The sequence below is a fragment of the Mus caroli genome, unplaced genomic scaffold (genome assembly GCF_978045245.1).
Source record: "Mus caroli unplaced genomic scaffold, Mus_caroli_1 scaffold_8, whole genome shotgun sequence".
In the NCBI taxonomy this organism is placed as follows: domain Eukaryota; kingdom Metazoa; phylum Chordata; class Mammalia; order Rodentia; family Muridae; genus Mus; species Mus caroli.
Genome location: NW_028227263.1, coordinates 38,614,737 through 39,191,452, shown reverse-complemented (window position 1 = coordinate 39,191,452; position 576,716 = coordinate 38,614,737). Strand labels below are relative to the sequence as shown.

Genomic DNA, 576,716 nt, shown 5'->3' with positions numbered 1-576,716 from the left:
GGTTCCTCAGAAAATTGGACATAGTACTACCAGAGGATCCCGCAATACCTCTCCTGGGCATATATCCAGAAGATGTTCCAACTGGTAATAAGGACACATGCTCTACTATGTTCATAGCAGCCTTATTTGTAATAGCCAGAAGCTGGAAAGAACCCAGATGTCCCTCAACAGAGGAATGGATACAGAAAATGTGGTACATTTACACAATGGAGTACTACTCAGCTATTAAAAACAACGAATTTATGAAATTCCTAGGCAAATGGATGGATCTGGAGGGTATCATCCTGAGTGAGGTAACCCAATCTCAAATGAACCCAAGTCTTTAGGCTTGGCAGCAAATACCTTTACACACTGTGCCATTTTGCCAGCCAAGGTCAAGAATTGAATTGACAGAGATTATCTGACATAGATTGACTAAAGAATTCAAATGTATTGTTTTGACATGTAAAAGCCATAAAAATATGTGTTTGTTGTTTGCTTGTTTGTTTGTTTTGAGGTAGGAAGTCATTCCATAGGCGATGCTGATCTGTAATTTCCTGTGTAGATCAGGATGGCTTCCAACTCATGAAAATCCTCTTGACTCAGAACCAATGCTGGGATTACATGCATGGGCTTTTTAAAACGTGTGACATGAGAACCATTGTCCTACACATTTCACATGCCTTATAAATCAGGCAAACCAAAAATAAATGCTCTTTTTCTTTACTATTTTGTATAATAACCTAACTCTCCCAAAGTCTTTAACTTTGAAATCTTACTTGAGTTTGAATATAGACACATTATACAAATATTAGTGTGTGTCTGTGTATGTCTGTTTAGGTAAATTTTCCATATATGTTCACATGTAAAGGTTATATGTGACCTTTCCTAAACATCAGACTTCATGCAAAATATTCCTCCCTTTCTTGCATGATGTTGCTAACTTTGCAAATTTTTTAAGTATCATTCCAAATTCACCTTAGCATTATCTCTTCCTCGGAGCTTTCTCTTGCACAAGATGTTGGTTTAAATGCTCCACTCTCTTTACACCCAAGGGGATCCTGACTGCACATCAGTTGTAGCATTTATAATGTGCTGCTATTCCTAGTTTGCAGGCGTGCTGTCTCCAGGATCATACACTACAAGTGAAATAGGATTGTTATAGTCACCACCATTCTCAGATCCTCCCTCCAACCAGGCATCTAGTAGGTGTTCAGTATATGTCAAATGTTGATTGAACTATGTATTAATGAATGAAAGCCAGGGCTTCCAAGCAGACTTATTTGCATAACATTTGGCAGCCAGTACAGACAACTGCTAAATCACAAATCTCTATTCTCTGCAGGCAACAAGGAAGAGACACCTGCAATTGTTATTCTTGGGCAGCTCTGGGAAGCATCTTTTCATAAACAAAGCACACACTGCCTACCATAATTCCAGTGGATTTCTGAAAGGTGTTTTTATGACTGAAGCAAATTCTTTCAAGCTGTTTCTGTGGAAGGTAAAGTTCTCATCATTCAGAATTGATTTTTAGCTCATCAGGCACCTGAATCATTCTATACCAGGGGATGCAAAGTAAAATAACACCCAGAACTCAAGTGAGCCTCTTCATGGAGACCAGAAAGATTTCCTGAATAAAGTGCCCATAATTACAGTTCCTTTGTCTTCACTCAGTAGCCCAGGCAGCTGACTAACAGGATAATATCTGCCATTCCTACTTGAGGTCTGAGGCAGATCCAGGGGAATGAGAAATGAGAACATTTTTTGACAAATAGTGAATGTCAAAGGGGGTGCAGGGGGATGACAGAATCAGTGCAATATATGTAAGGGGGAAAAAATCACATACAGTATTATATATGTGCAGACATATATTAACATTTATTCCAAAAAGTAGATAAACATCTTAGAAAACAACTCTTTCATTTGTATGTGTTGGGGAATGGCAATAAAAAGGAAAAAAATTAAGGCTGTAATATATTTTCTAAAAATGTAAGTAGATGGAATAGTTAGTATAAATAAAGAGACCGTTCTATATTTTAAGGTAGATTGTGAAATAAATGTAAAATAGACACAGTCAAGAAGTGAATAACATTACAGACAGTTGTGCTGAAAGGACAAAAGCTTGAGAAAAGGGCATCGGGATTAAACGCTTGTAAGCATTTCTTTACTGTCATTTTAGGAGAATCATAAGAAGGAGAGATAGGAACACCCTGTTAACAAAGAGGTCTCTTTGCTGTTGAGAAAGAAAATGATACTGTTGGAACAGAAAATGGGACCTGAGCATTGGTGAGTGCTCGTGAGCTCCCTACCCACCCCCAACACTGTTCATTATTGAACATGGGTATTTTAAGTCTAGAATACTGATAGGAAACTCTTGGCTAGAGACGTCCCCAAAAATCCTACCTTTAAAGTTTACTTTGTTGAATCTTTGCACATGCCATCTGCAGCTCAAGTGATGTTGCCGCTCTGGTTGATGGTTTATATGGATCTCTCCTTGCTTTGAGAAGGTGATGGTATGCTGTCTCTGTTGTCAGTATACTGTCATTTGCTAATGATTTTCCTTACTTTGAAACTGGTTTCCTTTACTGTACTGTGCATTTAGTGGGTCATTGTGTACTCCATGAAGGATTGTTTTTGAACTAATTCCTTGAAGGCTTATTTTTTTCCCATTTTTTTCTTTCTTGGACTTATATTAATCATATTTTCCAAAACATTTTTCTCTCTAAAAGAGAGCATATGGATATTGATATTTCTAGTCCTAAAATGAAATAGATTTGCATTTGTGGTGGTTTGAATAAGAATGACCACATAGATTAATATATTTGAGTACTTACTCACCGGTAAGTGGCACTATTCGAAAAGATTAGAAGGATTAGGAGGTGTGATCTTGTTGAAGGAAGTATCTAGGGGAAGAGCATTGAGATTCCAAAAGCCTGAGCCAAGCCCAGTCTCTCTCTCAAACTATAGTAGGATATAGGTCTTATCTTCTGCTCCAACACCATACATTTAGCTGTGCTCCCTGCCGTGATGATAATTGGACTAACCTTCTGAAACTAAGTCCCCATTTAAATGCTTTCTTTTCTAAGAGCCACCTTGGTCATAGTATCTCTTCATAGCAACAGAACACTGAGTAAGATAGCATTTTATAAAGGGCTACATATTCCCTAAGCTGGTTTTATGATTATACTATATTTTCATACAGAGATGAGGTCATCAGCTATTTAAGAGAATCTCTTTCAGTGGCATTATCCTTTAATTTTCCTTTCTGCCATTCTTGTTAGGTGCTCTCAAGTGTCTGTGATCCCTCTGTCAGTTGCTTTTGAAAGTGAAATGATACAGTGCTGATGAAAAGCTTTAAGTGCAAAGGAACACAGTAGGTGCTTGGCCATTTCCATTGGTATGGAATTGAATTGAAAAGTGGTATAGTTCAGGCTGGAGAGATGGCTCAGTAGTTAAGAGCACTGACTGTTCTTCCAGAGGTCCTGAGTTCAATTCCCAGCAACCACATGGTAGCTCACAACCATCTGTAACAGGATCCAGTGCCCTCTTCTGGCATGTCTGAAGAGAACTACAGTGTGCTCATAAATAAAATGAATAAATGTTAAAAAGAAAGAGAAAGAGAGAGAGAGAGAGGAAGGAAGGAAGGAAGAGAGAGAGAGAGAGAGAGAGAGAGAGAGAGAGAGAGAGAGAGAGAGAGAGAAAGAAAGAAAGAAAGAAAGAAAGAAAGAAAGAAAGAAAGAAAGAAAGAAAGAAAGAAAAGAAAGAAAGAAAAGTGGTATAGTTCTATCACATTTAAGGTTTCCATTGTGTAAATGAACCACATTTTCTGTATCTATTCTTCTGTCGTGGGACTTCTGGGTTGTTTCCAGCTTCTGGCTATGACAAATAAGGCTGCTATGAGCATAGTGGGACATGAACCCCTGTGGCATGGTAGGGCATCTTTTGGGTATATTCCCAAGAGTGGTATTGCTGGGTATTCAGGTAGATCTATTTCTAATTTTCTGAGGAACCTCCAGATTGATTTCCAAAGTGGTTGTACGGGTTTGCAATTCTAGAAGCAATGGAAGAGTGTTCCTCTGTCTCCACATCCTTGACAACATGTGTTGTCACCTGAGGGTTTGATCTTAGCCATTCTGATTGGTGTAAGGTGGAATCTCAGGGTCGTTTTGATTTGCATTTCTCTGATCACTAAGGACTTTGAACATTTCTTTAGGCGCTTCTCAGCCATTCGAGATTCCTCTGTTGTGAATTCTGTTTAGTTCTACCCCATTTTTTGATTGGGTTGTTTGATTTTTTTTTTTTTTTTTTTTTTTTTGGTGGTTAGCTTCTTGAGTTCTTTATATATTTTGGATACTAGCCCTCTATTGGATGTGGGGTTAGTGAAGATTTTTTCCCAATCTTTAGGCTGCTGATTTGTCTTATTGACTATGTCCTTTGCCTTACAGAAGCTTTCCAGTTTCATGAGTTCTCATTTATCAATTTTTGATCTTAGAGTATGAGCCATTGGAGTTCTTTTAGGAAACTCCCCCCTGTGCCAATGAGTTCAAGGTTCTTTCCCACTTTCTCTTCTATTAGATCCAGTGTATCTGGTTTTATGTTAAGGTCCTTAATTTACTTAGACTTGAGCTTTGTGAAAGGTAACAAATATGGGTCTATTTTCATGTTTCTACATACAGACAGCCAGTTAGACCAGCACCATTCATTGAAGATGCTTTCTTTTTTCCATTGAATATTTTTGGCTTCTTTGTCAAAGATCAAGTGTTCATAATTGTGTGGTTTTATTTCTAAGTCTTCAATTCTATTCCATTGATCAACCTGTCTCTGTAGCAATGCCATGCAGTTTTTATAAAATTTTTAAGACATTTCTTTTCTGCTTTATCAGTGCCTATGTGGTGGTCTCTGATAGGCTTGCCTTGCAACATAATCTCAGTATTTGGGAGGTAGAGGCAAGAAGATCTGTAGTTCAAGGTCATCATCACTACATAATGACTTAAAGGGTAACCTGGCCTGTGTGAGACTTTGACTAAAAAACAAAACAAAATTAAAAAGGGTGATTCTGTGCGTTTATGCCTGGTTAGGAGGCAAATGACATGACGTCATGTTGTCTCAGTGCTAAATTCAATGATGTAATTAAGGCAAGGCTCACTAGATTTGTTTTAAATGAGGCACCTCCTTTGAAAAATGGTCTAATTGTGGAATGATACATTTAAAGAATATGAATTACTCAAGAAGAAGGAAGACCAACGTGTGGATACTTCATTCCTCCTTAGAATAGGGAGCAAAATACTCATGGAAGGAGTTACAGAGACAAAGTTTGGAGCTAAGAAGAAAGGATGGACCATCCAGAGACTACCCCACCCGGGGATCCATCCCATAATCAGCCACCAAACCCAGACACTATTGCATATGCCAGCAAGATTTTGCTGAAAGGACCCTGATATAGTTGTCTCTTGTGAAGCTATGCCAGTGCCTGGCAAATACAGAAGTTGATGCTCACAGTCATCTATTGGATGGTACACAGGACCCCCAGTGGAGGAGCTACAGAAAGTACCCAAGAAGCTGAAGGGATCTGCAACCCTATAGGTGGAACAACAATATGAACTAACCAGTACCCCCAGAGCTCCTGTCTCTAGCTGCATATGTATCAGAAGATGGCCTAGTCGGCCATCATTGGGAATAGAGGCCCCTAGGTCTTGCAAACTTTATATGCCCCAGTACAGGGGAACATCAGGGCCAAGAAGTGGGAATGGGTGGGTAGGGGAGCAGGGTTGGGGGAGGGTATAGGGAACTTTTGGGATAGCATTTGAAATATAAATAAAGAAAATATCTAATAAAAAAAAGAATATGAATTACATGTTCTCCAGTCAATGATTACCTAGTTAACAGAATCAGTTCATGATCCTCCTATAAGTCAGTTGGGAAATTGTGGTTGTAAAATGGTAATTTTCTAATTCTCCCAGTCTATTTTTATTCATTCACCAGATTCTTCCCTAAAGGAGAGCACTCTCTTTTTTTTTTTATCATGATCACATGCCTGTGTGAATGATTATGGACTTGGAATTCATTTAAATACCTTTTTATCTATCTGTCTATCTATCTATCTATCTATCTATCTATCTATCTATCTATCATCTCACTAGGTAAACTAGGCTGGCCTAAATTTGTTTAAATACCTTATCTATCTATCCATCCATTCATCCATCCATCCATCCATCTATCTATCTATCTCACTAGGTAGATTAGGCTGGCCTAAAACTCATAGCAATCCTGCCTCCATCTCTTGTGCTAATTTACATGCTCATGACACAGTGTCCAGCTCTACCCTCCAATCTTGATGCTTGAAGTCCTTGCAAGTTATTTGGAAGAACTAGAATTTCATTCTGTTTTACTGTTTGATCTTTACCTACCTGCATCTAATCTTCCTTACAAATGTGTGATCAAAATTTAAGACCTTTTAAGCTTTTTTGAAACCCCATAGTTATTGAAGTGTGTTTTGTTTCTACTACTTCCCAGTTGTTTCTTGGTACCCGACCTGTGTAAGATGTGGGCCCCTTATCTTTTCAGGGTGTACCTTTCCATAAAACCAACTCTAGCAATCATGATAGTGCTCACTAGAGTCAGGGAATTTTCTCTGATTGTGGTTCGGGAAATGTTTCTTTCAAAGAGAACAGCAGCTTAGCAAGATAATTGATCTGTGGTAAGAAAACACAGCCCCTGAGTGCTCTGTGCGTATTTTCCTAGACTCTTTTTCTTCCCACTCTTGGCTGTCAGGTCTCTCATCCTAGCTGTATGGATTTAAAGTTCTTTGAATTAGTAATCTGAGAAATTAAGTAACTGTGTCTTCCTTTGATCTGATGATGAGAGACATATCCATTTCCAGCTCGGGGATACTGCCTCTTGTCACTCCAGGGAAATTATATTAATTTCTTTAGTGGCATATGCTTAAATTTTTCACATCTGCTTGGCCTCAGAATATTCACAGGCTGGATTCCCATTTGTGTCACTCATCAGGTGTTGTTCTCAGGTGCTTGTATAAGACTGAGGGTCTTGTAACAGAGCATCCTCATGGGTAGGTACCAGTCCCACACAGCAGTGCAACACTGTTGAGATCTTCAAGGTCTGACAGCCTCATATTAATCTTCAGACCATGCCAGTCTCTGCTGATACTGCAGTTATTATTGTTAATTGGGAGATACTGAAACAATTAGTTTGTTTTAAAAAATCTATTCAGTTTATAAAATGTTCCCCACATTTTTATTTTTTAATATGTGGTTTCATGCTCTGTAGCTTTGGATGGCTTGGCACTCTGTATGTAGCCCAGGTTGGCCTCAGACCCATAGCAATTCTGTCTCTAACATGCAAGTCCTGGGACTGTAGGTGTGTGCCACCATGCCTGGTCTTTTAAATCATTCTTTCCTCATGAAAAAAATAGTGATGATAGTATTTTACTTTAATGAATTATTGGTTTAAAATTATATAAATACTAGATAATACAGTAAGGACGGATCATCTGCTTATGCATGCAGTTTTTGGTAAGTGCACAGGCAAAACTTATGTTAAGTATAACTAAATCTACAAAACAAACTACAAATTAAAAGTATTAACTTAGTATGGAAGATTGTATTAGCACTCTTATTTGGTTTAAACAAAGGTGTAACTTGAGGGAGCTGGCTCAGTTTGTAGAGAATGTGCTATACAAACGTGAGGACCTGCATTCAGATCCCAAGGATGCATAGAATGTCTGCAAAGCTCCAGGTTCAGTGAGAGAGAGACTGCCGCAAAAAAAAAAAAAAAAATGGTAGATAGCAGTTGAAGAAGATCTCCAACATCAACCTCTGGCTTCTACATATATGTTCACTCACCTATACACCTGGGTGCACCCACATACAGACGTCACAGACAGGCATATAAAAAGAAGATATAACACTTAGTCCTCAAAATTTGAAAATAAGAGAGAAAAAAGACAGCCTGTAAAAGTCAAAGTCTAGGGACACTGATCTTCTGTCATTTTCCCCCAAGTTAATGCTTATGTGAAACTTCTGCCTATATCATTTCTTTAGGGAATTAGATCTGAGATTTGTTTTTTTTTTTCTTATCTTGTGAGTTATTTGCTTTGATCTACATTGCTATTCCCAAAAATCCTTCATTACATCCACACTGTCAGCTCTCGTATACTTTTCACATTGACATTGTCTGCTTCATGTTCCCCTGGTCACGAAGGTCACCAGCAGGTTGATAGTAATGAGCAGTCTATAATCATCAACTAGATTTTCCTGGCTGTTGTTTTGATGTACCATTACATCAAAACCATTAGTATTTCTCACTCAACAAGTTCTCCTCTGATTGTGTCTGGAGGCCACCTGTGAGTGTTAATGACTCTCTTAGGCTCACTAATCATGTGGCCTGTCACAGGAACAGGTGGCTCATCAGCACTGATGCTCACACTCCCAACTGTAATGTTTGCCTGTGGTGCTCTGTGCTCTTACCTTTACAGATAAGGGAAGTAAATACTGCAAAGCTAGAAATAATATTTGATTATATATAGATAATAAGTTAATGTCTAAACAGTTGGAGAATCCAAAGTAGCTGGCAAAGACTCTTCTTATAAATTTTTAATAAGGAGACATACCAATTGTAAGACAAGTCAGTTGCAGTTTGATTTATTAGCGATACAGAGTCTCTCTCTCTCTCTCTCTCTCTCTCTCACACACACACACACACACACATATACTAATACATTGTATAAAATAATATGGTTTCAAAATGAAAATATCAAAAATATTGATAAAAATAAATAAAAGCAATGAATAAGTATTAAAAGATGGGAGAATAGATATGTACTGATTCTGAGTAGAATTTTAGAAGGAAACTGGAAGGCAGCAAGTATGCTAATGTAATAGAATTAAGCAAGTGACAAACAACAAGCATTCAACACAACTAGATTGGGAACTTTTCATTGTCAAAGTAACTGTGTTACTTTTTCCTGTTGCTAAGAGAACCAAGTTGGCTTAAGAGAAAGGGATTTATTTTGGCTCAACAGTTGAGGTTGCACTCCATGGCAGAGATCACAGCAGTAGGAACTTGAAGCAACTACTCATGCTGCATCTGCATCTATAGCATGGAGCAGAGAGCATCGGTCCTTGTGCTCAGCTTCTCTTCTTTATACAGACTAGAAACATAACCCAGCAAATGGTGCCATCCACAGTAGGCAGGTCTTTGCATTTCAGTTAATCTACGCAAGATAATCTGCTGGCATACCCAAATGTCCATCTCCTCTGTGGTTCTAGATCTCATCAGATTGACCACTGAGATTAAACCTCACATTGACTAATAATAAAAGAAGCAATAAAGAAAAGAAAACAATGTAATAAAAATATTAAAAATTTAAAAAAAAAAGAAAAGAAAAGAAAACAAAGTTTGAAGCCAAAGGTCTTTCCAGCAATGAAAACAGACAGAATCTGAAGACAGTTTTAAGTAAGTTTGTGACTTTCTTTGTGTTGGTTCCTGTTCATAACTATCATTGGCTGAATGTTTTATGTTATGCCCATTCCTAATTATTCTTGTCTGAATTCAGCCCAGGGCTTGTAAGTTGGACATACTTTAAATTAAGCAAAGTAACATACTAGACAAATGTGTGTAGTAGTTTCTCTTTCCTGTGTAGTTAGAGGTCACATCCACTGGTATTGATAAATGTCAACCTTATTCAGTGATGACTTCCCAACAGATAATTGAGAAGTTACACAGAATTATGATTATTACTCTAAGACTTTATCTTAGCAATAGAGTGCTTCTAAGTTTTATATTAAGAAAGAACAGGCCACACACCTTTAATTCTAGTTCTTGGGAGGCAGAGGCAGGCAGATTTCTGAATTTGAGGCCAGCCTGATCTACAAAGTGAGTTCCAGGACAGCCAGGGCTATACAGAGAAACCCTGTCTCAAAACAAAAACAAAAACAAAAGAAAAAACAGGCCAGCTTCACAGAGTTAATATTGCCACAGTGTGGAGGTCGGTAAATGTTACAGCAAGGTCAGCACTAAGGTGCTCCGCTCCCTGATTTGCCTTAGAATGGACTGACCATGGAACAGAAGGAATTGCTAAACACTGTGAATAAACAGTCACTGTTAGAAAGGAAACGAAGACAAAATAGCACCAACTAAGTGGCAACTGATACCCAGGTGGTAATTTGAGAAAATTATCTGACTCTAACACATGCCAGATTTATGTCTCTCACAGAGAGTTACAGAACAAATGGGTGAGCATTGCTGAAGTTCCATCTCGGACCTCTCAGGGAGGGCTGTTCTCACATGCAGGACCCTTTTCATGCTGTAAACTTAAAGTACAATAGTCCCAATCTGCTTCTTTCTACATGGATGTGAATGTTCTGCCTCTGTCTTTACTCTCTCTGATTTTCACATGCCTGCAGACCTTGCCTAGCAGATTGCAAACATTTTATAGAATCCATAGAACAAAACATAGCAAACATACATAGCAACAAGTACAACAGCATTTTAAATGTAGCTAGCTTGTTTCAATACCAAGGGAAACTAAAAACAAAACAAAAAAACAAACAACCCACACACACGCATCTGCATGAACATCACATAAACTTGTTTTAGTGTGCACAGGGGAGGAAAGGAAGATGTTTAGCAAACCAGAGATGTTTCTTTTGGGACAGTGCGATTACCTGAAGACAGTTGTTGCCTTTTTGGTTGCTTTGGTTTTAGTTTAATTTTTTAAGGAGATGTTTCACATTGCCCAGGCTAGGTTGCTGAGAATGATCCTCCTATCTCCACTTTTAAGAGTGCCGGGATTAGAGGCTTTTTCCAGCACAGCTGGATAAATAGCTAGATTTTTTTTTCTTTTTCTCTTTTTAAAAATTAAGCTTGTTTTTTAAAACAATTTTACACATATACAAAATGCATACTGACAGTCTCAGGCTCCCCCTCCCCCATTTTCCTACCACTACATGCCTGTTTACTAACCTCTAAAAATATCTTTCCCACATTCGTGTCTATTAGGTTTGTTTAGTGACCCAGGGTCATCTGAATGGTCAGGGTTTGGAAATATTTATTAGAGTCTAATGAGCTCAGGAGTAGACACTCAACTGAAGAAAACCCCTTCCCAGATCCATCAGTAAATAATAGTTCTGCAGTGTGGGGTAGGACCCCATGATCCTGCTCCTGTCCATGACTGGTGGTTTGCAGTGCTGGAATGGTGAGGGTCCTATGCAGTAACTATGGTTGCTAGGAACTCATTATCTTAGTCAAGGGTCTGATGGTGTGAAGGGGCACCCTGACCACAGCAACTCTTATAAAGGAAAGCACTCATGTGGCTTGCTTACAGTTCAGATGTTTACTCCATTGTCAGCATCATGATAAGGAGCATGGTGGCATACAGGCTGACATGGAGAGGTAGCTGAGAGTTCTACATCTGGATCATCAGGCAGAAGGAAAAGAGTGACACTGGGCTTAGCTTGATTGAGCATTTGAATGACACCTCAAAGCCCACCCCCAGTGACACACTTTTTCCAACAAGGCCACACCTCTTAATAGAGTCATTCTCTAGGAGCCTAGGGCATTTTCATTCAAACCTCCACACTTTGATTGCCATTGTGCTTTGCAGCCCTTCACTCCATCTAACAGTTCTCATGGCTGCTTCTGATTTCAGTCTGCACTCTAACTACAGCCAGGGAATCAGAATGAACATGACGCTCCTATCATCATCTAAACAGTTCGGATGCAGTCTCCCTGGGAACTCTGAGAGCTGTTCCAGACAGGCACAGGGTATTGTTCTCACCAGAGAGTGCTTCTGTTTTGTAACTCTCTGAGCCTGGCCTGTGAAGTGAGGAAAATAATAGCACTTTTATAGAATCTTTGGAGAAAAATAAACCCAATTCTGACAATTAACAAAAGATAGATATCATCATCGTCATCTATTGTGATAGGTTATACTCAAACCTAGGAAAGCTTGAGTTTTAATCCAACACCCAATCTATCAAGGTGACAGTGTGACACTAAGGCTGTGCAGAAGTGCAAGGGTTTAAATTTTTTATTTTAAAATTACATTTATTTGTTATTTATTGATTTATTTAGGAGCAGAAACGGAAGGAATGGCCAATCAATAACTGGCCCAACTTGAGACCCATCCCATAGACAAGTACCACCAGTCCCTGACACTATTAATGACACTCTGTTATGCTTGCAGACAGGAGTCTAGCATGGCTGTCCTCTGAGAGGCTCCACACAGCAGCTGACTCAGACAGATGCAGACACCCACAGCCAAACAATGGATGGAGCTTGGAGACTTTTATGAAAGAACAAAAGGAAGGATTGCAGCCTCTAAGGGGATGATAGATACTCCACAGGAAAGCCAACAGAGTCAACTAACCTGAACCCTTAGGGCTCTCATAGACTGAGCCACCAAGCAAAAAACATACACGGGCTGGGCCTAAGCCTTCCTGCATATATGTAGCAGATATGCAGCTTGGTCTTCATGCCAGTTCCAAACTATTGGAGTGGGGGAAGGGGATACCCCCAAAAGCTGTTGCCTGTACTCAGGATATGTTCTTCTAGCTGGGCTTCCTTGTCTGGCCTCAGTGGGAGAAGATGTGCCTAGCTTCACAGAGACTTGATGTCCCAGGGTTGGGGGATACCTAAGGGGGTCCCTCACCTGCTCAGAGGAGAAAGGGAGGGGGGATAGGGATAAGGACTGTGGGAGGGGGTGACCAGGAGGTAGACAATGAGCAGGATATGAAGTGGATAAGTAAAATATAAATAAATAAAATGACATTTGTTTATGTATTGGGTGTTTGTCCCACATTGCATGTGAAGGTCAGATGACAACTTTCAGGAATTGATTCGCTCCTTCTGTCATGTGGGTTTCAAGGACTGAAGTCAGGTTGTAAAGCAAGGGTGTAAGTGCTTTTAGTCACCGAACCATCTTGCTGGCCCTGGTTATTTTTCAGACAGAGTCACATGGTCTTGAATTTTCTATGCTATGATGACGTTGAACTTCTGATCGTCCTGCCTCCACCTACCAAGTGCTGGGATTGAACCTCATGTATGCTAGGCAAACACTCTACCACCTGAACTATCAAGTTTTAATATGTATGTGAGTATGACATATGCGCTGAGGACATCAAAAGAGGCATCCAGTATCTTTTTAGACATGATTTCTTGCTAAATCTGAATCTAGCAAGTTCCATGGATCCTCCTACCCTTTCCCTCCATTGTTCTAGGGTTACAAGCTTCATAGCCATGCTTTTAAAATATATCCTTGGAGCCGGGCGTGGTGGCGCAAGCCTTTGAGGCAGAGGCAGGCAGATTTCTGAGTTTGAGGCCAGCCTGGTCTACAAAGTGAGTTTCAGGACAGCCAGGGCTACACAGAGAAACCCTGTCTTGAAAAACCAAAAATCAAAAAACAAACAAAAAAAGAAGGTATCTGTGCCAAGGTGTCTCCCAGAGAAATAACGCCATTTGACAGGCCTGGTATAAGGGAGATTAATTTGAGAGAAGGAAGGGGAGTGAGAACCTGGAGAAGGGGTAGAGGCAGACAGAGCCATGAGGGCAGTAAAGCAGAGACAAGAGGCTGGCCAGGAATATTTGGGGACAGAAAAAGAGGGAGAGAGAAGAGAATAGAGAGAGGGAGTAAAAAGGATAACAGCCCTCTTATACTCTGCCAGGTCTCCTGCATCTGGCAGCAGAGCTGATGATGATATAATCTATTGCTAGGTTCCTGGGAGGAGCCTAGCAGACTCACTTGTAAGTCAGTCCTAACCACATGCTAATAACCCTGGGGTGGGGGGTATCCTAGCACTTCAGCGACTGGACAAGATAACAGTGGTGCACACCACTCCCAGCTTTCAGGGGGCAGAGTCAAGATCAGCCTTGCATAGGAAGTTCAAAGCTAGCCTGAGCTACAGAAACCCTTATTCAGCAAGAAAATCGACAATATGAAAGAATGAAAAAGATGATCCACAGAATGGGAAATACATGTGAAAAATCATACTCTTGACATGGCTCTAATATCTGTGTGATATGCGAATGGGAAAAATAAAGTTGACATTGCATTTCTTATCAGATACTCCAAATGCAAGAAGATATCATCCTAACTGGCAGATGTTACAAGCATTTCCTTTTAACATAGAAGCAGAATATTGTGTGTTCTCATAAGGACGAAAATGTATTCCATAGTAACATATTTAGTGCAATTTCAATTAAAATAACAGATAGAATATATAACAGAAATTATCAAACTAGTGTATGGAAAAATCAAGGACCAAAAGTAGCAAGCCATTTTTTTTTAATAAAACAGCTAAGGAAAACGCATAGCTTATTGCCATTGTGAGATGAATAGAACAAATGAAGTCCTCAGTGTGTGTGTATTGTTGACCTGAGCTTGGCCCTACCAGGGCTTGATCTGGTGCTGCTTGTATTCATGCTAATTACTGGGCCCCAAGATCTGGTTGCTGTCATGAAGAGATCCTCATGTCCACCAAGAGATGCTAGGTAAGCCCTGCTCCCCAATTTAAAGTTAATTGGCTAATAAAAGGCTAGAGCCTGGGCAATAGGGAGAGCAAGGAGGGGTTTGAGGAGAAACCAGAGGAGGAAGGAGAAGGGACACGGGGAGAGGCCTCCATGAGAGGAGATGGACCATGAGCTCATGGCCAGGAGAAACAGCAAGTAACAAGGGACATATAGCTGAGATATAAGCTAGAATAGCTCCAAAACTTGTTCAATTTAGGCTTACAGCTTGTAAATAAAATACCAGGCCTGTGTGTCTTTTATATGGAATAGCTAGAATATATAATTCATTTTATGTGACCCTACCAGGGACCCTAGTGTCTCAGACCCATGGGAATGAAGGCTTTCCCTAGGTCAGAGTGTGGATGTTCTCTGTATACAAAAATGTCAACCACAACTTCCTCCTGGATGGCTGCAACCTGAGACAGCTCCCTTACAGAGAACCCCTACTGCAATGAGCTTAAACCACCTCCCATCTCAGCCAGTACAATAAAGGTGTACACATTCTGAGTTTCTAGGATGCTGGTTCCTCTCCACCAGACCGCATGACCCCAGATCCCACCTTTTATGTATCTGTGTCTGTCTTCTTTCTCTTCATTCCCCATCACCCAGTTAGCTCATTCTTAAAGCTGTGTAGGTCATGGCAGTGAGATTAATTTATGTCAAAAAGTTGCTATTCCTGAAAAGTAACATTGTTATTTTCCAATTTATTAACCCTTGAAATCTATAATTTATTTAAATATTAATAACATCCTACTGAATATTATTATACAACATATACACAACTAATAAATAAGATTTATTCACTATAGATTAAATTTTCCTAAACATTTAATGTTGATTTCAAACTTAATCAAATACTTCTAAATATCTAATCAGAATCTCTTGAATATAGAGGAGCTTCTTAAATGCTCCAAAATCGATCAAGTTCACAAGTAGTATGATATTGTAAAGCTAACCAAATGAATACCAGAATGCATAAATTCAGGATGTACATGTCAATTATACAGTTTCCTATTCATATATATACATATTAGGCTCTTTTCTACAGTGAAATGACTTAGGTAGGCTAACACTTCTGTTAGCTCATATTTTTACCTTTTTGTGTGTAAGAACATCTAAAATCTCTTTTCCCTAATTGCAGGATGCAGTATTCTCTCTACAGTTCACCCTACTGCTCCTGCTGTAAGCTAACCTAGATTTATCCTGCACAATTAAGGAAAGATGGACCATGAGCTCATGGCCAGGAGAAACAGCAAGTAAGATTTATACCCTTTGACCTACGTCTTCCAAAGCCCCTTCCCCACCTCTGCTAACAACTTTTGTGGGTTTTCTATTTTGCATTTTTTAGTTTCCCCATATGAGAATGCAATATTTTTCTCTCTGTCTTACTTCACCTAACATAAACCCCAGGCTTTTCCACTGTATACGAATTCAGGATTTCCTTCTTTTTGATATTCTATTACATGCATAAGCAATACTGTCTCTGTTCATTTATTGATGAATAATTGAGTTGCTACAATGTTTTGGTTATTGTGAATAGTGCCATAAACAATGGAGTGTAGATATGACTTGAACTCTATGTATGATTTTATACTTTGGAATCTCTCTCTCTCTCCCTCCCTCTCCCCCCTCCCTCCGTCCCTCTCTTCTGAGACTGGGTTATATGTAGCTCAGGCTGTCCTCAAATCTGCTATGTAACCAAGGAAGACCTTGAACTTCTGTACCTCATTGTCTTCACTGTGCTGATGCTGGAATTTTAGGCATTGTGATGTTATCTCCTACTTATTCGGTACTTGAAGACTGAATTCAGAGCTTCTTATGTCTTTGGCAAACAGTCTACTAACTGAGTACAGCCTCATCTTCACAAGGTTTTTCTTTTTTTCATTTTTATATTGATTTCTTATAGTATTTGTGTTCCATGTGACTTTCAGTATGATTTTTACTTTCTTACCTTTCTAAATTTTTCAGACTCCAAAAAAAAACAGGAAGCATGTGCAGGCTCGCAAACCTGGATATCGACAGTCTTAGAGTTAGTCAGGACACGAGGCTGTTTCTCTCCTTAGAAAAGCTTTCTTTTTAAAGCTTTCTAAAGGAGTTTTGCATTTCTTTTTGTTTTTGTTTGTTTGTTTTTTGAGACAGGGTTTCTCTGTGTAGCCCTGGCTGACCTGGAACTCACTCTGTAGACCAGGCTGGTCTCGAACTCAGAAATCTGCCTGCCTCTGCCTGCCAAATGCTGGGATTAAAGTCCTGCACCACCACTGCCCAGCTGAGTTTTGCATTTTTAACCATCTCCTTGCTGTTAATTTTTGACCTGCAATACATTTGCCAGAGATAATATGTATGTTTTAGATGGCCATATTGTGTCTGTCTGCTGTACTGTGTTGTGTGTAACATATAATTACATTATGTCCTGTATTGTGATATATAATTACATATGTAATAATTACTATTTTATGAACTTCTGTATGTTCACAAGAAGAAATTTAAGGCATGAAGACACTGCTTACTGTTACCTAAAGAACCCAATAAAAACCCAGAAACAGGTCCAGACAGGTAATGAAATATGACATTGCTTTGGTGGCATTGCTAATCAGTGTAGGAACCAGTAATCGGTGGAATAGCACAATCTGGGACAACTGGGATGTATATAAAATGCATGTATTACCTCAAATTGTGCTTAAAATAACTTCTTTGTCCTTTAACATGTACAAGGTAAACAGACTTTCTGAGAAAACACAGGAAAGCATGTGAAATGAAAAGGGGAAAGGGTTTCCTAACATACACCTCTAAAACCAACATGAGTGACACATGCCAGCGCAGTGAGACTTATCGTTCTCCAAAGAGATAAACATCAGCAGCACATAACTAGTACTGAGTGAGCCCTATTCAAGTACAATGAGAACAAAAAGTACTAGCCTTCAGGCTGCCTTCTGACCCATTCTTCCACATCCCTGCTTGAAGTTACAATGAGTTTGCCTACTTTTTGATCACTCCCAGGGAGTAAAATTTTCAATTCATTTTTATTATTTTTTTACAATAAGATTCATAATCTATCCTGCATAACTCTGCACAAACTATAAACTCTTATTAAATGTGTAGCCGTTTCCCTTGCACTGGGAGCATCAGAATTAGATGCTTTCAGAGGTGGAGGCTGCTCTTTGACCATTTCCTCCTTCTGGATTTCCAGGTTGATGTTTGACTATTCCTGAGTGGAAGAGCAGAGAGCAGGTGCTTAGGTGTGAGGTGCACACAAATGCCAACGCCAGTGCTTGCTGACAGTCGGACATGCTGCTAGTGCTTCTAGGTGCACAAGGGACTGAGCTGACCTCGCTCTCCTAGGATTCTTCACAGACCACTCCCTGCACCAGAGCATCTGACAGAGCATCTGAGTTCCTGCCAGATGATGTGAACATCCTCTAATCCTCAGACTTCATGCGTTACAATCCATTGGTGTTCTGTATTTCTAAGGTGCAAGTTGTAACATAAAAATACCCGTTATCACAAATGCAGTTCATGCTATCACATAATACATGCTATTACAAAGTATGCACTGTCACAAAATAGATGCTATTACAAGCAAACATACATGCAATCACAAACAAAATACACACTATCAGAGTTCATCCTATCACAAAGTACATGCTATCACAAGCAAAGCACACACTATCTCAAACTAAGTAAACACTATGACAAAGTTCATGCTATCACAGAATCACAAAGTTCATGCTATTGTAAAGTACATGCTACCACAAGCAACTGATCCCATTATCACAAACTAAAATTCATGCAATCTTAAACAAAAATACATGCTATCACAAATAAGTTACAATTAAGACATCATTAATGTTCCTGCTATTAAAGTACGCAATGCATCAATAAACCAGTGCAGTCAGTATAAAGAAAAAATGTCTTTATAAGAGCTAATTGCATAACAGCATTAAGAATCACTTCAAGTGGGGCTCGTGAGGTGTGGCTAAAAGCACTTGTTCCCAAGACCCACATGGTGGCTCATAAACCTTCTGTAACTCCAGTTCTAAGGATCCTAATGCCCTCATCTGGCCTAATACAGGGCATACACACGATGCACATACACACATTCAGGTGAAACACTAGCACACATAAGTTAAAAAAAATTCTGTTGACTTTGTGTCTCTATTAAGAAATGTCTTTGTATGATTTTTAAAAGAATAGTTTATTATTGGAAATGAGTTATGAGCCACCGGTGGCTTGCACTGGAATCCCAGAACCTGGGTGCCCATGAGAGTGGCACCACAAGTCATGACAGCTTGGCAACTCAGTGAGTTCAAGGCCAGCCTAGCCACAAAGCAGACTCATTCCCTCACATTCAATTAAACATAGAAAGGACATAACCTAAGTAAAAAGCAGCAAAGAGTAACTTTATAGAAAAGGCTGGCAAAAGTTTTGTAATATCAGAATTATGAACTATAATTAATAAATACCTTTAGATAGTCATACTAAAGAAAGACTGCACTATGTCTCTCTCAAAATGGATCCTCATAATTATCTGAGGAAATAGTGAATAAGCACTCAAGTGTGAGGAAGAGAATTACAGGTCTGTGTCGACAGGACATAGGACTGTGGGATTTCCTAGAAGTTCTGTCATGGTTGTTCTCGGCTTTTACAAATGTGTGATTTGTGTTGTCATCTTTATTCTCAATAGATTCTTATCTTTAATAAGAAATCCTGGCTTTAACCTTATACCATTCTCTTTTTCTTGTAGAGAAATTTCATTGGGCCTAATGTTGTATGCATCCTTTTTCTTAAAGTGAGATTCAAATATTAGCCTGATTGAAGTACCCAATATAAATATACTCAATGGACTATTTTCTGTAAAACTCAGTGACATAATGCTTTGGAAGATATTGCTACCACAGGCAAGTGGCACAAACAACAGACACACAGAGCATTTCTTCTTTCCGGACATGCCGTTGTGGTATGTGCCTGTCATCCCAGCACTGGGAAGGTCAAATCAGGAGCATGGCCATAAGTCTGCAGCCAGCCTGGGCTGCAAAGTGAGACCTTGCCTCAACAAGCTCAAACCAGAACCAACAATCTACAGTTGTAAAGAGATTAATGTCCACAAAATCCATATTGTTTGGACCACAAGAGGGCTTATAATAATTAAAGTTTTTTTCTTTAATAATATACCAGTAATAAAACATAGAAAATTATTCTGTTTTAGAGTATTGTCACAAAGTGTTTTAAAGTATTTGTTCTCTGGAACAAATCATTTATATACAGTGTCAAAAAGTCTAGTTTGATATATATTCATATGGCATAGTGAATGTGCAATAGTGACAGGTTTCTTGTTGGCCTTTTGGTTGTAGATGAGGTGCCAGAAAAATAAACATATTAAAATATTACATGCCAGGGTAAAAAGTGCTGGATGATTAATAATAAATTTGCCTAATTTGGCTTAAAAAAAAAACCAACCTCTTCCTAAAGACAAAAGTGGATTAGAATCTGAAAATTGAATGATTGCAATGCCTGAATCTTACAACCACCAATGAGTGTTGACCAGCGTCTACAATCATCAATCCCTGCCCATCACCTCCTATATGGAGGCAGATGTGCCTGCCCTCCAGCAGGAGCTGAGCTGCAAGCACACCATCATGTCCTGAGGGCTAAGGCAGTGCATATCTCCTACAAAACATCAGAAACAAGTCCCGCCCTTGAACACTGTAAAACCTTTCCTACTCTGTGGCCAAAAAATAAACATGAGAGGGAACATAGTCTTCTCTTTATGCTTCCTTCCATTTTATCAAATTTATATAAACCTCAACTCTTCAAGTCAAATTGTGCTTCGATAATTTGTTATTTATTTATTCATTTAGTTATTTTTGTGGTGCTGAGGGTCAAATACAGAGGGTTGTACACGCTAGGCAAGCATTATCCCTATCTATCTCTGAGGCACAATCCCTATCCCAAACCCTAGCTGTTTGTTAATATTAGAGAGAATCTAAAAGTTATCAAACACAATACCCACTAATGCTTACATCCTCACTATGATATACACAAGATAGTCTTTAAGCTGATAGCAAGCTGGCAGTGGCAGAGACTGGGGTCTCTGATATATAGTGATGGAAGAACAATAAATAAGGACAGATTGATTTTTTTCATTATAAAGTTACAGATACACTGTTCTGTTAAATGTAGTTATATTTATGGACGCACTGTGTGTGTGTGTGTGTGTGTTTGTGTGTGTGTGTGTGTGTGTGTGTGTGTGTGTGTGTGTGTGTTACACATCCCAGTTTTAAAACTTGGATGGTGCTGGGAAGATTAGCACTGCAGAAGAAACTCACCTGTGATGCAGACATGAGGATTGGAATTTGGACCACAGAAGCCATGTAGTACCACTTGGGAATGAGGGCCAGTTGTAGTCCTAACACAGAAAAGACAGGGATAGGGGATTCCCAGAGCAAGTGTGTCAAATCGATGAGCTCTGGGTTTAGGTGACAGACCCTGTCTTAATTTATAAGGTGGAGAGCAATTGAAGAAGATACTCAATGTCCACCTCTGGCCTCCACGAGCATATGCACACGTATGCATACTTAGTTGCACACACATATGCACTTACATATATGTGAACATGTATATATACATGCACATACACTTAACTCTCTCTCTCTCCCTCTCCCTCTCCCTCTCCCTCTCCCTCTCTCTCTCTCTCTCTCTCTCTCTCTCTCTCTCTCTCACACACACACACACACACACACACACACACAAAACTGGTAAGAAAGAGTGAGAGGCATCATACTAAACTTGCTTCCAATAAATTATTTGTCAAAGCAGGCTGGTAAAGGCAGTGCTGCAGCTGCTGACTGTAGCAGCTGAGTCCTACAAGTGGACAGATGGAACATTCAAATAATTTTTCCTCCAGAGGGTTTCACGAAGGAATTAGGAAGGAGAGGTGGGAAAACACCTGGCACTAGAATGAGCAGGATGCTCTAATGAGCCATAGCCCCAGAGAGGCAAGGGAGACCTTGGGAAAATGTAGTTACCAGAACAGATCTTAAGACAGAAGAGGAAAGGGCTTCCCACCTTTACTTCCTGGTCTTCAATCTCATGTATTCTTTGGGGGAAAGATAGGTAAAAAAGTAGATTAGCAGATAAGTAGATTGATGTTTTTGAGTAATACGAGCCACATGAGACTGGAATTAGATAATTAGCATTCATTGCTATACTTCTTTTACCATAAAAATCTATTATTTTTTTCAGGTACTATTACACACAATAACCAGGCAATGAAAATATTCCCACGTGGTAATGATAAAGTTTTTGAGGGCAGGAAAGAGACAAACGCCATAATTGTAAGCCTTACTGCACAACATAATGAAATAAAATGAATACGTGTGGACCAATAAGACCTGAGGAATCTAATAAAGAATGAATGGAATAACTGGTTGCAGAATTAACTGTGACTTAAATAATACATCTTCTATGTGTCAGTAAGAAGCAATTGGAAAGCATCACAGAAAAAAGCCTAGTTTACTATTACACCTACAATATAACCAACTGGCCATAGTATGAATAGTGTACCTTATAAAATTACCAAACCACCAAAACACAAATAAATATGCCAATATTGTTTTTTGTTTATTTTAAGTTTATTTATTATTACTGTATAATGTGTAATGTAGGTGGTAGAGACTCACATGCCATGGTGCACATATAGAGGACAAATCTGTGGGGTGGGTTCTCTCCTTCAACTTTAGTGAGAGGTCTGGGAATGAACTCAAGCTGTTTGTCTTTTGTAGTAATTACTTTTTCCCACTGAGCCATCTCATATTCATATTAATTTTAATATTGTTTTAAGATAGACTTATGCAAGAAAGAGACCAAACTGGGACATAGTAGGGCACACTTGTAATCTAGCACTTGAGAAGCTGAGGAAGAGTCATGGTCAGAAGTTAAAGTCCAATCCATGCTACATAGAGTATCAGGTCAACCAGGAACATACAGCAAGACTCTCTCTCGACAAGCAAAATCCATGTCCCTCTTAGCCAGGCATTGTTGCCTATGCCTGTAATCCCAACATTTAGGAAATGGAGGTAGAATTACCTTGAGTTCAAAGCAAGACTGGGATAGCAATGAGGCCTGTCTTGAGAGAGAAAAACGGAGGAGAGATTAAATCCTGCATCTGTTTTGTTCACTCAGTGCCATTCCATTAAATTCTAATAGAAAGTCTTTTCAACTCCACAAAACAATTATAAAAGAATTCAGGTGAAAATACTAAAATACAAGGTTGGCTTGTCTTAGCACATATGAACCTGCATTATACAGTAAAAGCAACAAAAACTGCATCACTCATGGAAACCAGAAAGAATAATGAGAGAGCTGTAACTCCAGGATCAGAATCAAGTTATATGGTGCTTGTGCATATTGGAGAAGTAATGTCTTTAGTTGGTAGGGATGACAATAATTATGAAGATAAGATAATTAGCCATTTAAAGAAAATAAAAGAATCTGTAACTACTGCATACAAAAATTAATTCCTGTTGAAACTGTGAAAAAGTAACTCATTGCTACATAGTATAGTCTTGGGTGAGGAAGATCTTTCAAGTTTGTCTTAAGACTCAGAAAACATATGAGAAGACTGGTAAATTTAACTACTTTTTTTCAAAAATGAAAGTTCTGTACAAAAATAAACATTGTAAAATGTTGAAAGGTAGAAGGCAAATTGGAAAACTATTTGCAGTAAAATGAAGACAAAGAATCAATATCCCAGATAAATAGAGAGCTTTTAAAAATCAATAAGTAAAATGTTAGATGTTTTAATGGAAAAATGGACAGAATACTCTGAGGTAAATCAACAAAGAAATATAAGGCATATGAAAAGTGTTTGGTCTCACGAATGATCAAAGAAATGCTGGTAAAACATGAAGAGTCCCCCCCACCCACCACAACAACAAATTGCCAAAAGTTTAAAATTACTGATGAACCCAAAATAGGAGCTTATGAGAGGGTGGCAAGCCATCTTACTTAAAACTCTAGAGGGTATGAACCAGCCAGATGGCCTCAAGGAATGCTGTTGCAGTCTAAAGATGCAAGGGACCACCTTCTGCCTCACACTTCAGGGAATTGACCATCAGGAAGTACATTTGCTTTGCAACATTGAAAGTGTGTGAAAAATCTTAATGTCTATCAATAATGGACTGGCAATATAAGTTATGATGTATGAAATTTTTATTGCTTTTAAAAATATACTCTATTAACCAGAAAGAGATTGTTGGATGAAAAATGGAAGTTTTAGAATGCAGACTATATAAAATTGCAACAGTAGGTTCTATGCCTACTTCTGAATAAGTAGATGTTTCAAAGCATGTTCACCCTTTCTGTCTAAAGAAACATAAAACCAATTCATGCACCATGTTTTGAAAAAAATCAAATAATACAGAGCTGTGAAAATAGGTTAACATGCTTTGGTTACTTTTCTAAGTCCTTACAACCGTGTTCCACTGTTAGCAATCAAATTGTCAACAATTTGATGATTGCTAATGTCAAAACCTCAACCATTGTATCTACCATTTTATTAGCACAGATGGATAGTGAAATATATTACAAAGTTTATATTGAGTTGGATATGGGGACACACACATATAATTCTAGTCCTTAGGAGGTAGAGGCAGGAAGACCAACAGTTCAAGGCCCATGTTTAGCTACATAACAAATTCTAGACCAGCCTGAGTTACAGGACCAAATGACAATAGTTGTTCTACAACCAAATATTTTATGCTTTGTGGAAGTATTGCTTACATGTATAAAATGTGCATACCACAGTTGTATATCTCAACAACTTTCCATAAACTGAACATAATTGGTCAACTAGTTCCAAGATTAAATGATAACAGGAACCTGGGACTTCCCAGGAGACCGCATTATTATCCCTTTCTAGTCTCTACCCTAGTCACAGTGGCAGGGACTGAGACACAGCTCTATACTGTTGACCACAGAATAGAAGCCTGAGGAGTTCCGCTAATTTTTAGGGACCTCAAATAAAATAAGTTCCTTGGCTTCCGTGTAGAAAAGAATGTCAGGGCAAACTAGTATAAAACAAAGTCAGAGTTTACTAAGAACCTGTTTTTCCATATGTATGTTATATGTTCATGTGAATGTGAGCAGGTTCATTGTGTGTGTGTGTGTGTGTCTGTGTGTATGTGTCTGTGTGTGTGTGTCTGTGTGTGTGTGAGTGTGTGTAGACTGAGGGTCACCATTGAGCATCATCCTCAATCACTCTTCCCCTTATATACTGAGGCAGAGTCTCTCATTTAACATGGAGCTTGATATTTTGGCTGCTGTGGCTCCCAAAATGCTCCAGAGATTCCTCATCTCCACTTCTCAAGTAGTGCTTGGAAATAAAGACACACAGGAGTAAAGGTGTGGACATGTCTAAGAGCGAGTTGCTCTTAAGCAGCTGAGCATTGTCTGTGTGTTATTTTAGTGGCTCCAAGTTGCTTCTCAGAGAGCTGCTAAGAAGTCCTTTCTTCTCCCCATCTCTTTCTCTTCTTTTTCACTACATGAGATTATAAAGAGAAATGCCTTGCATGGTGTTACAATCTGGTAAGATAAACCCGGGAGCTATAGGTTTCCACAAGGTGACTAGAACACTTTGTTGTTGTTTTTTTGTTTTGTTTTGTTTTACCATAAATACAGGTTTTCTGGTGAAATTCTTAGAACTTGTAGGTTTACAACTGAGAAAAGTTTTAAGTAAATGGTATTAATTGTATGGTAATTCTGGATTCTCAGCTAGTAGAGGCTACAGCCAACTCTAGTGAGAAGGGCCTTCATATGTTTCCATAATCTTCCTTTAATTTCTATCCTGCCTTCCTCTTACTCTAACTATAGGCTTCTAATAAAAATGATTAGTGTGGCCAGCTTTGTGTCTTTTAAAAAAACTGGAATGACAACTACTATGTCAAGGTATCACTTTTGTGTCTGACTTCTTTTTTTTTTTTTTTTTTTTTTTTTTTTTTTACTTTTTTAGGAACACATACCTAAGATAGTCCAATCTGCTGCATATAGTTGGCATTATTTGTCAGTGCTGTCTAGTGTTTTATTGTGTGATCATATCTCAGCACATGTATCCAGTGACTTTTCAAGATCTTTAGAGTGGTTTCTAGGTTGCAAGTGTCATTTGTTAAGTGTTTGTTGTTATTGTTTCTTTTCTTCCTTCCTTTCTTTCTTTCTTTTGGGGAGGGGGGTTCGAGACAGGGTTTCTCTGTATAGCCCTGGCTGTCCTGGAACTCACTTTGTAGACCAGGCTGGCCTCGAACTCAGAAATCTGCCTGCCTCTGCCTCCCAAGTGCTGGGATTAAAGGCGTGTGCCACCACGCCTGGCCCTTTCTTTCTTTCTTTCTTTCTTTCTTTCTTTCTTTCTTTCTTTCTTTCTTTCTTTCTTTCTTTTTTTTGTATGAGTCCTAGGGATTGAACCCAGGGCCTTACCTCTGTTAAGCAAAAACTGCAGCACTGAGAGTGAGAGGTATACCTTAGCCTAGAAGTTATAGCTCTTGTGTGCATATCTTTTGGGAATAACACGTATGCTTTCTGTTAACAATTCAGCAAAGGATAGATTGCTGCTCATAGAACATAATAGCATTCTGGTTTGTATACATGTCAAAGATGCTTTTCAATGACAATTTATGTACTGCTCATGATGATTAATTTTACAAAGGAGTATTGTATGGCTGTACTGTCTAGATATTTGATCAAATGCTGTTTCAGACAATTCTGAGAAAGTATTTGAAGGTGATATTAACATTTAAATCAATAGACTTTGAGTAAAGCCAATTTCAGATCACAGTGTGGTCTGCCTGGAGGTAGGAAGAATTCTGCTCACACACTGCCTTCAGACTTGAATTACATGATGGTTATTCGTGGTCAACTTGACAGGAGCTAGAATCACCTGTGAGGAAAAACCTCAAGGCATGACTGTAAGGTCATTTCTACATTAATTCCCTAAATGTCAGTAACACCATCATGTGGGCTGGGGTCCCAGACTGAATAAAATGGAGAAAATGAGCTAGGCATCAATTTTTATCTATCTTTCCTGACTACAGATGCAACATGTCCCATTGCCATGCATCCTTGCCACCATGACAGGCTGTGCCTTTAAACAGTGAGAAAACAAACAAACAAACAAACAAACAAACAAACAAACAAAAAAGTCCTTTCTTAAGTTGCTCTTGTAGGGTACTTTGTCACAACAAAGAGAAAATTGGCCAGTACAAACTGTAACTTCATGGTATACCTGCAGCCTGCCAGATCCCTCAGTAGACGATGGGCTTGCCAGTCACCACAGCTGCAACAGTTTCTGAAGATAACACCCTCCTGTGGTTCCATTTCTGGTCCCCTGCCCAGGACCCTCAGCAGCCAGTATTTGAGAGTCATTGCTCCTTCTATCATCTCTAAATTCTGGATCTTCTGTCTTTCATTTTCACACTCTGATGATTGCAGGCCCCCTTATTTGAGCTACATCCTGGGACCCAAATAAGACATTTGGCTTTAAGAAGAAGTCTAAGGCTTTAAGAACTACACAGTTCCCAGTTTGTGTTCGAAGCATCTTTTATTTAACTGCATCCCAATAGCATACATTTGGATCAACCCTGTTTTCTGTGGCAATGAATAAGTGTAATGAAGAAATGGCACAGAAATGTTTCACAGTACAATGTTTCTCCAGGCTATATTCCCAGATCTAAAATATGGGGCCCTAAATATATATTTAAAATGACTTCCAACATTTTGAAAGTGTCTACATATGTACCAGTGCATGTTCCCACCATGCCACGCAATGCCCACTCTCCACCCCATTGCCAAGCAAGATATGTTCTGAAAAACCTATCTGATTTTCATTTCATTTGCATCTCTTTATCTGCCATGGAATTTAGAACTTTGTATTAGTCATGTATATTTTATTAATTTTCTGTTTGTATCTACTTTCCTATTGAGTTAGTCTTTCTGAATCACATGTGGATGTTCCTTAGGCACTGCAGATATTATATTGAATAATGGATGATGTGAATGCCCCTCCAGATCTTTGTACATTCAGGAAGTGATGTAATATACTCCCTAAGTGAACTTTGGAACAGTAGTTCAAGTAGTCTGACATATATTTTGTCACAAAAATCTCACAAGATGTGATCTCGCTAAACTGCTTCATCAGACCTTCAGTCCTGGGGCTTCCTGCATAACTGAGACTACAGGAATGAACTATAAGTTCATTTGGGTTAGCCTTGGTGAAATTGTGTAAACCCTCAAGAACCTCAGTCTCCACAATGTTCAGTGCAGACAACAGTAATCTCCTGACTTCACCCTGGGGTGCAGGGGGTGTGGATAACTGTGAGAGTTGTCACTTGTCAAGCTTGTCACTTGTCACTCTTTGTCAGGTGGACTGCTTCTTCCTGTTACCATTTATCCTGTAGCTTTGGTTGTTTAAGCAGTTGAGAACCTCTAGGCTTGCATCTTCCTTACTAACCTCACAGACTTATGCCATGCCCTGCGGTGGGAAAAGAACGCTCTTTTGATCCTTTCTATCCTGCCTTAGGACAGTTGCAGATTCTTCTTTTGGACTATCAAGCCATATAAGGTTCATATTTCATATGCTATAGAGATTCACCTTCATCGTCTCCAAAATAGGCAAATAGTCAGAGCTACTTTATAAGAGTCATTCTTCATGGACTTTAAATACCACTGATTTAATACTAAAATAATATTTGCACTTGGACCCATTTCGGAGTACCCTTTCTGTTCCTATTGATCTGTCCTCCTTTTCACACCAGCATCTTATTGTTCAAAGTTGATGGAGATTTTCACATCTGCTGGGTAAGGTTCCTGTGATTATCATTCTTTATAACAGGTTCTTATTATTGCAGATTTATGCCTTCAAATAAATTGTGGACTCCGCTGGCTTAATCAACCTCCTGGGGCATGACCCTTGCTTCCTCCTTGGTTTATCTTAGCTCCTTTTGATCTGTTAATCTTTCATTGATGTTTTGATTCAAAGAATGTTTGTCCTCTAAATTCTCTGAGGATACAGGGAGGTTTTCTTTTTTATAACTCCCATGCATATGACCCATGCTCTCTCCTTTCCGATGCAGCAGAGCTGTCACATGCATCTGCCTGGGTTGTCTAGTATGCAAAGTAAGGGGTCACCTTTTACATAGATACACAGCTCATCTTGCAAAAACTATTATATAGCAGGTCTAGTCTATTCCCTGGTCTCTTCACTTTGCTGCAGAATAGTGTGCCTTGACTCTTCTTGATCGCAATCCAAGGAAATTGAAAACAGAATGATTTGTGTAGGGTTGTAACCCATCTCTAGCCATTGTGGGGAGCCAGAGGTAAGAGTCAGAGAAACCAGTCTACTGAGGCAAAACTGCATTCTGAAAGGCTGTATCAAAGCAGTGAGTCTGAGGCTTTCAACTGTCTGTCATCCCTACTCTCTCTTTTGGCTCATCCCACACCTATTCTGTGATGCTCAGAACCAATAGCACTTAGATATGGCCATAGATCAAAGGAATGTGAGCTCAAATCATATGTGTCTTTTCCAAGATGAACTAGGTAGGAATGAAACAAACTTCTACTTTATATTAATAGCAGTATTTGGTCTCTGACTTGGGTTACTGGCACTTAGATCTGGGGACAGTGAGATATCTTAGTGGAGTAAAGGAATTTGCCACCAAGCTAGAGTTTGACCCTCAGAACTCTTATGTTTGAAGGAGAGTACTGACTCCCACAAGTTATCCTCTAACTACCACATGCATACCATACCCACACAGCATGCATACATATATACAGATGTCGTATAAAACCTTGGAATCATCTCATCTAAGGGCTTGTCTCTTTTATGTTAATGGGATCATCAAGATGAGCAGACCCTGCATGGATAGCTCTGGGACAAGGTGCAGTTTGATTAAAATGAGGGGTTGGAGTTGGAGCCTTTCATGGGGCCTTAGAGATGAGAGATTTTGGTGATCTCTAATAGCCAGTCAGCTCACCACTCATGCCAAAGGCCTCCATCAGCATCCCTAGGGACAGTATTCAGCAACCCTTTATTTGAAAAGTGACGGGCTGGAGAGATGGCTCAGTGGTTAAGAGCACCAACTGCTCTTCCGAAGGTCCTGAGTTCAAATTCCAGCAACCACATGGTAGCTCACAACCATCCGTAATGAGATCTGACGCCCTCTTCTGGTGCATCTGAAGACAGCTACAGTGAACTTAGATATAATAATAAATAAATCTAAGAAAAGAAAAGAAAAGAAAAGAAAAGAAAAGAAAAGAAAAGAAAAGAAAAGAAAAGAAAAGAAAAGAAAAGTGACTTGGAAGCTACTCTCATCTTCCCATGCCCTGCCTCTGAAGCCTTTCCCCTGTTAGTTCCTGAGTTATGGCAATGAAAGCCTTTCCTGAATTCTGTGAGAGATTACACTAAATTACCAAACCTGAAGGAGCCATGGAAACCATTTACAGCCAGGCAGTCAGAAGTTCAGGTGGCAACCCACAGCTCACACATAGAGTCTGAAGTGGGGTCATCCTGGGCATTACTCTGTTGGGCTCATGCTGGGACCTTGGGAAAGATACCACAGCTGCTCTTTATGCACCTTTGGCATGAATTCTGCAGGACTAAGGCCTAGAAGAAGCTGAAACCAGAAGCACTAGGTCCTGTGACCTTAAATGGTTGATATTAATAGTTATCTACCAAGAATATTTGCCTTAGGTTTTTAAATGAGGGAGAAATTACTTTTCATTTGGTTAAGAATTCGTTTGCTATAGAATGTGCTTCAAAATAAACTGTAGAATGAATTAATCGAACATGTGTGGCATTGTTAGTCAGCTAGTCAGGTATTAGCAAGATTTCAGATCATTGAGGATGAGCCCCTCATTCATAGTAAGCCTTGGATTCCATCTCCTCTATCTTTGGTAACATAGTAACTTCACTAAAGAGAAGGTGTCACAACTGCCCTCCATAGTCCTTGAAATGCCATGTGAAAGTAGGGAGATAGTGCTACAACTGTCCGTCTAAAGATTTCAAATACTGGAAGGAAGGGAGGAAAAGGGAGGTAACAGACTTCAGCAAGACCTATAAAAGGGTTCTGTTAACAAATGGCTGTTTTAGCTCAGCAAGGCAATGCATACGTGTAGTCCCAAGCACTCAGATGGCAGAGACAGGAAGATAGTTGCAAATTTAGAACCGTCTGGTTGAGAAATTTTCAGACTAGTTCTTTCTTTAATTCTTTTTTATCTGTTCTGTTGCATGCTTTTTAATTTCAGAGAGAAAGAGAGAGAGAGAGAGAGAGAGAGAGAGAGAGAGAGAGAGAGAGAGAGAGAGAGATCTGAGTTGCACCCCTGGTCTTGGGTAGAGATGTGACTCTCTATCTAAACTATTCAGAAATTATAAGGTTGTAAAAACATAATATAGCCACTTTACTGAAACGTTAATTCAATGGGCCTGTCAATCACCCGGACAGGGGACACCTTTTATAGTTTGAAGTTATAACTTCAAGAAACATGAACCACATGAAAACATATTAAGAATATAGGAAGAATAACTACAGCTTTGATGTACTTGTGGACAGCAGAAGCCCAAGCCCACCTCTAGTTCTGTTGTTAGCAAACCCCTCTGAGCCGGGCGTGGTGGGAGGCAAAGGCAGGCGGATTTCTGAGTTCGAGGCCAGCCTGGTCTACAAAGTGAGTTCCAGGACTATACAGAGAAACCCTGTCTCAAAAAAAAAAAAAAAAAAAAAAAAGCAGACCCCCTCTGCTATGCCTGCCCTCTTTCTGAATTCTAAATTCTCTCTCTCTCTCTCTCTCTCTCTCTCTCTCTCTCTCTCTCTCTCTCTCTCTCTCTCTCTCTCCCCCTCCCTCCCTCCCTCCCTCCCTCCCTCCCTCCCTCCCTCCCTCTCTCTCCTTGTTAGACTTGGGTTCAAATCCTAAACCTGCTTACCCTGATACTCTGGACATTCTGGCTCACTCTCTGAAGATTCCCCTCCCCTCATGTCATCACATGCAGCTGCTCACAGATGTCCATTTTACTGATGTCTATCTCAGAAAGCACACATTCCTCTCTCTTTCCCTCCTCTAGATCCTTTCCAGCCTTGTGGTTTTCTCCATTTCTATAACCCATTGGGCTATACACAGATAGGCTGGTCTCCAGTTGAGCTGAGGTCTGAACCCTGGAATGGTCATGATTCACCTACATGACATGGTAGGCATTCCCTCATGCTCCTGGAACTCTGGCTCCTGCCTAAATTACTGCCTCCCACAGCCCCCACAGGAGCCCATTTTCAAATTCTTTTATCTGAAAGACTAAGGACCCAGGAAGGAGACTCTGTGTTCTTTCTTGAGAGCAACCAAAAAATTCTTCGAGTCTTTTTTTAAAGATTTATTTATTTATTTATTTATTTATTTATTTATTTATTTATTTAATGTATATGACTACACTGCTGTTCTCTTCAGACATGCCAGAAGAGGGTACCAGATCCTGTTACAGATGGTTGTGAGCCACCATGTGGTTACTGGGAATTGAACTCAGGACTTCTGGAGGAGCAGTTAGTGCTCTTAATCACTGAGCCATCTCTCCAGCTCTTCAAGAGTCTTTTTGTTTGTTGGTTGGTTTTTTTGTTTTTTGAGACAGGGTTTCTCTGTAGCCCTGGCTGTCCTGGAACTCACTCTGTAGACCAGGCTGGCCTTGAATTCAGAAATCTGCCTGCCTCTGCCTCCCAAGTGCTGGGATTAAAGGCATGCTCCACCACGCCCAGCCCCCTTCAAGAGTCTTAATAGTCCCTTTTGGGGGCCACTCTCAGAGCCCTCACAGCAGGCCTACCTCTTAAGGTTTCCACACCAACCTCCAGCACTGTCACACTGAAGGCTAGCCAAGCTTTCAGCACACTAATCTTAGGGAGACACATTTAAACCATACTGAAAGCATACAAGAGGGTGTTTGCAGTACCCTCACTAAGATCAACTATCCCTATCAAATATAAATTGCTGACCCAAGCTAGGATGTCCCTCTACTAAATGTGACATATTTGCCAAGTCCTATCACTCAAGCTTGGTCACAACAAGACACTAGATGCACCAAAGCAGACAGTCATACTGCAGAATAACTGATCTGTCATCTTTGAAAGGCATGAACTCCAAGGATGGTGGGGCTGTTCCAATGTAAAGGAGAAAAAAATAGAGGTGGCCCCTATTGTTATTGTCTTGTAACTCTAAGGTAGAACCTTCTGCTGTAAGGAACATTATTGGGTGGCATTATAGAAATTGGCAGGACATACTCCCAGAAAACAATGAGGAACTATGCTAAAATTCCTGGGAGAAAGTTAGTTTAGCTATCAGACTCATTGAAGTTGACTGAGCAGAACATTAAAAACAAAAGAAACTACTCCTAAGGAAAGATATGTGAGATAAGTCTTAAGTTGTGAGCCTAAGAGCTTCATATGAATTCATGGAAGATATACATGTTTAAAGGGAGGGGCATTGGTATTTGTGGATATGCACATGCCATGGTCCATGGGTGGAGGTCAAAAGACTACTTGTGAGAGTTGGTTCCCTTATTCTACTATGTGGATTCGGGGAATTGAACTCAGGTCCACAGGCTTGGCAGCGAGCACTTTTATCCATTGAGCCACCTTGCTAGTCTTTTTTTCTTCATTTGGGATATATCTATTCAGATTATTTACTTGTTTTTTGTTTGTTTGTTTTTCATTGTTGAGTTGTTTGTATTCCATAGATATTTTATCATCTCCTCTTCTGAGGAGGAGCTTACAATACTCCCTCCCAACCTATGAGTTGTCTCTGCTACCGTGGTTGTTTCCTTGGCGGTACAGAAATATTTTCGTTTGGTGTAATCTCACTTCTCTATTTTGGGGTTTGGTGTTCGTGCTTTTTGGGGGCTTATCCAGGAAATCCCATACCAATGTCCTGAAGCATCGTCACCATGCTTATTTGTCTAGTTTCATGGTTTCAGGTCTTACATTTATTTGAGTCTTTGATCCATTTTGAATTGATTTTTGTAACTGAGAGATTGGTGTCCCATTTCCTCCTTCTGTGTAAGTATATCTGGTGTTCCCAGCTGTGCTTATTTCTAAAACTCAGACTTTAGCCACTGAGATCGAGGTGGGAGAGCAGCAGGCACACTTCAGCATGTCGGGTGTTTGTGCTCACAGAAATGGGAAGGCCGGTTGTTGGAGCCCTGGCAGATGTAGAAGAATTTGTATTATCTGCTTCATTGCATTACATTGGAGTTTATAAAAAATTTCTGTCATACAGACCAAATGATATTATATTACTACAATATTCATAAATATTTATCTTATATTTTAGTTTCCATACATAGACCATATTTTATTAATTTATTTTGACAATTAAAACTATTAAATATTATCAATCATAAAAAGTACTACAAGTATATTTAGTCATGAGAAGTGAAAGATAAATATTGCAATGTATGGTTGTAAACACAGTGAACTCTCTGAGTAGGAAACAGAATTATCTGTTAGGGAAACAAAATATGTTTCCTGCCATCTGTGTGGATAAATGAAAGAATTATAAAGTGAAATAAATGAAAGAGAAATGAAAGCCAAAGATCCTTGTGGGCCCTGGGGAGAGGAATATAATTGTTCAGCTGTAAGTGCTTCCTTAGAGAAAATTTTAGGTATGCACCTCATAATTCTGCTTGAATTAAAGTAGTATTAGCTATTCCACATTGTAATATAATATATCTAGGGGTATGCATTACCAGGGCACAAAGTAAGAAACAGGTTTAGCAGCTTGTTAGGTGTCTGCATGCGATAGCCCATCCCATGCTCCCATGAATCAATCTGCATACAGTATAAAATGAACACCATTACATTGTTGACAGCATAGGAATCAGGTCTTGTAATCTGATAGCTGTTCAGCACCATGGAGGACCAGTGAGGGTCAGCCTCACATACCAACCATGACAGCCACCCATCTGCTCCAACAACCCAGCATATACCTAAGACACATGTAATGACAAGCATCTGTGCTGGTTCAGAATCTAGGCACCTGGATGCTCTCTGACAATCATCTGCATGAACTATAACTGCTTAATATCTGCTAAGATAGTTTTCTATGAGCCATAGTAAGTAGATGGCTATTTGCAGAGACATTTTACACTACTCTGTATCTATCCAACAGTCTAGTACATACTAAACAGCAGACCAGAATGCAGAATGAAGGCCCAGAATGTGTTAGATTGCTTGTGTTCTAACAGTCTAGGACCCTACATGCTCCGTTACAGCCAATAAATACTGAATGCCACAACCATCGAACTTAAGTTGCTCTGTGTACGCTGTCTGTGACAGATATGGACAATGACTGCCCAGTATTTGGAAGCTTGCCTGTACTAGAACTGTCAGTGTGTGCATTTTTATCAACCCCTTTCTCCTAGGGATGCAGTGAAGTGTGGTGTATGTACGCATATGTGTTCTCCTTATCTTGATCTCAGGGGTATTTCTATCAGTACACTGTCATATGCTTTGATGGCTTGCTTTCTACTCCCATTTCCTTTTAACAGTTATGTTTCATCAGCATTCACCTTCCTCACTCCAGAACACAACAGCCTACTGGCCATCTACAGCTTAAATTCCACAAAGACCAATGAAAAACCAGCAACACCAGCCATAAACCCACTAAGATGAAATGCAAAGAAGCACACACACACACATACACACCAACGCATGCACATGCACACTCATGCACACCCCCAGATAAATAATAAATAAGTAGTGAAAACCACAAAGCCTCCTGATACACAACAGCTTAGGCTCACTGTCCTCAACACCTATCATTCTCCCAAGTTTTCTTCCCAGCCCCTTTGTATGTTACTCCTTCCTGCCATCCAGGAACAAAGCCTGCCAGCCCTTGTTATCTGTCCTTCAAGGGTGAGAGTCCACATGGTTTCCACTCACATCTTGATGTCTGACAGTCAGAAAAATAGTGTGACAGCAACCAAAAAAAAAAACAGATCTCATGTTAAATATACAGCCACATGTGAGCCATTTTTAAAGTATTTAATAGAGCCTAACATCCTTACTATTTTGGAGGGGTGATACAATAGAGTCTCCTGTAGCCCAGGCTGGCCTCAAACTTAGGATGTGGCTTGCTTTGAACTACTGGTCATCCTGGCTCACGAGCGTAGTATCTTCTATTAAGTGAAACCTATCTCAGCCCCAGGTTCAAAAGGGAATTTTTCTTTAACCAAAACCAGGGGATAGTATAAAGATATGTACGATTTTCAGTATTGTCTTTCATTCTTACTTACTTACTCATTTACTGTATTGTTTGTTTGGTTGGTTGGTTTGTTTTACATTTTTGGGATAGCCCAGACAGAGCTTGAACTCAATCCTCAGTTCCTGACTGCTGAGATGGTAGACATGTGTCACCCATGTGGCTACTGGTTTTATTATTATTATTATTTACCATTATGGTCAGCACTGGGAACTGGACCCTGGCCATGGAGTTGGTAGCACGGACACCACTCAGTGCCTCCCTAGCTGTTTTTGTTTTTTCACTTTGAGACATGGTCTCACTAGATTGTCCAGGTTGCTCTTAAAGTCACACTATTGCTCAGTCAGGCCTGGAATTTGCCGTCTTCCTTTAGTTTCCCAAGAAACTGTAATTATAGGCATGGTGCCACTATGTCCAGCTTTTATTAAATTTTAATAAGAGAAAACTGAGTAGTTGTGCCTACTCGAAATCATGAGAATTGGGGTTGTTTTCTTTAGTTTGTCTAAGTTTCCTACCATTTGGAAGACATTATTATTTACAAGTATTTTGTAAAACCAGATTATTTTCTTAAATGCAATAAAAGAAGAGTCAGCATATTATAATCAAAGGTTCATATTTTAATGAGGTCCATACCCTGTGAGGACCCTCTGAATTGCCAATCCATCATTTCATCCACTTCAATGGGGACCAAGAATCATTTTGAATTCCTCATCTGCCTGCCTCCACATGGATGCTGAAATGTCAGACAAGTGCCACTAGAGGTCAAATCTGGGGGTTTCCTAAATGACAGGTGGGCTAGCATTCTACCCACTAAGTTACAGCCCTACCTTATTTCTAAATTTGTAATAAGAAAATGGATAGTGTCCATCTCAGAGCATTGTAAAAGTGAGATAAGATGCATCGTTGTCATCAGTAAGTATTTACCTGGTATGTGACAGTAACTGAGCGAGAGAGATTCCCATCATCACAAAATTAGCGATTCAAGCAAATTGTAGAGTGCAGCAGAGTGTGATGGAGATGAGGGGCAGGCTAAGGGACATCAGGCAACATCTGGAGAAGGCACAGCTAGTAGGATAATATTGAAGGAAACTTTCAGTTCGTTCAAGGAATGACAAGGATGCCAGTGTGTGACTGAATCTGAATGAGTAGGTCCATTCATAGATACAATCAGAGGGTGGCAGAGACCCAGGTCACACAGGACATTATCCATCATGGAAAGAATCGTGGCTTTCCCTGCAGTGGGATGAAATAGCACAGGGTAGTTTTGAGCAGAGGAGGGCATGATGTCATTTCAATTTCAAAAGATTTGCTGTCTTGGCCAGAATTAAGAATGAGTAGTAGAGAGAGGCTGTGATAGCAGGGAGACCATTTAGAAAGCATCCAGGTGGGCAAGAGTTGTGAACGTGACTGTGAAGGAGGAAACTGATCATGTTCTAGAACTACCTAGAATGTGGATACTGCGGGATTCATTTATTAGCACAGTGGTATGGAGTGTGGCACCGATCATTTTTGGCTGCAGTGTTTATGACTTAAGCCACAAATTGGAAGGGTGCCAAGGCTCGAATGTTCTTTATGCCTATGGAGCAGGTAGGACTGTGCAAGACGCCCCAGCTTGGGCTGGGTAAATTTCAGAAGCTAAGTTAGCATTTGAGTACAGATATTTAAAAAACAACAACAACAACAACAAAAACCCCTCCAACAACAACAATCCCTCAGGTGTTGTGGCAAGTGTGAGCTAGAGTTGTTCTTCTATGGATGGCATTTAAAGCCACAAAAGAGGTCTTAAAGGGAGTGACCACAAACAGAGAAGTTCAAAGTCCATAGGTTGAGCTCCTCTCCCAGCTCAGAAATCAGGAAAGAGGAGAGATACTGAGACACGATCAGTGGGCAGGGAGAAATCAGGAGAGAGGAAAGTAGTATTGGAAGCCAAGTGTTCAACACTACTGATTGGCCAAGTAACATGAGGATGTTGAATTTAATATTGGCTCAAAGTAATTTAAATATGGAATTCAGTATTGGCTTAGTTATTAGAGTTCGCAATTCTAAGATCATTATTGATCTGAAAAAGAGTAATTTTGGTGGAGTGCTTGGGCAACATCTGACTGAGTCTAAGACACAATGAAAGGGAAGCACCACCTGCATGTGGCTAATATGCCAACCGCTCTCAGGAAGTTTCATGCCGAGAGCAGAAAATGCATACTAATTGGAGACAGAAGTTGACTTATGAAAGCTTTTGTTTTTCATCTTTAGTGGGAAAACAAGATAGTGTGTTCGCAGGCTGAAAAGGATGCTTCAGTAGAGAGAAGCTGTTCTTTCAAAATGGAGACATGAGACTTACTAGATTCTTGTCTTTGAATACAGCAAGGAGTGGGATGCAGCACCTGAGAGGTTTGCAGGTTCTAAGCCTAGAACAAGCATCTCTTATTAACATGACCCCTCTTCCTACCCACAGTTTACTGAAAATCAAGTTCTTTCCAATTTGAAACTAAGAACTATGTAAGAAGGCTAGGAGTCAGAATAAAATTTCCTAGCAAATGGTTTCTAATTTTTATCTCATTAGCTTGTCTCTTGTCTTAGAAAATACTGTGATTCCTCTTTGGTTGGTTTGCTTGGTTGCTTGTTTCTTTGCTTGCTTGCTTGCTTGCTTGCTTGCTTGCTTGCTTGCTTGCTTGATTCAAACATGACTGTTTGGTTTGTACATGACACTAATCTCTACTTTGAACGAAGAGGCTCTACTTCCTCTGCTCTCACACTGAGTTTCTAGGAACACAACCCTTTTTGGCTTCTCCTCTCTGCACAGTATCCTAGGTCATTAAATCTAGACATAATTCTATTTTCAATTGTCACCTATATGTACATAAATAACAGCTGTTCTTCCACTCAATTCAATGTCTATGATTTGGAGCTGTACACCTGCCTACCAGTATTGCCCTTAAGATGTCTCATAGGAGTCTCAAAATCCATCATGTTCATGCCAGGTATGGTGGCATATGCCTATAATCTAAGCACTTAGGAGATGGGGAAGCAGGAGGATAAAGAGTTCAAGGTCAGCCTCAGCTTTCTAGTGAGTTTTAAGGCCAGCCTAGGCTACCTGAGACTGTGTCTTTAAAAACAAAAAAAACTTCCCTCAAAACAACCAAAACAAATCCAACATGTTTACCTTATATAAACCAAGGAATTACCCAAATTCCTCCTGCCCTCTCTGCTCATGCGTCTATTCTCTCATGTCTTCTCATAGTCATCAGCCTGCCACTTCATAGTTAATTATTTATTTGTGTCTGGGGGAGACTTATGTGCAGCATATCATAGCAGTAGTGTGAAGGTCAGAAAAACCTATAGGAATTGGCATCTCTCTTTTCATCCCATGGATTATGGGGATTAAATTTAGGTTGTCTGATTAGCTTGCTAAGCATCTCTACCCACTGGACCATCTTGCCTGCCCAGCAACTATAATTTTTATATGCATTAGTGTGGTGGTTTGAATGAGAATGCCCCATAGGCCCATATATTTGAATGTTTGATCACCAGTTGGTAGAACTGTTTAGGAAGGATTAGGAGATGTGGTCTTTTGGAGGAGGTATGTTGCTAGGGGTGGGCCTTTCCCGTGTTTAGCTCTGTCACTCTCTGGCAGGTTCTTGTTGATCAGATGTAAGCTCTTAGCTATGGCTCCAGTGTCATGCCTGCCTCCTTGCCATGATGATCATAGATGATCATGAATGCACTCACCCTCTGAAACTGTAAGCAAGACTCCAATAAACTTTTTTTTTCTATAAGTTGTCTTGGTCACAGTGCTTGTTATGGCAATAAAAAAGTAACTAAGACAGTTGCTCTGTTCTGACTGTCTAATTACCTTATTTTTTTCACTAAGATGTGTTTAGATGATATTCTTTCTTGAATTCAACAACTATGCTGAGGTGATGTCTCTGTTGGTAAAATGCATGCCACATGGACAAACATGAGAACCAGCACCCACATAAGAAGCTGAGCATGTGGTAATATGCATCTGGTCGGATGTAGTGGGGCACGCCTTTAATCCCAGCACTTGGGAGGCAGAGGCCAGTTGATTTCTGAGTTTGAGGCCAGCCTGGTCTACAGAGTGAGTTCCAGTACAGCCAGGGCTACACAGAGAAACCCTGTCTCAAACAAACAAAAAACCAACCAAACAACAACAACAACAACAAAAACCAAACCATGCATCTGTAACCACAGTGCTGTGGCTGAGGACTGAGACCATCAGAACCCTCAATCATGTTAGCCAGCCAGCCTAGATGAATTAGGATCCCCAGATTTAATGAAAGATTAAATGAAATAAAAAGATTGAGAGTCATCAAGAGAATACAGATGTGAACTCTGGCCTCTACATGCATACATGTGCATAACCATGTACATGCATGTACATGCACACACTACATAAACACATTTATACCCAACAGGAGAAGGAGAATTTAACAACTGTGTCTTTCCCATTAACATATAATAATGTTTAATATAAATGAGTGCATATACAAAGATGTTACAGATAACAGTGAAATGGAACTAATATATTTTTACTAATAATAGAATGGATATAGTCATGCTAATGTATCCACTCAGTGGAATATGCTGGAGCTCAATAAGTATTCTCCAGGAAATTAGAACAGTCTGTTTTTAAGGGCTACATCTTTGTACTTGGAAAATTTATATTCTCACTTTTCTGCAAGATGCACAGACTTTCTCTGACTTAATTACTTCAGGAAGATGATTTCATGCTCATGGAGGTCACACACAACTCTAGTAGCTTTCGGAAGCTCTGCAAACATTATCTCAATTAAGCTGTACATAGTCTCCTAAACCCCAACACCAACGCTCTTGTGCCTGTTGCTCCCTCGGCTTTGCTGAGTTTTGCTGCCTGCAGTGATCTCCAGTTCTTTTCTCACTGGATTTCAGCAACAGCAGGTCAGCTCTTCCTGATTCTCTGCAGAGCTGATGTCCCTGCCCAGACTCTGTGCACAGGTGCAGTTGATTGGGTGCTCCTTGCTTGACACTTGTAAATAAAGATTCCCAGCCCTACTGTTCAGTACACCTGCAGGAGTCACACCTGGAATTCTAGCTACACAGACTTCTAAACATGCATTTAGGGGAATGGAGGGGAAGCAGTCTCTGTGCCCTTCTTGCAGAAAGGGATGCCAGGAAACATGTAAGAATGTATAGCTTCGCTGGGCAGTGGTGGCACACACCTTTAATCCCAGCACTCGGGAGGCAGCGGCAGGCAGATTTCTGAGTTTGAGGCCAGGCTGGTCTACAAAGTAAGTCCCAGGATAGTCATGGCTACACAGAGAAACCCTGTCTCAAAAAACCAAACCAACCAAACAAACAAACAAAAAACCAAGAATGTATAGCTTCAGAGATGGAATAGTAATGGCTATTCATGAGATTGACAGCCTCAGAGTCAGTCTGTACTGGAGTAATGACAGGGACTGTGAACAAGGGCTCCCCTGGTCCAGGCTTCCCCCTGAATTGATCTCAAGAACTACTGAGACCCCTACCTAAGTCAACCAGAGTCAGCAGGATGCTTGCAGAGCATTCTTTGCTATGAGCTTGCCTCTGGAATACAAATTACAATATAGTTGGCAGCTTTATATCTGGGTAATACTGAAAATATAAAAATAAATGTTTAACTCTGGAAAAGTAAAGACAGAAGGTGTTGCCTTATATATCAATATTTAGCTCGTTGATTTAATGTCTGAAAGGAAATTTGTCCCTCTTATGGACTGAGGAAAGACTTCATTCTCTTACAGTTACAGACCTAACATTTGGTTGCTTTATCTCTTCTACTGAATAGAAGCAACTTAAGGGCTGACAGGTTTATTGTGACTCACAGTTATTGTTTATCATGTCAGGGGAGCTATAGAGGAGTTCATGGAGGCAGGAACATAAAGAGATGTCTCATGTCTCTTTGTGCTAGGAAGCAGAGAGCTCCAGGTAGAGTTGGGCTTGGGTTATAACCGTCAAAGACTTGCCCAAGGTGATTCATCTCCAAAAGGCATGCCTCTAGCCTCACAACCTCACAAAACAGCACCCCCAGCTTAGGGAGCAGGTGTTCTCACACAGGTCTTAGGGTAGGGCATAGTTAGTAGAATAGTTTGTTTAGCATCCACTAAGCCCGTGGGTTATATTGGGAGGCGGAAGCAGGAGTATCTGAAGTTCAAGGCCAACCAGTGTTGTGGGAAATAGAAAAAGAACTCCAAGTTCCAGTGCTTCGCCCAGCTACTCTCAGGCCTGATGTACTCTCTGACTCAGCTCCACAATCTCTCCATCCAACTCGCTACGTTCCCTCTGATGGGTCCTTACCACGCCAGCCCCATGCTTCAACCCACCCCCACCACACCTCCATGGCTTTTGTGGTGCACATCTGGCAAACCCATGCTTTGCTGCCTTACCTTTCTTTCTTGAACCCAGTCAAACCAGTGTGAGGGAAAACACCATACAAACTTAGTTCAGAAACAATGGTAACTCAATCTCTGGGCACAACTAGAATCCTAATCTTATAAGCCACATTAAATCTAAATCCTCTGGTGGTGAATCCTGATGGATTCACCATATAAGCCAGGAGACACTAGTAGCTACATCTTGCCCTCTCACTATCCCAGTCCAAAAAGCCTCTTACTCTCTTGCTTCCTTTCTTCCTGGGTCCAACCCGGCAGTCCCGCCTACTCGCAGTCCCTCCTACTCGCCCAGTGATTGGTCCCTTTATTCATTTGGGAGGAGCGGGGGGGGGGGGGGGAGGGGGGGAGTTTCACAAGGAGTCACCTGAGTACGGTCCAGGACTTTATAAGACTTTGTGTCAAAAAGAATAAAGAAAGAAAAAAATTATATGTGGACAACATGGTTATATATTTTTTTTCATCCACATACCCTAGAGTCTAGTTTAGCCTCTGGCACATGGATGTTTGATACAAATTTGTTGAATGGACAAAATAATGACGATTTTTCCCCCTCATTGCCTGTGTCCTAGTCTTTGAGTGCTGTTTTGTCTGAATCTGGGTCTACTTCTGCACAAAGACAAATGCATCCTTCACAAGTGGAACATTTCCCATTCCCAGATAGGGTAGTCCAATTTAGCCATCTGATTCTCCACACATCCAGGGCATCACCCGCCTCCTGTCTGCTATGATTAGGTTTGTTTTCATAGCCACAACAAACCATTTTATCAGACCTCCCAGCCATGCATTATCCCAATCTTCTCAAAATGCCCCAAATGCAAATTTTAAATATATGTATACATATATATATGTACATATGTTGTCTAAGAAGCCCCTCAAGTTCAGGGTACTCTGAGTTTCTAATCCTTCCCAGACAAGCCCCATGTGCTCTCTTTGTCATCTGGTTAATTAGCTGGATTAATTGAGATATCTTTGTTCTCCTTTTCTTCCACTGATTTTATAGTTCTATATCCTGTTTCAAGTTTTCTACTGGTTTACTTAATTTAAATGAGTATTTGAAGCTTTTTATCTCTTAACAGTGTTAAGAATTAAATAGTGATTATGTTTCTATCCTGTAGATAATATAATAATAATGATAGTGATAATAGTAGCCATTATGGTGACAATAACAGTGCTGAAATATCCTGCCCATTTAGCCCTTACTGCATGATAAATATTCTTCTAAATCCTTATATGTCCTGATTTATGTATTCTTCAAAACAATCTTATGAAGCCTGTGCTATTATTAATCTCATTATACTGAGAAGGAAACCAAGGCACAAAAGGTTAAGTAATTTGCTCATCTTTGGAATAGCAAGACATGATGGAAGTGGCACTTCAACTTGGAAGCTGGCACTCCAGTTTACTTCCACGCTGGGCGTTCATTTTTTTTTTTTCCTTGCATCATGTCCTTCCTGTCTCAAGAAATCTTTCTTAACAATTTCCGTGAATTTCCAGACCATAGACATAACTATTGCTTAAACTGAAATTTCCCTGGTGTCATTGATTGCCACTATTCCTCGTACAGCAAAATTTGGCTGTTTTGAGATCTTTATGCTAATTCTATTTTCACTCAAGTGGGCTGTTGCAATGGATTTCTATTGGTTTTAGAAAGAGAATGTAGATGTGATACTTCTGAGTGTTTTCACATCTAAAAGTATGAACCTATTATTGTCATGAGTGAACAAAATTAGATTGAATATGATCATGTGAAATTACCATTTATTTCCCTTTATAAGCCCACTGGGGAGGATATTTCCAATATCATAAATGAAGATGTTGCTGCCAGTATCATTATTTTTTTTAAACATTTGGATCTCATCTTTTATTTCTAAAATGTCACCAGGATATGCATGTGTGTACATATTTTTCAGTAATCTTGCCTAATATTTGCCTTTCCAGTTCAGAGAAAATAACTTTGAACTCAATTTTATTGTCATTTTTTTCCCATTGTCCTTTACTTGCTCCATGATTCCTCGCCCTTGAAGAACCAGGTTCCCCAGTCTACCTGACCCCCACCACAGGCAGGGATTCTGTAAAGGCTTGTGATCCGGCTTATAAAGCTAGAAAAAGAACAACTTCATTTCTCCTAAAAAGCTCGTAGGTAGGTTAAGGCTGGTGATCAGTTTCTCAACTGCTTAACCAATATTCACAAAGCTTTAGGTTCAGTTCATAGCACAGCATAAGGCCACGTGTGTTCGCACACTTCTATAATTTCAACACTGGGGAGCTAGAGGTAGGAAGATCAGGAGTTCAAGTTCAGCCTTGGCTACACAGCAAGTTTAAGGCCAACTTGGGCTCCAGGAGACCCGGTCTCAAAGTAAATAAAAGATCATAGGTGACTTCTGGACAGGCCCTCCCATACATGGTCAGGGTGCAAGTAGAAAAGTTAGCCCTTGTAAGTCCCTGGCCCCACAGAGGGCAGAGTTGTCTATGAGGTTGTGGTAGATAGACAAGTTAACCCCTTGCCAGGCTATAATGAGAGAGAGTTAGGTACGTGCCCACTGAATAGGCCCTCATAGAGGCAGGCAACTGCAAGGAGATCTGGCTTCCAGCCTTGGCTAGTTCTTGGAAAGCAGAGGCAGGTGGCACAGACCTGAGAGAGAAGCCAAGAGATGCCACCTGACCAGCTTCTGTCTACATTCAGCAGGTGACAGCAGACAGTGGGCATGAGGCTCCCTTGGCACCTTCTCTGAGTGCACCTGAAGTTGCAGGCATTTCAGTTTGGTTCCTCTCTGTTTCCCAAGGGTAATAATAACTGAGCTTTTCCTTCAGTCTTTGTTGGATTGTTCCAGTAGTAAGTGAAACTTACGTTTCTCCATTCTCAGAATTGTACATAGTTTTATATTTAATTTTTTTTCTAACCTTAAATTTGTAGTGAATTTATCTTAAGAATTGACTATGAGCTGGGCAGTGGTGGCACACACCTTTGATCCCAGCACTTGGGAGGCAGAGGCAGGCAGATTTCTGAGTTCGAGGCCAGCCTGGTCTACAGAGTGAGTTCCAGTACAGCCAGGGCTACACAGAGAAACCCTGTCTCAAAAAAAAAAAAAATGGCTATGGGTACTAGAGAGATGACTCAGTACTTCAGTGCTTAGTGATCTTGCAGAAGACCTGGGTTCAGCTTCTATTACCCACAAGGTAGCTTCTGTTCCAGGGGTTCCTATGTCTTCTGGCTTTCTTAGGCACACACGTGGCACACATACATACATGAAGGCAAATACTCATATAAACAAAATAAAAATAAATAAATAAGCCTTTAAAAAATAATTAATTATGGTCTCAGTTCACACCTCCTCCCCCATCTCATAGGCCTCAGAATACTCACTCCAGTGGTCTTGACAAGCTGGCCCTCATCTGTACAATTCTTTTCTTTAAACAATAAGTCAGTTTCTGAGTTCGAGGCCAGCCTCGTTTACAGAGTGAGTTCCACGACAACCAGGGCTACACAGAGAAACCCTGTCTCAAAAAAACCAGAAAGAAAGAAAGAGAGAGAGAGAGAGAGAGAGAGAGAGAGAGAGAGAGAGAGAGAGAGAGAGGGAGGGAGGGAGGGAGGGAAGAAGGAAGGAAGGAAGGAAGGAAGGAAGGAAGGAAGGAAGGAAGGAAGGAAGGAAGGAAGGAAGGAAGGAAGGGTAAGTCAAGTTAACCATGTTATGAAGAAAAAAAAAAAGCTAAAAACAACTCTTTTCTGAGTTGTACAGGAAAGGATGTTCCAAACAGATCCACAGGAATAAGACACAGTGATACAAAACACATGATAAAATCTGGAACATTCTGAATTTATGAAGCGTCTGATGTGTTTGTGAAAGACAGAGCTTTGAGGGCTGGGCAGCGGCCAGACCATGAGGTGTTTTAATGTCATGACAAAGACTTTGAACGTTATCCAGAAGGCAATCGGAACTTGAAGGCTTTTAAGGAAGAAGCAATAAGATTTAGACATGGGTTTTAAGCAGATCACTCTAGCAGCAGTGTGGGAAATGAGAGGGGGAGGGGAAATGGAGTGAGGGAATCCATTAGGAAGCTATTAAAAAGGTTTGGGTGAGAATTTATGAGGCATAGCTAGAGTCAGTAGCCATGTGGGGAGGGATCCGGAAAGCTTCTTATCAAGTGGGATAAACAAAGTTGCTCTTTGACTCTAGGATGAGGTGGATCATCTCTCTAGTCTTACCAGTCTAGGCTACTTAATACTATCCTGATTTAGAAATAGACAGAAGACAGAAATCTAGAATCTCAGACCTAAGAACAAAAGTTAAACAAAGTTATAAAGGAAACATGAAGTAAAAATAAAAGGTGGAGAATGAGGAGAGGGGAGATTTATTTATTTATTTATTTTTGGTTTTTCGAGACAGGGTTTCTCTGTGTAGCCCTGGCTGTTCTGGAACTCACTTTGTAGACTAGGCTGGCCTCGAACTCAGAAATCCGCCTGCCTCTGCCTCCCGAGTGCTGGGATTAAAGGCGTGCGCCACCACGCCTGGCTGAGAGGGGAGATTTAAAGTATGAAATTCTGATACTAGTAGTGTCAAAATGTTGGCAACTAAAAAGTGCCCCTTGTGCTGGGGAATTCTCTCAGTAGTTAAGAGCACTGGCTGCTCTTTCAGATCAGTAGGAATAAGTCACAGCAGTACAAGAAGCATGATAGAATCTGGAACATTCTGAATGTATAACACATCTGATGTGTCTACAAAAGTGGGGGCTCTGGGGCTGGAATGATGGCTCAGTGGTTAAGAGCAGTGACTGCTCTTCCAAAGGTCATGAGTTCAAATCCCAACAACCACATGGTGGCTCACAACCACCCGTAATGAGATCTGACACCCTTTTTTGGGTGTGTCTGAAAACAGCTACACAGTGTACTTATAATACTTACAATACTTACATATAATAAATAAATCTGAAAAAAAAAAAGTGGAAGCTCTGAGAGCTGGGCAGCAGCCAGACCATCAGGTATTTTATTGCCATGACAACTGGATTCCATTTTCTAGCACCCACTTGGAGTCTTACTGTCACCAGGGGATCTAGTGCTCTCTTCTGGCCTCTGCAAGCACCAGGCATGAATGTAGTGCACGGACACACACGCATATGTGCACATGCACAGACACATAAATACTCATGAACATAAAATAAAATAAATCTTAAAGGCATAATTAAAGGACGGGATAGCCTCAGGATATGAGGAGTTCTTCCCTTAGAACTGCATTTGGCTTTGCTAGTTGCCTTTTGAACTGGTTTAGAGACCAGAAGGAAGTCTCTGAGAACAAAAGGTGTGATTGGTTATCTTTGCAAGTCAATAGCACCACATTCCTGAAAAACGGAGGAAAATGTTGAGCCACTCCACAGAGGGGGTGGAGGTAAAAGATGGAGTCTCTCACTGTTGCAGTGATCCCATTGACCTCTGCTAAAGGATAGGTGGAAACCCAGCAAGGTAGCACACTCCCGTGATCCCAGCTCTGCGGGTAGAGGCAGGAGGGTCAGGGGTGCAAAGCTAGCTAGCCTCACTTACGTGGTGTCACTCACACGGAGGAGTTTAAGGCCAGTGTGGTCTATGTGAGACTCGGTACTTAAACAAGCAAACAAATAACAAAAATAGATGAGAAAGTCGTCTAAGCAACTGAACAGGCTTGAGAAGGGTGACTTCTAGAGAGAAAGATGGTGTTAGATGCTGACGTATCCTCCATGAAGGAAAAGGGTCCTCATTTTTCTTACTCCAGAAAGGCTAAAATGCAGGTTGTTCATGGCAAAGTCCCTTACCAGAAATTGTTATGTTTCTTCCCCACTGCAGCCTGCCCTTAGTCACTGGTCAGTGAAGGACAGTCAGGTCCCAGTCTCCAAGTCTTACTTTGAAAGGAAATAAAACTTGAGACCTGTGATTCATGTAATGTATGTCAAATAGCCCAAAGAGTTGTTTGTGAGCTTTGAAACCTGGGGCTGAGAACATAGCAGAACAGACCAGGACATACCCGGGCAGGCCCATCGCCTCCCTATCTCCCACCCCTCTGACCTAAGTTTAAATGTTAACAGGCTGCTGATGTTTAAATGGACCAATCATGTGAAACCGCGCCAATTCCTCCCCCAGCCCCACTCCTTTCATATAAAAAACCCTAGCTTCCAAACCTCGTGGTCGAATCCACTGTCTCCTGTGTGAGATACTTTTCGACCCGTAGCTCCGCCATTAAAATACCTCGTGTTGTTACATCAAGGTGTTGTGTTCTATTCGTGCGTGATTCTTGGGTGCACGCCGAATCGGGAGTTGAGTGGGGGTTTCCCCACTAGGTTCTTTCAACTTCAGGATACCTTCTAAGGGCCATTCCAACTTCTTTGCATGATGGAGTCTCACATCCAACCTTTCCTTGGCAGATTCTGGTGTCCTTAGGGCTTCTTGAGTTTATTCCCAAAATAGATCAGGAGTTCAAGGGCAGACTCAGAGTCATCTTTTATAAACCTTCTGCACTAGATCTAATCTACAAAGTGTTTCAGAGGCGCTCAGTACATAAGGGGCTTGGGATGGTTAGGGGATTTTGTCATTGTTTTGTTTGTTTGGGGTTTTTTTGGTTTGTTCTTTGTTGTTGGTTTTTTGTTTTGTTTTGTTTTGTTTGCTTTTGTTTGCTTTTGCTTTGTTTTTTTCAGCTTGAAATAAATAGGGTCATCTGGGAAGAAGGAGCTTCAACTGAAAAACAAACAAACGAACAAATACACCAGATTTGCCTGTAGGCAAGTCTATGGGAGCATTTTCTTGATTTACAGTTGATGTGGGAGGACTCAGCCTAGGGTGCATGGTGCTGCCCCTGGGCAGGTAGCCCTTGCGAGTAAACAAAAGCAAGCTGAGTAAACTGAACGCTGAGCCAGGAAGCAGTGTTCCTCCATGGCTTCTGCTTCAGGTCGCACTTGAGTTCAGTGCCCCAACTTTGCTCCTGCATGACAAACTGTGATGTGGGCATAGAAACCAAATAAATAAACCCTTTCCTCCTCAAGTTTCTTTTAGTCATGGCCTTTATCACAGCAATAAAAAGCAAACTAATAGAGGAGTGAATACATAGGTTATTATTTTACACATGTTCTTAGCCAAAAAGCTGAGAAATCATATTGGAATCCTTGTTAGTTCATCGGATTTCGATCTATCTACAGAAACTTGATTACATCATTTGTGGGACTGATCAAAAGGCTCCAAAATAAAAAGTTAATTCAAGCCTGACCTCTTAATCAGCTGTTAGTGTTTCTGTACCTAAGTTCTCCATCCCACATGTTAGTGAGATTCCACAGGGACCCCAGTGCCCCAACTCATTTCCAGATGGCTTGGTCACCCTGGATCTCAACCCTTCATGATCATCTTATGAAAGCAAGTTTCAACCTATTTGGAGTTCTATTTATGACTCTCTGCTTCTTGCCTCTAGCTATCTGGATGGTCTGGGCTGTTCTACAGTAGCTTCCCTTCTCTTTGAATCAAAATTCAAAGGTTAATAAATGCCTTCATATCTCCCAGCGAAGATAAGGCTTCACTGAAATTAGAAATCTCTCTTGGACACTGACACCTCTATCTGAGTTTCAGTTGGAGAATAAATTGGATGAGAAGAAAGCATGGGGCCAGCCGGGGAAGGAGGAAAATTCCCAGAGGTCTGACAAGCTTTAGTTTGAATGCAAGTCCCCCAGTACTGGGAGGAAAGCAAATTAGTAAGAAATGATTGCTTGGGGGGCTATTAACAAGATATGACCTGAGATGCAATGCTTCCCCCGGGTCATAAAGACGAGTATATATGGAGCTGATCATTAGAAAAATGATTAAGACTATTATTAACGCATTACTCAATTACTTATTAATTACTTTAAAATGTGGCTAGAAATGAGGCAATTAGGAGTTCACAGTAGTAATTGGTATTTGGAATCACAGAGGATGAATTGATGAGCGCCAGCTGCTCTGACATTTTGCCTAGCGATCAGCTACCATGGAAGCAGGCTGCAGAGCAATAGTCTGTGATCTCTCTTTTCACAGCATGGCCACACTCCGGGAGGGCAGATGTTTCTCCTGGGAGAATAAAAGAGCACTCATGCCTCCATTTGACTGAGAACTGTGAACTTGGTAGAAAGTAAAAGGAAAGTTGTGCCTCAGAGATAACCATAATGAACACTGACTCTAGAGCTATACTAGGGAAGTGTATTAGAACAACCATGGGTGCAGCTTAGACTGACCAACGGTTGCTTGCTGTGTAGGTGCATCCAGTGTAAATACCAATCCTGAAGCCTCCGAGTCCTTCCTCATGCCTATTGGGACTGGGCCTAACCACTGAAGACACCTACCTGCATTCCGGTCTTCAGACGGCATTTCTGTGTCTTGGAATCACACACAGCTACTCTGTAAGTTACTCTGGCAAGAAGTCAAGATGCCTCAGGAGATAGTTCCACAGATGGGCTTCCCAGGAATTTCATTCTCCACAGAAATGTCTTCATGTTATGAATTTTATCAGAAATGTCCCCTAAAGACTCATGAATTAAGCATCTTCAGCTGGTAACCCTGTGTTGGGAAGTTCTGAAAACTTTAGGAAGTGGGAACCAGTTGGAAAAAGTTTACTATTGGGGGTAGGTCTGGGCATCTTGTCTCCAGCCCCTTCCTCTCTCCGCTTTCTGTCCATCATAAAGACAAGCTTTTCTGAAACAAAGTCCTGCCACCATGATGTGCTGCCCAGGAGGAAAAGAGCAATCTGAAACCATTTGCCAAAGTGACCTTCTTTTTTGCAGTCTCTGCAGGTCTTCTTTTTTTTTTTCTCCAATTTTTTATTAGATATTGTCTTCATTTACATTTCAAATGCTATCCTGAAAGTCCCCTATACCCTCCCCCACGCCCTGGTTCCCTACCCACCCACTCCCACTTCTTGGCCCTCGTGTTCCCCTGTACTGGGGCATTTAAAGTTTGCAAGACCAAGGGGCCTCTCTTCCCAATGATGGCCAATTAGCCCATCTTGTGCTACATATGCAGCTAGAGACACAAGCTCTGGGGGTACTGGTTAGTTCATATTGTTGTTCCACCTACCAAGGTTGCAGACCCCTTCAGCTCCTTGGATACTTTCTCTGGAGAAGCTCTGCAGGTCTCTGTCACATTGATACAAAGGTTACTAATTGGGGGAGGAGGGGATTAGGTTGGCAGAGTGGCTCTGGTAAGATGGGGGTGAATATGATCAAAATACATTGCATTGTGCATTTATGAGAGTCTCAAAAATAAAATAAAAATGGTATCTTAAAAGAAGCAACTAGTATAACTACTATATTTTATACTTGTATAAACTGTCATATTGGATTTTCTCTAATACTGTTCTGCTTGTCTCTTTGTCCAACTTCCCATGTCTTTACTCATTTGCTTTGAAACAGCACAGTTTTCATTTTCCTCTTATCTATGAAGTCTTCTCATATTCAGGCATATAAACAAAATAATGGAATTCTTTTTTCCCAAATTCAGAGTTAGTTATTTTCCATACATGAATTGGTTCTTATAAGAAACAGAGAGAGAGGCATGTCATAAAGTAGGGAAGTGGGCCTGGGACATAGAGGAAAGTGAGAAAAGAAGTACAGGCAAGGCACGGTAGCATATAACTGTAATCTCAGCATTGGGAAGCTGAGGCAGGAGCAGGCCATGAGTTCAAGGCTAGCCTAGGCTACATGGTGAGGACCAAGCAAGCCAGGGCTAGAGAACAAGATCTCCTGTCTCTAGGAAACAAACAAAATAACAAGCTGCGGGGTGGGGAGAGTAGTATGGTTCTGTCATACCCTGCTGGAAAATCTCCGACATATAAAAGCAGGAGCATCTCTGACCACATCCTCAAGCTTTTCACTTTCTGTATATTTTGGGAAAGGAATAGTTTGTATGACATCCATTTCTAGGCCAGTTCATGCTTGAAGACATCTCTGTCACCATCTAGTCCCACACCTACTGTAACATGTGCCTCAGGTGTCCGGTCCATCATCTGAGGCTTTGTAACTGCCATCTTCCATCATATCCATTGTCCATGCCAGCCCCATGAAAGACAATTTAGACAATGTTACTATCTCTCAGAGCCCCATCTTAATCTTCCAGAGACCCACGAACAAGAGAAAATTACCCATAACTAAAGGTTAGGGATAAGTAGTGAAGAATTTAAGTGAATATTCTAGTGATGGATACTCGTGGATGCATCATGCAAATGACTTTTACTATAAAAATATTTTCACCTTTATTTCTAGCATTTTCTCTCATTACCCCTGCTACTAGCTCCTCTCTTCCGTTTGGGAACCAACCCTGTTCCCATTGGCCAGATAGGCTGCCATCATGATGCCCGTTCCTCCTAGCAGCCTGCCTTAATTCTTCCAGTGGATGGACACAGGACTCAAACAAGAAAATTAGACTCTTTCCTTGAATCATATATAAGGCACTGAGAAAAAAATAATGGCCATCCTTTCATTGTTGCTCTGAATCTCAAATGGTTGAACTGGGAGCTGCTGTCTACCACAATCTATAGCCATAAAGGAAAATCTCATCAGTATAAGTAGAGATTGGGGGCCAGCCCAGCACCCAGTGTGAACAAGAGGATGCCAACTGCTGTAACACTGGGACTTTGGAGGAGTTAGCACGAAAGTGTGAAAACAAGGAAGCATTCTGCTGGTTCTGCTCATCATAAACAACATGCAACAAGAAGTAAAGCAAGGCAAGCTTTGCTTCCAGCGAACTGATCTGAAAACAGTAAAATAGCACGAGTGACAAAGCGTCTGTCTGCCTCTGTGAAGAGATGTTCCTCTGTCCTGGATACAACGATCCATAAAACAGGGCTGGCCCTTTTGAAAATGGAGAGGCTGCATTATCTGCATCTGCAAAGACAGAGAGGTGGTGGAAGTAGGCAGTGAAAGTAAGACCTAAAACATTTGGGAGTTTTGAGGAATGTATACTCCTTTCCTTCAAATAGGATGGGCCTGTCCTTTCTTTTGCTTTTCTCTAAGAAATTTTAAAGATTTGCCAAAGTATAGAATAATTTCCCAGGAGGATAGGAATCAATCTACCTCAAGATCAAGCTACTTGGCTCACTCTTGGGCACATACCCTAAGTATGCTTCATCCTACCACAAAGACACTTGTTCAGTGATGTTCATTGCTGCCTTAGTCATACTAGCTAGAAACTGGAAAAAGCCTAGATGTCCCACAACAAAAGAATAGATAAAGAAAGTGTGATATATTTACACAATGGAATATTAGTCATCCATTAAAAAATTGAAATCATGAAATTGTAGGTAAAGTGATGGAACTAGAAAAAATTATCTTGAGTAAGGTATTCAAGACCCAGAAAAACAAATATGGTATGCATTCACTTTATATGGATAGTAGCTTTTAAGTCAACGATAACCAAGCTACCATCCATAGAACCACAAAGGTTAAATCAGGAGTAGAGGACTAGAGATGACAGATCTTGATAGAAGAGAGAAATAGAATAGATAATTATGGATGGGTGCAGGGCTGGAATGGAGGGTCAAGTGAGAAGTGAGGGGAACAAAGAAGGGAATACTGGGGAGAAACTGTAAAATTAAGGGCCATTGAGAGGTAGTATGGAAACCTAGTACAGTAGAAGCTTTCTAAAATATATACATGTATGAAGGTGATCTTAATAAAAATCACCAAATAATGGATGAGACAGAGCCCCCAATGGACATCTCTTGTCATCGAATGAAGCTTCCAGTACTGGGACTGGGTTACATCTAATTGAGTTGTTAGCAAAAGGGGTCCCATGGGAATCCCCAAACAACCCATGCTGTTTTCAAAACTATAGGTTGCTCTTCACAACTTGACAGCAAAATCCTGTTACTGAAGACAACACCTAGCCAACCCCTTGAACATGGAGAAGTCAAGTTGATGTCTACATAGAGTCTTCACTCCTACATTCCAGTGTCTTTGGTACCCAACATCTGATTTGATTAAGGCTCACTGCATAAGATGGAACCCATACCTGAAACTGCTTGGGTGACCAAAAACCTGAGACTAGATAGTCCAGGGAGCTAGAGTAAAACCTCATACTGCTGTTCTAACACACACACACACACGCATATATATATATATATATATATATATATATATATATATATATATATATACAGAGAGACAGAGACAGAGAGACAGAGACAGACAGAGAGAGAAGTAAAGTACTGTGGAACTATTTAATCTCAATTTGGGACTTCTACCCCACCTTTGAGTATTCAATTCCCAAACAGAAGACATATACAACCTTTATATTTATAATAGGCCTTAATCAATACTAGAGTTGGGCAGATATCTATCCTTTATACTATTATATCTATTTCCCCATTGACAACTCCATTTTAAAATTTGCCATGTTCAATCTGGGCAGCTCTTAACTCCAATTGGTTAGCCTGCATGGCCATATTTTTATGACTCACCTACCCCATGGTGGACTCCTTCTCTCTCTCCTTCCTCTCCTCTCTCATGGTTCTTCTCCTTTGATCCCAAGGCTGAGAACCCCAAGCTGTGCCCATCTCAATTCTGCCCAGCTATAGGCTGTAGGCATCTTTACTCACCATCAGGAATAACTTGGGGACAGGGGCAAAGTCACATAGTGGTCATTTGGGTCTACTGCATTAGTCTCTGGGTGGCATTCAGGCTTTAGGGGCCAATATTAGCATACAATATAAGCAGCATCAGACTAACTCAAGAAAGAAAGAAAGAGCTGGGCGAGGTGGCGCATGCCTTTAGTCCCAGCACTTGGGAGGCAGAGGCAGGCAGATTTCTGAGTTCAAGGCCAGCCTGGTCTACAAAGTGAGTTCCAGGACAGCCAGGACTATACAGAGAGACCCTGTCTCAAAAAAACTAAAATAAATAAATAAATAAATAAAAGAAAGAAAGAAGGAAAAAGAAAAGAAGAGAACAGAAAAGAAAAGAAGAGAAAAGAAAGGAGGGAAGGAGGGAAGAAAACAAGCAAGAAAACCAAACAAACTAAAACAATTGTAGCAATAAAATGATTTTTATTTGCATTCTGCTATATTTATAGATCCATGCCTTGCTCAGCCATCACCAGAGAAGTTTTCTTCTAGAGCAGATGAGAATAAATACAGAGACTCACACCCAGACATTATACAGAGAATAAGAAACTTTTTTTTTTTTTTTTTTTTTTTTTTTTTTTTTTTTTTTGGTTTTTTCAAGACAGGGTTTCTCTGTGTAGTCCTGGCTGTCCTGGAACTCACTTTGTAGACCAGGCTGGCCTCGAACTCAGAAATCCCTCTGCCTCTGCCTCTGCCTCCCGAATGCTGGGATTAAAGGTGTGTGCCACCACGCCCCGCTGAGAGTAAGAAACTGTGCAACAGTCCTAAAGGGACATCTCCATCAAATGCTCAGGGCTCAGGGAGCCCCTCAGAAAATGAGGCAGAAAGAGTGTAAGAGCCAAAGGGAATGCAGGACAACAGCAAAACAACAACAAAACAAAACAAAACAAAACAAAACAAAACACCCTTTCAATCAGTAGTTCTCGACCTGTGGGTCAAGACTTCTCTAGGGTGGGCACATATCAGATATTCTATTTAACAGGTATTTACATTCTAAATCATAACAGTAGCAAATTTACAGTTATGTAGTAGCAGGGAAAGTACTTTTATGTTTGGAGATCACCATGAAATGAGAAACTTTATTATAGGGTTGCAGCATTAGGAAAGTTGACAAGCACTGCTATAGAACAACTAAGCAAAGCTCACATGAACTCAATGATATTGAAGCAGCAAGCAGACAGACCTGGTCTGCACCCAGTTCTTTGCTTATAATATAAGCAAATATATATTTACTTATAATATATATTTATATATACTTTATTACATATATTATATATGTAATTATATATAATGTATTACATGTTTTCCTTACAAGATACTACATGTTTTATTATAGTATAATATTTATTATATACATATATACTTTGCTTTTATACATATACACACATATATATATATACATACATACTCATAGTATAGTGGTTTTATGTGATTCCTGAATGTGCAAAAAATGAGTGAATCTCTGATTCTTTTGCCTTTTCTTGGACTTCTTTCTCTGTTTGTTTCATCCAATTCTGTTGTGTTTGTTTTTGTTTTATCATATTACATTACATTATATTGTTTATCATGTTATTATTTCTTAGAAGTCAGTCGGCATCTGAATAGGAGGGGTGGAGGGGAAGGGGGAGGAATGAATAGAGGGAGAAGAAACTGAAATCCAGATGTATTATATGAGAAGAAAAAAAGCTAGTTTCATTTAAAGAAAAAAAAAAAAAAGAATAACATGACAAATATGCATTCACCCGCAACCTGGACTTCATGGTGGTTAGTTCTTACTTAGGCATATAAATTAGATTAACTCCATTCAACATCCAGGTTTTGATTGTACACTCATAGGTAATTTCAGCCATCAGTACTTGGGAATAAACACAGAGACCCACACTTGACTATGCAGAGTGAGAGACCTTGGAACCCTAAAGGGATGTCTCCATCAAATCCCTCCCCTCAGGGCTCAGGGAACCCTCAGAAAAGGAGAACTCACTTTGTAATGGATGCTGAAGTTCTTGTTGGCTCTGTTGCTTCACAAACAGGAGATTGCTCTCACTAGTCCCTATTTGTTATATGTACATATGAAACGTTCTCCTAATTTCTACATCTGGAAACAGATACTAGATTATCAAGTTTGCATAGCTGTAATTTACCCATGCGTAGTCCAGATCCACACTCTTCAGTATTCTTTTATCATTCCTTCCCTTTTTATATGCAACTGCTTTGCCCATCCTTATTTTGCATGCCAATGGAAGCTCCGTTCATCTTACCTAAATTAGTACAACAGCACTTCTTAAAAGAGGTCATCTAATGATATTTGGCTTCCAGAAATCTCTCCTGCACACCACTCTCAGATCACCATCTTGTGGTCTTCTCTACATCTCTCCTCAGCCACCCCATACCCAGGGTCACCACTGTCCCTTACAGATTTAAATGTCAAAGATCTGGCTAACAAAAGCTGTTCTTTTGACAGAACAAACCTATTGCTTTAAAATTCTTATTCATTAAATCAATAAAGAAGAGAGCAGTGGTATATGGAAGATTCATTTTGTAATCACACATTAAATGTATTTTTAGAATGTGAAGTTTTGTTTGGGAAGTCCAGTATATATAATATGTGCACACCATGTACTGCACATCACGTGCAGACACATACAAACACTACATTATAAAAATGGCAGCAATGCCAGAAGGGAGGAGAAGAAAGTAGCTGACTGTAGCTCTTCTTGAAGCTTTTTAAAGCATGATAACTAGTGCTTTTCTGGGCCTCAGCACAGATTTCTGTTAAACTGAACCCCTGGGATGGTAACACATCAGAGAGAAAGGAAGATGTCATTTGGCAATTTGGCTGATGCTGATGACACAATTGTTTCCCATGAAACAAGTTAGCTCCAGGGGAGGGCTGCCTATGAGAATAGGGAAAGGGTAAGAAGTTACCAGAATTGGTACTAGGTTTTTTTGTGTGTGAGAAAGCAAACTAAGTGGGTTTTGTTGATGTTGTTTCTGAGTATGAAAAAATGCCTCCTATTTATTCAAACTGTGATAATAGTGGAAAAGGTGGAGTTGAAAACCAGAAATACAAATCTTGAGAAGTGGAGCTGGATGGAGATGGCTCCGCAGTAAAGAGCAGTTGCTGCTTTTACAGAAGACCCAGATTTGGTTCCCAGAACCTAGTAGGTAGTTCACAACTACCCACAATTGCAGTCTAGAGGATCTGGCACCTTCTTCAAACACAAAGAGCACACACAAACATATACACGTGCACTCACATATGCATTTAAGATTAAATGAATAAATCCTTAAAAAATAAACGCAACACACACACACACATGGTTGAAGTGAGATCTAGCGAGGCAACTCTGAGTTTTCTTTTTGCACATCCAAAGGATTGCTAATGTGAAAATACATATAGTTACATGGAAATATCAGCAAAAATCCCAACAGATTGTCAGTGAAGCTGTTGTATATGGACTATAACTTTGGAAGATACTAAAATGTGAAAAGCTAGTCCCCTACCACAGAAGCAGAGAAGCCACCATCTGTGGATCTCTCACGCCCCAACCACACATACTAAATATTTTCTCTGTGCTTTTAAAGAATTCAGTTCCCAGGATTCAACACAACAGAATCCTAGCGAGATAAGTGGAGTCTTGTATCCAGAGATCAAGTAGTTGGTAGACAAGCACAGAGAAGCTTTACACTTTCTACTATACTTCTGAACCACACAACAAATTCAGTGGTTTCCACCATAATTCCCTTATTATAATCCTTACAATCAATTAATATATGAAATGTAATTGCCAAAGGTCTATTCTATTTTAAGTCGTGATTTTCATTTAATATTGATATTAAAAGTTATTTTGAGAGGGTACTTGCAGTAGTGGATTAGTCCATCTTAAGTGTGATATCCCAGTTAATAAAGTTGTCTCTAGACAGACTGCCTGGCTATGAACCCCAGCTCTTCTGCTTATAGTCTGTGTCACCTTGGGCAAGTGATCCACTCTCCTCCACGCTTCAGAGCCTTTGTCAGTGAGAGGCAGGTAATACAGCATCCAGACTTCCAGAATTATGTTGAGGAATCAATGAGTTAATCTCTGCAAAGTGCTTAGAACAGCAACAGCTCCACAAATGGGCTCTGCCTATGTTAACACTTAATTCTGCAATGAGACAGCCAGTGCTGGGGGAGGGTGGCAGGCACTGGGGACAAGAAAAGAAACCTTAAGCTTCTGCAGTGCAGAGAAGTTCTTTTTGCCTCCGGAGTCATGCTGACCCAGAAACAGTGTTAGTGGTATGACATTAGACTACTTTGTGCCCTATGAAAACCTCATATTAATATTAATGCCCAAGGGATAGTCCCTGGAGGCTTGCACTTAGACCTGCTTACACTTTAGCCCTTGACTCAGACATATTTACTCAGGCAAGTATGACCCAACTCAAGCAAAATCCTGCTTATTGTACCACTGTCTTTCATTTTATGGTTCTGTTTACTTTGAAAAACAAATGATTGATCTCTTTGTCTCTCTGGGAGGAGAAAAAGATATAAGCTTAAAACAACTGTCTCCAAGAGAACTTTCCAGACAGCAGTCCAGGCAGTTGGAATGTCATTTATTCAGGAAAGAAAGCCGGGTGTTGGTGTTCTGTCTGTCAATACTCTGAAGGAAGCCTCCAAACCCTGTAGCTTTCCCAGGGTTATGACAGCTCAGGTACAGACAAACAAGAGGCATGGGGCTCACTCATGCTTGCTCTGTGCAATAAGCTCCGTAGCAGACAGGAAGAAGCTTTCAAATTTAGAGATTGATCGGGGAATTCTTCAGGGTGTACAGATCTCCCATCCCCCTCACTGTATTAACATGTAATACATGTAAGCATGTACTCAAAATGTCTTTCTGAGATATCTTGTATGTCTATGCATACTTCTCACACACAAACACATCTTCAAGTTACATGCCTTCAGATGTGTGACAGCCATAGGTCCAAGATGATAAGCAGAGAAGCTCATACAGTGAGGGTCTTAGTGAAACTGAGACACCTAGCCCTCCATGGGATCCCTTGGTGGAATCCATTGACAGTAAGTTTCCAGGCAATGAAGAACCAACTCTCGGTTCATATCTACTATTCATCTTTAATTTCTTGTTGAATTATATCAGTTTAGAGTGTTGAATTCTATACCACTCTGAGATATTAGAAGAAAGGGGGAAAGATATATTTTGACTAGTCTTTCTACAAACCTTTTAGCTGATGCCTTACTATGGATCAGGCAGTGTCCCCAGGACACTGGGGCTGAAATGGAGACACTATTCCTGTTCCATGGGGGCCTTATAGGGAAGATGAGACTCTAGTACATGCAGTACAGACTTAGGTCCAGATAATTTTAGACTGCAGGGCCCAAAAGAACCTTGTCTTATGAAACATACTTGCTTTTACCAATGAAACACCTATATCAGAGATATTTAATGATAGTCTTGTGGTGACACAATCAGACAGTAGACTAATTCCTCTAGACAGAATTATTCTCTGTACTTCTTTGCATTGTAAACACTTTAATTTTTTTTTATTTAGTATATATGTGTTGGCATGCATGTGTGTCACCACGTGTAGGGGAGAGTTTGAGGACAACTCTTGGGAGTTGGTTCTTCTACTCCCTTGTGGAATCTGGGCATCAAACTCAGGTCATCAGGCTGCTACACAAGCACTTCAACCCACTGAGCCATCTTACCAGCCCTAACAGCCTGTTTTTAAAAACAAAACATCATGGTTTGTTTAAATGTATCTCCCCATCTGCCCCACCTCCAGAAACTCGAGGCCCATAGGGAAGAAGATATCTTTCAGGACTATAGAGCAAGGGTAACTGATGGAGTCACAGTTATCCTGGGAGCAAGCACCCAAGTAACCAACCTAACATGGCATAAGGAAAGCAGAGGAAGCAAGCAGCCTCATGAACCTGGCCTTGGTCCACAGTGCCATTCATTGCAACGCAAAGAGCAGTGATAAATATGAACCATGGGTACAAACACACGGTTCAGCGTTGCAAACCCAGCCCAAGAGTGGAAGAACTGTTTTAAGCCCTTGCACTTTCTTTCCCACCTCAACCTCTTCTCTTATGTTGTTTTGCACATGGGCAAGGCTTTTCCATTTGAGATAGCAGAAAAGGATAGGTTTCACAGGTTCTGTTGATTCTTCACGGACAGAATCATTAAAGGCTTTTAATATCTGTCTCGTAAGTTTTGTTTGTTTCTAAAGATTTATTTATACGAGTACACTATTGTTGTCTTCAGACACACCAGAAGAAGGCACAGGAACCCATTAAAGATGGTTGTGAGCCACCATGTGGTTGCTGGGAATTGGACTCTGGACCTCTGAAAGAACAGTCAGTGCTTTTAACTGCTGAGCCATCTCTCCAGCCTAAATCTATGATTCGTGATGTCTGTGTAATTAAAAAAATTTTTTTAGACAGGTTCTCATATCATAGTCCAGGCTGGCCTTGAACTCACAAAGAGCTGTTGGCCTCTGTTTCCCTAGTGCTGAGATTAAAGGTATGTGCACCATGCCCAACACTGTTTTGTTGCTTGTTTGTTTTTAATTCTGCTATGTCCCTCAGTCATCAGACATTTCTTTTAACAAACACTGTTTAAATTTTCTGCTCCGTGCCAAATACTGAGAAAGCTGTTGCCTTTAAATTTGCCTGGCTTAACTCTTAAACAATTACTTCATGTTCAGAAAACGAAAAGGGACACAGCTGCTATAGTACATTCCTAGGGTTGCTATGACAAATTACCACAAACTTTCAGGCTTGAACAATAGGATAACTCTCTTTATAGTTCTGGAAAGTGCAAGCTAGAAACTACAGGTATCCTCAGGGATGTTAGAGGGGTTTCAGGAAGGAATGCTTCACTGCTGTTTATCTTGAGGTGGCTCTGGGCAGGTCCTTTGTGCTCTTTGGCTGTCACCTGCATCACTCTGATTTCTGACTGTATCTTCTCCATGCATCGCTCATCTGCCTGTAAGGAAGAAGTCACTGGCTATGCCGCCAACCCTATATCCAGGATGGTTCTATCTCTTCCTACGTAGCCAATCACACATGCAGATACCATATTTCTGAACAGTGCTCTATCTTGAGATTCCAAGAGGACACACATTTCAGGGGCAGTCCCAAGTCACCCCATGATAGCTATGATTTCTCACTTGGGTCTGTGTTTATCAGAGCAAGTAAAAAGATGACATTGGAGGGAAGCTTAACTTGGTCTGTGTGGATGCTTCTCCTGTCTCACTGCTGGTTCTGTACAGTTCTATTGCCTTTCCTGAGTTTGTCCACATCCAAAATGCTCTCTTGGTTTCTATCAGCTGACTCAGGTGGTTGTCTAATATTGGACACTGGCACTTATTTGTCCCATCTCTGGAGTAGCCAGCCCATTTGGATCTTAGTGTAGTCCTTCATTGTCTGCCCCCTCCCCCTTTTTTTTCCTTCATCTAACAATTATTCACTAGACATGTGTCTTAGTCAGGGTTTCTATTCCTGCACAAACATCATGACCAAGAAGCAAGTTGGGGAGGAAAGGGTTTATTCGGCTTACACTTCCATGCTGCTGTTCATCACCAAAGGAAGTCAGGACTGGAACTCAAACAGGTCAGGGAGCAGGAGCTGATGCAGAGGCCATGGAGGGATGTTCTTTACTGGCTTGCCTCTCCTGGCTTGCTCAGCCTACTCTCTTATAGAACCCAAGAATACCAGCCCAGGGATGGTCCCACCCACAAGGGGCCTTTCCCCCTTGATCACTAATTGAGAAAATGCCTTACAGTTGGATCTCATGGAGGCATTTCCTCAACTGAAGCTCCTTTCTCTGTGATAACTCCAGCTGTGTCAAGTTGACACAAAAATAGCCAGTACAACATGTCAGGCATGATCTTGGATACCAGGTTCTCAAGACAGGCATGAGGGACAAAGTTCTCACCTTCAGAAAATGAACATGTAGGTTGGCAAAGCAATGAATGGTATTTGAAGACCAAATAAGAGATAAGCAAATAGCCAGGTACGGTAAACTCTTGTGATCCCACTTACATAATAAGCTTAAGGCCAGCTACATAAGAACTGGTCTCAAAAAGAAAAAAAAAAAGCAGAAACACTAAAATAATAAACATTCAACACTCAGAGCAGTTTCTAGCACACAAAAATGTCCAATAAATATAAAAATCAATGGATATAGAGGGCAGTTTCTGGTAGAGACTAAGGTTACCAAGGAAAAAGACTGGTGTGAAATGGAGCATCGAGATATGGCTACCATGGAAGGCTGTTGGACATGATATTTTTCAGGCTACTATCTGAAGAAAACACAGGAGCTGGCTACAACATACACCCGAGCAAAGGAAAGTATAAAGGAAACATCAGAGAATTAGTAACAGGTTGATTTTTCTAGGAACAGACAAAGAACGATGGAATTGAGCCATCCTGCGTGAGAGGAGACTGGTATGAGCTGGTGGGAGGAATGTATAGGACAAGCCAGTATCACTTTTAAACAGAGTTTCTAGGTAAACTGGAAGCCACCTAAGGATTAAGTAGTAACTTGCTTGATGTCATTGAATCTGTAATGCATAAGGTTCTGGTTTCAAACCCCTGCACTACAAAAACCAGGCATGGTGGTACATACCTGTAATCCTAACACTCAGGAAGTACAGGCAGAAAGATCAGAAGTTCAGTAGGCTACATAAACCAGTCTCAGTTATATAAGTCTTTGTCTCAAGGTATCTAGAACTTTAAAGGGAAATCTAGGATTTAGGGACTATTCAGCCACCCAACACCATATGCTAATCAAAGGCACATACAATAGTGAAAAGCAGAGAAGATTTAATCAATGTAACCTCATTAGGAAAAACAGGTAAAGGAGTCCAAAAACCCTAGTCCATATTCAGGATTTGTGAGATTTAGTTTAGAGAAAGAACTGGGGCAAGAGGCATGCGTGGATGATTAAACAGCCCCGGTCAAGCTGCTTGTTATGCAGCTGAGGACTAGGATGAGCTTGAACTTCTGATCCTTCTGCCTGCATCTCTTGTTTGCTGGGATTACGGATGCACCACCACTCTTGATTTTTAGGTAAGCACTCATTTAGTTACAGTTTTACTGCTGTTAACAAACACTATGACCAAGACAACACTCATAAGGACATTATTTGGGGCTAGTGTACAGGTTCAGAGGTTCAGTCCATTATCATCAAGGAGGGAACATAGCAGCATCCAGGAAGGCATGGTGCAGGCAGAGTTGAGCGTGCTATATCTTCATCAGAAGGCTGCTAGTGGAAGACTGGTTTCCAGGGAGCTAGGATGAGGATCTTCAAGCCCACACCCACAGTGACACACCTACTCCAACAGGGACACACCTTCTAATAGTGTCATTTCTGGGGCAAGCATATACTCTTTCAACTGCTGAACTAGATCTTTAGGCTTTCTGAAAATTTTTTCTCTTTCAAAAATGAGGAGTAGACTTTGATATGGAATGTCATTTCCCCAAGTCTGGACTTGAATAGAAAGTGGCTCTCCCTCAATCTCTGACCTCCGTTGTTAGGGCAAAGTGGCAACACAGTCTTTCTTAAAGTTTTAGTCAGTTGGGTCAGGTTGGCAAGGCTTGGGGTCACTTTTCCTTGGCCTTATTGTTACGGAGATTAGTAAAGAAAGTCCTAGCTTATGCTTTGCAGGACATAAGAGGATGATGCTTGGCTATCAGGGATTGACTTAGAATACTAGACAGGGCGGTTCCACAATTTCCAAGCCTTGGGATCTGTTAACATCTCAGCCAGGTCTAGTCAAGAGCATCTATGGGGCTGCAGCCCCTTTGGTGGACAGGGGCTGCTTTTGAGGGCATTTTATAGTTGACTGTTGGCTGAGCCTCTCTGTTCCTCAGCAGACTGGCTTTTCTGCAGACACTTGAGTGAGCACACAAAAATGTTATTCCAGAGTGAGCCATCCAGGGGGGAAGACATGAGTTGAGGACCTGGAGGTGTAAGCCTCTGCCTTTTACAATAAAACCTCCAAAGTGTTCTAGCAGGCACTTAAGAAACATTATTTTGCTATAAAGCCCCTGATCCTGGATTGGGCCTACACTGTGACTAAAAGCAAGATGAAAAAACTTCCATTAGACAGAGTCTACCTTACTCTGGCTACCTGCTGGGCAGACATGGCAATCACTCGGGGTGTGTCTGTCAGAGTAACCTATTAACATTATGGGTGTCAACATTCAGTGAGCACCTATGGAACAATTCCAGGTTCTTGAATCCAAGACAGAAGAAACTGGACGACCCATGGACAGCTGCCGGAAGAAGAATTCATTTAGAGAGAACAAACAAGCCAAGGCATATCTGAGACAGAAAAGGTGGGGCCCAGTTCCTCTTCTCCTCCGTCTCCCAACCCTCCCTCCCCTGCCCCACTCTCTCTGTGGTACTGTTGGAAGGTAAGCGCCTTTGCACTTCATCTTGTAGCTGACCTCACAGATACAAGTGAATTTCACTTCCAGTTGAGCCTAGTAATCGCTAGAGACTGGAGAAAAAAGGAAACAGAATCAAGGCAGGGAATACCTTGAAAAACCCACTCTTTTTTTCTTTTTCCTTTCTTGAATTATATTTGCAAGACATTTCCTCATAAATGTAATAGTAAAGGTGAAACAAATGGAATCCTGTGAAATAAGCCCTGATTTTCTCTTTTCAAACTCAAAACATCTTAAAACAAAAGCATGAACAAGATGACCTCTTGCTATTTTATTCAGGTGACACAGCTTGTAGCTAGAGCTCGTTCAAATACAAGAGCTGATCTTGGGTTTTTTAGACATAAAATAAAGCTAGGGCATGTGTTTTATTTTAATCAATGATGGTTAAAATTCTAGTGCAAAAGGTGCCTCACTATTCCTAATTAAACCCTCAAAATCAGACAGCCACCTCCAGGCCAGTGAAGTTCAGAATTTGCATAAAACTCCCATTATCTGAACTTTGTAAATTTCCTTTCCTTACAAAGGACCAAACTCTCCCAAAGGAGGTCTAAATCAAAGATTCTTCAGGAAATGGAAAAATCAGCTGTCGCCTTGGTTCACTCCAGTGCCGTCTGAATTTCAAGGACTCTAACTCTACCTGGAAACCAATGTTCTTTCTTAGGGAGTGAAGTGGTTCGTGCATGTCTCCAGGGGCAGTGTTTTCTATTACAATAGAGAAAGAAAGAGAGGGAAAGGTAGAAATGTAGACAGAGGCAGAGACAGACAGAAAAAAAGATGGCAGAGAAAACAGGTTTGTGTGATAGTGTGAGCTGATAGTCAGATGAAAATCTGTGTGAAAGACTTAAAGATCCTGGTATGCTTCAGGTCTGCAGTCGAAAGTATCTCTGATCTGTTTTCCCCTTAACATCCTTTCATTGCTCACCTCTGTAATCTGGATTTTTTACTATCAGGTAAAACCATTGGAATGTCTTCTTAGCAGACCTCTAGCTTCCAACAACTCATAAGCTAAGCAAGGCATCGGAGAACACCTAAAACCTAGCCCAGAGATTTCCCCACTCTGCTAGAGCCTGCTTACCTGTTGTCTCCACAATGCATTGGTCAAACACCTTGCCTTATGACATTCTCGATTTTAAAAAAGTCACATGACCACTTCCAGGACAACCTGACTACATATTCCCACACCGTCCTCACCCAAATTTGACTCAGAAAATAGCTACATCTTACTGTCTCTGCAGTAAGCATTGTGCTCTGTGTTGGCAATAGAGAACAAGACTTACTCCCAGTTATCAGGTGCTGCTTGTGGAGACTGCACCTCTTACAGTCTGAAATCTGACAGCTGCAGATAGGGAAATTAGCATCTCTTTGTTGGCAGAAGCTAACTCCACATATATATAGGAATGGGGCGGAATTGTAGGAGAAGCAGGGAGGAAGCCCAGGAGGAGAGGGCCAGGAGGTGAGGCTGGCTGAGCAGAACATAGAGGCACAGTGTGTTGCTTGGAGTCTGCATAATCACCAGGGCTTTAATCAGTTTTTTTAGGAAGTCACATATAACTTATTTTCAAGTGTGTATTTGATTTCCCTAGGCATCATAAAATACTCATTTTTGAATGTGTATTTGATTGTCCAAGGTAATCATAAAAGTCTCCAGTAGTTGATATAAAAATGTGAAGGACTCCTGTGGGGCAGTTCTGAAATGAGAGTCAGAGGGAGGCCCATTGCTCAGCAGTTGAATCTAAGTCTCTGGAGGCCCCCTATCCTGGATTTGAATCTCTGCTCCACAGCTTACTAGTAGTGTGACCTTGGGCAGGTGACTGGGGCCTCAGAATTTTTATATTCCTGACTATAAAATCAGCATGATAATAATATTAAGGATTTTAACTGGTAGCAGTACTGATTAAAAGGACATTAATTGGGGACCAGACACAGGGCTCAGCAGGTAGGAGCATTGGCTGCTTTTACACAGAACTCGGGTTCAGTTTCTAGCACTGACATTAAGGTTCCCAGCCATCTCTTATTTCATGCCCTGAGGACCTGATGCCCAGTTCCAGCCTTCTGAGACATTGAACACAACACATGGGCTACAGACATGCATACAGACAGAACACGCGTACACATGAAATAAAACAAAACCAAGCCACATAAAGCACGTGCAGCTTACAACAGTTGCTCCGTGAGCTTTGCCCATAAATGAGTGCACGGGACAGTGTGCAAAGACCACACAGGCACAAACGCAGGTTGTCAAGCCTTCCCATGTGCACGTGCAGAAGACAAAATCAAGGTCTATTGCAGTGGAACAGGGATGACAAAGGGCTTGGGCATCACACAGACCATCTCTGCTATCAACCAGCTGTGAGAACTTGAGCAAAATACTTAAGCGACTTCCTCCTCCTCCTCCTGGTTTTGTTTTGCTGTTTTATAGAATGTCTCACATAGCCCAGTCTGACCTCAAACTCACTATTTAGCTGAGGCTGACCCTAAACTCCTAATTCATTTGCCTCCATTTCTACCTCTTCCTGGGATTGCAGGCCTGCACCACCAACACCCTGCTACTTACATTTCCAAGCTTAGTTTCCTTAGGGAAAAGTGGGGGGTGACTAACATCTTTACCAGTGAATTGTTACGAAGATTATATGAGCTAATTCATAGCATTTAAAAAAGTGTCTGACACATGGCATGAGCTAAAATCGACAGTAAAAATAATTAAAATAACAAAAATAAGCCTCTAGGATTCTAAATTCTCCTCTGCTTCTTGATATGCTTTCCAGAATATATTTCTGGAAATAAAATGAGAAGGAACTTAAGAGAGGGTAGCAAGAAAATTTTCAATAGGGATAAAGAATGATGACGAGAGGAAAAAGTTTTTATACATGAATGCAGAAATATGTTTTTGAGGTAAGATAGCAATGATTTTGCATAACTAATTCATGTGAGATATAAGTAGAAAGATTATTGAACGTGGAATTCAAAATCCAACACAAAAGTTATATTTAAAAAAAAAACCTTTTGCATTTAATGGTCATTCAATAGACATTTGTTGTATTGATTAAATGTGATTGGGGGACTCTACTCTGCCAGATGCTACTCAGATCATGCAGTTCCTATAACAGACTTTCCTGAGAAGTGTGGCCCTCTCCCCTCATCAAAAAAAGTTTCTTTCTACAGCACACAAAGGCCATTACGGAAACTGATCAAAGTATGGAGAACAACAGACTGTGAGGTACCAAACCTTCATCTACATTGCACTCCCTACAGCTAAGACTCAGGGAACATCACAGAAGAGGGTGTGGAAGGATTGTAGGACCCAGAGGTCTAGGATCTCTGCTGTATGATTATCTTCTTTCTATGTGACAGGGAAACTACCAAGCTACCATGAAATCTAACAAGATGGTAGCTTTAACATAATTTGCATAATGGAAATGGCTAGTTGATATGCCAACTTGGATTGGAGAAATTGTAAGGGACCCAGCTCTAGATGAAGAGCTACAGTCAATTAAGGACTGCAAGGAGAGGGAGAATCAGGGACAATCCCCCTGGTAGGTTATTCAATCCAAAGCAGTCAGTAGTAAAAACATGCAAGCAACACTAAGGGGACTCAACCAGTTGCATAACTATATTCATATGCATATGTACATTGCATACTTGCTTCAGTGTGTATGTGTGTGTGGATAATAATTACAAAATAAGAGGCCATGAAATTGAGAAAGAGTGGGACATGAACATGGGAAGAGTTAGAGAGGTAGAGTAGAAATGAGGTAAATACAATACTATACATGTCTCAAAATACTTTAATGATATAATCTCAAAAAATAAAAGAGATGGCCTTGAATTATAAAATAAACACTGGTGTTGAGAAAACAAACAATTAAGATAGGAAAAGCTAGATGTGGTAAAGCATGTTTGTAATCCCAGAACATGGGAGATCAAGGCAAGAGGTCATCCTCAGTTACACAGAGGCAAAGATTAGGGCCAGCGTGAGCTACATGAGTGCTGTTTTAACACACACAGACACACAGACACACAGACACACAGACACAGACACACACACACACAGAGGTTTTAAAAAAACATTTGTCTGGGGCCTGGAGGTAGGGTTGTAGTAGAGCTCTTGCTTACCTGGGTTGGCAATATCTTTGGTTACTTTACCAGCACAGCATATACCAGAAACAAATGACAAAATTCCCAGCTGGATCAGGCAGGTACATCAGAAATTCAAGGTTATCTTCTGTTACATAATGAATTTGAGGCCAACCTGGGTTACATGAGACTCTATCTCAAAAAATATTTTTTACCTGATGGCAGAGGGAGATGAGGTCCAGAAATCTGACCTCCGTCCTCTCCACTGGCTTTCATGATGAGCAAATAAACAAATATAAATCTGCATGACCACATAGAAGGCATAGCAAAGGAGTGCTGAGCCTGGAGCCTAGTGCTTTGTCTTCAAGCCCTTCACAGTCATTTCTACTGTGATGTGGCTTTTCAATGATAGAGCTCATGAGACTCTGCTTTCTTTAGAGTAAAAGGAATGGTAGTTACAACTTCGGAGTCATCAACTGTAAAACCAAGAAGAGACTCACACAGTTCTACCACAGGAATAAGACTCTTGAACAGAGCAGAACAATCCACTCCTTAGAGTAACAGTTAATGAGAACGCTTAAATGGATGAAGTGGTTACTATCAAGTTCCCAATTGCTTCCATTTCATCTCAAGAAAAATGTATCCAAAAAGGGGAAAAAATGAAGCTATCAGCTTTCAAAGGAGACGAATGGCAAAGACAAGAAAGCAGTTGTCACAGAACATGAGCTCCAAGTCACTGCAAATCTCTTGGCCAAGGTGAACTGTATGCCAAGCTCAGAGGCAAGTGTGAGAATGACTGAGGAGGAGGCTTGTGACTACTTCACGGCAGTGCTAATCATTAGAAGATAGCTCCACTCTCATTTTCTTTTGAATAAAGCAACTATCTGGTAAAGAACTGAGTCAGCAGAAATGATGATTGATGGAACTTCTGCCATTAGGCATCCAAACCACTCCTCCAGAATGGAATCTGAATCTTGAGAGCTCATCCATGGAATCACCACTTCGGTTTTACACAGGGTCTGCATTCATGGACAACAGGATGTGGTTGATGATCAGCGTGAAAGATGCATGGGACATATAGGGTTTCGTCTGCTGCATCTAAGATACTGCCATCCAAGCAAAGTAGCTTGAAGCCCAAAGGAAACAAGAGGCACAGCACCATGTGTCAGATGACATCAGAAATGCTGAGTGACACTGGCACACTGGGCTCAATTTAGACACCACATTTCTGAAAGGATTTTGAATAAATGAAGTCATGTAGTAGGCAAGGGCCAAATCGGTAAGAGAGTTTCACAGGCTCAAGTGAAGCGTAGATACTCTTTCACCTAAAGGTAAGCAACAGTGTGGCATAGAAAACAGATTCTAAGAGTGTGGGTGGCTCACTCTTACAATACCAGCACTCAGGGAGCAAAGAAAGGAAAATCAGGAGGCCAAGGCCAGCCTCATCTACACAAGACTCTTTCACATAAAGCCAAAAATGAACACCGCCACCCCCAAAAGAAAACACATAGCCTGGAGCCAGACAGACTCCAATTTGCATCTTGCCTTTCAGAACTAAGCTACGTGGAGAAGCTACTGGATCTTTCTGTGCTTATTTGCTCATGTATGAAACGGAGGGATAACGTAGGTCAAAGACAATAATTTGTGTTAAGTACAAGTATGTAACAAATGCTAAAGAACTATCAGCTGTAATGGCATCACTCAGAGGATGTCATAACTGCCATCAACTGTCTTTGTCCAAAGATGCTTTTCCTCCGCATGCACACTAAAAGCTGTTAAGCTTCATCTTCAGAAGTATTTGCAACAACAGTGCCACTGGTCTGGTCTGGGTGGTGGTACTGTAACAGTAGACCTGAGACAGCAAGTCTGTTCTTTACTTATTGACTTACTATGTCGTCTCAAGTAGCCACAAGATTACCTCAGTCTTCCTGCACAGATTATAGACGTGTGCCATCACACTTGGTAGGACCAAGAGTCATTTGTAATTCTCTTTAAATTCTAAGACCCCATTCTGAGGCTGGAGAGTCCAAGGGGAAGGTGAGGGCTGCCACGTTGTCATAACATGGAAAAAGATGAAAAAGCAGAGAAATAAAAGGGGGCCAAAATTGTCTCTTAATAATGGCATCAATTGCATCCTGAGCCCTCTGAACCTGATCACCTACCTGTCATCCCACCCCATCATTCCATAAGGAGCTGCAAGTTACAGTGGAAATTAAATCTCAGCGTGAGTTTGAGATATATTTTTTTAATTTTTAATATTTTTATTACATATTTTCCTCAATTACATTTCCAATTCTATCCCAAAAGTCCCCCATAGCGCCCCCCACTTCCCTACCCACCCATTCCCATTCTTTTGGCCCTGGCATTCCCCTATATTGGGGCATATAAAGTTTGCAAGTCCAATGGGCCTCTCTTTCCATTGATGGCCGACTAGGCCATCTTTCGATACATATGCAGCTAGAGACAAGAGCTCCGGGGTTCTGGTTAGTACATCATGTTGTTCCAACAATAGGGTTGCAGATCCCTTTAGCTCCTTGGGTACTTTCTCTAGCTTCTCCATTGGGAGCCCTGTGATACATCCAATAGCTGACTGTGAACATCCACTCCTGTGTTTGCTAGGCCCCGGCATCGTCTCACAAGAGACAGCTATATTTGGGTCCTTTCAGCAAAATCTTGCTAGTGTATGCAATGGTGTCAGCGTTTAGAAGCTGCTTATGGGATGAATCCCTGGATACGGCAGTCTCTAAATGGTCCATCCTTTCATCACAGCTACGAACTTTGTCTCTGTAACTCCTTCCATGGGTGTTTTGTTCCCAATTCTAAGAAGGTGCACAGTGTCCACACTTTGGTCTTCATTCTTCTTGAGTTTCATGCGTTTAGCAAATTGTATCTTATATCTTGGGTATCCTAAGTTTTGGGCTAATATCCACTTATCAGTGAATACATATTGTGTGAGTTCTTTTGTGATTGTGTTACTTCACTCAAGATGATGCTCTCCAGGTCCATCCATTTGGCTAGGAATTTCATAAATTCATTCTTTTTAATAGCTGAGTAGTACTCCATTGTGTAAATGTACCATAATTTCTGTATCCATTCCTCTGTTGAGGGACATCTGGGTTCTTTCCAGCTTCTGGCTATTATAAATAGGGCTGCTATGAACATAGTGGAGCATGTGTCTTTTTTACCGGTTGGGACATCTTCTGGATATATGCCCAGGAGAGGTATTGCTGGATCCTGAGTTTGAGATATTTTAAAGAAATTACTTTGTAGGCCAGTGTGACTCTCAGGAATCAAAATTCAATGTATTTATTTATTTTTCTACAGTTTCATACCTATACATATATTGTGTTATCCCTGTTATTTAGCCCCCACCCCCTGTGTGTGTGTGTGTGTGTGTGTGTGTGTGTGTATCAGAGGGGGGGAGGGGAGGGGGAGAGAAAATGCATTTTATTAAGTTTGCTTTCATGAATGTGATGTGGTGTGTGTGTGTGTGTAGAGGGCTGGTATGTATTTACTTGGGAAAGGGCTACTTATTAGTGCTATAGCTCTGAAGAATATGACTCTTTCTCTCCCCCTAACAACAATGAACTTCTTAAGCCCCTCTCCCATTCATGATGGAATGTTGATAGGTCTAGTCTTGTATAAACATTGCTTGTGTAGCTATTATAACTTGCTATGTGTTCATGGCTACAACTGGCAGGTCATATCAGAGGACAGCACATCATGGTACCCCTTCCCATCCTCTGACTTTTAGACTCTTTCCTCCCTCTCTTCCACGATGTTATCTGAACTTTGGAGGAGGTGATACAGATGTTCTATTTAAGGATGAACACTCATCATTGTCACTTCTTCTCAGCACTTTGACAAGCTATTTTAATCACTGCCCATTGTAAACAGAAGCTTCTCTTACCAAGGTTGGAACAGCACTAGTCTGTGGATGTAAATACAAATACTTAGAAGGCAGTTTGACCTCATGTCTATTCAGCACAAAGTCTTGTGCTCTTCTCTAGGGCCTATGATTTTCCCAGCCATGTACTTTTCAGAACCAGGTAGGAATTTCTCCTATGGAGTGTAGATCTCCAACCCTATCAGAAAGTAGTTGGTTACTGCTGTAACAGTCATGCCATGATTACACCAATGGGCTTGTCTTGGCTGGCAGTTTGATATTCAAGGCTAACATCTAGGTAAGATCATTGATGGATTTTCTTCCCTAAGAAGTATTATACATTTTTTAGTGAATTTTCTTTTTGAGTCAGGCTGGCATGAAACCCACTATGAAGCTCACTTTAGCTAAAATGCACACAAGGTCATGGTCATCAACATCGTGGCTTCTAGTGTCATATCTCAGTCTATTGGAAGATATTTAGAACAATAGCAGGTATGGAGTTGACATTTCTATCCTATTAATCCATTCTTCTGGAATATCTCCTGAAGGGCCTGCCTCAAGGCCGCATGACAGTTAACTCTTTTAATAAATAGAAGTATTTAAGCCCTAAATGATATAAAGTATAGTATATATATAAGTTAGTAACAGTCATTTTTATACTTGGTAAGTATTATGTACTATACATAATTGTACACCCTATACTTTTATGTAACTAGCAATACAAGTAGGTTTGTTTATGCCAACATTGCCAAGATGAGCAATGAAGTGGGCTGTAACATTTTTATAGCTAAGACATCACTTGAGTGATAGGAATTTTTCTGTTTCATTATAGTCTATTCTTGAATGAAAATGTTATGTAGCTCATGACATCTCCTGGTCTTGGATGCTATGAATAACAGACTAAGAAATGTGTTTTTGTACCAAGTACATTACAGTAGATATAAAATAGCAACTAGAAAAGTATATAATCCTGGACATGGTGGAGCATAGCAGTAAGCTCTACACTCTATATGTGCATGCAGGAAGATCAGAAGTTCAAAGTCATTCTTGTCCATATAGGGAGTTCAAGATTTTCCTGGGCCAGCAGAGACTATCAGATGCTAACAACTTCTAGCTATACTTCTATCTATCTATTTGTCTGACTATCTCTCTATCTCTCTATTTGCACACAAACACACACACACACACACACACACACACACACACACACACACACACCATGATAGTTAACAGCATAGTTCAAAATGCATCTACTTGTACTTTAATAGATCTAAATGCATTGCTTTGGGCAATCTCAATAACAACTCAGTTGTGAACATACTAGTATTATCTGATAAACTCCAGGTACACACATTTTAACTTACAAGATGCTGGTTGTCTTGCAACTATTCTATTCCTTCAATACCTTAGTGTATGTTTGATCCTAAGGACACTTGTTTTTATTTTATTCTAAAATTGTTTTGTTTTGTGAAGGGTTTGCCATCAGAAAGTGAGTGATGTGTAAACCACTGCTATCTTGAAAGCAAAATGGGAAAAGAAAGGATATCAATGTTGTCATGGCACACATAGATTCAGGCAAGTCTATCACTTTTCACAATCTGAACTACAAATGTAGTGAACCTAACATAGGAACCACTGGAAAGTCTGAAAAAGAGGGCACTAAGGTGGGGAAAGGCCATGTCCAGGCCTCGGACAAACTGAAATCTGAGCTTGAGCTTGGTGTCACTATTGTCATCTCCTTGTGGAATTTTGAGACCATTAAATATTAAGTGACAATCATTGATTCCCTGGGACACAGTGACTTGATTAAAAACATAATTACAGATTGTTGTTGAATTTGATGCTGGTATTTCCAAGAATGGACAAACCTGTGAGCATGCCCTTTTGGCTCATATACTGTGTGAAATAGCTCATTGTTGGTGCCAACGACGTGGATTCCATGGAGCCACCATACAGCCAGAAGTCAGCAGAACCTACATTAAGAAAATTGGCCATACCCTTGACCTAGTAGCATTTGTGCCAGTTTCTAGTTGGAATGGTGACAACAATCTGGGTCTAAGCAGCCGTATGTCTTGATTCAAGGAAGGTCACCTATAAAGATGGGTAAAGCCACATTGCTGGGAGCTTTGAGTTGTATCCTGCCACCAACTCAACAATTGATAAGTCTGCAACTGCCCATCCAGGATGTCTATACAACTGGTGGTATTGTTACTCTCACTGTGGGCTGAATGGAGACTGATGTTTTCAAACCTGGCATGGAGGTGACCTTTGTTCCAGTCAGTGTCACACAACTGAAATAAAGTCTGTTGAAATGCACCAGGAGGCTTTGAATGACGATCTTGCTAGGGACAATGTGTACTTCAATTTAAAGAAAATGTCCTTTGTCAAAGATGTTAGATGTGACAGTGTTGCTGGTAGCAGCAAGAATGACTCGCCAATGAAAGCAGGCGGCTTCATTGCTCAGGTGATTGACCAAATTAGCACTGGCTTTGTCCCTGTATTGAATTGTCATATAGCTCACATAGCATGCAAGTGTTCTAAGCTTACAGAAAAGATTGATCTTTATTCTAGTAAGAAGCTGGAAAGTGGTCCTATATTCTCGTAATCTGGTCTATGCAGCCATTATTGATATTATCTCAGGCAAGTCCATAGGTGTCAGGAGCTTCTCCAACTATTCCCCCTGGGTCCTTTTGCCATTTGTGCCATGAAGCAGTTTCTGTGGGTAGCATCAAAGCTGTAGACCAGAAATCTACTAGAGCTGGCAAGGTAACCAAAATGCCTAGAAAATTCAGAAGACTGAATGAATATCATCCCTAACATTGGCTGTTCCAATCTTTATCAATGGTGTAGGGATGGTCTCAGAACTGTTTGCCTAAACAGTCATTTAAGTAATAGCAGAAGGCTTGTTACTGATCACAATGCACTGCAAAAACCTTCAGAGGGAAAGGAAAATGTTTTGTGGACCATTTGCCTGTGTGTTCAGTTTAAGTTATTAGTTTGTAAGACAGTATTTTTTGTTTTTGAGATTATAATTTAATTACAGCATTTCTCCCTTCCCTTTTCTCCCTCCAAGCCCTTCCTTTCATATACCTGCCCAACTGTTCTTCAAATTCATGGCCTCTTTGTTTCACTAATTGTTAGAGAATTTATATATGTATATTCCATGTGCGAACACACACACACACACACACACACACACACACACACACACACACACACATGCACACTCCTAAATATAACGTGTTCTCCTCAGGTGAGGGTTACCTCTCCTGCTCCTAGCCTCACTCAGTTGCCTTTTGTTCTTTGTGTAGTGGTGAGGCCTAGTGGGCGTTTCCCCATCCAGTTTGGCCTATCTATTGGTGTTATTCTTGTTCAACACACATTTGAGAGGTCATATTGATGAGATTTTATGACCATAGCTTCTAATGTTGCTAGGAGACATAATCGCACAGCAAACTCCCTGATTCTCTGGCTCTTACAATATTTCCACACTTCTTCTGTAATGTTCCCTGAGGTTAGGTGGAGGAATGTTTTGTAGGTGTGTCAGTGAGGATTGGACTCCACAACTCTATATTGTGCTGGCTTCTGGTTGTCTGGATTTGTTTCTGTCTGTTGCGAACAGAAGTTTCCTTGGTGAGGGGTGAAGACTATACTTATCTGTGGGTATAAGGATAAATGTTTATAGATTGTTTTCAGGGATCATGTTGGTTTAGTACCTTAGTAACTGTGGAGTCTCCTCTACTAAGCATGACTTCACTAGCACTGACTAGTTAGCTAGGTTTCTAGTACTAGGCATGGCACAGTACTCCTGCTGCGTGGGTGTTAAGTTCAAGTACAGAACAGTTTGTTACAACTTGATTAAAGGTAAACAACTTGAATGAAAACCTGTCAAAAAATTCTGAGACTCATTAAAACAAGTTCAATGCAAAAACATTTTTTGTTTCTAGATAGTAGCCCAAGCTGGCCTCAAACTTCTGATCCTCTGGCCTTTACTTCCTATGGGCAGTGATTACAGGCATGCAGCAGGATGCTTAGCTCTAAGGAAACACCTGAGATTCCCCTCTACCTTTAAACTCTAAACCTGACGGTTGTCAATCACTTCTACCAAAGTCCTCCTTGGACTTCTGTACATTTCCTTCTAACTCTTTAATTGCTACTTTTCATCCTCTTGTTGAGTCATCTTTAAAGGCTGGAGTTATCTCCTATCCACCTCTTCTGGGAGTAACCTTCCATGTGGCAACTCACTTTCTCTTTCCCATTAATGACCGACAGACCCCTGTCATGCAGCTCTAGGCTAGCATCTATGGGCCATTAGAGACCCACATATGTCCCAGGTATGCTTTTGAATCTGGGGAGATTTCAGAGAGTTTTTTTATGTTGTGGTTTGTTTTTCTGTTTTGTTTTAGGGTGCAAATTGTTTTGCATGTTTTGTATTTTGAGTCTTACCGTGTATCTCTGGCTAGCTTGAAACTTGCTATGAAGACCTGCCTGGCTTTGAACTTGAATGAATTCTCCTGCCTCTACTTTTCTGAGGACTGAGATTACAAATTTGGGCTACCAAACCCAGCGCCCCTCTTCAAATGTTGATACTTTTCTTTCTTTCAGATTCTATCCATTACAGTCTTCCTAATATTTAAAATGCCTTTCAAATTTGACTGTTTCTGAAATCAGCCTTTGCCTCTAGTCTGGTCTAGGCTGTCACCAGATTTTAATCTCTTCGAGTTATTACTAACAGAATTCACAGCTTTCAGCTTTCTGACATCATCTCATAAGAGTTACACTGCTACTGGTTTGAACAAGCACTTCCCCTCTTCATACACCATCCTTCTCTCTGTGTCATGGCCATTGGTGGCCCCCCTCCACCCCCTCCCTTTTGAAGAGCACCTGCTCAGTTTCCTGGACTGGCTCCTTCTCAGCTGGTTTCCATCTTCACAGTGTGCTGTGTTTGTCTTAAGTGTTTTTGTTTGTTTGCTTGTTTGTTTGTTTGAGGCATGTGTTGCCCAGACTACTTCAGAATGTAGTCAAGGATGACTTTGAACCTCCGAGTGCTCGGATTGCAGGTTTATGCCACTATACTGGGTTTATTTGTTTCTAGATGAAATCCAGAGCCTTGAGTATGGTAGATAAGCAACTCTACCAACTAACCTGCACCCCAGCCCTGGGCCTTAGTTTTAAACGAAAAAGTTTAGGAAGTGGGAAAAAAACAAACAAACTAAAAACAGTAAACCAAAATACGAGCCTTTCCACAGCTATCTGGATTTACCTTTACAACTACAGCTGCCCATTCTCTATTACTCTAATATAAACTCCATCAAGCCCAGCACTGCTCACCACACAACTTCAAATTTTGTCTGTTGAGCAATATGATTCTTAGACAGCACATCCTTATGGGTAAGAGTCCTAGTTAATTGTTCTAGAATGAAGTTTGACATTAGGATTACATAAATATGTAAGAGAATCAGGGAGAAAGAAAAAGAGGAGCGGGTGGATGAGAGGCAGGGAGAGAGAGGGTGGGGGAGAAGTCTCTTACGAACTTAGGCAAGTACCACCTCTCTTGAGTCTGTTGTTTTAGTGGCAGCGTGGAGATCACACACACACACACACACACACACACACACACACGTTTAAGGCTCTCTATCTAGAGAATTAAATGAAACTATACAAAAGGCTGTGGCACAGTGCCTTGGGCACACAAACAAGCTAAATAATTTGTGGTTATTTCTGGGCTGAGTGCCTAAAAAATGAAGAGATGGGTAGATGAGAGGTGACTGAGGTCTTTCCAAACATCCACAAATTCTGGATCCTCTGTCTCCTGTGCCAGGGAAATGCTGGCAACCTTCGCATTTCCAATCAGCTTCTTAGAAAACCAATCAGAACCTGCAAAGCTCCAGGTGAGCCTCAGCGTCTTTCCCGAGGGTCATACGTCTGTCTTCATTTCTTATCCGAGCCTCCACCTTCTCCAAATCACCGTCACGCTGTGCATCCATTCTTTGTTGGAAAATCTTGGCTCCAAACCCCGCATTTGGGCGCGTGACACCCCTGGGCCCGCGGTTTCTGCTCAGACCGCGCTTTCCAAGTTTAAAGAAGGTACTGAGATCTCGGCAGGTGTAGTCTACCCTCCAGCCTTCGCTCCATACAACCGAGAACATGCTTTGGACCCACGCGTAGCTCCAGAGCCCAGAAGGATGCTAGGTTTGCATCTGGGCGGAGAAATGGGGTGCCAAGAGCGTCTAGCACGCGCACCAGCTCGTACTTCCTGATCCTGGGCGCGGCCGCTCACAGCGCAGGGTCCTGAGCGGGATCAGGCGCTTCTCCTGCAGTGGGCGAGCGCCCCCGTCCCGGGTCCCTACCTGGCGCGCCTGCTCTGCGGCGGCCGCGGCAAACCCCCGCCCGCGGCGCGCACCCCTGACCCGGCCCCGCCCCCGGCGGCCGCGAGTAGCGGGCGGAGCGCGGAGAGGCGCGCTGGGCTGTGCGGCGCCGCCTCCCCTCCGCGCCGAGGGAGGGACGAGGGGCCGCGCGGGAGACGGAGAAAGCCCGAGCGAGCGGCTCTCGGAGAGCTGCATGCAACCGGTGGGAGGCCGACCCGGCTGGCGCTGCGGCTCGGGTGGGGAGCGCGGACCGGCCGGTGGCAGCGGCGGCGGCAGCTCTGAGCTGGCAGGCGGAGGGCTTTCTCCCGCGCCCGCCTGCCCGGCGCGGTCCGAGGATGCGGGGGGGCGATGCCCGGGGCCAGGGACGCGCTCTGTCACCAGGCGCTGCAGCTGCTGGCCGAGCTCTGTGCCCGAGGGGCCCTGGAGCACGACAGCTGCCAAGATTTCATCTACCACCTGCGGGACCGTGCCAGACCCCGGCTCCGCGACCCAGGTAAGCGCGGCCGCCGCCGCTGGCGGGCGCGACTCGAGGGCCCTGAAATGGGGACTTGGGGACCTAGCCAGGGCCTGAGGCAGGAGAGCGACGCAGACTGGAGGAGGGCAGTGGGTGACCATTGAGCCCAAGTAGGTCTCCACAAGCAGCGCACCACGGCCTGATGCTGGAACCCGGCGAACTCGGGCGGAGGCTGCCGCGCGGAGGCCGAGCCAGGGTGGGCTGGGGCAGGCTTGGAGGAACCACGCCCGCCACCTGCGCTCGGCTCCTGGGGGCGGCTCCTGAGCTCGGGGCTGCGCCCCCGCCACTTCACTCGCGAGCGCCCGGGAGCCAGGCGAGGCCACGGAGGCCTCGGAGCTGGGAGTGGGATCTGAGAGCCAAGGAAACTCTGTGAAGTTGGGAGTTTGGCACAGCCGGGCTGATTTCCACCCGAAGCTGCTCAACCTGAGTGCCCAGTTTTTCCCCAGGCTCTACTGTGGAAAGGACCAGACAAGATCTTGTGTGGGGCCGGGCCCCAGAGTCACACGACTAGAGCAGCTGGGCCTGAACTCTCCTTTCATGTCTCAAGGTGTTTAGGCAATGAGGCCTTGGCTCCCAGTTTGTCTCGCTGTGATAGCCTGGCACACTAGAGCGGTGGGCTTGCTGCAGCTGGCAGTTGTCCTAGTGAAAGTTGTGAGGCTCCTAACTTTGTAAAGTTCACTTACTTTGGCATCTGACCAATTAAGGTCAGAGGAAGGTGTTTTATTGAGCAGTTTGCAAGTCCTACTGTCTTCTTACTCATCACTGGGCACTGGAAAGATGCATTCATTCCTTTTGGATATTTCCTGAGCATCTTCTAGGCTGGAGGACTCATAATCTCGAATATTTTTCCAGTCTAAGTGTTTTAAATGTTAAAAGGCAAATCATGGTTAGACTGTTAAAAGAGGGATGAAAGAATGGCCTTTGCCTTGATGTTCCTGTGTGCAGACATTGGCAATGAGCAATTGCTGTGCAAACAAGTAAATGTGAGCATTTCTCATTTCAGGCCAGTTCATTCTATAAAAATACATTTACAAAGGATAAAGAATGACTTGACTTTTAACTAGGAACGAGCCCATTTAAACAGCCTACCTTTAATAGGACAATGCTCAGTGTGTGTGGCAAAGGCAGGTGTTAAAAGTTTGTCACATTTTTCTGTATTCAAAGGATCTATTTTTTTCATGCCCGTGGTTACATTAATAAATTTCTCAAATGATCTCTAATCTTTTACTCCAAAGGGGAGAATTAAGTGGAGAAATACAGATTGCAGTGATTTCCCAGGGGGCTTGGTTGTCCAGCCTCTCGGTGGCTCTTTGATGGATGAGCGTGTGCCCCACAGACCACAGATATGAATGGAAGTGCCTCACCTCCCCACAGGAATCCCAGAAAGATGCTCCGAGTGTGGGGTGCTCTGTGCTTACATATCAGGACCAAGCTCATTATTAACACACGTTTCCCAAAGCTCATGTTAGCACTGACACCTCTCTTTGTGTTCCTGCCCCTGTGAGGCAGATTTTCCTTGTTATCTCAGACAAGTTGTCATCTTTGGCTTTACAAGAGAAGAGGGATGCAGCCTGTCTCTGAATTGGGCTTTAATAAGCCACATCTTTTTGGTCAGTTCTCTCTCTCTTCCATTTAATGAAGTGACTGCTTCCCATGTGCCTAGACCCTCCCAGTTTCCACACTGGGTGGGCCTGAAGGAAGAGTCCCAAGCATACTCCTTATAAGAGGAACTCTGGTTCCTGGACTGGGAAATTGCTTTCAATGACTGTCTTGCTGTTCCCTGACTTCCTGAAAGCTGTGTTCTGCTTAAACTAGGACACATGGCTTTGAGGTAGCTCCTGCCCCTCTGGCTCTTTCCATTGTGTCAGGAAGTACCCTGAGCTTGAGACAGGAGAAAGGCCCTGAAATTAAGAAAGTGGGAGGAATTTACAGCCAAAGATGGCATTTAACACACCACCCTCTCTTTCAGGGCACATCTGCTCAGTCCAGACCTCCCCATTCCTCTCCCTTCCTCACCTTGCTCACAGTAATTCTTACATACATCACGTGAGTGCATGTCCTTTCCTCTGAAGCTGTTCGTGCAAACCAAGAGTGCTCTTAATCTCTGAGCCCTAAAGATGAGTGGCTGAAGAGGCTGCACTGCACATGCTAGGTGAACGGCACCCCTGCTGTTGGGTAGTTTGACCCAGAACAGCTATCTACAGCTGCCCTGATGGGTCCCCAGAGAGTCCTCTCTGTAAATGGGTGACTTCCTTTTCTGTGAAAGAACCCACGAATGCCACATTGCAGCCTTCTCTGCCTGATGCTTATCCATGGCTCCCCCATGGTGGCTGTTTTCTCAAGCGCCATTAAAGATTTGAGTTATAAAGGGAGAAAACAAGCAATTCCCAGCAGAGTGGCACTGCATCTGGGATGATTTTCCCCCTTTTCAGAGATGGGGTAAGACAGGCTCACAAGCCAGTGGACTTGAGGCACCAGGAAGAGCATGTGGAAGGCTCGGAGGCAGAAGCATTGTTGCTGTGACTTAAGAAACACTGACTTCAGGTGTGGCTGGAGGTGGAGTGTGGTAAGAAATCTGGTCAAGGGTTAGATAGGGCAGATCATGTAGGGTTTGTAAACTACTAAAAGGACTTTGCTTTTTACTCTGAATTATATCCGACCGTTAGACGTTTTGGAGAAGTCTCATCCAGACTGCTGTGTGAGAAGATATTGTATGTAGAAAAGCAAGAGTGAAGTTAATGGTTTGTTTCAGAAACTAGGAAGGGGTGCAAAGTTCAGCATGGCCCTAATGGAGGAGCCGAGCTATAATGATTAGGGACCACCTTGAATGTTCCATCGCTAATATTTGTTGACAGGAGGCATCAGGGGGACGAAAAGAGCTGAGGATGGTTCTTGGCCTTCCGACCTGAGCAACTCCATTTGCTAAGCAGCAGGTTTCAGGAAGAGGCTTGGCATAGGGAGGGAATCGGGAAGGTTCTCTTTTGTGTCTAGCTTTTTGTATATAACTGAGCGGACCATGTCGCTTTAGTTAGCCAAGCCATCCTGCATCTGAGTGTTGCTTAACATTACCCATTGGTCTAGTGCTCAGTTTGTAACTAGAGACTTTACTGTCAAGGGGCTGACTTGTGCCATGCATTTGTGAATTTGAGGGTTTTCCCTTCTAGAGAACTGAGATGTCTCCTTGTTTGTCTTTTCTTGTCACAGTAGGGACTGAACCTGTGGCCTCTTGTTCCACTGCTGAGCCTCATTCCCAGCTTTCACTGATCTTGAATGTATCCTTCCTTTTTTCCAGTCTGCATCTTTGGCTGTTGTTGGGAGGGAAGGACCAGAAGTCCATTGCATTGTTTCTACATCTAGAAAAGGATGGATGTTGGGATGCACTTCCTAGTTTCAGATGTGTCCTATTATTCTTCTGGTCTCTGCCCTGTGGGAGGCTGATGGGGTTGCATGGATTCATCATGGTCATGTAAGTTGGTTCACTTAGTTCCCTTGGTTCTCTTGAGTCTTATGCTCAAAGCACTTGTCCTGCCCCAGCAGCATCTGGATCCAAGTGTTAGATAGATGTGCAAGATTTCAGGCCTGCTCCATGCTTACCCAGTCTGCACCTTTACTTTTGTAGGATCTTCAGGTGAGGCACTGGCACATTCATGTTCAAGAAGCATGGTTAAAATGATTGGCATATATATATATATATATATATATATATATATATATATATATGGAAAATGAAATGCAGAAACTGAGGCTAGCCCACAGCCACACCACTTTCAGCTTACACAAAGAGGCGGGCTTAAGTCATCAGCTTATACAAAGAGGTGGGCTTAAGTCAAAGTAGCATGTTAGTTAGTCATGGCACAGTTGCAGGTGTCCCTCAGTATCTGAATGACATTGGTTTAGGAGTCCCACAGTGGAACAGTCTGAGGATGGTCAAGCCTACCATACAAAATGATTTAATGCTTGAGTGTACCCTATTCCCCCATGCACTGTGAATAATCTGTTGGTTTTCATACCTAATAATGTAAATGACATGTTAAGTTGTTACCGTATTATTTACAGACTAATGGAAGGGAAAAGGGCTGGCTATGGTCAGTACAGACACAATTTCCCCCAAGCGGTTTTAATCTACAGTTGTTTAATCTATGGATGTGGAGGCCTTTGACCCAAAGAGCTGACTCCACTCAGAACTCAAAAGTCATCGTCAATGGAGACAATACTTCAAAATACCCATCCTTTTAACCCGGTTTCTCTATTCTGAACATGTACAGTGGGCTAAATCCTCCAAGTATAGCTTACATTGTGCATAGTTAGTCACCTTAGTATTTTGATTATGAATTCTTTACCCAGCCTTAGTTTCCATTCATGGTCCACTCTTATGTTCTGGAAGTTTTTCTGCACATTTTCTAAAAAAAAAAAAAAAAAAAAAGGCCTAGAAAATGTTTAGCAGCTGAGTTGTGAGACAGAGCTTTAGTGTCACATTGTCAGTGGCTCGCCCTTGCAGCTAACTTCACTATGTCATGGAAAGCAAGCTCCACTTCCACGGTGGTCAGGTTTGGCTGCATATTGAGGCCAATCTGGGCTGTATGAGACCCTGTCTCAGGGTCAGAGAAATCCTTAAGAATTCCAGCAGAAAGAAGAATAACAGAAACCTAGCAATGACTGGGCTGTGACCTAGACCAGTTAAACCAAAGTCTCAGGGGTGGCGGTACCTGGGATTGGTATATGCCTTACAGTTCCTGGTTGAGGCTGATTTACAGTCAGATAGAGGAAAACGTGTTATAACCATAGACCACGGCAGAATCCACTGAACTCAGCTCAGCTCATGTTCCCTTACTCTAAAAATATTTGAAAAGTGACTTAAAAACCCAGAGGAATTTGACTGCTGCCTTTGTATAGTTACTACCCATATGAGTTGATTCTTAACTTACTTTTGACAATATTTTGCCAAGTTTTAATTTTGAGGACTTTTTTCTCTTTCTCTCTCTTTCCTTATTCTTCTTTTTTTGTTTTTTTCGAGACAGGGTTTCTCTGTATAGCCCTGGCTGTCCTGGAACTCACTTTGTAGACCAGGCTGGCCTGGAACTCAGAAATCCACCTGCCTCTGCCTCCCAGGTTCTGGGATTAAAGGCGTGCACCACCTTGAGGACTTTTAATAAGTATCAGAAGACTTGATTGTGTCCATCCACTTTTAAGGTTGGAAAAAAAAAACACATTAAAAGCTAAATGTGGTGACATACATCATGTATTTATAATCCCAACTCTTAGTAGATAGACACCAGATCAGGAGTTTAAGGCCAGCCTTAGCTTCATAGTGAATTTGAGGCCAGTCTGGGCTTTATGAGACCTTGTCTCAGGATCAGAGAAACGGACAAACAAACAAACAAACAAAAAGTACATTGAGAAAAACCTTGCCAGAATAATATTTTATTAAAAAACCAGAGTGTCGGACTTCACTGCTAAAACCTCATACAGAGTGACAGTGAACTCTCTTATCAGGAGGTGTGTGTGGAGAATAAGAATTAAATATAGTTTTTAAGGGGAAATCTTCATAATCGTTGTGATTAAATACAACACTTAAGTCAGACTTTCCAAGACAGTAAAAAGAATCATTCTTAAAACACTGGATTTTTTAGGAATAGTCATTGGTGTGATTATGCAGTGGGATTAATTTTTTAAATGAATGTTAATTGCAATGGGGAAGTAGTCTTCCAAGAAGTGAGTGGCATATGAATGTTCAGTGTGTGAGGGTCTAATTTGCATTTACTTCAGTGACATTTTAGGGTTTCTGCATAAATATTTTATTTAAACAAGTGTGTTTTTATCTCTGTGGGATCCCTCTACATGGACCAGTGAGTGGTTTAGTCACGAGGTAACTATCTAGAGAGAGAAACAGAAGCAGAACCTGGTGCAGGCCCCACAGGCAGGCTCCTAGCCAGCTGCCTCTCTTGGAATAAACAATCAAAGGCACAGACTTTGATGTGGGCCAGAGTCTCAAGGAAAGATGAAGTTGTGGATGGAGGAACACCCGGGGGGTAGTGCACGGGTGACCCCACTGGAAGGGAAGCGGGCTGGCACCCCTGTGTGTGAGCAGGTGTGCTTGCCATGTGGCTGGGTAGGAAAAAATACACCCATCTCTTCTTCAGGTGCATAAAAGGGGACTAAGTCAGGAGTGCAATCTCACTGTGTGGAGTCTGTGTTTCTGTATTCTGAAAGAAGTCACAACTTGAATTATGCAGATGTTTTCCCAGTGGGAATTGATCTTCCTGGGAGTTCTCACTGTGTATCATAACTTTTCTTTTTTTTTTTTTTAATTTTATTTTTTCTTTTTAGGGGGAATGGTGATCTCAATGAAGGTCAGGACTTGAGCTCAGTGTGTAGCGGAGACTGACCTTGAGTTCCTTATCCTCCTGCGTGATGGGATTACAAGCAAGCACTGTCATACTTCCATTTTTTTTTTTTTTTTATGTATGTCATGGTCGAAAGCAAACTCAGAGAAGCAGGCTTTGAAGGTGTATTTGAAACTTTCCTGTATGCTAGTGCATAGATTTTTATCACATGACTTCGTTGTGCATAGAGAAGGAATCAGGACCTTGTGCCTTGTAGACACACTGTTGGCAAACTAAGGAACTGAACTGTATCTCTAGACAAAGGTGTGTGTGTGTTTGTGTGTGTGTGTCTGTGTGTGTACACGTGCGCGCGTGCACTTGCACATGTGTGCCACATGGGCACTAAGTGATTTTTGAGACAGGGTCTTACCATGTAGTCCTAGCTGTCCTGAAACTCAATTTGTAGACCCTTCTGGCCTCAAACTCACTGGTTCTGCCTCCTGAGTGGTGGGATTAAAGGCATTTGCCACTAGGACCGGTTTTATTAGTTTGTGTTTTAAGACAGGGTCTTGATCTCTAATACAGGCTGTCCGGCCTTGCGTGTACCTGATGGCTGACGCTGGCCTCAAGTCTAAATTGATCCTCCTGCCTTAGCTTCCAAAGTGCTGATGGTAAAGAATGTGTCACCGTGACTTTACTTTACATGAAGAGTGTATAGCAACACTGGCAGGAAACATTTTTCTATTTATTATTTCTGTGTATATGTGTGTGCTACATAAGTTTATGTGCAGCACAGCAAGCAGGAATCCTTGGATGCCAGAACAGTATTGAATGCCCTGGAACTGGAGGTACAGGCAGATGTGAATCACCATGTAGGTGCTGGGTCTTTTGCAAGAGGAGTAAGCATTCTTAAATGCCAAGCCAAATTGAAAAAGAAAAGAAAACAAACAAAGGGACTCCACCCAAGGAAAGCTGTATGATAAAGTGGACTGGACATGAGCATTAGAGCCAGAGTCTAACCCTACACTTACTAGTTAGTTTAGTGACCTTGGGCAAAAGATTTCACTCTCTATTATTATTTGATAAAATGGGAGTAGCCTATTGAGACAGTTCTCTGCTCAGAATAAACACTCAGGTATCTGGTTGATGTATACAGGTCGTGGTTTCCTGCCTGTTTTCCTTTCAGTGGTGGTTCATAGTCACTTTCTCCCTCTATTTGAAATCACTTGCAGGCAGCGTTTCTAGTCTACTCTTTTGTAGCATTTTCTTACTTTTCAAAACTGTAAGCCTTTCACTTCACCTAAAATGGATTGCTAGTATCTGGATTACTATTACAGGATCCAGGTAAAGTACTGGACGTCAGTTCAGTTTAAAATTGAGATAAACAGCATGTAATGCTGCATGGATCATGCCTAGACAAAGTAGTTAGCTATTGTTTTCTGAAATTCAATTTGAACTGGGCATCCTATATTTTCATTTAATTAGGTTGGCAAGGAAACTCAGTATATCATAATTCATATTAAATACTTATAATAAATACTGAGTAATGTTAGCCATTATTTCTATGATTATTGTCCAGTTATAATAATTATTGTTGTTGTGATTGCTACATATCTTCCAAAGAATGAATATAACTTTTTTACTTTATCATTGTTTTAGAATATTTTATCTTTTAATTTTTTTGTCTTTTTTCCTTTCTTCATTTCTGTTACTTTTTGTAGTAGTTGTTGTTGTTATTCTTTGTCTTTTGAGACATAGTCTCACTTTGTAACTTAGGCTAGCCTCAGACTCACTCTGTAGCCCAGGCTACCCATTAACTCATGGCAATCCTCCTACCTCCCTTCTGATAATGCTATGATTATGGGTCTATGTCACCATGCCCAGTGAGTGGTGCTTCTGTGTTTTTTTTTCTAGTATGATAATAATTCCCATCTATACTTTCCCTGCTTTTCTTTCTTTTGAAATAATAATGAGCTTAAATTGATTTCTAGTGGACCTATGTCATTTAGTCCTGTTACATATCAGCAGTAAATTTACTCTCAGTGGGAGAGACAACATGAGCAGGAGGCTGCTGATTCAACAGGATTGAAGTAGCTACCTGGTGATTTTAATTTGTAGTTTGTCATTGGTAGAATTGAGTGTTTTGACTATGTTAGGCCTCATTAAGTAGTTCCTCTCCGATGAATTTTCTGTTTATTCTTGCCAAAGTGCATTTGTGTGTTGTTGGGTTTTAGTTGTTTTGTTTTGTAATCTTGATGCTTTTCTTATAAATTTACATTTATTAAAATATAAAAGTTCAATCAAAATAGCTTATTGGGGGAGCACTGTATAGTGACTTAATTAATTCAAATTGATTAAATCCACTGTACTGTGCATCCTGTGTTTTATCTTTGTGTGCATGTACATACACATGCATGTATAATGTGTATGTGTTCATGTGAATGCATGTGAGTGCAGGCACATGTGTGAAAGTCAGAGGATATAACCTTGGCGTCTGTTCTTGCCTTCTACCTCATTTGAGATGGGGTCTCTTGTTTACTACATTATATTTTGCAGACACATACTCCCACGGATGGCTTTATATAGGGATTCAAATACACATCAGCCTGCGTACATGGCAAGGACTTCATCTACTGAGCCATTTACTGAGCCATCTCCCCAGCCTCACGTCCTACTTTGTTTTATTGGGGGGACAGGGGGCAAGCTGGTCTTGAACATAGTATATTACTGAGAACGACCTTATGTCCCCTGTCCTCTTGCTGCCATTGTAACACTCTCTTCCCATGCTAAGTATTGCTTTTATTTATATGAATATGAAGAATTATAAAATTCATCTGTGACTCCCCCCCCATTTCACTTATGTCATGTGGCCTTTATGTTGGCCACACTGATATGATCACTCTCCTAATGAAAATTAAGTTCAGAAACACTCGTTGAGTGCCTCCTAAGTGCCACGTACCAGGTTAGGCACGAGTAATTGGAAGACACATTAGACAAGCTTATTGCCCCTATGGAACTGAGATAAAATAATAACTGCAATTAATAAAATAAAGGCATGATCGGAGCCATGCACTTGATACAGTGCAGGAAAAGAGATGCAATTAGCTGGCTTGAGTGGGTCTTTAAAGGCTTCCTAGGGAAGTTTGTTTGTGGGTGGGGTGAGCATTCTAGGAAATTTCAAAGCCCATAAAACAGGAGAGAATGTATTCTTTGTGATAGTAAGCAAGCGCAGGTCATGCTCGGAAGTCTGAGAGACTGTTGTAGTAAGCACTGGTCCATCTCAGAAGTCCTTGGGGAACCATTGCCAGATTCCAGGGAGGCTGAGGTTAGGTGGGCTTTGGTACTGACAGGAAACCTGAAAGTACTCTGTCCTGCTGTGAGCCCAAAGGATCCATCTCAGCAGAGTAAGGCAGGAAGTTTTCAGCAGGGGGAATTCTATAGTGCAGCTTCTCAAGTCTTCTGTGTCCTCCTGGGAGACATGCTCCAGTTGACAGGTTCCTTCCTGTCCAAGGTAAGAAAGGTCCTGACAGATAGGAAATCTTTTGTTCAATGATTCCCATTTTAGATCCCCAGTCATGTCACTCCGAAACTCAAATATAATTACCTCATATAGTTGTAAAAGCTGCCTTTAGCAAACTTAGACATCTGGTTCAAACATCTGGGTCCCAGATATAATTTCTGATGATGCCAACGGTGACATCTTGCTACCTTTCCTGGTTATTCAACAATGGAATGGCTGCACATTTGGTTGCACTATAGTCACCTGGTCTGGACATGCACCACAGACCAGGATGTAAGCATGGGAGGCCTGCCCAGGATCCACAAAGCCATGCTGTGGAGATAATGTTTCCTCCTCTACATTGGGAGCTACTAAGTAATAGGCACTTTTTAAAAAGTAATTGAGTTGAATGCCTACAGGTCACAGGCTATCTCCTGTTCATATCTGCACCCCCAACCTCATACACACACACACGCTTTGCTTTTGATACTTACAGGACATGCCTACCTTCGGAACACATTTCCGTTTGCCTCATCACGCAGTCAGAACCACTGAAGGGCTTTTATCTGAAGAATGACATGAGAACATTTTTGGGGGGTGGGTGTGAGGGGGTGGGGTATAAGATCTTGCACTGTAGCCAAAGCAGGCCTGGCTTTAAACTCATTTCAACCTTCTTGCCTTATCCACCTGAATACAGGGATCACAGGTATGCACAACCATGCCTAGCTCAGATTCACCATTTAGTTAGATCATTCTGGAATCAGGATAAAAATTGAGTGCCCAGGTTATTAAGGATGTCATTCATTTCTGCATCACATTTATTGAGCATCGACTATGAGCCAGGCTCTGTTGTATGTGCAGTCACATGTCAGTGATGAGGAAATGGTTTGAGAAGTGCAGTGTTAGGCAGTTTCATTGTTTTGCAAACACAGATTCATGCAAGTCGGATGGTATAGGCCAGTCTCTCATCATGGCCTTTTTATGTAGTCAAGAGAGAAGGGTTTTTTTTTTTTTTTGCTTCATTATAATAATATGGTACCATATATGTAGTCCCCTATTGGCCAGCATGTCATATATCCTTATGACCACATACAATGGCTAGATTTTCAGAGTATCGTACATCAATCTGTGTAGTTGCATATACAGTAATAGTGTACAAACACAAAACATACATCCTTCCCTCATGGAACATGCATGATGGGCAGGTAAGTATTGTATATAAATTAATTACAGGGTATGTTAGGTATTTCTATGTACTATGAGGAAAAATAAAAAATGGAAAGAGTGTAAGTTGCTTATGAATCAGGATCAGAAGGAGATCTAGGAGTGAGATGAATGCATCAAGGAGAAGAGCGTCCAGGAAGGGGATTGGTAGGCACAAAGGCTCCGATGCAGGAGCATGCCTGGCATGTCCAAGTGTCTGCCAGGGGTCAGTGGGGTTATAGTGAAGTAGGCGAGGAGGCCAGATTGTAGGGTCTGGGAACCATTTGTAAAGAATGTGAGGCAGAAGGAGCTGAAGTTCGAGGTCATTCTCAGCTATATAGCAACTTCAAGGCTGGCATGGGATACATGAGACCCTTTCTGAACAAAGAATAGATAAATGGAGAAATAGCTGCTGGTGAGAGGCTTGAGAGAGATTTATATGTTTTAGGCGTGGAGAGCTAATAGCACTCGTCCTCTGACCTCACATGAACATTGTGGCACATGTGTAAATGTCCACACATACACCCACACAAAATAAAAATGTAAGAAACATGAACACAAATCTCTTGTCTACACAAACATGGCTGAATGTGGTAGGAGAGTGATAGTGATTGGATAGATTCCTAATAGTGATAGGAATAATCTAGGCTAGTGAATAACAGTTCTTAATGCCAGACAAAGGATGGAGGGCTGCTGGGTTGGTGTTCTTACATTTAGGGAAGAGGTCTCAACAGCAAAATACGTACTTAGGTATCCAGGACACATGGGTAAAATTTAAAGTCAAGTGATTAGGTGTGTGTACTCTACTAGTCTCTTCATCCTTTCACAACCAAACTACTCTAGATGGGGGAGAGAAGCGGCTAAACACCAAATGTTTCTTTTTTTATTTTCATTTTTAGTTTTATAGTTCTAGAGGCCAGTCCTAGAGTCAACTTTAAGGCCTTATGAGTCAGTATCACAGACAGTTCCTCTCTGTGTACTCACATGGTAGATGGGCCATATGTCCTCTCAGGCCTTGATTGATTGGTTGATAGATAACAAAATCCTATGTGGCCTGTGCTGTGTAGCCAAGGATGACGTTGACTCTTAATCCTCCTGCCCTGCTTCCTAGTTCTGAAATTATAGGCAAGTGTTACCATGTCCGGTTTTTCATGGGTCTCTTTAAAAGTGGTTCTAATCCCATTCCTGTGTGTGCTCTGCCTTTATTTTGATAATCAACAGTACTGGGGATTAACTCATGCATGGCCTCATGCATACTGGGGAAGCACTCTTCCACTGAACTACACTCCAGCCCTATCCTTACATTCTAATCGTCTCCTAAAAGTCCTCGTATCTTAATGCTGTCACTTGGTGACTAGGTTTCAACATGTGAAATTGGGGGCTGGATGTGGATGGACATGCAGACCACAGTACTGATCAAGGGCAAATGAAGGTAGACCTCACACAACTTATTAGAGACGAGGGTCCACCAACAAGGGCACTGAGAAGGACTAGCAAGTTTAGGGGGTGGGGCAAGAAATAGGAGTACATGGCTAAATGTGAAGAAAGATTTCTTGGGTCATGGGAATAATCTTCTGCAGGAAATACAGCTAGTAGGCCAATCAAGGCAGAGACCAGGGCTGACCATCATACTAAATGATGTAGAGGCTCATTGGTAACTTTGAACTAAGTAGTTTGGAAGAAAGACAGAGCTGGGGAGTGTTTAAGTAGTCTCTTGAAAAGAAGAGGAGAAAAATTTTTAAAAAGCAAATTTTATAACAGGAAAGAAGGAAAGATTGCAAAGATGACTTTTAAAGGAAACAGAATCATTTGTACGCTGGAGAGGAGTGGCATGCTGGGGAGGAGAGAAGCTTCTCAGCCGTTCACTCTTCCTCAGGGAGCCAAGGCAGACTCCGTGGGCACAGTGGGGAGATGTGGAGAAGACATTCCATAATCATTTGTCTTGTGATTATTCTTCCCTTCTTGCTGAACGAGGAGGCAACACTTCTGAGAGGGACTGAGGGTCAGGAGTGCTGGAGGTTTGAAAACAGCAGTGTGATACTGATTACCTAGGAGACTGGGCGAGTAGATGGATACAGTGACTGCTGGCTCATACCGAGGCCTGCCTCAAGTCAGTGAGCATGGCACTGGTGAAGTAGAAATCTCCTACCACATCCAGCCATGTTTGTGTAGACCAGGAAGAGATTTGTGTTCATGCTTCTTACATTTTTATTTTGTGTGGGTGTATGTGTGGACATTTACACATGTGCCACAATGTTTATGTGGGGTCAGAGGACAACTTGGGAATTGGTCCTCTCCCTCTACCATATGGGTCCTGGGGTTCAAACTTAGGTCGTCAGGCTTGGCAGCAAGCTCTGTTCTAAGCCATCTTGCTGCCCTGATATTTGTGTTTAAATAGGAATTGTCAGTATGCGTAAGAGGGCATAGCATGCAGTGATTAGAGTATCTGAAAATTCATTAGAACAAGGAGAGAAAAGTGCACTTATAAGAGGATTAAGAATGGGCTGGGAACGTAGCTGAGTCAGTAGACCCCTTGCCTTGTGCGCGTGAGACCTTGCATGATCCCCAGCACTGTATAATACAAGGCATAGGGCACAAAGCTTGTAATTTCAGTGTCTGGAAGGTGGAAGCAGGAGGAACAATTCAAAGTTCTCCTCAGCTGTATAGTAAGTCTCTGGGAGACACTACATAATACATACATATGCACATACATACATACATACATACATACAAGAGGGGCATTAAAGAAGAGGAAGATTAAACAGTCATGGGCTCTGCTGGGGATGGCTACTGGAAATGCATTAAAGAAGGGGAGAGGAAGAAGTTTTATTCATCAGGATGGTAAAAGCACTGCTGTGTTGATGAGACCAGGATCCAGGGCATTTTTGCCATGTAAGTTTCTAAGATAGGTTGGAAGGCAAATTATTGAAAGAGAAAAGCTCAAAGAACTGAGTCTAGAGTAGTGGTTCTCAACCTGTAGGTTGAAACCCTTGGGGGGGGGGTGTGCCCTCAAAGCACCGTTTTTTCAGGGGTCTCATATCCAGTATCCTGCTACCCTATATTTGCATGCGATTCATAAGACCAGCGAAAGTACAGTCATGAGGTAACAATGGAAACAACTTTGTCGGGCAGTGGTGGTGCATGCTTTTAATCCCAGCACTTAGGAGGCAGAGGCAGGCTGATTTCTGAGTTCGAGGCCAGCCTGGTCTACAAAGTGAGTTCCAGGACAGCCAGGGCTCTACAGAGAAACCCTGTCTCAAAACAAACAAACAAACAAACAAACAAACAAACAACCCAACCAAACAAAAAAAGAAAGAAGAAAACAAAAAAAACCCAACTTTATGGTTGGGGATCACCACACATTGAGGAAGTGTATTAAGGGGTTGCAGCGTTAGGAAAGCCGAGAACCACGTCTCTAAGGTTTTGGAAGTGTTATGAGTACACAGATAAGGAATTAACCAGGAATTGTGCTCAAAGTGGTTTTAGGGAGCACGGCAGCAAACCAGCAAGTGAAGTGAGCCAGGAACTGGGGAGGCAAGCCTACAGAATGGTAGAACACTGGGGCAAGGATGGGCAGTGTGGAGGAGTGGTGTGGCCAGTCATGCAGTGGGAGAGATAAAGCTGGAGAGATGGGGTTAGAGAAAACATCAGCAAGTTAGTTTTTATCAGGCAGAAGTGTTGAGGGGCCCTTGTGAGGCAGTAGACAGATAACTGTCTATAGGAAACTTTTATAAAATACTGGGACAGGAAATATAGACAGCCCAATGCATTTATTATGTAACAATGATTTTAAAAAGGCCCACTAGTTTTTTTTAAACCTTAGATTATGAAGTACAGCCCCATTCTTACGTACAGATTTTATGTAAATTCTTGTTGAAATTTTAGCTTTAGGATGTAGCTGTAATATCCTGGCAATGAGGAGAGCCTTGGTCTTCTTTGTTACTAAGCCTGTAACATGATTACCATCTGTTCATTGCTTAGGATAACTGTACAGTAGACATGGCTGCAAGACCTCTATGCCACAGAGTGAGGAGACTGGCTGCTTGAGTCTTGTCTGCTATCAATCATCTTGGAATATGTTTTTACTTGCCAGAAAGATTTCTGGGACAGGGAATGGATTTGACTGGATTGAGGAAGCCACATGAGAACTACTTAATATTTTATCCAGGAAATAAAATGATTCAGAGAATCTCAAGCTAAACATATTTTTTCAAAACTATGCATGTCAGATGTTAACATAGCTGAAGTTGCTCTACGGCTCCACAGATTATTTCCAAGGGAGTGAAGAAAACAGGCTGCTAGCCTTTCTTCAGTCTCTTTTTTCCTGTACTATGGCTTTGGATCTCCCATTATTGTAACACCAGAATTTATAGATCAGTTTTATTCTAGGGCTTTAAAAGTCCTTTTTGCATATTGCTTTAATTTTGAGGTAGCAAAAATTTATCATATTATAAACCTTTTTCGGAGAGAGTCTACAAAGAGAACCAGAAAACTCTCCAAAGTGTTTCTTTCTATGTTCCTGGTAAAAAAAAACCACCCATTGGTTCTAACCCATACTGCTTGAAGCCATTTGTATGTGGATTATTGGAGCCTTCTCTTCTTCTAATCTAATCCCTACAGGTTCAGTTTAAGAAGACTCACTCAGCAAAGTGATGGAGATTAAAGTCACAATTCTCTTCCACTATATTTTTTTAATCTTTTAATTATTATAGTTTTGTGTTTCAGTAACCCAACATAGCTGTTTGCTCAGTGCTTTAGTCTATGAGAACTGGGAGGTTAAGTTGGGTGTATCATTGCACATAGACAGTGATGTTTTAGGGTTTTGGGGATTAGATGGTGAACTGTCAGCAGGTTAGATCCAAAGAGGCTCCAGGACAGGAGTGGGTAGCAGCGGCCTTCATAATAACTAATGCATGGGAGTTGTTGAAGAGAATTAGTGCCACGCTCAGTGTTCAGAGGAGAGTTTCATTAACTATATTAAGTTAATAAGTGAAAAATATTTACCCATGGATTTTATGTTATCTTTATTTGTTCTTTTGACAAAGCTTCATGCTAATTGAATTATGATTGCTCTAACAAACTATGCAAAACATGTCATTACATAAAACCTATTTATTATTCATAAGTAATATGATAAACAATGAAGACTTACCAGCCATAAACTTTTAATTAGTGGAGCAACAATGAAATGTGTATGGCAGAGGTTACTAAGACTTTATAACCCAAGAAAATCAGAATTGGAAAGCTACTGCATTAATATGTCAAATAGACAAATTAGAGGGTAGAGTTAACAGTTAAAAGTCTGACATATGTTTGGAAGTTTCTATCTACCAAGAGATAAATAATATTTAGGAAACACTTTGGAAACTGGTAAATACATGGCCAGATCATACAAAGGATACATGAACTTCAAAGGTGTAAATGCATATATCCAGTTGAGCATGCTGCCGCACACCTATAATCCCAGTAGTTTGAAGGCAGAGGCAAGAGGATTATGATAGATGAGTTCAAAGCTAGCCTTGGGCTTCGTAGTAAAACCCTGTCTTAAACAAAAAATATTCATTAGGGCATATTTCCCACATCATGCACTTCATCTGTTTCAAGTACACAAGTTAGGTTTTTCCCTGTAAGTCTACAGTTGTTCAGACATCACCATACATCAGTTCTAGAAAGTTCCCATGACCCCAGAAAGACTCCTTATAGACGTGCTCTGCTAATTCCCACCTTAGGAGTCACGAAGCAACTTTTTATCTCTAAATTTACTTCTGGATGTTATAGATAAATGATGTCTTATTACATAAGAGCTTGGGTAGGGTTGTATGTGTGTAATTTTGTGGTCCAACCATGTTCTCTATATCATTAATTCTTTTTCTTGCTGGTAGTATTCTACTTTATGGCTGTATTGTATTTTACTTATCTGTTTACCAGTCTTTGGTATTTTCCCATTTTTTGGTGGTATTATTGGCAATGCTGTTTAGAACATTTACATGCAAGAGGCTTGTACTCATTAATTTATTCTTTTGCAAGTTTTAAAAAACAATGTGTGTCTGTATGTATATTTTATGCATGCATATATGTGTAAAAATGCACTGGGATATGTGCCCACAGGTACAGGTGCAGGCTAGAAGAAAATATCAGATGTCTTCTCCTATTCTTTTCCACCCTGCTTTTTGAAACAAGGTCTCTCACTGATCCCATAGCTTATGATTCAACTAGACTAGCTAGCCAGCAAGCCCCAAGGATCCTCCTTGTCTTGGATACTTTTCTATTGCCATGACAAAACTCCATGACTCAGGAAATCTATATATGAAAGAATTTAATAGGGCATTACAGTTTCAGAGAGTGAATCCATGACCATCAGGGCAGAGAGCACGGCAGCAGGCAGGCTGGCATAGTGCTGGAGCAGGGGCTCAGAACTTATATCTGAGCCACTAGCATAAGACTAGAGAGCTAACCGGAAATGGTGTGGGATTTTGAAACCTAAAATCCCATTCCCTGTGACTGACTTGCTCCAACAAGACCATTACCTCTCATTCCTTTCCAAACAGTTCCACCAGCTGGGGACCAAGTATTCAAACATGAATGAAACGTGAATCGTTGAAGGCCATTCTCATTCAAATTACTACACCCCCTTTTCCACTTCCTTTGTATTGCTACGGTGTGTGCTATTATGCCTGCTTTTTTCCATGGGTATAGGGACCTCTAGTCAACTCATCATGCTTTCATGGCAAGCAATGACTGAGTCTTCTCCCACTTCCCTAGGTACAAGGTTTTTATATAGATGTATGTCTTCATTTCTCTTAGCAGTATACCTAGAAATAGGATTTCTGGGTCATATTGTAAATCTACATTTCACATCTTGATGAACTGCCAAACTGTTCTCCAAGATGACTGCAGTATGTTCTATTCCCATCAGTAGTGTACAAGGATTCTCATTTCACCAAAGCCTTGTCAACATTTGTCATTACCTATCTTTTTTAGTACAGTCATTGCAGTGGGTGTGAAAAGCTATCTCATTCATGCTAGCTAAATTTTTTGGAGAAACAAACATTGTCATTCCAGGTGGTGCCAAGAAAGCATGTGATAAAAATCCAGTGTTATTTCTGAAAATAACTTCTGAAGCCAAGCCTGTCTCTGAACGTGATAAGGATGGTGCTGATAGCAACAATTATAACAATAACAGAGGTACTTGGTGAGCCTTAGCACCATGCACTGTGGTAAAGCTGTTACACGATCACTGATGCAGGATCCCTGAGTGGAGGTCTAGTGTTAAGGATTGTTGTGAATCACCATGTGGATGCTAGGAATGGAAGCAGGGTCTCCTACAAGAGCAGCAAGTGCTCTTAACTGCTGGGCCATCTCTCTAGGCCCTAGCCTACTTTTTTGGAAAGATGGAAAAATCTCTTTGCATGGCCCACTCCGCTTCCTGCTTTCACCCCATGGGTCAGAGTCAGTCATGTGGCCCTGCCTAGTTATGGGAAATGGAGAAATGAAGTCTTGTGGCTTGAGAGATGCCATGTCAAGATACAAATCATGTCTGCTATTTTGGAAAACTGGGGAAACACATTGGGTAGCACCTACCCGTTTCTGTCATATTTAAGGTATGTAAAACCTTCTGGCCCCAGAAGTAACAACTGTAAAACAGAAAGTTGGCAGATTCTGACAGCTGTAACAATTAACCATTTTTAGAGAAGATAGTATGAACAAAGTGCAGGCATACCACCCAATAGCACATGCTACTAGCAGTGAATGGCAGGATTTTACTAATAAGAAGCATGGCTGTGTCTTTTAGAAAGAAAATAACTGACATTTGATACCTCTTTACAATGACACTGAGTAGACAGACAGTTCCTGGTCTTTTGTGTGCTTTTGGGGGTTGTTTTGAGTGTTTTTATTTTAATTGTCTGCCCTCAAAAGCATGTTCTAGGCTCGTCTGTTAAATGCTTGCCCATATTATTAAACACACAGATACGGGCTGTTTGATTTAGAGCAGACTCAGCGAGATTACCCGAATGCTCAATTAACTGCCATGGTGAGAATTGTCTGCTTTGAGATAGATAAGGAGATCAAATCAGTGGCCATTCTCAGTCCAGTGCTTTATCAGGAATGAATGAAAGTGAAACCATTAGTGGTCTTTTTCTTGCATATTAATCACTCAACTTCAAATGGTAGAAAAATGTTTGCAAAATCTTGGTAATTATTATAGATGGGGATGTTTTTAGCAGAGTTCAGGACTTGGGAACTCTGGGAGGGGGCACTATTTCTAGCCAGATTATTTAGACAATAATAATTCTTCACAGTTTTTTTGTTAACATCTTCTGATTTAACAAGCAAGTTGGAGCCAAGTGATTCTGGCTATTTGGTATCCTTGGTAACCACTGTTAGATGGCGAATTGAATCAGTTAAAATTAATTTCTTGTGAAAAATCTGCCTTCATCAAGGGATACTGACTTTGATGCTTACATGCACAAGAAGCACATACGCATACACATGTGTGTGCAGTGCCGTCAGATATGATGATTATCATAGATGGAATTTGCAAAGCCTCATAATAAAAGCCTAGTACAAAGTGGGGAGGTTGAGGAAGGTTTCAAAGGGCTCTGCTTCTAACTACTTTGCGTCTGTTTGGCGAGGGAAGACTTACGTAAATGCAGGAGCCTGAGGTATAATAGCCACTGTGTGAGCTTTTGTTCAGCTGGAGGAGAAGCTTGCCTTTTTACATCTGCAAGTGCTAACCATTATGACAAAGCTGTTTTATTGTTGCAGAAGTTTGGAAAAGACTAGGGAACACATTTTCTTTTTCCCCAGGGTAAAATAGTGCAACAAATATTGTAGCTGCAGACCCATCTGTAATGTCAATGGAAGAAGGATTTCTCTTTGGACCTGGGAGGTGCTTTGCTTGAGGGTCATCTGTACTGCCCTCCCTGCCCTCCCAGAAGTTAACATCTTGGCAGTATTGCTAAGATGAGAAGGGTCAGAGTTGGGTGGTATAGTGTGGGTTACTGTTCTGTGCTACACATAGTTCTGCTCTCATCTCCCTCTGGATCTGTAGTGCAGGGTAATGAGAGTAACACACAGTACAGACATGTGGTCAGTCCCCAGCTTACACCCAAATTCTACAGAGTAACCTGGAGGAGCTGGGGAGGAGTGGGCTGTCCTGTTTCACCTCCTGTCTCATGATTCTGGCTCCTATTAATTTCAGGTAATTCTGCATTTTCTCAGAGGAGCAGTCAAGTAGAAATCTAGGTTGAGGCGGGGGTGGGGGTGGGGGTGGGGTGGAGCAAGGGCTGAAAGTGTGAAAGGGAACATATGAACATGTGAAAGTGTGAACATGTGAAAGGAAAGTCACATGTTCACATATGATATTGAATGTGGAACATTTTACCCTTGTTCAATGTGTTTTACCTTTGTTCAATGTGTAAATGCTCATTAGATAAACACCTCCAATAAAGAGCATATGTGCTAGGCAGTGAGTATAACCTGGGTTCGAATACTGCTTCACGGTGTCAGAATTGTTACCCAACATCACAGTGCCTCAACATTCTTTTCGGTAAGATGATAGTAGCACACAGGGGAGAACTGTGAGGTACAAAGAAGATTGTAAGTTTGGGACAGGGTGTGGCACCTAGACGTCAGCTAATGTTCTGTTGTTATTCCTCTCGATTTCCAGAGGTTCACACAACCATTCCCAGCACACCTTTTGTTCTTACTGCCTTTGACTTCATTATTCTTTCTTGTCTTCCACCCACCTTTTAAGACTCTTCCCCATCATCCATCTTCCTTTTCCTCTCCTATTCTTGCTTTATTCTCTTCTCTAAACCTGTTGGCTATTTTTTTGTTGCTTTTCTGTTTCTTTCTTAAGACAAGGTCTTGCTATATACCTCAGGCTGGCCTAGAACTTGTGGTGGTCCTCCTGTGTGGGTATTGGGATCATAGATGTGCGCCACCACTGTCAATATCTACTGTTTTTCCTAAATGCAATGTCATGCAATTAGTCATTGCATGCAACTGGAAGCTCCCTTGGCACTGTCCGTGGTGCTGGAGCTGCTGTGACTAGGACACAGTGTCTGTCCTGGACAATATGGGTAAACTGAACAGTAAAACAAAGTGTGGTGTGATAGGAGACCCCTAACTCAAACATGGAAGGAGTGCTGTGGAAGAAAGAAAAGAAAAGGAAAGAAAAGAAAAGGAGAGGAGAGGAAAGGAAGGGAAGAGAAGAGAAGGAAGGAAGGAAGAAATCAGCCCATTGGAGGATCTGAGTAAGTCTAAGGATGTCAGAGTTAGACTGAGAAGTTAGACTATGGCCTGCTTTTGTATTGACAAACAAGTCAGGAACCCATGCAGGGGTCTGTGGACCATGTTAGAATTTGAACTGTATGTTAATGGTCATAGTTGTCTGTTTTGTGATCAAATCCACAGGGCATGGGATAGAATAGGAGAAAGGTATAGAGACAGTATGGGTCTTATAACGTAGGCATCTGGGTCATACATAATGCAGAGATGGGACTGGGATGAGGGACAGAGATTGGATTGGGTTTCAGAATATGGGTTGGAAATGTGTAGAACTTTTAGAGGTAAGTCTAAAATGAAAGCTGTTTCTAGTATTGTTTCAATATAATAATAATATATTGCATTCATTGCAGCTTTTTCCTTTTAAAATGTGATCCTGTTGCTTATACACTCCCTCACATTTCTCTATGTATAGTTTTTCTGGCTCCAGGAGAGGTCTAAGTACAAGAACAGTCAAGGTGGGAGAAGGAGACCAGTGCGCATGTTCTATGGATGGATTGGGGTAAGGCAGGGTATGTTTAGCCTGCAGTACCCAGGGGTTTGCTTACACAAATTCCAAGGTTGGCATCTTTCCAAGAAACTGAAACACCATTCTAAACAAATCTCAGACCTGATTGTCCTGTCAGGGAAGTATGTGAATGGGGGTATGGAGAGGGTGAGCAAGTCGAAACCTAAGTGGACTCAGTCTCTAAGATTACAGAGCATTCCATATCACCTAATTTCAGAAATAGACATGGTTTTTCTCTCTTGCTAGATCTATCTAAAACCTCTCAGAGTCTATTTTTATTGCTGCCCTTTGAGATACAGTCCTGTGATATGTTTATTGCCTGCTGTGCTATGTTAAACTGCCTTTGATTAGCCCAGTCTTCACTTCTCTTTTGCTTGCAGTGAAGTCCCTCATTTTGATATTTCAGGATTTGTTGTTTAGACCATAGGTATAAGAGACAGCTTTATCCTCAAAGGAGATAAGAGGTGGTTTATTCTGGAGCCAAATATGAGTGACCATGGAACAAGAACACAGGATCAGGTAACCTCAAATTCCATTCTCTAATGGGGGAGAAGTTTTATGAAGTTTTTATAGTGACAGAACAAAGAAGGTCATAGGTCAAGGCACTTTCACCTTGGTGGTAACATTAGGTAGGTGGGTATGCCAAAGTGGGGGACTCTCTGCCATAGGCCTCAGATGCCATCTGACAAAATTCATAACCATTGGGTCGGGGAAAGCTATGGATCTGTTCCTGCATTCTGAGAATCTACCCAGTAGTCACAAAGATGGTAGGTTACATGTACAGAGATGTGGAGTAAGTGACACAGGATAATTTGTCTCTGGGCTTGCAACATGCCAACACGCCTACATCATGGAAGTTCTCATCAGTCATTCGGCCATTGTAGTCACAGCATCTGTCTCAATTTTCACTCACAAAACTGTGTTTCTGTAATTCACTCCTGCCATCACTGCCTAGTTTTTGGTCTTTTTTTATATTATTACTGTGCTTGGTTAGTTTCTCTCAGCTCTCTGGGCATTCTTCTCTACCACTTTTCAGGTTTTCTCCTCCTTTACCTCAGTTGATACATGCAACTAAACACGACCTGAGGCCAGTGCTCTTTGAATGAACAGAGGAATGAGTTTTCCCTTACTCAAGTGTAAACCCACCTACTTAAGAAACTTATATAGGTTCCCAGCCCTTTTCCATGGAAAAATACCTCCATTCTATGACGTGACTACAACATCTCCCATTAAATGTGATCCTATATACATATCCAGGGATAGTTTTCTGAAATTTTTTACAAATCTGAGGAAGAAATGGTAGGTATCCTAGCCTTGCCATTCTGGCTGGCTCTAGTTGGGTAATTAGTTTCCTAGGAGCCTGTGCTGTGCATGATTAGCAGGCCCAGTGGGCATGTCCTCTGCTCCAGTAATATGCCCTTTGTCAGAAAGCATGGCTTCAGTTCATCCGCTCTCACTGGCCAGCTCTGGTCTTCTTGTAGATCTCTGCCCTGTTCTCACACAGCTCAGAAGGCATCTCTCACTGGCTGAGTCTCCTCCTCTGCCTGAACACACCACTGCAGTTCAATTCCCACACGCACCCTCCTGAGGCTGCACTAGCTACAGTCACTAGTGACCTGCTAATTGCTAATCTCTGGGGGCACATAAGGATGCTGCTGCATTTAAAATGGTGAGTGGTACCTTGTGCCTCAGCAGCTGTGTAACAGTGAATCCCATTTTTCTTTTCTTCTTTCACTTGTGTCTTTTTTTCTTCTTGTCCCATAAGTATTAGTATTTTTGCCCCTTATAAACTTGACCCATAATGTTTTTTTGGGAGATTGGTGCTAATGCTTGCACCAGTGTGTCCAGACACTGAAGATCCTTGTTCCCAATTGGTTTTTGACCTATCAATAAAGATGCTAGTGGCTAATGGTTGAGCCCGGGGCCAGACACTGGGAGATGTACAGGTAGGATGAAGGGAGAATCAGGACAACTCAGGAAGAAGGGGATGCAGTAGCAGCAGGAGATAAAGCAGCAGGGGAAGGTTTAGGAGTGTATACTCATTGAGTTAGCCAAGGCATTTTAAGATTAACTGGAGAGAGAGAGAGAGAGAAAGAGAGAGAGAGAGAGAGAGAGAGAGAGAGAGAGAGAGAGAGAGTGAGTGTGTGTTTCATCTGTGGATTTGAGATAACTTCTGGGTGCGTGCGTACCTGCAACCAGCTGAGAGCACAAAGCAGTGTAGCTAAAACTACATGCAACATGTCCTCACTTAGGCTTAAGCAGCCCTCTCCCATCCCAAGACTCAGGAAACTCTTGATATAATGATAACTTATTTCAGCCTGGATCCTCCTGATCTCCATTTGGACAGTGAGGTGCAGTTCAATACGATCTCAACCTCACAGGTCCCGTCTGTTTCAGCACTCTTCAGTTAGTCTCGTTGCTCAATAAGTAACTCCCTAGAAAGGTCTATGGGCCATTCCTTTCCATGGCTTTCTTTTCTTCAAAGAACATATACCAGCGTTTACATAATATTCTATTTGTTTAGTATGTGACTTACCCCACTAGTATATAAACTGCAATTATTTCCTTCTATGTGCTCACAGTATCCAGACCAACTTGAAATACTCAAATATTAAGTAAATGGATAAGTCACTCCCCAAGTCTATATTTTTCTCATCTCAGTGGGTGACACTACTCCTACCCCCAGTCACTCAGATCATAAAGTGGGAGTCATTTTCAGAAGCGTCATTACCATTCCCACCACAGCTAGTCACATCTAGCATCACCTATGTCCACCATTCTTATCTCATAATTCCTCCTTATATCTGTCTTCCATCTCTATTCTTATGACTGTCACCCAGTTTCACACCATCAGACAATTCCCTGAGCTATGGAAGCTACTATCAGCTTCCTGCATCTGTCTTTATCGTAGAAGTCTACCCTCCAAGGAGGCAACAGTAGACTTTCTGAAAACTAGATAGGACTCATTGCTTTCCTTTAGTGAGCAAAGGACACATGATGCTTTGTGTGATACATGTTAGGCTTATCAGGTTGCGTAAGGTGACTCCCCTCATTTTTGGCTGAGTTGGCTGCTGTTTCTTCTTTTTTTTCTTTTTTCTAGATTTTTAAAAATTTATTCACTTCACATCTGATGACTGTACCCACTCTCAGTCTCCCCTCCCTAGTACATCAAGTCTCTTGCAGGGTTAGGCACTTCATCCAGACAAGACAGCCAAGTTAGGGGAATAGATTTAGATTCCACAGATAGGCAACAGCTTTAGGGATAGCCCCCATTCCAGTTGTTCGAGACCCACATGAAGACCAAACTGCACATCTACTAAATAAGTGCTGTGCGTGTGTGTGTGGGGGGTGGGGTGGGGTGGGGTGGGGTGGGTGGTTTAGGTCCAGCCTGTACATGTTCTTTGGTTGGTTGGTCAGTCTCTGAGAGCTCCAAGGGTCCAGGTTAGTTGACTCTGTTGGTCTTCCTGTAGAGTTCCTATCCCCTTAGGGGCTGCAGTTCTTCCTGTTCTTCCATAAGAGTCTGAAAGTCCCCTCTTAACATTTGCCTGTGGGTCTCTGCCTTTGTCTAAGTCATCTGCTGAGTGGAGCCTTGCAGAGGACAACCATGCTAGGCTCCTGTCTCCAAGCATAACAGTATCATTAGTAGTGTTAGAGATAGGTGCTTGCCCATGAGATGTGTCTCTAGTTGGGTTGGTTATTGCTTGGCCACTCTCTGAGCCACTGCTCTAGTGTGGCAGAACTCCATTGCTAGATTTTTAAAAATTATGTAAGTATATACCTGTGAATAGTATAGGTGCCTACAGAAGCAAACCACATCATGTCCCCATGGAACTGGAATTACAGGTAGTTGTGAATGACTCGTGTGGCTGGTAGGAACTGAACTTAGGAACCTCTGTAAGAGCTGTATGTGTTTTAACTCCTGAGGCATTTCAACAAATCTCTTAAGAGTTCCTAATGATGAAAGTATGTATCTGTGATGGGGGGAATAGTCAATAGAAATTTGTATAACCAGTTGGATACAGAAAAGAGGATTAGTAAACATAGATCTGAAAATAATTACATAAACTATAGTAAAAAAAAAACATAAAGCACAAGATGTGTGAAGGACAGCATAAGGAATCCAGCGGATGGAATATGTTAATTTAATGCATATATAACAACTTACCCTAAAAGAAATGGTTAGAGTACTTGCCCAGAGTGCCCGAAACCTTAGGAGAGATGCCTGGTACCAGAAAAATAATCATAAAGGAAAATTCTGGTACCTGTAAATATCCTGACATTCAAAGCATGTAAAACATGTGTGGCAAGCACAGCAACATAAAAATGGAAACACACAGACTGGTAACAATTGTTAGCAAAGTAACCAACCAACCAACCAACAAATAAACAAAAATCAATCAACCAACCACCACCACCCCACCACCACCAACAATGGCTGCTGTTTCTTAACTCTCAAACTGCCCTTCAGGCCAGACTGATTCTCTGAGCCTCTCTCTTCCTTTCTCATTAATTTTTCTTGATCATTGCTTAATCCTGAATCAGAGTCCCGTGAATTCTCTGTTGACTCATTTTTCCATTCTTGTATCAGTTCGTTCTCTCTCTCTCTCTCTCTCTCTCTCTCTCTCTCTCTCTCTCTCTCTCTCTCTCTCTCTCTCCCTCCCCTTCTGGTCTTTTTGCTTGTTTGTTTGTTGTTTTTGAGACAGGGTTTCTCTGTGTAGCCCCAGCTGTCCTGGAACTCTGTAGACCTCTGAAAGTGCTGGGGTAAAAGGCATGTGCCATCACTGTCCTTTCATCTGCTTCCTTTAACCTGGAGATTTGCTAAAGGAATGCAATGTGTATTTGCATCTTTTTATTCCCCTTATTTACTCAGTGCTTAAAGCACAATAGTGCTTGATAATGTTTGAATAGATGTAAGAAGAGTGGATTGTCTGAGTAGATACTTGTTTTGGGCTGAATTCTGGTCATTGCCATCAAGTTACAGCATAGAAAGCACTTTCAAAACCCCAAAGATATGAGAGATTTGCAAAATGAGAATTTGTTATGTGTTGTATGCTAAGGAATACTGTATTTACACTTCTTAGAAAGAGTTCCTGTCTTACCTTCCTCATCAGAATTCAATGCTAACTAAAGAAATAATGAATGAGACAGGGAAGGGGAGAAACTATTGAGAGATTGCTTCGGTTACAAATCTAAAGGATTTTCTCAAAGGGGCATTTTTAGTACTAAAGTAACTTTGGTGTTCTGATTGCATGTACTGTGTTAGGCTCAGGGCAGTACGGTTTAGTGAACAGTTCCTTAAGAATTTTGTGTGTTTAGTTCAAAGTTGATGTCTCTTCCCTAAGACTGCATGCTAGATTTGAGTTTTTAGTGTTGAAACACATTTTTGTTGCAGAACTTTATCACCAACTTCCTGGAAATCATGCTCAGAATATTTTCAGTTGAACAGTTCTATCGCAGTGGTGAGTAAAGCCTCACTAAGAAAGACAGTGTGCCAAGGATGCTGTAGACGTGTTAGAAGCCAGGAATGTGACAAGTTACTCAGCAGAGAGAAAGCAGGTTCTAAACTGAAGTAAGTACTGAGCATTTGCCTCTGTGTAGTGACTTTAAAACTCTTGTTTCCCTGATTCCTGGGTTTCTGCAAGACTCTCTTGGGGACGCCTAAGTGCCTAAGGAGCTGAAGCCATGCTTTCTCCTGGTGTACCCAAGGCAACACTAGAATGTGGTTCATAGACTAGGGCTCTTTTTTCTCTTTCAAAGACAGGGTTTGTGAGACACTGTGCATCCCAGAAAAGAACTTGATATAGAACTGACAAAAACCTACCTCTTCTGAGTAATAGGATCATAAGCCACCATGCCTGGTTTCTGCAGTGCTGGGGATGCTACCTAGAGTTTTGTGCATCGTAAGCAAGCACTGTACCAACTGAACTATATTACCTCCATCCCCCAGAAAGTGACTCTTCATCATATTTCATGCACTATTAGTTTCCTTAATTTGGCTTGATAGATATAATTCAGTTAATGTTATATAATAAAAATGGCTTTAAAAAAAGGTATACTTTTTCTTATTTAAAAAAATTTGACATAGTATGTAAGTGAATAAAGGGCATATTTTATGCAGTTAGATTCCAAATAGCTTAAGAAGACTAACAATAATTTTTAAAAATATTCATCTATTCTTTCTCTTCTATGTGGGATCTGAGGAGACCCCACCATCTCGGCAGCTCTCACATATGAGTATACATTTATGGCACATAAATGAAAGGGCCTGCCTAGTACACATCTAGGAACTCCCAGAAAGCATATGCTATGGAGGTACTTTCAGGAATTCCATTAGCTAGAATTAATTAGAGTTTTGGAAACACCCAACGAAAGAATAACCAGAAATATTATTTTACTTTGAGATCAAACTGAAAAGGAAGATACCTCCCTGCCTGGAGAGAGAATAACGGTGACAGATGCGAGAAGATATCCAATAGAGGCGGCTCCGCTAGCAGAGAGAGTTGGGCTCTGAGCCCAGTCCTCACAGGGGAGGATACACGGAATCTGGAAATGGAAGATTGGCAGCTCAGTGTCCATCCCTGGCAAAGTCTTAAGCCAACTTAGCAGATGGTTCCTGAGCCTTTGAAAAAGGTGTTCCAGATTCAAGCCAAGGCATAGGGAACCTCCCATGCTTCTGTTCTGGTGCTGGACCTCTTGACGAGGGAGACTTTTCGTGAGACTGTTTATGATAGCCAACATGTGTCCCTTTTTTAAAAAAAAGCTGGGAACAAAGAAACTTTGCTGGGAAATGGGTGGGTGAGGTGAGGCTCATGCCAGCTGAAAAGAAAGCCAGAGAGACAGGAAGATGGCTTCTGATAGCAGGTTGTTGGAATCAGAGTGGGCTTGGGAGAGCAGCGGAGAGCGGGGATACCTACTGTGTTTATGTTGAGTGTGCCATAACAGTGAGTTTCTCACTGTGTGTTTCAAGCCACACCCTGACTTCAGAGATACTTGGGGGCGATTATTTAAAATGTTGATTGCTGAGCCTCATTAAGTGTCAGAATCTCTGGAGGCTTAGCTCAGGAATCTACTTTTAATAAGCTTTTGAGGTGACCATGAAGCACACCCAATTTTGCGACTTTGACTTCAAGGATGAAATTATCTACCGTGAAGAAAGTTACTCAGAAAAGTGGGGGATCCTTCCATTGTCTCATGAGCAGATTCAGTTGTGTTGTTGTTGGTTTTTATTTATTTACTTTATTTATTTTGCTATGATTGTGACTCAGAAACTTCTGATCTTCCTCTACATTTATCTAACTGCCCAGGGTCATGTCCAACCCTGCTGCCATCCAGTGACAATCACTGATGATGCAAAAGTAATTCTGCAGAGGCAAATCTTTTCAGTACTGAAACTGGGATAATTTTCATTAAAGACGTAAAGATTTAAAGAGCAGTAGACACATGAGAGGAAGTATAGTTACATATGATTCTGTAAGAAAGTCAGACTCTCCACCTCTTGGCATGGGAAGGGTGACATACTAGTACCTATGAAACAACTAGCTATCCAGAATAAAAAGTGTACCTGTAAGCACACTCACAAGTTCATAATAAATGTCACCCACATAAAGAATATGTAAGACAACTCATATTAAAACACACATTCCATTCATCAATTATATTGTAATTAATAATACAATAATTACCATCACACAGAAAGTTTTCGGTTTTGTCAAACTCCTGTTTCCATAGCAACGTTTGATTGCAACTGACAAAGGAGAGTAGGTCCACCTCTTGAAGCTGGTTGATAGCTTCATTTATGTAAAGACCAAAGTAAACACTACCACATCTCAAAACCTTACTTGTCAGCCATTGATGCAAGCAACCTGTTTGTTGAAACTTTTTTTTTTTAATCCTAGAAGAAAATATCCTTGATTTTTTTTTTTTCAGTGCAGTTCCCAGTGTGATGTCTACAGGCACAGCACGGTTCTTATCTGTGCTGTTGAGTCTCCAGTCACTTTTGTAAGACTTTAGTTAGACATTGCTTTCATGGGCTGTCTTCAGAACAAATAAATCAAACCTTGGTCTTTGGTGTTTGTAGTTTCACCGATATTGATGCTTTTGTTGCCCATTTCAATCTACTGAATGGTATCCCTGAAGGTGTGGTGAGGAAAAGATGTCTGATTACATGTCAGTAGCTAACATACTTCACAGATATCATAGGGACTCTGAGTAGCTAATAGGGATGTGCAGTAAGAATTACTAGGAAATGATCATTCTGGGTTATTTATTACCTTTCTTTCCAATATTGTTTGTTTAATTGGCAGTTTATGTACTTTAATCTTCAGCAATGCCTGTGTTTAATAACCAGCTTCTAAATTTTCTGAAAATTTGATAATTGGCCCTTAAGAGCTTCTGTGGGCTGGTTATAGAACATTACCTGAATAGAAGCCAGTTTTCTGAACTCACAGCTATGTCACAGAATTATGTCCCTGCTATTATGTGGGAATACAAATAAATAAGCACATTTTCATATTTGCATACAAATATAGCTATCCAGTAACTAACAAATGTGGACACCAGAGTCGAGAGGGATTCCTAAACAGGCAAGTTGGATGGCATCGAGAAGCTTTCTCTGTCCTGTCTGGGAGACTGTTTCGTATCAGTGGATATTCTGACATGGAACGGTACCTTGCATGGAACGCAGCCTGCTGATTGCAGCCACACTGGTTTTTGATGCCTTTGCACTCTCCACAAGCTCTGTAATCCAGCAATGGTGTGATATTGGTTTTTACTTTTCCACTTTTATACTCGTTCTGTAAAAGGACATTTAGCTTGCAATTAAAATTTGATGGTGATACTGGGCGGTGGTGGCACACACCTTTAATCCCAGTACTTAGGAGGCAGAGGCAGGCGGATTTCTGAGTTCAAGGCCAGCCTGGTCTACAGAGTGAGTTCCAGGACCGCCAGGGCTACACAGAGAAACCCTGTCTTGGAAAACAAAAACAACAACAACAACAACAATTGATGGTGTTGTAGCTGCTGTGGCTACAGATTGGAGCTCTTTGTGAAAGCTGTGTATAGGACTAAAATTAATATTCAGGAGCTAAAAATTTGAAGCTGTCTGGCACATGTTAAAAAAAAAAAAAACAACCTTAGGACTTGAGCCACAATCTTTGTGAAAGTTCTCCTTTAAGGTAGTGCTGTGGGATTTTTTTTTTTATTCGAAAGAAGTTTAGATAGTCACAGATTAGGCAGGACAGCACTCATACGCCGAGTCTCCTTGTGCTTCCTTACTGCTTTGCTTGCATGCAAACTGTTAAATAACTTTATTATGCTCTCTGAGAATATTTCCTAAAGTAGGCTTGAATGTCCCACTGTAGGTATCTGGCCTCTATCAATATTTTCTGAACTGATCCCTGTAATTATGGCACGGGGGCCTATTTACACCGAACTTTACTTGCTGAGTGACTGTAAACACAAAATTGCTTCAAGTTGCTAATTGTTCTTTCCTGCTGTGGACATTGGCTATGACCCAGCAATTTGGCTCTAGTTCAACCATATAAGCTCTCCTGTTGCAGGCCCTTGAATATTACCTCAAGTAAAAATTGCTCTGAGGTCCACTGGGTCTTAGTTGCAGTAAAGAAGATTGTCTTTTAATATTTTAATAAACATTTGCACTATAAAGTGGGAAAAGCAACTTTCTTAATATCACTGAAAACAAACAAAAAAGGCGAGGAAGCCATTTGTGAGCATTTCTGATGCCATTTTTTCTGCCTTTGTCTCCAAGCCACACTGGCAGCAAGTGGGAGATGAGTGCTTGATGGAGAGCTGATTTCTTAGACCACAGCCAAGGGTTTTCACTGGACGTTCTGTGGGCAGGTAGAAAAGAAGTGGGCATCCACGGGAGCACCCAGGTAGACAGGTGGCGAGCTGTGCACCATGGGCATCATGGTGCTCCTTGGCATATGGTGCTTAGCCACAGTTCCTCAGTGGAGCTTATCCCTGCCCCAGATGCTGTGCACCCTCATGGACTCGGGGATCCTTCCCAGACCATTGTGATGCTCCAGCCTGTGTCAGCTAGTGATGGGGCTGGGCAGAACTGTCCATGAGTAGATTCTTTGCAGGTACTTTTCTTGTCCTTTTTTGAATGTTCTGGCTGCAGTTTTCCACTCTGGGCACTCTGTGATCCTCATTTGTCAGAATTTGTAATGGTTTAGCTTCCTGTTTTAAAGCATGTTGCCTGTATATTAATTTAACCTCTGTGTGTTTATTACAAATTTAATGATAATAATCCAAGTAGTATATATGTACAGTATTTTTTTTAAAATGGAGAGAAGTGCTGGGCAGTGGTGGTGCACGCTTCTAATCCCAGCACTTGGGAGGCAGAGGCAGGCAGATTTCTGAGTTCAAGGCCAGCCTGGTCTACAGAGTGAGTTGCAGGACAGCCAGGGCTACACAGAGAAACCCTGTCTCGAAAAAAAAACAAAACCAAAAAAAAAAAACCCCAAAACAAAACAACAACAAAAAAACCCAAAAACAAACAAAAAAGGATCCTCACAAAGCAACTATATTTACCTTTGCCTAATTTTAATTTCTTGCTAATTCTGTCCATTCTGTAAATAATATACTTTACATTTTATTCACATACACTTGATGAAGAGTTTTCCTATTTGTGTGTGTGTGTGTGCGTGTGCATGCGTGTGTGCCGCACCATTGGGAGGAAGCAGCGGATAACCTCCAGTATCGTTTTCCGGAACACCAATTGGAATCTGTGCTAATGTGTCTCTGTCACAGTATTGCAATTTTATGTAAAGCTGCTCATACCAAGCCATGCAGCACGTTGGAAGCTCAGAAATGGAAACAGTTTATGTCCTTACTCTAGCGCCAGTTGAAGAATCCAGAGTTGACCATATTGCCACGATTGCATCAACTTTGTCTTTGGCTGCTGCTTTCTTTTATGGCAAGAGAAGCATCTTATGTTTCTTAAACTGTCATAGGATATATTCTCTCCCAATACCTTGCAAACAAACAAGTGTATATCTCCACTTTATTTCAAACGGAGCCTATTCCCAGTGGACACATGTACAAAACACTCCCATACCTCCTCTCAGGGATCACTGTGGACGAGGGCGAGGAAAATACTGTAAGAGCCAGAGGATAAGGGAGTTTGCTGGGAGGTTGTGTCTTCTAGTAATATCAGGAGCTACACCCATGACTCACACCAGCATGGCTGCCTGAACATGAACTGAGCAAGGACAATACCAAAGGGCATGCTTCAGGAAAAGCCTATGAGCCTCAGCCCTACACAGGAAACTAAGGAAAGCTAGGAGCAGGAGAAGTCTTTCCCTGGGAAGAGCACATCACGTGGTTGTCCAGTGCCAAACGGTCAGCTCTGGAAATTATAGAGTATATACACACAAAGTTTTATTTGAATGTGTGTGTATATATATATATATATATATATATATATATATATATATATACATACATATACACACACACACACGCGAAAGAATAGTAATGAAAACAAGAGCCCATGAATTTGAAGAAGAGTGGGGAAGGGTGTATGGGAGGATTTGAAGGAAGGAAAAGGAAGGGAGAAATGTTGTAATTATATTAAACTCTCAAAAGTAAGTCTTTAAAAGAATAAATAATAAAATTATGTAAATTTAAAAATTAAAGGTCACCATGGTATCATAGTGAGAGATAGAGGGAGATCCTCTTTACAGTTAATTTTTCAGTGTTGGCCAAGGGCCTAATGACGCATATTCTGAGTTCTGACAGGAAAAACTAAGTAGGCATTTGACAAGGGGCTGGCAGACCCTGGGAGCCTCAGATCTTGGCAGCTAGGTGAGTAGATGATACTGCCTTCAGTAGTATTCTAGCAGGGGGTTTTAAGAGTAACTTTGTAAATAGGTATTACTCGTATTTAGTAAACTTTAAGATGTACGTTTTTTGCCAAAGATATCTGTCCATCAGCTGTACTAGCTAGGTGATCCTTACATATTTTTGCGATAATGTTTAATTTATTTTAACTTTTTAGTACTTCTTATTTCTTTTTCATTATTTATAGTGTAATCCAAATGTCTTCCAACATATGACCCATTTATGGGCCCAAAACACAAGTGGGCATGCTAGATCAGTAAGTAGTCTTTACCTGCCACATTAGGAAGGATCCCTGGCCTGTCATGCATGTTGTTTCCTGAGTCTGGACATATGATGGAGAATAATATGTTACCTGGATGAAGTACTTCCTTTGCTTTGTTGTGTTTTGACTCAGCATATAGCTTTCTTAGTACTCTTGTCACCTCTGCTGCTACTGTTTCTTCTGCTCTCCTCAGGTTGTTTTCTTGTGTTTGTTCTCTCTACAATCTGTCCTCTGCCCTGCCCTGTATGGCCTTGGTTACTTCCAGTTCTTTAGCAGTAAGAACCTTGCCTTGTTTCGATGCTGTAGGAAGTTCCCATTACTCTTGTCTATAGTATTCACATTTCTGGTATGTAAAGAACACTTCATAATCAAGACAGTCATAGCATCTCATAGTCAAAACTGCCTGGATCTCTCATGATATAGAATACTCATGACTGCCCACAGGAGTGGGAGTTCTATGTACCTCCCCCCAAAAGCATATGTACATCGAGGGTCAGAGGATTTGGAAACTATTAGACATGACCTGCTTCTGTTTCATATACCCCCGTCTGCCTCACTTTGCAGAGCATCATTGGGTTGTGCCTCCAGAGTCTCTTCTTTACTCAGTATTTGTGCAGCATCCAGCCATCCCATGTTTGCCTCCTGCCTAGGCACCCCGCTGTTCTGCCTGAACACCCTGCCTGGATACCCTGCCATTTTGCCTATGCTTTAGGGATCCAGTTCTGTTCTGTGCACTTTTGCAAGTTAAGCCCTTGTCTGGTGACTAGCTTTCATTCAAATGACACAAATACTGGCTTCATCATAGAGACATAAAGTGGGTAGTGCTTACAGGGGCTTAGATAAGGGTTACTGAGTATTGCGATCCAGTGTGGGATGGTGGAAAAGTTCTAGAAATAGCAGTGAATGTTTATGATGTCACAGAACTGTCTGTTTTGCGATAGTTAGGTGCTATGTTGTATGTTATTTGTATTTTATTGTAATTTTTAAATTTTAAATTTTAGAAAATACTATCTGGTATAAAAGGAGATGAGAGTGTTGAAATGTCTTATGCGAAACTGAAATTGCCTGCTTACAGCTAAAGTTCTGCCCTCTGCCTGCTATGCAGAATGCTTGCAGTTCATGGAGGACAGGCTTCTTGAGAGCATTGTGAGCACAGCTGGTGCCCTTGTTCCTTCTTGTGAGTGTCAAGAATACTACTGAAATCTTAACCTCTTTTTTTCCTAGTCGATGTTCCTTAGAACAATAGCTATGTTTCTTCATATTATCATGTTCAATCAGTTAATAATACTGCTAGGAAAATGAATGATTGAAAAGATACTGCCTACATTTCAATAACATTAAATATGGCTACAGAGAAATTGATTTCAAATTATATAATTTGTGGAGGAAAGGTGATACTTAAATACATAGCTTTTAACCAGTTACCAGTAGTCCAAGTGTGACTTCAGCACAAACCTCTTGATAACCTAAGAGTATGTTTGGATATGGGCTAGGGAGGGCCACACTGGCAAGGATCATAGGCTGGAATGGTGTCTGGCTGTTAGCTGTGCACAAGGGTTAAAACCACATGGGAAAGAGAGAGGAATAGGAAGGGAATCTCCTGTACTTAGACTCTGGGAAATCTCTGAGGACAAGTTCGTTTAAGGTTAGTCTTAACCAAGGAAGCAAGGCTATTTGAAGACATCTAGCTTCTTCTGAAGATATCATTGCTCTAGAATCTTCTGAAGATGTCACAGTACCTCTGGTAACATAGTGTCTTCCTGAGGAATTCCTTTGTATTGTGTGTTGTAAAGTTAGCTTAAGAACTTGTGTCCATTTCCATAGTCCATGTTCCTTCTATAATGTGATATATGAAATACTAAACATCCAGGAAAAAGTGAAATATTGTATCATTTTCAATCATGAGAATAGATAATTTTTTAAAGATAAAGTCTCATAGCCTAGGCTGGCCTTGAACTCGCTACAAAGTTTTGTCTGTCCTCACATTCTCCATCTTCTGACTGTGGGGTTGCAGACACATATTACCATACCCAACCTGAACAATCAATCTTGATGGTGCGCTCTCTCTCTCTCTCTCTCTCTCTCTCTCTCTCTCTCTCTCTCTCTACACACACACACACACACACACACACACACACACACCTTGTACAGAGATTTTAGAAGCTTCTTTACCTTAAACACATTTTTAGTGGAGTAAGAATAGATGTAAAGTAGAAATGACATATAGCTTATAATTTTATCACTTATCAAACAAGAGTGTCTTGGGAACTGATGCCATGCTGAGTTGTAGAGATATATTAGAAATAGAATTTTTCACTCTTATTTCAGAAGATGAGATTTGGAAGGATCTTCCATCTCAGTTCAGTTTTGTTTTATATGTTAGGAATCTCAAAATAAGAGTACAACTCCCTTGATGTTATCCAGGTAGCTAGAGCTGTGGCCTGGGATAGAAATTAACCAGTTCTGCAGTGAATTAGTTTGGGTGCTAGTGGAAGCTAGCAGGCAGCATGATCAAACTGGGTAATTTGTGAGAAGTTTAACACGAGGACTTGCTGTAATATTGAGGTCATGATTCAAGGGAACTGTTGAGGAGTAATGCACACTTTAGAGCTGGTAACAGAAGGGAGCTGTCACTACCTGTGGATAGAGAAGAACCTAGAAGAGCTGTGCTTTAAGCAACAGGACACATAGGACATGATAGCCACAAGAAAACAGCTAAGGGAGAGCCGTGGGGTGGGAAATTATGAGGCAACAACCTAGAGACTGAGTTCAGGCTTGACTTAAGCACAGCTATCCCTTCAGTGTCTTCTCTAGTATTTCTGGAGAGAATAAAGAGAATAAAGCTAAATGCCTTAGCTGGCCTCTCCCACTGCCATCTGGTTTTCTATTAGGACTTTGTATTGTTATAAGTCTACTGGAGCAAAGGGCATGGGAAGCCTGGGGTATAGTTCATAAGGGTCAGGCTAGAATATCTGAAAGCAGTGAAGAGAATGGAGGTCTGTGTATTTGTGATGGTGGAATTTCCAGTGTCGCCCATTGAAAGAGATCAAAAGCAAGTATGAGGATAGGGTTTCATAAGCATGTATTAAAAGAGGGCCTTTGACTCATGTACAAATGAGGAGTTGTATGATTGGAGGATGTGTTTTATGTGTTCCTAATTTGCAAAACCACAAAATTTTGGGACCAGAACTATGAGGTGACTAGAGCCTAAATATCCTTCAATAGTTACACTTTGGCCCATTGCCTTCAAAGTGCCCTGAGACTCACCAGGAGCTGTGCTCACTCAAGAACTATTAGAAGGACATACAGCTCAGTCTCCATGTGGGTCTCCCAACAACTGAAGCAGAGGTCGTCCCTAAAGCTGTAGCCTGACTGGAATCCCTTCCCCAACAGGGCTGCCTTGTCTGACCTCTGTGGGACAGGATATGCTTAATCCTGAAGAGACTTAATGGACCAGGATGGAGGGATACCCAGGGGGCCCCCACCCTCTCAGAGAGGAAGGGGAGGAGGAAATGGGGACATTCTGTGAGGAGGACCTAAATATGAATGAATGAATGAATGAATGAATGAAAGAAATATTAGAAGCCTCTGAAGGAATATCTTGTGCTGAAGTCAAGCCTGCATTCAATCTCCAGGATGTTTCCTGAAAACTCCCCATTCCATGGTACTCCATTCATACTAACAGAAGCCTGTGAGTCCTCCGACCACACTAGCATAGTCCCAGCCAGCAGAAAGCAAGAACATAGTCTACTTCCAGCTTGGCCAGATGCCCTGATGGCAAGTCTCTGCTCTGGAGGTGTCCCACTGTGTCTGAAGAAGGACCTAAAGGGAAGGTCAGCTTAATTCTGAGATCTAAAATCAAAACCAACTTCTAGTTCCACATCATGCCCTGTGCAGGTGGGAAGATGCCAGATAGGAGGCAGGACTGAGTCTGGCTTTCCAATCAGGAGGTCCACTTACTTGCTGAATGGTGATGGGCTGGGAGAAGTGATCGGGTTCATTTAGGGAAACATCACGCCTCGAGCTGATCCAAATAGAAGAAGTAGTCCCACAGTAGACATTGGTTTATGAGATGCTTCTAAACACGAGTTCAGAACGGTGCTTGTCAGCAACCTTTTGATCTTGTTTCCCAGTGTAGATGAGAGATTTGGACAAAAATTGGATCAAAGCTAAAGCAAATCCGGCCTAGCAGAGGATCCTGACTGAAAAAGCTTGGAAAAGGGTCCTCTGGGAGGTATGAATTATTGGGTCAATGCAGCAGGCCCCAGCTTCAAAGAAATGTCAGGAAAGCGAATGAGAGTGCTGTGGTGAGTTGTTGGGCAGGTGCGGGTGTGCAGCCAGGAGCAGAGGACTGTCTCCCCATGGTGGAGGTGAGGAGTGGACTGTAAGATACTGGAGGCAGCCAGCAGTCTCTGAGTACCAGCTGCCTTTCCTGGCTCTGGGTACATGTTCCCACCTCATTGTAGTCCCACAGGTGGGCAGAGTAGGGCTGTGCTTTCCGGTGAACACACCAAGGAGGGTTGTTGACCCTTCAGTCTGTCCTTTGTCACCACCAGTTCTTAAGTTGTGTTTCAAGATGTTTCCTCCAAGCCCTCGGGCAGATGTCCCTTTCTGTCTCAGATTATTTGTGTATCAATCATTTATTCTTTTTCAGAAATTCTAGCATACCTGAATGATTCTGTTTGTTATGCATAGGCCAGAACCCCCATATGCACAAAACACAAGGGCTGGGCATGGTGTACAAACCTGCAACCCTAGCTGAGGATTAGTAGGAGGATGGGTTGCAAGTTCAATGATATAGACTGCATCATAGTCCCATGCCAGCCAGAGCTACTTATCAAGAGACTATCTCAAAATTTCAAAAGCAAAAACAAAGGAGAAAGTATCGATTCTACAAGCATTTCCTTCCAACCAGGCGAGGTAAGATATTGTAAGTAGACCCCCTTCCCCAGTCAAATAATTTCTAGAGCAAGTATAAAGATAGAGGAAGCACAGTAGCCAAACAGACCACGGTGGCTGGGCCTTCCTGATATGCAGACTGTGGTACAGCAGGCTTTGGAAGTGAGGGACATAAACACAGGTGTTACAGCCCCCCATGGGTGCTTGCAGCTGCAGCCCCTGTGTAGCCTCATTTGGCGGCGGCAGAGGTGGCGATGTTAGTGTGAAGAAGAGCTGGTCACACTCATGAAGCAGCACTTTGCAAATTAAAGGTGCAAAAGAACATGTCTCCCCATGCTAATTTTAGGCCAGCTGCTTAGTTACACAGGCGGAATCATTTGGGCGGTCTTCTAAGGAAGTACTCTGTGGACACGGTCTGGTTACAGATAGACCATGCTCTGTGTGAGTAACAGAAAAATAAATGTAGTTGATGCCGTTTGCCAGGGTCCATGTTATAATTCGTTTTACTCACGGGCTTCTTAGAGTTAAGGCAGCTGTGTGTTCTGTTTACCTGGCTCAGTACCTTAATAATGGGCCCCTGTAGGCCTGAGTTAATGCTCTGTAATCCTTGCAATTTTCACCATGAGCCAGTGCTAAGAGAATCTCATGTCTGCGGCAGGAATAAAAAGCAGGAATGGCCATAAATTGTAGCCTTCAGTTGGATAGCACTCTGACTTGTGGCTATAATGGGAACTATTATGATGACTTTAGCTCTAGCTAGAGTCCTGTGAGCTCAAGGTCAGTTGTCAGGTTTCACAAGAACCACAAAATGTGTGTGTCATGTCCAGGTCCTTCAGGACAGATGCAGAAGACCCTAGTGAGGCAAAGACTTAGCAGTGGTCACAATGGTGCATAAATGGGGCAAGATCAGGTCTGGGTTTCTTAAAACATGAAAACTCTTTCCTAGTCACTGTATATATTTGAGTAGATAGTGACCTATGTGTGGTGGTTTGAATGAGAATGGTTCCCTTTTTTGTTTGTTTTTGTTTTTTACTGTTTGTTTGTTTGTTTGTTTCCCAGTTGGTGGACTGTTTAGAAGGATTAGAGGTGTGGCCTTGTTGGAGAAGATGTGTCACTGTGGGGTGGGCTTTGAGGTTTCAAAAGATGACTCCAGGCCCAGTCTCTTCCTCTTTGCCTCCTGCTTGGATCAGATGTATGTAAGCTTTCAGCTACTACTCCAGCCTCATGTCGGCCTGCCACTACAGTCCCCACCTTGACAGTCATCGGTTTACCCTCTGGAACTGTAAGCAAGCCCCCGATTAAATGCTTTCTTCTATAGGTTCCCTTGTTTGTAGTGTTTCTTCACAGTAATAGAGTTGGTAACTAAGACACCGTACATTCAATATAACCACAATGGGAAACCCTGCCCATTATTTTCTCTGGGTGATCTTTTAAAAACATAATCAGATTGCCTGCGCCTAGTCCTCTATGAGAAGTGAATTATGTAAGGTATAAGTCTTAGTCGGTCTAGAGTGCCATAACAGAAAACCACAGACTGGCAGGTTTAGTGACATCCCACAATGCTGCTTGATTTTAGACACTGAAAAAGCTCTAGAGCAGGTGCCAGCAGATTTGGTATCTGGTGAATGTCTGTTTCCTTGTCCACAAATGGCTATGTCATAAATGAAAGAGGTGAAGGACCTCTCTGTGGAATGAGGGTTTCAAAACATGGATTTTTGTTTGTTTTGTTTTGTTTTTGAGGTCTTAAGGGAGCTATGTGTTCTGTTTACCTGGCTCAGTACCTTAATAAGGGGTCCCTGTAGGCCTGAGTTAATGCTCCTTAATCCTTGCAATTTTCACCATGAGCCAGTGCTAAGTTCAAGCTACGTTCAAACCTGGCTTGAACTTGGAGTATTACCAAAGATGACCTTAAACTCCTGATCCCGTTGCTTCCAGCTCCCTACTGCACCTGGGATGGTATAAATTTTGAGGAGACAAAACTATTTCATCTGGTATTACATTCCCAGTCTTCTATGATCCATAATCTTTTCACTTGCAAAACACACTCATTACATTTCCAGAGCCCCCAGATTTTAACCTATTTGAGTATCAATTCTAAAGTCTAAAATGCAGAATCTCATCTAAATGTCATTTAATCAGATAGGACTGGAGCTCAAGGTGTGACTCACTCCGAGGCACACTGCCCTTCCTGTTGTGAACCAACAGAACCACACATCACAAGGCTCCAAAATTTAGTGGTAGAACTAGCACAGGAGAGGGTAGCATATCACAGCATGGTGTATCATAGAGATGTCCACTTCAAAAGGAGGAAACAGAGAAGCAAAGGGTATCAAGTCCTACCTAAGCCCAAACTACAAGGTAAACTCTTGGAGATCTTAAGATTCACCAAGAATCTGTTTTGGTTAGATTTTCTTTCCTCCAGGCACACTGTGCTGGGTCTGGGTATTTGGGGAGCACTGTGGGTGTTGGTCTCTCCTGGACACATGGAACATCTTCCCCAGCTCTGCCAAGCGTGCCTTGCATTCCCAGGGTACCCATGTGCCTCTGGGTGGAGCTTTCTGTCATTCCTCCCCATCTCCTCTCTCTTCTGCTTCAGGCTGTTACTTTTTCAGCTGCTCCGGTCTGGCTCACCCCTTTAGTAGTTCCTCGTTCATGGCTTGCCACACCCACTGTGTTCTCAACATGCTTTCTTATTCTCTACCATATAGAAAGACTAAGAATTTTCAAGATCCGAGCTTCGTCCCTACTGGCTATCATTCATTCACAGTGCTAGAAGGTGCTGTGCACACTGCCAGAGGAGAGAAGTTATCACCTGGCTCACCCACTGTGAACCCTGCCTGGCAGTCACTGTGTACAATATTGACAGTGATGTTAAGGGAACAGCCAGTCACTTTTTTACTTTATTTAAGGTCCTCTCCACAAGATGGGTTCTACACCTGACACTGAAGTAAGGCTAAGAATATGTGGCTAAATATGTCATTGAGCCTAGGAGAAAAACCTGCTAGTAATATTCTGCTAAGCAGACACAAAATGACACCTGATGATGTGTATCTCTCAATCCTCAGCAAAGAATCTTCTTCCCATAGTAAATGGTAATTAACACAGACACCTAGAACTGGTCAGTGTGCAGAGAATAAGGAGACACTGGAGTGTTCATTCCTAAATGGGATGTCTATACCATGACCCTCAAGTCTCAGGGATCTGAGGAGGTTAAAAGGTTATGAAGAGCCAGAAGTGGTGGATAACTGAAAACAACAGTTTTTTCCCAGATGTAACAGGGTAGCACCATGCCCATGTGAACTCCCAGTGATCATGATAGCAGTGAGGCCTGCACAGGCTCAAGCCAGATAAGATTCCAGCATGGAGGAAGTGGGTGGGTTTGAAGTCCACTCTACCTGAGGAGTTATTGATGCGTGAATGCTGTTGGGAGACAGAAAGACAGTTTTCTTCAATGGATTGATGCCCAGTACATCAGCCATACTCTGAAGGAGACCTCACTCCTGGGGGAGTTGGCCAACACAAACTAGACTGGATGGGTTCTCAAAAAGAGAGTTGTGAGAGAGTGAGGAAGAGGAGCGTGGGTGGGTAAGGGAGTGGAGGAGGAGCTGGGAGAAATAGAGGGATATAATCAAAATCTGTTATCTGAAAATTTCAAAGAATAAATAATAAATACATTATTTTAAAGACTTTTTCCAAATCCTTAAGTTCTAGCTTCTATTTGCTTAGTCAGTTGTCTTCAAGTGATTTCTGTCATCTCTAAATTTTCTCTTAGCCTTTAGCCAGGAAGCACCATGCCTTCAAAACTTCACTCAGAAATCACTGGAGCTAAACATCTCATTCTGCTGTTTATAAGTTCTGTCTTCCACAAAACCATCTTGTGTGAGCACAAGCTCACCACGGTTCTTCACACCACATGACAAGGGCCATCTAGCCTCTAATAACGCAGCCTTCATTGCCATCAGAGAACCAGGAGAACAGACTTTAAAGCCATCTGTCCATGCTTACCTGGAGATTCAGGAATCTTTGAACTGCTCCCTTTCCTTACTCACTTCACTCACCAGAATCAGCCTAGCAGTCCGTTCACAGATCTTTCCGAGCACACGTGTCAGAAGTCTCCAGTTATCCACCAGTTGCACCATTCCAGCTCTGCTGTCACAGCACCCCTACTTCCAAGTACCAGCTACTGTCTTAGTGTTAGCATGGATGTGGGGTCATCTCTGAATCCCAGGTTTGGATCTGCACCCTGACTTCAGCACCTAGGAGTGCCCTGAGCTGGGACTAGTACTATGGGGAATCCTCCTGGCTAGTAGTTTAAGAACAAAGACTGATTTTATTTTAAGCTTCCAGTTTAGTTCTTAGCATAGATCAGTTGTGTGAGGGAAGTGCCTTGTCCTCAGCAATTGAAGTCACTAGGTGACTTCAGGATCAGGATCTCTGTGCTTGCAGCTAGACCACCTCATGAAGTCTTTACTGTTTAACTAATGTTGAGATGAAAAATCATTTTTGTTGTTGCTTTGAGTCTAGGACTCTGGTAGTTTAGGTTGACCTTGAATTTGCTATGTGGTGGAGGATGGCCTTGAACTTCTAATTCTCTTGCCTCTGTTTCCCAAGTGCTGGGATTACAGGAGTGTGCCGCCACACCCACTTCAGAGATACAAATCTTGACTGTGACTTGCAACTCTGCTCTTAACTGCTGTACTGTGGTGCCTACAATGTAATTACACAGCAATATCTTTGCATGATCACATTTCCTAGACAAGTTCAATCATTTTAACATCAAAGCATTTAATTTTAACCTGGAATCTAGTGCATGTGTCTCCTCCAGCATGCTGTTCAGAAGATGCCCTGGAGCCTACTGAGGTGTGGAGCTGAGTTCCTCTGCACTGTGTATCTTGGGAGGGCTGGGATATTGAATGCAATATCCGCCCTCCTTCCCTTTTTTCCTCTCCACTTGTGTTAGAATAGGCTGCCTTGAGAACAATTTTAGGCTCACAGTAATACTGTCTCTTTAAACTGTAACAGTCAGAAAAGGTTGATTGTGATATATATATATATATATAAAATGAAGTGTTAAATGTAGTCACATGAAAGGGATGCTGACAAAGGAATTCTTGCATTAAATATTCTGGATGATGCTAAAGATTCATTCTGATACAGAATGTCCTCATTGGTTCTGTTCTCTGAAACTCTTAACATCCCATCATCAGAGCTGTCTGGTCTTGCCTATTTCCTCTATCTAATTACATTACCACTTTCCCCGCAAGAAACCATGTGATGTCCTCAAGTTCTTCATGGCCTAATTTCCTAACAGAATGTCCTGATGTTATCTGTAGTAGGTCCCAAAGACATAATTGTTTTAGGGTCTGGAAAGCATCTTGTGTTCTCAATGCACACATAAAACGTGCACACAAGCATATACACACATACACACACATGCACACACACACACACATACAGAGGCACATTCACTGGAATTAACTTGTAGGGGTTAAGCACTCATTGTGATCAGTAAGCCATGTGTATCAGATTAATCCGAGATTTGAGATGCTTGTTAAAAATGGAGATTCTGGACCTCATCCAAGACCTATTAAATATGAATGTCTAAGGTTAAAGTCACAGATCATTTTTCTCCATCAAAGCATTTTTACATTTTTTATGTTCCCTTAGGAACTTGCCAAACATTCAAGAATAGAGAGAATGGTATGGTAAAGACCACATGTCAAAATTCAGTAATTAAATTCTAGTTAGTGTTTGTTGATCTGTAATTTGAAGCCAGTTCCAGGCCTTGTATCACCTAGAATGGCTCCACACATGTCCCTGACCCATAGCCATGATACAATGATCATCCTTAAGAGTTACTATAACCCCAGTATCATTAGATTCCTGGGCCACATGTTCCTTGTCCCACACATTTGCTGACTGTGTAGTATACTATGCTCCATCAGCTCACTGCTGCAGGCAGGACTTGACTCTTCTCTGGACTGTTGCCCAATGCTATGGTTTTCTTTTTCAGGTCTCTTGCCTTGAGTGAAAATTGCTCTGTGTATATGTTTCGTTTTCATTTCCCACAGTCATTCATAAGGGGCTTCCATGAGGGATGCCTGGAAGTGTCTTCTGATACCATCCGGTTCTAGAAATGTTTCTTGATTCCTTATACACTTAATCAATAACATATTTGGGTAGAAAATTTTAAGTTGAATATAGTTTTCTTTCTTTTCAGAAATTTTCATGCATTTTCTTGTATATACTTTCTGTTAAGTCTGATTATGGGTCTAGTTTTTTAGTGTTTTAATGAGTGTATGTGGCGAGGAAGAGGACCGACCATAGACTGGTGTTGGTTGGAGTTTGTTGTCCCTCTCCATCGGTATGTTTTCAGACAGGGTTTCTCCTGACCTGGAGTTCACTGATTCCATTGGGCTCACTGGCCAGTGAGCTGGGGACCATCTTCACTTCTCCCCTCAGTGTTGGGGTTACTGATGCATATGACCACATCTAACTTGTACATGTCTGTTGGGGATCTGAACATAAGGCCTTGTGCATAGCAGGCAGTGTACTCGCTGAGTCCTGGCTCTTTGTTATGTTTATCTCAACTTCATGGCTTTCTCTTTTCTATTTTCAATGCCACAATAAAAACATCTACGATCAAAGAATTGTGTCCCAGTGCTGGGTGGATCTCTACCCACTTCTCCTTCAGTTTTAAGGAACTTAAACACTATACCTCCTTCAGTGAAATTTGCCTCCATTTTCTGAGTCTTAGTCTTTCAGTAATTTTAAATACTAGATCTTTAAGGGGAGAGAACACCCACTATCATTGCTTGTATTTCTGAGTTGGGTTTGTTGTTGTTGCTGCTGCTGCTGGTTTAGGTTTACCTTCAACCAAGTGTCTTAGCTGTAGTGTTGCTGAATAGTTCTTCTATTAGGGGAGTTGTCTTATTTTTATTCCCGGGTCAGGTGGGATCTCCAGGGTCTGCTTTGCTGGTTACTGCTTCACCCATGCTTTCTAATCTACACTGGTATTTTATAAATCTCAGTACCGAAATAAATTGTCTCTTGCTCTAATTTGGTTCATGTCATGGACCATTTATACTGATACTCAGCTTGGCTGGTGTCCTCTGAGCTGCTCATCTTCCTGTTTGGTCCCATTGATTGTTACTTCTAGCCTTTAGTGGTTGGAATGAGAATGTCCCCCATAGGCTCATATGTTTGAATACTTGGTCCCCCACCCCCACCCCCGTTTGCTGAACTGTTTGAGATGGATTAGGAAGTGTAACCATACTGGAGGAGGCGTGTCACTGGGAAACAAGCTTTGGGTTTCAAAAGGCTTATGCCATTCACAATGTGTCTCTCTTCACCCCTACTTCTTTTGCATCATGGATTCTAATCCTACAAAAACTTAAGCCAGATTAAGTGTTTTATTTTTATTAAATTGCCTTGGTGTTTTATCCCAGCAATAGAAAACTAAATAATGGCTGTTGTTTCTCAGACCATACACAACTGATGGGTGACCAGGCCCTTTTTCTCATTGGTCAGCAATAGTTGCCACTTTTGAAAATTTTCAGCTGTCCTTTAGAATTGCACTTGTCTAGCAGGGATTCTGTGTTACAGCATTTTGTCTGGTGTGCATGGGCATACCATTAAAGTACATCATGTGCAGTGGTTCAGACCTAGTTGCAGAGCATTGTGTCCTTGAGAAAATACCATCCAGTTCTTACTACACTTTCATAAACAGCTTCTTGTTTGTATCACTACCAGCCTTCAGAGAACTGTAGCATTTGCCTCTTTCAAGCCCTGAACCATCATCTGATTTTTTTTTGACCCACAGATAAAAGAACCAATTACACTATTCTTACTTTTTAGAAAATACATCTCATATTTTATCATCATTTCTTCCATCTTTACTTTAAAATATACCTAAATGCCAATGAATATGTGTAATGAATATATGTGTAATTTAAAGCTTATAAAGCAATTGACCACATATCTACCACCTAACTTGAGAAATAAATTATCTCTTTAAAAATATTCTGCAGTTCTAGGCTGACTCATCCATCCCCACAGCCCTTGACTGAGGTCAAGTTCTAAGGAGATGGGAGTGGACATGGAGATTCTTCTTTGTAAGATACTTCTTTTTGGTAAAAAAGCTCCCACACGGTGTCTAGAGGACACGTTGAGCTATTGGTAATGGACATTCAGATGATTACACTAGAGGCTGGTGAGGTCACATAGGCCACTGTTGCTCTCTGGCATCCTGGCAGGTGTTCTGAAGTACTGTTATCTCACCTGGTGTCTTTGTGTAAATATGGAAAGTTTACTCTTGCTGTTCGTAATGACTGTAAACACACACACACACACACACACACACACTCTCACACAAAACCTAGAAGACTTTAGCACCCTCCACGGTTTATAGGCCACAGCCTACCCTGACATAAGTCAAGGTTTGCACAGCAAGTGGCTGCAGATGCACCTCATCATTATCAAATGTCATACCCATGCCAGGAATTCTTTGAATGCATGGTGTCAAATGTTTAGGTAAACAAGCTCTCTCCTTTCATGCTCCTTGCTCCATGACTGGACTTATGAGCAAGCTGTTTTTTGGAAAGCATAGCCTAGATGTCATTTTGCAAGCCTGAATTGTTAAGAACTGGGTCAGAGGCCTGATGACTACTAGTAAAAGTAGGTCAGGCTTTGTGTTATCAGACATGTTGTCTATGCCCAGTGAAATCCTGAGAGGTAGTTGTGCTAAGACAAGTGAGCTCAGGGTGCATATGGGATTGATTGATTGATTGATATGTAGAATCTCATTATGTAGTCTTGGCTACCCTGAAACCTGCCATGTAGATTAGACTGGTATGTAACTATGATGTTCCTCTTGCTTCTACTTCCTGAGTATAGAAAGTAGATGCATGTACCACTATACCTGACTTATGTTAAATTATGTATGTGTGTGTGTGTGTGTATATATATATATATATATATATATATATATATATGCACTTACTCATGTACTTGTGCATGTGTGTAGAGACCAGAAGAAGGTGACGTGTCTTCTCCTCTATTACTCTCTGTCTATTCCTTTGTGGCATGGGCATCATGTTTTCTCAGCAAGCAAGGAAGCCCATTTCTTCCCCCTCAGAGCTAGATCAGAGATGTGCATAGGATGCCTGGCTTTTTACATGTGTGTTGAGATCCAGAATGTTGTCTTCATGATTACACAGCAATCATTCTTAATTGTTGAGCCATTTCTCCAGCACCACATTAAGTTCTTAAGTCTAGACAGCCATAAGTCATAGCTCACCCTGGACAATCAGGGGTCAATAATCTTACCCTTGTGTAGCAGATTAATATACTTTGTTTTTCTTTAAATCATTCCAGCTTTGGACAGTAATTTCTATGGTCATATGTATTAGCCAACATTTTTGCCTTGATAACAAATCCTTTTAAGATCTTAGAGACTCAAAGCACCAGCTCTTTTGGTGTTACTGATGGATCTATGTCTCAATTGCAACTCTGCCACAGGCTGTGGTCAGGGTTAAATTCATCCCTCATTCTACACTTGGAGCTTGTACCATAAGTTATTTTTTAGGGTACAGAGGCTTGAAGATCAGCTCTGACATGAGAGTTCTTACTCTCACACACTAGGTTAGAGCTCAAAAGTACCTCCGGTTTGAGGTGGATAATCTGTATTAACTAATTTTCTTTTTCTTTTCTTTTTTTCTTTTAAATATATTTTTAATATTTTTATTGGATATTTTATTTGCATTTTAAATGTTATCCCCTTTCCCAGTCCCTCCCCCAGAAACCCCCTATCGCATCCTCCCTCCTCCTGCCTCTAAGTGGGTGCTCACCTACCCACCCACCCACCCATACACTCCTGCACTCCCCTCTCCCCACCCTGGCATTCCCCTACACTAGGGCATTGAGGATTCACAGGACCAAGGGCCTCTTCTCCCATTGATGCCTTACAAGGCCATCCTCTGCTACATATGCAGCTGGAGCCATGGGTTGGGTCACTCCATGTATACCCTTTGGTTGGTGGTTTAGTCCTTGGGAGCTGGGGGGGGGGTCTGGTTGGTTGATATTGTTGTTTATCCTATGGGGTTGCAAATCCCTTCAGCTCCTTCAGTCCTTTCCCTAACTTCTTCATTGGGAACCTTGTGCTTAGTCCAATACTTGGCTGCGAGCATCTATCTACCTCTGTACTTGTCTGGCTCTGGCAGAGCCTCTCAGGAGACAGCTATATCAGGCTCTTGTCAGCATGTACTTGTTGGCATCCACAATAGTGTCTACATTTGGTGACTGTATATAGGATGGATCCCCAGGTGGGGCAGTCTCTGGATGACCTTTCCCTCAGTCTCTGCTTAACACTTTTTCTCCATATTTCCTCCCTTGAGTATTTTGTTCCCCCTTCTAAGAAGGACTGAAGCATCCATACTTTGGTTTTCCTTCTTCTTGAGCTTCATGTGGTACCAACACAGAGAATTCTTATTTAAACTGATTCCATGAGGCGTGTACTATAACAGGCAAGAATAATCAGTAATGTCCCCTATCATGCCCCCCTCCAGCCTTTGCAGCTGTTCTCCTTACAGTGTTTGTCAGAATAAAGCTACAGGAAGGAGTTCATGAAGAAGTTTTGCCTGCATATGGAGTACATAATGTGTTAAAAGAGATTCTGCTACTATGTATAGCCTGATTTGTGTTCAGATTTGACATTGTGAACTTGGGGCTGGGGATTGATGCCAGCTACAGTGGCCCCAGCCAGCTGTTGTAAAAGTCTGCACCAATAGAGACTTCACTATGTGTGATTTCACAGCCAAGTGGAGCCTGAGGTCTGCACCTTGTTCATCACTACCCTAGTCACGATGGGGATCTAAGAAGCACGATACCTTTATGGCTATGCTTTGCTTCCACCAACCATACTACCTACTCCCCCACCTCTCTACCTGGGCTTTTTTTTTTTTTTTGTATTGGACATTCTAAACAAACCTTAAACTCACTGCATAGCCAGGGATGACTTTGAACTCCTGATCCTCCTACCTCTTATCTCCCCAGATCCAAGATTATAGGCATGAGCTACCATGCTTGATCTATGCAGTGCTGTGGATCTAGCCCTGGACTTTGCACATCTAAGCTATGTCCCCAGCCCCGTGCCTGGGATTTTTCAGTTTTAGTTTGATTAATGCCCGTTCACTTGTTAGTTTTACTGGTTAGTCTTACTGGTTAATCTCACAGGTTAGTCAGAAATGTTTGACACTGTTTGTCTTTTCTACAACAGTTCCAGAAATTCCTGCACGTGACTTAGTGATGATGTTCTTCTTTGGGTTTTCTTTTTGTTTTTTTGTTTTTCTGGTTTTTTTTTTTTTTTTTAATTGATTACCTTGTTTCAAACATGAGATTTTTTAGCTCAGTAGCCGCACTGAAACAGGAATCCCAGTGTTATAAGCAGAAATGTAATATCATTTTACCACAACAAAGATTGACTGGGAGGCGGTGGGGGTATCCATTTGATCCATCAGCAACAGTTTTCTTGACAAAACTATTATCATTTTGTAAGAACAATCAGAGTCATGTGGTAAACCAGGTTGGTAGTTGGTCAGTTTTATTCAGTGGGTAAGTGGTGTAGGTCCTGCATGATTTAGCAGGAATCTAACTTGTCACAAGTCATAGAATCCTTAGAAGCACTAGCTTTTTAAGTTTCTCCAGAATATGAAGGTATGAAGTCTGTCTTCCCACCATGTCCCCAAAGCCTAGCATAATGTCTGTCTGTCACACAATAGACATTCAGAATATGCTAGGGGGAATCAGTGCAGATTTTTTAAATGACCAGTAGAGGAAAAATCTGGGAAAAGTTTTGGGGTCCTGGGGTATAGAAGGGGCATGTAGGAGCATGGTTTAAAATGGTGGTGTCAGGCATGAGATCAGATCTCATGCTTCAGTCTCTCTGACCCTACCTTATGGTAGGAAGCTGGTGGAGACTGGATTTTGCCTTGAAAGTTATGATTACGTGTCTTAGTTAGGGTTTTATTGCTGTGAACAGACACCATGACCAAGGCAAGTCTTATAAAAAAACAACATTTAATTGGGGTTGGCTTACAGGTTCAGAGGTTCAGTCCATTATCATCAAGGCAGGAACATGGCAGTATCCAGGCAGGCAGGCAGTGGAAGACTGACTTAAGTCTTAAGCCCACCCCGACAGTGACACACCTAATCCAACCAGGTCACACCTATTCCAACAAGGGCACACCTCCAAATGGTGCCACTCCCTGGTCCAAGAATATACAAACCATCACAGTACAACTATGGAATACCACATGGCCATGATACTATGATCCATATACGATCATCATCATTCCCTGCTGTATCCCCTTGCCCTCGCCCCTTCATAGCATGCTTGCAGACCTCCACTGTGGCTTTGGCTTCAGTATTGGCTTCAGTGTAGGATTTTCTTCTAACAACTGAAGCCCATTCTTTCTCCTATGCTGTATGTTGAAGTGCTGGTATTAGATGTTTATATCAATGACTGAATGGAGTGGGTAGGGGTGCCCAGGACCTTCTCTTCTTGTGTGAGATAGCTCTTAAGTGCCTGGATCCCTCCAGCAGCTTATCTTGTAGCCCTCACTGTAGTAACTGGCTTGATGCTACACCACATACCGACTACTTTCCCTCCTCCCCTCCTTTGCCTCTGTGTGTGTGTGTTTCACTTTCTTTTTCTTTTTCATTAAATCAAATTCATTTAATTAGTAAAAATTAATGCAATTTATACAAGCATGAAAACAGAATCACAGCCTTTCTTTGGTTTGTGTTTGTGTTTTTATGTAAGCAGAGGAACGCTTTTCTATCTTCACAAATTTTATTTATTTATGTAGGTTTAAGACATTTCACATTTTGCTGTGTATCTGATAGCATTGGAAGTGTTTCACTTTCTAAGAAAGCCTCTTGCTCTTGAAACTGGGGGAAACTCAGACTGTGCCAGTCTGTCTGGTTTCTGAAAACCTAAATAGTAGGTACTCTTGATGCTACAAAACCCAATAAACACATGAACTTAGACTCTTAAAAACTTAATAGAAAGAAAATGTGGTTTAATTCCTAAATTGAAATTGTATGGCTCTTTGAGTTGGCAGGGTACTTTCAGAAGACAGCTAAAAGTTCCCTTCTCAGAAAACTTTAATGATACGTGCTTTCTGCAGGATAGAGTCTCATTTGACTTGCAAGGCACTCAGAGTCTCCTTAAATATACAGTGTTTCGTTGTTTCTAATCACAACTTGCACAACTTTGCCCCTTTGCTCTTAGAGCCTCTGGTTTGTGTCTGAATCCCCATTGTCAGGTAACACTGCAGAATCTTCCACCCTGGCCTTCAGAGTCAGGTCCTTCAGACCGTGTGGATATGATGATCATTCTGCAAGGACTGCACAGTGGGTGGCCATGAGCGACATCATCACACTGACTTTTTCTTCTTCTTCTTTGCAGATATCTCTGTGAGCCTGCTAACCCTCGTGGTTACCGCCTGTGGTCTGGCCCTCTTTGGTGTCTCTCTTTTCGTGTCTTGGAAACTGTGCTGGATTCCGTGGCGAGAGCGAGGCCTGTTCTCTGGTAGCAAAGACAACAACCAAGAGCCTCTTAACTACACCGACACAGAGACAAACGAGCAGGAGAACAGCGAGGACTTCCTAGATCCACCCACACCCTGCCCTGACTCCTCCATGAAGATAAGCCACACTTCCCCCGACATTCCCCTCTCCACCCAGCCAGGGGGCCAGGAGAACTGTGCCCATGCCATCCGTGTGCAGCGACAAGTCACAGAGCCAACGCCGTCAGCTCGGTCAGTAGTGCCTCTTGCTTTATGATTGCAAAGCAGGGACCACCCTTTCCCCCTTGCTTGCCAGTGGTGGTACTGACTAGCTGAGAATCTAGATGCCCACTCAGTCAGAAACATGAAAATGGGGAAACTCTATGGACCTAGTGCCAGAGCTCAGCTTTGTTTCCATGGAATCCATAAAAGTAACAATTAACGTTACTCTCAAATCATTTAGTCATTATTTTTGTAGAATAGTTTACTATTCTGACACAGGTACTGTTATTTTGATTTTATAGTAAGAAAAATTTAGAAATCAAGAAGGATGTATGTTAGTATGTACCCAGGTCAGGATTTGGATACCAGGGTCTGAGCTTGTAGCTACTTTTCTTGTGGTGTCGTCCTAAAGCTAGAAAATGCCTCTGATCTATCCTAGCATTCTTTAGATCTCACAATATAACCGGAAGTCTTTGTCTACCCTCAGGCTTTGTAACAACTGCAGACTACAAGGAGTGGGGTTTTTATTGTCTGGATGTTATATGCTCTTAAGCAGTAGATGAATCACATACTGATGAATAATGGCATAGTGATTAAAAATCAGCGGGCTCTGGGGTGTAAAGAACTACTTTATTTACATATGTGCCATGGAACAAATCACATAACTTCCATGCATGTCTGTTTCAGCCTCTGTAACAGAGGGATAGTAGAAGTACCAACTTAGGAGTGGTTTTGAGAGTGAAATGGTTACATATATTTCCACAGATTTGTTTAGCTATTTTATTGTTTTTTTGGTTTTTGGTTTTTCGAGATAGGGTTTCTCTGTATAGCCCTGGCTATCCTGGAACTCACTTTGTAGACCAGGCTGATTTTATTGGGTTCTTATATCTACCTCCCTTCCAACCCTTATTCCACCCTAATCTCTTCAACCCCCCCAACACTAGGTAGGAGAGAATGAAGGTGAGAGGGGAAAAGGGATGTAGACCTCGGTAGGCTACTTCCTGCTCATTGGGACATTGGATTGAGACAAGTTCACTCTTGGTAGTCAGGATATCTTCAGTTCTGCTCATCTCTTTGCTCAAGACCACTTGACAAAGTGCAACAGCAGGAAACCAGCAACAGCAGGGAGGATCAGCTTCCACAGGCCCTCTTGGGGCTCTCCCATTTATACCTTCTCCAGAGTCCCCAGAATTAAACTATCTGCCATTGCTAGTGCACAAGGCAAAATCAAAGTCACCTGCTGTGAAGCAGCCATTTAGCCCACATCTGGGATTAAAACAAAAGCATATTCATGTAAGCTAACTGGGTTTTTAAAGAAACCCAAACTCTCAGTGCACAGATTTGCAAGGGCGGCGCCAATCTCTCAGTGCACAGATTTGCAGGGGTGGCGCCAATCTCTCACTATACAGATTTGCAGGGGTGGCGCCAATCTCTCACTGCACAGATTTGCAGGGGTGGCACCAGTCTCTCACTGCACAGATTTGCAGGGGGTGGCACTGCCATTCTGCCTTCCACATCACTGTTTTCATCACCACTGCCATTGAAATGTAGCTCTCCCAAGATGCTGAGGTTGGATGCTAAGGCTGTGCAAAGGTTAATTTGAGGTTAAGCAACCTGTTCTAATCACTGGACAGATAACCTAATTTTTGGTAAGATATTTTAGGGAAAAAAGACACAGGAATCAGCCTTCTTAAAAATGAAAGTATTTGCTTGAGTTATAGCCAGAGGAATAGTGTGCAATTATTTTTATTTTTTTAAATATGAGCCTAGTTCGGGTGTTTTAAAAAAGATCTTTCTATCCTCTAAAAATAGTAATGATAATGTTTATAAATCCACTGCATTTATCCTAGAGACTGTGCTCATTCACATTAAGTGTCATAGAATATGACAGTTTATAGTTTTATTTTTTCCAGAAACTTATTTTAGCATTATTTCTAGTTCTATATCAAAGAGCAAAACTTAAGTAGCCCTCCTTAAGGAAGTGGCTGGCTGTCTGCCATTTGATTTATAAGAAATTCTCAGATTTTATCAGTAGGATTTCTCTTCAGGTGACTAGAGTTCACACAGTGGGACAGACTTATAATAAGATCTTTTTAGTGTCCCCTAAGACCTGGAGCCATTCATGTGGGTCACTCCTCAAGGTGTCTCACAGTTGGTTCTGCTCTGCATCCAATTGCTCCTGTCTGAATTCTCTCAGACACAGAGTGATAGAAACGGTCTCCCTACTCACCTGTTCGTCTAATTGGTATGGCCTGCACCTGATCTGCATGTATGTTATGGCTGAGTAGCTTGATGTTCTTGTGGAAATCCTAACAGTGGGAGTGGGGGCTGTCCCGACTCCTTTGCCTTACTTGTAGGACCCTTTCCTCTCCACTGGGTTGCCTTGCCCAGCCTTGATGTGATGGTATGTGTCTAATCTTGTAGATTGCTATACTGAGTCAGGTTGATGTCCCTGGAGTGCTTGCTCTTTTCTGAGTGGAGGCGCAGGGGTGGGGGTAGAGTGTGGGTGTTCTCGGAGAGAGGGGCAACAGGGGCGGGGAAGAGGTTGGGAGAGGGGAGTGAGGGTAAACTGCTGTATATGAGAGAAAAACAAAATGTTCTTATTAGATTTGATCTGTGCTCTTGTCCTATAACTCCAGCAAACTACTACCAATGATATCTCTGTAATTATTACAGTGTTTATCACAGAAGAATATTTAGATAGACTGTGTATAGAGAAATGAATTTAAATTCATTGTTGGTTTCACCATAGATTTGTGGAAATCCAGTAGAATAAATAAAAAGTAGAATAATAAAGGACTAATCCCCCTAAAGTGCATTTTATATTCAGATTATTTTAGATCTGAAGATATGCAATTAAATTATCTTTCAAACAGTGAAAATTGGGTTCAGTAACAGATGAACTTCCATTAGCAATTTAAATGCTTTTCAGCTGCATTTGACCCAGTATTAACAATTTGCATTATTGTGCATTTAAACCAATCATACCTAGATTACTACTAACTGTTATGTACATTTAAACCAATCATACCTAGATTACTACTAACTATTATGGGTTCTTCCTGGAAATGCATATCTTTGTCTAGTAGTGTATTATACACTGATCCTCAGATTCATTAGCAAGTGTTTTTTGTTAGAATGTACACGCATGCACCCAGGAAAGCATGCACGCTTGCACGCACCCACACATGCACATGCACAGGGGAAAGAAGAATGAGATGGTGTGTCGTGGGTGCTCTTTCCCTGGGGAGTTGCAAACCACCTGTCTATCTTCTGCACTACCACCAACCAACCAAGGTATAATTCCAACATTGCCTAAATTGGGGAATCTTACTTTTCTCAGACTACTTTAATATCAGAGCTGTCTAAGAAACCTTAAATATATGAAACTTCTGGACTCCTGAAGTAGAAGGAGCCCAAAAGTCTATCTACTCTGTTTCATGATGAAGGTCCAAGTCTATTTAAGCCTCAAATGTCTTGCCTAAATAACAACTGAACTGGTCACACCACAACTCCTCATCAGCTCTGTGAAGGCCCTGCATCTATCAGTGTAGCTTCCCCTCATGTCAGGGCCACCATGGTTCAAAACTCTAGAAGTTCGTATTTACGTGGACTCAGCAGAAAGCTCTCTACACTCAGCCACACTCAGCTGTACACTTGCCTCCCTGGCTCCCTGCAGTGTCTGAGCCTGTTCTTGTGTAGTAGAGTTCTTAACACTGGCTGTTTGTTCCCTCAGCCACCAATGTTTTTCCTTCTGTTCTGACCCTTCCTTCTTGCCTTTGCAATGTTAATGTGCTAGCCTAAAAGTCTCTGCCCAGGTGACCCCATCAGAAGAATGTGGTCTAGCCTTTACTGCAGCTGTTCTCAACCTGTGGGTCACAACTCCTTTGGGGGGTGTCGAATGAACCCTTCTTCACAGGGGTCACATATTGGATATCCTGCATATCAGATATTTACATTATGATTCATAACAGTAGCAAAATTACATTTAAGAAGTAGCAATGAGGAACTGCCAGACTGATTTCCAGAGTGGTTGTACAAGCTTGCAGAAGATGTCCCAGAAGATGTCCCAGAAGATGTCCCAACCGGTAAGAAGGACACATGCTCCACTATGTTCATAGCAGCCTTATTTATAATAGCAAAAAGCTGGAAAGAACCCAGATGCCCCTCAACAGAGGAATGGATACTGAAATTATGGTACATTTACACAATGGAGTACTACTCAGCTATTAAAAAGAATGAATTTATGAAATTCCTAGCCAAATGGATGGACCTGGAGGGCATCATCTTGAGTGAGGTAACACAATCACAAAGGAACTCACACAATATGTATTCACTGATAAGTGGATATTAGCCCAAAACTTAGGATACCCAAGATATAAGATACAATTTGCTAAACGCATGAAACTCAAGAAGAATGAAGACCAAAGTGTGGACACTATGCCCCTTCTCGGAATTGGGAACAAAACACCCATGGAAGGAGTTACATAGACAAAGTTTGGAGCTGTGATGAAAGGATGGACCATCTAGAGACTGCCATATCCAGGGACCCATCCCATAATCAGCTTCCAAACGCTGACACCATTGCATACACTAGCAAGATTTTGCTGAAAGGACCCAGATATAGCTGTCTCTTGTGAGACTATGCCGGGGCCTAGCAAACACAGAAGTGGATGCTCACAGTCAGCTATTGGATGGATCACAGGGCTCCCAATGGAGAAGCTAGAGAAAGTACCCAAGGAGTTAAAGGGATATGCAACCCTATAGGGGGAACAACATGATGAACTAACCAGTACCCCGGAGCTCTTGTCTCTAGCTGCATATGTATCGAAAGATGGCCTAGTGGGCCATCACTGGAAAGAGAGGCCCATTGGACTTGCAAACTTTATATGCCCCAATACAGGGGAATGCCAGGGCCAAAAGAATGGGAATGGGTGGGTAGGGAAGTGGGGGGGGGTATGGGGGACTTTTGGGATAGCATTGGAAATGTAATTGAGGAAAATACGTAATAAAAATATTAAAAATTAAAAAAAGAATAAAATACAAGAACAAAATAAATATTTTTATTAAAAACAAAAACAAAAAAAAAGAAGTAGCAATGAAATAACTTCATTGTCGGGGGTCACCACAGCTTGAAGAACTGTGTTAAAGGGTTGCAGCAGTAGGAAGAACCACAGCTCTACTGCCTCCTACCTCAGGTTTTGTTGTCACTCCTTCATAGCATCCCACTCTGTTTCCATCCTTTGTTCCTGGACTTGCCTCTAGATTGTTCTGTAAGCACAACGACCCATGCCTATTTTGTTTCTTTTTCTGTGTCTAGTCCATGGCACAGTTCCAGGAATGGCAGACTTTTTTTCCTGTGAATGGTGGACAGAATACACTGGCCAGCAGCAGGCCACATTAAAGGTCAGAATTATAGACTATATAGGGCCTGTAATGGTGTAAGCCTGGTGGAAAGGCACTCACCTTGGGCTTCATATTTATTAAGAGCCTCCCATGTAGACTTTTGACCTTATCTCTGAAGTAAGCACTCGGTACAGTCATGGCAATGCACTGACAGGAACTGAAGATGAAGAAAACCACCAGCCTTCACATTTGCATCCCCAGCAAAGAGTCCTGAGGTTAATGTCATAACTCAGTGTGGCAGTCTTATTTTCGTGGCTGGGGTAGAACCCAGAGTCCCACACGTGTTAGGTAAATGCTCTGTCACTGAGTTGGACCCCCAGCCCTGAGTAACAGGTTTCTATTAAGCCAGATTTTTGTATTAAGAACAAAAAGGGTTTGTACAATTCCCTTATAATTATTTCTTTGGATTGTAATAAGTGAGTAAGTTTGAAAATGGAATTTACCTAGACCTCTCTGAATTCCTATGAAACCCTGAAATTATATTTAAATGCACATTTCCTGACTAGTATTTAAATTATGAGAAGCTGTTACATTCATGGCAGTAATGTATTTACTCGAACATGTGGATTAAGCATCTGCTGTGTAGAAAATTCTATAGTGGGTACCAATATTTTTTTTTACAGACAAAGAGCAACAAGTGCTTTTAATCTTGGAACAGTCTCTCTAGCCCCCTAACCTCTTTTCATTCATTGTATACATTAAATCCTGAGAGTACAGGACTTCCCACACCTATTCAGAAAATACACACCGTGTTTTAGACAAAATTCTCCTTACCACAGTCATTCAATGTCACAGTGTCACTCAGAGACACTAGAATTCCCGAGTCTCCCTGGGGAACATCGTGTATACTGCACTGGAGACCATTCAGAATCACTGCACCCTGTGTGGGGAGTGTGCCGGTCATAGCTTTAGACTTGCCTTTTCTTCCTTCCTCTATGTGAGCAGCTGGTGAGAGCTATGGGATAATGATTTTACATTTCCTCTACCTCATTTTCTCCCTGAGTCCCCAGGGTGGCCTCCCCGTTCTGATTTCTCAGCAGACAGAGTGCTAGCTAACAGTTATGCAGGGAAGTTGTGAGTTAAACTGGTTGATTTTCTGACTTATTTGGATTTCTCTATTCTATGTGTGTCTGCGTAGACACAAAGACACACGTGTACACACAGACATACCTAGAGACATATGTGCACACACAACGATACATATGTGCACCACCATACAGAGAAACAAAGACATATATGTAACAGGGATAGACACACTTGCACACACAGAGAAATACACACACACACACACACACACACACACACACACACACACACACAATGTCAATAAAGTCTCACTGCCCCCTGGAAGAAGCCCGGGGCAGAGAACTGTCATGCCCAGTTCTACTCTTGATTTTTTACTTTAGTCCCCTACCCTACAGTGAGACTGAACTGTTTTCCCACTAGTAATTCTGGGGAGACATTTTAGTGGAAATGAATTAACATGTAAAACTGTTGTGTAATGTTCATATTTGTGATTGATTTTTAGAAGAGTGTTTATTGTATGGGTGTGTGTGCATGTGTGTACATGTGCACATGTCTATGTATAGGTCAGAGGACTACTTCAGCTTTGATCCTCAGGTACTGTCTCCCATCTTTTCTTGTGAGACAGGATCTCTCCTTGCTCTGGAACTCACCAAGCAGGCAAGGCTGCATGGCCAGTGAGCCTCAGGGATGCACTTATCCCCACCTTCCGCATGCTGGGATTACAAATTGTGCTGTCACAGCCATATTTTGTTTCTTACACACACACACACACACACACACAAAGGTTCTGCAGGTTGAACTGAGTTCTTTTTTATTTTTTAATTTAATTTAAGTTTGGATTTATTTATCTTATTTTATGTGTGTTAGTGTTTTGTCTGTACATATGTATTGCAGTACATACATGCCTGGTACCCAAAGAGGTCAGAAGAGGGTGTTGTATCCCCTGCAATTGGAGTTACGGAAGTTTGTTATCTTCCATGTGGGTATTAGGAATCAAACCCAGATCCCTTGCAAGAGCAGTCAGTGCTCTTAACTGCTGAGCCCAGGTTCTTGTATTTCCAAGGCAAGCATTTTACTGACTGACTTTCCTTTGGAACTTGGAATAAGGGGCTTCCTGCACAGTTAGATTCTCAGAGAATGAGCATCCTTCTGCCTTTGAAGTACAGATCTCTCCAGAATGCCCTCTCGTCCCACTCCCTCTACCTCTGGCAGTCCCTCCTGGTTAGGAAGAGCCAAACGTGTAATACTAATCTCTCCCAGATTCCGTGTCCAAGGAAACGTGTTAAGCAGAATATGTCCCATTGCTAAGTAGCCAATTCCATTGATCTTAAATTTAAATTAAAATGTGCCCCATAGGTTAGTTCTTCAGACAAAATTTTGCTGTGATGAATCTGTAGCCAGAATTGACAACATGAAGGTAACCTGCTCTGCAGAGTCTGCTTAGAATATGTCTACCGGGAGTGGGCCCAGTGCTGGTTGTAGACACAAGATTGTTGCTCGGTCAAAATCAAGTCCTGAATAGAAGCACTTAGTGGCTGTCTCTGAGAAGGGGTCTCATGTATCCCACGATGGCCTCTAGATTGCCATGTAGTCAAGGGTGATCTTGAGTTTCTGAGCTCCCTGACCCGCGCCTCCTGAGTGTTAGGATGACAGGCATGTCCCGCCACACCCAGCTAAAGCTTGTGCGGAGGACTGAGCCCAGAGCTTTGTGCTTGTTAAGCAAGTACTCTAGCAACTGAGCCACACCCCAAGGCCACGTTTTCCTTGAATTACACTTTTGGCTCTTCTTAACCAAGAGGGACTGCCAGAGATAAAGGGAGTGGGGTGGAGAGCGCATTATGGAGAGAGCTGTACTTCAAAGGCAGAAGGGTAATCTCATTCTCTGACCTGTTTGTTGTACTATCTAATCCTTAGCGAGAATGGTATCAAATGACCTGACTTAAGTTTGGACCTATGATTCAGAGAGAAATGGATGTGGTACTAACCCCCCCTTCTGGTTTCTGTCTAAGGCAAGGTGCTTGCTGCTCTGTGCCATCCCCTCTCGTACACAGAGATCAGCAGAGCAAACTTAAAGCTCTGTTCTAGCTCCACAGTGGCTTGACTTCTGATGGAGGGAATGGCCTGACTACTAATGGATAGCCACTTTTGTCACTTAAAAAACATCTCCTACCTTTCTGACCTCCCTTAAGTCATGAGATACAAAGAAACTGTAACACTGTGGATTTCTCTGGAAGAAATTATAAATCTGCAGCAGCTGCCTTTAGACTGCACAGTCTTTGTACATTTGGAAGTTTCGGTACCTGGAATATGTCTGCTTGGTGTGGACTGTGTTGAGTATGACGATTACAAGTGACGTCTGTGACAGCAATCTTGAGGTTCTATATGGGTGATTAGTGATCAGAAGGTATTTTAGGATGGATATGGACGTTCAGTATGATAACGTCTGAGCTATAAGAAGGAGAATTTCTGTAAATCCCATTTTCACATGATTATTTCATAAAGTCACAAGGAAGGAAAAGAAAGGAAATACACATATGTACTCTACCTCTTCTAGTATTCATCAGCCCCTCAGAGACAACTTTGTCATTCCTGTCACTTCCCACTGTTTTAATCCAGGTTATTGACCAGCTGTTTAGCCTATAGACCATGCACTCTGAGTTAAAAACAAGAAAAAGTAATCTTTGGTACAGCCTTATTCTGAACTGTTGGTCCAAACCTACTTATTAGGTCAGCTACTAAGGCTAGTGGAGGCTCAAGCAGGAGGATCACAAGTTCAAGGCTTAGATGTACTTTGGACTGAGTTTAAGGACATCCAGGGATAATTTGTGATAGCTTATCTCAAAGTGAAAAGTAAGGAGAAAGCTGCGATGCTAGAATTCAGTTAGTGGAGCATTTTGTAGCATGTGGGAGGCCCTGAGTTCACCCTCTAGCACCACATTAAAAAAGCAGTTAAATAACCAGCCTTCTGTGTAATGATGACTTCTTTCTCCTTATGAGGACCTACTCAGATGAGGCAGGATGTAAAGAGAACATTAGAGAAACTTCTAACTCAAAGCTTTGGAGTGAAGACTTGACTCCATTATTCTGAATTGCTGTTATTAGCATCTAACCTCTCTTAATTTATTATCTGTAATTTATGGTAGATCATCTCTAATTTTTTTATGTCAACAATATTTATTTCAGAAGTGAAGCCTCATGGGCCTGAACAGGTTGGCCAACAATTAAGAGCACTTGTTGCTCTTTCAGAGGACTAGAATTTGGTTCCCAGCACCCATATTGGATGACCCACAGCAGCCTGTAACCCTAGTTCAGAGGATGTGACACCCTCTCCTTCTGACTTTGGTGGGCACGCTTAGACACACATACACAGTTAAATAATTTTTTAGAAAGAAACCTCCTGGTTGTTCACTACCCATGAGGAACAGCAGGAAACAGAGACTCCATACTAACACAGGTAACTACTCCCAACCGACGCAGTCCATTGCAAGCAGACATACCCCAGTCCCGTAAGTCTTTACAATGGTAAAACCTATACTCCTATCTTGAAATAATTTTATCTGAGCCAGTAAAAATTCATGTCTCGATAAAGCTGTAAGCCAGTGGTAGAACTTTACATGCAATTTAGAGAAAGAATGTTTGGTTTGGTTTGGTTTTTAAGGCTGGGTCTCACACTACAGCTTAGGCTGGCTTTGAACTCAGTGGTTTCCATATCTGCCTCCTATGTGCTAGAATTATGGGCACCAGCCACCACACCTAGCTTGAGAAAGATGCACTCTTTCTAACACAGCACATAGCCTAGTATCTCAGTTTGAGGATATTATCTAAAGGTAAATAATTGTCTTCTTAAAGGAGCTTGTTTATATAAATCTTGGTATGCTACCAGCCAGATAGGCCTTAATGCACATTAGACCATTTAAAAGTGCATGAACACCTTTGAGGTTCTTGGGTCACATGTTCATAAGTTCATTGTCTGATACCAGGCCTCATTTTTAAGCCTCAAGCTCTTGGGAGCATCTTTACTCACATTACCCATATGATGAGCATTCTGAGTTTAGCTGAAAAGAGAGAAAGGAGCCTCAGACATAAGCTCTTCTCCAAATACAACAGTGTTTGATGACTGTATATGGGATGAATCCCCAGGTGGGACAGTCTCTGGATGGACTTTCCTTTAGTCTCTGCTCCACACTATCTCCATATTTGTTCCTATAAGTATTTTGTTTCCCTTCTAAGAAGGACCAAAGTACCCACACATTGGCCTTCCTTCTTCTTGAGCTTCATGTGGTCTGCGAATTGTATCTTGGGTATTTGGAGCTTTTGGGCTAATATCTACTTATCAGTGAGTGCATACCATGTGTTCTTTTGTGATTGGGTTACCTCACTCAGGATGATATTTTCTATTTCCATCCATTTGCCTAAGAATTTCATGAATTCATCGTTTTTAATAGCTGAGTAGTACTCCATTGTGTAAATGTTCCACATTTTCTATATCTCCTCCTCTGTTGAGGGGCATCTGGGTTCTTTCCAGCTCCTGGCTATTATAAATAAGGCTATGAACATAGTCAAACATGTTTCCTTCTTATACAAACCCAGACACTATTGTGGATGCCAAGAAGTACATGCTGAAAGGAGCTTGATATGGGTGTCTCCTGAAAGGCCCTTCCAGAGCCTTACAAATACAGAGGCAGATGCTCGCAGCCAACTATTGGACTGAACGGGGGTTTCCAATAGAGGAGTTAGAGAAAGGACTGTGGAGTTGAAGGGGTTTGCAACCCCATAGAAAGAACAATATCAACCAACCAGACCCCCCCCCCCAGAGCTCCCAGGGACTAAGCCATCAACCAAGGAGTACACATGGCTCCAGCTGCATATGTAGCAGAGGTTGGCCTTGTCAGGCACCAATGGGAGGAGAGGTCATTGGTCCTATGAAGGCTTGATAGATGCCCCAGTGTAGGGGAATCCAGGGCGGGGAGGTGGGAGTGGATGGGTGGGTGGAGGAACACCCTCACAGAAACAGGGGGAGGGAGGATGGGATGGGGTTTCTGGGAGGGGGCAAAACTGGGGAAGGAGATAACATTGGAAATATGAATAAAGGAAATATTAAAAAAGAAATAGAACAGCGCACTGACATTGCAGATACAAGGTTCTGAAAGACAGACAGCTCATGAGGTTTTAACTCTGCTGTGTCTTGCTCTTCATTTAAGGCATAACTCAATCCGAAGACAGCTCAACCTGTCGAACCCGGACTTTAATATCCAGCAGCTTCAGAGGCAGGAGCAGCTGACTGGGATTGGTAGAATTAAACCAGAGTTATACAAACAGAGGTCACTGGACAACGACGATGGGCGGAGGAGTAACAGCAAAGCCTGCGGGAAACTGAACTTCATTTTAAAATATGACTGCGACTTGGAACAGCTCATCGTGAAGATCCACAAAGCCGTCAATCTGCCTGCCAAGGACTTCTCTGGGACTTCAGATCCTTATGTCAAGATCTACTTGCTTCCTGACCGGAAAACAAAACACCAGACTAAAGTTCACAGGAAGACCCTGAACCCTGTATTTGATGAGGTGTTTTTATTTCCTGTTCACTACAATGACCTTGAAGCTCGGAAGCTTCACTTCTCTGTGTATGACTTTGACAGGTTCTCTCGCCATGACCTGATTGGTCAGGTGGTGGTGGACCACTTCTTCGACTTGGCCGACTTCCCCAGGGAGTGCATCCTTTGGAAGGATATCGAGTATGTCACCAACGTGAGTCTAGCCTTCTTCCATTGGGCTGGGGGAGTGGCTTCTTCTTTTCCACAGAAACAGACTGCTTACATGTGTTATTTGGGAACAAACGCTAAAACTCACATTGATGTCCTTCTATTCCTTAGGAACTCTCCCTATCTTTGGAGGGGTGGGCTCTTAATAGCATTAAATTTGATACATACAAGAATAATTTGCTAAAACTATTAAGAAATACCTTTTTTTTTTTGCTTTTCTTCTATCATAGCTGCTCACAACATTTTCTTGAGAGCTGTTTCAGGTTTGTACTAACTGGGTCATGCATCCTGTTCACTGTATTCTACAGCTGAAAGTCCATTGCCTGATTGACAACACCAAGTGCTTGTGTGGCTTCTCCTATTGACTCAAAAGTACTTCCAGGATCAAATTCTCATTTTAACCTTGAGCTTGGGAGTAGTTGACGAGAGTTAGCATCAGAATTCCAAATGCAAAAGTCATAAATTAAAATTGTAAGGAAGTCAGACTGAAAAAAAATGGAAAGACTGATCTAGAGAAGGTCAAATCTTATGTCAGACTTAGGAGAAGAAGCAGGGATCTGCTATACACTTCAAACAGGATCCCATGGGATGTGTGTACTCCACTTACAGCCTTGTTACTCCCTACCTAAACTACAGACTGAGGAAAATTGGACTTTCTTGTAGGGGGGTGCGGGGGGGTGTGGTACTTTAAAGCTGTGTATTTCTCCTGATTAGATTCCCTGAGGTGACTCTTGGCATCCAAAGGGACCAAGTGTCACTAGATTTATCCAACTCAGGCACTGATCCAACTTGGGATTGAGCCTTGAGTGAGCCAAAGACTGTCTCTGCTCAAGAAGAGGACCCCTAGATTTCTGTTCAAGAAGAGGACGCCCAGATCTCTACCCTACAACCAGATAACCCCATAGTCATGACACTCTTCAGCCTCTGACACATTAATGACCTAGGGACTTCCCCATCCATTATTCACTCTCTCCGAGTACCCTAAGTCATTGTGCCAGCTTTGTCATGGTATCTAGGTAGGGAAAGTGTGGCCAAGGTCGTGATGGCCTTCTTCTTCACATCTGGAAGGAAGAGAAGCTGTAGAGAATAGCAGTAGCTAAAACTGAAATGATTTGTAATATTGGGGGGGGGGGGAAGAACAGAGCTCTTCATCTTGAAAAACTGTAACATTTGAAAACCCAAAATGGATACTGGGAACAGCAACGATTATCTTTATATTTCAGTTGCCAAAATCGGGAGGCAACTGAGGAGGCCTAAACAAACAAAATAGATAGGCTGCTTATAGTAAGATATGAGTGTCCCCAAATCAGCTCCCCTGCCCCCATGTGGGGCACTTACCAGATCTATGTGAGTGTAGAAGCCTCAGCCATGATGATGAGCTCTGACAAAGTCTGGTCCCAGGGCCAGGTAGGAAAGCATTGTTCACACTGTCCAGCCAGACTGTAATGTTCTGGCAAGCAGAGTCGTAAACTAGATGGAGAAGTTTCAGGAAGGTCAGTGGGGATCCTTTGGAGTTGCCATCTAGGAGTTTTATGAAGAAAGCATCAGCATATACACAGAGGCTGGCCATAGTCCAGATGAGGCAGGTCCCTTGTGGAAAGGTCTCTTCACGAAGGGTCCTGTGGGGCAGGAAAAGAGTGGTGGTCTACAGAGACCTTCAGCTCTGAGGTAAGTCTTCCAGAACTAAGTTTCTGGATCGATGCTGGGAAATCCTGGATTGCAGAGGAGTTAAGAAGAATGTACAGTTCTTCAAGAAGCATTTCCCCAGGCTTTCAGCTAGCCACAGGAGGGGCTTGGGTGCTAGGAGTGGAATTACAGACTGGTTCATAATCTGTCTCATAATTCTTAATGTGTCCAGAAACAGCACAGAGGTCTGAGGTACGCTAAGGTTCTGCTTTTATATGCAGAAGCACGAAATACCATGTGTATAATATATACCAGAGGAACAATGAATGGATATTTAAATGAGCAGGTGTGACCCCACCAGCTGAAGAAGACAGCACAATAGTACTTTCACCCTCGGCGGTCTGCTCCTACTGTCCCCTTCACTACCCTGAGCTTACTCACTTTGTGACAGCGTATTGAAGTTTGTTCCTGCTGTCCATGGCCCCACTTTGAGTTGTCGTTCCACACTCAAAGTTAATTATAACATGTAACAATGGAGATGAGTGCAGTGGACGCGCTTTCCGTGTTTTCATTGTATACAACAACCTGTTGTTCAGAATATAACAGGTTAGCATTCTCTCTGGAAGGATTTTACCCATTGATTTTTTGTTTTAATGGGTAAATGTGTTTCACTTGCATGTATGCTTGTGTCTGGTACCTATGGAGGGCAGAACTGGAGTAACAGGTAGTTGAGGGCCTCCATATGGGTGCTGGGGACTGAACCACAGAGTCATCATTTTAGCCTGTTACCACTGTTACATTGATGACATTCATGTTATTAGTTTGTTTGTGATTCTGAATAGCATAACAGAGAATACTTTCATGTCCACCCATAGATTAACAGGTACCACAGTCTTTGATACAGATGTTCAACATTTCCATGTGGTCATAAGGCCATTTCCACAGTGGCTTCTCAGACAGATCCCCTGCTGGTGAGATATGACTATCCTGAGTTCTGCACCGAGTTTCTCACCAGCTCTACATCTCCTAATGCTGGTTATTGTGGATGTGTGTCTATGAGAAATATCCATCCGTAAGACTGCTTTCTTCTTGGCTGCTGAGGTAGCCATCTTTTTATGTTTATTTATCATTCTAGCTTCCTTTCTTACATGCAGTGCTGTCAGCATGTTCTTCTGCTGTTTGTTTTTCCCCATGTTGATGTAGTTTCTCTTTACAGTCTGTATAGAAGTTTATGTTAGATGCATTATAATTGGCTGTCAGCTTATGTCAGTGTGTGTACTAGCTCTGCGGTGACTTACTATTGCAGTGCCTTATTTATTTCTGTGTGGAGGGGTATGTACATGTGCCAAGTGTAGAGGTCAGAGGACCACTTTAGGGAGTTGATTCTAACTTTGCACCTTACTGTCTTTTGTTTTTGCTATTATGCTTCATATTCTAGGCTAGCCTGCCCTTAAGCTACTGGGTAATTCTATACCTGTTTCCCATCTCACTGTAGGAGTCTGATGCATGCCACCATCCAGCTTCTGGAGTGCAACTCAGGTCTTCAGGCTCATCCCTTTACCCACTGGGCTACCTGCCTAGACCTAATGGTGGCCCTTTACCCACTGAGTTACCTGTGTAGGCTTAATGGTGATTTTTGATAATTCTTATGCCTATTGTCATAAAATGTATCACTGTTTTCTATTGTAAAGTAACATGCTTGTGTCGTAATTAAGAATCTTAGTATGTTGTGAATATATTTCTCCTTTGTTTTCTATAAAAAAAAATCTTAAAGTTTATGTGTTTGAGATAGGGTCTCATTATGTAGCCCTGGGTGACCTTGAACTTACTATTTAGAGTGGATCAGGGTAGCTTCAAACTTATGATATTCCTGCTTCTGCCTCCTGAGTGCTTTCTGATTTCAGGAGGAAGATGCTATGCAAGGCAAAAGTTTTAAAGTTTTGACATATATACATATACATTTATTTATTTATTTATTTATTTATTTATTTATTTATTTTAAAGACAGGGTTTCTCTGTTTAGCCCTGACTGTCCTGAAATTTGCTCTGTAGACCAGACTGGTCTCAAATTCAGAGATCCTCCTGCTTCTGACACACACACATATGCATAAGCATATGCATATGTATATTTGTATACATATACATATAAACTCATACATACATATTCACATATACATATGTGTATGTATAAAATATAAATTTTGTTTTCCTAGAATGGATTTCTTTTTTATCATGTAACCCAGAATCATCTTAAGTTGGTCGATCTGGCCCCCATTTCAAGATCCCACAGTTTGACTGGCTTAGCAGACATTGACTTCTCTCAGCTCTCAAGCCTGGTCTTGGCAAATTTCACTTCTGCTGGGGCTCCTCCCTGCCTTCCCTGTGTTTTCATATGGTGAAGAGAGCCTGAGCTCTAACCTTGTAAGAAGAACACTACTTCTACATGGGGCCCCACTCTCATAACTTCATCTAAATCCAAACACAGTTCAAACGATCCACCCAGTCTGCCATTACACTCGAGGATTAGACTCTAGTTCACCTTATGACGCATCCACATTTATTTTTTAAGTAGAGAAGGGATTGTCTGGAGCATTTTTCCAGTACTGTGCAGTGTGGTGCATGCTCTGACATCTGTGGGTTTCCACGGAGGAAGAATCTGCTCCTGGATTCCTTTCCATCTAAAGTTCTACTTGACTGCATCTTCTAATTGCTGGGCTTGCCTTATTCCAGAATCTAGAAAAGCAGGCCTTGTCTTCTCTTAGTTTAGTTTTAGATGATAACATGATTTTTTCACATAATTTTTAGAGCTCCGTTATCAAATAAAAATTATTTCTTTTCGGATCTTAAACTATCAATATTTTATAATAAAATAGTTCTTTTAATTATAATATTTTTCCCTCTAATTTTCAATAAATGCATTTGTACAGCACTGACATTGCATTATGTGTTATGTCCTAGAGGGGTTGGGTAGAGCATTGGCCTAGCATGAGCAAAGGGCCTGGTTGGGGCGGGTGTATAAGGTCTGTGGGACAGTCTGAGGAAAGTTTACCCCTTTCTAGTCATAGTGTTCTCTCCAGATAGAGAGATAGAGAGATAGATAGGTAATCTTTATTTAAAGTCTTGCCTTCAGGCTTTGTGGTTTTTCTACATAAAGACCTTGCCAGACTTTGCTAGATTTGTCTTTAGTTACCCAATTTTGTTACCTTAAACGGTAACTTCTAAAATAGCATTTCTGACTATTGCAGGCATATAACTGAAATTTTGTATTTCTTGTAAAATCCCTAATCCTTATAGGTGCTTCTGCATTTTCTTTGTAAATAATCAGTCATGTAGGAATGATGATGGCCTTGTTGCTTTCTGGTCCGTGCCTTTTTATTTCTTGGTCCTTTTTTTGACTTTGTTGTTGTCTAACGTACAAACTAGGATACCCAGGAGGGTTTGAAACGATAAATAAGGGATAAACACAGGCATCTTTGACTTGTTCCATATTTTACATAGACCGTCTTTATACTCTTGCAGAGTATAGTTTTTCCTAGAGGTTTTAGTGGGTACCTTCATATTGAGGTTGCATCCCTCTACCAAGTATGCTGTCTCACACCATCATTTCCAGTGCTCAGGAAACTGAAGCAAGAGAATCACAACTTGGGCTGCATCGTGAAACCCTGTCTCAAATAAAGTCTCTCTCTGTTCCTACAGGACTGACCTCAGGACTATTAGGAATGGTTGTCCCTCTCTGAAATGATGTGACTTTAAGAGGCTTCTTTAATCTACTATTATGGTCACTCATGTTGATCAGTTTTCTAATCTTCATTCAGTCTGATGTTCCTAGATTAATCCAGCCGTGCTGTGATGTGTTGCCTTTTCTGACTGCTGCTGAGTTCAGTTTGCTGGTGTGTTCTGCCTTGATGCCTGTGAGTGATACATGGAGTGCTGCTTGTGTGCAGTTCATGTTTGCTCTGGAAGCAAGGGAGTTTGTACTTCATCGATTCTGTTGGAGGACTATTTTGGACCTTCTATTCATTCCTGCTTGTGCCCCTGGAGACCTTGAGGTTTATCTATCTCTTTCCATGATGTAGACTCCCTTAGCGTCTGGTTTCTCCTGAGATCCTCACAACAAAGAAGTCAGGAGCATGAAACTGGGCTGTCTGGTTCTTGGAATATCCATAGATACTGAAGCCAAACCCATAGCTCCCAAATGTGGCTTTGTTTTGAGATTGATTTTTAAAGGTTATTTTTCTGGGAATAAAAATTTAGGTGAATAAAATTCTCTGTTTGATTTTGGTAATGTGAAGCAATAATTCCATTGTTTCCTTCCTTTTAAAGTCAATATTTATTCTGACATTTATTACTTTGCATGTCAATTTTCCTTCTTTTATTGACCTCTAGAGCTTCCTTTCCTCCTTAGTGTTCTATATTTTAATTATGACATTGCTAATTAGGCATTTCTTTTTTTTTGATATTTTCTTTATTTACATTTCAAATGTTATCCCCTTTCCTTGTTTCCCCTCCAACCCCACCTCCCCCTGTTCACCAACCCACCCACTCCCCCTTCCTGGCCCTGGCATTCTCCTACACTGGGGCATAGAGCCTTCACAGGACCAAGGGCGTCTCCTCCCATTGATGCCTGACTAGGCCATCCTCTGCTACATATGCAGCTGGAGCCAAGAGTCCTACCATGTTTATTCTTTGGTTGGTGGTTTAGTCCCTGGGATCTCTGGGGGTACTGGTTAGTTCATATTGTTGTTCCTCCTATGGGGCTGCAAACTCCCTCAGCTCCTTAGGTCCTTTCTCTAGCTCCTTCATTAGGGACCCTATGCTCAGTCCAATGGATGGCTGTGAGCATCCACTTCTGTATTTGTCAGGCACTGGCAGAGAACCTTTCAGGAGAGAGCTTTATCAGGCTCCTGTCAGCAAGCACTTGTTGGCATCAATAGTGTCTGGGTTTGGTGATTGTATATGGGATGGATCCCCAGGTGGGGCAGTTTCTGGATGGCCTTTCCTTCAGTCTCTACTCCACACTTTGTCTCTGTAACTCCTTCCATGGGTGTTTTGTTCCCCCTTCTAAGAAGGATTGAAGTATCCACACTTTGGTCTTCCTTCTTGAGTTTCATGTGTTTTGCAAATTGTATCTTGGGTATTCCGAGCTTCTGGGCTAATATCCACTTATCAGTGAGTGCATATCATGTGTGTTCTTTTGTGATTGGGTTATCTCACTCAGGACGATATCCTCCAGATCCACCCATTTGCCTAAGAATTTTGTAAATTCATTGTTTTTAATAGCTGCACAGTACTCCGTTGTGTAAATGTTCCACATTTTTTGTATCCATTTGTCTGTTGAGGGACATCTGGGTTCTTTCCAGCTTCTGGCTATTATAAATAAGGCTGTTATGAACATAGTGGAGCATGTGCCCTTATTACATGTTGGAGCATCTTCTGGGTATATGCTCAGGAGTAGTATTTATCCTGGTCAGAATACAGTTCTGAATCTGAGCATCTTTTCTCGAATCAGTTCTGGAAAATTATTAGCTATTTTTTTCTTTCCATTACCTAATATTTTCATATTAGGCTAATTTATTTGATCATCCCTTCCCCCCTCAAGATTCTTTCCATTTCTTTCATACATATATATGGATACTCATATGTAGATATTTATGCATATGTATGTATGTATTTATGTATGTATTTCACCATTCCATATGCAGTTGCTTTTATATTCTGTTCCTCATAGCTCTGATTGTAATCTGGGAAGATCTGGTTCTTTTTCTTGGCATTTTCATTGACTAACAACTCAAAGGATCATACTGCCTATTTTATTTGTGAGTATAGGTTTATCTGGCTTGAAACTTTATGGAAATTTCAGTGTGTGTATTGCTCCAACCATGATTCAAAATTATGTCCATAAGATGCCTATATATACTGCCAACATGGAACAGTTTAAATTCTGAGCTTTAGAGTTTTGGGTTATTGGTGGTTTGTATTTTTCTCCTTTTTTCTAGGGCAAGTACAAGATAGGATGAAACCCACTACATACGTGTTTCATTAATCTTTTAAGAATGTGACCTTCAGGCTTTGGGAATCTAGCTTTAGAAAGGACTGTTTCACAGTCCTGTGGATACCAGGAGTTAACACTAGAGTCCATTCCCTTCCTTCTGCCCCAGCTCCAGGGCTTACTCACCTCTGTGGATTCATGGTTATTGCTCCTATCACTGAAAAATTCTATTTCTGCCTCATTAGCTCTGCTGTGCACTTAGAAGGATTTTGTAACCAAGTGTTACTTCTACCTGGAGGAGTTTCTGTGAATACTTGCCTTAATGTTAATGTTGGAAACTGCTGTACTGCTTGAAGCATGTTTAAATTTGGTTTTTTGTTTTTTTACTTATACTAACTGAATATGTAACATAATACATTATTATGTTTGCTATGTCATCTAATTAAACTTTACAAGTCCCACAATCTAAATTCTTCATTTGACAGATGAGCCTTAGATGGAGTCCCCATTAAGAGGTTCAGTCAGGGATTCACAGCTAGATAGCAGCTGGATGCGAATCAGGGTTACTTTGCAGCAGTTGCTCTGTCTAGGTCACATCGTGGAATATGTTTCTTTGCCTGTCCATCCCCTTTGCCTGCTTGCTCCTACCAAGCAATTAGACCCCATTTTAAAGATCAGCTTTCTGAGTCCGGGATTGAGGAAAGTCTTTCTGATCTTTGCTTTCTACCTCTACCATTACATGTGCTGTTTTCTTCTGTGCATTTCATCATTTGCCTTTCTTCCCTGATTGACTATGCTGTTAAGTGCAAAAGCCAAGTTCAACTTGTTCTTGATGGTACACCTCCCCCCAAGATAGTGCCTAAAAGTAAGATATTTAAGTTTACTTTTATGGTAGGATCTCTCTGCGTAGATCAGGCTAGTCCAGCATTGGCAATGTCCCTGGCTCAGACTCCTGAGTATTGGGATTAAAGGTATATGCCACATGGTAATTCAAGACCATCTTTTGTGTTATTAAGATAGGGAGTAAAATGGAGTTCCTTGTGAAGGACTTGTTTGGTGAGGCTCTAGGGATGCTGGACTTTAGGATGTGTAGTGAGTGAACCCATGAACTAATTAATCCCTGTTAAGTTATTAATTCTTCAGGAGAGATTGTGAATTTAATAAATATTCACATTAAAATAAAGCTTAATCTTCATGCTTTCCTGGGGAGGAATAAAATTGAAATTATTGAGTACAAAAATGATGATAGGTTTTGCTCTTATCCGTGGAAATCCAGATCAGTAATAATTAAAAGGACCTTGGTGGGGATTTTTCTCAAGGGGGGCGGTTTAGAGGGAGAGGGAGATGGTTTTGTGTGTGTGTGTGTGTGTGTGTGTGTGTGTGTGTGTGTATGTGTGTGTGTGTGTGTCCTGGTGAGAAGTTAGCATTTCCGGAAAGCTTGAGTTTGGTGCTTAGTAGGAACACTGACTACCAGGCTCATACCCTTGACATTGACTTCTGGATCCCTAGTAAATCAGCCTAAAGTACTCCAGAAATCACTTTGATAGTCTGCTTCCTAGCTGGTGGTTCAGAGGTTCTCTGTGGTCATCTCAGTCTCTTCCTGGGAGAGGATGTCACAGTTCTCACATGATGGGTGATCCCGTTTCTGCCAGTAGGGATAGGTAGCAGTTCAGAAAGTGGCATGGCATAACATAGGCTGTTACTTTAAAAAAAATATTTAAAGCCCATGTTTTCATTACATTTTACTTACCTAGCCATTCCCAGCAATTTATAGTGGCCAGGTTTGGAAAGAGCAGCAGGATGGAACTCTTGAAACAAAGGGGACAATGTTCCAAGCCTCTTACACTAAGACTTCTGGGAGCTTTCATCACAGCGTGATTGTTAGGACAACACAAAGCCTATAACTTTTAGATCAGTGTTTCCCAACCTGTGAGTTAAGGTCCCTTTGGGCTTGAACAACCCTTTCACAGGGGTCAGATATCAGATACTTAAGTTACAATTCATAGCAGCAGCAAAATTAGAGTTATGATGTAGCAACAAAATAATGTTCTGGTCAGTGGTCATCACAACATGAGGAACTGTAGTAAAGGGTTGCAGCATTAGGAAGGTTGAGAACCACTATTGTAGATGGAGTCTGTAAGGCAGGCAACAGTGTGTGTGCTGCATGCATAAGCTTTTAAAATACAAACAAGCACACACTGGTTACTTCACAACTTAGCTGAATAGATAGGACATTATCCTTCTTTTTTTACAGCATTCTGTATGTTCCTTGACTGTCCCTCAGATCTTTCCTGGAGATAATCAATATACTGAAGTTCAGAGTTATGGTTCCTTCGTTTTAAAAATTATTTATCATATAACAACAGGTTGCCCAGCTTTGACTATTCTTTAAGTTTATTTCAGTGAAATAACATTTGCTATATTATTTCCTAAATTATGTTAAACATTCTGCTATTAGAATATTTGGCGCTCTAGTTAGTAACCGTAGTCTTTTGGACTTGATTGAGTTTATCTGTTGTTTAGGGGTTGTGTTTCTTCTATGAGACAGTGTTCCTTTTCTCACACTGTCTTTGTTCTGACTGTGGAACTGATGATGACATTGAGCGCCTGTTCTCTGTCTCAGCCCTCCCCTCACCCCGTGTTGGGCTTGCAGGCATGAGCCTCATGCCCAGCTTTGCTTTGCTTTGCTTTGCTTTGCTTTGCTTTGCTTTGCTTTGCTTTGCTTTTTCCTGAAAAGATAATTTATTTTATTATTTTTTATTAGGTATTTTCCTCATTTACATTTCCAATGCTATCCCAAAAATCTCCCATGCCCCTCCCCCCAACTCCCCTACCCACCCATTCCCACTTTTTGGCCCTGGGGTTCCCCTGTACTGGGGCATATAAAGTTTGTAAGTCCAATGGGCCTCTCTTTCCAGTGATGGCCGACTAGGCCATCTTTTGATACATATGCAGCTAGAGTCAAGAGCTCTGGGGTACTGGTTACCCATAATGTTGTTCTACCTATAGGGTTGCAGATCCCTTTAGCTCCTTGGGTATTTTCTCTAGCTCCTCCATTGGGGGCCCTGTGATCCATCCAATAGCTGACTGTGAGCATCCACTTATGTGTTTGCTAGGCCCCGGCATAGTCTCACTAGAGACAGCTATATCAGGGTCCTATCAGCAAAATCTTGCTAGTGTATGCACAGCTTTTATTTTCTATAGTGATATTTTAGCATCTGTTGTACAACACACCATAATTCATGCATTTGAATTACTAAGCTTTTTCTACTTCAGAAATTATTGCCATCATAATCCTTGTATATATCTACCACTAAGTAAGAACAAGGATTTGTCCAGTGTATGTACCTAGGAATGGTCAAAGACAATTCTTAAGTGGTATGCCAGCTTACAGTAGCACCTGCAGGATCTGGCGTACTTCATGCTGAATTCTTCCACTAGTCAGTATTGCTACACACTGTGTCTAATAATTTGATCACAGTTGCATTTTATGCATTGACAATTGTAGCGTGTATGGATAAGGAACATTTTGTTAGTGTGTGTGTGTGTGTGTGTGTGTGTGTGTGTCTGTCTGTCTGTCTGTCTGTCTACATGCACAGGTCAAAGCCCATATGTATGATGGGGAACAGATGTCCACATCTGAAGAATTGTACCGTCATCTACATTATCTTTTCTAAGACAGGGCCCAGGGTTTCTCTGTGAACCAGGCACTCACTGACTAGACCTTTTGGAGACTGAGCTCCCAGGATCTGCCAGTCCTGGCCCTTCCCTAGTTGTTAGGATCACAGACATGTGTGACCACTCTCAGCTTTTACATGAGTGATAGAGATCCAAACTTGGGTCCTGATGCTGGCTTAGCGAACACTGTGCTCCCCAAGATGCCTCCCCATCCCCAGTCTTGTTAGTCCTTTCCTTCCTGAGTCTTTTGAAGTCTCCTGTCACTCTGTCCTTATTACTTGTGTCATTGTATTTTCTAGGACCAGTTCCTAATCTTAAAAGAAATGCTTTGAAGTATTTCACCGTTAGGTGACACATCGAATTTAGACTGTTTGAAAACCTGAATGGATGTTGAATTTTATTATATGATTTTTCTGAATCTATTGTATTAAGCCTACAAATCACATCTTTTATCTTTTAATGTCTTAAGAGAGTGTTCTCTAGTTTTGTTGAAATTTTTTTCCTGATTTATTGTTCTTTATAAACAGATACACATGAGTGTGTGTGCAAATGTGTTTTTCTTTTTTTCTTAAATTTTTTAGTATTTAAGTGCATTTTATACACCAAACATAATAATATTGAGTATTTTGAGAATCAAATAATACATAAAAAATTGCTCAACTTTTATATTCATATCCTTATCCTAAAAATATCATTAATGAATATGTAATACTATCCATAATTGAGAATCCTATATCTAATATTGAATACTAAATTGTTTTGAAACATACAAAATATTCTTTGGTAGTTAAGCATAGTAAAAGAACATAAAATATTAAAGATGAATCATTAGGAAATATATTCAGCTGGGCAGTGGTGGCACATGCCTTTAGTCCCAGCACTCGGGAGGCAGAGGCAGGCAGATTTCTGAGCTCAAGGCCAGCCTAGTCTACAGAGTGAGTTCCAGGACAGCCAGGGCTACACAGAGAAACCCTGTCTCCAAAAAAAAAAAAAAAAAGAAAGAAATATATTCAAAAGTCCTTATATGATACCATCTGATATAGAGTATTTAAAATGCATTATATATCTGTCTACATTGTCTCACAATCAGTTTACTTAAAAAAATATTATCAGTGTTTCTAGGAGAGAAATTATTTTATCAGTAAGTATATTTTAAAATAGCAAAAACTCTTTGAAGTTAAACATTAAGAAAGTGCTAATTTCAAGCACAGTAAGAAAAATTATCAATATCTCCATGATGTTTGTAGAACATGATTTTGATATTTTCAACTGTTAATATTCAACAAGCAGAATAATTGTTTTAAGACATATTTCATTGTTATGTCTCCCTATTCATTTCTGATTTTATTAATTTGGATACTGTCTCTGTGCTCTCTGGTTAGTCTGACAAAGGTTTATCTATCTTGTTGATTTTCTCAAAGAATCAGCTCCTGGTTTTGTTGATTCTTTGTATTGTTCTTTTTGTTTCTATTTGGTTGATTTCAGCCCAAAGTTTGATTATTTCCTGCTGTTTACTCTTCTTGGGTGTATTTGCTTCTTTTTGTTCTAGAGCTTTAAGGTGTGCTGTCAAACAGTGTAAACTCTCTTCAGTTTCTTTTTGGAGGCACTTTTAGAGCTATGAGTTTTCCTCTTACCACTGATTTCATTGTGTCCCATAAGTTTTGATATGAAGTGTCCTCATTTTCTTTAAATTCTAAAAAGCCTTTAGTTTCTTTCTTTATGTCTTTCTTGACCAAGTTATCATTGAGTAGAGAGTTGTTCAGCTTCCAAGTATATGTGTGATTTCTGTTGTTTTTGTTGGTATTTAAGACCAACCTTAGTCTGTGGTGATCTGATAGGATGCATGGGATTATATCTGTTGAGGTCTGTTTTGCGTCAGTTTTGGAGAAGGTACCATGAGGTGCTGAAAGGAAGGTTGCTTTAGGATAAAATTATCTATAAATATCTGTTAGATCCATTTGGTTCATAACTTCCATTAGTTTCACTGTTTCTCTGTTTAGTTTATGTCTCCATGATTTGTCCATTGCTGAGAGTGGGGTGTTGAAGTCTCCCACTATTATTGTGTGAGATTCAATGTGTGCTTTGAGCTTTAGTAAAGTTTCTTTTATGAATGTGGGTCCCCTTGCATTTGGAGTATAGATGTTCAGAATTGAGAGTTCTTCTTGTTGATTTTTCCTTTGATGAGTATGAAGTGTCCATCCTTATCTTTTTTGATGACTTTTGGTTGAAAGTCGATTTTATACATTATTAAAGTGGCTACTCCAGCTTGTTTCTTGGGACCATTTGCTTGGAGAATTGATTTCCAGGCCTTTACTCTGAGGTAGTGTTTGTCTTTGACCCTGAGGTGTGTTTCCTGTATGCAGCAAAATGCTGGGTCCTGTTTACGTATCCAGTCTGTTAGTCTATGTCTTTTGGGGGGAATTGAGTTCATTGACATTAAGAGATACTAAGGAAAATTGATTCTTGCTTCCTGTTATTTTTGTTGTTAGAGGTGGAATCATGTTTGTGTGGTTATCTTCTTTTGGGTTTGTTGAGAGATTTCTTCCTTTTTCTAGGGGTAGTTTCCCTCCTTGTGTTGGTGTTTTCCATCTATTATGCTTTGTAGGGATGGATTTGTAGAAACATATTGTATAAATTTGGTTTTGTTGTGGAATATCTTCGTTTTTCCACCTATGGTAATTAGGAGTTTTGTTGGGTATAGTAGCCTGGGCTGGCAATTATGTTCTCTTAGGGTCTGTGTAACATCTGCCCCAGGATCTTTAGCTTTCTCATAGTCTCTGGTGAGAAGTCTGGTGTAATTCTGATAGGTCTATCTTTATATGTTACTTGACCTTTTCCCCTTACTGCTTTTAATATTCTTTCTTTGTTTTGTACATTTGGTGCTTTGATTATTATGTGAGGTGAGGAATTTCTTTTCTGGTCCAGTCTATTGGGAGTTCTGTAGGCTTCTTGTATGTTCATGGGCATCTCTTTCTTTAGGTTGGGGAAGTTTTCTTCTATCATTTTGTTGATGATATTTACTGGTCCTTTTAAGTTGGGAATCTTTGCTCTCTTCTATACCTATTATCCTTAGGTTTGGTCTTCTCATTGTGTCCTGGATTTCCTGGATGTTTTGGGTTAGGAGGTTTTTGCTTTTTTCATTTTCTTTGACTGTTGTGTCAATGTTTTCTATGGTATCTTCTGCACCTGAAATTCTTTCTTCTATCTCTTGTATTCTGTTGATGATGTTTGTATCTATGACTCCTGAACTCTTTCCTAGGTTTTCTAGCTCCAGGGTTGTTTCCTTTTGTGATTTCCTTATTGTTTCTATTTCCATTTTTAGATATTGGATGGTTTTGTTCATTTCCTTCACCTCTTTGATTGTGTTTTCCTATAGTTCTTTAAGGGATTTTTGTGTTTCCTCTTTAAGGGCTTCTAGCTGTTTACCTGTGTTCTCCTATATTTCTTTATGGGAATTTATTCATGCCCTTTTTAAAGTCCTCTATCACCATCATGAGAAGTGATTTTAGATCCAAATCTTGCGTTTTCAGTGTGATGGTATGTCCAGGACTTGCTCTGTTGGGAGAATTGGGTTCTGGTGATGCCAAGTAATCTTGGTTTATGTTGCTTATGTTCTTAAGCTTGCTTCCCTCCATCTGATTATGTCTAGTGCTACCTGCCCTCACTATATCTGACTTGCAAACATGTTTTTCTGTTAATCGGTTTCACAATGTTCAGATTTTTGCAACTAGACTCATGAATGAAACCAGCCTGTGATTTTATTTTCTCAATCACTGTTCAACTAGTTGTCTAATTTGGTTTTAATATTTGATCCTATAGAATGAGTTATAAAGCCAGGCATTGTTGCACAACCCTGTTATTCCCATTGCTAGGGAAGCTTAGGCAGTCAGCCTGAGCCACATAGAGCATGTCTTCAAAAATTAAACCATTCAAGTTAGAGATCCTTGTATCTTTTCCTCTTCTCTTGAGGATTTTGTATAATAGTAAATCATGTTTTCCCACAGTGTTTAGTAGAATGTGGCCTGTAGTGTTCTGGGTCCGATGAGGGAAGTCATCTATCTACATTGATGGCTAGAAGACCAACTCTACTTTCTCGTTTTTTCCTAATGTGATGATGGTGGTTTAGACTTGTTTGAGAATTTGTTTCATCTGTTTTAAATGTATGGACTGGAGTTCTTCACAGTCCTGCTGTGTTCTGTAGTAACACCTTTCCTCCTTCTAAGGCCATTCGTCTTTTTCTTGATTGGACCCCTAGACCGTTGTGGTCAGCATGTCAGACTCTTCTGGACACCAACTATTTTATTCTACTTTATTTTTGTCTTCCAATTTTTTTTTAGCCAATTTTTCCATTGTCAGCTAGGCATTTTCATCTTTAGTAACTTTGAGTCTTCCACTATTAAAAATGTACATTTGATAAGTAGGACTTAGCATTGGGAAAATGGCCAATTTCTTCCTTCTTACATATTTTTAACTTTCTGGTGCCCTTGAAATAGCCTGTTATATCAACTAAGGAGATGCATTTAAGCCTTTACATTCTCTCTGCAGTACTAACTATAGCACAAGTCCAGAAATCGTGATACTTTGTGTTTTCATCTTTCTAATGTCTACCGTGACTTGTGTGTTACTTTTAAACGTTCTGTGCTTGGGTTTCAGTGGGTTATTATAACAGTGTGCATGTGCTCAGAGGACATGGTTTGCTTCACAGATAGGTGACTATCTTGTGAAATTTGGTGCATGTTCTTTTACAGGTTGGATTTTACAAAGATGCTGGATACATTTAAGAAGCTCAACACCTTACTTCCTCATACTGACTGACATTTCTGTCAGTCTCACATACCAATTATTGGTAAAATATGGTTTGAAATTTTCTTCTGTATTAGTGGATTTTCAGTTCCTTCTTGGTAGTTCTATCAGCTTTTGCTTCATAAACATTTAAAATTATAATAGTAGCACCTTTTTAATTGTGGCCATTTGGACTGTGTGTGAGCATGTCTGTGTGTGTGTATCTGTGTACACATGCACATGCAAATGTAGAGGTCAGAGGTTATTGTGGACTGTATTCCTGTTTTCCTCCCCCTTACTTTTTTACTTTATTCACTATTATTGTGTTTGTAGCACAGGAGGGGTGGTATATACATGTCATAGCTCACTTGCAGAAGTCAAAGGACAACTTTTTGGGAGTTAGTTTCAGGAGTTACACTCAGGTCATCAGGCTCAGGCTTGTGCAACAACTAATTTTTGTACCCATTAGGCCATCTCACTGACATCTGCCTTGTTCTTAGACAGGTCTCTCACTGGTAAGGAGTTTACCAGTTGGCTACCCCGGCTGGCCACTTCTCCCCCAGCCCCTGCCCCAGGATCATCCTGTCTCATCTCTACTTCCCAATGTTGGAGTGCCAAGTGTCCACTACCATCCTTAGCTTTTTATGTGGATGCTGGGGTGCTGAACTCAGCCCTCATGCTTCCACGAGCAAGCACTTTACCCACAATGCTCAGCTCACTGAAGCTTTCAACATTATTTTGTGTCTTTCAGAAATATTTTCCCCTCAAGTACACTTTGGTATTCATAGAGACAGTTTTTTGCTTATCTTTATCTTGTATTTTTCCCTGTACATGTACATTCCTAGTACCCCTATATTTGAAAGCTAAACTTAATTAAGTTGAATTAAGAAGAATTCCATTCTGAATCCACTGATACCTTTGTCTTTGCCTTCTCCATTGGGGTAAATGCTCTTTAAAGCAAATCCTGTGACTTAGCACAGTACATTTTTGTGTGGATGAATGAAACAGAAAATGAAAGTTGTACCAGTATACTCAGTGTATCATAAGTTGGGTTCCTTGGAAGCAGAGGCCAAGATGGATATTGTGAGGGGCTAGGCTCTTAGTATCCAGTGATGGCTTCCAGCTCTCTGGGGCTCAGGAGTACCTCGAATTTCTGAACTTTTATTCACCTCTTGAGTACTGGAATTACAGATGTATGCCATCATGCCTGGGTTTTGCAGTGCTGGAGAGTATCCCAGGATTTTGTGCATGCAAGGCAAGCACTCCACAAACTGATCTGTATCTCCCACGTTGACAGTTATTCTTGTACTAGGGATTTTTGTTTGAGTGGCTACTCTTGGTGAAACCAGTAAAAGTGAACAGAAATCAGAAAGGTTAGGACAGAGAACTGGGGAAGGTGGATGATGAGCGAGCTGAGTCTAGGAGAACTGAAACATGAAGCAGAAGTATCCCTGTCTGAGGCCAGGGGGATACATAGCACCTCAAAGGGGAGAGGGTATAACTTGCCAGTCATTTTAAAGATGGTTCCCATGAGCTAAGAGGAATTCTCACAAGATCAAGGCAGCATGTGCTCCAAGCATATACCAGCAATGGCATCTGAGGAATATGCAAAACAGCATTGTCAAGATATAAATTAGGCACAGTGGTAGCATGGACAGAAAGATGGGCGAGGGACACGGGCAGGACTGTGTTTCACATCACCTCTGAAATGGAGTGCAATGATGGAGATGCTGAGCAGAGAGCTTCTTACCCCTCCCCCCATCCCACCTCCTACCCTACACTTTTCTAGGCCAGTCGGGTTGCCCTGGGCTGAGAATCAAAATGGGAGTTGCACAGTGGGTTGGCTACTCCTGAGACAGAGGCAGGAAGCAGGAGTGGGTTCCGCAAAGCTTCCCTCCCACAGTTCCACTGTAGCATGGCTGAGGACATGGGCCGAGTGGAAAAACTTTAGATCCTGCAACAACTCAAGGAGAACTTAATAGATTTGTCAAGGACAGCAATTTCATCTCTGAAGAAAGGTGACTCTGGTCAGGTAGAACATACCCCTGGGATGAGCTTTAATGATCTTCTACCTTTGGAAGCATTACAGTCCAGAACAGCAAGCCAGCTTCCTGACAGCAAGCCTCCTCCCTAGGATTGACGTATGCTTGCTTGGAAAATGAGTTTTGAGCCTTTGGAGAGTCTAAGCCGTCTGTGGTGTTTACAACACTGCCTTACTGTCCAGTAGCTAAGTGTGGTCTAATTCTGACAGATGGCTCTCCAGGGAACTGTTCCTTCAGATTGGATTATGCCTGCATGCTGAAATGCTCTAATTAAGGGGAGTCTAAATAAACATGGTGGGGGAGTGAGGGGGAGCTGTTTCTTAGGAAGATGCTTTGGAAAGCAGCCATGTTTGCAGACTTTATCTCCCCTGCCCCACTCTCGGGCTAGTGGGGAATCTAGGCCACTGCTCTGCTAAAGACAGGAAGCACTGGGTCAGTGGCCAGTCAGGCTTCATTTCTTCCAGAGCCCATCCTCTCCAGCGTGTCCCCATCTGGTTTCTTCCCTGGTTAACTGTCGCAGTGTGAAACACCCAGCATACATGTTAAGATTAAGATGAGCTTGACTGACTTTTAAAAATTCCAACTGACCTACAAATTCAGCTATGCCACACATCACTAACATTTCTCTTAGAAACCTAGTACATTGGTTTTTAAGTTATTTAACACTGAAAGATACTGTTGAAAATAATATTTCTCCCCCTCCCCAACCTTCCCTTTTTTCCCCACTTTCTTTTCTTCTTATGGTCACCCTTCATTTTTTTCCTTTGTGCTACAAGTAAGACCCAGGGTCTTGCACATGTCAAACTGCACCTCAAACCTTGTGTGTGTGTGTGTGTATGTATGTTATGGAATACATATGGAGGTGAAAGTTCTCTCCTTTCTGTGTGTAGATTCTAGGGGTTGAACTAAGGTCTTCAGTCTCGGCAACAAGTACCTTTACCTACTAAGCCATACATACCACCAGCCATTCATTACCTTTTGAAATATTTACCAAGTTGAAACCTAAATTACTACAGGGGAAAGTACATCCTGGTGTCAGATATTTATTGGGTGGATTTTTACATAGCTGGCTTGGGGGAAAAATCTACCTTGCAAGTCAAGGAATGACTTTTGGGTCAGAACGTGAGTTCTTGGTCTGTCTCATAGGCTTCGTTCATTGACTGTCTACATGGAGGCAACATTTTAGGTAGTGAGGGCCTGATGGGCGCTATTGTTTAGAAGCTTAGAAGGGATAGATCATAAATACATTACACAAAGTGCTTACATTTGTGGGTGGCACTGTGACAGAGATGCCAGTCAATGTTCCAACATCCTTGGAGGACATAACATTAAAGACTAAAAGGTAGGTTAGGAGTTTGCCTAGATAAGGGGGAAGTCCACAACAAAGAAACTGGATGTGTAAAAGCCCTGCAATAGGAACAGTGTTGTCAAGTCTAGAGACACATCTTGCAGGGTGATTAAAAAGAAAAACAGGGAAGAGACAAGAACTCAAACGGTCAGTAAGGAGGGAGTTATAGTCAAGATTTGGGTCTTGATGAGTCTTTTAAAGAATTTTGAGCCACCCAGTAACATGAATAGATATGTCTTCTTAAAACATTCCTCTCTAGCTACACGCGGAATGGACTCATTCTGAGAGGCAGACTCAGCATGTTGTTAAAGGCTAGAGTGAGAGGGTTAACTCTCCAGTGTGGAGGTCCCAGACAGGAGGAAAGCAACAGATTCAAGATGCATTTTAAAGCGGTCTTATTGAGGGATAATTGCCATCCAATAAAGTGCATATGCTTGAAGTATGCAGTTTGACAATATTTGACATGTGTATACATTTGTGAAAATACCCCCCATAATCACAGTAATGAACATACTCTTTATCCCAAAACTCTGTGTTCCTTTGTAACCTCCCTGCCTGCACTGCCTGGCACCCATCTCCAAGCCCTGAGGCAACAGGATCTGCTTTCTGTCACTCTGGATTAGTTACCATTTCCTAGGATTTATATGTCAGAATCATACAGAGTTTGCGTTAGCATCTCCAGTCAGAATAATTATTGTGGGGTTTATCCATCCTTATATATGTCTGTAGTTCCGTTCTTCCCCTGCCAGTCTCATGGCAGAGATGCCCCCACTGCTGGCTGCTGGAGGGCCTCGCCTGTGGGCGGGCACTGGTTTACTTTCAGTTTGGGTTGTTACAAATAAAGTTGACTGGGTCATGCTGTAGGCCTATGTTACGTCCTCCAAAGCTATGGCTTATGCTTTCATCCTCTCAGCATTTGCTTTGGAAGGGGAAAGTCCTCATTTTTGTTAAGTCTGTTTTATTAATCTCGTCTTTATTTTGAATGTGCTGTTTTAGTAGTGTGTCAAAGGGATCTTTATGTAACCCACAGTCATATAGTATGGCTTTCTGTTCTTGAAACTGTGTCTTCTTACCTCTGACATTTATGACTTTGATCCACTTGAGCTAATTTTGATATATGGATGTAGTATGAGGTATGAAATAATTTGTGTGTGTGTGGTGTTCAGTTGTTCCAGCAACATTTCTCAAAAAGATTATACTTTATCCACATAATTGCCTTTTATGTTTTTGGAGAAAATCAACTGATTGTATACTTCATTCTGGACTCTTTATTCTTTTCCATTGCTCTATTTATCTACCTTTATTCCACAATATTTGAATTGTAGATTTGTTAAGTCCTAAAGTCAGGCAGTCTGCATGCTCTAACTTTGCCCTACTTTTCCAGAATTGTTTTGGTTTTTCTACATTCTTTGCATCTCTGTATGTATTTTATAATCAGCTTATATATACATAATCTTTTGGGGATTTTGATTAAGATTGCATCTAATATAAAATCATCTGGAAACATTGAAGTTTCAAAAATACTGAGTGTTCCCAGTCACATTCAGTACATCTTCTTCAGTTCTCCTCACCCATGGCCCTCTGGTGGCTCCCAGTTTTCCTTTCTGGTGCTTTGGCTTTCAGACGCTGGCTGCATTTGTCTCTGTAGACTCTCTTGAGCTGGACGAGCCATCTTCCCTCTGCCTGAATTCCTGTGCTGTACCTTAGAAACTCTAGGTGTGAGCTCTACCGTCCACTCTCATCTCCCATCTCTCATAGACCAAGCCTTCACTTTTGATGTTGTATCATTGTATCATTAAGGCCCCCCTTCCCAAAAGATTGATCTTGTGTGGAATTTGGAAAAAGTCAAAAATGGGAGATTTTCTGGCTTACAGCATAAACAACCTAAAGAAAGATGTTGTGTTTAGTGAGAGTATCAGTCCTAAGGTAAAGCATGGGTAGGGTGTTTGTCACTGCCCATTGAGCCTGACTGAGTTCAATCCCCAGAGCCCACATGGTGGAAACAAAGAACCAACTCCTAAAGGTTGTCCTCTGACTCCACGTGTGTGCACTCTACCCTCCCCCCGTAATATATACATAAGTCATATGTAAAAAGAGAGGGTCTCTTATACATGTGAAGGATAGATGAGTATAAAACTGGAGCTTATAAGCAAGGCTCAAAGTAGAAACATAAATTGTCACCATTCACTGTCCATGCCATTTTGGATTTTAGACATTGGTAAAATGATTTACTATTATATAATTAATAATGTAGATGATAAAGGAGGTGATTGTGGGATGAATTCCTAAAGAACACTGTAGAATTTAATTGGAAAAGACCTTAAAGTAATCAGAAGTGGGATAGCCCAAGAAGCAAAGTGGCCAACTATATCATGGTATGTTTCATGGAAGCATGAGAGGGAAGATGGGTTAAAAACTAAACTGATGTCACTTAAGAAAGGCTCGAAAAGAAATTCCCGGATACTGAGACAGGAAAGTATTCAGTCACTTTAGATAATGTCCAGTTTAAGATGAGGAAGGGAACAGAAACCAGAAAGGGTTCCCCGCCTCCACTGAGCTGGTAAGAACTAGTTTGGCTGTAATTCTTTGGAGGTAAGAGCAGATCCTGGCAATGCAAGGAAGAGGGAGGTAAAGAGCAGGTGAAAGCCAGTGGAAGGTAAGAGCAGGTAAGGTCCAGGCTGCAGTGCGACTTTTGATAAGACTTTTTGATAAGCCTATGCCCCAAACAGAGGAGAAGACGGATGTATTTATGCACCCAAGCAAGAAGGGCAGAGAAACCCAAGCGTCAGGTCTGTCTTTACTCTGAACCGTGACAGGGCTGTGGGCTGAAGTTGAGAACTTCAGGAGCTTGTAGTCCTTGTGGACGCTTGTCTCTCGGGGTTTCTTTAAGTACCAAATACTCTTCTTCCCTTCCCCTTCCCCTTCCTTCTTTTCCCTCCCCTTCTCCCTTCCTCCCTTTCTCTTCCTCTCCCCTTCCTCCCCCTCCCTTCCTTTCTAGCCTTGTCTGACCTGGAACTTGGTATGTAGGCCACATTGGCTTCAAACCTACTTCAATCTTTCTCCCTCTGACTCTAGAATTCAAGGATTATAGACATGTACCACCAGGCGTGGCTTCAAAATATATTTTAAACTCAATCTTCACTTGGGAGGCAGAGGCAGGCGGATTTCTGAGTTCGAGGCCAGCCTGGTCTACAAAGTGAGTTCCAGGGCTACACAGAGAAACCCTGTCTCGAAAAAAAAAAAAAAAAAAAAAAAAAAAAACCTAAACTCAATCTTACTTTATCTTTGGCCTTTGTAAACCTTGGAATATATTTTACTTTTCAAAAATAGTGTTTGCTTTTTCCTTTATTAAGTAATCTGCTTGATTAAAAAAACTAAATAGAAGAATAGCTCATCCTGAATGCCTTCCATAATCCCTCTGACCAAAAATACCCATCTTTAAAGTTCTGCCTTTTCCTGGTTTAGCCCCTTTCCATGGTGCTTCATTTGCAAGTGTGTCTCAACCTTCCTAATGCTGTGCCCCTTCAATACAGTTCCTCATGTTGTGGTGATCCCCAACCATAAAATTATTTTTGATGCTACTTCATAGATGTAAGTAGCATTTTAATACTGTCATGTAAATGTAATGTAAATATATGATATGCAGGATATCTGTTATACAACCCCTGTGAAAGGGTTGTTTGGCTTTCAAAGGGGTCACAACCCATAGGTTGAGAACCACTGTGCTCCGTGGTTGTTCACTCAAAGACACAGCAGTTCTGTATCTTCAAGGACTCTCTCTGTGAGTAGATGAGGCCCCCCATCCCCGAAGAGCCCTAGTCTTGCTTCCCCTCCCATTCAGGTATTCCCAAGCGACCTCATATAGCCTTCACAGAAGCTTCTCTCACTTCTCCTTGGGGGCTGATCTTCCTGTCTGGAAAAGAAGCGGGCACTGATTAGTTGACCAACACTGCATTCAAATGGCCTTCATTGATCCTTTTCAGTGAGGGCAAGGCAGTGGTCCTAGGGCCAGGCACTGAGGAAGCTCATTTACACATTAGTGATACTGGCTGCATTATCTCCGAAGTAAGGCACACCACAGGTCCTAAGAACTGAAAGAGAGGGCAGGTGAGGCTCCCAGTCGGATTGGAAGAAAAGGTTCCTGATCTTTCCCATTGGCACATGGATAGCAGATTGTCAAGAAGGTGGTAAGCAGAACAGAGAGAATGTTATTATCTTGTCATGTTGAAATGGGGGTGAGAAACTCAATGGAAGCAGAGCTTAGGGGAGTGGGCCAAGGGCCAGCAAAGCATTTGTTCAAGACAAGCAGACACCAGGAGCTATGGCCAGCCAGACGAGCCTAATCAGTAGCTTCAGGCCCTACACACACACACACACACACACACACACACACACACACACCTGGAGAAGGGGACTGTGGGTTGTTGGCTCTGGAGCAAGAGTGGTTCCATGAAGTGCAAACTGGCTGTAGCTGTGTTTATTTTCTTCTTATCCTGGACTACTGAGGCAAGAGATTTATAATTTCATAACAAGAAACTTGCATAGTTAGGCTTTGTGTCGATTGATACTTTCAGAATTAAAAGGTTCCCCATCTTCACTGAAGGAGCACTCTATCCATCCACTGATTATTAGATAATTACTGTATGACCACATTCTCATAGAAAAACAAACAAAACAAAAACCAGGGACCTCCTCCTACAAAGATGTGCATAGCTCCACAGAGAATCTTGTATTGGCCTGTGCACCAACTCTACCATCCACCCCAGTCTCTATTAATCTGTTCCCAAAAAGAAATGTCACCAGATGGCCATGCAAATGTCACCTGGCCATCAGCATGGCTTTACTCAAAACAGGGCAGTGCTAGAAAATTTATCTACACTATTTATTTCCTTCATTGAAGATCAGTTTGACATCCCTCAGAGACTTCTTAACAAACTGGGTCAGGGAGAAAGATACATGATCCTGCTGCTATTGAAGTGTATGGCTGTAGGTTGAGTGGAGGAAGGTCCCACTGACCCACAATTCCTGAAGAATTCTTTTCTCATTAGCATTTTGTTTGAGGTTTTACTGCCCTCTGCTTCCTGAGCTCTTCATTCCCTGCATATTGTTAATGCCTTGAGCTATTTTTGGCATTTAATCCCTTACAGGTACCAGCCATCAGACCTCCTGTTGGCTTTACACATACACACACACATGAAAATCCTCTATATTTCCAGATTGTGGCTGGATGTTACTTAAAAATTGAGCTGGTCCTTTTAAGCAGTGAGTCCCTCCCTCCCTGTCTTTTAGATGTCATATCTGCCCAGTTGTGAGCTTTGTAGCTCTAGTCTGTGTGTCTCCATTTTAACAAGTTTTAAAAAATATTTTTACTAACCCATATAATTTTATATAATATGTTTTGATTGTATTCAGTCCCCTTCCCTAATGGGGATTGAACCACCCTCTCCCTCTCCCCTCCCTAGCCACCCAACTTGAATTTTCTTCAAATCCAGTTGATGTTACCTTACAACTCCTGTTGTGGAGCCTGTCCTGGAGTATGGTCAACCTACCAGAGGTCACATCATTAAAGAGCTTACTGTCTCTCCCAGCAGCTATCAAAAGCCAATCCCTACTCAGCTAATGCTGGGGGTTACCACCTACTTTCCCCTCTCCATGCTGGGATTTTGTCTGGTTTGAGCTTGTACAAGTCTTACCCATTCTGTGTCAGTCTTTGTGAGTTCATTTGTACAACTGCCCTGCTGTGTCTGGAAGACACTATTTTCTTGATGCCATCCACCACCTCTGTCTCTTACACCCCTCCCCAATTCTAACTTTTTTTTTCTTTAGAAGTAGCTCAAGTCTGTTTGACTGACATTGAAAAAAGAAGGGGAGTGGGGTGATCTCTATCAATCTATCATCAACCAAAGAAACTCCAGGGCCACAGCTAAGCAGCAGTACTGTTGGGCTATCAGGCAGAATGGCCACACAGTTGTGGCTCTAACTGCCTACACCTTTTAGGGAGTGGCTTCCAGGGCTGTCAGAAACTCACAGCTGGGTTTAGAATAGGAAATTTCAAGTTCAGAACCTCTGCTGGGTTGCCAGCCGTGGGGGGACGGGAAGATTGTTTAATGGCTCCAGAGTGTCTGTTTGGAATGATGAGGTTAATGGAGGGGAGGGTGCTGGTGGCCACAAATCCTCAAGTGCTAAGAGCAGCCGAGCAGCACACTTACAGATGGTTAAAGTGGTGAATGGTGTGTCATGTCTGCTCTACCACAATGAGAAGTACAAAACAAAACTCCCTCCAATTCCCAGAACCCAGCCCATTATTCTACCATCATCTGACTTCCCAGAGTCCACCTGCTTCACTCTCTCCCCCAATTCCCTGATCTCACCACCCATATGCAAACGTACTTCCTCAATATACTTGCTAGAAAAAAAAATAAAGAGAAATCAGGACTAAAAGTTTCTGCAGGCTGAGAGACTCCATTGTTTCTGATGGAGCTTCTGCCTAGAGAGTGTTTGTTCTCAAGCCCACGGCGGGAAAGAGGAGCAGAAGGCATCCACACTTCCTCTGTGCCAGACCCCAGTGTCACAGTTAACTCACACATGCGTGAAATGGCTATTATATTCTTTTTATAGTAAAGGAAACTGGGGAGAACAGGAAGGAACCATGACTTCAGTAAGTATTAGTATTAATGAACCCAAATCTGAAAACAGGTCTATTTTCCAAAATCCAAGCTTCTCGTTTTCTGTTATAGTACTCTCCATACTTTGTGTCTCCATATGATAGTTGACATCTTGTTACTGTTGTGAGATGGGGTTTCTATAGCTCAGGCTGGCCTAAAACTCACTCTGTAGTGGGGGATGACCTCAAGCTGCCTATCTCCCTGCCTCCACCTCCAAGGTTCTGGGCATGAGCTACCGTGCCCTGCCTGTCATAATCCCTTCGCCAACTCTGGACTAAAGATTGTGATTGGATTCTAGCACACTTGTGAGAACCACTCAGCAATTCCCATAGCTCTGCCAGGCGAGTCACTCATGCCAGTAGGACCCACCTCCAGTGTCTTGTGCCCACGGTCTTGTTTTTGCTAAAATAGATGGCACATCAGAATAATAAGAAGAAACAGACTGGCCAGACAGATTTCCAGAGACCTAATCAATAATGGTACTGTAACAGTGAGGTGGAAAGAACTATTAATCATTATGCTTTCTGGAAAAATATTACCTAGGGCTGGAAACAATACCTTAATAAGCCAATTAGGAAGACTGATGACATTTCCGCATAGTTCAGGTTGCAGAGAGCTCATCAGCCAACATATCTTTTGACAGTGCAGCTTCGGGTTTGGGCCATCTGAATGGCAGAGGAGAAAATAACATGTCCCCTTCTCTACCAGGCAGATGAACTGACCTCTGTTCTGATAAGTACTGAGACAGTATATAAATAATACATTTGAAAGAAGGCCAAAATCACCTCCTGTCTGAGTCACCTACCTACAAGTCTACCCCAGAGACTGTAAATCTCCATCCATTCTTTCCTGTGTCTCTTGTGTCTTGTGAAGCCTGCTTCACGGATGCTTCATGAACATCTGTAATGTAGCCTTCTGGCTTGGCTGACTTTACCTCTTTCTCTCTTCCCCTCCTTCCCCCTCTGCCCTTTTCTTCTCTCTCCTCTCTCTTCTCCTCCTCCTCCTCTTTCCTTCTATCTCCTCTCTCTTTTCCATTTCCCTTCCTCTTTCCCCTTCTTTTTACTCTCCTCTTCTACTCTCTTCTCATCCACTCTCGCTTCAGCTCCTTCTTGTACCACAAGCTAGCCTCTGACTTTCTGTATAGCTGAGAATGACCTTAAGCTTCTGCCCCTCTTGTCTCCACCTCTTCAGTGCTGAGATTATCAGTATGTATTGGACTTGAACCCAAGGCTTCACTTCACACATGCTGGGCAAGGACTGTATCCCTGGCCCCATTGCCTACAGCTTAATGACTGAACAACATAAAATTTGGTGGGGAACAAAACTAAAAGCTCAATAATTCCTAAGATCTTTATAAGAAAACGATTGTCAGTGTGTCATTTGGGACAGTGGTTACATTTTCTGAGAGTCTGTCTTCTATGCTAATTGACCAGAGATATGGCTCCCGCAGTCAATGTAAAATGGCCTTGAGGCTATGGGCAACCTGCCTGATGGCAGCTACCTAGTGCCCAGTGCGGCACTGAGCTGGCCTACTTTTGAGAGCAGCTCCTAAGTGGCACTGCCCATCTGGGAGCTGTGTGTCCAGCTGGAATTCCAGACTGCCCATTCCCACCCAGAGCCTTACCCTGTCATTATTGATTTTACAGGGCAAGCATTTCCTTTTGTAAACAGCAGCCATCTTCTTCAATAAGATGATGTAATGGGATTAACGATGCACTTTCCAGAATCCTCATCGATTGGGAAGATGGAAGTAGAAACTTGAGCTAGAGCTAGGCTGTGTTTTCTCAACATTTTGCTGCTGCTCTAGTAAGCAGAATATTCTCAAGTAGTGGGCTCACTTGAAACACAGGCTAGTGTGTATATATCAAGGGGTGGGAGGGTTCTGTCTGTAACTGTCACTAGGAGTGTGACTGTCATGCATCAAAGGAAGGACAAAATAGCCAGTAAGTGACCAACAGCTGCACTCCAGAACCTGTGAGTGGGTGAGCTGGCAGAGACTTTGTTTTCTAGGAAATAAACCTTTCTGTAAGAGTGAAGGGAGAAGGTGGGGGTGGGGCGAGCTGATACAGCAGAAGGTGTACATCTGCCCTCAGCCTGAGGGGGGCCCAGATGTTAGTCATGTGTGCTGTGTGGCCAAATCCCAGCTAGCTTAATAGACCATTGACCACCCTCAGGGATTTGGAAAATAGATGTTTTTGTGAGGTGATATGATAGCTTACCCAGAGTAGAGCACTCTCTGCCTCAGGCAGACTTCTGACATGGACGATTTCAAAGAAAGTGGGGTTTTTTCCTTCCAGGAGCAGTGTAAACAGAGGAGCTACTGTAATCTGTTACGTATGTGAATCAGAATGATCAGCCTCTTTCCAGAAAGGTAGCTGGGCTACACAGCACTGAAATGTCTGAGCTGGGATGATAGAAGCTTGTGTTCTCTCTCTCTCTCTCTCTCTCTCTCTCTCTCTCTCTCTCTCTCTCTCTCTCTCTCTCTCTCTCTCTCTCTCTCTCCCTCTCTCTCTCTCTCTCTCTCTCTCTTTGTTTTTTCTGAGACAGGGTTTCTCTGGCTATCCTGGAACTCACTCTGTAAACCAGGCTGGCCTCAAACTCAGAAATCTGCCTGCCTCTGCCTCCCAAGTACTGGGATTAAAGGCGTGTGCCACCACTGCCCTGCAGAAGGTCTCTTTAAGCTAGGCAGAAAGTGGTTCTTCAGCTGTCATTGTCATCTTCAGCAAGCACAGACTGTGAACACTTGCTCCCCTGGTATCTCAATATTAAATTGAGAAATATGGTGCCTAGTCTAGCTGATTATGATTCATATAACAAGCTAAAATGAAGGTTCATATTTTTGCCATTTTAGAATACCCAGTGAACCAACTGACATGTGGTGACAATGCCAGTTTTTCTCTAGTTCTAGGGTTAGTGTGAAATAATATACTTTAAATACAAAATAATAAATTGTGAAGAAGTTAATAGGGAAGATAAGACATAACCTAGAACACATAAGTAGCAAGGATGTGGAATGCAGACATAGTTTTGTGCTAGGAAGACGTGACAGTTGTCATGGAGAGAGCAGTCTTGTGCTGGTTTTCAGAGATCTTGGTCTGAGTGGGAGAATGGCATGCATTAGGATGCAAGAATAAAATATTAGCTGTCCAATGTATATTTTATCAACTTTAATTTCTCTTGTATATGCTTAAGCTCTCCATCCCTTGCATTGCTTTTCTGAGACGAGGTCTCTTGTAGCCCAGGCTGGCTCTCTGTGTAGCTAAGGCTTACTTTAGTTGTTCCTGTTTCTACCTCTTGAGTATTAGGATTGTCAGCATGCATAGCCAGACCAGTCAAGGTTTAATTCATCATGTGAAAATAACCAAGCATTTTCATTTCATTATCATGCACATTTGCTTTTTTGTTTGATTTGTATGTGAGCCAAACAATTGTTTTGAAATAAATTTTGTTATGATTTAGACTCAGTTGATGTTTGATTCACATACTTATTTCAGATGCCTATGTACCTGAGGTGTAAAAAGTTTCTTAGGCATAAATGTGTCTCAAGTGAAAAAGCTTAGAAGATATGATCAAAGTCACTTCCTGGTTTCATTGGTTGTCTGTTCCCTGTACTGCAGCCACAGTGATTCCCAGAAAACCATGCCACCTTCTTCCTTGTGACACTTTGTTGGCTCCTTCTTTATTCTTAGAGTAAAATAAGCAGCTTCCCCAAAGACCTTTTAGAGCTGGCTGCCAGTATACAGTCAGCAGAGTTCTTTGGCTATGATGGATCTGATGTGCAGCCCATGTCTTCATCTGTCCTGTTACCAACTCTCCCTCACCCCACAAATATGCTGAAGTATGGAGGACATGTTCTGGGGACTCTTATATCAGAGTGTTTCTTTCCTGTAGCACACATGACCTCCAAGTGTGCTAAACTAAACGAAACAAAACAAAAAACCCTGTTCCTCACCATTCTGAGAGGCAAGGAGCTGCCTTCACTCCAGCCCCACTTCTTCACGCCAGTATATGCTACAAATATGGCTTTCTGTGTTCCTCTCAAAACAAAAAATAGAGGAAACATGCTTACAGACTTCACTCTTTTCTCCTCTCTTGGCCTTTTGAATTCCAACTCAGATCCTACCATCCTTCTAAATTACCCCTGCCTTCCTCTTCCAGAATGAATACAAACACCCATCTGGTATAGGCTAGCCTGCCTTCCTCTTCCAGAAGGAATACAAAGACCCATCTGGTATAGGCTAGCCTGCCTTCCTCTTCCAGAAGGAATACAGACACCCATCTGGTATAGGCTAGCCTGCCTTCCTCCATAGGTTTCTTCTGCAGTTATTGTCTGAGGCAATAATTAGATAAACAGAGACTTAGCCCTTGCCTGTGGTTATCTCTTACATTTTACTACTCTGTTAAAAAGTGGGGAGGAGTCAGTGAGAGATAAACACAACCATAGAACTCAGAGCTCATCTTGTCCACTGTTATATAGACATAGGAAGGATCCTTGTCACAGTTAAGTGGAGCTTACCCAAGGTCACCGACAGCTAGAATCAGAGTTTCTGGATTGTAACTAGTTCACAAACATGCTATTGGCATCTCTCTTGCTGAGTCTTCTCTCCAGCCCATACCAGAGGCCCCTTGAGGCCCCATTTCTCTTGAACAACTTATTATGTCTTAGCATGGCTCAGGGTCCTGCACAGAGTAGGAGCTCTTGAAATCTTTCCTATTTGAACCTAATTGGTCACATCCAGTTTTTGCATTTCATTTGGGAATGACCTAAGTCATCCAAAAATGGTAATTTCTTTTCTACTTATCAACTGTTTCAAGGCTAGGCTGAGAACCAGCAGTGAGTTTGAGCATATCTGAGTAGTGAAATCCGCTGTCATAGTTAAAGTCAACAAATGAGGTTCCTCAAAGACAGAGGATATGTGCTCCCAAGGGAGCATACTCCATCCTATCAGGAAAACTGGAAGATTCTAAGCAGCTTCTAATTCCTGTAATGATCATTTTTTAGGTCACCATTTAGAAATGTGTTTTAAATGTCCAAGTCTGTTTTTGTATGGCGTTTTACTTTTTATTGATGTAAAATATACCTAAAGTAAACATTCTTGTAAAACAGTGAAGGTGAGTGAGTCATCTGTGGGTCACTACTGTAGAAAGGCTAGATTCCCATCCTCCTGGTGCTCCCATCCTCCTGGTGCTCCTCCCTACTGTCCAGGTGCTAGGATCACAGGCTTGCACCACCACACCTAGCCTAAGAGTCAGGTTTTATGGCTAGTCCATTAATCTTTAATGTAAAAAACAGCAATAATTTTTAAAGCTGTAGAGATGACTCAGGTGATAAAAGCACTTGTTGCTGTTGTAAAGGGTCAAGTTTAATCTCAGAACCCAAGTGACAGCTCACAGCTGTCCATCACTTCAGTACCAGGGCATCCAGTGCCATCCATATTCTGACCTCCTCAGGCATCAGGCACTCCATGCAGGCAAAGCACTTATGCATATATATCCATCTAAAAGATAGAATGTCTTCCCTCCTGTAATTCACAGTTACATATGTGTCTCCTAGATCAGGCTTTATAATTATATTATTCAAATAATCTATATTTTCATATATGTTATTTGCTTAGGAAATCCTTTACTAGAAGAGATATAGTCATTTCTGTCATCATAGAACTGTTGATTTCTCTCTCTCTCTAGTACACATCTGCTAGATCAGGGTCACTTTCTCCTGTCATTATGTCTGCTGAAAATGCCTGTGTGCTATGGTAAGCCATCAAGCGGCTGATTGAGAAATTTTTTTCATTTTTTTCAAGAACCCAATAGTTTACTAATAGCTTAGGCTGGCCAGTAAAGGATATTCTCAAGGTCCAACAACCTTCTCATCCCTGCTCCTTCATCTTACAACCTTACTTTGAAATTCATAGCCACTAAATGACTTGATCCCTTCCAACTGCAATGTGATGCTACATGTAAGACAATGCTAGAAGGTAGAAGGCACAAGAGTCATGTGACAGCTGTTTCTTTAATTCAGGAAACTAGTGGAAATCTCCAAACTTGTCACTTGATAGATTTCCACCTAAAGACCATTGGCCTTTAGAAATGTTCACTGCTTATCCTTGCAAAAGTGGACCTAGAAAACGGAATGAACTGGACCTGTTGAACTGATATTCTCCTGGGAAATAAAGAGAGTAATATTAACTAGAAAATCAGCATGCTGTCTAATATAACATAAGTTTTTAATTTGTATTGATCACTCATACATATTTTGCATTGCTTTCAACATTAATATGCTGTGATATTTTAGAACTTGTATAATAACATAGGCCTAGATTTTAAACCTCTTCAGTTTTCGTCTTTCAGATGTTAATAAAAATATGTAAGCATATATGACTTTATGTCCACCACGTTATCTTTTTTGGCTTCTAGTTAGCAAGCTGACGTTTGTTTTATTTGTTGAACTGATCTTTTTATTGGCTGATCAACTATGATCATTAATGTTAACTGTCAACTTGCTCTTTTTATTGGCTGACTAACGATGATCATTAATGTTAACTGTCAATCTCCTGGGCCTCTTGAGTATGTCTGTGAGGAATTACATTAACTAATTAGGGTGGGGAAAGCCCAGTCACTGTGGGTGGTATCATTTCCTAGGCGGAGCATCTTGGACTGTATAATAAGAATGGAGAAAATGAGCTGAGTGTTAGCATTTATGCATACATTGCTGACATCTGGCTGTGAATGGAGGTGATATGGCCAACTCCCTAAAGCTTCTTCGACTGAGAATTTCCCACCATGATGAACTGTAAATTGGAACCATGTGCCAGTTGTCCTTCAAGTTGTTTTTGTCAGGGTATTTCATCACAACAGGAAAAAAAAACCTCAGGTGTCACTAAACCTTCTTTTACCAACTTCTTATTAAGGATTTGGTTCCTTTATACCTTTGCATCAAATATTCCTTTAATTACTTATGCCTGTTTATTCATACAATCCATTTGAATTTTCATGGCTACTATATTGGTCCAAACTATCATGGTGCTGAGTTTGTTTGGTTTTGTCTAACTATCTTATTAGCTTCTAGGAGTCATCTCTGCTTTCTGATGACTTTTCTGGATGAGGTAGAGCTACTGGAAAGACTTTATCAAATCTAATTGAGCATTTTTGTTATTAGCACCAGTAACCCATAAAAGGAAAACAGTGATAGTAAAGTTTCTCAGATTAGCATCCAGGTCAGTGGTGACTCAGTGACAGAATCCTAGAAGTAAAACACTTTAAAAATGAAAGATTGTAAATTCATCCTTGTATACAGTGAAGGTGAAGCTTCTGTGGGTCACTGCAGTGGTGAAGCTGGAGAGATACATGGGTCTGACACATTGGAAGAACCTGGCTGCTAGATGATCTAGAATAGGAAGCTGTGCCTGCCCCCATGCTATGGGAACATCTTACATAGAAAGAACATGGAATAAAAGTTTCCTTAAAGAAATGGGAAATCATGGAGAAAGAAAGCAAGTAACACAGTGTAGAATCAAGATGTGTGTATGTTCACAAGGAAGGAGTCACCTCTTCCCACAGATGCCTCTGAGAGACCCTGAAGGGGATGGAGGGTGTGTCTGTTCAGCTAAATGGCAAATGCTTTTTTGTCTAGATAAAGCCTAGTTGTGTAAGCCAGATTAAAGCAGCTGAGGGGTTAGAGGGATATAAGAAACTGAAAGAACTTTCTTTGTTCAAACAATCCTTTAGGGAACTTTGGCCAGGCATGAGGAAAGTTGAAGGCTGGGAGGTGGCCATCTTTTCAGTGAAGAGGTTTTTTTTGTTTGTTTTTTGTTTTTGTTTTTGTTTTTGTTTTTATTTTTGTTTTGATACAAGTACTAATGCAGAGGCTCCATGGGAGAAGGAAGTGCTGAAGACAGGGGCGCAGAGACAGGGAGAGCTTAGTGCGGTGGGGTGTTCATAAAGTTGAGGGATACATCCTTTCAAACTGGAAAGAGGATGACAGTGCAAGTCTCTTAGTAATGACGTCTGCTCTCTCCTCGAAGTAGGAAGCAAAGCCATTTTCTTACGGATTAAAAATAAACAGATATGGGAAGGAATGGGGGGGGGTGTTCATTTCAGAAAAATAGCTAAGTTTTGTCAAGTGTCTAGTGTCAAAGACACATGACTTTCTATACTTCACACACACACACACAAAATTACTATTTTTCTTGCTCTGTATACACAGACACAGATGTTGAATAACTCACCCTAACTCACAGAGTTGAGAAGTATGCTACAAGTAACAGAACTGAGTTTGAACTTCAAATCTATTTGATTTAAAATTAATACTGATTTGAAAATGTTAACAGTGTGGCCGAGACAGAAGTAATTTCCTAGTTTTAAATTCTTCACTGTCCCTTCATTAGCTTTTCTGTAGATCATATGGGCACACATATGTGTAAGCTCACACACATGAACTATGCATACATACATGTATGTATGTATCTATATATGTATCTGAAACAGACAGAGTCTGTTTATATGTGCATATATGTGTGTTGTGAGACAGGATCTCACATAACCCATGCTGGTTGCACACTGGCTATAGAACTGAGAATTTTCATGTGAATATTTAAGGTCTCTTTTTGACCCAGTTGAAAAGTATAACCTGCCTAAGCAGTTAGTTGTCCACAGTAGTTGCATATGTCTCTGATAAATGCCAGGCATCACCAGGACTAAAATAGAATTTGGGGTCAGATCCCTTCATGGCTGGGGAACTCTGCAGCTGTGACAGATGGATGAGAGAGCAAATGCTAGAGGGACAGAAGAAAGGAAAAAGAATCTGCCCTGAACTGAACCTTCTGCCCAGACAGGGAAGAATTGCCTCCCAGACAGGCTTTATGGTCCCCAGGGGTTCTTTGCTTTGTTGGTGTGTCTGGGTGAACATGCTCCTGGAGCATCTCCCTTCTTTCTAAACTCACCCTGCCTTCATCCCACCCTTACTCCTCAAACGCTCCAGCAAGCACGAGGCCGATGAAGAGCTGTGATAATGCTGTCCTAAGCGTTTTTTGCTTTCAGAACTATAGGGGTGGGGAGTAAGGAGATTCCTGAAGAAAATCCTCATGGTGGGAGGGAAATGGGTGCAGATGATTCTGTGGGAAAAGAAGCCCTATGGTCTTTTAGAATCCTTTGTTCTCTTTCTACATACAGAGAACAGTTGAATGCATCTTCTCCACTAAAGATGAAACACTCAGATTTCTCATTTTCTGTCTGTTACGTGTCATAGTGTGACCATGTATATGCTGTGTGTAACTGCTTTGTGGGCACCACTGAGCAAACTGAACAGGCCCTGCTGAGGCAGGAGATAGTTGTACTCACTCACCCTTGCTCACCACAAAGTGGGACCTGATGCCCACAGTGACTTCCTTTACATAAACAAACAAGCTGACTGAGCTGTCTACCCAGTGTGTTCTTACCAACAACCCCCACTCACTGCTGTCTTTTTCCTAGCATTTCCAGGGAGTTGTGTATTTCTTCTAGGCTTTTCTTTTTCTGCTTGCTTTGGTTGTTACTTTGGTCATCAAAACCACTTAATATTTGAGCAGAATTAAAAGTCACTAGAGGTTACACACACCATCAGTTACACCTTTCTCACCTGGCTCCAGCCCATAGTCTGTAGGGCCAGAAGTACAGCACACGAGTAGCCCTGTATCTCTGACTTGGGGTGCTGGCACTGATCCCCAACCCCTGCTCTCCCTGGGGCCAGGTAATCTCCCTTGAGGAAGCCCTGATGACTTTGGTATGTTATCAACCATCAGGGAACAGAGTATGATCTGTATCTGGGCCATCTTCTAAACACAGGACTCTTTAGGGGTCATCTCCTGTAACTCAGTGCTCTGTCTGATCATAATGATCATGGTTCCTCTATGTCCGCAGGTTCTCTAAAAACAGACATCCCTAAGTAATGGTGCTTCATCTGTAAGTTTATCCTTCCCTTGCCTGGCTTTTCTCCTACCCTACTAGATTTCCAGATGCTGGCCTCTTCCCACCTACAGAATGTATTATATATTATGTACGTAATTATATACATAATTGTTACTCTGAGAGTCTACTAATATCTTGGTATATTTACTTCAGGATTTCTTGGATGTGTAAACTTGAGCAACACCCCCCCTTTTTTTTTTAACAAACCCAAGATTGCTCTGTACATAATCCTTTTATAATCTGACATTTTGCTTTTTATATAAACTTTCTCCATATCAATTAATAGACATGCACACCTTGATTTTAGGTTATACTCCTTCTGGCTGTTGTTTGATTGATTGCATATGTGGATATACTATAATCTATCTCAATCAATCTCATTGGTTAATACTTTGCTTCTAATTTCCAGCTTGATACTAAGATGTAAATTCCCATATATACATTTTTTACATTACTCGGTTATTTCCTCAGGATTATTTCTGATATGGACATTTGAGGATATTCTAGATACCGTGTGAGTTTTCTCTCTAGTCTAGATTTACTATTTTATGTTTTCATAAATCACATCTAAATGCCAGCTTATCATTCTCGCATAAACACTATTTTTAAATTAGCTTTACTGTGGTTGTGAATGTTTGTATTATGAATGTAGCATGATGGTTCTGCGGCTTACGGAAACTGTCCCTGGTGCTTATAGACATTTCGGCCTCTGCTGTACACCAAGCCACCAAGAAGATGAGTGACTTCCTGTCATTACCTCTCCCAAGATATGGTAGATGGTTCCTAGTTTTCCTTTGCCTTTTTTCTAGTTATTGTAGTTACGATTTAATTTAGGGTGGCCCTCCCAGGGCTTTGCTAAAATATGATGGGCTATTACAGTATGGTGATGTTTGCTAATTTAAAAGGCAAAAATATGGTATGATTTTATGGTATGAAATCTTTTTTGGTAAGATTATTTTGATGTGATCTGTGTCTTTTTTAATGTTAATGAGGTTAAACATTTTCTAAGCGTAATGACCATTTTGCTGTGACTTGCTCATTAGCTTTAGTTCATTCTTATGTGTTACCTGTTTTTTAGATCTCTTAGAAATTAAAATTGTTAGCACTTATTTGCCTTCAGTGTTACTGTTTATGAATTCATGTGTAATATTCTCCTTTGGGAAGTTCTGGCCTGAGTCATACTTAGACAATCCCTTCCACTCATACCTTCATTCTCAGAAACATAAAATCTGTCTATTTCAACCATATTGGTGCTAATAACTCACACTTACTGAGGGATCGCTAATTGTGTGCTAAGCTCTGCTCTAGGAACAACAATATAAGCCAACCAGTACCTCCAGAGCTCCCAGGGACTAAATCACCAACCAAAGAGTACACATGGAGGAATCCATGGCTCCAGCTGCATATGTAGCAGAGGATGGCCTTGTTGGACATCAGTGGGAGGAGAGGCCCTTGGTCCTGAGAAGGCTCGATGCCCTAGCATAGGGGAATGTCAGGACAGGGAAGCAGGAATGGGTGGGTTGGTGAGCAGGGGGAGTGGGGATGGGATAGGGGGTTTTTGGAGGAGAAACCAGGAGAGGGGATAACATTTGAAATGTAAATAAAGAAAATATCTAATAAAAAAAGAGAAAAGAACACAGAAATCTATATGTATTATCCTCTGCATTCCTCACAAAACCTTCTAAAGGTCAAGCAATTTCATATCGTGAGTGACAGATCTTTGACTCTAACCTGGATAGTCTGATTCCAGGGGCCTAAAACCACGATCTCTACTTTATAATGTGGATCCATTAGAAGTTACTTTATTGTATTATAAACTAATTATCTTAACTAAATTACCAGCAAAAACCCAGTCATCTCATTCCTCTCTGAATAAACCTACGTTTGCTGAATAACCAATATCATCATATAACAGATTCAGATATTTTTAAGTTTTGGCACAGTCACAAAGTAGAGGCTTGAAAAATGAAATAAAGTTAAGATAAATATGGAAATAATTAGAATATAAAAGCTGTTCATTGTTGTCCTCAAACAGACGTTCTCTTACTCTCAGCATGTTGATCGTAGGACTTGCTGGAATGAAAGACAATGTTGACAGCATATTGTTGAGAATTGTGCTGCTGGGCTGGAGAGATGGCTCAGTGGCTTAGGCACTCACTGCAGTCATGAGAACTGGAGTTCCTATCTACAGAACCCACATGAAGGGTGGGCAGGTGTAGAAGATGGCTATAATTCCAGCACTTGGGAAGCACAGATGAGAGACCCCAAAGCAAGCTACAATAGATAAGCTCCAGGTTCAATGAGAGACCTTGACTCAATAAATAAAGGAGGGCATGATCTCAGAAGATACCTAACTTCAACTTGAGACCTTCACATGTACATGCCCACAGATGTATGTACGTATGTATGCCTACATATAGACATACATCACACATGCACACCACACACATGAACATATATGTAAATAGACACATATTGTGCTACTAGCATGTGATTGAGGATAAGTAGAATTTAAAATGTGTAAAATAAACACACCTGTATAACATCTGAGTATGTTTTATGTACTTTATTTTATGTGTTGTTATGAGATAACATGTATTGAAGTAGGCAATATCTGTGTAATTTGGTTGCTTTTTGAACTTTTAAGTTTTTACATTAATCTTTACTTTTTTTTAATCTTTACTTTTTTAATAATAATAATAGTAGTAGTAGTAGTAGTAAATATATTTATAACAATTCATTTTACTATTTAAACAAGTCCCAATCTTTGTAATAGTTTTTGTTTTTTGTTTTTTGTTTTGTTTTTTGTTTTTTGTTTTTTGGGGTTTTTTTTTTGGTTTCTCAAGATAGGGTTTTTCTGTATAGCCCTGGCTGTCCTGGAACTCACTTTGTAGACCAAGCTGGCCTCGAACTCAAAAATCTGCCTGCCTCTGCCTCCCAAGTGTTGGGATTAAAGGTGTGCGCCACCACCGCCCGGCTGTAATAGTTTTATTAATTGAGAATTTTATACTTATATGCAGTGTATTTTATTCGTATTCACTTCATATAAGTATAAATTCATAATCATTTCCCCCTAGCTCCTCCCCCTTCCCTCTAACTCCTCCAAGATCCAACCTTCAGCCCCCTCTACATATTTTGCCCTCTTTTTTAAAAAAGCAAGCCTAATTCGTGATACATATGTACTTATGGCATGATTGACTGTTCAGGGGCCACACCATCAAAGAAAACTGACATCCCCTTCCTCAGAAGCAGTCTCACTCATAGCCCTTCATCTAGGGGGAGAACCTCATGAGGCTGTCTCTCCCATCCATGTTAGAATGGTGACTGGCTTCATCTTGTACAGGTTCAGACAACCACACCTGCCATGAGGTATTGAATGCAGCAATCCTATCATGTCCAGAAAAGTTTTGCTCTGGTTCTCCCTGACTTCTAGTTCTATCTTTCTGCTCAGTTTTCCTCAATGGTCTCCAAGCCTTGGAGGATGGGATGTACTGTTTGAGCACTTCATAGAAATTTATTCTTTACATGAGTGTCTATGCTAACCACCATCAACTGCACACATACACACACACACACACACACACACACACACAAATCTGGGCGCTGTTAACCTGTGAGTATAGATTATGGGTATATATTATGTCCATTTAGCAGGATAGTGGTATGTTCACTCCTGGGGCTTATGAGCCTCACGCCCGTGAGTTCCTGGCCATATTTACAGTACTAATCATGTGTTACCTTCTGTTGTGTGGGCCTTAAATTAAATCACAAAGCAGTTGGTTACCCTGATAACATTTGTGCCACTATTATATCCATGGGGAAAAAAATTTTATGCCCATCATTATTGTAGCTCATAAGGTTCACAGGTTGATAAGATTATTCCTGACTTATCCCCTGGCATCCTGATAGCTCCTTCAAGTAATATGAAGGCTAGATAACAGGGAGGAAGCCTCCTGTTCAGCACCAACTGGATTTCTTCATGTCCTGTAGCTAAAGTGTTTGGTGTTTTCAACACTATTTTCTTTTCTTCTACCTCCTCTTTTTCCTCCTCCTTTTTCTGGGGGGAGGATGTTTTTGAGACAGTGTCACTATGTAGGTTAGGCTGACCTAGAACTTACTGTAGATAGCTTGAATTCATGATCTTCTCCTTACTGTACTATGATTACAGTTATGTGGCTTCCAACCTAGCTTATAAACCTTCTTTATCTAAATTTGTTATACTGTTTTAAAAGATCTTTTTCTTTCCATACTTTTTACTTTTTGCTGGCATTGGGAAGTAGAAATGTTACATTTTTAAAAATATTATGCCTTCCTGTTAAACATAGTGCCTGGCACAAATTGGGATATAAATCATATTTAATTGAATTCACAGATCTTCAGTGCTCGGTTCACTTTGAAGACTTTGATATCATGCTCACGTCATACCAGGCATAGAGTATTTCTGTTGCTGCTGAGGCTGGCTCCCCTGGACCCGGGCTCCTTTCAGCCATAAGTACGACTGTGGTCTCACCTTTGTCCCTGTAGTTTCCTGCTCCTGGCCTTCATGCTTGTGCATGTGTACAGAGAGGGTTCCTCTGCTGCTAATGGTGTTTCTGAAACATAGCTGTGCAGTGGCAGTGACTTTGTTGGTATTTTTCCCTTTTGGCTGAGCAGTGTTACACTTGGTATCAGAATTCATTCCTCCTTCTGCTCTTGGACACTTGGGCTGTTGGGTTTTGATTGGACACTTGGGCTGTTGGTTTTTGATTGTTTACTGGTAGAAAATGTGAATACATGTGTAGTCTTGTTTAAGTCATTATGTGAGTTCATGGGTTTTTTTATTAGATATTTTCTCCATTTACATTTCAAATGCTATCCTGAAAGTCCCCTATACCCTCCCCCTGCCCTGCGCTCCAACTCACCCACTCCGGCTTCCTGACCTGGCATTCCCCTGTACTGGTACATATAATCTTCACAAGACCAAGGGCCTCTCCTCCCATTGATAGCCTACTAGGCCAGCCTCTGTTACATTTGCAGTGAGTTCATGTTTTTATGTCTTGACTAAACACTTAGGAGTAGAGTTTCTTGATGTTAACATAGATTTGTGTTTATATAAAAAAAGAAAAACTAGGGGGCTGGAGAGATTCCACCGTGGTGAGAGTACTTGTTAGGGGGTTGGAGAGATTCCTCAGTATTAAGAGTACGTGTTGCTCTTGCAGAGGACCAGAGTTCACTTCCTAGCACCCATGTCAGGCAGCTCACAGCAGTTTGCAACTCCAACTCCTGGAGATCAAATGCCCTCTTCTAGCCTCTGTGGGAGCCAGCACACATGTACACATTCATATTCATTCTCATTCTCTCTCTCTCTCTCTCTCTCTCTCTCACACACACACACACACACACACACACACACACACACACACACACACACAAATCATTTACTATGGCATGGTGGCACATGCCTGTAATACAGGCTAAGGCAGGATTGTGAGTTTAAGGTAAGCCTGGGGATATTTGTAGTGCATTTTAGAACAGCCTAGGCTACATTGCAAAAGCAATCCAACAGAAAGGGAAATGAAGGTGGTCTTTCAAAGCCCTGCTTTTGCATTTGTGCCAGCTGTTGCATGTGTGCTCCAGCTGCTCTGCATCCTTGTGAGTGTTTGCTGTTGTCATTCTTGTTTTAGCCATTCTAGGGATGGTATTTTATTGTGATTTTTCTTTATAACTAACAATTCAGAGACCACTCCTATATATGTTCATTAATTAAATTTATAGTTTAGATTTTTACTGTTGAGTTTTAATTGGCTTGTTTTTAATCTTCTGATTTGTAGGAGTTCTTTATTTCTGTCCGCTTGTAATTAGCCACCTGTCTCATTAGCTTAAAGAGTTTTTACTTGGTTATCTTGGATTGTCAACTCAGTTCTCATTGCCTCTTTGAATAATTACATAGCAACTGCTTTTAAAAATCATATTTGTTTTATTTATTTTTCACACATTTTACAGTATTTCATAGAACATCCCAAACTATTTAAAAAGAATAAGATCAGGAATTCTGACCCTGTTCCTAAATTCAACAATAGCCTTAGTGCCATGCTACTAAAGTTTGTTGTTTACTAGGGCTCGATCTCAAATTTGCACAGTTTATTTTCCTCTGTTTAAATTTGTGTGTGTTAAAAGCTAAAAAAGGTCATCAGATACCCTGGGGCTGGAGTTAAAAGTGGTTATGAGCTGCCCAACATGAGTGTTGGGAAACAAACTTGGATCCTCTGGAAGAACAGAAATGTTCTTGGAACCCCTGAACCATTTCTCCAGCCCTTTAGTGGTTTTGTCGTTATATTGTTTTAAGGTAGAATCTTACCCTCAAGGCTGAAGAGATTGCTCAGTGGTTAAGAGTGTTTATTGTTTATTGCTCTTGCAGAGAACCTGAATTCATTTTCAGCACACAAATCAGGTAGCTCACAATTGCCTATAACTCCAGCTTGTGGAATCTGAAGCCTTTGAAGTCTGTAGGCACCACCACCAATATGCACATATACATTACACAGACCCACACATATACATAACTAAAAATAATAAAATAAACCTTATAGTTTAAATTGGCTTTAAATAAATTCAAGATACAACCTGGGCTAGCCTTAAACACAGTCCTCCAAGTGCTAGGATTACATATATGTTCTACCACCCCTGGTTCATCTTACATTTTTCTGTATTGTCCTAAACTCAGCGGGTTTCTTGCTTTACCATCCCTGAGTTCCTGGGGATTTTCTTAGTACAGTTTTATAACCCTTTCTAACCCCCCCCCCCTTCCATACATGGCAGTATCTAAAGCAGTCATACTTCATAGTGACTTATAAAATCCAAGACAGTCTTAAGAACTTAGTGAAAAAACAGCACTTGAATGTCATAAACATGCTCTTAATTTTCTCTGCTACTCCCTCAAACCATTATCTATACAGAGACCGAAGTGACCCCTCTCAGTGCCCAGTTGAATCGTGTCACTAATTTGAAGATACACTTCTTGTGGTTCCTTATTTCAGCAGAGTAAAACCAGAACCCTAGGCTAGGGATGTAGCTCAGTTGGCAGAGTGCTTGCCTAGCATGCAAAGGTCCTGGCTTCAGTCCCCAGTAAAACATAAATTGGCTGTGGTGGTGCTCACTTGCCTGTAATCCCAACATTCACAAAGTGGCATCAAGAGAAACGGGAATCCAAGGTCATCCTCAATAATGTGTTTAAGGGCAACGTGAGATATATGACACCTTGTCTTAAAAGAACAGCACAAAGACAGAGTTGTTCATGACCTCCAGGATGTGTACCTGTCTGTCCTCATATCTCACCTCTCCACCACCATCCTGCACACTTTCTCCACTCCAGCTACCCCAGCCTCCTACCATTACTCACACCCACTCCTGAGCCAGGACCACTTTCTCTAACTAGCTGCTTCCCTTGTCAGCCTTCAGCCTTAAACTTCCACTTCTTTGGGGTCTCCTCTTACACAGCACCCTCTCTGAAGACTCTTTGACCATCCCCTTTAAACTTGTGCTTCCCCCTCACCAGATCTGATCAGCCTCAGGTTATTAGTCACTCCTTTAAATATAACAAAGTTACTTAGTTCTCTGGGCTCTCCAATGGCAGTTTGAGTGGCTATTCCATCACAAAAAGAATTTTTATTCTTTTATCTTCTTTGCATCCTCAGCACCTAGTGTAATGTCTGGAACATAGTAAATATCCAGGAAGTGGTTGCTAAATAAGTGAGTAAATACATTTAAATGAAGGGATGTGTAGCTCCATTGGAGAGGACTAGTCTAGCATGCACAAGCTCTGGGTTCAGTGAACACACAACAACAACAAGAGGAAGGTTCAAGTGTATCAGCGTACTAGATGGAGAAAACTGCTGGTCCTCTTATCCCATTCACATGTGTCCCCTAGAAAAATTGAACTAGGACATTTGTTTTTAAATTTTACTAGTATCATTTGACACATTCTAAAAATGGTCTTTTAATGAAGACATGGAGCTCATGGGGATGGATGAGAAATATGTAGCAGACCCTTTCTCGACACTGATCGACTTTGTGACTATGGGCCAATGGCTCAGCCTGTGGGCTAATGTTTTACAATGATACATTGTCATCTTTCCTGAAAATTTCTGTGTGCTTCCAGAGGAATTCTTTCAGCATACTTATATTTCCTTTATCCACATCGTAGGTCAGACTATAGACAATCTTTGAAGAAGAGCTGAGCTGAGGAGGAGTCCCTGTCCTGAGCTGCCCCTGATTAATGCAGCTGTCCCTAAGAGATTCCTGCCATTCATTACGGGTGTGCTAGCTTTCTATGGGCCACTCTTTGCCATGCCCTCCTCTAGGAGTATGGCAAGAAGACAGTGAGTTAACACATGTGTATCAGATGCTGTGCTAACTGCCTGAGGCTTGTTAGTTCAGAGAGTGCATTCAGACACAGACAGTCTATGATTGCCCCTATTTGAAGTGTACCTAAGATGGTCCCTTATTACACCTTCCTAAAAATGCCCTTTATTGTACCAAATCTCCTCTTTCCCTCAGTAATGTTAGAAAATTGGACACAGAGGAAAGTAGTCTGATGTTTACGCTTGGACGAAACGTAGATCCTCTTTGGCTAAAGTACCATTTGCCCCAGTTCTCAAATTGGATTTAGTTGAAGTAGTGCCTTTCTCTCTTTTTCCCCACTAGTCAAAAAGGCAAAAAGTTTCTTATGATAAAGGGTGAGACAGAAGGTCATTCCTAAGGGTGGAAATATTTTGTGGCAAAAGGAAGAATCTAGATACTTTTCTTCTTTCTCTCCGACCCGTCCAAAGTTCCAAGCTCCCCCAAATCTTCAGTATTCAAGAAAGAATACTGAAAGAGTACCCCACAGTAAAGCTACATAGAAAATGTTGGCTTCTATATTGGGGAACTATAGGATCTTCAGTCAGGCTGCCTGGTGACAGTGTGGCTCCCACACTAAGTAACACAGTGACCTTGGGAAAATTAATTAAGCTCTCCTACTTCCCTGGATAAATGTGCCAAGAGGAATACACTGTTCTTGCCTTCTACATCTGAGACCCACAGCTACCTTTTTTATTTTTTTTTAAGACAAGATCTCACATAGCCCTGACTGATCTTGAACTTGAAGATGACCTTGAACTTCTGATTCTTATGCCTCTATCCCCCAAGCGCTGGAATTACAGGTATTCATCGGGTACCCCATTTATGTGGCACTGGGGGATCAAACCCAGGGCTTCGTGTAATCTATGCAAGTACTCTACCAACTGAGCCACACCACCAGCCTTATTGATTTCATCTAATAAGAGAAATATGGGCAAGGAGTTACCAGAGCAGACAGCCCAGGCATGGAGACATTTTGAATATTGCAGGTGATATAACTTGGCAAACTGAATCGTCAAAGATTAAAAAGAAAAAAAATAGCTTGGCACGGTGATGAACTCATAGTATCAGCATGTGAGTAAGGCAGAAGGATCTAGAACTCCAGGCCAGCCTAAGTCATGTAGGGCGTTTTAGGCCACCTTCGTCTATGACATCTTGTCTCAAAAAATAAACAATTAAAATTTTAATTATTTAAGTTTAAAACCTAAATTAAACTTAGAGCTTCCTTAGGGGGAAGTGACAGCAACCATGGAATAAGAGGTGAGGTAGAAGGGGAGGCTGAGACTGGCTCGGACTGGTTAAAGAAGTGTTATGTTAGGAGAATGACCCACTGAGCAGCCTGTCCTAGAACCTGAGAGCCATCTGGGCTGAATTGAAGGATTTAAGGAAGGAGTGAAGTAGTGAGATCTGTGTGTGCTAGAGGATGGCTTGCGGAGGTGAGTGGGTTTAGTCAAGGTAATGGCTCCTTCGTCTTCAGAAACTGTTGCCCTGGGGATGAGGAAGAATTGGGATCAGTCACATTTGAGGTAGGAAATCTGGCTCAGTGATTAAGAGCACTTGCTGCTTTTGCAGAGGACCCCAGTTCAGTTCCCAGCATCCACATGGTGGCTCACAGTCATCCCTACACCCAGTTCCTAAACATCCGAGTCCTCCTTCTGACCCCTGTGAGCACTGCATATGCATGGTGCACATACAGCCATGCAAGCCAAACACTCAGGCACATAAATAAATCTCAAACTAACTTTAAAGGCACATTTGAGGTAAGAAAACCAAGCATTCGGTAGGCCATTAGCATCAGTTAAAGGGGAAAGAAAGGAAGATGCGTAGTGCTTGTCTCCAACAGGTGATACTAAAAGACAGCAGAACCCTATGGCCTGTAATTGTCATTGGGCAAAATCTCCATCCAAGGTGGAATAAAATATTGGTCTGACTTATATTCCATCATGCTTCTCTGCATAGGGCCTTTCCTAGAGTCCCTCCTTCAGTTCTCATCAACTGAATTCTTCGATGGAAAGTTTCAGAATGACAAAGACGCTAAGCATGCAGGGTGAATTCAAAATCACTTTCAGCTCATCTTAATGTTTTCTTCAAAAGCCAGTGAAACACGTTGTACCCAGCCAAGCCAGCACACAATACTCATTTGTGAGGATGCGCTGAGATTCCCTCAGCGTTTAAATAAGAACAAACTTTCATTTAAAATTACTTTTGTGAGTTTTTTTATTGAGCTTAGAAGATCTGTTTTTTTTAAACAGAAAACTTCTGAATAGTTATTGAACATTCAAAATAAATATTAGAGCCATTTTGAGGCCCTTTGATTTTTGAAAATGGCTGTTTGTTTTATCCAAGGACCCTCTTTAACTAGACATGGCCCCTTGGAAAAACAGAAGAATGAAAAAAAAATCATACATGAGTCTCAAAGTATCTATTAGGAAGGCGGTGTTGAGAAAAGAACGGGACAGGGAGAGAGAAAGCAGGGCTCATACTCCAAATTCCTTTGCCAGGGGCTCAAAGACTGGAGACTCAAACATACGGCCATCTCCTTTTTATGCTCCTAGGATGTGGATTAACATCATAAAGCAACAGACTTCATCTCCAGCTCTTCCCTCCAAGACAGTCACACACTCCACCTAACCATACCTCCTTAGTCATGCTTCTGATAACACAGTGGTCTAGCCCAGAAATCTAATATTGTATATCTTACTGTGTGGGCCAAGTGTCTCCAGGTTCTTGGCCTTTTATTTAAGAATTGTTCCAGAGAAGCAAAGAAACTATCTTAAAAAGCAAAGCAATAGTGCAGATGAAAAAGGAAGATGCTCTGCCAATTGTGACACCAAGCCGTGTGAGTAAGAAGAGTACTCGGGGACCAGCTATTGTCTCTGTCTTCCTTTGCAGAGCTCAAGAAAAGGAGCTTGGATGTAAAGGAGCATAATGCCCATGTTTCTCTGCTTTGATCGACAGATCAGATTACATAAGACTGCTCACTGCAAATGCCCCTTCCTTTGATACACCAGATTTTAATAATATGCATGCCAATTATGTATAGGCACGAGGAGGCTAATTGTGTGTCCCTCCTAAGTTTACTCAGAGGACACAGTTTGTCTTATTATGGAACATGCAGCCTAGCCACTTCAGCCCAGATGGACTGATCTCCCTTGATTTCAGGATATGTTCTAGGACGTGTTTAAATAGAAAAAGGGCATTATCAGGGAGTTGCTAAGGGCAATAACATACTTCTGTTGTTTACATACATCCTGATGCCAACAAGTTACTTGGGTGCATTGTTAGGTGTGTGCATAACCAAACCAAGTGGACTCAGGTTGCTAAAATGATAAGACCAGCCACCATGTCTGCCTGCCTCATTAACTGTCCCCTTATATCTGCTTCTGATCCATGGTATTACATGGGGGGGGGGGAGGGGAGGTCAGGACAGCAAGAGAGAAAAGCTTTTCCGTTTGTTCAGCTGACTTATTGATACTTGACTCTTCTGTAACACATTGAAACTGGCCAAACAGATGGGGAATGCATTGCTTTCAAAGACAGCCCATGGTTTGGAATTGTGAAAGAAGAGAATATTATAGATTTCCTGTGTCTCTCACTTATGGGTCCTAATTCTTGTTGGAACCATTAAGAGCAAATTCAGCCCCTCTTCTGTGTGACAGAAATTCACATTAACCCCACAAGAATCTTGTGTTTCCTGGTGATCGCTTTTCCCTTATGGCTGACAGGCTTACCAGCCTCTCACTGTCCCTCCTCTGGGTTCTCCCATGGTGGCTGGGCTTATCATTTATTTTCCAGCTACTTCCACATCTCAAAAGTCCAAATGCCCAGAAAAGAATTGGGTTTCAAGTGGGGCAGGGGGATGATGCACACACCCTTCCTTGTATAAAGTTAGTTTCTGATTGCTCTATCACATTTTGGCTAAAATATGGATAAAACCTGTGGTTGCTACGTGCATTAGGCTACATCTACTTTTACCATTGACTTTTTGCGTCCTCAAATAATTTACCTTAATATATTTACATTATTAAGCTTCATACATCTCACCCATGGGATTTTTATGATCTTGAATCAGGACTCCCATGTACTTATCAAGTCTGTTGTATCATATCAAATTGTGCATCTTCCAGACTATTGGCAATTTGAAACTAGATAAGACCCAGGTCATTGAATCATTTACTGACACCATTTTACATATGGTGGTTAGTCTGGCTATAAATTCCCCTTTATTAATAGATCTAAGCTAAATCATCCAGATCATTTGCAAGGGTTCCAGGAGAGGATTCACTATACATCATGCTGAGGTCACACTTACTGTGCCCACACAAACTTACCAGCTTCCTGTTCTGAGTCTAATAGCTTGGTCATAAGTGGAAGTGAAATTAATCTGATAGTAACTGTTACCAATGAACCTATTAGCTGAATGAGCTCTGATATTGGAGAAGAGGGGGATACATGTTTATGTGCGTGTACAGGTGTGCGTATATGTAGTTCTCATGCCTGTGTAGCAAACCTACTCAACGATTTTTGAAAGATTGGAAAACTACCTGATAAAACATCTGAGATGAGACCCATGTTTGATTTTCTGGGAAAGTGGCTTAATTATTTTATACTTGGGAAGATGGCTTCCCTCTGCCCATTAGGACTCAAGACTACTGCCCCATAGTGAAGCTCTACTCTGTGTTCCCAGTTGGTTGGCTCCAGTTGACAGAAAATATATGCCTTGGGTACTGAACAAAGCTATGGACCTAGTCGACCCTCTCATGGTGAGATATTGCCACCTAAGTATGTCAGAGTGAGTGTCTGCCAGATCCAAAGCCAGATTCAAACCAACCAAAGCCAGTTTTTTCTTATGGGAATGGAAAGTGTCTCCATCAAATTCCTCTTAGTGTAATCATCATCATCATCAGTCCCATCTGCCACTGCAGCACTGGGATGCAGCTGGCGTCAAGTGCACTCAGGTGAGGTGAGAGCTCTTCAGCCACCTCCCAGAAGCCTTTGAAAGGGAAGCCCTAGTCACATGAGAAGGTCAAGTACCCTGACATCTCTGGGCTTCTCCAGATAGAAACAGCACTCTCCTGAATCAGTCCCCCCACCCCTGTGACTCCTCACCAGTGATCAGAGTAGTCTGAACCTGAGAGTCAGAGCTGTGCTGCAGCACATGCGCAGAATGATGTTGCCTCTCTGGGTAGCGCTGTAGAGGGGGAAACTGGGAGGATTCTAGATATTTTTGAAGGGAGAAATGACATGACTTGCAGATGTGGGAGGGTGAGAGGAGAGGAGGAATACAGATACAGTGACAATTAGATTTTTAACTTCAGCCCCTGGGAGGTTTTGCCACACTAAGATGGAAAGGGCTGGGTAGGAAGGCTGGGGTAGGCGAGGGACATGAACTCCATTTGTAGAGGACTATTAAGATGGAGGTGCCTGTTAGACAACTTGCTAGGGGTCTGAAAACGACATTGGATGTATGAATCTATAGTGGAAGGAGGAAAACAGGCTATATATCTAAGTATTAGAACTAGTTAATATCCTATTAAACCAGAGAACTGGATAAGAGAGTGCTGAGAACTTCTATCATTGACCACAAAGAACATTGCACATGTGTGATGTTAGTTACCTTGTCCATTCCTGCGGTCAAGGAAAGTTCTTCCTTAAGAAGAACTAGACCCAGCCAGTATCCTTTGAGAACATGTCATATGGGGGGAAGCGTGGGCTGATGCCAGCCTCCTCCGCCACTGTGTGCGGGCTGCAGGTTCACTTGTGTCCCAGCACCAGCTCAGAAAGTGTCATCCTCCAGGCACACTTCCAGTGCAATTAATCATGTTAGTACCTATAAATAAAGTGCAACCAACAGTTACTTTAACAACGCATGCTAATTATCATCAGGATTGTCACTAAAAGGGCTCTCTCTCGCTCTCTCTCTCTCCCTCTCCCCCTCTCTCTGATTTATGCCCATTTTGCCACGTCTTGGGGTTATATCAGGAATATAGTTGGAGTATCTGAGAAGAGGGGATGAGCAGATCATTATTAACAGAGGCCATGTTACAAAAACACCAGTTTTGTCCCTCAATATAATTGTGGCTGAAGATAAAGTACACCCAGAAGGGATCTTGTAACTAGAATTGCCTTTTTTTTTTTTGAAAGGGGCACTTTAAACATTGGAGTTTCTTGGTAATCCTGTCACACTGAAGAATAGTATACTGACAGGAAAAATAGACAGGAGGCCAGGCATTCCATAGCCTTGAAGCGCATTGCCCCTCAACTGTGCGCCTTGGCTCTGTTTCCCCAGTGCTGGGGTTACACATGCTTTCACGTGGGTTCTAGGGATCAGTCTCTGGTCCTCATGTTCGCAAGGCAAGGACTATAGCACCTGAGCTACCACCGCAGTCCCTATGTGTTATTTAACTTTCATTATTATCAAATCTGTGTTGAGATATTAATTTTCCCGAAGGAGCTGAGAAGAGCTAACTGAGAAGTGACACAGCTTATCTAAGATTAACTAGGCAGCTGAGGCTTTAATGGAGTTTCCATCAGTCACACTGTATGTTTAAGCTTCAGGAACTTTTAAATACAAAGATATAGACTACTTATTTTTAATGCCCTTATTAAGATCGTTTTGTTTAAATTTGTCATCTAATACCTTGCTTTTGATTTCTGTTAGATCTCTCTCTGACCCTCATCCCCTTCCTGGATTTACTCATCTGTTTTCAACTATTAACTCTTTTCATATACTGATATTATTAACTCATGCTTTTCATTTTTTAGCCACAAACTCCTTCTATTATTTCAGTTCTTTCTTTGGAGTATGTAGTGCACATCCTTAACATATATAAGTCAACTTAAAGTGGTGTTATTCCACTCTTAGGTCATGCAAAACCCACACCGGTTTAGTCTTTTGTCTTCTAGTGAGTAGCATCAGTAAAATGACAGTTTTTATAATATTTAGTTATTAATCCTAGGAATGACTCCAACAACTAACTCAGGTTACATACCCAGCCTTTGTCCCAACAAAACATAGGGGAGTGAATATTGTGGTTAGCATAGTTTCCTGCAGCCCCCTACTAGGATGTTGTGAAGTGGGAAAGGAATTCACTAGGGGAATTCAGGGAGAACATAAAAATGCACTGGCTAGCCAGAAAATGCAAACTAACGTTGACCACTCCGGGGCACAGTCAGAAAAAGACTACAGATTGGCAGACAGAGAACTTACACTCCTGAGAATTTCCCAGTGTACCTTGCTGGCGGTGCTGCACTTGACCACACAAAGCAGGAGCCAATGAGGCATTTCTCTGAGTGGCATTTCCCTTCCCCTTGTATCCTCCGGGGCACTCAATACCAGGGCTTTCAGAACCAGTGATACTCCTGTATTCTGATTCTGTCTGTCTGAAAAAGAAGGCAGCCATCGCACCATTTGTTTATATTTGACTCTCCTCAGCATTCCAGAAAATGTACCAAGAATCTCGTCAATCCTATATACATCATTTGCTAAACCCTAGAACAAATCACATTTTGGAATAAGTAACTGAAGCTCACCTATGTAATGTTTTTGCAGACACCAGTAACAGATCTGAGTCCTCAATCAGAAGTTTCTCTAGATTGTGTCGAATGTCCTCTAAGGAGCGTATTCACTTCTGGTTGGGAGGCGTTGATTCAAGGGAGTGTCCACACACACAGAGATCCACGGGTTCTGGATCCCAAACCTGTATCAGTTGATAGGGAAAAGCAACATTACCATCAAATGCGGTGATCTCCTAGCCCCTCGAGGGATGATGGCTCTGAGTTCCCTATTGCAGATTCAGCCCTAAGACTCTGGGAGAACAATGCTGAACTTATAGCCAAAAAAGGTGCTCTCAGATTAAGGAAATGAGGGATGGGGAGATGACCCAGTGGTTCAAAAGCACTTGTTGCTCTTGCAGAGGACACAGGTTCAGTTCTCAGCATCCACGTGGTGGTCCACAAACCCATCTCTAATTCCAGTTCCAAGGGACCAGTGCATTGCTCTCTTCTGATTTCCATGGATACCAGACACATGGTGGATATATATATATTATATATATATATATATTATATATATATCCACACATACACACAGGCAAAACACATGAATAAAATGAAATAAATATAAAAGAGTAAGTGAACAAATGATGAATGGATGCATGCTCTAATGGTTATTGACAGTGGCACTCTGAGGAAGAGTGGCATTAGATGGTGTATATGGGACATGCAGGTGGGGAGGCATCAGTTCCCCTGGAGCTGTGAGCCTCCTGATATAGGTGCTGGGAATTGAACTCTGGCCCTCTATATGAGTAGAATGCACTCTTAACCACTCAGCATCATCTTTATGCAATTATTTTATAGATAAATACTCCAATAAGTAAAATTTTAGAAAATGTAGACACACTGATTTCTTTTTTTGAGGCATGGTCTCATGTAGCCTAGTCTGCTTTTGAAGTCCTTATGTGGCCAAGGAAGACTCTAAATCTGATCCCCCTGCCTCTACTTCCCACGTGCTGGGAGTATTCCACCATCCCTGGTTTATCTGCATGCTAGACAAGTGCGGAGCCACATCCCAAACACACAAGATTTCTTTTTAAATCACTTGCAGATCAAAAACATTTGCTTTGATAAATGATTTGTTTAACTTACATGTTTTTAAAGATACAATCGTGGATTTTAGTCTGGGAGTTTTGTTGTTTCCTTTCAAATCATGAGTACACAGCTTTACAAAAGAAATATTTGTGAATGAGATTCATGGTGGGAAAAAAACACAACTCCACATACTTAGTACAGAAGGAATCTGACATTTCACATTTAACTACGTGCCTGGAAAGCCAGGAGTAGGAAGAGTCTATTTCCCATTGCAAGTCTTTCAGAGTGAGGTACACAGTGTGAGCCCTCAGGAAATAGATGCTGAAATAATTGATTATGGAACCTTCGTGGGCATGATTTTGGCCACTTTTAGAATTACTTTCTCAAATTGGGATTCTCTGGGCAGGATGAAGTAGGACAAGAGAGCAAGGTACTGTGGAAAAGGATAAAAGAATTCAAGGACACAGGGGTGGAATGGGTATAGAAAAAGAGAAGGTTGGGCTCCTGCAGAAGTGAGCACAGCGCCACACAGCAACAAGAACCTGGCGTTTGTGAAACCTCACTCCCATGCAGTGCTCCCCAACATCTTACCACAGGGAAAGGTCTGGCCACCCAGGTGTCCTAGGGCCAGGGCTCCAGAAACCAGGACGGACTGGGCTGCAAGGTGATGTGATTTATTTGCATGAGTCAGGCGATGCTTGAAGACACAGACCAATCCATCTGCCTTAGCTACCAAACGGATCCCTTTGCCTCCTCCTCCCGTGGCAGCAGTCAAGGCAGGAGGTTGGCAAGGTGACCTTCCATAGCTGAATCTGTGCTTCTAAAAATAGAAACATCCTCCAAGAATCCAGACGGGGAGGGGAGGCTGTGGATGTTAAGGGCTAGAACCCAAGTCCCCAAAGCATTGTCAGTATGAAACCATATTAATTAGACACGGGCACCCAGATCTATAACCTCGGGTGTCTCACAGAAATTGAAACTAAATGAACTGACTTTTTTTTCCCTCTTCCTAGTTACACTCTCCTGGGCTTTAAGAAAAAAAGAGAAAGAGATTCATATTTTTTGACCTATTTGGATTGGCTGTACATTGCCCAAGGAGATGTCTTCCCCAGTATCCCAGTAGAGGAAATGGGAGCTCTTTGAGACAAAGATGGGATGTAGCTAAGTGGGACCTTGAGGAGCAGACAGCAGGGCTTCCTAAATTCTGGCTTCTGAACTTTTCTCCCTGCATGGGTACTGTGCAGGACTAGGTTTGTGTCCCAGTGTGTCCAATTATGTGGGAATATGAGGTCAGGGGCTGCTATTACCATGACTATGCAGTATTCTTGTCCAGAGTTAATGAGGGACTAGAAGATTCTTTGAGCTCATGGAACCACCTGCTATTGATCTACAGAGGTTATTTGCAGTATTATACACATGGCAGTGCAGAGTATGGGGGGAGACTGGGCTCCGCAGGAGTGTGTGGGGATAGTGTGGCTCATTTGAGGGCTCTGTGTAGAGGGGCAAGCATAGCGTTAGAGTGAAGCCCTGCTGGAAAGACCACAGAAAGCCAAGTGGGGTTGTGAGCAGAATCTCTGAGCTCTGCTGGAGTGATCAGCCCCAAGAGGCTCCTTTTGCATGGCTTTGTGCTGAGAACTATGACTCTCACAAACATGAGTAGAGTCACATAGAGGGCCACTCTGGGAATGCTGTGGAGCCTGTATGAGGTTGTACGTGCGGGTTGTGTGTGTGGTGGTTTTCTTTGGACAGCCTCCTCCACTTCTGCTACCAACAAATGAGTTGTGCTTCCAAAGATGTAGAGCCACCCCAGTACAGGGGTGGGGTTTCTGTGTCATGAGCTGAACCAAAAAAGCAAAATGTGTCCTTTCTAACACTGCCCTGCAGCTGAGCCTCCTGCACGTGGGCTGAGGATACTTTCTAATGCTTTGCTCTGTGCTTTTTGAACAGGATAATGTGGATCTGGGCGAGCTTATGTTTTCACTCTGCTATCTTCCAACGGCTGGCAGGCTGACCATCACCATCATAAAAGCAAGGAATTTAAAGGCGATGGACATAACAGGAGCATCAGGTGGGACATTCTTCATCTGGTTCTGATTCAGCACATTATCAAGTTCCTATTATGGTACCCTGGGTCTGGATCGCCTAGGTTTAATCATGTTCCTACCACGTCTAAGCGCTGCATGACCTTTAATGAGTCACTTAACCACTCTAGGCTTCAAATTCCTATCTGTAAAGTGAGAGTATGAATAGTATCTGGCCCATGGAATTGTTGTATGATTACCTGAATTAACGTGTATTAGATCATAAAAGCGTACGATATATTAAGATGCTACATGATGTAACTAGACTCTTGAGCCTTTCCTTTGCCGTAATTGGGACTCAACCTACAGTTTACATATTCTGGAGTGGTCTACCCATTTAGGCCTTCCCTCTGACATCATTATCTTAGGCTCATTGAAGACTAGAGACAATTCTGACTCCTTACAGATATGAAGTAAAGCTTGTGGGGTTTTATTTTTTTTTCAGTGAACCAAACATATACCTTTACATTGTAAACCCTGATACAAAATGTCTCATTGTGCAGTTCATACTACACACATTTATATCAGTTTTGGCCACGTGGTCACTATCACATAGAATACTGGCTCGTAGTCACTGAATTCAAAGAGCCTGAGATATAATATAATGCATTCTTTTGTTGTTGCTGGGATGTGCACTTTTGCATTTTAGTGTGTGTGTGTGTGTGTGTGTGTGTGTGTGTGCGTGCGCGTGTGCGCGCACGCACGCACGCACGTGCCTGCGCCTATGTGTATGGGTATCTGTGTATGCACGTAGATATAAGGACCAGAGGTCAGCCTTTGGTGTCATTCCCCATGAATCACTTCTCACTAGCCCTTCACTACTGTTCAGCCCTGCATCTCTGTGCCTAACTACATGATGCCCTCCCTGGTTCCTCAGCCCTTCTGGAAGGTATTTCAAGCCAGAGGAGCTGTACTTTTTTTTTCCCCCTTGATTAGAAACAGCCTGGAGTATAGAACATAGAAAATATCAACGCCTTGGGGTAAATGCCATCCCTGACTTTGATTTCTGAGAAAGGTTCTCTCATTGAGACCTGGGCTCCATGGTTAGGCTATGGCTGCACAGGAAACGCCAGGGTTCCCTTTGTCTCTACTTCCCTTGCACAGACTGGGATTACGAGTGCATGTCATCCACCATGTGCAGGCATGTCCATGGAAGGTAGAATCTCACTCCAGTGTGACGCTTGTTACTGACTGACATTTACTCCATCATGTTGATATATTCTGTCCTATACTCCTGGCTGGTTCTAAGCAAGGGAAACAAAACCCAAAAAAGGATACAGCTCCCCTGGCTTAAAGTACCTTCTGGAAGGGATAAGGAGTCAGGGTAGCTTGTAGTTAAGTAGAGCGATACAGGAATCCCTTTTGAGCTGCATGGTACTGAGAGGCTAGTGGGACCACAAGTGCCCCCTCCAGAAAGCAGTGTCACCTGTCAGTCTGCCTTGGTTATGCTATAAATGTCTCATCCACTCTCATCCTGATTAATGAACAGCTTCTCCCTTTGCAAACACATTTCCAGGAGTCCCCAGTACTTAAGGCCATTCATGCACACAGGCTGCCCCATTTTCTAGGAATTAGAACTTATAGAACTAGAAGCATGCCCCTGCTTAAAGGCCCAGTCTTTAAGCAACAATTTTCATGGGTAGCTCAGAGTTGGGATACTGAGTCTTATCTCCCACTCCTTGGAGATGTCTGACTCTCTTACTTTCACAGTCAGGCTGGTCCTGAATTCTGGTTGGCATATTTTATAATTTGGTAACAGATGTTTACACCCTATTTTTAAATTTCATGAATTCTGAGGAGACAGTGTCCTGTGCTTTTTCTTGAATGAATAACTTAATTGTTCTAAGTAGTCACTGCCCACATCACATATCACATGAATTAAAATCCTCAAACTCTAGACTCCAGACAGAGAAGGGGAGGCTTCCTACACTGGCCACACATTCCCAGCATCTCTGTGTGTCCTCACAGTGCCCTGTTTTCATGCCTGTGCAGATCCCTACGTGAAAGTCTCACTGATGTGTGACGGCCGGAGACTGAAGAAGAGGAAAACCTCCACCAAGAGGAACACGCTTAATCCCGTTTACAATGAAGCCATAGTCTTCGACGTCCCTCCTGAGAGCATCGACCAGATCCACTTGTCCATAGCTGTCATGGACTATGACCGGTGAGATGTCAGGAGCTCTTTCTCTGTGCAGCCTCACTGTTGTTGGGGCAGGATGGGCAGATTAGGGAGCAGCCACATGAGCAACCATATTAGGGAGCTCAGCTGGGGTCCCAGGATAGTGACTGAAAGGGCAGCATGTGGGAAGCAGGCTGACAGGGAGTCACATCATCCAAACCATAGTGCAGAATCCTGTTACTATAGTACTTCTAATATGCTCATCTCTCCCCTCCCCCTTTCTTATCTTTCTTCTCGTCCATCTTCCCACATGCTACCCTTCCCTTCCCATCTCTGCACACTTCCTGATATCTCTCTATGAAAAACTACAGCCCCACAGGTCTTGTTTTTCATTGAGCAGTTCTGACTCCTTTAGTGGAAACACAGAATGACTACTTTAGCCACGCCACCAACGTTTCTAAATATATAACTTCGATCTTTTTTTTTCCTTCTTGCACTGTTTAATAAAGATCATTTCCATCCACTTAAGTCTGAAAGCAAACACAGAAATGTTCTCTTGAAAATGCTAGAATCAGTATGGATGGCAGGGTACATTAAAATGTATAAGATGCTAGACTTTTTAATTAATACAGCACAGAGGAGATATTTATAGCCTGCATTGTAGCCAATTGTGTATTTAAAGGACAGATTTGAAAAACAGTCATTTTAATATGCAAAGGAAGTACCAACAGGGAATTATACATGTTGAACCAGTCATTAGACTGAAATGCAAAGTCTCTTTTTAATTAGAAACCTCCCACGTGGTCTGGGCACAATTATAAAAGAAAAAATCAGTCTGACTTCTAATATAATCTTACAAATATTATTTGTAGCTAAAAATGTTTCCATCCACCTCTGAAATGTCAGCACAGCAGCCTCAGTGACCTCAATGCTTTCCAGTAGATCCCAACACAAAGCATGCCTTGTCTTCTGACACAGTTGCCCCTGATTGTGGCAGCCCATGCTGGGCACAGACCTTGCCCTGGCTTCTCTGGACACATACAACACCAGAGTGCCAGGTCCCAGGAGGGGATGCTGCCCACCAGCTGTGGAAGGCTAGGGTAGCACTTCCTGAGCTATTGCCAAGGTTCCTGCATCAACAAATCTGATTATGTGATCTCTGCATCAATTCAATTATTAGTAAACTCGTCACAGTGGCCTGGGAAAACCCATGGCAGTTTGCATAGGGCCTCTGCAGGCATCTGATTTTAATGAGCACAGGCTTAACTGCCCCAGACAGTCCATTCCCACCTCTCCTCCTCCTCATGCAAATAGAATAGAAGCCATTTGTCTTTTCAAGGAGGAAAGGGAGGTTATCATGAAGAGTCCAAGGATGGACCCCAACCTTCCAGTTATTTCAAGGGACTTCCCCCTGTCCCCCACCCCCAAAGGAAAAAGTAAAATGACTCAACCCAGAGAATACTCACAGAAAGTTTGAGCCCTAAGTTTAAGGAGCTGGGTGTCTATCACAGTTAAAAACTCAAGTTGGCTCCAAGAACCAAAGCTGAGCGTAGAAAGAGAAGATGATGGCAGCAGTCTCTAGTGAAACAAGGAGCAAGGAGACCCAGGAGCCCTCCCCGCCGGCCTTCACCTCACCATCCTCAGTTGCCTCTTGTGGGAATTTGAGTGGGTTCTACATTACTCCTCCCTAAGGGTTCCTTTTCATTCTGTAAGTCTGGAAGCCTGCTTAGCCTTCAGAACCAGAAACAGTATCATGAGCAAATCAAGTTCTTTGAGCAAAGGTTGTCACGGCCAAATGAACTCATGCCGACATTAGGAAGCTTAGATACAGTATTGACCTAGTATACTAGATCTTTCTGATGTTTAGTTTGGATTGTAGTTTTTAATTAGAGAAGTAGTTGATAGCCCACCGCTTCTGAACTTCCTCCACCCATCTGAGTTGTTGCTTTCACTCAGTGGTTCTCAACCTTCCTAAAGCTGTGACCCTTTAATACAGTTCCTCATGTTGCGGTGACCCCAACCATAAAATTATTTTGTTGTACTTCATGACTGTAATCTTGTTATGTATCGTAGTATAAATATCTGATATGTAAGATACATGACGCCCCCTCCAAGGGGTCATGACCCACAGGTGGAGAACTGCTGCTTTTACTTCAGCATACCAAAATTTTAAGAAAAAACTGTTGTGGCCCATTTTCACAGTGTAGGTCACAATGAGGTCATTGGCGTGTGCCAAGTAGGAAACGAGGCTGAGCGGCTGGGCAGAGACCACTGGAGTGAGATGCTGTCATATCCTCGGAAGCCCATCGCACACTGGCACTCTCTGATGGAGGTAAGACCTACCCCGACGTGTTCCACTCTGTAGATGACATGTTTTGCTGTTGAAATGCAGAGCTGTGAACAGCACAAATGTGCCAGGCTCTTCTATCCCCAGCACTGTCCCTGGTGACATTTCCCAGGGCACTTATGCCTTGCACAGGATATTCTCTCCACCAGCCTAGGACATTTGGATCAGGGACATTTTTATTGTCTTTTTTAAAGGATCAGTATTCTCTGACTCCATGTTACAGCTTTGAGTTGGCTTTTGGGGGGCATCTGGATGAGACAGAGAGAACCCTCAATTTTAGAACTGCCTCTGGTTCTAGTCTGTAAGTCTTATGTTGCTTAATACTAGGTTCAGGTTTATTTAACCAAATAACAAAGCACAAAACAACAATGTGGAGAAAGTAAAATTTCTCTTCCCTACATCCAGCAAGTCCAAAGGAAGACAGTGTGGCACCATGGTCAACAGAAGCCTAGAATTCTCCCATCTTTCAGCTTAAGTGTCCCAGAAGTTACCTCATTATGCAGTATTGCTACTGAGCTCAAACCCATCATATCTTTCATGCCACAAAAATGTGGAGCAAGGCGAAGGGTCGAAAGAACACAGAGCATTTCTTTCAGGGTTCTCTTTGAGATTTTCCAAGATGGTGGTTCTTATATGCAATACAGGGCTTTGGAATTGTCTACTTTCAAAGGAGAGCAGTAAATATCTTCTTTTAATTATGTACCTAACTAGAAGTAGGGTTTTATTTGCAATGAAAGGTAGCATGCATCCTGGCTGTCATCCTGCACCTGTCTCTCATCCACTCACTCCTCTGTCTCCTCATGCATTCTTCAGTGTGTCTCTGCTTATTGACTCATTTACGTTGGCATTCTCTCAGCACTGATTTTCACTGGATCACATGCCAGGAAGACACATGAAGCACACCTGCAAATGAGAGGCCGCTTTCTTTGTAGCTCTTATAGAGACTGCAGGACAGACTTTTTTTTTTTTTTTTTTTAACACATAAATGTCTTTGCCTATTGGTGGTGCTCATGCAAGGGCACACATGTGGAGACTGGAGGACAACTTTTGGGAGTTGGTTTTCTCCTTCCACTTGGTGAACCCCAGAGCCTGAACTTGGGTCATTGAACTTGGAGACAAGTACCTTAACTCACTGACCAGGGTGTATGAGATGGAGTGTGAGTCATTAAAGTGCGTAGAGATAAGCTTTGTGACTCAGAGGATGAGCTAACCAGACACATGGGGCGGGGCTCATTGAGGTTACAGGAGACTGGAGCTGCTGGGAATGAGAACCCCAGATAGCAAGCCAGGGTCAGTGACCAAGGGTATGTGGGTTCCAGGCAGAGAACTTTCCTCTGTTCTTACAGTGTAGGCAGCTTCTCCATGCATCAGCTCCCCGAAAGCATAAGAGATCACTGTCCAGTGTGGGTGGTTCCTGTGCCCTTGGCAGTGAGGTAAGTATGGTGGAGTAAACATGCAGGCGATTGTAGAGGAAGAGAGGCTCCAACCCAGGACAAGGGGATGCCTCCTTTGAAGGAACAGTACAGAAAGGCACTAGTTATATTCACTGATAGACCAGAGTCCCCGAATTTGCAGACCCCTGAGCATATATCTCTGCCTCTGGGCCATAGAAAGCAAACCTCTCTTCTGAAATCAAAATTAATCCCTAAGGGAGACCCCAAGACCTGAGAGCCACTTGAGAAAGATCCAGGGAAACTCTGCCTCATTTCCTCAGCTCCCAGCGGAAGTCACAGAGCACCCCATATGTAGGCTTAGTAAACTCCCCAGGGATGCCACTGGTGAGTGGCAGCGGGAGCCATTGTAATCTACCTCCTGGACCCTTCACAGTCACTTTCTGCTTTAAATTCTCCTTTGTGATCCTAAGTGTCAAAACTCTGTGACAGGTAACAGGAAAGGAGAAAGGTCTACAGGGGCTGGGGAATGAGCCCTGAACCAAGCAGAACTTTGTGGCCTTGGCACACAGGAACCCTTGGCAGGGTGTGGGCTTCTTCCATGTTAGAGATAAGAAAGTCACACAACTTTGGTCCCTGGGAGGTGCTCCTTAAACCCTTAGCTCCCAGCTCTTTGCAAGTCTGTGTTCAACAGTTACATAAGTGAGAAATAAACGTCTTGAGGGTTAAAGTAATGAAACTTGGGAGTCATTTGTACAGTGGCTAGAACTACTTCAGCTAATACAATGGTCGTGTCTCAGTGGTTGCAAGGGAACTAAGGAAATGAAATGCCTGTGTCCCTGATATGAAAGGCGAGCGAAGCTGCTCCTTCTCTGCAGCCTCTTGCCTGTTTTGTGAAGTCACGTCCTGAACTATGGCCCCATCTCCAGAGGGGAAATGCTGCCTTCCCTTTTAAAAATAAACATGCAGCTGGCAAAATTAGGGCAATGGTACCAGATGAGATTAAAGAAGGTGGGTGGTGGACCGTGCTTTGTCAGCCACTCTGGATGGAGGCGGTCACAGGCAGTGCTGGGAATTGAGTATACTGGAGTTGGGTGGACCTAGATTCACCGCTGTGAGCCACATGCTGGTTGACTGTTCTTTACCTTTGCTTTTTCTCATCTGTAAGTTGTCGTAACTGCCTGTCTCTCATGGGCAGTTGTAAAGATTACAGTTTTTAAGGGGATGAGTGGGTTGAGATGGGGTTTCATGTAGCCATGGCTAGCCCTAAGCTTGTTATATAGTGGAGAATGAGCTTCTAAATCCCCTTGCATCTCATAGGTACTAAGACTATAGGTATTCACCACCACACCCATTCTACACTGCACTGGGGGTGGAACCTAGGTATTTTTACTGCTGAGCAAGCACCCTATGACTGAGCTATATCCCCAGCATAGATCATCAAGTCCATGATAGATCGTCTATGAGAAATACCACTCCATGGCTGGCACCTAACCAGTGCTCAGTAAAGTTTTCACTACTGTATGTCCTACATTCTGATAGGTCTCTGTGTGTCATCATGGAACTCTGTAACATAAGGAAATAACACCCATGTTGGTTTTCATGGCAACAGCTAGGAACCCCAGTGAGCATCATCCCAGGTTAGAAGAGTGGCTTACTCAGCACTTAGCTGGACATGGGCATGCAGATTTTTTTGTTTTGTCTTTGGAGACACAGTTTGTCTGTGTAGCCCTGGCTATTCTAGAAATTTCTCTGTAGACCAATCTGGCCTCGAGTTCATAAATCTGCTTGCCCTAGCTTCCCAAGGGCTGGAATTAAAGGCATAGGCCACTATCACCCAACTCAGGTATAGAGATTTAAGGTCTACCCCCTTCCCCTTTAACTCGATTGTAAAGTTAACCTGCTATTATGTTCTCTTAAATTAAAAAAAAAAAAAGAGTGTGTGTGTGTGTATGTGTGTCAGCATATATATATTATGGGGCACCGAGCATGCTTCATAAGAATGAGAATGAGTTGGGCTTTAGTGTGAGAGGAGGTTGGCCTGACAGAAACGCCATTCTGCTAGGGACTAAGGGACTAAGTTATAAATGAACACTTACTCCAGTAGAGACCTGGCTATCTACTCCAGGTTATAGCAAACATACCCTGACATTGCCAGGGTAGGTAGCAGATGGAGTCTTCAGAACCAATGAATTAAAAAATCCGTTTCTCTCTCTGGGATTTGGCATGGCTTCACTGCATACCCAAAGGTCAGCCAGTGCCTTCCTCTTTACTCTTTATAATGTCATTAGCTCAGAAAGCTGTGTAAGCTCTCCCAGAGCAATTTAACCTGGGACTTGGAGGTAAGAATGTCCCTTCTGTAGGACTGCAGGAGACCAGAGTGCTAAGGGCTTTCTTATCACAGCATCTTCCTCTGTGCATCCAAGATAAGATGGTGTTGATCTGGTCATATCATCACACCTTCCTCACCCTCCTAACAGTCGAGTTGACCTACTTCCCAAGCCTCAGGAGAGAAGCAGGCAATAATAGTTCAGATTTTGCATAGCTCCCCTGTGAAGTGCTTTGTAATATCTGGATTAAGACTTAGAATTATGGGAAACCAGATGTAGATGCCATTTGTTTAAATCATGCTTTACTTTACTGAGATGATAATGACAGATAATCCAATAAGAATATATGGCAAAGTTCTTATCAGGATTCATATAATATAATAATAACCCCATTTATATACTTATAACACATACATACATACATACATACATATATAAAGTTTTCTGGTTTATCCCAAGTTTGAAACCCTATGATCAGATGGATTGAAGCAGGAACTAAGTGCAAAAGTGGCCCCTGGACTAATATGAGCCACGGGAACAAGAGGTTCCATATATGTGTGTGTGTGTGTGTGTGTGTGTGTGTGTGTATGTGTATTCCACATTTATATATATAATATCAATCCAATACTAGGATGCTCAGTGTGGATTCATACTCTCCTAATGTCTAGCCTTTGTACAGACATTTGCATCAGGCCAGAAAGGCTTTGTACACGCGTGTAAAGATCACCTGATTAACCCTGCTGCACCCTTCCTCCCAAACAGTCCAATAGCACAGGACGTACTATAATGACCAGAGTCGTCTATGTACTACACAGGCTCAGTAAAGCTATAGTTTATTTTTTCAGGGTTAAAGCTATAAATTTAATCCTGTGAGGAACCTAAACCAAACGTCAGTTATGGAGTCTTGCCTCAGTGTTGCATCAGTGCCCTGTTTAAAACATTTCTAGATACTTCCTATCTAGTGTTCAACAGAGCCCACTTGGAGTCTTGAATCTACACATTCCCAGGAGAAAACATCTGATTTCCCAGGCTAGGTCAAAAAAAGGTAATTAGTAGCCCACTCCATCAATAGTATAAGGACGATAGTTCTTGAGAAAGGTACCAGCAAGACAGGAAAACTCAACAGAGTGATCATGGCTGCTGCCCAAAGGTGCAGGTTGCTTAAATGCTCTGAGCAAGTTGCCCTTCACCACAGAGGCAGGCGCAAGGAGCAGCGAGGAGCAGTTTTCAAGGAAGGATGTAAAGGAATGGGTGCACAGAGCTGGAGGAGCCTGGGTGCTATCACACACCTGTCTAGTTACCCACTGACCTCTTGTCCCTGTGGCTCGTGTTAGTCCAGCGGCCACCTTTGCACTTAGTTCCTGCCTCAGTCCATCTGATCCTAGGGTTTCAAACTTGGGGTAAACCAGAATCACTACTTCCTGCTCCCAGGCTTTCTCCTTCTGGGACTTGGTGTAGCTTCAGTGCAGACCCAAAGATAACCTATAAGAAATGCAACTCCACAGATTGTATCTAACTAGTGCTCAGTAAAATTCTTATGATTATTGTGTTCCCTACATTCTGATGGGTCACTGTGTGTCCTCATGGGACTTTGTCAAAGGCTGCCTGGAAAATCCCTTTCTAACCTAGTATTAGTCTTCTCTACCTATGAATTATGTCCCAGATGTCAAAGTGCTCTCTAATGTAAACATGTAAAGGAAATGTTTAGAGACGTGAAGTGTTTCTTTTCCCTCAACAGGGCTCATCTCTATGATTTTTTTTTCTGTGAGAGACTGATTGTTGACTGTGTTAACTGCCTCCAGTTTGTATTAATTCAGTGCATGGGATATGATTCATAGATATTGGAAGATCAACCCTGCTCACATAGGTAGTTAATATCTGACGAGTTTGAGAAAGAATAAAAGAAGTGTGTAATGGAATCAACTGAGTTCCTTTTGTGTAGAAGATGCAGAATCTCCTTTCAATAGAACCCAAAGTAGAAGAGGGCAAGGTTTAAAAGTTACTGAGAGTGAATCTGTAGCACGCGTTTAAATGGAGCTTCTTAGTCGCTGCAAGCTTTTGATTACTTCTCCATTAAGAAGTGATCAGAAATCATTTCCTCCATCCTTCCCATTAATCAGCCAATCACCATGGCTTTACATATTGAGTACAACTAAGATAATATTCAGAACTGAGAGTCCTTAGTAAAACATGAGACTCCCCTTGAGCTGATATGGTTGACTGGGTCCTAGAGTACTTGGTACCTGCTTTCATAAGAGAGAGGTGACACGCAGATATCCCAGAGGCCAGCAGCAGTAGCCCAAGTGAGAACTATTTGGGAAATGAGTTGGCCTTTCTTACCAGGAAAATATTTTAGTTCCAGTTTTAAACAACAGCATGATTTGATGTATCATCTGTGGAAATAAAAGACGAGGAAAAGCATGGGATTTGGGGGCTGCTGGGAAGGACCTGCCTTTGGAGTTTCCTGGACTGTGTTTTGATGGTGGGATGCAGCAGAGCAGTGTCCATGCGCACTTAGGGAGCCCCTGAGCTGAACTGGCTGCAGTGAATATAAAGAGGTGCTGCGTAGTCCTGATAGGAAACCAGCAGCCCACCTGTTCGAGCCTGTTCCAAGGGACGGTAAGTGGTCCGAAAACAGTTTGGATGAGTGGGCAGTCAGTGTTAGGGAAACATTGTGTTTCCAGCTGGGGGAAGGAGTGGTTAACAAACTCAGCACAATTGAGACTTTCACAAGAAACTCCTTCTTCCTACATTAAACTATCTGTACAGAAAGAGAGGACACTAAGTATTCTCTCATTTTCAGAAAAGATACAAATCCAGACTTCCTCAAAGGTCTGTAGAGACGGGAATCATGCAAAGCACAGAAGCACTCAAAATAGCCATTAGACATAAAAGATAACAACATGTGGTGAACATTAACGATTCTGCTGAGTAGAAAGAAGGTTCACTGTCTTCACGGCCCTCTCCTTCCCAGAGCACCTTGCTGTAGCTCCTTCTGGCCATTGTGGGTATGCTCCAATAATTACAACACAGAAGGTGGATGGCAATGGACTTGTGCTTTCGCTCCCCCATCTCCAGAATGGCATTCACAGGGGACTTGCTGACACCTGGGGTGGGCTGATTCTTTCTTCACAGATGAAATAAATCATTGATTTATGATGTTCCTGCAAGAGCCACTTGCAGATGCTAAGCTGCTCATTATTCTAGGAACTGTCCCTTGCCTGGAACTTTCCAGGGGGAATTCAGCTCATACATGGACATATGAGGGCCTACAGAAAGTTCCCCATCAAAGGCAGTTTCTCAGCTCCTTCATATACCCATTCTTCTCCATGGAGTCTCCTACCCCTATCTTTCAGTTGATTTAGAATGAAAGTGAAAATTGAGCCAGTGTGATCCATGTCTTAGCTGGGAAAGACACTTGCTACCAAGATTGATGGCCTGAATTTAATCCTTGGGACCCAACCCACAAAAGGAGAGAACCAAATTCCTGTAAATTGTCTTCTCACCTCTACATGCATGCTGTGGTACATGCTCACTCTGTCCACTTCACACGTGTGTGTCATTGCCCATTAGTGTGCATGCACACGCACATGCACATGTGTGCTAAAGAAATATAATTAAAAATTGGAAATAACTTTTAACGTTAATAGCTTTAGTTATTATCTTTTACTCCTGCCACTTTACTTTTAAGTAATAAGTAACAAATCTCACTGTGTTGGAAGTTGGCAATCAGGAGTGGTAAGATTATATCTTTTCACGAATTTTAAGTAAAATTCAGGGCATGATACATTTATAAGTGAAGATCTTAAAGGAGAATTTTCTCAAAACCAAGGAAAACTTTATAAATTGCTGGCAGTTACATAAAGCAATCTCAACTGTTAGGCACCTGCTGTGCAATGATGCATTACAGTCCAACTGTCCAAAATAAGCATTCTGTATGAGACAGGGAACATCAATGTGGTTATGTTCTGTGTGGCTGAGGATCTGGGTGACACCTGCTTAGGTACTTTAATATTGATAAATAAATGTTCAGACTGACAGCTGAGTAGAGAAAGGTCATAAAACCAATCAAGCAAGTAAATGCCATCCAAAAAGATTAAGACTGACTACAAATTGTAAAATGTAAACATTCTGGATTTTTCTTCCTGTTATTAATGCTTAATGAAGGTCTCTGCAGGAGACGTGGAAATTTGGATCCAAAGAAATCCACATCTGTTTGTGTTTTTCTCTGGGCCTTGTCTACTGCATTTTATCTCTGTGGTGGTCTGAAGGTTAGATTTCTGGGTTGTTTTTTTTTTTGAGGGGGTTGTCATTGTTTTGTTTTTTAAGAAAAAAATCTTGTTAAAATCAGATCCCCAATAAGGTAGTATTAAAAGGTGGGAAATGATCAAGTGAGGCATCTCTGCCACATGGATAGAATTGAGACTGTATAAAGGAAGCCTACTACATAAGTGCACAGCAAGACGGGCATGGCCTATCAAGGCTTAGAGCTAACTAGCCCTAACCAGACACCAAAACACTGGAGCCTTGATCTTGGACTTCATATGTCCAGAACTGTGGGTAATAAATTTCTGCAGCTTATATATGATGTAGTTTAAGGTACTTTAAGCCTAAAATCCAAGGGACCCTCCTTACTATTTGTGTTCAGAGTAACAATAAGAAACAAGGCTGACTTGGGCCAAGCAATACCTGCCTGCTAAGAGAAGACAAGGATTCCCTTGGATACACAGACATCCAGAATTCATCAATATAATCCTAAGCATCATCCGTTTGTGCCCTGTCGCTAGAAGCATCTCTACAGGGATAATGAGTAATCCTCCCTCTACTGGAATTGACATTCCAGAAAAGGACAGAAGACCTTTTAACTTCAAACTTTAAGGACTGGAGTAGGATCTTGAGTAGAGGATCCTGGCCTATCAGTCTGGGTCACTGGCGGGGGAACTGAACTGTGTGCTTCTCTCTTTAGGACACAAGGCTGACAACCCAGACTACTTGTCTATGGAAGATTTTATCCCATGACCTTAAAGCCATAAGACAGCAAGTCCTCTCTTTCCTTCTTAGGCCTGCAGGGTGACATCATTATACTTGGGTGTTTAGGTTTGGTTTGGTTTGGTTTGGTTTTTAGAGATAGGGTTTCTCTGTGTAGCCCTGGCTGTCCTGGAACTCACTCTGTAGACCAGGCTGGCCTTGAACTCAGAAATCTGCCTGCCTCTGCCTCCCAAGTGCTGGGATTAAAGGCATGCACCACCATGCCCGGCCATACCTGGGTCTATAGTTGAGGCCATAGAATTTTATCTTTCAACTGCATTTCAAATTCTGTATTCATAGAAGTTGCAGTATATCCACTTCCAAGATTAGAGCCAATGGCTCTTGTGTCACTATTTACAAGTACTGAACCATTTGTTACTTTTCAAGTATTAAACCAACATATGTAAGAACAGGTTTACCTAGATAGAAATCTCATCAAGAATGAGAAGGAAATCAAAGCTGAGTGAAGCCTGTACTCTCAGCATAACAAGGGAAAATCAGACACAGCACTGTTGGTCCTCTGTTGAAGTAGGCAGAATCTAAGTCCTTACACATGCAAACCATCCACATCAGCTCCACATAGCAATGAGCATAAAAGAGTTAATAGCAAAGACCTTGAGAAACCCTCTCCTTATTACGGAAAAATCACTCTCAGCTCTAGTTGCTGCTGTCAGATGAGCTCCTTGAAAAGTAAAAGAGGGAAGAATAGAGAAAAAAAGGCATTTTGAATCACACGGAAGGTTTTGAGGACTACTCGGTCCAGACGATGTTCCTCTTACTGTTTTAAGCCAATAATTCTCTCAAGCCCCAAAGCACAAGAATATAGCCTTCTCGTCATTATAGATTCTATCTGAACCCATGGGTGCCCAGGTCACTGCCCTGCTAAGTATGAGGTCCCTCCTTAGAAGATGATGAGCAAAATCGGGACTAGAGATAGCACTGAGCTCTCAATACAGTGCCAAAGGAGGAAAGTCATCACCGCTCTTACTCAGCTGTGGACTGACCTTCCCGGCAAGGTGTGCTCAGTGCTGTAATAGTGGCAAGTCTATGATGGTGGCAACCAGCTGCTTTCTGATTAGAACTGGGGCCCAAGCTGCCTGACAGAAATCACTATGATCCAATTAAGAGACTGTGGCTAAGGATGTCTATGGTTTAGGGGAAGTGGAACACTCAGAAAACACAGAGAGTGGTAGAACCATAAGCTTTATAGATAAGCACTCCATACAACAGGATAATGTGGGAGTCAACTACTGAACAATAGATCTGGACCAAATTCCAGGCTGCACTCAGTCTCATTCTAGAAGGAATGAAAAGTTAAGCACTGAGCTCGCTCAAACCCTAACGCCCTCCATGCTCAGAGAACAACATATGGCTTCTGCTTTTAGGTTTTATGAGACTAAATGAGATTTACTTGCTGGGTAGCTACTGGGGTGGGGTGGGGGTTGTTACATAAAAGTCCTTCCATGTGACTGAAGAAATTGAAGGAGAAGGAGAAGGAGAGAAGGAGAAGGAGGAGAAGGAGAAGGAGAAGGAGAAGGAGAAGGAGAAGGAGAAGAAGAAGAAGAAGAAGAAGAAGAAGAAGAAGAAGAAGAAGACGACGACGACAAGACAAGACTAGACTTGGAAGACAGACAAATGCTAGATCAGTAAGCACCCACAAGGATGGAATGATCTAAATTTGTGTTAACATATATTAATTCTATAATAATGTGATTTTCTGTTTTCAGACATGTACATAATGTATTTTGAGCATATCCATCCCCTCCCCCACCACCCTCTCGTGTCCCCTCCTGCTCCTATTGCTCCTTCCTCTTCCCTAGCAGTCCCCTTCCTACTTTGATTGTCTTTTTTACATGACTCAGCGAGTTTCATTAGGACGGCTTACAGGAGCATGGGCATCTTGCCAGTGCGCATGCCACTGAAGAATTCCCCCTCCCATGAACCAGCCATTAACTGTTTAGGTTTTCTTTGCACTCACTCCTGGAGTCTGATTTGAAATATGAATGTGTCAAACAGATTCATGCAAGCACACTGTGAGGAAAGCAACAAGAAATTGAGAAAGCAAAATCATTTAATTAGAGAGAACTCAATGGCCCAGTTAAACATCCAGGTGAGCTACCCAGTAGGCTTTGTCACTGGTGGCTGACAGGGAGGGTCTCAGACCAGCTCTGCCACTTACAGCTGCTGAGCTCCAGCAAGTTACCTGAACTCTCAAGGATCAGCTCCCTCTCTGTCAGCAGGAGAATTAGTGCCAGCTGTCAACACCTGTTGTGATTAGATGGCATGCATAGGAAAGGGACTGACAGAGGCCCTGGCAATAAAACACACCCAGCAAGTCTCTTTCCTTTTTCAGCCCCCCCAAAAATCTCAATTTTCTTCTCCTTCCATCCATTGTTTTTGAAGACAGTGGCTCTCAGATTGACCGTGAGCCCATGGCCCCCCAACTTCAGCCTTCTGAGTGCTGAGATTGATTAGAGGTGTGCCCCCCCCCACACACACACACAGCTTAAGATTTTTATTTTATTTTTCCATGGTGACAGAGATCAAACTTTGGGCCTTGCACATGCCAGAATGGTGGGTGCTTTGCTGACTCAGCTACATTCCTTGCCTCAGCAGCTAATCTTCCATGGTGTTATTGCAGGGTTCTCAGATGAAGACAACTTTAAGGAGTTACTCCAAGTTACACTCCTTCTCTTTCTCCCTGACTCTTCCCCCTCCTCTTCCTTCCTCTCCCCCTTCCTCCCCTTTCCTACCCACTTTTGGGGTCTTCAGTGGTTCCCAAAGATATTGGTGTATGAAATGTAAGCTGCAGCACAATATGGAAACAGGTTCCCCCCACACCTGAGTTAGAGCGAGGTATAAACATACCCCTGCCTCACGAAACACATTTGAGCTGGGCATGGTACTATGTGCCTATAGTCCCTTTCCTTAGGAAGCTGAGCCAGCCTTGGCTAATAGCAAGACTTTGACGCACACAGACACCCAAAGAAAGAAAAAATGAGAAAGAAAAGAAAATACATTTGATATTATTACAGATACACAATTGTAAGGCTTTTTTAAAAGTTCGGTGAAAACATGTGTATGCATGTGGTGTGTGCTTTTGTTCTTTACATTCTTATTTCAGTTTAAAAAGGAATACTCGACAGAATCATTACATTAATTTCATATATCCAGCAATGGGTAAACATTCTCAGCACAAAATTACTGAGTTAAAGGATGCACACATTCAGAAAAGCATATGCAGTTTTGGTCCAGAATGGGTCTGTAATGAGGGAGCTATGGAATTGAATCAAGATCAAGTGTATACATTTGGAGCTGAGGTTATAGCTCAGTGGTAGGTTGGTTCTTCTCTCTCTCTCTCTCTCTCTCTCTCTCTCTCTCTCTCTCTCTCTCACACACACACACACACACACACACACACACACACATACACACACACCGAGGGGGGGGGAGAGGGAGAGAAAGAGGGAAACACACACACACCAGAACTCTGCACAGTTTTCAGGCTGTCTGTTACAGCCTTTCACTTGAAAGTCCTGCATTCCAGGCTTGGCTTCACAGGCAGTCACCAGGAATCAACACCTTGGTTTTAGACTCTGAATAGGATGCTACATTCCATGTGTTTATATTACTAAATTTTCATGAGCACAAGTAAGTTTTTTTACCACAAATGTGTAACCTTTGCTGTGGGGCTGGATTTACTCTTAGATGCTAAACAGCACAGAGATACCAACTGTGTATTGATCATTGAGGAAACATGTTATAAAACCAGAGAAGGAAGAAGTGGCAGTTCGTGTTGGAGGTAAGTCCCACCTGCTATAACAGCGCTTTTTCCATGTCTCCTTCACTCCTGCTGGGAGCCAGGTCCCATATTGAGTGCTCCAGCTACTGGGGTGAAGACTTAAGTGCTGGCTTTCATGAGGCTTGCCAGGAAGATGGACAGTAAACTGTCCCAGTGTAATGTAACCAATTATGTGATTGGTGTTTTCACAGTGCATAAGGGAGCATAGGGGAGAGAGTTCCCATGCCTCCAGACACATGCCGACCTTGTTTGAGCAAGCTCTTGGGAATGGGTACGAATTCTCCCATTGAGCAAAGAGGAGCGGGGAAGGGAAGAGATCTGTACATTCAAAGGCATAGAATAGTGAAGAGGTGGACCAGCACCGGGACAGCAGCTGAAATGATTGAACTCAGGGGCTTGGTACCAGAAAGGAGGTGTGGGGGTGCCCTTTCTATCAGAACTTAGGAATGACTTTAAGATGAACGGCAGCATCCGTGAATTGATATTTTAAAGGGACTGCACTGACCATCTGGAGGAGCTAGGCAGGAGGCTGGAGAGAGATGACAACAGTGCTCAGGATGGGTGTGCTGAAGCTAGAAGGCAGAAGTTGACAGCTCTGGAGAGTGGACAGACTCAGATGGGTTATGCGCTAACATCGCATAGAAAGTCAGAGACAGGGAGGAGTTTGGGGTGATAGCCAGATCACCATGTTGAACAGATGGATGGTCCTACTGTTCACCCATGGCAGGAAAGAGGACCTGGAATAAAGGACAGAAAAAAACAGGAAGCCATTGATAGGGGAAGATTGAGGAAGTCCTGTGTGTTGTACTTACTACCTACAAAAAGATGCCCCTCTCAAAGACGCACTGAATTCAAAACAGTTATTTAGATTTTAATCATCACCCTCCTACATGGACACAAGGGTATACGGTGCTTGCACACACAGTGCTCTCCGTACAGTGGCAGGCTGGTTCAGTAATTTTTTTCAATGAAAATTTGCCAGTAATCTGCTAACCAAAGACTAATTAGGCTCCCAGATCCCTTGGCAAAGAGCATATCAGAAAGCTCAGCACTTGGCTGAAAAGCTTTTCCTGAACTGGGAGAGATTACAGTTGGATGGCCTGTGTATCCTTGTTAGATGACTCTAGAGTCAGCTGTGGCCTTAATGTGACAAGAAGGGACCTCAATTTCGACTGGACAGGTTCAGATCTTGCCACCACTCCCTGATGAGGACAAGAGTGTGGAGGAGAACAAAATTCTGAAAGAGCACCAGCAAGTCTCAGGATATTAGGCAGACAAGACCATCAGAACAAGGAGTTGGTGGAAGAACAGGGTCCAGGGAAAGATAGACGATTTCATTAATAGCACTATACACAGCAGGCCACACAAATTAAAGGCCTGACAGCTGCTCAAATAAGTTTCTATCTCAATTTGATAATATTTTTAAATTGTTCAGTGGACTAGGGAAATAACTTAGTCAATCAAGAGTTCCCCCTAGATAGCACAAGGACTGTGGTTGGTCCCCAGAACCCATTTAAACACCCAGAAATGGTGCTGTGTGCTTAAAATCCCATTGCTGGGGAATCTGAGCCAGGTGGACTCCTGTCTCTGGCCAGCCAACCTAGCCTACTTGGTGAGTTCTAAGCCAAATGAGTGGCTCAGTCTTAAAAGACAAAGTAGGTTGAGGTGGCTGACAAATACTGCCTGAGGTTGTCCCCTTGCCTCTGCATGCATGTGTATTTCTGTGGGTGTAAAAATGTCCATGCATATACACACATGTGTACCTACACACATATATAAAATTATTCCTCAACATCATGTGTTATCCCTAAGCTGCCTGTCATTCTGAACACAGGATGGACTGGCTACACGAGGTTTTGTGGTTGCCTCTTATTGACGAAAGCACTTCAAGGGAGCAATGATATCCAGAAGCGTCCTGATTGGAGAGAAGGGAGACAAAGAGGGTGGGATTGGGAAGTAGGGAGGTAGAGTCCATGGCGATGACTCCCTCAGGTGTCTTGATGGAAAAGGAAGAAGGCAGAGATAGGCTAGTAGCTTGAAAAAAATGAAGGGTCATGGGCATGGAATGGATTTTCCCCTCCCCAAAGCAAGAAATGTGAATATTACATAGAGTAAGAAAAGTCCAATGGGGGAGACTGGGTAGAGACAGGGGAAAGAGGGGGTACCTGCTCTGAGACTCTACCTAGAAATTCTGCCCACTTCTGAGTGTATACAGGATGCCCTGCCCCCACAGGCTCATCGTGGTACCATCTTGCTTCCGTGATCGGCTGCTTTCAAGCCAGGAACAAAGAACCCAACGTTATGCAGTACCCACTCAGAACCTCCCCCACCTATCAGAACTAGGACACCACTGCCCTCCTGTCCCCCGGGGCTTCCTGGTTACCTGGGTTTCCTCTGTATAATTACTACATACTCAAGTGTTATGGGAGCATCTCTGCCCTCTTCTCTCCAGCCTTAAAAGAGCCATTTTCCCACTTTGGCCCTACTGGGCATTTTGCCAGGCTCTGGACCAGCAGTTCTCAACCTGTGGGTCAAGACCCCGTTGGGGATCACATATCTGATATTCTGCATCTCAGATATTTACATTATGATTTGTAACAGTAGCAAAATTGCAATTATGAAGTAGCAACAAAATAATGTTATGGCTGGTGGTCACCACAGCATGGGGACCTGTATTAAAGGGCTACAGTGTTAGGAAGGGTGACAACCACTGCTCTAGACGCCCCCCCCTTATTCTCTCATCTGCCCTCTCTATATTATCTCCAATGACCTGTTTCTCCCACGCTTTGCTCTGTACTTGAGACTGCACTCTTCAGATCAGACCTCACGTGCACTGTCACCCCCACACCTCCCACATACCGCCCTACCTCTTAGATGGCACATTTTTGTTCAGACTTCATCTCAGATTTCAGCCTCAACTCTCAACACAGAAGCTTTTTCCGGCTACCTTGTCTCCTCCCAGGCCCAGTTCAAGGCCCATGCTTACATTCATGCTCAGCAGGTCCAGCTGTGAGCAAGCTTTGAACATTTATTCTAAAACTCTAAGGGGCCAGTGCTGATGCAAGAGAGAGACAGCCGTCACCACTCAGAAAGCACTCAGTGCTATTTGTTTGTTTGTTTGGGGGGAGTTGTTTTGGGTTTGTTTTTTGGTTGTTTTTTTTTTTTTTTTTTTTTTTTTTTTTTTTTTTTTTTTTGTGCCTCTCGGTTGCAGTCAGACATCCCTCAAGACATTCAGAAAAGGTATCTGTCTGAAGAAATAAAACACCAGTTCAATAGAGAGAACAAAATATCGGCAAAGAAGAACACAGATTGGATTTATACTAACCAGTAAAGACATGCGGTCTTGTGTACAACATAGAAGAAAAGGAAAAGGAACTCAATCCACTGGTTTCCTGAATTAGTGAGACCTCTATCTAGTTTAAAATATAAATGTTAACATTCTGAGAAACCAGGAAAGGAGGCTGCGGAGTCTGTATGGGAGGCCAGGAAGACTGGTATAAGAGAACACCCCGTCTAATCTCAAGTTCCCTATACAGCCACAGAGACAGCCTCAGGACCACTGCTCAGGAGCACTAGGCCACACCTGCTGAGGCTCCGAGGGAGTAGAGTTCACACCTTGCCACAGGACCGGCCATCATGCAACATCAAGTCAAAAGACAAGTATGACACTGAGAAGAGAAACTATGAGCTCCAGAGAATGGAGAAGAGGAACACGTGAATGGGGGTTAGTGTATAGAGAAGACGAGAGACAAAGCCATGCTGGACCATGTGACCCACAGTACCTGCTCAGGCTCACCTGCACATGGCCAGACATCATTTTGCCAGTTGAAGAGGCATCCTAAACACTGAGGTTTGTGAAGTGTATGTGCCTGGCCACAGAAGAAGGGGAGCATATTTCCAGAAGCCACTCTGTAGGCCTCCCTATGACTGTTAACACCATCTGATATACCACAGTACACTGGGACAAGTGTGTTTTATTGTGACTTAGAAATATCATGAACATGTCCAGTGAGGCATCAGCAGAACCAGAAATCATCAGATTTTCCGGAGAGACTGAGAAGGCTTTATGAGCCATGAGGAAAGATAAATCGTAAGCATGATAGACTTAGAATGAGAAGAAATGTATGTAAACTAGTGGATAAAGAGCCTCAGAGGGTAAAAGTGGGGCAGAGAATCAGTGAACTGAGTTCTTAGGTTTTTTGTTTGTTTGTTTGTTTGTTTGTTTGTTTTAAATCCAGAAGCCAGTTCAAAACACTGTAGAGGTTTTGCTGCTAAGGTCCTGAGGATTATCTTGGATGGCAAAAGAAATTCGTGCATCCATTCCTCATCGTGATTCCTTCTGTGGAGCTTCTATAAGAATCCACTGTCACCATTCATGAGTATTTAAATCATCTCAAGCAAGACCACCCAAATGTGTATTAAATATTAATGAATGAACCTGTAGTACTTGGAGCCCAAGTATTCACCAAAACTAGTGAGGCTTTGGGCATGTCCAGAAGCCAAGGATTTACACGTATTTGCTCTGGACACTTGTTTATACGTAGGATTTGGCAGTCTAGCTGTGCTGAAAATGAACCCTTCAATGGTGGTGATCTCCTGAGTAGAAAAGAGACTAGAAAAACAAAATCAACACAAGCAGAGATGGGATCCATCCCATTGGAAGAAAGTTAGACTGTCTGCAAAAGCAGCAGATGAGAGATACTCCACCACAGTGTATATAGAGTTGCACGGAGACAAGCTAAAAAGATCAATACTAATCATGTTTTGTTGTGATGCACGAAGATACTGTGTGGGGGCTGGGCATGTAGCTCAGCTTGTGGAGTGCTTGCTTCCTGTACAAAGCCCTGGGTTTCTCTCCAGTACTGTATAAAGCATCAGAGCATGGTGGCAAATGCCTGTAATCCCAATACTCAAGGAGTACAAGGGGTAGAGGGAGGAGGATTTGGAGTTCCAGGATCAACCCTAGCTACAAAAAGAGTGGTAATGAAGATAGAGAGGATAGAAAAAGAGAGATCGACAAAGAGGCAAACTAACTGAACCCAGAAGGTCCCAGAGCAAGATGCCTTCCTGCTATTGAATAAGGTGTGATGGTGTCTGATAAAACTGGTCAAACTCGCTGCCGCTCATGAACACAAAAAAAAAAAAAAAAACCCACAGGAGTGAGCATGAATGTGTCTTCAGAGGCAGGGTTGGGTTGGGTTTGGTTTGCTTAGTTTATGTTTAAAAAAAAATGATGAATTCATAAGACAGGTGGCTTCCTCTTTCTCTCCACATGTTGCCCTTTGATACTCTGGACGACTGAGCAGTAATTAGAAATGATGGGTTGTGGCTATTAGTATTTCTTTTGAGAACTGTCCTTTTCATGGGTCACATGTTGCATGGTAGGTGTTATTGTTGTTTGGTATTGAATTCTGCAGTTCTCCATAAATTTTGGATATTAGTTCTCTGTCTGGAATATAACTAGTAAAAGTTTCTTCTATTCTGTGAGCTGTTCATTCTGCTGATATTGTATTGTGCAGAAACTTCAGTTTCATGAAGTCCCCTCTGTTGAATCTTGGGGTTACTTCCTATGCTGTTGGAATTCTGATCACAAAGCTTCCCCTAATATCCTGGCTTTCAGATAATTAAAGGAATCATAAAGTAGATCATCCAGGAATGCACTGCCCATTCATATGCATGTGCTTCTAAGTGGTCTGCTGACCTGCCTGCTTGGACACCCGTGATTCCTACAAGGCTGTAGGCACACATACAAGTACACACACGAGCCGGGCGTTGGTGGCGCACGCCTTTAATCCCAGCACTCGGGAGGCAGAGGCAGGCGGATTTCTGAGTTCGAGGCCAGCCTGGTCTACAGAGTGAGTTCCAGGACAGCCAGGGCTACGCAGAGAAACCCTGTCTCGAAAAACCAAAAAAAAAAAAACAAGTACACACACAATAACATAACATAAACATAAAACAATCATGGACAGAAGCTTTCCTTCTGGTGGAAGCAAGAGATTCCACCAGACATGTGGCTGTATTTCTCAAAGACTGGTTAGCTAACTTCATCAATATTAAAACCTGAAGGTAGGGATTAAAATCAGAAGGTAGGGAGCCAACAGAATCAAATAACCTGTGATACTATTTGATATGAATGGCATTAAGTTGGATATGGAGGAAAAAGGATATTAAAACAAGAAGTGTCCAGTATTTTGAGTTCGAGGACAGCCTGGTCTACAAAGTGAGTTCCAGGACAGCCAGGGTTATACAGAGAAACCCTGTCTCTGTATTAAAAGAAGAAGAAGGAGGAGGAGGAGGAGGAAGACGATGATGACGACGATGAAGACGGCTATACAGAAAACCCCTGTCTCTGTGTTAGAAGGAGAAGGAGGAGGAGGAGGAGGAGGAGGAGGAGGAGGAGGAGGAGGAGGAGGAGGAGGAGAAGGAGAAGGAGAAGAAGAAGAAGAAGAAGAAGAAGAAGAAGAAGAAGAAGAAGAAGAAGAAGAAGAAGAAGAAGAAGAAGAAGACGAAGACGACGACGACAACGACGAAGAAGAAGTGTCTAGTAAATCACAAGAGATAAGACGAAAAGCTCAGCTATTCGAAATGTATATGAATGCATCCTTCATGGGTGTTAGCAGAATGTCCCTGGGTAGTGTTACAGCCTTGTAGGCATCACTGGCAGGTCAACAGACCACTTAGAATCCTAAGTATATAAATGGGCAGTGTCTTCCGGGAAAGCTGAAAACTTGAAAAGTGTGGAGCTGAGCCGAAATTATCCATAAGGGAATATCCAGTAAAAGACTGAGGCTCACAAAGTTAACCATCACCCTAGTGCAGAGGCCCGACTAGTCGTGAGGACACACTTCTGGCAGTTTTATTTTGTTAAGGAGACAGTATCTGACAAGTCATCAACTTGGCTTTGCTATGAGATACAGTCACTGGATTACTTTTGATGTAAACAACAGAAATTCTACAACTCAATAGATTTAGCGAGGAAAATATGTGTTATCTGGCCATAGAGTCTAGAGAGAGGATAAGAGATAGGGATTGGAGATTCAGCAGCTAAGGATGATGCCAAGATGGTGGACATCTTTCCTTTGTTTCATCAGATAAGTGACATCAGACTTTAGACATTAAGTCCAGAGGAAATGGTAAAACTATATTTCTTGTAACTCTCACTTAGGAAACAAGGGAAGATTTCCTCAGACCCCTGTCAGTCTTTCCACTTACATTCCATGGCCATACATTAGCTGGTTATTGAAACAATGTGCACAAAAGATGTCTCACTTTAAAGATGAATTGTCTCTGAGACACCATGAAAAGCACCATCTCCTTCCCTAAGAAGACCTGTCCAACCTTCCTGCTGCATCTCCCTGTCCACTCAAAGTTTACCCTCAACTCAAGACTCCATCTTAGGATTCAGAAAGGCTCAAGCCAGCATGGTGCCACATAGCAGCAAGTCAAGAACAGATCCATACCCTTCCCATACCAGTAGGTCCCAAGGAACCTTTCCAGACAAGAGATGGTCTTAATGGTCATTGCCCCACTGCAGCCTGTCACATCTTGCATATGGCTATCAATACTCTTTTCTCTGGTGAAAATAGAGGGTAAGGAGCTTTTTTTATTTTATTTTATTTTTAAATCCCTATATTTGCCCATGGTATACTTAGGAAGAGAATCAACACAGTGATGATGCTAAACCTACCTCATGCAGAATCCTGGCTTTCAATTCTTTGCATAAAGCTAGACTCTGGCTTCTTCAGCTTTCACTCAGTTTCCCTCCTTTATAACACTAGGATTCAACAGATATTTGTCAGGAATTTTCTCCAGTCCCACTACCCTCAGTGTTTGCAATGGTCAGTGTGGGTTGTGGGACATTTGTACCACTGCCAAGCATCTCTTTCCCCCATAGCTGGAAGGAGAGGGCAGAGGGCTGGAGATCAGCTATCATTACTCTGCTACTCTTTGCTGCCCTCCCATGGCCATTGATACCAATGCACCTACCTCGTCAGGGGCTTATGGATGCATTCTGCTGATAAATCTGTGGGGGTCAAACAATTCCAAACAAGGTTCATACACTGAGAAACAAATATGTAACCCAATATGAATGAGGGGTTTCTACTACCTCCCAAGAGAAAATGGCTGGACAAGAGGAGACAGAATGGTTAGCATGATCCTGCTGGGGTACTCCTAGAAGCTGAGATTGTTCATTGTTTTGTAGAATCTCACCATTCCACTCTCCAACATCCTCACTTAAAGGAGAACACTTTCAATTGACCTCCCTTCCCCTCTGAGGGTAGAGTTGGAAGTCCCTGTCCTTTGCCTAGACGGTGATTAGTCCATTGTAGCTGCCTTCATCCTCCATAACATTTTAAGACTTATTCTTTTGAATAAAACAAAATATTTCTGAACAGGTGCCTAACACTTTGCCAAACTAAGGCAAATGCTCATTTCATCCCCATAGCTAAGTAGACATAGTTTGTTTAATAACAGTTCTGATGTCACCTGGTGCTGTGTTCTGTGTGATTCATACCTAGCAAGAGCTCCATGTGCCCAGGATAGAACTCGTGACCCATATTTTGGGGCATACTATGAATGAATCACAGAGAAGCACAACCTGTAAACATGGAAATCACCCCAGGAATGCTGAACAGCTGAGAGGCTGGAGGGATGACAGGGATAAGTGTCTCTGGCCAGCTCAGCTATTAAGTCAGTGGCTCAAATGTGCTCCCTTCAACTGTAGCATGTCCACTTAACCCTGAACTGTTCACCTCTGGATGCAGCTCCTGACGTCACAGATTTGATTGTTGCTGAGTTCAAAGTCAAGTCCAGGATCACCCAAAAGCCACAGAAGTGTAGTAATAGGGGCTGTGTCTGCTCTGTGTATCACGGCATTTCTTACCTTTCCTGTAGCACCTAGAACATTGTTTTATACATCAAAACAATTCTTAAAATGCTAACGAGGAAGAGAGCAGTTGTCATGTCATATACTACCCTAGAAGATGGTCAAGGTGTCCCATTATGCATTCACAGTGGAAAGTCAATGTCAAGGACTGATTTTTTTTTAAATGAAGATTTTAGGCATAAAATAGTGAGAATCTACAAAATAATGAACAAATATCAACTTCCAGAGGAATTCCCTCATTTCCATTCATCTCCAGGTTTTTATGGTTGGTGTTGAATGAACATATAATGGTTTGCATAACTATCATACAAGAACTGAGCTCTTGAAGAATCCTTGGTCATGATTAGACTAACCAGGTTCGTGGAGGTAGTCAGTCATTCCTGTCTATTGTGGCAAGAGTTGACGGAGAATATAAGTTGGCCTGTGGGTCCCCAGTGACGTGCAGACCCGGAACTGTCATGATGCCACAGATCTTCCTGGATGTAAGAGCTCCAGCACCACCAGAGTTGACTTAGGAGTGCCCCAGCTGAGTCTACTGTCTAGCCTCTAGGGCACAGAGTCAGTACCTGCTAACTGATCTGAAAACTTGTCCTGGCAACAGAACAGACAAGAGGAAAGATTTCCTGTAGCAAGGAAGAGCAAGCAGTGCAGCACACAAAGACAGCAATGGGCAAGGATTCAGGAACACTCAGTGAGAATACCTGCCCTCCCCAAGGCTCTGCTCCCTCGTGGACTGGCCCTACAGGGATGCCTGAGCTGGTGGTACCCGACTTAAAGATCCTTAAAGATCCAGCAGAGGCTGCAATGTATTTTGCTTAAAACTACAGCTGGTTTATAATTTTGGCCTCAGACAGTAATTACAGCTGCCAGGGCTCCTCTGAGAGATAATTACGGGAAGAATTCAGCACACTCATTTTATCTACACACTTAACCATCAATTAAATCATTACCATCTAATCCTATCCCAGAGTCTAGGAATGTTCTGTGAATATATAATTTTGAAGACATTGAAGTTTGTTTTCAGATGATTTTAAGTGAAAAATTGCTCAATTTCCATAGCCCACACAGGCCCCTGGGCATGTTATCTCTATGAAGGCAGAGGCAGTGTCTCCTAGCCTGTGGTGACTGCCCCTTTGGAGGCCTGTGCTACATAGAGGACTGAGCTAAGATGGGTTTGCCCTGGGCTACTACTCTCCATTCACTCAAACTCAGGAGTGGGTCTTTTCTCATTGGAAGTTCAGGGCTCCAGAGTCTGACCACTGAATTTGTACTTTGACTTTTCTGAGCTGTGCGTCTCTGAACAGGTTGTTAAAATTTACTTAAGCCAGATTAGTCAACTTTTCAAGTACACAAATATAGATCCTACCAAATAGGGAGGGCTGTTGCCAGTCTTACATGAGACAGTGAATGTAATATGTTTAGCACAGGGCCCGGTATTTACTGGATGCTATGTAGGTTTTAATGGTCAGAGTTATCTGTTATATTAGTATGTACAGGGAAGGAGGGAAGCAGGTGGAGAATAGGAGGGTCTAAAAATATTATTCCAGGCTCTGAGAGCACTTGGGATGATGGGCTGGTATTGACCCTGGGATAATGCTTTGGGCCTCAATATCTAGCCTTGGACTTCACAGCCTCTAACCTCTTGGTCCTTACCTTCCTCAAGGTAACCCACCTGAAAGCCCTGACATCTGTCTTACCCTATAACCCTGTCCTGGATAATTTTATGTCAACTTGACAGAGTCTAGAATAATCTGAGAGGAGGGAACCAAAACTGAAAAAAATATCTCTATTAGATTAGGCTACAGGCAAGCCTGTAGGGCATTTTCTTAATTAGTGATTGAGGTGGGTGGTCTCACCCCTGGGCTGATGGTTCTGGATTCTGTAAGACAGCAGAGTGAGCACGCCATGAGAATCAGTAAGCAACACTTCTCCTGTAGCATCAGCTCCTGCCTCCAGGTTCTTGCCCTAACTGCTATAGATGATAAACTGTTATATGGAAATGTGAATGAAATAAACCCTGCCCTCCCCAAATTGTTCTTACATTCTGTCTAATCAGAGAAATACTAACCCTAAGGAACCCCTTATCCCCTGACCCAGCTGCCCATCAAATCGTGCCCTGATACTTTTCCAGGAGCTTGGGGCACTGCCAGCTCCACCAGCCTGCTATCTTACATTGCTCTCACACCAGCTTTCAAGGGTTAACAGTCAAACATGACCATGCCCCATTGTTTATTCTTACCATTTTTTGTTTTCTCTCCATAAAATTTTCTTTTCATGCGGGGGGGGGGGGGGGGGGGGCTAATGATCCACAAGGGTGAAAAACTGCTTCCTGCCCTCCTTACCCCGAAGAGATAAGCTTTTAAAGTACATATTTCAGTTGGCATGTAGTAATTGCATGCATTCATGAGTTATAATATATAACGTTTAATACCTATATTCAGTGTGTAATAATCAAATGAGAGTAATTGGCATATTTATTATTTCTTTGTAGGATATACCAATTAATTGTTGTAAGCCATAGCTTTCTAACTGTGCTATAGAATATGATAATATAGAATGATATCCCAGAGAGAATTCTTCCAATAAGCTAGATGTTTGCACAGAACTAGCCCCTCAAACTCAGTACCTGACACTGGGGTGTCAGAGATGCTTTCTATGCATTGGGGCTCTAGGAGAGTCTATCTGTCAGCCAGCCCTTCAAGACTGCCACACCAGTCCTCAGCTAGAGTCCATCCTGCCTACAGCACGTGGTGCTCCCTTGCTGAAGTCACTGAAAAGCCCACCTTTTGTAGTTAGTTTGGAACTGACCACAGAGCTGAGTTTTTTACTAGAATGAGCAACAACTCTGTGGGAGTCAACAGACACAGCATGAATGCAGACTGGATGCCAAGCTAGCCTAAAGACCAGACACTAGACCTTACAGCCAAGTTTAACCCAGAGCTGGGGGCTGTAGAGAGAATGAGAGCCTCCAACTCTTTAAATCATCATATCAGGAATGTCCAGTAATTATGCTCAGAAATAATCATGATCATCATTGGGAGAAATAAAGAAGATATTGACTTGTGTGCAGAAGACCTACAAAGGTACATAGTACTTAGTGTATGCTGTGTGTATAATAGAGTTAGTGTAGTTATTGGGATTAAAGGAGGCTGACAGAGTCCTGGCCAGAACCCCTGATTCTTCTCCTCCTTTTGAGAGCTCCCAGGGGATTTCCGTTTGGACTAGCCTTCCAATACGGTAATTGCCTAGCCCAGAGACATTATGACAAGTCCCTGACCTCTTATTGAAGCTCAGAGCAGTCCTTTAAAAATCAGATCCTGGCTCTATCCAGATCAAGGAAAGGCAAAGCATTCCTGACACCCCCATTACACTTGTTTGGAATGTATTTTGATGGCCTGCTCTATATGGGATGAACAGACATTTATTCATGTCTCCTGAGGAAAAGGTACACAACATTTGCATACATATAACTGTGAGATTTGATGCATCAAAGAAACCCTTCACCAGAGCTGACTTGGTCTTAGCATCATGCCCTTTAGTCTCTAAATCTATGAACTAAGTAAACCTCTTTATAAAAACCATCCTGACTCAGATATTTCATGATAGTAATGAGAACTGAACTATTACAGCACTTAGCAACAAGCTCTCCTGAGAAGGTAGACCTTCACAATAGCTGTTGTAATGCCCTCTTGTACTTATTTGTTTTCCTGAATAAACTGTGAGCTCCTTAGGAACAGGGATTATATCTCATCCATCTATGAGGGATGAGACCTTTGGATAGATCCCAACACACGGGCAGGTCCTCAGTGAGGAAAGAGAGCCTAGAGTGCCTTTGGCCCAGCATGCCTCAGGCTTGGCATAAGATATACAGATCACATTTGTAACTCAGATTGCAAAATCAGTGACAAATCCAGTGCAGTTTTAAGAGATTGTGTGTTTAAATACAGGTGGGCAGGCAGCAGGCTCAGGGATAGCCCCTGCTCCAGTTGTTGGGGGACCCACATGAAGGCCAAGCTGCTCATCTGCTAGATATGTGCAGGGAGCCTTGGTCCATCCCATGCTCACTCTTCGGTTGGTGATTCAGTCTCTGGGATCCCCCAAGGGCCCAGGTTAGTTGACTCTTCGGGTTCCTCAATCTTTCTCCTAACTGTTCCACAAGACTCCTCAAGTTCCATCTAACGTTTGTATATGAGTCTCTACATCTCTTCCAATTGTCTACTGGGTAGAGCCTTAGAGGACAGTTATGTCAGGTTCCTGTCATGCGTGTCCTTTTGGATCTGGGTTACCTCAGTCAGGGTGATATTTACTAGTTCCATCCATTTGCCTGCAAAATTAATGATATCCCTTTTTTAATGCCTGAGTAGTATTCCATTGTGTAGATATACCACATTTTCTTTATCCATTCTTCAATTGAGAGACATCTAGGTTGTTTCCAGCTTCTGGCTATTATGAATAAAGCTGCTGTGAACATAGTTGAGCAAGTGTCCTTGCAGGACAGTGGATCATCTTTTGGGTATGTGCCCAGGAGTGGTATAGCCAGGTCTTGAGGTAGAACTATTCCCAACTATTCCCAATCTTCTAAGAGACTACCAAATCGATTTCCAGAGTGATTGTACAAGTTTTCACTCCCACCAGCAATGGAGGACTGTTCCCCTTGCTCCACAACCTCACCAGCATGTGCTGTCCTTTGAGTTTTTGATCTTAGCCATTCTAATGGGTGTAAGGTGGAATCTCAGAGTCATTTTGATGTGCATTTCTCTGATGACTAAGGACATTATACATTTCTTTAGGTGTTTCTCAGCCATTCAAGATTCCTTTGTTGAGAATTTTCTGTTTAATTCTGTACCCCATTTTTAAATTGGGCAATTTGAATTGTTTGTGTCTAACTTCTTGAGTTCTTTATATATTTTGGATATTAGCATTCTGACAGTTGTAGTATTAGTAAAGATGAGCAGCTTAGTCTACATGGGAGTCCCCCAACAACTGGAGCAGGGACTCTCCCTGAGCCTGTTGTCTGCTTGCCTGCCTATGGATCCCACACCCCTAAATGGACTACATTTTGGCCTCAGTAGGAGGGGATGTGCCTAGTCCCACAGTGACTTAATGTGTGTGGGGGATATTAGTGGGGGCTGACACCCAGAATGGGATAGAATGGGGGGAAGACTTGTGTGAAGGAGTACTGGGAGGAGAGGAAGGGCTGGATACTAGGTTGTAAAGTGAATAAGTAAATTTTAAAAATAAAAATAAATTTCTACACTCTGAAAAGAAGATAGAAAAAGCTACACTCCCCCTCCCCGGATTCCCTCCCCATGCTGACAATATCCTACAATTTATCTCATAGCCTGGGATCATCTCCCTCTTAGGAGGAACTATAAGAACAAACCCTTATGATCCACAACAGCAACACTGGAGTACAGTCAGGCTTCAGGATCCTATAGACCTTGACCCTCTGAGAGTTTGTAAGTATGAAGCTGAGAAAGTGGAAGGTTCAGAAACAACAGGGAAGGAGGGTGGGAGGTGGGCAAAGCCTGGCCTCTATAGCCATTCACTGGAGTCTTGTCCTTATTCTGAGAGCAGCCTTTACCCTGCAGGGGCCTTGCTTAGATGAGGGGCTGGCTTGAGGCTCTCTTGCCTTTGATGGCCCCTGCTAGATGTGTGCACGGTCCCTGCAAGCAGATCTTATATCCTCATGCACGGATACTCATCCCTGCTGTGTCCTGCCACAAGGTAGAAGAACAGGGCAGCAGCACATACCTCCTGCTCTGAGGAAGAAAGCGTTCTTCTTCATGAGGGCCCTGGCCTCAGTAAGGCACCATGCTTTACTTCCCATCTCACGCCCTGATTATTCTGCGTCAACTCTCCTGAAAATGGCATTGACACCCATTGTGTCCCTAACATTGTGTCACACAGAGTTCTCTTTTCAGAATTACTGAAGTAGTTTGATAAACTAGCATAATCTGCTTTGTAACAGAACACAGAATTCTCTCAAAATAACTCACCTTTCATAAACCCTCGGACAGAATTCTTCAGTAGGCACAGTGAGTATGAGGGCAGGCCTCTACAGCTTCCCCAGACTGCTGGCCAGGATGCCTGGTGAGTTAACTCAAGGATAAAATACCAACAAGCCCTGCTTTACTGGAGTGGTACAGAGGCAGGTTTGGTCTGGAAAGGAAAACCAAGAGCACAAGGGCCTTGGTCCTCAAGGATAACAGAGAGAAGGGGTAAAAGGTTGAGTGGGGAGCAGACATTGTATGTTAAGACAGAGCAGCAAAGGCTGTGAGAAAGAGCGACATCCCCACAGCCCCACCCAGAGATGGCAGAGTCTGAGGCCTTCTGAAATGGGCCACAGAGAGCTGTGACTCATAGAAAGAACCAGGCTCCAGAAAAGATAAGGAAATACACATAGGACTATAATAAAGTACTAAAGATACAGAGGGGACCAGATGAGATTAATGATGAGAACCACGGGAAGTCTGTAGATGGTGGGAAGAGGGTGCAGGTTCTACGAAAGGGGCTGCAGAGCAGCAGGAAGGAGGCAGTAGCCAGAGGAAATCAATGGGGCAGGGCCTGGCAGGCATGGTCTTCAGGGGTTTCCAGTCTGCCTGGCCTGCAGGAAGTTGGGTGACCAGGCTGTGCTAGGTTTGAGAAGATAAAGCCTCAGCCCTAGACCATGGCAAGCCTGTTGGAGAGGGGTTCCCCACTCTCTAGCATTTATAAGCATTGGGTCTGATGTACCCTTGTCTTCTCACCACCTTAAACCCTAGCCTGTATCTCTCCATTCCTGTCCTGACTTCTTTCCAGTGCTGCTCCTGCCATCCTCATAGGCCAATATGCCTGGTGTGGTGGTTTGAAAGGTTTGGCCCCCATAGATTCATGTCTTTAAATGCTTGTCCATAGGGAGTGGCACTATTAGGAGGTATGGCCTTACTGGAGGATCTATGGCCTTGTTAGAGAAAGTACATCACTGTGTAGGTGGGCTTTGAGGACTTAAATATTCAAGCCAAGCCCCGTGTGGAATCCAGTCTCCTTCGGCTGTCTTCTGATCAATATTTAGAACTCTCAGCTGCTCCAGTACCATGCCTGCATGCTGCCATGGTTCCCATCATGATGACAGTGGAGTAAACCTCTGGACCTGTAGGCCAGCCCTAATGAAATTTATAAGAGTTTGCACTGATCATGGTGTCTCTTCGCAGCAATAAAACCCTAGCTAAAACACCTTGTTTTTAAAAACAATACCTTGAATTAACAATGATATGATGTAAATATTCTTGCACCAAACTCCTCCTCTCACCAAGGTGCTTTATCATGCTATGTATATACATCATCCAATTGAGCTTTCACCCTGTGTGGTGCTTAATCGCCATTGGCAAGTTGTCTAACTTGGGAATCATCTAGGGTACGTGTCTCTAGGTGTTGTGTTTTATAAAAGAGAGAAGAGGCCAGGATATGTTTTGATAGAGGCATGGTATGGTGAGGTGGGAGGGGGGGTGCCTCATCAGGCCCATGCTGAGGTATCCCTTCCCCATGAGGTACCAATGCGACAAATATAGTATAGAATAAAGTTTATTTAGGACATGGGTAGGGGAGTTGGGAAGGGAGATTAGAGAGAGTAGGGGGTGGGAAGAAGAAGAGGCTGGCCAGGAACACATGGAGAGAGATGAGGAAGAAGGAAGAAGAGAAGGGGGTCAGGGAAAGAAGGAGCAGAGAGTAAGAGAGAGAGAGAGGAGAGAGTGAACTGGCTTATACTAATCCAGGCATACCTGGCTGTTGCCAGGTAACTGTGGGGCAGAGCCTAGGAGGAATGCTAACACGAGGTGTCTCTTTAAAGGAGAGTTTTCCAGGAAGATTTAGCTGAGGAAAGTAAACCCAAACGTAAGTGTGAGCCACACTGTCCCATGGACTCAGGATTTGGCCTAAATAAAAAAGGGAAAGAAAGAGTGAACACCAACATTCATCTCTGCTTCCTGGCTGCGGACACAGTGTCACCCAGTATCTGGTGTTCTGCAAAGACTGTGTCCTCTCAAACTGAAAGCCGAAATAAGCCTGCCCTCCCCTAGGTTGCTTTTGCTAAATACTGTGTCACAATAACAAGAAAGGTAAAGAGTGCAGCCTGTGAACAGGCAAACAGTATTGTCTTCCACGAAACAAACTGAGCCTTAAGTAGTGTGTTCACTGTCACCAGCAGATGAGTGGCAGAGCAAGCAGGCTGAGTGGATCGTCCTTCGTAGTCTTTCTGTGTGACCCTCTGCAGTCTTGTCAGGTCTTGTATCAGTAACTTTGGACCTGGCCTTGTTGCTTTCCTTTGTGGTAGGGCACAGGTGATGAGAAGCCAGTCTTGGTTAACCTTGAGGTGTGTAATGTGCTGCCACTTGCTGACTCTGCCCCTGGGGCTCTGTCTTGGGCACAGCACACAAGGAGCTCCTTCCCCCTCACCTGGTGTGAGAAGACAAAGCCGATCCTTTACTTGTTTGGCAGAGCAGCAGCCAACCCACAAACTTAGCCATGCTTTATTCTGTAAGCAGCTAGGACTGGGGGATGGTGTGTGTGTGTGTGTGTGTCTGTGTCTGTGTGTGTGTGTGTGTGTGTGTGTGTGTGTGTGTGTGTGTGTGTCTGTGTGTGTTTATCATCATCACAAAGGCTGACAAGATTGAAACAGGACTTTTGGTTCCAGACAGTGCTTTTAAACACAGTGTTCTTCCATACCACTGCTGCTAGAGTGTAACCATCATAGCCATCCAGAGTGGATGGGCCGCACAGGACGCTTTGGGAAAGGTTCTCCCTCTTACTTTCTCACTGTGTTAGTTGTGGTTTTTGTTACTGTGACCAAACACCCAAGACAAGCAAGGAGGGAAGGAAGGGACAAGGTGCTTTGAATGGAAATGGCGCCCATAGGCTCATAGGGAGTAGCATTGTTTGAAAGGATTATTTTATGTGCCCCTGTTGGAGGAAGTGAATCACTGGGGGGTGGGCTTTGAGGTTTCTAATGCTCAAGCCACACCCAGTATCTCTCTCTTCCTGCTACCTGCCAGATGTAGAACTTCTCCAGCACCACATCTGTCTGTATGCCACCATGCTTCCCTCCATGATAAGAATGGAGTAAACCGCCGGGCGTGGTGGCGCACGCCTTTAATCCCAGCACTCGGGAGGCAGAGGCAGGCGGATTTCTGAGTTCGAGGCCAGCCTGGTCTACAAAGTGAGTGCTAGGACAGCCAGGGCTACACAGAGAAACCCTGTCTCGAAAAAACCAAAAAAAAAAAAAAAAAAAAAAAAAGAATGTAGTAAACCTCTGAAACCATAAGCCAGCCCCAGTTAAATGTTTTCCTTTATAAGAGCTGCTGTGGTCTGGTGTCTCTTCATAGTCTTAGGAATCTTAGCTAAGACAATGGGTTTATTTGGGTAACTCCTAACCTTACAACTAGGGAGGTGTGGCAGGGGAAATTCAAAGTGCTTCCACAGTAAGGAAACAGAGATGAGTGGTATGGCTGGCTGCTTTCACATTTTTATATAGTCTGGGACCCCAGCCCAGGGATTGGCTCTCCCTGCCTCAATTGACCTAAACTAGATACATCTCTCAGACATACCTGTCTCCCAGGAAATTCTAGATCCTGTCAAGCTGACACTTGTTATTAACCATCAAGATCTCAGCCTGTAGCTGTTATACTTGACCTCTGCTTTGTTTCTTCTATTACGGTGTCCCTGGAAAGAGCATGCAGATATACTCACTCTCCTCACACTTTGCAGTCCCACATCTCCGCCATTTAGAAGACATGTCTGTACCTCAGAGCTCAACCAGGGTCTTGCACGATTAGGGATCATATAATTATGCTGGCTCTAAGAATTGTTTTCCCCTCGCTGTTGCTTGCTTTTCTTAACAATGTGAGATGAAAACAAAGAATAAGAATCCTCAGGAAAATTCTTTTGTTTCTACCCTGCTGGCCTTGACTTACAGCCCCAGAGACCTCACATTCCCAAATGCTTTGTGATGTAAGGGGTTTTGCTAATTTACTTTCAGTTGTTTTGATCTTGCTATTTCTTCCCCCACATAATCATCTGCTTCAGTATCACCATAATTTCCAAACCCAGTAGGATGTGTAGTGAGCAACAATGCAGTAAAAACGAGGGGAACTAAAAACCCTTTGTTTTTGAAATCTTAAAAGCTAATGGAGTTTTTTTTTTTCCCCTTAATTTAGTGCTATATTCTGTAGTGCCTCCCCACTCCCACTAATGTCTTCTAAAATATATTCTGATCAGTTCTGATGTTGTAGATGCAAAGGCTTGGGTCTTCTAAAGCAGCACCTGGTTTTCCTTAGTTCCCTTAGCTTGCAACGGGAAAATGTTGGATGTCGTGAGTGCAGCACTCCTGTTCTGATAAAAGGATCTCATTACCCCACAGAGCTCAGCCTCTGTCACCCTCCATACAAGTATTTGGAAGAAGATAACCAAACCTAAGGGCTCCAGAAGTGTCTTTGTCCCCTTCACTTAGCACATTCCAGGATTGCTTTAGGCCATGACCTAGTGTAGGTCCAAGGGTCCTATTGGAACACCCATTTAAAATGCCACACTTCTGCACTGCAGTTGGAGCTGTAAGGTGCTAGTGTGAAGTTTATAGCAGCTATCTTGACTTCTAAACATTAGAACTCAATTCCAGAAAGGGGCCAAACAAAGGAAAGCCAACCTGAGAGGTAGAGAAAGTAATGAGACCTGACGACATTGAACCTCTGGATCCAGCTGCTCCTGAGTGTGTATCTTATATGTGAACATGGACCTATGATGAACAGTGACAAGCCTTTACATTTGACACAGCTCCTGATCAAAATTTTCCACTCTCCACAGACACAAGAGAAAATAGCCACATACGTGGCTCTTCATTTTAAACTGTGAATACACAGTGACTGGTCACTAGGTAGAAAAGAGCTGACAGCAGAGCAGGCTTAGAAATAACCTGTTCAGAGACTTTACCATCAAATGAAGAACATATGGAAGTGTGTAATGACTTTAAGCATTAGCATCTAGGAAACACTATTGTTTGGTACCACGTTGCCATCAGAGTATCAGAAAAGATTGTCATAGAGCTCACAGGACTGCAGGAATGCTGTGACCTGTCTACCTCCAAGGATAAGGGCCTTTCACTCCAATTCTGTGACCTATAATGCTACCCATATGAAGAGCTTCCCTCATACTCTGCCCATGGCCTCTCTCCCACTAGATGCTGGGTGCCGGCTCTGCAGAGACCTGTTTCCTCGTTTGTGGAAACTCATCATATAGCAAGGAAGAACAGGTGACCAAGAGAGAACTCATTCTTCCATTAGTCTACTGACCAGTTAATCCATGATGGATAACTTCATCCCTGACAAAGGAACCCTCAGGACCAATCACCTTCCAAAAACCTCACCTCTCACATAGCATTAACTATGACTTTTGAGAGTTAACATTTGTATGGGATTTGGAGAAGACATTCTAACCCTGCCTCACCCAGAATTCTTTCACAGAGAGTTGTCCTATAGCATAGCTGAAATCCCACACAGCCTGGCCAGTAGGCCCCACACTGAAAAACTTTGTCTTTAGCTGGTCCAGAGGGATTTGAATGGGACAGTTCTCATATCCCGAGACAAGCAATACACTGGGCTTCTAGGAACAGAAACCTCAGCTCAAACTGCTCTGAAGAATGGATTTATTGCTTCATGCAAATTAAGAGAGATACTGGGTGTGGCTTGAGCATTAGAAACCTCAAAGCCCACCCCCCAGTGATTCACTTCCTCCAACAGGGGCACATAAAATAATCCTTTCAAGAATGGATTTATTGCTTCATGCAAAGATAAGAAGTCTGGCTGGGCGTGGTGGTACATGCCTTTGATCCCAGCACTTGGGAGGCAGAGGCACTTCTGAGTTCGAGGCCAGCCTGGTCTACAGAGTGAGTTTCATTCAGGACAACCAGAGGTACTCAGAGAAACTCTGTCTCAAAAGACCAAAAAAAAAAAAAAAAAAAAAAAAAAAATGAGAAGTCTGTTTTATAGAAGTTTACGGTATCTAGGTTATCTGTGGGTCTCTTACATTCTCTTAAATCTATATACTTGTATGTAAAATTCCTGCATTATCTAAGCAGCTGTCAGGCCTAGCCCCAGTTGGGAAAATAGAAAATGCTGTTGAGAACATGATGTAATGAGGGGTGGATTAGACTGGTACAACATCTGAACCGAGTGATCCATCTTAAAATGGGTAAAAATAGGACAACTGGACGCCGTGTGCTTTTTCCTTTAGTGCGGCACCACCTGCATTAGTCAGTGTTCTCTGGAGGAACAGAATTGACAGAACGAATATAGATTACAGAGTTTATTAGCTTGGTTTACACAGCACAAGCCAGGCAGTCTAGCAGTGGCTGTTTACATGGTAGAGAGGTTGAGGATGTGTTAACTGTTCTGTCCATGAGGGTAGATGCTCCAGCAGTCCCAGCCTGGTACCGAAGGAGGCCTGGAGGATTCAGTCCACCTTCGAAGGCCAACGTAGCAAGATTTCCCACTTCAGGGAAGAATAGCAGCAGCCACAAAATGCATGCACCTACCAGCAGGGCCTGAAGGTGAGCAGGCAAAGCAAGCCCTAAATTTTCCTCAGACCTCTTTATCTCTAGGTAGCCAGCAGAAGGCACTATCTACTCTGAGGAGCAGCCCTACCCAGAGCTCCAGATTGATCCCCAATCCCTCCCGGCTTACACTACTTAAAATCCTCTAGTAACTGCCCTCCATCCTGAACAACCTCAGGGTTCCCTTGCCATCAAGCCCTTCCATGACCCTTGTCTGTGCCCCCGCCCCCCCTTTCACTTTACTTTGGGGCCATGCCTAATTGCTCTTGGTCCATTTAATTCTTTTTATTTACTACACATCCGGTTCCTGGTTTGATTTGTCTATGCTCTCTTTCCTACCTGTTACCCAGCCACATCTAGTTCATCATTTAAGCGTCTGATTGGCTATCATCCTGGGAAAGTATCCTGAAGCTCCTCCAGTATGAGATGAGCTCATTGCTCTCTGTCTGTGCTTCTTAGCTTGCTGGCCCCTCACCCTAACATAGTATTTGATGACACTTGATATCATCTGTGTATGTGTCATCCCCCACATTTCCAGCTGCTGCTTGAAGCTAGAGCATGCTGTTCATCACCATATAACCTGTACCCCATAAATTTCCTGGCAGAGTCAGTCCTGAGTACATTCCTGTTGGGTGGAATACCAATTTCTCTCAACTCAGGATACATAAAATGATTGCTGATTTCTTATAGTCTCTGCATGCCAACTTTCAAATCTGGGAGCATAGCGGTTCTCTTAATACATAAAAATAAGTGAGCACTGCTGTGCAAACTGGCATGCTCTTTTCCTAGACCCCTGCTTTTTCCAGGGCACTTACTTCTCCAAGCCTTAGACCACACCCATGAGTTAAACCCAGCAATCAAGGTCCTGTTGGTCATCTCAGGAGATTTTACAGCCTCAAGCATAATGTCTCAGATGGTCCTCATAGTTTAAAAGGCAGACTGGGTGGGGCAGGTACTTCCTCTGGAACACTCGGAAGTCTGGATCCTCTTGCTGGCTGCCTTGCTGGCAGCTTATCTAGGTGATTATTTCAAGACTCCCATTTCCGTGGCATCGTTTGCTGTGTTGTGACATTCTCTGTTGAGGAAGGATCAGCCAGACTTCCTTTGAAACATTCACTTTGAAGATGAAATTGCTGCCTTCAAGTATTTGTTCAACAAATATCAGCTGAATACTTACAATGGGTGCTGGTGACACATTGAAAAGATGAGAATTCTCTCTTAAGTGGGACTTATATCCTTCAGGAAGAAATATGAAATAAGCATGGTGAAGTATTTCAGGTAGTTTTATAAAAATAAAATAAGGATGATTAGAAGTGTGGAGAGCCTGCATATAACATAAGGAGATGAACGTTGGTGGTCAGTCACTTGTCGTATTCCCAGAACAGTCCTTAGCACATGCTATACAATGTGAATCAGTGAGCTAATTGTTTTTGTCATTAACTAAAATATTCACTTTACTTTCTAGAATTCTTGGCTCCTTAATTTAACAGATTAATACCCATACACTTCTAAAATCAAGTTCACGTTTAACCAAATTCTCTCGAACATTTTTATATAAAGAAACAGTATTTTATAAACCTAACAAGCAAAATTCTATTAAATATCCATGTACTATTTAAGCAGTTGATAGGCTGAAGTCCCTTGAACCAAAACTGTTGAATTAAAATCTAATTATATCACATACCTCAAACAGCAATCATTTTATGTATTAAACAAAATGGTTTTCAAACAACTAATTACTATGATGCTTAAAACATAAAAACTCACAGCTTTGGTTTAAATCAATATAAGCATCTTGAAATCAGCTTTATAAGATGTTTTCCTGAGCACTTAGACTCTGTCTATACTTGACAAGTTAAAACCAGGCTTGGTGGCACACACCTGTAACCCCAGGACTCCACAGAGACTAAGGCAGACGGATTGTCAGAAGTTTGAAGCTAGCCTGAGCTACATAGTGACACCTATCTAAAAGAACACACCCAAAGATAGAGAAAAATAAGTTATCGTAAATATGGCTATTAAAATGATGAATTTAGTAATGTTCTAGCGTCACAGATTGTTGTTAGGCATGTGCCTTATTAATCAAATTAGTCATGCATCGTGGTACAAATATGGGCCTATAGCCCCTGAATTTGGGAGGTAGAGGCAGGAAGGTCAGGAACTTAAGGCTTGCCTCAACTGTGTGTCAAGTTGAAAGTCAGCCTGGGCTACGTAAGACCATGCATGTCTGTTTTGTTTTGTTTTTTATCTAGACAAATAAATTTAAAGTAAAACATAAGACAAAATTAGTGTCACAAAATATGAATTGCTTCTGAGTAAATACACGTGTGCAAAAGCTTCATTACTTTGCCATTTACAAATCCTGTGTATCGCACCTGTCATTACAAAGTTAATTTTCCAACTAATGGGAATAGAAATATCAGTTCAGGTCTTCAACAGTAATGGAAAATGCCTGTGGCCATCTAGACACCAACATTTTTCAAGAGATAAAATAACCGTACAGAAACAGGATGGGGCATGAGTTGCCTCCTAAGGGAGTTTTCTCAATGCTAGGCATTAACAGGCCAGATTCCTCTACGAGAAGATAATCCAGACTTTCCATCTCCTCTCATAGTCCAGCGCAACATGTATATCCTTGAACTTCCCTCCCAACCCAAGCTTTCCTTCTTATGCTGTGATTTGGATAGGCAGCATCATGTGTCCCACACACATGCCTAGCACACAGTCAGAGCTTTCTGCTGAGAGTTGTTGATTCTTCTTGGCATCTCATGGTTGCTTTGAGCTCTTGAAGAGGTGAGTAGGCAGGGCTCTTTTTGTGTGCTGGTGCTCAGGAAATGTTTGTTGAGTTTGTTAATGAGTAAATGTAAATGATACAGATTTGGAGTGCCACACTCCATGCGTCCTCCACTTGATCTCAGTAAGTAGTAATTACCTAATGCTCCACCTCATTGGAAAAGTGTGTTATTTGCCTTTTGAATGGCATTGTCACTGGAACCCTAGCCTCTGTGTGTAGCTAATGAGCTATTCTCTGTGAGTGACATGTACCTCTCCCCCATCCCCACCTCTCTCTCTCTCTCTCTCTCTCTCTCACACACACACACACACACACACACATACACGTTTTTACCACATCTTTTACTTTAACAACTTAACAATGGACATAATTCATTATCTTGCGATATCTGAACTATTCAATTCTTTTCTAGACTTCAAACTTCTTTAAGGACTTTTAAATTTTTTATTTTGCATTATGTGCCTGTGTGTGGGAACCAGAAGAGGGTGTGGGATTCCCCTGGAGCTTCACTTAGGGGCAGTTGTTGTGAGCCATCTGACACAGATACCGGGAACCAAAGTACTGGGACCTCTCTACAAGAGGTCCTCCAGCCCCCTAAGAAAGATTTTGAAAGAAAGAATCATCTGGAATAACAAAAAACCTAGGATAGCAAAAACTCTTCTCAAGGATAAAAGAACCTCTGGTGGAATCACCATGCCGGACCTAAAGCTTTACTACAGAGCAATTGTGATAAAAACTGCATGGTACTGGTATAGTGACAGACAAATAGACCAATGGAATAGAATTGAAGACCCAGAAATGAACCCACACACCTACAGTCACTTGATCTTCGACAAGGGAGCTAAAAACATCCAGTGGAAGAAAGACAGCATTTTCAACAAATGGTGCTGGCACAACTGGTTGTTAACATGTAGAAGAATGCAAATCGATCCTTTCCTATCTCCTTGTACTAAGGTCAAGTCTAAGTGGATCAAGGAACTACACATAAAACCAGAGACACTGAAACTTATAGAGGAGAAAGTGGGGAAAAGCCTTGAAGATATGGGCACAGGGGAAAAATTCCTGAATAGAACAGTAATGGCTTGTGCTGTAAGATCGAGAATTGACAAGTGGGACCTCATGAAACTGCAAAGCTTCTGCAAGGCTAAAGACACCATCAATAAGACAAAAAAACCACCAACAGATTGGGAAAGGATCTTCACCTATCCTAAATCAGATAAGGGACTAATATCCAATATATATAAAGAACTCAAGAAGGTGGACTCCAGAAAGTCAAATAACCCCATTAAAAAATGGGGCTCAGAACTGAACAAAGAATTCTCACCTGAGGAATACCGAATGGCAGAGAAACACCTGAAAAAATGTTCAACATCCTTAATCATCAGGGAAATGCAAATCAAAACAACCCTGAGATTCCACCTCACACCAGTCAGAATGGCTAAGATCAAAAATTCAGGTGACAGCAGATGCTGGCGAGGATGTGGAGAAAGAGGAACACTCCTCCATTGTTGGTGGGATTGCAAGCTTGTACAACCACTCTGGAAATCAGTCTGGCGGTTCCTCAGAAAATTGGACATAGTACTACCGGAGGATCCAGCAATACCTCTCCTGGGCATATATCCAGAAGATGTCCCAACCGGTAAAAAGGACACATGCTCCACTATGTTCATAGCAGCCCTATTTATAATAGCCAGAAGCTGGAAAGAACCCAGATGTCCCTCAACAGAGGAATGGATACAGAAATTATGGTACATTTACACAATGGAGTACTACTCAGCTATTAAAAAGAATGAATTTATGAAATTCCTAGCCAAATGGATGGACCTGGAGGGCATCATCTTGAGTGCAGTAACACAATCACAAAAGAACTCACACAATATGTATTCACTGATAAGTGGATATTAGCCCAAAACTTAGGATACCCAAGATATGAGATACAATTTGCTAAACGCATGAAACTCAAGAAGAATGAAGACCAAAGTGTGGACACTGTGCCCCTTCTTAGAATTGGGAACAAAACACCCAGGGAAGGAGTTACAGAGACAAAGTTCGTAGCTGTGATGAAAGGATGGACCATTTAGAGACTGCCGTATCCAGGGATCCATCCCATAAGCAGCTTCTAAACGCTGACACCATTGCATACACTAGCAAGATTTTGCTGAAAGGACCCAAATATAGCTGTCTCTTGTGAGACGATGCCGGGGCCTAGCAAACACAGGAGTGGATGTTCACAGTCAGCTATTGGATGTATCACAGGGCTCCTAATGGAGAAGCTAGAGAAAGTACCCAAGGAGCTAAAGGGATCTGCAACCCTATTGTTGGAACAACATGATGTACTAACCAGAACCCCGGAGCTCTTGTCTCTAGCTGCATATGTATCGAAAGATGGTCTAGTTGGCCATCAATGGAAAGAGAGGCCCATTGGACTTGCAAACTTTATATGCCCCAATATAGGGGAATGCCAGGGCCAAAAGAATGGGAATGGGTGGGTAGGGAAGTGGGGGGCGCTATGGGGGACTTTTGGGATAACATTGGAAATGTAATTGAGGAAAATATGTAATAAAAATATTAAAAATTAAACAAAACAAAAAAAAACAAAACAACAACAAAAAAAAGACATCTCAACTTCTCCCTCTGAATAGGGAGTCTGTCAAAAACCCTGCTTTGTCACTGTGTGCTTAGGCACGAGCCCAGGGCTGGTCCAGATTTCACCTTGTTTTCTCCATCCTCCATTCCCTATAATAAAATCAATCTTCTCTAACTCTGCTCAATACAAATGCCATGTTGTGGTTCCAGGTCTAATAATATATTTTCTGATTCAATAAATACTTTTGTTTCCTTATTTTTGAGATATGAAGATTCTGTACTATAATGTCTTATACTACACAAGTATTAATAAAAGGAAGGATAAATAAAGTTATGCTTCCTCTGAAAGCTCAGACATGATGTTAAAAAAAAAAAAAAAGAAAGAAACTTTATAGAAAGATTCTGTTCTGGTGTGCAGAGCCTAGTGTGTTCCTCCAGAGCATGCATTTAGATCATCAGGGCATGGTAGTAGAGTCTGGCCATGCTGTTTCTTATCTTCATCAAATCCCTTATCTCGCCTGAGGAAAATGTTAATTGTCCCGTCGGACATAAAGATTTAGAGAAAGGATTAAATGAGATATGATATACAAATTCTTTTTTTGTTTGTTTGGGGGTTTTTTGGGTTTTTTTGTTTTGTTTTGGGTTTTTTTGTTTGTTTGTTTGTTTTTAGTTTTTCGAGACAGGGTTTCTCTGTATAGCCCTGGCTGTCCTGGAACTCACTTTGTAGACCAGGCTGGCCTCGAACTCAGAAATCTGCCTGCCTCTGCCTCCCGAGTGCTGGGATTAAAGGCGTGGGCCACCATGCCCGGCTAGATATAATATACAGATTATTAAGATGGAGGCCAAATATTTGACATGGTACTCTTTACCCAAATGGACATTTCCATTCTCTAAGCTGTTTCCACAAGCTGCTGATGGAGATGCCATTCCGTTTACACTGTTTTCTTTCTTGTTTCTTTAGTTGCTTTGATATTTATTCCTTTACACTTTAACCCCTATTATCCCACCCCATTCCTCTCCTTTTCTTAAAATCTTTCTTCCCAACAGGTCCCCCTCCTCCTTTCATGTATGTCTGGTGTGTGCAACCCACTGAGTCTACTTATGCTATCCAGTTACTGAATCGTGGCAGCACCGCTGAAGGAAGTGACTCCTCTTCCCTTGGCCACCAAAAACTGTTGTTAGTCCCTCATGGAGAAGTGGGTCCCATGAGCCCTCCTCGTTCTGTGAGGAAGTGTCACCATGAATCCAGGTCATGTGCAGGTAGTCCAGCCTCAATGCCTTCCCAAGCTCATCAGCCATGTCCTGCCCAGAAGATAGTGCTTCCCAGAACTCCTCCCTCCTGGCCCTGACTTCCAGTCCTTCCACACCTCTTCCACCGTGCTCCCTGGTGAAGGGGTGATGGAGAAGTCTCATTTAGGACTCAACCCCAAGGTCACTTAGTCTCTGCACATTGACTAGTTGTAGCCTCTGTATAGACCACAGCCAACTGCAAAAAGAAGCTCGCCTGATGAGGACTGAGAGGCACAGTGGGGAATGAAGAAAGTGTTTAGAAGTCACTTTGATGTGTGTCCACCTAGCTGACAAAGTAGCTGTGGGTCCTGTTGTAGAACTTGTATCTGCCCTATCCCTGGGATACAACACACTCTCTTATTTCTTTAGCATGATAGATAGATAGATAGATAGATAGATAGATAGATAGATAGATAGATAGATAGATAGACAGACAGACAGATATTATATAGAGTAATAAAAAGAAACACTGCCTTTGAGGCAAGGTGATGTTCACCTGATTCTAGGTTGGTAGTGTTTGTTTCATATAAATATTCGTAAAGCTGTACTAAATAGCCAGAAAATGCTAATATTTTATACTTTTTAAAGAATTTTAAATGTAAGAGTAGCAATATTAAGCACATATAAGATTAACTCATACAATAAGAATCACTTCCATTTTTGACAGAATTCACAGTCTAAAGCCCTTAGAAACTTCCTGTAATCAGAACCCATTTTCAAATTCATAGAGAGATGTAATCAGCTGCTCCCCTTGGTCATTCTGTGTTCTTAATTTGGGGTCGGTTTGAATGGCCTGTCTCACATCAGCTGTCATCTCTGTGATTGAAGTGTCATTGCACATTATGGTTGTCACTGGGACAGTTCTCATCTTCGATTTCAATTCAATTTAATTCCAATCAAGTCCTTATGTCTCAGGACAATTAAATCCACTTAGAAACCTTTCTGGTCAGATAAGATTGTAACCACCACTTCCTGTCAGGCTGCTGAATCTCCTGAAGCTTCCAAACCCTCGACACAGCCTGTAAGGCCACCGGGTCTGGTGACACGGAGAGAGCTGCTGTGCTCAGTAGTGGTAGCACTGGAACCAGCAAGGCCAAGATTGGACACACAGTGCTTAAACCACCATTTCTGTCTCCATTCTCCCATCCCTATACAGCCTCACTGGGTCAGTGCTATTCTGAGGTAGAGAAAACTCTCCTCTAAGATCGTTTTATGAAAATATTGGACGAGAAACAACTCATTGGATGATACATGTTAGGAAGATGTTGCAATGTGTTTCGTTTGATGGGACTGTATGAGCGCTCACACACATACACACACACGCACACACATACACACTGTCTCTCTGTCTCTCTCTGTCTCTCTGTCTCTCACACACACACACACACACACACACACACACACACACACACTACCAGTGAGAGACAAAAAGGATTTGGAAGACAGCATAAGTCATCCATGTCAAATTCTACCAAGCTACTTTCTCAGACATAACCTAGGCGTCTGACTTTTCCCTGGCTCTTGTAAGACTATAAGAGAGATAACCAGCCACACCTTCAAATATATCAAAACTCCTTTCTCCTGTCAGTCTGTGTGTCAGTCTTGGTCCCTAGTCACCATGTTTTGGAAGCTAGTGGCAATATCCAGAGGAGGAAAACAAGAGACATTAGGCCCAGGCAGGACTGGTGCCAGAAGACTTACTGAGCCAAAGGGTTTCATCTGAAGCGGAGGAGAAACTAGCAGGCCACTCCTCAACATTCCCTGGGGCTATGCCCAAGACCGGTATTTTACACACACAAAGAAAGGCACCAAATGAGTCCCCTGCAGCAGCAGAGTCCAGTTAGAGCCATGTTATTACTTGGGTCATTGGTATCATGGCCTCTCTTAGTGGTTTTTCTACATATGGGAACTAGTTTTAAAAGTCTAGCCCTGTGAACATATTCCAGGCAAGGCATAACTAGCCCAGTATAGAGGTGACTTCTGGGCCTGAACACATAGGTACTAGCTTGTTTGGACACCTCAGACAATCTGTTAAGATTTATTCAAATGGTAAATATCTATTTGCCCTTCCCTGCCACCTTCAGAAGTGAATGCATCTTCCCTGAGAGATATGTGTATATACGAGCACATACATACTTCAAAGCCAGACATGACTTTCTATCTTCCATGTACCCTGGCTTTAATTACTTTCTGTACATTGTAGCTTTATTGCAGAACTCTGATTTCTGAAATACAGTCTGCACATTCCAATTTGAGAACATTAGCTGCCCTCTCAGCCTGTGTGTAAAATTCTGTTACTGTAGCTGCAGAAGTCACTTTGGTTTCTGTCCCCTCTCTGTGCCTGCTATATTAATAGCCTTAATCTGTATATAAAGGTAATGCCATTAATTGAATTTCAGCTGAATGCTGGGTTGAATGAGCAACACAAGAGAACTCGCTTATCTAAGTCTGTGGTTCTACGAAGATAGTTCACAGTTCAGGGCTGGGGGTATAGCCTAATGCTAGAACACTTGCCCAACATGTACAGGACCTGGCTCTCTCTCCAGGAAAACACACACACACACACACACACACACACACACACGCGCGCGCGCGCACACATGTGTGTGTACCTTTCACAGCTGGGAAACAAGGATTAAGTGTTACAAGGTTTCACCACTCAAACCTCCTCTCTCCAGCCTAGTCTTCTTGCTACCTCCATACCCCTCACAGGGCAGTCCCTGCAGCTCAGACCTGACAATCCTTCCTTTGCACCAATTCCTTTTCCTGCCTCCGCATGGGCTTTCTCCTCTGCCCCAATGGCCTGAACTCACCTTCAGCCCAAGTGGCACTTGTACTTCAAAACCCCTTTAGTGGCCTCAAAGGCTCTGCTAGAAGGTTGCATGCACCTCTATAGTTCATTTATCCCCTTATGAGTCCTTTGAAATCTGGGGGAATATCTCACACATGGTTTGTGTGTTTCCAGCATCCATCTCAGTGCCTGGTGTTTGTTTGGTACACATTAAAAAAAATACAAGTGAAAACCAGCTCACTCTCCGTTTCTTCTCCCTCCAGAAACGATGACTATGGATGAGAAGACTGCTTGTGCCAAGGACACAGTCGGACAACCATGTAACAAAGATCTTCAGTAACTTTTCCCACCTAGCAACACCCAGATGACTCCAGTGATGAAATACTCAGCTGTAACCACAGCAATAACTGGCCCTCTTTCCAATTGGATTTGGTGAATCTGAATGGTTCATCTATTTTCTTCAGGTGGCCCAAGGTGATACGCTCTAGGGAAGCTTCTCCCTCACTGTCAAAAACCAAGTTGGACTGAGGAAGAGAGCAAGTGGCATAGTAAGTGGCTTGAGTGCCAAGATGGCCTTCGGTTGTATGGGCATGACACTGGTCCTGACAGTGGTCAGTCTAACATGCAGTCATTTGATTTGGATGCCCTGGAAGGACAGAATATTTAAATATATATCCAGGTGCTAAATAGGCAGCAGATTTCAAATCAAACTTTACTACCTGTGAGCTAATGACTGTCTTCAGAGAATAATTCCACCCCAGAAAGTGTTCCAGTTTTCCAAGTAATGGCCCAAGAAAATACTAGGCTAAGCCAGCCTGGAAAAAGTCTCATGCAAGGCAGGTCAGTTCATAGCAAACTCACTGTCCCTTCCCATGCACATGGCAGAGTCCCACTTAGCCATGGTCATTCTTCACAGAACCCAGGTTCTGGGATTCTAAAACATTATTTCCAAGTAGCCTCTTCCTTTCTAGCAGTGATATTACTAGAGTGAAACGTGCCATCTTTGTTAGGGACACTTGCCTCCCAGTGGAATATGCATCCAGGAATAATCTTTCCTGGACACAGAAGTGTGTGTTATAAGATAACATCACTGAGAGATGACACTGGGAAAGCTTTTGGGCTTTCTTGACACAGCTGCCTTCTGGCTGTTTCCATATGCAGCAGCCCAGGGTATAGACTTGGGTAGCCACAGAAAGAGGCTCTTTTCCACCTCAGACACATACCACTTTTGCAGCACTTGGGGAATGGAAATACCTACAAGAATGAAGGCCAAGGGCTTTCCCCAGGGTAGCTCATCCATTACCCAGCATCCTTCTGAACCAGTCTACTGCCAGTTCTGCACCTCATCCTTCCTGTGTCTGCCTCCAGGAAATGAAACCAAAGGCCCCAGCACCCCCTGAATGGACTGGGGGCTATTACCTAAAGGTCCTCTCTCATCCTGGGTCTAGAAGACCTTCCCCTGCATCACTGCTCCACAATTCCATTCCCCTCCAGTCTCTGTAACAGAATCCAGAGTTGGGTTGCAGTTAACCATCCTGGAGAGCAGCCTCTCTTCATTTCACTTTGGTTTTCAGTGTAGGTTGCATCCGAGGGATGCAGCATCACAGCAGATGTTGGAAAGTTCTGGCTTCCATACACACCTAGTACAAGAAATCCTACTGCCAACGCCAGATCTTGTCGTGTCTTAAAAGGGTGGAGACCTTTGGTTGTATAAGGCAATGTTAATTCATTCAAGCTTAGTGCATTCCCTGGCCTCCCAGATCCACTCCCATCTCCTTCAACCATTATTTGAAGGGGCTCAAAGGGAACCTATGTTCAAAGTTCAGCCTATGTCTGATAAAATGAGAAAAACACACTTTCCTTGCCCATCCCTTCCATTCAGACATCCGCCACCATATCAGTGTTTAGAACCAAAGTATGAAGGCCAATTGCCAACAGGACAGTGAGCAGAAATATTGTCACTAGATCCAGGCAGATGTGCCTAGAAGAATGGTCCCAAAGAAACTAGAATGGCTCCAGCAAAAGATTATCAGGCAGCCATCTTGTTAAGCTTTGACATGTCCTTGGCAATGGAAGCTCAGGTTGGAGATCCTGGGGTAGCCTGTTGTTCCCACCTCAGGATCGCCTCACTTGAGCTAGCAGCCCTGGGGTACTATGGAATAAGCTACTGACTCAAAGATAGCTTTGTGAGGACATTCAGGTGAAGAAGACTGCCCACGTGGTAAACAGATGGCTTTGTGTGTGGAGAGCTTTACCTAGCCAGTACAGCTGTGGCCAGAAGCTGGCTACCAATCTGAATTCCCTCAGCTCATTTGCAACTCTGCCTCTGTTCTCTTGTGTTCTGTTTGGTCTCCCTTTAGTTTCCTAGTAAATATTCCTTTTGAAAAATACAGTCGTTGTCTCATTAAATGGGGGGTGTGTGTGGGGGTGATTTTTCTGGCTTTTTTTTCCCCTAGGATAAAAGGATACTATGACATCTTGAAAAAAATAAAAAATAAAATCCTGGTGGAAAGAGAAGAAACCTCATCACCCTGGTGAGACCTGGTTCTGAGTGAGAGAAAGAGACTGGCTATCCTCAATAACCAATAACCAGCTCTCCTCCCGGGCTCACTTCAGGGATCTCTGCCCTGAGTGTGTATTGCCACTCAAGTGTCTCCTGGGATAATGAACAGTGTGCCTTCAGCAGAGGCTGCAATGTCCAGTATGAAGTAGCATTGGCAAGTCAGGGAGGAAGAGTAAACAGCTGTTGGTAAAACTCTCGAGGGATGCTAACTCCTCATGACCGTCAGTATCCAGTTCTTCACATGAGAAGAACAACATCATTCACACTTAGAGACAGAAACGGAGAATGGCTTCCTGTTGTGGTTATATTGTCCTACAATGGGATGTGTACAAAATATCTACTGATATGTAAGAAATCATGACAAGACAAATATAGTGGTGCTCTGCTGACCATGTGTGGGGAGTGGTGTAGGTGTGTGTTAGTTTCTCTGTGTGGCTCAGGCTAGCTTCAGACTCCCAGGTCTCAGGCCTCAGCTTTGTGAGCACTGGGAGTAGACACATCCACTGTCATGTCAGGCCATAACCACGTCAGTGGGTATGTAATGACTCTTCTGATTCTGTGGATTTTCTTGCCTTAGGACAGTCAAGAACATTACCTAAAGCCCAAATGCAATATCCCTAATTTTCTCTATGTTTAAAATTTGCTATCTTGAAGTATGTGTGTATGCATGAGTGTGTGTGTGTGTGTGCATGAGTGTGTGTGTGTGTGCATGAGTGTGTGTGTGTGTGTGCATGAGTGTGTGTGTGTGTGCATGAGTGTGTGTGTGTGCATGAGTGTGTGTGTGTGTGTGTGCATGAGTGTGTGTGTGTGTGTGTGCATGAGTGTGTGTGTGTGTGTGCATGAGTGTGTGTGTGTGTGTGTGTGCATGAGTGTGAGTGTGTGTGTGTGCATGAGTGTGTGTGTGTGTGTGCATGAGTGTGTGTGTGCATGAGTGTGTGTGTGTGTGTGTGTGCATGAGTGTGTGTGTGTGTGTGCGTGTGTGTGCATGAGTGTGTGTGTGTGCATGAGTGTGTGTGTGTGTGCATGAGTGTGTGTGTGTGTGCATGAGTGTGTGTGTGTGTGTGTGCATGAGTGTGTGTGTGTGTGCATGAGTGTGTGTGTGTGTGCATGAGTGTGTGTGTGTGTGTGTGTGCTGCTGGGGATTAAACCCAGGGTATCAAGTATACTAGACAGATACTCTACCACTAAACTCAATCCTCAGCCCTTAAAGTTTACGATTTTTAAATTTTAGGAAAAAAATAAACATATTTTAAAATTATGCATTGAGGCCAGACATGGAGATTTATACCTTTAATCCCAACACTTAGAAGGCAGAGGCAGGATGATCCCTACGAGTTCTAGGCCAGTCTTTTCAACATAGTGAATTCTAAGGTAGCTAGGACTATGCAGAGAGACCCTGTCTCAGACACACACACACACACACACACACACACTAAAAGATCCAAAGGTCATGTCACACACTAAAAGGAGATCCAAGGGTCATGTCTGTGCCTCTAAAGAGTCCTATAAAACCAGTAAATTTAGTCAGTTGTTGAAATGCTTGTTCTAGTTGGTAGATGATATGCTGACATTTCCTGGATTATCTGTTGTGTTGTCTTTCCTTCCCATGTGAGAACAGCTGTCAGCTGCTGCTTTCATAAAGAACTGTTCCCTGGTGAAGCTTCTGTGTGTCCCTGGGGAGGCCTCTTCTGACTTGGAAGAGATGAGAGGGTAGCTCAGGACAACAGCATGGCCTTTAGGGTTTCCACTGTTTTTGAGAGAGCAGGTCCTGGTGGAGAATGGTGTTTATAGAAATGAGGAGAGAGTCCTTGCCAGCCCTCATTTGATGACCTTTGTTGATTCCAGGGACAAGATGAAATCACAAGTTTGGGAGACATAGGGTTCAGACTTGAAACTATAATTACCTGGAGGTTAAGGGGCAGTCAGGGAAGTTGAACTCATACCCATTACTTGAAACTTTTCCACTGTATAAACTTACTGTTTGGGGTTCTACTCATAAAATTCTTACTCAATTTCTGGTGGGTGGACACAGTGGTTTGGCACTAATTTCCAAACAATGGAAAACAAAACAACAACAAAACTTCAAACCACACATTTTCAAGCAGAATATGCCTTATGATCAACCCTGCTCCGTGGGGAGCTGAGGACTCTTTGCCACTAGCCAATCCCCAAAAGCTCCAGGCCTCACTTTCCTCTGTTCCTTACCATCAGGGGTCCCACCTAGACCCTTGTCAATTCCAGGGCAACCAGGTCACAGAGAGTTGAGGGAAAAACAAACAAGCACACAGCACCTGCGGCTGGACGTGGCTCCCACTCTTCTCAGCTTGTAAAGCACTTCTGCTCTTCCCCAAAGAGCTGGACAGCAAAAGCATGGCTAGAACTTTCTTCTGTACCCCATGCTTAACTTCCTCGTGCCACTTTTATACACATATGCACACATGCAATCACAGATGCAGTCCAGGGCTTATGTTCCTCTCAGAACAATGAAAGAGAAATAGAAATAATGGCCCTGTCAGGGTTAGGAGCTCTAGCTCCTTTGCAGCAAGGAACTCTCTAGGTCTTTCAGAAATTGCTTCATGGGAATTGCATAAATAACTCCAGGGCCGATGAATGTGCCTGCCAACTTAGCACAGGTAGGCAGTCTTCTCAGGAAATGTTTATCTCCCTAAATAGCACCTACAGCCATGCCAACCCTCCCCTCTTGGTTTATACAAGATTCTACTCAATACCTTCATAATCTGGTTGCAGCTAGAAAAGGTATCCCCAAGGTGATGTCACCTCCTCAAACTCTGCTATGTGATTTTAAGGAATGTCAGACTCCAGCACCAACGAGTTGGTTTATCAGAGCTGTCATTTCATTTGAAAGTCTGCCAGTCATGTGAAGGGTTTGCAAGCGGCACTAAGCCTGAGGAACACAGAGCATGGACCAGTACATGGCTTATGTGATAAACAGAGCTATTGGTGGAAGCTGGGGCCCAGAGTTCTCTCTCGCCTCTGATTTGTAGGCCTTCTCTGAATGACTCCATTTCTTTGCCTATGAGAAATGGTTGGCACAGTGTGTTCTGTGCTCTTCCGCCTTTAAAGTTTGTGTCTCTCCATCTGAGATCTTCTTGTGGCCAACTCTGTGAAAGGCATGGGGCTGGGGCAGAGCTGTGCAGCTTGTACAGTCTCTCTGCAGGATGGGGATCTGAGAGTCAGAGGACATCAAATGTCTACCAACTTCCTTCTCTTTCTGTCTTCTTTCTTTTCTTTTCTTTTCTCTTCTCTTTCTTTCTTCCCTTTCTTTCTTTCTTTCTTTCTCTCTTTCTTTCTCTCTTCCTTTCTTTCTCCTATTCCCTTTTCAATGGCTTTTCATCTTTAACAAGTAGTCTGAAAGGAATTTGATGTTGACTGTCCAGAAAGCCTCTATAATAACCACTGAAGATTTATGCAGACCATAAAACCAGGATTTATATGCTACATCTCGAATTAAATACCAAAACAGGTTCTCTTTATAACCACCCTCCAGAGGGCCCATCACAGCCCAGCAAGTATACCAAAAGGAAGAAACGGGGAAGCCCAGTGATAGGGAAGACTCTCAGGGAGGGGTGCCTCTAGACAAAATGCAACCAAGAGTGATTGTGTCTCTGTGGATGGCATAGCCAAGGGTAAGAAGGGGGGGAGGGGGCGGGCACTGAGTACTCTCTCCTGGCCTGCTTATGTAAGCACCTGCCTGTAATCCCTCTCTTGGGGCTCTGATAGAGATCTTCATCCCCAGAAGCTCCTGGATTTGACCATAGGTCACCATCTGTTTCTTATAACATCAAGGCAGAGGTGTCTGGCCCCGTCAAAGCATAAATCTCAGGTTGTATGTCTCACACACAGCTGCATTAGCCATCCCTGTGCACGCTGGATTGAGATGCACATGTCAAAGGCCTGATGTTCTGTGCACTGCTAGAATCGTCACCCTTGTACCTCAGCCAGTACTTTAAAAATGAAAACTGAAAGCTCAGTTCAGTCAAGATGATCAGTCAAACTGGAGGAGAATAGGAAAGATTTGTGGAGAAGTGAAAAGACAGCCAAGTGATGTTCCCAAGAGAGTGGAATTGAACATGCAGGTCTTCTTTGAGTCTCCTCTGGAAGACACTGCCAAGGCTCATGTGCTTCTGCTCCCCTTTTCTCCTTCTTTCTCCTCTGTGTCCTCTCCCTCTTCCATTTTCTCCTCTCTCTCTCTCTCTCTCTCTCTCTCTCTCTCTCTCTCTCTCTCTCTCCTTCCCTTTTATCTGCGCAATCATCAGCTCTCCTTTATTTTACAAATTAATGCAGAGGACACAGGCAGGAGCCATCATGGCCAAAGACACTTTGTCTAGATGAAATGCATTCTCATTCAGTCTAAAAAGTCAGACCTGAAATGTGTCTACTCTTAGTGGCAAAAGGCTCCAAATAGTTACACAAAATTTGACTCAGTGTTTAGGTTGGAAATACTACCCAAAGAAGCACACTGTGGAGCAACAGGAAAACCACTCTCAGCTTTAAGTTCTGGGGATATGTCTCCAGTATGCTAAAAACCATGCACAGAACCCCAGAGACCTCTGATGGGAACTTGAGCAGGAGAGATCAAGTGTCAGTCCTTTTTGGGAGACCGAGGCTATAAGAGCCATTTCTACCTGGAGAATTACGAAGGACTCCTGTTCACATAGTCATCAAGGCAAATGGCTTTTGAAAGTTACTAATCCTCACCCTAGCCCTGTTGTAGTAAATCTCCTCCCAAATATGCCCCGGCAATGAAAACACAACACAGTTAATATGAATACATGCTGTGCGCTTTGATTGGGCAGCTCTACCCCTACACTACCATCTTCCACAGCTTATGAGACCCCTTAGAACTTGTGGTTTCTCCAGGCCGTGTGCTTCTGCTCCCCTTTTCTCCTTCTTCCTCCTCCTCTGCATCCTCTCCCTCTTCCATTTTCTCCTTCTCTCTCCCTCTCTCTCTCTCTCTCTCTCTCTCTCTCTCTCTCTCTCTCTCTCTCTCTCTCTCTCTCCCTCTCACCTTCTGCTCCACCTTCCCTTTTATCTGCCCAATCATCAGCTCTCCTTTATTTTACAAATTAAGGTGGGAAGCAGGTTTACAGGAAATCACCTGAGTGCTGACTCATTCCTTGTTCACAACCACTCATAGGAGAATGGAATTAACATCAAATATAATTAGCCCCAGGGCTATCCACAACATACCCCTGTTGGTAGTTCTCCATCATCAGCCCCCTTCCCTGCAGTCTCCACCCTACCCAAGCTGTATGACAATCTGGAAGATTCCAGAAGCTCTTGGCAGAGCGGTGTTTACCAGGTGCTAATGAACAGACTTTGAGTGGGCTCTGGAGCTCAGCCTGACACACCTGGTCTGCCCAGCATTTGACTAATGCCTGGCAGGAGAGGATACAACCTCCAGAAAGACCAGCCAACAGGAAACTGCACAGGTGGTTTTAAAAAGCCAAAGCAGAATAATCACGAGGAGGTGTGAGCATTCTAAGAATTCTGATGCATGGTCTTCATTTCAAAAAGCAATGGGAGGCTTTTCTACCAGGTGAATGCTGGGTAGGTGGCTGTCTCACCCTGGGGACTGGGGGGGGCGGGGCGGGGTGGGGGGAGTCTGATTTGGCTCTTTGAAAGAGAAGAAACAGCACTGTTGTGGGGCATTTGAAAGGACTGGGGCAGAAAGCATGTCTAGTACAATGTGAGCCAATGCTGGAGTTAAATAACCAGAATTGAGAGGCTGCTCTGAACAGACTCAGGCAGAGGGAAGGAGTAGGGTTAAAAGAGGTGGCTGATGACCAGTGAGATGGCTCAGTAGGTAAAGGCGTATACCATGCAAGCCTGACCACCTGAGTTCAATTCCAGGAAGCCATGTGAGCAGAGAAAACAAACTTCACGATTGTCTTTTCACATGTATACAAACATGAGCGCGCGCACACACACCCACACACACACATTTTTTTTTTTTTAAGATGTGACAGGAGCATCTTGCAGGCTTCTCTCTCACTCATCTCTGTTCACAGTGTTACTGATAAATGGAGTTTGGTACCTGAACTAAATGTTTATGTTCCCTTGAATTCTTATGTTGTATCCCCAGTCCCCAAAATGATAGCACTCGGGTATTTTAAGGGTTAACTAGGTAGGCCCACCATGAGTAGATTAACATCTTTATGAAATAGGAAGAGAGCCTATTATGGTGGCATATACCTTTAAACCTAGCACTCAGGAGGCTCTATAAGTTCAAAACCAGCCTGGTCTACATGTAAAACCTTGTCTTAAAAAAAAAAAAATATATATATATATATATATATATATATATATATATCCATAGAATCGTAAGTGCAGACAGAGCGTGCTACCCACCACATGAGGGTGCATTATGATGCAGTTGTCTATGAACCACGAAGTGAACCCTTACTAGTCACTGAATGCAGTGGCACCTTAGTTTCCCAGCTTCCAGAACCATGAGAAATAAATGCTTGTGTTAAGAGTCTACAGTGTTTCCTGCAGTAAAACTAAAACAGCTGGCAACTCACAGCAAAAGGACTCTGCAGGCAGGGTTGATAAAGGAATGCCTGGCAAAGATCCGAAAAGATGAGTGTATTGAATTCAGAATGCTGTTGTAGTTAAGTTGGTGTGATAGTGGACATGCCTACAGTCTCAGCACTTTGGAAGTAGAAGCAGGAGTTCGAAGTTGCAGATTCTGAGGGCTGAGCTCAGGGCTTCGTGCCTGCATGGCAAAACTTAGCTGACCGAGCTACTTCCCTATCCCTGTGAACTGTTTTAAAGAATTAATTTAGTATTCCAAGGTAACAGTGCTTCCTATGGTATCTACCACACTGACCCAAAGCAGGCTGAAGTTTGAACATTGCTTCTTCCTGAGAAGGCCTCTCTGCACAGCCACCACAAAGACCATCAGCTCAAGTTGACCTTTTCCCATCTCTCCAGGGTGGCGGAGAGGTAGGAAGGAGGGTTCCCCCTTGACGTGTGACAGGACCTAAAATGTGTTCAATATTTGGGAAAAGAATTCTGTATAGCTTTAGAGGCAACGTGGAGATCTAAAACTCTACAAAGTTCTTCCCAACCTTCTCTGTCAAAACTTCCTGCTTTCCTTGGGGGCAACTGTGGGCTGCAGCTTGGTAGAGCATGAAGAGAAGCTCGCACAGGATTCACATCAGAGTGTGATAACAGGAGAGCAGAGGTGAGTATCTCCTTGTATAGGTGGGTCCTATGGGTCTTTGGAGACTTTCCCGGGAGGCCCTCATGACAATCAGCCCGAGTCCTTTTGCAAATGCTGTTACAGAGACCCATTACCAAGTCAGGTTGTAGTCTAGGAAAAGGGGGGGTGGGGTGGGGTGGGGTGGGGTGGGGGAATAGAGCTGTTGAGTAAGAAGAGGAGCATCCAGTCTCTAGTAAATGCCGAAGCCACATCTAAACCTCATCTCAAACAAGACTATTCCACATTTGAGGAAAGAACAAGCCCAGCATTACTGCATTGGCTTTAAAAGAGTGAGATGGAGGGAAGGTGGGCAGAAGGTCAGAGAACGTGGGCAGATCCAGAAACTAAAATGTTCTGCCAGTTCTTACCTGGTAAGCACCTTTGCAAATGGCTCTATATACCTTAACTCTCTCTGAAGGAGCCCCATGTGATACTAAATATTCGGAGATTTTACGTTATAAGAAAACAATAAGTTGGGAAACTGGAAAGATGGCTCAGCAGGTAAGAGCACTGGTTGCTCTTCCAGAGGACCCCAGGTTCAATTCTCAAAACCCACATAGCAGCTCACAACCATCTCTAACTTCAATCCCAGGCAATCCTATGCCCTCTTCTGGCCTCTTTTGATACTGCACACAAGTGTCCACAGCTATAAATACAGGCAAAACACACCAATATGCATAAGATAAAATAAAAAAGAAAACAATAAATGAGCCAATGAGATGAATCATCTGGTAATGCACTTGCTGAGCAAGCCTACAACCTGAGTGGACTCCCAGAATCCACTTAAAGTTAGAAGGAGAGACTGACTCACGAAGTTGCCCTCTGATCTCCACAATGGGGTATCATGTGTGCCCCTCAATAATAATAATATTATTATTATTAATCATTTTAAAAGAAAGATATAATGGCCTTTTAAAATAAGTCTGAAATATGCTTGGGAGAAATTATGTTATAATACAGAGGCTTAAAATTATTTAGTATTTTCCACTGAAAGGAAATTGCCTCCTGTCTTCTGAAAATTTATTTGTGGATCCAATCTCATTCATTCCCCAGCAGCTATATAGAGTTGTGCAGGTGACACAGCTACTGAGACATCATGGGTGCAATAACCATATCACATGCAGGAGATAGTATTGACAGCACCTCTCTGCATCCTTTGGGTCTTTATGCCTCCTCTCCACAAAATTCCTTCTGAGCTTTGGAGAAGATGATACAGCTGTCTCATTAAGGGAAGAACATTCAACAGACACTAATCTGAGGCTCTCTATTACCCATTATCCACTGCAAACAAGGACTCCTCTGACAAGGACAGAGAGCAGCATTAATCTTGGTACAAACATAAATATTGAGAAGGCAGTTTGACCCTGTATCCGTTTACCAAAACAACAGTAGTGGATTCCCCCTTCCCACTATTGCTTAAATTATGGACTTTTGACGGGGTCAACAGTACCAGACATGAATTCCTTCCTGTGGAACAGGCCTCAAGTATAAATAAAAACTGTTGGTTACCCACAATAACAGGCATGCCACTATTGCTCCAGTGGGCCTATTTGCCTGTCAGGTCAGTAATGTTGTTTACAGAGTCCACAGCTGAGTAAGGCAGCTGTTGATCCATGTCTCCTGGCAGCCTGCATAGCATCTTCCCACACTCTGCAAGCTAGTCAACAGGAAAGAAGCGTCCATCTCAGTTCCAGCTTGAGTTCCTGTGATCTGCCACCAAGTTAGGTAGTATCTTTATCAACAGAGTCTTACTGTCTAGTTCTGGTAGGCAAAAAAGAAAAATGGTAACACCATGTATTGTTTAGGGGGCCCTTGAGGCCTCCCTGACCAACAACTCTTAGGCAGGTATCCCACATCTGGCACTGGGATTTTCATTTAATAACCTATGCCTTCTGGGAGCAGCATTTTCCACTCACAGAGGTACCTCTTTTTGGGGAGGGGGAGCATCTCCAGGATGAGACAGAGACCTGGGATATAAGGGGGGCATTCAAGAATCAATGGGGGTGACCTTATCTGTGATTCACAGCATTGGGAATATGGAACCTGAAGAAGCCACCTCCTGTAGCCAGGCAGGAACCCCAGTGGAGCAATAAAGACACCAACCTACCCATAAAACTTTCAACCCCAAATTTATCCTGTCTACAAGAAATGTAGGTACAGGGATGGAGCAGAGATTGAGGGAATGGCTAACCAATAACCGGCCCAACTTGACACCCATCCCATGGGCAAGCACCAATTCCTGACACTATTAATGATTGTCTTAGAGTTTTACTGCTGTGAACAGACACCATGGCCAAGGCAAGTCTTATAAAGGACAACATATAACTGGGGCTGGTTTACAGGTTCAGAGGTTCAGTCCATTATCATCGAGACAGGAACATGGCTGTATCCAGGCAGACACAGTACAAGAGAAGCTGAGAGTTCTACATCTTCATCTGAAGGCTGCTAGCAGAGTACTGGCTTCCAAGCAGCTAGGATGAGGGTCTTAAAGCTCAAGCTCACAGTGACACACCTTTTCCAACAAGGCCACACCTAATAATGCCATTCCCTGGACCAAGCAGATACAAATCATCACAATGACACTGTTATGCTTGCAGACAGGAGCCTAGCATGGCTGTGCTCTTAGAGGCTCCACCCAGCAGCTGACTCAGACAGAAGCAGACAACCACAGCCAAACAGTGGATAGAGCTTGGGGACTCTTATGGAAGAATAGGAGGAAGGATTACAGGTCCCAAAGGGGATAGGAACACTACAGGAAGAAAGACCAACAGAGTTAACTAACCTGGACCCTTGGGGCTCTCAGAATGAACCACCAACCAAAGAACATACACGGGCTGGACCTAGGCCTCCTCACACATGTGTGACAGATGTGCAGCTTGGTCTTCATATGGGTCCCAAACAGCTAGAGCAGAGCTATCCCAAAAGCTGTTGTCTGTACATGAGATGTATTCTTCTAGGTGGGCTGCTTTGTCTGGCCTCAGTGGGAAAGGAAACACCTAGCCTCGCAGAGGCTTGAAGTGTTGGGGGAGGAGGGTCCGGGGGAGGGGGGATATACCCAGGTGGAGCCCACTCGCTCAGAGGAGAAGGGGATGGAGGAGGGGGAAGAATTGTGGGAGGGGGTGACCAGGAGGGGAATGTAAAATGAAATAAGTAAAAAAAAATTTAATTTTAAAAAGATACCTGTTTAAATATTTTAATCATATTTTTAGTTACCTTACAAAAAAATAGTGTGTTTCCACAGGCTTTTACAAACACCCTTAGTTTTGATTAACTCTTCACATACCTACTCGTGTCCCAGCCCTCATCTCCATCCCAAATAAATCTTTCAACTTTTAGATAAAAATCTTTCCTATAATGAAGCCATTATGTTTCATGACAGTAGAAACCCTAATAGGTAATAGGTAAAACTGCTGACTCACAATAGTATCACATCTGAGCAGAGTTGTCTCAGGCAGCACTTGTGGAATTACATGGCATGACAGATCATGTGAACCTAAGTATTCCAAACTTTCTGCCATTGCCAAACTTCTCATGACCCCCATACCTAGTAACGTGAGCCTAACTGAGTAGTGACCCATACTTTAAGAAACTGTGACTTACATGAAGAGTCAATTCAGAAGCAAATCTGAGCCCAGACCATGAGGAAGGGGGTTAGTTCAGGCGAGGGTGTGGTGTTCAGTACAGCTCCAAGACTGAATGGGAGACATGTGACAAGGATGGGCAGCGTCACAGAGACTGGACCTGGAAAAAGAGCCTGATCCTAAGAGATAAGCTTTCTGGACAAAGCTGCATTACATGGTAGTGTATATGTGGGTCCCCCTCCACTGAGTTGTGTATCTCATACACATTCCCACTTCCTTTGATGAGCAGCTACTCCTGGAAATCTCGGCATTAGATAGGGTTTACTTGCAAAGATTTCACTGAGTCTGGGGAATGTTGGCTTTATTGGGAAAGTATTGGCAGACAGTCGAGGCTCCTAAGCAGAAAAATTGCATAGTAACTTGGCACATTAGCTCATCACCATGGCTACAGTGCAAATAATAGACAGAAGGAATCAGAATAGAGGTTGACCATCAGGCCAGACTCCTTCACCGTACCATTCATTCACTTAATCAGTAACTAAATCCTGTCAACTCTACATTCTATATATGCAAGACATCCATTTAAAATTTTCTCCACAGACACAATTCTAGCCCTGTATATTCTCCCACAAATCTCTATAACAGCCTTATAACCCATCGTGTGCCTTGAACTTAGTCTTGGTTCCCTGAGCTAGTCTTCACATGGCCTGCAAAGAGGGATCTCCTTAAAACATGGGTCTACTGAGGTTACTCACTTCCAGATCTATTCTTCTCTTATTGCTCTTACGATACTCCTATAGGGTTTGGTCTGCTCTACACAATTGACAAGGTCTGGGCTCTCCTTGTGATGTTGAAGGAGTCACTGATCCATTGCCTAAATTTACTCAAGGATGCTCATCTCTGTAGCTGTTGGAGCATGACCCACTACCCAATTCCCAGCTGAGATATTCTATACGAATTGCCCTGAACCTGAGGAAGGTACCTCATCAAAACTATAGGCCCTCATCAAGGAATTGATTGACAAGTGTCTGGGCAGGGACCTCTTGCCTCAGTGTAAGGTATACCTAATGGACTCGTGTGGTGGTTAATCTACATTGTCTACTAGATCAGATTCAGAGTCACCATGGAAACACACCTCTGGGTGGGCCTATGAGGATATTTTCATAAAGATTTAAGTGAAAAGGAAAGAGTCACCCTGAATAGGTTGTGTTTCTGGACTGATAAGAAAGGAGAAAGGAACTAAACACCGGCATTCATCTGTTTCCTGACCACGATGCAGTGTGACCAACTGCCTCATGTCTCCACCATTCAGCTCTGTTTCCTGACCATAATGCAATGGGACCAGCTGCCTTGTGCTCCCACCACTGTAACATCCCAGTAAGTCACACTGTAAATCCGAACAAACCTTTCTCTTCCTCAGGTGCTTTTCTTGGGCATTTTGTCAAGGCAACAAGACATATAACTACAACAGCCCACCCAGACTCCAACCTCCCCATGGAATCACTTGAGACCTGTGTTACAACTATATTGTAATTCAACTCTTCTCTCTGCCTGGTCTTCTTCCCTTACTCCCTTCCCTCATAAGATTGTTCTAGAAAGCACACTCTCAGAGACATCCTGTGTGTGAATTGGCCTCAGAGTCTATTTCCTGGAAATTCTAAAGTGCAGCACTCTCCTATTGCTATAGAAATGCAGCCTTCACGTTAGCTCCTGAGTCCACTAAGCCATGTCTAGGTCATTGTTCTTTGCATGAGATGCTGCTTCTATGGCAGAAACTTCTTCTTCTTCTTCTTCTTCTTCTTCTTCTTCTTCTTCTTCTTCTTCTTCTTCTTCCTTCTTCCTTCTTCCTTCTTCCTTCTTCCTTCTTCCTTCTTCCTTCTTCCTTCTTCCTTCTTCCTTCTTCCTTCTTCCTTCTTCCTTCTCCTCCTCCTCCTTTTTCTTCTCTTCCTCCTCTTCCTCCTCCTCCTCTTCCTCCTTCTCCTCCTTATCTTCTTCTTCTTCTTCCTCCTCCTCTCCTCCCCACTATCCACTTTGTGGAATTAATGTCTATCCATTCTTAAGGTCTCAATTAAGGTTTACTTCCTTTGAGAGGTCATCCCAGATTTACTGAGTCCTCCTTGATGCTGTCAAGCCAATCAGAGGTGCCCTTACAACTATGTAATTATAAGAATTATGGTACACTGTACTTATGTACCCGTGTAATTGACTCACCCATTAGGACAAGGAATTTGTATACCATGTCTATCATTGTATCCCTAGAGTATAGTCCAATACCTGGAACACAAATAAGTAGCAAAAAAAAATTTCCTAAACAAGAAAAAGTAGGAAATATCCTTAAGTGAGGAATTTGGAGGATTAAAAAAAGGATATATATATATATATATATATATATATATATACAGTTTAATTTTTGGTTACTTTAAATAGATATAATCCAGGAAACACCTCCATTTCTGCATTTGTTAGAGATAAAATATGACACTGTTGGCTGAGAGAAATAATTCTGAAGAAAGTTTTACAGAAAAGATAAGTGAAAAACAAGCCACATCTGTGGCATTTGGCCCATATCCAGCACAAATGTCCAGTAGGAAGGTTTGAGTTGGGGTGCAACAGTATTTCTCCCAGAAAATCCCCTCTGTCAGTTCACTTCTGACCAATCACACCCTGGACTCCATGGACTTTATAAGTTGATGCTTATATTAGGTGTCGTGGGTTTTGTAGAACAAATTACCACAAACCTGTGACTGAGTTAGTAGACATTTGGTTACTCTCAGTTCCAGAGGCTGAAAGAACAAGATCAAAGTGTCAACATGTTTGGCTCTCTGAGACCACCCTCTTCAGCTTGCAGATGGCTATCCCTCAGTGCCCCCCCCCAACTTTCCATTTGTATCTGTACCTATGCCTAAATTTGCTCTTTTTATAGGAACATTAGTTAAATGAGTATAGGATCCACCTCAAAAATTAACTCTAACTTAACCACCTCTGTCTTCAAATACAGTTGCATTCCAAGATCACAGAGATTAGGATGCAAACAGGAATGTATGGACACAATTCAACTCATAAAAATGGTACGTTGTTTCCTCTCCTTACTTCATTGCCCAAGGGGCTGCTCAGCCACTCCTGCCCACCAGAGCACCTATGTCCAAAACAACCTCTCCCTCAAATTCCCAGGTTTCCATGTATTCTAGAACAGATGAAAAAGGATGCTATTCTTCCTGGGGTTGGGGGAGTAGGTGATAGAAAGACCTGAGGAGAAAGATGAGCAGGAATTTGTTGTTACAATGGAAGAAAATATTCTAGGTTATACATCCCTCCACCCGCTAATTCAAACACAGAAACCACCACATTGTTAAATTTCGTTGTGAACTTTGGACAGTCAGATGTGGCTCCTGTGGAGGATGAATGAGGGCAGTGGTAAAAAGCTGAAGTAAGAAAGGTTGGGCAAGGTCATGTTGTAAAGAGCTTCTTTCATTTTACCATAAATCAGTCAATGCTTTATCTAGAGATGAACACAGGGAATTAGAGGCGGCTGCAATCACTCATGCAGGAAACAAGGCAATTACTTGTAAGAGGCTGAAAGATTGGAGCAAGACATTAAGGCAATAGCTATTAGGTGGGGGTGGGTAGCAGGAGTGGTGAATGACAGATAAATGGATAAAGGCTGGGGAAAAGAAAAAGGAATCAAATCAGAGAGACGAGAAAGCAGAAAGTCCCTACTCACACCTACATTAGGAGTCCCTGTCTCCCTATGGGGCTCTGTTGAGCTTGTTCTGCCCCCACCCCCTCGATCAGGGAGATTCTCCTCTTTACAGACTTTCTCAGAGTTGTCCAGCATCTCTCTGTGGGGTCCTGTTGAGTTTGTTCTGACCCTCCATGATCAGGAAGATTTTCTCAGACTTTCTCGGAGTTGTGCAGTATCTCTCAGCACCATGGAGGACGCTGGGAGCTAGGACAACTCTAGACATCAAGTGAACAGTTAATTAACATGAAGAAAATGTAACGGAAGGAGCCAGTAATAATGAAGGTGGCTAGCTGGTCAGTCACGTAGGGAAGGCACTTAGAAGAGACTGGAGCTCACAGATCTAGGACTATTGACCTGGATCCATCCACACTGAGGAAACAGCAGTGTGTCTCTAAGAGTTGGAGTGTTTCCTGTGAGGATACTGAATCAGGAAAGCCAAGGAGCTTGGTATTTATAGAGGAACAAGGAGGGTCACAGTACTTGCTTACTATCCTTATTCATAAGCTTAGAGTGATAGCGAAGCCCAGAGGTTAGATGTGAAGAAAACACTAGACAAGGTGAATGACTTTCTGTGCCGTCTTCCCATCCTCATGAACACAGCAACCACTCAGTAGGATTACTGTGAGCAAAACTAGACACAGCAAGCCGGTGTGTGTCAGTCAAAGTTGGGACAGTCTCCAGGGTAAGCTTACTTTTTCTTTATGACCTCTCTTCTCTCTCTCTCTCTCTCTCTCTCTCTCTCTCTCTCTCTCTCACACACACACACACACACACACACACCAGGAATCTGTCCTCTGGCTCACTTGTTCTAATGTTTAGAGGGGCTTGCATAGGATTTGTTATCTCTGTTTGGGATTTGAAGGAATTAAAATCTCTAGAATAGAACAGTTATGGCCAGTCAGAAGTTAAGCTTTTCCCTGTGAACCTGATGACTACAGAGAGAGGCAAGGGGCCTGAGTCACTAACAGGCAGAGACAGGAGTCCCTTCCAAGTTTGGGTCAGTCAGGCTGGAGTCCACACCTTCAAAAAGCAGGAGTGACAGTAGGCAAGAGTGATCCTGAGGACTTGGAAACAGCTGAGGTTTAAGCAAGGAGCTACCTCTTCACTAACTGTCTGGGGGCGGGGTTCTTTAGGCTTCACTGTGTACACGTGCTTGCTTGTTAATAATAATAATGCACATATATTATAGGAAGACCAGAGGAGGGGTGTGCACTGTCACACACAGTGTTGATTGTGATATACCAAGGACTTCCTCCACTGAATCTTTTCCATCTTAACTCAAAATCCCATGGGTAGGATTTAAGGCATTTATGGAAGAAAGACACTTTGGGGAGAGCATTCCCTCTTTGATAAGAAGACTGAGTCAGATAGATTTTTTTTTTATTTAACTGATGCTGGAGATGGAACCAGGGCAGTGGGCTTGTTAATTTACTGATGATCTGTGTCCTTAGAATTTTTTAAATAACCCATCAACTTCAATATGTGTTGTCCATATAGCTCTAGATCTAGGGCTGTCCACTGGAGCATGATGGACTGACAAGGGGCCAGAGCCTTAGAGAAAACTGACTCTTTTCACCCAAGATGCCATCAGCTGTCCATCGCTCCTCAGTTAGGGGTGGGAGTTCACAAACCTCTTCCTACTCCATGCTGGAAGATGACTGACTTGATCTTGTGCAGATCTTGTGCAGGCAACCATGCCTTCTATGAATTAATGTGTGCAGAGGTCCTATCATCTCCAAAAGACACTGTTTTTCTCTAGTCCTCTTCAAACTCTGGCTTTTACAATCTTCCTGTTCCCTCCTTTCCTGATGGTACTTGAGCCTTGGGGCAGGGCTGTGACATACATGTCCCACTTGTAGCTTAGTTTGCTACAGTCATTGATTTCTTGGCAGTTTGCTCAGTTGTGAGCTTCTGTGTTAACCACCATCTCTTGGGAGAGAGATTTCTCTGACACTAAGGACTGCACTCATATGTGGGATGAAGGACACAGATGTCCAAGGCAGTTTGGTTTGGGTTTTGTTTTGTTTTTAAATAAGGATGTAAGAGAAGTTAGCTAAAGTTCAGGCAGTTTTGGAAGGAGTTCAAAGATGGTTCTCTGAAACAAGAGCAATTGTTCTTAACAATAAGGAGATGTTGCTTGGAACATTACCAAGGATATAGGAAAGAACCAGTTAACAACCAAAATCATATTAAAGACGAGGAGAGAGGAACATCTATTAGGAACAAGGATATTCAAGAGCTACCAATAAGAAATGTTCAGATTTTAGATTTCAGCTACTTGTGTATGGATCAAATGCAAACTCAGGTCTTTCTACCTCCCGACCAGGGCTCTTTCCATATTCCATAAATGCTCCAATTTCCCCTATTTTTAAAAGTGATTCACTAACAATGCAAAATAAAACAGAACAGAAGATGGAGGTGGGGTCCTGGGCCTGCCTATGGAAAAAGAGGTAAAGGTGGGGAGGCACTAGCACAGGAAACATAAACGTGGAAGGTTTTATGGCTGCTCCAGCAACAGGATTTCTCTTTAGCTGGACTGAGGGTCTGATTTCCAGGCTGCTGCTAATGGGAATTCTGACACTAATAATGGGAAACTCTAGGACATTCTCACAGTGGGATTATATTTACTGATGACTCAGTGTCCCAAATACCACTGTGTCAATCATTCATTCTCATCCTAAAAAATTTCTTCTGGGCCTGGAGAGATGGCTCAGTGGTTAGAAGCACCTGCTGCTCTTGCAGAGGACTGGAGTTCAGTTCCCAGGAATCATATCAGAGAGATTGTAACTCTGGACCCAGGAATCTCTGATGCCACCTTCTGGCCACTGTGGGCCCCATATTTTCATGCATACATGTGTACATGAATTAAAAAATAAGTCTAAAAAAAAAGGAAAAAAAAATGTTTGCTTCTAAGTTCAATCCTGACAATTCTCAGCTGTTGGTCTGGGTAGCCAGGCCTGTGCCCACTGTACCCCTCTGCCCACAGAGCAATGCTGCCCTGTACACTTTTCTGAGATGGCATAGATCAGCGTTCACATTTCCTTGCTATGCCTTTAAGAGCTACGAGAATGCAAGAAAGAGAGGTGGGGTCTCCTAACAGAACTTCTTGGAAAAAGATCCTAGGAATTTCTGCCAGAAACTGAACTGAAATTCCAACACTGAGACCTTGGGGGGTGGCCTGTGTTGAGCTAGGCCTACGATTGGACTGCACAGTCTATTAGGGAGGAGGGAACTAAAAGTAAAAGAGTTGGGGGAGGGGAGAGCAGAAAAGACCTCCCCTCCCCTTCCCCAACCCGTACACTCTGAACCTGGAAGCTGTAAGTAGCCACTAGCCTGGAGAGGGTCTATGCATGGCCAAGCTGAGGGCAGCAGACACTGGACCCCCGGGAACTCTCTGCAACCAAGTGAACACATAAGGCCTGCAGAGACTGGCTTGCCAACAGCTGGACTTGATCACCAGCTTGAAACTGAGATCATGCACTGGGTAGAATAACAAGCGGACTTTGTTCTCTCTGGCTATGCAAAGCGTTGTTTTCCAAGGAATTGCCACAGCAGCAGACAGAAAACCAGAGATCACCACCTGGACCCTTGAGTCATTTTAGAGAACCAAAGTTCCTGCGAAGTGTGCAGGATGATGGTGGCCCTTCGGGGAGCTTCTGCTTCACTGGTTCTCTTCCTTGCAGCATTTCTACCCCCACCACAACATGCCCAGGACCCAGCCATGGTACACTACATCTACCAGCGCTTCCAAGTCCTCGAGGTAGGTGACCTGTCTTCCCTTTACAGGGAGTATGCCTCTTGGAAGTCACTCTGTTATGCCCCCACTTTGCTGTCAACTAGGGTGCATGTCTTCCAGATACAGAATGAATCATTGCTAAGATCACATTTACAGATGTGCATAGCCTAGCAGCTCAGGATGCCACCTCCATTGCAGACCGCTTGTACTTTCCCCTGGCAGTTTTTCTAACCTATAAAATGAACATAGTGATAGAATTTAGGTTCAAATGATATTCTGCAGATTTAATAAAGAGATTTCAAATTAGGGATGTTTTATTTGGGCCATTAAGCCATACTCAGAACATAGCCTAACTCACTGAGTAAATTCTCAGGTTGTTGAACATTCAAAACCAAATAGTTCAGTCTTCAAAGTATGAAATTAAAACTCTAGTCATGTTTTCTTCATCTTTTACTTTATAGGGATGCTAAGTGATTTCAGCTTTTCTCTTTTCCTTTTTATGATAAACTGTTAAGTGAACATAAGACAATGTGGTGTTAGATATGGAGGCTCACCATAGATTTTTGCTTTTTATTCCTAACTGGACTTGGGTTTGGAAATGAGATTTCCCAGCAATGTTAAACAGAGTGAGAACATTTGAGGTAGAACTTTGTTAGAACAGTCAAAAACCCAGGGTCGGGAACATGACTCAATTGGTGAGAACTAGCCTAGCGTGCAGGAGCCTAGGGTTCAAGGCTCATCACTGCAGAAACCAGGTATGTTTTATAATATCAGCTGTAACAGCAGCACTCAGGGAGTGGAGGCAGGAGGATCAGGAGCTTCAGAGTCATCTTTAGCTAAACAGGAAGCTTGAGGCCAGTTTAGACTAAGTGGGACTCTATACCAATGCAAAACAACAAATGAACAAAATTCGATATTTTTATAGGCCAGTCAGGTTTTTAGGGATAAATTTAATCTTCTACCTTGCAATGCTTTGCTCTTATGCAAGTTGAATTGGCATATTATGCATCTTCTGTCTACGACTGTCTTTCTCAAATATTTATTTTCTATATTTTCCTGAAAAAAAAATCTGTAAGCCCAGATGATGGGGCCATCTATCTATAGGTTCAGTGAAATAAGGGCATGCAACGAACAATCCAAATGCAGTTTCTCATACTGTCCATCCAGCAGGTGGAGGCCTGGAATCTGTAGATAAAGCACTCCCAGACCCTGGGCCTCATACAGCAATCCTTGCTCCCTTCCTGGACATGCTGCCAACCTCACCTGCCTAAAATGCCAAAACTGTGCTCGGGCTTTAGCAGCAGCTAAACTCATGTGCATTACCCTGTGATCCTGCCAGATTGTGTCTACAGACCAACTGCCTTGCAGCATTTCTGCCCCCTGTAGCTCTGTAGCTGTGTAGATATGTTTGATTTGTAGAAGATAAAGATAGGTCCTTCTTTGACCATTAGGTTCTGGCTGGTGGTGAAGACAAATCCCAGGTAGCAGCATTTCTGGCCAATGGAGAGGCTTGACAACACACGGATACAGGGCCTGTTCTGCAAGGCGAATGTGGGGGAGCAAGAAAGGGGAAATAGAGACTTGGGAATTATTAATATCCATTGTCTCTCCATCTCTCTGTCTCTCTGTCTGTCTGCCTCTCTCTCTCTCTCTCTCTCTCTCTCTCTCTCTCTCTCTCTCTCTCTCTCTCTCTTTCAAGAGAAAGTGCTCTGCATCATTATGAGTAAAAGGTTTTCTGTTTGTGAGGAAGGTTTTAGTCAATGTTGCCAAGTAAGCTTTAACTATTAACTCTGACCCAGCAGTCCCATTTCCGTTCACTAATTCTTCCATTCACCAAATATTCTTTGACTATTACTCTATCCTTAGCTCTGTGCCAGATGTGAGGGACTGGAACTCACTTCTGGAAATATAGTGAAATAACATCGAGTGAAAAAAATGAAAACTAAATGGACATTGAAAGTTGTTTAATGGAACAAATAATAGGATTTCAATGTAGTGAGAAGCTACATCTTATTAAAATGATGTTACATACAGATAAGTAACATGTACATACACACAATAGAATGTTGCTCAGCCTTTAAAATGAAGCTTATACATGACACTGTAAAGGAACTTGAAGGATCTTATGCTAAGTGAAATAAGCAAGCCCCTAAAAGACAAACACTGAATGGATGATTTACTATACATTTAATCTGAAAATAATGAATTCATAAAAATAGAGAAATAGGAGGAATGAGGAGATATTTATCAGAGAATACAAAAGTTTAATTAGAGTAAGTTCTGAAGATAGGCCAATGGCTTAGTTAGAAAAGGGTGCTACTCAAGTGTGGGGACCTGAGTTCGGATCCCCACCATCTACATCAAAGAAAGGTTTAGAGATGCCCATCTGTAGGCCTGGTGCCATAGAAGCAGGTACATGCAGTTCTCTGGGGCTTACTGGCCAGGCAGTCTACACAGCCAGTGAGCTTCAGATTCAATGAGAGACAATGCTTCAAAGCATAAGAGGTTGGAACGAACGATTGTGAATGATACCTGGTATTGCTCTATGCCTCTATGTGTGCACCTGCATAGGCAGAGACACAGACACACACACAAGGCACACACACACCCATACACACACACCCCTCACACAAAAGAAAATGTTCAAGAAATTCAGTGTACCTATAGATAATAACAATATTCTGCATATCCAGAAATTAAGAGAATAGATTTTTTATCTCCTCAAAAGTAAATATGCAAATTACAAAATATAAAAAAATACAAAACACATATGTTAACTCGCTTGATTTAGCCATTTCACATCAAAATATCAAATGTACAACAATTGTATAGTAGTTGTTAATTAACTACTATAGTCAGCACAAAAATTAGTGTGTGCTATGATATAATAATATATTATTATAATTATAATATGATAATGGTATTTAAATATTTACAATATATTAGCAAGTTAAAATAAACAGATATTTAGAAAATCTCCTTTTGATTATTTATACTTATTTAATAATCTTTTTCTAGGAATGATAACTATTAGTAGTACTTGAATCATTTAAATAATTATAGTAATTTGGTAACTCTGGTGATTTCTTTTCTGTTTGAAGCAAGGGCTGGAAAAATGTGCCCAAACAACAAGGGCATATATTCAAGACTTCCAGGAATTCTCAAAAAACATATCCATCATGCTGGGGAGGTGTCAGACCCACACAAGTGAATATAAGAGTGCAGTGGAAAACCTTGCCCTGAGAGTGGAGCGTGCCCAGCAGGAGATCGACTACCTGCAGTACCTGCGAGAAGCTGACTTCTGCATTGAATCTGAAGAGAAGACACTGGCTGAAAAGGTGCTTCTAGAAGCAGCAGAAGAAAAGAAGATCCGAACCCTGTTGAACACAAGTAAGGAATTCTTCTCCCATCCCTTTAGGGCCTGTCACACCTAGAGAGATACAGACTGCCTGCAGTTAGAAAGTGTGAGCAAGTGATGAGTGAGGACTGGGTATATCCTTGTGTGTATGGGCAGGAGCAGCTTAGCAGAGGTCGGGTGTCCCAGCAGAATCCAACTTCAAGGAAGTAGCTTTCCTTTCTCTGGTAGTTTCTAAAGATCCTGGGAAAGGCTAGGTCTATGGTATAAGAGGCAGCTTGGGGGTCCTCTCCTGATAGACTTTGGTTTAATAGAGCCAAGTGGTCCCAGCTCTTTCTAGGGAGAGTGGCAGGCTGTTGTGGGCTACATCAAAAGCCCTGAAAACAGAAAGCGCTGCTAATTTAACAAGCAACAGTCTGAAACTAGGAACTGTGACAACCAAACCTCAGGCCTGGGTATTGCAGTACATTGCTATTGTGTGCTGTCTGGGATGGTATCATTGCAGAATTTGTCCTGAGTGTGACCCATCAGGATCTGTTCTAGGCTGTCAGGAATAGTATCTGCTAGCTCATGTTATAATAAGCATCACAGCTGAGCAGATGTTTCTGTGCATGAGTCCATTTCATTAAAACAGTAAGAGAAGGGGCTGGAGAGATGGCTCAGAGGTTAAGAGCACTGACTGTTCTTCTAGAGGTTCTGAGTTCAATTCCCAGTGACCACATGGTGGCTCACAACCATCTGCAATGAGATCTGGTGCCCTCTTCTGGCCTGCAGGCATACATGCAAGCATACATGCTATATACATAATAAATAAAAATTAAAAAAAAAAAAGTAAGAGAAGCAAGACCCCCACCTGTATTTTGTATTCTAAAAAGATTTCACTGCAAACAGGGAGACTATTTATGTACAAATTATGCCTTCAAATTTGGGAAACTCCAGAAGGAAATAAGGACATAAACTGGGGGTCATCTTTTTTAGGACTTTTCATTGTAACCTGTGGGTCATTATGAGACGGGTCTCGGGGCTGAGGATGTAGCTCAGTTGGAAGAGTACTCCCTAGCATGCATGAGACCCTGGGTCCATCCCCAGCATTAGGCAGAGGCAGAAAGATCTGCACTCTAAGGGTAGCCTCAGTTATTTAGGTTAAGGCCAACCTAGGCCACATGAGACTTGTCTCAGTAAAAAATAAATGGGTGAAGGTTTCTATAAGTGCAGGGAACACTAGGGACACTTCAGGTGATATAGCACAAGCTATAAAGACATGTCCATCTGCAAATCTGTCTGAGAAAAAGCAGGGTAGAGCAGAGGGATGTAGGGGCAGGAAGCTGAAAAGTTCTAATCAAACCCTGTGCTGGCATCAATAGTCACCCTTTCATTCATTTAGTGGCCTATTTACTGCCAACTCCTGATTGGAACAGAGATACTGTTCCAGGCAGTGGCTACAGATGATGAAGTATCATGTGGTCCATGCTAAAGAGAATGAACATGGGTAGAGACACCTCTGAATTATTCTAAACAGGGAAATTATATAAAGGAAGAGTCTCCCATCAGAGAAGGGAGAACAGTCAGGAGTACTGAAGTAATTTAACCAAACAACAACTCAACATGAGGTTCCTATCACAGGACAGAAAGGAGCTGGTAGATGGAAAGCTATTCAGAGTTGAAATCCATACACTTTGGTAAACGGGAGTTGAAAGGAGAAGATAAAGGAGAGATGTGAATCCAGGATACTTCCAAAGTTTGGGGCTTAGGTCATTAATTGATTGGTATGAAATCTGTTTAGATGGAAAACCCAAGAGTAGTTTGGAAGCATGTATGACTAGGTGGATTTTCTTCATGCCGTTATATCTTCATTGTTTTCTATTGCTATAACTGAATCGTGCAAGATACTTTATAAAGAATAGACATTTACTTAGCTGGCTTAGAAGTGTTCTAGGTGCTGGGAACACAATGTGAATACTAACATTGCCTGATCTAGAATGTGAACTTTCGCACAGGGTCACAGGCAGGCCACCAAGCCCTACTCATGGAGCTGGGTCCCTGAGCTCTCCCTATTTCCGGGGTACTCTCAGATCTGCAGACCTGCCTTGAGGTGACCCTTTTCCCATTCTAGCTGGAGTGCAGCAGAGTTCCTGACACTGGGGTTCGTGGTTCCTCTAGTCCCCTCCTCTGTCCCACCCACAGACACAGGTATCTGCCACTCACATGCCTGTCACCTCTGGAGCGCTGGTTCAACAACAGCTATTTAAAACGGACGCAAACTTGGCTGCCTGCCACTGTCAGAAGGTTTCGAGATGAATGTGTCTGTGCAAGTGTCCTTACTACTGCTCTTACTTTCTAAATCCCCACTGCCGTCACAAGGTCTTCACACAGCTTCTCTGTATAATACTTTTCATTATTGTTCACGACTTGTTAGCAGCAGCAAGATGATCTGCTCTGCTCTTCAGTCCTTATATACAGAAAAGGCCTTCTGCAGGGCTGGAGAGATGGTTAAGAGCACTGACTGCTCTTCCAGAGGTCCTGAGTTCAATTCCCAGCAACCACATGGTGGCTCACAACCATCTGTAATGGGATCTGATGCCCTCTTCTGGGGTGTCTGAAGATAGTTACAGTGCATTCATAAATAAATAAATAAATAAATAAATAAATAAATAAATCTATTTTAAAAAGAAAGAAAGAAAAGAAAAGGCCTTTTGAAAAGTAACTTCCAAAAGTATCCATAAAATATCCATTTCTAACTTAAAGAAATATATTTATATATGTGCATACAAACACACATGTGAGCATTTAACACTTTCAGCCACACATATTTTATTTATGTACAGCTTACTCTTTTTTTAAAATTTTTTATTAGATATTTTCTTTATTTACATTTCAAATGCTATCCTGAAAGTTCCCTATACCCTCCCCCCGCACAGCTTATTCTTATGCCATATGACTAATAAATATCCTGATATAATCTTTTCTGTATTCATGAAGTGTAAAACAGGACATAGTGTGGAAGAAGAGGGCCAAAGAAATTGTTCCTAGAAGAGGGATGGATTGTAGAAGCCCTGAAGAACTTAGATTAAGGACATGTGACTCTACAAACAATCATAGATAGCCTTGAGATTAGTGGTCCCCCAACCTGACCTGTTCTGCATCTCTATTCCTATGGTAAAACACTAACCAAAACAAGTTGAGGAGGAAAGGGTTTATCTGCCTTACACATCCTGATCACAGTCTACTAGTAAGATAAGAAGCAGGAACCATGGAGGAACACTGCTTACTGGTTTGCCCCTCATGGCTTGATTGGCCTCCTTTCTTATATAGCCCAAGACCACCTACAATAGGCTGAGCCCTCCCACATCAATCACCAATCAAGAAAATGTCTCATAGACTTGCTAACAGGCCAACCCAAAGGACATGATTTCTCACCAGAGGATCCCTCTTCCCTGGTAACTCTAGCTTGTGCCAAGTTGGCAGAAACTAACCAGCCCATGACCCATTATTTTCAGACAAGGGTAGATTTAGGATGCTAGTTCTAAGCTAGTTTATCCCCTACCCAGCCCATGTTTTTTGATGTGCCTGCTCTTGGTTTATTGTTGATGTTGTTGTTAATGATGGTGCAGTGGTGTTAGTAGTGATGGCTTTTGCCTGACTGTTCTGGTAGTAACTGTACCATATCAGTTTTCTAATTCTGTACAACAGATTGCCATAAATTCATCAGCTAGAAGCAATATGAATTTATCATTGAAGAGCCCACACATGGCCTCTAATTGTATGAGCAAGGTCACAAGTTTCCTGCAGCCCTGACTCCAAAGGCAGCTCACAGTATGCCAATAAAAGGACAGTATTTTTCCTCAAGGGGTACCTAACACCTCTTTAAAGAATTTTTTTTTATCTGATCAGGTCAGGATTGTCTATGATAATCATCCTTCTGATTAACTCAGAGTCAACTGATTTGGAGACTTATTAATTACAGAATCCCAGAAACTTTTGTCTTCCAATGTCATGTGATCACAGCATCTACCTTCTCATAAGCCCAGGTCCTGCCCATGCTCTGGGGAGAGAGTTATGTGGAGACTACACGGAACAGGGGATCTTGGGAACTGCATTAGTTACTTGACTCACAGCTGCAACAGAATACCTGACCAAAGCCACGCTAGGAAGAAAGGGTTTATTTTAGCTTTATAGTTCCATGGGATCTTGTCCACCATGGCAGGGATCGCTCTCTCTCTCTCTCTCTCTCTCTCTCTCTCTCTCTCTCTCTCTCTCTCTCTCTCTCTCTCTCTCTCCTTCCCTCCCCCTCTCTCCCTCCCCTCCCCTCCCTTCTTCTGCTTTCCTCCCTCCCCCTCCCTTTCTTTCTTTCTTTCTTTCTTTCTTTCTTTCTTTCTTTCTTTCTTTCTTTCTTTCTTTCTTTCTTTCTCTTTCTTTCTTTCTTTCTTTCTTTCTTTCTTTCTCCTTTCCTTTCCTTTCCTTTCTTTTCTCTTTCTTTCTCTCTTTCTTTCTTTCTTTCTTTCTTTCTTTCTTTCTTTCTTTCTTTCTTTGTTTCTCTCTCTCTTCCTTCCTTCCTTCCTTCCTTCCTTCCTTCCTTCCTTCCTTCCTTCCTCCTCCTCCTCCTCCTCCTCCTCCTCCTCTTCTTCTTCTTCTTCTTCTTCTTCTTCTTCTTCTTCTTCTTCTTCTTCTTCTTCTTCTTCTTTTCTCCCTCCCTCCCTTCCTCCCTCCCTCCCTCTCCAAGTGCTACATTGAACTCTACCATTGACCCAGTAACTGCTTTCTCGTTATATAAATCCAGGACTTCCAGCACACAGAACAGTAATTCCCATTTGAAGCACGGGTCTGCCTACTTCAATCTAGAAATGTCCTCACAGACATAGCTAGAAATCTGTCTCCATTTTGATTCTACTTATTTTAGTTTACTATGTATCTATTTTGTGTATACGAGTGTATTTATGTATGTGTGTTTGATGCTGAGGCAGTCAGAAGGCAGCCAGATCTGGATCTGGAGTTTACAGATGACTGTGAGCTCCCATGCGGGTGCTGGCAATAGAATTCAGATCCTCTGCCAAAGTAGCCAGTGCTCTTAACCTCTGAACCATCTATCTCTCTAGCCATTTTGATTATAAATCCCATCAAGTTGACTGTCACAACTAGTCATCACAGGGATCATTTTGGAATTCTACCTACCATGTGCCTCAGTTATCGGAACATGTCTTCCTAGAAGATTCTACTACTCTGATCTTCTTGGCCTACAAGGGCTATGCCAGCTGCACAGCTTTTACTAAAATCCTAAACGATGAAGTCAACACTGGTGTGCCGACAAACTGGGCCAGGGAGGACTCAGGACATAGGGTTTTATTTAGACATTCTGTCTCAGAACATTTCTTTGGGAAACCTTTAGGGAATGGATGGTATAACTACCTTGGACATTTTAATCTTGTGCCTCAAGATACAAATGAATTCTAATGCATGTTAGAATGCATGTTAGTCCTTTTCTTTTTCAGATGACTACTAAGGGCCAAGTCCTGAAGAACAGCTAAGGTTATGTTAAACTAAATCATTCCACATCGAGCTGTTCTAAAGCCTTCAACCTTTATTTTGAGGTGTTTTCCGAATGAGGTCCATATGGCTCCCCACCCCCAGGAATCCTTTTATTTATTTATTTATTTATTTATTTATTTATTTATTTATTTATTTTTCGAGACAGGGTTTCTCTGTATAGCCCTGGCTGTCCTGGAACTCACTCTGTAGACCAGGCTGGCCTTGAACTTGGAAATCCAACTGCCTCTGCCTCCCGAGTGCTGGGATTAAAGGCGTGTACCACCACGCCCGGCTGGAATGTTTTAAGATTAAGCAAAATTCTTAAAATCTTAACTTTCTCCCCACGTTTCCCTCCATCTCAACCTCTTTTACACACACACACACACACACGCACATGATTTAGAATAGTAGTGAATGCCTTGGATTTTAAAGTCATTCCCAATGTTTGGTGCTAAGACCATTGTTAAAATAAACTTTCATGGGGGCTGGAGAGTTGACTCAGTGGTTAAGAGCACTGCTGTTCTGCTTGAGTTCAGTTTCCAGCAACCCATGATGGCTCATAACCACCTGTAATGAGATATGGTGCCCTCTTCTGGACTGCAGGCACACATGCAGGCAGAATGCTGTATACAAAATAAGCCTGGGTGGGGGCTAGGGGTGGGAGTGGGGAGAGGGAGAGGGAGGGAGAGAAACAGAGAAAGAAACTTTGTCTGTTTTACTTACCACTCAGCACCACACCTCCAGCATGTAGATTGAGAATTTATCCAGCTGTAAGCTTTGGAAGAGTCCACAGGCTGCATTCCTGAGTGGATAAAACTATTGACCTCCTTTTAACTTGTAAGTAGCTTTTGAAGAAGAATTCTCAGGGCAGTCAAAACAAGCCATTATAACAGATTTTAGTTTCTTTCTCTAGCCCAGCTCCCTTTGTTGCAAGGAAGCATGGGAGTAACCTCACGTAACCCTCACCCAGCGTGTTAAATAACTCATATCTTTTGTTAGATCATAGTTCCAAGGAGTCTGCTGAATATCTGGAATGCCTCTGGAATACACTCCAAGTAGATAAAAAACAAACAACTAAACAAACATGCCACTCACTGAGAACTAAAGATAGCTTGTCTATGAGGCGACTCTCAAGGTCCATTGGTTCTTGGTGAATAGAGAAAAATATTAAGAGAACCATAACTAATTGGTAACAGATGTATTAACGATACAGGAGGAGACTGAAGGTCTGTCTGGGGGCAGAAATGTTGGAGATCACAAGGGTGCTTGTGTGCACATGTGTGCACAAATCCAGTGTTGCTGTATTCACAAGGCTAGCAACACAGAATGTATTCCCTAGACAGCACATGTCCAAGAGTCCAGAAAAGTCTGTACACATGGCATTTCTTTTGTTTATTCATTTGAAAAATTCTGGCTGTTTGTTTGTTTGTTTGTTTGTTGGGTGAGGCTATCTCTAGGTACTATGAGTATTACCAAAAAGATCTCAAATCAAGTCACCTAATAGCTTTTGGTTCCAGTTAGTATGAAGTTATCCATTCTCTCTCACTCATTTGTTTATAGGCTCAACAAATGTCTAGCTCAGTTCAGATACATACTGGACTTGCTCTAGGCATCACCACTATGGCTATGACCTCACCACTTATAGTAAAACCGAGAAGCAATCCAGACATAGAGGATAACCGTCCAGAGTGAGGACTGCTCTGAGGGAGGGGTGTATTAGGTATCACAGAAACATGTTAAGTTATAGGAGCAAGGTTGCCATGGAGATGGGAGGGGTGGAGCTACCCAAAAACTAGAAAGTAACCCTCAGGCTCAGTTTTAATCACTGAAAAGAGTTCATGAGATGGAGATTGGAGTTAAGAGCGTTCTAAGTCGCATGCAGCAGCACAGTGGTAGAATGGAGCATGGTATATGTATGGAGCAAATTATTCCATAGAACTTAGGCAGAGCAGGATGCTGTGGGAAGAAGAAGAAGAAGAAGAAGAAGAAGAAGAAGAAGAAGAAGAAGAAGAAGAAGAAGAAGAAGAAGAAGAAGAAGAAGAAGAAGAAGAAGAAGAAGACAACCAGAAGAGAGCTAAGCTCCCTATGAGAATAATGTGAATAGTAGCTATTATTTATTGGTAATACATTTTATGTAGTTTCCAAGTGAAATGTGTATCTTACTGGCAATTATGTGATTGACAAAACCCCCATGAGTTAGATATAATCCCCCATCCCCACCCATCCTCCATTTTATATATCAGGACAATGAGACTGTTCAAGGACAGTGTGCCAAAGCCCAAACCACTAACAAAACAACTATGGTGACAGTCACACCAACCCTGGGCTTGTACACATGCCAGACCCTCCCACCGTCCCACAGCTGGGCTGAGCAGGGATTGTTATGGGAGTGCCATGGCTCAGACAGGATTGAGAAAGTTCACTCTGAACACAGGGTACAGAGCACCCTGGCAACAGGAGAGGGTGAAACATAGAAGGTAAAAGCTAGAGCCAGCAAAGCAATGGCAAGGGTGGCCACAGAGGCATGTGAGCTGGAGTCTTCTGCCCCGAGAGTAAATGTCTATGCTAGAAGTTTCTGGTCTCAGTGAGGGTCACAGTATGATTCCATCTCACAAAACACTGATTTATTTAAATTCTGTCTAAGAAAATTCAATAACTGTAACCTGTTTTTTATTTTAGATTTACTATTTCATTTTTAAGACATGGTCTTATGTAGCCTAGGATGGTCTTGAGCTCACTGTGTGTCTAAAAGTGACCCTGAACTTCTGATCCGCCTACCTATATCTACCTCTGCAGTGTTGAGATACCAGGCATATCTGGTTTTATTCAGTGCTGGAATTAATGTATGCTGGGCAAGCATTCTACCCATTCAGCAACTGCTCCGGGTCCTCTTTGTTGACTTTTAAACAACAGAAGTCTCTGCTCTGCTCCCTACTCATTTCTGTGGTTCTCTATTGACCTGTCACCATTTCAGCAGTGTTTCTTCCACTATTTCTCAAATGCCTTCGGTCCACTTACACTGTTCTCTCTTCCTGTACCTACTCTACCCATCCATGACAGTGCCGTCCCTGTCCCCATCTCTCCCTGTCCCAGTAGTCTGATTTATACTGCCACCAGGGTCATCTTACTAGAATTATATCACTGTTACTTTTTCCCCTTGATGGCAACTGCAAACCCCAGGACAAACAAAAATGCTTTTTACAAACCTAACCTTCCATAGCTTTCTTTAAATGCTTAATTTTTCTCTATAAAAGGAATGCCTGAAGATTAAATAAAACTACAAATACTGCACAACCTATATTGTGGTTTTTTTTCCACTATGAAGGTAAGTGAGAAGCCCACAGTCATACAGCCAGTTTTAGTATTTCTCAGCTTATTTCCATCCATCTCTGCTGTTCTATGCTGTTTATTTAACCTATTTTAAAAACATAACTCATACATCCACACATGCCTGCATTGTGGATGCTGTGTTTCCAAAATCTTTCCCATTGCCTTAGAATGAGTGGGAGATCAGGAAGCTCTGGCCTGAGCATTTTGTTTGTTTGTTTGCTTGTTTTGTTTTGGTTTTGATTTTGGTTTGGTTTTTCGAGCCAGGGTTTCTCTGTGTAGCCCTGGCTGTCCTAGAACTCACTCTGTATACTAGGCTGGCCTCCAACTCAGAAATCCGCCTGCCTCTGCCTCCCAAGTGCTGGTATTAAAGGCGTGCGCCACCACGCCCAGCCAGGCCTGAGCATTTTATTAGAAACTGAAGGCAACTGTTTGCTTGGGATCACATTAAACCATTTTTTTCTGTTGTTCATTCTGTAGATACTATTGTTCTGTAGATATTTCTGCAAACTTTTTCCCTCCAAATACAAACACTATGGCTCAGAGAATTTTCCCCCACATTCCTGCTCTATCTAGGAGTCCATACCACCCTAGACATATAGTTTCCATCTCTACCCTGTGCCTGAAAACCCTCACTCCACATCAGCTATCTTTTGCCACATTAGTGTAACTCAGCAAACCACTCCAAAATTTGATGGGTTAAAGTAATGCCCAACTGGTACTTAGGAGTTTGCAGTATGAGGACTGTTCTGTTGATTTGGGCCAAGACTAGATTGCCTACATCTCCCATCCTTGGCACATTGCCTAGGACTGACTTGTTGAGAAGGTCTTCCGAGATAACGAGGTTGTCCTCAACATGATGTCTGACTCTCCTGAGGCTGATCAGGGCTCATTTTTTTTTATATTTATTTTTTTATTAGGTATTTTCCTCGTTTACATTTTCAATGCTATCCCAAAAGTCCCCCATACCCATCCCCCCAATCCCCTACCCACCCACTCCCCCTTTTTGGCCCTGGGGTTCCCCTGTACTGGGGCATATAAAGTTTGCAAGTCCAATGGGCCTCTCTTTGCAGTGATGGCCGACTAGGACACCTTTTGATACATATGCAGCTATGGATCACACGGCCCCCAATGGAGGAGCTAGAGAAATTACCCAAGGAGCTAAAGGGAACTGCAACCCTATAGGTGGAACAACAATATGAACTAACCAGTACTCAGGGCTCATTCTTATGATGAATACAGATGCCTCAGAGAGGACAGAAGTCCCCCAGGGCTTAGTTTGGTCATTTTTACCACATTCTTTTGGCAAAAGCAATTTCCAATTCTGTCTCCAGGGTCCACCCTTCCACTGTAAACTCTAGTTGCTTCCATGTTGGGCTTTTGGTCTTGATGCTTATGGAAGCAGAGAGCAAGCAAGAGCAGCTTTTAGCTATGCAAATGTGTGTTGAGAACAGGGAACAGCTACCTGAGGATTGATGAGTTTGAGGAAATAAGGCAAGATGAAGAGAAGAAGGTGACATTTACTTTATAGGAATGTCAGATGACTGCTTTTCTACTACCAGAAAGAGACTAGCAATGTCACAGCTAGAAATGGAGAGCATGTCTACCCTTTTTAGTTGCCTAAGGAACTCATTTAAAAACAAAGGTGGGCTAGAGAGATGGCTCAGTGGTTACAAGCACTTGTTGCTTTTGGAGAAGAAATAGGCTTGGTTCCCAGCACATGTAGCTCATGCTCATCTGCAACTCCAGCTCCAGGGAATTTCATGTCTTCTGGCCTCCACAGATACCAGGCATGCATGTGGTGCATATACATGCATACAGGCAAAATACCTACATAGATAAAGTAAATAAATGTAGAAAAATTAAAACCAAAACAATATGAACATACTTTCCATATGAAACAAAATAAAAAATACTATTTTTTTTTTAAATTAAGAATCAACTCAGCCTACAAATGAGAAATAGATACAATCAAGGAACTTCCCCTTAAACCCTGGCATGCTTGGGACATTGCAATAGGCAGATACCCGATGTAAAGTGTCAGTTGTTTAAGATCAGAAATGCCCCAGATGATTTGCCAGTTCCCTGCTCTGCTTCACGTGAATACTGACCAGCCTCGATGCTCTTGAGCAGTTTTCAAACGGTCAGTCATGGAAATTCCTTTGCCATCTTAAAACTTATTCAGGCTTCCAAAGAAGGCATTGTGAATTTGGCTACAGGTACCGATTTTTGCCACAGTCACAGTTAAGTAAAGAGGTTGTGGCATGTAGCAGATGTTCTACCGAGGAGGACACAAAATAATGCATGAAATAGATATGACAATGTCTTGAATCTTACCACATTTACTTTCTATCAAAGGGATGGTAACAATAAAAAATGTCAGCAAATGAGTGTATACTGTATCATAAAAATGTAACAGGCTCAAGAGAAGAAAATTTATTACAGCAAGGAGATTATGTAGAGCTGGCTTCTTCTAGAAGACAGTGTCAGAAGGAAGTTTGCCCATATTGGGGCCCAGCTGTAGAAACCCTACAGTGGAAGCAAGCTGGTTGGATTCATGCTCAGAGTTTAGTCATCTTCCTGGCTTTCAGGAATGTTTCTTGTATTCTCTACTTGTGGCTAGTGGGTGACATATACCTAAATAAGTGCAAAAGCATTCATCAAACCTGTTTCCTTTCCCATACTCTACTGCTAATCACCAGCAAAGCTGACCAGACTTGGTTCTAGGTACCTTAGAACACTCTAAATTTGACAACAACAAAAAATTTGGAATCTAGAAATACCTGTAATAAGTGTTTACTGAAGGGCTCTGTGTAGTCATCAAGGTCAGCACATACAATGTTTATTGTATGCCAAACCCTACTATGAGACACGTAGCTGAGCTCTCCAACAAGACCGAATCAGTGTGAATAACTGAGAAACATTCCTCCCTCACAAGGAAGCCTTCCTATTTTCCTGCCATCCATCCACTGAAACAGAGAGTGGGGCAGACCCTGCTAATCTATTTGTTTTCTAGGTTGGCATAGTAGAAATTGATATCACAATTTGGGCAGTGTCAAACAGCTGCACTATCAAAAGCTATTTGGTTCCTGAGTATGGAGAACAAGCAGAAAGAGTTTGGATAGTGAGGCAGGTATATATTATGCCCTAGGCACTAGGGGAGGTTAAGGAGAACGAAGAAGGTGAGATGCAGAAAGATAAAGGAGAAGAGGAGGAGGACAAGGAAAACGGGGAGGGGTTAAAAGAGAAGATTCTTTGCAAGGAAATCTAGTCCAGCATGATGCCTGTTTTAGTTACGTCTACATTGTTGCCTAGAGACACCATGGCCACAGCAACTTATAGAAAAAAAAAATGTTTATTGAGGTTTATGGTTTTAGAAGGTAAGTCAGTTATCATCATGGTGGGAAGCATGGCAGCAGGCAAGTAGACATGACATTGGAGCAGAAATGGAGAGATTCCATCTGAACCACAAGTAGGAGTCAGGGAGAGAACCAATTGGGAATGGTATGGGCTTCTGAAACCTCAAAGCCCAGTCTGCACCTTTTCCAACAAGACCACATCTGCTAGTTCTTCCTGAACAGTTCTACCCACTGGGGACTAAATATTCAAACATATGAGCCTATTGGGGGGCCATTCTCATTCAGAGAACCACAGTACCAATCCTGAAAGAGGGATATGCAGACGGAACCGTTTGTTAACTGGGCAAGAGTAAGGCTTGAAAAAGCCAAGGTTTATGACAAAACTTCATAAAGTATTGAAAAATGCTCATGGCTTTAGAAGAATTCTTCTCTTTTTAATAAACTCTTACCAAGCAAACATACTAGTCGCCGTCTTCTTCTTCTTCTTCTTCTTCTTCTTCTTCTTCTTCTTCTTCTTCTTCTTCTTCTTCTTCTTCTTCTTCTTCTTCTTCTTCTTCTTCTCCCCCCCTCATCCCCTCCACCTCCACCTCCTCCTTCTTTTTCTCTTTCTTTCTTTCTTTCTTTCTTTCTTTCTTTCTTTCTTTCTTTCTTTCTTTCTTTCTTTCTCTCTCTCTCTCTCTCTTTCTCTCTCTCTCTCTTTCTTTCTTTTTGGTTTTTGCGATTAGGTTTCTCTGTATAATCAGGCTTCCTAGAACTTGCTGTATAAACTAGGCTGGCCTTTGAACTCAGAGATCCACCTGTCTTTGCCTCCACTGGGATCTAAGGCATGTACCACCACCACAGTCTCCCAGCTTGAATCTGGCTTATCATTATCACCTGACTACCTCAGTCTAACCAGTCAACCCTTTTCTTTCTAACCATCTCTTGTATCTATGCCTGACACTGTTTGGTATCTTGAATCTGGATTACACTTATCAACCAACTATATAACTTCCCTGTGTCTATCACTCCACCTTCAGGTGCCCCTCACCCCTTGCTCCCTACCCCAGCCACTTTTCTACCAGAGATGAACCAATATCTCTAACATCAGATTGAGTCACAATGGAGAAACAAGTCTTACACGTCCAGCAAGTGTTATTAATAAGGAGGAAAGTATTTTAAAAGATTCAAATAAGTGATATTTATGTATGAACTCATTAGCCTTGGGCTAAGTTCTACCCTAACTGCTTGTCTGAAATTTTGCCTGTTGGGTGAACTGCACATTTATGTGTCTTGGTTTACAGATGGAACCTTTGCATAGACTCTGTTAAATAATTTGTATCTTAGTTGGATTCACTGGGTTTTTTTTAAATTATTATTTATTATCTCAAATCTTTCCTTTACTATTTTTCCCCTGCTAATTATCTATTCCCAAGAGAAACACTGCAGGTAATTTTAATCTTCCCTTTGATTGGCACACTGGAAATTTATGATTTCTAACTTTTTCAACTTTAGATTATCCTTGATGAAAGGATAGAAAGCACCTAGCCTGAACTCCTAGTTTTGGGGCTGACAGAATGAAGGCTGGACTGATGAAAGGATTTGAGTTCAGGTCTCAGATGCCTAGTCTTGAGCTCCAGCTAAATCTGAAAGAGTAGAAGTAGCAGAAAGACATGGGGCAAATTGTTTTGGTTTTTCTTAGAAATTGTTTTAACTTCTTAGTTGAAAATTTACATCAACACATTGTTGTTCTGTTATTTCTCTAAGAGCTCTGCATTAAGAAGAGGAAGTAGAGCTGGGCAGTGGTGGCGCATACCTTTAATCCTAGCACTTGAAAGGCAGAGGCAGGCAGATTTCTGAGTTTGAGGCCAGCCTGGTTTACAGAGTGAGTTCCAGGACATCCAGGGCTATACAGAGAAACCCTGTCTTGATAAAATAAATAAATAAATAAATAAATAAATAAATAAATAAATAAATAAATAAATAAAAGAAGGGGAAGTAGAAAGGGAAGGAGTGTGAATGTTCATTCCTTCTATAGTTTACTACTTTTAAACTTTATTTTATTTACATTTATTTTTTAGACAGGGTCTCATTATGAAGCTCAGGCTATCCTGGAACTCATAGTGTAGCACAGGTGGGCCTGTAGACTACTATGCAGACCAGGTTGTCCTCAAACTTGCAATCTTCCTGGGGCTGCCTCCTAAGTGCTAGGATTATAAGCCTGTTACTCCACAACTACCTCTCTTCTGTATTTTATTTTATTTGTGTTTTTGGAGACAAGACCTAATGTAGCCCAGACTGGCATCCAGTTGATGTATAGCTCAAGATGACCATGAACTTCTAATTCTCCACTTGAAAGTGCTAGGATTACAGGCCTTTGCTACATTCTCAGTTTTATGCAGTACTGGGGATCCAACCTAGGCCTTCATGTGTGCAAGGTGGGTACTCTACTAACTTATCTATATCCTTAGCCCCAGCTCCTCTGTATTGTAAATGAATGTTTTCTTATAGACAAGAAACAAATAGTCCACATTCTAAGACACAGTCTTTACATAGCTTAGCTTCAAGTCTGTTCTTCCCTAGCAGGAGGGACAGGCACTTTGGGACTACCTACTAAGCTTAGATGTCCTGTCACACTTGGGTGTCCTTCTCTGGGCACACCAATACACATGGCTCCCCAACCCTTCTTACCACACTAACCTGCCTCTGAGGCTGGCTGGGAGCATCCTGGCTCCCCACTCTGACTTCAGAAGACCCCTCACCACTGACTAGCTATGTGACCATTCCAAGAAACTAATGCAAGACTTAACTTTTTTTTTAACTTGGAAATCAGGGACAAAAATATATGTCATGGTGACTTATTATAAGAATTACATAAATTACTATAAAGTTATACAGCAATGTGCCAAACATATTCTATGTATTTGTAAGGTATTTAACAACTTCCTTATCCCTGGAACTTATCCTTTAACATGGAATATCACATAGGTATCTTTAGGAACCCATGGACCCTCCTCTTCCTCTCCTATACAATCATTCTACAGTTGAAAGCTTAAAACCCCACTCACTTCTCTTGGCAATCAGCACAGATCACGGAAGAGATAGCCCTCCTCAGTCAGGTTCAGCTATGCTTAAGTAAAAAATGGTACTTGGGAATCAGCATGGCTATTCCCCTTTTTCCATACATACCCTCAGCTCCCAGTAGCTCCAGATAGCAGAGGCTCCTCCTGCTACCTGCCTCTTCAAATCTTAAACTCCCTGGCTGCCTTTTCTAGAGTCTGGCTTCCTATAACCAGGTCACCCACAACATGAAGACAAACTATCACACAGTTGGCACATATTAGGAGGACATGGTGGCTCCTGGTAGCTGAGAGATTTCTGCAGCTCTCTTCTACATCTGGTTTCGAGCACAGTATGATCCAGGTGGGGCCTCTGTGCCTACATCTGAAGAACTAACTTACCGGGACTTGGCTCTGTCCAGCTAAGTCTGCACTCCGTTTCATGTGTTTTCTTTAGAAAACCCGGGATCCATTTTTTTTTAATGAAATAATGGATTTGAAAGTATCTTAAAATCTCTGAAGTGTTTTATGAATGATTATTTACTTGATAGGTCTGCAGAACCCAAAAGGTGCTAGACTGTTTAGATCCTAGAAAAACATCTGAGCTTTTTATTTTCTTCATTCAACTGCCACTTACTGAAGCCTCAGAGCGTTGACTTAGACATTTGGGTACAATACTAAACATGAAGATGAAGGCCCTGTGTTTGAAGACTCTTGTAAGAGAGGTAGACAATAAGCTAGTAAAGACACAGATAAGACAGTTAACAGTGTAATGAGTGGTCTAAAAATAGAACCCTAGGAGGGGTGAGGGAGGGATAGAATAGGGCGTTTGTGGAGAGTAAACCAGGAAGTGGAATACCATATGAAATGTAAATAAATACAATAACCAATACAAAATTCAACAATAAAACAAAATAAGATAAACGAAAACAAACAAGAATGGTAGAATTCTAACACTTGTGTGTTTTGAAAATGCTTGGCCCAGGGAGTGGCACTATTAGGAGGTGTGATCTTGTGGGAACAGGTATGGCCTCATTGGAAGAAGTGTGTCACTGTGGGAGTAGGATTAGGGGCCCTCCTCCTAGCTGCCTGGAAGACAGTAGTCTTCTCCTGTTTGCATTTAGGGAAAGATGTAGAACGCTGAGTTTCTCTAGTGCCGTGTCTGCCTGGATGCTGCCATGCTTTCTGCCATGATGATCATGGACTGAACTTCTGAATCTGTAAACCAGGCCCAATTAAATGTTGTCCTAGAGAGAGAGAGAGAGAGAGAGAGAGAGAGAGAGAGAGAGAGAGAGAGAGAGAGAGAAAGAGAGAGAAAGAGAGAGAGAGAGAGAGAGACCTGTTAAGGAGAAGATATTAAGAGTGAGAGTTGGCCAGGTATGGTGGTGCACACATACAGTCCTAGTACTAGCTACTTTGAAGCCATCCTGTGCTATGAAGTGAGTCCAGGCAGTGTGGGGGGTGGGGTATGTGAAGAATGAATAGAAGCCAATTCACTGTGTAAAGTTCCAGAAAAAGGAGTAAGATTCCTAAAGCAAAAAGAAATTTGGCATGCTCACAGACCATAAAGAAGAGACTGTGCAGTCACAACACAGCAAGCCCCAAAGGACAGAATCTTCATGATAACCCAGGGTATGCTGCACAGCCGTATAGGCCAGGGCAGAGGATTAGGATGCTATTCTAAGTGTAAGAGAGGTGATAAAGTTTAACATATCAGATCACTCTTCCTGCTTTGCAGAAAGCATACTTGATGTGTAGATGAGCAAGTAAGAGTAAAATCAAGGAGGTAAATCTGATACATTTTAAGTGATCTAGGCAAGAAATGATGAGTCATGATTTGCAGGAGAAGAGTAGGAGGTAAAGGTGCGATATATAATTGAGTATTTGCAAAAACTATTCATATAATATTTTAATTAATTCTTTGATAATCTTGTATATTCATACAATGTATTTTGATCACCTTCCTGCCTACTTCTCCCAACTCCTACCAAATCAATCCAAGACCAACCTCTATCCACCTACTTCTGTTCTTTAAAAATTATTATTATAATCCCTCAAGTGCAATTTGTACTGCTCATGTGCTCATGGATATACGGCCATCATTGGAGCATAGTTGACCTACCAGGAACCACAAACATAAAGAAAACTGGCATTTCCTCTCCTAGAAACCACCAATTATCAATAGCTGTTCAGCTAGGGATGTGGCTCATGCCCTGAAGCACCACCCCCTTGTAGTGTGTAGTTTTTGCTACCCCACTTTAAGCTCCAGGCAGGCTGTGCTACCAGCCCCCACCCAGAGAATATTGGATCCACAGATGAAAAACACAGACACACACATAGCTCAATTTCAAACCTGCTTCATTGGCTCAATTGCCGGGCTATTCTAAGCCTTCCTTGGTTATCTTGGTTCAATAGCTGGGTGCTTCTAGTTTCCTGTGGTTAATGTGCCCTTCCCAATACTTTTAGCTTAGCACCTCTTAATCTGCCCTTAGTTTAGTGTCAGGATCCTAGGCCCATCTGTGGAAGTGGCCAATGGCCACTCCACCCTAGGTCTTATGTAGGTAGTACGAGTGCAGTAGTCCTGTTAAGTCCTGATGATAAGATTTTCTTCCAAGCCAGGTGTGGTAGTGCACACCTTTAATCCCAGCACTTGGGAGGCAGAGGCAAGTGGATTTCTGAGTTCGAGGCCAGCCTGGTCTACAAAGTGAGTTCCAGGACAGCCAGGGCTATACAGAGAAACCCTGTCTCAAAACAAAAACAAAAACAAAAACAAACGAACAAACAAAAAAAATCAAAATAAAACAAACAAACAAAAGATTTTCTTCCAGTCCTCCCTGACCTCTGACTCTTAGAATCTTTCGTTATCCCCTTCTGTGATTGTCCCTGAGACTTGAGGGGAAAGAGTGTGATATAGATGTCCTATTTGTGGCTGAGCACTCCCCAGACACTGCACACTGGCCAGTTGTAAATTTACTTTCTTCTATCACACAAAGCAACTACTCTGATGATGTCTGAGAGCTGCACTAGTGGGTATAGAGATATCAGTTTAGAGAGCAGTTTATATCATTTAGCAAAGAATAATAATTGGTTCACTCCTATGGCCAGTGAACTTCCTAACAGTGGGTTCTTGGCCAGATTTATAGATATCCACCAAAAGGTCTGAAGTTAGAATTCATGATCAACCTTTCCAGAAATGACCAGTAGTGCTGACCTCTGGACCATCGTCACCATGATAATTCCAAGGAGCTACAGTCATCTAAAAGATGGCACACTTAAGGGCCAGGTGGGAGATGCTTATACTGAGTCTGTCCATATTCTATCCAGTGAAAAACAAGTCAGTGAGTACAGGCTAACCACAAAGGAGACTATGAAATGTAGTTTTGCAAACAGTGATAAAGACTGAACTGAAATGGAATTGGAGAAGCACAGATCATAATCTCTGCCACACTGTCAAAGGAGAAACAGGAAACGCACATAGAAACAAAGATGGTGAAGAAGGCATCTTCAAGGAGGAGGAACTGACCAATGCTGTCATACTACAGAAGATGAAGTTACATGTAAAACTATGGGGCTTTTCTATGCCCACCTTTGTTCTCTAAATACTAACAAGGAGACCTTTATATTCATTAGTAAGCTTCTTGCACTGTAGCTGGGGGCTTTCTGATCTATTCTAAGCCAACTATACTGACCTGGCCTACTTCCCAGCCCACATGGCCATCTTAGTCTTGTTTTGGCATCTCCTTCTTCATTTGTGTTCTCATGGCAACTCCCTGGGTCCCCAGTGAAAACTCCCCAGGCCCACTTGAGACTCTCTCCTTCCCTGAGCTGAGAAGATCCACCTTATTCTCTCCTGCCCAGCTATAGGCTGATTGTTCTTTATTGACCAGTCTGCAGATGAAGGAGAACAGTGTTTTACAAAACAGGAGGCCAGGAAATGCTTCATAATAATGACAACACAAAGTCCAGTACTGAAACCTGATCTCTAGGGCACAGAAATCAGCAGTTGAATACAAAGTGCACAAAAACATCCTCCAACATAACACGCCTACATAAAAAAAAAAGACAGGAATTTTCATTTAGGAGTTCCTTGGTAGTATTATCAAGAACAGATTCTGTTGTAAAGTAAGAGTGGGAGGTGAGAAAGTAAATATGGAAAATATAGACTGCTCTGTAGGAGAAGCTAAGGATGGAATGGTGCAAAAGATAACAAAGTATCCAGAAAATGCTAACTAGCTGGAGATAATTCATTAATTATTAAGACAGGATCTTAACTCTGTGCCCTGGCTGGCCTGGGACTGCTGTATAGACCAAGCTGGCTTCAGAGTCACAGAGAACTGCCTACCTCTTCCTCCAGAGTGCCGAGCAAACACACTATGCCCAGTCATGAGATTTTAAATTGATAATAAGCAAGATGCATACAAGTTAAGACCAAGCAGCTAGTTATAAAGAAAAAAGTTAAAGATTATAGGGTAATTGGTTGAGGAATCTAGAAGCTAGGACAGGATGTGATCTGAATATAGTAAGTTTATTACTCATGGGAAGAAGAGATAACACAACTTCTAAGAAACTTCTACTACAGGTCAGGGTCAGGAAATGGAGGGAGTTCATGTCTAATGGTGTTTAATTTTTCAATTGTGTTCCATTTTTGCTCTAGGATTCTCCAAGGGAAACTCTTCTTTCAGAGGTCATGATATCATAGCAGAAATAAGAATATTATCTACTGTATTAGATCTGAAAGGAAGCTGGAGTCTTCCGGTGTAGTGAGTATTCTAGAAAGTAGATACCTCATAAATAACCTGTTGAGAAATAACCTGTTCTTTTTCTCCTGTCTGCTTAGGCTGTGACAACATGCTGATGGCTATCAAGTCTCTGAAAATCGTGAAGAAGACCATGGACCCAGATGGCTCTTGGATGAAAGATGCTGGCAGTAACTCTGCAAAAGTGTATCTATTAGCTGGATCCAGAAACAACACAGTTTGGGAATTTGCAAATTTGCGGGCATTCATGGAAGATAGCATCAAGCCTGGTCCCCGTAAGCTAATCTTACCACTTTCCTGGCAGGGATCAGGGCAAGTGGTCTACCAAAGCTTTCTATTTTTTCACAATCAAGGAACTTCTAATGAGATAATTAAATATAATCTGCAGAAGAAGACTGTGGAAGATCGAATGCTTCTCCCAGGAGGGGCAGGCCGAGCACCCATCTATCAGCACTCCCTCTCTACGTACATTGACCTTGCTGTGGATGAACACGGACTCTGGGCCATTCACTCAGGACCAGGTATCCAAGGCCATTTGGTTCTCACAAAAATTGAGCCTGACACTTTGGGAATAGAACATTCATGGGATACACCGTGCAGAAGCCAGGATGCTGAAGCTTCATTCCTACTGTGTGGGGTCCTCTACGTTGTCTACAGTTCCGGTGGCCAGGGCCCTCATCGAATCACCTGTGTCTATGATCCACTGGGCACTGTCAGGGAGGAGCATCTGCCCAATTTGTTCTTCCCTAGGCGGCCAAGAAGTCACTCCATGATCCATTACAACCCCAGAGATAAGCAGCTTTATGCCTGGAATGAAGGCAATCAGATCATTTACAAACTCCAGACAAAGAAAAAGCTGCCTCTGGAGTAATGGCTGGCATTGGAGGGAGAGCTGTGTGACTTGGGCAGTGGTTTTCCGGGACACTGAGGTCACAGCCCCTTTATAGTGGAGTATCTGACCCTCTAGATGCACACAGGAATAGGTTCTAAAAGTTGAAATACATATTCTTCCTTTCTCAAATGTCACTCACTGCCTTAAGTATCTTTTGAAAGCATAGATGAGGTCACAGTTCAATTGATCAATACCCTACCCTGACCCAAATCTGATGGGGCTTAAGGCCTCTTTTATCTGGTTTACTTATGTCCAATCTTTCCTTTTGCCTCCCAGCATTTCCTCTGATTCTGCTTTATTCCCCATCCAGAAATTAGGATCTTGCCAGTCTTGGTATTGACTTCTTCTCTGGACCTCACTCAGATACTGTCCTCTTTTTCAAATACTTATAAAGATTTTCCAATGTCCAACTGTATTAGTTACATTTCTTGCTGCTGTGACCAAATAACTGACAAGAAGCAACTTAAGGGAGAAAATGTTTATGCCAGTTAATTGTTTTAAAAGGGAGCCAGGCACACCTACAGTTCCAGTGGCCAGGGCCCTCATCGAATCACCTGTGTCTATGATCCACCTTCAGCCCCAACATTTAGGAAGCAGAAGAAGGTAGATCTCTGTGTGTTTGAGGTCAACCTGGTCTACATGGTAAGTTCTAGGCCAGTCAGGGCAATACAGGAAGCCTTGTCTTAATCGAAATGGATATAGTCCATCATGGTAGTAGTGAAAGTGTGGTAGCAGGAGCATGAGGCAGATGTTTAAATTATATCTGTAATTAGGAAGCAGGGAGCATATAGGAAGAGAGGTTACACTAAGATACTTAAAGGCTTGCCCTCATAGTAACTCATGCCTCATCATAGTAACACAAGGCCTGCACTCAGCTGAGAACCAAGAGTTCACACGAGCCCATAGGGCACATTTCACTCAGAAGACCATAACACTTTTTGTTGATGTCTGATTTTTTATTTCTTTAGCCTTGCCCTTCTGCCAGGCCAAGTGGATACAACAGTGACAACGTAAAACCACGAATAGTGTAAAACCACGAATAGTTGGATGTTACTTTCTAGTTACAAAGCTCTTTTTACATTGTTTATTTTATTTTATTTTATTTTTTGGTCTGGTATGTACACACCTTCATAGTTGCTGAACTAGAGGTAAGAGTTCCTGTGAGTTATTCAAAGCAGCAAGGACAAATCGAAAGAGCTAGGAAAGACTGCAAACCTCCTAGTATTTCCATCACCCAAGGAAGGATCAGCTAGACACTTTGCTCACTTATCCTTAATCAGTATGGTGTGTCCATCAATTCAGCCTAAAAATAATACTCTGCCCCTTAGCCTGTTTTCCTGTCTGCACAGGTCTTACAGGTCTTTCAAAGTATGCTTTCTCTAAAAACCCAGTCCAAGGGTAACGATACAATTCTAGTCCCATTTTGTTTTTCTGTTGCCTGCTTTTTCCTTGTAGCTTTCAGTGTAATAAATTGAGATTAAGCAAATAATCTCATCAGGTTCTATTTGCCTACATCCACCACAGAAGTGTTCCAGTAGTACTGTGCTGGGATTACTGTGAACAACGGTCCCTAACACACAAAGGCCCTTGGTAAAGATTCTAATTTGGATGGAAGCCAGATAGCAGCTTTGCCACAGCAGGCATGCTAGGCATTACAGAGGGCAGTGCGACTCTTGAGAGGGGGCTCTTTTTCAAAGTGTTTCCCACATGTGTGTCCCACTTGGCTGAGTCTAGGTCACAAGTGAGGCTGCAGTGCCAGACTGTGTCATGTGCTGAGGTCTCTGCCTCTCCAGGTTGGTCATATGAGAAGGCTTGCTTTTGTGTGCTTGCAGCTGTTCCTCTGTCTTTGCCAAGTCCAGGCTGGGCCCACAGGCAGTGAAGAGAGATCCACCCCCCATACATCTGAGTAGATCTTTGGCAGAATGGAATGACCCACACAGTTCTGATGGAATGGCCCTGAGAGCCTAAATCTTTTGCAGAATGAGGCAGATATGAATGAATAACTGTGATATACCAGCACCATGAATCCAGGGTCGATATCTGCTCTATGGGCAGAGTCGTTACCTACCTTACTGACAAAGCACATGACCTACTCACATTGAAGGGTGCAAGGGCATCATCCAAAAGAGTGAGCTCTGTCTACATGGTTCCTTTGAAGTTCAGTGAACAGTTTGTAGCGTTCTGTCCGGCTTCTATCCGGGAAATGTTGGGATTTAATAGTTCTGCAAGATAGATTTGTCTCAAATAGTGCACCCTGGTACACAGAATCCCCACAGGCAGGATATCTCTGTTAGGTGAAATTTTCTTTGGAAAGGACCTGTTCATTGCTGCTTTTCCTGACAGCATGCGGGCCCTGGAACACCTGCTTCTGTATCGTTCACGTGCGCTTTTCAGTTCCACTCTGGTTGAATTTAAATGAAGATTGACGGTGTCTCCATGACCCACAGCAATGATTATTTATTATATTGCTGCACATTGGAATCACCTGGGGAGCTTTTCAAACTCCGAATATCCAGGCTATCCTCTCCAACGCCAAGAAATCAGACCCTCTGGAGATGGGAGGAGAGAGCATCTGTACTTTTAAAGCTCCTTCCCAAACTGCACAGAAGCCTGAGAAAGCTAAGTTCATAAAACAGTTTACAAAATAATTGTATAGTTCTGAGAAAATGCTGCAGTTTCTAGGGGCCTGGGGAAGAAACTGCCCCCGTGGCCCCAGACTACCAGTGGGATTTGGAACTGCCCACACATGAACTTATGTGAACTGCGCAGGCTCTGTTTCCAAAGGCCTCTCTGCCGCTATTTTAAGGAAGTGAAAGAACCGAAGGGTGTCCTGCTGTGACACAAGTCTGGGGCCCCAGTCTTCCTCTACTGGCTTTGCCTTTACTCTGCTGCTGGCCATGTCCCCGCAGTGCTCACACACCTGTTTGCCACAGTGTTTATGATCTTCTGTTCATGTGTGCAAGCCTCTGGCCATACCAGTAATTTTAGACTAATTTTGAAAAAAAAAAAAAAAAAGACGTGTCGTGTCGTGTCGTGTCTGTCAACACTCCAGGTGTAAGCAACTGGAGTCCAGCTTAGTAGAGACTCCTGCCAGAGTCCCTGTATCCCTGCCATCTGAGGCCCTGGAGATTCTAAGCAGATAAAATGAGCAACCGGCCCTTGGAGGCCCCGGTAGGGCAAGCAGCTGTGGTAAAACCCAGGGCCTTAAGCACGCTCGAGGTAGGTGCTGGGATTCGGTCTCCAGGTTTTTTGTTTGTTTGTTTTGCATACTTGTATCTGACCAGGGCACAGGAAGTGTTCTGTCTTCAGTTATTCACCAAGACAGAACACCAGAGCTTTAACCACTAGAGGGACCTTCAGGAAAGGCGGGGGGAGGGGGAGCGGCGGCGGAGGTTGAGTTTAGACAGATCTAAGAGTGACATGGAACCCAAATTGGGGTTGGTCTGGGCTGAGACTGGGAATGATACAGGTTTTAGACTACCCTTAATCTCGATGGGATTACACAAGGCCCGCTGTGTGTGTGTGTGCGCGCTTGCGTTTGCGCTTCGGTGCTCCTTTCTGCAATTCTCCGCACGCGTCCCTCGTCCTGCTGACAGATTACAAAAGCTCTGGAGACCTGAGCACAGTGGGACACAAGGAAAATGCCTAGGGTCCTTTCTGCGGCCGGAAGGGTGCAAGAGTCCTAGGTGCAAGCAGTGGGTTGGACCCAGAGAGGGGCGTGGTCTCCCGGGAGGGGCGGGGTTTGAGCCAGCACGCTAGCTCTGCCTGGGGGCGGGGCTGACCAGGCAAGTCCCTGTGGAACTGGAACTGTGGCTCTTGGGTCCTCGCGGGCCACTGCGGTGCGGGAGAAGGAGGAGGGGTGGCAGAGGGGCGGTTCCTAGGGGGAAGGTCCCAGCAGCCAGAGAGCCACACTCCGGGACGAGCCTCTGTGGGATCCCCGCCTCCGTCACGTGGGTGCCGAACCGGGTCGGTGCTGGCGGGTCCGCCACTTGGTTGGCAGTTGGTCCTTGGGCCAGTGGCCTGTCACTGGATTCTCGCTCTTATGTTGTAAAGTGTGAGGGACACAGGAGCGACCTGCATACCTGAGCCTCTGAGAGAGAAGCTGCACTCTGGCATCCAGGTCAGTGGGGTCTCCCTGCCTCAGCTCACCGCTATCCCGGGAACTGAGTACCCCCAGATCCAAGAACTACATGGGTAGTTGGGCGTCTGTGGTCTTTTAGACCTTCGAACGTTTTCAAGACTTGGGGACCCACTTATTTGTCTGGGAGACTGAGAAAAGGGAGCAACTCCCCTGGATTTGCTTGAGTTTTCTACCCGACCTCGCTCCGGATGTGCCACCTGCCCCGCGCTTCTACAGGTGGCAGAGTGGTCTCCAGGATACCGGGGTGTTCCGATATCTCAGAGTTCCGGGCGATTTTGACCCAGCCTTGAGTCCCGTGAGGGCAGCAGCGGCGTCAACTGGAGATACCTAGGTGGGTTTGTTCCATAGACCTTTGGTCCAGAGTGCTTTGGCCAGGAGCAGTTCTGTGCACTAATTGCTAAATGCAACATGCTTCCCAAAGGCTCAAGGCAGGATTAGGGTGTGGGGATGCTTCTGTTTTTAAAAGTGGGTCCTCTTCCCTCCTTCCATCCTGACGCCAGACCCATACTTTTCCCTCCGATCAAAGTAAGGTTATTATATGTTTAAAAACTAGAACTTCCAAGGTTCGGGTAGGATTCAAATAGGCATTCAGTTCTTTCTTAGAGCACTGAGATATTTGATATAGATCAGTCTTCCTCTTCATATTTTGGTTTTATTTCTGCCTGTCTTCATTTCTCTTGGTCCTTAATTATATTGTAGACTGTAGTGTTTATAAGATTACCGTGTATTGTGTTAAATGCTCAACTACAGGAAGGAAGTCGATTACAGACCTAATTAATCTTCAGTCTTAGATTACTATTGGTATACTAAACATGTTATCTGATTAGAAATTATTTCTTTCTTCACCAGCCCGTTTGTATGCATATTTAAGTGACTTTGAAGTGGAATATTGTTAAGTCTTTTGTGTTATTTTCATTTGGGATTTTATTTAAGGCTGATGGTGATGGGAACTGGTGGTCTCATTTAGACCCTTGTGAATGCTAGCTAGGCAAGTGCTCTACCACTGTGCAACAACACCCAGCCCTCACATAATATATTAGTGGTATCGCTTTGAGGTTTGATGATGTGCCAATTTTAGTTTATTGCTACTATTGTCTGTGTTTTGGTAACTAAGGCAGATATGCTAAGTGGATGGATAACATAAGAGATACATGTAAGAGATAAAGACAGATGAAGGTTGGAACAAATTTACAGAAATTCTAGGGGTTTGTTTTTTTTTTTTTTTTCTCACCAGAATAAGGAAAATCTGAGAAGGTTTTAAGAAGGATCAATCTGCCGGGCATGGTGGCACACGCCTTTAATCCCAGCACTCAGGAGGCAGAGGCAGGCGGATTTCTGAGTTCAAGGCCAGCCTGGTCTACAAAGTGAGTTCCAGGACAGCCAGGGCTATACAGAGAAACCCTGTCTTGAAAAAACAAAACAAAACAAAACAAAACAAAACAAAACAAAACAAAACAAAAAAAAAGGATCAGTCTATATGAGGGATGTCACAGGAAGATGTTAGCGGTGACCTGGGCTATGGAGAGGTCTATAAGGCAAACTCAGTCTATAAGAAATGGCTACTGGTCCTTCTTGGTTCCTGGCCTGACTGGTAGACTGAACAAAATAACAACAAAACCAAACAAAACCTATGGTCTCAGCTGGCCCAAGGCCACAGACATCAATGTATCGGATATTAAGCAGAGACTGACTGTGGTCAGCTGAGCTTATCAAAGTTAGAGTCCTTGAACTTTGACCTGCCCAACCCCCAGCCTGACAGAAATCTAGTAAACATTTGTGGAGAGAAAGGTCAGCTGACACTTTAGAGCCCTGTGCTTCAGACACAAGCTTGAGAATCAAGAGATGATCTTCAAAAGTGGATTTTGACACTGTGGGTCAGGGGTGAAGTCTGGAATTCTGTATTTCTAACCCATTTCTTTCTTGTTTGTATCAAGTATTAAGAGTGACGATGTACAAACTCCCCGAAGGCCTCGGAGTTTTGTATTCGCTCTTCAGGTTAAGTAGGTCCCAGGCACGTTTAGCGTTCTCCAGGTGTTTCTAATAACAGCCGGGTGGGATCCACTATTGGACTTGGTAGCGCCTGAAGGACCACAGCTGGAAGGCCAGTTAGGAGACTGGCAGGCCAATTCAGATAAATATGAGGAGAGTGAAGTGTGTGCAGACAAAAGAGACCCTAGAAACACCAGGGCCAGGAAAAGGGAGGTGTCAGCCTTTACACTGATTAGGCAGAATAAGACTCTAGGAAAAGGAACAGTTCTTGGAGAATTCTAGTTCAATTTTGGATGCACTACTTCGACAATACTGGTCAGCAGCTAATTTGTGTGTGTCCATAAGTTTGTGTGTGGGTGGTTTCTCCTGAAATACAGATCTATGTATGATTCATTACTGTTTCAAATCCCTTGGTGAGGGAGAAAGAATGAATATATAGGTGACATGTTTTAAACGTTAAGACCTATAAAGTGTATGACTCCATATAAGATATGACGGTCACCCCTTTGTGCACAAAAGCAAAGCTAAAACTCTGGGCTTGGATTCTCCTGAGTCACTAGTTTTCTTGCTTCCTCCTTCCTCTTAGGAGTTCCACTTCCTTTACCCTTTGCTACCCTAGAATCTCGTTTTGTTTGTGCTTGAAGGCACCTATGTGTGTTTATTTTTAGAGTCTAGGGAAGGTGAGCTCTGTCTCGTATAAACTCTGAAGCGGCAGTCTGTTGGGCCTAGTGGTTCTCTTCAGGGACTGTTATTATCTCTAATACTTGTGATAAAAAGCCTTGTAGGAGATGGGTACCCTAAATTAAGCTGATGACCTTTCTGTGGAGATTTCCAGAAGCCCCCAGACTTCTAGAGGCATTCTGACTCAGCTTTGTCTCCAGCAAGTTGAAAATTTCTCTGTGCTTTAATGTCCTTGGTTTGGTGCTCCTTTATAAGTAATTCTTGCTTTCATCGCCTCTGTGCCTCTGTGCATACTTATGCACATGAGAGCTAAGCATCCATTGTGTATGATGCTTCTTATTACGTTCCATGTTGTACTGTAGTTTTTGTCATGCAATATGTACATGTCTGTAGACACAGGTGGGATAAGGCTGCCTCTCTGATAAGATAATCTTTAATATCCTTGTGACTTTTAGGCCAATTCATTTTCTAACTCCAACACCACTGTTCCTCAAACTGAGGAGTGTTCTGCCTGTCCTTCTGTGCCTCTCTGACTGAGGGGTGGATGCTTCTTGGATTATAATGGTTGGACATTGCTTTTTGCTTGGTCATGAATCTGAAATACAAATCTGCTCATTCTCCTTTTCTGCTTAAAATCCCCTGGTGAATCCCTCAATGCAGAACACAAGAAGAGCGAATACAAACAGAAAGATGCAATATTCAAATGTTGATTACGCCCTGTAGATTGTGTGCCCCTATGCAAGACATGACGCTCATCACTGTTTCCTCTTTCTGAGGGTACCTGTTGCCTCTGCTTTGTAGCAGGGATGAGAACCCTAGAGCCCCCTCATTTCAAGCCATTTCACTCTCTCCACTAATACCATATGTGAATTACAATAGAATCTTCTCTCTGCTGCGTTCGTCCTGCCTCTGTATTCATACTCTGAGCAGCTGTAGCTACACTAGGTCTCCTGTGAGACCTAATACTTAACAGATAGCAAGAGTTTCCCATGCATGTGGGTCCTGTGTTGGCTGGCAGGTTTTGCTTCTGTAAGAAGGGAAAGAACAGGTTGTTTTGTGTGAGAGAAGGGAAGGAATGGGAACAGAAGCCAAAAAGACAGGAAGGGCAGGCTCAAGGAAGAATGGCTCAATGGCTAGAATTATGGGGTGTGGTAGGGTATTGTATGACTTTCCTGGGGAGACATGAACAGAAGTCTACTCAACACAGATAAGACACTGATGACACACTAAAGAAGTGATTCCACCCAAGCCTAGCTTGGAGAACCAAGGAATTTATGAGGGTTTACTGACAGGAGTGTGGGTGACTTTAGGACAGCCCTTGGTGTGGGTGAGAACATAGGAGAACTGTACCTCTAGAGCTCCTTGCTCATCTTGCAGGCAACATGACCAGATATCTCTCTTCTCCAGTAGTTATTTACTGCTTTCATAATTTAGGGCCCTTGTGTGTCTTGTAACTTCCCAACTAACTGAGACTTCCTAGTGCCCCCTAGGTAAGTTTCAGCAGCTTCCTACTTTGTGTGAGTTTACCTGCTCCCTCCAGGAGGACGTGTTTAGATTCTGTGGGGATGTGTGAAGAGGAACATCTGGAAACCAGGAAGGGAAATGATGGTGGAAGGTCCTGAAGGTTGGAGCTAAAGCATACAAATTTTGACCTCTGTGGTAATACATATACTAAAATCTCAGCTACTTATCAACACGGTGAAAACTTATTTAAAAAGAAAAAAGTTTTCTTTTTGTACTGATGACATTGAAAGCTATGAGTAATATGGAAAAGGCTCTGTGCAATTTTATTTTCAGGAGGCTGCTAGACTGGGAAGGGTAGGTTAGAAGGACCACACAAGGACATGTTATTGGAGTAATCCATAGGATAATCTTAGGTCCTGAATCAAGGCAGTGCGAATAGCAATGAAGTGAGCTTGCCAGGATATGACTGACTGGGTTTGAGGGAGAGAAAAAGTCATACTAGAAACTGACTGGCAGAGAATGAGGTGACTGTGAGTAGGTATGGGACCATGGAGGACTTCCTTAGAGGACAGAAGGGAAAGAACATGGCGACACATTTTAAAATCAGAAGAATCTTGGATAGCTTCTTGCTTACCCTTTATGATTTTACCCAACACAATGGCAAAACCCAAAGCAGTGCACCCCAAATCACCCCATTCTTAGGTGCAGATCCAGGCCAACTAGCCTCCTGGCTTCCATCATATCATCGGTAGCCCATGTTTATGGGCCAGAGGAGAGCTGCCAGAAGGTCTAGTTGGAGATAACATTAGCCAATGAGAACAGGCATTTGATCAGCTTGGGGCATTCAGTGTGTAGAACAGAACAGGGAAGCTAGAGCCATACAGCTCAGGTATTCAGGGCAAGTGTTGGGTGGCAGCCGGTGCCTGAAGGCCCTGTTTGTTTGTTTGTTTACTTATTTATTTGGTTCTGAGGACTTTTCAAAGGTGGGGCTGTTAGGTAGAGAAGTACTTTTTATGGTATCTGAACTCTGTATTCTCAATATGCTCTGTGTGCATACTCAGGGGCTTTTGTGGAGTGTAACTATTAGCCAATTTACCAATTCATTGGAAATGTATATTCTAAGGATCCAACACTCTCTTCTCTCCCAGACAAACTTTGGGGACACATTCAGCATTCTATAGGATGTTACTACTATAGCGATGAATAATGAGAGAAAGAAGGGACTTTCTGTCCTCAGAATGGTGAGGATTGTGATGACTGCATGATGGGTGGGAAGAAGACCTTATCTGGTAGCTGTGAGAGACTCAGTGAGCCTCTTCCTCACACCCCTTCTGCACTTCTCTGATCAGCCAGGCTTCCCAGCTGCTGGCCTCCCATGGCAGGCTTGCCTTTGTCATGGACCTCAGGACAGAGGGCACTTCCATCTGCGAAGGCAGAGCTAGGTAGGTTAATATATGTGAAACGATTGGACTTTATCTCTTGGCATGTGGGAGCTGGCAAACCCAAATGGTAATTCTCCTGTGCTGGGAATTGCCTTTGAAGGTGAACTTGTCTAGCCATCCTGGCTTTTTCTTGCCTCTTTCCACCTCCATCTTGTTCCGAGGTTGAGTGAGTATCCTTGTACTGTCATCCTAATGACAGTGTAAGTATGTGCTTGAGCCTCCTCGTCCATGGCAAAGTAGCCAGGACAGTCATCAACAGCAGACTTGGGTTGCCCAAGGCTTAGGAATGACTTCGGCACAGGTGAGGTGGGAGGAGAACCCATTAGCAAAGATTAGCTACTTCTGGTGACTTTGGAATGTTTGGCTCTCCCTCCTTGTGGAATTCTCAAGGGGCTTCTCTGGGAGTGTGAGTCCTTTCCCAGGGATAAAGATTCCAAAGAGAAGGTTATCTAAATCCTGGAATTTCTTTCTTCCTGGGGAGGCTTGGAGCCCTGTTGACTGCCTGAGGGTGTTTACTTTTTTTTTTTTTTAACTAGGAATACTCAGAATGCTTCCCTCTCCAGGGTGAAGCTGTCATTTCACAGTACACGCTGGAGTGGGTCAATCAAATGCAGCTGAGCATCTCAAGCTGAGCAAGGACCCTCTGAGCTAGAGGGCTGCTCCTGTGATGTACAAGGTGTCCCAAGACTTCATCACTTTCTCCTCCTTCAGTATTTTATTTTTTAAATTATGTGTATACATGTGGGGTATGTGCATATGAGTGTTAGTGCCCTCAGAGGTCACTAGTGTCAGGTTTCCCAGGCGTTAGAGTGAATGACCATTTTTTGAAGGCTGGGAATTGAACTCAGGTCCTCTGTAAAAGCAGGCAGCTGGTTTTCTCCATCTTGAAGGCTTGACCTGCTCTTTACTGTTGAGTCATCTCTTCTACCTCCAAGAGTCCTTCCCAAATGTCTCCAGCCTGCTTTTGGTAGAAAGACCCAGAGTAAGGAGTTGGTAAGAGCAACTCTTTAGTTGATAGTTGATAATTGTGTGTGTGTGTGTGTGTGTTTGAGATAGAGTTGTAGAGGAACCTAGAGGGAAAGAAAGGATAGGAAACAGGAAAGTTCCACAACTCAGCACCACATTTCCCTTAAACAAAGGAGGCTTTTTCATGAAGATCTATCTTGGTACTGGACTGCTTACTAGAGTAATAATGATATAATGGAGTAAAGAGGTAAAATGGAATGTTCCATTTGATATGTTTGACAAAGGGCTTATCTCATGAGGCACAGGTAGTGAGTGCCGGTCAGTTTTGTGGGAAACACCCCGTGCTGGGGTTCTAACTCAGGATTTTTGACATACTACCACCTAGTCCCCATCTCTGTGAAACAGGGTTTTGAAGGTTCTAGAGTACAAGATTTAATTTTATATATTGCAACATGAATAATTTGTCTGTGTGTTCATGTGTGTGCAGGTGTATGTAGAGGCCAGAGGTCAACCTTGGGTTTCTTTCCATAGGAGCTATCCAGTTTGTCTTTTTTGCCAGGCGTGGCAGTACATCCCTTTAATACTGACACTTTGGTTTTGAGACAAGGTATCTCCCTGATACCCTTGTACTGCTTAGGCTAAGCTGGCTGGGCAGCAAGCCCCAGGAATCCTCTTGTCTTTGCTTCCTAGCTTTGGTATTACTAGTGCAGCACAACACCCAGAGTGGCAGGACTGCCTCAGGCATGCTGGGTTGTGTGTGGCATCAAACTTATCCCATCAGGCAGCAAGTGGGGGGGAGCTGGGGGAGAGTACATCCGCATGCCAAGAGAAGTTAAATTGTGATTTAAGGAAGAAATGGCACGTTTTGCTCATTCAGCATTTTACCAGAGCAAAGGAGTAGTTCTTGGCTCTGACACCTGACCTTCACTGGATGTCATGAAAAGGCTTTATTACATAAGCTCTTACTGCACCCCGCCAAGACATCTGGTTCTTCGATGCAACACTGCTTACCTGGTAACAGCAACAACATCCCCATGTGTCTGTCTCATTGTGCCAGCTCACTGGTGCAGACAATGCCCCGGGCGCAGATTATTGTCCTGCTTCAGCAGAGGAGGAAACCGACTCTTCCTGCTCTCCCCACCCCACCGCCATTCTTTTATGGCAGGCAGATGGTTTTCTCCATCTTGAAGGTTTGACCTGCCTAATCCTTGAGGGCCTTGGCAGCTCTAAGATGCCACTTTGAATCAAACAGGTTCAAGGCTGCAACTTTGAGTTTTCGGAGGCCCGCTTCACTTGGTTGTTGTGAAGATTAGATGAAATGATGCGGTCATCGTTGGCTAGAGTGCTTGCTTGGCATGGTGCAGGCAGTCAGTAATGGTATTATCATTATTTTTTCCTTTCTCAAGAAGCCTGAGAAAAACATTTTGTCAGAAGGAGTGGTTCACATGATGAAGTAACCTTGCACTTTCCCTCCTGAGGCTGAACGTTCAAGAGTGAAGTGGCATGTGTGCCATAGAAAGGACAGCCGTGGTGCAGGGGGGCAGAAAGTCCAGGAGGAGAGTGACAGTGTTGTCTGTAGTAGATCAGTTTCAGATAGCTGGTCATCAAGGAAGGCACACGGAGCTCAGCTAGGGGAGTTAGTTGTGGCAAGGTCAGGGCAAAGTCCTGTCCCTAGGCTCCCAGAATCAGTTTGTGTGTGTTGATGATCTAGGAGAAAAGGAACATGTTATGTAAATTTTCTTAGCCTGGCTTCATTAATAGAACTAGAGAGGAGCTTTCCTTGAATTTACCAAACGTGTCACATGGAGACAAGTTGAAGGAGGAACCGACCCGTAAATGTTGCAAAATTAGTGTTCTTGTCATGCAAGCTGAGAAGAGACAGGAAGGAGTAGAGATGCTGGACTCCCAGGTAATGCTGAGTATAGAAAGACCCTAGTAACCATACTGAGAAATCTGACTTAATGCAGCCTAGACCACAGTGAAGTTTTACCCCCAGGCACAGGCAGGGAAGGGCAGTGGTCACTGAGGCCTTATACAAGTAGGCTGAGGCTTTGGGTGGGGTGTGCTGTATGGTATGACTTTGGGTGGGGAGTGCTGTGGTTAAGGAATGTGGATGCCCGAGGGCCTGGTCTGGAGGGCAGGGAGGGAACATGGCTCAAAGTAGGATCTACCAGGTCTAGGAAAGCATTTTCAGGAATAGAGGTAGACTATAATTCCTAGGTCCTCTAGCCACGTTATTTCAGTCACTAGATAATTTTCATACCATTCTCTGCAGGCATAGTGGGAGCTCTAGCTGAGTGGGTCGTGCCCCCTGCCTGAGTGGAATTTAAGAGCTGGAATTTAAGTGTGTAGAAAACAGCCAGCGGGCTGGTGAGATGGCTCAGTGGTTAAGAGCACCCGACTGCTCTTCTGAAGGTCCAGAGTTCAAATCCCAGCAACCACATGGTGGCTCACAACCATCCGCAATGAGATCTGGCGCCCTCTTCTGGAGTGTCTGAAGACAGCTACAGTGTACTTACATATAATAAATAAATAAATCTTTAAAAAAAAAACAAAAAACAAAACAGCCAGCAGTTATGTTGACCAAGGAGTCGACAAGGGTAAGTAGAGCACCAGAGATGGAGCATGATCCTTTACTAAGGACCCACCATGCCAGAGGAACTGAGTGCAGGATTTGTGCTTACTTAAACCTCACTGGCTGCCTCTTAAGATTGAGAGCTTCAGGAGACTGACTTTGACAGGACAAGTGACCCTCCCGAGGCGACCTAACTGGAGAGTGACTGGCAACAAGTTTCTGTTTGGTTGTTCTAACCCTAAATGTATGTTGTTTCTACCTTGCCACCACATTTAGAGTTCAGAGTAAGTAGTCGATTATACTGAAGATCCTTTTTTCCTTAATGATGACAACGCAGGAAAATGGTCAAGTCAGCATGTGCCTTTGGAGGAGGAACTTGGTAGATGTGGCTAGATTGTCATAAAGCATGTTGTAGTTCTAGTTAGTAGCAGAGCTCAAAAATAGTAACACATAGCTGTTCTTTTCTTTTTCTAAAAAAAAAAAAAAAAAGTGTGTGTGTCTGTCTATGTGTGTGTGCACACATGTATATGGATAAGTGTTTGCATGCATGATATGTATGTATGTGCACGACATGTGTGCCTGCCTTGTGCCTTTTGAGCCCAGAAGAGGGTTTCAGATCTCCTGGAACTAGAGTTATTAGGGGTGGGGATGGGAGGCTACGAGCTACCATGTAGGTGCTGCAAGTCAAACCCAAATTTGTTCAACAAGACAAATGCAGACTCTGATCTAGGGAGAAATTGTTTGCTCCTCTTCTCCTCCTCCTCCTCCTCTTCCTTCTCCTCTTCCTCCATCTTCTCCCCCTCCTCCCTCTCCCCCTCCCCCACTTCCCCTCTCCCCCTCCCTCTATGCAAGAGAGACAGGTACTGCTGAGCCATCTCTCCAGTCCCTATACTGCTGGGTTTTTTGTTTGTTTGTTTTGTTTTGTTTTGTTTCAGACAGGGTTTCTCTGTGTAGCCCTGGCTGTCCTGAAACTCACTCTTGTAGACCAGGCTGGCCTCAAACTCAGAAATCTGCTTGCCTCTGCCTCCCGAGTGCTGGGATTAAAGACTTGCACCACCACTGCCTGGCTATACTGCTGGTTTTTAAAGGTATTGGAGAAACTATTAATCCCTTACTGCTATAGGTTAATTTCTGAATTCTGAAATTACTCCAATTTCCTCCATTCAAAAAAAAGTTAAATTAGGGCGTGATGACTCTGATTGTCTCAGTGAATACAAAAGGCGTCTTAGCTTTAGCTAAGCACTTAGCTAACTTCATTAGTCACGGTCAGTTGCAACAACTCCATCGTTTTAGGACCTTGAGATGTTTGGCAATAGTGGTGTTCAGGAGTGGGCTGGAAGGGCATAGTAAGGGATGAGAGTCAGGGCAACCTGGGCAGTAACCCAGGTGAAGCTGTGGGGGTGGAGAAGCGTGGCCGATATAGTGTGGTAAAGCACTTGCCCAGAGCTTGCCCAAGCAGAGGTTTGGAGTGGGCGCTAGGATCCCCGCATGAAAGGGCAACATTGTTCCCATGCACGGTGTGTTCAAGTTCTGAGCAGCTGGGTGCTGATGGGAGCTGTCTGTTCAAGTCAGGGATCTTTCTGATTCTGTTTGTTGGAGAGCCTGTTGGTCATTATCACTAAGCAGGTGTACCCTGGTCTTCATCCTCTATCAGGCTTGATGTGCCTCCTGCAGCTTAGGACCCAGCCCTAGTCCTAGAGGCCATTCTTTGTTCTATCTTCTCTGTGAGCCTGGGAAAGCTATCCATCAGCTCAGAAAATTTGAGAAGATCAGCTGTAGAGGCTGTAAAAACAGTGACTCTTCGTATGGAGAAGATTTGGGAGTATCTAGGCTACAATGCCCTACGATGATCTCGTGTTAACAGGCTATGTCTTGGGGAAGGAGAGTCTCTACCTCCATGTCCCACCTTCCAAGTTGGAGCACTTTAAAATTGTTGAGGGGCCGGGCGTGGTGGCGCACGCCTTTAATCCCAGCACTCGGGAGGCAGAGGCAGGCAGATTTCTGAGTTCGAGGCCAGCCTGGTCTACAAAGTGAGTTCCAGGACAGCCAGGGCTGTACAGAGAAACCCTGTCTTGAAAAAAACCAAAAAAAAAAAAAAAAACAAACAAACAAAAAAATTGTTGAGGGTTGCTCTACTATCACAATCCAGCACTCAAGAGTCAGGCCACCTACATTTGAAAGACAGTTTTAGAAAAAGTGACAATTGAATGAGGAATGGTGTTGATGAAGAGAGTCCTTTAAAGGTACATGAGAAAGGGATACTGTTACATCACTGTTATGTGCCACATGTCTTCCCAACTCCTGGACTGATTCCTGCTTTGGTACTGGTGTCTCCCACAGAGTCTGGCATCTACTAAGAACATGATGAGAGATGGCTCAGTGGTTAAGAGCATTGACTGCTCTTCTGAAGGTCCTGAGTTCAAGTCCCAGCAACCACATGGTGGCTCACAACCATCTGTCATGAGATCTGATGCCCTCTTCTGGGGTGTCTGAAGATAGCCACAGTGTACTTACATATAATAAATAAATAAATCTAAAAAAACAAACAAACAAAAAAAAAACCATGATGAGGCTTCTCTAGGATATTGGTTCCACTTGTCTGTCTTCCCTCAGAGTCATCACTGGACTTGATACAGGCACTCTTGATACCAGAGGAAAGGACAGAGGTGGTCCTTCTGCTGCTTCAAGATGAATGCTAGCTGTGACTGTGATCAGAACTTGGTCATTTCCCCACAGAAATCCACAGAGCCCAGCTTCTGCATTTGCTTCCACAATGGGTACCTCCCAGATCATTTCCCTGGTTGTGACTTCTGTGTCACATCAGTCCCCAACTGGCTCCTGAGCATCATAAACTTGGCCTGCTTACTTTCCCTGAGCAGGGTTAACTGTTAAATCTCTGGGTGAGTGGTGAGCAAAGAGCCCAGGACTGCAGCAGTGGACATGTGATCAATAAGGAACTTACAGCTCTGACCAGGCAGTGGTGACACACGCCTTTGATCCCAGCACTTGGGAGGCAGAGGCAGATGGATTTCTGAGTTCGAGGCCAGTCTGGTCTACAGAGTGAGTTCCAGGACAGTCAAGGCTACACAGAGAAACCCTGTCTCGAACACCTCCCCTCCCCCCCCCCCAAAAAAAAAAAAAAAAAGGAATGTTCAGCTCAGGAAGGCCATGGCCTTGCTGTTTTTGTTTTTTGTTTTTTTTTGTTTGTTTGTTTTTGTCAGATACTGCTTAGAGAGACCCAGAAAACTCAGACTACATGTACTGAGTTTGAGCTTTGAGCTCTGGTACCCTCAGTGTCTGCTTATGTTGGGATTGGCCTGGAGGTATTTGGCCACTTCTCTGTGGGAGTCAGGATACACCTTGACTCTCTGATGTGCTCTCTGAGTGAGGTGAGACAGGGTGTTGCAGATTTACTGGGCTAGGCACTGAGTCTGAGTGGTTTATTCTGTCCTCTTTCTTATCACACTGTCCAGCTTTGTGTGAAGCAGGTATAATAACAGGCCCAGTATACAATAATCTGTGCTGTTAATGTGTATTACTTACGGTAAGAACCAAACAGAACTGAGCACAACTAGCATTTGATTATTTATCCATCTAATTGTGCTATGACCTGAATATGTTCCCCTCATCCACATTAATTTCTTGAAATCCTAACCCTTGAGGTAATGGTGTAAAGTAGGGCTCTAAGAGATGACTAGATGTTGAAGTTGTGCCCTTATGACCAGGACTAGTCCCCATTAAAAAGGCCTGAAAAGGGATGCTGAAACAGGAAATGGGCCTTTACTAGACACCAAATCTTCCTTGTCTTGTGCTCCCCATCTTCAGACTACTAGAAACACATCTGCGTCATTTATAAGCTAACTGTCCAATATATGGTGACACTGCCATAGCGACTCAGACAAGGCAGAGTTGGGCTCCTGCAGCTCTACCCTGTCTCTCTTATTCCGGGGGAGGGAAAGCCCAACTTTACCTGGTAATAAAGGAATTTCTAAAGGCTGTGCATCAGGCGGAGTGGTTTATGGGAACCTCGAATTTGTATGTCTTTGCCTTGGTCCTTTTGAATCAAATCATAGCGACCTCAGTACCTTTTACTTCTTCCTTTGGCTCCGAGGAACTGTTGGTGTGTCCCCAGTACGCCAAAAGCCCTGTTATGTGAGAGAAGAGGCAAAGAAAAGTGGAGGTTGCAAACATTTTTATTTCCCTGTGAAGAATGAGATTATGTGGGCCCACAAGAGAGGGGATACCCATGCAGTGTCTTGCTCCTGCAGTCTTGTGTTGGTTAGTTTTATCAACTCTCCATCAACTAGACTTACGTGGGAAGAGGGAACCTTGGCTGAGGAATTGCCTCTATCAGTTTTGTCTGTGAGTCATTTTCTTAATTGTTAATTAACGTAGAAGGACCTGGCCCACTGTAGGCAGTGCCATCCCTAGGCAGAAAGGTAGCTGAGCAAACCATGGGAGCAAGCCAGTAAGCAGCATCCCTCCACCGACTCTGCTTCTATCCGTGCCTCCAGATTCCTGCCTTGCTTTTTCTCTGTGATGGAATCAACCTCCCAGTTGCCTTTGGATAGTGTTTATCATAGCAATAGAAACCTGACTAGCGCAGCTTTTTTTTGGTCTGCAGCAGCACGTGAACAAGAAGGGGATTCCTGGCTCCCTATTTGTGGGAAAGTCCCTAAATTACCCTCTGGCCTAAGAACTCACAGGCAGGAAAGTGATCTAAGTGACAAGTATCTTGTGACTGGCCCTCTAAGGTTAGGGGACAGTCCCTGCTCCAGCTCTCCCTGCCCATTTCATATGCGGGAGCAGTTGCATTGCTTTGAAGAGGGTTGGGCCCAAGGTTGTTAGTTGGTTGATAGCTGCTATTTCTGTAGGTCTAATGGTTTCCTCCTTGATGCAACCTCATCTGTCCTCATGCCATGGTTTTAGTCCTTAGGTACAATTCACCCAAGAGCTGACTTACAAATAATATAGATAGATAAATGTTAAGAAATGCCTGCACTTGGATATTTAATGTGTGGATGTGAATCAGAGCTCTCCCTTGGACTGAGAGAAGGAAACACCTTGGAGTAGGATAATAAAGTCACCAGCTGCAGGGAGGCTATAGCTTTCTTCACATGGGCTTTCCTGACTATGTGTCTTAGTTAGGGTTTCATTGCTGTGAAAGGACAACATGACCAAGGCAATTCGGAAGTGGAAACTTATGGATTCTTTGGAAAGCCAGTTGTGTTGGGTGATGTTTTGATTGGAAAGTCTGTGGTGTCCGATGATGTTTTGCTAAAGCAGACACGTGAAGGAACGTTTCGCTGTGAAAGGATGTTTTGCTAAAGCAAGCATGTTAAAGGACAAGTGATAAGCCAGGCCGTGGTGGCACATGCCTTTAATCCCAGCACTCGGGAGGCAGAGGCAGGCAGATTTCTGAGTTCGAGGCCAGCCTGGTCTACAGAGTGAGTTCCAGAACAGCCAAGGCTACACAGAGAAACCCTGTCTTGAAAAACCAAAAAAAAAAAAAAAAAAAAAAGGACAAGTGACAAAGGACTTTTCACTAACAACACATAAGTATTGGTCCATCATACATTGAGTAGTTGAGCTTCATTTGTCATGATTCTGTAGAGAGAAACACATCAAAAAACTTCTGGTGGTGTGCTGTGGCTTCTTGACACTTCTGGGGATTTGGGCTGATTGGCAGAGCGATGTCAGCTGATACAGATGCATGTTCTGAGGCAAGACACTTGGTAAGGAAAGACCAGTGGAGGACACACGATGTTTGAAGGGAGTATAAATAGGACTCAACAGCCTGTGAGAGGGGCTTGCTCGTAGAGCTAGCTGTGTAGTGCTTCTTGGTCTCGTCTCTTGGATGATCTTTGATTAGTTGAGAGAGGCACAGCTGAGAAATTCTCCTGACGTTCCTTTTGGTTCTGGTCCCTTCTGCTGACTCATGCTGATTCTGCTAAGGCCTGGCTACCTCTGCTAGGTCATGTCCCCACTGCTGATTTGTGCTGCTATCCCGACTCTATCAAACTGGACTGCTGATATATTTGTGAAGTGTTTTCGAGTGGATTGAGCTGCCACTGATGACCTGTAAACTGAACTACTGGTTTCCTAACAGTGCAGATGAAATATGCTTCAAAAACCAATTTCTAAACAGATCCACGTCTCCCATATCCTTTCTTTTCTACTGCCTCTGGTGGGTGATGGGCTAGAAGGGAGGTTAAAGCATTTAAGAACCATCATTCAAAGTAGGCGTTAAAAAATTAAAGTTCCACAACTCTTATAAAGGAAAGTATTTAATTGGGGCTGGCTTACAGTTTCAGAGATTCAGTTCATTATCACCATGGTGGGAAGCATGGCAGTGTGCAGGCAGACACGGTGCTGGAGGAGCTGAGAGTTCTACATCTTTTGTTTTGTTTTGTTTTTCGAGACAGGGTTTCTCTGTGTAGCCCTGGCTATCCAGGAACTCACTTTGTAGACCAGGCTGGCCTCAAACTCAGAAATCTGTCTGCCTCTGCCTCCCAAGTGCTGGGATTAAAGGAATGCACCACCACCGCCTGGCTGAGAGTTCTACATCTTGATCTGCAGGCAGGCAGAGGAAACTCAGGCAGTGGAAAGGGCAGGCAGCCCTGAGGTACTGAGAGCCTGAGCATAGGAGACCTCAAAGTCCACCTACACAGTGACACACTTCCTCCAACAAGGCTATACCTTCTCCAATAAGGCCATACCTCCTAATAGTGCCATTCCCTATGGCCAAGCATTCAAATAAATGAGTCTGTGGGGGCCAAACCTATTAAGTCTACAACAACACATATCTGAGATCAAAGGAGAGTGTTGCTTTGGCTGCTAGAACTAGGTATGGGAAATCAGAGGCTTCGGGTGATAGTTTATAGTCATAGTTTTGGATGCTTAAAGTTCAAGAGCACATGGCTGGCAAGGTTGGTTCTTGTGGACCCTCTCTCCTTGGGTTCTGGGTAGTTTTCAGGTGCACCTTCAAATGGTCATTCTTATATACCTAGCATTTTAGCCTTGTTTTATCTGATTGGATCTCACCGTAATGTAATTATCTCTTTCATGGTCTTATTTCCAAATACAGTCATACTCCACATACAGTGACATGAGGGTTAGGACTTCAACATGCAAAATTTGGAGATACAGCTCAGGTCATAATAGGAGTTTTTCTTAGAATCCTCAGCAAACAAGCATCAGTGTCATGGTGAAGGACAGAGAGGCGCTTACTGCTGATCCTGACAAAGGAGATAGACCAGCACAGAGCAGAAGCTTGAGTCATCTTGTCCAAAGACTCACCTAGGAGTGCTCAGGGCCGAGGTTTGCACATACCACTGGGCTGTCTGGCAATAGTCCTGCAGTATCTTCATGGCTCCTAGGAAGCCCAGGCTAGTGGAGAGGAAGCCCTCTTTTCCTCTGACAGAAGCAAGAGGATTGCAGGCTGAATCTGAAGGGATAGTTTTTAGTCTTCTGATGCTTATTTTTTTTATTAGCATATATTAGTTATACATAATGTATTTCATTATGACATTTTCATTTATGTATGTAGTGTAGTTTGATTTATTCATCTTCTTTTACTCTGTGTTGTCCCCTGTTCTGCTCTCACTGACCTTCCCCTTATCCAGTCTTCCTCTCAGGCAGAGCACATAAAAGAAAAGAAGCCAACCTCATTGTCTTTTACCCATGATTGAGCCTGAGCCTGAATTGTTCTGAAGAGTTCTGATCCTCTGAACAAAGACTGCCCGCTGTATTGAACTGTGAAGCAACTATGGTCTCTAGAAGGAATGATGAGCTTTTGTTTTAATCAATATTTTCAGGATTCTTATAAAGGAAGATATTGTTTAAATGACTCTATTGACTCATAAAGGCGCACAGTCACAATCAGATGTTATGAATGTATGCCAAGAAATTATGGGGGAGATATTGTTTTCAATGCCTTACTGCTTCTAGTGAATATTCTTAGGTCTGGTTACCACACATACACTGTTCTGAATCAAGGGCATGAATGGGTCATGTAGAGAACATAGCATCAGATCAAAGCTATCCAGCTTAGCTTGGGGAGTTGATTACATTGGGAATCTAAAACCTAGTAAGATTGATTACATTGCTTTTCTTAAGGCTAATTCTGGACAAACTGAGAACATAGTATGTCAGTAAAATAAGAATATAGTTATATATAATTTTAAAGCACGTCAATAACTTGATTTAAGCTTGGAAGAAAGTTTGATTTGTAAAGATATGTTTTGGAACATTTCCAGAAAAAGCATTTCTATACCTTTTTATTATACCCTTTTCCTCTTTGGTGACCTTATGAATTTCATTGAGATCACTTACAGGAACATGGTTAATTATGGAAGCTGGACACCTTGCCATTGGCTACACCAGCAACCATTAGCTTCCTATAGATCCCTAGGGAAGGGTGAAGCCTTATGAGCCCTTCTACCGTAGTAACCATTAACTGCTGGTAAATCCTCAGGGTGAGTGTGGCTGTGTGTCATGAATCTCTCTTTCCCCGTTATGATAGGATGGGGCTAGGGCCACGCTTGTGCAGGTGGTCATCACTACTATGAGTCCAACAGTGCAAGGGCCACATAATGTCTAGATGACAGCATCCTACATGTCCCATTCCTTCCTCCTCTTATACACAGGGTTTCTCTGTGTAGCTTTGCCTGTCCTGGAACTCGCTTTGTAGTCCAGGCTGGCTTTGAATTTATGAGACCCTCCTGCCTCTGCCTCCTTAGTGGTGGGATTAAAGGCTTGTGCCAGGACCACCAGTTTTCTAAGCCCACTTCTGCATTGTCCCCTGAGCCTCGGACAGGGTGATAGAGATGTACCATGAGCATTTAAAAGTCACTGTTCTCATTGTTTTGACGAGATATGAGTTTGCAGTTAGCCCTGCCCACTGCAAAAAAGAAGCATTTCTGACCAAAGCTAACAGCAACATTACTTTATGCATCTTTTTAAAAACAGGGTCTTGTTATGCGCTCAATGTGGCCATAGACGCCTGCTTTCAGGTGATCTTTATATCTCTGTCTTTCCAGTTTCTAGAGCTGTAAACACATGCCACACACCACCTGTCATGCAGCGCATACCACAGCACCCCTTTGAGTCAGAATTAAGTTGTTCAACAAATGTTAAGATCAACGGTCAAGTAAAAAATACATTTTAAGTGGCTTAATTCATATGTGCTTTGTGCATGTCAAATTCTGGGCTTCAAACCCCCATGGGCAGAGGGGCTTGTAGACGGTAGCTGTTGTAGCTTGTAGTTGTACACAAGGCCCTGACTATCCTAGATAATAAAGAGAGCATGCCAGTTTTTCAGACCTGTTTTTTCTTTTTCTCCCTTTTTCTTGCTGTTTCGAATTCTAAGATAATGGAACGAGGAGAAAAGCCTGGCTTTATTATCTCCCAGAGTAAGCCATATCCTCTGTTGGTCCTTTAGGAATACAACTGCATCTAACATTTGCCTGTTGTTCATTCATGCCAGCATCCAAGCATAGCCAGGTTTCCCTCAATAGGTAGCAGCATAGCCTTAACTTCTGAAAGTCAGGCAGACGGGAGAAAGCTAGGTGGGAGAGGCTGTCGTGGTCACGGCCCCAGCCCTTATTTCAGAATGCTGACAAAACATTGCTTTCTGTCTCTAAGATACACAGACATTTACTGAGTGTCCGTCTGTGTCATCTCTTCACTGTGCTACCAGAGAGAAAGATGAATAGAATATAATCCTCACTCTAAGTCACGAAATTCAGAAGTGCAGACAGATACATCAAGACATAAATTACTGTCATTCTTAAAAGCAGTGTAAACAGCTCTGATGATTAATGTGGGTTCTGTGTGGAGCAGGAGCAAGGATTGGAGGCATCCAGCATCCCTGGGGACCAGGACCAGGTGTGTTAGGAAGGCCTCCCGATGCATGTGTATAAGGCCTTAGGTGAGCTTTTGAAATGCAGATGGAGAAAGCATTTGAAGTAAATAGGAGATCTGTGTATAGCCAAATTTTTTCTTTACAACAAACAAGCAAACTAACAAACAAAACACGGTCTCATGTATCCCATACTGACTTTAACCTCACTGTATAGTGGTGGATGACCTTGAACTTCTGATACTCCTAAATTCTAGGATTACAGTCATATACCACCATTCCTTGTTTAAATGGTGCTGGGGATTGAATCATTGAATTGAGGTTCACACTAGGTTGAGTGCATACTAGGCAAACACTCTACCAACAGAGCTCCATACCCATTGCCAAGAAAACATGTCATTCTGGGGTGAGAAGAATTCTGGTGTGTTGGGACTCACAGCTTGGCGATAGGGTACCTGGAAGGTACAGGACCTTTGCTGTGCTATAAGATGGGGCTTTTAAGAAAAAAAAAAAAAAAAGGCAAATAGTCAGGGGCCAGCTGTGGTTGAGGAGCAGCTCTATGGACCTGGAAAGGATGGATCCAGAAGTTCAGAGAGGCAGCTTTGACAATCTGTCTGAGTGATAAGGGGAGGGAAACCTGAGTTGGATGCAAGAACTTAGGAGAGTCTGAATGGCACTGTTGGAGCCCATCAGAGTCATCAGGAATTCAGACACAGATCTGCCTTCTTCTGCAAGAGAAGGTAGAGAATCCTACAGACTGACCTCACACACCAACCCCACAAAAGCTCAGAGCCTTAGATGGTAGACTCAGCCTTAACAGTTTATTATTTAAAATAAAACTCTAGCATCCACAGAATTGAAGGAATGGCCTACCACATCTGCCCACCCATCATCACCTGGCTTTAACCACCCCTTGCTGGTGTTATTCTTTAGGGATGGGTTTTGAGATGGACCTTTGGGAGGAGTGTTCATTTTGAAGTTGTATTTGAAGCTTTTCTCGGAATCAGCATAATATCCACATGCTCCTCCCTGAATATGTACGTGTGTATTTGTAAATGTGCGTGCTTGCCACAGCAAGAAGAAAAGTGAGCGTGAGTCGTTTGAAGGATGAGTTCTAAGCCCGAGGAGATACATAACCCTCAGAGGCCTGTCAGTGGAGTACAGCCTTGTCTGTCTTGGTGCCTGATTGTGTGTAGTGCGGGAAAGAACAGAGAGATAAGCACTCTGGAAAGACAGTTTTTAGGGCAAGACACCTCTAGTGTCCACTGGAATGTTCATGTTGGTGAAGACCTGATTCACATTGACAGACCTGACAAAGCTTATCCAAACTCCAGACACTGAGGGGTAATCCACTTTGGCAGGCATTGTCCATCTACCACAACCCAGAGCCTGTTGTAGCTCTCAGCAGAGATGATTTGGATGCTTTTATAGAGAGCATAGAACATTGAAGAAAAAATCATAATTTTTCGTGTTTTATAGAGACTGTTGAAAGGGGTCTTTAGGTTGAGGAGACAGCATGCAAAAGACACAGGCATGAAGATGCTCTCCTGTAGCTTCAGTGTCAGGGATTCCAGCAGACACAGAGTGTCTTAAGTTGAGATTTTCACCCAGGCAGTATAACTCCAGCTAAAGTTTTTTAATATTGCCGTGGGCTGCTCCCTGGTTTTGGTGCTTTCTCTTACTCTTTGCATCTTCCACACGATTTGTGGGAGGAGTCTGTGGCCTCCAAGTGCTCCTTTTTCAGATGCCCTTGCCTGGATGACAAGTTCAGGGGGTGAGTGGAGGTGAGACTGTTCCCAAGCTGACCTCAGCTTCCACTGTAGTCACTCTTTCTCTGGTCTCTGTTCACAGACTTTGCAAAACAGAGCCGATAATTGTAATGTATCCCTCACTAATGAGATAATGCAGACAAAGTCTATTCACTTGGAGGAGGCAGGAAACCTACTGTGAACTCCCTGAAGGCTGTGTTTACAGGCAGGTGGAAATTGCCCAGGCAGGAAGTCATTTGCCATCATTGAGATACATTGTGAGAAGCACTGGGGGGTGTTGGAGGGGCGGCTGGACCAGGCTGGGGACCTTGCCAGGAAGGGCTGCAGTTTGGAGTTGTTTTGGCTTCTTCATCTCAACCATCCCACTTACATTTACCTCTCATTTTCTGAGGCTCTCGGAGAAGAAGGAGGGACTCTCCATCCAAAGTTCTCTCAGTGGCTGCAGTGGCCCCTCCCTCTGTGTGGAGACAGATCAGCTTCTCCTGTGGTATGACGAAGGGGCAGATGAAAGGAAGGCTGTGGTGTTTGACTGCTCTCCTGCTGCTTGGCCCCCATCTTACTTTTTCCAGAGGTATAGGTTGGGATCTCACTTCCCACTCCCACGCTGAGTCTTTCTCCTTGGTGCAGTGCACGTATAGCCTGTTCCTAGATCTGCCCAAGCAACCTGTCATAAGGTACAAGGGTAAGGACTGTGACTTGGGTCACTAGTGTCCCTGTAGTGTCTGTACTACGCTTGTCCTTTGAGTTTGACGTGAGCAGGTTGGTTGCTGAGCAGAATGCCAGGAGTTGACTTGGAGATGTGAGTGGTCAGAGGAAGGTGAAGATGCCATTTGAAAATATTAAATAACCAAACGAAGGGGAATGTCACCCTCTTCTTAATGCTCCTTCATCTAGGGCCAGATGTGGTGTCTGGATATATGCCACTCCACTCTCTGGCTTCCTGGCTGGACTGTCCTCCTTGGGGCTGGTTCAGTTCTACAGGGTAGTGTGTCCTGCTGTCCCTTTGGGGTAGTGTCTCTCCTAAGTGGTTTGCATTTTAATGGGGAGGGAGATGTCAGTCCTGTTCTCCATACTAAGGGACAACAACACCAGAAGTAGTTTGTGGCACTTGGAGGTAAAGTCACAGTGCTCTGGAATGCTCTTGGTCTCCTGCAGAGGAGGGTGCGAAGCTGTGACTGCCCTGCTGTTGTTACATGGTGTTGGATTATAGCTTTGTTTAAAGCACTGTGGTTTGGTGAGAAGGGCTTGAGTATTTGGGTATGTGCTAAGTGGAAGCATCTGGGTTATGCTGTGCCAGAGAAAGGCTGCTGGTGGGGCGGCAGGGACACGTGATAGGAGCTGGGCTGGCTTTTAAATGGAACTTCCAGAAAGTCAAAGGAATCCTTCCAGCATGCTCCATAGAGCTGGCTTGTATGGCTTGGAACTCACCCATTAAGGAGTGGCTGGGAATGTCCAGTCTATACTGCCTGCTAACCTGGCACAACAGGAAAAGATGCTATCGGACCTCCAAGCCTTGTGTGAGAGAAACAGCAAACAAAACTGTTTTGACACTGTAAAGTTGGACCGCTTGTTGTGAGGACTTACTGAGGGTGTGATTAGGTCTGGCCAAGTGCAGCAAGCTACTTTACTTTGGGTAGCTTTCTTTTATTTTCTCCTTCCAGACGTGTTGCAGTCATTGAAGACAGAAAGCCCCTCTCTTCATTCTTACTAGACCCAGATATCATCCACCAAAGACAACATCTCTCCTGGCTTCATATCTCTGTCCCGCCTTGACTCCTCTGTCACAAGAGAATACTTTGCTGTGTTTTCTTCAGGGAACCCAATGCCTGTGGCTCTGTCCTTGGGTTATGACACAGTTTGTCTGTAGCTCGGGGGACTGTCTCAGGCCAGGTAGATTGACTATGCTGCTCTCCGTAGTCTGCTTTTTTACCCTATGGATTATGTGACCTGAGGGTTTTTTAGGACTTGGCTTGGTCTTAGGGGCCTCAGCTCAGGCCAAAGGCAGGGGTAACTTGGCCTGCCACCCTGCAGAGTCCCTCCATGGCGGTTCTGTGACCCTCTTCTTCGTTCTGTTTTTCCCTTTAGGCATGGAAATATCTGTCCTGTGTCTGCCCCATCATCATGGTGTGGGAGCAGATAACTTGTTTCACAGGCTCATAAAGGGAAGTCCCCCCCCCCCCCCCCCAGCCTCAGGCTACTTCCTGCAGGCTTCTGGTCTATTCACTCCCTCAACCATGTGAGCTGAGGTCCAAGGTCAGAAACATGGCCTGGCCCTTGAGGGCAAGCAACTGAAACCCCCAAAAGTCTACATATAAATTGACAAGTGCCCTGGAGAAATCTGTGGTGGTATGGAATGGAGGCTAAGAGTGGGCCCCTGGAGAGGAAGATGAGAACATTTTATATTTGAAGAGGAGAGGGAACAGTGGTTTTAAACATCCCATACTGAGAGAGCCTCTGAGAGCAGGAACGGGCTGGTGTCTTTGGCTTGGTTGTTGGTCAGGGCAGGAGCCAAATGTGGCCAGGAGAAAAACTGCTGTGGCTGTGAACTTGCAAGCACAGGTTTGAATTCCTAGGACCCCTACAAAGACCCCTGCATCTTCTAAATAGCAAAGACGAGGCTCAGTGATGTTAAAGGACTATCAAAGACACAGCTGGGAAAGGAAGAACTGGGCTGCAAATGTGCTCTGACCAGTACATGCTCCATGGGTCTGTGGATGCTCAGGCCTTCATTCATGGCCTGCATGACTAGAAGCTATGAAACATAGGAACTCTAGGGATACATCCTCCTGGCAGTGATGGGGCGTTTTAGGTCGTGGTAAGGAGAAGATGGGGCTGGAGAGTGAGAGATCAGGTGGGAAGGACAGTGTAGTCATTTTGAAGTCGGTGCTTTGACCAGGGGACACAGCACGGGAGGTTGGAGGGATGGTAGAGGAAGGGATGATCCTACACCATGTGGTCTACCAGTTGAGCATGAAAGAAAGGAAGACCCAGTCACCCTTCATGGGGAGACACTGCTGCCAGTGGTCTGAGAAGGGCTGCCCTGCCCCTCAGGGTCTTCTGCTCTTAAAAAAGCAGACCCCTGCCTGGGCCACAGGATGAGTCAGAGTGAAGCAGAGCTTCTGATGTAGAGATAAGAGATAGCACAAGCTTTAAACAACGCATAAGTATTTAGAGAGCAGGAGACATGTGTAACAAGTATGCACCCCTAAGTCATGGGTCCTGTTCTCATGTGTCTTTAAGTGTCTTTGTTCGTTCATTCATTCATTCATTCATTCATTCATTTGTTCATTCATTCCTTCGTTCATTCTGTTTTTGGTTTTCTGAGACAAGGTTTCTTTGTGTAACAGCCCTGGAATTCTCTTTATAGATCAGGCTGGCCTCGAACTCAAACTCATAGAGGTCTGCCTATCCCTCCCGAGTGAGTGATGAAATTATAGTGGTGCACCACCACTGACTGGCTGTCTTTAAACTGGTTCTGTGCCTGATTCTGTGGTTTTCTGAGTTATCTAGTTTAAGGGATGTGCTATATGTAGGGCTTATAGATTAAGCAAAGTTTAAAAACTAAATATAGGATCTGATTTACTTATTTCTCTTAAAGTTTTCTTTTTGTTTGTTTGTTTGTTTGTTTGTAAATGAGATTTAAGGTGGTTTTTACTGGGTGTTGTTTAACTTCAGGGAAGAAAGAGGAATGCTATTAAACACAAGACCCTGTATGAGCATAGTTCGCTGCTTTTAACTTCTTTGTTTGAGATGCCTTTAGTAGGAAGATATGCACTTTCTCTGCAGGTGATTTTGACTTTTATCAGCCTTGAACTCTCTGACCAGTTTCAGTATGAGGAACTTTTTAACCCTTCTATGTTCATTAAGTTTCTCTGTCTTTCTATCCCGCCTCAATCTCCTTCCTATGACTTTGTTTCCCTAATCTGAAGGTGTCGTTGCTGGGCGGGGGGGGGGGGGGGGGGAGGATTTTTTTTTTTCTGAAGATTTTTTTTTTTCTGGCTGAGACAGGGATGTAGAAAGGATTGGAGCTTGTGGAAGCATGATTTGTTGGAAATTTAGGAGAAAAGATGCTATTACCTGAGGTATCAAACTGCATAAACAATAAAGCATTCAGCAGAATGTTATGCTAATTTTAGTGTTATCACTAAAAATAGAATAACATTTTTTAACAAGGTGTCTGAGCCATGAAATAAAAGAAAAAAAGCACATTGATGATTGAATTCTTAGACTGTGTCAAAATATAGCAAGAACAGTTTAAAAAAGGAGGAAGGCTCGGGAGGGGCTTAGTGGGTAAGAATGCTCTCTGTGGAAGCAAGAGGACCCAAGTTCAGATCTGCTGCACTATGTTGAAGCTAGGCATGGCTATTCTTGACTTAACCTCAGAGAACTGGTGGACAGGGATAGATGGATTCTGAGGGCTCAGTGGCTGGATGGAATAGCCACCCCACCATGATGGCAAATTTCAGGTTCAGGAAAACATCATTTCTCAAAAAGTAAGGAGGCAAGCATCTAACAACCCTGGGCCATTGGAGGTGAGTGTGGCTGCCTGTTGGTGGTCTTACCTGCATAGACTCGTGCATAAACCAAGTGTACACACCTCCCTGTCCACACACTCCCTCCCCATCCCCCAGACAAAGGAGGGAGAGAAGGGAGAGAGAAGAAAAAGGGATTTAGTTGTGGCAGTTTAGAAGGAAAATAGCATACTAAGTTGTAATCATTGTCATTGAGAATGTATGACTACATTTACAGTGTCTAAAGCAGGAGTTCCCAACCTATGGGTCATGACCTGTTTGGGGATTGAATTACCCACTTTCACGGGGGTCACATCAAATTTCCTGCAAATCAGATATTTACATTACTATTTATAACAGTAGTAAAATTACAGTTATAAAGTATCAATGAAATAATTTTGTGGTTGGGAGTCAACAGATCATGGGGAACTGTATTAAAGGGTCATAGTATTGGGAAGGTTGGGATTAAAGGAAAAACAAGAGAGAAGCAAATTTAAACACAAAATTAGATTAGAATTATGTGTAGATTTTTAAGTGGAACTTATCCGTATAAGTCTAGTTGGCAGGCTGCAGGCGTGAGAGACCTTGTCTTCAGGATGCTCTTGAGTCTTTGAGACTCAGAGGGGCAGGCTTGATTTTAAAGAATAACTTCTTGAAGTGTTTTGATTTTTTTTTTCTCTATCTGAGAAGGTGTCAACACACATTACAAGAGATGAGTAAAATCCAGTGGCCAGTCTTCTCCTGAAAATGTCACTTTCCTTTGGACTTGCCTAAGAAGCCAGTGGGTTAGTCTTACCTCCTGGGTTCACACACAGCCAGGAAGAGCCTGGCACGCCTGACTTGTTAGCCTGTAGACTTTACTTTCTGAAAGGGTCATGTCGTCTGCCCACTTTCTCTAGAGAACAACTGGAGAAATGGGCTATGGGTGTGAGAACCCCCCTGACTTTTTGGGTGAAGATGTCTAATTCCATGCCTTGACTTTCTGTTTCATATAGAGCAAAAGGAGTTTTAAAATAGGCTTGAGGCTGCAAGGCTACTTAGATGGCAGTGCCATTTCTGGAGGTATTGACATGGTGGGGGTGAGGGTAGGGGTGGGTGGGGAGAGTTTGGGGCTGGGTAGGGAATGAGACTTTGCCAGATCTGGTGGCCCACCAGACACAGAGAGAAGGGAAAACCCAGGGAAGACTCTAGGTTTCTGACTTGGTAACACTGCTGGCATCTCTGAGCTGGGGTGAGGAACATTGAAGGTGTGATCTGTTGGTCCCCTACTCCCCCCCCCCCCCCACACCCAGTGTGAAGATACAGGAAGGGAAGTTCATGTTAGGTATGGGCTGGTAGAGCACCGGATCCTACTACTTATCATATTGACAATGAGTCCATTTATTTTTATCCATAAATATATAAACATTTCTCCATAGATTACAGAGTTGATACTCCAGAGTCCAGAAACAGGCCAGGAGGGAAGAGGCTGGGCATACAACTGCTATCATCCTTTTCCTGCAGGATGAAAGATATCAGGAGAAATAAATCACATGTAGGTGGGCAGGACAGAGCTTAGTTTCCTGAAACTATTGGCTTGAGAGGAAGGTTGGAGCTCAGCAAGGAAAGCCCTTGTCATGGGCATAAGAGCAGGAAAGAGAGAGAGGGGACAGTGAGCTGTCAACTGGTCAGGACCACACCAGATTGGGTTGGGACGGTGCAGGAGGCTGTGAAAAGTCATGATGGAAGTTAACCACCCAACCTAGTGGGTTGATTCCACAATATAAAAGGCCATGGATCCCACCTTGTGTCTGCTGCTGAGCTCCTGGGAAGTTCCCAGCAGAGTCCAGGGTCTCATCTATGCTATGGAAGCTGGGGCTCAGCTCAGTGAGCTGCCCAGGAGATCCTGATAAACATCAAAGTTTGAGGACGCTAAAGTGGCTGAGTCTTCAGTGCAGGGGGAGTGGTAAGGGCAGCCGGAGGCCACCAGTGGGGCAGCTTTTGTAATCCTCTGGGTGAGGTAATGGAGAGCCAGCCAAGGCTGCAGAAGCAGATGAGCTCACCACTGGCCAGCCCTGGAGAGAAGATGCTGCCTGGCTTCACATAGTCGCGTAGGCACACCTGGTTATTCTGTTCTGTCTCCTCAGATGCCTCAGGAAACACCCGCTTCTCCTCACCTCTCATCTGGAATCTTCCTGGCTGCATCTTCTCTCTGTGTTGCAATGTTCTGGGGTGTTCCAGGTGCTCCTCTATTCTCCTCTGTGCCAGTTCATAAGCCTTTCGTTTGACCGCTTTAAATACCATCTCTCGGTAGATGATTCTCAAACTGCTGTCAAGACTTCTCTGTCAACCCAAGACTCAGAGCTCCAGTTGGCCCCTTAGCACACCTTCCTAAAATCCAGGTCCCGATTGGATGCCACTTGGCTATTCCTGTTCTCCCAGGGACTTCGGGTTTGAACCTCACTGTCAGACTTTGCTTCTCTCTCATGCCTGAGTGCAGTCTGTCAGTAAATTTCACAGGCTTCGCTCTGGACTTCAGTCAGGACATAAGGCATCTCCTGTAACTGTTCCTTCTCTTCTTGTTTAGCTTTCCTGTGTTTTCCTTTGTGTTTTCTGAGCAGCAGCTCTAGTAAATCCTTTAACTAAGTCCCATCATGTCACTGTGTGCTCAGAACCCCTTAATGGGTTCCTGTCTTAGGAGTGGGAAGGAAGAATGTGAATTCTAAGGTAGGTCACCTTGTTTGTTTTCTCATCTAATATAGGGAGAATAGTTCATAACTTCCCTGTGAGGATTAAATGAGATAAAGTTGGATAATTCCTGATCCATGTAGCTAACAAGTTTCTGTCCAACAAAGGAAGAGAATATAAAGAAGAATTGGGCCTCACATCAATTAAGCTTTGGTTCTGTGCCAGCCATACCACACAGCTTTCTCGGTGTCTTTTATTTTAGGTTTTTTTTTTTTTTTTTTTTTTTTGAAACATATCTCACTATGTGGCTTTGACTGTCTTGCAACTCTATATAGATCAGAATGTTCTTCAACTCAGAAATTCACTTGCCTTTGCTTCCCAAGTGTGAAGATTAAAGATGTTTACTGCTATGCCCTGCCAGTGCTGTTCCATCCACCCACGTCACCAGTGCAGTCTCGGGGTTAGGGAGAATAGCATGTGGGTTTCACTGAAGGGACTGTGTGATGTCTCTGACTTTTTTTTTTTCCCCTGTGGCATTTCTTTGTTATTTGCTTATTTCTACACTTTTCTTATCATTGAATTAAGTAAATTCTTCTCCAATTATATAAGCAGTGTTCAGATGCCTCTGGTGTTCTCGGCTTCATGTTACTGCGGAGACCTCTTCCAGAGCTTAGGGCTGTCTTTTTCCATGCTTGGTACATCGCTGGTACTCTGGCATTTCCGCTGCGAGTCCTATTACATTCTCTGCGTCCTCGTGGATTATGTAAACTCTTGTGTTGTCTTAGTGGGCAGCTAGATGAGATGTCTGGGTTCAGTTGCCTGCATTTACTTGAGGTCTGCCTTGTTTACTCTGCCCTTAACAGTAAGATTCATTTTATATGGATTTGAAGAAGACACAGTGGAGCCTCGGAGAAGCTAAATAAGTTGTATACAGACCCACAGCCACAATTCAGCAGAGACCAGGTTTTTCCCTGTGCCTGTCTCTATCTTTCTATCTCTCTGTCGTGTGTGTGTGTGTGTGTGTGTGTGTGTGTGTGTGTGTGTGTGTGAGAGAGAGAGAGAGAGAGAGAGAGAGAGAGAGAGAGAGGTGCGTACATACCTAGGAGTGCACCTTGAAGCCAGAGTTAGATGTAAGATATCTTCCTCAGTCACTTTCCACTTGAATTATATATGTATATGTATGTATATAATAAATTATATATGTGTAAGTGCATTAACATACTGCTTATATAAAAAATGAAATATATATTAAGTTTAGGTAGAGTCACTCACTATGTAGCCTTTACTTAACTGGAACATACTATGTAGACCAGGCTGGCCTTGAACTTACAGAGATCCATTTGCCTCTGCCTCTTGTTGGCTGAGGTTAAAAGTGTCTACCACTACAACCTATCTTCCACTATCTTTAGAGATAGGGTCTCACTTGGAGTTCACTGATTGGCTAGACTGGCTGGCTAGTGAGCCCCCTGGACCCTTTTGTCCCCCTTATCCATCTCTGGGATCACAAGCCTGAATTGCTGACCCTGGGTTTTCTTTTCTGGTGGGCACTGGGGATCAGAACTCAGGTCCTCAGCCTTGTGCAGCAAGCCCTTTACCCTCTCGCCTGCTTCAGGTTTTAGGTGTTAACTGAAGCGTGTAGCTGTACAGCCTGTTTGAGAGTTTTTACAGATATGGTTGAGCATTTAGGTGGTGCCAGAAATTTCCTTCCATCTCCTCCTTTTCCTCGTTCACAGCTCCTTGTTCTTCCTTTCCTAGAGAGATGTCTCTTTTAGCCTTTATAGAGGCTGTCTCCCAAGCTCAGAGAAAATTGCATTTCTTAAAATAGCCGTTTACAAACAGTGTGGTTTACGGGAGGCCTGTGTATTACAGGAAGGTTTTATTTTCTTGTGATATGATAGAACTCCTTTATCGCTTCTTGGCGATGTGGGGAGACTGTAAATAAGCTGAACCAATGCATCATGGAAGTTGTATGGCCCTTAGGTAAGGGCTTGTTTAGATCTTGCCTACCCTGAATGCTTAGCCTGAATGTTGCTGGATTCCGCTGTTTCCCAGGCTGGAAGAGCAGGGGTTCCAGGGAACTCCAGTCCTCTTCCCAATGTGTTTTGTACCCTGTGTAGCCTCAAGGCCATCCAGGTGACTCCTGTTGTACAGCTCAGGAGATCATGTTGTCCTCATCACATGTTGTTGTTCTAGAGCATACCTGTTTGTTCCTCATTGGCTGCTTTCATCAACACAAGGGTCATTTTCTTATCTGGTCTTGCCTTAGCAGGAGCTGCAGGCTTAGCCATCCTCACAGAGAAGATGTCATTCATAGAGACCTGTGAGTGCAGAGGAAGACACACCTTGATCCCCTGTTGTCTGCTGTATCCAGTATATTACTGTTTTAGAATGGGCAAGCCATTCTACCAAAATTATAAAAACAAATAAGTCTTTACCATTGGTAAGGAAAGGCCACCCAACTTCCTCTTTGGCCTTGCATTCTGGCTGTCTCTTTCCTGGCCTCTGTCAGCTGGTGTCTCATTTGGATGCACTGCCTACTTTCTTTTCCCTCACTCTCTCTGGGATACCCCTCAGCACATTGCTTCTGGAGCTTTCTATATAGTATCTATACATCTCCAGTGAACCTCACTGTTGAGGGAAATGTTACCTCTTGTTTTCTAACAGTTTCTTCCTAGACTTCAACATTTCATACTGCAGGAAGCTCTTTAAGTAGGAAGATAAACAGCTCAAAATAGCTTCAGGAAGTTCCTGAAACTGACCAGATTTAAGAGGGCCCTCCCTGCCAAAATAAGTAGAGCCAAGCTGCAAAGAAGACCCTTAGGGGAGCCTGCAATAAGATTCTCAGACTGGCTGAGATGCTAAGAGGACTCTGAGAGGAGAAAAGCTGTAAAGAAAACTCTTAAGACCAGACCAATTGTCTATAAGATGAAGAAACGAACTAGCTGAACTTCCTGGAAGAGGTTTATATCAGAATCCTTAGGAAAAGACACTCTCTGAGCTATTGAGCTGCCTGCAGGCTAAGCAGTGTGCTCCAGGTTCTCCAGCTTTTAGGAGTTATCACCAGTGCTGGAATGGGCCTTGGTGATGCAACTGTCTTTAAGTCATTTCTGCTTCTGAAGTAACTCCAATAAAAGTTATTGGTTCACCAAGTTGAGCCTTGGTGGTACCTATGGTTTGTTGTGAGTTGAAAATCAGGGGTGAGTAAATGTGTATGTTGTATCTCCCCAGGAAAAGTTTTGTCACACAATATAACTGGGGGCCAGACAGGGTCCAGAGATGAGTTGGGGAGGAGTGAGTGCATAGTTCTGGTTATGGGAAACCAAGCATGCAACTGAAACTGAGAAGCCTGAGTTGGGAACATCCGTGGAGGAAATTACAGTAGAGTTGTCCTTTCCTGTATGGTGTGTGTTGGTGTGTTGGTGTGCTATGACAGCAGTTGCATGGTTCTTGTTATGGCAGTGAGACATGCAACTAAGACTGAGCCATCAAGATTAGGAGTGTCTGTGTAAGGAATCCCAGGATGGTAGTCTTCATTTATGTAGTATGGAGTGGCATGCTACTTGATAAGGTGGGGTCCTCCACATGAATATGGGAGTGCTCTGAAAGCAGCTAAAGGTTAGAAGAAATATTTTAGTCCTTGACGTTAGTGTGTAGGGGTCAAGAGTGTTGGCAAGCAGAGGCAGAGGTTACTTGGCCTCTGTACTTTGTAGTTAAAAAGGCATCCGAGGCAGAGATGGAAGGCAATCAGGAAATTGTTTGTGTAGAGGAGCAATTTCAACAAGAAAGGGAGATGGGCTAGTATCCTCTGTGTTAGACTATGATTTGGCACGTAAGTTACATAAACTAGAGGATGAGATGGTTGATGTTGGCTTGTCGCTCAAGGCTTGAGGATTGGAAGAAAAAGAGAGTAGAAGTTAGATTCATGCTCAAAAGTCCTTCCTGGGATCCAAGAACTTGGAACCCATGGAAAGATTGAGAGAGTGAGGCAAAAGAGACCATGGTAAAAGCAACAGAAGATACTCTGAGGGTCTGACCTTTAGCAGGAAAAGAGGGAAAACCTGCGATCCAACATAAAAATGAAGGTCTTAACAATTGTCTGGTACAAATTAGGGTCATCAGGAAATGTTCAGCTCTTGGAAATGCTAGAATCTGGAAAACTTTTAAACAAGCAACAGAAGAGTTTGCCATTGAAACTGTGGGAAATGGGAGTAGATGGGATCAGTCTAACTGCTGTGGAGGCAGAAAAACTGAGCCATGTAACTATCCATTCCCTTTAAGGCAAAGGATGCGTGACCTGAGAGGGTATGAGGGAAATCAGCCCCTGATTTATCAAAGCCATTAGGAACACTTAGTTATCACCATTGAAGGTCCCCATAAATGTTAGGAACTGAGGACCATGGAAGGACAGATGCCATTGAGGGAACTAGGAATAGGAGAAGCTGTGCTTGAATGCAGTTCAAGTTTAGTCTGTCAGATAGAACTATGTTTACAGAGGAGTTAAAGGGACCTTGAAGCTGGGATGGGGTGCTAGTGGCTTTGGTGAGCTCTTTGGTGGGGCAGGGTCTTTAAAAAGTAGGAAAGGTTTTGGCCTGTCTCAGTGACTTAGACCAGCATGTAAAGACTATCCATGATGTAAAAGAATAAGCCAGAGGAGATAAGCAAAAGATAACAGAGGAAGAGTTTGGGTTCTTCAAAGACAAATTATGGCAATATCTAGCTTGAGCTCCCAAGGGGGCCAAAATGGATGGAAAGCAAAACTGTGTGCTAAGGAGCTTCTCGAAGGCTTTAAAGCCTGGGGAACAGTTAACAGAACACACACACGTAGAACAATACAGTGAAGCTGATTAGCCTGTCCCAGGGGTGAGTATTTATACCCCAGGGGGAGGGTATGTTTCCCTTCAAGAAAGGTTATGGTAGGGGTGGAGATGGTTTGCCTACTTGTCAACTTTCCTAAGATCTAGGTGTGGCAAATGGGGAGACAACTGTTATAGTGCCAACCTAGGACCTGTCTGACCCAGGGTGCCAGCAGGTACAGCAGGGAGAACAAGCCCCTGGGTCCCTTTGGCCCTGGGTGGTAGATCGGAGCAGATTAAGTCAGGCCCAATGAGTTTATTGGGTAGGGAGGCTTATGGAGGAGCTCCAGGATATGGCAACATGATGGCTTAGAGAGAATGGCTGAGGATTACAGGAGCTAAGAGTTAGCACCTCCTATCCACGCTTTGTACCCAACCTCTATCTGTGGAGGATTAGACCATGCTTACGCTTGGCTTTAGTATCTTCTAATGGTGAATTTTTGGGATGACCTGACATTTGCTGAGAACAGGTAACGGCAGACTTTCAGAGAGCTTCAGCAAGGTCATCTTTGTTAGGTGGTGGCTCAGATGTTACCTTGTCCTGCCCATACTCTGGAAAAGGTTTTGTCATATAGGCAAAGAACTAGCCTTGTAGATTTGGAAAGCCATTGAAGAGACAGCCAAGGTACTTTCACCTTTCTTACATCCTACCTGGGCTGGGTTAATTAAAAGGAAAAATGGGTTTTCAAAACAATAGCTATAGAGTTAAAATCCAAAAGGCACCCTACATGGGTGGACACTCCCAGAGACCATAAGATTAATAAAAACCCCAGTGCCAGGAGGCTACTCTCCTGTGCGTTGTTGGTCAGGAAAGCTCCTGAGGCCCCACAAATCATAAAAGCTAAGACTGCTGCTGCTGGTGGTTTGTCAAAACTAAACAGTAAGCTCCTATGGCTGAAGATACCACGTGTGCATGCTTTGACAAATTTTGGACAAATTAATTGGGGCATGAACTGGAAACTCACACCTAATGGCTGCCTTTTGTATTGTTAGAGAGGCCCTTGTAGGCTGCTGGTGGAGAGCTATCATCAACATTCCTGCTTGCCAAAGGACCCTAAGTGCTAAAACACCAACATGCTAGCCAGGAGATTCCTGTTTATGCAATAGTGGCTTGGCTGCTGTGGGTTAAGACCAACAGTCTTCCATTTGGATTTAATGCCTTTTCCACAAGAGAGAGTTCAGGCCTGGTACTGTAAGGTAAAACAGTTGTGAGGTTATAGGTCCAAATAGGAAAGCAATTTATATGGCTTTTCTAGATGGATATGATATTGCCTACCACTGTTGCTATCAGGCTCAACTCATAACCACTGGTAAAGCTGAGAACAGTGGCTACTACTGTGACGTGCAGCCTATTTCTTAGCCATAGGTGGATCCCCTTCAAGGCTCAGGAACCATTGTGGAAGAGGGAGCAAAAAGAATATAAGAGCTAGAGGAAGGGACAGAGTAACAGTTTCCTCTGAGATTAAAAACATCCCACCCTGCAAGGACCTCCTTAAGCAGGAAGGCAAACAACTCAAAACAGCTTCAGGAAGTGCCTAAAATTGATCAAATTCACCAGGTCCTTCCCTGAGTGAGCTTCCAGAGTGAGCGGAGCCTAGCTGCAAGGAAGACTCTGAGACAAGCTGAGTTGTAAAGACTGAGACCATATCAGTTGCCTAGAAGCAGAAACAAGTTAAGCTGTCTGGAAGAGGTTTATACCAGAGTCACTTAGAAAGGACACTCTCCAATCTGTTGTTCTGCCTGCAATTCTTCAGCGAGTTCCAGCTTCCCAGCTTTTGTGAGCTGTTATCCATGCAGGGATGGGCCTTGGTGAGGTAACTGTCTTTGAGTAATTTCTGCTGCTGAAGTAACCCCTCACCATTATTCCTGTGAGTAACCACAGTAAAACTCATTGGTCCACCTAGTTGGACTTTGGTGATAGCTGTATTTTAGTCTGTTGTGGGTTTCCTATCTAGGATGAGTAGATAACATTTCCACAGGAAAAGTTTTGTCACACAGCACCTCTCTTTGTGGAGGGACATACAGACAAGGAAGACACAGAGCTCGTCATTGCCTGTTGTGAGCTAGCACACTTGCTTGCCTCTGTTGTCTGATGAGTGATGTATATAATCATTTTCCCGGGTTCCTAGCACAAGGCTCCCCAAATTTGAGGTTTAGAGTGACTCTTAGATGTATTGCTAAGGCTAGAGGAATGCATAGACTAGCTTTTGTTATTTATAATAAATCTCTTTCAATCATATTTAAGTTTATGCTGATGACGTGACTCCCAGAGAGAATGAAGGCTAGTGACCAAGGAAACCAACTAGGAGAGATTGAAGGGTTAAAATAACTTCAAATGTGTGTGTGTTACATTTTTATGCATATGTGTGTGTGCCTGAGTGCATATGTGTACCATGAGTATTCAGTAGCCTGTCAGGCACAGAAGAGACATCAGATAACCTGGACCTGGAGTTACTAAACTCATGTCTCTGAAAGAGCAGTAAGTGCTCTTAACTACAGAGCCATCTCTCCAGCCCCATGGGTTAGAACACTACACTCAACCCTTTGTGAAATATTAAGTTTTGTGAGCCAATCTAGCATATTATCACACCTAGGGAGGGGTGGTGGACCCTTTGTTTTGTAGCTAGTTAGCTCAGAGGCCTAAACTTTAGTAGCATCTCGGGTGGGGACAGATTGTGGGATTGAGCCTTCAACTTGTGATCTGAGACAAACTGCTGGTATGTTGTGTTAAGATTAAAGTGAAACAGAACCCCTTGCAGTTTGCAGAAGATTGAAAATTTCTCGTAGGAAAACCATATACATTTAATGTCATGAGTGCAAGAGAAGTGAAGTTTCTTTTAGCCCAAGATTCTTAAGGCAAAGGTTGTCCCGTTGTGTATTCGTTGCTAACGTGACATTTATCTTAGGAAGGGGGAGAATGGCAGTTCACAGTCAGAAGGGGGATGGCTGGAGACCACCTGCCTTCCCTGATTTAGTAAAACTCCCTGTGTCCACACAGTGGGGAGGAGGCTCCTGTGGCACATTACCTCTTGTACACCTGACACCATGATGTCTCACAGTGGCCCTGTGACAGCTGGCAGGAACCCATCATTACTCACATGTCCTGCTGTTACCTCTGATCCAGCAGGACTAGAAGTGAACTCATCAGCTCTGTCTGGAGCAGCTCCCCCACACCCACCCGAGTCCCTGCTACAGCTCCTGGGCTGTGGTGAGGACACACCTTTGACTCATGCTTCTCTTTCTGTGGGTGCCCAGGGTCCACCCGCTTGCTATTTGCCAAGTACCAGCTCATCACTGGGTGGACATTCTAGGTTCTTCTAAAACTTCTCTGTTGCGGTGTAGGTATCATGAGCTCTTGGATGTTGCCCTACACCAAACTGATCCCATCAATTTTCACCCTGGTCTGAGGCATCAGCCTTGACCAACCTAGACTCATCAGTTCAGTGGAGCCTGCCTGCCTTCTGAAATACGAACTCTTTCCTTAAAAGTCTGCACTCCATTTCCATCTGAGCTCTTTAGTCACGTTACATGCTGGTGTCCAGAGCTGTGAAGTAGTGGTCCCCAGGTTCCTCTTATTAAATTGTTCAGACCCTGTGACGGACCATGGGAGTCTGTGGAAGGCTTTGACTCATTGAGAGTAGCTGGTTGCTCCTGTATAATCTCATCAACCATTTTGTCCTTAGCCAACTGGTGCCTGCCCTTACATGCCTCCCTGCCTCATGCACCGCCCACTCTGCCTGGAAGAACGTTCTTCTCCTTACCTTCTGAGAAAGCTCCTATTCATCTGTCAGGACGCAGTGACGCTGCCTACCCACCTCGATCTGTGCACTTCACTGTATGCCATAAGTATTTGCTCATAGTTTTATCTCTTCCAATGGACTGTGTGGCCCCTGCGAGCAGTTATCAATACCTCCCCAGTGCCAAGAATGGCAGTGTTCAGGGGATGATGGTTACTGGATTCACTATTTTCCCACAAGTGTTTCTTTACAAACAGCTTGCGCCCTATAAGGCACAGAGACAGCAGGGTTGATAAGGTTTGACAGAGTCCCTTGTTTCACTGTTTCAGAAAATGGCATGATAGGAAATGAACATATAGATAGATAAGATACTTAGGAATTGTGGGTATACTTTACATGTATATACACTTTACGCACGCACACACACACACGTACACACGTACACTTTATGATGTTCAGAGAAGGCCCCTCTGGGGAGGTACTTTGAAACTGAGACCTAAGGATGAGAGTAAAGCAGCCCTGTAGAAAGCTAGGGAGCAAACTCAACAGTGAAGAGGTTGGCAGGTGGCGACTCACAGAGTAGGACACAGTCTTAGAGTGTTGGGGGAGCCAATTAGAAGCAGTGCTGCAGAAAGAGCAGTGCCAAGCTGGCCTGGCAGCTGTTACCATAGGCCATGGGAAAGATTACAACCATTTTCCTGTGTAGGAGCAGTAAGATGGTTTTGGAGGGAAGTGTTTCAAACTTCAGCTTCCCTATGGCTGAACAAGCCCTGCTTCTGCCGCCTCTTCTTTTCCTGTTACCTTGTCTGTCCTGATCCAAGCTTGCTTCCCTCTCAGACTCCAATAATGTCACATTCTGGGGATAGTCTAGACCACTTTTCTGCTTCATGGGAGTCCTGGCCCTTGTTACAGAGTGTATGGTCCCTACCAGGACCTTGAAGTACTAGTTAGGTCCCCTGATCCCTGCTATGAGTGACTATTCTTATTCCCTTAAGCTAGTTGTGCAGTGGTTCTTGACTCCAGACAGATCCCCCTCCCCAACCCCTAGCTAAGTGCCCTTGCTTCTGAACCTTCCTTGGCCCTTGGCGCCATGGAATATTGTGTTTCCTTCCGTGTGGAGAATGACCTTCTTACTTTGTCATCTGCAGGGAAACCAGCCTCTGAGTGTAGCTGGGTTCTTCATCCATGGCCGCCTGCAGTTTAGCTTCAAATCTTGTCTTGTGAATTGGTCTGGCAAAGATATGTCCAGAGATATTTCCCCACTTTAAAGGAAAAATGGCAAAACCAGACCTTACTGTATGCAAGGAGCTTTCAGCGTGACTTTACTGACACTAGTCATGTAGGTTAGATGCTGTTGTCCTCCGTTTGCAGTTGAGGAAACTCTAAGGCTCAGTGATCACATAGTAAATTAATAGTAAATGGTAGATCTGGGCCTTGGACTCAGCCTAGTTCTTTGTGGTCTTAAATTCCTTAACTATTCCATCTCTTGTGTGGTGCCTAATTTCCTCCAGGGGTTTCACATCCTAGGGGAAGGAAGCGGAGCCCTTCCGAACCATCTGCTTCATTGCTCTGGCGTGGGAACCATGCCCGGGTCATTTAAAGTACTGATGCACATTAGGTACATGCGTAGGCTTTGCTGAATGAGCAAACGAACGATGACTCCCGCTCCCAGCTTACAGATGTGAGCTCAGTATCTTCTTAGGATGACAAATGCTGTTGTAAGACCTCCTCTGTCATCCAGGGAGCTGAGAAGCAGGAAACATGAGAGGAGGCAGCAAGAAGTCAGCTTAGCCTTCGTGCCTTTCTAAGAAGCAGAATTATTGGGAGCTAGAAGTAGTTGTCATGGATGGGGAGGATGGGAGTCAGGGAAGGAAGTCTGTCATCCTTAGTGATGGGCCCTGAGAAAAGAGATTGGACATTAGAAGTGGCTGGACTGAACATGCTAGGAGGTGTTCTTGACTGGGATTTAGCCTAGATTGCTGTTGGGTAAGCGGGTAAGATAGCGTCTGTGTTTTCGGGACAGCATTTTCTACCTGTCTTTGTAAATGTGATACTCTTGGGTGGGGTGCATTTAGAGAAAGGAGAGTGACAGCGGCAGTATTTCACCCAGGACCACACACATCCAAGGGAAGGACTGTATGTAGGTAAGAGGCACATATGGGTACAAGACAGTAGAGTCTTCCCCAGTGGTGGTTAGAGCTTCTGGGGCCATGACTATCAGCAAAGAGAGGTGTAACAACTCTCTTGCTGCTACAGGGGATTCTGGGTAAACTGGTAGTTCTTTGTTATAAAACTTGAATGCTTAGGAGACTGCTTAAGCAGGAAGGCGAGGCTATGGAGAAAATGGAAACTAAATACACACCTCCCCTTCCCCACCCCCCATCATCATCATTATTATTCTGTGTGTGTTGCCACAGCATATGTGTGGAGGTCAGAGGAAAACTTTTGGCTCTGTTCTCTCCTTCCACCTCTACACTGTTCTGAGCCAAGGTTATTTGGCTCATGTAGCAGTCTCTTTCCCTGCTAAGCTACCTTCCTGACCCTGGCCTAGAATTAAAAACAAACAAAAAAACAAAAAAGATTTTATTTTTTTCATTTCATATGTATGGGTATTTTGCCTGTATGTATGTCTGTGCACCACATGCATGCTGTGCCTTCAGAGGCCAAACAAGGGCATTGGATCCTTTGGAACTGGAGTTACAGATAGTTGTAAGCTGCCGTGTGGGTGCTGGGAACCAAACTCAGGTCCTGTGGAAGAGCAGGCGGTGCTTTTAACTGCTGAGCTATCTTGCTGGCCCCTGGCCTGGATTCTTAATGAAGGTATGTTTTATGAGCAATGAACACAGTGTTCTAAGCTTAAGCATTTGTGGGAAAAGTATCTATCTCATACATGGTAACTGCACTTAGCCCCAAATCAAATGAATGGAGCCGTTAAAGTTGCTATACTTATTAACATTAATGTAGTTGTCATGAGGTCTTTGTATATGTCCAGACTCATCAGACAGAACATGCCTATCAATTATACTATATCAGTAAGCTACTGTTTTTAAACATTGGAAAATATATGTTGGTGGATCTAAAGCACTTTCATGGTCTAGCATGCATAACGCCTAACTTCTGTAATTTCTCCTTTGTTCTGTATTTGAATTTTCAGTAGCAGCAGGAGACTAAGCAGATAAAAGGAGTCATGACTTCTGACGCTAGTCATATGCTGGAAGCTGCCCTGGAGCAGATGGACGGGATCATTGCAGGTGAGCTGGAGTCCCTAGGACGAATGTCCTATCCCCCATGTCTCAGAGCCCATTTCCTTTTGTTGGCGTACAGAAAAGCCCTCCGTTAGACTAACATTTAAGTAGTTTAATGTACATGCTCCCTTCTCTCTTTCTTATGGAACTCTATTCTCCTGGTATGATAATTTGATCTGGTATGTGTACCAGTTCCCGTGTGGGGCTCTGTAGAGAGTTTGGATCCTGGCTTTGCAGCAGTTTGGGTGCAATGTGATTGACTCTGTTGTAAAATTTTCAGAGCGCATCATGGCTTATTACTGTGCAACTGAAGCTTGAAATTGAGCTGACTTTGTTCCCTAATCAGCGTCTGCTCATTTCCCTAGCTGTCATCCACTGTGTTGAGGAGACAGCAGGCAGTTTTGATTCACACCATGATTATAGCATTCTTTTCCTCCTATCATTTTTAGAATTCACCCCAAGCGTTTAGTTTTAATATTTGCATTAGTCAGTAGAGACTTTCTTTAGAAAGGCTACAGTATAATTGTAGACACTTGGGGAAGACTACCAGTGTGCTATTCTGGCTGATTGACTGATTGATCAGGAAGCTGTACTTGTAACAAGGCTGTTATTTCAAATCTTACAAGAGAGCCTCAGGTTTTCTTTCAGTCCTTACCAGACACATTCCAGCACCGCTATCTGCAGATAAAGAGTATGCTGCTTCTGGCCTTTGCTCCCCACTGTGTGAACGCTAGAGTCACAGGAAGAGATAGAGAGAGAAGGTACATGGTTGAGTGGGGCTTGACTGTAGGAAATGCTCAGTACATCCGATACCTCTCCTTTCCTGCTGCTTGCTTCTTCCTATTGCAGAAATACATCTGAGTCATGGAGAGCCCTGGGAGTTGGAGCCTAGGGTGAGGGAGGCTGTATGCTAAGCGTCCTCATGTTACAGGTTCCACTGAAACTCAACCGAGCTGTCATCTGGCAGGCTCGCGGTTTCTCCATCAACAGAGGTGTTCTTGGAAGGCTATGAGCAATGTCCTGGTTTTCCAAGTCTCCATGGTTTGAGATGTCTTGTTCTAAGTTAGGTTCTGTGATAACTGACTGAGAAGACATCATCAAGAGAGTGGGTTTCCTAGCCGTGCACTTAAAAAGCCTGATCTGGAAGTTCTCACCTGTACTGAGAGAAAAGCCACAGGGTTGGACTGAGGCTGTCAGGTCAGGACATTTGAGCCCTGGCCTGAGGCCTGATTCCCTGCCAGGGCTCATGGAGAGTTGTGAGGATGAATGAGATGATTACTATTTCTCCACTGCATTGCTGTTGTTTCTTTATCCAAGATTATTGACTGCGGGTGTGTAGGTCTAATTTTGAGGGTTTTGTTTGGTTCTTTTCCAGTGTCACAGCGTGTTAATTACTGTAGCTCTATAGTAAGCCTTAAAGTCAGATCTCGTGTTAGTACGGCAACTTTGTTAGTTACCACTGCGTTTGTTGGCTAGCTTGAGTGATGAGTTGGGGCTCTTTCCCCAACCTCCAGTCTCTCTCCCCTTTAGAATCAGTTTGCCAAACACAGAAGAAAACTTGTTAGGATTTTGGTTGGAATTCTGATGAATCACCACAATGTATTGGAGCTAGGGATGTAGGTAAAGAGCGCAACACTTGTCTAGCATTATAAGGCCCTGCATTTCAATCCCCATCTCTGCTCAAAAGAATAAGAACTGCTAGCTTGATGGTATTGACTCTTGGAGAGACAGATAGGCTGCTTCCTAAAGGAGGTAGCCTTGTGTGGGATGAACATGCAGACCAAAGTTCAACCCCCAGAACCATGTAAAATACCCAGGTACGGTGGTATTTGCTTATTAACTCCAGCATTGGAGAAGTAGACATAGGAGGATCCCTAGGGCTTACTAGCAGGCATTCTAGCCTAATTAGTGAATTCCAGGCCAAGTTTTGAGAGCTTGTTTCAAAATATCAGGAAAACAGCATCAAAGGAATGGTAACAAAGATTGCTTTCTGGAAACGCATCATCCGAACACACTTGTGTACACACTTGTGAACACACACAATGACGTATATACACAGAAACACACATATTCACACATACACACTTGTACATAGACACACACATACACACACATATAAACACACATATACATAAGTACATACATAAACATAACACACATATACATATATTCACACACACTCAAAAAAGACAGATAAGCAGGTCATGAGGACTGAATGATATGAAAACCCTGCACAAGGAAACCCAGGGGAGGCCTTTTGATCTGGAGACATTTCATTGGAAATCTGAGGTGATCTGGAAGACAGCTTTCCAGGACAGGAGACAGAACATGCCAGGGGCTGGAGAGAATCAGTGTTCATAACTGAAAGTTTATAAGCTAGGGCAAGGAAAAGGGACAAGGCCCTAGATGCAGAAAGACAAATGATATTATGACATTGGCTAGTATGTGGAGAACTTCAGCCATTGGTATGCTAGGGGGAATGTGACTTCTGTTACGTAATCCAGCTTCTCTGTCACTCTGTGGGTGAGACAGCCTTTAAGGGGGCAACCAAAAAAGCAGAGACCAGTCAGACTATATGTCAATCTTATAGAGCCTGGAAGAGTCCAGGGATAGACAGATACCATAAACCCAGAGGAATAGAACAGAATGTCCATAGTCAGAAGCCAACTGTAGCCTGGGAGGATCAGACCCAGCATGGTAAAGGTTTTCTGCCCTTCTTTAATATACCAAGACATTACATTTTAGCCAGATGACCTTTAATCTCAGCATTTGAGATGCTGAGGCAGGAATATCACTACAAGTTTCAGGGCAGCCTGGGCAACATCTTGACTATAAACAGGGTTAGCATTTATTTTATAGCACTTACTGTATGCCAAGAACTGGTGTAAGTGCTTTGTGTGAGTGCCACCACCCTCCTTAGGTAAGAACTGTTCTTAGTCCCATTGAAATATAAGGAAACTGATGCTCAAATCACGGAGACAACTTGTAGAGCCAGGATCCAAATCAAGTAGTCTGCGTACAGTTCCTCCTCCCTACCCTACAAAGAAGGGCTTAGGGTTTTCATACTACAAAACTCTCATAGCTGTTCCAGACAGAAACCGAGAAAGCTTGTCCAGATACACCCTTCAAGGATGGAGGGATGTGGAATAGGCTGTCCCGGAAAGTGAGGAACCACGTCTCCCACGTTCTGAACAGGCTGTACCTGAGCCACTTCCCTCCAGACCTGTCCCAGATTCTCACCTGAAGATACTGAGCTGAGACAAGGCCTTTTGAGGATCCAGTTAAATAATCAGCCAGTGACAGAGAGGACTGTTTCAGAGGCTCTGTTGTTTTAGATATGCCTGTATGGGAAGGCAGGAGGCAGCAAGCACGCTATGGACTGAGCCATCTCTCCTTGTCTTATTTATATTCCTTTATAGCACATGTATCATTGCCTGTTACATTCCTATTGCTCTTTTTATTGAAACAGAATGTCAGTTCTAAGAACAAAGGCAGTATGTACCATTGCATCTCTCCATCAGTCTGTAACACACAGTAGCGATTTAGTAAGCATTTGTCATGTCCACAGTTTATTTACTTCTGTAAGTTCTTTTCATTGGGTAGGAGTCAGATACTGGTTTCTGTTTGTGTCTTCTCTCTGGCGTCATTCTGACTATCACTCTTGTTTTCCCTACTTGGACGTTTGGATGAGTGAGTTTATATATGCATGTATGTCTGTATGCATGCATGTACTTATTGTTTTTCAAGACAAGGTTTTCCTTTGTAACCTTGGCTGTCCTGGAATGCATTTGGTAGACCAGGTTGACTTTGAACTCAGAGATCCTCTTGCCTCTGCCTCCGGAGTGCTGGGATTAAAGGCCTACGACACCACCACCTGGCTTGGATGAGTTTATTTTTTTAAGAATATCACATGACTATTTTTGAAGACTTAGTAGCTGCTAAGTCCTGTGAATAGTCTCTTAGTTGTAATTAGCTGACACCAGCCTTTGATACAACTCATCTTTGAGTTTATTACTATCTGGAGAGCATGCGCCTCTGTGATATTTTTAGTGAAGAGGATAATTATTGAATGCCTTTATTCAGGACACCTTTCTTCAAAGTTTCTAATACAACATCATTTTCAAGAATGCTAAGACTGCTTGGGACAAAGAGCTTAGAACTTGTGTAATTATGTCTATGGTCTATGGAGCTAAGCTTTGGAGTTTCAATTCCATGTTAGCCACTTACTTCTGTGTTGTCTTTGACAGCTGTATATTCTTTCTCTGCTCAGTTTCCTTGTAAATGAAATAGTGGCATCAATCCTATCTTTTTCTTATTATTATGAGAAGTAAATATGATCAGGTATCTAGTGCCTGGTACTTAGTAAGTACTCAGTTGGTCTATGACATCTCTGCTTTATTGATATTAGTATTAATGTTACATTCACTATCAAAAGGCACAGTGCTATTCAATTAATGGAAATAATACTGATAATTGCCCTTGTTATATGTGATGAGCACAGTAGGACTGTCATACTGAACAAGTCTGTCCTGGTGGCACATATGCCTCCCTTCCCTGCAGAACCTCAGTGTGATGATGTTTGTCTCCAGGTGATCAGTGGCTGGGATGTGGGGGGGGGGGGGCTTCCAAGATGTAAATTGGCTTTGTGAATGCAGAAAGAAATGCCCATAAGCAAAATCCGGAGGGCTAATCACATAAACATAGTTCTTGAATCTGAGCTGGTCCACCATAGGTATGAAGATATTGCTTGAATCCCACATGTTTGTGGGAGAATGTTGAGAGGAGGTAACTGTTAAAGACTCTAGGACCTGGCTCAGTAATGATTTGTTCGAATACAAAGACCATTGTTGGAGCCTGCAGTAGGATGTCAACCTTCCATCCAGTCTTCCTTCTCTTTAGTACCCACGAATCCATCTGCAGATAATACTGTAATTGAATGGTGTTGTTGGCAGTGGAAATCCAGCCATGTGTTGCCTAATTACATCCTTGTGGACGGGCACGGAGCAGCCGACATGGATGCTGAGTTTACATAGGGCTTTACTGTGTGGATACACAGTTCAGTGGCTGCTCTGCCAGGCCCCTCTTGGCATAGGACTAGAGCCCCATGGTCAGGACACAGGGGGCTACTTATTCCTCTTTGCTTTAGCAGAAAGTTACCCATGCGACTATCTCTAAGCTGTACTTATTGATAAGAGATAAAGACTGCTTTAGGACAGCTAAGAAACTGGTTACCCATCTTCTGGGCCTTCTGCCAGCCCTGATTAGTGTCTGGCTTCGAATGAAGGAAGAAATAAAGATTTCATGGGGGTGGAAAAGTTCTGTCAAGGCTGAGATGGTTCCTTTGGCCCTTGAATCTCAGCCATGGGGGTCATGGCTGAGGATGTGGCTGTTATCCTAATATTCATTAGCTGGTCCTGTCGGCTCCTCTGCAGGGCATCAGTGTAGCCAGTCATTAGTAACAGCGCTCCGCCTCTACTGCCGCTTTCCCATCCAGGATTTAGGTTGAGAGCCCTGTAACAGCTTTATTCAGAAGAAATTTGTAATCTGGGTATATGGCAGCACATGTCTAACCCTAGTACAGAACAGGCTGAGGCAGGAGGATTGTGAGTTTGAGGCCAGACATAAGAAGATATACTGTTTCTAAGTAAAATACATACATGCATTCATATATAATCCTAAAATTTTAAAATCATTTGTGTGTATGTGTGTGTATACAGATATATGCATTTTTACATTTATATAAAGAACAGTATGACATCAGTGTCTTCTATTGCTCTCAAGCTTAATTTTTGAGACTGGGTCTCTCACTAAGCCTGGAACTGACTGGACTAGCTGGGACAAGTCTCTAGGTTCCTCTTGTCTCCTCCAAATGCTGGCATTCCAGGTGTGCCCACCACATCTGGCCTTTTCTGTGGTTTCTGGGGATCCAAACTCAGGCCACCATTCTTGTGTGGCCAGCATTTATCAACTAAGCCATATCCTTAGACCCTGTACTGGCTAGTTTTGTGCCAACTTGACACAACTGGAGTTATCACAGAGAAAGGAGCATCAGTTGGGGAAATGCCTCCACGAGATCCAGCTGCAAGGCATTTTCTCAATTAGTGATCAAGGGGGGAGGGCCCATTGTGGTACCATCTCTGGGCTGGTAGTCTTGGGTTTTATAAGAAAGCAAGCTGAGCAAGCCAGTGGAAGCAAGCCAGTAAAGAACATCCCTCCATGGCCTTTGCATCATCTCCTACTTTCTGACCTGCTTGAGTTCCAGTCCTGACTTCCTTTGGTAATGAACAGCAATGTGGAAGTGTAAGCTGAATAAACCCTTTCCTTCCCAAGTGCTTCTTGGTCATGATGCTTGTGCAGGAATAGAAACCCTGACTAAGACAGCCCCCATCTTGTTTTCTTGAGACGAGGTCCTTTACTGATTGGTAGGGCTGGCCGGCCAGCAAGCCCCAGGGCTCCTCTTGCCTCTCTCTGCCTCCCTGGTGCATGATACCACGCATAGCTGTTAAGCGTGTGCTGAGGCTGGGATTCAGGCCCTTCCTTGTGCTTGCCCAGCAGGCACTTGACTGACTGAGTCGTCTCTGCAGGCTCTGTTTTTACTCACTGGATAACCTGTGCCTTCTTTACATTTGGATTAGTCTTGCTAGAGATGATCTTTTTGTCACTACTCTGAACCAGCTGCTTTGGCTTTTATCAGTCAGTTACCCCATGTGTGTGCTTTTCTGTGAATAGTTACATATGCATGTACTGATATCTCTGCACCACACATCTATACTTTCTTATCTGGATATAATTTCTTTGATATTTTGTCATCTTCTTAATTTCTTAGATGTATCTCTTCTCTATCAGAATATCGCCTTAAAACAGAAATGATTGTATATATTTTAAATTGATTCTACCTTGCGTTTGGTTGCAGTTACCTGTGGCACTTACTACTGATGTTTGCTTGATGGATGGCCTAGACCACTGCTACCATTCACTAATATTTTGTGTGAGTTCATGGGCACACGTGCAGGGATTTCTATTTTCCTATTACATTCACTTGTACGTGTAGTTGTTTACATTTTCTCTGTCCTTGGTGATTACCCTTGTCCTCTGGATCTCAGCACCCCTAAGACAGTTGCCTTTTTATTCATCTGTTCTGTGTGGTGCTAGGGATTGAAGCCATGCCCCGTGTATGCTGGGCAAGCACTCAGTTACTGCCTCAGCCCTTAGATGATGGGCTTGGCTCCTGGAATTCAGGCATCTTAGATAATTACTGGATTGTTTGTGTTAGGGTTGGGGTTCCAAACCCAAGTTTTAAAATTGGCTTTAGGGCTGGTGAGATGGCTCAGTGGTTAAGAGCGCCAACGGCTCTTCCAAAGGTCCCGAGTTCAAATCCCAGCAACCACATGGTGGCTCACAACCATCCGTAACGAAATCTGATGCCCTCTTCTGGAGTATCTGAGGACAGCTAGAGTGTATTTACATATAATTAAAAAAAATTGGCTTTAAAGTTGATTGGCTGTGAGGTGGTTGACTTCTGAATCCTGCCTTTATACAGAGATCTTCCATTCATTTTCACCTCTGCTCAGTCCTAAAGGCATGTCCCCTTCCCTCAAGTGGCCCACTGAAAGACAGACTGTAGGAGGCTAAGCAGAGGCTCCGCTGATGATGCACTGATCTCACAGTGGACCTGACTTCAGTTCCCAGCACCCGAGGTACACTAACAGCTTCTGAGGCAGCTACTGCCCTCTTCTGGCTGCTGCAGGCACTGCACTCACATATACAAATCCTCACATATTCATACCTACATACATATACTTAAATGTACACATTTAAGTTGTAAAGCAAAAAAGTTTGGACTATAGCCCACAGAGAATTTGGCAGTGAATTATAGGCCAAACACTAACCCAGTTGCTTTTACTACAGAGGTTCTGAGTTTCAAAGTTTCCCTTCAGTTCCATGGCTTTGGAAGTCACATGAACTTTTGTATCTACGGGTATCTTAGGAGTTTTTCTCTGTGTAACCTGTTTCATATGTCTGCCCAATGGCTGTCAGAGTTCTGTGGGGTTCCTTAGTGCATGGCCCTTTCTCCTTCTTTAGACCAAGGAATGGCTAATCACAACTCTCTATGCATCCTCTGGGTTGCCTCAACTGCACCTGTAAAGTCTAAAGTCCTTGATCCATGTGAGGTGACACATCGACAGGCGTCGGGAACTAGAATGTAGACATGGGGTCAGGTGGAGTGAACAGTTCATACAGATGGAGATGACAACATTAGTTCTGCTGTATTACTGACTTGAGAGGTTGACTTGACTTGAAGCTGTGATTAGGATCATAAACATTGTCTGTTATGCATACCCCTCCCCCAAATACAAATTGAACTTAGCCTCTGGCTGTAGACTTCACTCTGCTGAAGTAAACTGTTCTCAATTTTCCCCAAGGGTAGTACCAACATTTAGAAGATGGCTGGCTGTGGAAAGAAACGGTGAATTCTTTTAGCTAGTAAGAAGAAACATTCTTTTTTTGGGATGAGGTTGGGGGTGGGCAGTTTTTTGTGGGGTGGTGTCATTTGACAGAAGGGAGTGGAGAGGCAGTAAATGTGGCCCTAGTGGAATCTACCTTTTCCCCCGTGGAAGTGGAAGTACTGAAATAGGGATGTTTTAGTCTATCTTGTGCTACTTTAACAGAGCACTTGAGACTGGGTGACTTATAAAGAAAAGAAATTCCTCACTGTTCTAAACACAATCATAAAATTCCAGTATCGAGGATGTAACCCAGCAGCCTTTCAGTTTGTGGATTGTGACTTATTTAGGGGTCCAACCCTTTCACATGGTTGCCTAAGATGATTGGGAAACACAGACATTTATGTTATAATTTGTAACAGTAGCAAAATTACAGTTATGAAGAAAAAAATGAAATTTATTTTATGATGGGGTCACCACAGCACTAGGGACTTTGTTAAAGGCCTCAGCATTAGGGAGGTTGAGAACCACTGCTGTAGCATCTGATAAGGGACAGGGACAGCATCTGTGTCTCCCCATGATAGAAGGCAGAAAGCAAGAACATCCCAAAGAGGGGAAGGAGTGAGGGCAGAACTCAGGCTTTTATTAGGACTCACCCCCTCAAGTCTATGCATGAAGGTGGAGTCCTCACACATTTAATTGACTTTTCCTTCTTCTGTTCTCCCTTCCCCCTTTCCTTTTGATATTTTGTCTTCCCTTTCCTTTGCTTTTCCTTTTTATTTCCTTTTTATTTTTTCCCCTCTCCCTTCATTCTTCCCTTAAAGTTCCCTTCCTCTCTCATCCCCCCCCCTTTTTTTCCTCCCTTCCTCCTTACCTTTTCTGGAGATGAGGTCTCATTTTATAATTTTCTTGCCACATTCATTTTATAATTGTCTTGCCACAGCTCCCTAAGTATGACATCCCAGGCATATGACACCACACCTGGCTCCTAATTATCTCTTCAAGATCTCACATTTCAATATTTGTGTATTAGGATTAGGCTCACATGTTTGCTTATTTTGTAGATAGTGATATATCTTCCAGATTGGCTTTGAACTCTCACTGTGGTTGTGGATACTCTAACCTTTGCTTTTGTAGTGCTAGAATTACAGGCATGGGCTACCATATCCAGTTTAATGCTGGGGATCAAATCTAGGGCTTGGTAGCACACTACCAAGAGAGCCATCCAGCCCGATGATGAGTGTCAAACCATATGATCTCGTTCTGAGTTCTTGGATTTCTCTTGGGACCTCCCATGTAGCTTGGTATATGGTAGGCTTGGAAACGTGTTCTGTATGTGCATGCTTTAACAAAGCCTTCTCTAGTGAAAGGAGACATTGATCTCCACCTCCTTTATCAACTGATATGTTTTCACTTTATGTCTGGTTGTGTCTGCCTGGTTTATCATTTCCTGAGAGAGATGAGCTCGATTCGTATCTTTACCCAATATGTGATTGGATTTTCATATTTGTTTTTGTATAGGATTTATATTTCTGAGCTGATGAGTGAGATGGGCTGTGATTTTCTTTAGTAGCAATCAGTGGGTTGCACAGTTCTGGGATGTGTGAGAAGGCACTGTTCACCATTTTCTCTAAAACTTGTCCCAGCACTCTGTCCTTCAAAGTGAGTTCCTCTTTTCTAGGCTAAAATAAATTGTTAGACTAGTTTGTTATACTAGTTTGGAATCGTTTGATAGAATTATGAAAGCATTTGGCTTGCTCTTTTTTTCTGTCAAAAGGATTAGAACAGTAATACAGTTTCTATATAAGATTATTGATGATCATTGGTTTGTTACAGGATTTTTGGGTTCTTATAGGGTTATTGCTAATTTTTTATTTCTTCTTTGGTTGTTTTTTAGAAGTTTGATCAATAGTTTATACTATTCTGATGTATAGTACACAATATCATGACATTCATTATTGTTTATAGTTAATATATACTAATAAAAATTTGTTATTAAGCACTATTAACAAAATCTTGTACTTCTGTTTTATCTTATCCTCAACAATTACTTGAACATTAAATAAATTAAACAAAATAACTATATATTAAGTTTGGGTTTTGCTTCTTTTTTTTTTAATTAGATATTTTCTTTATTTACATTTCAGATGTTATCCCCTTTCCTGGTTTCCCCTCTGAAAACCCCCTATCCCCTCCCCCTGCTCACCAACCCACCCACTCCTGCTTCCTGGCCCTGGCATTCCCCTATTCTGGGGCATAGAACCTTCACAGGACTAAGGGCCTCTCCTCCCATTGATGACCGACTAGGCCATCCTCTGCTACATATGCAGCTAGAGCCACGAGTCCCTCTGTGTGTTTTCTTTGGTTGGTGGTTTAGTCCCAGGGAGCTCTGGGGTTGCTGGTTAGTTCATATTGTTGTTCCTCCTATGGGGCTGCAAACCCCTCCAGCTCCTTGGGTACTTTCTCTAGCTCCTTCATTGGGGACCCTGTGCTCCATCCAGTGGATGGCTGTGAGCATCCACTTCTCTATTAGCCTCTGTACTAATCAGAAACCAGCATTGGTTGAGTGACCTTCTAATACAGTAGTCTTCACTTTGGCTTCATCTTAGAATGCCTGAAAACCTTTTAATTACCCTAGATCACATCTGAGACCAATTGAATTCAGTTCTCTAAAGTGGGACCGATGCATCTGTAGTTGGCAAAATTCCCCCTGTGGTTTCTGTAAGCATCGAAAGTTGTAAACCTTTGTGCTAACTTGTATTCCCTAAGTAGTGCCATGTTATTTGAGATAATGTGTCCCAGAGAGAGAAACTTGTTTTTAGCCTGTGAATAGAAGTTGGGTCACCTTTTTCTGATAAATAATTTATATACATAGGCGCATGGACTGTTAATCTATTGTCTTGTTCTGTTGACCCCAGGATTAAGGCAACACATTCTCTTATTTGTTGTACGTGGTTTTTAATTTTGATTTGTGGTTGTAATTTTGTGTAGGAGGTGGTCATCTGCGGGAAACTGTGCCTGTGTAATGATTAGCCGTAGCTGTTGTCCACTCTGGATCATTGTGTGTACTGTGTACTGATTTCTGTTTGGGGATTTTTTAGGAAAGAATGCAAAATAGGCATTTGGTCTGCACTTGTGGTATGCAGAGACCTGTGGTTTGCATTTTTCACAGTGTGTGGGTATGTATGGCTTTACAGACATGCCCGGGGCCCTGCAAGTTTCTCTGCTGTGGGGAACATTCTCAGAGCTCCCTGACTTCCACTCAGCATAGCTGCTCTCCCCAGGCACAGTGGCCCAGCTCCAGTGCGGGATCCTTCCTCTGGATCTGTGCCAGAGCTGCTCTAGAATCAGTGTGAACTTATTTCACCATTCTGTTTGGAGTTTGTTTCCAGTCCCCAGGGTTTTACTTCTCTTTCAAGCATGTCTCTGAGTTGTGGGCTTGTTTCAGCTTTTCTGTTTGTTCACTGTGAGTAAAGGGGACTCCTGGTGGCCTGGTCTGTCTGCTGGCCAGGAGACCCCCTCAGGCTTTGCACGCTGTCCAACAGATCATGTGACCCAGCCATAGATTTCTGAGATCGCTTGAAAATATACCAGTTCTTCACTTGTCACTTCCTGTGTGAAACAAAGCTCATCAGGGCTCAGTATCTATTCACTCGCTGCTTTACTGTTTGAAGAAGGGCCAGAGGGCTGAGGAGATGGCTTAGTAAGTAAGTACATGCCGGGTAAGCATGAAGATGTGCACTCTGATCTCCAGCACCCATGTGGAAGCCAGGCATGGTGCATGCACCTGTAACTGCGGTGCTGGAATTGGGGAGGAGGAACAGTTGGATGCCAGAACTCACTGGCTGGTGAAGCCATGAGCTCAAAAACAAACAAACAAACAAACAAAAAAAAACAAAAAAATAAAAATGATGTGGACAGCATAGCAGCACACTTGAACACATGTATGCATACATGAATACCACACACACACGCACACACACACACACACTTGAAATCTCTTAGCTGATGTTGTCTAATATCCAGTATGGATTTAGAAAACATGTTTCAACCTGGAGTACCTGTGCAAACTAAGCCAAGTTGCAAGCTCTCACTTCTAAAAGTGATTGCCATTATTAAAAGAGTTACCCCCATACATACATATATAACATACAACACATATATATGTTTTAATATCCATATGTACATATGTACAGTGTTTTGCCTGCTTGTATGTCTGTGTGCCACATGTATGCTGCGCCCATGGAGGCCAGGAGAGGGCATCAGGTCCTTTGGGTCCAGAGTTAATAGACGGTCAGTGTGAGCGTTGGGAATTGAACCGGTTCCACTGTGACAGCCGCCAGTGCTAGCTCTTCACCCCCTTAATCAATATTTTACAAATCAGTATATGGCTCCATGTTTCTGGTTCTCTGGACAGCCATTTCTTTTATGTATACTATGTATACATAAAATATATACATACATGTATACTATGAATTATACTTTTGAATATTCTAGAAGTAATTTAAATTCTCACTTAGTTGGTGGTTTGAACCTTTCCTTTTTCAGAATTAGCACACCACTGAGATCATTATTATGTAGGAATCTTTGATGCACATCTGCTTATATTTTCTTAGATTAGATTTGTAAAATTGAAATTTGTTATTAAAAAGGTATGAATATTTTTACAGTATCTTGCCAAATTGCTTATTACAAAGAATTTGTGTGTCTCTGAACAGGTTCTGAGTGTTCACACTATCTGCTTGTCAACAATGATCATTGCATTTCCAACGTCACTAATTTTATTAGTGAAAACTGAATTACCATTTTTAAATGTTCCATGAACTATCCAGAAAACATTTTATTTCTATACTTTAATTTCCTATTTGTGTTTTGTGTAGCTGTCCTAGAATTAGCTGTGTAAAACTGTATGCCTGTTTTGTGTGGGAGAAATGAATTCAGATAATTTTTTAACTGATTCATAAGATGTCTCTTTATGAAGGATCTACTTCTGTTATATTATAATTGTTATGCGTGGTACCTTCAGTCTTGTTTTTTTTTTAATGTAGCAGAAGTTAATGTTATATAGTCAGTGTGCAGTGCTTTGTTATATTTTGCTCAGTTACCATTGTGCTTACCAAATCTTAATCTAATCCAATTTTCATCTATACCTTTATACTTACATTTTAATATTTATATATAATCCATGTCTCTAAAATTTTATTTATATATGTGGTATAAAATATCCAAGGCCACACCATCACATAAAGTTAGTAAAAACCTCTATATTTTCAGTCTCTCTCAGCCCAACTCATTGTCTAGTTCCCTGTATAAAACTCTTTGCAGTTAGAGTGTGTGACCTACAGGATGGCTTGGTAGGGAGAACACTTGCTGTGCACACCCAGTGTCCTGAGCTTAATCCCTGGGACCCACAGTGGAAGGAAGAACACCAGTATCCCCAGATTACCCTGACTATTGCACTTGTACCATGGCATGGGTGTTGTCCACACTGACACACACACACACACACACACACTTTAAAAACAGAAAGGGTGTGTATTGCAGGGTAATGATTGCTGAGCAATTGTGTGGAGATTGGAGGGCTTGCTGAGTTTCTAACCATTTTCTCCCCTGAGGTTTGGCTTGTGCAGTTCCTAGTCAGCTCTAACTGGATCTGTAGGAAAGTGCTGAGCACGTACCAGGGCATGGGTCCTTGCTCTGTCTTCTAGCTTCCCAGAGCCTGACTTGTTTGTGGATTGTGACCCATAATTCCCTCTGTCATACATTTTCAGAAGGCAAACTGGCAATCAGATTCTGTGGTAATTGTTTCCTTCTGTATGGATTTTTTCCTTCCCAAACTGCTTGGCAAGGATGATGTTGGCTTCTAAAAGTAAAAGGGACCAGAAATTAGATGGCCATAGTGACCCACCAGCTCTCATTTTCCAGGGCAGTCCTAACTTTAGGTGTTTTACCCTATTGGCCTTAATAATCCAAATGCCTTAAAACAGGATCCTTTAAACTACATTTTACAAATTATCTCTAATTTCTGAAAGCACAGACATCCTTTGTTAGACTGTGTGAGGTCAGTTTGGGCTTTTCTGTAGTTGAATGATAGGGTGTAGCAAGACAAAAACCAGACCTATTTTAGACATACTAAATTAGAAGGAACTGACCCCACATCCCAGATCTCTGAGGGAATCTGGGCACTTATTTTGTTCTCCTGTAGCTGTTCCCCTGAGTATTGTGTAGTCATTTGAACGATTTGCAATGCAGCATCTAATGGGTGCTGGGAACTTAGCTCTGCCTGGCATAGACTCTGCTCTCAGAGTCTGTGCAGCCCGTCATGGGGAGGTGGGCTGTGGACATGCATAGAACCACTACAGTTTTAATATAGCAATGTCCCATTGGAGCATCCAGAATGATCCTGCTTTGCTATAATCCATCACCACAATGAGTATAGTAATCCTTTTAAATTTTTTTTTTATAGTATACTTAGCTGTCCGTTACTGTGTCCAACTAACCCAACTAACTCAGGTCAACCTTTGCCTATAATTCCATGAGCGTGGTAATGTTCCATAGGCATGGCTCATGTTATGTTACCTGGGATGGCTACTTTGGATTTGGGAGGGCCTAGGATGGCTTCACTCACAAGTCTGTCACTGCAGTGAGATGGCCAGTGACAGTTGGGTACCTACAGGATAGCTGACCTTTGTTACAAGGTGGTTTGGCCCCGAAGAGGAAGAGCAGGAGCTGTCAGTCCTCTTAAGCCCCAGACCCAGCATTGGCACAGTCCCTTAATCCCATGAGCGAATGGGAGGAGTTTGGAGTAGCCAACTGTGCAGTGTAACACTGACTCAGAAGGAAACAAGTACATTTGAAAGATGAAGAAGTGGGTCTCGTTGACTTTGGTCACCCGTGAGGGCTGTCTGTGTTTTATCAGTTGTATTCATGTGTGACCTTTGTATACCAGGCTCAATGGGCTGTAGCTGGCTCTGATGGACCTCTCTTCCTACCTTTGCAGGTCAGTATAAAGATGCTGCTGCCATGTTCCCATGGTGAGGTAGGAGTAAGCTTCCAGTTGAGAAGTTCACTGTCTATGACATCTACTCGTCTTACCAAGGTCTCCACCTCTCTTCTGTTCCAGGCACTAAAACAGCTGCAGATTTTAGTGATGGTACCTGTGAGCCTGGGCTGTCTCCTCCAGCCACCTGCTTGAACTCCATGCCTGTGCTCCATCTCATTGAGGACCTGAGACTAGCCTTGGAGATGTTGGTGCTTCCTCAGGAAAGAGAAGCCCTCCTGAGCCAGGTCCCTGGCCCAACAGCTACCTACATAAAGGAGTGGTTTGAGGACAGCTTGGTGAGTTGGACCATGGCCTGATAAGGAATTGTGGGACACGTAATGATGCAGCAGTGGAATGCCACCAGTGGCCAGAGCTGAGGACTTCTCCCTGCATCTCCCAGCCCTATCTTACTTTGCATATAGCTTTGGGTACATCACTACTGGGTGGTCCTCAGCAGGAGTAAGAAACCTAGTCAAGCTATTTAAGCTACTCGTTCTGCCTTCTTGTGGTCTTCAATAACTCCGTTCTGAGGTGAGGAATCCAGGGTCAGATAGACACCCCTAGAATTTTATGTGTGACTTACTGGACTCCCTCAGTGGAGTTTTAAACCATAACCTAAAGCCTGCTTGCTTCATTAGTTTCTCTGTTTCTGCCCATGATTCTTGCCATATAACTACTTTTTGTGCACTAAGTATAATTGAGATTTACTTGTCTTTTTATTTAGTTTTTTGTGATTTCTCTTGGTCAGGTCTGGAGACTAGCTGGTCTGTAGGGGAAGGGAATGAGGGATTAATCTGCAAACTTGCTATAGCTTTAGTTTATCCAACTTCTTTCCCAAAGAGGCAGGTCAACAGATGGAGAATTCATATTATCTAGGAATGTGTAAGATGAGGAGCTAAACTGGGATGTGGCCATTGGAGGGCTGTGTGTGTGTGTGGGGGGGGGGGGGATGGGAAGCCAGAGAAAGAATGAGAGGGAATGAAAGAGGGGTGCACGAGTGTGGCCACCTAAGCTCAAATTGAGGTTGAGGGCTGGGGTACAGTTTTCTAATACAGGGCTCTAGTGCTAGAGCCCTGCACACCTGCTCAGAATTAGAAAACGTTCGAGGCAGGGACAGGGACAGGGACATCAAATTGGGAGGGAGAGTTTGATGTTGGAAGTTGAGACATCCTTATCCATAAATCATGTCATTTATGATTAAACACCCTCCATCCCAGATGTCCTAGCCTCCTTTCTGTTCTAGCAGGATATGTCAGTGTATCTCATCCCATGACTTCCTCAACAATGAACAGTCCCTCATTATCTTCATTACGTGGGTTATTCAATATTTTCATTACATAGGCTACCTGCCTGGTGCCTTTGTCATGTACCTTGTGCCATGTGTCAGTGTAGTAGGCAGTATAATGGTCTCGCAAAGATGCCTTTGTAGCAATGGGCAGAACCTGTGAATATGTTTATGACCTTAAACATGAAAGGGAAGTAAGAAGATAGAAAACAGTTTCAAATGAACTGATCTTAAAATAAGGCATGTAGCTTGGACTGTCTAGGCAGCCCCATGTAATCACAAGAGCCCTTGTAAACATATCCCTTTCTGTTCTCTGAGTTCTTTCATGTGTCTCCAGAGCCTTATTTTTGCTGGCTCCCTTACAGTTCTTTCCAGAACCTTACCAGCACACAGCCAGGAGAGTCATTGACATTTCTTTCTGAGTAGAAGTCCTGTCTGCCCATAGCTCAGCAGTTTCTTGTCTGTCTTCTTCACTGTAAAGTTTACAGTGAACATGTGTCCCTTGGTCATGTTATATGACTGTGCCTCTGTTTATGCAACAGTCTTTCTAATATTGACATTTAGATTATTTTAAGTCTCTCACCATATGTGGCATTGCTGTAGTGACTACCCTTTTCTGGCTCTAGGACTTTCTAGAAGTATAATTGCAGAGATCAACTAGGGTCATCATTTAAAATCTACAGTGTCCAGTTAAAGTTGATTTTAGATAAGTAGTGGGGAAGCATGATCAGGTATGCCCTAAGCAGTTGGGTAAACCCAGCAACCATAATCCAAAAATGTTAATATGTTTAAGCCTTTGATACATTTTTCCAAATCTCTTTTCGGAAGAATTTCTTTATCTTTGTTTTCATTGGTTGAGTTTGAAGCAAGTCTTGCCCATGTTATCCTGAGGTCAGAAATAATCACGAAGATTAAAAAATGGCTTTAGCAGTTTCATATGGGGAAAAGGTTCACTGCTGTTTTGGCACATTTCTATCTTTAGTGAAGAAGGCTAAGCTTTTTTCAAATTTGCTTATTAGTATTCTCTATAGTTTCTAAGCTTTTAATTTCATACCCTGCGTGAAAAACATTCCACATATATCCATGGTCACATATGAATTATTTTACTAGTATAGTTAAATGATGAAGGTAAAATGTTCTAACGGTGGAAAGGATGAGTTCAAACATAATTCAAAGTGTTCTTCCTCCACACCATGATACCACCTTAACCCTCGGGCAGGTCTGTTCTGCCCTCTCTTCAAATCTTGTGCTCAGTTTTCTTTGATGGTTTGGTGTTGCCACATTGAAATGACTTTTTATTTTATTTGAGTGTATATTTTCCTAAGGGCTGTGCTTTCAAGCCTTGGGGTTTTAGAAAACTAGTTAGCGCTACGTGGGTCTCTTCCCTGTAGCCCTACAAAGACCTGACTTAACCTCACATCACATACCTAGGCGCCTGCTTCTCCATCTAGTAGGTGTGGCTGCTGTGTTGCAGTTCACTCAAATTCATCAGTATTTTTAATGTGTAGCATGAAAAAAATTCATTAAAGTGTTTTGGGGAAATATATTAAAAACAATTATGTTACACATTCAGTTGATGTGGTACTTGGCGAAGCATCTTGTGTTCAGGTTTGCACAGTTTTTAGGGACAGATTATTTCAGGGATGGCAGGAATCCACTGCTGAAGATAGGCTTCCCTAAAAGCTATTGCATTCATAAATCTTTTAGAGTAATTATTCCCATCAACCACCTATGAATGGTGTCCTTTTCAGGGGTCAGAAGTTCACATAAACATTTCACGAAGCCAGAGCTGCATGTTAAGGGCTTGATTCTGAGCAGAAAAGGCCTGTCTGCTTTTCAGGTCTGGCTGACCTAAAGTCAGTTTACATTCTGGCTCTACACACATTCCACACTGGGTCTTCCCTGTACAGCCACTAAATTCAGAGCAGTGAACAGGTCACTGGGTGCTTTAGAGTGTTCCTTTCAGGGAAAGACTTGCCACACACATTTTGGCCTGTTTGGCTAGGAGCTTGTGAAAAAAATGAGATTTCAGATCAGACATTAAACTATGTTGAAGTGATTCATTAAAGTTTAAGAAGGTTTGCTTTAGTCACTGAGACTCTACTTGATTTTATTTTAAAATTCCATTTTGTTTTAGACAGGATCTGTGTTTCCTTTCCATGTAGACCAGGCAGGTCTTGAACTCATAGAAGTCTTCCTGCCTCTGCCTCCTGAAAGCTGGGACAAAAGTCATGTTCCATCACACTTTTTTTTTTTTTTCTTAAAGACTCTGAGGTAGATTAGGATTAGCGCTGGAAGGAGACAGGCAGTTTGATGGACCCGTGCCTCCTTGCTCAATACAGACTGTGCATCGTATGCGTGTGTTTGTTCCATTATCTTCTGCAGACAGACTGGTTCTGCCACATACCTCAAAGCTCCTGTTTTGTTGGAAGGTTAGCCTGAGACTGTCCAGCTCTGGCACATAACATCGCTATCTGTTGGGGTGCTTTCTCCAAGAAAGCAGTGTCAGCAGTAGGGCTTAACTCACTAGAAACCTATAGAGAGGCTGGGCATGCCCATGTGAAAACACTGGCTCTAGATGACTTCAAAGGCTCTGGCTCCTCCCACATTTCTGTCTTACCATCTGCTGGCGCTGGCTTTTCCTTAGGTGTGTCCTTTAATGGCTAAAGAAGCTCAGGTGTGGCTATACAGCTCTGTCCAGAGTCGCTCAGTTTCTTTTGATCAGTATGTCCATTTTTATTTATTTTTAATTAAGAGATGTTTTTTCTGAAATCCTCCAGCATTCTTCCTATTGGCCTGGTGGCCAAGATGCTACTAGAGCATCAGTGGAGGCTGGGAAAGAATAATAGGACATTAGACCAAGAACAAGTTGGGTACCCCTCATCAAGACATCTAACAGTTTCAGAATTGGAGAATTTTAAATTTCAGGGTTTTTGAAACTTTATTTCACATTTCTTGATTAGGTATGCTTAGCCAGTAGATTCTATGTAAATGATGATGATGATGATAATAATAATATCTTTTTTAAAAGCAAAACCAAAAACAATTAAAATATCGCTAGTCCAAAGCATTTCAGACAAGGAAAGTTTACCCTACATTGACTTCAGTTTGTCTTAAGTAGTCCAAGGTGAGCTGGGGCCAAGCTTGCAGAAGGTGGCTGCTGTCAGAAAAGAAAAGAGTGGAGGAAAAGAACGGCCCCTAGGGAAACGTCCCAAAATGTCTTGAACACACACGTGTTCAACAAGTCATTTCTATGTTTTCTTCTTATATTTTATTTTTGATACAGGCTCTTACTAGGTGTGCACCTAGTTTTAGGTGATGCTGACTGTCGAACTCAGGACCTCGACCGTACTAGCAAACACTTTATCAGCTGAACCACATCCTCTTTACTCTCCTCCATCAAAATAACAAAACAGAACCTTAAATTCCCAAAGCAAAGTGTCTCATTGACCTGCTAAATAATGTTAGAGCTAAATCTTCCAGGTACATAAAAGTAGGTGCCAATGAAATAGAAATGCAAAACTTTAAAACAATTATATTTCTTTGTGTGTGTGTATGCCTATTTATGTGTGTGGGTATGTGCGTGTGTGCTTGTTTATGTGTGAGAGTGTGTGCATGCCACAGCATGTATGGTGTATGTGTGTCTGTTCATGTGCCCAACATGCATGTGGAGGTCAGGGAACAACTTTGGGTGCTGGTTTTCACCTTCTGCCTTGTTTCTAAGACAGTGTCTTTCTTGTTTTTCACTGGCTGATACCCCAGGAACTCCCAGCCAATGAAACAAGGGATTCTCCTGTTTCTCCTGCCCCCCCCCCGCCCCCATCTCACCATAGACATGCTGTGATTACAGTTGCATCCCACATCTGGTTTTAGCATGGGTTCTGGTGATCTGAACTCAGGTCCTCAGTCTTGAACACACAGAAAGTGCTTTCCCTCACTGAGCTGTCTCCCTGGTCCAAACATAAAGCTTTTCAGCAGAGCTGTGGATTAGCTAGCCTTGTGTTGCGGTGTTACAGGACCCCTGCTAAGAATCACCAAGTGCTGGCCAGAGAGGAAGGGTTGTGCCATGCATGAGAGAGAAGTTTGCTCTCCTGCTGCTGGTGTTCTCCAGCAATGCTAGTGTCAGACACCATAGGGTCCCTAAGATAAAGTGCTTGGTTGAGATGTAGCTTTGGGTGTGGGGGCATCGCTGCTGATTAGAAGAGGACAAATTGACTAGTACTGGACCTGCCTTTTCTTTATGTCTTAGAGGACACTCCTGGTCCTGCCGCATCAGAGTTGATAGCTGGGTATGTCTGAGCACGGGGCTTGTTCCTGCAGAGCTGAAGCACTGCTATAGCAACATAGCCTGCAAGAATCTTGGTCATATTCTTCCAGGATGCCTCAAAGAGCAACAGACTTGCACACCATAAATCACTGCTGAGTCAGTTTCTAGAGTTTCTAGAGCTCTTTGTTTTAGACCCTTGCCCTGCCCCTTGGCAATGTGTGGGATGAGAAGTGGGCTCTAGGCTTAGAAGGGCATATGTAGGGCTCTCTGATCTGGGGTTAGTGAAACAAGGAACAAGAGGTTGGGATTTCCTTGGTGTCTATGTCTGAATTCTGGGCCTACTCATGGAGAGTGGATTGACAAGGCCTTTGTACAATTTCTTGGAGTCCAAGGCATGCTGAGGCTGCCTGCAAAGGGGATTCAAGGAGGTGCTTCAGTTCTATCCTGTATGCAGCAGAAATGTTACCTTCAGGAGATAGGACTTTTGTCCTTTATGTTGGTGGTGCTCACAGAGGATGCAGCCAGAACCCCTGAAAGTCTGGAGCAGTCTGTCTTGTGATTGAATTTGAGTTGGTTTCCAGATAGGGCAGCTTCCTTTTCTTTGTGTTGTGCTGATGTACAAGTTGATGCTGTTCAGAGGGTAGAGATATAAGAGCTTCACACCAGACAGTTCTGAAGCCAAGAAGAGAGGTGTTTCTTAGAGGCCTGATAGGTAGCACAGGCAAGAAAGGCTTGGTGCCACTAGATATGCTTCTGAGACTTCTGGCTGCACCTCAAGAGGGCTTTCATGTGGTCTGCGAGGGGCGTGTCTACTTTTCCATACCTGCTTGGTTGGCTGGGTAGTTTTCTTGATGTGGTCAGCTTGGCTGTGTCTGGAGCCTTCTAAAGAGATTAGCCATCTAGAGTGCCATGTTTGACTAGGGGAAGAGACACATTTGCTAGTGTAGAGCTGATGTGAGCCCCAGAGCCAGCAGTCTTCCAGATGGAGCAGCTCTGGTTGTTCCTCTAACATTCTGTTTACACCCCTCTTCTGCCAGCAGCTGGTATAGCCTTTGGATACTATGGCTATGGGCCAAGGAGATCCTTGGTGAAAGTTCAAGATGGAGTCAGAGAGGGAGCAGGGGAACCCGGCAACAGCAAAGCGAGGGCAAGTCAAGACAGGATTGTAGGATGTGAGCCAGTGGTTGGCAGAGATGCTTGCTCCAAGAGGCTGCTGTTACACTCTTTGGAACTGGAGCACATGCGCATCCCCAATCCCCACCCTGGGAGCCCAAGCTTCCTTTGTAATGCAGCAGGTGTCCAGGTCAGCTAGCCTAGGACCTGGAAAGCAAGCTGAACCAAGGCAAGGTGGGGTTAGGAGGTAGAAGGACTTTAAAAGGCCAATGCTTGGTCCTCTTCTGTACCCTGAGACTCAGTTTCCTACTGGAAGTGATATCAGTTTAGCTTTGGTATCTACAAGATCTGGCCTAGCTAGCTAGCTTAGCTCCTCCTTTCTCCCCCTTCTTTCCCCTCTCTCCTCTCCCTCTCCCTTTCCCTCTCCCTTCCCTTCCCTTTCTGCATGCATGCATGCATGCATATATGTATTCTGGAAAAGGGTTTCATGTTCAGGCTAGACCTTCACCTCACCGCACAGCTACAAATTAGCTTAAAGTTTTGATCTTCATGCTTCTACCTCTAGTGCTAGGGCTATAGGCCCATGGCACCATTCCTGGGTTATGTGGTAGTGGGTATGCTAGGTTTTATGTATGCCAAACACTTTACCAGCTGAACTGTGTTTCCAGCCTCGGGGATAAGCATTTTGTCCAGTGTTTTAGTTTTACTCTGTGGACTGGGGCAACAGGCCTCCCTTAAAATAACAGCCTTGGTCTTAGTCCACACTTCTTAGTTTTCAAAGTGGAAATAGTTTAGGGAGCCTCAATAGAGGCCTGCATCTTAAGAACTGTGCAAAGACCTGCCCCAGCTGTGCATTCTGGGAAGCCTCACATAGGATATGTGTGCATCTCTGAAATCTTAAACCCATCAATGCAGGCCCTCTCACATAGCTTTTGAGCTAGTCTTTCAACAAAGAGAAAGGCCTTGGAAGGGGCCTGCTTTTGTCTTGTCACTGATGGTGGCTCCTGCTTTTGTCTTGTCGCTGATGGTGGCTCCTTCCATTGCAGTTCTTCAGACAAAGCCAAAAGCTTTTCTCTTTGCCACATTCACTTTGCAGTTCTTCACTTGGCCAAAGAAGCAAATCTGTTTTCCATATTGGAAAGCTAGAGGTGGTTCAGGAGAGGTAGGAGAGAAAGTTGTCTCATGGGCTATAAAACACGTGAGCTTGGGTTTCTCTAGCCATAGGATTCATTTCTCTGTCACTGTTCTCCAGCAGGACCAAAATACAGGTCTGGGTATGTTTATACTGAACATTTTTACATTGTTTTGTTTTGTACATTGTACAAAACTACAGGCTGGAGATTTGTAGGGAAACCTTTCCTCTGTTTTTTTTTTTTTTTTAAAGAGAAGATTGGGATGCCATTCAGTGGGTTATAGCTTCATAGTAGTGTGCATGCTTAGAATGTAGGCAGTCTTGGGCTTGATTGTCAGTGTACACACACACACACACACACACACACAAATACACATGCACATATGGGTAGGAGGATATTTAGTTTTGTAGAACAAAAAAGGCGCAGCATATGTGAGCTAATTTCCAGTATGTGTTTCGTACCTCTCCAATGGCAGGTGTTGTGTGTGGTTCAGTGAGCTCTCAGAAATAAGTAGGGATCAGTGTCCTCCCACCCCAATCGCTGGGCAGGGCCTAGTGGACAGTGTGTAGTGGTGGTACTTCATCCATGTGCAGTACTTCGAGAAGCCAGTAGGTGGCAGGCAGCGACAAAAGCTAGAATGTCTGAAGGCCAAGGACTAGGAATCAGGTAGTAGATTTTATAAGAGAAAATAGTTTGAATTTTTTTTTTTTCTTTCTTTTCTTCCTCCTGTGAGATTGCTGAGCAGTGCATCTGGCTCTGTGAAAAACAAGAGTTCTTTCTCATTTTCTTTAGGAAACAGAGGACAAATAGCTGGCAGGGCAGGGTCCATTGTGGAGCTGGGACGGAGAGACAGGCTGCTGAGGCCTGCGCTTTGGAGCATACATTTGACCTTTCCTTTGTTAGTGGCAAGAACACCTCTCCAGGCTCCTTGACCTTTTTGCCGTGGCCCAGGAGGAAGGTTCTTCACATTCCAGGAGGCATTTCCTGGGCCACATGGTGTCTGTCTCGTGCCTCGGGGGCTTATGTACACAATTTTCCTGGCATCACAGCTAACATTGAGGGACTCTCAGTTACTGCAGATTTAATGGCATTACTTTTTTTTCCCTTGGGTGTTTTTTTTTTTTTTGCTTCCCCCGCCTCCCTAACTAAGCAAGTAAATTCTGGCAATCTGGATCCTTTCAGGACCTGACCAGAGAGACTATTCCAGCCCGCAGGAACCAGTGTTTATAAATGGCCAAGAATGTGCAAACACTGGTGAAACGGCAAATAAATCTTTCCCTCTGAATTTCCTGCTTCAGGCCCAGGGGACGTGGTAGGGGGTGTTGCCAGATTACCTTGACTTGGGGTGTAAGCACGTAGACACCCACTTGCCCTCAGCCCACAAAGAAGGCCTGTGAGATAGACTAACCCCAAGCCTTCTGCCCCTTTAGCACTGCTGCGGCCAGCCACAGGATGCCTTCTCTCAGTTCTGACTTCTCTGAGAAACTTCTGGAAGTGGGTTTTTTATTTTGTACTACTTCAGGTGTGGTCCTGGGACCAGCCATGTAAGTGTCTCCCTGGAAACTTCTTAGCAACGTGCAATTAAATCCAGGCTCCATTTCTACCCCGCTGGTCCAACTTGGCATTTTCCCTACAAGCCCCTCCAACCCAGGCAACTCATTATAGATGGGGAAGCTTAGTACTATCCCAGAGGCTGGTGAGGCTGTATTTGGCCGATTGCCTGTTTATTATGCCCTTGGATCAGCTAAGAATGATTTTCACATTTTAAAAACTGATCAAAACCCACAAGACTATTTTATGACGTAGAATGATAAAAACATCAATTTTCTGCATTTATAAACGAGGTTTAAGGGAAGCTCAGTCACAGGTTAGTTAGCAGTGTCTGTGACTACTTTCATGCTACAGAGAGCAGTCAAGTGTGATAGAATTGGTCTCTTGTCCTGACGCCTCCTGCATCCCCCTGAAGGAGCATTCTCAAGCTCAGGCCAGATGAAGCCAGGCTGCTCCTCTTAAGGTGTGTGTGTGTGTGTGTGTGTGTGTGTGTGTGTGTATTGTGAATATTATGAATGCACTTGTGGGCTTATCTGATTTATTAAAATCTGTGGACCACCAACAAGTTGGCCCTGACCAGGATGACCTTTGAGGTGGGTGTGGGGTAACTGGGTTCACCTGCAATACTGTAGGGAGTTCTGGCTGAGCACTTGGGGATGTCTGAGTTGTAGGTACCTAAAGATCCTGTTCAGCCATCTCAGTTTTCCCCAACCCAGTCCCTCCTGCCAGCCTCCTGTGCATGCTCTGCTCCAGGTCCTTTGGAGTGTGAGTTTTGTGGACTCGGGGGTTGAAATGAAAGAAGTAAAGCATGCTGAAACAGTTAGATTCAGGCAAGAGCTGCTGGTTTTGGACATATCAAAGGGCCAGGAGTTTTACTGAGCTCTCCCGCTTTCTCCCTCTTCTTTCCTCTCCACCTTCCCCTAGTCCATCAGACACCAGTTGAGTTACTAGGCAAAGAGGCTATTACACCCTTATTGTTTTCTAAGTAGAATATTAGTTTTTGCTAAGCTCTCTGTTTTGAGCCTCGTTCTTTCATTCTGAGAATGCTTAAATCCTTTCTGTGTAACAAGAATTGTACTTGGCATGAAGTTAAAAGAAATTAGTCAGAAATAAGATGCACTTCGCACAGTGTGGTATGGTGGAGCCTTGTACACCATCAGCTGTGGTTTGCCATGTGCTGGAAGTCCCTAGGGTCTGGGGAGGGACACTCTAACCAGCAATGGGAGGATTGGGATGTATCAGGAAGGAGCTGAGGAAGAGTAGTCAGGGGATGCTGTCTGTCCTGCTGCATCTGAGCCACCTCTCCCAGGAGGTAAGTTAGTGGTTAATGAGAAGTAACTTCCTGACTCTAGCAAAAGTAAAGACAGGCACTAAGCTCCTCTGCAGAAAGCACAAGTTTCCCTTATCCTCAGGGAGTTGGAATCACTCCAAATCAGCTCTCTAGCCTCTGCACACCTTTATTATATATTGTGAAAGATAATTCTTTATCTACTCTGGGCAGGAAGTACATTTCATTTGTCTTGGTGCAGAGCAAGTGTTTGCTTACCTAATGCATTTCTTCATTTGACTTTCCCAGGTTCCTAGACACACACTCTCTCTGTCTCTGTCTCTCTCTCTGTCTCTGTGAATATATATGTGTGTATGTGTGTATGTATATATATATATATATATACATACATACATATATATGTATGTATGTATCTGTGTGTGTATGTATGTGTGTATGTATGTATGTATATGTGTATAAAATCTTCCCTATCCCAATATTCTTTACACATTGCACTGAGGTCTAGTTGGGGAAGCATTGGGTTGAGGCGATGGCTCTTAGGCCACACTGAAACTAGGCCAGGGTAAGGGGAGGGATCCAGAGATCATGACAGGGCATTGAGCCTGCCTTTTCCTTCTGCCCTCTGATCTGGGTGTGTCTGCAGGAATTTACTCCTCCCTTGGTGCCAGCTGCCTGCTAGAGCCCTCCTCCCCTGTCTCTGATCTGTGGCTCTGCTGCTAGCCTTATTTGTGCCGTCTTTTCTGGCTTGGCTTGTGGGCTGTAGTGAACATTGATGTCGTGATGAGGGGGCTGTTGACAACCAGTGGAATCTGCTTTATGCTGGGAGTTCCAGGAAAGGCACAGGAGGGCCTCCGCAGTCACGTGATATGCGTCTGCAAGTCATTCACTACAGACACTGCACTCTGAGTGCAGAGCCTTTGCATGTAACCACCATTCCCACTACACCCACATCAAAGATCACTTTCATAATCAGTCATAGCCAAAGGCCACACATTAAGGGTTGGGCAAGGGAGAAAAGCTGTGTTAGGGGGAGCTCTCAAAGAAGATGTCAAAATATGAGGAGAGGGGGTGTGGCGTCTGGGGAGTCTTAAAGGGGCACGCTGGAGAGCCAGCATGTGACCCACTCCATGCTTTCCAGGGCTCCTTCTGACCTGGAGCCACTCCCCAAGTCTCATGGAAACTCACCCTTCCTATCTCCCTGCTCTGTGAAGCAGGTCCTGCAGAGCAGGGAGGCAGACCCGGGACTTTACTGAGGCAGTAATCCCTGGTGTGGTATGTGACCTGGAGGACCCTGGCAGTGGTGGCTCACAGCCCAGAGCAGCACTCCCTGAGGGAGCCAGTAGTAAAGGTCTTGAGGTTGTAGCAGTTGGTCTCTGGTGGATAGTGCCAGCAGTGCAGAGGACAGCAGTCACCCTGCCTAGGCCTGGCACATCTCTGAGCCCAGAACTGGGACAGGAGCTGGTTTTAAGTCTGTCCTTTTTGGAAACCCAGGCTTTCATTAGGGCACAACCTCTGGCCCATCTGTAAGAAGGGTAGGTGTGAGCTTCAAAGAGGGGGTCCCTCTCCTGCTCTCTGTCTCTGTTTTTGTCTCTCGCTCGCTCTCGGTGTGTGCCTGTGTGTGTCTGTGTGTCTGTGTGTCTGTCTGTGTGTGGGAACCAGCAAGCTCCTCAGGGAGTGGTGCTTATTTTTAGTTGTCTCCCAAGTCCCAAATAAACTGAGAGCAGCTGGGAGCCTGTGGGTAAATGCAGAGTGAAGTAGAGACAGGAAATCGGGGGCTCTCAGTAATGAGTTCCAGCCACTCCAGAAAGGGGAAGCCAGACAAGGCATTTTCTTCCGGACTGTTTCCCTCTGGCAGGCTCTGGTGTTATCACTGAGAAGGTTCCCATTGCCCATGTGTGAGTGAGTGTATGCGTTCAAGTGTATATGTGTTTACAACTTCTGCTTCCCTGTCTTGATGAGGTTTTATTGCTCTGAAGGACTGAAGTCGGTCCTGGTCTCTGTGTGTGTCCATGTGTCTGTGTGCCTGCCTGTCTGCTTGCTTGCCTGCCTGTGGGGGCGGTGGGGGAGGACCCTGGAGCAGCACCTTCAAGTTTGAGTCTTCTGTATCTGAGCCTGTTGAGGGAAAGAAAGGCTACAGGACACAGGCCAGGGAAGTGGGGAAACTGGAACACAGCTTGCTGTTCCTGCGGGGGAGGGGGCAGAGGCAGGGAGGAGGAGAGGGCTTGAGCTCCAGCCAGAAAAGAGGGCTTTTTCTCAACCAAGGACTCTAACTGCTGACATGGGTACCCAGCATGGATGGGGACATTGATGTTTACAAGCATTTCTCGTGGCTGAAGAGGGTAAGTGACGGGCTGCTTTGTCTGGGTCTCTCTGGAGATGAGTAAGGGGAGAGACACTTTGGGGTGTTTTGGCTGTGTGTGTGTGTGTGTGTGTGTGTGTGTGTGTGTGTGTAATAGGGGAGGTATTTATTCAGCGAACCCTATTGTGGCCAAGTTCTTCATGAGAATCTAATTATAGACACCAAGGGAGAAAACAGGCGGCTGCCTTTGTTTCTGCCCTGACAGCCTAGTGAATGAACTTCTGTGCTGAAAGGCTAGCACGGAGGGAGGAAAGTTAGGTTATTTGTGCTTTGGCTCCTAAGCACTCAGGATCTCCATACGCGGTGACCAGGAAATTCTGTACACAGCCTTTGGGTTCCAGGACACAGAGAGGAGGAAGCTGCTGCTGTCTTAAATGTCCTGAGTTCGGAAGTCATTTAACTCATTCTCAGCCCCGATGGTATCCGGAGCAGAGGGTATATTTGTCGCCAGCCCGGTGAGCCTCTGTGTTTCTGGAGGAAAGCTCCAGCGCAGTCCTCTCTGTAGTGGTCTGCAGCCCAGGATTTTGTTTGCAAGTTGCTGGTGACATTTCTTGGGGCATAGGTATTTGTGTGGCGTGCGAGTGAGGGCTGAATGAACCCTGGGGGCTGGATGGCACTGTCCTCAGAGCTCCAGTGTCCTTCTCTTTTAAGATGGGTTCACGCTCATTTCACACTGAGGGATTCCAGGCTGAATATGTTTGTTTGAGAGGGAGAAAGGGCAAGAGCACCTGACAGATAAGAGGCTTGACATTGTAACTGTAGAAGGAAGGACAGGAAGTGTCCCGCTTGGAAGGGACACACACATCTTCACTGTCCAGCTCCCAGGCATTGGGGTGGCTGGCTGGCTTTTTGTATGTATTCTTTGCAGCCGGAGTGTTTCCTTAGCAAATACTGAGCTCCTGGTACTGTGTGTACAGCAGTGGGCAACATTGAATGAATTTCCTCCACCTTAGTGGGGAATGGAGGTCACACAGTTTATTTCACACAGGAAATAAACATTGGATTACAAGGTTGCAGTAAGGAAGGCTCAGGAGAGCTGTTGGTGATTGAAGAAGAGGGTCAGGAGCCCTCTTTGAGGAAATGGCACTTCACAGAAACCTAAAAGAGCAATAGTATGGAGTCAGGTGGAAAATGGCATGAGAAACATTTCGGGCCAATGCAAAAGTGGGTGGCGCTGTGCAAAGGTCCCAAGGCAGGAGAGTCTGGAGTGTTTCAACACAGAGAAAACCATTGTTGCTGGATTCAGTCGTGGTGGGTAGAGGCAGGGGAATGCCAGATTACACAGAATAGCCAGTGATGGCCATGTAGAGGCCATGGGTGACAGCGGTTTGTAATGACGGGGTTTGTAATGAGGAGGCAACATGGGATCCAGCAGGAGGTCTAACTTGTATTTTGGGAAGATTGTTGTAACTGTGATGTGGTGTATGGTAAGTTGTGTTGGGAAAGCGAGGCAGATGAGACATGATTAGAGAGTTGGGTGGCTGATAGGAGTCAGCCAGTGACAGCTTTCATTTTAGCTAAGCCCAAGAACGACCGAGGGCAAGGTGATTGCTGGTATCTTAGTGGTGGGGCAGCCTGGTCTTAAACCATTTTCTCTGTCTCTTGGTCCTGTCCCTTCATCAGTTCTGTCAAATATGCAGAGAATGATTGGTTCAGAATGCAACAGAAATCCTGCCTGTGTTCAACCTCTGCTTTGCAGGGAGTAGGGCATCCCAGCCACTAGAGCACATGCTGAGACAACTAGACACATTTGGCAAACATTGGACCATCCTAAGTTTTTAAAAAGCCACACTCTTGGAGAAACCTAGGAAACATACTTACCATTTAGTCTTTTTTTCCTCATTTCCAAAATGAAGCCTTTAACTGAGAAGGGTCTACAAGTCACTGTGTGCCTAGGATATTAGGAGTTACATCTGTACCCCTGTATGGATGCTGGGACTGGTCCTTTGTCCAAGGTTCTGTCTTTAGGAACCAGTTCTTCCCACAAGGCAGAATGAGATGATTCTGTCTGCTCCAAGACACAGGATATGAGTTCTGGTGCCCATAAAGTTTGCTGGTAGACTCTGACCCAGGTGACAACTCCAGAAACCCCTCACAGGACCCAAACAAATACATTTCCTTTGCTTTTAAGACTCCAAAGAGTCATTAACAACAGGAAATCAAACATTGAGTATTGGATGTATTCTATGGTAGATTGGCTCCTTTCTTTACATCAAATCCTTGTGTCAGATTTTTTAATCTCCCCAAACCAGAAGATGCTCCTACTATGTGTGAACTTGGCCACGAGCCTCTGGGACTCACCTTTAGTCTGAAGGAGCAAATGTAGCTAGCCTCTTGAGCGTCTCTGTTCTTCAGGCTTTCGTCCCAGTCCATTTTCAACCTACTTCTTTCATTTCATGCTTCAGTAACTCCCAAGTATATATTTTTCTGTTTTTATTTTTTACAGTTTTACTTTTTATTTTTGAAGCTTTCTCTCAGCTGTCTTCCTCTGTAATCCCCACCATCTTTATCTGATTCCATCCGGCCCTTTGTTTGCAACCTTTCCTTTATTGACCACCTAGTTCCCCTAGGGACCCTGTAGACCAGGTGTGCAGCTCTCTCCACCTTTTCACATGCTTGTGCAGAGAACAGCTTTCTCTCACCTTACAATTTTGAATTCTGTCTCTTTGATTCTTCCATGCATAAGAGGTAGGTTCCAGAAGAAGAGATACCTGTTTGAACTGTGAGCTAGTGTACATTGTAGGAGCCTTGCCCTTTGACCTCAGACAAGAGGGTAATGGCTTATTGGGGTCAGCTGGTACCAGTTCCTCATTTACCAGCCCAAGAGAAGTCAAAACAAAGTCAAAGTGCACTGTGTTGAGATGCTGTTAGCAGGAAGGAGAAAGTGAGAAGGGAGCAGGCAAGAATGGTGGTTGATAAGTAGAAGCTACTGGGAGCTCAGCCCCAGCTTATTCTTTGAACACACAAAGCCTAAGCACTAGGTAATACCTGCTACAGGTACCCAGAGGCCCTCATCCCCCTCACTGTCTGCTCCCTGACTCATCAACAGTTCCCATGTGTCCTGCACTGAGATCGGTAGATCCAACCCACATAACTATGAAGGAGTCTCTGAAGATTGCTCCCAGCAGTGTCTGTGGGACTAGCTCACTGCCCTCTGAGCAGGAGTTCATTTTCCCAGGAAGAGAACTCAGACAGTGGTGTGAGTACCTTTACACTGCTGCCTGACTTCAACATCTGGAGTGAGTAGGATAATCATCCTAGAGTCAGTCACGAAACAGAACCACCTGAGTGTGCCACGCAGTTTACCTTAGTCCTAGGAAAATGTGAACACATTTAAGCCATAAACACGAAACCTTATTCTATGCCATTGCAAACTCAAGGGATTGATTCAGTAGTGTGGTCACTTGGATCAGAAGACCTGCAAAGACAGATAGGCACGCAGGTACCTGACTTACCTTTCATTCATTTAGACTGTAGTTGTCCTTAAAGATATAGCCAGCAGCTCCTATGATAGACCACATCTATTGGTTAACAGCACAGACCATGGGTCCAGACTCCCTGTATTTACATCTCACCTTTGGGGACGTTGGGCAATGTGTATAATGTCCCCAGAACTCCACTTCCCTAACTGTAAAATAGAAATGAATAGTTTAGCATGTGTAAAGTACTTAGAATGCACGTCACAGATGCTAGGTGTGGGATGTTCAGTGTAATCATTTGACAGCCTCTGGTTACTGCAGAGCCACTTGCCCAACCTTGATTCTGAGTAGGCTTCTCAAACCTGTGCAGCAGACAATAATGTGTAGTTTCTTGGGGGCTCTGTGGGGAGTGGGTGTGGCGGCAGTCCCAAAGGCACCAGGGACTGCAGCTAAGTCTTATGACTTGCACCTGACTTCCTCATACATCTAGCCACAAACATCGTGAGAGCTGCGCAGGTGTACCAGGTTACTGGCGAAGCCATTTTGGTGGAGATATGCCCCTGCTGCCCTGATTAGCTGAAGCTGCGTACCTGGTGAGGTGATGTGGCCTGCTGTGAGTGGATGGGAACTGATAGTATATAAGAGTGAGAGGCCCAGGGCTCGGGGTCTTTCGCCTACACAGTCAATGCTCTCCCAATAAACGTGTGCACTATTGTGGTGTCTTTCTTGCTGGCGAGTCAGGCGTCCCACAGGGCTCCTGCTGTTCACAGTCTTTTACAGGTACTGACAGTTTGTAGCTAAAGTACTCAATAAGCCTACCTACCAAGCTCCCCAGTGTAGTTTAGGAGCCAGAGTTTGGCCATCTCTGACTCCCTGTACCCATGATTTCTGTTTGCTTGTTCCTGATTGAGAGACACTGACCCCTCTACCTAGTGGAATCATGTGAAGTGGCATCTTGCCAGGGTCTTTGGTTGAGTGCCTAGTAGGTCCTTGATAGCAACATAGATGTCGGTAGTTGGATGGGCTGGCTGCCCCCCTTAGGCATTCTGTGACAGCTTTGTACTCCTGTCCCATCTTCTGTGGCAGCTCCTTCATGTCTATTCTCAACTGATGTCATTACTGACTTCATGGACAGGGTGAGGAGCAAATTGAGATGAATCTTTCATCTTTTTTGTCTTCTCAAAGTGTAACTGTGTTCAACAGCTATGACTTCTGAACTTCCTTCTGTTTCTGGGGCTGGGATATTCATTCTCTTTTAGCCAAGGCTGTCCCAGTGCCTGTTGGACCTTGATCTGCTTCAGTTCTTTCTAGTCTTCTGTGTCTTCTCTCAATGGCTTCCTGCTTGCTCCATTGCTCTTGAAGAAAACAGTTTTTCCTTTTTTTTGAGACAGAAGCCACCTTTAAAATTCCCCTCTGCAATGCCTCTGCTGTATGTACTTTTAAAGCAACCCTTTCTATCCACTTCCTCCTGAATTTATTCTCATCTTTGAAGTCTCATGTAGCCCAACCTGGTCTTAAACTAACCACCGATTGATGACTTTGAACATCTGATCATCCTGCCTCTAATTCCCAAGTGCTGAGAGAACAGGTATGTGCCACCGCACCCTGTTTATGCAGACCTGGGGATCGAGCCCAGGGCCTTGTGCATGCAGGGTGAGCACACTACCGACTAACCTACCACTCCAGTCTCTACCTTCACCCGCTTGAGGGTCTTGTAGGGCTGCTGTCCTTCCTAAAAAGGTTTAGCTGTCTAAGAGGCACCAGACAATTATCTATTGTGCATTCACATAGCTAAAACAGTGTTCATTCCACCCCCTACTCTAGCACTTAGTGATACTGCCCTGTTTCTGATGGAGTTTTCAATAATGAGTCACCTTTTTTACTGGAACTGGCAAGATGAAGAAAGCCTTCAGAATGTCCTCTCGTCCTTCTCCTGGTTTTAGCATCAGCCTTTCATATGGTATTGGAACATATGTACAAATACCACTTCTCCAGCTCCATGCTTTGAGTTCCTTATATATCCAGCTACCTATAAAGGATATTCAGCAGTAGCCAGAGCTGAGCCATGTTTATAACTTTGGGAAGAGATCTTGGTAAATCACATGCGTTTCTCTCCAAATGTATGTTATCCAGAAGATGAGCTCGGAACCTCACTCCACCCTTTGCTTGGAGAGCTTGTGGAATTGATAATGTCTGAGGGATAGTGTTTATCATGGCCTCAGAGAAAGCCTGTTTGTCTTGGGAAAGCTATTTCCAAGTGTGCTGCTGTTCTCCCAGAAGTCGTTTATTGCCTCAGACTTAATCCTTTAAGTGGGGCCTCCTTTACAAAGTCTCTTCTGCCTTTTGAAAGTAGAAATTTATTCATCTCTTCCCCATGTCCTTGCTATTGCTGTACACACGCAACTTTCTCTGATAGTATTTATTATACCTGTTAAGATGCTCAGTAATACCTTAGTCATTGAATAAGTGCATGGATGAAGGATGATGACACAAATGTTGGTTAACCAAGAAGCTATTTAATTCATTACTTGTGGACTTGTATGGATTTCCTAAAGGTGGGTATTTACATCACTGGATGATGAGAATCCCAACCAAATAGAGAAGAGCAGATGGGTCAAGGTTAGGCTAGAATCGCCTTTGCTGGACTGATGGTAGCTAGAGTCGGCTTCCATTCTATGTTCACATTGCAGTTTACCTCTGTACCAAAGGTATGATAGTAAATAGTAGAGAAAGTAGAAGTGTTCTTGGGAGTAAATGATATTTATGACCTCCAGGAAGCCAAGAAATGTGGGGGACGTTTTCCTATGTGCAGGGCTGTACCCATATTGTTTGGTTACCTTAGTAATATAGGGGTTGTATTCTAAATATATCAACTGGGGATGGTCAGGTCAGTAGCTCTTTGCTTTTCAACAGCTGTGGTTTGCTGTGCAGAGAAGCTTCTTTGATAAGTCCCAAGAGCTCGTCCTCATCCATGCATCAAAGAGTATGGATATTTAGGATGTAGTTGAGAATTGACAATAGTAGGCTTTCCTCTCGGTTCCATGACCTCACCAGCGACAGGGATTAGTTAGGTTTACGGAACCAGGCAGGAATTCCCTAAGGTCTGTGTTTGCTGTTTTGAAAGGCTTTCATGGCATGGTTGTGTTTGGTGCCTTTCTTCCTGTTTCAGACAATTTAAGGATGGGAGGATTTCTCTTGCTCACAGTTTGCTGGGTGCTGTCCACTGTGTCAAGGAAGATATGTCAGTAGAAGAATGAGGTGGCTGGTCACATTGCATCCAAAGTCAGGAAGCAGAGAGAGACGAATACAGTTTATAATGATTACAATAAAAGAATTTCAATAGCTTTCAATGACTAGTCATGGAAGCCTAAATTTGGGGGGCTACAGAGATGGCTCAGGAGGAAATCAGCCTTTCAGTGAAAGCTCAAGGACCTGAGTTCAAGTTCCAAGAACTGAGAAAAAAGCCGCTTTCTCCTTTCTGTTCATTCTTGGACCCCAGCTCAAGGAATGGTGTAGCCCATGGTTAGGGTGGGTTTTCCTTCCTCCGTTAACACAATCTAGAAATTCCCTCACAGACATGCCAGAAATCTGTCTCCAGCATGATTCTAGACCCTGTCAAGTTAATGGCATTAACCATTACAGTATAGCTTCTGAGATTCAGCTATAGTTTTAGTGGCTCTGACATTTCTCCTGAAGCCCTGATGCTTGCCTGACTGTTAGGATTCAGCATGTTCTTCTGTCTAGGCAGCCTGGAAGTAATAACTTCGTTCTTTTACTTTCACATTTTTCTTAAAGCACATGTTATCTAAGTGGTTAATGAAGAAAGAGTTGGGCATAGTAGTACATGCTTTGAATTTCAGCACTCGGGATGATAAGGCAGGAAGATCATAAGTTCAAGGCCAGTCTAGGACTATACAGCAAGACTTTGTCAAAATAAATACTTTTTTTTTTTAAAGGCACTGCCCAGTGTGATGTACTCAGAATATATTCACAGGTAAAGTGCTTTGATATAAGTAAACATAGTCTGATCAGTTGGAGCAGTGTGTGCTCTATAACAAGGATCTGGGAACTACAATTCAGGGCTTATAGGAAGTGCTGAAGGAAATGGGGCTCCAGCTTGCTCAGCCTGAAGACCATGATACTTTAAGCCAGGAGGACAGGTGTACTCTGACAACCTTAAAGAAGTAGCTTTGGAAAGCAGCTCTTGTCTCTTGACAGTGATGTAATGGCCAGAGCGGTTGAGGGTCTGGCCTGTCTTAGGGTTTTCCCATACTCCTGAGTGTTTTCCTACATACCACTGATAGCTAATATGGCATCTGCCTTGCTCCATTTGATCTAGAACCAACTCTGTCACTAAATTCAGTCAAGTATAGCACTGATGGTAGTCTCTTGGATGTGCCAATCAAGGAGTGGTGCAGAACTGTTCTTACCCAGCATCCCTGAGAATGTACCAGAGTATGTATTAAATGAAGGCCGTGCTCTCCCAGTAGATACTGGACAGGCTATAACAGTCATGTCTTTGGGATTCTGTTTCACCCCAGCCATGGTATCAAACACTCAAATGCCATCCAAAACTCCATAAAGGGCTGTGCATAGCTAGCTGGATCCCTTGGTCGGGATCCAGTAGAGGGGGCAGGCTAGGGACTAGCAAACATCATAGAATCTAATAACCCACTATAGTTAGTGATGACTTTGAAGAGGCTCCTGGGTCGGGGTTAAAGGGGTGGTGGTGGTGGAGTGATTTAGCTGGCCTAAAGTCTAGATTGAAACAGAAGTAAAACTCTGATTGTTTTTGAAGTATGTATGTCTGTGCACCTACAGGCCAGAAGATGATACTGTTAGACCTCATGCTGTCTCTCAGTTTTCCACCTTACTCCTTTGAGGTAATATCCCTCACTGAACCTGGAGCTCATGGGATTTTGGCTAGGCTGGTATCCAGCAAGGTCCAACAGTTCTCCTGTCTCCACTTCACTCCTGCTTCCCAGACCTTGAGGTGTAGGCATGTGTTCAGTCTTGCCTGGCTTTTTAGATGAGTCTTGGGGGTTTGAACCGAGGCCATCATACTTTCATGGAGAGCTTAGTTTACCCTCCGAGCCATCCCCTAGCCCCTCACATTTCAGCTTTTATGACTACTGAAACTCTTACTGTATTATTATAAACATGTATGTAGCACAAAGGGCTTAGAGTGCACAGCAAAATGTTTGTTAAGAGGAAAAAATTGTGGCCACGAAGATCTGACCCAAACCACAGGCACCTTCTCGGGGCAGTGGAAAAGTGAACGTGTCTTCAGCTGGGTGTGCCAGAGGCATGACTCCAGTCCTTGGCCTGCAGTGCATTCTGGGTGGTCATTTGGGCCTTTCTTATGTTCCTTTCCAGCCTGAAAACATTTGGTTATTGTTCCTGTGGCTTGTTTGTACAGATCTTTATAGATACTTCTTAGATGTTCTGATCAGAAATACTGCCTCTTGTTCTCTTAAACAAAGTGGGGGAGTTAATTAAAACTTTCAGGAGTGGGAATTAACAGCCTCTAACTGAACCTTAGTCTCTGGGCTTAGTTAGACAAAGCCATTTAAATGATTTCCATATTCTTCTGAGCATTCAAGGGCTGGTTATAATGCTGAGGAATTAGGAAAGCTTCCTGCTTTAAAAAGCATTCTGTACTTTTATTCCCACACATTTTTTAATGTATGCTGACTACCTAGGTGGCCCTCACTACTCTGTGGACAATTTTTACTGAATGAACTGGGTATCTGAGATGAGGTGACTTGCTTGAGATGGCAGCCTGGCTCCTAAAACTACCTGGTCTGTCCTCTGACAGCTGAGGAGGGGGCAGTAGGAACTCTTGAGAATGAATGTGGAAGCCCTCGTAACATATTAGGGTTCCTCTGCCTTGAAGTTCAGCTGGACAGTGGATGGGTGGGGCCCAGAGAATCTGCAGCTTTGAGTCTCCGAGCTCCCACACCTGCCCATATGTTCAGCTGTGCAGGGCATGCAAGGTCTTTCAATATAGCTTTTTTATAGGTAGGCTTATATTCTTATTTACCTATCATTGTGCATCTCCCATTTCACCCATATCTTCTGGTCTTTAGTTTCTGTTTTTCTTATCCCACCCCACCCTAATACATGCCTCTGGGTCAGTTTATTCTTGTATTCATCTCTGTCTTCACCTTCCTGGAGGCAGACAGGTGGTGGATAGAAAGCCAGCCTTTCTACAAACAAAGGAGACTCACTGCCCCTTTAATCCCAGTACATCTCACATAGACACGCCCAGAGCCACACATCAGCTCTTCATATGATAATCCTGGTTTTAACCACAGTGGTTTTAGAACTGACTGCCTGGTTTTAAAAATTACCAGCACAAGCAAATCTAGCAAGGGAAGTCAGAATTCCTTTGTACTTCAGTATTATATGCAAATTGCAGGAATTCCTTCCAGTAAGTCAGTTTTCAGAGTAAACTTCAGGGATCATGCTGAGACAGATGCATTAGCAAGGCTTTTGGTTACAAATAACAGCAAGTCAGTTTGAACTAGTGCATGGGCTAACAGGAAGGCTCTGCTTTCAGACATAGGCAGGGAGAACACCATCCTGGTTGTCTGGATGATTAGTTTCTCTCCCCCTCTCTCCCGCCTTCCCTCTCTCCCCTCTCCTCTTTCTCCCTGCCCCTCTCCCTCTCTTTCCCTCCCTCTCTCCTCTTTCTCTCTTTTCTTGACTCCTTTCTTCTTTCCTGGTTTGTGTGCTTCCCCCTTCCTTTTCTGTTCTGCATGCTCCTTTACAACTCATGACTCCTGGCTACAATAGAGGTGATGCTCTTGGCCCACATTGGACAAGTGATGATTCCATTAAAGCAGAGTTGAGAAGGATCCTCAGCCAAGAGTAATTAATCCAAGCTTTCTTCATTTCTTTTCCATAGCAAAGCAACAAGGGGGAAGTTGCATAGTCTGAGGTTTTTACAAATACGGATGGTTTCTTTTTGGAGACCTAAGTACTCCCGATAGATTTATTGCTAACTAAAAATGCAGTGTTCTACAAGATGTTAAAAAGCCATTTTATTTTTTTGTTTGCCTTCAACTTCAGGCTTTCTGAGCAGGAGGAACTTATCCAGAGTAAACATGTGGGAGCTGGAGAGGTGGATCAGTGGTTAAGAACATTTACTCATGCAGGAGACCTTGGTTCTATTCCCAGAACCTGCTTAGCAGCTCATGACTATCTGTAACTCCAGTTCCCGGGGACCTTGACACCCTCTTCTGACCTGTAAGGGCACCAGACACACATGTGGTGCACTGACATATGTACAGAAAGAACATTCATACACATAAAATGTAAATAAGTTAAGCAATTCTTTAAAAAAAGAAAAAAAGAGTAAGCATCCTAACTCTCCAGGGACAGAGGGGTTTAACAGGAACCTATTTGGTCAGTGTTCTTATATAGAGACCCAAATGTCTCTTTATGCAGATACTGCTCCTGCTGGAATCTTAATAGCCAGTTATGTCCTTCTTGGACACACATAAGCTTTTCTCCATTCCTTGACTGTTGTTCTAGTAGCTGAGCCTGATCAACTATCAGGATACATCTCAAGATCCCCAGCCCCCCCCCCCCCCAAAAAAAAAAACCCACCATCTATGGCACCACATCTTCATGAAACCTGTCATACTGGTGTTTAGAAACAACCCACCCTTAGGCTCAAGGTATGTGTTTGTTATCACTGTTCAGCCCCAGTGGTAGTTGCCAATCCTATAGAAAATGAGATGACCTTTAAGAGAAGAAACCTGTTGCTCCTGTTCCCAAGGACTTTGGTCCAAGACTCTCAAGGCTTAGGGAAGGTGTTGAAATGATGGCTCTCCTTTTTGTCTTGCCTCTGAGAGGTTTGAGGTTTCTGTTTCTGTTTTTGTTTTTTAAAGATTGTAAAAATTTTGTTTTATGTGTATATATGAGTGTTTGCACCTAAGCTTGTATACCACATGAGTGTAGGTGCCCATAGAGGCCAGAAGGGGGCATCAGATTTCCTGGATCTGCAGTTACAGGAGGTAAGCTTTTAAATATTGGTGTAGGGACATGAACTTGGATCCTCTGCAAAGTAGAAAGTGCACTTAACCATTGAGCCATTTCTCCAGTCTCTGAGACTGAATTTTAAGGGATGGAGTCTCTGAGTCCCAGCCTTTACCCTATTTTTGAAAGGACAGATGTGACTTGTCTTTAACGATGATGGTGAAACTTTATAAGTTCTTGATGACAAACATACAAGAAATCTTTAGAGACCCTTCACTCCTTGTTCTAATTTAATTCAGTGATGTGAGGCGGGTGGTGTGTTTCACTATCTACAGCATTCCTTAGTTAAAATGCAAGAAATTTGCAATGTCCTTTCTCAGTGTAAGTTTTATACAGATGCCCCTCCCCCCAATATTTTTAGGTAATTACCTCAACTTACAGTATTAAAACAGTTTTTTTCATTTATATCTATCAATCTGTCTATCTAGCTATCAATCATACAACATGGTATACAGCAAAGGACAACTTTCAAGAGTCAGGGTTTTTGCCTTTTACTGTGGGGATTTTGGGGATCAAACTCAGGTCATCAGGCTTGGCAGTAAGTACTTTTACCCCCTGAGCAACTTTGTCAGTCTAAGAATTATTTTTAAGAAACTCAAAGTCTCATTGGCCTTTATCTCATCCCTGCCCTTCTGTAGCTTCACCACTTCCCCAGAAGAAAATGCTGATGAAAAGCTATGAGGTAGCCTGGAAGCCTTTCTGTTTTCCTTACACTGTCAGTAGCTGTGGAGCTGGGCTGCATTTCATCATCACGCCATGGGGCCCCTTTTGTATTTTACTTTGTTCATTATCCATCTTGTATGTCTATGCTAGGCATAAATATGAGCCTTATGTTTGAAATGCTGCAAGTAGGTGGTTCATATTATGGACGAGACATCTTTTGTTTAACTACTCTCCTAGAGACATTTTCCAACTGTGAGAGTTGTCACACAGTCAATAAAACAATACCCAAACCAAATTTTATAGTTGAGCTATCCCCAAATTAAGCCCTTACAACAGAACACATACTAGTTAACTACATAGTAATTTGAGCATATGATCTACTTGCTCCATAGTTCTTTATCTGTTGAATGGGTATAAAAATAATGTTCACTTCATGAGTTCATAGGAAGAAATACATGAATGACTGTGTGAGAAGTATTGTGGGCAATGCCTGGCTTCTGCTATGCACTGAGGGTTCTGTGCTTGAACAATACTGTGTTGATGTCTCAGAGCTGCTGTGACCTTTGCTGTGTGTGTTTTCCTTCCATCTATTTTGTAAGCATCCCAGGAAAGCAATGAGTTTTATTACTGAGCTCTGTTTACAGTATCATCCTAGGCATAGTTTATCCCATTACACAAAGTCTCTCTCTGAAACATGAGCAATTCCTTTCTTGCCCAGGACTAGGTAGACCTCCTCTAGGTGGCCAGTTTGATTTCCAGGTAGTGAGATCTGCCTGGATCTCACTATCCTGATAGACTGGCTCTGCTCCTGCAGTGATTCCTACTTGTGTGCTGCAAACTCTGTGGTAGGCATTTTCTGTACTAACTGAACTTAAGACTCTAACTTATTTTCTTACCATAACTTTTGGGTTAGTTAGTACAAATGGCTGCTGCAGCGGGTGCCTGTACAGGTAGACCTTGTATTATAATGAGGGACTGGTTTGAATGACTTTTGTTATTAACTCTGATGGTATGCACTGTTCCCAGAAACCACCAGAGGCCTAGACAGGATAGTATCTATGCAAGAACCACCTAAGTTCTATGAGTGCCACCTGTCTGGCTTTCCTAGTTCTCTCACTATTGGAGGGTCAGAGTTTAGGCATGGTGTCAGTGGTACACAGTGTGGGAGAGTGAGAGCCTTTACTATTTATGGACATGGGGATATATGGCACACATAGGGGAATCACAGAAAGACCCGGGAACAAAGGCAGAGAGAATGAGGTAGGATCTGGGCATCATGCAAACTGGTTTCCCATGGGAAGCCTTAATTGGTAGGTTTAAAGGGAGCAGATGTAAGATCCAGCCAGAGAGATAGCATCCACCTTCAGTTTGCTGGCAGGTGTCTAAATAGTGCCTCTGCAAGAAGTGGTGGGAAAAGAGAGGCTTCTAAGTTATCACTGGTCTCCCAGTCAGAGTCATTCTGGTTTTGTCCACTACTGCAGGCTGTCAGTGGTGACTGAACCTTACTGATGGTATGGGAAAGTTAGGCTTGTACTTAAAAAATAGATGCTAACATGGGTCTGATGGTACATGCCTGTGATCCCAGGACTCAGGAGGCTAAGGAAAGATTGCAGTGAGTTCAGGACTAGCTTGGCCTACGTGGTGAGGTAAAGGCCAGAGATATATGGTGAAACCTTGACTCACACAAAACAAACAAAAAATGGTGTCATTTTTGGGGGTGGGGGGGTCAGTTCTAGAAAATCAAACTGATCAACTAATCCTGGGCAAGAAACAAAGGGAACATAAAATTGTAGCAGTTACTGTGGGGTAGCCTATAAATAACTGAATACGGCACAGTGACCATGGGGATTTGCTACAGTCTCCTTTAGCCCTTGGTCTTCTCTTATCTACTTCCTGTTGGACAAGTTGTGATTCTCCAGATGGACAGTGTCATTTATAAATGTGGTTTTGACCTTGGAAGGAAACACACATTATCATTTGGGTGACTTGTAACTTTCCCCTCTGTCTTCTGAAAAGCCCCATTATAAGCCTTTTATCGAGAGAATGTGTCCTGCTGCTAAGAGCTGCCTTCTTATCCAGTTCAGGAAAAAAAACAAAACAAACCAAACAAACAAACAAAAAACTCAACAACAGTGCTGATTCTGACCCAGCTCTGGATGCTGGGCAGAGTCTGCCATGTGGGTGTACCTAGAGTATCAGCTACTCAAGCAACAGTCAACTGCCATTCACAAAGAAGCCATTGTGATAATGAAGGCCCTTTGTCTATGGTGTGAAAGAGATTGTATAACAGTGGGTGAGATGGTGCAGGTTTGGGCTGGACTGGAGGGAAGGAGAGTGGTGTCACCAGGTGCCTCCTGCCATCTTAACTGTGCACCAGGCTCAGGCCACTACTGTCCCTTCAACAGAATCCCAGTGCTTCTCTCTCTGGTGAGGCTTTATTTTGCAAAATGCTTACTCCCCATGCTGTTCTAGGTTGGGAGTGGCTCTGTCACTTGTCTGTCACCTGGAATGGAGGACTGAGGAGGTGCTCTACCTCTCAGAGCAAGGTTGGAGAGCCCATTCTCCAACCTGAAATGCAGGAGGAGATAAGCTTCCTGATAGTGTGCCACCCCTGGGCCTCTCTGACCTGCCCTTTTGCACAATTGTGCTTTTCTCTGGTGATAAACACCCCCCTCAGGAATTGATCCCTGACACTGGACCAGCCCAGATTACCAGGATAAGAGCTTTCCCACTGAGCAAGGGGATCCACCTTTTCAGACAGGTGACCAACCTGGTTGTGGACCTTTGGTTTCAGTCTTTTATTCAGCATGGAGGCAGGCAGTAAGCACGGGTGAGTTGGGGTCAGCTGAATGCCAGTAGGAGCTCTTCCCCAACTCCCTGCCAAACCCTATAAAGTGACAGCTACTGCAACTGGCTCAGGACAGTTTGTAGAAGCGTCTCCTCCTCTACCACTTTGTACCCTCTCCCTTTCCTTTTCTTTCTAGTTTCTGGTCACCACACGTTTATTATTTTCCCTCTGTTTCATGTTCACTCTTTGAGATCCTCTGGGTGTTGTTTAGATTCCTCTCAAACCTGTGTCATTGCAGCTTTATGCTGTCAGCCTAAGCACTGCTGAGACATGCTATATGGCAATGCTCTTATCATGGCTCCGTTTGGAGTGGACCTTGGTTTCCTTGGTTCTCTATATGGCTGTGATGTTTAGGGTGTAGTAAATCTGCAGAGCCCTGTCAGGGAAAGTTGAGGAGTCCAAGATCATTGCCCCACTTTCCCCCACATAAGTCCTTGGCAAGTGCTGTCTCTAGTCTCCACCCAGAGCAGACCCTTCATAGGCTGTGCTTCCGGCCTATGAACCAGACCCAGCATGCCCCAGCCCATCAGGTCAAGCCCTGCTAGTTGGTTGGAAGCTCTCCGGGAGTCCCTTGCAGTCAAGGGTGAGGTCATCAGGGGTGGTTTCACCATCTTCTAGGACACACCTTTTAGTGGCATGTGGTCTGGTTCTCTGAACTATCTTTAAATCAGTTTTCCTGTTCTGGGATTGGTTTTGCACACAGCATCACAGAAACTATCCTTATAAACTGCACTCATTGTGTACTACATTTGGAAGTGGGAAGTATTTTTCTAGCCTTTTAAGTGTGTTATTTTTTCTCCCTCTTCAGTCCCAGGTAAATCACCACGGTGCTGCTAGTAATGAAACCTACCAGGAACGCCTGGCACGGCTAGAAGGAGATAAAGAGTCCCTCATACTACAGGTGAGTCCTCTTCTTCCGTAGCTTCCCCAGGAAAGGGATGCACAGTGGGAGTCCTCTGTTGGAAAGTGTTGGGAACCCATTTATTTATCCTGTGCTGCCGAGCATCTACCTCTGCACACTTCAAGCCCTGTGGGCAGGCTGAAACTGGGTGCCAGCAATGAGCAAAATGGGCCCCGTCATCCAGGAGCCTGTAAGTCTGCTAAGGGAGATGAGTACATCTTGTGTCACTAATAAAACTGAGCCGCGAGTGCTACAGGCCCCAGGGAGCAGGCTAGTGGAATCAGGTCCATGACTCTGAAGCTGGATCCAGACATGTCACTTGGATGTAGATCTCCTGCTCTGGTAGTGTGAGCTAAGCTTTTACTGGCTCTTTTGCCTCTATAAGAGGAGCAGAACTTTAAAACTTCTTGTAGAGAGAGGGCACCAAAACAGCTTCTGGCTTTTAAAAGCCCATGCTCTTTGGTAGGATATAACATTGGGCGTTCTTCCAGAGAGCTTATACTGCATCAGGAACTCTTTGTTGTGTTATTCTTCAAATGCACAAAATCATATAGCAAATGAGTATTAAGGGTGGACCCTGCATCACATATGAATAGACAGTTTGGAGAGTTAGAGATTAATTTCAGCTTCTTACAAAGCTTGAAGGATGATGAATAAGTCTGGTGATGGAGGCTAGGGATGCAGTTGGTAGAGTGCTTGCCTAATCTGCATGCATCCCCTGGATTCTATCCCCAATGCACTGGGATGTTGCACACCTGTACTCCCAGCATTTGGGATGTAGAAGCAGGAAGTTCAGAAATTCAGGGTCATCCTAATCTACATAGAAGGTTTGAGGGATATGAGGACCCCCTCATCACTTACACACATCTAACACAATTGACTTGTGGTGAAATGGAGGAATGGGGGGCAGTTGAGGTCTGGGTTGGCCCCAGTGTCTGGCCATCATTTTGGAGCACTAGGGATGGTGATATGGCAGTACACTTATTTCTTTCTCATTTTATGTTTTCATTTTATCTTATAAACATAAGATCAATCAGTTCTTATAGAAACTGGAAATTCTGAGAATATCAAGAAGCAGATTAGGTTAACATCAGTACTTTGGTTGTGCCCCTCTCATCTTCTTTAAAATGATTGAGCTCATATCAAATATACACTTTTGCAGCCTAGTTTTATTCTTTTGTTTGCTTCTTTGACTTTTAAAATAATTAAATCATTATAAAGTAATTGAATATCTGAATTTGTCAGACACTGGCTTAGGATCCTGTGGGTATATCAATGAGTAAAATGGTGTGTGTGTGTGTGTGTGTGTGTGTGTGTGTGTGTGTGTGTGAGAGAGAGAGAGAGAGAGTTAGAGAGAGAGAGAGAGAGAGAGAGCACAAACCTGAGTCAATTCCTAAATATTTCAGGTAGTGATAAATGCCATGGAGAAAAAATAAACGGAGATAAGCAGTGTGCAGTCAGGAGCTCCCTGGCAGGAGGAAGCTAGGGAGGGAACCAGAGATACCTGGAGGAGTACATTCCAGGCAAAGGAGCTGGTCAGCCCAGCCCACCCACAGAGGTGGAGTGTCCTTGGTGTGTGGATAGAACAACAAGGGGCTATTTTGGCTGGGGTCCCTGAAAAGAAGGGGTGGGACCCCCTTGGTGGGTAGCAGGGGCCTATTTTTATAGCTCAGGTCCCTTGAGGTATGTGCAGTTTGACACCTCATCTCCAAGACATGATTCGTGAATGACCATTCAATTTAGAATTATGTAGCAAGGAGTATGAAATTGCAAACTTTTGAACTAGGACCCTCCGTGAATGAAACAACACATTGCTACTTAGAGGGGATTATAATTAATAAAGAAGTCTCATGTAATAATGCTCCCTTTCACGGCCATTTCTGTTCTCACCAAATTCTTGACTAATCCCTGTTTAAATAATCTGAACACAGTTGAGCTGTTGACTACTACTAAAGGTAAAAGTTGACCCTCATGGTTTCTGTTCTGCCAGGAGCTGTGGGCAGACCATCAACAACTCTTCCATTCTTACTTCTGTACTGTCACTAGTGGCCTGTGAAGCTGGTTTGGGGATTGTCAGAAGGGCATGGCCTCTTGCATAATCCATATTACAGTTGAGTCAAACGAATGAGTTGGAGGAACCCTTGGCCCAGAATAAGTTTTCCTGGGTTTATCTATAGAAGAACAAGAATCATTTCTGTCCCCTCCCAGTAACTAAAATTATGTTTACTATAGGGCTCAAAAGTATTCATTCTCATAGAATGAAGATAAAATTCTAAAATCTTTAGTGCCAGTTTCCATACTTCCTGACTCAACAGTAGAGTTGATCTGAGGCCCAGAAGACCCCCTGTAGTCCCGTGTCTTTGGTCTTAGGTAAAGTTGACCCATGTGGCCTGTACTGTTCCAAAACTCTACCCCAACTGTTCCTTAAGTATGGTGTAGCTTTATAAATTTTAATCTTTCTAGTAGGGCCAACCATATGACACCTTCCTAAATACAAACCCTGAGTTCCAGGAAGCACAATCATTTCCCAGAATCCCACTCTTTTGAAGACGAGTTACTAGTAGAAAAGACCAGTGCTGCTGATAGTATTTACCAACAAGGACCAAAACCAAACAAAGTAATGCAACTAGAGACATGGCTCAGCAGTTAGGAACACTATGATTCTTCTAGAGGACCTGGGTTCCATTCCTAGCACCCACAAGAGCCCCAATTCCAGGCCATCTGATGCCCTCATCTGTCCTTGAAGATACTGTACACACATACATGCAGGCATATACCCAGACAGAACAACCATATACATAAAATTAAGAAATATTAACCGTAAAATAAAACCGTATACTGATGTGTTGTTTAAATGGGCCTGGTTGGTGTAAGAAGCCCATCTTTGGATTATTGGAATGTCAGCACACTCTGTATCAGGTACAAGTGTTTCAATCATTCACTCATTATTTGGGTCTAGAAGCACAGTGTATAAAGTCGGCAGGCTTTTCTGTATCTTCCAGAATGGGAACTTTCTAAATCATAAAATTCATTTAAACACTTATAAATGAACTTATTCATGCTTCATTAATCATTACAGAATGGGAAATTAAGTAGAATAACCTATATATAAAGGACCGTGTCTTCAACCAAGAAGATCTTGATTTACTATTCATTGATTTTTTTTCCTTTCTGGAAGGTCACCCATGATCTTTCATATTCCTATATGGAACTATCTCATAATAAATAGAACATAGAAAGGATCCTAGGGATCATTTGGCTAATAGAAAAAGCTACCAAAAACAGCTACATTATATATATATATATATATATATATATATATATATATATATATACACACATATATATATTAATCAAAATGCCTTTGTTTAATGTATTTTTCTTAGTATTTGCATAGACAATCTTAGGGTTCCTCAGAAAAATGCCTTCTTCTGCCACATGTGTGCAGTGTGGCTTTGGTGTTTGTATGACTTAGAGTCATGTTTTGACCTGTAAAGCACAGAAACCTTTCTGGAGCCAAGTTTTGTCAGTGCTAATACATGCCCTTTACGTCCTACATTCCTTAATTGCTTCCAAACACTGGCTTGATAGGTGAGCAGTCCCCACACCCGTATGTGAGAGGTAAGGTCATTGGTTGGTTTCCATAAAGGTTTGAATCGCTCTTCCCCATGAGGTGGCAGAGCCCTGCCAAGAGCTGAGATATGCCTTGAAGTCAGGCTGCCTTATTAGAGGAACAAGGAACAGGAGTCCAGCCCAGAGGCAGCTCTCTTGTCTCTTGAGTAGCTGCTTTCCTCTTGAGTCTTTCAAGAGCAGGAAATGTGACCACGGCCATTTAAGCAGTGGGTAAGATTCCCTGGTAAGAAGGTGAAATTCTAACCACAGTTGCTTTCCTCTGGGACACTTCCTCAGCTCACCTAAAAGAGAGGCCTTCTGTCAGGTGAGTCTGAGTAGGTTGCTTTACTCATCCAACAGTGACAACTTTTCTGCCCCCACCCCCCGAACCCCCACCAGTCTAGATCCTCCACTATTGTTTATGTTCTCTAACAGGTGAGCGTCCTCACAGATCAAGTGGAAGCCCAAGGAGAGAAGATTCGGGACCTTGAAGTGTGTCTGGAAGGTCACCAGGTGAAGCTCAATGCTGCAGAAGAGATGCTTCAGCAGGTACGGACAGGTGGAGTGGAGGGCTTGGGGCCTGAAACAGCTCTGTGTTAAATGCCCCTTTATCGGTTCCTTCTTACTCTCCCATGATGCCTGGAGGTGGGGTTGGCTGTGCACTGTGCAATGTTTAGACAGCAGGTGAAACCAACCTGAACACTGAGGGCGGGGCGGGGTGGGGTGGGGCAGGCCAGTGGGGAAATAACTTGTTGAGCTGGTTAGACAGAGTCCCAGGAGCACTTTCTGCAGGCCATGTCGCTTCATCTTATCATAGAAGCTGCCATCTGCTAGGGTGGCATCTGAGGTTGTAGAAAGTCAACTTGTTAGTGTATTTATTTTTGCACTCCCCCCTACTCTATCCCTCCCTTTGTAGTTTTCTCCAATTAAAAACTATCACACAAATACCATGTTCCAGTAATTTAGTAGACATCAAAAAGGAAAGCAGTAGATAGCTGCTTCCATACTTTGTAAATAGAGTCCTCTACTTATGTCCTTTTGTTGATTCCAGTGTACATATAACATGATTTGCAAAGCTGTAGTCCTAATGGAGGGACAGCCTAGTCCTTAGACTAAAATCAAATAAGATGTGGCGACTCTTCCATTTGAAAAATGTAGCTGTGTAGCTATCTCTACTACCACTTACAATTATTTTAAGTAGAGACATCAAAATTGACCTAACCATTCTTTATTCTCCAAATAGTTGTAGCACTGTAAAAAGTGAGCTGTGGCTATTCCAGAGGGATGATGAGTTGTGGAGAGTCCTTAAGGTCTGCTTAGCACATCACTAGACTTTTGGTTCAGTCTAATTATTCATAGGTTTCCTTTGCTTCAGTCATCCTGTGTTCTTGGCTATTTTGAAAGTTACAGCACACTGGAAGTTTACGTTTGTGATGTGTGTGTGCTTTGTGGCTGTTGATAGAATTCTTGACATAGGGAAGAATCTCACCTTCTATTCAAAGAAGGAGAACCATTCCCTCAAAATGATCAGATTTACTTAGATGATTGATCATAATCCTCTCCTCAAAGCTCCATAGTTTGGTTTTGTTTTTTTAACTGTCAAGTTCAACTTGTGAGCACAGGCTTTGTATTCTACTGCTGGCCTGCTAAGTGTCATAGTTTCTGGGTGTGTTAGTTTTGTTTGGGTAGATTTGAAGAATTTAGGAGGAGAAAAGGTAAATGAGTATCTCAGTGGACATGTTTTTATAAAATTTACTTGCAACAACAGCTTGGAATGTTGTTATTAATTTTCTGTCCTTCACTCCCGATTAATAAATTACACTATTCTGTCTCTGTTTGATTTTGTTTAGATTCTATACTATTTTTCATACTTAGATTTTTTTTTCTGAGAAATTATGATTAGTAACAGGAGGTCTTTTATGGAATTAAAAACCAAATCTTGTCTTTTAAATATCTGGAAAGGAAAATAGTCTGATTGGGAAACAATCTTGCATGAAACACATGAGAATCGAGTTTTCAGGACTTCCTGAGGTGTGTGGGGGAGGGTAAGGCAGATGATAGACTATTGTAAACAGTTCAGAAAGAGACCACGAAAGTGACTGTGTGAGAAAGTATTAGAGGGCTGACGTTTCAGGAAGGTGGTACCTGGCTAGAAGCCAAGCTAGAGAATAGCTGCATTGTAGTACTGGAGCTGTGCACCTCTCTGTGCTGATGCTTTCATGACTGCTCTACTTCCTGCTATGTCAGTGCTCCTGTCAATCAAGGAGCTCAATGGGGGGAGGTGGCCAGTACTCCTGGGCAGAGGCTGGCTTACCTGTCAGCAGTGTCACACAGAAAGCAGTTGAGCTTTTTGAAAACCTTAGGTCAGTTAGCTTTTGTATCCTATTTCTTCTAGTTCCATTGCTCTTCCCATGTGCTTATGAGTATGGTATCAGGCAGGCATTGGCTTGCTACCCAGTATTGTCATTCATCATCTGCTATAATTTGTCCCTTCTAGAACTTGACTAGTTCTGTGTCTATGACTTTCAGTACAGTCTCTCAATCTTGTAAGAGTAGCATTTCATAAAGATTACACATTTAAATTGTGGGATGCATTTGAGCCTTAGCTCACACTAGGTGTCTGATGGACTTGGTGTTCCAGCACTGGATCTCAAGTTCAGTGCTACTGCTGTCCTGGAATCTGTTCGTGAAGACCCTGGATCTTACACCACAGTACTGGTGCAGTGTTGTTTACAGCCTGGAGTAGTATAGGTCTTGTGAGCTGGTGGCAGGTACAGACTTGCTCCATCTGGCTGAGATATCCTTGGCTGCAGGGCTCTTGGCTTCTGGTGTTTGGAACGAGAATGACTCATGACCTAGAGGCAGAGAATGGACACAATTGCTTCTTTCTGCCTGTCCTGCCAGACCTGGCCCATTGCTCTGAATGAGGTCTTTCCCTGTCTCCAGTAGGGCCTTCTGTTTGCCTAGAACCCAGCACTTCCTGGGGATGTTGCTGGTCCAGATAACACTGTACACTAATGCATCCTGTCTAAAGGTAACAACTGTTTTCAGTGCTAGTTCAGTGCCTTTGTGAACTTTGTGAATAAGTTCAGTGCTTATTCAGTGCAAGATAGTCTAGTTTTGTTATTTTACACAGAGGTAAACATTAAAGATTTAAAGATATCCTAAAAAATTTTCAACTCATTTCAGTTTTGAAATGTCCTATGTGAACCTCAGAGTAAGTAACTGTAGGTTGTGCCTGGCAGGGAGACCTCTAGTCTACAATGTATGCTGTAGACTTCCCTTGTCCATTGGCTACAATAGCACTGGGAGACTATCTTAGTTACTTTTCTGTTGCTGTGATAAAACAACACGACCAAGGACATTTAGAAAAGTGTTTATTAGAGTTCATATTTCTAGAATGTTAGTGTCTAAGACCATCATGGCTGGGAACATGGCAGCAGGCAGGCAGGCGGGCATAGTGCTGGAACAGTAGCCTGAGCGCTTACATCCTGATCTACAGGTTTTAGGCAGAGAGAGCTAACTAGGAATGGAGTGGGATTTTGAAACCTCAAAACCAACTGAGTGACACACCTCCTCCAGCAGGATCACACCTCCTCCAGCAGGATCACAATTCTTCTGAGACAGTTCAAATACCTGGAGACCAGGCTCATGGGGGGTGGGGAGGTCATTCATTTAAAGCAGCACAGGGACTTAAGAAAACCTCGATGCACTATGCATAGTCCAAACCCTGCATGTTGTTCAGCTCCAGCAATTCCACTGAGCTGTCCTTTCCCAAATGTCAGACTCCTTCCAGGAGCCCAGGAGGAAGAGGTTATCCACTCACCCAACTCACGGGCAGGCCTCCTCAGACGTCCCGAGACTGCCCACCTGCCAGGTGGAATATCTAAACATGGACTCATCCAGTCTCCAGGAGAAAACACAAAGACCTCTCTTGGTATTAGATTAAACCACAAGTAGACAGAACTGATTGAGGGCCTGGTCCACCTAGACTGCAAGTATACTTGAAGATACCTTGGAAAGGAAGGAAGGAAGGAAGGAAGGAAGGAAGGAAGGAAGGAAGGAAGGAAGCAAATTGTCCTGACTTTGTGAAGCCATCATCCTGCTCTGAGAAATAGGGGACAACATCTGTGTGTTTCAAGCCTCCAGCCTGTCCTAGAGCCCCAGGGTTTATGTGAAGCTGACTGAGGTATGGAGTGACTGGGAGTCAGTGTGCCTAGATGTTGATCTAGGAAGGTCAATAAATATGTTTTTATTTCTTTTGATTTATGACTATTATTGTTATTGTTAGTGATGCTAGACCTCGTGCATGCTAGGCAAACACTACAGCCACTGAGCTCTAGCTCTCTGCTTCCCTTTCTTGATGAGAATAGGGATGAAGTCTGGATTCTAAATTGTACATTTCTGCTGTTTCCTCATAGGAGAATAACCTGATGGTGAGGGGCAAGGTAATTGCTAAACAGCACGCATAATTGCAGGTCCTACCCTCAGCAAGCACAGAGCTTGCTGGAAACTTCTTCCAAGGCAGCATGGATGTGATGGAGAGACCTGTGCCAGTGAAAGGAAATCCTATTGAGTTAGGAAGTTCTAGAGAGAAACAGGAAGTACCCAGACCTCAAGACAAAGCCAAAGGCTACCCATGGAGGTGCCTTAGCACTTATCAAAATTATGTACCGCTATTCCAGTTTTGTTAAAAACAGATTTTCATGCAAATGGCCAAGTACCTGAAGACACTGTGCAAGGGTTTTAAGGCCTAGGCACAGGCCCTGTATATATATATTAAACAGAACACACATTCTGGCAGGCACAAATATCTATCTGAGGATGTGAGACAAGGCAGCAAGTCATGAGTGAGAAAAATGTTCATTAATTATCTAAAACCCCTCTGAGAGATTTTAAGACACGCATACCTAGTTTCTTCAGGTTTATCAAAATTGATGTTGTATGTCTAGACATTAGTACAGGTGGTACATCAACCCATGCTGCAGGAGAGGCTGTGGTTTCAAAGAGACTCAGTCAGAAATGAGCCTCAAGTGACCAGAGTAGGTTGGGGGACCCATTTTCTGCAGTCTTCCTCATGAGTCTGGCTTCCTGACAAGGCCAGAGCCTTTGACTTCAAAGGGCAAAGGGACTGGGTTTTGCTTTCTTGTCTGTCCGCAGCCTGTTCTTTCCTTCTGGTTTCAGGTTGCCAGGGGGGGGGGGGGGGGGTGAGGGTGGGGGTGGGTGGGGGGCGGGACTATGATCCCTGTCATTGGTCAGTAATTCCCTGGGTCATGTTCCACTCCTAAACATGGAGGTAATTGCTTCAAGATGTGGCCCTTTATGGAGGGAGAGAATGAGTTGAAAGGCAGATCTCTTTTTTTATCAGCTCCAGTCAGGTCCTGAGCTTTGGAAAAAAAGGAAATGGCTGATTGCTCCGAGATGTAAATTCTCTTTTATCTCTGAGAGAGGAGATGCCCGTGTGTTTCTGGAAGAAGTTAGTGGTGGCGGGGGGAAAAGAGAGGGGCATGTAGTAATTTTGTTCATTATTTTTCTAAAGCATCCTTACCCAGTTCCACAGTCCTCACAGTAAGTGAAATAAGCCATCCACCACCCCTCCTCCTCCTTGCCCTCCTTCCTTTAGATTGCAGGCAACCTTGAGACAGTCCGGGGCAGGAAGTCCAGTGCTGCGTGGGAAACTTGTTCCCTCTGCATTCAGCTGCTGTCCCTCTCCATCCATCATGGTAGCTGCAGGACAAGAAGTAGTGCTCAGTGGGGTCCCACCCTGTAGGTTGGGAAGCCTGGGCACATTTGTTGCTCCAGACAGGCGGGTTGCACCCAGAGCTGACAGCAGTGCTGGAGTGACAAACTAGAGGGACCCAAGGACATTTTCCTTAAAGTAGACAGAATAAAGGTAAAGGCAGCAGAGGAGATAGGAGAGCAAAGTGAGCGGTCAGGGACACCTGGTACAGGGAAGATGAAGTAGCAGACAGCTAAATCGACTCTGTGGAATCTATAAAGGACCAGATCTATAAGCTATGGCTAAAGTTTAGACATCAAATCCAAGAAGTAAAACTGGTTTTGCTCCCTACTTAGGTGAAGGCAGAAGGCGGGCTACAGGCAGTCAGACATCTTGTTGAGGAGTGAAAGGAAGAGGAGGCATGGGGGAAGGGGTAGGAGAGAGTGTTCTTTCTCTTTCCGTCATACACTCAGGCGCGCACACACACACACACATACACACACAGCATACATTTACTTATGCAGAGAATGCAGGGACAGGGCAGGGAGTCCAGAGGCTTCTTCAGAATGTCAGAAATTTGATCATGTTTATAGCCCAAGGAATGAGAGCTGATGGTGAGGACAAGATTAAATGCCGGCCAGAGTGCATGATTGATGGTCCTATCCCAGACTAGCACAGAGCGTGGTGGGAACTCCTTCCAAGGCAGCACAAAGGTGAGGGAGGGAGTGGCTAGGTCCTGGTGAATGGGAGTCTCTCTGAGTTCGAGCAAGAGGAAGATCAGGGGACTCCACCAAAGACTACTGGTTACCTGCCAAGGTAACTGATATTCACCAAGTCCTGTCAGGATGGGCAGAGGTAGGAAGGTCAGTCAAAGTGGTACATTTCAGAAACAAAATCCTACAAGTATTATGTTTGTGTTCTTTCTCTCCCTCCCTCCTCTCTACTTTCTGCTCCCTCCCTCCCTGCCCCTTCTCCCTCTCCCTCTCTTGGCTTCTTCTTCCTTTCCCTTCCCTCTCCCTCTCTCCTCCGTCTCCCTTTCCCTTTCCCTTCCCTCTTCCTTTCCCTTCCCTCTCCCTCTCTCCTCCGTCTCCCTTTCCCTCTCTCTTCCTTCTCCCTTCCCTCTCCCTCTCTCCTCCCTCTCCCTCCCCCCCTTTCTTTCTGTCTCTCTCTGGGTGGGGAGGAGCTGCAGGGTCAGTATAGCCCAATCTGGCTTCCCCCTCACTCAGACTCTGAGTGATAGTGTTACAGATGTGTGTCAACACACTCAGCTTTCTGGGATAGAAAATAGATCATGAAAATGAGAGAACTTGACAGAGACAATGACAGCATGTAGTCTGTTAGACTAGCTTTAGAATGAAGTGTGTGTGTGTGTGCGCGTGCGCTCTCGCATGTGTGCACTAAGAGATTTAAGAAAGATGAATGAGCTAACAGTGGAAAATTCTGAAATAAAAAGAATGTAAGTTTAGTAAGTGGTGATAGGCTTTTATTGTGTTGATAGATAGGAGGAGAGGTTATTTAACAAGAGCACATTGTGGGTTTTAAGGCTTAGAGGCATAGGAGAGATTTGGAACTGAGAAGAACTAGCCAGGAATGAGTAGAAGTTTTACCAGATAGTATTGGTAGGTAAGCTGTAATCAGATATGGTGAGTTTGTATTGAAACTGATGGGTATGATTAAATTACTTTCAGTAGCAACACTCAGGTCATCAGGAGTGGAAACAAATAAAGACTGAGATTTGGCTCTACCTGGGCCCTTGTAAACAAAGGCCATCAGGTCTGGGGCCTGGGGGAATTGGGGAAAGGATTGTTCTGGTATAGATATGAATACAAATGCAATGACAAACCTGGAAGTACAGAGTGGCCAGGGAGACAAATATTGCTAAAGAAAGTTGATAGACCAGGAAAACAGGGAGTTACTAAGTAACCAGTGGACACAGAAGAAGAAATTCTAGGTTGAGGGAGCAAGAGGGATAGTTGAAAAGGTCAGGCGAGAGAACTTAAGAGCTAAAGAGTTAGGAGACAACGCAAACACATTCTGGGCACAGATGAGGACCTAGTTGTGACCCTGGCGCTGAGAAGCAAAGTCTCCAGGAGCTGAAGTCGGTGTGAAGCTGAACAGAAGGTCTGCAAGCAGATACAGGACGGAGCAGCGGCCATTCACAAGGATGCTGAAGCTCCTGAGGAGACGCAGATTGCCCAATGTAGGTAGAAAAGCCATTGATCAAAGACGGATGTGTGTGGGGAGTGGAAACTGTCTTGCTTCTGGATATTTGGGGAAATGTGCTAGACCTGAGCTGTGCTCCCTTAGAATACATGTGAACAATGATGGGAACAGATCTTGATGCATGCCTGATATGGGAGACTGGTATTCTCTGTGAGCTGGGTTGGAGGCAGTCCCAAGATGGAGAGATGGGTGTTCTGTAAGTTGTGTTGGTGGGCACAGAGTGGTCTTTGTCTGAGATGACTGGGGAGAGGGGAACATACCGTGTCAAATCCTCATGTTGGAAGTAGGGGGCAGCATTGATGCTGCAGGATAGCTGGTGCCTGTTAAGTTGTGCACTTTGGAGAACCTAGTTCCTATCAGTGGCCAGGGGCCTTGCTGGGTCTTGAGATAGAGAACTGAACTAGGTTGGCTTAAACTTGTTGAAGGCTGACTTTTTTTCCCCCAACAACAATGAACATTAAATTCTTTTTTTTTTTTCTATTTTTTGGTCTTTTAGTAGTCTATATTAATTGTATGCAATGGGTTTCATTATGACATCTTCATACACACACACACACACACACGTACGTATAATGTAATTTAATCTTATTCCCCCATTAGCCTCTCCTGACCCACTTTTGATCCCTTTCATACCAACTTGCACTTTAATGTTTCTTTTTATGATCCAGTGAGTGTTTCAAAACCTCTCGTACTGTAGTCCAGTGGCTCTCCCCCATACCCCGGTTACTCCTTTTCCCTCTCCCTGCCCTTCCTGTAAATCCCCCCTCCCCCTACCACAGCTTCAGCTTGCTTTACAGCATGTGCATATATGACTTTCTGTAGCTATATACAATCTAGGTCCCAAACTCAGAGACAAAATGGATGTTTCTGAGACTGACCTTATTGTTTAATATGATTATTTCCAGTTTTTACGAGTGACATAACTGTTCTTCTTTATGGATGAAAACATTTCCATTGTGTATATGTATACATTTAAAAAAATCCATTTGTCAGTCAGTGGACACCCACGTTGGTGACATAGCACTGTTGTGAACAGTGCTGCAGTGAACTTGGCAGTGCAGCAGACGGATCTCTGTGATTTGTGTACACAAAGCCTGGCTTTTTAAATTCAACAGTGATTGTTCGTGATGAGGATAAGGCAGGGATATCAACAAAAGGCTTGAAAGAGGTAAAAACACTAGGGAGCCTGTCAAAGCTTTAATATCAGTGAACTGTCATCAATTAAACAACCTCAGATTTCCAATTAAAGCTTGAGCATGTCCAGCACGAATGTCCACTCGGAATGTGAGCATGACCAATTCAAATACCGTCACGACTAATTAGAATGGCTATTGGAACTAATTGCAGCACTGTCTTCATCAGCTGTAACATTGGTGTGACTAATTACAACCTGGGAGTTGAAACAACTGGGGGAATCTGACCGTGCTGAGAGCAGAGGAGACGTAGATACACTGTAAGGCTTTTCAAAGGTTCACCAAAACCCTGTCTGGGATGCTGATCCCTGGACAGAGTGCGTGGATATCACCTTAAGATCATTCCATGGCCCACAGGGATTGTGCTTTCAATTGTCATATTCCTAAGAGATGGCTTCTGGTAGGTGTTTAAAAAAACAGACTAAGTCTTACAGAAGACTTTTTTCCTCCTTAGATCTCAGCACTCCAAAATAATCGTCCTTACGGATTTCACCTTGTAGGATTGTCCTTTTGTCCCTGTGTGTAGGCAGCTTGGAAGCTTGTATATCTACATGCTGTGGTTCATCCCTAGCTGTTTGAAGGAATAATTTATTAGTTTCCTACTAACGATAATGCTGCCTTCCATGTCTCCTCTTACCTGCTTTAACTTTTATGATTTCTTTTGTGTGTGTGGTGTGTGTGTGTATTTGTACACACACACACACACACACACACACACACACACACATACACATACATACACACCATGACATGTATGTAGAGGTCATAGAAGAGCCTATGGTGTTATTTCTTGCCTTCCACCTTGTTTGAGGCAGGTGTCATGGCCTTGTGTACATAAGACTAGGTACTATGCCTGAATTCATGCACTCTTCTGTGTCTGCATCCCATTTTGCTGAAGTAGCATCAGGAATATAGACATTTGCTCTATGCCCAGCTTCCTACTACATAGGTTCTAGGGATCTGAACTCAGGTCCCCACACTTGCATGGCAAACCCTTTAACCACTGAGCCATTTCTCTATCCTTTCATATGTTTTTAACTAGGGAATGTTCATTTTGTAAATCACCTTAAATTAGTTTTAGAAAGAGGCATGTAGATGCAAGAATCGACTCAGAGAACCAGGTGTAGAAAAAGAGGGATATGGGGAGAGGAAGTAGGAGAGAATAAATGATAAACAAGGAAGATGATTAACATCTATGAACTTCACATACTGAAGGCCAAGAGAACTCGTTATTTTGGTGTGCCCTCCCACTTGGGGAAGAACTGCTTAAGGTACTTTCCATCCTGCTCAGCCTCAGCAACAGAGTTCTCTAGATAGTATGTGTTCAGTGAAACCATGGCAACCTGAGTGGACATTTCCTGGGCTTAGTAAATATTTGTTGACTGCCCTTTTCAACATTTTGTTATTTCTTTTTAAATTCTTTTATTCACAACATACCTCTCCCACTCCAGCTTGAAAAACAGGATGATATGTCCAACAGAAATGAATTCTGAGGTCAAATAGGTGGTAGTTGGCAAACTAGTTCTGCTTATGACTGGCATTACGATCTTGCCCAGCAGATTTGCTTACTGTCCCTGGGTCTGTTTTCTCATCTGTAGAGTTGGGATGCCAATGTTTGCTGCCAAATCCCTGTGGAGGTGTTTTAAGAGAATGTGTACAAAACCGGCCAGCCATCTCTGCTGCAAAGAAGGCACTCACCAAAGTCGAGTTTGTCATTACCTTGGACATCTCATCTGACTGATTTCTTGTGGCCAAGCAGCCCATGGTTCTAATGCTGTACTGTTCCTGATTTTTGCCCTGTTATCCAGCCCCATGTCTGGCTAAACAGGAAGAACCTGTTTCTATGGCCCAAGGCTCAGGAGGACTTCTAGACACCCAGTTAGTCCAGTTGGTTTGTAGCTCAGAATCATCAGGGACTGGTGGCCTTTAGGGTTAGGTTAGTGAAGCACCAGTTCCTAGTCAAACTGCCCTTTCAAAACAGTATGGTTTTATTCATGATGGCTGGACAGTTTGAGATCTATGAGATCTGACATCATCATTCTGTGAGCCAGGGTTCGGTTGCCTGAGATGATACACGATGTTCAGATGATGCAGGAGGTGTTCCTTTCCCAGTTGCTCTTCTGGTTACCGTGTATGTCCTCAGTGCTAGGACCTGCATGGACAAGGGCATACCATGCTCGAGGATCTTAGCCACCAGGATACCACCATTTGCTGATGGAAAACGTACTACTACAATCTGGAAATGCTTCTGGACCTTTATAATGCCTCAACAGCTGTCTTGTCTGTATCCTTTTGTAGTTTCCTCTTGTTTGTGTTTAATAGGTATATGTGCTAATGGCAGGCTTGGTGTCCAAGAGCTGGGGTATTTGGTTGTCAGCTTCTATTCTAGTGACTGCTGGAATAGAAATAATGTCCTTGGTCTTTCCACAATAGCAGAGAATAAACTTAGCTTATAGTAGCCTGGCTGTAATTTTGGTATAGTTCAGGAAAGAGCCATCCCACAGGACTATTCTTCAGGAGTCCTCTATACTCTGACTTCTCTCCGGATGTATTGTAAATGATGTTTTATGTTGAGATTTGTAGAAGACTAAACTGATCCTTGATTGTACCCAGGAGCTGGTCTAGAACTTTCTATTTTCAAAAACTGTGTCGTCAATATGAATGCATATTTGTTTGTTCTGACTGAGAGGGATTGCTGCGCCGCCTTGAATGCAGGGATGGGAAATGTTCATCCTTTGAAAGTGCTCATTCATTTTCTCTGAACATAATTAATAATGGTTACTATGGAGAAATATGTTTTTTGAGAAATGTCTTTCAGAGCATGCTGGGTGATGTCCCCAAGTAACCTAGGGTCAGTCAAACTTCTCCCTGACACACCCGGGCTGCCATGCAGTAATCCTCTAGCTGTAGAAGACACAGCCTTATGTGCTATGGATGGAACAGCTGCTGGCCTTGTTGCCATGGGGGCTTATGATGTTGAGATGCATTTTTACTTACAGGAGCTGCTAAGTCGCACATCTCTGGAGACCCAGAAGTTGGATCTGATGACTGAGGTGTCTGAGCTGAAGCTCAAGCTGGTTGGTATGGAGAAAGAACAGAAAGAACAAGAAGAAAAACAGAGAAAAGCAGAGGTGAGTGTAATTGCACCATGTGGGGTAGGGGTGAGGGTGAGGCCCCGAGTTTATGTACGAGGCTCCTAGGCCATCTGGCCAACTGCAGTCCCAGCAGCCACTGGGTACCAAGGAATATTCATGCACTAAAGACACAATGATCTGTTTAATACCAAGTTATCAGGTTTTGCTGTTGCTGCACATTTCAGCAATGCCCAAACCGCTCAGTTTTGGCTTTCTTGTTCTGTCCTCAAACTGCTGACAGGGATGGAAAGGGAAGCAGTTGAGAGGAAGGATCCAGATACATGTGGAGGGACATAAGATGCCTTTTGTGAAAACTAAGGTAATGACAGAAACAGGAAGGAAGGAAGCCAACCTTCCAGCAGGCCTGGGACTGTTTTGGATACATATTGCACCCCCCCCCCCCCCAAGTTTGTGTGCTTTTTTTCCTTTCCTCTGGATGGGCTGTGTGGGTGAGCCTACATTCAGGCTATCTCTGAAAGAATGTTTGCTTGTATTGTTTTTCAGACTCCAGATATCATTGACTAGAACATGCCAGTGTCTATTGGGTAGAGTTTAGAGAGTTTTAGGCCCACAACACCTTCTTTAAAGAATCATCATGTTTTCACTTAGATAATCGCATTCCTGTTCTATGTTCACACCTGCCGTTGTGACCCATGGAAGAAAGTAGTTTTACATTTCAGGAACCTTTGGCTTATTTACTGACTTATCTACCCAATAGCTCTCTGGACCTAAACAAATTAGTTACATAATTTGTATGAGCATCAATTTGTTTATTAAAATAGTTAATGTCTCAAAGACAATTAAATCATAGATGTTAAGTGCTATAGTATCGGATCTTTTGTAAACACTTGGTTTAGATTCAGTCTTCTATATCTCAAAAATCAAAAGATGGAAAGTGGTCCTTTCTGATTAGTGCTGATATTATTTGCACAGGCATCTGCCATGCTTTTCTCAGTTTATGATAGAGGTTGGACTACTAATATGCCAGGGGGGTGTTCTTTGCATTGATTTTGAGAATGTTTCAAAGTAAGATGTGTAGTAGTCACAAGAAAAGAGCTGTAGTAAGCTGTGTACAGGAGCTCCTATTAAGAGTACAGATTGCGTGGTGGCACATGCCTTTAATCCCAGCACCCGGGAGGCGGAGGCAGGCGGATTTCTGAGTTCAAGGCCAGCCTGGTCTACAAAGTGAGCTCCAGGACAGCCAGGGCTATACAGAGAAACCCTGTCTCAAACAAATAAACAAACAAACAAACAAAAGAGTACAGATTGTTGGATTTCATATCTGGCTTTGAGTCATACTCAGATATTCCTTAGTTTTGAGCTCCTGGTTGTTAATTTAACTCCCTAATCTCTAGTTTTGTTTTTTCCTTATTTATTTCTATAAGGTGGTAGTAATGCTTGCTTGTTTCCCTAGTCATTCTGAGATCTGCTGGAGAACTTGTGTATGTAGCCCTTAGGTTAGTGAGGACATGTCGCAGTAGCTAGCTTTTATTGATTACTTACAGTGTTGTTCACATTGACAGTATAAATGTTGATTGTGACACATTATTCAAATGCGCAGAGTTCACCCAGACTGAAATCTGATCTGTGTGGACTTTCTTTATTGTTTGTAGGGAAATAATCAGATTTCATGAATTAGGCATTTTATCAGTGCTCTAGGCTATATAATATATGGGGACATACATTAGGGGCTCAGAGGCAGAATTCAGTGAGCTTTGTGAAGGGTGCAAATTGTCAGAGACTCAGTTTAAAGCCATAAGGGGAAAAGAGGGGAGGGGAGGGGAGGGGAGGAGAGAGAGCGGGGAGTTGATAAGTTGATGGAAGTCTAGGGTTAAAGTACAGCATGGTTAGAGCTAGACAATTACACTGTGCCTCTAAAATCCTATTTTAGGGCAGTCCTTGATTTTTCTGTTTCCCGTATCCTTAGGAATGCTAACCCCTCCATGACAAAGATGGTCATCTGTAGCTCTAGAATGACATCTACAGAGATTTTTTTTTCTTAAAGGTTTCATCAAAAGCTGAAGGGTGATGGTGGGTCTCATGCCTGACTGCGCTGGGAATGACAACACTTGGGTGTATGAGTGTGAGAGTGAAGAAAAGGCAGAACAATAGTGTAGAGCTGGGTAACTCGTTCATTTTGGGGGATTCAGGAAGGAGGTGGACTCCCCCATCTGGGATACACATAGGAGAATAGTCACGTCCCTGGTGGCTTGCTTGCTTCTCTGCAGGATTGTTTTCTAATCCTACAGAGTTTGAGGTTGTTTTCCATCAGGCTGTTCATGCATGAGGCAGCACAGCTCCTGAGCTCCATCCTACCAGATCACTGCCCTGCCCAGTTGCCAGTACAAATATTAGGTTTCCACATAGAGGAATTTTGTAGGCTGTTCAAACCTACAAAAGAGGCTGTGAGCAGCCACGTGACCTGAAACACATTCCTCCTCCTTGTAATTGAGCATACTTTGCTGGTCTGCCCAGGACCTCAGCCTCCATTGGTAGCATCTGGAGCACCAGTGGCTGAATGCAATGAGCGTTGCCCAAGCCTTACTGCTGTCATGCGATGGAAGTGAGAACATTTGCTAGCTCAGGACACTCATGATTGGAATTGAATGAGTAAGAAGAAATTCTCTTCCACTCCTATACTGCACTGTTTTTACCAGTAAATAAATGTGCCCAAGACTGAGTGTGATTAGAAAAGATGAGACTTTGTTTTCCTTCTTGAGTTAGCCAGATGGAAATACTCCTGATAGTTAGCTTTTTGTCACTGTGTTAGATACTTTTCTTGTGTGACAAAATTCCTAATAGAAGCAAAAAGGGGAAAAGAGTTGTCCCTCCTCCTCCTCCTTTTCCCCTGACCCCTCCTCCTCCCCCTCCTCCTTTTTCACCTTCTCATCATTTGTTTTTTGAGGCAGAGTTTCTCTGTATAGCCCTTGCTGTTCTGGAACTCACTCTGTAAATCAGATTGGCCTAGAATTGAGAAATCTGCCTGCTTCTGCCTCCCCAGTGCTGGAATTAAAGGTGTGCACCACTACAGCTGGCTTATTATTTATCTTTGACTCATGTTTAAGCAATATAGTGTGTCATGGTAAGGAAAGCATGGTGACTGGAACTCCACCCATAGTAGGAGGGGCTCAAGGCGTGGCTTGTTATAATCATTAGATCAAGAAACAGAGAGAACTCTGACTTGAACAAGGGCTGGGTTCAGTCCTAAGTGACCTGCTTTCTCCAGCTAGACTTCTCCTAAATGTTCCAGAGCTCCCCAAGACATACCACCAGAAAGACAACAGGCATTTGAACACATGAGTCTAGGAGAGGGACCTTTTACATGCAAATTCTAGCAGTCACCATGGCAAAATAAACATGGAAATAAATTTGAAGAAGACTGATTTGTTAGCTCAGTGTTTCAGGAGTTCTAGGTTGGCTTCACTGCGATGAGTCAGAACACTGTGACAGAGAAGGCTGATGAAGCCAACGCAGCTACGAAGTAAAAGGAATCAGGAAGGGGTTGGAACATGATACAACTCTGAAGTCATGCCTCTGTTGATAGTCATTGTCTAATCTGGCCCTACCTCCTATGATGTTCCAATCTTACCATGAAATTATGAACCTATCAGTGGGTTAATCCATTAATGAAATCATAGCCCTCATGATCAAGTCACTGAGCAAACCTTTAACACATGAGCCTTCCTTTGGCATTTCAAGCTGAAGCTGTAACACTTCCTCTGTGCAGCTCAGCCATTGCTTCAGAGTCTTAATGTTTGTTTCAATGAAAACAGGGTCAGTTTTTAACAGGATCATCACATACTGTTCTGATCAGACCCTAAGTCATTCTGGCTTCATTCAACGCCCTGCTGCTTGTCCTTGAGTTGTGCAGATGATTACTAGCTGCCAGTCTGTGAGACCCAGGGGTTTGAAGATACAGGCTTCCAGATGACCAGCCTTTCCAAGGGCTAGGTTGGTAGTGACACACATGAGATGCGAGTGAATACAGATGTTTGCTTTAGTTTTCTTCATTAGCCTTTTATAGCATACCTGGGTCATTTCAAGCTACCCAAGACTAACTGTTAGGTTTACTTCTGAAAGGCAGGATTGTAGCAGAGGGACCGACATGAGAAGTAAATACCAAAATTGAGGTAATGCTATATATGAAAGAAGTTCCAGAGACAAAAGAAAATCTTTTTGTGGTACTCCAGAGCATGCAGGTCAGAAAGATCCTCTAAAAAGATTGCCTCTGTGTTAGTTTGTTTCTGTCTGGGCTAGAATTCTAGGGGGTCACAGCTGTATCTCTCTATGGGACCCAGAGTGGTCCAACACTTGTCATAGTTAGAGGGGGAAATTCGGATTTCTGAACAAGAACAGCTTGGGCCACAGAGAAAGTACAGGGAAGAGTGCATTTGCTCGGTGCTGAACTTGCCCGCTGAGAAGAGGTTGAATATTTTTGTTTTATTAATTTACCTTTTCATATATATGAAAAAATACTTAGAAAAAATGAAACGTTCATAAGGATGCTTAACAACAGATCTCATACACATGTCCTCCAGCCGACAGGACCCAGTGCTATCTGTTTGTTGTAGTATTCCAAAGTTATCCTATGCAAGGCCAAGCTAATTCATGTGGACAGATGGATACAAAAACATGCATCCAAATTCCAGGCACACATGTGCATGTATGCACACAGGCATGCGTGCACTTTCACACCCCCAAGCATCACTACATCTGTGCATGCATAAACACACACACCACATGCACATACATCATGTGCACAAACCCAGAGACACCACATGTACAGACACCACATGCACACACTGCACGCACACTCCATGCACACACATTACCTTGGACATGCATACAGACATACCACACTCAAACACACTCCATGCACACACACCACATGTGTGCATGCATACCGATGTACCACATGCATGCACATCCCATGCACCGCCCCCCCATGCACACACACCACACGCACAGACACAAGACATATGCTTCTTTTATCTTCATACTTTTCTTTTAAAAAATAGAATAATCTTGCACTTCTTTCCATGGCTAGAATAGCAAACAACAAACATTCCCCATTTATATTTATGTCTTCCTATTTTCTAATATCTCTCTAGGCCCTCCAGTAGTTGACAGAGCTCTCTTTTGATGGACATTTAAATTGTTTCCAGGCTTTGCTGTACGATGCTGTAGTAAGTAATTTTACACATGTGTGAGGCTCCCACAGTGGAACACATGAGTCAGGAGCATCTGTACTTGACATTCTGACATATTTCCAAATCTCCCTCTATAGCCTATGGAAGTTAGATGCCCATCAGCAGTGCATGCTAGTACAGGGCCAGGCCACTGTTAGGCTGAGCATGAAGGAAGAGCGGGAGAAAGGACTGAGGGTAATTGTGAACAGGTTTAGCAGGGAAGAAGAGGTGGGACAGATTGTGATTATGGGAGGTGCTGGAGAGCTGCACAGAGAACCCTGAGAAGCGGAGTGGATGTTTGGAAAGCAGGGTGAATATATGAAGTCAGCCGAGATTACAACACACAGCAGCAATTACGAACTCATAAATGTCACCTGTGCTTCGTGATTTGTAGCCCAAGGAGGCAGCAGTGCTGCCAAAGTCTCTGCCCGGTTGGAGAGAAAAAGACCTGGGACTAAAGGAGATGGCCAGCCCTGGAGTTGGAGTGTTAGGTTTCATTTTGGGTCTGAGGACTGAGACAAACAAAACAGCAGGAGATTAGGGAAGTGGCCCAGAGACCTGGGGTTTATCACATGGTTCTGCTAAGGCAGAGGGAGGAAAACAGGTGTGCACCTAACCTATGACCTACATCCCTGATGCAGACAAGAACAGAAGTGGAGGGAAGAAAGCAACAACTGTCTGGATCTTAAAAGTCTTCAGCCAATGCTCTTATGATTATTTTTCTCACTTTTCTTGCTCAGACCCTAGGGAACAAAACCTGGGGAAACTGCACCTTGGTTTCAGTTTTGAAGCAAAGGGAAGACTAATGTAGTAACATGTGCGGGTACGAGGGCTTGTGGTCACAGTTACCCACAAAATCATGAAATGGATCAAGAACAAAGCTAGGCATAGGCACAGTACTCTGAGAAGTCAAGCGATACATCAAAAAGGCTGGGAACTCTACAGAGAAGACAACTCAGTCAACCTGAGCTGCTGGGAAATAAGGTAGCTCTGACTGCGTCATTTCCCATGGAGTATCACCAAGAAGGAAGGGCTTAGCCCTGAGGGAAACTGGATTTCCTAGGGGCTAACACAGAAAGTGGAAAGGGTATTTATTAAGGACACAAGAGCACCTGTATGAACCATATGAGGAAGGACAAACCCCATACAAAGGGTGGTGCTGAGAACAATAGCCTTTTAAGAGAAAGGCAAGTTTTTAGTTAAAGAGAAACTGGACTTGATGTGCCATGCCTCTCACAGGTGCAAGGAATTGGGACAATAGTGTCCACACTGCATACTGCCAGTGAGGTTTCTGTTGCTATTTTGTTCTGTTTTCAGTGCTAGGGCGCTAACCCTGGACCTTGTTCATGCTAGGAAAGTGCTGTTATCAGGGAGCATCAGCCCTGTCACTTGTATGTAAAATTAGAGCCAAGTGTCTGAGGGGTCCGAGAAGCTGGGGAACAGAGAAGGGAGTCAAGGCCACTGAGGGGCATCAGTGGATAAAGGTGCTTACCACAAGCATGGCGACCTGTCTTTGAACCCTGGAACCCAGCCACAAGGTGGAAGGAGAGAACCACTGTCTGCCAGATTCGATACAAGCATCTTGGCTCTCTCTCTCTCTCTTTCTCTCTCTCATTTACACAGATTAAGGTAGAAGTTTCACCAGACTTAGATCATTGGTTCAGCTGGAAACGTGTCTGTCCTGATAGACCAGAAACACACTTCAGTGGATGCTGCAGAATCACTGCCTGGGATATATTTTGACAAAGAATATAGGCTGGATGTTCAATTGTTTTAACACTCTATTAGTATCTGAATGGATTAGAGTTGGGGGTGCCTTATTATGCATAGGGATGGTATATGTTGTAGAGATTACCTATAAGCAGGTATTGACATGTTTACATGTGTGGGTGGGTATTGGCAAGAGTAGCATGGATGTAGGTAGGAGGGAGTGTGTGCGTGCGCACGTGCATACAAGTGTGTGTGCGTCTGTCTGTCTACTGCTGCTGCTGCTTAGAAGATGGGATCTGCCAGACTCTGTACCTCAGCTATTGACTTAGAAGAATGGCCATCCAGTGTGCCACAAAGTAGATGTTAAACTTCAAGACAGGTCTGAGAATGGAGCAGGCCTTAGGCCAAAGCATGGCAGGTACTTTTGTTCTGCCAAAGAGGGACCTGGCTGTGGACTGGGGGCCGCCCTCCCCTCCCCAGTCATGCTCACCCTCTGCATTCTTGCCTTCCTTCCCAGCCGCTCTCCCAAGGTGGTCTGCATCTGCTGGTGACTGATGTTGGGTGCTTTTCTCTGCTTTCTCTTCCTTCCCGCAGTCAGTTCTGAATGTGATCAGTGAGCTGCAGGAACAGATGTGTAGGCTGCAGCTGGACATCCACAGGCAGATTCAAGAGCGCCTGTTACTTGCTAGGGACCACCCTGAGGAGTTGGTGGCCGGTGACCACGAGGCCAAGTCCCAGCCCTGCAGCCAGGACTGTGCCCCTTGGGAGGGGTCACCTGTAGGAACCACACTTAAGTATATCAGAGCATGTGTGTGTGATGTCTCAGTGGTAGAAGGCTGGGGTTTCTCCTAACCATAACTGTGTGCAGTGGCTTGGCATGGATCTGCTGTTAGTTACCTCAGGGCAGAGCTTGGTCTCACGCAGGCCTCTGTTGATGTGAGGTGGGCTCTGGGACCATCATCAGTCAGGGTTTGAGCAGGTGAGACTAGCCCTCAGAAGGCCACATTCCCCATCTTTAGGAATAGGATCAAGGTGTATTGCAGGATCTGAGTGGTGGGGGATTTGGGCCAAAGCAAGATTCAGGATTCTTTTTCCCAATCTATGATCCAGACACTTATCCCTCCCCCTGGACTGGATGTTTAAATGAAGTCCCGCTGTATGAGTCTCTTTAATGGAAAAAAAAAAAAAAAAACCCCAACAGCATCATGGGAAAAAATCCTTTCAAATCAATTTTTAGAGAAGCTTAGCCACATCCCTCACCCCAGGGAGTAAATACATCAGGGTTTTCGTTTGTTATGAATAATTAAGTCATCACCTGAACTTCCAGGAAAACAATATCCGCATAATAATCACAATAGAGTGAGTTCATGACCTTTTGGGCCATATGCCAAAGAAGTCACAGGAGCCCAGACAGCAGTAGCCTGTACTTTCTTAATTCTGTCCCCAGCTGGCATGGTGCCCTCTCTGAGCAAACTGAGCAGCACCCCGCCCCCCAAGATAGGAACAAAACAGACAGACTCTTCCTGCCTGCTGGGCATTGGAACAGCTCAGGCAGGGCCAACAATATTACTAGAAAAGGATTCTGAATCTCTGGTAAGTCCAGATAGGCAACCAAAAATCTTGTAGCCCTGTGATGAAGATCAAGGGCACAGTCACCTTAGCTTAGAGGACCCTTTTAAAATAAGTATCAAGAAATACTTACCTCAGCTGTAAGTAATTTTTAATAAATTATCTTATAAGATTCATGTGGAAGGCGTGTCACTTCATGGTAGATTATCTCAGAATGCAAAGACATCTAAGCCAGTTAAATAATGACTTGAGTATCAGGTGTTTGTTCATCAACAGCTATGTGTCAGGATCTGCTGCGTAAGAGGTTCAAAAAGGCTCCCCAGACTTCACAGAAGGGAACAGAACTATCCATTAGGTAAACCTTACAGGAGATCTGTAGGAAACACCTGAAGAGTCCCAGAGAGCGTATTAATGTGATGGGGAGGTCTTTGCTTGGGAAGGCAGGAATTAGCATGGTGGGCAGGTAGAAAGAGAATGGGGTAATTATAAGCTGGGAAGTAGTTGAAAATTCTCCAGTGGACATATTAGAGTTTATCCAGGGCAGGGCAGGCCAGGCCAGGCTGGTCATGAGGTAGCACGGAGAAGCAAGGGAGTGCCATGATCAGATGGGTGTGCTAATGCCATTGGTCCTCTGGGAGTTTAGCACTCAGGTTTTCCATAGGGCCTAGGTCACAAAGGATCAACTATTTGAAGCTACTCAGGTTACCAACACTCACTGCATTCTGGGTGGTACTTTTGGAGGGAAATGAGACATAACAACATTTTTGGATGTGACATAGGTAAAGCTTGGACCCAAATAGAATTAACGGCCTTTATGGCAGTTCTTCTGATAGGAAGTAGTTGTTATCTGAACTGAAGTGAAGTTTGGTTCAAGACAACAATGTTGGCAGGTCCCATTGGCAGTGCATGTTATAATCCCCAGGGTCTGGAAGGTAGAAGCAGGTTTGAAAGCTTGAGGCTGATTTGTACTGTGTATTGAGTTTACAGGTCAGCCTAATCTTTGAGATTCTGCCTCAGGAAAAAAAACAAAACAAAAAAACTAAAAACAAAAACCAAAACCCCCCCAAAAACCAGGGCAGGAGAGATGGCTCAGCGGTTAAGAGCACTGACTGTTCTTATGAAGGTCCTGAATTCAAATCCCAACAACCACATGGTGGCTCACAACCATCGGTAATGACATCTGACGCCCTCTACTGGTGTGTCTGAAGACAGATATAGTGTACTTACATATAAATAATAAATAAATCTTTAAAAAAAAAAACAAAAAAAGAAGAAGAACAAACCAACAAAGATAACATTGCTGAGTATTGCCCCTTTCTTGAGGGAATTTTCAACCAGGGATCCCAGAGTTAGAAGATGCGAGCTTAAATTCCTGCCCTGCTTACCACCTGTACAAATGCGTATGCAGAAGTGATTTACACATCCCTTCCCCAGTCAGGAAGCGGCACTGACTTCTCATCCACAGTGTCATAGTGAACACTCATCTGTAGAGCTTCCCACCCCCGAGCTCCCCAGTCTCATCTCCAGTGCATGTGACATCTAATCTCTGTTCCACCTCAGTGGGCAGTCTCACTTTCTGCCTCTACTGGATTCCTCTCTGCATGCCTCCCTGTTTCTCTAGTTTAACCTCCTCGTCAGAACAGGACGCTCACACTGGCATCTGCGGTTGGCACTCAGCATTTGTTCTCTGATTCTTACTGCCTGTGAAGCCTCGGAGGCTTGCCACTTCCTCCTCTGGCTTCCCCACCTTCCTCACAGAGAAATAGATGCTTCTCTCGCTTCCTGCTCCTCTCTCCACTACCAGGGAAGTTGCCTCCACTTCAGCATCTCTGCACCTTCCACTCCCAAGCTTGACCTGTCTACTTGTGACACCTGTATATGAGCTGGGCACATCTCATGGAGGTTCAGATGTCAGAGGAAGGGGATGCCAGGATATACGAATAAGAGGATAATATTGAGTTTTAGCCTGGGAGGTAGCTTGCTTGGTAAAGTGATGAGTATGAGGACCTGAGTTCTATCTCCATAACAAATGTTTAAAACAAACAAACAAACAAAACTACCACCATCACCACCACCAACAATAAAATAACTCCCCTCGCCCCCCACCCCCACAGTCCCACATGTAGTCCTAGCAGTGTGGGGTGGAGGCACGTAGATGCCTGGAGCTTGCTGGCCAACCAGCAAGAGACCTACCTGTTCTAGAGGAAAAAACAAATAAAAAAACTAAGGAATATACCTAAGGTTGTCCTCTGGCCTACATGTGCACATGCAAATGCACACATATGTACACTGCAGTTTCTTCTCTCTCATAAACTCCCTGGCCTTCATTTTTAAACAGGCACACCGCCTTTTCTGGATCCCAGACCACGTTTAAAGCACAAAGCTGCAGACTTGGAGCCTGCTGGCTCCAGACAGCTGTAGACAGTTGCTGCTGGCCCAGCCCCCTCTGCATGAGCTTTATCCAGTTTGGAGCCTTCTTGCTTGCTCTTTATCTGTCACAGCTCTGACATTCTCCCTCTTTCTCCAGGAGTTACTGCAAGAGCTTAAGCACCTCAAAATCAAGGTGGAGGAGCTGGAGAACGAGCGGAACCAGTATGAGTGGGAGCTGAAGGCCACCAAGGTAACCGGCAGTAGGAGGCACCCGAGGAGGTTGAGGGGTGGGGCTCCTGCTGGGAGGGGCTTCGCTCTCAGGCTTCCCTACAACAGAAGTGTGGAAGTGCAAACCAGCCCCACACAGTGGCACCTAGGCTGTAGTGCAGTTCTGCTGTAAAAAGGTTTCTCATGAGAGCCTGGGAAACTGAAGTGAGAGCCTCTGAGGTTCCCTGGCCCTGCTTCCTTCCCCTGCAGCATCCTACTGTTCCTGACTTAGCCAAGGAGGTTCTTGGGAGAGTGGGTGAATGGGCTGGCAGGTGAGTGACAGCAGAACTCGGGAGTGTGACTGTCTGGATTGCTGGAGACACCTGAGTAAACTCAGCAGTTCCTGTCATTATTGGTTTTCTAGAAATAATTTCTCAAACGATAAAGCTCGCTTTATTTTTTCAACCAAATCATTTTTTACTGTATTGGGGAGCTTGTTGTATAAAGGACACCAAAAAGAAATTCTTTAGTGGGATATTGTTTTCTTCTTTCTTGTAAGTTTCTCCTCATTGAACTGCAGGGGTTAAAAGTAGTGTTAAGTTGGGTAGGTATCTTGGGGCACTTGTCATCCCAACATACCCACAGCATATTGAATCAGGAGGGTCACTTGCAGTTGGAGGCTGTCTTAGACTACATAGTGGGTTCCAGGCCAGCCTGAGCTAAATAGCATGCTTCTGTCCCAGAAAACAACAGTACACCAAAACAAACAAACAAAAATAGGAAAAAAAAAAGATTTAAATATTTTTGTCTTGTGAGTTATGTCTTAAAAATGTTAAATTAGTTGTCAGGTGAACAATAGGAAACATAGCACTAAAACTTAGTTAAGCTATTTTTAGAGTGTGTGAGGGTGGGATGGATGAAGCAAGGGTGTTTGGGTATGCATGTGCTCTGGCTACCTGTGGAGGTCAGGGTGACTTAGGAAGTGGGTCCCCTTGGGTTGTCAAGTTTGGGAGACAGGAGCTTTTATCTGTTGAGCCATCTTTCCAGCTCAGGAGTCTGTTGTTTGAAAAATATATAATAAATTCCAAAATGAATAAAAGACCACTGAATCTCCCAATACAGAGAAGAGACTGTTGGAGCAGAAGAAAAGTTCTGGTCACTCTGATCTGCTCACTAGCATTGTGTGGCTCTGTCACATACCGGACTGTGCCTTCTGGGGAGTGACAGATAGTAGGATTCAATAACAAAGGGCTTCACTTGGGCATTAGGAGGAAGAAGGAAACTCTAGGTCTAGTTTCTCCTGGAGGAAGCCTGGGCCACTGCCACTTAAGAGAAAACACTTCTGCTTTTCCCTTAGGTCCTGTAGAGCCATTCACGGGTGACACCTGGTGATGCTTTGCAGGCATTTCAGTGTTCAGTGTGTGTTCACGTTTTTGTTGTTGTTGTTTGCTTGTTTGTTTTTACTTTATTTTTAACGTACTCACTTTATATCCTGCTCACTGCCCCCTTCCTGGTCGGTCACTCCCTCCCCCAGTCCTTTCCCCTTCCCTCAGTTCTTCCCCCTTCCCCCAATCATTCCCCTTTTGTAACTCTTATTCTAGGGGCCTGACAAGCCTTTCTGGCTTCTGCCATCACTGCTGGCCTGTGGTGCATAATTACACATGTGGGCACATCATGTATGTTTATGTATGAACTCATAAAATAATTAAAAAAATTTTTTAAAAGAAATAAAGGAATAAAGATCACCCAGATCACCCAGCTGCTACCACCACTGTTACTGGTTCCTCCCTACCAGGTGTTTTTGTTTATGAGCCCCCACCCCTTTCCCTCCCTTTCTCTTCTCTTTCTTGCCCTCTCTACATTTCTTCCTCAGTTTCTGGTGATGATTTATACAAAAGTATGTATTGTGCTTTTTTTCCATTTGAAAATTGATGATTTAAATTACTAAAAGAGAAGTGCTGCACATGATGTTAGTATTTATATAATCATATTCCCATATATAAACCTTACATGCTTAACCATTTTTCAGACGACAAAATGGAGGCCTAGAGAGTGCAAGTAACTCTCCCACACTCTCACCACCAGGCAGGCCTGGCCTGACATGGACTGTTGTTGTCTGAGCACAGAGCCTTGTGTGTGCTTGGCTGTGTTGTCACCAATTTAAGAGCCTTGTTTTTTCCAGTAGCTCAAAACTTTCCACTACGGCACTCATTCCTGCCAGTCCAGCCCCGGTGAGACCTTTGAAGTTGCACACATCACCCTTTGTTATAAAACCAAGAAACTCTTTTTAATCCACCCAAGCTCTGTGCCTTGGCATGTGGATCCGTGAGATGCTAAGGCGTCTTTAATAATTACCAGGTGTGAAGCACCTCCCACCAGAACCCACCCAGCCCTTTGCACACTTTTCTTTTTTAAGTCAGAGAGCAGTGCTGTGGATGTGTTTGACACTGGTTTTGCGAACACAAGATTTCAGTTGCCCGGGCGAGGTTGGGGCCTGGGTCTCCCCTTTTTGTGCTGTCCTGTTTTTTCCTGAAGTGGCAGCTTCCCAAACTGAAATCCTCTCTGTGTTTGTTAAGTTGCTCAGTTTTCAGTGTAAGCCTCCTCAGTCCCTCAAGGTGGCTCATCCTCATTATAAACAACAGTAAGGTTTGTGCCCTGAACTTAGTAAGACACAGTCCTGTAGGGATGCAGATGTTTTCCTGCCCTGCAGGGACCCAGAGCACCTCTTTCTGCCACACTGCCAGCTTCTGATTGTCAAGGATCTCAAGCAGCAGGTTTTTTTTTTTTTTTTTTTTTTATGGTTGAGAGAGCCATTGTTTTCATGGTTCTGGATGGGGCTATCCATCCATCTATCTACCTGTGGGACAGGTAGCTTTCTACAGATAGCAGAGAACCTGTAGTTTTTCCTGGTTCTATGGCTGTTTCAGAGTGAAGGTTGAGTCAAATCACTTGGACTTTAGGATCTGTGGCAAAGGCTCATATTTTGGATACTTGGTCCCCAGTAGTTGAAACTGTTTGGAAGGAATTAGATGTTGCCTTTTTAGAAGATATGTGTCATCAGATAGTGGGGCTTTAAGGGTTTGAAAGTCTATGCTATTCTTAGTTAGCTTGTCTATGCCTCATTCTTACTATATAAGCTCTCAGCTACTGCTTCAGTGCCACACCTGCCCACCTGTCTGCTATAATGTTCTCTGCCATCATGGTCATGGACTAGACTTTGAAACTAAGCCCCCAATAAACTTTGTCCTATAAGTTGCCTTGGCCATGGTGTCTTATCACAGCAATAGAAAAGTAATTAAGACAGGAGCCATAGTAATCAGTGACCTCATATAGAGGCCAGCCTCAAGGAGAAGAGACCCCTGAGAGCCAGGTGTATACTCTGATTCAGTAGGCCCACTTCACTGAAGTCTGCCTGTGAGGCTAGCAGACAAGCGTAACATTGGAAACAGAGACCATCCTGTCCACACTAAAGAGCCACAGGCAAGGAGCCATGCAAGAAAAGTTGAGAGATTTATCTCTAAAGAATATCGTGACCCTGGTGGAAATGAGATGTATTTGGGTTGAGAATCCTAAGGCTAGAGTTGTTAGGAGCCATTGGCACCATTATCCATAAGCCAGTGGACACACAGGCCCCAAATGATGTGTGGTCCATAATGGGTGTCCATCTCAGTAAGCTGGATGGAATAGCCAGACTTTGCTCTCTTGATTCTGGGTACAGCCCAGAGCAGAAGAATGCGCTTCATAGTGAGCTTTGCAGAGATTTGAAGCTTGACCTTGCATCTCCTGTTTTCCTTTATATCTCTGTCCCATTTGGAGGATGTGAGGGGAGGTTTATTCAGAACCATTGAGAAGGCTGAGAAATACCAAGTCTCTTAAGAGTGGCCTTCATTCCTCCTATTAACCTGGTAGCATGCAGCCTGGGAAGCCTGGAGCTCTCCACTGGAGGAGCAGGCCGGGAGCGGGGATGGAATTCTGCATGAGAGCAGACTAGGTGAGTGGGTAAAGCTCTGTATTGGAGCAGCAGGCTGGCTGATGAAGTCCTGTGATGAAACAGAGAGACTGAGGTATGTGACACCCTACATTGGAGCAGGCAGGCTGGGTGGGTGGCATTCTGCATCAGAGCACATGTCAAAGGTTGGCATCTGTTATATTTTTAATGGACATCCCCCCTCCCCTTCCCAAAGGCTCACACATTTGAATGTCTGGCTCCTAGTTGTCAGACAGACTATCTAGAAAAGGATTAGGGGGTGTGGTCTTGTTGGAGGAGGTGTGTCACCCAGGATGGGCTTTACATTTTCAAAAGCCCACACCAGGCCCAGTTTCTCTCTTGCTCTGCCTGCTGCCTGTGGATCAGGAGGTAAAGCTCTCAGTGACTGCTCCAGTACCATGTCTGTCTGCTTCCTGCCATGATGACAATGGATTAACTTCTTCCTTCTGGAACTATAAACAAGCCCCCAGTTAAATGCTTTCTTTTATAAAGTTGCCTTGTTCACTATGTCTCTTTCTTGTAATAAATAGAACAGTAACTAAGACAGTAGTTTTTGAAAATAGTGAGAATACTGGCTGCAGGGTGTGATAACACTGAGAAAAACCTGGCAGGCAGAAGAGTCACCAATAGGACTGGTATTCACTTGGTTCCTTGCTGCAGTTCAACGATTGACTTGGGCCCCACATTATACTCTGACAGCCAGAGTTAGACTATGACTAGGTTCCTACATGGTGAACAGTAGGCAGGGTAGATGCCTTTGCTGTGCGTTTCACTGCTCAGAGCATAGTTCTAAACCTTTTCTTGGTTTGACGTTCAGAATGGAGCTTTTTCCTAAAGTAAGGAAGAGGGTGGGATGAACTGTTGTTGTGATTGCAGTATTTACTGGGCCTCACATATATGATATGAGAGTCACTCATAGTGGTTATATTACATAGTCTTCCCACAGGCCATGAAGTAGAAGCTAATAAGCCAAGACTCAGAAGGCTCAATTACTTGTCCAAGGTCATGCAACTTGAACATGAGAGATTCTAGATTTGTCTGGCCACAAAAGGCTTCTTGGAGTGAGATACAAGGAGCTCTGATTTTCTAATGAATCTGGAAAGCATGGATAACCATGCGTAGTGCGGTGATGAAATGTAACCTGTTATGCATAGTGGAGATGTGGGAACTACCCAGTGTCAATGCCAAAGTGTGTGTGTGTGTGTGCGTGCGTGTGTGTGTGTGCATGTGTGCATGGATGAATGTGTGTGCAGTGTGCTTACGTGCTTTCCTTTAAGAAAAGTATATGTATTTAACACACTCTAAAGCTTGAATGTATGCACATAGGCAAGCATACAGCTGTGCCTGGAGGTTGGGCAAAAGCATTAACTGCACAAAAGGAGAATATCTAAGGTGTATGTGTATCTTGGGAGAGGAAAGACCATGTGCAAAATCAACAGTTCAACTTGTGCAGCAGGGACAGAGCCTTCCCACTGTATACAGTCCCAGCTGCTCTGGCCTCAGTTTTACCCAGGCTTTACAGACAGGGAAGAGAAAGAGCTTGGTCAGATAAGGAGATGCAGGAGCAAGCTGATGGCAGGCGAGTGAGTTCCTTCTGCAGGATTCCGTCTTTTGGGGAGGGCAGTTATCCACTCTTACTCCTCGTCCATGTCCTTCACTCCTGCTGTCTCTTGGGATCCAGTGGGCTCTGGATTATGCCATGAGGTGCTTTGTGATGAGCTGGAAGTCTCTTTGATCCAGAAGGGATTCTCTGTTGCTTCTTCAGGCTGAGGTAGCCCAGCTGCAAGAACAGGTGGCCCTAAAAGATGCAGAAATTGAGCGTCTCCACAGCCAACTCTCCCGGAGTGCAGCTCTCCACAGCGACCATGCAGAGCGAGGTAACTAGATTGACTGACAGCACATTGTCTTAGGTCCTGGGCCCACTCTTATGTCTGGGAATGAGTATGTCCTTGCATGTCTGGGTATGAGTAATGTACACACACACGTATCAGTGTGTGTGAACATGTACTTATGCATACAGTGTGCTTGCCTATGAAGTTGAGTTTTATTGTGGGACCTTTATCACACCTCTCCCTTACCTAGAACACTCAGCTCTGAAGGCTTTTCTCACAACATTGTTTGAAGCTCTGTGTAGCCCCTTCTGGAGGTTTTTTTTTTTCCCTAAAAACAACCTGACTTCATTGGGTTGAAAGGCCTGGCCTCTGTGTTACCACCAAAGAGGGGGCTTAGCTGTTCATCCTGCCTGACATTTGTAGAAGGCCCTGAGGTTACAGAAGCAAACCAATTCCTTGTCATCCTTAGATCTCTACTTAAATGGCATTTCTCAGGAAGCTCTTCTTGACCTCAAGTAGTTGACTCTGGTTGTTATTCTTGAACTCAGCAGCCTCTTGTTCCCAGCATAGCGTATACTGTTACTTAGTAGTGCTGGGTTTTGGGAGGTCTTGAGATCATCCTACTCTAACTCAATGATTTTATCTTTGTTTAAAAGCACCTCAGAACCCAGCACAATATTTGGCTCACCATAAAACTGAGTCATTAAATAAGTGAAGTGATACTGGATGCTCCCTGGAGAGTGCAAGTCTTGTCGATTAAAACCAGAAGAAACCTTCAAGTTCTTCTTAACATGCATAGTATGTTGTGCAGTTCTCCAATGATATGGAAAGATCACATATGCCCAAGCTCCTCTACTTGCCACCTGGATACTGAGCAATGGGGTGCTGCCAGTGTGTAGCCTTATCCTGGCCTCAGCACTCCCCATCTTGGTTCTCTAGCTGGCGTGAGAACATTCCCAAGTTATCAGGCATGACAGCAGCTGCCTGTACTCATGGCACCATCTTGCTGTCCCTTCCCACCTTAATTTTCTTTTCTTTTGGTTTTAGATTGAGCTCAAGGCCTTGTCAATAGAAGACATATTACTGTGCCACAAAACTGTATCTCTAGCCTTTACATTTTTTTCTTTTATTTTGAGATACTAAATTGCCCAGGCAGGGCTTGCAGCTTGTATCTCATACCTCAGCCTAGGAAGAGCTATGATTATAGGCTTATAGCTCCATGCTCATATATAAACATTTATTTAATCAGATTATACAGTTTAAAATTAAACCAACTACTAAACCTTTGTATGATGCCCAGTCTCCATTTATTATCCATAAGTAGTTTTGGGTTTTCTTTTTTGTTTGTTAGTTTTATGTTTTTTTTTTGTTTTTGTTTTTTGAGACAGGGTTTCTCTGTGTATCCCTGGCTGTCCTGGACTCATTCTGTAAACCAGGCTGGCCTCAAACTCAGAAATCCACCTGCCTCTGCCTCCCAAGGGCTGGGATTAAAGGCATGAGCCACCACTCCCGGCTGTTTCGGTCTTTCTTTCCTAAATTTTTCCTCTGCTTCTAGTTTTTCTGACTGAATGGTCTTCCCTCAAACTAATCAGGAGCCTAGGCATCTGATTATGATATATATGATATTCATGCATAGAATATGAATATTTATGTTCTTAGGAAATGCTGTTTATGAAAGACTTTCTTTTCCTCTCTGTCAGCTTTGAGTAAATGATATTTTTATTTTGCCCCTAGATACAAAAAAAAAAAAAAAAAGACAAAACACTAGGTTATTCATAATGTACCCAACAAATGTCTAATGAGACCCACTGTGCCAGATACCATCCTGGGCTCTTTGGACAAATAAAACGGAGCCATATTCACATGTCAAAGGCCATTAGCATATGTGAATAGCTATCAGAATTTGTCAAGTAATTCCTTCTATACCTCAATTCTTCTAGATCAAGAAATCCACCGTCTGAAAATGGGGATGGAAACACTGCTTGTTGCCAATGAGGATAAGGTGAGACAGTTGCCATGGCACCTTGTCCTTCTTCAAAGGCACCTCTAACTCTTTGGTCCCTTCTGGTCTCTGCTCTACTGGATAGTGCTATGCTGTTGCTGACAAGATATGTTAAGACATTTTCAGCTTTTGGCACTAGAGACTCAACTTCAGTACTTGTTTATGATGCCTGAGAATTTCACATAAACTGAATCTCTCAAAGGTGACTTAGAGCCCAGTCTGTTCATGGTGGTGTGCTAAAAACCCCCTGTGCTTGCTCATGTCACAACTCTTAGCAAGCTCAGCAACAGCCCCTATGTGTGCAGTTTGCCTCTCATGGTAGAAATATCATAGGGACACTTTTAGCAGCCTGCAGTGCCTCAGTTTACCCTGCTACTAGATCCTATCTGATTCCTATATAATCATAAAATAGCTACGTACATACACAGAAAAATACCTAGCTAGTTTAAACAGGGTCTGTGAGAATCATAGCCCCACATTTTCAGCAGAAGAAAAAGACTCAAAAATGCTTGGATAACTTTGCACAGGTGACCAGCTAAGATTTCAAACCCCTGTGTTTCAGGATCTATGTGACCTAAGGCCCCAGACTGTAACTTTGAAAGAATGAATCCTTCCTAGGACATCCTCTGTTATATAAAGTACTTCAGATTCCGAGGGGATGGCTGGAGAGATTGGGAAATGTCTACGTGTGTAGCTCCAGAGAGTGACACAGCAATGAGAGGCACTGCATCAAGACTGTTGAGAGGGTGGGGCGGAGAGGTAGAGTTCTGCCAGCACATAGGCCTCTTCATGAGTATCAGTGAGTGTTGACCCACACCTTCAGATAGGGCCATAGGGTTATAGGCTGCCTGTGAGGCAGACCACCGGGGCCCAGTGAACTCTGACTTTTTCTCTTTGGGTCTTTAGCTGTTTTATATGGGATTTTCTTCACTGTGGTCCAGATAAAGTTGACTAGAGACCAGAGGTGGTGTTAATCTTGTTCTGCTCTTATACCATGGCAGGACCGTCGGATAGAGGAGCTGACAGGGCTGTTGAACAAGTACCTAAGGGTAAAGGAGATTGTGATGGCAACTCAGGGTAAGAGAAGGAGGAACCCCCATTTCCCCTGAAAGATATTTTCTCTACTATGTCAGAAGCAGGAAAATTCTGCTGTCAGGGTCTTTGCCCCCTGGTTGGAGATGCATTAGGGAATGGATCCATATATAGACTCTTGGAAGGTGCAGATGATGATTTCTGGAAATTTCATCAATATGGTAGTTAGATCAGAACTTCTAGGGACCACCCGTTTGTTTTTAGCTCTTGGGAATCCTCATTAGAGGGTCTTCAGTCTGTCTTCTTAGGATTCCTCATTTGAGGCATTGAGAGGAGTCAGACTGGGTCAGTCAGAGCCCTCATGGGCCTCAGAGCTTGTCAGTGTCTCACAGGATATGTAGTTCCCCGCAGATGCAGCAGACATGGAGGGGGTTTCTATGAGTCACCAGGTAGCCAGGTTGCCATAGAAAGTCAATATTCATGTTTACCGCCCAGATCCGTGCAATATACAAGCACCTTATGTTCATATGAGCACAGTGGTGCTCTGGTGGCTCATGCACCGGACCTGGCACTCATTGTTGATCTGTAAGAGCAGTTAGTTTTTCACAGGAGAGTGGTGTGAAGGATACCTACTTCTGGCTGAGCTACTGACTCTGTTTAGAAACAAACCTTGTCTCTGCGGGGATAGGACTGACTGGTTTTTGCCCAAGGCACCTGTCAGGCCCTATGCAAGTGTTGCAGCCTCTTTTTTCTAATTCTTTGTGATGTTTGGGCCAAATCCCTCATGGGACCTGATTGCCTTTGGCCAATAAAAAAGAACTTGGAAGCAAGAAGTGGCTTACTCCTCTGTTTTAGGGATAAACTGTGACCTTAAAGTGACCCTTGTAGCAACCCTTGATTGGATGCCCTGAAGAATTTTTCCATTCCCACTATTAATATCTCTTTATGTAGTAATTACTTTTCTTGTTGCTTTCATCAGATACATGACAGGAAGCAACATAAGGGAGAAAAAAAAAAAAAACAAAAAACCCTTACTTTGGCTCACAGTTTGAAGCACGTGCACCACGGCAGCAGGAATGTGTAACAGGGACTCCTTGCTTTCTGGTTGGCCAGGAAGTGGAAAGACTGATCAGAAATGGGCCCAACATGGATCACCTCTGAGCCCAGTAGCCCGCCTCCTCCAGTGAGGCTCACAGGTTTCCAAAATGGCAATACTAGCTGAGAACCAAACACATAAGCCTAGGACAAACATCCTATACTCAAACCATAACAATGTAAATATGTCTTAGTCTTTCTTGTTTTGAGACAGGGTGGAGTCAAGCCCCCAAGCTGAAGCAATCCTTCTCAGTGTTTATTAATAAAGAACAAACACCATTAGGGTTCCATGGTATGAGATTTTGAGCAAGTCTCAACAGTATTTGAGCAGGTCTCACAGTAGTGATATAATGATCTTACCAATGCTTTAATATTTCCAGGGCCTTCAGAAAGAACCCTCTCCATCAATGAAGATGAAATAGAGGGAAGCTTCCGAAAATGGAATACCACAAATAAAAGCCCAGAGGAAGTCCTGAAGCAAGAGGTACTGTGCTTCCCACAATGTAGGGTTCATTTGCCATTGGAGAGCTTGCCTTGATGTAGAGAGGCATCCATCCAGCAGACACCTATCCATTATACATCCTAACTGAGGATTAGTTCAGTCCAGGGATCCATTATACATCTTAACTGATAAATAGTTCAGTCCAGGGGATAGCCCTTAAGCTTTGGCAAGAAGGTTCAGTGAGCCGGGCCGTGGTGGTGCATGCCTTTAATCCTAGCAACTGGGAGGCAGAGGCAGGCGAATTTCTGAGTTCGAGGCCAGCCTGGTCTACAAAGTGAGCTCCAGGACAGCCAGGGCAATACAGAGAAACCCTGTCTCGAAAAAACAAAACAAAACAAAAACAACAACAACAACAAAAAAGGTTCAGGGAGCAAGTACCTAGGCTCAGGCCTGAGCTCTGGCTAGGGACTGCATGGTGGCCACTGAAACTCTGAAGGGCAGGAATTTTCCTCTTTAATTGGCTTTCTGTTTATCTTTCCTCTCTGGCATGAAGCACAGAATAAGAATGGTGTTTATTTACCAAGGCTTCTCCAGGGTCTGCAGTCATGACTTATACCCAGTGGACTTCTACATATTTGATAAATGAGTGAGTCCATCTTGACTATGTAGAGACACAGACATCTTCCATAGCAGTGCATTCCTGCCTCACGCATGTGCCTCTGTCAGCCCCTCTAACCAGCACATGGATTTTCTTCTTTTTGCTCTAAAATCTGACTCCACTGTATCATTCTCTGGAATGTGGTTAAACACAGATGAATAAACATGTTCATAGACAGAGGCCTTGAGGAGGTTGGGGCTGCAGCAGGGCCAAAAGATTCATGAGATCTAGAAAGATCAAAGAAAGCAAATCCCCCATCTCATCTTCCTTTCCCTTTGTCTCTAAGAGGGTGCTCCCCCCCACCTCACCCCTCTAGCATCCCCTTTTGTTTGGGCAACAAGTCTCCATAGGACCAAGCATCTCCCCTCCCACTGATGCCAGATGAGGCAGTTCTCTGCTACATATGTAGTGGAGCTACGAATCCACCCATGTGTACTCTTTGGTTGGTGGTTTAGGCCCTGGAAGCTCTGAGAGGTCTGGTTAGTTGATACTTCCTATGGGGTTGCAGTCCCCTGCAGCTCCTTCCATGAAGGACTTAATCTTTAACAAAGGAGCAGATGGCATCCAGTAACATACTTCTCATCCCCTATTACTGACTCAAGGAAAGTCCATTAGATTGCTGGTAGTTATATCTGAGCAGTAGTCAGGACTTGCACAGTTTGTCTAAGTCACTCTGCAGATAGATGGCAGATAGATAACAAAACAGGACTTGAACCCAGGTCTGTTGAACCAGCAAGCTCAGGTTCTTAATACCTGTGCTCCGATGTTAGAGATTTTCCTAGAGCAAACCAGAAAGGCCTGGGGCTTGAGGGAAAAGACAGGGCTCTACTGTGAGTGGAGCAGTGAAGACAACTCTGTCCTGTCTTCCTCATGGTCTCAGACAGGCAGGTGGCATAGCTCCCCTATCCCTGCTTATTAACCTGCCTCCTGGTGTGGGTTTGCTTAATTCCTAATATAGGGTAGGCAGGTAATAGATGGTGTGGGTGCTTGCTGAGTGACGATATCTCTAGGGTCCTCTCAGTGAGTCACAGAATTTGACTCTGACTCACTTATGCCAAAAGGAAGTATTTTGGATAGTGTGGGCTAGTGACCCTCTGAATGAGAGAAGATGAGACAAGCTATGAAAAGGACAGAGGTCATGGCATTCTCCTAGCCTTGGGAGTCTGGTGCTGGCACCTGGACTTATGTCTAAGGTCTAGGGCTCAGGGACAAAGGGCAGTTTGATCCTGGAGGCTTATATGTGCATTGTCTCTCAGAACTTGATGGATTATTTGATGAACATTTCTTGAAAGAACAAAGTGTTTATATGAGTACACACCCCATGGCTGTAGCCAGGGGCAGAAATGTTCTTAGAGGAGTCATCAAGGGGAAAGGCATCAAGGGAAAGCCCTCATGGCTGCTCTTCTGTTTGTGAAACAGATAGCACCACGATGCAGCTCTCCCACTCCAGGACCACCTCCTTTGCCACAGAAATCACTGGAGACCAGGTAGGAGAATTGAACTCTTTCTGGGGCACACAAGGCAGATGGCAACTGGGCAGGTATGGTGTGTATAGCCACAGGGCTCTGGGTACAGTGTTAAGCCAACTTCTCCTGTGTACTGAGGAATTTCCTCTCCCATAGGCTGAGTTACTGACATTGAGGAAAGATCTACCCAGGGAACTTGCTGGCTATAATCCTTCATTTCCTCTGTGGCCACTGGTAGCATTGTCCCCTTTCTGTGCATTTGATATCCTCAGAAGAATAACTACTGTGAAGACACAGGTCCCCTGAGCTGACTGCTCAGGATAGGTAGAGCCAGAATGAAGGGTTGGAGGATCCTAGCCCATGCTTGAAGCTATAGCTGGGTGCGCTTGCCTCTTCCCAAAGAAGGGCCTTGCAGTTTCCTACCCAGATTACTTTCAGGTTTAAAGATTAGGTGGCCTAAGCACTTTGCCTCCACCATGACTCTGTGGACACTGGGTTTCCATAGGAAGACCCAGTGGTCATATCTTGTAAGTACCAGTGTTGGGCCAGGCTTGCCCCAAGGTCTTACCTTATACATGGGTTACCTCCTATAAGGTGATTTCTCTCTGACCTTTACTCCAAGCTGAAGGTAGCCTGTTGGTTAAGCATCTAACATGCCATGTTCATGAATGACACCAAGGAACCCTTTCCATGGTCACTAAGATTCCTTTCTGTGTTTATCCAGGGCTCAGAAGAAACTCTCCTGTAGTCTAGAAGACTTGAGACGTGAATCTGGGGATAAGGTCAGCTCATCAATCAGCTCTGCTAATTACTGAGTTGCTCCTTTAGGCCCAGCACAGTGCTGGGCTGGGCTGGTGGGCACATGCAGGTTTTAGGAAATCATAGGAACAGGAACAGCAAGGTCAGAGCCATATGCCACACAAACCAAGAAGGTCATAGACTGTGGCCTCATCTCCCTAGTGTACCTGGGATCCCTGCAGGGACTCTGAATGAGGTAGTAATGTAGGTAAAGGGGATGATGTCAGGAGTCCAGCCTGGGACAATCTAGAAGACTAGAGAGGCAGCTTAAAACAAAAGTCTGGAAAGATCTGAGGGGGCCTTTGTGGCCCTTGTGTGAGGCTGGGCTTGACCATGTGACTGGACCCAGGGCAGGGTTGGAGGGGACAATGGAAGGCTTTGAGTTTAGCAATGACTAAGCACAGGGTTGCCCTGATGGAGCCTCTGGTGAGCCATGTTTCATATGTTCCCTGACTTCAGTCAGAGTGACATGGTAGAGATCCACAAAAGTTGGGAGTTGACAGGACGCAATGCCCAGACACATGCCTCTTGCTCCATTGGTCAGAGTGTTGGAAACTGCCCAGGATATTGTTCATGGCTAAGAAACAGTGGCCTCTTTCTTACTGTGGGTGGTGATCATCTGACATGAAGGAGTGAGCTAGGCAGAATTCTTACATCTCAGTGCGTCAGAAGGAAGGTGGTTCTGAGCTGCTGATTGTGACTAACACAGCTCTTCTTTTTCCCCATGTTTGAATCCTTCTTGTCACTCCATAGTGTGTCGATGGGAACCAGCTCTCCCCGGTGGGAGAACCCAAGGTACATTCATTTATGTCCGTATCACTTGCCCTTGGTTGTGATGTTTACTAGAGTATTTTAGCAAGGTACAGCGTATTGTAACTTTAAAATATGTTAACTGTAAGAGTTAAGGAATGAGGAAAGGAGAAATGTCATTTTTGTGTGGTCCATAGGCATAATGCACTTTCTCTGCCGTTATCCATGGTGTACCATTTATCATTATCACTCTGCTCCGTAGGGTCAGAAAAACTAATCTCTAACGAAGAAGGCTAGGTTTAGTTCCAGGGTAGAAGGTGTGGTAATTTCTACACAGCAACACTCCTCTTCTGTGCTGAGATGCCACAGTTAAACAGTTAAAAACACAGGTGTGCACTCAGTCTATCTCCAGTGAACAAATCATGTTATAAAAACTCTATTAGAACTCGTTTTCTTGTGGAATCCTGCAATGGCAGCTGATTACAGTCCTAGGCTGGTAATCCAATATTGAGCTCATGGGAAACTGAAGATTTGTATAATTAGTGTCAGCCCCACCCAGCCACCATTGCAAGCTGAATGTACTGTGCATGGCCCCTCTGTCTCCTCTGCCTTCCAAAGGAGACACGGACTTCACCACATGTGGCCTGAGAAGATTGTTTGTATATTCATACCATTATGGCAGAGTAGGGGCATTTCTGTTCTTCTAACTCTGTGGAAGAAAGACCCGATGAGTATTCTCATATCAGGAAAAGGCTTCTCTTTGCTTTTGTGTTTATGGTAGTCTGCTGTGGCTAGCCAGACATTTCTCAGACCATGGGGATCTCTATCTGCTCTTCTATCTGTTGTGTTCTGTGGCCCCCTGGGAAAGCTCTTGGGCCCAGCCATCACTCTTGCAGCCTCAGTGTCTGAGAAGCCATTCACACTTATCTCTAAGTAACATGTAAGTGGCTGCCTACTTCCGTGGGCATGCCCTCCCGTGGGCATGCCGCTGGTCCTTCCATGCTTAGAACACCATGTTGCTTACCGTGGAAGGTGAGTGATGCAGGTCTGCTCATTCTGGGTTGAAATGAGTTCTCCCACACCTTTGATCATAATTACAATGTAGGAAACTTGGTTTAGTGCACCATGACCACCTCTTCCCTCCACACACCCCGCCTCATCCCAGCATATTCCGCAGGTACAGTAGTTTTTCCACAGCGTCTCCTTCCTATGGTGCCTAGGCTTAAACTAAAACTTTTTAATGGCTCGAGTATCCCTTGTGTCAGTCACCCTTGTGTTCTGACTGCTCATCATTGTCCCCTGAGTTCCTCAGACTGTGTACTCCTGACTTGCTCTCCTGTAGAATGAGTCAGTCTCTCCCATTCCCAGCACTTGAGGATCAAGTCCCTCCAGCTCTCTGTGAGTGCTTTCTTCTCAGAGCTGTACATTGTCTTTCCCTGTAAGTGGGTCAGCAGCCTTCTCACTACTCATTTCTTGGTGGATTCTTTCTATTGTTCCTGGAATAGATGGGTGTGGTATTCTAGATTCAGCCTGTGATGCGCTGTTCTGTGTCTAGGGTCTGTTCTTCTTAATTGCTCTCCCCCTTGTGCCTGGTTTGTTATGTTTCCTATGCTTCTGTTTGTCTGCTGAAAGCTATTTGCTGGGTTCTGTGCATATCATTTTTTCAGCTAGCCCAGCTGAGGGATTGTTATTCACCTGTTAGAGATGACCAAACAGAGGGTTTGAGAGGTTACACAGAAATGGCTTTCCCTGAGTCATTCTGGCCCAAACTTTAGCCTCAACAAAAAACTCATAATGAGAGTCCTTCTCTACTTTGTATTTCTTATGGAAAATGGTACTTGGTGTTCCACTCTTTGGTTCTCTAAACTTAAAACAAAACTGAACTATTTTATTGTGTTTGTGTGAGCACATGTGTCAGAGGTCTACTTAAGGAGCTCATTTTTCATCTTATTCCTCACTTAAGTGGGACCTCTGTTGTTGCCTCTGCAGCTGCACTCCTCACTGCAGGCTGGCTGACCTTACTGTAGGCTGACTGATCTCATTGCAGGCTAGTTAACTTCTCACGGGCTAGGTGACCTCACCATAGACTAGCCAACCTTATTATAAGCTAGATAACCTCACTGCAGGCTACCTGACCTCACCATGGACTAGATAACCTCACTGCAGGCTAGCTGACCTCACCACAGGCTAGATAACCTCACTGCAGGCTAGCTGACCTCATTATAGGCTAGTTGAACTCACCATGGGCTAGCTGACCTCACTACGGGCTAGATTACCTCACTGCAGGCTAGCTGACTTCACTGCAGGTTAGTTGGCCTCACTGTGACTAGCTGACGTTACCATGGCCTAGCTGACCTCACTTCAGGCTGGCTGTACTTACTGTAGGCTAGCTGATGTCACTGTGGGCTAGATGACTTTCAAGCTTCTGGGTGATTTTTCTGTCTCTTCCTCATCTCATCATAGGATTGCTGGGATTATAGATTTATACCATCACATCTGGCTTAGTGTCACACCCTTTATCTCAGTTGTAACCACTGCCTGGTTCCTGCCAGTCTTTATGTATGCATTTCTCTGCTTTGTGTAAAGAGTCATTATGTATCAGATGACCTCAATGTATCTTGGCTGATATATCACCTAACTTCCTTGTTTTCTTCTGTCTGATGCTTGCTTTGAAAGGTTACATTCAGATCCAGTACTCTTGTGTTCTCATGTATGTTTGTCACTTGCTGACTCCTTGCCTACCTGAGTACCAGAACTCTGATTCTCCCCTGGGTTGAGGGACTCCGACTGGGTTCAGCCCGTGGCAGTTTTATAGTGGGTTCCAGGAATTGAACTTGGGTCATTAGGCTTGGGTAGCTAGTGCCTTTATCTGCAGAGCCATCTCTCTAGCCCACAAATCTCTTAACTGTTTTGACTACTCTTTTCCCATGGTCTGAATCTGACTGAGTATTAGAATAATCCAAGACGCTTGTTAAAAATACATGAAGTGAGTTCATTTTCAGAGGGGCTGATTCACAGGGCCCAGGAGGAGCCCATGAGATGGTGTTTTCATAGTGCCCTGGGTGAGTGTGAAGCAACTGCCAGTGGATGAGCTAGCACTGGGAAGCTGCTGGGCTGGTTCACATGCCTGATCATGTCTGACCTCTCTGCTCTGTGGGTCATCACAAGCTTGAAGATGTCATGATCTTCATCTCTGGATATTCTGGCATGTCTACTATGTATCAGATTTCTTTAACACTCTCATTTCTCTTCTGATTTCTCATTTCTAAGTTCATATGTGGAGGCTCTTGTCAATGTGTAGTGAGTGAATGAGCTGAATTTCAAACAGCTCCTAGAACATGGAAGCAAACGGAATTTCAGAAATGTACTGCACACTTGACTGTCAGTGAATGAAGCTTCAAAAGGTGTCTTGGTCTTGGCAATCATCCAGCCTCATTCTGACTTTCCAGTTTTAAATTGGTTCTGCCTCTCATATTACTCTTCTGGTTCCAATCAAGTGATCCATGGTTGAGTCTCTTGCTGATGTCTTACTTTCTTTTTATGCTCACACTTGAAATGTGTTCTATATATTTTTCTCAGGTTTGTGGTGTTAGTGATCTTTATATACTTCTTAGCAAAATTCTTGTTAGTCTTTCTCCTTAAAAACAGATGGCTTTATTGGGATTTCTTTTCAGCTAGGATCTAGCCATGGTGCTTGTTGCATCTAAGTGGTACCTTAAAGAGGATAGTTCCTATAGACTCTAATATAGACTCTAAGTTCCTATACACTCTAATATCACTGTGTAGCATGGCTGTGCTCATGGCTAAACCCTTGCAGAGATCTGCCTTGGTCTGGTCTGAGTAAGGGTCTTACTTAGCAAAAAGCCTCTTTTGTGACCACAGGAAAGCACATATGGGGAGGTCAGAGAAACTTGGACCATACTCCTCTTGCTTTCCTCTCCCTTGGAATCAACCAAAATGCTAGCCAGGAAACTGTGGCTTGTGTTTTTGAAGAGCCTGGGGAGAATTTACGACCGTGAACTCACTGAACCTCTAACTAACATGGAACAAAGGGCATAGGGCTCCTTTTTAGGGAATAGTTATAGCCATCTCTGGATTTGGGCTTGATGCCGTCTCTGTGTCACTGTGTAGATAATTCTTTACCTTTCTCCTAGACCAGTAGAAAGGATCATTGAGTTAACCTCAGTGAAAAGTGCCTCTTGAAGAAAGGGTTTATGCACACAACAATTTCCTAAGTTGTTCAAGCTAAAGTCTGAGTGCTAATTTGTCATTTCTCCCTCTCTTACTTTCCAATAGGACAGCTCTTTCCTAGCAGAGCAGAAATACCCCACATTACCTGGGAAGCTTTCAGGAGCCACACCCAATGGAGAAGCTGCCAAATCTCCTCCCACTGCCTCCCTCCAGCCTGACTCTTCAGGGAGCAGCCAGCCAAAGCTGAGTGAGTGTCGAGCCCCTGGGTTGGTGGCCTCAGGAACAGTGTCCTTAACATTCACAGTCACTGTAGCTCTAACTGCAACCCACAATTAAGAATAGTGGGAATTGTTTCTTGGCAAGTTGTGTCCCAGAGTGGCCCTGCGTTTAAAGATTCCCTGTCTGGATAATCTGCTTCCCAAGTTATTGTACCTCCATTCTCCCCTTTCTCCAGTCCTCCTCCAACCCCTGCTTGTCCTCTCCGCCTCCCTGCCCCCACCCCAGACACCTACATTTACTCTTCATGTCCTACCTCCTTCTCTGACATCCTGGTCTTCTCTCTTCTGCATCTGCCTTTGATGCAGCCCCTGTTACCACTAAGCTGATAGTATACACACTCCAAAGTTGAGAGTATTTTCCTAGGCAAATGTGGTCAGCAGCAGACAATTTGATGTGGTCCAGGAGTTCCTGCTTTGGTGAACCAGCCCGAATTCCTCTACCTGGCTGTTTGCTGGGCCATGCTTTATTCTTGAAACTCATTGCTGCCCTGGGCTTTTATAACTCTAGATAAACCCTTAATTAACTGTGTTCAGTTATACTCAGACAGCTTTGGGTCATTGTAGTATGAATCCTGGTACCTGCACAGGGACTGCCTATGATTTAGAGTGCTCCCCACTCCCATTGCTGATCCTCCTTCTCTGTCTGTGGATACCTCAGCTTGTGAGAAAGTGGCACCAGGATCCTTTGTCCTGATGCCTCCTCTCACCATGATGACCCTGTGGGCCAAGCTTGGTCACCCTTTAACTTGTCCTCCGTGGGATTGTTTTCCTTTCTGTTTGAGTTTTTCTCATTTGCTAGATGATACTCTTTTTATTTCTTTGCTTCCCCGTTACTGTTGGGCTGGACTTTGGCCACTCTTGCTTCTTCATGTGGCTTCTCTGCTTCTGGGTTGCTGAAGATCGCGGCTGGAGTGTCAGTGCTCCCGTATTAGGTACTGTGACTGTTCAGGTGAGGTAGAATGTGAGAATACCTTTGGTTTCCATTTCTCATGCCCTGCCCACATTCCAGAATCTCCCTCTGACTAAATAGCAAGCTCTTTATTGGAATAGTCTACAATTACTTGAACCCCGAAGTCTTAGATTTAGAAGACATTAAATCCTCCAAATTCTAAACACTGGCCTCACTCGTGTTTAGTGAGAGTCCTTGGAAGTGTTCTCAAACTCTTTTGGCTCAATGCTAACGGCAACATTGGGAAGAATGTTCTGGACTCCCGTAGAAGGATAGCTCTGGTGTAGGGGTGGGGTTCCGAAGGTTCCCCCTCCCATTCATTCACATACCTTTTCATTCTGTCCACCTTAGGAGACACAGAAGGAGGTTGGGAAGATATAGTCTCATCTGCTTCGTCTGGTACTGAGTCAAGCCCTCAGTCTCCCGTGACACCAGATGGCAAACGGAGCCCCAAAGGCATTAAGAAATTCTGGGGAAAGTAAGTTGGTGGAAATGGTTGTAACTCTGTGTTTAGACCAGGGGGAGGCTGTCTGAGTCCCTGCTTTATCCCACATTTGCATAGCTGCGAAAGTGGAATAGTCTCATTCACAGAGAAGACTGTGAGTTATTATTTTTCAGGACTCAGAAGAAGTGTGACAGGCACTCATCAAATACTGTGTGTCTCTCATCCTAGGCATCCCTCTGTCCCATGTCCATGCTCCCATGAAGAGGCACAGATGAGAGTGTGTTCTTTTTTCTGCGTCTCATAAAATATTTTAAAGAGCAAAAGCCAAGTACTTGCTAGTCCACCTGATTAATTCTGAACAGAGGCAGAAACTGGAGTCTCCTCAAAGGCATCAGCCCTCACTTTGATCCTGTGAGGAGTGGCTCCGATCCCAGGGGTAGGCTTAGCATTGAATCTCGAGTCTGTTGGAAGCACTGTCATAGGTCATTTTCCCTGGCTTCAGGATAGTGACTGGGAAGGGTAGTGCCCAGAGCCCTGAGCCTGGCATATCTAGCCCCTCACAGTCTCTGTGGATTCCTTTCCATGCAGGATCCGAAGAACTCAGTCTGGAAACTTCAATACTGATGCACCGGGTATGGCAGAGTTTCGACGAGGTGGGCTCCGAGCGACTGCGGGACCAAGGCTTTCTAGGACCAGGGACACCAAGGGACAGAAATGGTAAGGACCTATCCAGGCCATCTGAGAAGAGCTTTTCGAAATCCTGGCCACAGTGCAGTGTGAGCAGGGGCTGGATGCCCCACAGCCTCAGAGGCTAAAGGCAGGAGTCTATCATACATACTTGTCTGTTTGCCATGAGTAGCTATGCCCACACTCATGGGTGAGGTAAAAGCATAAGACTCCCTGCAGCCAGGCATGGTTGACGTAGGAAGGCTATATTAGTTACTTTTCTAGTTTTTGCAAACAAACAGCAAAACACCAAACCTGACAAAAGCAACTTGAGGAAAAAAAAAAGAGATTATTCTCGCTGTCAGCCCATCACAATGGGGAAGGCATGATGGCAGCGTAAGGTGGCTATGCACATCTTCAGTCAGGAAGCAGCAAGAGATGAGATAAATGCTGGTGCTCAGCTCCCTCCCTCCTTTTTATCCAGTCAGGGTCCCCAGCTGATGGGACGATGCTGCCTAAAGTTAGGGTACAATTCCTCATATTTGCGCTGTAGCAAATAGACATAAAAGGTGCACTGAAGGGGACTGCTAAGGTGTGAGTGGCATGGATATCAGAGCACTGAGTTTCACCTGACTGTCCTATCATGCTTTAATAAAAATAGAAAAAACAGCAAGTCCTTTTGGAGGTGTCCCTAATGGATGCCCTCCCATGGCTCTTCTTACCACCACCACCCCACCCCGCTCTTTTCCCTGTTCTGAGAAACTGTCTCCCATAAACCTGCTCTTGTGGATCCTTGCTCGTGTGTGGTGAGACCCCTTTCCATATTAGCAGCCCCTGTGGCATGGTACCTCCAGCCCAGTTTCTGGAAGCCCAGTGTGCAGAGCCAGCTTTGGTTGGAATGTGCTACTTAAAACGTTAACCAAAGAGAAATGCTTTTGGGTGTTTGCCCTTATGCTCACAATGCAAATACTAGTTCTCAGACGAGACACAGTTTTCCACCGAGAGCATTTCCTGAACTGTGCTCTGTCACAGACTTGCTGTGCACTTTTCTCTCCCATGCCCCGAGGAAGGGATCTTTAACTTACTGCCACCCCCAGATTTTAAGACTTTTGTCAGATCCTCCTAGTTTGAGACAGGATCTTCCCATACTTAACCTCTGCACTGTTGGAGATCCTCATACCTGTATTATATTATAATCCATGATGAAAGGAGGAGGGTGGGGTTGATCCTTCTAATCTTGGATGTATATCCTCAGTAAATACAAGCTTTGGGGTGGTGGGTAGGGAATCTAAGGGCACAACTAAAAAGGTGTCCATCAACTTGGAGTGAAAGAAATACCTGTATATCCCATAATTAGATACTGTTATTTACCCAGCAGTTTTCTAATTTAGACATTTTGTTTCTGGGTTCTCAGAGATGAGAATGTGAAGGTACTGTAAACTCCAGTGACTGGTCTTTGGTCCTTATTACATGTTGGAGCATCTTCTGGGTATATGCCCAGGAGTGGTATTGCTGGATTCTCTGGCAGTACTATGTCCAATTTTCTGAGGAACTGCCAAACTGATTTCCAGAGTGGTTGTACCAGCTTGCAATTCCACCAGAAATGGAGGAGTGTTCCTCTTTCTCCACATCCTCACCAGCATCTGCTGTCACCTGAATTTTTGATCTTAGCCAATCTGACTGGTGTGAGGTGGAATCTCAGGGTTGTTTTGATATGTATTTCCCTGATGATTAAGGATGTTAAACATTTTTTCAGGTGCTTCTCAGCCATTCAGTATTCCCCAGTTGAGAATTCTTTGTTTAGCTCTGTACCTTATTTTTTTAATAAGGTTGTTTGGTTTTCTGGAGTCCAACTTCTTGAGTTCTTTGTATATATTGGATATTAGCCCTCTATTGGATTTAGGATTAGTAAAGATCTTTTCCCAATCTGTTTGTTGCCTTTTTGTCTTTTTGACAGTGTCCTTTGTTTTACAGAAGCTTTGCAATTTTATGAGGCCCCATTTGTTAATTCTTGATTTTACAGTATAAGCCATTGCTGTTCTATTCAGGAATTTTCCCCCTATGCCCATATGTTCGAGGCTCTTCCCCACTTTCTCCTCTATAAGTTTCAGTGTCTATGGTTTTAGGTGGAGGTTCTTGATCCACTTAGACTTGAGCATTGTACAAGGAGATAGGAATGGATCAATTCACCTTCTTCTACATGATAACTGCCAGTTGAGCCAGCACCATTTGTTGAAACTGCTGTCTTTTTTCCACTGGATGTTTTAGGTCCTTTGTCAAAGATCAAGTGACCACAGGTGTGTGGGTTCATTTCTGGGCTTTCAATTCTATTTCATTGATCTACCTGTCTGTCACTCTACCAGTACCATGCAGTTTTTAATCACAATTGCTCTGTAGTACAGCTTGAGGCTCTGCAAGTGCCTGACAAATACAGAAGTGAATGTTCACAGCCATCTATTGGACGGAGCACAGGTTCCCCAATGAAGGAGCTAGAGAAAGTACCCAAGGAGCTGTAGGGGTTTGCAACTCCATAGGATGAACAACAATATGAACTAACCAGTATTTCTAGAGCTCCCTGGGACTAAACCACTAACCAAAGAAAACACATGGTGGGACTCATGACTCTAGCTGCATATGTAGCAGAGGTTGGCCTAGTCGGTCATCAGTGGAAGGAAAGGCACTTGGTCCTGTGAAGGTTCTAAGCCCCAGTATAGGGGAATGCCAGGGCCAGGAAACAGGAGTGGGTGGGTTGGTGAGCAGGGGGATGGAGGGAAGGGATAGGGGGATTTTTGCAGGGGAAACTAGGGAAAGGGGATAATATTTGAAATGTAAATAAAATATCTAATAAAAAATAAAATAAGAAAAGAAAAAAAAAAAAGAGGTGGATTAGCCACCACACCGGAGAACCTGATCTGTAGTGTCGTCACTCATATGTTACTTAATAGAAATTTTCTGAAATGGCACCAATGATTCTGAGAACACATATGACAGTGCCAGTAGTAAATTTTGGAGCTGATGCTGTTTTATTAGTCTTATAATAAAAAATGAGGCCTGGCAATGTAGCTCTGCTGTAGAGTACTTGCTCAGCATGCATAAAGCCCTGAGGTCCATCCCCAACACTGACAAAGTGACTGTGGTGGTACACATCTGTAAGCCCAGCATGCCTGAGTTGAAGAGGCAGAAGGTTCAGAAGTTCAAGGTCACCCTTAGCTACCTATTGAGTCTGAAGCTGCTTTAGGCCCTGTCTCAAAAATAAACTAAAAATACATAAGTATTATCATTCACTCTAGAAACTAGACTTAGTAAAGTTCTTTTCTCATAGAAAGTATTACAGAGCTATGGTCAGAGCACAGACCTAAAATGTGAGGGCAAAAACTGCTACAGAGCTATATCTAGGAGCTGAGATTAAAAAACAAAAACAAAAAAAAACCAAAAAAAAAACCTTTGAATTTTGTGCAGGGGTTTCATGTTAAATTGGTAATTTTTACAGTGTTTTATCATTCCAAATATTTTCCAATTCTATATTGAAATTTTATATTTTCTATACAGAGGGTGCGCCAACTTGTATAAATTCTAGTCTTATAAAACCCAAGTCTGCACCTTTTAGAGCCCTGCTGAAACTCATACTCTAGGCGAGGAGTATTCAGTAACTCTCCCAGTATTATGCTGGCTTCTTTCTGGATCAGATTTCCCTGTTTAGCCAGGTAGTCAGTGAGTTCTTAAAAAATCATTTCTGCATGTTAAGAGTTCAGCTGTTTGGGGTGCAGAAGGCCGAGGATTTCTGGCTAGACAATGTAGGTAGTCTACAGTGGTTACACAAACTGTACCGAATCTGCATGGTCTTTTCCCTTGTCACTCCCTAACAATAAAATGTAACATCCACATGTGCTGTTTCTGTTGTGTTAGGTGTGGTAAGTAATCTGGGAGTGTTTGGGAGGATGTGTGTAGGTTCTACGTAAACACTAGATTTTATAGCTGCGACTGGAACGTCCTCCTGGAATCCATCCTCCATGAGTACCAGGGGTACTTTGCTAGAGGGGAATATCTCTGACTAGCTTGTCACTTAAAACTGAATATAAAGTTGTTTTGTCCACCTTCCCCCCCCCCACCCCCCATGACTCGGGAATTTCAAATGTACCATTACATTCACACTTCAAATGAAAAATTTATGTCCTTAAGAATGGATGGCTTTTCATACCTGGTGTCCTGCCTAGGAACATGACCTAGCTCTTCATTTATTCATGTCTTCTTTTGTATGTGCTCAGTTGAGTGCTGCAGCTACATCAAGTCACCCTTGGTGCACTTCCACCTGCCCTCGTACATGGCCAGAGAATGCCTGTGTGCCTTGCTAAGGCAGCTCCTAGACAGGTTATAATTATAGTTGGTTTGGTAGGGATGTTTTTTTTATTGTTTTAATAAAAACCACTGATCTGCATGTGTAGAAGATTGACATTTGCATGTAATGTTCATTCCATATGTATAAACATATGCATTTGTTTACTTATGTATACATTCATTCTCCCTCTTCCAGTAATTTCCATTCTTGTACGGTTTCTAGGTAGGAGTTCATGTCATCTGAAAATAATTGGATTCTTTATTTCTACTTTTAAAAAGCTGTACTATTTTATCTATCCATACTTGGGTAGATCATTCTACCAGGCTTAATAATAATAAGCACTGATAGTGTCTCACTCACACACACACACACACACACACACACACACACACACGGCATGGACATACACCTTTCTGCTGATTACAATGGAAGTGCCCCTAGTATTTCATTAATAAATAAAGTATTTGTTATAAATTAGAAGAGCTTTGGCTGCTATCTTTCCTCTTTTTCTATTAGAGAATGGACTGTCTTCCTGTTAGAGAATGGACTGACTATCTTTTCCTAGTTTCCCAAGCATTTCCCAAAGATTGCTGAGTCTTATGGCCAAAATGGCTTGATAATCGGTGTTCATACTGTGTTTCTAGACCTATGTGCACTAAATAGTCCCCTGAGGATCATGGAGGCTGCCCTATGCTCAGAAAAGCTGCAGCTGAAACATAAAACCTGCTATTAAGGTTGCTTTAGAGCCTCACAGACATCAGTGGGTTGTACTACAATGCCATTCACCTTGTTGGTTCTTTTAAAAGAATATATATTTTTTTTTAACTGAGACTTTGTGCTATGCAAAGTCCTGGGTACCTTATAACAGAAGTATGCTCTTCCTTTGTTTCCAGTGATGCCAATGCCCCCTTTGCCCAGTGGAGCACAGAACGTGTATGTACATGGATGGAGGATTTCGGCCTGGGTCAGTATGTGATCTTTGCCAGACAGTGGGTGACATCTGGACATACACTATTGACAGCTACCCCTCAGGACATGGAAAAGGTAAGGGCTGAGTATGAGGAGCAGATGCCCCTGTTTTTCTCCCAGAACAGAGCTTGGGGACTAGTGTATGGGTAGGTGGTGGCCTCCGTCTATCCCGTGAGAGATATTCTCCCATGGAGAATGCACAGGGAAGTCTGATTGCCTTTTGCTGCAGGCTAACATCCCAGTGCTCTGTGCATCTACCCCAGGCTCTACCACCACCCTCAAGAGCATCTCTATCCTGACATGGCATCCTCTTTTGCTTTCAGGAGCTAGGGATTAAACACCCCCTCCATAGGAAGAAGCTGGTTTTAGCAGTGAAAGCTATCAACACCAAGCAAGAAGAAAAGTCTGCGCTACTGGACCACATTTGGGTGACACGTAAGGAGAGGCATAAATATTTATTGTTCTGAAGGGCAAAAGAATTTCCTATTGAATGTGTGCCTCAAAGGCAGCAGCTTACTTGTGAAAGACAGATGGATTCCTAGTGCTTTGGGGGAAGGAAATCAAAAGCCTCAAAATGACCATTTTTGCCTTTCCCTCTTGGTACCCATATCATTTTTCTTATGAATGCTAATGCATCTGTTTTTGTAGGGTGGCTTGATGATATTGGCTTACCCCAATACAAAGACCAGTTTCATGAATCAAGAGTTGATGGGCGAATGCTGCAATACCTAACTGTGGTAAGGATTTTTTTCCTTAGTATTTTCCAGAGAGCACTCAGCCCAGGTTTCCCCATACTCATCATTTTAAATGTGATCTCCTCCTTTCTTTGCAGTTTTTTTTTTGTAAAGATTCATTTATTCATGTATTTTATGTATATGAGTGCTCTGTCTTCCTGCACACCAGAAGAAATTAGATCCAATTACAGATGGTTGGGAGCCCCCATGTGGTTGCTGGGATTAAATTCAGAACCACTAGAAGAGCAGCTAATTGCTCTTAACCACTGAGCCATCTCTCCAATCGCACCTTTCCTTATATTGTTAAGGCTCTGAAATAGTACTGTTATCACCCAAGGCACATCAGGTGCCAACGTACAAACCATGGTGGTAAACAAAACTGACTGTGAGAACCTTTCTGAGATGTGGAAGGCACGTCTCTGTTTGGTCAGGAAAGAACAGCTGAGGTCTTTTGTTACCTTAGAAACTGACTTGTCAGCCAGAACATTTCTTTTCCAGAATGATCTACTCTTCTTAAAAGTCACCAGCCAACTACATCATCTCAGCATCAAATGTGCTATTCACGTGCTACATGTCAACAAGTTCAACCCCAACTGCCTGCACAGGAGGCCTGCTGATGAGGTGGGGGAGTGTTCTAGCTGTCCAGATGGCCCTGAGTCAGGATACCTGGGATAGCATGAGAAAATGTGGATGCTTTCATCACAAAATAGATCATGATACTTAAGATTATGGTACCTGTAACTCTGTTGCTTCTGATGGTGGTTTTCTAAGTCATCATAATGATCTAAGGATTTGATGCAGCATAAAAGAGAAAGGGAAAGAAAGTATGGAAACATGGGTGTCAAAGTAGGCAGAGGAGGCAGGGTCCAGGGGTGAGAGGGGACAAGAGTTCCAAAAGACTGGACAGCTCAGAGTGGGTTACTCTTCTTGCTGGTATAAAATTAACTAGCCTTCAGCCTAGATGACATAGGACCTTACTAGAGGGGAACTAGTGTAGACAAATGCAAGGGACCACATGGCTGATATACATAATACCATTCTATAAACTTTAGGACTTCCTGGTATGCCCCAAACTGAGAGCCTATGGATCATGTCCAACCTCCTTTGTTGCGGAGAACTGGTCTACCTCTGGTTCTTTAACGGTTTTAAATACATGCCTTTGCCATCTAGTCTTCATTTCCTTGCTATTCAACAAATATATCTTGCATGTTTCCTGTGTGAGTGCTGAACATTTTGAAGCCTACAAGGCTGTGTGAAAGTATATAGACATTACTATATTTTTTATAAATATTTACTTTTTATTTGTGTGTATATTTGTCACACATGTATGAGTGCCTGCAGCGGTCCGAAAAGTTCATCAGATCTCTTGGGTCTGGTTGTGAGCTACGTGGCATGGGTGCTAGGAACTGAACCTGGGTCCTCTAGCATGGCAGTGAGCATTATACTGCTGAGCCATCTTCAAAATGTCTTAGTGTGGGTTCCCTTAAACATTTGCCCATGCCAAAGAGTATTTTTACCTAGAAAACACCTGGCTCATAAATGAATCTTTAAATAAATTCTGTTGGATTATTGAATAAAAACCTGTATGTCTATTGGCCATGCCAAAATTTAGGATGGTAAATTCAGATAGTTACGCATAGATGTTTCAGCAGAATTCAGTAAGATACTGATTTTTCAGGACTGGGCATACTCTTAGGTAAGTGGCCCATATAGCTTTGGTAGTAAGGCCTGAGAGTCTGTTGTTCTGGTGGAGCAACTGAGGCAAGACTCCTCAGAGATGCTGATTCCACAGAGACTAACGTTTTGACTCTCCCCCATCACAGAGTAACCTTTCCCCTTCCGAAGTTGTGCAGTGGTCCAACCACAGGGTAATGGAGTGGCTGCGATCCGTGGACCTGGCAGAGTATGCACCCAACCTTCGAGGGAGTGGCGTCCATGGCGGCCTCATTGTGAGTGACTCTCTGGGCTAGCTCACATGCCTTAGCCCAGACTGGGGTATTCCCAAAACACCTTTCTCTCCTAGTATTGTTCGTGTTGCTATAATTTAAAAAACAAAACCAAACCAAACCAAACCAAAAACACTGAAAAAACCTAAACATAAGGGAGAAGAAAGGGTTTTAGCTCAGTTACAGGCTTCAGTCCATTGCTACAGGATAGTCAGGGCAGGAGCTTGAGGTGGCTGCTCTCATGACATCTGCAGTTGAGAGGAGATGATGAATTCATGCATACTGCTCAGTTCTTCTTAACTCTTACACCATCCAAAAGCCATCCCATGAAGTGGTGCCAGCCATATTTTAGGACAGCCTACCTCAGTTAACCCTATTAAGAAAAGTCCCTCACACTAATGCCTGCAGGCCACCCTCATCTAGGCAGCACAGCCCCTCCCTGAGCCTCTTCCCAGATGATTCTACTGGACTTGATGATCAAAGCTAAGTCTCATACTTTGTAAGGGCCAGGCATTCTAGTGGGAAAAAAATGAGGTGCTTCATTTGACCCATTTTACAGAACTGGAAATTTCTGAGGTCTCTGGCTGAGCATTCCTGTGCCTTAGAGAAAGAGCTTGGGTGACTTCTGTGAGATTTCCTCAGCTGCAGTCCAGAGGATTCCAGTCAGCTGGCTGCTTGCATGAGATCAACTCTGAACAAGGCAGTTCCACCTGTTCCCAGAGGAACACGGGGGCTGGGGAAGTGGGAGAGGTCAGCAAAGGCAATTTCCTGATTGCTATGATATGATCTTTATCACCACTTAGCTCTGTCAAGTGTCAAAGCCAGAAGGGAAGTGTGGAGGTGGTGGCCTAGGATGCCACCAGAGAAGACTCTGGTTCTCTGGTAGCCTGTGAACACGAGGTCAACAAACATGCTAGGTCAACAAACAAAGCTAAGCCATATGCTGGGGAGACGGCTTAGGTAGGACATAGAACACAGGCTCTGTTCTGGTGGCACCCAATACCCAGAGGAACAAGTTTTTACCTCTCCCTCACCCGCTGCCCCTGCCGCTCCCCAGTGCCCTCTACAGTAACCACTGGCTAGGTTTGTCTGTGTTTTCTTCTTAGATCCTGGAGCCTCGCTTTACTGGGGACACCCTGGCTATGCTTCTTAACATCCCCCCACAGAAGACGCTCCTCAGGCGCCATCTGACCACCAAGTTCAACGCCCTGATTGGTCCTGAGGCTGAACAGGAAAAGCGAGACAAAATGGCCTCACCTGCTTACACACCTCTGACCACCACCGCCAAAGTTCGGGTGAGTTGTCAGAGTCCGTGCGTGGGTCCCAGCAGCCTGTCTTCTGGTCTTTATGCTAAACATCTGTTAGTTCAGTGCCTGGGCCAAACCAAGAAGTGCAGCTCTACATGAGGGCCATGCTTGGCTTATGCTCCTGAGGCCTGTTCATCTTTATTAGATCCATTCCCTACTTGGCCTAAGCCCAGGAAAACAGCCCAGGTGTCTGTACACTGTAAACGTGCACAGGAAGTAGCTCTTCTTGGGAAGCTGTTCTCTATTCCAGCTCTGCCAAGCAGATGGGATCTGGGTTCCTTCAGTCAGGCCCATCTGTGCGCCATAATGCCTTGGGGTCTTGGTCACAGCCATCTTGCTAGCACTAAGAGTGCTCTCATAGCAACGTATCCTGCTTGTGTTCTGTGATAGAGAACACATGCCGGATAAGCTGCACACAGCTGACCCTAGCATCATCCAAGCACCTCTCATTCTCTGGCCTCTCTGAATCCTACAAAGTCTAGCCCAAGCCACACCATCCTCAGTCTGAATCTATCCTCAGGCCACAGGTAACCTCCAGGAGCTAAGCTGAACTCTCCCCAAGCAATCATTGGGTCCAGCTATACCCCCTGCTTACATCCCCTTTCCTAAGGATGCAGGACAGGTTCTATGTCTTGGGGAGTCCAGCAGAGCAGCATGAGTGAAGCTCAGGCAAAGAAGAAGGCCAGCTCAGGTCCTTCCAGGGTCTGGATATCCTTATGGCTCTGGGCACCCCTCACTTATGTGCCAACAGCTGTGGTGAGACAGGCCCCCTATGCTTGACTTCAAGAGCAGACAGTAGCATTCCAGGGCACCCCTCAGTCTACCTTAGGAAATAGGACGTTTCTTGGGGGTGGGGGGGAGTGGGGCTGAGTTTTAGGCACAGCCTCAGAGGAACAGCTCTGTGTTCAAGGTTATTCATCTGCCGGCCTTGCTTCAGCATAGAACTGGGAGTCCTGCTTCCCACACCACTTTGATTTCTTTCCTCCTGAGCTAGCTCCCAAATACACTGTAAGTCACATCTGCACACTGACCCTGGACTCCTTCTCATCATCTTGCATTTGCTGTTTCAGCCTAAGAAACTTGGATTTTCACATTTTGGAAACATGAGAAAAAAGAAGTTTGATGAATCTACAGATTACATTTGCCCCATGGAGCCTGGAGATTCTGTCAGTGACAGCCACAGGGTCTACGGAGTCTACCGGGGCCTCAGTCCCCTTGATAACCATGAACTAGATGGTTTGGACCAGGTGGGACAGATAAGCTGACGCCCCTGTTATCTGCCTTCTCTGTGCACGGAGAGCTCACAGTAACACTGTGTGTCACCACATAACTGCACTTCACCCTCGTCCTTTTGCATGATCTACAGAAAACAATTGTGTCTTTGGGCTGGTCTCACTACACACCTTAAGGATGGTCAGGATATGCAGTTATACAGCCACAAACGGGACAGACTTTGGGGAACTATAGCCAAATGTGGACTCTGGGAAAATACCTGGAAACATTTGTAGATGTTTAGTAATTCATAGTATCCATGTTTCAGCTCGAAACACATGAGCAGAGGGCAGGCCCTGGGCAATCGCAAAAGGTTCAGTTCTCAGACACTGCCCCTATTCTTCAGTCGAGGGAAGAATTCAAGTGCCTTAGGCTTGTGAGCCACAAAGTCATGGCTGAGATCAAAGTGCCAACAGCGGATGTTTAGACCATAGTGACAATGTAATTTGATTGTACCTTACTATAGAGTGGCCACTTGTTTCTGATAATAAAAACAGTATTTATGTAGAAAGTGTGAAACATTTTTAATTTTGTTGGGGACTGGAGGGAGGGTGATATCCACTTGTCTGCTTAAGGGCCTATAATCTAGGATTCAGTCAAGGAGATGGAACATCTGTCAGAGGATGCCGGTGGCCCTATTGCCCTTGGGCCTCATCTCCCTCTGTGAAGCATAGAAGCAGCCAGGGTGTCACGCACACCCTGGCTAGAGGTTACATCTGTCACACAGACCCTATTTAGTTTTCCATTTCAGCAGCATGAGCCTTAGAGTGAAGGGTGGGGCAATGAACAGGCAGCCTTTCTGGCAAGCCTCTGCTTTTCACATCTTGCCCACTTCTGTTTCCTGGAAGAGTAGAAACAGAGCTGGTCTCTTGCTTTAGACACAGACTAGCTGGTAATGGTCTCACCAGATGGCCTGTGTCTGGCCAGACACTGACCAGGAAGAGATGTGTACTCTGCCAGTCCGAGCTTCTGCTCAGGAAATTCCAGCTTGGGACTGGCCAACATTTGACTCCTGGGTCCAGCGGGCTTCAATAACAGCAGTGCTTTATCCATCTGGTATGGAGGGCAGGAGTGATGGCCCCATTATGACATTCTGATTTGACCTCAGATTCAGGTGATGTTTAGCATTTTGGTTCTTAATACATACAGAAGGCTCAGCCATGGTCTGTTACTTAAGACTGCTACCTCCTCTGAAGTCCAGCTAGTAAGAGAAGTGGGCACAAGCTTGCCAGGTTGGGCAACACTAGTGTTTAGTTCTGGTACCCAGTGGTCAATGCTATTGTAGAGTAGGTCAGGCCAGGTTTTGTGTCCTGTTAGTTATGTCCCAGTGAGGGGCCGCATGCACCTGTTTTCAGTCCTTGCATGGGCTTGTATTGCTGCTGAATCTGTGTGGCCTCACGCGACTCTCAATCCCTTAGTGGATCAGCTTTTTCCTCCTACAAGAGGTTGCCCTTGGTGCCTCCATGTCTGCAGCTTCCAGACAAGGAAGACGGAGTAGGCCAGCAGTACCCGAGGAGGAGGGGAGAAGGCAGGCAGGAGGAGGAGACTCCTGTGCCACGAAGAGACTGCAGCCTCCTGAAGATGCCCTCTTACACCACAGCAATGCTATCTGGGCTCCTGTGCCTGGAAATCACCCTCCTGTCCAGTAACCCGGAGGCTTTCACCTCTGTTGCACACTGCTTCTGGAAATAGATGGACCACTGGACACGTGCAAGAGACTGCTGGACAGGCTCTGTCTATGGCCTGCATCTCTACACCGAGTGCTAGTTGCCGAGTGTGGCTTTTGGCAGAGTGTGCGTGCATGCAGTGCAGGAACGGAAACTGCATGGGTCTTACCAGCTGACACTTCTCAGGGCCTAAAACACACCGTGTCCACCCTCCAGGGAAAAATGGCCTGGAGGGGATGCACCTGGGTAGAGGGGGCTTTGCATGCCACTGTCTCTGTAAAGCATGGACTTCACCCGTGTGCTGACTAGGCTGCTGCCCGTTTTACAGATGGCACCTTCTGAAGGCACTGTGACACAGATAGGGCTCCTCTCCCAAGACATCCACCGCCTCACGGTAGGATTCCAACTCCCCTCCTGGTGGCATGGTTAGTAAAGCCCCATGAGCTTGGTGTGGGGCATTGTGGTGTTCATGGCCACAGGAGAGGTAATGATGCTGCTTGATAGTGGATCAGAACCTGAGCCAGCCCTGAGGCACACTGCAGGGCATTGCAGGCTCACAGGCCTTCTGCAGAGTTGAGCCTTTCCTGGTCTCAGCTGGTAATGATATGATGGTACCCAAGTAGTTCTGGGTCACCCATGCAGCCAGACCAAGCTCAGATTCACTTCTGACCAGTGAATCCTGTGCTGCCTTCTTGGCACAGAAGAACATACATTCCTATGGCTCCTCTGATATCATAGATATACCCTGCAAGTTAGGGGAGCCTGCCGTGTCCAAGAATACAAATCATGCCCTTTCCCTGGGGTGGCAGCTTGGTCCCAAGTGAAGACGTTTTGGGGAAGGTAGGAGTGACTCAGGTCCTTATTTGCCTTTTAGTAGCTCTAGGAGCTCAGGTGTGTTGTTGTCCCTCTGAGACTGGCGTTTGTTACTTTCAGATATCCAATACTATTTAGCCCTAATAAAGCAGGGCCAATGATAGCCCTCTTGTAAATCACATGGGAAAACCAGCAGTAGCAAGAAATGGCTACCCACAGTTAGAAAACTGTCTAAAGGCAAAGTAGAAGAGTTCCTTATATCAGTGCCACACAGACTTTGTCTTTTGGCTCACACAGGGAAATTTCTCTGTACAATCTTGGCCCGGGATCTCTAACAAATGTTTGGTGGTCTTGAAATAGTAAGTCTACCTCTAAGGTGAAAGGCTTAGTTTTATATGTTCCTATGTATGGGTGGTGGTGGTAGGGACTGAACCTAAAAAACCGTGCAAGAAAGGCAAGCACTTGCGTATACCAGGCTTTGCCCTCAGCCCATTTTTATCTTAACATTACTGTCTGTCCAACACTTAGTGCGCAGGCTCCTTGGGATACCATAGCTTTGTAGGTCAGTGATGCTGGATATGGGCCACTCCTGGGGTCTGTTTCTTGTGAAAATGCCGTAGAGTAGCCTTGGCCTATGGATTGTTAAACTGCCCCTTTGGCTGTGTTCTTACAGACTCTACTGAGCCAGGACCAACTCCTGAATGACCCGCCTGGCTGTCCCTGATGCTGATGACTGCAGATGACATTCTTCATGGCTGAGAGCCTAGAGAGGCACACGTGGAGCCCCAATGTTCGCCTTAATGGGGAGTTGGCACAGAGCCACCGAGAGATGGGGCTTATGGGCCCCTTTGGATGTAGGCGCTGACCAGAGCAAAAGCAGAGGGGTGGGACAGGTATCCGGTCGTGTCCCCGCGTTTCCCTGTGTCGTCAGCGCTTGCTTTCCACTGCAACTTTTCTACCTTTTATACTTTTATATGCCAACTGCAGATGATCCTGCAGAGGTGAAGGTGGTGTGGTAAATGCAGAACAAAGACAATGAGCTGTTAGTTCATGAAAGCCTGTGATTGGAGGTGGGGAAAGGTTGTATAAGCCGTTCTGTGTGTCATGCAGTGGCTGAGTGAAATGATTTGGGGGGAGGGGTAGTGGACCCTCTGGGGCAGCTTCATAGAAGTATGCATGTCCACTTCCAGAAGCCTGGGCCTCTGAATCAGGACTCTTCTCTTGATTCCCCAACAGCTTTCATCTACCCTCATTCCAAGACACATTTCCCCCTCAGCTGCCTCAAATACAGTGTCTGGTCAAACACCGCCCCCTGGTGGACAGTCTCCAAACTCAAACTTCATTGTTTTTTCCTGTTGTGTCTCATACAAGCCAGTTCCCTCCCAGGCCATGACTATTCTAGTTCCAGCCTTGCTGTCTGATCGCTGTCCCTGGTTTTCTACTTGGTCCCTCACTTTCCTAGACGATCCCTGCCAACCATTCTCCACTTCTGTCACCTAGTCACATTTCTGCTTTGAATTCCTTAGTCGCAGATGGACATGCCATCTTGCCACCTTTGTGCCACCTTTCCACCATCATGCTTACCTTTGTGAGTCCACCGATGTGTCTTTGCTTCACTTCCTTTATTCTTTCTTTTGGTTCCAAATCAACTCTGCCCTTCAGCATTGTGTGCCTCTGAGATGTTCACAGTTCACTTTAAGGTTATATGCACATGTATACCTGATACACAAACCAGCTGAGCTGCTGTAGTCTGTGTGGCCTAAGTGAGTTCCAAGTGTATTGCTTGTAATCAAGTTGCCAGTCACCACTATCCTTGGTCTTCCCTGCAGATGTCATTGGCACCTCTTCTAGCTAGGAAAGCCAAAAGCATCTCCAGGCTTTGTCCAGTGACAAGTGAAATCACCAGAAGGTCTACAGAATGAAAGATCCAATGATGTGGAATGAGTCCAGTGGTGAAAGGCTTTGCAGCTGACCCTAGTGGCACATGCTCGTAATCCTAGTTATTATTAGTTGGAAAGCTGAGGTAGAAGGGTTGTGGGGTTCACAGATGACTTGAGCTACAGAGTGAGTTCAAGGCTAAGCGGGGCAGTGTAGCAGCGAGTGAGCCGTTGTGTCTTTCCCTGAGGGGGTCATTATGATAGAATACACTGAGTACAATTGGGTGAATGAACGAGGGAGTGTCCCTCCCGGGCCTGTTTGAGATGGTGTTTGGCCCCCTGTGGGTGAGATTCAAGGATATAGCAGAGCTCCAGGGAACCCCATTCCTCTCTTCTTTTTCTTGTACCCCCCACCCTCCCGCATGCACACACACACACACGTGCACATTAAGTAGCAAATCCTGCAGCAAGTGCTAACACTGCAGCTACTTTGCCAGTTCTTCCGAAAGGATATAAAATTAAACAGATGCAGGTTTAAAGACAACTCTGCCACCCACTGTCTGAATGGCTGGAGAAATGCATGACTAACGCTGTCTGTTTCCTCCTGTGCGACTTAGAGAACAAAAGCTCCGTAGAACCTCTGGCCCATTAGGAAGATTATAAGGAATGGAGTTGGGGTGAGCTTTAACCCCTGCAGTAGCAGAGCACCAGTATGTTATTCTCACTTTGACCTGCAGGTGGCACTAGTGGTCCCTGTATCATCTGGTTTGAATGATGGGATTTGAAGCACAGCTTCTGGGAAATGGGAAATGAAGAAACGTAACCATGCCAACTTTGACACAGTGCCAAGGTGGAGGATACTAAAATATAAATATCCACAATATTGCCATCTGCTGTACAAAATGCAGAGAGTCAGAAAGGGGTTCCTGGAGCCTACCTACTGTGGATTTAGTGCCCTGACATACAGCTTTTTTTAAAAAAGTGTCTCACAAGGCAAGGAAGACCACACAAGGCCTTTGCCCTCTTGTGAGTTTGGCCTTCAAAGCAGAGAAATGTAAAGAAGGTTCGTAAGTGGTTAGGTTGATAGAGACCTGTTCGGATCCTGCTGGAATGCTATCCCGTAACCGTCGCTATATTGCCAGTTCTGGTCACACCCCTACTCCTTTTCACCCTCACCTCACATCAGCAAGTCCTGGGTTGCCCAGTGTATTTTCTACATATCCACACATTGTAAGCTAAATGCAAAGCAGTCCAGTTTATTCCGCTAAGCCATGGAGAAAGTCATGGAGAAAGTGGCTTCCTTCCCAGCCTCCAAACCTGGAAGCTCCAAAATCACTTTTGTCTTCAGCCCATGAACACTTCTTAGGCCCACAACCAAAAGAACATCATGCCCAAGGGTGCATGGAGAGACACCTTGCAAATACCTGACTTGAACAGGGTGAAGCCAAACTCACTCTAAAACAGAGAGAGGGACCCGCTAAGTAGTGTGGGAGGTGTTAGTAGGTAAAAATCATGTCCTTGGTATAGCCGAGCTGCTCCAGGCTGGGGTGAGCTGCCGCCTGGATCAGAGGTGGTGGGCCACACACCAGGATGAGTGTGTCCTCCCCAGGAGGAGGGAGGTGCTCCTTGATCATGTCAGCGCTAACAAAGCCTGAGCTATACTTCCAGTCTGAAATAAAGCAGAAAGGGAAGAAGCATGGTTCTGCGTTTGTCCCTGATGCTGGAGACCAGGCTGCCCTACAAACGCTTGGAAGTCTGCACTGCTGATTGTCAATAGTTGACTCAAGAAGCAGACATGTGGCTTCCCTGACGTCCATAGCATTTTTGCCAAATTCTAGGCTCAAGCCTTGGATTTGGAGACTCGGGATGCTGTCTCTCTGCTCTAAGCATTGAGTAGAAAGTGGGGCTGTTAGGGGGAGGTGAGGAGGTCACACTGGTGGACAGCTTATAGGTATAGGCAGTGTAGATCAGGGAGGCAGGAGATGTGTAATGCATGATGCAAGGTGCATGGTAGTTCCTGGGATGCTGGGTGAGGCTGCAGGAGCTGGCTGAAGCTCAGCATCTGAAGTCTGGTGTCCAGAAGAGGTTGGAGGTGAGAAGTAGCCATGAGCAGGTACAAGAGGTTAAGGGGCCAGTGGTCATATTAGGTGCAATGTGCTGACTGCAGAGTACATGCTCAATTAGCCTGGTGGCTCAGAGTCTATACTCAGTGCAGTGTGTGGCGTGTGGAAGAGGTATTTAGTGCCTGCCCTTGACTCCCATTAAAAACTGCTGCTCCCAATATCCTCCCACTCAGATTCTTGTATGCCCTATACAGACCAAGAGCCCCCCCAGGCATAATCTCCTATGGAGTAAACCTTAAAGACAAAACAGACAAAAGCTAGAGACTAGTCTATAGGTGTGTCCAAGGGTGGAGCTGGCCCAGAATAAAGGAGAGCAACATGGGTCATACCACTGGGAGGCCTGTCCAGGGTATACCACAGGTTGAACTGTTTGTGATGAGTCGTGGCGGCTTCTTCTAGCTCCTTTCTCAGCAAGATATCCTCTTCTGTCTAGAAAAGAAGGAACATTATAAAGGCCCCTCTAGAAACAGCCAGTATGCCTCCCTAGATTGAACGCATGGGTCTGCACATTCACAACTGAACTGCCGTTGTCCAAGATCAAGAGCTTGCCAGACTCCAGGGGCAGACAAGCTCCTGCTACTCCCTGTCTGAGTGACTAAAGAGCTGGAGGGGCTGAGGGGTGGGGTGGGGTACCAACAGCAAGGCTGCCCTCTGGCTGAAGGACTGGCTGCACAGACCGCCGACTGCATGCAAAAGTCCCCACTCAATTCCCTGCATCTAGGGTCAGGCCTAACAGGCCAAAGGACTCAAGCTTAGTGCAGGTTGGTCTTCTCTGAGGAGCCAGGGGAAGGTGGGGCTAGTGATGTGTGGAAGAGGAAGGTGGTCTACATTTGCTTCTGGGAAAAGTGGACCAAGGCTCCAAGAGAGTGCCCAGGCTTGGGTCATCAACTCCCCCATGGCTCTTGTCCAGTAATTCTACTTCTGGCTTTGTTTCAGAAAATAAAAGTTAACAATTACTCATAATTACTTGTTTATGACCAAAATCTGGAAAGAACCTGAATGAATATTTAGTAAAACATAACTTTGGTGTGAATATTTAAACTTAGCAAGAGGAAAATGCCTATGTTGATACTACTAAGTGAAGAAAACTGTGCGTGTATGAGGATGTATCATGTATAGATTACATAATACATATAGGGAAAAAGACAAATGGATGCATGTATATTCTTCTGAACTTAGAATGTCCAGCAGGAACACCCATTATTTAATACTCAGAATAACACAGACGGGCTGGTGAGATGGCTCAGTGGGTAAGAGCACCCGACTGCTCTTCCGAAGGTCCGGAGTTCAAATCCCAGCAACCACATGGTGGCTCACAACCATCCATAACGAGATCTGACTCCCTCTTCTGGAGTGTCTGAAGACAGCTACAGTGTACTTACATATAATAAATAAATAAATAAATAAATAAATAAATCTTTAAAAAAAAAAAAGAATAACACAGACTGGGAATTGAGGAGAAAGTTCAGTGTATGGAGTAGGACTGTAGGGAAGATAGGAGTTAAGCAGAAACAAACAGGTTAGGCCTGGCTTTAGCTTCTTCAGCTACCAGCAGCAGACTTGCTGAGCCTACTAAGCCTCCCACAGCCGCAGGCAGCCAAGCAGCATGCCCTCAGGCAATGGGGGAGGAATGAATTCATACAGAGGCTGGACTGGGAACATTCCATGCTACTGCAGCAGACTCTGGGCTGACTCTGCAGAACTGACCTGGTTAGCAAAGAGGAGGGACATCCTGGTCTCATCGCTGGTGTCCTTGGTGATGTGGCAAATCAGCTGTAGCATGGGCGTAATGCCTGCAAAACAGTGGGCAGGCCAGTTTGCTCCCATTTCCAGTGCCCCAGTTTCTGGCCTTTAGTGGATTAACATGTTCACCGGTTCTCTTTCTACCATTTCCCCTTCTGTCCCCCAAACCCAAAGTGGGGAAGAATACCCTAGATTTTGGTGTTCCTTTCTAATGCAACAGAAGGTCAAAGGCCCCTTTTCCTTTTTGAGACAGGGTTTCAAGTATCCCAGGGTGGCCTTGACTCATTATGTAGCCAAGGAATGCCCTTGAACTTTTGATCATGTTAAGTACTGGAGTTACAATGTGTCTCCATGCCTGGTTTTATATGATACTGTGGATTGAACCCAGGGCCTCCTGTGCTAGGCAAACACTCTACCAACTGAGCCACATGCTCAGCCCTTCTTTTAAATGTTCCTGTGACAAAAGGAAAAAAACATTCTGTGAGCTAGTTAAAAAAAAAAAAAAAAGGATGATTCTGAGCCTGGGTGTTCAGGTAGCACACACACACACACACAGAGGCCAGAGCCAGTGAACATTAAAACTGTCTGTGATGGTTCCTAATCCTGTATGTCTCCTAAGAGTTCATTCTCGAAGGATTTGGAAAGTCAGGCTGGAACTGGATCTTCCACTATTTTGGAGCCAGTGAGCAAAGCCTGCCTGGCCTGGTCACACAGCCCTGACTTGAGAGGGAGCAGAGGAATGGGGTTAGATTCAGTGTCTGACTCCACATTCCCACTACCACAGCTGGGAAGGAATCTCATAGGGTCAAAGAACTCCTAAGTTAGAAAGGTCTTTGAGAAACCCTGAAAATCTTACCTGTGCCTCCAGCAATCATCCCCAGGTGATGAACCAGCTTTTTTTCAGGCTCACTTGTTTTGTTTGCTTTGATTAAAAGGGTTCCTAGAAATATAAAGATGATTTTGACTTCTGCAGCCCTTGTCTGGCAGTCTACAAAAGATGTCTGAGTCTTAGGAGGCAGGTCCAGCTAAGGGAGAGGTTGTAGCGTCCCAAACCATTCTGACACAGTAGCTTCATAGGCCACCTCTGGTATGCCAGTGTACAGAGTGGAAATCAAGGCTGGGCATCCCAGGGACTAGCTGGGCCTCTTCTTAGGCAAGCTGAAATGACCTGGGAGCCTCTTAGAGCCCCCTCCATTGCAATGGTGGATGAGTGAGTAAATGGAGAATCTGGGTGAATGATTAGTGTACATTCCTCCCATTGTACTCATCAGCAGGCACCGTTCATATATCTGTGCAGAGACAGTGATGAGCGTATGCATGTGTGAAATAAGTTTGAGCAGTGACAGAAGTCACTCTAAGTGCATTTGTGGGAATGAAAGTCTGAAGACTGGAAGTACAAGCCCGTGTGCCCTAGGGCTGAGGAAGACCACAGAATGACCACAGGAGGAATCTCCAAGCTGTGAGACCCCACTGAGCAGCACCTGGTACCTGGCTCATTGTAGAACAGGCGCCCTGTTGGCCCCCGAAAAAGGATGGTATCCCCAATTTTCATGTTCTCCAAGTACTGAGTCATCTTCCCTCCTTCAGGATACTTGGGGTGCACATTTTTGAAGTAGATCTGAAAAGCAGTTATGGGTCCTTTACACTTCTGTGCCTTTGGCTGTAGTTACACACAAGTGGAAAGCGCACTTGGAATCGGACATCATGCAAGTGAATACTTTCACACTCACTGTGAACAATTTAACAATTTATTTCTGTTTCCACAATAAAATATCCCGTAAAAAAACAGTTTAAGGGAGAAAGGGTTTATTTTAGCTTATAATTCCAGGTTAAAGTCTATCTTTGCAGGAAAGTCTAGGCAGGAACTTGAAGCAGCTTACCACATCACATCCAACAGGGAGAAATGAATGTATGCATGCATGCATGCCTGGCAGTGCTCAGCTCATTCTCTGCACTTTAACAGTCCAGTGTCCTCTGCCTAGGGGATGGTGCTACCCACAATGGGCTGGATCTTTCTACATCAATTAATACAATCAAGACAATCCACCACACACATTTCCTCAAGCCAACCTAATATATATATACACAGTCCCTCGTTGAGACTCTTCTCAGGTGATTTCTACATAGTGTGAAGTTGACAGATTAACCACAGCAATCCTTTGAGACACTACAGGATAAAGTGTAGCATAGCTGATAAATGAGATTATTGAAAAGCACTGTACAGGCCATAAGTATCCCCCCCCACCCCCAGAGAAAAAAACACCGCTCTCCACTCTACTACGATTAGGATACCTGGGAGTTCTAGACAGCTGGGTAAGATGGGCATTATTTACCTTTATAATTAAGTCCACAAAGCCTTGATCATCGTCACTGGAGACAGGTGTGTAAGCCCTGATCACCAATTCATTGTTAATTTGTGCCAAGAGATGGACATAGTTACCTACAAAAATGTATCAAATGTTAAACCTGAGGATAGTAAGTAGAACTCAGGAATCATCCAAAGATTCACTTTGATAACACTTACCCAGCCAAGATCACACTATAATTCTTAGAGTAAGACTGATTTAAAGGTGGGGTTGGACACTAAAAATATCAGGAAGGAGCCAGGTGTAGTGGCACATACCTGCAATTCTAGCACTTGGACCTTAGAGACTGACTTGAGTTCAAAGCTAATCTGAGCTATAAATTGCAGTTCTGCCTGGTCTAAGAGTGGGATCTGGTCTCAAAAAAAATCAGATTTTTTTTTTCTGTTTAAAGAAAACTATTGTCTTCATAAAGGTTTTTCTTCCTGACCTGGAGTCTGGGAGGGAGTCACCAGTACCCCATCTGTGTTCCAGGATAGAACAGGGCTTAGCCTCATGAATGCTGTGGGGTCCCAGGACCTGGATAGTCCTATTTCAAATAAAGTAGCAATGTGTGCAATCTAGCCATTGGCTCTACTGAGAGGCACCAGGGACATTTATGCTATGTCTTTGCCTGTCCAGAGTAGAATTCTATAGACTTGGGGGGAGGGCAAAGACATGAGTTTAGACTATAGCCTGATGGCAGATACTGGGTCAGATTGAAGTACAGACTTCAGGGACCAAGACAATTAGTATTGAGGGGAGGAACTGCATCAAGGAATGCTAAAAGCTAGAAGCAAAAGAAGGTTCAGGACAGGTTCAGATGAAGTAGAAATTAAGTATGCTTGAGAAATTAGAAATACAGGTAGAAATAGAAACACACAGAGAGAGACAGAGATGAAGAGGGGGCAAAAAGGAAGAGGGGATTGGGATGGATGCTTGAGGGCACAGAGGCTAGTTCATAATGCTAAGCAGTGTATGCTTGGGACATAGGGACTAGCTGATAATGTTAAGCAGTGTAAATCTGGGTCTTGGTGGAGTCCCTTGAGGCTAAGGGGCAAATTTATAGAAATAGCCTGATTGGGCACCAGGGTCACTTGAGAACACAGGCCTGAAGCACCAGCTTCCTTCTGAGAGCTCACCTGAAACTGGGGACCTACAAAGTCAGTCACTGAATCCCCACACAGAATGAAGCTGTGTTCTGGGTCCCAGGGTCCAACCTCCTCCCATCATTGTGTTAGTGGAGCTGTGAGGCGTCCAGTTTTCCTATCAAGACTCTTAGAGGGCACTACATTGCCCTGTCCCTCTGACCACACAGCTTCCACTGGGGCTGAAGAGAAAGCAGGTCAGAGAAGTCTCTACAAATTCTATTTCTCAAGTGGCTTGTGCTTTCATGCTGCCTCCCAACAGGGTGATGACAGACGGGCTAAGCAGAGGAATGGAACGCCCAGTGACAGAGGAGTGAGGAACAGCAAGCAGGCTCGGGATCCCGGCAGGACTCCTCAGAATATAATCTCATCACTTGGCAGAGTTGAAGTCAGAGCTTTCTTTGAAAGTAGGTCATTAGTAAGGCTGTCCTCTAGGAGACAAGGGGCAGGGCTTCTCAATCCCACCTTTGTTCCTTAGATTTTTCATCTTATGAGCTGTCTAGAGATGTTACTGATGAAACTAGAAGTGGGACAATTCAAGAGGTTAGCTGGGATTGGTTTCCACAGTGAGTCCCTCCTCAAGTGGGTCTCAGGACCCCTCAGATAATCCATCCAGTTAGGGCATTTGCATTGCTAGTGATTCCCATGTATATTGGGCCTTGACTACAAGGGAACATCTGTTCTTGTCATCCCTGAACAACACAACAAAGTTTCTGAATTTTCACATCCATTATTCATTTTACCCTCACTATACCTGAAGTAGGCAGAAAGGTCTGGGAAATACTATTTTATAGATGGAAGAAGGTCAGAGATGGTGAGGGACTGGCCTTAAATTGCATGGACAGGAGCCTTTAACGAGATCTTAAACTTCCTGACTCTAAGCGTACGTCTTATCAGTGTTCCTCAAGCTATATTCTATTGTGACAGTCCAAGTGGGGTAATGGGGACACTGTCCTCAAGTCCAGCTGCCTATTCCCTCTATTCACATGGTCCAGGGTTATATCAGGGTACCCTCCATATCCCACAAGAATGGGAATCCATTGCTAATAGGAGCCAAGTACTCAAACACTCAGACTTAGAGATGTCACCAAGCACTGCTCACCGACAGGAAGCCCCAGGACATGGTCTGGTGAGGGCAGCCCAAAGCGGAACCTTCTGGTGTTGTGACTGATGTGCTGGTTAGAAAAAGAAGAAGAAGAAAGAGGTAGGCAGGTTCTGTTGACTCTCTAGGAGTTTTGCTTTGTGGTCCAGATCTTTAGAAAGGTGCTCCATTTGGTCCCGAGGTGACTGATCACCTCACATCCCCAACTAGCATTCTCCCCCCACCCCCTACCCTCCTCTTTCACCTAACCGGAGGGAGGTTTAGGTGACCCACTACCTCCTTCTCAATCAAGGGCAGCGGGTACTTGGCTTCAGGATCCTGTAAGGTGATAAGATCTTTCTTCTTGACACTCATTTTCGTCAGGGCTATGAGAATCACGGTGGCCCCGGTGACAGATTTGGTCCTGGCAGATACAGTGTGAAGATAGACCTCAGATTTCACCCATGTTGGGCTAGGCAGCTCTAAGCCTGGCTGATTTTATGTCTTACAGGACTAGCAGAGAGAAAGGTATTAATACAGAAGGCTCTCTCTGGGACCAGAGTGCAGAGGTTAGCTGCAGGTCCAAGAAGACCCCTGGACCAGGCTTGCCACCTATCCCAGAGTGCTAGTGTCTCCAGGCCCTCATTGACCATCTGCCTCCATCCTGGCTTCAGCCAAAGGTGCAATGGCTGGGGAGGAGTGATCACATTCGTTTAACAAGCCACCGGGGAATGACTGTGGGATCCTTACCAGCTAACAGCAAGGCTGGGGACAGAGCTCACCTCTCTAGAGACTTGCCACACTCACTTCGGATTCCGCTGGAGCAGTGGAGCAGTGAGTGGCTTGGGGACTCACTAGCACCTTCCTATGACAACGCAAGTAACTGAGGCAAACATATACTTGTAAGAGGCGTGGCCAACCTCCCTATAATAGCCCTCAACTCCACCCAGCTCCTCCCTCACTAGGCCAGTTTGTTCTCATCCCAACCTGTTGCAGAAAAGTCTGCAGCTTAGCCCTGAGGCCCACTATCCCAACCAGCTGGGAAACCGCTCATGAATTCTGCCCAGGCCTCCACCTGCTGCTGTTCTGTTCGCCTAGCCCTAGGTTCCTTCCTGCCCCGCGCTTTCCCGGCAGAACTCACCTGGAGCGAGATGCCCGACTTGTCCTCGAGATGAACAGTGCCTTTGATGGTGGGGATGATGAAACATCCGGCAGTGGCCACTGAGGAGCTGACTCCTGCCCCATAGCGACAGATTCGAGCTTCTATGTCACATGACTCTGGCACAGGACTAGCCCGGGCGCTTCTGCAGCTGGCCCGGTGGGAATGGGGCTTATCTCCAAGATCCCAATGCAGGGATCCCTCTGCTTCTTGACTTTGCCTGCGCATGCCAGCAGCCTTGAGGAAAATTCAGCCTCCCCAGCTTGTTAACATCCTGGCAAGACGAAGAAAGGGGTTGCTGTAAACTTGTTTACAATGCAAACTGAAGAAATGGGAGTTGCAGCCTAGAGGAAGACTGCATATCTTATTTAACATGCTTCCTGAGCTGCTTTACTCGAGCCTCCCAGGACCAAGTGTTTGCAGGATGGAGGTGACTGCAGCCTGTCTTTAGTGGGAGACAGGACCGGACTCTCAGAGGCAGGAAGGATGAGAAGTTCAGATTATGAGGATTCTTCACAATGCATTTCAGAACCTTGGTTTCCTCTTCCCCGCTTGCAAGTGGCAAAAGGAAAACTCATTTCATAGTGAGTTGACGGTCAACTTTGGCAACTCAGTAAAACCATCTTAAAGTTGAAAAGCAAACACACAAACACCAGCCCAACAACAACAACAACAACAACAACAACAACAACAACAACAACAGCAAAGGACTGAGATACAGGACATGGTTAGCTTACCATGTGTGAGTCCCTGAGTTTTTAGTCTCTGGTAGAGAGAGGGGGAAAGCCCAGATTGTAAAATGGTATTTCATGAAGGTATTTGCATCAAATCATTAGCTCCAACGAGAGACATGTACCCCCAACAGCAGGACTAGGAAGCCTCAGGTCCCCAGAACTGAAGTTATAAGCAGTTGTCAGCTACCCAGTCTGGATGCTGGAAGCCAAATTCTACTTCTCTATAAGAGTGAGCCCTCTTAACTGCGGAGTCATTTCCCCAAGTCTTAAAATAATCTTTGCTATATAAATAATTTCCCATTATTAGAGATGAAATCAATCCACACAGTAATGAGATGAACATACTCCTTACTTTTACAAGAAGAACTAAATCTTGGCTGAATATTTGATTCCACACAAGGTAGTTGAGGAATCTTCAACGTTTTTCAGAGTTTATATATATATATATATATATATATATATATATAATTGTTGATGCTGAAACTCAACATTTTGTACATACATAGGAAAAAAGTCAGAAGTATGTCTAGGGCTTGTCAGAAGTTGCTTGAAATTCTGCCCCAATCTCAAGCAAAATTTCATATATATTATGAAATTCAAGTTGGTAGCTCAAACAGCAATTTTAAAAAACAAACCCCGTGACACAATCCAGCCCAGAAGAGATACCAGTGTGATATTTATGTGCTAAAGAATGATGGCAAAGAAATAATGTCTTTGTTTTTATCATTAAATAGTATATTTCTTTTTCATCAATTTATTTATTCATTTTACATCCTGATATCAGCCTCCTCCCCCAACCCCCCTCTCACAGCTCCTTGCAGCATTTCCCCCCTCCTCTTCTCTTCTGAGGAGGTAGAGTATCCCCCACCGCCAGAATCACCCCACCATGGCACACCAAGTCACTACAGGACTAGACACATCCTCTCCCAAAGAGGCCAGACAAAGCAACCCAGTTAGGGGAACAGGATTCACAGGCTGGCTACAGGTTTAGTGGTGTGCCTGCTCCAGTTGCTGGGGGACCTGCATGAAGACCTGAAGGCTAAGCTATATGTCCACTACATATGTGCTGGAGACCTAGGTCCAGTCCATGCTCACTCTTTGGTGTCTGGTAGCCCCCAAGAGTACAGGTTAATTGACCCCTTTGGTCTTCCTGTGGAGTCCCTGTCCTCTTTGGATCCATCAATTTTCTCCCCAACTCTTCCATAAGTCTGTAGGGTTCTGCATCTGTTTCTACTGGCTGCTGGGTTGAGTCTTTCAGAGGACAGTTATGTTAGACTCCTGTTTGTAAGTTAACTGACTATCATTAATAGTGTCAGGGTTTGGTTGTTGCCTATGCGATGGGTCTCAATTTGGGCCAGTCTTTGGTTGGTGATTCCCTTTGTCTCTGCTCCATCTTTGTCCCTGCACATTTTGTAGGCACAGCACAATTTATGCCAAAGATTTTGTGGGTGGGTTGCTGTCCTTATCCCTTCACTAGAGTCCTACCTAGCTATAGAAGGCTCCATGTCCAGCACTGCTAGAGGTCTCAGCTATAGATTCCCTGGGGCCTTCACCCATCCCAGGTCTTTGACATGTCCTAGAGATGCCCCCCTTCCTGCTGATTTCAGTTTTCTCTGCTTTGATCTCCCTACATGTGATCCCCCTGACCCCATTTCCTTCCTCTTTCCCTCCCCTACCCATTTCCCTCCCTCCATCCACTTCCTATAACTTTTATTTTCCCTTCTGAGGAAGTTTCAAGCATCCTATCTTGGCTCATCCTTGTTATTTGGCTTCTTTGGATCTGGGGATTGTAGTGTGGATATCCTTTAGTTTATGGCTCATATCCTCTTATAAATGAGTACATAATAGACATGTCCTTTGGGGTCTGTGTTACCTCACTCAGGATGATATTTTCTAGTTACATCCATTTGTATAAGAAGTTCGACACCAACAACCCAATAATCCAATTAAAAAATGGGGTACAGAGCTAAACAGAGAATTCTCAACAGAGGAATCTCTAATGGCTAAGAAACACTTAAAGGAATGTTCAGTGTCCTTAGTCAACAGGGAAATGCAAATCAAAATGACCCTGAGATTCCACCTTACACCCATAAGAAAGGCTAAGATTAAAAAAAAAAAAAACAAAAAACAAAAAAAACTTAAGGGACAACACATGCTGACAAGGATGTGAAACAAAGGGAACACTCCTCCTTTGCTGGTGGGAGTGCAAACTTATACAACTACTCTGGAAATCAATTTGGCAGTTTCTCAAAAAACTGGGAATAGTTCTACCTCAAGATTCAGCTATACCACTCATGGGCATATACCCAAAGATGCTCCACCATATCACAAGGACACTTGCTCAACTATGTTCATAGAAGCTTTATTGGCAATAGTCAAAAACTGGAAATAACCCAGATGTTTCTCAACTACTGGATAAAGAAAGTGTGGTTCATCTACACAATGGAACACTACTCAGCTATTAAAAACAAGAGCATCATGAATTTTGCCAACAAACATATTCCTATATTGGCATGAAATGTTGTTGAGTGGGGAATAGTAAAAATAATCCCCCCCCCCAACCCCATGTCTCAGACTGCGGTTAAGAATTTTAGGACACTTACAGAGACTGAACCACCAACCAAAAATATCCAGGGGCTGAAACTAGGCCCCCTACACATTTGTAGCAGGTGTGCAGCTTGGTTTTCTTCTGAGTCCCTTAACAATTGGAGTGGGGGCTGTCTCTGACTCTGTTGCCTGCCATTGAGTCCCTTTCCCTTAACTGGACTGCTTGGTTGGCTTCAGTGGGAGAGAATGTATTTAATCCTACTGTGACCAGATATCCCAGGCTGGGGTGGTATCCAAGGGGAGCTTCTCCTTCTCTGAGTAGAAGGGAAATGTGTAGTGGAGAGTTTTTGCTACACCGCTTTGTGTTCCTAGTAAATTGCACGCTTGCACCTACCCAGGAGCTATTTTTGGATCCTCAAATGAAAGACACACACACACACACACACACACACACACACACACACTGGCTTATTTTTAAAATGCCTTGGCTGGCTCAAAGGCTGGGCACTCCTAAACCTTCCTCTCCTACCCCAGGCCCAACCGAAGAAGTGGCCAGTGGCCACTTACCCGAAGTCTCACATGGCTGGCTGGTTTTATCTCCTGCTGCTATGGCATCATGTTCTTCTTCCTTGAGTCACTGAGCCATGGCCATACTGCCTTATTCCTCTCTGCATCCTACCCTTACAACTCTAAGTGTCCTTCCACATGCCCAACCATTAGCCATTGGCATCTTTACTGATCAATCAAAAAACCAACTGGGGACAAGGACCTTCAGCATTTGGACATGCAGATTCCTGATTGAATCAAAGCATTAGAACAAATCCCCAACAGGAGTGGGTAATGGGGAGAGGGATTTATAAGGGTAGAACTAGAGAGGAGGGTGGGGCAGGAAGCAATGTAGATATAATGTGAATAAAAACAAACAAACAAACAAAAAAGGAATCCTGGGACAAGGAGACTCACCTAGGCTGTCTGGGAACCTGAGATGATGGGTCCATATATGAAGCTCAGAGAAGATACTGAAAGTCATGGCAGTGAGAAGACAGCAGCCGTGTGGATGATGAGCCTTGAAGATGGGAGAAGGGGCCATACGCCAAGATGGCCAGGTTGCCACTAGAAACTGAAATCCAAGGAAATAATATTTTCCCCCAGAATTTTTGGTAAAAGGTTGAGCCCTGCTGTCACTTTGACTTGTAGCCTGAGCAACTGTTACGCTTCTAGCTTCCAGAATTATCAGAGAATAAATTCCAGAATTATCAGAGAATAAATGCATTTTGAACGATTGAGTTTATAATAATTTGTTATGACAGCAATACATTAAATGAACTATTTTTAATCTCTATAAGTTTGTCTTTAGACTATTTAAAAAGGTATCTCTCCTGTATTTTGGCTCAGAAGTTTGCCCTTTTCTAATGTCCTAATTGCTTTTGTTCTCAACCTCTTTTCTAAATTCACAACTCCAGCTCATTGTCTCTGCCAGGTAACATGACCGCTCTCCTCTTTTCTCTGAGCTGACTTATCCATTGTGTATTTTACTAAAATGTCATCCAGGACAAAGTATCACAGCAGCCACATTTGTTTGACAGGAGTGAGTTTTATGACGCACATGGATATCGTAGACTACTCTAGGCACTGACAATGACCAATTCTAGGTAGAATTGGATTTTCCCCTTGTTTTTTCTTTAGGAATTTAAAAACAAAGAATATTGGTGCTACCTGGTCAGAATTCCCCATTGAACACTGCAGGTGGAGATGGAGCATTGGCTGTACTTGAATCTTTGAAATGTCCTCAACCTAGACACTCATAACAGAAATGTGACACTGGTAGGATGGGAAAGTAGCTCAGTTGGCAGAGTAGTGGCCTAGTGTGAATTAAGCTGGGTTCAATCTTCAGCACTACATAAGCCAGATATGGTGATGTATACTTGTGATGGCAACACGTAGAGGCAGAAAAATCAGAAGTTCAAGGCCATCTTATGTTCTATAATGACAGTTGAGGCCAGTCTGTACTACAGGAGACTCTATCTCAGAACAAAAAGAAGGAGACTATGGAAAACTTTGTACATTTCTGAGGGATGTCAGGGATTTTCTCAGGCACGACTGTAGAAAGGCAAAAGGGATCAAGATCCCTGACTGACAAAGAGTTGGCTTGAGACTGAGATCGGGAAGAGTGAAAAGAACAGCTTGCAGAATCCTATTCCTGTTGTCCTTCCCACTCCCAGGAATCTCTTTCCTTAACAGCTATGACTGCTGAGCTACGCTGACGATGCTCATCAAGCAACCCACCAATATTTACAGCAGTTGCTTCAACTCTTCTCAAACAGCATCTGTTGTGGCAGAGGCTGAGCTCCAGCCCCCAGAAGGTAGTGACTGTGAGTTCACAGCTTGGAGCAATAGGGAGTCAATGGGAAAGCAAATGCTGTTTCCAGGGGGATCCTGCCACCTGCACAGAGTTGTACCATCTGGGGATGAGAGCCTCGGTCCTCCAATCAGAGGAAGGTGGGACTATAGAGGGTGGAGAGTGGGAATGAATGGCTCATAAAGAGAAATGAAGGCAAACATTCTCAACTCCACTTCTTTAATACAGCTGGGACTGGTGTAGGAAAGCTTAACATTCACCTCTTCTCCCTCTAAAATTTTGGCATTTTACTCGGAGAGGTTAAACAGGCATTAGATAGGTTAGCAGAAAGCATACAGGTATAGAAGCTATTGGCGATGTCTGAGTCTCATGGAAAGGGCCACATGGTTCTCACTTGTATCTTACACAAAGGAAGAGGGGAAGAGGGATCCTGGCTATTTGAGGTGGTAAGGTTACAATACAAGCCATGAGGTCAAGGGAGGGAGTGTGGAGCTGGAGGGATGGTTCAGTGGTTAAGAGCTAGTTGCACTTCCACAAGACCCAGGCTTGATTCCTTGTACCCATCTGTAACTCCAGTCCCAGGGGATCCAATGCCCTCTTTTGGCCTCTTTAGGTATCAAGGCATGCAAATGACATATATGCAGGCAAAACAACAACAACAACAACAAACAACCAAACAAAAAACCATGCATACAAATACAATAAAAATCAAAACAGTTAAAAACCTTTTTAAAAAGGAGAGTGAGAAAGTGTGTTTGTAAACATCCTGACAAGAGGGAAAACCTTCTGGAAAGAGACACCTGTGCTTTGCTTCTCAGGCTACTGATACAGTGGGCCTCAAGTAAGTGGAACTTCTCCAGAAGTGTCATGCTGAGGAAGGAAAAGTGAGAGGGGAAGCTTGCCTTGAAGAGATTTTACTCAGTTATGACAATTTGCCTGATGGGCAGGGAGCTAGGAGAAAGCTATTGGTTAATGATGGGACTACATATTGACCAGGACTGTGTGGTTATGTATACCTTGAGCACTCAATGTAAACCTAACCCTCATGTCAGGACCCTGAAGATGGACTTAGGTGGTTATTGGATCTCTTTCCTGTTTGGCCACACAAAATCACTTCTTTCTGCTTTCCACCATCTTGCCTGTTTTCAGTGGCATGATGAGATCAGTACTCATGTCTAGCTTGCTAGGTTTGTTAGGTCTCTCTACCCTAAATCACCAGAAACACAAGGCCCCAAAGGTTGTTTCATAAAGCACAGTTACCCACATAGCAACCCTCAAAGGAAAACCTGTGGGATCTCTGCTGGGCAGGGGTTAGGACTCTCCCCCATCTGTTCTTCCTGTGTAAAGATCTTTCTGAGATAGACAGGTACATGCATCAGAGGACATGTCTTTGCCTTCATTCTCCACTTTCTCTACTGATGTAGATAAATGTAAATTGCTTTCACAAAAAGGCTTATTTTCAGAGCTATTTTCATCTCCAGTTATCATATGCCAAGGAAATATGTTTAGAGCAGAATGTTGTACTTCCTTGCACTTGTGATGTTCACAGCTTTTGGCCCAGTGTTTATTTTATCTCCTAAAAGCATAGAAGTGGGAGAGTTTCAGAAAAGTTTCATTGTAAGGACAATATGTGTCTCACATGTGAGTTTAAAAGCCAAATCAAGTGAAGACCGAATGAACTGGACTACAGACAGTTCTAAGAGGCCTTCTCAAGTCCTCACATTACTAATGTAGAGTCACAGGCTTCACAGTGAAGCCTCACTCAGAAACTGTAACCTTCCCACTTCCAGCACGATTATTCAGGATTTTTTCCCACCTGTTCTGAGTCTTTTGTTTTTCCACATGAAGCTGAAAAATTGATCTCTCAAGATCTGTGAAGAACTGTGCTGGAATTTTTATGGGAATTGCATTGAATCTTTCTTTATATTGATTTTGGTAGAGTGGGGATTTTTTTTTTTTCCAGCTAGGGTTTCTCTGTATAGCCCTGGCTGTCCTGGAACTCACTTTGTAGACCAGGCTGGCCTTGAACTCAGAAATCCACCTGCCTCTGCCTCCCGAGTGCTGGGATTAAAGGCGTGCGCCACCACGCCTGGCCAAGAGTGGCCATTTTTACTATGTTAATCCTACTAACCCATGAACACAGGAGATCTTTCTGTCTTATGGTAGCCTTTATTTCTTTCTTTAAAGACTTGAAATTGTAATCATAAAAGTCTTTCACTTGCTTGGTAAGAGATATCCCAAGATATTTTATATTATTTGAGGTTATCATGAAAGGTATTGTTTTCTTGATTTCTTTTTCAGTTCATTTGTCATTTGTATGTAGAAAGGCTATTGATTTTTGTGTTGCAAAATTTGTGTGTTAATTTCATATCCAGCCACTTTGCTCAAAATGTTTATCAGCTGTGGAAGTTTCCTGGTGGAGTTTTAGGGTCTTTTATGTATGAACTCATATGATCTTCAAATAAGGATACTTTCTTTGACTTACTCCTTTCCTATTAGTATTCCTTTGTTTTCCTTCACTTGTGTTATTGCAATGGCTAAGACTTCCAAGTCCTATCTTAAAAAGGTGTGGAAAGAGAGCACAACCTTATCTTGTTCCTGATTTTAGTGAAATTGATTTGAGTTTCTATCTTTTTCATTTGATGCTGGCTATATGCTCGTTGTAAATTGCCTTTATCATGTTGAAGTATGTCTCTTGTGTCCCTAATTTCTTTAGCATTTTTATCATGAAGGGGAATTGGATTTTGTCAAAGGCATTTTGTGCATCTAATGAGATGATCATGTGAGTTTTTCTTTCAACTTGTTTATAGGGTGCATTACATTGACTGATTTTAGTATATTGAACCATCTTTGTATGTCTGGGATGGGATCTACTTCATCATAGTGCATGATCTTTTTGATGGTTTTTAAAAATTCAGTTTGCAAGTATTTTATTGAGTATTTTTACATCCATGTTCATAAGAGAAATTGGTCTGTAGTTCTCTTTCTTAGTCATGTCTTTATGTGATTTGGGTATCAGGACAGATGTGGCCTTGGAAAATAAATTGGGCAATGTTTCTTCTGTTTCTATTTTGTGAAATAATTTGAGGATTATTGGTGTTAACTCTTCTTTGAAAGTCTGGTAAAATTCTATGCTAAAACCATTTGGGCCTAGGCTTTTCATTGGCTGGGAGACCTTTAATAACTGCTTCTGTTTTCCTAGTAGTTATAGGCCTTTTTAAATTGCTTATCTTATCTTGATTTAGCATTGGTAAGTGGTATGTACTGAGGAACTATCCATTTCTTTTAGATTTTCCAGTTTGGTGGAGTACAGATTTTAAAATATGTCCTTACAATTCTCTGGATTTCCTCATGACTCTCATTATGTACCCCTTTTTGTTTCTAATTTTGCTGATTTGGACATTTTCCCTCTGCCTTTTGGTTAGTTTTGATAAGTAAGGACAATACAATGATTTTTTACAAAAAAAACCTACCTTTAGTTTCATAGATTCTTTGTATCTGTGTCTATTTTATTGATTTTAGCCCTTAGTTTGATTATTTCTTGCCATCTACTTGTTTTGGATGTGATAATTTTCTCTTTGTTCTGGAGGTTTCAGGTAGGCTGCTAAGTTACTCATTTGAGATCTCTCCAGTTTTTTGTTTTGTTTTGTTTTGTTTTGTTTTTTAATGTAAGCATTTAGTGTTATGAACTTGCCTCTTATATCCACCTTCATTGTGGCCCCATACATTTGGAAACATTTAGTATTCACTTTCATTCAATTCTAGACACTCTTTGACTTATTTTCTAATTTCTGTCTTCACCCCCCCCACCCCACCTTTTTTGGTTAGTAGAGAGTTGTTCACTCTCTATGAGTTTGTAAGCTTTCTGTCATTTTTGTTATTGTTGATGTCCAGCTTTAATTCATGGGGGTCAGATAAGATGTAGGATGTTGTTCTAATTAGGGTTTATTGCTATGAAGAGATACCATGATCAAGGCAACTCTTATAAAGGAAAACATTTAATTGGCACTGACTTACCGTTTCAGAGATTCAGTCCATTTTCATTATAGTGGGAAGCATGGCAGTGCCCAGGAAGACACAGTACTGGAGAAGGAGCTGAGAATTATAGATCTTGATCTATAGGCAACAGAAGGGGCCAGTGTGCCATACTGAGCATAGCTTGAGTATATATCACCTCAAAACCTGCCTCCACAGAGACACACCTCCTTTAAGGCTGATATCTCCTAATAGTACTACTCCTAAGACCAAGCATTCAAACACACGACTCTGTGGGGGCCATATCTATTCAAACCACCACAAATATTATTTCAGTTTTCTTGTGTTTATTGAGACTTGCTTTGTGCCTAATTATGTGGTAAAGTTTGAAGAAAGTTCTATGAGGTATACCCAGAGACAGATGCTAAATGATGCTTTGGGGAAAAGGACCATAATTGAGTCATGTGGGTTGAGATTTCAGGGTTGTACAGCTTAGACTTTGTTAAAAACAAGTTGGGGGTTTGACATGGTGAAAGAGACAGAAACAATAGGAAGTGTATACCCTTTCTTCTGCTTTTCTTCCTGTTACTGGATCACCTGCTCTGTTCTTTTCTAGCTAAATACTTACCTGAAGCCTTTTTAGGTTATTAATACAATAGATAAAAAGCACCACTTTAATGCCCACTAATGAGCTCACACACTCTGAACATGAGTCTGTAGAGTATCACATGCACTTATACCATGGCGAGAGACAAGTTCTTCCCTCAGGGTAGAAGTCTCCAAGATTTCTGTTGAAAACTGTGGAGAGAAAGGTTAGGGATCCTTTGGTGGACACGATGGGAAGGAAGAACAATGACTCAGCAAACACATTCTTTTCAAGTCTTGTTGCCATGGAGATACAGGCTGAAATATTCACAAGGGCATGAATGCACGTGGAAATATATGGATGTTAGTCTATCCTCAGCCTGGGATCTAGGTGATTGTCTCTTAAGTGGTGCGGTAAGCCAGGCATGGTAGCTTATGCATGTAATACCAGCATTCATTAGGAGGAGGCAGAAGAATTTCAAGTCAAGGCCAGGTTGGAGCACATAGTGAGTTTTAGGACAGCCTATGTTACATAATAAGACCCTGCTTCGAGCCGGGCGTGGTGGCGCACGCCTTTAATCCCAGCACTCGGGAGGCAGAGGCAGGCGGATTTCTGAGTTCGAGGCCAGCCTGGTCTACAAAGTGAGTTCCAGGACAGCCAGGGCTATACAGAGAAACCCTGTCTCGAAAAAAAACCAAAAAAAAAAAAAAAAAAAAAAAAAAGACCCTGCTTCGAGAAAACCAAAACAAGGGTAGGTGAGATGGCTCAGTGGTGAAAGATGTTGGCTACCAGGCCAGGTAAACTGAGTGTGATCCCTGGGATCCGCATGGTAGAAGAAGAGAATTGAATCCTACAAGCTTTCTCTGATGGTGATATATGCCAGGGCACACGTTTTTCTCTCTTATACTCTGTCTCTGTGTTGTTCTCTCTCTCTCTCTTTCATATGCATGCATCTGCATGCGCACAGAAACAGAAACTTGTTGTGGATAGCCCTGGGGCTAATTATATTTGATGTTAATTCCGTTCTTCTGTGAGTGGATGGGAACAAGGAATGAGTCAGCACTCAGGTGATTTTCTGTAAACCTGCTTCCCACCTTAATTTGTAAAATAAAGGAGAGCTGAGGATTGGGTAGACAGAAGGGAAGGTGGGGCAGAAGTGAGAGGGAGAGAAGAAGGAGAAAATGGAAAAAGGAGAGGACGCAGAGGAAGAGGAAGAAAAAGAAAAGCAGAGCAGAAGCACATGGCCTGGAGAAACTGCAAGTTCTAAGGGTTCTCATAGATGTGGAAGATGGTAGTATAGCTATAGATCTGCCCAATCTAGGTGCACAGCATGTATTCATATTATATGTGTTGTGTTTTCATTGCCGGGGCATAATTAGGTTGGAGAGATTTACCGCAACACAAACTAGGTAAACAAATGTAATAAAAATTAAAATAAGCAAACAAAAAGTAAAATCAAAGCTGAGGATGAAATGGTACGGTATATCTAGGAGACTGAGGGGTTTGTACACTTGGCAGAAATATTATGTCACAGCTTCCTGATTGCAAACAGGACCGGGCAAGCTTTTCTAATGAGTCTGGGGTTTGTGGGTCTTCAACCTTGATATATAACCTATAGACTGAATATTGTGATATATTTTATCTGCTAACTTAGCTCCTTAATCTGCATGCTAATTATTGTGGTAAGGACTGAGGAGAGATAAATAATGTGGGGTGTATTGATTAGACCTCACTTTCCCAAGTAGGATGAGATCCTCAGAGACTGTCAGGTTGTCCACCTTGGTCCTTGTTATATACATGGCTAATACTAATGTAGAAGCAAAAAGGAAACCAAAGTCCTGAAATTAGAAATGGAGGACATGCCCCTTATTTCATACCAGAAGCAGGGTTTCTAAACATCAAGACAAAACTTTTTACACAGGAACATTCATTTACTTCTTAAGAGAATTTTCTTTAAATGACTTAGAATGTTCTCTACAGATACAGAACTTTTTTTTTTTTTTTTTTTTTTTTTTGAGATAGGGGTCTCTGTGTAGCCTTGACTAGCCTGAACCACCTACATCTTCCTTCCAAGTGATGGGATCAAAGGAACACCACACTTGGCTAGATGATTCTTAGTCATCACAGCCAGTCTATCCAGAAAAGTCCTTTTCAAGCTACCAGGTGACTTTTCCTTGCCGCCAGAAGTGTTGGAAGAGAGCAGAAAGACCAGGTTTTCTAGCAGATACTTACTTCAAAAGTGAAGCCGTCACCTACTTCTCTTCATACTTTCCCTGGGGTGAAGGGAATACAATACTTCAGTGTGCTTTAGAGGTAAAAATGGGATTTTTTGAGCCATTATAGCTTGTTAGACTTCTCATCTACTTAAAGAATTCCTGTTATTAAAGTAAAAGTAGTTCCTTTTAAAATTTGAGGTCAGCCTGGTCTACATAGTGAGTTCCAGATCAGCAGATTTATCACCTTGCACAAAGCTCTAGTCCAAGTGGATCAATAACTTCATCATAAAACCAGATACACTTCCAGAATAGATGAAAAAGTGGGAAAGAGCCTCAAATTCATTGGCACGTGGAAATTTCCTGAACAAAACACTAATGGTTCAGGCTATAAGATCAATAATTGATAAATGGGACCTCATGAAACTGAAAAGATTCTGTAAGCCAAAAGACATAGTCAATAGGACAAATTGGCAACCTACAGATTAGAAAAAAGATCTTCACTAAACCTACATCTGATAGAGAGCTAATATCCAAAATATATGAAGAATTCAAGAAATTAACCTCCAAATAACCAAATAGCCCAATTAAAAGTGGAGTACAGAGCAAAACCGAGAATTCACAACAGAAGAATCTTGAATGGCCAAGAAGCACTTAAAGAAATGTTCAAAGTCCTTAGTCATCAGAGAAATGCAAACCAAAATGACCTTGAGATTCCACCTAATACCAATCAGAATGGCTAAGATAAAAAACTCAAGTGACAGAACATGCTAGTTAGATGTGGAGAATAGGAACACTCTTCCATTGCAGGTGGGATTGCAAACTGGTACAACAACTCTGGAAATCAATCTGATGGTTCCTCAGAAAATTGGAAATAGTTCTACCTGAAGACCCAACTATACTACTCTTGGGTATATGCCTCACCATACCACAAGGACATGTGCTCCACTATGTTCATAGCAGCCTTATTTGTAATAGCCAGAAGCTGGAAACAACCCAGATGTCCCTGAACCAAAGAATGGATACAGAAAACATGGTTCATTTACACAATGAAATACTATTCAATTATTAAAAATGAGTAGATCATGAATTTTGCAGGCAAATGGATGGAACTAGAAAATATCATCCTGACTGAGGTACCCTAGACCCAAAAGGACATGCATGATATCAACTCACTGATAAGTGGATATTAGCCAAAAAGTACAGAATACCTAGAATACAGTCCACAGACTGTAAGAAGTATAACAAGCAGAAAGGCCCAAGTGAGCATGCTTCAATCCCACTTAGAAGGGGAAAGAAAATAATCATGGGAGGCAGAGGGAAGGAGGAATCTGGGTGGGAGATGGGAGGAGGAGGAGAGGAAAAGTGGAACAGGATCAGGTATGCCAGAGAATAGGAGAGAAGACCAAGGGAGCCAGGAGAATGAATGGAAATATGCAGATTTGGAGAGAGGAAGATGGGGAGACCCCATAAATGAACCAGAGACCCAGGAGGTGAGAGACTTTTGGGACTCAATGAGAGTAATTTTAGCCAAAATGCCCAACAATGGTGAAAGGGAACTTAAAGGGTCAACCTCCAGTAGATAGACAGGTCCTCAACTGGAGGGATGGGGTTACTAACCCACAGTCAGAAGTTTTGACCCAGAATTGTTTCTGTCTAAAAGAGCTGCAGGGACACAAATGGAGAAAAGACTGAAGGAAAGGCGGTCCAATGACTGGCCCAATTTGGGATCCATCATATGTGGGGCAGGGGGTGGGTGGGGCACCAAGGGCTAGCACTATTACTGATGCTATAATGTGCTTACAGAAGGGAGCCTCCCCTACCAGCAGCTGACTGAGACAGATGCAGATACTTACACCCAACCATTGGGCTGAAGTCAGGAACCCTAATGGCTGAATTAGGGAAAGGATTAAAGAAGCTTAAGGGGAGAGTGACCCCATAGGAAAACCAGCAGTCTCAACTAACCCAGACCCCAGGGAGTTCCCAGAGACTGAGTCACCAACCAGGTAGCCTACAAGGGCTCTCCGAGGACCCTGGCATATATGTAGCAGAGGACTGTCTGGTCTATGCCTCAGTGGAAGAAGATGTGCTTAATCTTTGAGAGACTTCCCCCCCCACCCCCCGGAAGAGGAAGTCTGGTGCAGGGGCGGGGATGTGGGGGTGTGGGAGTGCACTCTCTCAGAGGCAAGGGGGAGGAAGAATGGGATGAGGAACTGTGGGAGGGGGGACCTGGGAGGAGGGCAATGTTTGGAATGTAAAATAAATAAATAAATAATAGTAAAATAAAAAGTCTTTTCTATCTGTAGCTCATGCCAGTTCTTCTGCATTCCTTTTCTTTTTGTTAACCTGGAGCTCTTCTAAGGTACAGTGCAGCTAGATGTCAAAGCCCTGCTGAAGCCTTCCCCAACACTCCAAGACTATGGTTTCATCGTCTCCAAGTAGGCGGGTAGTTGGACTCAGTTCTTAAATTGGATGTTTGAAACCCGAGGTCAGGTTAGTCTTTGTGTTTCCAGGACTAAGAGGGATTCCTGTCAGGAAGATAACATGCAGTGAGGATTTCCACAGGAGTTAGTATAGTGGCTCGAGTCTGAACACAGCACACTAGGCCAAAAAAGTTCCACATGTAAGATTATTGAGAGAAGCCGGGCGTGGTGGCACACGCCTTTAATCCCAGCACTCGGGAGGCAGAGGCAGGCGGATTTCTGAGTTCGAGGCCAGCCTGGTCTACAAAGTGAGTTCCAGGACAGCCAAGGCTACATAGAGAAACCCTGTCTCGAATAAACCAAAAAAAAAAAAGGAGAAAAAAAAAGATTATTGGGAGAGAGAGGGGGTGGAAAGAGAAGGGGGAAAGAGAGAGAGAGAGGGAGGGGGTTTCCATATATATATATATATATATATATATATATATATATACATATATATGTGTGTGTGTGTGTATACATACACACACACATAGATAATGACCGCACACAGGTAAAAGTGGGAAGTGAGCCAAGTGGATTCTGGGAATATGGTGGCTGTTGTCTTGGCAACAGGTCTGTAGGTCCCGCCTATGTGATGTCACAGGTTTCGGAGGACCTTATGCCAATACCACATGATCCATGCTTGGAATGCAGTTGGGGCAGGAGAGGGTGGTATAAGAATTGTGATGGTGTGGAGTCTAGGGCATGCAGCTTACGGTAGGCAGAGGAAAGACCACTGAGCTTCAGGTGAATTAGCCAGTGAGAGCTGACTTCATTCAGTTGTGACTCTGTGTTTCCCTGTAAGTGCACAAGCCTAGCTTGTCACTGCTCACCATTATGACAAATCTAAGAAAATAGGTCAAGGGAGGAAGAATTATTTTGACCCATCATCCACCAGCTGGAGCCCTAGCCTTTGATATGTGAAGTTTTAAAAAAAGATTTACCTATTTTTATTGTTATGTATGGGTGTTTTGCCTGCATGTATGTCTGTGCACTGTATGTATTATATGCACTCCATGTACTTGGAGGGAAGAAGAGGGCTTTGGATCCTTAGGTACTGGAATTATAGGCAGTTATGAGCCACCATGTGGGTGATGGGAACTAAATTCAGGTCTTCTGCCAAGAGCAACAAGTTCTCTAACCACTGGGCTGTTTCTCTAGACATAATATATGAATTTTTGAGGGGTTTCTTATTTGAACCATAACAAAATCTCCATTTTTTAAGTTTTAATATTCCATTTATTTATTCACTGTGTGTGTGTGTGTGTGTGTGTGTGTATTAGAAGTCAACTTTTAGGAGTTGTTTTTCTTCTTCCATGTGTACCTGAGGGACTGAATTCAGATCATCATACTTAACGGAAGTGCTCTTACCTACTAAGCAATCTCACTGGCCCACCCACTTCTCTTAGACAGCAAGATAATTATCTTCACCTTTCACACCCATGAAAGATATTTTAGAACAAACCAAAGAAAAATTACACTAAAACATTGGGAATTTTCAAAACGCTGAGAACTCAGGTAACAAGGACATGGTGAGAAAGTTTATCTCAGGCCTGGAGGTCAGCCATCCTGTGACCCTACATACCCAGAAAGCAGTCATCCCTGGGCCTCTCCCAGACAGGCAGGCCAGATGAGTGTGGGTGAGTGTGTTGATTGCGCTGGCACAGATCAGCTAGGTTTGTGGCGCCAAGTCATAGCTCAAGTGATGCTACAGGGGCAGGGTGGATAATTACATGATTGATGGGCCTTTTATGATAAGATAAAGATGTGTTAAGTATACTCACTGATTGGCAGAGGAATGTAAGGCTTGGGCTGCTTGACTTCTTCTGATGAGGAACCAACTTGCAGCCTCTGTACCTGGTGTCACTCTGTGGGGTGGTGCCTGCCTCCTCCTTCAGGTTCAAATGCCCCACCCAGCCCCAGGTAGAAGGTGAGGCTGGGGAGAGTTTCCTAAGTGAGTGTTGCTGGTCCAGTGGACTTACAAGGAAACATAAGGGAGGCTCATCTAGTGGAGGGAAGAGGGCCTTTGTATTTCAGCATGAGCTAATCAACAAATTTGGCATTCAAGTTCTAACTACGCAAAAACAAAAAAATGAAAGAAAGAAAAAGAAAGAAAGAAAAGAAAACTGTCAGAGTCTTGTATGCCACTCCCAAGACACCTAAGACTCAACTTGGTGAATGTAGGCAACAGAAGCCAGTGAAACTTCAGCAGTTGCAGGAAATAGCTAGCAGCCAAGGCAGCTGGAAAGCTGGAGGGCTTTAAGCCTTCTGACTTGGAGAATTTTATTTAAATCCTAGGTGGCTGCAATCTGCCCCAAGAAAGTGGGAGGACAAAGAATTTTAGATTAACCTTGATTAAAATATACAGGCAAGGTGACTCTCTCAAAACTTTTAGCATTGTGAGGAACGAAAGCCACCCACCAGGTTGATGCACACAATGAAAGTACAAACCAGTCCTTCCAGCTGCCCAGCTGGGCTATAAGCAGTGATTGTTTTTTGTGTGTGTTTACTCTTATAATGACGCCACAGGCTAGTCTCTTGGTAATTTATAGACAACAGAAGTTTATATGGGTTATAAAAAAATTAAAAAAACAGTTTTAAAGAAAATTAAACAAACTTTACTAGTGATAAAACAGTAGCTAGTCTACTTCTCAAAAAGTATTTTAAAGTATATATAATTAGGAATATAAAGTAGAAGCTATCTCTAAAGTAGGAGGGGTTGACCAACAGGAAATGTTTTGTGCAGCTCAAGGCAATGAATAGGAAAATCTGAACAAAGGAGCTCTCTCTAGGAGATGAAAAACTATCCCAAATTTTAAATAAAATTTAAAAAGAAGAAAATTTTAAATAAAAAACTCAGTGTGTCAGAATGTAAAGTGAATAAATAAATAAATTAATGAAAAAATTCAGTGTAAAGGAAATTGAGACAATTATCTTTAAGCTTTCAAGAAATAGATATTTTGTTCATGTAGTTGTATGACATCATTATAATTTATATATTATTCTCATATATGTTAATAACATTGCATGGTTTGCTTGTTTTGCACTATAAGTTATATGCAAAGCACAGGGATAATCGTTGGGTCATATTATAACTTATCACAGGATGGAATGTTAGAGTGTGGAGTGATGTGAAGAGGTTCTGTGATGGACAGGGATGTAGGGGTGTGTGAGGAGGTGTCAAACAGCTGCATGCAAAGCAATAGAAGCAGCAATCTTTTGTTGATTCTCTTGGTGGGCTAAAGTTTGGTAGAGTTATCTACTGATAACGCACACAATTTCAAAAGATGTTTATGTCTTTTGAGCTAGCATTCTGGCCTTAGGCTTTGCAGGCTAACAGGTGGTAATTTAATCCAATAACTGTTGAATGACTCATTTTGCATAAAGAGCCTGATCTCATGGATTGCTCTAGGCAAGGTCCCAGAGTTTACAAGGTTGAGGCACACTAGGTTCTTGATCTGTGGAGAAGGCATAGGGGTGATGTAGGAGAAACACACCAGTTCCAACAAGTAATAGGCCTACTTAGTCCTGAATTACTGTAGTCTTGATAAAACCAATTTAAACATTCAATATGTCTGTATGCAGAGTAGAGAAGAGTCTCACTCAATGGTCAAGACAGCAGTGGAGCCAATAGAATGTGAACATACAGATGCATAGCTTTTCATTCCCAATTTAGTTATTTATTGGGTATCTTAGGCTCCAATAAAATGTTACTGTTATAGACAAAAGTAGCCTTCAAGTATCTGCAAAGGAACCCAGGAAACTGTTACCATATCTACATGTTAAAGGTGTTCCTCATAGGGAAGTTAGTGGGAGGCTAATGCATTGCTCAGCTCGGTGACCTCCATACTTTGTAATTTTACATTACCTAAGAATATAATGAAGCTGGAGGGTTTCTGGTAACACCAAGAGAGAGACTCATTATAAAGGGCTTCTTAGTTAGGGTTTTAGTGATGTGAACAGATACCAAGACCAAAGCAACTTTTATAAACAACAACATTTAATTGGGGCTGGCTAACAGGTTCAGAGGCTCAGTCCATTATCATCAAGGTGGGAGCATGCCAGCGTCTAGGCAGACATGGGACTGGAGAAACTGAGAATTCCACCTCTTGTTCCAAAGGCAGCTGGAAGAAGACAGGCTTCCAGGTGGGTAAGGATGAGGGTATTAAAACCCACACCCACAGTGACACACCTACTCCAACAAGGCCACAACTTCTAATCATGCCACTCCCTGGGCCAAGCATATAGGAACCACCACAAAGGAACTGTAATTTTGCTTTTATTGATTGCTTGGTGTCTGAGTTGATTCTAAGCGCCTGTTATTAGGGTTATGTCATATTGTGGGAAATTTTCCCCAGCCACAACTCCTTCTCTCTGTCCTTTGTGTGTTGTTTATCTCAGTCTAGTCATAAGGATAGCCTAGCCTGTCAGTGCTCTGATGTAAACAGAAACATGCTTTCAGTGGGTAATAGATGAGGAAGGGCCTAAGCGTTTCCCCTTGCTGTGGTCCTTACCTCTTTCATGTATGAAACTTCAATAGGACACATGTAAAGATTTTCTTATTCTCTTTAAGTTTTTGTAATGCTTGTATAAAGCAAGAAATTTGTGAAGAAGGTTTGAGCTCCATGAGAGAAAAGACAGGAAAGCCCCTCATTGAAATTTGACTTCAGGAGCCATTTGTGGATTATATTTAGAAAATTATTATTTGACACTTGTCTTTCTCATCCCAGTAGTCTGTTGGAATACAATCATGAATGTCTTGCTCATTGTTGTATTGTGACTTTAGAAAATACTGGTCTTGGTTTAGGATGCTAAAATCGGTTTGCTAAATGTGCCCTCTAGTGGCCAATAGAAGAACACACTGCATTCACGCTTTACCTGGGGCATCTTCCCTAGGTGATGCTCATTTTATGCAGCCTTTTCTCTCCACATATTACCTCTATGTGTCAAAGAAAATCCAGAAATACCAACAAGTAAATACAATAAAAATCATGTTCTCCTCTTTCTCTTCCTTCCTTCCTTCCTTCCTTCCTTCCTTCCTTCCTTCCTTCCTTCCTCCTCCCCTTTCCTTCTCCCCTTTTTCTTTTCCCCTCTCCCTCCCCACCTCTGTGTCTCCCCAAGCTATCAGAATGGCAATTATAAAAGCTCCCCTCCCTTACTTCACTAGTGTATCTTCTATATGATATACACATCACACCTGTGTTCATGGATGTCACAGAGAAACTGCATAAGAGAAAGCTCTCAGTGCTCACTGGCACAAAAACATAGCAGAGCAGCTAACAAAATTCAGTGAAGAGTGCTTGTGAGTCAGGACGCTACTTGACTTGACCAGAGTGAACCCTCCTCACCAAACTTGAGAAAGATTTTTTTTCTTTTTGTGTCTGGAAATTTTTGTGCTGTTCTGAGAAGATAGGACAATGACCATATCTCACACAGCTCTGTGATAGCTTTTTTATGTATCAACTTGAATAAGCTGCCACCTGCAATTTTTCAACCAGACACCCATAAATCCCTAACCTGTCGCCTTCAGGTACAGACCACCCTGGACTCTCTGCATTGGCCTGGATTGATTCATTAAAAGTCTTTAAAGGAAGGGCTGTGGTTTCCCTATAAAAGAGGATAAGGATAGGTATGAAGCTATATTGATAGAGTGTTTGTCCAGCATGCTTGAAGCCTTGGATTTGAGACCCAGTACCACATAAACCAAGCATGATGGTGCCCACCAATCCCAGTACTCTGGAGATGGAGGCAGGAGTGTCAGTCACTCAAGGTCATCCTTGCTTACCTGCTCCTTGAATTATAGCAGACCTTGTCTCAAAGATCAGATATTATTTTGTCTCAAAGAGAGAGAGAGAGAGGTACAGAGACACACACACACAGAGACAGAAAGAGAGGCTTTCTGTGGAGAACAACTTCAGCTCTGGACTCTGGTGATCCCTTGCGGTTTCCTTCCTGATTGCCAGTGCTGTGGATATTTAGTCAGCCCTGACAAATGTGTTACCCATTTCTGGTGAATTTGTTTGCTAAAGCTACTGTTAAGAGACTACCGCAAACTGCGTCGGTGGCTAGAATAGCAGAGATTTATTGTCTCACATTTCTGGAGGCAAGAGGTCAAAGGCCAGTGTGTCAGCACGTTGATTCTTTCTGAGGGTTTCAATGCTTCTCAATCCTTTCCATGCCTCTCCCCTTTGCTTCAGAAGACCACTGTCAATAGCTGGCATCTTCCCGATGTCTTCTTCCTATGGTGTTCTTGTATGTGTGTCTCTCTCTGCATCTAAATTTCCCCATTTTATGAGGACATAAGTTATATAGGATTAGCATGCTCTGATGATCTCATTTTAAGCCAATTACTTCTATAAAGAGTGTATTTCCAAATATAAGAGTCACCTTCTGGGGTACTGCAGTTTAGGATTCCAGCACATGTTAGAAGACAATTTATCCCACTTTCACACACTCACATTCCTCAAAGCAGCTTAGTCACATTCCTCAAAGCAGCTTACCAGAAATTTCCATTGGTCCAGGTGGTACATCCCATGTCTCCAGAGGCACTGATTCATCCTCTGATACGGAGATATTTAAATCTGAGCATAAACATAATACAATTGCTTGGCTTATAGACTGTCACATTCGGGACATCAGAAAATGATTTATGGTGATACTGTCTGAATTGTGGAGACACTTCAGTAAACAGGTCTACATGGGTCCCTTAACAGAGAGGTGGAATATTTTATTTTCAACCTGGTTCCCCTTCAGCAGCTGTTTAAGGTCTAACCAAAATAGAAAGCTTGGGAAATAGATAACTGGCTTTTTGGATTTCCCACAGGGAAGAAGACTCGTGAGGTTGGAGATGTGATTGGAAAGCACACATGCCAAGAGCCTGGACGTGGATGAAGGTGCTTCATAACCTGCTTTCTGGATGTGTGATACGAATTTGCACATAGCCAAGCAAATCTTCCCTGATTTAACACGGATCCTCATTCTGCTGCTTCTTCTTCTTTCTTTTCTTATCGTGCAAGGACTTTGATCTAGGGCCTTGTGCATGCTAATGCACTCTACCACTGATCAGAGCTCCCCATCCACTTATATACATGAATTATTCTCCCATCCTAAGATTGGAAGCAAAACCCAAGACTACACATCTAGAAAAGACTAGGTAAGATTCAGACATGCAGTCTATCTTTATTCTTTGTGGATTCCATATGTGAACCTGCCTAATCGCTAATTTTTTATTTATTAATTTTTAATTAAGTTATTTGTAACCTGTAGTGGTTTGAATGGGAATGGCTCATACATTTGAATGTTTGGTGCTCCGTTTGTGGACTGTTTAGAAAGGATTAGGGGGCAAGATACTGTTGGAGGAGGGGTGTCATTAAGGGTAGACTTTTCAAAAGCCCACTGTAGTGGTTTGAATGAGATTGGCCCCTCTAGGCTCATATATTAAAATGCTTGGTCACCAGAGAGTGGAACTCTTGGGAAAGATTAAGAGATGTAGCCTTGTCAGAGAAGGTGTATTACTGGGTGTGGGCTTTGAGGATTCAAAAGCCCACTCCAAGCCCAGTCTCCCTCTCTTTCTCTGCTTGGTGCCTTTGGAATAGGATGTAAAGCTCTCAGCTACTGCTCTAGTGACATGTCTGTCTGATTCGCACCATGTTGATAACGAACTAACCATCTGAAACTGTAAGCAAGCCTTAAATGAAATGTTTTATAAGGATTGCCTTGGTCATGGTGTCTCTTCATAGCAATAGAATATTGCTAAGACATAACCCTATAAGCAACAGGCATGGTGCTTTTATGAATTATTTGATGCCCAGCTGAGGTGGAACAAGGCAACATTCAGACATCACCTCCTCCTCTTTCTTTCTTTTTAAATTAAATTTATTTATTTTTATTTTATGTGCATATATGTTTCACTTGTATATGTATGTATGTACTTTGTATGTTCCCGATGCCTGTGGAGGCTACAAAAGGGTGCTAGGTTCTCGGGAACCATAGTTACAAATGGTTGTAAGCTGCCCAGAGGGAATTGAACCTGGGCCCTGCACAAGAGAAGAAAGTGACCTTAACTTCCATCTCTTCAGCCTCACAGCTTTTTGTTACAGCTTTCATACTGCAAACAAAAGTCCTATTTAGTGCCCTGCCATTTTGCTGGTGTTTGTGTATATGTACTTTTGTGTTCTACTTAAATTGGTGATTTAGCTGTTTAATATGGCTCCTAAGCATAGTGTGGACATGCCTCCTAGTGTAAGAAGAAGCCCGTGATGTGTCTCAAATGAAAGATACATGAACCTGAACCTGTTTAGATAGCTCAGGTGGTAAAGGTGTTGACTGCCAAACTTGATCACCTGAGTTCAATTCCTGGGACCCACATAAGTGGAAGGAGAGAACAGACTCCTGCAAGCAGCCTCTGACGTCAAAGTGCCTACTGTGATGTACAGGTGTAGGTGTGTAGGTACACACACACACACACACACACACACACCAAAAGAAAAAATAATCATGGCTTGTCGGCACAAGGCTGTAATCCCATCATTTAAAAGGTATAGGCAGGAAGATAGTGAGTCTGAGGTTATGTTGAGTTTCAGGCCAGTCTCAAACCAAACCAAAACCAAATCATGTGTCAGATAAGCTTTGTTTTAGACATCCATTGTAGTGCCATGCTCTATGAATGTATATATATATATATATATATATATATATATATATATATATGTATGTATATACACACACACACACACACACATATATATAAATGTTGTCCTTTAATGAAGCTTGTATACTGATAGACATACATCAGAGGTTTGTAAAACCTAACCTAGGAACAAACATCATGGTTTAGGACCCCTAATTCCGTGTTCTTGGTGATTTTATAGGATGCAGCTACCAGTAAAGAGCTTCAGTGGTGTCTAGGCTCATTGTGCTTTTCTACTATGATGCAAGGTTTAGAGTTGGGAATCTGAGAACTTTACCTCTAAATTCTTACCTGCTCTAGAAATGAAGGAAATGTCAGCCTGGAAGCCCCTGGCAGTGCCATTTTCATCTGATTGGAAGCTGATGAGCATCACACTGGAGGAACTCAGCACAGGGCTGGGTATCACATAGCCACAGAACCGAGCTGTGAGGCCCCAGGCAGGTTAAGTGATGTCAAGTGAATAGATATGGCATCAGATAAAGAAAAAACAAGTGTTCTTTAGATAGCTATGGACAAGTTTTTTGACAAATACCAAATCTCATCTTCAAAATAAAGGGATCTGCCTCTTCAAAATGTGTATTTGACCCCACCAGCACTTCCGGGTTGTTTCATCAGTACTGCGAAAGCAGTGGATCTCAACCTGTGGGGTGTGACCTCTTTAGGGGTGGCATATCAGAGTTTTACATTATGATTCATAACAGTAACAAAATTACAGCTATGAAGTGGCAATGAAACAATTTTATAGTTGGGGGGCGGGTTCAGTACAACATGAGGGACTATATTAAAGGGTCTTGATACTAGCAAGGTTGACAACCACTATGCTAAAAGAATTGCCTCTAGCCATAAGATATACTAAGCAATTATTTTTTGAGGTGGCAGGGCTAGGGATTAAACCAAGGGCCTTATGAATGCTAGGTAAGCCCTTTACCACTGAGCTGCTTCCATAGCCCATTAGGCTTATCTCTATCTGAGTCCTCTTCAATGGCCTTTCACAGATGGTTCAAATAGTTCTTTGGACCTTGCTCTTTTCTCCCCTACATGAAAGCAGAAGGAGTGGTGGTAAGACCATAGGGAAAGATGGAGGAGGTGCGGGGAACAAAGGAAAATTAAGATGTATCTTTTTATTCCTTATCTCATGATCAGGTCCAAGGGCAAACCAGGGGAAGCCAGGGCTCAAGGGGAATACAAACCTATTTCCTTCTCCTTCTCGACATCACTGTGTACAGTCACATAGTCAGAGGTGCAGTCTCCATTTTCTTCTATTTCTAGGCTCTGAAATGACAGCTGAGAAGGTGCTTGGTCACATCTAGAGAAGCTCAAGGAATGAGCAGAAGACTCTAGGCCACTCGCCTTGCTCTAGAGTAAAATCTTGGTTGATAAAGTTGTAGAGATATTCATGAGTGGCTAAGGAAAAGATAGGCCCTCAAAACTCTTGAAACATAGAAGCTATCAAATACAGCTTGCATGCAGGGACGGGGATCTGTGCCAATGTCTGAGCTCCATCACAGCTACAGGGGATGGAAGAACCACCCTACAGAGGTGGCAATTTTGGGTTGTGCTACTTGGACAGGTAAGTCCTGGTCTGGATACATATTACTTTTCTAGGGATCTTACACACTAAACATCTTATTCTTGGTATTTAATTTTCAGTTTACTTGACTCAAAGCTGAAGGTAGATGTATTTCTCACAAGGTGTGTCTTTCTGCCCGGGAGGATGTACCCAGAAGGATGTTTCTGACTCATCACATTTGCTCTCTTTTGCTCCCAATATGTACCAGTGCCTTGCCAAGTTACAAATGAGTGCAAGAGCTGCTATCAAACAAAGTGTTGCCTGGACGCCACTGGAACCACCTGTAAAAGGAACTTGAAGTCAGAGCAGTGAACTTGGAGAACTCACAGCTCAAAGCAGAAATCTTGGTGAAGCATAGAGAGAACCATTGCTGTTTTCTAAGGACATATCATGAAGGTTCTAGTTCTACAGTTTTTGTGATCCTGATGTTAAGTGGAAGCACATTATACTTATCTCTCTTGCACATGGCACCACTGTGTCATCTCAAAAATGTGTCATAAGCTATCTTTATGCTATTACCTTTCTCCCTCTGCCTTGATCTCTATATGATGTACTTGTTTTATATTCAGTATGGGGGGGTACACAACATGGAGCAAGGAAACTGTGAGTTGTGGAGGGGATGAAGGAACTGTAAACATTTTGGCATCAGTGAAAAAAATTTTTTTTAAAGTTCAGTGACCAAAATGTAACTCAAAATCAAACACAGTACAAATTCACAGTGTTTCTTGTGTTTTTGCCTATGCTGCATCATGTGATTCTATTACAGCCTTGGTTTCGAATATATAGCAAGCAGAGTTTGCACTAAGTCTGCTGTTGCGTAATGCAACACCAGTGAACAAGACATGAAACATCATGGCTCAGAAGTGAGTCCTGTGCCTGTTACGAACTCAGGTGCTTTTGCTGCATATACAAAGAACCTTGTTCTTATAGGAACATAACAACTTCATTGTAGAAAACAGATCTGAATATTTCCCTACCATCATTCTTCAGCACGAGTCAAATCACCAGATCTTGGATAGAATTGTGTTAGAATATTTGATCTTAAGAACTTCTGTTTGAGTTGCTGAGTTGACATTAAAAAAAAAAAAAAAAAAAAGGAATTTTGGCTTGAGTCTAAGACAAAAATTCCAATTGCTGAAAGGGACCCAAACAGACTTCTGCCATTTTTGTATTTTTGCAAAGCTAAGTTTCAGTACTGGCAATAATAAAGTCAACACACTGGATCAGTCCTGGAAACCACTGAAGATGCTCTCTCTGTCCTGCAGTCTCTGTCCTCCCTCATTCTTAAAACCAGTGGGCTCTCACTTAGGCTCCTAACCTCTGACTGTATTTGACATTTCAGATAGCCTGAATCCCAGCTTCTCTCAATTGTTCATTTAGTTCTATTATTCTGCCTTGCTTTTGAGGGGTGAGGTTGGAACTGGGTAATTAATTCCCAATTTTCATTTTCTCTAAATTTTAACTCTTGAGGTAAACTCAAACTATTGGCCACATCCATTTGTTTGCTTTGTTTGCTTTGTGTTTTAAAGGCTCCATTTTCTGACCTGTCATGAAGACTCATTGGTTTGGGTTTTTGTTTTTATCTCAAACCCCTTTTCTCTTCAGATGCAGTTAGGCACTGATAACAATGTAGTTAACTAGAGCTTATATATAAGATGACAGTCTCCTTGATTGTACTGTCTAGTGACGTACTTGACTTAGTTTAGGTAATTACACTTAAAAAATATCATGGTTTGAATATAAAATGTCCCCCATAGGCTCACATGTTTGAATACTTGATCCTTAGATGATGGAGTTATGTTGAAAGGGTGTGAAACCTTGAGGGGCTGGAGCCTCACTGGAGGAAGTAGGTCCCTGAGGGGCAGGCTTTGGGGGTTTGTGACCACTTTCTGTCCACTCTGCTTCTCGAGTGCTGATACAATATGACCATCCACCTTCTGCTACCATGCCTTCCCTGCCATCGTCAGGATCGTCTCAAGCTGGAAATCAGAATACACCTGTCCTCTCCTAAGTTGTTTCTTGTCAAGGATTTAGTCACAGCAACAAGAGAAATAACTGATATAGATGTTTACACCAGTGGAATCGACTGTGGGATTCCAGGGTTTACTCCTTCTTGCTTCTCTTCCTTTCCTTTCTTTTCTTTATAAGTTTTTGGTCATTTATTATTTTAAGAAATACGTGTCTATCTCTATACTTATCCAGATTGTTGTTCTACTTTCACCCGTGTCATGACACATTTTCCCAGAGGATCCACTACTGTTTAATTGGCAACAAACAAATGGCCTTCACACTACTGAGATCAAATGTGATATCCACAGGCTTATATTTTGGTCTCAGCCCCACTTTCCCATACTCTAAGTACACTTTATAACCTTGTTGAATCGAGTACTCCCTGGCCCTGGCCTGTGCTAGCTCCTCTTTGCTGTGTCGTCTCTGTTTGGAGCTCTTAATGACATTGGCATGATTGTTACTAACTTCTTAATTAGTCACAATTATTTTCTTGAGAATTTGAGATTATAAGGAGGAATGTTTGTTTCTAAAAGGACATATAGACTCATGAAAGTCACCAGGTCTAAAGATTAAGGTTATAGTGGGAAATTTCATTTTGTTTTGAACAAGAGCTAAAGAGTGCAAGTGCCATCTAGTGGTGGCTACAGGAGAAACAAGGCTCGTCAGTTATCTGAATTCAGTGTAGTGTGCCAGGCACTGAGGACTAAAAGTATGACTGTAAACACATCAGATAAAAATCTCTGCCTGAACAGTGTCTTTGACAGCTCTCTTGTGAATGTATCATGTCTAATTTAGGACAAATACAGTCAATACCTTAATTAGGCAATAGCTGGGGGCTTGAAAAATCCAGGTACAGCTAGCCATGTCACTGTAGTCTTCAGGATAGTGAAGACTCTGTATAGTGCCTTCTTCAAAGAGGATAGTTAGAGACCTGCAGCCGGAATCTAAAACAAAGGAGGGCAGAACAAACTCACACACACAGGAAAGACTTTTTGTGTTCTCCCTCCTGTCTCTACTAAGTGATAAATTACATCTTTTGGCAGGGCCAACAGCAAGAGAGAGTCTTATGCTCTGGCTTACAGAACTCTTAAGGCCCTCTCAGTTCACTTGGGTCAGTGATCAGGAACTTTCAGGGACTGGGGAGGAGAGACTACATCATTCAGCTTGCCAAGATTCCCTCTACACTATGAAGCCAGTAGACCTCAGGTGGGGGTCTCCCTGCTTACCACCTCCAACACTTATGATGCCAAAGCTTCTGCAAAGGGCCTAGATACTAAACAATGAAAGTAAATGGTTTTACCAGGATGGTATCTCGGCTTAAGTGCTTTATAGGTGAGATTAAACCCAGTGGCATAATCTGTGGCATCAGAGATGAATCTCAGCTGGATAGAACTGGAGCCAAGGAGAATGGATGTATGGAGATTTTCTCCACAGAATTTCCCTGCAATGTGAGAAGAGTCTTTGTTCAGAGTCTGGAAAATGGCACTAGACACATGACCTAGGGAGATACATCTTGTCCTGGAAGTTCAGGATTGTCTGAGTTAGGCTGCTCAGCTTTTGCACTAGTAGGATTTTGATCCAGAATGTTGTGTTTATGTTGCTCTTTGACTTTTGCAGGATTTAAAAAGTGTACAATCTTTTTTTTAATATGGTTTCTTCTATATTCTATATAATCTCCTATATTCTCTTCAGTTGTAACAGCCAAGAATACTTCTAAAATATTGCCAATGAGATGGACAAAGTTACTTCAGGGTGAGAACCATAGAAACCCTATTCCATTTTTGTAATTTGTTGTTTCTTTGAGACAAGATATCATTGTATATACCAAGATGGCCATGGTCATGCAATCCTCCTGCCTCCAAATTCTAGGTTTACAGCTATGTGCCACTATGCCTGGCTTCATTTTTATTATACATATAAGCTTTGTCTTCTCATGGGCATAACTTGGTGTCATTCTTCTTAGTGTTTTGAGGCAGGTAAAATTCACTTGCAACCATAGTTAAGTGGTGTCTTACTTGGGGTGACTCGGGGACCCAGCAATATGTGTAAAGTTTACTCATAATGGGGTCATGACCCAGGCAGCCTGGATTTAAAAGTATCAGATGCAGCTGCTGAAGTGCCCTCAGCAGGCTCAGTCTCTATTCTCCCCACTTTAGAGCAGACTCTCAAAACTGGACGAGGAGACTGTTGCATTTACGATTGTCTCCATGTCAGACATATTGTGACCAGACATTGTTAAGTCTACTTAGCCCTGCTTTCCATATGACAGCATGAAGAACCACTTACCAACCAGTCTGTCTTCTAAAGAGTACATTGCCAGGTAATTGTGGTGACAAGACTCTACATCCAAGTTTGAGAAATTGAGCAACATATGCATGTCCTCTGGAACCAGGAAGGTCCAGACACACAGTCTGCAGGCAGATACATGAGAAAGTGTAACTTCTAGCCAGAAAGTGACAGTCACAGTTTTGTCAATGGGCACAGGCAGGCTAAGGCGGAGTCTGGGGAGGACACAGAGGGAGTACTCACTGCTTGCTCTCATAGTATAGGTGAAGACTTTCTGGGAAGTGCAGCTCTCCCTCAGACCCACTGATGAGACCATCAGGCTCACTGCATAAAGCTGAGAGGAAATGCCACAGCATGAGGCATGGCAGCCTATGCTCTAATCACCATACCATCCTTATGGAAGCTGAAGACATGGGAGCCACTGTTTCTCCTTTCTGTACACTTTTGTTCTTCACACACTATTTCTTTCCTGTCTTGGCTTCTATAATGCTTCATAGTTTTGTGTTTTTGTCCATCTTAGGCTGTGCTTATCCTTGAGATGCTGTGACCTGCCCCCCATCACTCAGACTCAGAGACTTCATTCTGTGGGTACAGGCACTTCCCAGGTTCTACCCTAGTTTTCCTTTTCCCTTTTTATTGGAGACCTCAGTATAGGCTTATCCACGCTGGCAGTTTCAACTCTTACCAATACTCTTCTGGACTTGAGGTCAGACTTACACTAATGTCCGGTTATCTCCACTGAAACGCAACACTCAGTATAAGTGGAATCACCTTCATGAGCAAAACTGCAGCTACCTTTGATTTATGGATGAACATTCAGGCTCTTGTGTTCAAAGCTGTGATGATGTCAAGAGTCAAGCTGGATTTCTCCTTCTCTTCACTTTCAGTCCTCACTAAACTGGTCCCAAATTTTATTTCTTTTTTCCTTTTTGGCCCTTATCCTGTTTTCATCCTTCATCTATCTATCTATCTATCTATCTATCTATCTATCTATCTATCTATCTATCTATCTATCTACCCATCTCATATACATGTATATGTATATATAAATATGTGATGAATTCCACTTGACTTTTTCTTCCCTTAATCTCCTTCATGCTACTATTATATTCTTTTATTATATAACTATAATGTACTTATCTAAACAATCAACTTTCTATTGTAAAATGATGCCTGTTTTTTGATTGATGGAGGCAGTTTCCAGAATTTGATCTCGAGTTATCTTTCTATTCTTTTCTCTTGTGAGACTCCATTATATATCCTACACTTAAGCTGCTTCAGTTGGCTTGATGGTTTGCCCATATTTCTCCTTCTTTATCCTTTGTGGTCTATCCTGGATAAGGATGTCTCTGTTCCAAAGCTTATGACATTGGTCACTTATATCTGTAAGCAGCCTAGATCTAGAGAGTCTATTTTCCATTCTGCTTTTTAAGGAATAATCCTATAGGCTCAAAGGCCCAGTAGACAACTAAGACAAGATCCACTCTCATTTTGCTATAGATAATGTAACTGAGGAAAGGGCTTGCCCCAAATTTCAGAGTGAATTCATCAAAGAGTCATGGTGAACAGGGATAAGCCCCCTGTGTAAGTAGGGGAACTTTCAGGGGAGTGTATGTCACTTAACTATTTCTGTACCACTTCCCCTATTCTATTATTTAATTGAGAGTCAGTGTTTGTCAGTTAGTGTTTGCTGAATTGGATAAAGCTATGACTTGATACAAAGATATATGTAAGGGAATGGGGCTCCGTGGACATTTAATTAGCCGACTGGCAGGGACAGCTGTGGATGCTCATCAGAGTTTTATACCAAGTGATGACTGAAACACAACCAGAAGAAGATTTTAGATGATAACAGAAACTGACTCCCAGAAATGTAAAATGTTAGGATGTTAACTCATGCTCCTGTGAGTGCAGGCTACAAGGAATACCCACCTTTGGTGCTCTTCCTTCGATGGCCTGAGAAAGAAAAAGAAAGATGCAATTCAAAGCTTGTGGTACTTTGGACAAGAAATTGACTTGAAAAGCAGAGCATTTTAAGTCAATATGCAAATACTGAAAATTTAATCTGTGAAAAGAACAGGCCAGGTAAAATGACAAAGCAGGATAGCGGTCCTGGAGTTTTGAGATGATCTCACTTGCTTTATTCTTATTAATGAAGAAACAGTGATTAACTTGGAGATTACACAGAAAAAAAGGAGCCAAGGATGCATGAGAGTGGAGGCCAGAGATAGAGATAACCTTCCTCCAATCATGAACATTTTGAGTAGTCACACACTGAGGTTCAGATACCTGTCATTATACTATACTCTTGAAAAAAAATTCTGAGTTAACTTAAGTTAATCCACTGAGAAATGATGGAAGCCACTTTGATACTTGAAGACACCAGTTAAGGAAACAGTTTGGAGGTAGAAACAAAGCTGCATTTTTTCCCCCTGGCTGGTCTACTAGAAGGGTGCACATAGAGCCTGTCCCTCAAATTTACCACATTTGCTTTTATACCTGGGTTTCTAAATCTCCTGTCTTATTTATTTAGGTGACACTATTCATTATGGTGAGCACTGTTTGCTGTACTGTACATGGCTTAGAAGGCCCTGTGACCTCTATCTACTAGGTGCTGGTGTCCCCTTTTTAATTGTGACATCTGAAAATATTTCCAGAGAAATATCATTCTCTGGGTCGTCAGATTATCAGTGGTTGTTCATTACTGACCTATGCTTTAGCTTGCTGAATCTTGCTAGGATAGTAGGTGGATATCTATCTATCTATCTATCTATCTATCTATCTATCTATCTATCTATCTACTTCAGTGGGTGACATAGTTTCTGTCATAGGCAAAGTTTAATCAATTTATGAGGAATACATTCATTCTTCAGTAAATATTTTAATACTTAGATTTATATGATGTTTTGCTCTTGTAGTAGATCATACATTTCAAAATCCTCAAGCATTACACTGAGAAAAGAAGTGGTCCTCTCCAGTTACGATTGTCTAGCCTGCTAATGCCCTTCACCCCAGTAGAACTGTAGCTGTCTAAGCTTGCAGGATGGCTTCATTACCAGTCTGGATATGTTTGAGGATCCAGGGAAGCACTCTCCTGAGATCTGTGAAGATTCCAGGAGATCCTTGCTCTTTCTTTCTTGCGTTGTTTCTCCAGCTTCGACCACAGCCCAAACCCCAAGAAGTCACTCCAGCCAGAGTCCAGGCCCCTTTCCTATTCTGGCACATAAGTGACCCTCCTGAATCTCCCTGTGGAAGGAAGAAGGAAGCTCCTGTTACTGTGATTGTTGGTGGAGGTGCCTCAGAGTGCTCACTTTCCCCACGAGGATGGAAATGTCAAGCACTAATATCCTCACTTCTAACAATTAAGACTCAGGGATCTGGGAGAATATCTGGTTACAATTTCCATTTGATCCTCAAACATCAGAATCTGTCAACTTCTGCTCCTTCTCCCCATTCTTAGTGTTCATCAATGCTTCCCAGACTTCTTGCACAGTGATACAACTGACTGAAGTCTTCATAAATCCTGAGAATTGAGGATAGTGACATTTCCAACACCTCTAATCTAGGAACCTCAAAATAAGAAGAGATATCCATAATGAGTGGAGAACCTTGAGGGCTTCACCCTTGGCACTATCTCTATTTTTTTGGGGGTGGTGGTGGTGGTGGTGGGGAACAGATACTAGTTTTACCTGGTATCAGCGTTCTTAGACTCCTCACCTGCTAGTAAACTTTCCTGTGCTTGGAGCTTAGCTTACCCACATACCTGACAAGCATCTCTCCCTCCATCAGGGGATCCTGTGCAGAGAAAGGTCTTCCCAGTAATGGGATTCTTTAAGGTCAACAGAACGGCCTCACATTCCTCCTGAGTCAAAATTGGCAGGTTTACCTGCTGCAAGACTTGTGGGAGGCTGCCACCTGGAATGAAGAGATGACCCATCAAGGTAAGCTTTTACCTTCTGAGATGAAGATGCCCTGTACTTTCATCAGCACCAGCTGGATGCAAGTTTGTGTCTCTTTGGAAGGATCTCAATTTCTTAAGCACATTGTGAAATTCTCTGACTTTTGAAATGTTTGCCTGGTTGTTTAATTAAAAATTCTGGTTTCTGATTATTTGCCAGAACGTTTTGAGGATTTTGATTAATAGAAGTGGTACAGGAGCTCTTACCTTCGGACAAGCGACCCCAGCCTGCAGTTGTACAAATAAATCCAGCATTAAAGTGTTCTCCTGGCTCTGGAAGACACACAGGCCTCACAAACTGTCCTGAAGAAAAGATCAAGGCAGGATTTGGCTTATGGAGAAGTTAACATAGTTACACTTTTGGCATCTGGGTAGTCCCCAAAGACCTCTTAAGGATCAGCCTGGCATCTTCAGGGGTCACTTGTCAGTTTCCTTCTCCTCACTCTACATAACCCTACATCCAGAACCATAAGGAAGGCATTTTAGGAAGGGGACACTCCAGACAAGTCTCCACTTCTTGTATATAATCCAGAAGAGCTGGTCTCATGCTACATAATATGATCTGTAGAGGTATAGTATGGATCAAAGGCTATGGTATAGATTATTCAGGGTGCACGGTAAATGTTTACCAAATTGGAAGGTTCCAACCATCTTCAGAAGGGCTATATCATAGATCATAGGTTTTCTGGTGGAGAACTGCGGGTGTATGATGATGGTTTCAATGGCAAGTGTTTGCTCTCCTGGCTCGGCTTGGCTCAAGTCATGTTCTCCAGCAGTTATATTCAAAGTTAATGCAATGTTTCTATAAAAAGGGAGAAGGAAAGAGATGGGGTTTTAATGAGCTTCTGAGTATGGTTGTATATGCTGGAAAATTAGCCTCTTCAAATTAACATGGGTGGATAATGTGGAGCATGAGAGTGCTGAGCCAAGCGAATGAGAATGGTTCTACTGCTATTAAAAAAAAAAAAAAATAGAAGACCCAGTGCAGAGATAGTGACATGATATATTTAATATTTGCCAGTGTTGTTTGTAATCAGCTAGAGAAACATATATGCATTGTAATCCAGGGAACTAAAATATATATGAAACTACTCAACTATCTTATTAGGCTGTCCTAGTCATAATACCAGTGAGTTATTTTGTGAAGCATTTGTGATTCCTAGTAAGGGTGTTGCTTCAGTGTTAAAAATCTCATGTGGTGTGTGTATTATGAAGGACAGCAACCTAACTTTGATGTTCCAGGGAGTACACATACGCAAGGATTTGAACCAATTACAACAGCCAGAAGCAGGGATTGCCTCTTTGCCTTCTTTATATTTGTAATTTACTGTTCTCCCACAAAACGAGAATGATGCCATTTCCTAAGGTCAGTGTTATCTTGAAGGAACTTGATAGGATGAGATGGAATGGAGTAAGCATTTTGAGCTTTTCTTTCTTTGGGACCCTTCTTTTCCAATGGTGATATTTTATGTAATATTAGATAGAGCACCATCATTTCTCTTGTAATGTTTTCCTGAATCTTGGATATATCAGGTACTTACTATAATACATAGCATCTCTCTAGCTTACCACTGCCTCCATTGTAGGGACATTGTTAAATGTTTATTTGTTTGTTTGCTTGTTTATTTTTATTTTTACTCAACATAGGTGGTCTTTCTATATTTCTCAGGCAGGCCCCAAATTCCTGGACTCATGCAATTTTACTGCTTCAGCTGCTCAAGTAACTGTGTCTACAGATGTACCACACCATTCCAGTCTAATTTTTCTTTTAAACTATGGACCCATTGGGGGGCATCATGCCTAGTAATTTTTGTGTATTTGATACCCATTGGCAACTGACAGTTAATGAGCATCCCAAGAATGCTTTTAGACTTGAAATGAAAGAACAACCATCGGGACATAATCTTGACTACAGCCTAGTATATGTATAGAATGCCAACAGTGGAGTATTTGGATCACACTAGAAAGCTAATTAAAAAAATAAAAGTGCTTAGGTTGAAGATCAGAGAAGCAAGTCCAACAGGAAGGAAGACATGAACATCTGTATTTTATTGGTCTGTCTTTGTTTTCTTAACATGTATAATGAACCAGGTAGTGTTTTTTCAGGACAACATTTTAATCAAAACTATTAGGAAACTTTCACAAGACAGTCTTTTGATAATACTTTTTGATGACTTCAGTGGGTTTATGTAAATACAGCATCTTGCCTCTGCACAGAATCCTTTACCTACAAACCTGAGAATTAGCCTACAATGTCACTAAGCCTCATTTATGACACCCAATTAGCTTCCTTGTGTTTTACAAGAGTAATCAGTTCTGATTCCAAGGTGCAGGATGGGGTAACTTTGTCTTCCTCCATCAACCAAGGTTTCCTACCTGTTAGCCATGCAATGAGCGGCTGTGATGACCCACTGTGAAGAGATGATGGTCCCTCCACAGATGTGCTTCTGCTTTTGTTTCAGAGACACCTAGATGACAGAGATCTAAGTTGGTGGAAGCTAATGCTGTGGGGTTTCCCCAAACCTATGACTGAGCATATTCTGAAAGACAGATAGAGATAACTTAACCACAGTGATCATGACTCAGGCATCATGATAGTGTGAACAAGAGTAGCTTGGGCCTACTGCTTTCATATGGTCTTAATAGACTATTTGACCCCTACAAGTTCAAGCCTGTGCTTTAATTTGTTTCTTCAACATACTTAAAATGACATCTATCTATTTTTTTATCCATCACTCTCTCCTCTTTGAGTGTGTGTGCATGTATGTGCATGTGTGTGTGTTTATGTACAAAGTGTACATAATATGCATGTAGCAATCAGGATAATCTGGGAGTATTGGGTTTTTCCTTCCACCATGTGGTCCCTGGGATCAAACTCAGGTTGTCAAGCTTGGTAGAAAGCATGTTTATGCAATTAATTGTCTCTGATCTTTAGTAAATTTCTGTCTTTAACTCAATCTATCTATGATATTTGATTTGATTCAAAGGTGGCTTATACTTGACAAATAATTACTTTGAATGAATAGCTTCACATTTTTAGGATGAGAAAATGGTAGTTTATTAGAAAATTTCACCTTTTAAAAATGAATTATTTTGTTTATTTACATCTCAAATGTTGATTCCCCGCTCCAGGCATACCCTCCCAAAGTTCTTTACCCCATCTTCTTCCTCTTTGACTCTAAGAGGGTGCTCCCATGCCTGGTGTCCCCCTTCCCTGGAGTATGAAATCTCTACAGGATTGGGTGCATTCTCTCCCACTGAGGTCAGGCAAGGGAGGCCTCTGCTAAATATGTGCCTGGGGCCTCTGTCCAGCCGAGAATTTTTCACTTTTAAGCAAAAATTATTTATGAACAATCAAAAAGAAAACATGAAACACAAAGCAACACAGAAAATCTGGCAAGATTATATAAAGTTCAATGGTACAGTGAATGCTGAGAGCTTTTTAGACTCTTGATTAAATCATTTGAACCAAAACAAATACTGAATAAACAAACAGGAGGAATACTGAGAGGAGGCTAAAGATAGAAGACAGAACAGAAAACTATGAAAGAAAAGCCAATGGTTCACCATTATTATGATTTGAATATGAACTTCTGAATTGAACAGATGACCAATTAATTGATCAAGTGACCAGTCATCTACTTAAAAAATATTTGTTAAGTTAATCAACAACACTCAGGCAACCCGTTGAGCACAAATTCAATTATGAATATTAATTAATCTTCTTTTAAGATTAGGAAAGCACAGCTCTGGGTGTGTTGTGAATTTTTTTCCCAGACAGAGGGTGACCTAAGGGAGGTAACATGTGATCTGGGATGACACAAGCTTGAAATATCCTATTTCACCAACTAGAGAAGGAATTGCAAGACTCACTTGCCAAGGATAGGAACCCTTTTCCACTTGGCTTCCTCCAACAATGCGACTGAAAAGGCTAAAGTAATTCTGAGGTTGGGGCTTAACCAAACTCTGCCCACAGTCAGGATCTGGGGAAAAGACAAGATAGACACCGAGTGATTAATTTCTAGGACTAAGATATAGGGAAGAATTTTCCAAACAAGAACAAAATGCAGTATATGGGATATGTAAAGAAATTACAATATGGCTTTAAGTTAATGGTTGGGATTAGATATGTTTTGAAGAACAGATTACTCAGTTTTGCCACACATAAGATGTGTGCTATTGAGAGTGAGAGCTTCTATGGTGTGTGTGTGTGTGTATGTTTATCCATGTGTGGGCATATTAAGGCAAGAGGTCAACTTTGACTATCTTCCTTAGCCCATTGTTTTTAGAGACAAGATCTCTCACTAGCTTGCAACTCTCCAGCTAGCCCCAAAGATCTGCCCATCACTGACTCTCAACAAGTGCATTTGGGAATGCACTTTACTATATCACCTTAAAAATGGTTTCTGGGGATTAAACCCAGTTCTTTGTGCTTGTTTAGAAAGCAGTGCTGACTGAACCATTTTTACCCAGACCAAGGACTGACTTCTTTTTTTTTATTAGATATTTTCTTCATTTGCATTTCAAATGCTATCCTTAAAGTCCCCTATATTCTCCCCCACCCTGCTCTCCAACCCACCCACTCCTGCTTCTTTGCCCTGGCATTCCCCTGTACTGGGGCATATGATCTTCGCAAGACCAAGGGCCTCTCCTCTCATTGATGGCTGACTAGGCCATCCTCTGCTACATATGCAGCTAGAGACACAAGCTCTGGGGGTACTGGTTAGTTCATATTGTTGTTCCTTCTATAGGGTTGCAGACCCCTTTAGCTCCTTGGGTACTTTCTCTAGCTCCTCCATTGGGGGCCCTGTGTTCCATCCAATAGATGACTGTGAGCATACACTTCTGTATTTGCAGGCACTGGCATAGCCTCATAGGACTGACTTCTAATGTGAAGGTTAATGGCTGCAGGGATAATTGGCACTGGGTTGTCAGGAATTCAGTCTCTTTTCTTTCAGAGCTCTCTGGTCTCAAAAAAAGAGAGGTACTTTGTAGTACCCCGAGACACTCACACTCACTGTGTACCAAGATGACTGTTTCTGACTTTCAACCCAGGTAGACTGTGGACTCCACAATGATGGGGATACCTTCCTTCCTCCCTTCCTTCCTCCCTCCCTTCCACCCTCTCTCCCTTCTTCCCTCCCTCCTTTCCTTCCTTCCTTCCTTCCTTCCTTCCTTCCTTCCTTCCTTCCTTCCTTCCTTCCTTTTCTTTGTGAGAGAATTTCATTTCAATATGGATCTCAGGATGACCTTAAGTTCACGTTTTCCCTGCCTCTGCCTTTGGAAATCTTGGATTACAGGTGTGTAACATCACATCTAGCATAGGCACAATGGAATTACAAATTCACATATGCAGAGTTGCTTAGTTAACTTATGGATGGTGCTGTAGTCTGTCCTAGTTTGTAATTCTCTCTCTCTCTCTCTCTCTCTCTGCTCTGCCTATGAGACTGAGTCTTTGATGCATGCCTGCCACACAGTTAGATATGAAGAAATTTAATTAGATTTACTATAGGGCAGAAAATACATTGTTCAGGAACAGTGGTATGATGATAGTTTTAATTCACACACTGGTGTTAAGACAGGTGCCTGTCAGGTAAAGAGAAGAAATAACTTAATAAGAAAGCCTTCATCCCCGACAACACTTCAATATATGTGCATTTATGTGGGCTTTTGACTTCTTAAGTAAGGGGTGAGTTTAAATTTGTTTACTTACACTGTGCAATTCTGTGGTGAATTTGTTTCTCTTGAAGTTATTTTTTTCCTATGAGGTTTCCAAGAGTGCATATAAAGCTCTCATTATCACTGAGCTTCTTCACTTAGATGGCTCTTTGAATGCTTACTGACCACTTCATCTGAAAAGTCTTCCTTGATTTCTTCAAACTGGGATCTGGATCTCTCCCACAATATAGCACTCTTTCTCTCCACTCCCCATTCCCCTTTAACAGTTCTTTCCAAGCTATGTTATGAGAGTAATTGTCTCCTTCCCTCATTGGACTACAGAATTCTTCAGTGAGATACTTAGGAATGTGGGTCCTATGCATACACACTTCTAAGGTCTAGCACAGTTCCTGGCTTACAAGTTACATCTGAAAGCATGACTGATTGAGCAAATGACTTTTCTTGGGAATATATCCTTAAGAGGAGAGCTACTTAGATCGTCTTTAAAGCATATAAAGCTCTCCCATATAACTTATTTCTTAATCCCCACGCATTGCCTGAAAAAAGGACTTTCATCTTCATGTAGAAGATGTGAAAACTAAAAATCAATGAGACCTGTAGCTAATAACAGCAAAACATGAAATGACCAATTGTGGTTTTATTCTGAGCCCATTGCATGTATGATCAAAAGCTGTTCCAGCTGCTTCAGATGGATGAGTCATAAATCTGCTAGACATAAAATTTAGTATTACCTGAAGTCACTGAAGCAGAGACAGAAAACATGTTGATTCTCTGGGCTGGCACAAGTCCGACTACAGACAAGATTGCCAACAACTGTTTTAAGCTCATTATAATCAATGCAAAAATATTTATACTATATGTCAGTGAGCATGCATCATATGGCTATTAGGATAATTTCCCTGAAGATTCTAAATACTTCCAAACCTGTTCTGATCTCCCAGAATTTGCTCCATGGAAGAATACCAGGTTGTGTAATGCATCCAAATAAGTGGCCAATCCTAGGTCAGTTGGTAAAACTAGGAGAAAATACTTAGTGTCCCTACAAATGTTTATATTTATTTCATATTATTTCAATTCCATATGCTTATCACAGGAGAAAATTCCAAAGAAATATTTTTGAGAACCAATTACATTTCTGAAGTAATTTGCTTCTCTTGTATTCCCAAGGGAACAAGAGGTGGAGATGTTACTCTGATTTGCTGCAAGAGTGATCCCACCAGACAAAAAACAAAACAAACAAACAAACAAAACCGAAAGTAGTTATACACTTAATTTGAAACTTACCTCTTATGGAGGAAAGGGTTTCAGAATGACCTTGTTCCAAGCAGACCATTCCTAATATTAAAATCAGCTTGTCCTTGCTGATAGGCATGTTGAGATTCAACGCTTCCTCCTGAAATGTAGAGAGGCTGAAGGAAACAAAGGCAGCAAGCTTTGGAAGAATAGCAATAATTCAACTTAAAACAAGCTTATTTATTAACTGAGACTGGAGGCATAAGATGTCTTTGCATGTGGTTTCTTGAAAATGTTTTTTGTTAGATGTGGGGAATCAACTACAAAACTGAAGTCTTGGCTGAGCAGCATAACATTCTATTCCACCTACATCAATAAGTTGCTTCCCCCAGTGTTCCTGGCTTAGCAAAGTGGTTTGTGTTTGAGGTTTTGTTGTGATTGTTACTTGCTCCTTTTTCTGTAAGAGGATTAAATATTTGTGTGTAATACTCCTAGCAAGATGCAAACAGCTGTGTACTTATCCCTGATAGGTAATTGAGAACAGATTAAAGTAAGGATACCAGCAACATCCAACTTGGTGAACCAATGAATTTTATTGGCATTACTTACAGGACTATGGATGAGGGGTTAGTCACAGGAGCTGAAATGACTCAAAGACAGTGCATCAACAAAAGCCTACTCCAGCATGGGTGACAAATTATAAAAGCTTGAGACTTAGAGCACAATATAGTCTGTAAACAGTTGAACAAATTGGAGAGTGTCCTTTGTAGGCAGTTTTGTTGGTTTGAGTTTTTTCTAGACAGCTCAGTGGATCCAAGATTGTCTTTCAGCAGTCTTTACTGCTTACATATGTTAGAGAGAGACCTAATGAATCTTACTAGTTTCAGTGACTTCATAAATTCTTTGTTTACTTCTTGAGCCTTAACTAGGCTCCCTTTACAATATCCTAAGTCTTAAGGAGGTTCTTTCCATGATAAAATGTTTTATTTCCTAAGAATTTGCTACACAACAAATATCAACATTGTCCCTTTGCAAGGGTAGACATTCTTAGCTGTTTGCAAACAGCCCACCAGAATGTACTAAAACACTCTATTCCTGTTCTTTTCCAAGTGTAACTGCATTAGCATGTATTACTGAGGAAGAGGAGGAAAAAACCCTAATGCAGTAGCACATTCCATAATACATACTGCTACAGACTCTTTTAGGATTTTAGGATGCTGTTCATTGGTGTGTTTGTGAAGTTTCACTTCCCCCCATGAAAAAAGTATTCTAGAAGGCTAACAATCTTCACTTCTGTACCTTGTAGATGTCTAGACACAAAAAGTGACTATAATTACTTCCACATTTTCCTCTTTCCTGGCTGAATTTCTTGGCACGTTGTGCTGGCTAGATTTATATCAGCTTGACATTTGGGACTCTCAATTGAAAAAAAAATGCCTTAGAAGCTTTGCTTAGAGGCTAGTCTGTGGTGCATTTTCTAAGGTTACCATTGTTGTGGGAGGGTCCAGCTCACTGTGGGCAGTGTACACCTGGGCAGGTTGTCTAGGACAGTATAAGAAAAGCTGAATAAGCCATGAGGAGCAAGAGAGCTCCACTTCTCCATGGCCTCTGCACTAATTCCTGTCTCCAGGTTTCTGCTTGAGTTCCTGATCTGTTTTACCTGGATGATGAAATGACTACAAGCTATACCATGATATAAATATTTTCCTTCACAAGTTGCTTTTGGTTATGGTATTTTATCATAGCAATAGAAACCCCAACTAAGACACATAATGTGCAAGAAATGTATGTGGATTGGCAGAGTCATAACCATGTAGGAAACATGAGATGCTTCTGTGAACTTCCTAGAAATCACATATTCAAAAATAGCAAATGTCAAGCTAAAAGCCTCCTAACTCCTGTATGATGAAATTTTCAGCTACATAAACTAAATTTATGAATTAACACACACACAAATATAAATGCAAAATAATTATTTCTGTCTTCAATGCAATTCAACTTTATTGTTTAGATTTCTTTCTCTTTAAGTGCTATTATAATTGAAAACATTTTTAGTAGCCATTAGTTATTTGGGAATTGGATCATATTCATCACTCCTCCTCTGAAAATCTTCCCAGTTCTATCCCTACTTCCCAACTTCCCAACCTTGTATTCTTATTTTTTCTTCAAGACCTACCAACACTAATTTGTGCTGCCCACATGTTGTTGGATTTGTTCCTTTCCTTTGGGGCATAGTTGACTTACAAGGGGCTACATTCTCAGAGAAAACTGACTCTCTCCTAATGTCTATCAGTTACCAATGGCTCCTTTGCTTCACGTCCACTTCCCTCTACATGATGTGGTTTGGTCTGGTTTGAGGATGTACAGGTCTTGTGTATGCTGGAATGACTACTGTAAGTTCATACGTGAAACTTCTGTTGTATCCAGTAGATAGGTTACTCATAGTTATACACCATCTCTAGGTGTTATATTCTTTCCACCCTCTCTTCCACAATGAACCCTGAGCTTTTAGAGGATGAGTACAACATACATTTTCCATTTAGTAATGAATAAAATATTTTTTATCCTTTCAAATTTGTGATTGCTTATTACATAGAAAATGTTTATACAAAGATGGAAAATAAAATTCCTGATTGAAACTTTGTCCACACATGCTTTAATTCTGAAGCTAATATTTTAAGTTGTTAATTTGGATGTGATATTGTCCCCAAAATATAGGCAGTCAATCATTGCTTAAGCCATAATTCAAACCTCAATCTTTCTTTGATAACAAGAGCCCTTGTGTGCTTTTAACAAAGTCTTTTGTGCTTTTTCAATAGCTTTCCAGAGTAACTTGGCTCATAGCCCTCCTGACTCCAAATTCTATTACATTCTAGCTAAATTTTGTGTGCTACTAATGGCCAAAAGTGCAGAAAGATGTCACTTAGACCTGGAATGTTCAAGATTGAAGAACCTAAAGGATATCTATGAGCTGAGACCTACTTTTCTTTTCCAGGGTCACAGAATAACAAACTGAACTCTAGACTGAAAAACGAAAACTTTTTTCTCTTTTTGTAAGAGTGCACACACAAGCCCAGAACCTTCAAGACACAGAAACCAAGGAGCAGCTGTGACAGAATCCTTCAGGTTTCCATCTGCACCCGGAATTGATCCTGTGCCGCAGCGCTCCATACCCAAATAGAGTGGGAGTGAGTGGGTCTTCCAGGAGTGCTGACAAGCCTGTGACCACAGGTAAGACCACCACTTCTGCTCAGAGAGACCCTTCCAGAGCCCTCAGGTAACAGGAAATGAGGAACTGCCTAGGACAGGATCCTTTCAGTTTCCATCTGCTCCCAGAGCTGATCCTGTGCGATAGCATTCTATATCCAAATACCATCTGGAAAGAGCTGGTCTCCTAAGAGTACCGACACACCTGTGATTACAGTTAAGACCACCACTTCTGCTCAAATTTCTGACCCAAGAGGGACCTGCCTAGAGCCATCAGGACACAGGAACCAAGAAACAGATCTCCATACCCAAAATTTCCTCCAGAAAAAACTGTTCTCCCAGGAGTACTGACACACAGGCTTGCAGGAGGGAAAAGTCACAGTCAGGGACAGCAAGAACAGCTAACACCAGAGATAACCAGATGGTGAGAGGCAAGGGCAAGAACATAAGCAACAGAAACCAAGGCTACTTGGCATCATCAGAACCCAGTTCTCCCACCACAGCAAGCCCTGGATACCCCAACACACTGGAAAAGCAAGACTGATTTAAAATCATATCTCATGATGATGATAGAGGACTTTAAGAAGGGCATAAATAACTCCCTTAAAGAAATACAGGAGAATACAGATAAACAGCTAGAAGCCCTTAAAGAGGAAACACAAAAAATCCTTAAAGAATTATAGGAAAACACAACCAAACAGATTAAGGAATTGAGCAAAACCCATCCAGGATCTAAAAATGGAAATAGAAACAATAAATCACAAAAGGAGACAACACTGGAGATAGAAATTTTAGGAAAGATATCAGTAGTCATAGATGCAAATATCACCAACAGAATACAAGAGATAGAAGAGAGAATCTCAGGTGCAGAAGATACCATACAAAACATTGAAACAACAGTCAAAGAAAATGCAAAATGCAAAAATCTCCTAACCCAAAACATCCAGGAAATCCAGGACACAATGAGAAGATCAAACCTAAGGATAATAGGTAAGAAGAGAGTAAAGATTCCTAACTTGAAGGGCCAGTAAATATCTTCAACAAAATTATAGAAGAAAAGATCCATAACCTAAAGAAAGAGATGCCTATGAACATACAAGAAACCTACAGAACTCCAAATAGATTGGAGCAGAAAAGAAACTCCTCCTGTCACATAATAGTCAAAACACCAAATGCACAAAACAAAGAAAGAATATTAAAAGGAGTAAGGGAAAAAGGTCAAGTAACATATAAAGGCAGACCTATCAGAATCATACCAGACTTCTCATCAGAGACTGTGAAAGCTAGAAGATCCTGAGCAGATGTTATATAGATCCTAAGAGAACAAAATGCCAAACCAGGCTACGATACCCAGCAAAACTGTCAATCACCATAGACGGAGAAACCATGGTATTCCATAACAAAACCAAATTTACACAATATCTTTCTACAAATCCAGCCCTACAAAGGAGAATAGATGGAAAACTCCAAAGCAAGGAGGGAAATTATACCCTGGAAAAAGCAAGAAAGTAATCTTTCAACAAACTCCAAAGCAGATAGCCACACAAATATAAAAATAACATCGAAAATAACTGGAAGTAACAATCACTATTCCTTAATATCTCTTAACATCAATGGATTCAATTCCCCAATAAAAAGACATAGAATAACAGACTGGATAGGTAAACAGGACCCAACATTTTGCTGCATACAGGAAATACACCTCAGTGTCAAAGACGAACACTACCTCAGTGTAAAGGATTGGAAAACAATTTTCCAAGCAAATGGTCCCAAGAAACAAGATGAAGTATCCATTCTAATATCTTACCAAAGCAACCTCCAACCAAAAGTTATCAAAAAGGATAAGGAAGGACACTTCATACTGGTCAAAGGAAAAATCTACCAAGAATTCTCAATTCTGAACATCTAAGATCTAAATGCAAGGGCACACACATCCATCAAAGAAACTCTACTATAGCTCACAGCACACATTGCACCTCACAGAATAATAGTGAGAGACTTTCACCACTCCACTCTCATCAACTGACAGATCATAGAAACAGAAGTTAAACAGACTTATATTGAAACTAACTCAGTACCTCACAGTACCTTCTCCAAAATTGGCCATATAATCAGTCACAAAATAGATCTCGATGCCCCAGTATAGTAGAATGCCAGGGCCAGCAAGCAGGAGTGGGTGTGTTGGGGAGCAGGGGGACGGGGTAGGGTATAAGGGATTTTCAGAGAGGAAATTAGGAAAGGGGATACCATTTGAAATGTAAATGAAGAAAATATCTAATAAAAAATAAGCCAAATAAAACATTTCCTTTCCTAAAACAGCAGCAGCAGCAACAACAACAACAACAGCAACAACAACAACAACAACAACAACAACAACAAAAAACCAGACCTCAACAGATACAAGAAGATGGAAATAATCCCATGTATCCTATCAGATTACCATGGACTAAGGCTGGCTTTCAATAGCAACAAAACCAAGAGAAAGCCTTCATACATATGGAAACTGAACAATGCCCTACTCAATGATAATTTGGTCAAGGAAGAAATAAAGAAATTAGTGACTTTTTAGGATTTAATGAAAATGAAGCCACAACATACCCAAATATATGGGACAAAATGAAAGCATTGCTAAGAAGAAAACTCAGCTCTGATTGCCTCCAAAAGAAACTGGAGAGAACATACATTACCAGCTTAACAACATACCTGAAAGCTCTAGAACAAAAATAAACAAATACACCCAAGAGGAATTGAAAGCAAGAAATAATCAAACTCAGTGGAGAAATCAACCAAGTAGAAACAAAAAGAACTCTACAAAGAATCAACAAGAGCAGGAACTGGTTCTTTGAGAAAAACAAGATAGATAAACCCTTAATCAGACTAACCAGAGGGCACAGAGACTGTATTCAAATTAACAAAATCAGAAATGAAAAGGTACATATAACAACAGAAACTGAGGAAATTCAAAGAAATCATCAGATCCTACTACAGAAGCATATATTCAACAAAGCTAGAAAATCTGGATGAAATGGTCAATTTTCTAGACAGATACCAGGTACCAAAGTTAAATCAGGATCAGATAAACCATCTAAACAGTCCCATAACCCCTAAAGAAAAGGAAGCAGTCATTAAAATTCTCCCAATCAAAAAAAGCCCAGGATCAGATGGGTTATAGAATTCTAATACCTTCAAAGAAGACCTAACACCAATACTCTTCAAACTATTCCACAAAATAGAAACAGAAGGAGCACTACCTAGTTTATTCTATGAAGCTACATTATACTGAGTATTCCCCCTTGGAGATGGAACATTTTCTGTCTAATCAGGAACTTGTCACAATTTCCTTTCATAGAGAACTTCATAAGAGATTTTTTTCTTCTTCTACTATAATGTTCTAAATAGATTTTAAAAACTGGCTGAGTGCATATTCATACACAGCATGAAGCTGGGAAATGAGAATTTGGTTCATTCATCGTTTGGGATACATTTTGCCTTAGTTAGTGTTCTATTTCTGTGAAGAGACACTGTGACCAAGACAGCTATTTTGAAAGAGTGCATGTAATTGGGGCTTGCTTAGAGTTTCGAGGCTTAGTCCATTATCATCATGACAGGGAGCATGGTGGCAGGAAAGAGTGCTGCTGACAAAGTAGCTGAGAGCTACATCCTGATCTGCAGATAGAGAGAGGCAGGGAGAGACTGAGCCTGGAATCTGCTTTTCAAACCTCAAACCCATCCCCAGTGATATACTTCCTCCAACAAGGCCACACCTCTTAAATCTTTTAATTCTTTCAAAGAGTTAAATTCCCTGGTGACTATGCATTTAAATATGTGAGCCTATGGGAGGGGGTCATTCATATTCAAAACACCATATTCCACTCTCTGGCTCTTATAGACTTGGGGCCATATCATAAAGCAAAAATCTATCAATTCAACTTCAAAAGTCTTCATAGTCTATCTTAGTCTCAATACTGTGTAAAAGTCCAAAATCCAAAGTCTCCAAGATTCCTGGCAACTTGTAACTGTAAGCCCCTGTAAAATCACCAAAAAGCAGATCATATGCTTTCAACATACCGTGGCATAGAATGTACATTGCCACCTCAACAGGGAGGAAAATGTAGTAAGGAAATATTTGACTAAATCAAGACTAGAAACCAGCAAGGCAAACTCAATATTCTATATTTCCATGCCTGATGTATCTGATATTCTTCAGATCTCCCACTGCTTTTCGCTTTGTCAACTGTAGCACACTTCTCTCTCTCTCTCTGGATGGAACCACATCTTGTCTGCAGGTCTCCTTGGCCGGTATCTCACTAGTGTGGCTTCTCTAAGATCTTTGGTCTCCAACAAAGTCCAGGCTCTTCACTTTCTTCTTCTTCTTCTTCTTCTTCTTCTTCTTCTTCTTCTTCTTCTTCTTCTTCTTCTTCTTCTTCTTCTTCTTCTTCTTCTTCTTCTTCTTCTTCCTCCTCCTCCTCCTCCTCCTCCTCCTCCTCCTCCTCCTCCTCCTCCTCTTCTTCTTCTTCTTCTTCTTCTTCTTCTTCTTCTTCTTCTTCTTCTTCTTCTTCTTCTTCTTCTTCTTCTTCTTCCTCTTCTTCTTCTTCTTCTTCTTCTTTTTTTCTTTTTTTCTTTTTAAACTTTTTTTTGTTAGATATTTTCTTCATTTACATTTCAAATGCTATCCCAAAAGTCCCCTATACCCTCCCCCTGCCCTGTTCCCCTACCCACTCACTCTCACTTCTTGGCCCTGGCTTTCCCCTGTACTGGAGCATGTAAAGTTTGCTAGACCAAGGAGCCTCTCTTCCCAATGATGGCCAACTAGGCCATCTTCTGCTACATATGCAGCTAGAGGCACGAGTTCTGGGGGGTACTGATTAGTTCATATTGTTGTTCCACCTATAGGGTTGCAGACCCCTTCAGTTCTTTGGTACTTTCTCTAGCTCCTACATTGGGGCAGGCCTCACTTTCACACAACGAAGTATCTGTGCTCCCTTGCAGGAACACTCCTTGACACATGCCTGGCCTCAGAAGCTTTCCTTAGCAATGGAAAGATATTGTAAAACCACCTTCCTCTATCACTGACTCCAAAGCCAGAACCACATCTGTAAATCCCCTAGAGGAATTAGCATAAAAATCCCAAGACAATGATGATAGAAAGCAGATGGTGGAAAAGCTAAACCTAGAAAATGTTAGTCAGTGTACCAGAGAGAAGACTTCCATCATTAAGGAGGCTAAATAACAGAATACCTAATATTTGCAATGTTGCAATATTTTGTTAATGTTTTTGAGGAAATGAAAGGACAAACAATCTAAGAAAGTAACAGAACAAAACAAACCACCACATCCACAACTACAACAAAACACTTCACACATGTTAAGAATAAACAGAGACAGTAGACAGTCTAATCATAAAAATATACCCTGCAAAGATAAAAATAGTAGATTAGACATAAATCAAGAGAGAACTAACCTGGAAGGTAGATCTTAGAAATTACCCTGGTAAGGGTCAGGATAGAGGTGGGCAGAAAATGATAAACAAATCCTAGATGTTCAGAAAAGAATGAGGAAGTCCAACAAATGCTTAAGAGGAATGGCCCCAGTCAATTTCACACAGACTGGAGGACACATGATATTATGAACCATAATGCCCAACTTAAGTCCCATATAAAATACAAAAGTAGAGAGAGTAGAATCTGGAACCTCCATATACCCATCATCTGGCCTCCACAGGTGGTCCCAGTCAGCCATTCTCATTTCTTTTGTGATGTCTCAGCACTGCACTCAACACATTTATTTTTTAGAGACAAACCTTGGGTATCAACATACTTTATCTGTAATTCAGAACGAGTCTCTTCAAGATAAGAGGCCACAGAAAACATGACAACAGGAGGCATCATCATTAAACTAAAATTTCCTTTCACCACTTTAAGAAACTCCATATCATATTTTATTTATGATATTTTTAATTTACTAAACATTCTGAAATATATTGGTTTGGGTTACCAAGATCTGCTGCACTTGCTGAGGTGGTACCTAGGGGAAATTTTCTCTCTGATGGATCTTTTTCCAAGCAAGTATCTTAGCAGAGTGTGACTTTACGACTCCTCTCAAGAGACTCCTACACACTGAACTCCTGATCTATATTCTTGGTCTACTCAATTTTTAATGTTACTCTATCTCTTTGACCTCTTGTGCTTGATGTATGTGGTGATCAATGTTTCTTAGATATGTCACAGATCATAACACCCTAGCCCATGCTAATTATGTTTATATAAATCAAGTCTCAAAGTTAATTAGGTCATTGCAGTTGTAAAACTGTCTACTACTAGTGAAGATAATAAGTGAAACCCCTGGGATTTGTTCAGAACAATAATAAGTGAAAATACAGCACACTCAATTTCTCAGTCTCATTAGATTTTCTCCCATTGGATTTTCAGTAAGATACTAGCAGAGAGGAGCATGTCTGGTGTGAGGTATTGTGTCTTACATTGCAAAATGGTCCCGAGTCATGCAGAAGAAAACCCTGCTGTGGGAGGATGACTCCTGAAAATTTTTTTGTTATATGCAGCCAGAAGGTAATATTCAGTCTTTGTTATTATTGCATACATGTGTCAGGAACAAAATTAACAGTCACTTTTAATCAATCACAAATAAATCTATAATCTATAATGTCTATAGAGTATCACAGTAATCAATCCCAAATTATTACCAAAGTATTATTACTTATGATACTTAAAAGTTTAGGGATGTAGACTTAATAAGAAATACAAATTCAAATTTGAAACCTACATCAGGATAAACCATTACAAGAATTCTTAGGGGAGGGAAACATAGGTAGAGGTTTGTTACTTTTTGTTGGGGCTTTGTTTTTGACCTAGAGATGAGGTTCCCATTCCCTTGGCAAGTAAGGGGATGTTTTCAGGCTGCTATTTCATTAAGGTCGAAAAAAGGTTTTTTTTTTTTTTTTTTTTTTTTTTTTTTTGGCATTTTTGAGTAGCTATGAAGGGGAAAGGCATAGGTATCTCTACTCTGCACTCCCACTGTCTCCTGTCCCTGTCTTCAATGCCTGCCCAGCCTTAGCTGGAGGGATACTGTACTTCTCTTGTTGCCAGCCTAACACTGGGGATCAACTCTCAATGAGAATATTTTTTTATTTCACGAAATCTAGTTTATGAATTAAAAAATCGATTAATTAAATGATCAAATAGTAACTATGTATATTTATGATGCACAACATGACATTTTGATGTACATTTTCATTGTAGAAAGGTTAAATGAAGTTGATTGTCATATCTACCAACTCACTTCACTGTCATTTTTATATTACATTTCAACACTTTCAAATCTATCCCTTAACAAGTTTGAAATATAATATGCTTATTTATGGTTATAATACTGTTCAACTAATTGCTGAGATATATCATAACTATTTAATTTAAATGTTGTACTTGTTTACTTACCTCCATTCTCTACTCTTGTCATCTACTGCCCCCACCCTCCAGTGAAGACCATTCTACTCTTTTCTCTATGTAATGGACATTTTAGCTTCCAAATATGAATGAGACTACCAGGTATTTATTTTTCCCAACACAGTGTCTTCCAGAACTTCCTATATTAGGGCAATATTTTCTTCCATTTAAAGGCAGCACAATGTCCTCTGTGCAGATATTTTTTTAGTAAGAAGCATTCTAAGATTAAAGAGGGAATATCTCACTGTGAATTTAATTTGCATTTCTATAGTAATTATAGGTGTTGAACATTTTTCATAATTTTAGCACCCAAGCTATCAGTATAATTATTGAATATATTTTAGGATAGTTCCTTTTGACAATATTGTTTTTATTAAATCTTGCTTTCATTTTGTTTAGATTTTGCATTCTTCTAATTAATTTTTGAGCAGTGATTTCTTTTGTTATCTCTTCTATTTGGGTACTGCCATGCATGTTCTAATATGGCTGCTATATTACAAATATTTGGTGTTTTCTTAACATAATTCATTATCTTAATTAAATAAGATTAGGAAATGTGTTCTGTTGTTCATCCTATATAGTTCTTGAGATACAAATAATGACCACAAATAGACTTATTGTCATGCTTTTTTCAGGATTAATCTCCCTGTGAAACTTCCATTTCAAAATAATCTATAAGTATATTAATCAGGATAGGTGGTGTTAGGCTGCCCCAATAAATTACCCTTGGAAATATAGTGTTATCTAACACAGAGGCCCTATGTCTTACTTCCAGTGTATGTACAATATATTCTCTGTATTCACAATTGAAGCCCAGGCTGGTGGGAGGTGACACTATATTGTAGATGTGTCATGTAAAAGGTGTCACTTTGTAAAGGAGAAGAGAGTAGACCACTGGTATTGTAGTTTGATCCTGAGAAAATACCATTCACTTTCACAACAGAGTGGCAAGATTGCAAGACTAAGAAGGACAGGTTCCAATGGGACTGAGAAGTAGAATTAATTAGATACTGTAAATCCAAACATACAAATTGTCATTTCAACCATTTGGGGACTCAGAATGTCAGTGCTCTGTGCATTAATTACACCTCCTTCCTTGATCAAAAGCCACTTCTGTGAGTGAGTCCTGTGTTCTGATCTGAGTCACTGCTCGGTTTGTATCTGTGGGCTTAAGATAAATTATGATTAATATTCTGAAATTATTCATGATGTAACTTGGTTTGGGAAAGATTTGGGGGAAAACAAATATCAGAACAAAATGAAATCCACGTTTATTTTTAATGGGCTAAATGTGGAGCAGTGTATATCAATCATGAGGTCATTTAATGTATTCTGTCTGATAGCCACTGGTTTTATTTCAGTAGGAATCACTTCAAAAAAGATGGAGCCTGGGAACCACACAATGGTAACAGAGTTCATTATTTTGGGGCTAACTGAGGACCCCACCCTTTGTTGTATCTTCTTTGTGTTGTTCCTGGGTGTGTACCTTACCACCATATTGGGCAATGTCAGCATAATCATGTTGATCAGAAGAAGCCCTCAGCTTCACACCCCAATGTACCTCTTCCTCAGCCACTTGGCCTTTGTGGACATTGGGTACTCCAGCTCAGTCACACCTGTCATGATTGTGAGTTTCCTGAGAGAGAGAACTGCCATCCCTGTGGCTGGCTGCATAGTCCAGCTTGGCTCTGATGTGGTCTTTGGGACTGCTGAGTGCTTCCTGCTGGCTGCCATGGCCTATGATCGCTATGTGGCCATCTGCTCACCCCTGCTTTACTCCACTCTCATGTCTCCCAAGGTCTGCCTCATCTTATTGGTCATTTCCTATGTGGGTGGATGTGTGAATTCTTCATCATTCACCAGCTGTTTGCTGAGTCTGACTTTTTGTGGACCAAATAAAGTCAACCATTTCTTCTGTGATCTCCCACCACTGGTGGAGCTGTCCTGTACCCATGTTTATGTTGCTGAGATGTCTCCTGCCATCTCAGCAGGCTCCATCATCGTCATCACTCTGTTCGCAATCATTATTTCCTATGTCTATATCCTTCACTCCATCCTCAGGATGCGCTCTACTGAGGGCAGGCACAAGGCCTTCTCCACCTGCACCTCCCACCTCACTGCAGTCACCTTGTTTTATGGGACAGTTACATTTGTTTATGTCATACCAGAATCAAGCCATTCACCAAACAAAATTAAAGTGGTGTCTGTGTTCTACACAGTGGTAATCCCCATGCTGAATCCCTTGATCTACAGTCTGAGGAACAAGGAGGTAAAAGAGGCCATGAGGAAATTGATGGCGAGAACACATTCCTCATTTTGAACAATATCCAATGTATTTATTTAAATATTTAAATAACACATTTGGGGGGACATATGCAGTAGGTATATGTTGTTTGCCTTGTTTTGCATAAAATATCTCTTGAATGTACAGTAGTATTATGTTGATTAATAATAACTCATTTAATACTTCTTAAAGAGTTCAATAAATTTGATCATTTGCACTAAAGTCTGGACTCAAATCAAATATGCATATTTCATAGTTGTAATACATGGATGTAATACATGGATAAAAATACAGAATTTTTTTTAATTCTGTATATATTAGATAGTCCATAATTACATGTACTTTCTTATATGTTTAGAATTGTTTTCTTAAAAATGTTAATTATCCTTTTGGAATATGTCATGTGTTCCCTTTCAAACCAATTGATGACATTGTAAATGTTTCTCATCTTCATCTCCAGAACTCTTGGCAACTCTTGCACAGGATCACCATGCATCTGGAAACTGTGAAGCTCTGCCCTATACACATGTCAGTGAGATTAATAAAACTAATCTTTGAAACTTTTATATCCTCATTAATGCTTATTTATTTATTTATTTATTTTTAATTTTAAGAAAAGATTTATTTATTTATTATATGTAAGTACACTGTTGCTGTCCTCAGATACTCCAGAAAAGGGCATCAGGTTTCGTTAGGGATGGTTGTGTGCCACCATGTGGTTGCTGGGATTTGAACTTGGGAAGTTCGGAAGAGCAGCCAGCGCTCTTACCCACTGAGCCATCTCGCCAGCCTCTTATTTTTTTATTTTTATTTTTAATTTTTTTTTTTTGAGACAGGGTTTCTCTGTATAGCCCTGGCTGTCCTGGAACTCACTTTGTAGACCAGGCTGGCCTCAAACTCAGAAATCTGCCTGCCTCTGCCTCCTGAGTGCTGGGATTAAAGGCGTGGGCCACCATGCCTGGCCATGGTTTTTTATTTTTAAAAAGTTATCACAGTTTCTGAAAGGTGTCATACCATTACTTTTAATAAAAGCACCTGAACTCTATCAGTTTTAACATTTTCTCTATTTTGAAGTTCATTGCTTTTGTGAAGTCCAACTCTGTTCCTTGGTGATGCTGGGATTGTCTCCTGAATGCTTCCTGCTACCTGCCGTGGCCTATGATTGCTCAAGTGGCCATCTCTTCAGCAGAGTGTGGGCACACTCAAAACTGCAAAAATTGCATGATGGAGAGAGAGAGAGAGAGAGAGAGAGAGAGAGAGAGAGAGAGAGAGAGAGAGAGAGAGAGAGAGAGAGAGAGAAGAAAGGCCTCATTTAAGGTCTTTAAATAATATTTATTTTTATTTTATAATTCATATTAATAAGGTAACAGAGTTTCATACGTATATCATACTGGTCGATTCTTTGTCCTGTACTTTACCAGAATTTCCCACAGGGTTTGTATTCTAAGGTGGTTTTTTTATGTGGGTGGTTGTGTGAATACTTGAAAAGTTGATACTAGCATACTGAATCATTACCTCCATGGCTGCTTTACTTCATTGAGTTTCCTCTGCCTGTGCATCCATCATGGAAATTATCTCCTCCATCTCTTCTGGCACCATCATTGTGAACAGCACTTGTCATTTCTCCTTCTTTAGTCTACATCCTCACCATCACCCTGCAGACGTGATCCACTGGAAATGAGGCTTTCTCCACAAGGCTTTCTCCAGGTGGACCTCTCTCCTCACTGCAGTCATTCTCTACTTTGAATTGATTGCCTTCATTTTTGTTGTCAACCCAAATACTCTGTGGATGAGAGTAAGGTGGTTGAGTGCTACATAGTGATAATCCTCATGTTGAATCACCTCATCTACAGCCCAAGGAACAGAGATGGAGAGCAGGGTTTTAAGAAGGCAACTATTAGAATTTATCCACAGGATATGTTTCTTTGAACTAAAGATAACCTTTTTCCCCATTAACTTATTCATTTATTCACTTTACATCCTGATCACAGCCCCCTTCTTCCAAGTTTCAGTCTTACAAACTCTCCCCGACTTCTTCCCTTCTCCTTTGAGAAGGAGGAAGTTGCTGCCTCCCTTGGATACCAACTTACCCTGGCACCTCAAGTGACTGCAGGGCTAGGCATATCCTCTCCCATTGAGGCCAGACAAGGCAGCCAGCCCAGTTAGGGGAACAGAATCCATAGGCCGGCAATAGAGTTAGGGTAAGCACCGACCCGACCTCCTGCTCCAGTTGTTGGGGGATCCACCTGAAGATCAAGCTGCACTTCTGATAAATATGTGTGGAGTACTTACATGTGTGTTGGTGGTTTAGTCTCTGGGAACCCTCAAGGGTCCAGATTAGTTGACTCTGTTGGTCCTCTTGTGGAGTCCCTATCCTCTCTGGGTTCCTCAATCATTCCCTCAACTCTTCCACAAGACTTCCTGAACTCTGTCTAATGTTTGGTGGTAGGTCTCTGCATCTATTTCTCTCAGCTTCTAGGTGGCATATCTTAGAGGACAGTTATGCTAGGCTCCTGTCTGTAAGCATAGCAGAGTATTATTAATAGTGTCAGGGATTAGTTCTTGCCCATGAGATGGGTCTCAATTTGGCCAATCATTGGTTGTCCATTCCCCCAGTTTCTGCTCCATCTTTGCCCTTGTACTTCTTGTAGGTTGAAGATTTTGTGGGTGGGTTTGTGTTTCATGACTCCACTGGGAGACCTGCCTGGCTACAGGAGGTGGCCATTTCAGGGGATTTTCAGAGAGGAAACTAGAAAAGGGGTTAGCATTTGAAATGTAAATGAAGAAAACATCTTAAAAAAAAAAAGAAAAAAATGTCAGATAGAGACTTTAAAAAAACAAAACAAAACTTTCATATACTAGCATCATTCTTAGGACCTGCCAATTGATGTGTATGTCATTCTTTAAATTAAAAGCATCCTTTGTTGTATGGTCTTACTTATGTTGTACTTAAATTTTTTTTTTTTCATGACAAGCTTTCTCTGTGTAATCCTGGCTGTTCTGGAACTCACTCTGTAGACCTGGCTGGCCTCAAACTCAGAAGGATCCACTTACCTCTACCTCCTGAGTGCTGGGACTAAAGGTGTGCACTGCCACTGTTCATCAGTAATTCTCAGTTTTAAACACATGTAATCTAATTGGCAATCAGATCTGTTGTATCATGCTATCATCTATCTATCTATCTATCTATCTATCTATCTATCTATCTATCTATCTACCTACCTATCTATCATTTATCTATCTATCTATCTATCTATCTATCTATCTATCTATCTATCTATCATTTGTTGCAGTAAATCTCCAACCCAAATATGCCCCAGCAATGAAAACATAACTCAGTTAATATGAATACATGCTGTATGCCTAGATTGGGCAGATCTACCACTAACTACCATCTTCCACATCTTATGAGACCCCTTAGAACTTGTGGTTTCTCCAGGCCATATGCTTCTGCTCTGCTTTTCTTTGTCTTCCTCTGCATTCCCTCCCTCTTCCATTTTCTCCTTCTTCTCTCTCCCAACCTTCAGCACCACCTTCCCTTTATCTGCCCAATCATCAACTCTCCTTTATTTTACAAATTAAGATGGGAAGCAGGTTTACAGGAAATCACCTGAGTGCTGACTCATTCCTTGTTTGCAGCCCTTCACAGGAGAATGGAATTAACATAAACTATAATTAGCCCCAGGGCTATCCACAACACTCTATCCTCTGTCTATTTCTCACCTTTCCATCATCTATCCATCTATCAACAATCTATCATCTATCTTCTATCTATCTATCTATCTATCTATCTATCTATCTATCTATCTATCTATCTATCATCTATCTATCTATCTATCTATCTATCTATCTATCTATCTATCTCTCTGAGAGAGATAGTAGTAATTATTGTTATTGAACTTCTGCAAATGCCATTCACTCCTCCTTAACCTACCTAGTTGATTTAGAAAACAATAATCTGTACTTACAATGTGTCATATCTCATCTTAAGGAGGCTAACTTTCATTAGCTCATTCATTCCTTACAATAACCCAGTGAAGAGAACTTAGTTTTCCTTAAAAATAAGTAACCTGAGGCCCCATATAAGTAAGTAGCTAACCCACAGTGATACATTTTAGAAGATAAGTGACTGTTATTTGAATCCAGGCGATTTGGATTCTTCAAATCCCTTGTTTTTCCACTTTAATTTCCATAGCAGTTGTATTATGCCAAAAATCATGAATTCTTGGTATTAGGAAGTTCCAAGGGATTGCTTGATATAGATATGATCTCAACTTTGTTTTAGTCTGTATGCACTTAGTCTATACAATAGAACACATGGACAACTCTATGCTTACTTGGAAATGGAAAGTATTGCTAGAAAGAACTTTGTAACAGAGCCCCCTTGTGGTAAGATATTCCCTAGTCTAAGGCCATCAGTCATCTCTTCTCATTGAGTATACATCTTAAATAAGGTGGTGAGGAAGGAGAGATGGGAAAAAAGACAGATGGGGCACAAGAGAAAAAAAAACAGTGGTGGGGTTACAAAGGGAAACAGGGGTAGCAGGAAGTGGAAGACATAGGACAAAAAGAATCTCAAAACAACATTTTTGTTGGAAAATTTCACAATGGTATCTAGCAAATTCTATTTCAATAAAAAAAAAACACCTAATATGTAGAAGAATGAAGACCAAAGTGTGGACACTATGCCCCTTCTTAGAATTGGGAACAAAACACCCATGGAAGGAGTTACAGAGACAAAGTTTGGAGCTGTGATGAAAGGATGGACCATCTAGAGACTGCCATATCCAGGGATCCATCCCATAATCAGCTTCCAAACGCTGACACCATTGCATACACTAGCAAGATTTTGCTGAAAGGACCCAGATATAGCTGTCTCTTGTGAGACTATGCCGGGGCCTAGCAAACACAGAAGTGGATGCTCACAGTCAGCTATTGGATGGATCACAGGGCTCCCAATGGAGAAGCTAGAGAAAGTACCCAAGGAGTTAAAGGGATCTGCAACACTATAGGGGGAACAACATGATGAACTAACCAGTACCCCGGAGCTCTTGTCTCTAGCTGCATATGTATCGAAAGATGGCCTAGTCGGCCATCACTGGAAAGAGAAGCCCATTGGACTTGCAAACTTTCTATGCCCCAATACAGGGGAATGCCAGGGCCAAAAGAATGGGAATGGGTGTGTAGGGAAGTGGGGGGGGTATGGGGGACTTTTGGGATAGCATTGGAAATGTAATTGAGGAAAATATGTAATAAAAATATTAAAAATTAAAAAAATATGTATGATATATTAAACATTTTCTATAATTTCAAAACTAGGACTTAAAGTTTCACACTGGAATTTGTGATTCTGGTATTTTTGGTGTGTGTCTCAGTTACAGCCTCTGTCAAGTAAGGTTTAGAACCCAGTTGCACCAACAGTTCAAACAAGATGAATCATTCATTCAGCTAACCATTAGTTTGTTAGTTATTTTCTTTCATTCGTATCAGACTTTCATTCAAGATAACTGTGTTTGATGATCCAAGGGAAAATTAGATATTGGGAGAAAAGAACACCACTGTGGCTATTTACAATAAGCTTCCAGCATTCATGGGTGGAAACCAAACCCTAACAATATATTTACCAGTGGATTAAAAACAGAAACACACACAGTGTCCTGTGGGGATTTAGTGGTGATCTTAGATTTTGAGATTCAGTAAGGCTCTTTAGAAGTGGCTTAACAAAGTATGAACTGTTATATGCAACATAAAGTAGATGCTACACCAGTGAAGGGAAAAAAGTTATTGCAAGTAGGGGTTGTCTCACAGAGTCTTTAGGCTGTAGAGTGTGGGTGTGATCAAAAATTTCAAAAGGGAGAAAATACCATGAGGGAGGGAGAAGGAGAACAAAGGCACATCTAAGGTCTTAAAAAGATTTTATTTTTATTTTAAAAACCTTATTAATAAAGTAACAGGTTCTCATACATATTCCATGTTGTTTCTTTGTTCTCTTATATCTTGCCTCCCTGTTCCTTTTATATCATTTGGGCCCAAAAAATTTCTTTCCAGTTTGTTCTTTTCCATTCCACTTCCATAAAGCTTCATTTTCCCCAAGTCTCATGGGTTCTTTTCTAGTTAGAGGCTAGAATCTTTTGACGTTTTGATAAAGAAAATAATTTATTTGGTTGTATGTCTATGGTAGTTATATGTAGCATGACTTGGAAGATGGATAATTAGGAAATTCACTAGTGATTGTATTCATTAAGCTTCTTTCCAGAACAGCAGGTTATTATATATATGCACAAAATGCATTGGTATATACATATACACCCATATACATATTTACTATATGTTCATATATTTATTACAATATTTAAATATTTATTATAAATTTTATATCTGTGATTTCTTTTTAATTATACATACAAAGGTGTTATATATGTATACTTCCATAATTATATATGCATATATATGTGTATAAAATAATAGATTAAGGAATTGTCTCATCAAGTACAAAGTGTGTAAAATTGGTGAGCAGCTTGAAAATACTGATAAGAGTTGATATTGTAGTCTAGAAGTCTAGAGTTCCAAACCCTTTCCTTTTCCAGAGAAACTTAGGCTTTTCTTTTAAGGTCTTTAACTGATTAGATAAGGGAAATCAATATTAGGAATTTTCTTTTGAAGACTGTCAGTCTAAATGTCAAGGATGTCTTAAAAATAGTATCAAAGGTATATTTGGACAAATGTCTGACCAAGCACCTGGGTATCACAGCCTATCAAGTTGATGGCTAAAGTTCTTTACCACATCGGAACTATTAGTGACAAGTTGACTGTGAAAGAGGTTGGTTGAAGCTGAAGTACTGACAATTAGTACAGAGGGAAGTAAAAAAATTCTTGTTCTTCAAACATGCACAATTTTATAACCAAATGAAGGAGTGCAGAGAAGGAAAATAAATTATTCTCATGCTTCTGGATCCATAAAACGATTGAATCACAGAGTCCCATACTAGAGAAGACCAAGCTGGAAGTCAAAGAAAGGAAAGAGAATGATTAATGAAGTGGTAGCCATCAGTGAATCTAGATAAATTAAGATTCTCAGGAGGATTTGGGGACATGGCTCATGATACAAAGCTAGTTATCAAGTACCAGGCATTGGGCTTTATTCTCAGCACCACAAAGGAAAATGAAGCTATTCAGGAGAGCAGGTAATTCAGGGAGTTTTCACACTTTTTTTTTTTTTTTCATGAGAAGCCTGCTTATTTTCCCAATTCAGAAACCAGGGACTCAGATTAGAATGTTGTGAATCTCACAATACCTATTCCCAGTAATCAACAGTACTCCAGATTATAAACAAAACAAAATAAACAATAAAACCAAACCAAAACTAACCCAGAAACAAACTCTAGGATTTAGGCAAAACACGCATAAAATAAAGCTGAAAACAACTCCAGGAATTTTACTTCTTACTTTCTTTCAAAAATGTATCCTCAGAAACAACTACCCTTACTATGCACATTGCAGGAAAAGTTGAAAACACAGACATCCTTAATTGTTTACATGTTCTATAATTGTAATTTATAGCAGATGACTACTTTTGAAAACAAATTATTGCGAACAGAAATAATTTTCAGGGAATTACTTTTTACAAAAATAATTATTTTATTAATTATGAGGTAATTTAAATAATATATTAAATGTAAGCTACTATGAAAATATGATTTATTACTTAATAAATATCTGAGCATCTACCCTCTGTAGTTGCTTAAAAGCTTCCAAGTGGCTAATTATATATCAGAATATATACTTCAGCCACAGGCATTTAGCTTCTTTTTGTTATTGTGTCTGTCTGTAGAATGTTATTACTATACCACATCCTATAGTATAACAAACATCACTTAAGAGAATATTTTCCTAGCAAGCTGTCTCTTCAGAGCACCCTTAATCTCATTGTTCCTGAGGCTGTAGATGAGGGGGTTCAACATGGGGATCACCACCATGTAGAACACAGACACCACCTTGTTCTGGTCTGTGGAGAAGCTGGACTTGGGCATCACATAAATGAATGTTATGGTCCCATAGAACAGAGTGACTGCAGTGAGGTGGGAAGTGCAGGTGGAGAAGGCCTTCTGTCGACCCTCAGTGGAGTGCATCTTCAGGATGGTGATGAGGATGTAGGTGTAGGAGATGGCTATGACAAACACTGTGACTATAATGACAAAGGCAGAACAAAATGAGGCAGGAACTATGGGGACATTGCTACCTGAACAGGATAGCTCTATCAAAGGAGCCAAATCACAGAAAAAGTGATTGACTCTATTTGGTCCACAGAAGAGAAGAGGAAAGAAGGAGAGAAGAAAGGAGGAAGCATTAAGAAACCCACCAATGTAAGATCCTACAATCAACTGGATGCAGACTTGTGTGGACATTTTGGTGGAATAAAGCAGTGGGTTGCAGATTGCTATAAAACGATCATAAGCCATTGTGGCCAGAAGGAAGCACTCAAGTGTCCCAAAAAAAGCACCTGAGAAAAGCTGGATGGTACACCCAAGATAGGAGATTGTGCTTCTCTCCACCAGGAAGTTGGCAAGCATATTGGGTGTGACAGTAGATGAGTAGCCTACATCAACAGAAGCCAAGTGGCTGAGAAAAAAGTACATGGGGTGATGGAGCTGGGAAGAGACTCTGATGAGAAGGATGGTGCTGAGGTTGCCAGACACAGTCACCAGGTAGATGCACAGAATGATGCTGAAGAGGACGACTTTAAGGACTGGGTCATCTGTTAAACCCACTAAAATGAACTCTGTCACTGTAGTGTGGTTCCCATCCTCCAGGAAAGCCATGAGTTGTAGGTGCTGATAGATTAAGGCTGTGATGGAGAGAGTACAGGAAGAGATATATAAATATGTAGCACCATTCTCATTAACTCATATATGGATACTATCAAATATTTTATATACACATATAATATATAATAATTATATAATATCTAATTGTATATAGTGTATATATAATTTTGTATATAATTGTATGTAATTAAATGTTATTAAATGTGCTCAAAGTGCCTTAAAGACAAGGATTTTATTTATTTTTTATGATTTTTTCCAATTTTTATTAGGTATTTTCTTCATTTACATTTCAAATGCTATCCTGAAAGTCCCCCATACCTTCTCTCCTACCCCTCAACCCCCCGCTCTCCTACTCACCCACACCCACTTCTTGGCCCTGTGTTCCCCAGTACTGGGGCTTATAAAGTTTGGAAGACCAAGGGGCCTCTCTTCCCACTGATGGCCGACTAGGCCATCTTCTGCTACATATGCAGCTAGTGACACAAGTTCTGGGAGTACTGGTTAGTTCATATTGTTGTTGGCCTATAGGGTTGTAGACCCCTTTAGCTAACGACAAGGATTTTAAAAGGTATCATAAGAGGAACAAGGAACAACATCTAAAAGTAGGGTTATATGGTAAAGATTAGAGGAAGTAGTAACATTTCCTGAATGCTTACTAAATTTTCAGACCAGAAGTTAAGTTTCATATACAGAGATATTTTAATTCCCAGAAGATAATATTACATACTTTTATTTATTCTATTTTATTGTCAAGGAAACTGAGCTTGAAAATGTTAAATTACTTACATTAGTTTACACAGGAAGTGGATCGGGATACCAGATTCAGGCAGACTTGAACTCATTTCATTCTTTTTGGAATTGTATTGCAGATGAAACCATCATTCCAGTCAAGTAAACAATAGTCACAAAGAGTAAACAGGATCAGCTGGTTAACCATTCAGCCTCTGTGCACCAGCAATGTGCCTCCTGTGTTGCCTAGCTCACAATGTCTATTGGTAAAGGGAGAACATGTTTTAGAACATAATTTAAACTGAGAAGTCCGATATTTTTCATAGAACCAGGGTGACCTAGAAAGGGAAGTTAAAGTTACAAATAAGGTCACTATTTACAATTTAAAAAACATTTTAATATTTTCAATGCAGCCATAGCTTTCTGAAGCCTTTTGGAATATCATATGACTAATGTTTCAAGTATAACGATTAAGCTTTACTTAACAACCGTAAATCCTTTGTTTTTGTTTTTTTTTTTGTTTTTTGTTTTTTTTTTTTTTTTGTTTTTTTGTTTTTTTGTTTTTTCGAGACAGGGTTTCTCTGTGTAGCCCTGGCTGTCCTGGCACTCACTTTGTAGACCAGGCTGGCCTCGAACTCAGAAATCCGCCTGCCTCTGCCTCCCGAGTGCTGGGATTAAAGGCGTGTGCCACCACGCCCGGCCCGTAAATCCTTTGATCTGCAATTTTTTTTTTTTTTTTTACTTGAAGTATGTTGGAATATAATTTGATTTTTAACGTGGTATGCAGATGATAAAACTTCCAGCCTATAAAGTTAAAAGTGTTGCTGGAGAGATGGCTAAGTGGTTGCGAATACTGCTGTTTTTGCAGAGGATCTAGGTTTACTTCTCAGCATCCACATTTGGAGAGCTCAGCATTGCCTGTGCCTCCAGTTATAGGGGTTCAAGTTACCACTTTGGACTCCTTGGGCACTAGGCACTCACACTGTCACACATACATGCACACCTAAATATACACATAAAATAAGATATACTCAGGCTCACTCACTTATAAGGCAGGTTGAATCTCATCCCTGCCAAGCCCCCCTCTGCCCCACCCTGACAGAGTTTGTCTTTATTTCCTCTTTTTGCCCAAAGTGTTTTTTTTGTTTAGGATGCTGGAGCATCCATACAATCAATAAATGAAGCAAATTGTTCTAAAAGAAACTTATTATTAGGGGATTTTATGACTACTCTTCTGGTCTCTGTAAATTCCATGTATTTAAAACCATTTACTCTTTTAGCCTTATGGCAGAGTGCTAAATTAACATAATTAAAAACCATGTGGATTTTTTGACTTATAGGTAGTAAACTGGTCATGCTGGTTTGTCCATGTGATCTCTACAATGAAAATTTAATTTACCACAGCTAAAGTTATTTTGTTACATAACTTTTGTTATATCTGTACTATTGCTAAAGGATGGCTTTAAATGCACATACTATTTGAAGGAATAGTCCTCTTCAGTGGTAAATGGAAATAAGGCTTATTTATAAAAGCTTAAATCATACCTGTTGAACAAAAGAATCCATTTATCTTATAGCTATATTATTACATGAATGCTATGCCATCTTTTATAAAGTTTGACTGAGGCTTAGTCTCTGAAGGTGTCAGACATTCAAAAGTGAATTCAAATCCAGCAGGGAAAAGGATCAGTCTCAGGTGAATATTGAGTAGTTTAATTCATACCACACTTAATTTTGAAGGATTCTGTCCTTCCTGAAATGTCTACTTTGAAGTAATCAATGATGTATTTTTATTTAATGATTACAGTGAATAAAATACATGTCCCATACCTAAATATTGGTCCTAAGTTTACTTTGTTATTTCAGTTTAGCCCACCAGGCTCAGATGATTGTTTGGTTCCAAACTCAGTTTCACATAGATAGCCCTACAGAAAAACAAGGCAAATACCTGTAAATATGAGAATGGTATTTATACGGAAGAATGATATCTGGTCAAGGTGTGAAAAAATGGGGAGGGAATTTATTATAAACATTGTTCATGTTTGAAATAGTCAAATAATAAAATTTATTAATTAAAAAATGAAAAATTGAAAATATAAGTATGTAATAACTCTTCATTCTATAAATAAATGTTTTTTGATAAATAAAGGGCATTTCACTCTTTTCTTTCTGGGTTTTCAAGACAGGGTTTAACTGTGCAACATCTCTGACTATACTCAAATTCACAGTAATCTGCCTGCCTCTGCCTCCTGAGTGCTGGGATAAAAGAAATCCACCAATGCCACCCAGCTCTTTTGTTTTTTTAGAAATACAGGGATGGAAATAACATTTAAAACACACGCATAATTTTTTATAGCCAAAGGTGGAAAATACATTCTTTCTATTTACATTAAATACTAAAAGTATATTAATGAATAAAGTACTTTCAATGAATTTTAGATTTCAAAGAAAAAGGGAGTAGGGAATAACCAACTTTATAAACACAGAACATGCCAGGGTGAAGAAACGGCCAGTTGGTTAGACACGTGTTTCTCTTGCAGCAGAATGGAATTCTTGCAGCACCCACTTCAGGCAGCTCATAGCTGTCTTTAACTCCAGCTCCAGGGGATCCTATGACGATTTTTCTGACCTCTGTAGGAACCCATCCACACACATGTTATCTTAGTTAGAGTTTCTATTGCTGTGATGAAACACATGACCAAAAAGCAAGTTGTGTAGGAAGGGCTTATTGGACTTACATTTCCACATTGTAGTCTATCACTGAATAAAGTCAGTTTAAGAACTTCAACAGGGCAGGAACCTGGAGGTAGGAACTGATGTAGAGGCCATGAATGGATACTGCTTACTGTCTCCCTCCCCATGACTTGCTCATCCTGATTTCTTATAGAACCTAGGACCACTAGGTCAGGGGTGGCACCACCCACAAGGGGCTGGTCCCTTCCATCAATCACTGATTAAGAAAATGTTCTACAGACTTGCCTACAGCCATATCTTATGCAGGCAATTTTGTAACTGAGGTTCCCTCCTCTCAAATGACTATAGTTTGTGTCAAGTTGACTTAAATCTAGCCAGCACACATCTGAATATATATACAGACACAGATATATACATATACAAAATTAAAATAAGTATTAAAAACAAACAAACAAACCCAGAACATGGTAAGCATAGTGTGGCAGGAACAAGCAAACCAATAGATTCACATGGGAGCTAGAGGGTAATTAGTGCTTGGTTAGGCAGCCTAGTGAGAGAAATCCAAATACAGCAGGTGATATCTGAGTGAGAATGGCAGAGGACTCATTGATGCAAACAAGGGAGAAAAGCCTGACAGACAGAAAAAGCAAATGCAAAGATCCCAGGAACTTCAAGAAATTAAAAATGAGGTTATGGCAAGCCATGCAGAGACTCTGGGCAGGGTAAATGATTGCATTTTACTTTAATAAAACAATGGGGAAGTGATAGAAATATTTTCCAGCAATGCAAAATGGTATAATTTATATATGTGTATTATTATGTGTAAATATAAACTGCCTTAGCTTATGCTTGCCTTCAAACTTCCTTATTCTGCCACAAACATTAAGAGGAAGTTTTCCTGGATATACCCACCATGGCTCACAGTTACTTGCTTTACGGCTTGAACTATGTCCCTCCACATTTTCCTGGCTTCCAGGGTTGCTGATGAAGGCTCTGGGCCTAGTCTGACATGCTTGCCTTTGTTCTTGAGTTCATGTCTGTTCCTTAGAGTATATAATATATATATTTTTCCTGTGTATTTTGACATCTTGTAGTGTAGTATGTTGTGGGAAATCTCTGGTCTATATGACTATTTGGAGTTCTAAATCTCTCCTGTGCTTAAATGTTAGTTTCTCTGTCTAGATTCTGGGAGAATTTACTGTTATAATTTTACTGAATTGATCCTCTGGATTTTTGTTCTTTATTTATCTCATCTTCTTCTTCTAATCCATGGATTCTAGTTTCATTGTTTTGAGTGTATGCTATAGTTCTTGTGGTCACATTAATGTTTTCCTTGTTGCTGTCTGAAAATAGTGTTTCGCTGTCCTACATTTCTGATACTCTTTCCTCTGCTACATCGAGTTTATTTGTGGTGCTTCCTGACAAATTTTTGATTCACTGGCCTTCTCATTTCCAGCATTTCTGCTTTTCTTCTTTTTATTTTTTTATTTCTTAACATAATATTTTTATTGATTCTTTGAGGATTTCACATTATTCACCCTGATCATAGTCTCTTCCTAGTTCTCCCTTGTCCTCCCCTCATCCTTGTTCCCCCAGGAAACAAACAAACAAGGAAAAAATGTCCAATTTGGGTTACTCAGTGGCTTGCCTTCTAGATGGAGCTGAGTCTTTTCTCTCCTACATCCCTGTTGGAAGTAACCTGTAGAGGGTGACACCCCAGCATCCTATCACAGTTTTTAAGAGTTGTTTAATATGGTTTCCTGTCGAGACTGTTACTGTTTTTAGGCAGAGGTTGGGGTAGAGGTAGGCATTGCCACTGGAGTCTTCCATGTTCCCTTTTCTCAATTATGCACCTACCATCATCGATGTCACTGGGAAGGTAGCTTATTTGCTTATCACAGATCATGGAAGCATGGACGATGGGCTTCCACATGGTTTCTGGTGTGAGCACAGACAATGAACAGGGCTCTCAGTCGCAGTAGGTCCAGGCCATGGATAAGCCCTCTAATTCAGCTGGGGTCAGGGACATCAACATGGATTTCAGCTGCAGCATAAAACACAGACATCCACTTGACATTTGATGGCAACATGGGCCATGAACATCAACACAGACCCAGCCGCTGTAGGAGCAAGGGCCCAGACATTTCCCTCTGTGGCAACATGGACATCACCATGGCTTTAGGTGGCAGTGCATGCCACTCAGATCATTATAGACCCCAGTAGCAGGACAGCCCATAAACAACATGGCTTCAGGCTATAGGACAGCCCGTAAACAACATGGCTTCAGGCTATAGGACAGACCATGGACATCCGTGTGGTCTTCAGTAGTAGCACAGGCCATGGAGATCAGCTTTGTTGAAGTTTTCTGTCAGGTTGATAACTTTTTTATCTACAGCGCCAGTGTTCTCATTCATTTTTCTTCTGTTACTGAGTTTTCTGTCAAGATCTGGGGCTGGCGGGGCCTAGAAAACACAGAAGTGGATGCTCACTGTCAGCTATTAGATGGATCACAGAGCTCCCAATGGAGGAGCTAGAGAAAGTACCCAAGGAGCTAAAGGGATCTGCAACCCTATAGGTGGAACAATGTTCTGAACTAACCAGTGCCCCGGAGCTCTTGACTCTAGCTGCCTATGTATCAAAAGATGGCCTAGTCGGCCATCACTGGAAAAAGAGGCCCATTGGACACACAAACTTTATATGCCCCAGTACAGGGGAACGCCAGGGCCAAAAAAATGGGAATGGGTGGGTAGGGAAGTGTGTGTGGGGGGAGGATATGGGGGACTTTTGGGATAGCATTGGAAATGTAATTGAGGAAAATATGTAATAAAAATATTAAAAAAAAGATCTGGGGCTGGATTCATTTGCTTATTAGCATACTCCTCTATCTAAGTCATTAATCATTTTTTTAACCCAGTAAACTTTTTAAAGTCTTCAGCATTTTTTTTATTTTAGTATCTTCAAGTTTAGTGGTTGAAGAGATAAGCTCTCTTAGAGCAATCATGCTACCTTGCTGATCCCTGTCTCTTGTGTTCCTGTGCTACAATTTGTGCATCTTATGATTAAAAAAGTTTTGAGAGGATCTTCTTTCTGAGTGGTATACTCTTAAAGGATCCATGCTCAATAGCACTTTGAGAGAAGAAAATAAACCCCGAAACAGTAACATCATACCTTTCAAGACAAAGAAATACACCTAAAATGGATACAACCTGCTAAGTCAGCACCAATCACCATAAAACAGGAAATGACAAACCACTGTAAAGCCTGCTATGAAGTTAAAAATTATTTATGACATTGGGGGAAATAATAAATGAAGGAGACAGATGAAGGGGGCTGGAAAAGTGGGGAGATAGAGAGGAAATAGGGTTAAACAAAGAAAGGGGAAATGGAAACTTCAATAAAGGAGAAAAGAGCAAGATATTAGTGAAAAGAACAAGAAAAATTTCCAATAATGAAAAACCCCGAGCCAGAGGACAGTGACCTGCCCTGCAGAGAGTGCCATCTTGGCTCCGGGACTCCCCCGAACTTAGTCTGTACAGGTTAGAGTGAGGACCACAGAGGCAGACAGCTTCTGGGACAGGCGGGAGCCACAGAGCCGCTGAGGCAGCACCCTTTTGGGGCCGCAGACATCCGGCACCCTCCCAGTCCGAGGACAGTGACCTGCCCTGCAGGGAGTGCCATCTTGGCTCCGGGACTCCGCCCAACTTAGTCTGTACAGGTTAGAGTGAGGACCACAGAGGCAGACAGCTTCTGGGACAGGCAGGAGCCACAGAGCCGCTGATGCAGCACCCTTTTGGGGCCGCAGACTTCCGGCACCCTCCCAGCTGGAGGACAGTTACCTGCCCTGCAGGGAGCGCCATCCGCCGAACTTAGTCTGTACAGGTCAGAGTGAGGACCACAGAGGCAGACAGCTTCTGGGACAGGCGGGAGCCACAGAGCCGCTGAGGCAGCACCCTTTTGGGGCCGCAGACATCCGGCACCCTCCCAGTCGGAGGACAGTGACCTGCCCTGCAGGGAGCGCCATCTTGGCTCCGGGACTCCGCCGAACTTAGTCTGTACAGGTTAGAGTGAGGACCACAGAGGCAGACAGCTTCTGGGACAGGCGGGAGCCACAGAGCCGCTGAGGCAGCACCCTTTTGGGGCCACAGACATCCGGCACCCTCCTAGTTGGAAGACAGTGGTCAGCCCTGCACAGGAGCCCTCTGCCTCAGGAGCAGGGAGCACATCTTGGATCCAGGACTCCACTGAACTTAGGAACTTAGTCTGCACAGCTGAGAGTGTGCACCACAGAAGCCTACAGCTTCTGTGACCTGCCAAAGCAACACAGCATCTGGGAAAGGTCCTGTTTTCCGCCTTCTTCTTCGGCCAGGAGGAGGTCCAAACGCCAGATAGCTGTACACCTTCCCTTTAAGAGGAAAGCTTGTCAGCAGGGAGTGCTCTAACCACTGAAACTCAGAGGAGAGAGCCTGTCTCCCAGGTCTGCTGACAGAGGATACTCAGAATCACCAGAAGAACAACCTCTGAACAGAGACAACTATAACAACTCCAGAGATTACCAGATGGCGAGAGGTAAAGGTAAGAATCTTACTAACAGAAACCAAGACCACTCACCATCATCAGGACCCAGCACTCCCACTTCGCCCAGTCCAGGGCACCCCAACACACCTGAAAAACTAGACCTGGATTTAAAAGCATATCTCATGATGATGGTAGAGGACATCAAGAAGGACTTTAAAGAACTACAGGAGAACATGGCTAAAGAGTTACAAGTCCTTAAAGAAAAACAGGAAAACACAACCAAACTGGTAGAAGTCCTTAAAGAGAAACAGGAAAACACATCCAATCAGATGATGGAAATGAACAAAACTATACTAGACCTAAAAAGGGAAGTAGACACAATAAAGAAAACCCAAAATGAGGCAACACTGGAGATAGAAACCCTAGGAAAGAAATCTGGAACCATAGATACGAGCATCAGCAACAGAATACAAGAGATGGAAGAGAGAATCTCAGGTGCAGAAGATTCCATAGAGAACATCGGCACAACAATCAAGGAAAATGGAAAATGCAAAAAGATCCTAACTCAAAACATCCAAGAAATACAGGACACAATGAGAAGACCAAACCTACGGATAATAGGAGTGGATGAAAATGAAGATTTTCAACTCAAAGGACCAGCAAACATCTTCAACAAAATTATAGAAGAAAACTTCCCAAATCTAAAGAAAGAGATGCCCATGAACATACAAGAAGCCTACAGAACTCCAAATAGGCTGGACCAGAAAAGAAATACCTCCCGACACATAATAATCAGAACAACAAATGCACTAAATAAAGATAGAATACTAAAAGCAGTAAGAGAAAAAGGCCAAGTAACATATAAAGGCAAGCCTATCATAATTACACCAGATTTTTCACCAGAGACTATGAAAGCCAGAAGATCCTGGACAGATGTTATACAGACATTAAAAGAACACAAATTTCAGCCCAGGCTACTATACCCAGCCAAACTCTCAATTACCATAGATGGAGAAACCAAAGTATTCCACGACAAAACCAAATTCACACATTATCTCTCCACGAATCCAGCCCTTCAAAGGATAATAACAGAAAAAAACCAATACAAGGACAGGAACCACGCCCTAGAAACAACAAGAAGGTAATCCCTCAACAAACCGAAAAGAAGACAGCCACAAGAACAGAATGCCAACTTTAACAACAAAAATAACAGGAAACAACAATTACTTTTCCTTAATATCTCTTAATATCAATGGACTCAACTCCCCGATAAAAAGACATAGACTAACAAACTGGCTACACAATCAAGACCCAACATTTTGCTGCTTACAAGAAACTCATCTCAGAGAAAAAGATAGACACTACCTCAGAATGAAAGGCTGGAAAACAATTTTCCAAGCAAATGGTCTGAAGAAACAAGCTGGAGTAGCCATTCTAATATCAGATAAGATTGACTTCCAACCCAAAGTCATCAAAAAAGACAGGGAGGGGCACTTCATACTCATCAAAGGTAAAATCCTCCAAGAGGAACTATCAATCCTGAATATCTATGCTCCAAATACAAAGGCAGCCTCATTCATTAAAGAAACTTTAGTAAATCTCAAAGCACACATTGCACCTCATACAATAATAGTGGGAGACTTCAACACACCACTTTCACCAATGGACAGATCATGGAAACAGAAACTAAACAGGGACACAGTGAAACTAACAGAAGTTATGGATCAAATGGATCTGGCAGATATCTACAGAACATTTTACCCTAAAACAAAAGGATACACCTTCTTCTCAGCACCTCATGGTACCTTCTCCAAAATTGACCACGTAATTGGGCACAAAACAGGACTCAACAGATACAAAAACATTGAAATTGTCCCATGCATCCTATCAGATCACCATGGACTAAGGCTGATCATCAATAACAAAATAAATAATAGAAAGCCAACATTCACGTGGAAACTGAACAACACTCTTCTCAATGATACCTTGGTCAAGGAAGGAATAAAGAAAGAAATCAAGGACTTTTTAGAGTTCAATGAAAATGAAGCCACAACATACCCAAACTTATGGGACGCAATGAAAGCATTTCTAAGAGGAAAACTCATAGCTCTGAGTGCCTCCAAAAAGAAACTAGAAAGAGCACACATTAGCAGCTTGACAACACACCTAAAAGCACTAGAACAAAAGGAAGCAAATTCACCCAAGAGGAGTAGACGGCAGGAAATAATCAAACTCAGGGGCGAAATCAATCAAGTGGAAACAAGAAGAACTATTCAAAGAATCAACCAATCAAGGAGCTGGTTCTTTGAGAAAATCAACAAGATAGATAAACCCTTAGCCAGACTAACTAGAGGGCACAGGGAAAGTATTCTAATTAACAAAATCAGAAATGAAAAAGGAGACATAACAACAGATCCTGAAGACATCCAAAACACCATCAGATCCTTCTACCAAAGGCTATACTCAACAAAACTGGAGAACCTGGATGAAATGGAGAAGTTCCTAGACAGATACCAGGTACCAAAGTTGAACCAAGATCAGGTTAATGATCTAAACAACCCTATATCCCCCAAAGAAATAGAAGCAGTCATTAATAGTCTCCCAACCAAAAAAAGCCCAGGACCAGATGGGTTTAGTGCAGAGTTCTATCAGACCTTCAAAGAAGATCTAATCCCAGTTCTTCACAAACTATTCCACAAAATAGAAACAGAAGGTACGCTACCCAACTCATTCTATGAAGCCACAATTACTCTGATACCTAAACCACAAAAAGACCCAACAAAGATAGAAAACTTCAGACCAATATCCCTTATGAATATTGATGCAAAAATCCTCAATAAAGTTCTTGCTAACCGAATCCAAGAACACATCAAAACAATCATCCATCCTGACCAAGTAGGTTTCATCCCAGGGATGCAGGGATGGTTCAATATACGGAAATCCATCAACGTAATCCAGTATATAAACAAACTCAAAGACAAAAACCACATGGTCATCTCGTTAGATGCGGAAAAAGCATTTGACAAGATCCAACACCCATTCATGATAAAAGTCTTGGAAAGATCAGGAATTCAAGGCCCATACCTAAACATGATAAAAGCAATCTACAGCAAACCAGTAGCCAACATCAAAGTAAATGGTGAGAAGCTTGAAGCAATCCCTCTAAAATCAGGGACTAGACAAGGCTGTCCACTTTCTCCATACCTATTCAACATTGTACTTGAAGTCCTAGCCAGAGCAATTCGACAACAAAAGGAGATCAAAGGGATACAAATTGGAAAAGATGAAGTCAAAATATCACTCTTTGCAGATGATATGATAGTATATATAAGTGACCCTAAAAATTCCACCAGAGAACTCCTAAGCCTGATAAACAGCTTCGGTGAAGTAGCTGGATATAAAATTAACTCAAACAAATCAATGGCCTTTCTCTACACAAAGAATAAACAGGCTGAGAAAGAAATTAGGGAAACAACACCCTTCTCAATAGTCACAAATAATATAAAATATCTTGGCGTGACTCTAACTAAGGAAGTGAAAGATCTGTATAATAAAAACTTCAAGTCTCTGAAGAAAGAAATTATAGAAGATCTCAGAAGATGGAAAAATCTCCCATGCTCATGGATTGGCAGGATCAACATTGTAAAAATGGCTATCTTGCCAAAAGCAATCTACAGATTCAATGCAATCCCCATCAAAATTCCAAATCAATTCTTCAACGAATTAGAAAGTGCAATCTGCAAATTCATCTGGAATAACAAACAACCTAGGATAGCAAAAACTCTTCTCAAGGATAAAAGAACCTCTGGTGGAATCACCATGCCGGACCTAAAGCTCTACTACAGAGCAATTGTGATAAAAACTGCATGGTACTGGTATAGTGACAGACAAATAGACCAATGGAATAGAATTGAAGACCCAGAAATGAACCCACACACCTACGGTCACTTGATCTTCGACAAGGGAGCTAAAAACATCCAGTGGAAGAAAGACAGCATTTTCAACAAATGGTGCTGGCACAACTGGTTGTTAACATGTAGAAGAATGCGAATCGATCCATTCCTATCTCCTTGTACTAAGGTCAAGTCTAAGTGGATCAAGGAACTTCACATAAAACCAGAGACACTGAAACTTATAGAGGAGAAAGTGGGGAAAAGCCTTGAAGATATGGGCACAGGGGAAAAATTCCTGAATAGAACAGTAATGGCTTGTGCTGTAAGATCGAGAATTGACAAATGGGACCTCATGAAACTACAAAGCTTCTGCAAGGCTAAAGACACCATCAATAAGACAAAAAAACCACCAACAGATTGGGAAAGGATCTTCACCTATCCTAAATCAGACAAGGGACTAATATCCAATATATATAAAGAACTCAAGAAGGTGGACTCCAGAAAGTCAAATAACCCCATTAAAAAATGGGGCTCAGAACTGAACAAAGAATTCTCACCTGAGGAATACCGAATGGCAGAGAAGCACCTGAAAAAATGTTCAACATCCTTAATCATCAGGGAAATGCAAATCAAAACAACCCTGAGATTCCACCTCACACCAGTCAGAATGGCTAAGATCAAAAATTCAGGTGACAGCAGATGCTGGCGAGGATGTGGAGAAAGAGGAACACTTCTCCATTGTTGGTGGGATTGCAAGCTTGTACAACCACTCTGGAAATCAGTCTGGCGGTTCCTCAGAAAATTGGACATAGTACTACCGGAGGATCCAGCAATACCTCTTCTGGGCATATATCCAGAAGATGTCCCAACCGGTAAGAAGGACACATGCTCCACTATGTTCATAGCAGCCCTATTTATAATAGCCAGAAGCTGGAAAGAACCCAGATGTCCCTCAACAGAGGAATGGATACAGAAATTATGGTACATTTACACAATGGAGTACTACTCAGCTATTAAAAAGAATGAATTTATGAAATTCCTAGCCAAATGGATGGACCTGGAGGTCATCATCTTGAGTGAGGTAACACAATCACAAAGGAACTCACACAATATGTATTCACTGATAAGTGGATATTAGCCCAAAACTTAGGATACCCAAGATATAAGATACAATTTGCTAAACGCATGAAACTCAAGAAGAATGAAGACCAAAATGTGGACACTGTGCCCCTTCTTAGAATTGGGAACAAAACACCCAGGGAAGGAGTTACAGAGACAAAGTTCGGAGCTGTGATGAAAGGATGGACCATCTAGAGACTGCCGTATCCAGGGATCCATCCCATAATCAGCTTCTAAACGCTGACACCATTGCATACACTAGCAAGATTTTGCTGAAAGGACCCAAAGATAGCTGTCTCTTGTGAGACTATGCAGGGGCCTAGCAAACACAGGAGTGGATGCTCACAGTCAGCTATTGGATGGATCACAGGGCTCCCAATGGAGAAGCTAGAGAAAGTACCCAAGGAGCTAAAGGGATCTGCAACCCTATAGTTGGAACAACATGATGAACTAACCAGTACCCCGGAGCTCTTGTCTCTAGCTGCATATGTATCGAAAGATGGCCTAGTCGGCCATCACTGGAAAGAGAGGCCCATTGGACTTGCAAACTTTATATGCCCCAATATAGGGGAATGCCAGGGCCAAAAGAATGGGAATGGGAGGGTAGGGAAGTGGGGGGCGGTATGGGGGACTTTTGGGATAGCATTGGAAATGTAATTGAGGAAAATATGTAAAAAAAAAAAACAGTGAAAAAAAAAAAAAAAGAAAAACCCCTCAGAACTCATATCAGAGAAAAGTAAGAGTATAAATGAAAGAAATAAAAAGATGCATTTAAAAGAAAACAAAGTAACGTCAAAATAGGACTAAAATCTGTGGTGGGGGAAGAAAGGAAACAGTGGCAAACAAAACAAAACAAAATATAACAAAACAAAAATTAGGAAAGAAAGTAAATTACCCTATGTTAAAAAACCTAGTTCAAAATAACTTTATGGGGACCTGCAACCCTATAGGTGGTACAACATTATGAACTAACCAGTACTCCGGAGCTCTTGACTCTAGCTGCATATGTATCAAAAGATGGCCTAGTCGGCCATCACTGGAAAGAGAGACCCATTGGACACACAAACTTTATATGCCCCAGTACAGGGGAACGCCAGGGCCAAAAAAAAAAAAAAAAAAAAAAAAAAAAAGGGAACGGGTGGGTAGGGAAATGGGGGAGAAGGGGGAGGGTATGGGGGACTTTTGGGATAGCATTGGAAATGTAATTGAGGAAAATACGTAATAAAATATATTAAAAAATAACTTTATGAAGGGAAATGGCACAAAAATATAAAGTTCAAAAACGAAATGAAGTATAAATGCTGCTAAAAGAGTGGTAAGAAGCAAAAAGGAGTAATAAACCTAAGAAGCTCATGCTGCTCTGGCAGAGGACCCAAGTTTCATTCCTGGTACCCAGAGGGCAGACCACAATTGCCTATAACTGCAACTCCAAGAGATCCAAATAACCATTTCTGGCCTCTGCAGCTACCTGCATATGTGAGTGCATTTACACAGGTGCTCACATAAATAAAAATAAATTAAAAATGAGGAAAATTAGAATTGGTGTTCTAATAAGCCTGCTCAAAAGACATGAAGTCCAGCTATTTTATTTATAAGCAAAATGCCTAGACTGGGCAGACTTAGGGCTATTCTAACTCATTCCCCAGCTATAAAGCCCCATGTTACTCTTTCTCCTGGCCACATAGTTATGGTCCATGGAGGCTTTCTCCTCTCTGTCCATCCTCCTTTCTCTCTCTACCTGCAACTTCCTCTCGAACTCCAGTCCTGCCTTACTTCCTCCACTGTCCAATCACAGGCTCTAGACTTTTATTGACCAGTTAAATTGGGGAGAAGATTCACAAGGTATCACTTGACTATGTGAGCATCTATTCACTGGGGACAACCACATCTTGAGGAACCAGTTTTAGCATTAGGATACAAGCAACATCAGACTGACCCCACTACAGGATGCAGTGTTTTTGCAGTTTTTGGGCTCTCAAATGCTGGAAAATGTTTGTGAAGTGCCTGGTGGCTGATTCTAGGCTCTTGACTTTCCTACTGTTTATGAGCTCCAGAGGCTGCCTTGAATAGGTGTCTGAGGTCCTACCAAGCTGTCTTCACTTTGCTAACTTTCTTTGGTACCAGAGACCTCTGCTGGCCACAAACAGATTTGTAGTATATAGACTGGACAGGTTCTCCCACACTCTGAGATCATAAGCCCCTGGGGTGGCTAATATCATAGCTAGGAATGTCTTCCACATGAATTGGGGATTTATAAGCCATCACAGAATTGGGATTGGAATATTCAGGGGACATGTTTTCATGCTTTCAAGATCTCTTATGTCTTAATTATCCTTATGCAGCAGTGCAGTTGTGGGTATCCCAGAGTACTATTGAAACAGCAGTGTTACCAGGCTCTATGGCAATAAGCAGCAGATGCTGATCCACCTTCGAGCTGTAGTCTCAGTGGTACTGAGCTCTAAGGTGACCCTGAGTTGATGATATCTGCTGTGGGCTTTTGAGAGTTAGGCTATATTTATACATGTTTCTTCCCAATCTAAACCTGCCACCTGTATTCTTCCCTCTATATTTTTGGGCTTGTCAGTGTCTACCCTTTCCTGCTCTCTGTCTTCTCCCTGGCCTTCCTTCACTCTGGGGCTATGGAATTTGAAACTGTGACTCTCATATCTCTGGTTATTTTCTATTCTCAGTCCCTTAGGGTAGCCTATTTTTCAATGATGGGTTCATTTTCAATGTGGTACCTGGCCTAACCACTGAGTCATATAGGGTGATGAAATGGAGTTGCTATTGTTTTTTAACCTCTCTAATGGAAGAATCACAGTGTAACTTAACAAAACTAATGGATTTTCAGCTGGTGAGGGTAATAGTCTTGTCTTGAGGTCTGGACTATCTGTGCTTTCCTTGAGATCTGTTAAACAATAGCAGAAATAATCACTATTATTAAACCGTAGATGGCAATCACTTTGTTTATTCAGTAAATGATAATTTGTACTTACACTGTGCCAGGACTTATTCTGAGCATGATACATCTATCAACTCATCTCTTTGTTACAAGACCATGAAATGGCTGTATTACTAATATTAACTTGCAAGTAAATAATCTGTGGCCAAAGGGGAGACAGTAATTAATACAGTAGGAGTCCAGCATGGTGTCTTTTATTCTATTTTATATTATTTTAATTAATTTTTTAAATAGTAATCACAGTCTGAACTTTAACGTAAATAAACAGATAAGTAAATGCTAGAAAGATCACAGGTGGCAAGAAAGGAACTTGGAGGTCCATTGTTATAACAGGTCTCAAGCTTCCACTTAATTGGTTTAGAAGTGCTTAAAAGTAAGAATTAGAATAAAGACATGGAAGACTGGGGCTTTAACTCGTGGTAGAGTTCTTGCTTAGCATGTATAAATTCATAACTTGAAAAGTATATATTATATTTTAAAGATTAAACAAGCAGGCAAAGAGTGTACAGTAGATTTGAAATGGCTACTACTATATGAAACCTTTACAATTCATTTTGAAATAGAGTAGATCCTAAGAATATATTCTGACAATTGACCTCTTCAGACTGTAGATGGGCAACTTCAACATGGGTTTCAACTGTGTGGAGGATGGACGTCATTTAGTTCTGGTCAGTGGAGTAAATGGACTTGAACACCATGTAAATGAATGTGATGGACCCATAGAACAGAGGGACTGTAGTGAACAGAAGGTGCAGATGGAGGAAGTCTTGGATGGGTCACATCTTCTGGCTGCTGCTGAGGATATAGAAGACACAGCCATAATCAACACTCAACTCAATGGAGCCAGAAGAGATGAAGGGTATAACCCCAATGAAAGATGTCTGAGTGGGAAAGATTCAATAAAGGAAGAGCATCACAGAAAAAGTGGTCTATTTCTTTTGGTTTGTAGAGGACAGACCCCAGATCAACTAGTATAATTTCAAATGTTCACACATCCCCCAACACAGGGAGATAAGGAGCTTAAGTTAGATAATGGATTTAGGACACATGTGCATTTAGAAGAGCAGGGACAAGCAGATTGCCACATAGTGATCAGAGGCCATGACAGCCAGAAGGTAGTATAAACCTTCAGTAAACCGCCCAACTTTACAAAAGTAATGAGGCTTCAAAATATAGAACTGGATGAAAGTTCCACAGATATTATTTTAAAACACATTTCAAGAGCTTATCAAAAAAGGAAAAATGACAGAATTAATGAAGATATAGAAAATTTCAAAATTACTTTACTTTAATCCCCTTGATATGTATGCATTACAGAGCTTCATTATTTTAAGCTACTATGTTGTTACTGAAGAAGAGATACCTTAAATGTCAGACAAAGGATAAAAAAAAACATTGTTATTAATTGCCTGCCCATGGAGCACATAGTACTTCCAAGATGGAAATTTATAAGATATGTATGTATGTATGTATTATCTACACATGCATGTATGTATGCATGTATGTATATATGTATCTATCTATCTATCTATCTATCTATCTATCTATCTATCTATCTATCTATCTGTCTGTATATTACTTAATTAAAAAAAGCCTGAAATCACAGACTCCAGTAAATATTTGTGGAGGGGAGGAAAAAGTACATTAATCTCAAAATGAACAGATTTAAGTTGAACCCTAGAAGACATGAGAAAAATTACAATTTTATTGTGTGATAAACAGACAGTGATAAATTACAGATATTAGTAGCACATAAAATGTATGCGAACATAAAGATAAACTAATACAGATGGAGAGGTAGCTCAGTCAGTACAGTGCTTGTCTTACAAACATCTGAGTTGGATCACCAGAGTCCATATAAATTTAGGCAGAATAGTGCATGTTTGTAATTACAGAGGGAGATATAGAGAGAAAGACACAAAGGTGAATCAGCCTAGCCTAGTTGGCAAGTTTTAGGCCACAGAGAGTATGTCAAAAAAAAAATCAAGATGGATGATACACTGAGAAATGACAATAGCGATTGCTCTCTGTCTTCTAGCTATATGTGCACACATTGGCACATTCACCTGTACACATATGTGCTTTTGTATACATAAGAACAACACATACAAATGAGGTTAATTGGTATTATATAATAAATATATAATATATTTACCACATATGTTCTCTAAAAGGTTGTTTAATAATTTCTGGATTCATATTGAATTTCATTCAAAATGAGGAATGTGTTCTTATCATCAATTTCCTCATGGCCTCTTTTACCTCCTTGTTCCTCAGACTGTAGGTCAAGGGATTCAGCATGGAGGATCACCACTGTGTAGAACACAGACACAACTTTAATTTGGTTGGGTGAGTGGCTTGACTTTGGTATGACATAAACAAATGTAACTGTCCCATAAAACAAGGTGACTGCAGTAAGGTGGGAGGTGCAGGTGGAGAAGGCCTTATGCCTGCCCTCAGTAGAGCACATCCTGAGGATGGAGTGAAGGATATAGACATAGGAAATAATGATTACGAACAGGGTGATGACGATGATGGAGCCTGCTGAGATGGCAGGAGACATTTCAGCAACATAAACATGGGTACAGGACAGCTCCACCAGTGGTGGGAGGTCACAGAAGAAATGGTTGACTTTATTTGGTCCACAAAAAGTCAGGCTCAATAAACAGCTAGTACACAATGAAGAATTCACACATCCACCCATGTAGGAAATAACCAATAAGATGAGGCAGACCTTGGGAGACATGAGAGTGGAGTAGAGCAGGGCTGAGAAGATGGCCACATAGCGATCATAGGCCATGGCAGCCAGCAGGAAGCACTCAGCAGACCCAAAGACCACATCAGAGCCAAGCTGGACTATACAGCCAGCCACAGGGATGGCAGTTCTCTCTCTCAGGAAACTCACAATCACAACAGGTGTGACTGAGATGGAGTACCCAATGTCCACAAAGGCCAAGTGGCTGAGGAAGAGATACATTGGGGTGTGAAGCTGAGGGCTTCTTCTGATCAACATGATTATGCTGACATTGCCCAATATGGTGGTGAGGTACACACCCAGGAACAACACAAAGAAGATACAACAAAGGGTGGGGTCCTCAGTTAGCCCCAAAATAATGAACTCTGTTACCATTGTGTGGTTCCCAGGCTCCATCTTTTTTGAAGTGATTCCTACTGAAATAAAACCAGTGGCTATCAGAATACATTAAATGACCTCATGATTGATATACACTACTCTACATTTAGCCCATTAAAAATAAACGTGGGTTTCATTTTGTTCTGATGTTTGTTTCCCCCCAAATCTTTCCCAAACCAAGTTACATCATGAATAATTTCAGAATATTAATCATCATTTACCTTAAGCCCACAGATACAAACCGAGCAGTGACTCAGATCAGAACAAAGGACTCACTCACAGAAGTGGCTTTTGATCAAGGAAGGAGGTGTAATTAATGCACAGAGCACTGATGTTCTCAGACCCCAAATGGTTGAAGTGACAGTTGTATGCTGGTCTATATGATATTGATTCAATTCTATTTCTCAGTCCTATTGAAGCTTGTCCTTCCTAGTCCTCTTGTGATCTTGTGCCATTGTGGGTGGTGCATGCTACTCTGTTTTGAAGGTGAATGGTATTTTCTGAGGATCAAACTATAGTACCAGTGGGCAACTCTCTTCTATTTTCTATACTGACACATTTTACATGATACATCTACAATATAGCAGGACCTCTCACTAGCCCAGGCTTCAACTGTGGGAATAGGAATATTGTACATGCACTTGAAGTGAGACAGAACTGTGCTGTGTTAGCTTACACTAAATTCCCAGTGTTTATCTATTGGGGCAGCTCAACACCACCCAGTTAGTATCATTGCAATTAGTATAAATGGAAATTTCACATGGAGACTAATCCTGACAAAAGCATCAATTCTATTTCAGGTCATTATTTGTACTTTAAGAACTGCGTGGAATGAGCAAAAGAATGTATTCCATATTACATTATGAAAACTTATGTCGGCAAAATAGCAGATGCTTATGTTAGCCACATGGGGGACTCAGATTATTTCATATGAAAGGGATATCAAGAAATCAGTTACTTTAATAAAAACCGAATGAGTAGTTTAATCAGGGGAATCAACAGAACACTGAAATGAAGATAGACTATGTTTAAGGAAATAGTGTTAACAAGAAATATCCTAATATATTTTTATGAAAAATTGAACTGACAACTTAGGTAATAAAACATAATATATATTTATTATGTATAATCATATGTACCTATAAATTGAATCTCATGAGTGATATCAGTGCACCGTCTACTTTGGATTTTAAATTAGCAGTCATTTTGAAGAACAGTATAGAGATTCCCAATACACAAATGGTAGAATTTCCATATGATGCAGTCAGTAACTATACTTCTGGGAATGTATTCACAGAAATTGTTACGCTGGAGCTATTTCCATCCTTCTGTCTTTCTCTTAATATTACCTACTGTAGCCAAGATATGGAATTAATTTACATGTCCATTCATTCATGAATGTACTTCTAGAAGTCTTTCTACCACTTAGATTTAAGCAGTGCTTAGTGAGTTAGCTAAAAGCACAAATAAAAAAATGTCATCTAAAGATTTATTGCTATACCCAGATCAGTACATCACTCAGCCTCATCAGAGAAGTTTCTTCTTGTGGTAGATGGTAAGTAACACAGAGACTCACAACTAGACAATGTGCAGAGAATAAGATACTGCAGAATTCTTAGCCCTAAATGGGGCATCCATACTCTCAAGGGTTCTGTAGAATAGGAGGGGATAGAGAGTTTATGAGCCAGAGGCAGTGAATACGTGCAAGGAAGCGGTGTTTTTCAGACACAATGAGGTAGATGCACTTACAGTGATTGTGACAGCAAGCACAAGACCTGTATGAGCTCAAGCCAGACAAAAAACCCAGCCTGGACAAGGACTGGTGAGCACAAAGTTCCACCCATAGCTGAGCAGTTAATGGCATTTTATTACTTCTAGGAGAGTGGAGTTCTGTTTTCTTCAGTAGGGTGACACTTAGAGTATAGATCACACTCTATGACAGGAGTTATACCCAGGAGTAAATGGCCAACACTAACTGGAGAGGGTAGGTTTAGGAAAAAGAAGAAAGAGAGAGAAAGCAGAGATAGATCAACAGATAGAGAGAGATAAAGACAGAGAGAGAGAGAGAGAGAGAGAGAGAGAGAGAGAGAGAGAGAGAGAGACAGAGACAGAGACAGAGACAGAGACAGAGACCAACAGACATACACAAAGAGAGGGAGATGGAGAGGGAGGGAGGGAGAGGGAGATGAGAGGGAGGATTAGTTGATAATGTTGTTCTTTTGTTGGGGTTGTTAACCCTTTCAGCTCCTTCAGTCCTTCCCCAACTCCTCCATTGGGGTCCCCAACATAGTCTGATGGTTGGCTGCGTGAATACATTTCTGTATTAGTGACCTACATTTTAATTCAATATTATTGTTTTCACCCTGAACAGTGTACTCCTAGGTTAGACAGGAAATATAGTTATTAAAGATAATTAGTTCCAAAGCCAACATTATGTCTAAGCCAATGTTCTCTTTTAGGGTGAACCAAAAATCCCTTCCTTGTTCCTAAATTCCATGTGATATTCTATTTACAATGTTCTGAAAAATGTTAATTATGGATGTGGTTGAGATAATTCCATGGATGTATAAATATCCTTCATGCTTTGAACTGACTCTTATAAAGTTATTAAATAACTATTTATCCAACTGTACTATTCCCAATGCTTCATTGTATCACTGTTTCTTTTAAATGATGAGAAAGAGAAAGAAATATGTTCAAAATGTTTGTATACCATAAATTCTATACACATGTCTCTTTAAACAAAGCCAACATTATTTGCTATAAAGTTGATGTTGTTATTAGATACAACTTCTTGTTTTCGTCACCTTTTAAACTTCTTATTGTTAGTGTATAAAGTAATGGAATTTGTTATATGTTTTCATAATAAGCATCATTACACTTTGCTCAAATTTATCCTACACCTCTACTGTCTACCCCAACATCCTTTGACCTGTCTCTTTTATTGATGATTTCTACCCCACCAAATAATGCCTTCTTCTGCTTTCATATGTATTTTATTACCTTCTGGCTATTATGAATAAAGCTGATATAAACATAGTTGAGCACGTGCCCTTGAGGAAGTTAAAGAATTTTGAAAATGTTGTTGGCTACTTGCCATTATTTTGAGATTAGTTTATTTACCTAATTAGTTCCTTTGTTGATTTAATAATTATTAGTAGTATTTAAACTTTACAATTCTTTATATATTCTGGATAATATAGTAAAGGTAATAATCCACTCTCTAAAATGGCTTATTACCTTGACCTTTTCATCTTAAAATATTTTCTTCTTTCTCCAAATCCCCTCTCTATAGTCATCACAATACACACACACACACACACACACACACACACACAAAAGCACACACACACACAGGAAGGAGGGATGGATGGATGGAATTTTAAATCTAGGTTTACATTGAAATATAATATGCTTACTTATGATGTTGTTCAACTAATTGCTGAGATATATCATAACTATTTAATTTAAATGTTGTACTTGTTTGTTAACCTTCATTCTCTACTCTTGTCATCTACTCCCACACCCTCTGGTGAAGACCATTCTACTCTTTGCTCTATTTAATGGACATTTTAGCTTCCAAATATGAATGAGACTACCAGGTATTTATTTTTCCCAACACAGTGTCTTCCAGGACTTCCTATATTAGGGCAATATTTCCTTCCATTTAAAGGCAGCACAATGTCCTCTGTGCAGATATCTTTTTAGTAAGAAGCATTCTAAGATTAAAAAGGGAATGTCTCACTGTGAATTTAATTTGCATTTCTATAGTAATTATAGGTGTTGAACATTTTTCATAATTTTAGCACCCAAGCTATCAGTATAATTATTGAATATATTTTAGGATAGTTCCTCTTGACAATATAGTTTTTATTAAATCTTGCTTTCATTTTGTTTAGATTTTGCCTTCTTCTAATTAATTTTTGAGCAGTGATTTCTTTTGTTATCTCTTCTATTTGGGTACTGCCATGCATGTTCTAATATGGCTGCTATATTACAAATATTTGGTGTTTTCTTAACATAATTCATTATCTTAATTAAATAAGATTAGGAAATGTGTTCTGTTGTTCATCCTATATAGTTCTTGAGATACAAATAATGACCACAAATAGACTTATTGTCATGCTTTTTTCAGGATTAATCTCCTGTGAAACTTCCATTTCAAAATAATCTATAAGTATATTAATCAAGATAGGTGGTGTTAGGCTGCCCCAATAAATTACCCTTGGAAATATAGTGTTATCTAACACAGAGGCCCTATGTCTTACTTCCAGTGTATGTACAATATATTCTCTGTATTCACAATTGAAGCCCAGGCTGGTGGGAGGTGACACTATATTGTAGATGTGTCATGTAAAAGGTGTCACTTTGTAAAGGAGAAGAGAGTAGACCACTGGTAATGTAGTTTGATCCTGAAAAAATACCATTCACTTTCACAACAGAGTGGCAAGATTGCAAGACTAAGAAGGGCAGGTCCCAATGGGACTGAGAAGTAGAGTTGAATTAGATACTATAAATCCAAAAATAACAACTGTCACTTAAACCATTTGGGGGTCTCAAAACATCAGCACTATGTGCATTAATTACACCTCCTTCCTTGATCAAAAGCCACTTCTGTGAGTGAGTCCTGTGTTCTGATCTGAGTCATTGCTCGGTATGTATCTGTGGGCTTAAGGTAAATGATGATTAATATTCTGAAATTATTCATGATGTAACTTGGTGTGGGAAAGATTTGGGGGAAAACAAACATCAGAACTAAGTGAAATCCACATTTTTTTTAATGGGCTAAATATGGAGTGGTGTATGTCAATCATGAGGTCATTTAATGTATTCTGATATCCACTGGTTTTATTTCAGTAGGAATCACTTCAAAAAGGATGGAACCTGGGAACCACACAATGGTAAGAGAGTTCATTATTTTGGGGCTAACTGAGGACCCCACCCTTTGTTGTATCTTCTTTGTGTTGTTCCTGGGTGTGTACCTCACCACCATATTGGGCAATGTCAGCATAATCATGTTGATCAGAAGAAGCCCTCAGCTTCACACCCCAATGTATCTCTTCCTCAGCCACTTGGCCTTTGTGGACATTGGGTACTCCAGCTCAGTCACACCTGTTGTGATTGTGAGTTTCCTGAGAGAGAGAACTGCCATCCCTGTGGCTGGCTGTATAGTCCAGCTTGGCTCTGATGTGGTCTTTGGGTCTGCTGAGTGCTTCCTGCTGGCTGCCATGGCCTATGATCGCTATGTGGCCATCTGCTCACCCCTGCTCTACTCCACTCTCATGTCTCCCGAGGTCTGCCTCATCTTATTGGTTATTTCCTACCTGGGTGGATGTGTGAATTCTTCATCATGTACTAGCTGTTTATTGAGCCTGACTTTTTGTGGACCAAATAAAGTCAACCATTTCTTCTGTGACCTCCCACCACTGGTGGAGCTGTCCTGTACCCATGTTTATGTTGCTGAAATGTCTCCTGCCATCTTAGCAGGCTCCATCATCATCATCACCCCATTTTTAATCATTATTTCCTATGTCTACATCCTTCACTCCATCCTCAGGATGTGCTCTACTGAGGGCAGGCATAAGGCCTTCTCCACCTGCACCTCCCACCTCACTGCAGTCACCTTGTTTTATGGGACAGTTACATTTGTTTATGTCATACCAAAGTCCAGCCACTCGCCCAATCAAATTAAAGTGGTGTCTGTGTTCTACACAGTGGTGATCCCCATGCTGAATACCTTGACCTACAGTCTGAGGAACAAGGAGGTAAAAGAGGCCATGAGGAAATTGATGGTGAGAACACATTCCTCATTTTGAACAATATTAAATGTGTTTATTTAAATATTTAAATAACATGTTTTTGTGGAACGTATGCAATAATTATATGTTTTTTGCCTTGTCTTACATGAAAAAAAATCTCCTGAATGGACAGTAGTATTATTTTGATTAATAATAACTTATTTAATACTTTTTAAAAGAGTTCAATAAATTTGACCATTTGTACTAAAATATGGACCCAAATCAAATATGCATATTTCTTAATTATAACACATGGATGATGTAGAATTAATTTTTAAATTCTGTTTATTTTAGGTAGTCCCTGATTACATGTTACTTTCTTATATGTTTAGTATTATTTTCTTAAAAATGTTAATTAACCTTTTGAAATATGTCATGTGTTCCCTTTCAAACCAATTGATGACATTGTAAATGTTTCTCATCTTCATCTCCAGACCTCTTGGCAACTCTTGCACAGGATCACCATGCATCTGGAAACTGTGAAGCTCTGCCCTAAACACATGTCAGTGAAATTAATCAAACTAATCTTTGAAACTTTTATATCCTCATTAATGCTTTTTTATTTTTATTATTTATTTATTTATTTATTTATTTTTGGTTTTTTGAGACAGGATTTCTCTGTATAGCCCTGGCTGTCCTGGGACTCACTTTGTAGACCAGGTTGTCCTCGAACTCAGAAATCTGCCTGCCTCTGCCTCCTGAGTGCTGGGATTAAAGGCGTGGGCCACCATGCCTGGCCATGGTTTTTTATTTTTAAAAAGTTATCACAGTTTCTGAAAGGTGTCATACCATTACTTTTAATAAAAGCACCTGAACTCTATCAGTTTTAACATTTTCTCTATTTTGAAGTTCATTGCTTTTGTGAAGTCCAACTCTGTTCCTTGGTGATGCTGGGATTGTCTCCTGAATGCTTCCTGCTACCTGCCGTGGCCTATGATTACTCAAGTGGCCATCTCTTCAGCAGAGTGTGGGCACACTCAAAACTGCAAAAATTGCATGATGGAGAGAGAGAGAGAGAGAGAGAGAGAGAGAGAGAGAGAGAGAGAGAGAGAGAGAGAGAGAGAGAGAGAGAGAGAGAGAGAGAGAGAGAGAGAGAGAAGAAAGGCCTCATTTAAGGTCTTTAAATAATATTTATTTTTATTTTATAATTCATATTAATAAGGTAACAGAGTTTCATACGTATATCATACTGGTCGATTCTTTGTCCTGTACTTTACCAGAATTTCCCACAGGGTTTGTATTCTAAGGTGGTTTTTTTATGTGGGTGGTTGTGTGAATACTTGAAAAGTTGATACTAGCATACTGAATCATTACCTCCATGGCTGCTTTACTTCATTGAGTTTCCTCTGCCTGTGCATCCATCACGGAAATTATCTCCTCCATCTCTTCTGGCACCATCATTGTGAACAGCACTTGTCATTTCTCCTTCTTTAGTCTACATCCTCACCATCACCCTGCAGACGTGATCCACTGGAAATGAGGCTTTCTCCACAAGGCTTTCTCCAGGTGGACCTCTCTCCTCACTGCAGTCATTCTCTACTTTGAATTGATTGCCTTCATTTTTGTTGTCAACCCAAATACTCTGTGGATGAGAGTAAGGTGGTTGAGTGCTACATAGTGATAATCCTCATGTTGAATCACCTCATCTACAGCCCAAGGAACAGAGATGGAGAGCAGGGTTTTAAGAAGGCAACTATTAGAATTTATCCACAGGATATGTTTCTTTGAACTAAAGATAACCTTTTCCCCCATTAACTTATTCATTTATTCACTTTACATCCTGATCACAGCCCCCTTCTTCCAAGTTTCAGTCTTACAAACTCTCCCCGACTTCTTCCCTTCTCCTTTGAGAAGGAGGAAGTTGCTGCCTCCCTTGGATACCAACTTACCCTGGCACCTCAAGTGACTGCAGGGCTAGGCATATCCTCTCCCATTGAGGCCAGACAAGGCAGCCAGCCCAGTTAGGGGAACAGAATCCATAGGCCGGCAATAGAGTTAGGGTAAGCACCGACCCGACCTCCTGCTCCAGTTGTTGGGGGATCCACCTGAAGTTCAAGCTGCACTTCTGATAAATATGTGTGGAGTACTTACATGTGTGTTGGTGGTTTAGTCTCTGGGAACCCTCAAGGGTCCAGATTATTTGACTCCGTTGTCTTCTTGTGGAGTCCCTATCCTCTCTGGGTTCCTCAATTGTTCCCCCAACTCTTCCACAGGACTTCCTGAACTCTGTCTAATGTTTGGTGGTTGATCTCTGCATCTATTTCTCTCAGCTTCTAGGTGGCATATCTTAGAGGACAGTTATGCTAGGCTCCTGTCTGTAAGCATAGCAGAGTATTATTAATAGTGTCAGGGATTAGTTCTTGCCCATGAGATGGGTCTCAATTTGGCCAGTCATTGGTTGCTCCTTCTCCCAGTCTCTGTTCCATTTTTGCCCTTGCACTTCTTGTAGGTTGAAGGTTTTATGGGTGGTTTGGTGTCCCATCCCTCCATTGGGAGTCCTGCCTGGCTACAGGAGGTGGCCACTTCATTGGATTTCAGAGAGGAAACTAGAAAGGAAATAGCATTTGAAATGTAAATGAAGAAAACATCTAATAAGAAAAAGAAAAATAATGTCAGATAGAGACTTTTAAAAAACCAAAACTTTCATATACTAGCATCATTCTTAGGACCTGCCAATTGATGTGTATGTCATTCTTTAATTTAAGAGCATACTTTTGTTGTATTCTCTTACTTATGTTGTACTTAAATTATTTTTTCTATTTTTTTTCTTTTTTCTTTTTCTTTTTTGAGACAGGGTTTCTCTGTGTAGCCCTGGTTGTCCTGGAACTCACTCTGTAGACCAGGCTGGCCTCGAACTCAGAAATCCACCTGCCTCTGCCTCCCGAGTGCTGTGATTAAAGGTATACACCACCACTGTCCATCAGTAATTCTCAGTTTTAAACACATGTAATCTAATTGGCAATCAGATCTGTTGTATCATTCTAACATCTATCTATCTATCTATCTATCTATCTATCTATCTATCTATCTATCTATCTATCATTTGTTGCAGTAATTCTCCAACCCAAATATGCCCCGGCAATGAAAACACAACTCAGTTAATATGAATACATGCTGTACACCTAGATTGGGCAGCTCTACCACTAACTACCATCTTCCACATCTTATGAGACCCCTTAGAACTTGTGGTTTCTCCAGGCCATGTGCTTCTGCTCTGCTTTTCTTCGTCTTCCTCTGTGTCCTCTCCCTCTTCCATTTTCTCCTCCTTCTCTCTTCCAACCTTCCATACCATCTTCCTTTTATAGGCCCAATCATCAACTCTCCTTTATTTTACAAATTAAGGTGGGAAGCAGGTTTACAGGAAATCACCTGAGTGCTGACTCATTCCTTGTTTGCAGCCCTTCACAGGAGAATGGAATTAACAAAAACTATAATTAGCCCCAGGGCTATCCACAACACTTTATCCTCTGTCTATCTATCACCTATCCAGCATACATCCATCTATCAACAATGTATTATCTATCCTTCTATCTATCATCTATCTATCTGAGAGAAACAGTATAATTACTGTTATTAAACTTCTGCAAATGCCATTCACTCCTCCTTAACCTACCTAGTTGATTTACAAAACAATAATCTGTACTTACAATATGTCATATCTCACCCTAAGGAGGTCAACTTTAATTAGCTCATTCATTCCTTACAACAACCCAGTGAAGAGAACTTAGTTTTCATTAAAAATAAGCAACCTGAGGTCCCGTATAAGTAAGTAGCTAGCCCACAGTGATACATTTTAGAAGATAAGTGACTGTTATTTGAATCCAGGGGATTTGGATTCTTCAAATCCCCCTTTTTTTTTCCACTTTAATTTCCATAGCAGTTGTATTATGCCAAAAATCATGAATTCTCAGTATTAGGAAGTTCCAAGGGATTGCTTGATATAGATATGATCTCAACTTTGTTTTAGTCTGTATGCACTTAGTCTATACAATAGAACACATGGACAACTCTATGCTTACTTGGAAATGGAAAGTATTGCTAGAAAGAACTTTGTAACAGAGCCCCCTAGTGGTGAGATATTCCCTAGTCTCTAAGCCCATCAGTCATCTCTTCTCATTGAGTATATATTTTAAATAAGGTGGTGAGGAAGGAGAGATGGGAAAAAAGACAGATGGGGCACAAAAGAAAAAAAAACAGTGGTGGGGTTACAAAGGGAAACAGGGGTAGCAGGGAGTGGAAGACATAGTACAAAAAGAATCTCAAAACAACATTTAGTTGGAAAATGTCACAATGGTATCTAACAAATTCTATTCCAAAACAAACAAACAAACAAACAAACAAACAAACAAACAAAACACCTAAGAAGCTGACTATCTTAATATGTATTATATATTAAACATTTTCTATAATTTCAAAACTAGGACTCAAAGTTTCACATTGGCATTTGTGATTCTGGTGTTTTTGGTGTGTGTCTCAGTTACAGCCTCTGTCAAATAAGGTTTAGAACCCAGTTGCACCAACAGTTCAAACAAGATGAATCATTCATTCAGCTAACCATTAGTTTGTTAGTTATTTTCTTTCATTCGTATCAGACTTTCATTCAAGATAACTGTGTTTGATGATCCAAGGGAAAATTAGACATTGGGAGAAAAGAACACCACTGTGGCTATTTACAATAAGCTTCCAGCATTCATGGGTGGAAACCAAACCCTAACAATATATTTACCAGTGGATTAAAAACAGAAACACACAGTGTCCTGTGGGGATTTAGTGGTGATCTTAGATTTTGAGATTCAGTAAGGCTCTTTAGAAGTGGCTTAACAAAGTATGGACTGTTATATGCAACATAAAGTAAATGCTACACCAGTGAAGGGAAAAAAGTTATTGCAAGTAGGGGTTGTGTCACAGAGTCTTTAGGCTGTAGAGTGTGGGTGTGATCAAAAATTTCAAAAGAGAGAAAATACCATGAGGGAGGGAGAAGGAGAACAAAGGCACATCTAAGGTCTTAAAAAGACTTTATTTTCATTAAAAAAAATCGTATTAATAAGGTAACAGGTTCTCATACATATTCTCTGTTGTTTCTTTGTTCTCTTATATCTTGCCTCCCTGTTCCTTTCATATCATTTGGGCCCAATACTTTCTTTCCAGTTTGTTCTTTTCCATTCCACTTCCATAAAGCTTCATTTTCCCCAAGTCTCATGGGCCCTTTTCTAATTAGAGGATAGAGTCTTTTGAAGAAAATCTTTTGAAGAAAATAATTTATTTGGTTATATGGCTATGGTGGTTAAATATAGCATGACTTGGAAGATGAAAAATTAGAAAATTCACTAGTGATTGGATTCATTAAACTTCTTCCAGAACAGCAGGAGATATATATATATATATATATATATATATATATATGTATATATATATATACACACACATATGTATATGCACAAAATGGATTGATATATACATTTACACACTTATATACATATTTACTACATGTTCATACATTTATTACAATATTTAAATATTAAGTATAAATTTTACATGTGTGATTTCATTTTAATTATACACACTAAGGTGTTATATATGTATACTTCCATAATTATATATGCATACATATGTGTATAAAATAATAGAGAGGTTAAGGAGTGGTCTCATGCAAGTACAAAGTCTGTAAAGTAGGTGAGCAGCTTTAAAATACTGATAAGAGTTGATATTGTAGTCTAGAGGTCTGGAGTTCCAAACCCTTTCCTTTTTCAGAGAACCTTAGGCTTTTCTTTTAAGGCCTTTAACTGATTAAACAAGGGAAATCAATATTAGGAATTTTCTTTTGAAGACTGTCAGTCTAAACGTCAAGAATGTCTTAAAAATAGTATCAAAGTTATATTTGGACAAATGTCTGACCAAACACCTGGATACCACAACCTATCAAGTTGATGGCTAAAGTTCATTACCCCATTGGAACGATTAATGATAAGTTGACTATGAAAGAGGTTGGCTGAAGCTGAAGCACTGACAATGAGCACAGGGAGAAGTAAAAAATTCTTGTTCTTCAATCATGCACAATTTTATAACCAAATGGAGTGCAGAGAAGGAAAATAAATTATTCTCATGCTTCTGGATCCATAAAACGATTGAATCACAGAGTCCCATACTAGAGAAGACCAAGCTGGAAGTCAAAGAAAGGAAAGAGAATGATTAATGAAGTGGTGGCCATCAGTGAATCTAGATAAATTAAGATTCTCAGGAGGATTTGGGGACATGGCTCGTGATACAAAGCTAGTTACTAAGTACCAGGCAGGCATTGAGCTTCATTCTCAGCACCACAAAGGAAAATGAAGGTTTTTCAGGAGAGCAGGTTAATCAGGGAGTTTTCACACTTTTTTTTTTTCCATGAGAAGCCTGCTTCTTTTCCTGAATCAGAAACCAGGGATTCAGATTAGAATGTTGTGAATCTCACAATACCTATTCCCAGTAATCAACAGTACTCCAGATTATAAACAAAACAAAACAATCAATAAACCCAAACCAAAACTAACCCAGAAACAAACTCCAGGATTTGGGCAAAACACTCATAAAATAAAGCTGAAAACAACTCCAGGAATTTTACTTCTTACTTTCTTTCAAAAATGTATTCTCAGAAACCACTACCCTTACTATGCACATTGCAGGAAAAGCAATTGTTGAAAACACAGACATCCTTAATAATTTACATGTTCTATAATTGTAATTTATAGCAGATGACTATTTTTGACTACAAATGACTGCGAGCAGAAATAATTTTCAGGGAATTACTTTTTACAAAAATAATTATTTTATTAATTATTATTTAAATATATTAAATATAACTTATTATGAAAAGATGATTTATTACTTAATAAATATCTGAGCATCTACCCTCTGTAGTTGCTAAAAAGCTTCCAAGTGGCTAATTATATATCAGAACATATACTTCAGCCACAGGCATTTGCTTCTTTTTTTTTTTTTTTATTGTGTTTGCTGTAGAAGGTTATTACTATACCACATCCTATAGTATAACAAACATCACTTAAGAGAATATTTTCCTAGCAAGCTGTCTCTTCAGAGCACCCTTAATCTCATTGTTCCTGAGGCTGTAGATGATGGGGTTTAACATTGGAATTACCACTGTGTAGAATACAGATACCACCTTGTTCTGGTCCGTGGAGTAGCTGGACTTGGGCATCACATAAATGAATGTGACAGTTCCATAATAGAGAGTAACTGCAGTGAGGTGGGAGGTGCAGGTGGAGAAGGCCTTCTGTCGGCCCTCAGTGGAGTGCATCTTCAGGATGGTGATGAGGATGTAGGTGTAGGAGATGGCTATGACAGACACTGTGACTATAATGACAAAGGCAGAACAAAATGAGGCAGGAACTATGGGGACATTGCTACCTGAACAGGATAGCTCTATCAAAGGAGTCAAATCACAGGAATAGTGATTGACTCTATTTGGTCCACAGAAGAGAAGAGGAAAGAAGGAGAGAAGAAAGGAGGAAGCATTAAGAAACCCACCAATGTAAGATCCTACAATCAACTGGATACAGACTTGTGTGGACATTTTGGTGGAATAAAGCAGTGGGTTGCAGATTGCTATAAAACGATCATAAGCCATTGTGGCCAGAAGGAAGCACTCAAGTGTCCCAAAAAAAGCACCTGAGAAAAGCTGGATGGTACACCCAAGGTAGGAGATTGTGCTTTTCTCCACCAGGAAGTTGGCAAGCATTTTGGGTGTGACAGTAGATGAGTAGCCTACATCAACAGAAGCCAAGTGGCTGAGAAAAAAGTACATGGGGTGATGGAGCTGGGAAGAGACTCTGATGAGAAGGATGGTGCTGAGGTTGCCAGACACAGTCACCAGGTAGATGCACAGAATGATGCTGAAGAGGACGACTTTAAGGACTGGGTCATCTGTTAAACCCACTAAAATGAACTCTGTCACTGTAGTGTGGTTCCCATCCTCCAAGAAAGCCATGAGTTGTAGGTGCTGATAGATTAAGGCTGTGATGGAGAGAGTACAGGAAGAGATTTATAAATATGTAGCACCATTCTCATTAACTCATATATGGATACTATCAAATATTTTATATACACATATAATATATAATAATTATATATAATATCCAATTGTATATAGTGTATATATAATTTTGTATATCATTGTATGTAATTAAATGTTATTAAATGTGCTCAAAGGGCCTTAAAGACAAGGATTTTAAATGGACTCATAAGTAGAACAAAGTGGTTACAACATCTAAAAGTAGGGTTATATGGTAAAGATTAGAGGAAGTAGTAACATTTCCTGCATGCTTAATAAATTTTCAGACCAGAAATTAAGTTTCATATATAGAGATATTTAGTTCCCAGAAGATAATATTACATACTTTTATTTATTCTATTTTATTGTCAAGGAAACTGAGCTTGAAAATGTTAAATTACTTACATTAGTTTACACAGGAAGTGGATCGGGATACCAGATTCAGGCAGTCTTGAACTCATTTCATTCATTTTGGAATTGTATTGCAGATGAAACCATCATTCCAGTCAAGTAAACAATAGTCACAAAGAGTAAACAGGATCAGCTGGTTAACCATTCAGCCTTCTGTGCACCAGCAAGTTGCCTCCTGTGTTGCCTAGCTCACAATGTCTATTGGTAAAGGGAGAACATGTTTTAGAACATAATTTAAACTGAGAAGTCAGATATCTTTCATAGAACCAGGGTGACCTAGAAAGGGAAGTTAAAGTTACAAATAAGGTCACTATTTACAACTTAAAAAATATTTTAATATTTTTAATATTCAATGCCATAGCTTTCTGAAGTAATTTGGAATATCATATGACTACTGTTTCAAGTATAACGATTAAGCTTTACTCAACCATGTCAAATCCTTTTCTTCTGCAATTTTGTTTTACTTGAAGTACGTTGGAATATAATTTGATTTTTAACGTAGTATGCAGATGATAAAACTTCCAGCCTATAAAGTTTAAAGTGTTGCTGGAGAGATGGCTAAGTGGTTGCGAATACTGCTGTTTTTGCAGAGGATCTAGGTTTACTTCTCAGCATCCACATTTGGAGAGCTCAGCACTGTCTGTGCCTCCAGTTATAGGAGTTCAAGTTACCACTTTGGACTCCTTGGGCACCAGGAACTCACCTTGTCACACATACATGCACACCCAAATATACACATAAAATAAAAATATACTCAGGCTCACTTACTGATTCAACCAGGCAGGTTGAATCTCATCCGTGCCAAGCCCCTGCTCTGTCCCACCCTGACATAATTTGTCTTTATTTCCTCTTTTTGCCCAAAGTGTTTCTTGTCTGGGATGCTGGAGCATCCATACAATCAATAAATGAAGCAAATTGTTCTAAGAGAAACTTATTATTAGGGGATCCTATGACTACTCTTCTGGCCTCTGTAAATTCCACATGTTTAAAATCATTCACTCTTTTAGACTTTATGGCAGAGTGCTAAATTAACATAATTAGAGACCAAATAGATTTTGGACTTAGAGGTAGTAAAACTGGTCATGCTTGTTTGTCCATGTGATCTTTACAATGAAAATTTAATTTACTACAGCTAAAGTTATTTTGTTACCTCACTTATTGTTATATCTGTACTATAGCTAAAGGATGGCTTTAAATGCACAAACCATTTGAAGGAATAGTCCTCTTCAGTGGTAAATGGAAATAATGCTTATTTATAAAAGCTTAAATCATACCTGTTGAACAAAAGAATCCATTTATCTTACAGTTATTATTATTACATGAATGCTATGCCACCTTTTATAAAGTTTGACTGAGGCTTAGTCTCTGAAGATGTCAGACATTCAAAAGTGAATTCAAATCCAGCAGGGAAAAGGATCAGTCTCAGGTGAATATTGAGTAGTTTAATTCATACCACACTTAATTTTCAAGGATTCTGTCCATCCTGAAATGCCTACTTTGAAGTAAACAATGATGTATCTTTACTTAATTATTACAGTGAATAAAATACATGTCCCACACCTAAATATTGGTCCTAAGTTTACTTTGTTATTTCAGTTTAGCCCACCAGGCTCAGATGATTGTTTGGTTCCAAACTCAGGGTCACACAGATATCCCTAGAGAAAAACAAGGCAAATACCTGTAAATATGAGAATGAGATTTGTTTGGAAGAATGATGGCTGGACAAGGTGTGAAAAGAATGGATTATGGGGAGGGAATTTATTATATGCATTGTGCATGTTTGAAAGAGTCAAATAATAAAATTTATTAATTAAAAAATGAAAAATTGAAAATATAAGTATATAACAACTCTTCATTTTATAAATAAATGTTTTTTGATAAATAAAGGGCATTTCACTCTTTTCTTTCTGGTTTTTCAAGACAGGGTTTCTCTGTGCAACATCCCTGACTTAACTCAAATTCACAGTGATCTGCCTGCCTCTGCCTCCTGAGTGCTGGGATAAAAGAAATCCACCAATGCCACCTAGCTCTTTTGATTTTTTAGAAATACAGGGATGGAAATAACATTTAAAACACACACATAATTTTTTATAGCCAAAGGTGGAAAATACACTTTTTTCCATTTACATTAAACACTGAAAGTAAATTAATGAATAAAGTACTTTCAATGAATTTTACATTTCAGAGAAAAAGGGAGTAGGGAATAACCAACGTTATAAACACAGAACATGCCAGGATGAAGAGATGGACAGCAGGTTAGATCCATGTTCCTCTTGCAGCAGAATGGAATTCAGTTGCAGCACCCACTTCAGGCAGCTCATAGGTGTCTTTAACTCCAGCTCCAGGGTTTCCTATGACGATTTTTCTGACCTCTGTAGGAACCCATCCACACACATGTTATCTTAGTTAGGGTTTCTATTGCTGTGATGAAACACATGACCAAAAAGCAAGTTGTGGAGGAAGGGCTTATTGGACTTACATTTCCACATTGTAGTCTATCATTGAATAAAGTTAGTTTAAGAACTTCAACAGGGCAGGAACCTGGAGGTAGGAACTTATGTAGAGGCCATGAATGGGTACTGCTTACTGTCTCCCTCCCCATGGCTTGCTCATCCTGCTTTCTTATAGAACCCAGGACCACTAGGTCAGGGGTGGCACCACCCACAAGGGGCTGGTCCCTTCCATCAATCACTGATTAAGAAAATGTTCTACAGACTTGCCTACAGCCATATCTTATGCAGGCAATTTTGTAACTGAGGTTCCTTCCTCTCAAATGACTATAGTTTGTGTCAAGTTGACTTAAATCTAGCCAGCACATATTTGAATATACATACAGACACAGACATATACATATATAAAATTAAAATAAGTATTAAAAAAAACCAAACCAACCAACCCAGAGCATGGTAAGCATAGTGTGGCAGGAACAAGCAAACCAATAGATTCACATGGCAGCTAGAGGGTGATTAGTGCTTGGTTAGGCAGCCTAGTGAGAGAAATCCAAACATAGCAGGTGATATCTGAGTGAGAATGGCAGAGGACCCATTGATGCAAACAGGGGAGAAAAGCCTGACAGACAGAAAAAGCAAATGCAAAGATCCCAGGAACTTCAATAAATTAAAAATGAGGTTATGGCAAGCCATGCAGAAACTCTGGCCAGGGTAAATGATTGCATTTTACTTTTTAAAAGAAATGGGGACGTGATAGAAATATTTTCCAGCAGTGCAAGATGGTAGAATTTATATATGTGTATTATTATGTGTAAATATAAACCGCCTTAGCCTATGCTTGCCTTCAAACTTCCTTATTCTGCCACAAACATTAAGAGGAAGTTTTCCTGGATATAGCCACCATGGCTCACAGTTACTTGCTTTAGGGCTTGAACTATGTCACTCAACATTTTCCTGGCTTCCAGGGTTGCTGATGAAGGCTCTGGGCCTAGTATGACATGTTTGCCTTTGTTCTTGAGTTCATGTCTGTTCCTTAGAGTATATAATATATATATATATATATTTTTTCCTGTGTATTTTGACATCTTGTAGTGTAGTATGTTGTGGGAAAACTCTGGTCTATGTATATGACTATTTGGAGTTCTAAATCTCTCCTGTGCTTAAATGTCACTTTTTCTGTCTAGATTCTGGGAGAATTTACTGTTATAATTTTACTGAATTGATCCTCTGGATTTTTGTTCTTTATTTATCTCATCATCTTCTTCTAACCCATGGATTATAGTTTCATTGTTTTGAGTGTATGCTATAGTTCTTGTGGTCACATTAATGTTTTCCTTGTTGCTGTCTGAAAATCACATTTTGCTGTCCTACATTCTTGATACTCTTTCCTCTGCTACATCGAGTTTATTTGTGGTGCTTCCTGACAAATCTTTGATTCACTGGCCTTCTCATTTCCAGCATTTCTGCTTTTCTTCTTTTTTTTTCTTTTATTTCTTAACATAATATTTTTATGGATTCTTTGGGGATTTCACATTATTCACCCTGATCATAGTCTCTTCCTAGTTCTCCCCTGTCCTCCACTCATCCTTGTTCCCCCAGGAAACAAACAAACAAGGAAAAAATGTCCAATTTGTGTTACTCACTGACTTGCTCTCTAGATGGAGCTGAGTCTTTTCTCTCCTGCATCCCTGTTTGAAGTAATCTACTGTGGAGGGTGACACCCCAGCATCCTATCACAGTTTTTAAGAGTTGTTTAATATCCTGTCGAGGCTGTTACTGTTTTTAGGTGGAGGTTGGGGTAGAGGTAGGCATTGCCAATGAAATCTTCCATGTTTCTTTTTCTCAATTATGCACCTATCATCATCGATGTCACTGGGAAGGTAGCTTATTTGCTCAGCACAGATCATGGGAGCATGGACGATGGGCTTCCACATGGTTTCTGGTGTGAGCACAGACAATGAACAGGGCTCTCAGTCACAGTAGGTCCAGGCCATGGATAAGCCCTCTAATTCAGCTGGGATCAGGGACATCAACTTGGACTGCAGCTGCAGCATAAACCACAGACATCCACTTGATATTTGGTGGCAACAGGAACCATGGACATCAACATAGACCCAGACGCTGTAGGATCAAGGACTCAGACATTTCTTTCTGTGGCAACATGGACATCACCATGGCCTTAGGTAGCAGTGCAGGCCACTCAGATCATTATAGACCCCAGTAGCAGGACAGCCCGTAAACAACATGGCTTCAGGCTGCAGCACAGACCGCAGACATCCGCATGGTCTTCAGTAGTAGCACAGGTCATGAAGATCAGCTTTGTTGAAATTTTCTGTCAGGTCGGTACCTTTTTCATCTACACTGCCGGTGTTGTCATGTTCTCATTCATTTTTCTTCTGTTACTCAGATTTCTCTCAAGATCTGGGACTGGATTCATCTGCTTATTTGCATACTCCTCTATCTAAGTCATTAATCATTTTTTTTAACCCAGTAAACTTTTTTTTTTTAAATTAAAAAAAATTTTTTTTGAGACAGGGTTTGTCTGTGTAGCACTGGCTGTCCTGGAACTCACTCTGTAGACCAGGCTGGCCTCGAACTCAGAAATTCGCTTGCCTCTGTCTCCCAAGTGCTGGGATTAAAGGCGAGCGCTGCCACTCTAGGCCCCAGTAAGCTTTTAAAATTCTTTAGCATTTTATATATTTTAGTATCTTCAAGTGTAGTGGTTGAAGAGATAAGCTCTCTTAGAGCAATCATGCTACCTTGCTGATCCCTGTCTCTTGTGTTCCTGTGCTACAATTTGTGCATCTTATGATTTAAAAAGTTTTGAGAGGATCTTCTTTCTGAGTGGTATACTGTTAAAGGATCCATGCTCAATAGCACTTTGAGAGAAGAAAATAAACCCCGAAACAGTAACATCATACCTTTCAAGACAGAAATACACCTAAAATGGATACAACCTGCTAAGTCAGCACCAATCACCATAAAATAGAAAATGACAAACCACTGTAAAGCATGCTATGAAGTTAAAAATTATTTAATGCAAGTAGAGAAGTAATAAATGAAGGAGATAGATGAAGGGGTCTGGGAAAGTGGGGAAATAGAGAGGGAATAGTGTTAAGCAAAGAAAGAAAAATGGAAACTTCAATAAAGGAGAAAAGAGCAAGATATTAGTTAAAAGAAAAAGAAAAAAAATTCCCAATAATGAAAAAACCCTCAGAACTCATAGAGAAAAGTAAGAGTATGCCACGTACTTTAGTTGAGTCAGTTTGACATAGCGAAAGCTGGGAAGCTGACCGATGAAGCAATGGGTTTCAAAGAAACTTTCTTCCTAGGGTCTGGCATTTTTCTCCCATAATCCTTATAAACTATAATATCCATTCTCCACTCCCCGCATTAGCCTAGTGTATAGATTCACGTGCACTCTATTTAGTATTTCCTTAATGTAATGCCTTTTAAGATTGTATTCTAACATAGCTACATAGCTAAAGCCTTTTTCCAGTGTTCTTAGATTCCAGATAGCAGCAAGGAGTTTAACCTATTCAGTAACTAATTTAGCTCTACCATAAAACAATTAAGCACTAGCCATAAATTCAGTTGTCTACAGAAAGAGTCTAAAATTCTCACTGAGATAAAAATTCTTATTACAGACTACATTCCATGCCATGGGCAAATTAATATACTATACTGAAAATGGAAATTCTCCAAACATAGATAAGAATTAACAAGGCCTAAAAATTCCAAGGTTCATGACACTACTTTATTCCTGAAGCTAGGCAAGAGTTTATACCCCCCCCAGCCCAATTAACGCTAAAGTGAGAATCCAAAACAGGTGCTTATCTCTAAGTAAACATAGTCCTTTTGAAGTCACTCCTCTTGCATCTGGAGGGATACTTATCTCTAACCTAAACATTTATCTGGTTCCTGCAAATTCTTTTTGTAGTCACTCCTCTTGCACCTGGGAAACTTCAATGTACCGTATCTGTTATGTTTTACAATTTATGATATTCGCTGTAATATAATTAGTCTAAGCTCGACCAGAAAATTACATTCAGATTCAACACCTCTCTTGTGTGTTTGTCTGTCTGTCACTCCGTCCTAAAGCTTTGCCCATCTACTCTAGAGAACCGTTTTACGTAGGCACGGGACCCAGAGGGTCTACGGCAAGAGTATAAATAAAAGAAATAAAAAGATGCATTTAAAAGAAAACAAAGTAACGTCAAAATAGGACAAAAAGTTGTGATAAGGGAAGAAAGGAAACAGTGGCAAACAAAACGAAACAAAACAAAAAAAACCAGGAAAGAAAATATATTCTGCAATCTTAAAAAACCTACTACAAATTAACTCTATGAGAAGAAATGGCACAAAAATATAAAGTTCAAAAACAAAATGAAGTATAAATGCTGCTAAAAGAGTGGTAAGAAGCAAAAAGGAGTAATAAACCTAAGAAGCTCACGCTGCTCTGGCAGAGGACCCAAGTTTCATTCCTGGTACCCAGAGGGCAGACCACAATTGCCTATAACTGTAACTCCAAGAGATCCAAATAACCATTTCTGGCCTCTGCAGCTACCTGCATATGTGAGTGCATTTACACAGGTGCTCACATAAATAAAAATAAATTAAAAATGAGGAAAATTAGAATTGGTGTTCTAATAAGCCTGCTCAAAAGACATGAAGTCCAGCTATTTTATTTATAAGCAAAATGCCTAGACTGGGCAGACTTAGGGCTATTCTAACTCATTCCCCAGCTATAAAGCCCCATGTTACTCTTTCTCCTGGCCACATAGTTATGGTCCATGGAGGCTTTCTCCTCTCTGTCCATCCTCCTTTCTCTCTCAACCTGCAACTTCCTCTCGAACTCCAGTCCTGCCTTACTTCCTCCACTGTCCAATCACAGGCTCTAGACTTTTATTGACCAGTTAAATTGGGGAGAAGATTCACAAGGTATCACTTGACTATGTGAGCATCTGTTCACTGGGGACAACCACATCTTGAGGAACCAGTTTTAGCATTAGGATACAAGCAACATCAGACTGACCCCACTACAGGATGCAGTGTTTCTGCAGATTTTTTAGTTCTCAAATGCTGGAAAATGTTTGTGAAGTGCCTGGTGGCTGATTCTAGGCTCTTGACTTTCCTACTGTTTATGAGCTCCAGAGGCTGCCTTGAATAGGTGTCTGAGTTCCTACCAAGCTGTCTTCATTTTGCTAACTTTCTTTGGTACCAGAGACCTCTGCTGGCCACAAACAGATTTCTAGTATATAGACTGGACAGGTTCTCCCACACTCCCAAATAATAAGCCCCTGGGGTGGCTAATATCATAGCTAGGATTGTCTTCCACATGATTTGGGGATTTGTTAGGCCATCACAGTATCGAGATTGGAATATTCAGGAGACATGTTTTCATGCTTTCAAGATCTCTTATGTCTTAATTATCCTTATGCAGCTGTGCAGCTGTGGGTAGCCCAGAGTACTATTGAAACATCAGTGTTATCAGGCTCAATGGCAATGAGCAGCAGATTCTGATCCCCCTTCAAGCTCCAGGCTCAGTGGTAGTAAGCTCTAAAGTGACCTTGAGTTGATGATATCCTCTGTGGGCTTTTGAGAGTTAGGCTATATTTATACATGTTTCTTTCCAATCTAAACCTGCCACCTATATTCTTCCACCTATATTTTTGGGTTTGCCAGTATCTAACCTTTCCTGCTCTCTGAAATCAGAGTCCAGTAAATATTTGTGGATGGGAGGAAAAAGTACACTAATCCCAAAATGAACACATTTAATTTGAACCCTAGAAGACATGTGAAAAATTACATATTTTATTGTGTGTTAATTAGACAGTGATAAATTACAGATATTAGTAGCACATAGAATGTATGTGAACATAAGGTTAAACTAATACGGATAGAGAGGTAGCTCAGTTAATACAGTTCTTATCGTACAATCATCTGAGTTGGATCACTAGAGTCCATATAAATTTAGACAGGATAGTGCATGTTTGTAATTACAGAGGGAGATACAGAAAGAAAGACTCAAAGGTCAATCAGCCTAGCCTAGTTGGCAAGTTTTAAGCCACAGAGAGTGTGTCAAAAAAATCAAGAAGGATGATACACTGAGAAACGACAATAGCGATTATTCTCTGTCTTCTAGCTATATGTGCACACATTTGCACATTCATCTGTACACATATGTGGATTTGCATAGATAAGGACAACACATACATATGAGGGTAATGAGCATTATATAGTAAGTATATATTTACCACATATGTTCTCCAAAAGATTGCTTAATAATTTCTGGATTCATATTGAATTTCACTCAAAATGAGGAATGTGTTCTCTCCATCAATTTCCTCATGGCCTCTTTTACCTCCTTGTTCCTCAGACTGTAGATCAAGGGATTCAGCATGGGGATCACCACTGTGTAAAACACAGACACCACTTTAATTTGGTTGGGAGAGTGGCTTGACTTTGGTATGACATAAACAAATGTAACTGTCCCATAAAACAAGGTGACTGCAGTGAGGTGGGAGGTGCAGGTGGAGAAGGCCTTATGCCTGCCCTCAGTAGAGCGCATCCTGAGGATGGAGTGAAGGATGTAGACATAGGAAATAATGATTACGAACAGGGTGATGACGATGATGGAGCCTGCTGAGATGGCAGGAGACATTTCAGCAACATAAACATGGGTACAGGACAGCTCCACCAGTGGTGGGAGATCACAGAAGAAATGGTTGACTTTATTTGGTCCACAAAAAGTCAGGCTCAATAAACAGCTAGTACATGATGAAGAATTCACACATCCACCCAGGTAGGAAATAACCAATAAGATGAGGCAGACCTTGGGAGACATGAGAGTGGAGTAGAGCAGGGGTGAACAGATGGCTACATAGCGATCATAGGCCATGGCAGCCAGCAGGAAGCACTCAGCAGTCCCAAAGACCACATCAGAGCCAAGCTGGACTATGCAGCCAGCCACAGGAATGGCAGTTCTCTCTCTCAGGAAACTCACAATCATGACAGGTGTGACTGAGCTGGAGTACCCAATGTCCACAAAGGCCAAGTGGCTGAGGAAGAGGTACATTGGGGTGTGAAGCTGAGGGCTTCTTCTGATCAACATGATTATGCTGACATTGCCCAATATGGTGGTGAGGTACACACCCAGGAACAACACAAAGAAGATACAACAAAGGGTGGGGTCCTCAGTTAGCCCCAAAATAATGAATTCTGTTACCATTGTGTGGTTCCCAGGCTCCATCGTTTTTGAAGTGATTCCTACTGAAATAAAACCAATGGCTATCAGAATATATTAAATGACCTCATAATTGATATTGAAAGATCCTGGTAGAATGTAAAAGGACACAGAAGCCCTAAAATTGGCAAGATAGACGTCAGTGTTAGCAGAATTAGCTTCACTGGTTTAGAAAAATAGAGGTGCACAATGCTCTGGCCACTCCTTGAACCTGTGTGTCTGCCAATGTTCTGACCAGGTGTGTGCCCATTGCTGCACCTTCATTAGACTCTTTCCTTGTACCCCTCCCATACCCATTTCTTGAGAATAGACATTGTTTAGATCTGGAAATCCCCTACTCTCCCCCTTCTCCTTCCCCCCCTGAGGGCCTATAAAAAGTGGGACCTCTTTCCCCTCGAGGTCGACTCCTCTACCCCTGCGTGGGATATGAGTCGTCCCCAGAGCTCTGGCTTTTCCTGAATAAAGCCTCATGTGGTTTGCAACAAGCTCGGTCTGTCGTGAGTTCTTGGGTTTCTGATATTGTCCTGAGGCCTGAGGGAGGGGCTCCTCCCGGAGTCTTTCAATATACACTACTCCACGTTTAGCCCATTAAATATAAATGTGGATTTCATTTTGTTTTGATGTTTGTTTTCCCCCAAATCTTTCCCAAACCAAGTTACATCATGAATCACTTAAGAATATTAACCGTCATTTACCTTAAGCCCACAGATACAAACCGAGCAGTGACTCAGATCAGAATACAGGACTTACTCACAGAAGTGGCTTTTGATCAAGGAAGGAGGTGTAATTAATGCACAGAGCACTGATGTTCTCAGACCCCAAATGGTTGAAGTTACAGTTGTATGCTCGTCTATATGATATCTGATTCAATTCTATTTCTCAGTCCTATTGAAGCCTGTTCTTCCTAGTCTTCTTGTGACCTTATGCCACTGTGGGTGGTGCATGCTACTCTGTTTTGAAGGTGAATTTCTGAGGATCAAACTACAGTACCAGTGGGCAACTCTCTTCTATTTTCTAAACTGACACCTTTTACATGATACATCTACAATATAGCAGGACCTCTCACTAGCCCAGGCTTCAACTGTGGGAATAGGAATATTGTATATGCACTCGAAGTGAGACAGAACTGTGCTGTGTTAGCTCACACTAAATTCCCAGTGTTTATCTATTGGGGCAGCCTAACATCCCTCAGTTAGTATCATTGCAATTAGTATAAATGGAAATTTCACATGGAGACTAATCCTGACAAAAGCATGAGAATCAATTCTATTTGAGGTCATTATTTATACTTTAAGAACTGCGTGGAATGAGCAAAATAATGTATTCCATATTACATTATTATATCTTATGTTGGCAAAATAGGAGATGCTTATGTTAGCCACATGTGGGCATCAGATTGTTTCATATGAAAGGGATATCAAGAAATCAGTTACTTTAATAAAAGCCGAATGAATAGTTTAATCAGGAGAATTAACAGAATACTGAAATGAAGATAGACTATGTTCAAAGAAATAGTGTTAACAAGAAATATCCTAATATATTTTTATGAATTATTGGACTGACAACTTAGGTAATAAAAACATAATATAAATTTATTATGTATAATCATATGTAACTGTAAATTGAATCTCATGAGTGATATCAGTGCACAGTCTACTTTGGATTTTAAATTAGCAGTCATTTTGAAGAACAGTATAGAGATTCCCAATACACAAATGGTAGAATTTCCATATGATGTAGGAACGCTACCTACTGTAGCCAAGATATGAAAGTAATTTACGTGTCCATTCATACATGAATGCACTTCAAGTAGTTTGAGTTTCCACCACTTAGATTTAAGCAGTGCTTAGTGAGTTAGATAAAAGCACAAATTATAAAATATCATCTAATAACTTATTGTTATACCCAGATCAGTACATCAATCAGCCTCATCAGGGAAGTTTCTTCTTGTGCTAGATGGTAAGTACCACAGACTTACAACTGGACAATGTGCAGCGAATAAGATACTGCAGAATTCTTAGTCCTAAATGGGGCATCTATACTCTCATGGGTTCTGTAGAATAGGAGGGGATAGAGAGTTTATGAGTCAGAGGCAGTGGATAAGTGCAAGGAAGCGGTGTTTTTCAGACACAAGGAGGTAGATGCACTTACAGTGATTGTGACAGCAAGCACAAGACCTGTAGAGTTCAAGCCAGACAAAAATCCAGACTGGATGAGGGCCGGTGAGCACAAAGTTCCACCTGTAGCTGAGCAGTTATTGGCGTTTTATTACTTCTGGGAGAGTGAAGGTCTATTTTCTTCAGTGGGGTGACACTTAGAGTATAGCTAAAACTCCAAGACAGGAGTTACACCCAGTAGTAGATTGACAACACTAACTGGAGAGGGTAGGTTTAGGAAAAAAGAAAGAGAAAGCATAGATAGAGAAACAGAGAGACAAAGACAGTCAGAGACAGACAGACAGACAGACAGACAGACAGACAGACACACACACACACAGAGAGAGAGACAGAGAGAGAGAGAGAGAGAGAGAGAGAGAGAGAGAGAGAGAGAGAGAGAGAGAGAGAGAGAGAGATACACACCAAGAGACAGAGACAGACAGACATACACAGAGAGAGGGAGAGGGGGATGGAGAGCGGGTGAGCAAGATGGAGAGGGAGAAGGAGGGAGGAAGGGAGAGTATATGAGTTGGTTGAGTATGAAGGAGGAGGTGGGGAAGGATCTGAGAAAAGTTAGAAGGGAATAAATATGACAAAAATATATTGTATGAAACTCTCAAGGATTAAATAAGACATTATTTAATAAAAGAGGTAGAGATGATGTTCTTCTTCTGGCCCAAGACTGACTAATTCAGAAGAAGCCTGAGGCCTCCACTTGGTAATTTATGTATCAATATAAAAGAAAAATTGAATGTTACCTGCTTGACAAATATTGCAGCATGAACAGGTTCCAGGAATTATCTTCCTATAATAGGACTTTCTTATGCAGGTCTCGGGACTATTTGTGATGTTAGACCATAAATACCTTACCACGAGACACACTCATCTTTATTAGCATATAATTGAAACTCCAGTGGGAGAAAATCCAATGAGACAAGAAAATTGGGTGTGTCTGTTTTCATGTAGACTTTGCTGGCTGAGATATTTCTTAAAATCCCAAGGGTTTCATTCTCTTCATTATTAACAGACAGTATTAGAACTTCAGATATCTAGTTGGTTTTGTAACTTGATTTGAATAATTATAATTAGCATGGGCAATCCTGTGATCATCTGTGACATCAGAAGCAGGTGCTTGGAACTACTTTCCTGAGCATCATTGTGTCTTTTGTAGTCACACTTTAGGGTGCTACAGGAAGAGATGTAATATTTGTTTATGTGTAAGTCACCTACATTATTTTTTTATTTTTTATTTTTTTGGTTTTTCGAGACAGGGTTTCTCTGTGTATCCCCGGCTGTCCTGGAACTCACTTTGTAGTCCAGGCTGGCCTCAAACTCAGAAATCTGCCTGCCTCTGCCTCCCGAGTGTTGGGATCAAAGGCGTGTGCTACCACGCCCAGCTCATTATTTTTATTTATATTTCCAATGTTTTCCCCACTTCCAGTTGACCCCCATGTCCTCTCCCCCATCCCCTGTTTCTATGAGGGTGCTCCCCCACCAACCCTGACCCCCCATCCCCCAGCACCTCAGCACCCTAGCATTCCTGTACGCTGGGTTATCGAGCCTCCACAGGGCCTAGGGGCTCCCCCTCCCATTGATGCCAGATAAGTCAATCCTCTGCTACATAAGCAGCTAGAGCCATGGGTCCCTCCATGTATACTCATTGGTTGATGGTTAAGCCCCTGGGAGCTTTGGGGGATCTGGTTAGTTGATATTGTTGTTCTTTCTGTGGGGTTGCTAACCCTTTCAGCTCCTTCAGTCCTTCCCCTAACTCATCCACTGGGGTCCCCAAGCTTAGTCTGATGGTTGGCTGCATGCATACATGTCTGTATTAGTGACCTACATTTTAATTCAGTATTATTGTTTTCACTGGAACAGTGTACTCCTAAGTTGGACAGAAAATATAGTTATTAAAGATAATTAGCTCCAAAGCCAACATTATGTCTAAGCCAATGTTCTCTTTTAGGGTGAACCAAACATCCCTTCCTTGTTCCTAAATTCCATGTGATGTTCTATTTCCAATGTTTTGAAAAATGTTAATTATGAATATTGTTGAGATAATTCCATGGATGTTTAAATATCCTTCATGCTTTGAACTGACTCATATAAAATTATTAAATAACTATTCAACTGTACTATTCCCAATGCTTCATTGGATCACTGTTTCTTTCTTTCTTTTTTTTAATTAGGTATTTTCTTTTCTTTTTTTTTTTGTATTCTTGTTGAATATTTTATTTAAATTTATTTTTAACTGATACATAAAACATAAAAATCATTTATACATATTTAGAGAGTTCCATGTGATATTTTTAAAAAAAATTTTTATTAGGTATTTTCCTCATGTACATTTCCAGTGCTATCCCAAAAGTCCCCAATACCCACACCCCCACTCCCCTACCCATCCACTCCCCATTTTTGGCCCTGGCATTCCCCTGTACTGGGGCATATAAAGTTTGCATGTCTAATGGGCCTCTCTTTTCAGTTATGGCTGACTAGGCCATCTTTTGATACATATGCAGCTAGAGACAAGAGCTCCGGGGTACTGGTCAGTTCCAATTGTTGTTCCACCTATAGGGTTGCAGACCCCCTTCAGCTCCTTGGGTGCTTTTTCTAGCTTCTCCAATGGGGGCCCTGTCTTCTATCTTATAGCTGACTGTGAGCATCCACTTCTGTATTTGCCAGGCACTGGCCTAGCCTCATACAAGACAGCTATGACAGGGTCCCTTCAGCAAAATCTTGTTGGCATATGCAATAGTGTCTGGGTTTGGTGGCTGATTATGGGATGGATCCCCGGGTGGGGTAGTCTCTGGATAGTCCATCCTTTCGTCTTAGCTCCAAACTTTGTCTCTGTAACTCCTTTCGTGGGTATTTTATTCCCTATTCTAAGGATGAATGAAGTATCCACCCATTGGTCTTCCCTCATCTTGATTTTCTTGTGTTTTGCAAATTATATCTTGGGTGTTCTATGTATCTGGGCTAATATCCACTTATCAGTGAATGCATATCTAATGACTTCTTTTGTGATTGGGTTACTTCACTAAGGAGGATATCCTTCAGATACATCCATTTGTCCAAGAATTTCATAAATCCATTGTTTTTAATAGCTGAGTAGTACTCCATTGTGTAAATGTACCACATTTTCTGTATCCATTTTTCTGTTGAGAGACATCTGGGATCTTTCCAGCTTCTGGCTATTATAAATAAGGCTGCTATGAACATAGTGGAGCACGTGTCCTTATTACCAGTTGGAACTTTTTCTGGGTATATGCCCAGGAGAGGTATTGCTGGATCTTCCGGTAGTATTATGTCCAATTTTCAGAGGAACCTCCAGACTGACTTCTAGAGTGGTTGAAAAAGCTTGCAATCCCACCAGCAGTGTAGGAGTGTTCCTCTTTCTCCACATCCTCACCAGCATCTGATGTCACCTGAATTTTTGATCTTAGTCATTCTGACTGGTGTGAGGTGGAATCTCAAGGTTGTTTTGATTTGCATTTCCCTGATGATTAATGATGTTGAACGTTTTTTAAAAGATGTATTATTTTTTAATTAGGTATTTTCTTCATTTACATTTCCAATGCTATCCCAAAAGTCCCCCATACCCTCTCTCCCACTCCCCTACTCGCCCACTCCCCCTTCTTGGCCCTGGCATTCCCCTGTACTGAGGCATATAAAGTTTGCAAGACCAATGGGCCTCTATTTCCAATGATGGCCGACTAGGCCATCTTCTGATACATATGCAGCTAGAGACACGAGCTGGGGGGTGGGTGGTACTGGTTAGCTCATATTGTTGTTCCACCTATAGGGTTGCAGATCCCTTTAGCTCCTTGGGTACTTTCTCTAGCTCCTCCATTGGGGGCCCTGTGATCCATCCAATAGCTGACTCTGAGCATCCACTTCTGTGTTTGCTAGGCCCCGGCATAGTTTCACAAGAGACAGCTATATCTGGGTCCTTTCAGCAAAATCTTGCTAGTGAATGCAATTGTGTCAGCATTTGGAGGCTGATTATCAGATGGATCCCTGGGTATGGCAGTCTCTAGATGGTCCATCCTTTCATCTCAGCTCCAAACTTTGTCTCTGTAACTCCTTCTATGGGTGTTTTGTTCTCAGTTCTAAGAAGGGGCAAAGTGTCTACATTTTGGTTTTCGTTCTTCTTGAGTTTCATGTGTTTTGCAGATGGTATCTTGTATCTTGGGTATTCTAAGTTTCTGGACTAATATCTACTTATCAGTGAGTACATATCATGTGAGTTCTTTTGTGATTGGGTTACCTTACTCAGGATGATGCCCTCCAGGTCCATCCATTTGCCTAGGAATTTCATAAATTCATTCTTTTTAATAGCTGAGTAGTACTCCATTGTGTAAATGTACCACATTTTCTGTATTCATTTCTCTGTTGAAGGACATCTGGGTTCTTTCCAGCTTCTGGCTATTATAAATAAGGCTGCTATGAACATAGTGGAGCATGTGTCCTCACCAGTTGGATCATCTTCTGGATATATGCCCAGGAGATGTATTGCTGGATCCTCCGGTAGAACTATGGGGGTGGACCTTGGGGGTGTCCGCTAACTCTGGGCTCAAGGTGACCCCTTGCTGGCGCCGCCTGGAAGGTACTTGTGACCCTGGTCAGGCCGGGTTTTCTGCTCCCCTCATGCTGTCTCAGGTCCCGCATGATTAGATTGGAACAGAAATTGTGTTCCACTCACCGGTGGTCCTAAGATCGTGTGGAGAGTCCTCTAGGGAACTTTGGGGGTGTCTGTTGACTCCGCACCCAAGGTGACCCGGTGCTGGCACTGACCGGAAGGAACTTGTGACCGATGCTGAACATTTTTTCAGGTGCTTCACAGCCATTCGTTATTTCTCAGTTGAGAATTCTTTGTTTAGCTCTGAACCCCATTTTTAATGGGGTTATTTGAATTTCTAGAGTCCAGCTTCTTGAGCTCTTTATATGTATTGGATATTAGTCCCCTATCTGATTTAGGATAGGTAAAGATCCTTTCCCAATCTGTTGGTGGCCTTTTTGTCTTATTGACGGTATCTTTTGCTTTACAGAAGCTTTGCAATTTTATGAGGTCCCATTTGTTCATTCTTGATCTTACAGCACAAGCCATTGCTGTTCTGTTTAGGAATTTTCCCCCTATGTCCATATCTTCGAGGCTTTCCCCTACTTTCTCCCCTGTTAATTTCAGTGTCTCTGGTCTTATGTGAACATCTTTGATCCACTTAGACTTGAGCTTTGTACAAGGAGATAAGAATGGATCAATTGGCATTATTCTACGGGATAACCGCTAGTTGTACCAGCACCGTTTGTTGAAAATGCTGTCTTTTTTCCACTGGATGGTTTTAGCTCCCTTGTCAAAGATCAAGTGACTATAGGTGTGTGGATTCATTTCTGGATCTTCAATTCTATTCCATTGATCTATCTGTCTCTCACTATACCAGTACCATGCACTTTTTATCACAATTGCTCTGTAGTACAGCTTGAGGTCAGGCATGGTGATTCCTTCAGAGGTTTTTTTATTGTTGAGAATAGTTTTTGCTATTCTAGGTTTTTTATTTTTATAGATGAATTTGCAAATTGCTCTTTCTATCTCAGTGAAGCATTGAGTTGGAATTTTGATGGGGATTGCACTGAATCTGTAGATTGCTTTTGGCAGCGTAGCCATTTTTACTATATTAATCCTGCCAATCCATGAGCATGGGAGATCTTTCCATCTTCTGAGATCTTTTTTGATCTCTTTCTTCAGAGACTTGAAGTTCTTATCATACAGATCTTTTACTTCCCTAGTTAGAGTCACACCAAGGTGTTTTATATATTTGTGACTATTGTGAACGTTGTTGTTTCCCTAATTTCTCAGTCAGTTTTTCCTTTGTGTAGAGAAATGCCATTGATTTATTTGAGTTAATTTTATATCCAGCTACTGCACTGAAGCTGTTTATCAGTTTTAGGAGTTCTCTGGTAGAATTTTTGGGGTCACTTATATATATTACCATATCATCTGCAAATAGTGATATCTTGACTTCTTTCTTTCCAATTTGTATCTCCTTGATCTCCTTTTGTTGTTGAATTGCTCTGGCTAGAACTTCAAGTACTATATTTTATAGGTAGGGAGAAAGTGGGAAGCCTTGTCTAGTCTCTGATTTTATTGGGATTGCTTCGAGTTTCTCTCCATTTTGTTTGATGTTTACTGGTTTGCTGTAGATTGCTTTTATTATGTTTCATATGGGTCTTGAATTCCTGGTCTTTCCAAAACCTTTATCATGAAGGGGTGTTGAATTTTGTCAAATGCTTTCTCAGCATCTAATGAGATGATCATGTGGTTTTTGTCTTTGAGTTTGTTTATATTGTGGATTACGTTGATGGATTTCTGTATGTTAAACTATTCCTGCATCCCTGGGATGAAGCCTACTTGGTCATGATGGATGATCGTTTTGATGTGTTCTTGGATTGGGTTTGCAAGGATTTTATTGAGTGTTTTTGCATCGATATTCATAAGGGAAATTGGTCTGAAGTTCTCTATCTTTGTTAGGTCTTTCTGTGGTTTAGGTATCAGAGTAATTGTGGCTTCATAGAATGAATGGGGTTGAGTACCTTCTGTTTCTATTTTGTGGAATAGTTTGAGAAGAGTTGGAATTAGGTTTTCTTTGAAGGTCTGATAGAACTCTGCACTAAACCCATCTGGTCCTGGGCTTTTTTTTTTGGTTGGGAGACTATTGATGATGGCTTCTATTTCTTTAGGGTAAATGGGACTGTTTATATCGTTAATCTGATCCTGATTTAACTTTGGTACCTGGTATCTGTCTAGGAAGTTGTCCATTTCATCCAGGTTTTCTAGTTTTGTTGAGTATAGCCTTTTGTAGTAGGATCTGATGATGTTTTGGATTTCCTCAGGTTCTGTTGTTATGTTTCCTTTTTCATTTTTGATTTTGTTATATAGGATACTGTCACTATGCCCTCTAGTTAGTCTGGCTAATGGTTTATCTATCTTGTTGATTTTCTCAAAGAACCAACTCCTGGTTTGGTTGATTCTTTTTTTTTTTTTAATACTTTTTTATTATGTATTTTCCTTAATTACATTTCCAATGCTATCCCAAAAGTCCCCCATACCCTCCCCCTGACTCCCCTACCCACCCATTCCCACTTTTTGGCCCTGGCGTTCCCCTGTACTGGGGTATATAAAGTTTGCGTGTCCAATGGGACACTCTTTCCAGTGATGGCCGACTAGGCCATCTTTTGATATGCATGCAGCTAGACTCAAGAGCTCCGGGGTACTGGTTAGTTCATAATGTTATTGCACCTACAGGGTTGCAGATCTCTTTAGCTCCTTGGATACTTTCTCTAGCTCCTCCATTGGGGGACCTGTTATCCATCTAATAGTTGACTGTGAGCATCCACTTCTGTGTTTGCTAGGCCCTGGCCTAGTCTCACAAGAGACAGCTATATCAGGGTCCTTTCAGCAAACGCTTGCTAGTGTATGCAATGGTGTCATCGTTTGGAGGCTAATTATGGGATGATCCCTGGATATGGCAGTCTCTAGATGGTCCATCCTTTTGTCTCAGCTCCAAACTTTGTCTCTATAACTCCTTCCATGGATGATTGTTTCCAATTCTAAGAAGGGGCAAAGTGTCCACACTTTGGTCTTCGTTCTTCTACAGTTTCATGTGTTTTGCAAATTGTATCTTATATCTAGGGTATACTAAGTTTCTGGGCTAATATCCACTTATCAGTGAATATATATCATTTGAGTTCTTTTGTGATTGTGTTAACTCACTCAGGATGATGCCCTCCAGGTCCAACCATTTGCCTGGGAATTTCATAAATTCATTCCTTTTAATAGCTGAGTAATTGTGTAAATGTACATTGTGTAAATGTACCACATTTTTTGGTATCCATTCCTCTGTTGAGGGGCATCTGGGTTCTTTCCAGCTTCTGGCTATTATAAATAAGGCTGCTATGAACATAGTGGAGCATGTGTCCTTCTTACCGGTTGGGACATCTTCTGGATATATGCCCAGGAGAGGTATTGCCAGATCCTTCAGTAGTACTATGTCCAATTTTCTCAGAAACCGCCAGACTGATTTCCAGAGTGGTTGTACAAGCTTGTAATCCCACCAACAATGGAGGAGTGTTCCTCTTTCTCCACATCCTCGCCAGTATCTGCTGTCATCTGAATTTTTGATCTTAACCATTCTGACTGGTGTGAGATGGAATCTCAGGATTGTTTTGATTTGCATTTATCTGATGATTAAGGATGCTGAACATTTTTTTCAGGTGCCTCTCAGCTATTTGGTATTCCTCAGGTGAGAATTCTTTGTTTAGCTCTGAGCCCCATTTTTTAATGGGGTTATTTGATTTTCTGGAGTCCACCTTCTTGAGTTCTTTATATATATTGGATATTAGTCCCCTATCTGATTTAGGATAGGTAAAGATCCTTTCCCAATCGCTTGGTGGTCTTTCTGTCTTATTGATGGTGTCTTTTGCCTTGCAGAAGCTTTGCAGTTTCATGAGGTCCTACTTGTCAATTCTCGATCTTACCGCACAAGCCATTGCTGTTCTATTCAAGAATTTTTCCCCTGTGCCCATATCTTCTAGGTTTTTCCCCACTTTCTCCTCTATAATTTTCAGTGTCTCTGGTTTTATGTGGAGTTCCTTGATCCACTTAGATTTGACCTTAGTAAAAGGATATAGGAATGGATCGATTCGTATTCTTCTACATGATAACCGCCAGTTGTGACAGCACCATTTGTTGAAAATGCTGTCTTTCTTCCACTGGATGGTTTTAGCTCCCTTGTCGAAGATCAATTGACCATAGGTGTGTGGGTTCATTTCTGGGTCTTCACTTCTATTCCATTGGTCTACTTGTCTGTCACTATACCAGTACCATGCAGTTTTTAATCTCCCATGCTCATGGATTGGCAGGATCAACATTGTAAAAATGGCTATCTCGCCAAAAGCAAACTACAGATTCAATGCAATCCCCATCAAAATTCCAACTCAATTCTTCAATGAATTAGAAAGAGCAATATGCAAATTCATCTGGTATAACAAAAAAAACCTTGGTTGATTCTTTGAATAGTTCTTTTTGTTTCCACTTGGTTGATTTCAGCCCTGAGTTTGATTATTTCCTGCCGTCTACTCCTCTTGGGTGAATTTGCTTCCTTTAGTTCTAGAGCTTCTAGGTGTGCTGCCAGGCTGCCAGTGTATGCTCTCTCTAGTATTTTTGGAGGCACTCAGGGCTATGAGTTTTTCTTTTAGGACTGCCTTCATTGTGTACCATAAGTTTGGGTATGTTGTGGCTTCATTTTCATTAAACTCTAAAAAGTCTTTAATTTACTTCTTTATTTCATCCTTGACCAAGGAATCATTGAATAGCGTGTTGTTCAGTTTCCACTTTCTATTGTTTATGTTGTTATTGAAGTTCAGCCTTAGTTCGTGGAGATCAGAGAGTATGCATGGGATAATATCAGTATTTTTGTATCTGTTGAGTCCTTTTTTGTGATCAATTATATTGTCAGTTTTGGAGGAGGTACCATGTGGTGCTCAGAAGAAGGTATATCTTTTTGTTTTAGGATAAAATGTTCTGTAGATATGATTTAAATCCATTTGTTTCATAACTTCTGTTAGTGTTCATGTGTCCCTGTTTAGTTTCTGTTTCCAGGATCTGTCCATTGGTGAGAGTAGGGTGTTGAAGCCTCTCAGTATTATCGTGTGAGGTGGGATATGTGCTTTGAGCTTTACTAAAGTTTCTTTAATGAATGTGGCTGTCCTTGAATTTGGAGCATAGATATTCAGAATTGAGAGTTCTTGGTAGATTTTACCTTTGGTGCTTATGAAGTGCTCCTCCTTGTCTTTTTTGATAATTTTGGGTTGAAAGTCAATTTTATTCGATATTAGAATAGCTACTTCAGCTTGTTTCTTCGGACCATTTGCTTGGAAATTTTTTTTTCCATCCTTTCACTGTGAGGTAGTGTTTTTCTTTTTCCCTGAGGTGGGTTTCATGTAAGCAACAAAATGTTGGGTCCTGTTTGTGTAGCTAGTCTATTAGTCTATGTTTTTTTTAAATCGGGGAATTGAGTCCATTGATGTTAAGCTAAATTAAAGAAAAGTAATTGTTGCTTCTTGTTTTTTTTTTTTTTTTTTTTTTTTTTTTTTTTTTTTTTTTTTTTTTTTTTTTTTATTAAAGTTGGGGTTCTGTTCTTGTGGCTGTCTTCTATTTGGTTTGTTGAAGAATTACTTTCTTGCCTTTTCTAGGGTGTAGTTTCCATCCATGTGTTGGTGTTTTCCCTTTATTATCCTTTGAAGGGCTGGATTTGTGGAAAGATATTGTGTAAATTTGGTTTTATCATGGAATACTTTGGTTTCTCCATCTATGGTAGTTGAGAGTTTGGCTGGCTATAGTAGCCGAGGCTGGCATTTGTGTTCTCTTAGTGTCTGTATAACATCTGTCTAGGATCTTCTGGCTTTCATAGTCTCTGGTGAGAAGTCTGGTGTAATTCTAATAGGCCTGCTTTTATATGTTACTTGACCTTTTTCCCTTACTGCTTTTAATATTCTATCTTTATTTAGTGCATTTGTTGTTCTGATTATTATGTGTCGGGAGGAATTTCTTTTCTGGTCCATTCTATTTGGAGTTCTGTAGGCTTCTTCTAATTTCATGGGCATCTCTTTCTTTAGGTTTGGGAAGTTTTCTTCTATAATTTTGTTGAAGATATTTGATGGCCCTTTAAGTTGAAAATCTTCATTCTCATCTCTACTCCTATTATCCGTAGGTTTGGTCTTCTCATTGTGTCCTGGATTTCCTGGATGTTTTGAGTTAGGATCTTTTGCATTTTGCATTTTCTTTGATTGTTGTGCCAATGTTCTCCATGGAATCTTCTGCACCTGAGATTCTCTCTTCCATCTCTTGTATTCTGTTGTTGATGCTCACATCTATGGTTCCAGATTTCTTTCCTAGGGTTTCTAGCTCCAGAGTTGTCTTGCTTTGGGCTTTTTTAAAAAAATTGTTTCTACTTCCTTTTTTAAGTCTTGTATGGTTTTGTTCAATACTATCACCTGTTTGGCTGTGTTTTCCTGTATTTCTTTAAGGACTTCTACATCTTTATCAGTGTTCTCCTGTATTTCTTTAAGTGAGTTATTAAAGTCCTTCTCGATGTCCTCTACCAGTACCATGAGATATGATTTTAAATCTGAGTCTTGCTGTTTGGGTGTGTTGGGGTATCCAGGACTGGCTGAGATGGGAGTGCTGGGTTCTGATGATGGTGAATGGTCTTAGTTTCTGTTAGTAAGCTTCTTACCTTTGCCTTTCACCATCTGGTAATCTCTGGGGTTAGTTGTTATAGTTGTCTCTGGTTGGAGCTTGTTCCTCCCGTGATTCTGTTAGTCTCTATCAGCAGACCTGGGAGACTAGCTCTCTCCTAAGTTTCAGTGGTCAGAATACTCTCTGCAGGCAAGCTCTCTTCTTGCATGGAAGGTGCACAGATATCTGGCGTTCGGACCTGCCTCCTGGCAGAAGATGAAGGCCCGAAACTGGCTTTGTCCCAGAAGGTGTGTCACTTCTGCCTGTCCCTGAAGCTGTGTAGCTTCTGTATTCCTTACCTGGGCAGACTAATCTCTGAGGGATCTGGGACCCAAGATGGCTCCCCCAGGTCCTCCGGCAGAGCCCTCTCCTCTGGTGGGTAAGGTGCCTGGATGTCTGGAGCTGGAAAACGGGGTCTGTTTCAGAAGCTGTGTCACTTCTACCTGTCCCAGAAGCTCTGTAGCTTCTGTAGTCTGTACCCGCGCAGACTAGTCTCTGATTGATCTGGCACCCAAGACAGCTCCCCCAGGTGCTCTGGCAGAGCCCTCTGGGGCAGGGTGGACACCTCGCCTCTGGTGGGGAAGGTCTCCGGATGTCTGGACCTGGAAACAGGGCCTGTCCCAGAAGCTGTGTAGCTTCTGTAGTCTGCACTCTCCCCTGTGCAGACTAGTCTTTGAGGGATCTGGGACCCAAGATGGCTCCCCTAGGTGTTTTCCCCTGTTCCTTTTTAAATGTCAAGATAGAGAAAGAACTATGTTCAAAATGTTTGCATACTATAAATTCTAAACAAATGTTTCTTTAAACAAAGCTAACATTATTTGCTATAAAATTTACATTGTTATTAGATACAATGTCTTGCTTTTAATCACCTTTTTAAACTTTTTCTAGTTAGTGTATAAAGTAATGGACTTCGTTATGCATTTTCATAATAAGCATCATTACACCTTGTTCAAATTTATCCTACACCTCTACTGTACACCCCAACATCTTTATTGATGGTTTCTACCTCACCAAATAGTGCCTTCTTCTGCTTTCAAATGCATTTTATTATCATCTGGCTATTATGAATAAAGCTGCTATAAACATAGTTGAGCAAGTGCCCTTGAGGAAGTTAAAGAATTTTGAAAATGTTTATTGGCTATTTGCAATTCCTTTGAGATCAGTTTATTTACCTCATTAATTCCTTCATTGTTTTAACAATTATTTTTAGTATTTAAAATTTTCAATTCTTTATATATTCTGGATAATAATCCACTCTCTTAAAAGGTTTATTACCTTGATCTTTTCATCTTAAGATATTTTGTTCTTCCTCTAAATCCCCTCTCTAGAGTCATCACAACACACACACACACACACACACACACACACAGACACACAGACACACACACAGACACACACACACAAGCACATACACACACAGGAAGGAGGGATGCATGGATGGAATTTTAAACCTAGGATTTATATGGGAGATTAAGTATGAGACATTTATCTGTATGAGTATAGCTTTGCTTTTTTTAATGTCCATTTCATGTGGATGTCAAGATTTCTTAATGGCTGAATAAAGTTCCATTGTACCAATTTTTCTTTGTCATGTTTAACTGCTGTTGAACATCTAGGTTAATTCTGTTTCCTCATTGAGTTGGTCTAGCACTGAACATGGATGTGCAAGTGTGTTTCATTATATTGATAGAAAGGCTTTTGGTGTATACCCAAGGGTGGTATAGTAGGTCATATCATAGCTATAGTTTTTAATAAAGTCTTTATTCATTTACATGGTGGCTGAACAAAAGATAATCCCCACTAGAAGCTCCTGAGATTTTTTTCCCCACATCTTAACCAGCATTTTCTGTCTTGGCTTTCTTTACGAATAGCTATCTGACTCTGGCGAGATTGAATCTCAAAGCAGTTTTGATTTGCAGTTTTTTTTTAAAAATATTTATTCACTTTACATCCCAATATCCCAATACCCCCTCAGAGCTTTCCCCCCATTACCCCCTCCTCTTTGCTTCTGAGAAGGGAAGTTTCCCCATGGGATCTATGTGCTAGGACTAGGCACATCTCTGCCACTGAGACCAGACAAGGCAGTCCAATTAGGGGAATGGGACCACAGTCAGGCAACAAATTCTGTGACAGCCCCTTCTCCAGTTGTTATAGCACCAACATGAAGACCAAGCTGCATATCTGCTACATATGTTCTGGGGACCTACGACCAGTTCATGCTCTTTCTTTGGTTAGTGGCTAAATCTCTTAGAGTCCCTAGGGTCCAGGTTAGTTGACTCTATTGGTCTTTTTATGGAGTCTCTATCCTCGTTGGGTCCCTCAATTCTTCCTCCAACTCTTCCACAAGAATCCCTGAGCTCCATCTAATGTTTGGCTGTGGGTCTCTGCAGTTTCAGTCAGCTGTTGAGTGGAGCTTCTCAGAGATAGTTAAGTTATGCTAGTATCTTGTCTAAAATAATAGCAGAGTATCATTAATAGTGTCAGGTATTGGTTCTTACCCATAGGATGGGTCTCAATTTGGGTAGTCATTGGTTGGCCATTCCCTCTATCTTCGCTCTTATTTTTATCCCTGAAAATCTTGTAGACAGGACACATTTTAGGTTTAAGGTTTGGTAGGTGGGTCACTGTCCTTAACCCTGCACTGGGAGTACTGCCTGACTACAGGAAGTGGTCACTGTAAGATTCATATTCTCCACTGCTAGGACTTTCAGCTAGAGTCACCCCCTTAGACACCCTGGGGCCTCCCCTGTCCCAGGTCTCTGGAACATCCCAGAGATTGCCACCCACCTCTACCCACCACTGATTTCTGTACTCCTTCCCTTGCTCTCTGTATAACTGATTTCCCCTCCCACTTCTTTCCTCATCCCCTCTCTCATGCAGTTCCCTCCCTCCCTCCCTCCACCCATCCATCTCCAATATCTGTTTTGTTTCCCCTTCTGAGAAATATTCAAGCATCCTCCATTGGGGCCTCACTGTTATTTGACTTCTTTGGGTCTGTATAATGTAGTATGGTTATCATGAACTTTATGGCTAATCTCCACTTATAAGTGAGTACATACCATGCATGTCCTTTAGGGTCTGGGTTACCTTACTCAGGATGATATTCTCAATTTCCATCCATTTGTCTGCAAAATTCATGATTCCCTTGTTATTCAGTTGAGGGACTTCTAGGTTGTTTCCAGTTTCTGGCTATCAAATAAAGCTGCTATATACATAGTGAAGCAAGTGCCCTCAAGGAAGTTAAACAATTTTTCAAATGTTTATTGGCTATTTGCAATTCCTTTGAGATCAGTTTATGTAGCTCATTAGATCCTTTGTTGATTTAATAATTATTTTTAGTGTTGCAAATTTACAGTTATCTATATATTTTGGATAACAATTTACTCTCTAATGTGCAGCTGGCACACTATTGAATTTCTTCATACATTAGGTGTGCTACCCCTTTGCTCTGATGTCAACTCCTTTACTATGCAGAAGTTTTAAATGTCATATAATTTTATTGATTATTGACATTGTTTTGACTTTATCTTGAAGACTTGCTTTTCAAGGTTCTATCAGAGGGGTGTAGCTACACATGTATCTTTGCCTGAAGAATAGCCCTACTGGGGAAGGCCATCTTCTTTGACTGAATGGCAGCTTTAGAGAAATGAAGATGAATTGGTAATGGAGAAAGGCAACATCTGCTAGCCAGACAGACATTAGTGGAATCAACCTTGGTGATCTCTGGGGTGATAGATGATACAGTCCAGACTGCCCTTGCATCCTATGCCTGCATCTTGCAATATCTTACTTAAGTTTTTTTCTTCCCCTTTTGAAACTTTACACATCATGCAGTTTTTTTTGATCCATTTTGAATTGATTTTTGTATGGTGAAAGTTATTAATCTAGTTTCATTTTTCAGTATGTGGAAATCAATTAGAACAGCATCATTTTTTAAAATAGCCTACCTTTTCTCTAATCTATGATTTTGATACCTTTATCAAAAGTTAGGTTATAGTTGTATAGACTTGTTACTACAAGTAAGTTCCCTCTTCTAACCCATGGTTCTACATGTTTGTCTTTGAACCTGTTTCACTCTGACTTTTACTTATTTATAATTGAGTGTGTGTACACGCTTGCATGTGCTTGTGTAGAGTACACACAAATGCTCAGGTGCATTGGTAGTTTGTATAGTGTGTGCATCTTTTATTTTATTAATTTTTTATTTTATTTATTTACATTTCAAATGTTGTTCCCCTTCCCATTCTCCTCTCTACAACCCCTCTGTTCCATCCCCTTTCCCCTTTTTCCTCCAAGAGGGTGCTCCATTACCCACCCACCTACTTTCACCTTACCTCTCTAGCATCTCCCTTCCATGGGGCAACTATTCTCCACAGGACCAAGGGCCTCCCCTCTCATTGATATCAGATATGACAATCCTCTGCTACATATGTAGCTGGAACCATTGACCATTCATGTATACTCTTTTGATGGTTTAGTCCCTGGGAGCTCTGAGGGGGGGAGGGGTCCAGTTAGTTAATATTGTTGTTCTACCTATGGGGTATTTTCTACATGTGTGTGGGTCCCTGTGATTGTACATGTTTATGAAGATGCCAGAAGAAGATGTTGGGTGTCTTTCTATATCTCTATCAACTATAATTTCCGGAGACAGGGCTTCATGAACAATCAGAAGCTTGTAGTTTTGACTAGGCTGGCAGCCCAGTGAGATTATAAAATATAAGCTTTCTGCTTCTGGTGCTGTACAGACTTGCACAGTCACAAAAACTGAAGCTTGATATTTTAGCTGAGCTGTCTGATCAGTGAGACCCTGGGATCCTCCTG

At 42.4% G+C, this 576,716-nt stretch overlaps 10 protein-coding genes and 2 pseudogenes across 15 annotated transcripts; 6 read left to right on the top strand and 6 right to left on the bottom strand.

The window, feature by feature from the left end:
• Positions 1-19,448: 19,448 nt before the first annotated feature.
• Positions 19,449-76,020, top strand: LOC110298032 (elongation factor 1-alpha 1 pseudogene; annotated as a pseudogene).
• Positions 76,021-79,881: 3,861 nt separating this feature from the next.
• Syt9 (synaptotagmin 9) lies at positions 79,882-250,366 on the top strand. 3 transcript variants are annotated; one of them, XM_085841429.1, is made up of 8 exons: positions 79,882-80,064; positions 132,403-132,754; positions 144,358-144,904; positions 199,903-200,023; positions 202,029-202,200; positions 204,358-204,487; positions 234,612-234,648; positions 248,239-250,366. In XM_085841429.1, exons 1-8 carry the CDS (start codon positions 79,920-79,922, stop codon positions 248,316-248,318), a joined length of 1,584 nt encoding a protein of 527 aa, XP_085697555.1. In that variant the 5' UTR covers positions 79,882-79,919; the 3' UTR covers positions 248,319-250,366. The 3 variants fall into 3 exon arrangements, with proteins under 3 accessions (XP_085697555.1, XP_021023576.1, XP_085697554.1); XM_021167917.2 differs by lacking the exon at positions 234,612-234,648 and having other exon boundaries at positions 248,242-250,366; XM_085841428.1 differs by lacking the exons at positions 234,612-234,648; positions 248,239-250,366 and having other exon boundaries at positions 204,363-204,449.
• Positions 250,367-268,408: 18,042 nt separating this feature from the next.
• Olfml1 (olfactomedin like 1) lies at positions 268,409-293,213 on the top strand. Its single transcript, XM_021168522.2, has 3 exons — positions 268,409-268,852; positions 271,930-272,218; positions 292,268-293,213. The coding sequence occupies exons 1-3, from the start codon at positions 268,724-268,726 to the stop codon at positions 293,056-293,058; spliced, it is 1,209 nt and encodes a 402-aa protein (XP_021024181.1). The 5' UTR covers positions 268,409-268,723; the 3' UTR covers positions 293,059-293,213.
• A 3,745-nt stretch (positions 293,214-296,958) lies between these two features.
• Positions 296,959-445,070, top strand: Ppfibp2 (PPFIB scaffold protein 2). Its single transcript, XM_029479474.2, is given in 28 exon segments — positions 296,959-297,199; positions 336,891-336,987; positions 352,549-352,763; positions 381,248-381,340; positions 385,388-385,501; positions 397,087-397,218; positions 408,217-408,309; positions 414,020-414,131; positions 416,027-416,088; positions 417,090-417,165; positions 418,596-418,699; positions 420,735-420,802; positions 421,506-421,563; positions 422,333-422,374; positions 426,626-426,767; positions 427,698-427,730; positions 428,099-428,225; positions 428,781-428,909; positions 434,088-434,238; positions 434,487-434,598; positions 434,812-434,900; positions 435,396-435,518; positions 436,721-436,846; positions 437,950-438,138; positions 439,221-439,397; positions 441,418-441,483; positions 442,576-442,607; positions 442,609-445,070. Coding segments are annotated over 27 exon segments (2,766 nt in total). The 5' UTR covers positions 296,959-297,199; positions 336,891-336,923; the 3' UTR covers positions 442,646-445,070.
• A 137-nt stretch (positions 445,071-445,207) lies between these two features.
• On the bottom strand, positions 445,208-453,474 carry Cyb5r2 (cytochrome b5 reductase 2). 4 transcript variants are annotated; one of them, XM_029479475.2, is made up of 10 exons: positions 453,358-453,474; positions 452,999-453,081; positions 452,514-452,640; positions 452,238-452,310; positions 449,979-450,085; positions 449,134-449,263; positions 448,502-448,585; positions 447,610-447,695; positions 446,232-446,331; positions 445,208-445,448 (listed from the first exon to the last, which is right to left on the bottom strand). In XM_029479475.2, exons 3-10 carry the CDS (start codon positions 452,589-452,591, stop codon positions 445,276-445,278), a joined length of 831 nt encoding a protein of 276 aa, XP_029335335.1. In that variant the 5' UTR covers positions 452,592-452,640; positions 452,999-453,081; positions 453,358-453,474; the 3' UTR covers positions 445,208-445,275. The 4 variants fall into 4 exon arrangements, with proteins under 4 accessions (XP_029335335.1, XP_085697550.1, XP_085697551.1 ...); XM_085841424.1 differs by having other exon boundaries at positions 452,999-453,099; positions 453,358-453,450; XM_085841425.1 differs by lacking the exon at positions 452,999-453,081 and having other exon boundaries at positions 453,358-453,444.
• A 20,866-nt stretch (positions 453,475-474,340) lies between these two features.
• On the bottom strand, positions 474,341-493,815 carry Ovch2 (ovochymase 2). The gene is given in 16 exon segments (XM_021169239.2): positions 474,341-474,525; positions 474,752-474,832; positions 477,232-477,363; positions 478,131-478,224; positions 481,334-481,464; positions 481,821-481,961; positions 482,807-482,931; positions 483,050-483,140; positions 484,739-484,762; positions 485,863-486,052; positions 486,570-486,721; positions 486,972-487,067; positions 487,394-487,566; positions 489,141-489,232; positions 490,638-490,747; positions 493,728-493,815. Coding segments are annotated over 16 exon segments (1,905 nt in total).
• An 11,909-nt stretch (positions 493,816-505,724) lies between these two features.
• On the top strand, positions 505,725-506,663 carry LOC110299192 (olfactory receptor 5P4-like). The gene has a single exon (XM_021168822.2). The coding sequence runs from the start codon at positions 505,725-505,727 to the stop codon at positions 506,661-506,663; it is 939 nt and encodes a 312-aa protein (XP_021024481.2).
• Positions 506,664-514,501: 7,838 nt separating this feature from the next.
• LOC110298689 (olfactory receptor 5P50) lies at positions 514,502-516,429 on the bottom strand. Its single transcript, XM_021168085.2, has 2 exons — positions 516,239-516,429; positions 514,502-515,472 (listed from the first exon to the last, which is right to left on the bottom strand). Exon 2 carries the CDS (start codon positions 515,444-515,446, stop codon positions 514,502-514,504), a length of 945 nt encoding a protein of 314 aa, XP_021023744.2. The 5' UTR covers positions 515,447-515,472; positions 516,239-516,429.
• A 17,146-nt stretch (positions 516,430-533,575) lies between these two features.
• On the bottom strand, positions 533,576-534,515 carry LOC110299298 (olfactory receptor 5P4-like; annotated as a pseudogene).
• Positions 534,516-539,374: 4,859 nt separating this feature from the next.
• On the top strand, positions 539,375-540,313 carry LOC110299233 (olfactory receptor 5P4-like). The gene has a single exon (XM_021168883.2). It carries the CDS (start codon positions 539,375-539,377, stop codon positions 540,311-540,313), a length of 939 nt encoding a protein of 312 aa, XP_021024542.2.
• Positions 540,314-547,334: 7,021 nt separating this feature from the next.
• Positions 547,335-548,279, bottom strand: LOC110298799 (olfactory receptor 5P51). Its single transcript, XM_021168268.2, has one exon. It carries the CDS (start codon positions 548,277-548,279, stop codon positions 547,335-547,337), a length of 945 nt encoding a protein of 314 aa, XP_021023927.2.
• A 9,237-nt stretch (positions 548,280-557,516) lies between these two features.
• Positions 557,517-558,455, bottom strand: LOC147002897 (olfactory receptor 5P4-like). Its single transcript, XM_085842522.1, has one exon. The coding sequence runs from the start codon at positions 558,453-558,455 to the stop codon at positions 557,517-557,519; it is 939 nt and encodes a 312-aa protein (XP_085698648.1).
• Between the last annotated feature and the right edge of the window lie 18,261 nt (positions 558,456-576,716).

Bases quoted from the DNA above. Each gene is read 5' to 3' on its own strand.
- Syt9 (XM_085841429.1), top strand. From the start codon at position 79,920: ATGCCCGGGGCCAGGGACGCGCTCTGTCACCAGGCGCTGCAGCTGCTG. The intron at 202,201-204,357 runs GTGAGATGTCAG...CCATTTTCACAG, and splicing joins GCTGTCATGGACTATGACCG to TGTAGGTCACAATGAGGTCA. The intron at 204,488-234,611 runs GTAAGACCTACC...TTTTGGTTCCAG, and splicing joins ACTGGCACTCTCTGATGGAG to ACAGTGCTTTTAAACACAGT.
- Olfml1 (XM_021168522.2), top strand. From the start codon at position 268,724: ATGATGGTGGCCCTTCGGGGAGCTTCTGCTTCACTGGTTCTCTTCCTT. The intron at 268,853-271,929 runs GTAGGTGACCTG...TTCTGTTTGAAG, and splicing joins AGCGCTTCCAAGTCCTCGAG to CAAGGGCTGGAAAAATGTGC. The intron at 272,219-292,267 runs GTAAGGAATTCT...CTGTCTGCTTAG, and splicing joins CCGAACCCTGTTGAACACAA to GCTGTGACAACATGCTGATG.
- Cyb5r2 (XM_029479475.2), bottom strand. From the start codon at position 452,591: ATGAGTGTCAAGAAGAAAGATCTTATCACCTTACAGGATCCTGAAGCC. The intron at 450,086-452,237 runs GTGAGCAGTGCT...ACATTTTTGTAG, and splicing joins TGTCCTGGGGCTTCCTGTCG to GTAACTATGTCCATCTCTTG. The intron at 449,264-449,978 runs GTAAATAATGCC...ACTGCTTTTCAG, and splicing joins TTGTGGACTTAATTATAAAG to ATCTACTTCAAAAATGTGCA.
- LOC110299192 (XM_021168822.2), top strand. From the start codon at position 505,725: ATGGAGCCTGGGAACCACACAATGGTAACAGAGTTCATTATTTTGGGG.
- LOC110298689 (XM_021168085.2), bottom strand. From the start codon at position 515,446: ATGGCTTTCCTGGAGGATGGGAACCACACTACAGTGACAGAGTTCATT.
- LOC110299233 (XM_021168883.2), top strand. From the start codon at position 539,375: ATGGAACCTGGGAACCACACAATGGTAAGAGAGTTCATTATTTTGGGG.
- LOC110298799 (XM_021168268.2), bottom strand. From the start codon at position 548,279: ATGGCTTTCTTGGAGGATGGGAACCACACTACAGTGACAGAGTTCATT.
- LOC147002897 (XM_085842522.1), bottom strand. From the start codon at position 558,455: ATGGAGCCTGGGAACCACACAATGGTAACAGAATTCATTATTTTGGGG.